The 481,911-nt window shown below is 46.1% G+C and overlaps 6 protein-coding genes and 1 long non-coding RNA gene across 9 annotated transcripts; 4 read left to right on the top strand and 3 right to left on the bottom strand.

Annotated features, from left to right (window-relative positions):
* Nucleotides 1–80,444: 80,444 nt before the first annotated feature.
* On the top strand, nucleotides 80,445–209,710 carry CTTNBP2NL (CTTNBP2 N-terminal like). 2 transcript variants are annotated; one of them, XM_074936254.1, is made up of 5 exons: nucleotides 80,445–80,592; nucleotides 182,591–182,698; nucleotides 200,873–201,103; nucleotides 204,046–204,153; nucleotides 205,080–209,710. In XM_074936254.1, exons 1-5 carry the CDS (start codon nucleotides 80,563–80,565, stop codon nucleotides 206,550–206,552), a joined length of 1,950 nt encoding a protein of 649 aa, XP_074792355.1. In that variant the 5' UTR covers nucleotides 80,445–80,562; the 3' UTR covers nucleotides 206,553–209,710. The 2 variants fall into 2 exon arrangements, with proteins under 2 accessions (XP_074792355.1, XP_074792356.1); XM_074936255.1 differs by lacking the exon at nucleotides 80,445–80,592 and adding an exon at nucleotides 171,216–171,307 and having other exon boundaries at nucleotides 205,080–209,709.
* Nucleotides 199,029–310,865, bottom strand: LOC141975689 (uncharacterized). Its single transcript, XR_012635992.1, has 4 exons — nucleotides 310,584–310,865; nucleotides 213,582–213,774; nucleotides 212,321–212,393; nucleotides 199,029–199,257 (listed from the first exon to the last, which is right to left on the bottom strand). It is a non-coding gene; the product is annotated as an uncharacterized LOC141975689 (long non-coding RNA).
* Nucleotides 308,059–350,278, top strand: WNT2B (Wnt family member 2B). Its single transcript, XM_074936257.1, has 5 exons — nucleotides 308,059–308,424; nucleotides 331,893–332,113; nucleotides 339,786–340,063; nucleotides 342,828–343,092; nucleotides 349,210–350,278. Exons 1-5 carry the CDS (start codon nucleotides 308,243–308,245, stop codon nucleotides 349,437–349,439), a joined length of 1,176 nt encoding a protein of 391 aa, XP_074792358.1. The 5' UTR covers nucleotides 308,059–308,242; the 3' UTR covers nucleotides 349,440–350,278.
* Nucleotides 350,279–369,937: 19,659 nt separating this feature from the next.
* ST7L (suppression of tumorigenicity 7 like) lies at nucleotides 369,938–401,851 on the bottom strand. The gene is given in 15 exon segments (XM_074936256.1): nucleotides 369,938–369,982; nucleotides 369,985–370,136; nucleotides 373,809–373,901; nucleotides 375,253–375,403; nucleotides 383,231–383,333; nucleotides 384,140–384,212; nucleotides 385,924–386,038; nucleotides 387,076–387,173; nucleotides 387,907–388,061; nucleotides 388,879–388,957; nucleotides 392,087–392,202; nucleotides 392,986–393,040; nucleotides 394,104–394,266; nucleotides 395,970–396,052; nucleotides 401,647–401,851. Coding segments are annotated over 15 exon segments (1,671 nt in total). The 3' UTR covers nucleotides 369,938–369,952.
* Nucleotides 401,852–403,457: 1,606 nt separating this feature from the next.
* Nucleotides 403,458–422,044, top strand: CAPZA1 (capping actin protein of muscle Z-line subunit alpha 1). The gene is made up of 10 exons (XM_074936010.1): nucleotides 403,458–403,550; nucleotides 412,766–412,829; nucleotides 414,315–414,366; nucleotides 415,402–415,465; nucleotides 416,926–417,132; nucleotides 417,814–417,893; nucleotides 418,298–418,376; nucleotides 418,981–419,052; nucleotides 419,855–419,917; nucleotides 420,947–422,044. The coding sequence occupies exons 1-10, from the start codon at nucleotides 403,512–403,514 to the stop codon at nucleotides 421,085–421,087; spliced, it is 861 nt and encodes a 286-aa protein (XP_074792111.1). The 5' UTR covers nucleotides 403,458–403,511; the 3' UTR covers nucleotides 421,088–422,044.
* A 6,496-nt stretch (nucleotides 422,045–428,540) lies between these two features.
* MOV10 (Mov10 RNA helicase) lies at nucleotides 428,541–445,633 on the top strand. The gene is made up of 22 exons (XM_074935937.1): nucleotides 428,541–428,854; nucleotides 431,699–431,795; nucleotides 432,291–432,409; nucleotides 432,859–433,097; nucleotides 433,652–433,892; nucleotides 435,545–435,643; nucleotides 436,052–436,214; nucleotides 436,379–436,533; nucleotides 436,887–437,063; nucleotides 437,184–437,331; nucleotides 437,439–437,600; nucleotides 438,149–438,252; nucleotides 438,714–438,811; nucleotides 439,155–439,274; nucleotides 439,609–439,711; nucleotides 440,110–440,227; nucleotides 440,346–440,537; nucleotides 441,066–441,140; nucleotides 441,609–441,734; nucleotides 443,119–443,207; nucleotides 444,020–444,141; nucleotides 444,720–445,633. The coding sequence occupies exons 1-22, from the start codon at nucleotides 428,721–428,723 to the stop codon at nucleotides 444,767–444,769; spliced, it is 2,931 nt and encodes a 976-aa protein (XP_074792038.1). The 5' UTR covers nucleotides 428,541–428,720; the 3' UTR covers nucleotides 444,770–445,633.
* A 3,125-nt stretch (nucleotides 445,634–448,758) lies between these two features.
* On the bottom strand, nucleotides 448,759–481,100 carry RHOC (ras homolog family member C). Of its 2 annotated transcripts, XM_074936028.1 has the most exons (6): nucleotides 480,999–481,100; nucleotides 453,674–453,831; nucleotides 452,907–453,027; nucleotides 450,386–450,516; nucleotides 449,601–449,796; nucleotides 448,759–449,185 (listed from the first exon to the last, which is right to left on the bottom strand). In XM_074936028.1, exons 2-5 carry the CDS (start codon nucleotides 453,827–453,829, stop codon nucleotides 449,623–449,625), a joined length of 582 nt encoding a protein of 193 aa, XP_074792129.1. In that variant the 5' UTR covers nucleotides 453,830–453,831; nucleotides 480,999–481,100; the 3' UTR covers nucleotides 448,759–449,185; nucleotides 449,601–449,622. The 2 variants fall into 2 exon arrangements, with proteins under 2 accessions (XP_074792129.1, XP_074792128.1); XM_074936027.1 differs by lacking the exon at nucleotides 448,759–449,185 and having other exon boundaries at nucleotides 449,539–449,796.
* Nucleotides 481,101–481,911: the final 811 nt, after the last annotated feature.

The raw sequence follows: 481,911 nt of genomic DNA, 5'->3' as shown, positions 1-481,911 counted from the left end.
TCTTAAAGTAAATCAATAAAATCATCTCTCTGTAACTGATTCACAACCAAGCCATCCCCACTTTCCTGATTTCTTTAGTCCAAGCACACGCCCACTTTCATTTTCAGGATGCTGTGGTCAGGGATCCTTTGATAAGAAGCTGAGCAGTTTGTGGGGCATATCACACATACAGTTAGCATGAGACAAAAGATACTCTGTTGCCCAGGCTCCAGCTGTCTGTTTGTTGAAAGTGCTTGTGTATTTCCCGCTGAGAATCACGTAAATCACTCTTTTTAAAATACAGATGAAAACCTATTTAGCAGGCAAGCAATTTCCCCGTGACCTACTTCACTGCAATAATTCCTCTTGCAGACCTCGTTTTAATGACTGGTGGTGTTATCTGATACGTTCTTCTGGTGATGTGCTGACAGCAAAGACAGGCTCTCAGACAGAGAGTAAAAAGCCCTATTGAGGCAATGGCCTTTCCTACAGTTGGTGACCAGCCCACCTAAATATTCAAAGCTCCACCTAGAGCCCCCAAAGCCTGACCTCTTTAGCCCTTCTAACTCCCAGCATATTCACAATGTGGGTGTCATCCTGTATCCACAGGTGCCTTAGTCAGAATACCCAAAATATATGCGTAATAACATCTGAATGTCAGACATTGAAATATCATGCATGAACAATAATACCTAGCTTTTCTATAGTGCTTTTCATGCACACATCTCAGAGCACTTCACAAAGGAGGTCAGTATCATACCCCCATTTTGCAGATGGGGAAACTGAGGCACGGGGACAGGGAAGTGACTTACTTGATCTACTCATAAAGCCACTGGTAGAGCCAAAAATAAAACCCAGGTCTCTTGTGGCCTAGTCCAATGCTCTGGCCACTATGATGCACTGCCTGGAATGGATACTGGCCAATGTTCCATTTGAGTTGTCATTCCCTTCATCTTGTTACTCATGTATATAGGTGACATTCACCTCTGTGGAGTGGGACAGTAAAAAGGTTCTGCAATAAACAGGTCCTCAAAATGTGGTGGGTCAACTTCACCCATAGTGAAAAATGATGTAATTTTAAGATGCTACGAATTGTAGAAAAAGAAGTGTGTCTAGAAGCTGTGCTTAGTCATCCTGGGACCATCTTTTCACTGTCTCGGGTTCCTTTCTTTTAGCAATAGTTTAGTATCCACCACAAAAATGGAAACCTGTCCAGCTTATACCAGAACATTGCTGGGTTTTAATTATTATTTATTTAGATTATTTACAGGAATCAATACAATACAAAACGTAGTCATATTTGCTTTCCAACATACCCTAAATACTGCAAAAGGGGAAAAAAAAAAAGGTGTATTCTTAGCTTGGGTGAGCTAACCCACGTTAGCTAAATTGGGTTGAAATAGCAGTGAAGGCATGATAACTAGATTTGCACTCGGGTTAGAAGCTTGAACTGAATCCTGAAATGTATCATTGTCATGGTGTCTCATGGAAATCATAGAATATCAGGGTTGGAAGGGACCTCAAGAGGTCATCTAGTCCAACCCCCTGCTCAAAGCAGGACCAATCCCCAACTAAATCATCCCAGCCAGGGCTTTGTCAAGCCTGACCTTAAAAACCTCAAATACGGAACCACAGGCTCCCCTGTAGGCTTCAGCTAGTGCTGCTCACCCAAGTTAAAATCTGAATTGCTGTGTCTTCACTGCTCTTTAATGTGGTTGTCTAATACAGATTAGCTAACCCAAGTTAAGAACACACCTTTATTTGCAGTGTAGACATACCCTTAGTTACTGCATAAGCAGAGAAACATCTGTGGGAGGGATTCAGTACTCCTCTTTTTCTTTCTGAGCGGTGCACAAAGGGTTATGGAAAGGACCCTGGCAGCATTCCTCATATGCCTCTCATGCAGCTTGTAATGCTTTCTGGAAAGGATGGGAAGGTGGTTTGCTTATTATGCTTTCCCCATCTTTGACACAGCGAAGGAAGTTAATTATTTCAGGAATTTTTTCTAAATACTATAAAAGTCCTATTCTGGCCCCAAAGCCCATGCATCATCACCTATTTGTTGGTCCAAAAAAGAAGACCTATTATCTGCCTTCTCTACTTATTCATGACAAGCAATATAGATATAAACCTTTTCTCCATAACATTAGCTCCTTGCCTTATTAAGTCTATGGGGCTATTTGCATAAGCAAAGCTACTCATATGTGTAAATGTCCACCAGATCATGCTCTTCGTTTGTGTCCTTTCCTGGGATACAAACAGAGAAGTTAGATAAAAACATAAAATGTTCTTGCTGGAAGGTTGCAATGTGACACTACTTTATTCTTAGAATTCAGAATAACACACAAGAACCCCAAAACAGAGAGAAATGCCAAAACAGAAACACAAAGCAGGTTGATCCCTGAAACAGAGAAGCACAAGTTAACTCACCCCACCTTACTCTAGGCTGGCTGGCTGTGGAACTCACTCTGCCAGGCCCAGATCGTGTGCTTCCCGACCGAGCTCCCTACATACAAGCAGGGCGAGGAAAACCTTTGCAATGTAGAGTGACAGACCTCAATCCTCTAGGCAGGAAGCTCAAAAGGAGAGACAAGACGAGAAGCAGTTTTCACTTTGGCAAACTGCTTCCTAACATTTTGAAACCAACTTCAGTGTTAAAAAAAAAAATGCTGGCAAACATTTTGCATCAATCTCTTGTGAAGTAAATTTCATTAGTCTGATCTCAGCTCTCCCAATATCCCTGTACAACATACTCCTGAGTTTCATGGTTAATTGTGTGGTCTTCTCTCTTGCTCTCTACTCTTCCAAGGATAACATTTACAGTATTTTGTGTTGTTTTAGAGAATGTTTGCCTAATTAAAAATATGTTCACCTTAAAATGTGTCATTATCAGGGTGTCTCGGGGAGACACTAAACCCCAAGCCAATAACTGACAGGACTATTTGCTGTACTGAAACATTGTTTCGTGAGCAAATATTACATCTAGATACTGGGATGACAGATGAACCAGTAATAGCAGGAGAGTGAATGATAGAGAGATCCAAAAGCTCTACTGTAGATTTAAACACTATTAAAACAAATCCTGGCCTCACTGAAGTCAGTGCGAGTTTTGCCATTGACTTCAATGGGGCCAGGATTTCACCCTTTGTATGTATGTTCCCTTCATTCATTGCTCACGTTGTGTGTTGGGTTTCTGATTCTGTTGGGCATCTTTTACCAATATAGTTTTCTAATGCCCTCTTTCCAGTGCTTTGACAGATACCTGAGACTGGCTGTATTTCTAAACCAATCAGCATTGCTCTGTCCTTTGTCCTGTAGACAACAGGAGGTAGGTGGTGGAAAGGCAGTATGGTCCAGTGGGTAAGATACTGGGCCTGGACTCAGGAGACTTGCCTTGTATTCCTGGCTCCTGCCCTTCAGTAAAATGGTGACAGTCACACTTACCTTCTGTTTGAGAGTGTTTTGAGAGGTAGCTATGCGTTTATCTGCGGCTGGGGTGATTCCGAGCTCAAGGAGACATGTTTGCACTAGCCCTCATGGAGTTAGAGCACTAAAAACAGAGTGTAGCCGTGGCAGCGTGAGAGGTGGGATGGGATAACTGGCTTGAGAACATGCCTAGGGCTTGGATGGGAATGTACTCTGCTCTCCTCTTCCCTCTGGGAATCAGGCCCCCAGCTTGAAGTGTAGACATGCTCGTAGAGCTGGCTGAAGGGGGCTATATCACATCTAGGTAGCAGTAGTACAGAGGAAAGGTTTACAGTGTCTGTACAGAGGCATGAACACAACCCCACCTTTCACTGTGCTGACCCTTAGCCTACATCGTGTGCTTTCCACAACCTCCTTGTTTTCTACTGTAGGAAACGGCCCCTTTTTGTATTGTTCGCCAAGTTGACTTACTGGTGTTGGAAAGCACTGGACTGGAAACGTGTAGACATATCAGCTGGTTGAAGGCTGTGGACTAACTAGTCCAGGCATCAAATATATGCTTCTCCAGAAAGCAGATTTCTGAAATGAAAGAGAAAAAGGCTATCAATCCAGACAGCATGAGAGACACTGGCCTCCCCAGCAGAGAAGAGAAACAGGGCTTGACTGAGAGAGCATGTAAAATCAAAAGGAAAGTAGGAGAGAAGCTAAGTTTTAGTTGAAGTGGTTGCTGTAACTTTTTCCATAGATGCACCCTCTTTCCCTGGCTTACCGCTGCTTTCATTTAAGCTTGTTATAGCTCCCATTATAAGCTGTCAAAAATGAAAGAGCCGCAGAAGACCAGCTACATAATGGTTCATTTTAATCAGAATGGCAACAAACTATTATCTTTTACATGAAGGTATTGCTTTAACTTTACCATATATTGCAGAGATGACGGATACGTTTAAAAGATGGATATTCTCATAGGGGTTCATGAAAGGTCACCTTTTTCTCTCTTTCTAAAGAAATCATTATTTCAAATTGACTTTAAAAACCATAAAGACGTACAGTTAAAAACCAAATAAGAATTGTGGCCCTGGTACATTTCCTGGACATTGTATGCAGAAGTCAGACATCAACAAGAGGCAGTTGAAAAGCTCCACTAAATCCGGAGTTCTGAAATCAAGTAGCCACTGCTCTGATGAAAAACAGATGCGTTCAGTCCCCGGTCTCTGTCAGTGCAGCACCTTCACCAGCACTACAGTCTCTTATAGTAAAGATATTCACCTTCAAACATACAGAGACTGGGACTACTCTCTCTTCGAGATGAGGGCATGGACAACATCCAATGTTCTCCAAAGGTCTCCGCACCCATAACTCTAGTGCACAGAACATGTCAGGTGAAGAGGGAGAAACATTTATTCTAAAGAAGGATTGAAAACACAAGGCTCCTTTTCCTGAAATAGAGAGAGAGGAGAGGAGAAATACTGTTGGCAGTCTCCCTAAAAATTATAGGGTAAAATTGATTTTCCCATTGACTTCCAGAGAGCCTCAGTCTCCTAAGTGTCTGAGGACTAGCTGTAAAACAGGTATTTAGGCACCTGAAGATGCAAATAGGTGCTTACCATGATTTACAAAAGCATCTAAGCAAGTCAGGCACCTGCCTCCCATTGACACTCATGAGAGTTAGGTACATAACCAGTGTAGCCACTTTTGGGTACCCATCTGTACCTTTAGGAGCCTAAATACCCTTGTAAATTTTACCCAGACTCTATTTTGCAACCCCTAAAAGTGTGGGTGACTAAGTTTGGATGGTGTCTACTGACTCCTCAGTGTCTTTCCTTTTTTTGTTCCCCGATGGCAGGTGTAAAATGAATGTAAATAGAAGGCAATAATTCTACTCTTGGTTATACACTCAGGACACTTATAATCTTATTGTCTGCACTGGAGGATGGGGTGGGGATGGAATCCTAATCTTTACTCTGTTTCAGAGTTGTAGGAAAACCTATCAAATAACATTTTTTCAGTCATCAACGCTGTGTGCTGATAGAAAGAGGGGCTAGTGTGGCTGAAAGGGCATGACCATTGTTTTGGTTTAATCTTACAGACAATTCTTACTTTTTTGATACTGTAACTATCTGCAAGGGCTAGGACTTGCTGATGAGTTCTACAGATTCACAAACTCAAATTCTCTTTTGAAGGCCACATTTCACTATCTTACAACTTGTGCACTTATTTGTTAAATGAGTTGCAAGCAAAACTGTGCACATGCATCGTTTGCTATTTCCATGACCATCAGAATCAAGGAATGTGCATATTAGGCATGCAATTTCACAAACTATGCACGTTTGCATGCTTAAAGACAGCTGAGTTCTTTGCTAGAGATCCAGACTAAAAATCTCCTATCGTCTATCACTTGCCTGTCTTCTGGTAGTAAAAACTACACAAAAATCACCAGCTGTTGCTCCACAATTACAGTACTTGCATGTACAAATTTGGCACACAACTGTGTGCATTTTCACACACAATTTGTTTAAAAGCGTGCTCTGTATTTCACTATTTTTGAGCTATTTACTTCTCTTAAAGAGGATAAAGACTTCTTCTTTAGAAATTATTCTTCCTCCCTGTCTTATACAGTATCTCCTGCAACTCTTATCCTTTTTAGTAAACTAAGGACATTTGCACTGATGCAGACTCTTTGTCCTTTAAAAGTCTCGTCCGCACCTGCTGCTCATTCCCCACCTGAAGTCACAATCGTGCCTTTGTGACCTCACAGTCGTCTCCACAGCAACCACTTGCTTTTCTTCCCCCAGCCTTTCCCGGAAAGGCACCCTGCTCTGTAACATCCCATCCGGGGGCTTTGATGCAGATGAAAGCTGTGATCTGCTGTGATCTCACCAATCCTGTATGCATCCCCTCACAACACACTGATACCAGCTGTCTTTACATTGAACACACATCATTAAGCAGCAGATACTGTAGTGCAAAGGGAACCCTCCTTAACAACCTCCTGAACTGAGTAAATATGCAGCAATCATTTTTCCCTCCAAGTTCTCAATGGAAATACAAGTTTAGATCCTGGACAGCACTTAACCAAGGAGGCTGCCAGAATATACTTTTGAAAACTATAATAAATTAGACACACAAACTTTATTAAATAGGATTCAATTGAGAGGATTTTAGCTAGGAATACAAACAAAAGCCCTAATTATGCTAGGTTAATACCCATTGAAGCTAATGAAAGTTAGGAGTACTCAGCTCCTTCCAGTACCAGACACTCTACAACGCCAGCTCATGGCATGTGCATATTCTCTGGTAATAGAAAATGTATTTCATTGCCAGCTGTTTACCTGCAAATGCATGCCCATTTATTTGAAATTTCAGTGTTGCAGGGCAATATCAGCAATTTGTCCTGGTATTTATATCTCCATTCTTGCAGCATGGTGATCTTAATGTGTGAAGGAGGGAGAGGGAAACCTACTTTGAAATATCAGGAATGAGGAAGAATCACGGAGGACTGGTGGTTTCCATGTGAAGGAACTGGGAACAGAATAGGAAGGGAGCAGGAAAGGAATGATCCGGAGTGGAGGTCTCTTTCTCATTGGGTGGTTTGAGAAGATCTTATCAGTGGAAGTAGGAACAGATTGGAATGGGTCTTTTGAGGGTGAACAGCTTCAATAGATGCGTGAGGCGAGATTAGAAGGTGGGGGGAGGCGGGTTCTGAGTGATGGGGTAAACTTAATGGAAACTGGAACACTGTGCATCCAAAATTCAGTATGAGCAAGGAGATACCCTCCAAGTGATTGCCTCGTCATGTCTGTCTTCTGCGCCTTTGTGATGGGGTTGTCATCTTGTCCAGCTCTTTTCCCTGGTCTGTTTATTAATTCCTAATTGAATAACTCTCATATAAATTAACATATTCACCAAAGGGCTGCTTCCAGGTTGGCTCCATAGTAAAATGAGTGGCACTGGAAATCCAATTAGACACAAAGAGAGAGTCCCATCTCCATAAAAGCAGAGCATATGCAGAATGCAGTCAAACACACTCACTATGGAAAACTGCTAGATTACACAGTGGTCACGTGGGATTAGCTGCTGCAAATTCATATTTATCCCAAGGTGGATGTGAAGCAATTGGTGTTCATGACTACCCCAGAGATAAGCACTCTTTCAGTGTCATGTAAGGTAAACTTGTGTTTATTAAAGTATGTTCAGACACTCGTTAAGTTATTCTTCTTTGCAAGAACACTGTGAATGGCACAAATTTGGAGGCACAGAAATTCTTGTATTCTATTTACAGGGTTGCCACCAAGCCTAGTGACCCTCAACAGACATGTCAAATAGACTTCTGCAAATTTACTCAACAGGAGTAAGCTTTGGCTTTATATAGCATCCTTAATACTTTAGATATACCAAGACATTCTCCTAAGCAATGAGTGCTATACTGGCAGAGCAGTGATTGCACAGACAAAGGGATGCTGCATGCAGATACAGCTTGTATGCAAACTCAGGTCATCAGAACTTGTTTCTCGCTGAGGGTAGAAAGCTGGCTAGATTGTCGGGCTCAACGGGTAGTGATAAATGGCTCCATGTCTAGTTGGCAGCCGGTGTCAAGTGGAGTGCCCCAGGGGTCGGTCCTGGGGCCGGTTTTGTTCAATATCTTCATAAATGATCTGGAGGATGGTGTGGATTGCACTCTCAGCAAATTTGCAGATGATACTAAACTGGGAGGAGTGGTAGATACGCTGGAGGGGAGGGATAGGATACAGAAGGACCTAGACAAATTGGAGGATTGGGCCAAAAGAAATCTGATGAGGTTCAATAAGGATAAGTGCAGGGTCCTGCACTTAGGATGGAAGAATCCAATGCACCGCTACAGACTAGGGACCGAATGGCTAGGCAGCAGTTCTGCGGAAAAGGACCTAGGGGTGACAGTGGACGAGAAGCTGGATATGAGTCAACAGTGTGCCCTTGTTGCCAAGAAGGCCAATGGCATTTTGGGATGTATAAGTAGGGGCATAGCCAGCAGATCGAGGGATGTGATCGTTCCCCTCTATTCGACACTGGTGAGGCCTCATCTGGAGTACTGTGTCCAGTTTTGGGCCCCACACTACAAGAAGGATGTGGATAAATTGGAGAGAGTCCAGCGAAGGGCAACAAAAATGATTAGGGGTCTAGAGCACATGACTTATGAGGAGAGGCTGAGGGAGCTGGGATTGTTTAGTCTGCAGAAGAGAAGAATGAGGGGGGATTTGATAGCTGCTTTCAACTACCTGAAAGGGGGTTCCAAAGAGGATGGCTCTAGACTGTTCTCAATGGTAGCAGATGACAGAACGAGGAGTAATGGTCTCAAGTTGCAATGGGGGAGGTTTAGATTGGATATTAGGAAAAACTTTTTCACTAAGAGGGTGGTGAAACACTGGAATGCGTTACCTAGGGAGGTGGTAGAATCTCCTTCCTTAGAGGTTTTTAAGGTCAGGCTTGACAAAGCCCTGGCTGGGATGATTTAACTGGGAATTGGTCCTGCTTCGAGCAGGGGGTTGGACTAGATGACCTTCTGGGGTCCCTTCCAACCCTGATATTCTATGATTCTATGAGAAGAGGGCATGCTGGCAAAGAGTCTCCAACCTCTTTTCAGACCTGACATAAGAACTTTAACAGCCAGTTGACATTCCTCGGAGAGATGAGCAAAACAGACCTGGGTTTAATCTCTCATATGAAGGCTGAATTCCCCACAAGTCTGAATACCTCTGCCCTCTTTGACTGATGCTGCTGGCCCACTCTGCAACCCAAGGGCTAAATTCTGCTCTGATTCACATCCCCTGGGGCTGCACAGTTGCTGTTTAACATTTGCACATAATGCCATAGGAATGCATGGGTTAAAAACAGAACCTAATCAGGAATATGTGAGATGCAAAGGGAAATAGCCCATGTGGTGAAAAGTAAATTAGATTGTAATGACCATTGTAATTATAACACAAGAAAGACATTTGCATGGTATGTATATTGTTTTTCTTGTAGTGTCCCTTTAAATATCAGCAGCAGCTTCAGTATGACTTGGTGATTCTGTAAATTCAGATTAAGGTTCTGGTCTCTTTGGATATCACCAATATCTGCTTAGAAAACCCAGCTTGGTAACATGAGTTCACACATATTCTGACTGCTGTAGGAATTTGTTTCCTTGAAGGGAAAAAGTAAAAATAAAAACACCAAAGAAAGAGAGTGACTAAACTCCCAAGAGTTCAAGCCCCTGGAAATAGTTCATGAAAGTCTCCTCGTCCCTAGAAGATTTACAATTGTATCCAGTTTCAATATGTTAACACACTCTTGCATTCTGTGCAAACATAATTCATCTATTCGACTCAATGTTATATTTTGGGGAGTTGGGAAAGAAGCTGCCAAGAAACTAACAGTTATACATAACTAGAAAATTCAAAGTCTCTGGTTACAGTTCACTGAATTACAGATAAATCAGGCCATTTCCCCATAGCCAATCGTATAGCTATATTCAGAGATCAGGTACTGACCACCCAATTGCCTAATTTTAAGAATCACATTTGGAACAAACTCCATAATAATTTGGTTTGTCTACCTCAAGCTCCCAAGCAACTTCTAGATTTGGACACTGTAATTTATCTCAGCCTATGGATTTCCCTGTGGCAACCATCTAAGTCAATGCAGAAATGGCTTTGAACATGATGGAGTGTCAGGGTTTACCTTGCACTTTGAGCTGGATTATTTTTTCATTTCTCAACATGAAGTGGCTATGTTGAGAAGTCTGAGACCATCGGTTGGCATTAAATTACTTCATTCCTTCTCAGTTTTGCATTGGCCCATGGCACTTGTCAGATTTATAATTTCTCCCCCAGCTCTTTTTGATTTGGCCAGTGACACCTTAGCTACTATATTGGCAAAATAAATAAATCACAGGTCTTAAGAGTGATCAGTATTATTAAGAGTGCTTTGTGCCAAACATACTCCCACTCAATACGTATGCTTCTTAGTAATGTTCCTAGTTTGTCTCCCTCATTGAACATAACTGGCTTCTGCTTTGGGTTCAGTAGTGTACCATAGGCTATGTTAATGTGCAGGCAGCTGTTGAAACTGAAGGAGCAACAGGAAAAGAGAGCATCATACTGCAGACTTTGGTCGATCTTCCCCATCCCTGTTCCAAGGGAAAGCAGAGGAATGATTATCCCAATCAGCCAACCTCCTGCCATGGAAAAACAAAGGTGACCGGCCAGGAGTGATCATGAGAACAAAACGAATGGAGAATGATACGCTGATCCTGCTTACTTATACTATGGAGGTGTATGTTGTCACACACCATCCTGCTCTCTTTATTCAATACCTAGCTATCTGTATTATGCCTTTAACAACAAATCACTTACTGATAGCAGCACAACGTCAGAGGTGACTACCAGTGGCTGCTAAAGCTTGCCAGTTATTCTAATTACTTTTAGATGATTTAGCACTCTATGGTGTCTGTATTAAAGGTGCATGTATCTAAAGGTAGCATGAACTCTGAAGAAGGCTGTTCCAAACTAAGTTTGTTGTGCCAATAAAAGGTAACTTCAGAGCATATGATATATAGCAGGCTACTTGGTCTTTAATATTTCATCTGTCAAATCAGCAGGGCTTGTGGTAAACTTAAGGTTCTGGAGCAGCCAAGACTCTCGCTCCTGAAGATCTACTAAATCGTTAATGTTTCGTTTTCAGTTGCACCCCAACATGCTGTAACCCAAGGATTAGCCCTACTGTTTGGCATTGAAAGCCCTTAGATGTTTAAATTGGTGTTTTTGGAACTAGAAAGAGGCAAAAAGCATTGTTTCTGTTATACCACTCCAGCCCAAGGGGACATCGTTTGCTGCATTCCCTTCTCTGGTAATTTTCCTTTTCCCGCCCAGCCTTGAGAAGAACTCAGAAAAGTCTTGAGTCTAGATGGGAGAAGGCGAAAACCGGGGCATGGCCCTTTTGGAATAGGGCACCATGCTTTTCCATTGCAACAGCTGTAGAATCTCAGAGTGACAATCTGTAGAGGAATGTATCCGATGTCTAGCCTCTGTTTGCCAGAAGCTGGGAATGGGCGACGGGATGGATCACTTGATGGTTCCCTGTTCTGTTCATTCCCTCTGGGGCATCTGGCACTGGCCACTGTCAGAAGACAGGATGCTGGGCTAGATGGACCTTTGGTCTGACCCGGTATGGCCGTTCTTAGGGACATCATAAGAACATGAGAACATATCTGGGCAGCTTCATTCCACTCCCCACCTTGTGCTCAGTGATGACGACATGCTGAGAAGCCACTAGATGATAAAATAGAGTTGAAGTTGGCCAAACCCCATTGGTAAAAGGATAGTTGAGAATTTTAAGGTTAGGAGAACCCAGTGCTTATTTTTCCGAAGGTGTCCTGTGGCTGCTGCTTCTAGAGCCTTTTCACGAGACCCCGTTTGCAAAGGGAAAGGCATGGTATATGCTGCAGCTGCATGACTGCGGATGAGCATACACCTGTGCACATCTCAGGCAGAGGCTTGCTGGAACTGATCATCAGACAGATGTCCAGGACTAACCCAGAGCTTTTGCATCTGTGCGTCCACACAGCATGCGTGCAAGGCTGAAAGCGAGAGCTGTCCACTCACACCAGTAGTCTATCCCACTGGAAGCTCAGTGCTAGAGCTGGAGAAGCTACTGGATTCTCATTGTCTCCCGCCTTCCCTCTGAGTCATTATTGGATTCTCTGCCACTGGGGGCTCTGGAGAGGAGATTATTTTATCTGGAATTAAATTGAGCAGCATTGTCAGTCCTGACGCAGGCTCTTCAGTGCTTAGCTCCTACAGGAGGGTAATTTGCATAAGACTAATATATTTTAAAACTGATTGGAGTGGCTGTACCCAGATGTATCCAAATCATACCCCCAAAGTAGCAACCAACTTCCTTCCCTCCAGCTGAAGAAGGCTTCTAAATCCCACAAGCTCCGTGCTGTACTGTGGGTCCACTATGCTCCTTCTTCGTTAGTGCTTCATTAGAGGCTTACACAAAAGTGTTAAACTAAAGCAACTTTTAACAGCAGAAACCACCTCAGTTTGTGACATCATAATAATATACTCAGCAACCAATGATGATATTGCAACATGCTTGTAAAGCTCATGTTGTGCACCCTTCTAGTTACAGGTTAAAAATACATGGAGGATAACAGTCTACTGCTGCTACCAGCTGGTGGAGTAACTCTTTTAGCTCAAGTGTTAGAGGTCAGTGTTTTTGGTATTGGGCAGTCCAGGCTCAAACCCACCAGACCCCTCCTAGGGCATGGCAAATGAGCCCCTCAGTAGCAAAGCTCCAGTTTCTATGCAAATGGACCTAGTAAAAATAATAACAAAGAGAAATATCAGGACATACAAACAGAAGTAACTCTAAACTTTGACTAAGTTTTCCATACAGCCTGTGTAGTTCGTGCTCCCTCAATTCCCACCTCCTCCACTAAATGAAAAACTGGTAAAGGAGAGAGGATATTTTTCCCCCTCACTGCTTCTTCTGAAGTTGGGCTACTTTAATTTAATATTTTGCTGCAGGTTCCAATCACAGTGACATGAAAATTACCAGGAACAGCTGGGTTCTGTGGTGCCAGCAGGCAGTAGTTTGCCTTGTCTGTAAACAGCTGGGAGGTAAACACTGTCCCAAGGAGTAATTAAGACTATCCAGAGCCAAGTGCCGCTTGGGCTAGCTGCAGCGTTCTTACCTGCCGGCCTCCATTGCCAGTGCTCTGATTAATAACATCCCAAACCACTTGATGTGTTGTTGATTCAAAATTCAATAAAAGGGCTAGCCAAACCAAGCAATTTTTCTTCTAAAAATAAAAAGTAACAACACATTTTCAGGCAGGTTAACAAGGTGTGTCAGTCGCTCCAGAGTTTGTCTTTCTCTCTGCAAGGATATGTTGGGATGCTCTGTGGCTTCTGGCAGCCTTTTTAAATAAGGGGAATCCAGCATGTAACCCCAAATTGTGTGACTTGAGTGGATTCCATGGTCGGATCAGCACCTAAACTTGGATAAGGGGAAAAGACCTCTTGTGTGTGACCATGACATCATGATCCTGTGTTTCCAAGATGATGCTCTATTAAAGGGGAAGTAAAAATAGGGCTCATCATCACCTTTTTTGTTTTCTTTATGATGGATTAAAAACAGGCATATATGGTTTTTTCACCTTAGAAATTCAGGTCTTTGTGCAAGAAACTATGACAATTGGACAAGTTATGACATCACAAGCCACAAGAGGTATAAATCCAAGGTACTGAGATTTTGTTTTCTCATTGCTCTTTTCAACACCTCTGATATTCCAAATGCTAATGAACACTTGGGGGGAAAAGCAACTTTGTCAGACATTCAACTCAGGTGGGAGAGCTCTTGGTATACATCTCCTGAGACTTCTAAGAGGTCCTCCAGCAATAGCAAAATCAGACATGATCTTCTTTATCTGTCTAAGGGTAAAAACAAGCAGAAAAAAAACTTTAAATGTACTTAGATTGTAAGCTCTTTGGGGCATGAACTTTTTGTTCCTGTGTTTGCACAGTGCCTGGCACAATGGGTTCCTGGTCCATGACTGGGGCTCCTAGTTGCAACTGCAATACAAACAAGTAAATTGTGTGTGTGTGTCTGTCTGTCTGTCTGTCTAATAAATATTCTGCTTTATACAAAGGAAGCAAACACCCACTTTAGTAAAAAGTTTGCAGATCGCATTTCAGAGACTTCCCCCCCCCCCTTTTATTAATGATCATAGAATCATAGAATACCAGGGTTGGAAGGGACCTCCGGAGGTCATCTAGTCCAACCCCCTGCTCAAAGCAGGACCAATCCCCAACTAAATCATCCTAGCCAGGGCTTTGTCAAGCCTGACCTTAAAAACCCCTAAGGAAGGAGATTCCACCACCGCCCTAGGAAACCCATTCCAGTGCCAGTGAAAAAGGTTTTCCTAACATCCAACCTAAATCTCCCCCACGGCAACTTGAGACCATTGCTCCTTGATGTGTGACATTCACTTCTCCATGCATAGTGTCTAAGTAACAGAGTTTTGTGCAGGAAACAGGAAATCAGGTGAGGTGTTGCAGAAGAGAGAGGGAAGTATTACTGCCATTGTACAAGGTACTAGTGAGTCCTGATCTGGAATACTGTACCATTTTGCTCACCCATGTTCAAAACAGATTAATTCAGTGTAGAGCAGGTGACCAGGTAGGCTAACAGGATGATCAGGGGAATGGAAAACCCATTTTTCATAGATTCCAAGCCAGAAGGGACCATTGTGATCATCTAGTCTGATCTCCTGTAGAGCACAGGCAAGAGAACTGCCCCAAAGTAATTCCGAGAGCAGAGCTTTTAAAAAGAATCCAATCTTGATTTAAAAATTTCCTGTAATGGAGAATCCAACACAACCCTTAATAAATTGTTCCAATGGTTAATTATCTTCATTGTTTGCTTGCAGTTTTCTTCTTCAAGGGATTTTACAAGTATTAACTTAGAAGTATCAAATAAACACTTCTTTTGTTGTGAGCAGTTCCATGGACTCAGTCAATATTAAGAAGGACAGCCTTTTCCTGAAAACAATAAAGAAGTAGAAGGAGAATTACACAGATCTGTTTTCTCTAAAGAAGTTGATTTTTTAAGCAATGCCAAAAGGCTCACCCATAGTTTGTTAGAATTTTAAAGAGGTCCAAGAAGTCTAGTGCCAAGAAAAAAGAAATGTTAGAAACAGTTGGAGTGTCTGCCGGCTTCGTTCAGCCCAGTTGCATCAAAAAAAGAAGCCCAATCAATAGTAAAAGCTGTTCAGAACTCTCAATAACCTGTGGAGGTGGGAAGGGGGAATCTATAAAAAGGAGCAGAAGGCAGCTAAGAAAGAGTAGAGAAGCCAAAAAAAAAAAAAAAGAATTGAGCATTGATCCACAGAGAATATTTCAACAAACACTGAAAGACTCGTAAGCATTCAGCGCTCACAGTAGCCAAAGCAGATGGTGAGAGAAAGAGAGGCACTCACACATATGGATGAGGTATGGAGAGAGGGTTACCAAGAATCCAGAAAAAGAACTTGTGCACTAGGGCTAGTTGAAAATTATCCATCAAAACTGGAGTGAGTTGGTTGGTTGGTTTGTTTTATGACTTCTTCCCAAAGCAAGTTTTTCCTCAGAAAGTATTTGCTTTCAACAGCAAATGTTTGGCTTTTCATCAAAAAATCCCAAATCAAAACTTTTCACTTGTTGGCCAAAATCTTGTTTGCAGTCTTAGGACCAAAACTCTAAATTTTCCACAGGGAGAAAAACCTCCAACCCACTTTATTATATTCCATTGCAAAAGAGAGCACCAGACTCTCGTACAAGTGTCATTATGTGGAAACAAAAGCACCCATTTTAGAAAGCCTAATTTGATATATTTGATTGGGGATTGGGATAATTCCTGCAGAGCTAATTGGTTGGGGTCTTACAGCAGCTTGTAATGCTATCTTTATCGGCAAGTATATAATTCAGCCAATAGATTCTGTCTGTGCTGTATAGAAGTCCAGACATGGTGTAGTGCCTGGTAAACAACAAGGACAAGAGTGCAACTCAAGCTGCATGGAAGTCTGTTTGTTTGGGGCTATGATTGTTTTCTTTGCTAAATGCTTCCTGGTTTAGAGGGATTATGAGTCTGTATTTCATGACAGCTACTGAGGGAAATGCATGAAAATAAGATACTTAAATTTCCCAATCCCATTAAGTTCCCCACTGAGGATTCTTTACCAAAACCTGAATTTATTTTTACCAAAACCTGAAAATTTTCTGTGCAAACAGAAGTTTTCTCATGAATGTTTGTTTCCATTTAATCAAAAATGCATTTTTCATGCAAAAAAAAAAAGTTTTGACAAAAAATGTTTTTACTGGCTCCACGCAGGGCACTAGTACCTTCTCCCAAGGATTCAGAGCCTGCTACCCAAAAGGGTCTGATGTCCTCCATTTGGATGGAGGGCAGGTGGTGTCCAGGCAGAGGATGATATTTGGATTTGTGTGGCAGGAGTAGTGGTGCTCCGCCCTTCCCTTCCCAAATAGCCAGTTCCTCCTTTCCCCGCCGACCCAGTGAGCTAGACTGCAGGGTTTCTACGGCAGCTACAGTATGCAATACCCAGGCCTGCTTCCTCCCTCTCTAACACTCATGCCCTTTCCCAGATCCTGCGCCAGTTGCATCCTCCTCTCCCCTGCCAGCTTCAGCCTTACAAAAACCTATTTAAGGCAAGGTACTGCCAACAAACCCCACCCCTTCTGGAAAGTCATAGCCCAAGCTTCCTGGTAGAAACACTCAGGATCTGGGGCTGGTAGCTGTTGGGCCTCCAGTTTCTATATCTGTACGTGAGGTCCCACTATTCCCTTCTTTCTCCTGAGTGGAAATAGGGAGACCTTGGCCTCTTTTTTTCTCATTGTGCAGTTTCTGTCATTTCAATTCCCTTCTGTTCTCCCTCAGGGCTTTTAAACTCAAATCTACTAATGTGGGCTCTCCGAAGGCCTCTCTCTTGTGGACAGCTCCACCCATCCATCTCCTACACCCTAAGAAACAGTGCTGTTCTTTTTGTTCTTTCCCTCCTGAAAGAGAGAGTTCTCCAAAGACCTGAGCCCTCAGGGTTAGCACCTTTAAATCTTGTCCACTGTTCCATTAGAATGAACATCCTGTAGCGACGGTGATAGGGAATTTATGAGGGGACTCTGAGAAACGTTCCGGGGAAATTAGCAGTGGGAATGTTAATAAAGCAAGTAAAGGTGGTAGGAAATTGTGGGGGCGGGAGAATCTAAATGCATTAATTAGTTCCACCAATTCAAGGGAAAGAAATGTGATTAAATAATTCACCTCTACGGAGATTTGGGTCTTGTCCTCTGGATTTCACTCATCAGCAGGAACAACAGGCGATTTCGTACACCAGTAACTTGTATGGCTTGACTGGTTTGTGTGAGGAAAATAAAAGAGAGAGGGAAAAAAGAAGAAAAAAATCTTCAAGTTTAGGCCGGCAGGCACTGGAACTGGCAGGCAGTGAGCAAGTGAATGCAGTCTGGGGTAGATAATATCTTTCTCCCAATGGGGGAGAAAGCAGAGACTTATATGGCTGCTGTCAGTGCTGCCTGTTCTGGGACTGGAGGGCATCAGGTCATTCTCAGGCAGCACTAAATACACCCAAATAAACTGAGAAAATAAACTGAGAAAATAGCCCTTTTATAATAAAGAAAAGAGGGAAAAAGGCAAAGTAGTTTTTTCTTCTGCCTCTTTAGGGAGCTGAACTCTCTTTGGGCTGACTTACCAATGGTGAGGGGGGAGGGATAGCTCAGTGGTTTGAGCGCTGGCCTGCTAAACACAAGGTTGTGAGTTCAATCCTTGAGGGGGCCATTTAGGGATCTGGGGCAAAAATTGGGGATTGGTCCTGCTTTGAGCAGGGGGTTGGACTAGATGACCTCCTGAGGTCCCTTCCAACCCTGATATTCTGTGATTCTGTGTCTGGAAATGGTTGGTACTGATCACACAAAAGGAAATGCTCTTACAAAGTTCCATAGAAAAAGTCTAGATAGGAGTCAAAAGAAGAACATATTTCACTCTGCAGCCCAATTTGAATAAATATTATGAGCTGGAATAAAACAGATTCAGATCCAAAACACCCAATCCAACAAGGATTACATACCCCAAAGTCATTTTGTCCAGTGTTGCTTGTTCAAGCAGGCATTTCAAGAGGCCACTTGCATATAGCTCTGCAAAATGTAATTAACTCCAACTGGAATCTGAGCAGGACACTGTGGCTAATGCCAGCTACTCTTGCAAAATGCACCTCGGGATCTTTAATCCAGCTAAGGCTCTATCAAGTGATTTAAACCCAATTGGGAACACGGGCATTGGTGGACGGATATAAGTGTCTTAAAACTAGATCAATTGAGAATTATTAAAATGACAAAAAAAATTAAGAAAACAGTTGTAAAGGTAGCCTGCCTATAGTGCCTGTGTTTGAAACAGCGATGGTCCTGATCAGAAGCTGGCCTGACTTGTCAGCCTCACAAAAATCCTCTAATAAAACGGGGGAGGAGAGGTTATCTATTTGCTTTATGGAGACCTTCAGATTTTCATTTTAATGGGACACGGTGCTTGACAGATTGAGCTCTAGCGAGAAGCTTATTGTAAATTCAAGCTGGGGCTTACACAAGCCAGTGAGTCTATTTTCTTCCCTTGTTTGCTGGTTGAGCAGGCTGCCACTCAGAGGGATGACTCAGCATTTTGTCGGGGTTGGCATCCTTCGTGCCGGGCTCTAACCTTTCTGCAGCATTTTACACAGGGCTGCCTTGCCCCCAGACAGTCATTGGCAGCAATGTCAACCAGCTTGGATTGCAAATCGAGAAGTGAGGCTGGAGTAAAAAGCAGAAATATGTACGAGACAACATACACACACAAAGCAGATGAGGGGGCTGTGTGGAAAGGCTTGAGAGAGAAGTAACAGGTATAATCACAGCACAATAGACAAATGGTATAGATGGGACAAATGCCTTGTAGGCAGCTACTGTCAAAGCTGACAGCAGCGCCAGAGAACAGGTAAGGCTCAGGTTTCCAAGCACGGTGGCAATTTAGACCTGTATCATTCAGCTCCATTGACCCAAATGACTTGGAGGAGACTGAATAAGCTCAAACCTGGGCTGTGACTGACATTTGGAACGTGACCGCTAGGTGCCGCATGCTTTTCACTGCCTGAGAAACTTAAGCTACGTACTGGATCCTAGACCACAAGTTGGTCTCTTCTTCTGGTTACACGTCTGTGTCCCCACCGAGTCTATAAAAGAAAAGAAGAGTGAAGGCGATTGTTGTGCAATCGAAGAATCATTTTCCCCCATAACTCCATGGGATAAAATTCAGCCTGTGCCGAGGGCAAACACACTGCCTACGCACACTAAGTAAGTCGTTCTAAACCCATCAGGGGCCGGTATTGAACTCCCTAAAAATCTCGCTCCTGTCTCCCTGGAGTGAGCGGGTAAAAATGTAATAGGCTGGATGAAATGTAAAGTAAGCTGCTAACTTCAGGTCCTTTCATCTTCCTGCTAGGTCATGCTGCATTCTCTTGCATTGGGGCTAGAATGGGGCGAAACTTTTTTGGCAAATCTCTTATTTGGCAAATATCTTCTTTGCCCAAAAGTGCAGTTTGGGGTTGACCTAAACTGTTCATGAATTCAGGTCAAATTCGGCAAATAGTTTTGGCTGGGAGAAAAAAAGAAGATGACGACTACAAGAAAAGGAAATTGCTGTCTCTAAAATCTTCAAACCTGCCTGCCTAAAGTTAGGCATCTACATCCATATTTAGGCACCTCAATAAACATGGCCTGATTTTCAGGAATCTCCCATTGAATGTAACAGGGTTTTATCATTATTATTTTTAGTAGGTTTCATGCAGTTTAATAGGATTTGTTTATATTTTTTGTTCTTAATTTAAAGTGCTACATGCTGTTAATTAATAGATTTAATAGATTACACAGTAAGGCCCCAGTCCAGGAAAGCATGCAGGCATCTGCTTCATTTTAAGCACATGAGTAATCCCACTGAAGTCGATCAAACTACTCACCTGCTTAAATGCATGTGCACACTTAAGTGCTTTGCTGCACCGGTGCTGAAATGAGAGTCTCAGTGGAGCCTTTTGGTACAGTTTTCTTTGGACACGGAGGCGATCTGTAGCATTCTGAACATTTTTGGCACAAGGGGTGAAATTTTCAAAAATGCCTGTGAGTTAAGTGCCTAAGTCCCGTTTTTTTCCATCTCTTCAACTTTCTCCCCGATGCCTTTGCTGAGGGATCTGCACTTCCCTTGCTGTGGTCTGGCACCTTCCTAATGCCCATAGCAGATCAGGAATGTATCACTGGACAGGTGAGCAGTGCACTGAACTGTTTTTGGGAGCGGCACATCCGTCGGCCCAGGCCTTGGCAAGTTGGGGAGAGTTCAGTTCATTCTGAGACATTTTTTTAAAAAGCAGAGAGGCTAAGTAACTCCCTCAACTGAGGAAGGCTGGGTTATGGTTAAAACACTGGATAGGTACTCTGGAGACCTGAATTTGTTTCCCAACTCTGCCACAAATGTGCTTTACAACCTGGGGCAAGTCACTTAACCCATCTGTAAAATGGGGGGAATTAATACTTCCTTTGTCTGTCTTGTCTATTTAGACTGCAAGCTCTTTGGGCAGAGACTGTCTTTCACTTTGTGTATCTGCAGCATCTAGCACAGTGGGGCACTGAGCTCATTTCGGCCCTGTAGGCACAACTGAATATGAATAACAATAACGATTACATGTGAAATACCAAGAGTTGACCTCTCTGTCAGACTTCTGCAGCCCAACTGTTCAATATTTACGGTACATAATTCAGAGTTGAGACCATCTGGCTATGTCTGAGCATTGGAGCACACAATTGTATAACATCAGACACTCTTTGGTTTCAGCCCAGCTTCCCTGCTCATTCTCGTAGAATGTAATCCTCTTTCTTGTTTGTGTGTGCGTGTTGGGATTGCTTCTTCTAAAGTTGTTTTTAGTGGGTGTTAGACGTTTTCCTTTCTGATTGACTATAAGCATATGGCACCAGTCAGTACGTGCACAGAGAAATAACACATCATTTTCTGTAGCTGCCTACTAAAAATCTAAAGGAAATGTTTTTAGTACAATTTTGTGGATAAAGAGAGTGGCTTTCAATTTTCAGTTGTTTGGTTTGAAGCTGGAATTACACTAAGCCATAATATGTGAGATTCCTACCTCTATTGTTCTTGCAGAGACAATATAACTGAATACTCTTCAAAAACAGCCATTTACAAATTGCAGCAATATTGTACTTTGCTTTCGCTTACAGCGATAAACCTGTTGGAGAAAGATACATATACACTGATGTATTATTAATATCTTAGGCTTATTTAGTGACCTTCCCCTTGAACTATACCAGTTATTTACAGAGAGTACCCAGTGCTGAAATGCATCCACTTCTGTGAACTCTGTATCCAAGCTGTGCCAGAAGCAAAACACTGCTCCAATTTTGTGATAACTTCTCTACTTTCAAGTGCAGATGAAATTTAAAGACAATGGACAAAATGTTTTTCTCGGTTTCAATGATGTCTATACACTCTGTCTCTGCAGTTATGTCAGATTTATGCCATCATAACCCAGGTCAGAATTTTCTTCCAGAAATGGAGTTATCCACACTGCCTATGACACTGACCACTAGCTTTTGCAAAACGTGCCAGGGAAACTTTAATGACACCAGATGATCAAGGAATTGGGTTTTATGCCTCATCCAGCAGAACAGCATTGTCCAGTGCCCTGCTGAGGCATCGGTTCAGTTCTGACCATATATAATTGTAGGAAAAAAATAGAACTTTTCAGCATTGTGTCTTTCTGTGGAGCACAAACTCTCCACTCCATTTAGCTTCATCCCAGATGTTTGCTATTCTCCTTGCTAGGCCCTGGTTTGGGATTCTTGGTTTCCTTCACAGCAGGTGGAGATATCGCAAATATCTAAAGCAAGGCAGAGAGATGCACTACTTAGGCATCTTTCAATGCGGTGAATTATAGCAGTGGAAACGCACTTTTCTGTAGGTAAGAAAGCCTGAGCCAATACCCATTCAATCAAAGGGAGCCTTTCTATTGACTATAATGGAAAGCCTAAGGGCTTATTTCTTCCTGTATGGCCAGGCAGCAGAATACAGAGCACATTTACAAAAGTGCTGAGCACCCAGCAGCTCCCATGGTGACACTTATGACCAAATTTCCAGAAAACCCCAGCAAGTCTCTGAATGGCAGTTCAGCTATTCTGAAAATCCAGCCCTGATTTTTGGGTGCTGAACACTGTGAAAATCTGGTCCATAGTGTTTTAACAGGATTGCTTTGTACATTTGAGTCTATAAGTGTTTATGTTCGATTAATCTCTAACATTTTGTTTCAAGCATCTTACTTAACCTTTTCAGCATCGGATGACTCTGAGTACACTTTGCTCTCTCTCTTTCCTCTGTTTCACACAATATGTTTTTATAATTTCAAGGGGTTTGATGTGTTTTGAATCCCCATTATAAAGCTGGTCACTGACTGGCCTCCTCCTGAAGTCAATCTGATCACAGAGCTGGAAAAGTTTTGAAATACTTTATCAAAACATCATCATCTTGGCTCCTACAGGAGTACAAGGCTTTCACTGGATCCAGAGCTGAACTCTTTTGAAGTTTTCACCTCCGGGGCTTAATTTTTGAGCTGAAAATTCTCTTTATTGTCGCTTCTTGAGGAGTCATGCAGAGAGTTATATTTTAAGCAAGACATTCTGACTGTTTCATTAGGGAAGAGCTGGCTATTATTTTTCTCATGCTCCTTTTATTTCTTCCATAGACTCAACCTCTCCTTCTTGGCAGTGGAAACTATCTACCTTCACCAGGGGCCTGTTTCTCCTGTTCGGCACCAGTGTCAATCAGGAGTGACTCCACTCGCGTCAGTGCTGATGTACCACAGGGAGATCAGGTGCAGGCTCAAATACCCCAAGGACCTGATTTTAAACAGGTGCTGGCCAGCTACAACTCCATTTGATCTTCAGAGGGCGTTGCAAATGCTCAACTCCACGGAAAGCTGGGCCTTAGAGCTTTCACGCACTTCTGAAGAGTGAATCCTGCTGTCAAGGGAGTAACTGAAACCCATTCAGCACAGGTAGGAGACCCTGAGGGAATGGATGTCTCATTTAGTGCCCCCCAGGGAAATGGGGAGGCTGAAGGAACCCTTTACCCCCCTCAAACACTCCTTTGGAGCTTTGACTTTGTTAGCACATAGTACAGGAGAGGTGGTATGGAATCTCAGGCTGGTTTTTCTAGTTGTTCCCCTTTCTGATGTGTTGGTGCTTGAAATCAGTGCAAAGAGTCATAGGTAAAACAATAAGAAAAGGAGTACTAGTGGCACCTTAAAAGCCTCTCAGACACAGAGCAAAGTTACCATCACCTATTCCAGGAAATGTTAACTGGTTTAATAGAAAGCAACACCACGAAACACTTGGATATTATGGTGATGGATACTATTAGAAAACTGTAGGAGAGACAGACAAGATGAGGAAGAGCTAGCTGTCGCAGGGGAGTGACTACATTACATGGATCGATACACTCTTGACTAATATATATGTTGGGCTAGTATGTGTATCTATGGTGTACCCACGCCATGTGTATACTGGTATGGAGTAAGCACAAATAGGATTAAACACAAACATTCTAGTAGTTGTATCGTTTTACTGAGCCTAAACTTTTCACATAACCCATGTGATCTCTTATGCTAAGTATCCCATAATCTCTTGCATTCACTGAAGAAAGTTTTGGGTAAAGCAAATGGGGAAGCTTTCAAGACCAGGACAGATGAGTGTTTTACCATAGCAAGAGGAAGGGAGTTGGTAACAAACCTAGGGGGTACCTCCATGCCCTTTAGTACCTGGAATGCATATGTGCAGAACAAGAAGATAGGGAGTACACCATGGTCCCAGAAAAGCGAGGCAGAAAGCTGATTGGTTCAGTGTAGTTTCAGGTAATGCATATAGTACCTTGTACTTGTAAACAGGGCCGGCTCTACAGGTTTTGCCACCCCAAGCAGTGACCAAAAGCTGCCGCCGGGGAGGGCAAAAGGGAGAAGCTGCCGCCAATTTGCCGCCGCGGCCGGAAGAACAGAGGGTGGGGGTGCGGACGACATTCAAGTGTATCCTTCCTGTCCCACGGCAGCAACTTAAATATAGAGCAATTGGCTTTAGAATCTACTGCAGCATTACGGCACAGTGACAGAATGCACTTTAATGGTGAAAAAATATGAGTATGATCGCGAATAAGATTTTATGGATTTATGAAAAAATACATACACGTATCTTGTTGAATATAGCTTTCCATTTGGAAGCTGATTTAATTAGATATCCTGATATTATGCTGTTCATAAATGATGCAAGTGGTAAAACCTCTTCTTTTCCTTCCCTGGTATATACAAATGCAAGCTCAATTCTGGAATTTTAATACATGGTAATGCTTTGGATTTCAAAAAATAATCAGGCAGCATCAAAAATATGAACAGCTGTCATCTACCCTGCCTCTTAAAGGGTACTGTGCCAGGGTGAGAGAGCCACCGTAAAGCCTTCATGTTGAAAGTTAAGAATGGGGATTTATTTGTTTATGTAAGAATTCATTTCCTCCACTTTCAATGTAAATTTATTTCTCCAGTGTCTATCTGGCCCTCTTTGATATGTGAAACTGATGTGCTGTAGTACAGGAAATAGGAACATATGTGCCCGATATACATCTTTCACCTCTGAGGCACTCAAGTCATTTGCTTGGCTTCGGTGCTTCCCATTATACTGTAACTAGCTCAAGGATAGGTCCCTGAGCTGCCCAGGAGGAGTGGGGGGGTTTTCTTGGGAAGGTGCTTGTTGCAAAAGAGGCTTTACTTTTTGGGTGTAAGGGAGGAGGGACCTGGAGATTACACAAAGTAAAATAGCTTATGTCAAGGAAGATCTAGAGCTCTTGATGCTGGGATGTAAGTGCAATGTGGGACCTGATTTCATGTCCATCGGTGACACGCCAGGCAGGGAACCATATCCCTTTGAGCTGTGGCTGTGAGGCCCCAGTCCTGCAAAGAAAACCTCATGTGTGGAGCCCTGTGCTCAGGGAGAGCCCCACTAAATTCTCTTGCGAGCACAAGAGTACACCCATGTGGTTCTGTTTGCAGGGGTGAGGCCAACCTAACAAGTCAGTGTGACCTCTGCTCTTATTTGTAAATCCAGAGTAAGGCAGTAAAGCCAGAGGAGTTACTCTGGATTTATGCAGTTGAAAATGAAAGAAAATTGAGACCACTGTGTTTCTGTTGGGATCAGATCATGCTTGAATAAATTCACTAATCGCTTACTGTATAACTTGGGGGTCAGCAACCTTTCAGAAGTGGTGTGCCGAGTCTTCATTTATTCACTCTAATTTAAGGTTTTGCATGCCAGTAATACATTTTAATGTTTTTAGAAGGTCTCTTTCTATAAGTCTATAATGTATAACTAAAATTGTATGTATGTAAAGTAAATAAGGTTTTTAAAATATTTAAGAAGCTTCATTTAGAATTAAATTAAAATGCAGACCCCCCCGGACCGGTGGCCAGGACCCAAGCAGTATGAGTGCCACTGGAAATCAGCTCGCATGCCGCCTTTGGCACCCGTGCTATAGGTTGCCTACCCCTGGTATAACTCATACCTGGCAGAGATGGCTGAAAGTCAGGGACAGTAATTGAGGCATCAAAATTCATATTTTTGGACAGTTTTTCAATTTTGATTTTTTTTTCAAAGCAAAACTTCATCTCTTGTCTTTGCTGCGTTTGGCAAAGCTTCACCACAGGCAGAATTGAACTTTTAACCAGAAAAAAGAGAGGGTTTTTTCTTTTAAATGTGTGGAACTATTGTTAGAACTCTTCCTGCACAAAAACCTGGATCAGTTTTAATAAGCTAAAGAGAAAAAATGAGAGAGAATGTCTGACCTGTGAATAAACAGACTTATAGAAGATAGAGATAAAATAACCAGTTAGATCCCATCCAGTCCAGTCCATCTTCCTGCTCGATAGTTCCCTATAGTCAGTCATAGAAGACATATCTAAACCCAACAAATAAGAAAAGCTAAGCCTTATCAACCAAGGGAAAAAGAAACCTTACATGCTACAATGATGATCCACCATTCATGTGGTCAACAGGAACTCTGCTATATTCGTTGCCATACTGACTTGAGTGGTTATATTGGTGGGCTATGAAAGAAACGGGAGTTTTCTCTTTGCAAGCCATGACAAGCAGGCTTCACTCAGCTCCTGAATAATTCAGGATGTGCCTTTGATTAATTTCATGTGAAAACGGAAACAAAGTTTACTGCAACTATAGGCCCTTGAAGTGTGGATTGCCAGAGAAAATGTGCAAAGTGCTGTCATGAGAGGATTAATTACTTAGATTAAATATTTTATAAGTTAAATAATGTGTATTTTTGGAGACAAAATGGAATGTCATTTTTCCCCCAAGACAGGGGAAAGTAACTGTATTCGCTTCCCATTAAACCCACAGAGCCCAGTAATAAAGGAGGATGAATTGGGGCTGTAATTTCCATCTGACACTCAAATTTATATTCTGAGCAGCTTTTCATCTTCTCCCTGTAAGTATTGCTCCAAGCTTTAAAGTTTCTACATCAGTTATATGGCTTTGGGGCGGGAAGGGGGGAGAAAAAAGCCCTGTTAATTATGATTGTCTGTTACCCTCTTGCAAGATCTAAAAGGAGATTGCATGATGGAGGGTGTTTTTTATTATTATTATCTGTCCTCTGCAGGATAATGGCAGAGCCTCAGTGTATCATCTTCCTTTTTTCTTCGACAGAAAAAAGCTGAAGTCAATTTCAGGCACTGGATAGCACAGGAAACTGCATGCTGCTTTTGAAGCAGTGTGCACATCTAGGGCAGTCCCAGCTTGCAAATGCCCCGGAGGGACCACCACAATGGGTCAAAATCCAGTGCCAGGGTGAGATTTTCAAAGCAAGCAAGTGGATGTGGTCACATAGCGAAAACTAACTGGCGTTGAAAATCTCAAGACCAGGGTTTGTCTGGCCTCAGTGGTGGGGTCCAGGTTTGATTGGTTTGTCGTTACATGAACATCTGTCCACTAACAGCTGGGCTGGAAACACTTGGTCTCATTCATATTGCTAAAGACTCAGCTCATCTCACCTAGGCCACTCAGTTGCCATCCAATGACTTTTGTCACCACAGTCTTGGTCAGATTTGAACTCAGGATGAGGTTGGAGCCAAATCCTGCAAGCTACTCTTCATTGTCATTCCCCTGTTCCCATGCAACATCATAGTGATTTTGGTTGGGTTCAGCACAGGCATGCAGAGAAGCTTCCAGGATCAGAGCCCAAGAAGTGAAAAGCTCCATTGATTTAGAGATCTTTGTATCTCCTCACCACCAGCCATCCAGTCCCCTCAGCAAACCTGCTTTAATTTTGCCATTGGACTTTCAATGAGACTGCATACACTTGGGAGATTCTTTCCAAATTAAAATCCCATTCATTGTGCTATGCCTACAGCCTGCAGAATCCCAGACTGGGGTTGGAGCCAGAGCACTGGATGGGGGAGGAGACTGGCACCTTGCTTGGCTTTTTCTGCAAAGAAACCGAGAATTGTAATGAGCAGCGATGTCTAATATCTTCTCCTTCTTGGGGATGGTTGAGTGAAATATGTCATTTGGTTGGAATAATGTAGCAGAAGATTCATTACTCCCTTAGAAGGTTTTTCAAGAATAATTGGACAGTAGATTTTACCTTAGGTTCCTCGATCAAAACTGCTGATCTCAAAGCTACAAAACTGCAGGTCCTTAGAACAAAAAGGTTAGGCAAACTGATTTGGAAGCTTTGTAAACTGGCTTTAATCCAAATTAATCCTTTGACAGATTAAAAACAAGTTTGGATAAACTCCTCCTCCTCCTCCTCCCCCTCCCCCTCCCATGCCCTTTTAGGCCTTCCATCCTTTAAGACAGCGGTTCTCAAACTGTGGGTAGCAGTACCATTTTAATGGGGTCACCAGGGCTGGCTCAGACTTGCTGGGGCCAAAGCCAAAGCCAGAGCCCCAGCACCCGAGACCGTAGCCGGAGGGTTTCAGCCCCGTGTGTTGGGATTCAGGTTACAGGCCCCCTGCCTGGGGCTGAAGCCCTTGGGCTTCAACTCCGCTCCTCCCCCGGTCAGTGGGGCTCAGGCAGGCTCAGGCTTAAGTCCCCAGTCCTGGGGTCGTGTAGTAATTTTTATTGTCAGAAGGGGTCACGGTGCAATGAAGTTTGAGAATCCCTGCTTTAGGATCCACACTGAGTGGTCTCAGCAGATCAGACATTTTTTACTGTCTTGTTCCAAATTCAAACCCTGTGGGAGGCTGAACTCCCCCAGCAGCAAGGGGGAGTTCCATGCCCTGTGACCAAAGGGCATGAGAACTGGTGACAGGAGCATGCTGGAGCCTACTGGAGAGACAGAGGGCATGTCCACACTGCAATAAGAAGTAGACCTACCCAGACAAAATCCCCTTCCAGGGGAGATTTTTGTGGAAATTAACAGCGGTTTATTTAGCTTTGGAAGGTGGCAGTGGTTCTCTGCTGAAGTTGTGAATTCTTGGCTGGAATGCATGAAACCCTGTGCAATGTGTAGCAAAAAAAAAAGAGCTTAAAAATAAAGGCCTTCCCCAAGCAGCCAGAAGCCTTGCAGCTGCTGCCAGTTATCCACCAGTTGGGCTTAATGAGACGGCAAGAGTTCTGTGGAGGAATGTGCAAAAACCTAATTAGCAGTACCTGTTTCCCCCGTATGAGTACGGTCTTATTGGAAAAACCCGGGAAGTGGGTGGGCACAAGCCCACCCACTACTAAAGGCCCCTCCCCAAGCCTAGCAGGAGGGACCACTGGACCCAGGGACCAACTAATTACGGGGGACAACTAATGAAAAACAGGGATTGGAGTGAGGGTCAGAGGTTCAAAATGAGGGTACCGAATGGGGACACTGAGCAGAGCGCCCCGGACAGCGCCTACTGCTCCTCAAAGCTGTCAAGGGAGCCAGCAGACACTGCCCAGTGGAACTCTGCCCGGATGCGTGAAACAAGGGAGGTATATCAGTGGTTCTCACCTGGGGGGTGTACACAGATCTTCCACAGGGCACATCAACTCATCTAGATATTTGCCTAGTTTTACAACAGGCTACATAAAAAGCACTAGCAAAGTCAGTACAAACTAAAATTTCATACAGAGAAGGACTTGTTTATACTGCCCTATATACTATCCACTGAAATATAAGTACAATATTTATATTCCAATTGATTTATTTTATAAGTCTGCGGTAAAAATGAGCATGTCAGCAATTTTTCACTAGTAGTGTGCTGACACACATGTATTTTAATGTCTGATTTTGTAAGCAAGTCATTTTTAAGTGAGGTGAAACTTGGGGTACACAAGACAAATCCGACTCCTGAAAGGGGTACAGTAGTCTGGAAAGGTTAAGAGCCACAGGGGTATATAAACCAGTGGCAGGATGCATGCTTGAAGGGAAGTTACTGGGGGCTGGGTCTATGGTATAGGTTTCTTGTTGCTTTGTGTTGCAATAAATCCCTCTCTTTTCTTTTCTTTTCTTTTCTTATCAGAATTTGCTGAGGGAAGGGGAGCTTTTCTTTTTCTATCAAGAGAGGGGAGCTTCAGGGGCTCTGAGATTGTCAACTTTTGCTAGCTGTATTTAGGCACGTAGGCATAAATTGTAACTAGAGGTTCAGCTGGGCTCTGTGCATACACACAATGAGATACGTCTCTACCCTAAAGATTTTACCATCTAAATGCACAGGATGGTTTAAGGAAGGATTCTTGTCCTCATTTTACAGATGGGGCAACTGAGACTCACCGGGAGTCCACGGCAGAGTTGGGGAATGAGCCTGGGTTATGTGAGTCCTAGTCCAGTATCTTAACCACAACCCATTCTTCTTTGTAAATCTAATGTATTTTTTCACTACAATATGTTCTTCTCCCTTTGCCCTTCCTCTGAGTCATTGTTCATCCTGTCTTTCTATTGGATTTTTCTGGTTGTTCCTCCTACATGTAATGCCAACCCATCAGTGTCCTGTGTCAGCTTTTGAACCTGTGATGTTCACATGGGTATGAGATTAACCTGGACAAGTTTGTCCATCTCTGAACAAGCTGTGTGCTGTGTTGCCTGGTGGTGAAAATCTCTCTGAGGCCATTCTCGGGTGTGTGTGCGCTATGACTGGCTGCAGCATGGACCAGAACAGATCAATTCAGGAATATCCCTGGTTTTGCTCACAAGGCAGAATGTTTCCACATTGGCTGTGGAGACCCTGATTCCTATGGCAACGTTTTGTATTGTATTAATTTCACTGACACATGAAGGGTAGTCTCAGCCCCCTGTGGCTTCCATTTACTCCAGACTCTGACTTCAGTGTGCTTACATCCCGACCTTAGCGTTAATGTTAGTGCTCATATTTACTGCTTGATTCATCTCCAAAATGTCTGAAGGCTATGACATTTTCATCTTATTGAGAGCATTTTATTTCCTAAAGGCTATTAAAAAACAAAACAAAAAACTGAATCCCACATAGATTCTGGTATAATCCTCTCCATTTGGAGTTGACATGCATGCTAATAAAGACATAAGGAAAATAGCTCTCAAAAGGCGAAGGAAAGATGGAACCCAGCAGCGAGCCTGAGCCAGAGATGTGCTTAGCTGTCTGACACTATATTCACATTAATCTCTAGCAATTAAAATGTGGTATCTCCTATTTCAAGCTGAGTAATGATAAGAGGTGCCATAAAATTGAATCATATATACCCTAGCTATTCAGAATAGAATCATTTAGGAGCCTTTCATCTTCATAAGTATATTTGTGCATTTTTTTTAAAAGTACATCTATTCTCTTTCGTGTTGGGTTGTAATTTCTATTCGAGTGTGAGAATCTTATAAAATGATTAATCGAATTATCTTCCGAATGACACATTAATATTTTTGTGGAAGGAATGGTAACTAACTTTCCCCAGTTTTTAAAATTTCTTTTCGAACTATCAAGCCCTTCTGGCACTAGGTGAAGTCCAAAGAGTTCCAGGGGGTAGATCTTCTGAGGCATTTAGATGTCTAATTCCTAAATGAATGCTGGGATGTTCAAAGGAGCCTAAGTAAGGTAGGTGCCTGAATCCCATTGACTTTCAGGGTCTTTTGAAAATCCGAGCCCTATTTGTTCACTAAATATTGCAAATCTCTAAAAATTCTGTAGCCCTTCCTAATGAATCTGATGAGTTTTGTTGCGGTTTGATTAATGCATTTTCATGTCCTCTTTGAAGTTCCTCCTAAAGATCCACTCCTCCTTCAGTGCCACCAAGAAATCAGTTAATATACATTGAAAAATATCAGAACCAAGCCCCTGATCCTGAAAACTCTTCCACATTTGTTTTTAAGCATGTGAGTGCCTTGACTTCAATTGGCACTGCCACTATCAGTGTGTTTAAGGTTCCTCTATGCTAAGTCCACTGGCAACAAGTGATACTCATATGCTTAAATATACATACATGAATATAAAATTCTCCCTTCTTTGTTTCCCAGTACATCCTGAATTGTAGGTTGCAAAATTCCTGTAGTGGACATTGCCTTGCTTTGTGTCTTGGACATTAAGCAATGTGTGCACTGTCAGTTCGTATAAATGTTACTTACATATTAAAAAAGCAAGACCTTTCCCTCAAGAATATTTATCAGGAAAAGGGGATAGGAATGGGCTGGGAGATGTACCTTGCTGCTTCAGATAAGCAAGTCATTCTTTCAGTCACACACTGTCAAATGCATTGTGGGGGGAGGGTTAGCTCAGTGGTTTGAGCATTGGCCTGCTAAACCCAGGGTTGTGAGTTCAATCCCTGAGGGGGCCATTTAAGGACCTGGGGCAAAAATTGGGGATTGGTCCTGCTTCAAGCAGGGGGTTGGACTAGATGACCTCCTGAGGTCCCTTCCAACCCTGACCTTATGTGATTCTGAGTCAAGTGCACTCATTAGGGGGGAGGGATAGCTCAGTGGTTTGAGCATGGCCTGCTAAACCCAGGTTTGTGAGTTCAATCCTTGAGGGGGCCATTTAGGGATCTGGGACAAGAATTGGGGATTGGTCCTGCTTTGAACAGGGGGTTGGACTAGATGACCTCCTGAGGTCCCTTCCAACCCTGAGATTCTATGATTCTATGAAAGGGGGGACACACTGTTAATTCATTGCGTGAGACCTCACTTTATTAGGGGTTAGAGAATAATAGTTACAGATCAATCGTCCAGTCAAAGTTATACTTTGAGAAGTGTGGTATGGATTCTATTAGCCTGTTGCTAAAGAGGAACTTCTTCAATAAGGTATTTGAGTAGATCAATGGTAACTGATAGAAATACAATAGTGATTTAGGAATAGTTACAGAATTCCTTTTTATAATGAGGCCATATGTGTTTGTTCACACCAGTGTCTGCCCATATATCCAATTGAACAGGTGTGTTAAATTAACTAGCATCAGAGAGGGATTTTTCTAGCTTGTAAATGAGAGAGAATGGAGCAATTGACTCTTAATATTTAGCTTCAAAATAATCACGTTTACTGTGACTTTACAACTCTTTGTTTCTTTGTAACAATCACTGCCATAACTTTAGCTTTATGAAGCAGATCAGTTCCTTGCATCTGGATGCTGAGCCCTTCTAAAAATCTAGCTGCAGTCATGGGACTGAGCTATTGAGAATCTGGCCCTGTGCTCTTTGCTGTTTGTACACACTCAAGGAAAACAGTGTGGCCTACTGGTTGAAGCAGGGGATTGTGAAGTCAGGAGCCAGGTCTGGGTTCTGTGCCCAGCTCTGCCAATCTCTCACTTTGAGGAAGTCACTCAATATGTTTCTGCTTCAGTTTGCTATTCTGTTAAATGGGTATAATAATACCAGTCTACCTCTGAGAGAGTTGAGGGTTAAACAACATTTGTAAAGGACTTTGTGATCCTTGAATGAAAGGTGTGCAAATGCAAACTATGATTTCATAGCAGTATACTCACTTAGCCAGAGAGTTTATGCAACAGCATTATGCAGTTGTCAAGAAGTGCTGAGGATTTTTGAATGTCTTGTATCTTCCTAACAAAGGGAAGCATCTCATAGAGAGCCACTGGAAATGAGGCAGCGCCTGTTTCCTTCTTGTGTTAGAGGATTTTAATACAAGACCGCATAAGACACACGAAGTCCCCAGTAACATTGAATCTTCCCGGTCAATGCAGTGGAAATACAGATGAGAGGGCTCCCTTTAGCATGTACATGCATGGGTGCGTGCACGCATACCAACCCTTCAGACCAGGTCACTGTAACAACCCAGTGGGTTTCAGCGTTGTCTGTGCACCTGGGCTGGATGCAACTCCACTGTCAGTGGCTGTGCCAGGCAGATGACCCCTCTCGTAACATAGAATTCTGGTGGCATGCCCAGGCTGTCCTTCCAGCACACTGCCATCTTTTGGCACGTGGAAGGAAAGAGCGCAGAGGGCAAACAGGAAGGTTTGATGGAGCACTGAGCTGTTTTCTGCCTGCTGCCCAGTAGCGTTCACCCCTGGGTAAAGCTCTGCTCACACCAGCAGCTTTCAGTTTAAACTCTGCAGTTGATGGCGACTTACCTTGAATCATTCATGAGTGTTATGTTTGGTGTGTGGGTGTGTCTGGTGTTCACCGTTTCACTAATTTCACAAGCCCTTTCTCATTTGCATCATTCTCTAATTCAGGGATTTAACTGTATTCTGTTACCATATTCCTTCTTATACCTTCCTGATTGAGTTAAAGTAACTATTTTATTAAACTCCAGAATCCTGAATGTATTTGTCTTCCTAACCCATATCCTATTACATGCTCTCAGACCACGCACATGCTTTACTGCCTTTACATTTGCCCTGCAATCTTTCATGCCAGTTGACTTTTCATCTTCAACTCCCTTTTCACATTAAACACAGACCCACATTGTCAGCCCCATTTTTCTTTGAAATCCATCAGAAGTCCATGCCAGGAATGGCTGGAGGTGTTCTTCACAATTTGCAAACAGCATTACGGTCTTGGGGGAAATGTCCTAGAGCGTTGCTCTGAATTGATTAAGTAGTTTCTCAGCTTAGATATATATTTTCCAGCACACAGTTTGACAACATTTTTACCTCTAATGGAATTTTATCCACTCTTGATCACTGAACATACTTCACGCCCAGAGCATGGCTCACTAAAGCCTCATGTAAAGTTTTGAAAATCAACAGAAGAGAAGGATCTCTGTGGTCTCTCAGACTGGTTTGTCTAAACAGACAGACAAAGCCTCCATTTTGCAGCCTATTTTATAGGCACACTCATATGGCCAGAGAGAGGAGAACATACGTCCTTTTTCAGATTTGGCCAGGGTTCATTGGGCTTTGCCTGCCCAGAGCCCAAACCTGATCCAGAATCGAAAAAGGATACTTAGCCCTACTTGTCTGTCTACCTATGAACTTAAATAGCCCCATTGTTGTTGTATCTGAACACATGCCATGAATCTGTGACTATCATCACTATACTCCTGTGGGGTAGAGAAGTATTACCCGCATTTTAAGGATGGGGAACTGAAGCATAAAAAGATTAATGGACTTGGCCAAACTGATGTTTAGAAGTTCAGGGGTATCTATTTATTTAGTTCCCATTACTTTTTGTTCTCCCTGCTGCTGGAGGATTCCATGAGGAAATCGATTCCCACAGCGGTGCTGAGATGAAGCAGGAAGCAGCAGAAATCTCAGGAGAGACTATTCTTACAAGATTCCATAGTCTTCAGATTCAAGAAGTGCAGCTTGCTTGGATAAAGGTCTGATCTGCTGGACCCTCACCCCAAATGTCTGAGAGAGACCATTGCTGATCACAGGGAGCATCCCGCTGTGGGTAGGGGAATATTGCATCATCTAAACTATCACGCTCAAATGTGCAGATGTATTAAAAAAACATCTCCACAGTATCCCTCAGCGCCACGGGGCACTCTTCCACAAGCCCCAGAAACCAAAACAGGTAGCACAATGAACCTGGCTATTCAGGAGGGACAGACTCTGCTCTGTCTAGGGAGAAAAGAAAGCTCTTAAGCTGCAGCAGTGTAAACTGGAAGTAACGCCACTCCACTCAATGGATTTACATCTGTGTAAAACAACTGAACAAGAGATCAGAGCCAGGCCTCTGTCAATCCTGTGGCAGCCTCCAGAAGAGATGCGAATTTGGGAGGACACCATGCTCCTAATTATATTTATTCTGCCTGGCTGGAGTGGCAGCTGTAGTGCGTTCTAGCTAAACAAAAGGGATACTTGGCAGTGCCTGGCATTCAGTTTGCGGGGCTTAGCATGAATGAACGAATTCCCTCCCGCGAACTAAAATATACTGAGTCTATTTCAACGAGCAAGTCCTGGGAATGGCACTGTGTGGAGCTGCTCAGGACATAATTCTCTCAAGATTTTGTAAATTCAACTGAGGCTAAAATTTTCATGGATGAAAATGTGTGGAAAACATTTTGCAGCTCAGTTCCTCCTATTCGAACTACCTTTCCAATCTTTCTAGAAACAGCATAATGAAAACAAAACAAAAACTTGGAGGCAAACCATAAAGTATTTTGCTTCTGACAAAACTGGTGAACACATGATCTTCCATGAGTTGCACTGTAGGCATGAAATCTTTGTACCTGGCTTTGTGAGGGGACAGATAGTTAGAATCTCTGTTACTTGAGACATTTTAAAACCAAACTGGACAATGCACTGGAGACTAGATCACATGGGGCAATCCTGAACTAGTAGTGGGTTGGGAAAAAATTGCTTGGTTCCATTTAGTTCAATCTCTGAAGCTATGAATCTCTTATTCTAAGAGTTCAAAGTATCAGATGGATCTAGAGAATGCGTTTTCCTACCACAAATACTGTTCCTAATAATAATCTTAAACAGAAGGAGAAAGATAAGAATTACCAGACTGGATCTGAGCATGGAACCATCTAGCCCACCAAATAGTTCACAGGATGGTGCAAGAAACTCTGATGTAGGAGAGAGACTTCCACCCCAAGGATGTCTGATATAAAAGAAGAACCTCTAAATAATGAACAGTAACAGAAAAAGCCAGCGTTTTATGGAAACATTGACAAGAAAGAGAATAACTGACGTCAGTGGTGGAAAGCACTGCTAGAGAGCACTTCTGTTTATGCACAAATAGCAACAGAAGGCAATCAGCAATGATGGGAAATGGTACAGCAAGCACGTGACAAACTGAACAGGGATTTGGTAAAACGTGGCCTCTGGGAAAGTTTTCCTGAGTGTTGTGGTCAAGCCATTAAAAGTTCCCATCAGACTGTACAGCTACTGCCTTGCTAAGAGTCTTGCAGAGAAGAAAAGAAAGGAAATAAGTCAATAATATATCTTTGTGCTCATTTAATTTTTATTCACTGTAGATCGGTGCAGATACCAAAATAGCTCACTTCTCAAGTGATTGTTTAACATTTTTGTACTGTGACAGTTTCTTGGCTGCAACTTGAAACTAGATGAAGCTAGAAAGAAGATCTCAGCCATCAAACTCTACCTGAGGCCATGACATCTTTCCAGCTTTACACTCGTGTCAACCGAGGCTTCATTAGTCACTCGGACATTTCCCACAACATGAGCTGTAGCTTTTGTTTGGGTGTAACTTTGAGTGAGGAATGAGAAGAGACAGAAGTAGATATAGATAGCTATAGTAAATGGCTGCCTTTGTCTCAGCTTCTCAACACCTTTGCTTGTCGAGCAGTATTAAAAACATAAGCAAGTGAAACAGCTGCTTTTTGTCTTTCAATCTGCTATTTCACAATGGTGTTATTCCAGACACACACACATGGTTTTTGGGATGTGTCCTGACTGTTAACACCAGTCGTTGTTGGTTAAAAACAAAAGGGGGGGAGGGGAGAGACAGTAAACAGAATGCGAAATGAAAGAAAATTCCCCAGTACGGCAGTAATAATTCTTAAGGAGCATGTTCTGAAGGACATTGGCTTTTTCCACTCTAAGGTGTCGTTTTTGACAACTCACCTTAGTGAGACTGACTTTGGGGGCTGGAGAGGGAGCTATACTGGGCATCAACATTGTTTCCTTACTTTACTTGGAAAGGGTCAGCATACCAGTGTGGGGAGCTAATTATATAAATCCCAAAGCAGGAAAAGTTTTGACTTTATTTAATAGGAACAAAAGCCTCGCCTGTGTTTAATTAGTCTGCCCTTTATTTTTGAAACATCAAGTTGACCTGACTTTGCAGTTAGCCACCAGCCTGCTGCTTAACATTCCAGTCCTCTCAAGATAGAAGTCACCTGCTGCTGGGTGTTACAGGAAGAGCTAGGTAGGACTTCAAAAGTCCAGGTTGCATCCCATAATATAAAGAGGTGTGCCATGGTGCTGAATGGTTTAAGTGTGTTCAGATGGAATGCACCTGCAGTTGTGCTCAGCTCCCAGGGAGCTGTAGGGTGCCGAGCACTTGTGAAAAATCTGATGGCTTATTTAGGTGCCTGAATAGGAATTGAGCCCATCTTCAGATCACCTAGCCCCCAATGTGCGTGTTGAACCCTTCTGAAAATTCTGGTCTTCATGCCCTGCAGAATGGCCTGGGAACATCCAGGTAGAACACTGCCCCTGCTTTTTACCCTAACCAAAGGACAGTCCATCCTTTCTGCACCAGGAATTTGCTGCAGAATTCAAGGATTCCTAAATCTGTCATAGTGTAAAGGGAATTGAAAGCCAAGATTTTACTTGCTGAAACCAGAGTTCTGTGGTTCCCCTTTAATAGCAGACATGCTAACTCTACCTAAAACAACATACAGAGCTGTGTTCTCTAGATCAGTGTCTGAACTCAGCTAGAGCAGTTTAAATCCAGAGTAATTCCACTTGCTTGCTTGCAATGTGCTTTGAGATGCTCAGAGGGAACGTTATAGAAGTGCCAAGTATTATGGAGTACTGGGTACTAGATTTCATATCAACACTATGCAAATTACATGAGTATCATGATCGAGAACAATGAGGGGCTTGAGTAAGGGAGATGGAGGCTTTCCCATTTTCAGCCACTCATTCAAATACAAGTCAGATGGGAAGGACCAGAGTTTATTCCTCTCTGAATAGAGCTGGTCAGAATATTCTGAAAAATGTTGACTGCAAAAGGGACAATTTTTTGGTGAAAACTTTTCTATTTTTCAACTAACTCCACCTCTGACATGTTCATCAGCCTGAGTGAGGTTGGTACCCTTCACTCTACTTTCTAGCAGACAGCTGTTCACAACACAAAGTCTGTCACTTACCACTGTCTCTTTTGCTGGTCATCTCAGCAGAGAAACCAAGGACTGACTAGGTTGCAGAGGCCAAGCTATCTTTTTCTCCTGTGGAGTGTGCCGTTTGGGTAGGGTGACCAGATGTCCCGATTTTATAGGGACAGTCCTGATATCTGGGGCTTTTTCTTATATTGTCGCCAATTATCCCCCACCCCCGTCCCAATTTTTCACAGTTGCTATCTGGTCACCCTACGTTTGGGTCAGGACAGAGGTATATTACAGTGCTGGGGCAGTGTGAAGGAACCTTATACACTGCTGTTGCCCATATGCTGTAGCTGGTCAATAGATAAACAAAGTACGTGGTTATCTGCCTAGAAACTTACGTGAGCAAAAGATTCACTGGAGGGGGGAAAAATCAAAGCAAAAAAGAAGAGCATAGCTGAGCCCTCTTGGAATTAATGGCAGTGAATGAAATGAGCTTTCGCTGACTTTTTATCATTGCTGAAACATATTTTTAGGATGCAAACAGCTTTTCTGAAATGACACTGGTAATGCTTAGAGGATGAGTTAGGAGTACATTAAAATGAGTTCATTTTAGATGTAAGTACATGATTCTCAGCTGATCAGTTACCTGCAGTGCTAGACGCTCGACAACATACATTATTCGTGAGCGCCTACTGTAGCCTGAAACCAAGCTCCTTCTATAGACAGAGTTCAAAACCAAAACAAGAAGTTTCCCCACAGCGAGGTGGTGGTGGGTCTTATATACTCCACTGGCCCCTGCTTTGCTGGCCTACTAATGAAGTTCCCTCCTGCAGGAATGCTGATGGGAGGGCAGTATGTGGGGGAAGGTAGCCCTGTTTTTGCCCATGCCGTAGCCGCTCTAACGATAGCGGGACAGGAGGAGGTTTGCACCAGTGGTTAGGACTCTGGCTGAGAGACCTGGGTTCTTCTCACAGGCTCACCATGTGACCTTGGACAAGTCACTTAGCCTCTCTGGGCCTCAGTTTCCCCATCTGTACCATGGGGATAAGAGCACTGCCCTGCCTCATAAGGCTGTTGTGAGGATAAACACCTTCAAGATCATGAGGCAGCTGGTACCTAAGATAGACAGAGGACTTCCCTCTCCAGGATTGTCGGTGCCAAACGTTGGCATTTGCTCACCTGGGATTCTCTGCTCCATGCTCCCTGATGGCCCCTTTAAGTGACCTTTAACCTCACCCCATGCCCACTTTGTGCCACTGTCATCTCCTCCCACAGGGAAGTGCCATGTTTGTGTTCTAGGACAAAGCCCACTCAGGGTCTCAACTCACTTTACATGTGAGAAAACCAGGGGTTAGAGTGAGAAACTAAACTGTTGCTGATACTTGGATGGGGCCCGATCTGCTTTGGGTCCGAAGTGTCATCTGAGGACCCATGTTAACAACTGAACTTACCGTGGTGAGTCCATTTTCCTTGGTAAATGTTCACAGCATTGCTCTTGGTAACGGGCTGTGCTGGGATGCACACCAGCCACTGCCTTGGTGCTCTCACAAGTGCATGATGTTCATGATGTAACAGCCCTGTGCATGCGGTAACTTTCTGTGCATCCCTTCATGGTCATTCACAGCCCAGAGCGTAACCGGCGGTATAGCAGTGCCGTGGAGTCCATGAGACTGCAGCATCTTTCTCAAGGCAGCAGCACCATCTGGAACAAGGGGCAACGAGAAAGCTAGGAAATGTCTGCACTGAACTCCCCTGATCTGAGGCTACATTATGAACTCAAACCAGGTCGATCCAAAAAGGGTCACTGAGGTTCATGTATTCACTGGGCTTCATTTAAAATGGCCTGGGTCTTGAACTGAAATCCAGCAAAATATGCTGCTTCACAATGACTTTTCTCCTGAGACTGATAAGGGGCGGGGGGTTTCTTTCTTTCTTTGGGTTTTCTTAGGAAACTTCCGGTGCTTTCAAATCTTAAATTCCAGCAAAGAGGGGTTGGAAAGAGGGAGGCTTTGAACCCATGTGGCTCAAAACCATAGACACAGCATATTTCTCCCTTCTGCAAACAGCCCAAACATCTTCCTACTTGGGCATATGTATCCACGCTACATGGACACGACTCGCACAGTGCACCCCAGCCACCCAGGCAGCAACAGTCCGCATGTGGCTGCATCTCTAATCAACGCAAATTAAAAGTTTGCAGGGGAGTGGGCTCCATTCTTGTGATGCTATTGACTCAAAGGAGGGGCTAAAACCTAGAGTCCTTGTTAAAAGATTGGAAAGCTGTGAGTTGAGTCAGGGGAGCCCTCTGAACAGAGTCTGTAGAGATCTGCTAGAATAGGGCAGTGAGGGAGAGGGCCAAATCGAATCCTGCCCCACACACCCCCACTGTCTTGCCACTAGACTATGTGGGGCTGTGGCCACCCCTAGAAACCCCTTCTATTAATGAATCTTCAGTCAGCGCTTCCTCTCTCACTGCTGTAAGCCTGTGTCTCTCCACCCTCAGTTACTGACCCTCAACGGAATGCTTAAGCAAATAGAAATGAAAAGGCGCTTGTGTTCCTAAATCTGCACAGAAAATCCATTTCCCTTTGACAGGAAGCCATCTGCATTGCTCTCCCTCACTGCCTTGAGTTGGGGCTTTGTCAGTGAATTCTCACATGCACATTAACTGCCCCTTGTTTTCTCTTTGTTCCACAGATCAGCTTAATAATACTGGCATGCCTTATACGCGGCTCCCGATCAAATCCTCCTTGTTCGTTTTCATTTTTCTGCACTTGGCAAAACCAGACATGATATTTCTGGGACCTCAAAAAGGGGGTGGGGGGAAATCCCCCTCAATCCCTTCCCCTGTATATTAGCCTGTTTTTTGTGGCGGTGGGAGTGGTTTTAATCTCTCCTTCTAGTGCTCTTGCTTAGAGAAGAAAATAAAGGACTAATTGCCTGCTCTCCTCAATTGTCTGTCTGGTGTGAGAAGTGGCTGCAGGAATTGTTCCTGCGCGCCCTGTCTCATCTTTCCGTCAAAAGCCTTGTGTCTCCCTGAGCTTGACTTTGCATTTGACGTTCCATATCGAGCAGCCCCAGGAGCAACACAGACGCTTGAAGGGGAAAGAAACATGCAGGCTTAGGAGGAAAGTAAAAGGGACTACAAATGTACAACCTGGGTAAAGCACAGCTAACAGGGACACAGATACCTGCAATTATCTGAAAGGTGCAATGTGAATAGTAAGGTGAGAGACAAGGAAGAATACAAGAGAGTGGCCCAGGAAAGTATAACTTGGAACAATGATCCCAACTAAACAAAGAATCATTGAGGATGAATGGGCCAAACTTACCTCTGCTGAAATTCCATTGACTTGGGGTGGACTGTGCCAATTTATATCAAGGGTGAAGGTGGCCCACTGGAAGAAAAAAATTCCCGCCTGTTGGGCCATGGAGCAGTTTCCCCAGGAGGAGAGGAGGAAGCCCCATCTTTGAGACTTTTCAAAACAGGTGCCACTTACAGCATAAGACAAAGGACAATCCCGCACTGACTACCTGGTCCGAGTGGATTAGATGATGACTTAGCAGACATTTTTTCCTGTCCTGGTGTCAAGGTTCCTCCCCCACTCTGAACTCTAGGGTACAGATGTGGGGACCTGCATGAAAAACCTCCTAAGCTTATCTTTACCAGCTTAGGTACAAAATATTCCACCCTTTGTCCTTGGATTGGCCGCTACCACCACCAAACAACTACTGGTTACTGGGGAAGAGCTGTTTGGACACGTCTTTCCCCCCAAAATACTTCCCAAAACCTTGCACCCCACTTTCTGGACAAGGTTTGGTAAAAAGCCTCACCAATTTGCCTAGGTGACTACAGACCCAGACCCTTGGATCCTAAGAACAATGAACAATCCTCCCAACACTTGCACCCCCCCTTTCCTGGGAAATGTTGGATAAAAAGCCTCACCAATTTGCATAGGTGACCACAGACCCAAACCCTTGGATCTGAGAACAATGAAAAAGCATTCAGTTTTCTTACAAGAAGACTTTTAATAAAAATAGAAGTAATTAGAAATAAGAAATCCCCCCTGTAAAATCAGGATGGTAGATACCTTACAGGGTAATTAGATTCAAAACATAGAGAACCCCTCTAGGCAAAACCTTAAGTTACAAAAAAGATACACAGACAGAAATAGTTATTCTATTCAGCACAATTCTTTTCTCAGCCATTTAAAGAAATCATAATCTAACACGTACCTAGCTAGATTACTTACTAAAAGTTCTAAGACTCCATTCCTGGTCTATCCCCGGCAAAGACAGAATATAGACAGACCCTTTGTTTCCCTCCCTCCTCCCAGCTTTTGAAAGTATCTTGTCTCCTCATTGGTCATTTTGGTCAGGTGCCAGCGAGGTTACCTTTAGCTTCTTAACCTTTACAGGTGAGAGGAGATTTCCCCTGGCCAGGAGGGATTTTAAAGGGGTTTACCCTTCCCTTTATATTTATGACACCTGGTATCTCTGATTCTATGCAGAACATGTGACAAATGCAAATGGCAGAATCTGCTTTTAACAATAGTCATGAAAAGCTACATCAGCAATCTGAAAGGAGACCCAGGACTTTTATTTTCCCCTATTAGATTTTTCCAGCGATTTAGGAAGAAAGTCAGTACCTTTTTTATTAAGAAGAGGAAGCAGAAGCAGCTTTTATTGATTAGACTGTCTCTTCTGCTTTGTCCAGGTCTTTGTGATACTAGACATGTTCCTGAGTGAGGCTGTAGATACATTACTGTGAAACTTGGGCTCAAATTTCCTGGCCTTTACAAGCTAGTTTGAAAACTTTTACAGCTGTCAAGACGCTGCAGAGATTTATTTGCATTGTTACTCTAATTGTGTTTTGGGGAGGTTTTGGCCTTTCAGATAGATTTTTTTTTAAATCTCCTCAAAGATCCATTTTTTAATTCTCTCACCTCAACAATGCACTCAGGCTCCTCAAAGTGCGGGAGTAGGGTGGAGTTTTTTTCTTTATTTAGTTTCCCAGCATGAAGCATTAAGGACCCTGCCCAAGCCCCCCAAATGGCAGGGAAGGGATATTGCCCACACTGTTGTGTTTCGCAGCAGAGAATCAGGTGCAGGTTTCTGACAGAGAGTTAGAATTGAATTTCACTCCCGGGCAACCATTCCTCCCTTCCCTGAGTAGCTCCTACTCCATTCATCCTGCCTTTTTCTGTTCCTTCTGTTCTGAGGACTTGATCTTCTCTTACCTTAAGCTCTTCACCAGGGTCCCCTGAGGCTTATTTCAGAAACTCTCAATGGGTAACAGCTATATATGTCCTTCCTATTCCATCCAAACATGCCCAGATAGTTCCTGAAAACATCTTTGAGAGCCCCGTGCACTTAACTCTGTTCCTACTGAAGGCAACGGGAGCCAGTTAAAGCACCAAGTATCAAATTCATTCTAGTACACTGATATATCCTTATTGCTAAGTGGGAACATGCTTCATTCCGTATTCTACCCAAACTGCTGCAGCCGTGCAAGTAACTCAGCCGTTGAGTCCCAAGGGTGAGGAGCTGCGCAGCCTTTGAAGCTGAAGCAGAACTCACTTGGCATTTGGAAGATGCTGAATGCTTTTAATCAGACGCCGTCTCGTGATTCTGTTCTTCGTGGGAAGCTGCTATGGCCGATAGGAGCCGTAAACAGAAAGATGGTTGCATGAGTGGAGGAGGCAGTCGTTCAGGCTGACCAAGCAGCAAACTAACAGGACTGAGAAATTATTTTATTACTGGATCAACACGTTTGGTTCATTGGCCTTTGTTCAATCATTGTAAAAAGTTGGTGGTGTAAAGAGAAGACACAGCTTGCCTGACTCTGATCTCACTTCCCTTCAGAGGAGATGCTCCTGATTTGCACAGCTGTAGGTGAGCCAAGAAGGAAGCCCTGAGCACGCCATTTATCCATAGGAATGTTACGGGCCAGGGAGCTTCCCCTCCGCAGCTTTGCCATCAATGTGCCCCCTCCCACTGAGCAACTAAAAGGTTTTTTGTTAATCAAAACAGAAAGTTGCCCTGGAGTGAACCCCTCCGGGGGCAGGAGCAGCATTTAGTCTCCCTGCCCCGTTCAAACCCCAGCTTCTCTGTGAAGATTGCCAAGAAGAGGATCAAATGGCCCCCATAGTGGTGGTGTTCTGTAGCATTGTTCTCTGCCTGAGTTTTATTTTAAGACCGGCTGCCAAATAATTGTGCTTTCATGTTACATACACTTTTGACAAGCCAAGTGGTTTTAATTGGTCCCCACGGCCCCCAGCACAACACAACCTGTCCTTCTGGCAGCGACAAATGGATACATGCCCACTGCAAGGGGCAGCAGGTATTACCAAGGAGTGAGACATGCAGTGCTGCTGTGGCCATGCTGTCGGGTCTCCCTGCTGCAGAAAGGGTTTTTTTTCAGCCTTTAAGCAGGCTGCCCATTTGATCCCAATCGGACTGGCACCTAGGCTTCAGTAGGACAGCCCAGCTGGCTTGTGAGCGGGCACAAAGCCACTGGAGCAGATGGACGCGGCCGAAGCCGCCCAGCGGACCATGCGTAGAGGCTCATTTACGCGGAGCGAGGCCAGGGGCATGGAGAGGGCCAGCCTTCTCCAAGGCAGCCGCTGTCACTCCGCAAGCACGTGGCTGGGGGAGCAACTTCCAAAAGTGGCTGGTGTCAGGTCTGTACGCTGTACAACAGTAGGAATCTGAGGGAACCACCTGGGCACAGCTGGGTTCCAAATAACCGTGTTCACTAACAATATACAAGTGTACTAGGCCTAGCTAGATAGGTTAGGTTTGGGTGGGTTCTGCCGCAGGCATCAGGGAGGCCTGTTCTCAAACTGTTTGAAGAGATACTACCCAATTCCTATTCACTGCACTGCCTGACCTTACCTCCAACTCCTCCCTGCATGTTGACCCCATTCCCATTATCTCCTATGCACACCTGTCCATTCAATCCACTCCCCTGCCGCTCCTGTCTCTACCCTTTGCCTTCTCGCTCAGACTCTTTGCTCAGCTCCCTGCAGTTCCGGGGAAAGGACTTGCCTCTCATTCTCTTTCGTGAGACCAGTGCTCAGCCACCTGCACTGGCTTCCAATAAGCTTCCAGGTAGAATTCAAGATGTTTGGTTTTAACCTATGAAACCCTAACGGGTTTGGAAGCTGGTTCCCTGGGAGATGGCCTCTCTCCCTGAGAGATACCGCCACAGTCCAGAGCAACGGGGGCACTGAAGCTGGAAATCTCTCCAAATAAATGAAAGGGAGATGCTGGCAGGGCATTCTCTGAGACAGGGTCCTCCATTCTGGAACTCGCTCCCCTCCCCTTGGTTTGCCACAGCCTGGATTTGCTGTCTTTGTGGGCATGCTGCAAAGCTCACCTCTTTTCTCTCTCCTGGTGAAGAAGGAGTGGACTGCGGTGGGATGTATGTATGGGCAGTGCTGTGTGTATTCTGTGAACTTTGAGTGATGGGCTAGGTGCTCAGAGTGCTAGATGGGTTGCTAGAGTTATATTAGAAATGTGATGAAGAAATGAAGAAATAACATTAAAATATCTGATTCTTTCGGACCTTCCCCTCTACCAATGGGTTTCTTCCCCAATTTTAATATGGCCTTTAAAGCTTTCCTCCTTACAGCTGAATCTGTTTAGTGTTTTGTGGCATGTACCATTATAATGCAAAATGTGCCATGTATTCTGCCACCGCTGTGCCAGTGTAGAGACGTAGTTATATTCTCATTGCCATTAGGAGGGGAGCTGGAGAAGGAATTTGTGGTGTTGTAAGTTTATCAGTATCTCAAAATGTTTTTCATTTTCATCTTAAATTTTGTACTCAAATGGCAGGATAGTTTCTGCAGCCCATGAAAAATTGTTTCCATTTCAAAGGAGGCAAATTCCTGCCTGGAGCAAATCCACAGCTGCCTAGTAAGGGGAGAAAGCCCTCGTTAAACCTTATGGGGGTTGATAATTGCTTGAAAGGACCACTTTTTTGATGTAGGTCAAATTCTCATTCTTCAGACACCATTTCAGAGCTTGCATCCTGTGTCCTTCCAGGTGCATGTTGAATCTCTGCTACCTAGAAGCCAAGAAAACAAGTGCTGGAGAGGCAGTGTATTGATGTTCATGTGTATCTTGCTCATCCCATAACTATGAATTGTTTTTAAAATGTGTCTTGCCTTGTCTGTGACTTTGATCTCCTTAGGGTGGATAGGGAATCATGTTCAATTCCCATTCACTCAGTAATCACTCTATCAATCTTCTCTGCGAATGTGAGTGGATAAATAGAGATGAACTGTGAAAGTTTGGGGTATGGATTTGGCATTTGAATATGATTTCTGTGCAGTGTAAATAGTTTTGAATTAACTAAAGAGTAACAATTTAATGGTCTCATGACCCTGTTTTTCTGTTCTAATTGCCCCATCTTTAAACAACACAGGTAAATATACTGCAGGTTTCAACTGCTCTTTCAGGCTCCAGTGTCCCTCAGCATACTTGGGGGGTTTATTCTTTTTAATCAGAAGTGCTGTTTCAGACAGTTTTAGATCCTGCATCCATATAACTGACAGTGATGTCCTCTTGGTATCCCAAACCTCAGGATTCATGAGTACAGCATGAAGTGTTTTCTTGTAGTATACTCGTAAAAACACAGGACAAGTCAAAGTGGAGATGCCCAGAGATTCAACTAATCAGTACATTGTAGCTCATGAGTCTGGTGGCTTCATTTCTGAGGTTCGTGCAAGTGAATATCCAACTGGAAACAGTATGTTTTCCTTTCTTTGTAATAGAGAAAAAAATCTTTTACAAGGAGTGTGTGTGTGTGAATGCAGAGTATATTTACACTATACCAGTGGGAAATAAAGCTTTCCCTATAAATCATATTTCTTCTATAAATGTACTAATACCATGAGTAACAACATTCACAACAGTTTATACCTGGTGTAGCTCTGCAGACAGCTGCTGGTATTATATAAATGTGATAATGATGACAGCTGATGTAGTACATATTTATATTCCTTCATTTGTAATAACCCTGCAAAGCACACTTGTGGACGGATGAAGTAAAGGGCTGGGTTATTAAAAAAGGGCACAACAGTTGTACCCACAAAACTCAGTGTCTGTAGTGGCAGGTCTGCTGCCTTCTGCTGTGATCCTGCTAGATCTTCTGAGCCAGACAGGACTGAGCTTGTCGTGCTACAGCATGTGTGGCTGCAGGAAGAAACTGGGAGTGCTGTTGCTGTACTGAAGACGGCTTCCTTCAGTTCACATGTAAAGCAGCCATGCAGATTATTCAAGATCTTGTGCTAGTTTTCATAAGAGCCAGTTACATTAATGCCAATGTCCTGGCCAACTTCTCACCTTGGAAATGACATTCTCTGATTGCAATATCCTCGTAGTAATAACTCTGCAGTATTTTTCATTTCCAGTTCTGAACTGTTGCATAGTATTATTGTGTGTGTTAAACATTGACTGCATTGTACCAAAGAAGGAGATATGTATCAGGAGGGTTTGAAATGATCCCTGTTTACATTCAGAACCTACCTCACAGGAGTGGTGTGAGGCTGATTTGTTTGTATCATGTCAGGGCACAACTCACCCCAAAGGCCACTGTTGCCCCAATGTTTGTAAAATTCTTTGGGATCTTTAGACAAAAAGGCTACAGAAATGGAAAGCACTAGTATGAATGCACTGAAAAGAGGTATTTGTGCACAATTATTCATTTTGTGCTCACAAGTGTGGGATTGTATTTGGTATGATGGATACATGGGCATTTTGGTAGGCATAGTAATTCTGCCTTCCTTGGAAAGCTTAGTCTTAAGTGTTGCATAACATCATATGCATTCTCAACTAGAGCTGGGCAGGTAACGCTTTTCTCATCTCACAAGAGTTTTTGAATGTTCAAAAAAACTCTTGGTCCCAATATGGGATGAAAAGTCAAAATCTTTTATCTTTTCTTGAATTGATCATCTGGAAAAAAAAAATTGAATCAGGGCAAGTGAAACCTGTCATTTCAATTTTGACCCCATCACTGGTTTAACCCTTTATTAGTATAAGTCAACTAAAATTTCAAAACAAAAAGTTATTTTGGATCCAAATGAAAATTTTGACATGTTAAAACACTTTTAAAACTTTTTTTTAGAAAATGTTTTGAACCGGAAGATTTGTCGAAACTGACCCTCTTTCACGAACAATTTCCGTTTTGAGGAATCAGCATTTTCTGATTGAAAAAAGTCTCGTCGGAAAATTCCCAACCAGCATGATTCTTCACCTACACAAATCCAGCCAGGTCCATGTGCCACCAAAAGGCCATTACCATCAGCTGGCTTTTCAATGGCATATGTAAGTGAGTGACTTCAGTGCATTGCTTCTGGACAAGTAGCCACAGTGCTGAAACCATCCCCACAATTACCACTTGACCTCCCGGCTGGTGGTCCAAGCAGTGGAGTCAAGAGTTGAGTTGAGTGTGGCGTAGGAAAATGAACTCCTTTAGAGGAGTCCTGCAGTTCAGGGCCAGGCCTGTGAGCAAGGGCAAAGACGCGCACCTCCAATGCTGTTGGCAATGCTGGCTTTGTGATCTGCGGAAGCCTGTCAAACTGGCATCTTTTGCCAGCACTAACTGCACTCGCGGAACAGGAAGAATGTGTTGCTTTGAGAGGTCAGTTTTGAACCTTTTGAAGTACTTGAGCAGTTCAGGCTGATGAAGTGTAACTCGGCGTGAATGTACAGCCTTGTCCCCTCCACTCCTTTCCTCTGTGAATGGCGCTGTGAGCAGACCTGGCGACGTCTGGGCAAAGCTGGGGCCCCTCGGGATAAATCAGCAACTGGGCAGGATGACAGAATGAAGAGGAGAATTCACCAGGAGAGGCCTTAAGACAAAAATGAGATGAAAACCCCCCAAAGGTTGTTTTGTGGCCATTTTACTGGAAGTTGCAAATGGTTTATCAACTAAATCAACTAAAAGGCAAAAGTGGCCTTTGGGGTGAGTTATGCCCTGACATGATTTGCTAACTGATATGTGACGCCATGCACAGAGGTCAAATCACATGAATACGCAGAAAGCAAAACAGGGTAAACACTGGGCTGCCTCTTGACAGTTATCTTTGCCCTACCGGATACTAACCTTACTCCCTATTAAATTCAAACCAGCTCAGGCATGTACAATGGGTCTGCTACAATGTACCGTAACTTCCAATATTTATGATACCACTCTAATATAAAATTACTGCCAAGAGCTTCTGCACTTAAAGTGAGAACAGGCTGTATAAGGAATATATGCCAGCTTGTGTTTAAAGCAGTGGACTTTGAATCAGGACTTCTGAAGCATATTTCCAGCTTTGCCACAGGTTTGTTTTTTAATCTTGTACAAATCAGTTCCTTTCTGTGCAACTCAGTTTCCATCAGTAAAATGGGAATAATTATAGTTAAATATTAACTAATCCGGTCACACAGGAAAGCACCAACCAGAATGGGCCCCAGGACTCTATGTACATACAAATTTACAGTAAAAGACAATCCCTGCTTGCCAGAAGCTTAGAATTTAAAACAAAAGACTAAGACTGGTCAAAACATTTCCAGCTTTGCATTTTTTTCTACAAAAACCAGGACAAATAAAATGTTCTTTTTTTTTTTTTGACTAGTTGCAGAAAACACCTCACATGTGGATGAAACAAACAAGCAGGTTAGGGTGGGAGACGTAGGAGTAATAAAAATAAACAATTCTCTCATGTCTTAAAGGAATTAATGTCTGTAAATCTCACTGAGATCCTGAGGTCAAAGGTGTTATTCTCTGTAAGTGCTAGGTATTGCTGTTAATATTGCAAGCTATTTCGCTGTCCAAAAAAGAACATAGAGTGGTCACCCTTAAAAAGGTAGGTGAGGATTAGTTACTTATTCCATGTATGGTGAAACTGAGGAATAGAGAGGTCAAGTGTCTTGCGCAGCAGGTCAGTGATAGATCTACAGCTAGAACCCAGGAGTCCTGAGTACTATTCCCCTTCTCTAACCAGAGCAAACACTGATTCCTTTGTAAAAATCTTCTCTACAGCCGTACAATTAGTAAATGCTTGGGTTGTGCCGACTTGCCTGGCATCTTGGGCTCTCATTTAAGTGGGGATAAAAGCAGATCACATGACAGTGTTTCATATGCCCTTTGCACAAGTGTAGATGATGGTGCAACGTACCAGGCAGTGGAGAATCAGGCCCCTTATCTCAGTTCCTTTGAGTCTTCTAATCTGATATGCTGCCATTTAAGCTTGTGAGGAATAGAGATCACGCTAGTCTCACTGCAATGCTACGTCTGCTCCTGGTACCAAAATGAGCTTTCCAAGAGAGCCCTCTTTACTTAAGTGTCCCCAAGATGCTCTGAGCGATATTTAAAGAAAATCAATTGGGTGGAAAAGGCAGAGAATGGCCCTTAGCTGCTTTATCCACCTGTGATTTCTAATGGCATCTTGGAGAAGCTACATTTTCCCAACTTGATTGAAAGGCAAAAGTTTGTGGATCCTTAGTAACAATCTCCCCAATTTATAAACAGAAGCCAGGCTGAGAGGCAGGAGTCCCTTCATTTCCTAAGGAAAGTTGGTTTCCGTGTTCAGCCTCAGACAATGTTATGTGGAGTGGGACAGCAGTTGTGCAGTTTATGCATCAAGAGATGACCTAGATCTATCATAACAAAGAACATTCCAAGGGAAAGCTCTTAGGATAACAACAATAAATAATCCTTGGCACTTATAACGCATTTCACCTAAAGCTATCAAATGTTAGCTTTTGTACCAGCTGACATTATCATCCCCATTTTATAAATGGGGAAACTGAGGCACACAGGGATGAAGTGAATTACCCAAGGCCACACTGTGAGTCAGTGGCAGAGGTGGGAATGGAACCTAGTTAACTGCTCTAACCCCTTGGTGGCACGGTCTCCTATGGCAAATGGTTCCATTTTAATGCTTGCCTTTAGTTGGTCTGCAAATAGGGCTTGAAACCTCACAAAATTAGGTGCTCTCCAGAGATTTTCTTCAGCTTGAAAATGCTGTAAAAGCAGACACCACCTGTTTTCAGCTTAGCTTCTCTATCACCAGCTGAAACCAGAAAGCCCAACACACGTGAAAATGAAAAGAGGAAAACCAGCCACATTATTTCTGCACTCCAAACTGGTTCCTGGCTGGATTTGGGTTTGGTCTAAAGGATTTTTCATCAGTTTATAATTTAATCTGAGCAAGTTCCCCCTGTCCAACAGCAAACCCCCCAAAAAACTCAAACAAATCTTGGCTAGCTCACAACAGATTATTATTATTATTTATTATTGATATTGTAGTAACACCTCAGACCCTCAGTCTTGGACCAGAACCCCCCAGTGCTAGGTGCTGTACAAACGCTGAGCAAAAATTCAGCGTCTGTCCCAAAAAGTTTACAGTCTAAGTCTGATATTTAATTAGGAGTTTCCTCCTGGCTGAAGATCTCTGGGTGCCTGACACAAACATTGTGCAATCTGAATTAAGTGCCAATCAAAAGGCTTGGAGGCAGAAATATTGGGGAAATAAATGGACTCTTTGCAGTGGGTTCACCCCCTGTCTTAGAAACCAACACAGAACAAACCATATATATGGTGGTAAATTGGCTTTGAACAATACTTTTATAGGTTGGTTTCACCAGCCAGCTTTCTGGTGTCGCAAGTCTCCATTGTATTTCTGTCCATCTTCCTCCCTCGCTGTCCAGAATCAGCCTCCCAGGTTGGCTCTGCAACGGATTGGATCACAGAAACACTCAGGGAGCTGCCACCTGATGTGCCAAGACTACTTCTGCTCCTGCTTTCTTGTCCAGTCAGCTTAGGACTTCAGTTCCCTGCCTGGTTTGAGCCAGACCCGCTAGCCTGCTGCAAATCCAGACCCAGGTCTGAACCACGTCCCCTAACAGCTGTAGGCTTAACTGAAAGCAGCTTACAGAAGTGTTCTGGTCCTTGACACTCAAATTCCCAACTTCCAATGGGGCCCAAACCCGAAATAAATCCTTTTTACCCTGTATAAAGTTTATACAGGGTAAACTCATAAATTGTTCGTCCTCTATAACAGTGATAGAGAGATATGTACAGCTGTTCCGCCCCCCCCCCCACAGTATTAATACATACTCTGGGTTAATTAATGAGTAAAAAGTGATTTTATTAAATACTGAAAGTAGGATTTAAGTGGTTCCAAGTAGTAACAGACAGACCAAAGTGAATTACCAAGCAACATAAAATAAAGCATGCCAGTCTAAGTCTAGTACAGTAGTAAAAACTGAATCCAGATAAAATCTCACCCTTACAGATGTTTCAATAAGTTTCTTTCACAGACTGGACGGCTTCCTAGTCTGGGCACAATCCTTTCCCCAGGTAAAGCCCTTGTTCCACCTCAGGTGGTAGCTAGGGGATTCCTCATAATGGCTGCCACCCCTTGTTCTGTTCCACCCACTTATATCTCTTTTGCATGAGGCGGGAATCCTTTGTCCCACTGGGTTCCCACCCCTCCTTCTCAGTGGAAAAGCACCAGGTTAAAGATGGATTCCAGTTCAGGTGACATGATCACATGTCCTGTGAGACCCCAAGCCTTCATTCTTCCCACCCTGGCTCACAGGAAGGCCTGCCTGCAAACAGAGCCATCCACAGTCAGTTGTCCTGGCTGCTGGGAGCCATCAAGATTCCAAACCACCATTAATGGGCCACACTTTGCATAACTACAATAGGTCCTCAGAGTTATATTTCATATTTCTAGTTTCAGATACAAGAGTGGTACATTTATACAACTAGGATGACCACACTCAGTAGATTATAGGCTTTGTAATGAGACCTTTTGCATGAAGCATATTTTAGTTACATTATATTCACACTCATACTTTTATAAAATAATCATTTTGAGTGCATCACAGGCTCCTATCCCTAGTAGTGGATTTTCCCTCGTGACACAAGCAGGTGACTATTAAATCGAAAGGGTCTAGTTTACCAGAGTCAAAATCCACTGGAAAAAATACAGTTGGAATAAAACCCCCAAAGCATCACAAATCCTAAATTGCTGCAACCTGTCTTTCTGTCTGTCTTTCAAATTATCAAGGGAAATTTATCAGATGTCAGAGCTTGTTAATTTTGTTGATATTAGGAAAGCAAAAAGCCCAATGGACTGAATGGATTCTGTCTCTGTCCAAAACACCATGGAGTCAGTAGCTCCAGGATGCACTCATTAGTTTTGATTACCCTTCCCTTCCTGCCCTGAGCTAGGCTATTTCTGATGTGTCAGCACAAGGAGTGATGGGGATGCAGATTGGGCTTGGTGATGAGAAGGTGGGAGTGGGTAAGCAGCCAGTTGATCTGGAATCACAGCAACATTTCTTCTTGGACGAGCTGTGAGAGCGCCAGCGGGAATCAGCTGCAGCATATTTCTCTGTTCTGGGTGAAAGTGAAATGATACATGAGGGTGCCCTTTTTTATTCGGGAAGATGCATTTATCTCCAAAGAGAAAGGAAGGGAGGGAGCTCTAGGGGGAAGCACACAGCAAACATAGGGAACATTTTGTTGGAGGCTTTGTAAATAATTGAAAGTCCCTCTCAAGATGAAAAATAATAGTGTGATTACTACTTGCTGTATTTCAGTTGGACTAGAGCAGGAGGTGTGATTCAGAGCTATTTTTCCTGTCAGCATAAGGGCAAGAGAATGCAGCTACTTCTGTGTGAGCTCTTCCTATGAGGAAATAATTGCACTGTCTCTAAACTCAGCATTATTTTGCATTTCTGCAAAACCTCCAAAGTTCCCTCTGCCCTATTCACTCTTGCTTTTTGTTTGTTTGTTTATTTGTATTGCAGTAGCATTTTGAGATCCCAACCCCTTTGTGCTGGGTCTGTGCAAACAAAGATTCCAGGAGCTCACTCTCCAGTAACTCCCATTTCATCTCATAAGTACAGCTTGATTTTCAGACATGCTGAGCTCCTGTCAAGAATAATCATGGGAGCAGCTGGATCTGAGCTCTGCCCTGCAAAGTTCTCTGATTCTCTAGAGGGTTGGGAATGTTTGTATAAATAAGACGAGGAATTCATGTAAGGTAGTGATGGACACATTAGATAGATAACGTTTGATTCACCTCCATCCTTAACCTTCACCTGTTTCCATAGCTGAACACTAACTAAACCATTAAGACACAAAACGTTCGGGTAGGTCTTCATTTTTGCAGTTCTTCTTTCCCATCTGGGAGTAGAAACACTACTGTAGCAGGGAAAAAGCTGTTCTCATGACATTTCTGGAAGCGGAAATGCTGGAAAGTTTTAGGAGAAATCCTGTTCCTATGAAATTGGCAATCCTGTTGTTGCATGTTCAAGAAGTTGGGCTGCTTCACATGTGCTTTTCTGAACTGCAGACCTTTTGAGATTCCTCGACCACTACTTTCCCACCATTATTTAAAGGCTTCAGAAGGGTCTGAACATTCTTGTTTCCTCTTTCTTTGCTACCAGTCAACAAAATAATAAATTTTAAAAATACGGTAGTTTACTCTCTTGTCACTGTAAAAAAAAAATGCTGGCTGCCTTTTCACTTTATTTTGCTACACATTTAATTACCTCATGGGGAAAAAACACTTGGAGGAAAGTTTTTAAAACATTTCCTGGGTATGCTATGGAACAGAGCCCACTACAGAATGCGCCAAAAATATTTTGATGTAACTATCAGTATTTGATAGATGCTCTGACAACTAATGGCTTTTACACCAAATGGAAAGGAAGTCTGGTCCTCTGTGCAGAGACAGGGCCAGCTCCAGGCACCAGTGAAGGAAGCAGGTGGCTGGGGCAGCCAACAGAAAGGGGCAGCACTCCATCCGTTATTGAGGCGGCACGTCCGGGTCTTCGGCGGCAATTCAGCGGCGGTCCTTCGTTCCCTCCCTTCCAATTCGGCGGCAGCTCAGTTGGGGGTTTTTTGTTTTTGTTTTTTCACCACTTGGGGCTGCAAAAAATCTGGAGCCGGCCCTGTGCAGAGAGATGCGTATAAACACTAATCATTGCACAGGCACCCTGAACTGAGTCTCAACTTTCTTCGCTATAGATTTGACGTACTCAAGCCAATATTTATGAAACCTTCAGAGCGATAACCCTGACTTCGGGGGGAAATGTGTGCTCAGCCTCATCTGTGCATGCCTAGCTCCCACACACAGCAGGGGCAAGAACGAGGGTCTGCATTTCCAAGTGACTGGTGACACTAAATGCTTCAGTGATATTGGGGTGACCAGCTACCACGTACACACTAGATGGGACTGACGAGGTTGGACATGTTGTTTAAGTTGCCTCATGTTGGGCACCCAAAATCACTAATCGCTGCTGAAAATGTAGGCCAGGGCCCTTTCCTGGGTATAAAACAGGGCTTCTTTCTATAGTTTTCCACTGCATGAAAATTAGTTTCTCCAACCTATCTTAAGAGTGGGTACCTGTAACTTTACAGTAAGGACCTGGAAGGAGGGGTCATTCTCAGAAGAGAAGGCAGTTACAAAACAATAGCCTAACAATAAGAGAGAAACAACATTATGATTCTCCATTGCAAAGCACTTTGTAGCAGTGATAAGAATGAACTAAGCTTTCGAAGGCAGGTAGTGGAAGCAGCTTCAGTGGAATCTCAAACTGGTGAAATTATTCACCGCTGATAAATTACCCAATGAAGTTTAGCTCTGGTTTCTGTCTGTGGATTGAACCCAATTTTTATGGATGTATTCATTATTTGTCAGTACGGTTCTGAATATTTTAGGGAAACAATTTTCAGCCTGGGGGTTGTTTGCAAACTGTTCTCTCTGACTGGTCATGGTGTGTTACCAGAGTCCCAATAGAGATTGGCAGTGCTGATCAGAAAGGAAAATCTTACCCTGAGGCAGAGAATTTCTGTAGAACTCCATCAACACTCTCCTGCAGTGATACAGTGAATGAGTGCTCTACCTCAAATTATACATTATTAACTGCATACTAGACCGTTAGTAGGAAAATGAACTAATCAGAGAAAGAGGCATGCAAAGGAATCAATTTGCTTTCTAATGTATTTTAGTTCTTGAATTTGTGCAGTAATGATTGATGATAGCTGAAAGCTGATTGTTAGACACAGGCACTAATAGGATGACAATCTGAAGAAGACAAATATAGTCATTATTACATTATGGCCTTAGCACTTGGAAATGCAAATCTGTAGTTTTTGGGGTCAGGGGCTTATTCCAATGCTTTGATTATTTTGAAATGAAACCTGTCAATCCAGCAAAGTATTCTGGACAAGTCATAGAAAGGTTTTATCCAGTTATCTACCCACAGTTACTCAATCCAGCATGTGGTCCTAAAAATCCAGGGATTCATACCTATGACATGACTGAAAAAAAGAAATTAATTTAAGGTCAACTCCTATTGCATTTCCCAATAGTAGCCTCCCAGTTCTGGACCAGAAGAATGGCCCTGGGTTATTTCTTCACCGTCTTGTCTGGCCATGCCACAAATTTATTGGTGACCCTCTCTGTGACTGAATCCGTTAACCGTTGGTCAGCAAGACTGGTTGGGGAGTGACGATTGCACAGGGGAGCCCTTGGGATGTGCGTGAACTGGCCAAACTCAGTCTAAACAATTGTGCTGCTAAAAACTGTATTTGGAGATTTTTTTTAACCGTTTGTCAAATGTTGTTGTCAGAGTTGCTATAAACGCCCTTTTTTTCTTTCCTCCTTCACCGTGCCTTGCTCCTTGTTCTCATTTGCTGCCCTGCTTGTCTCATGAACATTCTGCCCCCTTTTTCCTCTCCAACCCCTTTTCAATGTCAATAGCTCCTTTAATTTAAAAAAAAAATCATTTTGTGGATGAATTGAGCACCTGTGAAAAGAAGCAGGCTGAGAGCCCTAAGTTTGGGTCGCTCCGCACAGGAAGGAGCTGGGCAAAGGCATCCACATGTGCAAGAGATAAGTGTCTGTCTGTCTACCCTTATGGGAAAGTCCAACAGAATGTTTTAGGGAGGAAAATCACGTCTCTGCGGCCTGCCGCTTCCCGCAGCTCCTATTGGCCAAGAACGGTGAACCACGGCCACTGGGAACTGCGGGGACCCGTGCCTGTGGACGGTCAATAACAGCAAAATGTCTCGCGGCCCACAATCTGATTACCCTGATGGGCCGCAGGGTGCTCACCACCGTCCTAGAATATTCTAAGGCAGGGGAATAATTCATCATTTAAACTCTATAGACCTGTTCAAAAAACCTCATACTGTAGAAACTTTGTCAGTTTCTGTCATATTCTATAAGGGTTTTTTCATAAAGCTGTCATCTATCTGTCTACCTAAGCTTTTATGCTGTACTAGCCATGGCAGTTTCTTTGCACTCCCAAAATGAGCATCACCATCTGTAAAGGCCTGTCTTTGAATCTCCTGGCTCTTGCCAATGTAAAATCAGGTCTTGATCAGATTTATATCCAGAGCTAATTGAAAAATGACATACATTTTTCATGACCGTTTTCTTTAAAAACTTCTCTTTTCTTTGAAAAAGTTTTGAAATTCTAAATTATTTTTTTAGTTCTACTTATAAGCAAAAGTTTTAGATAATCATTGAGGGATAAAAGATACCCAGAAGGCTATTCTGGAAACAGATTTGCAAGCTGGCTTCAAGTTCATCTGTATATTGAAGGGCTCTGAGCCATGACTTTGCCTTGAGCCTGAATTAAATACATTTTTAGTTCACAAGAACAAAGCAAGAGCATGTCCTAATGTTGCTCAAAGACCCTCATAAACAATTCCACTAGCACTTGAAACAAAACATCTCTAGTGTGCATTCATAATTGAGCTGAGTGCACAGTACATCATGTTAATTGTATATCATTAAAGGGACATTTATAGAGCTGTAATATGAATATAAGAGATAAATCTAATACTCATACAATTAACTCCCAAATTATTTAAGCACATAATATATTGTGTCATTTCAATGATCAGTCCCACTTTGGTAGTTCAATATAAAACCACTTCCCTTCCTAACCAAATCAGTCTGGACACTCTCAGGTATGGTTTTAAACAATGACTGTAAATGGTACTGAAATCTCCTCAACCATTTTTATTTAGAAATCCATGGAAACCACACACTTCTCTGTTGACCCACAACATAATTTGTTTTAAATCTAGACCACCGATGATTTAGTTTTAAAAAATACAATTTTGCCAGCAGGATGTTCTTATTGAGGACAAAGGCTTTTGTGGAGTTTCAGGTCACAGGGTTCAAGTGAAACTCATTCCCCACCACTTGACTTGCAAGTTCAAACAGGTCCCAAAACTCAAAGCAAATTTCAACCCCTTTCCTGACATTGGATCTACATTGGCGAGACTCATGCACACAGTGGGAATCTCGTAGCAGAACTGAGGACTGGGCCATCACCACCATATTTCAGAATGTTACTTGCAAAAACCTATATCTCTTTAGGATCAAGTGCATGCTTGAAACTCAGCCACTAGCCTGCAGTTCAGGTTTGGAAGACAACCTGGAGCCAAATCTTTCTCCCCATTTTAATTTTCATTCAAAAATATAATCGCTTTATTCCATTTTTTTAGTCTTTTTTAAGGTTAAAAATAGAGTAGGGGCTAACTACATCTCCACTTTAGCAAAGATAACCCAGGAATGAATTGGGTCTTGGAATTTAGGTTTTCAGGTTTAATGGGAATGGGATACCAAGTCCTTTTTATACCTAGGTACTTGGGTCAAATCAGATTGGCAGCAACTGAAAATCACCATCATTTGGCACCTGTTTGGCAGCTTGCATGGAAGTGTGGTGGCCTCAGCCCAGTTCCTAGTGGACAAATGTCCCCATCATAAATACCAGCCAAGCCAGTGGGACACAGAGGCTAAATTCTCCTCTTGCCGGTAGCACTATACCCGTTCTGTAGCTATGCAGAAAGGACTCCGGTCTCCAAGGCTGTACCTTGCACTGTTTTCCATATCTGTTGTAGTAGGATGCAAGAGCCACAGCAAACAAGTCTACTGCCTATTGTCTGAAATCTACATCATGCTGGCGAGATTAATTTATGGATTTGGACTTTGAAGCAAGTACCAAAAGTGACTCTTCTTTCCGCTGTTCCCATCGAAAGAAACTTCTTTGCTCCTGCACTAATGCAATGTTTCTTATGCCAGTAATAAATCACTACAGTCTGAGCAGAGCAGCACTTTTGCTGGCCACAGCAAAGGATTCATATTAGAAAAGCAATTCTCCTGGTGATAGAAATGAGAGGTGCTGACATTTCCAAATATGACAGAGACAGCAAATGGATCCCAGGCTGCCTCAAGCCCGGTGTTCAGGGTCCCCATTCATTTCAAACCTTACTGCTCATGCATGCAATACTCCAGACTGAGCTGAGCCACTGGAGAGTGAACCAGAGGATGTGTAGCTTAAGTGCATTTCATCAGGCAATATGCAGCTGGTTATTAAACAGGGTTGCTTTGCTTTGGTGCCTGATCAATTAAAAGTCATGACTGTAATTTTTCTCCCTCTCTGTTTGGGGCTCTACATTAGCAACTCAAGAACTAAGCCAATGCTGAGGCAATCTCTCCAATGCCTAGTTTGCTCTTCTGCTGTCCTGGTTTTCTATATGCAGTGTGTATCCATCTAGACTCATGTGCACAAGCGTTTTGAATCTTTCATGTAACCTTGGTAGGTCTGTAATCTGGCTGAAGCAGAAAGATGTCTTTCGTTTGGGAGTGGAGCTGCCCCCGTTCCCATAGTGAAATCTTTCAGTAGGATATTACAAGCCATGTCAGCTCTCCACACTCCTCTCTTTGCATTGTCTGCAGCTTGACAACTGCTGACAAGGACATGAGCACCGCGCTTTAGAAGAGGGCAAACAATTCCACTCTGAAAGGAACACAGGGTGGCATATTCCTGGATTCATGTTCATATTCCACAGGCATACTGGGCCCTTAGTTTTTATTACCTATTTTTCAAATGAAGTAGCACTGCAAACCTATCCAAGCCACCTTCAAAAGTTAGCATGGTTTAACATTTTAATACTCTCTAGTCTCTCTCAGAAGTAGCAACAGCAGTGTCACTTCTCCTGAAAAGCAAAATCAGCTGTGTCCAGGTATAACTCATGCAGGAGAGGAGCAAACACCAGAGTCTCAGATCCAAACGACTGGACATTTTGGAAGGATTCTGATTCAAACCCCCAGATTTGAAGCCATCCCAATGGGGTTTGGTCCCAGTCTATTATCATTGTGCAAATGGAGGGGCAGAAAGGATGTAAGGGAACCAGTTATGCCTATCCCCAACGCAGGTTGGCACATGCTTGGGGCTGCTCCATCATGTACCAGTTGGCCAAATGCTGTAAGGGACAACACACCGCCAAGCACAGGGAAAGCACATCAGATTCCACCCAGTCCTGCTAACCATCCCTTGAGCAGGAGGTTGCAGGCATGACCGTGGCCAGGGGGGCAGTTACACTAGCCCTACTCCTCCTGGGAATTCTCCCACACTGGAAGTCTCTGCTCCTTTTGCATCATCCGAGCATGCAAAGGGGGTGGCACGGGGCAGAGGATCTGCCCTATTGTATGTTAGGAGCCTAAAGCATGCTTGCTTTTGTACAAGACACAGACAAAGACACGGTCCCTGCTCCAAGGAGCTTCCATGTTGTCTTGATGGAGAACCCCCTGAGTCAATTCCCCCACGCCTCAGTATGGTTTCTATTACACAAGCATGCATCTTGTGACTTCACTGGTTACTTTCCATTTCCCCCAGTGTAATTAAAAGGAGAATCTAGCCCATCCCAGACATTCATCTTCCAGAGAACTGGGTTTTCAAAAAATAAAACAAAATTAAAAATTAGTCTGACAAATTTGGCGGGGGGGGGGGAGAGGGAAAATGGGTCCTTTTCAAAACTGGTGAGATAGAAACCACTTTGAACTTTTTTGCAGCATCATTTCTCATTTTGTGACGCGCTCTCTTTGTTAGTATGCATGTCCAGGGGTCAAACACCAGAGCTGGAAATGGTAGTCAGAGGTTGCCCAAATACCTTCTGAGAACAGCTGCTGGAAAGGCTTATGATTATGGGGGCACCCATGAAAACGAGGAAGACAGTTAGTTTGAACTGCCAGTTAACATCTCCTTGGCTCTGTGTTTAGGACTATTTTGAGAAGCCAAAGGATTATCTTTATATCAATGCAAGGTGTCATTTGTTAAGAAAGGGGAGTGGCTGCCATTGGGTGCAGCTGCTGCAAATTGCGGAGTAGTTTGCACTCACATCCTGCAAGTCAACAAATATACATCACGGAAACGTTTATTAGGCTGTGGGGGGAAGGGAAAGTCAGATGCTGGTTGGGAGTTTATTTTTAAGAGTCATGCTATGTCAGTGATAACTTCTGAGATCTAGACCTTGTAGGCCTGAGAAATGCACATTTTTGTAGGCTGCACCTCTCTAGTCTGTCTTCATGTCCAAAAGTTTACACTAAGCCCCCAAAGTCCCCTGGTAGCTTAGCAGAACATCCGAATCTGGGGCTTGCCCTCTCCACCAGACTAAAATTGCCACTGAGGGCGCATGCTGTAAAAAGTTCAGGTGGAATGGGATTTCCCAGGGAGTTAACAGCCGTTAAATGCTACTGACTTCCAGTGAAATTTGGCTTAGCTGTCCCTTGTGCCTTTGAACAGCTCCCTCCTGATTATCAGTTCACTCTGTCCTATGGTCAGGTTTTCAGCTTCGCTCCTATTTAGACACCAAAGTGGCCAGATTTTAAAAAGAGGCCAGCAGGTGGGATGCATGTTGGGAGTTCAGGTCTTTAGTAATCTCTCCCCATTCCCTTCCCCCCACAGCCTAATATACGTTTCCGTGATGTATATTTGTTGCCTTGCAGGATGTGAGTGCAAACTACTCCGCAATTTGCAGCAGCTGCACCCAATGGCAGCCTAACAAATGACACCTTGCATTGATATGCAGATAAACTCATTTGTGGGTGCTGAGCACTTGAAAATCCAGCCCTTGGTTAGTTTCTCAAGCTCACATATATGTAGCTGCTTGTTTTGTACATACACAACTCAAAGTTGATACTGTAGACACAGCCATGTGTTGTCTGTGCTCAATGAGATATGTTCGATGGGATGTACCACACATACTTGGATACATGGCACCCTCTCTACCTGCATATACTGAATGAAGAGTGGGAAGTGAAAAAGTAGGGCTGAATCATTGAATGACATGAAATGACCCAGAAACTAAGCTAACCCCAACCAGGGCAGCAGAAGGATAAAGTTAAAGTCTTGAAAACTTACTGTAACTTGGTTTCCCTCATCCTGGGAATGTTTCCATTTCATACACTTGCTCCCACTGGGTTTTGATTCTGATGGCAATGTCTGCGATTCGGATACACTTCAACAGCCTCAGTGTTACAGACAAGGTTGTATTGCTTTATTAAATGGCTGCTGAATGACATCCTGGCTGAATGGAATATGCAGCTGGCATATTAGCTCTGTGCACAGATACTCAATTGGACTGTTTTGGGATCAGCTTTCCTGTGCTGAAAGCAGGTAGCCATGTTTTTGCAGAGGTTCCCTTTAACTCCCAGAGTACACTCAGAACATCATGTCCACTAGATTACCATGTGGATGAGAAAAAGCAAGAAAAATGTAAGTCTGTCTATTTCTGTGGCTCCCATCCCTGCAGCATCTCAGCCCTCACAAATGTTAATGAATTCTCCTTGTGAGGTAGGGCAATGGTATTTTCCCCATTTTACAGATGGGGAAATTGAGTCACGGTGCTAAGATGTGACTTGCCCAAGGTCGTGCACACAGTCTGTGGCAGTAGCTGGAATTCAACCTAGCACTCCTGAGTCCCAGTCTAGTGCTTTGCAGGATCTTTTCTTATTTAATAGGTGGGAGAGAGATCTGAAGGGTTAATTCATAGTCACTAAAAATGATATAAAATTCCATGGGCCAAGATATGATCTTGGTGATTCCGTGGCACTCATGGGAATAACTCTGGATTTACCCTGATGTAACTGAGACCATAATTTGGCAATGAAGAAAGAACCAGGGGTTGAATGGCCATGGAGATTAGTCTACCCTACAAGGGGTCTCTAAATGTCTAGAACGAAGTACTTGGGTAAGAGTGGAAGAAGGTAGCATTAGTGCTACCTTTTCTCGGGGAACGAGCAGATGACCTCAGGTCTCCGGGCTGCCAAATCTTGCGCCTTTCATGTGCACTAACTGTAAGCCTAAAGAGAAATATGTATTTTTAAAAGATCTCTCGTGCTTTGCATAGCTAACACACCTGTCTCCCTGATACCTTGGCTCCTCTGACAGCCTCGTACCCGTAATCTGGGTCTGTGCATTTGGAGAAGTAGACTAAAAGTTTTGCTAGGTACAGTACCTGGGAGTCCTCTCTTTTCAGTGCCCTTCCCCGTGGCATGAGCACAGGAAGGAGTGCTTGGAAAGAGCAGCCACTTATCCTTTGAAAGGGTTTAAATTAAAATGTATAAGCCAGTGGCGTGACCTCAGAAGGCAGGACAAATTGAAGTCACAGCGCCTCGGTTTCTAATGTATACATGAGGTACTCTTCTGTCCACCCAGCTTCTGCATTCAGTCAGCAACAACTTATTTCACAATTCTGTCCTTCTGCATTCTTTTGTGCACTTTCATAGTTAACAAAGGATAACTTGGGAACTTTTCTTTTTGCTGCTGCTGGATACAGATTGGCTACTCATTTCTAGGGAGCAGTTTTGGAGAGGTGGGGAAGGAAAGAGTCATAAAAAGATGCACAGACAACTCTCAGAGGAGGAGGTTATTTTCAGCTGTTGATTAGAGAGCCAGTGACTTCCTTTAACCATGGTTAAAATGTACAGACTCCATGTATTTGTGGACACGACCAGAATTGTCACCCAGTTAGATGCCAGATTAAGGGGTTTCTAAGTGCCATGAAAAATGGTACCATAAAGGAAAATAAATGACCTCACTGAAGTGCCCAAAGGCCTCCCGACTCCATCATCACAAGTCAGTAAAAATGTGGTATTTCCCATGCGGATGGTCCAGTGGTGTTGCAGAAAGTGACTGGGTTTCCTGCTAGTTGATCTTGCTGCTGGGGGCCAAACGCAGGAAGCAGCAACCTCTTGGGATCTTAAGTACAGCAGGGACCTAACCAGACCATAAACCCAAAGTCCCACTCCAATCTCCTCATGGTGCAACCCAGGTACCCTTAATGGCTAATGAATAGGAGGGGCCTGCCTAGACTTTAGGCAGATGGCAAGTCTAGGTACTTAAACCAAGGAACCCACATTAGCCCTTCCCCACTTCGGGGTTGGAAAGGAAGATGGTGGTGGTGGTGGTTCAGTTCATGTCTGCTTGGAAGCTGAAAAACTGATCCCCTCCCATACATGCCAAGTGCCAGCTACCATCCTTAGCTAGTTTGGAGGGAAAGAAGGAAGTTTTGCATTTTTAAAAAAATAAATACACTTAGTGGTGCCCTTGGAAACTTAAACTGAGATAGCAGCCCCAACTGCAGGGATTACTTTCCCCCATCTCTGAAATGAAGCTAGCTGGGAAATGGTTTGTGAACCCTCATGAAAAATTTCAACAAAAATGGGTTTCGTTGAAAATTTTCTTCTATTATTTTCAGGTTTCTGTAATAAACTGAAAACTGCAGTTTTCAGCCAAAAAAATAATCTCCCTTTTGACAAAAAACGCCGTTTCTCAACAAAATGTTTTCTACCCACTCGAATATAGCTCAACTGCAAAATACAGCAAGTGACACACAGCACACAGCCGCATGACACACTAAGAGAAGAAGTGAAAAGAACGCTCTTTCCAGCTGAAACTTCTCTGGGCATTCTGAGTAGGCAAGATGTAGCCATTAAAGCTAGAATCCAGGAGAGACACAAAGACCAACGTACCTAGTGAAATCAAATTTGTGCTGACCTGGCTTTCATACTTCGTTCAAATGATGGTGTGGCAGATCCTCGGCTGGTATAAATTTTATAGAGTTCCATTGTCTTGCTTTGCTGGCTAACACAAAAGGGATGGGAGATGGCAGACTGCGTTCTATTCCTGACCCTGCCATAGATTTACTGTGTGACCATGGGCAGCCTCCCTGTTTCACAGGATTATGCTGTTTGTAGAGAAATGCAGCTGGAAGACACTATAGAAAAGTGCAAAGTATGTCTACATTGCAATGAAGTTTTAGTCTTGTAGGTCCAGCAGCATGTCATTCTCCTCGCATTAACATGAGTCTAGTTGGGTTAGTACTGGTTCAGAGGGACACGTGCCACAGGAATCCCTAATTGTATTTCCTGCAGAAGACGTGTTGACTGGGCTTGATCTTGCTTTGGCTGTGAGATCTGCCAGTATCACAGCCCAGTGTGGTATAGCTGCAGGCTTTCCCACGTGCCATCTACCACTGCTTTTTTAATACACGCTTCTTGCTGCAGGTCCTTGTTCTTCCATGAGATGCATGTCACAGGAATATAATAGACTTTAAATGGTTGTGTTGCTCCTTATATGCGCCCTAGGCATGTGATTGTGAAATATCACAGGCTGCTTTTCCCTCTACCTTTCTCTCCTAACTATTGTCTTAAATTCCTGTCAGTGCTGCCGGTTGTTTCACTGCTAAATAGGAGTTCCCAAACCCCCCCCCCCCCCCCCACACACACACACACCCCCCTCCTGACGCTCTCCAAACGAACGCCCTCGGCAGCTCAGCTGACAGATTTTCTTCCATTTTGTAGCGTTGCTCCAGAGGGGTCTTTGCTTAGCCTTCTATTTCTCCCGGGGCTCATTGGTGGAAGCTGAGCTTTCGCCGAAAGAAAGCAGGGCAGACGCCATGTTACAGAAGGCAAATGAAGAGTGAATCTCTGGGAAATTATGTTAGACACAAACATCATTGTCCCTTCAGCGTTCTGGCTGGTTTTGAATTGTTCCCAATTTCATGTCCAAACTGAGGGAGGAGGTTCTTTCAGAAATGCCAAACAATGTTTAATTCACCCTGTGCATCTCCAGAGGGCTATGAGGGCCTTATTTCCCCAGGTCTCACCCTCTCAAGTAGCTTGATTTTTAAGCAGTTTTGTCAGAAAGAGATGTAAAAAGCATTCAAGATGTTAGGAAAGCAACAAGCCAACCACTATTTGTCTGTTCAGCCTTATTATCTCCCTTCTAACAAATGGGGGACTGAGACCCAGAGATACTAAGGGCCAGATTTTTAAAGCTATTTAGCTGCCTACCAAGGCAGATAGGTGCCTAGAGGGATTTTCAAAACCACCTAGGAGTTAGATGCTTTTGAAAAAACCCCTAGGCACTTGTCTGCATCTTCAGGTGCCTAAATAACTTTGAAAATCTGGCCCTACGTGACTTGCCCACGGTCACAAAGGAGATATGTGGGAACTGAACCCAGAATCGTCTGCCTTCGTCACCAGATCATCCTTGTTCAGTAATATTTCCATACACACATGACTGAGAATATTTTCACAGTAGAAAATAAGTGGCCCTGAGAGAGGGAAAGACCTAAGTTTTATCTAAGTTTGTTCCAAAATAAATTAATTTTTAATGCCAGTTTTTCCAGAGTTATGAAAAGAACAGTGGAAATCTCTTTTTTAACCAAATCACTTTTATTAAAATTAATCATGGCCTGAAGCACTTAATTAAAACGAAGGTGCTTTCTCTGCTCCTCCCCAGGTGTTGTATTTCAGCAAACTGAATAAATTAATTTTTTTTCAAACAAAAGGGAAGCCATGCTAAGAGGTGCAGCTGGAAATGAGAATTAGTCATTGGCTGCTGTGAAATAGTCACATTCTCATAAAGCATGCCAGGGGGAGAAGATAGATTAGAACCTATCTGAGTGGAGAATGTGCAGGTGAATGGAAGTTTCTCAAAGCAATCAGAATTCAAGGTCAACATTGAAAATGCCCCTTTGAATGCAAAGAGTATGTTGAAGGCTGCAAGCATGGACATCAGCAACAAGGGATCCCTTGTCACAGGAAACAGCATGGTGGCATGCCAGTGAAATTTCTACAGCCTTTGTGACAGCTGATCAGGAAGAGCATTGTGTATAGAACACATTTCCTTCCCCTTGCCAATGTGCTGAAGTGCTGTAGGAAGGAAGTTCTGTCTCCACGGCCTATTGATTCCCTGAACTCTTAGCTGAAACTCCTATGCAAGGGTTAATTGGTGCCAATTCTAATAGTGGTTTTGTGTTGGGGCATGCTTGTCCTGTAGGAACTGAACTGAGCTCCCCCTGCTTCAAAACTCAGAGCAATGTAATTGGGCTGCGTGGCCATCTGACAGCACAGCTCATTTCCACTACACACAGCAGTGCCGCCCCTGGAGATGAGATGGGAGTCCAGCCCAAGATGGACTGTGCATGCAGTACAAGGGAGACGGTATGAGTACAGAGCAGCTGTTCAGCCTGGCACATGTCACATTAGCCCCAGCATCCGTGGCCCTTGTGCCTGCTTCGTCCTTATCTACCATGACATTTAGTCTGGTAATTACGGGATGGCTGACCTTCAGCATTCCTGCATGAGCCCTTGTCCTTGCTGCTGCCACTGGCTTCCTTTGCTTGCAGGAGGCAGAGAGATGATGACGGATGGTCTCAAAAGAGAATCTAACACCTTTGAAATCTGGACCCGTGCATAGCCGAGTAATGCCCTCTGCAGCAGCCTGGGGATTTGCTTTATTTTATTTTTTTTCTGGGTATGTTTGTTCTGTACCTAATCTTTGTCTGCAAGAATGTTTTGTCTTCTCAGCTCCTTAGTGCCAGTGACAGAAACTTGGGTTTCCCTGCAGTGGAACTTGTCTGGGTACCAACTGAGTATCCGCTTTTCATCACCAATCCTTCCCTTACATCTAAGGCTGCGTCTACACTGGCACTTGTCACGGCAAAACTTTTGTCTTTCAGGGTTGTTGTTTTTTAACTCCTCTGAAAGACAAAAGTTTTGTCCTTCACTTGCCAGTGTAGATATATCCTCCGAGGTGTTAACCACCCCCCTTCCTCTGAAAAACAAAAGTTTTGCCGCAACAAGTGCCAGTGTGAACAGTACGTTGTCGGCAGGAGCACTCTCCTGCGGACAAGGCAAACGCTGCTCGTTGGGGGTGCAAGTTTTTTGACGGCAAGAGAGCCGACAAACAGTGGCTACACTGCGCAACTTTTAGCGGCACGGCGGTAGTGACACAGCTGTGTAGTGTAGACGGACCCTAAATCAAAGGGTTTTATTATTTATCCTGCATTGTGCTAGGCCTTGAGCACATCTGTGAGAAAGAGACAGTCCCTGTCCTAAAGAGCATACAGTCTAAACAGAGGCCCAGAGAGAAGAGGTGGCTACAACAAAGAGATTGGGAAATACAAGTTAGCTGTGAGGCAATTGTGATTAGCAAAATAATCTCATTCCTTGCCCACGGATCTTGCTGTTTGTTCATGAAAAGCCCATTGGATGTCAAAGGGTGGCTCAATTGAGTGCAAAATGAGGCAGACTATTTGGAACCAGCATGGCATGACCTTGTAGGCACAGCACGGAAATAACAAAAAATATTTTGAGGACAATAATTCTATGCAGTGCAGGTTTCCCAGCACTTTGGGATCTGTTGGAAGCAAAGGAGAAATAGCAATGCACAATATTATTGTAGCAGAGTGACTGCAGTTAGTTTCTCTTTGGATGAGACGCATGAATCAAGTGTATCTTCCCCCCCCCCCCCCAAACAGGAACGTTTGGGGCTAAATATGCACTCTGGAATGGGTGGCAAAGTTGACAGAATTGTATTTGCAGTTCCCATGGAGCAGGGGGAGAGAGAAAGGGGTGATCCTCCACGGTGACCCCAATTTAGGCTTCAAATGAGAGAAAATCCTGTCTCTTTAAAGAGTGTGCTGTCTTTAGCGAGGACTGATTCTTCTCTCACTTCCACTGGTGCAAATCAGGAACAGCTCCACGGGTATGAACAGGATGACATTAGCGGGAGAAGAGAATTGGACCTTCCATTTGTGTGACTGTGTGTGTCTGTTTATAACTGAATGTGTGTTACCTGTCAAAGGACAGCTCAGGAACCGGTTTCAGTCCAGCCAGAACCAATTGCTTGGATGCCTCAAAGCAGCCCCCCATGGCGTTCTCATTGCAACGGCCAGTCAGCTGTCTCCTGAACACGTGGTGCTTGCGCTGTGTCCCACAATCCCAACCCTGACCTTTGCTTTTAGCAAGCGGAGAGAAAAGTACCACCCTGAGGATCGTGGGCTGGGGCTGCCCCAGCGAATCTCCTGCCTCAGAGGGTCCGTCCACCCAACAAGCAGCAGCAAGAAGAAGAGCCCCGGTCTACAGACTCAGGCTTACAGGGCTCACGCTATGGTGCTAAAAGTATCTCTATAGGCTCTGCAGCTCAGGCTCTGAAGCCCACCCTTACTCTCTAGGCTTCAGAGTCTGCTCCAGCCCCAGCTGCGACATTGCTATTTACAGCGTGAGCCTGAGCCTGTAGACCTGGGTTCTGAGCCACGCTGCTGTGGGCTGTGTAGACATACCCCAGGAGGCTTTGCTAGAGGCTGGGCTGTCCATGCTGGCAAGCAGAAGTGCTCAGACTTGTGTCTGCAATTCATTTGGTGTCAAAAATCATGGCCACCAAAGGAAGCCAGGCCCAGGAACAACTGAAAATAGTTTCTTCAAGATCCCAGGGCTCTTTTTGTAAGAATAGGCAATTGCTACTTTGTGTCTGGTTCAGAAGGGTTCAGGTTGGATGCTCCCCTGTGGTGGCTGCATTATACGGCTGCTGCGTCTGGATAGTTTATCATATGCTTTCTCCTGAACAGAGCTGCACTCATTTGACTCATGGCACTGGCTGGCAGCACCCAGCGCAGCCTGTCACAGGATGAAAAAGTGTGATTTGTGTCCTGATTGCACAGAGACATGGGTGCAGACAGATGGACGGACATATTGTCCACATGCAAACGCATTCAGGGCTGGTATCGGTCTCATGAGGAGGTGCCTCCTCCATGGCTAACATTTTGCATCCAATCAAGCACAAAGAAAGCAAATGTGTCTGAAGACAAGAATGTGAAAAATAAATAAGCGTCCACGTGTATGATTCAGATCAGAGCCAAGATGTCTGCCTAGGGAGAGGACTAATGAAAAATGGAACAAAGAATACCTCGCAGCTGAGCTAGGGCAGGTAATTTCCAATCTGTTCAGGTTATCTAGCAATGACTAGGGGAGGGAATCAGAGGGAGAGCAATCAGATTTGTCATTGTGACAATTTGCACTGCACTTTGAATTTAGAATCCCCTGTCAAGACTTGGCAGCATCTTGGCAGCTAGGGACGGACTCTGGGCAGTCAGCCCCCTCCCCCAACAATTCTATTAGGGCCACACAGATAAGTGACGTGGTAATGAACATCCTGTGGGCAGTTATCAAGGCCAGGCCTGAGCAGAGGGGAAGGGGTATTTGTTTCTCTGTTTTTGAAGCAGAGGGGCAAGCGCTGTTTTTTTTTCCTAAAGGGACAGAACACCACCAGCACGCTCCTTTCACAGCAGGTTGGAGATACATGACCAGTAAAGCACAAACCAGTCTTTGTACGCTCAAGGGCCATTTTTTTAAAATAAATTGTTTCCTGCTCTAGGATTCAGTAGTTTCCAGAAGAAACTGCCCTTGAGCAGAGCCAAGATTTTAAGAGCATAAACCCTTTCTCCGAAGCCCCATACATTAATCTGAAATTTGCTGTTGCCTTTTTGGACTGGAGTGGTTCTAGAGAATGCATGTGAGGTGACTGTGGACTCAGTTCCTTTCCGATCCATGTGGTGGATCTCCAGAGCATGCAGTTGCAGAATATACGATAGACACATGAGATCTGCCTGAGCTGTCTCATTTGGAAGAATTGTAGCCTTGGATTGCAAGGTGGCACGGGTGAATCATGAAGTCCATTCCAGTTTCACTGAGGGATTGATTTCATTCTGTCTGCAGCTCTTTTGGGGGGATGCATTTAGACCAGTATACTGTTGTGTTCATACACATCAGCAAATGGAAAAGTACATGACACACTGGAAGTACAGCTGTATCTTCATGTACATCATGTATCTTAAGCACTCCACGGCTCACTTGTGGTACGTACATTGTATCTGAGCACCAGCTTGCCTCAGGTGTTTCACTTTGCTGACAGGCTTGAAGCATGACACCAAATGCCATAGTCTCTCCAACCTCCTGGAGTCAAACCTCATGGTAACGGTAAAGATGACTTGATACAGGAGCTCGTGCGGGAGTTACAGGATCTTTGCCCTGTGTGGTGGAGAGAACTGGGTGGGATCATCCATCATGGAAACAGGCATATGGATTAATCACTGTGACCTGGGCACAAAAATAAATAAATGTGGTTTGGACTACGTCATCCGTGTTTAGGGTGATATTTCCCTGTGTATGGTCTGGGGAGTGGGTAGCTGTGAGCAATGTCCATGTTTAAAGAGGGTAAAATTTAGCCAAAAAAAGACCCAAATGTTAAAATAACTGCATGCGCAGTAGCACACTATGGAGCTGGATGCAAAAACTGGGCAGCTGTGTAGGCAAACATGGGGCTGGGCGCATACGTGGGCTTTTTCACATGCAGATTTGGTGTTTAACTCCCCAAACCCCCTCTCCCCCCCCCCCCCCCCCGCCCACAGTTCATCAGTAGGGGGTTGAATTCAAGACCTTAAGGAACAAAGCATAAAGTATGACTTCCTCTAAACTCTCCATTAACTAGTAGCAGGTGGGAATGGGTGACAGGCAATAGATCACTTGATGATTAACTGTTCTGCTCATTCCCTCTGAAACACCTGGCACTGGCTACTGTGGAAAGACAGGGTACTGGGCTAGACAGACCTTTGGTATAGCCGTTCTTTTGTCCAGTAGAAGTCTGATATCTTCTATGTCGATGAGCCACGAGAGGGGGATATGATATATTATGCAAACGTGTAACATCTGCAAGTGAAGATCCAGTAAATGCCTGAACAAATTAGGTATGCAATTTTGCAAATCAGGCTCTTAGTTTCCTCTTACACATATGTAGTCATATCCTAGTCATTAATCAGGAAAAATCCTCCTTGAAGTTATAGGGTAGTTTGCTTGAGTAAGGACTGCAAGTCAGTCCCGGAACTGGTCAGACCCTAAAGAAAAGTGAGAGGTTCTAGTGCGGCAACTCTTCTTTCCCTGCAAGTCCTGCCAGTGAAATGCCAGCAGAATATGCAAAATCCTATACCAAAGCACTCGCTCCCACGGCAGGCTGCATGTGCAGCTATGAATGCCGAATTAAACTTTGTTTACCATTTTGAATTAGTGAGTTAATGAATATCATATCTCTGAGGCATCCATCTTGGTCAAGTACATTGTGCCTCACAGCTGTTGTTTTTGTCTGGATTAGGTTTGCTCCAGTTTGTATGAAGATGTCTACAAAGTAATAAACCCAACACTTATTTGAGTCTAAAAAATTATAAAATTTTTATTAGCTTCCAAGAAATTGGGTTTTCTCCTTTTTGCCTTGGCAATAAAAGTTGATTTGTTCTACAGCTCTCTGATAGAATATTTGGGCGCCAGCATTTACTTAAATCTAATGACTCTTCTTAAAAGACATTAAGGTCCTCTCCTGAGTGCAAATGCATCAGGTCTTTTGAAATTACGTGCTGATTACTTGGGTTTTAAATGTGATCACACCTCTCCTATTAAATTTTACCTGCATAAACAATTCCAGTGTATCCTCATACTGCTGCATGGTTATTTATATCCACTTTATTAAGGTTATTTTTTCAGCAATCGTGTTGCTTCTAAATCTGCCTGGATTTATTTAGTGCCAAGTAGCATAGAATTCAGTATGTCATGCAGAAGCATTGCTTTCTCTGTCTGTCTCCCGCCGCCTGGCTTTATTTAGTGCTGTGAGTGATGACAGGGAGCAAAGAGACACTAGATGGACTTTCTTTTGAGAGAGCTTTCAGCCACCATTTGCTCTATTAATATTTTTTCCCCGGACCACCTTACATTCCTTGGTAAGAGGCAACGTAGCCACGTTCACAATAGATGTCCATTCTTCTGATTTACTTGCAATAATATGTTGATTTCTAGACCAGCTCATGGCCCCACCGACTATCATCATCATAATTAGCCGTATTACGTTAGTGCCCTGGGCCCCAACGGAGATCAGGCCCCATTGGGTTAGGCAAGTGTATAGTATGAGACAGTCCTTGCCCTGAAGGCTGAACAATACAAACAAACCAGGTTGGGAGGCGCAGACATGGTAAGTGACTTGCCCAAGGTCACCCAGCAGGTCAATGGCTGAGGCAGGAACAAAACCCAAGTCTCCTAGTCCTGTGCCCTATGTACCAGACCATGCTGCCTCTCATGCTGGTGGAGGACATTACCCTCCTGTGAGATTGGCTGCATCTCTAAAAACACTTGGGGATGCAGATCCACTCCTGAGGATGTTACTCAGCAAGGGGTGTTTTGCCTGACAAAGTCTTCTAGCTAGAAATGGTAGATGATTTATTATAATTATGAGGAGTACATGTAAATGTATTCCTTGACACACTGCTGGACAACTGGAAGTAGCCTGCATAACATCAGATAGAATTCCTGACCTCCTGTCATTTCAGTGGGGGGGTTTAGTGCCCAGGAATATTGTTTTGTTCCATATGCGGTTGTTACAAACTGTGTTTGCTATGCAAAGATGTGGGCTCACCAAACAAAATGGGGAATGCTGTTACTCCCTTAACTTCAGCTGTGGTCAGACAAGTAAAAAAGAGAAATGTGAGCAATTCAATTTATAATAGCACTAGCCTAGGACTTGGGACACTTGGGGTCAACTCCCTGCTCCGCAACAGACTCCCTGTGTGACCAGCGTGACATGGCAGATAGTGCCAGCATGTTGGATAGCAGTGGGGTGCAGTACAAAATGTGAGACTGAGCTCCACTCTTTGTTGTTGTGACTTCAGCCCAAATGCCTGCCCCCCGTTGTGCTGAACTGGTCATGAAATAGGAACCACAGTGAGCATCGAAGGTTCTTCTGCTTCACTTCTGCCATTTTGCGCCTCTCTAACCTGATTGGACCATGTTAAATTAACCGGGCTTTCTCCGCGAGGGCCCTTCAGCTTTGGAATTCACTCCCACTTTGGTCTGAAATAGACCAAGTTTGCTGACTTCTAGGATAATCTGCAAAGCAATTGGTTTTTACTAGATCTTTTGGGGAGAGGTGTGTTGCGTGAGGGATAGTCGTTCAGGAGTTGGGGGGAGGTATTCGTTAATTCTTTTGATCTAAGGGTTGGCTAGCTGTGGCTGACGTGATGAGATTTGATCTTGTTATGCTCTGTTACTTTAAAGGAATGTCATAAATCTAAATAAATATATATTGAGATGACATGACAAGTTCAGCAGGTCTGCGCTCTCTCTCTCACTCTCACCCTCTCATTTGTCATCTTAGGACATGAGAAAAAGGTGTCAGTCCCTAAGATGCTACTTTTCAGTAGCCTCACTCTCTTTTGCCGTTTGTGTGTGTTGTGATTTTTGGAATACTGGGAAATATGCCTCATCAGTATGGAGTTCTCAGGGAGAGCACTCAAGGCAAAAATACCTATATAAAGAATCTCCTTTTTTTCCTTCCAGCTGGTTTGCATTATGATCTGACCATTGTAGGGCTTAAGAAAATTGAAGTTGAAGAACTAATTTGACACTGTGCTGTGTGACACTGGGAAAGCAGATGGCTCAGTGGATCAGATCAATGATCCATCTAACCCAGTGTCTTGCTTCTAGAAGGGGTCAGCACATGCTGGTCCGAAGACCTAAATCTCAGGAAAATAAGAAACGCAGTACGATACGGGGAAAGTCGGGCACGTTCCTGGGGAGGCTTTTCAACCCTAAAACCAAGACATTTTCAGGTTGCTTTTTTTTTTTATTTTATTTCTCACCAGTGGAGACATCCAAGAATGAAAACTCAGCCACATAAATACTGAAAGGGCAATAATATGAAGGAGGGAGGAGCATTGTTACCCATGGGACAAGTCACTGGAGTTCAGTAAAGAACGTAGGGAATTAACATGGAAAAAACATATTTATATGGGAGGGCTTCCTTGGACGTGCAGAATGGCCAGAGCAGAGAAGAGTGTGTCTACCTGGGTGATTCGGGTAGAGTCACTAGGGATGCACAGGGTGAGGTTAAGTGCAGCCTCTTTCCTGGTACATGTGGAGGATGATTGAGGTGGTCTCTTCCAAGCTGATAAAACACCGATGATTTGCTCTGTGGCTGAGATCGTCTCAAAAAGCAGATCAAAGTAAATAGTTGCTTAAAAGGACAAGCAATTAACCCCCGATGGGCAATGGGCAGAGGTGGGGATTCTCTGCCACCAGCAGAGATCAAGTGTCACCATGGCATTTCTAGGGGAGAACCTCTGAGAAGACGGGGCGTGAGGTGATGGAGCAGAGCTGGAGTAAACTCTGAGCCCTTGAGTACGGCTGCTCGCATGTGCTGGATGGGCAGAGGGGGTCTGCAAGTCTCTGCTGGTAGTAGCCTTGGGGCAATAAAGGAAAGACAATGAGGTTGATTCTTGTCTCACCTGAATCAGGAGTAACTCCAGTGCAGGTAGGTGCAGTGGGGGGTGGGCCAGGCGAGGACCGAGGAAGGTAGACAAACCGTTACGCGGTGTGCAGCCAAGGTGGGCTGCTAGAGGAGCACTGTGGCCGGAGCAGCCTGGGTAATGTGGATAAAAGGGGTTCCTTTCTCAGGACTTCTGCTGACAGTGTGTGTCTGGGGATCTTATTTCACCCCTGGTGCGTGAAGGAGCAGGTATCTGCAGCTGGATAAGGGCTGCAAATTCATGTTGCAGACAGCGGGGACCCTGCTGCAAACCTGTGGCCCCAGATCCACAGGCTGCAGGATAGAAAGAGACATTTGCATCAGAGGAACGAGCGTGTGTTCTCTATCTGCCAACATGAAACTGTTGGCACCACATTACCTTGGATTCGGGAGGGGTGAATTTGAAGACATTGCCTCATTCCTCTGGCATGGGGGGTGGGTTTGAGGGGAGATAAAAAATTATACAGCATATCAGACCAGGATACCTGGTGGTTTATTTTACTTTTTTTAATGAACACTTCCTTGAAGCCAGTTAAAATTAATAATATCTTTTTCTCTCCCCTCCAATGGGTGGTGGTCTGTATATAAATTAGCTCTTAAATGAGTGGCTCCTCCCTGGATAAAAGCCATGATTACAAACAGGGTGTTGCTTAGCACTTGTTGCTAAGCTACAGGAGAGCAAAGGTGCCTTTGGCTGAGCAGCACTCTTCCTATCATGGCAGGTTACGCAGATGTTGTATTAAGAAAAATGATCTGGAGTTGGGGTTGGCTGGAATTATTGCCATGATGTATTTTTCTCTTCAGCTAAATATAAACTAGTTTTCTACACTTCCCAGACTACCCCGAATTGGAAGGGGAGGAACTGAGAGCAGAGAGAGAGCTGTGTCAAATACAATGGATGTGACCTTGCTTATTTTCATCTTTTCTTTTTTGTTCCCTGATAAACCAGACACTTACCTCTACTTATTGTAGTACGAGTAATTTATGGCGGGTGCTTAAGGTGCTACAGTTCCCCCCCCACACACCCCCGGAGTGATGTGTAACTCAGTTGACACATATACATACATAGGGCATTAGAATGTCTTTGCTTCTTCATGATGGATAAGCCAATGAGGAACAAGTGGTTGCCGGGTCAAGTACACTAAATGCCAAAAGAAGAGACACGCTAGTGAAATAGGAATTCTGCTGGATCCAACCACAAGTGAATTGTATGCAGACGCATGTTGGAGCCAACTAGATTATCCTGTTGTTTTGGGCAGAGTTCAGCCCTGTGCAGACAGACAGCACAAAGCACATGCCCCACGTAAGCCCCCCGGAGTCCTCAGAGTAAAATTGATCCTTTGTGCTCAATCTTTGTAGCACATGCACTGCGTGCCTCGGGTAGCACGTGACCAGGATTCATCTCCGAGTTTGGTCTCTACACCCAGTGAACCAGCTTGAGAGGAGAGAGGAACATCAGCCGAGGCATGTTTTCTGTACCTCCCTCTGCCCCCGGCACTGCTACATCCCATTGTGTCAGTGTAGGGACAAATTAATATTCAACTGGAGCATTAAGGGTACCTGTACCAGCCCGGGGGCAGGGGGCGGGGTGCTGAGACAGATACCAACACCCCTCAGGTCGAGTCCCTGGAGAGGCTGGTGTAAGGGTTTTTTTTAGCACTAAGATTGGAATACTTACGCTCTTTGGAATGGAAGATTTAGATCCCAGCAGGACTCACTCAGCCATCCGACCTTCAGCTGTAGATAAATTGAGCTTGGACACAATAAACTGCATGGGATAATCAGGTTTGCCCAGGGCTATGAGTTGGACACTGAAGATCCCGTGTAAGAGCTGGGGGACACCCTAGCGTGGTTGACCAAACACCTCCCTTCCCAGCAGTTCTGTGCTGTGCACTGGCTGGGGTGCTCCATCACCACGGTGGCTGCATTTCATTGATACTTAATGAAGCACCTTGGGATGAAAGGTGCTCTGTGTAAATGTCTCTACTGACTGAAGGAAACAGCCCCTGGACTCATCAGTTCAGAGGAGGATGTGTGTCCCCTGATTGATTCGCTCTTTGGACCATTTCATCTAGAGCTCACACGGTTGGCTAAAATATTTCTCCAAAGGAGTCTCTCGTGCCTTCTAAGGAAAGGGAAGATACAGGGTGTATCATGGCCAGTATGGGATCCAGTCCTGTGGCTACATATATATATATAAATACATATATATATATAAATTAGCTCTTAAATGAGTGGCTCCTCCCTGGATAAAAGCCATAAAGACCAGAGAGCATTTGTGAACATACACACTGGAGAAAACCCCACGATGAAACTCTCACTAGCCCTGGGTTTGAACTTTAATCTAGAGTAAGTGTCAGCCTCGTTCTCCCCCAACTGGTCCCCGGATCCTGCCTTACTATCTAACACCTCTAAGCTATGGAAAGAGAGACTTCCGGCTGAGCGTAGCCTCTAGATGCTCAGGGCCTGCCCCGCTCCCACTGCAGTTAGGGGTTTTGCCCAGTTGCCCTTGGCTGCAGCAGGCGCAGGCCCTACGCCAGGAAGAGGTTCTTGTACAGCTCAGTCTGTTTGTACACTGCTTGCAAAAAACTAATAGTAACGTTTTGAACTCAGACAGCCCTCTATGGGCCTCCTCCTGAACTGGTGATTTTGGTATTGCCGGTTTTGCCATGGACTTCAGTGATCAGGGCCCAAATATCTGCAGAGCTCTGTATAAACATTAACTAACTAAGCCTCACTCTGCCCAGGGGAAGTTGTTGAGTATTATCCCCAGTTTAGAGATGAGGAAACTGAGGCACAAACAGAGTTTTTTGAGTGACCTGCCTAGGTTGCAAAAGAAGCTGCTGGCAGAGCTGAGAATAAAACCCAGGGCTTCCAATCATGTGCCTTAGGCCACCAGACCACGCTTGGCTTTCTTAGGGCCTAAACCTGCAATCTGAAACAATCCTGCAGTGGAATTTAGGAGTGAAGGTTCAGATCCTTAAGAGGAAGGGACGTCGGGGAAAATGTTCTTCAATATATTTCATGTGATTAGTAAGTTTCTGTTGATTTCCAGACCTAGGCATGCACAATGGAAAGACAGGCCTTGCCTCAAAGAGCCCACAGTCTAAGTACCATGGTCAGTCCCTGGGGACAGGCAGAGCACGCTTTGTGTTGCTCTCAGGCTACCCGCTCTAGCCAATGCCCACAGGGTGGGGGATGGTCTTTCGGGGGGGGGGGGGGGGCTTTTTCCAAGTATGCACAACATGCAGAGCTTTGGAGGGGGCATAGAGGAAAGAAAATATGACAAACTGAGGCCTCTGGGATGGCTCTTCTCCTAGCCTCTTCGGCTGATGCATTAGTACTAGCATTGTAAACGGAAATGGCCCTTCATTGTCTGGGGGCGAGAGAGAAATCAGTGATACTTTAAATCAATAATGCAACAAGAATTACCAGGAGAGGAAGAGATGATCAACAAATGAACTGAACATCAGACACTGTGACTCTCTCTCTACCTAAATCGAACGGCCTGGCTTTGCATGGTTATTTTGCGGGGGGAGTTCCAGCTTTATAACGAATAAAAACAATGAAGCGCTTCTGCTGTAATGGGGTCCCTGCTGCCTGGAAGAGGACTCTGCCCTACATATGGAAATAACTTTAACACCCAGAAAGTGGGACTGGGGCAGTGGGGCGGGGGGGGGTTCAAAAAAAGCCTGGCACATGAATAGCTACTCACTAGTTTTCTGTATTGTGACTAAGGCAACTGGCCAGCTGATTTTCCCCCTAAAGGCTTTCATGTCATTGCCTATAATGTGGTGGTGGTTGTTTTCCTCTCAGCAGGTAAATTTCTTTCCGTGTTCTCAGAATTGAATCACTCTCACAGAATCACAGAGGCAATGCAGGCCAATGGGTAGGGCACTTGCACTGGGAGCTCAAGAGACCTGAGTGCTGTTCCCTGGTTTGCTGTGTGAGCTTGGCCAAGTTGCTTTGCCTCTTCGTGACTCAGTTTCTCCGTCCATAAAATGAGGAGATTGATACTTATCTTCCCTTTGCAAAGTGCTTTGAGATCTAATGGATAAACAGCACTACAGCAGAGCTAAATATTGTTCCAGAACCTGGGCTTCTCCAGCTCCCTCTCCCTGTCTATGCAACATTGTTCCTTAGTAATCATATTGAAGCAAAATTACTGGATCCAATATCTGCAGTTCACCAGTGGGAGGGAGATGCCTGCAGCTCCATGTCTGATTGTAAATGCCACTACAGTGCTGGAGCTGCAAGGCTGAGACATGGAGCTCTCAGATCCCCATCTATGGGAAAAGCTAGCCCAGGCCAGTTTTATTTACATGATTTTAGTATGTTCCATACTCATAGTTCCACATATCCTGTGTGGCTGCTTTACTTGGAATGTATCTGTGTTCTGACTGTACAAATCTCAATGGATTGCGATTGCGACTGTATTCCTGAAAGGGCCTGGGCACCGAGCGCAAAGAGTGCCACAGCTTTCTGGAAAAAGAAAAGGAGTACTTGTGGCACCTTAGAGACTAACAAATTTATTTGAGCATAAGCTTTCGTGAGCTACAGCTCACTTCATCGGATGCATCCAGCTTTCTGGGTGAGCTTAGAACACTAGAGTCTGTCTTTTAAAAATATGCGGGGGGAAGCTACTAGGTCAGAAGAAGCTCAAGGATGAATTTGTATGCTCAGACGCGTACTGGGGAAATGAATATGAAGCTCATGTTGGTGCTTCCTTTCTTGGCAGACATGTGCAGGATGAATCTTGTTAAGATGACAATAAACGAAGGTTTTACACCATTCACTGAAGGAAACAGCCCCTGGAGTTGTCATCAAACCTGAGAAACGCACCTGGCTAGAGCAAGATGAACATAAGAGACACAGCCTCAGGACAGGTAGGATTCCAGATGCACAGAGTGCAGACAAGCGGACATGTTTCTGGCCTGCTGGTTTAGCAGGCTTAACCCCCAGTTCCACTGCGTGGCTGCAGCTTTCTCCTTCCCATCAATTGGAAAGAAAACAGTGTGCTATATAATGCTCTGACTGAACCAACAACAGCAATGTGTAATGTCCTAGCTTGTGTGTGTGCAGTGCTGCTTTCTCACGGACGGGGTGCATGCGCGCATGAGTGTACATGCACAATACTGCCTGTGTGTATTAGGGCTGCCAGTTTTGGTTGGACGTATTCCTGGAGGTTTCCTCACATGACATAATCTTTACTTAAAGATTAATCTTTAATTCTTGGAGACTCCAGGAGAATCCTAACCTCTATGTTCAGGGACAGGGTACATTGAACTATTTTGAGGGGGGCAGGGGGATGTATCTGTCGCTCCCTATAGACCCCACACACACACCAAAAATCATCCCTGATACTAACAGAGGGTTTGTCTCTGCTCAGATAGAAGTGTTGTTTTACTGTTGAGTATAGCATTTGTTCCTGGGTTAATGCCTGTTGTGGAAAGGAACCAAAGGAATTTGCATGTAGCTGGTGGCTGTGATGTTTTGGGGTCACCCAGACTGGCAAGGGGTTCTGTCACTGCCTGTCTTATAACTTTGGGTGCCTTAACGCCATGCTGCTCTGGCTCAGATCCTGGCACCCAGAGCCAGCCCACAAGCATAAAGGTCTCACCCTGGCTTCCACCAGCCTCATTACTCCTCATAGGGTGTCCCCAAGAGCCCTTCTGATCTCAAGTCACCCCAGATCTGTCCTCCCACTGAGCTCTTAATTGCCAGATACTCGGGCTGTTCCCCTCTGGTTGGTCACCCGCAAAGGTGTGAAACCTGTCCCCAGTTATCAGTTCCCTTTGGCACCCACCGTTTGCACAACAGAGACCTGCTTGGGGTAAAAATAAACGAAATGAAGAAAAATCACTGAATCAGAGATGAAATAGTGAGGAAAAACTAGCACATACAAGTTACACAGCAAATAAACATAAAGAGACAACTTCAAGCTTTACCCCTCTATATGAGATAAATTTCCACTTTGCCTCTGAACAATTTCCTAGTGTGCCTCCTGTCCGAGAGGGGATCCAGTGTTTCACAGACAGCTTCCCTCTTAGAGGCTGCACATGGATACCTTTCACTGCAAATCCCTTCCCGCTGAATAGGTTTTAAAGGTGTTTGTTTTTATTTTCTCCCACACTATCGTAATTCATGGTTATTCAGAGAAAGGGGGTTGGGGCAGGGGGATTCTCTCTTGGGGCATCTCAGTGTCTTCCCATTAACTGTAATGGCCCATCATTTGTCCTTTCCTGGGTTGGTATTTGTGTCTGGTTTTGTGTAAACACCCAGTTCGAGAAGAGCTTTTCCCTGCTGTGAGGTGTATTTCGAATTGTAGTGTGGGTCATGAGGACAGTATTCTATGTACACAAATACACTGATTCATAACCACAGTCTGTACCCATATCCCATAATGACCATCAAGTTCGGGACAGTGGAACCTCTCATAAAAGACATCACCCGACACATTGTATACACAGGAACACTGTGTCCAGCCAGTGGATTCAGTTGCTTACTCTTTGGGGTTGAGACCCCCTGAGGGGCTTTCTCAGGCAGGTGGCTTGGGATTTCAGGATCACTCAACCAACCTGTAGATGGCTGCACCACGTGTGCAATGCTGCCCGCAAGTGGATGGGTTAGAGGGGTGAGGGGTGCACATGCTAGTTGGTCTAAATTCTTCAAATTTTCACATGTTTCAGGAAAATCAAGTTTTTCATGAAAATGTGCTGCTGTGTGTGTTTACCATTGCGTGTGTGTGCACGCACATGTATGCGTTTTGTGTTTACCATTGCGTGTGTGTGTGCACGCACATGTATGCGTTTTATGCTGCCCTCCAAGGGATAAGGTCTGTCAAACCTCCTTGTGCTTGTAGATAGTTTCCCTTTACCCACTCAGCAGGTCGACACAGACGAGGGGCGGAGACTGTCTATGTTTGTACAGGTCCTGGTCCATGACTGGCGCTGCTAGGTGCTACCGCCATACAAACACTGATAGTCATGTCTGTGTGCCTTGGGCTCATGCCCTTTGGGTCTGTCTGTCTCTGCAGAGTGTTCTCTATGCTGGAGTAACCGATGGCCTGATTTCCAGAGGCTCGGTTCACTGTCAGCCACACTGACAATAAGAGAAGAGCTGAGTTTCTAGGGCTGCCAGTCCAGTGCCTCTCACTAGCTCTGAGCTCCCTGGGACAGACAAAACAGGTGTGCGCCCGCACCTGGTTAGACACCAAGAAGGAAATCTTGGTTATTTGCAAAGACTGCAAAGCTCTAGCACTTGCAGTCGATGGCGACAGCAGCCGGAGCTGCTGTGTCCTGCTTCGTCTTTCAGGAAGGCTTCGTGCGGATTTCACCCGCTGTGTGTGAGGACATGGTTACTCTGAGCTTGATGCCTTTGAAGTGTTTTTCTGACTGAATCTCTTCAGGTTGCCTCATGCCTCAAAGCAGAGCCGTGATTTGTTGTTGCTGGTTTAGAGGCATGTTTGTTTGTTTGACTGAGCTGCACTGGCACAATGCTCACAAAAAATGAGAAAGGTCTCATGTACAACTGCAAAGTTCTTCCTATTTAAGAGTGGCTGCAAGACAAAAGGAAGATCAGATGTGCACCAAACTGTTTGATCATCACACGTCATGCTTCGCAGCTCTGGGCTTCTTTGTTGTTTTTAATCACGCAGATGAAATATATCCAAAGATCTGTGGGAATGATCAACAAGAGTACTGCAAACCAAACTGTTATTCAAACACTAATGCAACATTTTTAATTTCGTTATTATTTTTTAACTCCCTTGGCTTTTTCTGTGTTCATTTCCATCCATAATAATGATGGCTGCATTAGCAGAAGGTGATTTAATTGTACAAACTTTAGAAAAGCAGGGAGCCTGTTTTTCTAAATGTAGAGCGTTAGCAATTCCCCACATGCTTGTGTTCATCTTAAGAATCAATAAAGCGCAAACATGTCTAATTACCCTAAAATATTTTGCAAAATCTGAAGTCAGATTAGATTTTGCTTAAGCATCAAATAAAAACTTTAATGTCCACCAGAATCAATATGTTACCCATGGGCCCGAAGATTTCCACTTGTAATGAAGGTCTGTAATAACATTAAGATCTTCCTGAATACATTTACTTTTTTTCCCCCTCCTTACCACAGAGATCGAAATATAATTAGCTGGAAAAATAATGCTCAGCTGCTTTCCTTGCCACACGTTCTGAATGCACGTGTTCATGAACATCAGTCTCAAATATTTTAATTATTTAATTAAGCACAAAGAATATTTTACCTGCATAGTAATTCTTCCAAAAGGGGGCAGGAAGGGATTATTGTGTTGATTGGGAGTGAAAATGAGTTATATGGCAAATTCTATATGGTGAGTGTGGCTAGGTTTTTGGGTTTTTTGTTGTTGTTGTTCCTGGAAAAAGTGTTGATAAAAAAGGGAGGTTTTGTGTCGTCTCCATTTTTCTTCAAAAGGTTTGGATTTTTATCAAAAACTTGAAAACCAAACTTTTCCTGTTTTTGACTGAAACTTTTCGGTGTTTTGTTTTTGTCAGCGAACACCAGAAAATGCTACTCAAAATGCAGACGTGTCTGTGTGGATGAAAACCACGTTTTTCTTTAAAAAAAAAAAAAATCTTCTGAATGGAAAAGTCTGACCAGTCCCAATGGTGACGTGGGACCACATTCACTGATTTCGCCAACCCAGCTCTTCCTCTCACCTCTTCAGTGCACACAGAAGATGCAGTCCTGATACTTCCTTGTGCAAGGGCTCAGGACCGTGCTGTTTTCCACTGGAATGGTGACAATCGTCTGTTCGTAGCATTGCACATGCTGTATTATTCATAGCTCATTTGAGTGATCAGGTCCTCCACTGACCAGATGTTCCTCGCTGCTTTATGATTCCGGAATAGCTTAGGGGTTTATGTGTTAGCAGATGCCAAACGCGCTAGCTGGAATGAGTAGGGAAGGGCGAGGAAATTACGAGAGCCATGATTTTTTGACAACATTCATAACTGAGTCTCATACCCCTGGCTGAAATCACCAGTCTGTCTATTTTACGTTGTATTCGTGCAGGAAATGACAGTTATTGCTCTCTAATGAGATACATAGGGAAACTGTTTATACCATTGGTGGTGTTCCCCACTGGCACTCCTCCCCGCCCCCCACACACACACACTCCCAACCCCCTTCAATGAATTTAAATCCTAAACTTCCTTTAACAACTGGAACAAATACATTGTCATTTTGCTCAATGATGTACAGTTTGACGGGACCACTCAACATACACTCAACATTTCATCTGCTAAATAGGAGACAGCAACACTAATCATGCCCCAGCAGAGAGGTATATTCTAAATGGATAGGAATAAACAGACATAAATGTTGTTATGCATTTTGAGTGCATCTTCTATTTTCCAGGCTCCACTGCAGTAATGAGGCAAATTCTGCTCCGCTTTATGCTAACATCTTTTGAAAGTCTTTTGAAATGGGCGGGATCTCTCTAGATTTATCCCACTGTAAATGGGAGCAAATCTGGCTCCATTCCTCCAGCGTCTGAAGCCTGCTATCTCCCATAATACATGGAGCACCACTGAGGTGTCTAGCATTCACTCAGTAGTTTTGGAGCAAATGCAGTCAATGGTATGCTCCCAGTGCTTTTTAGGAGCCTAGTTGTTCTGCCACTGGATTTGCTAGCAAAACATACCCGGTCTCCAGCAGGAACGGCTACGGGTCACAACACACATCCTGCTACGTGCTGCCAGCTCCCTCAACTCCCAGTGACTCTTGGGTGTTCAGAGGCCACAGCAACTTTCAAGATCAGGCCCTCAGTGAAGTAAAGTCTGTCACTGATGTGGGCCATTTAGAAAGGAAGGGTGGTCTTGGAGCTAAGGCACTGGCCTTGGGCTTTGGTGATATGAGCCAATTCCCAGCTCTGCCAAAGACGCCCTGTGTGACCTGGGCAAATCCCTTAACCTCTCTGTGCCACAGTTCCCTTCTGTCAAATAAGAATAATGATATTCCCTTTGTCTGTCTGTCGTCTTAACCTGTATATGCTCTGTGGGGCGGGAATGTCTCTTGCTATATCTGCATAACCCTGATCTCAGTGGGAGCCTGTAGGTGCTATCTAAATGCTACCCATACACATACATTTAAGCGCTGCAGGGGAGGAGCTTTTCAACACACCTAAAGAACTTAGGAGCAAGAGTGACTTTCACTCTTGAATTCCGCAGCTGCTTTTGAAAATGTTCCCCAGGTTGCCTTTGCAACAGACACAGACCTCTCTTCCCAAAAGCCATCTGCATTGTTTCAAAACATGACTTGTGATCCAGCATGTGTTTCATTTCACTAGGAGTTATTAGCGGGAGTTCTTATTACTATTTATTTATTAATTAGTCATTAATTATCTATTGAGTGCTGTGTGTGTGCTCCACAATGGACAAGAAAGGAGAAAGCATTTGAATTCTCCCCCTTTGTTGACAGCTTTAGCTAATTATTGGGTCATTTGCTGGTAGGACAATAGAAAAAAAATCACAAAAGGGTTTTTCTTTTCGGTCAGAATTTTTCTACCCGCTCAGTCCCCAAGAGAAAACTTCTCCGTTGGAGACGGAGGCTTTTTTATTGCAGATCTACATCCACGTAAGCAGGCCCGGAGCTCTAGTCCTTGTATCTTTACCCTGTCATGGCAACTCGGGAGGGCTTCTGCATTTTTGCCGCCAGGCAGCACATGACTAATAAGAAACCCAAGGAATCTCTTTTTAAGCAAAGCTCAGATGCCAGGGAGATTGACTGTAAACAGATTTACTGAAGTTTGCAACCACATTTCACCAACCATTATTCTAATTAGCCCTTGTGCTGTGGACTGTGCAATGGGATTTCTTTTTTTCCCCCTCCCTCTGCAAATGAACAATGCAATTAAATCACTGAGTTGGCTTCCTGAAAGCTTGGATGCCTTCTTGCTCTCAGCCCAGCCAGGCTGCCATTCAAATCGGCACCAGGGCCTGCTGAGCCCGAAATCACATGCCTAGCCGACACATCTGGGAGCTGACACAGGAGGGCGTTCTGAAGGAAGCTTCAGTAATTTTCTCACCCCCTCTGCTCACCAGAGTTCCTTTCTGACTGCTGCAAACACCACACAACACAAAGCTGCTGAAGGTGGAGGCAAAGGGAGAAGGCCAGTGAAGACGTAAGCTGATTTGCAGGAGCACAAAGATCAAGCAGGACTGATTTACAGTGATTGAATGGTTTTCTCTTGCAGTGGCTCTCTGAAAGTTTAAGGCTGGTAATCCTGTAAAGACCCACACAGCACTATATTCTGCAAATTGATGATCCTGCTGGGTGTCAGAGGTTAAACTGGCCAAATAGGGAGCTAGGCAGGAGAGTAACGGAAAGGGCTCTGGGCACGCAAGACAAACAGAGAAGGAAAATTAAACTGGGCGAAGAGGCTCAGGCAAACAAAGGCCACAGCAAAGCAGTGAAATCCAGACTCTCTCCCACTGCTTTTGGGAGGTGGTGTGCACTATTTGCACATAGTAATCTGTGCCGCAGGACCGCTGGGCAGCACCCTGAGAAAGACAAGCAGTTCCTCCTTTCGGCGGTGGCAATCACCCAGATGAAGCAGTGAGAATGGCACCGGGGGAGCCCGCCAGGCTCAGGCCAGACCAGTGTTGCACGAACTCAGGGAACTCGGCGCAGGTCCAGTCTCAAAGCCGTGGGGGCTGAAGCTGCTGCCCATGAAGTTCTATAATATTCACCGGGCCCTAACCACTGCTCGGCGAGACGGGTACCAGAGAACCGGTGCCTGTGCTCCTCTTATACTGCCAGGGGTTGAGGCCTAGCGGGACATTCTTACCCTTTATCACCAGAGATCCTAAATATGCCCTTGGAGGCCTCTTCCTACCTAGGTTCTAATATTGATGTCCATCACCGTTGTATCGGGGCACCTTTCCTTCCTTCTCCCGTGACACCCAGCGATTACCTCTGTCTCTTAGATGCCTTATTTGAAGAACAATGTATCCCAAATTCTAGCAGTGCTAGTTAGCTCTGTCTGCCACATACATGCTCCCACAAAGAGGGCACATTTCATTTTACAAGGAGAACACATTCACCTTTGACTCTCGTTGTGTGCATTGTCCTTGCCGGAGATATAGCAGCCAGAGTTTTATTTACACACCGCTTCATCTTTCAAATCCCACTAACATTCCTGACTCAATTTCCCTCTGCTTCTCCCTGCTGATAAATCAATGAAGGATCTAAAGGATCCGATCAACCACAACTGAACACTTGCAAGAGCAAAACTGAAGCATTCAAGTTACCGCTTCTCCAGGGGAAGCAGACGCACCAGTATCTCCCTCGCCGTCTCTGCAGAGACCTGCATCAACTATTGGTGGTTTTGCTTACCAAGGGCACTTTAAACGAGCAGTCAGTGAATGGCGAGGTGTCAGTATGGACAGGGAGCTTATCAATATGTAAGACAGGTGCAGGGTATGATTGTTTCTCGGAGACGCCACCTAGTGGGCTGTGATTTCACCATGATGATGGATTTTTCATTCAGCTTTAGCAGGGCCTACAGGTTTCCCATTCACTGTTAATGGCAGCTGCACGTTTTCCATTCAGGACTTGTCCGGGCTGCAAGTTTCCCATTCAGTCTTAGCGGCAGCTGTCTATGGGTCTAGCTAGCTTTCTCACAGCGCTCTCAGCCAGAAAGTGTGGTGGATTCATTCAGACTGTGGCAACATCCCCTGCAGGCACCCCATAATGTCTGTGACCAGTACATCCAGAGAAAGAAAGCCAAGACCTCACAGCCTCCTGCAAACTCACTGTAAAATATTACTGCATTCTGCCGCATGAGCTCAGAAAGCTGCAGTGACATTGGTGGAAGATCTAGTGCTTTGGGGACTATTTTTGTGTTTCCAATGAATTAACAAGGGATTGTAGCGGAGGGAGGCATAATGACACTGTATCTCCGGGGTAGGCATAGGCAGACCGTGAGCCAAATCTAAATTGCCAGACACTTTTGAACTGACTCCAAAATCTTTTATTTACTTATTATCATTATTATTTTTGTATTATTTTCTCTGGAGTCTGGACCTTGCCTATACCTTGACCAAAAAGATATTTCAAATGCAAGCCCACAAGATTTCATGCTGCTTTCCCTCCCATTGCATCTGTTCTCCAAATTAGCCTTCTACCAAAACTGAGCAGGATTTCAAGGGGCCATTTTTCTCATGAATTTCATTGTCCTGATCTGAATAGCATTTTTTCTATTATTTTGTCCATCGGGGGAAGATCCAAACCTATTATGGCTGGAACATGTCACACCCCTTCCTCCATTCCCCTCTCCATTTTAATAACCTAATTATGGGAAGGTTGGAGGAGAGCTGAATAATATCTAAGCAGAATTTGTCACTTATATGAGCAGCCAATAACTGCCCAGAGATTAATCAGCTGATGCTGACTGACTGTAAACTAATAGCTGGACGGTCGCTGCTGCAGTGGTAATTTCTAAACCTGCTCAGCAAACACTTGGAGTCTCTCTGCGCTCTCGCTGGAAACCCACATTCAGGAACAGGAGAAATGGAGAGTGCAGGTTTCCGAGAGCACCTTTCATCCCAACAGATCCCAAATCATTTCACAACCGGGGGCTCTGATCCTGCAAATGCTTACCCGAAGGATTCTCATAAATGTCAATTGGTTATGGACAGGCACCACTGGGAGATATTTTCCCCTGTGCTAAGGGCTGGCTTCTCGGGGTGCCATACAGCTCTGCACATGAGGTGAATTTACCCAAAGAGGGGGAAATAGTTTGCTGAGGTTGGTTCTTCATTTTTGTTTTTTTATGGGTTTTTGTTATTGTTGTTTTGTTTTTTGGCACAATAGAACGGTGCAGCAAACCTCAGTCAACTTCTACCACTGAGCTGCTCCAACGCCGCTGGGAGGTGCCATTGTCCTGCGTAAAGACTTACTGAGGAGGGTTCATTTTCTGGTCAGGATTTGGACTCTACTATGTCCCGTCCTATGCAAGTCTTTCGAATCCCCGTCAGAGGGGAACTGGATGGCCCAGGGAAGTGCAGTCTCCCGTGTGCTCAGTTAAGGTTTGAAATCTGATCCTGGCTAGTAGGGCCTGCTGGTTGCTGAGTCCTATGGGAACTGAGTGTGGGGGATTCTATGAGGTGGTTTCTCCTGGATACTCAGTGGCCCCTCAGCTAAGGGGACTAGAACTGAATAGGCCATAGAACTCCCCTGTAGTCCTCCTAGATCTGGAATGGCTGCGTTGTAGAAAAAGCTTACCCTATCCCGGTCTGAGCAGTACCGGCTCTGTGGATCAACAGAGGGCTTCAAGCATTTGTCAGCCCAGTACCTGATTGCACTGAAATAAAACATCTTGACTGTCATGTTGAGCTCTAAAGGTTTCTGTTGCCTTTTGAAAAGGAGCAGAATCAGACCATTCCAGAGGGAACTGCCTTCCTCCAAAGTGCAGAGCTGGGAAATAGGATTCCTTCTGATTAAGAGCTGGGTTGACTTCTGAAGATTTTTGTCATCGGCTCTGTAACTTTCTCAGACAGACCAGGCTTTTCTATGGACCCGTAAATAATGGTCCTTTACCGAGAGTAGGGAAATTACCTTTCTCTCTTTCATTTATCTTTATTGGTGATGTGGGAGACTTGTAAAGACTCCAGGCCCATTCCTAGGAAACTAAATCCTGTACATGTCACTAGTGGGAAAACCATATTATTTGCAGATGGATTGCATCATAAATGTTTGCAGACAATATGATATTTTACCATAATAAAGGTGGAGGCAAGGGGTTTTAATTTTGTTTTTTGTGTTTTTTTGCCCCCTAAGCAAGAAAATCCCCATAGCAGATTTTGATGGTCCCCTTTGCTGCATCAGGGACCTGAAGAGTCGTTCAGTAAGCACTACACATATTGCTTTGTCTTTTAATAATAGATAAGCACGCACACACTCCTTGCTGCTGCTGTTTCAGACAGCATCTTGGGGAATAAATTGTCCAAAGATTTCCAGTTATTCCGAGATGCAAGGGAATAACGAGTCTGTCTCCAAGAATATCCATTTCCCTGCTCACATTTAAACCTGTACTAGTCCCAACCAAACATTGATCTAGGAAGGTGATGCTCTTTAGCTATTGCAGAAAATTTGATCCCAGTCCCCTCATCTCTGTCCTTCAGACCAAATGCTTGCCATGTTCGTGTTTACAAAGATTTTGGCTTTTCTCCCTCTCCCGCACATTCCGCTGGGTCTGTTTTAACCCAGCCCCATACTACAAATGCCACTTGCTCTGTGTTATCAGCAGAAACTAGCTGCCAACAGAGCCACCGTGGCCCTAGAGCTAAAGCTGCTGTCCTCTGATGGCCGCAGAGCCTTTACAAGGGTTCTTTCAGTGTCACTGATGCAGGGCAAGTTCAGGCAGGTTGTTCAAACTCGCTTGTGTTGGCATGTGTCCCCTGCCCTCCCCAACACACACTCCTCTGTGACTACGAGGACCTTTCCAAACCAGCTCAACCTTCATCCTTCCCAGGGATGCTTTTCTCTGATCTATTTTCCGAATTTCATTCCGCCCTAACGGGATTGCCGGTAAATATACTATTTTGGAGCCTGCCTCCAGAACCTGGCATTAAGGTTGTAGCTATAACGTCCTCCTCGAGTGGTCAGCAGGGCTCAATCCAGCATTCGGCGAAGTGGTCCAGCAGACTGGCTAGCGAATGAGGTCAAAGGGCCTGGGGTTGTGTTCTTGGCTCTGCGCCCTTGGGCAGGTCATGTCCTCTCTCTATTTCCCCTCCGGCCTTTTGTCTATTGTGGCTACTTCGAGTCTAAGGTCCTTGGGACAAGGATTGTCTCTCTCTGTGTGTACCTGTCAGGAGCAAGGACCTGCAGCAAGCCTGCTGGCCTGCTAACTTAACCACTCAGACACCCTACTGAGCACAGCTGGGCCCCAGATTAGCCAGCAGACTGTCCCAATTGGCTGAGGGGATCAACAGACCTGCTCTTAAAACTGGCAGCAGGATGCTGACTGCTCAAAGCATTTGCCCCCGGCCGCAATAGCTCTCGGACCTGCTTGTTCCAGCCCTGCTCCTGCCTTTCCTTATTCCAGGTAACCTGGCTCTGAGCTTCGGCTCTGACCCTGCCTCTGGTATCTGACCTCTGACTTCGGTTCTGATCCTGGCTCCTGACTGAAGCTGTGCCCTTTGGCTTGGGCATCTGAATCTGGTGTTGGGCTCCAATTCCCGGCTATCGGCGCCTATTCTAACGAGTAGGCCTGACCCCTGCTCTGACGATTGGGTCTTGCTCCTGCTCTAACTGCTGGGCGCAGCCACGCAGGCCCAGTCCCTGACACCCAGCTCAATGGGGCCCCTAGTTCAGTTGGTGCCTTTCGGTGCGGTTGCAATATAAATAATAATCCTGGGATCGTCAATGCTAAAGGCTTGAGTCTCTACTGCTCCAGGTAAAGGAGTACATCTTTAACAGGTTGCTGTAGTAGACTTTTATCTACTCATGGACCCACCGCTAGACAGGAACGGAGACTCTCCTAGGGTGGGTTACACCAGCCCTCCCCTCCAAGGCCCTGCACTGATTGCCCATGTGCTTTTGTAATATGTGCTGCATGTATGAGAATACACAGGCACGTTGTGGCTTCGCCGTGGCTCTCTTGTGTAAGAAAAACACAGTTTAAGGCACGCAGGAGATCACGCTGCCTTTGCAACCTGCACATTTTCTGCTCTAATGCTTTGTGTGCTCCAGGTCTCAGTATTAATCACAGGAGCATATGGCTCTGCTCACAGCCTATGATCCCTTCCATGTCCCTGTTTAGGGCATGCAACATAAAATGCTAATTATTTTAAATTTGATACAGGTGTTAATAAGGGCTGATGACTTGAGCTGTGATAGATTTAACCCTTCCTTAGGGACCCTACCTCTAGGAGGCTGACCACATGTAAAAGAGGGTGAAAGTGACCTGTTCCCAGTATTTGAATAAAGAAAGGCCAAAGGAGGATGGGGGAGGAGAAAAGGTAAAGAAGGGATGAAAAAAATCCCTCCACCTTTGGCTGAACCAAGAGGAGCTGTACTAAGTTTATCTCAGCTAGAACCCACTCTTTGCCAGCCTTACAAGGCTGAGTGCAAACTTTCAGTGGTTCATCAAGCAAGCCAATTGCTCACCTGCATCTGGAAGAGCGATGTGCCATAATATGGCGGTTCCCAACTCATGCGCTATTGACCGTTGGGGGTCTGTAGAGAGCTGGCTGGTCCCATGGGCGAGATGTTGGCTCTGCCTTTTTGCTTCCGGCTGCTAAACTGCATTAAAAGAAGATGAACATATATTAAATGCTTTTCTCCTGACAGCAATTTCTGGAATTGCTGCAGTGTTATGCAGTCGTGACTGGGAGGAGAGGTGTCTATCAGACAGAGGGCCCGCATTCTGATGTCAGTTACCTGGTGTAAACAGGGAGTAAATTCACTGAAGCCAGTGGCCGTTGCTGTGTTTGCACTGGTGGGACAGAGAGCAGAATTTGGCCTACATCGCTCTATTAAAATGTGGCCCATCCTACGTAAAAGTCAGGGCGCCCCTGACATGACACATTCTGCACCTCAGCTGCCATGAAATCCGCAAGGCCAAATATCGTTCCCAACACTATTAATCAAAGTGATGTCATCGTTTGCTCCTGTTCACTGTCACTTTTGGTGTTATTTAGGCCTTCACATTCTAATTAACAGGGACCCTGAGTCATCGCACACTCTGCTTTATCACGTTTTTACACCCTGGTAATGTGTATTGTTCTTCCCCGAGAGGCTGGGTCATATCTAATATTGGCTACAGATCAAATGAGTTAGGATTCCCTTAGCTCAGTGGGCAGCAGTCCATGAAACCCATCACACTGTGCAGCTCAGGGGGATTGTGGCTAGAACATCACAGAATGATTCACTGAAAACCTGCCTGTGTCTTATGGATTAGGAAGCTTCTTAACCCATCAATATTTCTACCTATCAGCATCATATCCCCCATGTCACTCTCAGGAAACATTCTTCTAGAGAAGGGTTCAGATTTAGTTACAGGGAGCTGGTTTTTTAAATTTATTTCAATCTGTCTCCTTCCACCTGTTTGCCAGCTCCCTCCCCCTCTATCTAGCAGTCTGTTTCTCTACTAATTTAAACCAAGATTCAGGCAAAGATCATGTCAAAAACCTCAGTTGCATGCAGTTGAGATCAGGGAGGAGAACAGAAAATTAACTTAGACATGACAGCAAAGAAACAGGGACCATAGTTAAAAATCAAGTGATTCGTTTACTGGAAACTACGCACATGATTCTGATCTCACATGCTCTGTGGAGGAACACCGATGTGAAACAGGATAAGAGCAGAGTCAGGACCCAAATCTGTGTCCTGACAACCTCTATCCTAAGGGGCTAATTCTGCCCTCGTTCCCATTGGCTTCAGCACGGAAATGTCTCATCTGCAATAAAAGTATTGCTGGGGATTTTGGGGCTCATTTTTGCAGGTCACATTGGCCAGAACGAATCAGACATAAGGCAGCTGCAAGTATGCTGTGCTAAATTACATATTCATGAAAGTGTAAGGGGGTCAAGGCAGCAAGATTCATCATGATTTGAGATTTGCTGGAAAAAACTAAGTTAGCTGCAGCTTTCAGGAAATGTGCTGGGTTGAGAGCATCTTTAGCTAAGAATGACAAATACTATGAAAAGCTAAATAGCACAGCTAATGTCCATTGTGTGTCTGAAAAGTTAACCAGTTCCACTGAGTGGCCTGGCAGGCAGGCCGCCATTTCTCAAGAGAAGAGATGCCCAGCAATGACATAGCAGAGAATGCTGGGGGACAGCATAGAGGTACCTTGGCAGAACTGGAGTGAGGATGAGGCTTTGGATGGCAGTGTAGGAACAACAGGGGATGATGCAGGTCGTAACTGGACAGAGCTGCATGGGTGCCAAGGACTTGAACAGAAAGGGAACCACACAATCGGATTGAATGCACAGCCAGAACTGTGGTTTGGGTGGATGGGTGCAGATTAGAATAACATGATATGATGCATGTAAGTCAGAACTGAGGTATATTAACAGAGCTGTGGGTATTGTACTATATGGAACCATGGAATCACAAGCCTTCTTAAACAAGAGGTGTTTACTATACAAAACAACTACAACTCCAGGAAACACAAACCATCAGGCTTCCCCCACAGCTCAAGTTCCAGCTTGATCTAATTTTGTTTACCAGGAGCCATGCCCTGTCTGGAATTCTGTACAGCATACAGTGGCATCTAGTAGCCAGATAATATATATCAAGTGAATATATCATTACCGTGGGGTTGGGGGTCCTGGATTAGAACAGCAGCAGGGTACAGTTGGTCAAGATTGAGACGTCTTGGCAGAGTTGTGTTGGAAGTAACTGGTGCAGCCTCTGCCGGACTTGCACATGAAACCAATCATCACTATGAGACCTTGAGTTCTATCAGCATTCCTGTAATGAACATGCAATGCGGGCTTTCTTAAAATCAATTTAAATGAGCCATGAACATCACTAATCTAAGACAGATTTTTCTCACATGCAAATAATAGAATGATTAAGAATGCACCAGTGGAATGCTTCCAGCCAAAGTCTGAATCCTGCAGCTTCATGAATTTATTGGGCAGCTCAGTTCACTGAAATTTTTATGAGTCAGACTCTTCTGAAAAAGTAATGGGGAAATGAAGCAGCAGTGTCTGAAAACCATAGAATCTTCTATTATGCGGTATGCATTAGGCCATGTTCCTTTACCTCACAGTCTATCAGAGTTGAAGCTTGAAAATCTGCAGAGCCAGCTGGAAAACCTGGTGAAAAAGGAGGCAAAGCAAGGAGGCAAAGTTGTCCTGCCTTCACAGTAATGTGGGCCAGGCTGGAACAGAACAGAGAGGGAAAGTTACTGAGGACAGAAATGACTTAGAGCAAATTTCAAGGTGCTTAAGAAATAACGCTCCTGACTCCTGTAGAGTTCAGCAAGCCAATGCTAACCTTGGGCTGTGCAGAGGTTGTGACACATGCATCCTGAACTTGAGAACTTTAGCTTCATGTAAGGCTTTTGAAGCCCAGTAATTACATAACCTGTTGTAACAAAATATTCTATCCTGACCCACCTGAACCATAAAATCAAGTTGTGTTGTGCCAACATCTTTTCATTCATCATCTGCGCTACCCTACATAGCATCCTGGGACCAACAATAGTTCTGTACAAAGGGGTATTTTTTCTTTGCTTTGCTGATGCAGCAGATTGATGAGAGATAAATTCACCTCTTCGCAGAGAGCCAGCACAAAGCCAGAGCGCTCCTGAAGACCTGCATAACCTTCAACATTCACGAGGTGCATAAGCATTGTGCTGGCCCTTAGCACATGGGTACATTTAAGGCTAATGTTTAAATGCTTTGAAATCATTCCTGCTCCCTCCCATTGCATCTTTTACCCCATCAACCTGGCCTCTTCCATCCTCTCTCTGATTCTTTTGCCCAGTGATCTTGCAAAATGTGCATAACAACCTGCGCTTTTTCTTGCAAAGATGCAATGCCCTTGTGTGGGTTTTGTATTGCACATTCATGCAAAACTTAGAAACAAAAAAAGTTTCCTATTTTTTTAAATACACAGAAATCTCACTTTCCTTCTAAAAATATTGAGCACAAGACTCATGAAACGTTGGGAATAATTACTCAGACTAGCTAAACTCAACTGGGGCGGGGACCCTCTTGAGAAAGGTATTTTGGAAAATGGCTACATTAAATATAAAAAAGAAAAAGAATTTGTAAAACTTCCTAACTTGTAAAACTTCCTTCCACGGCCCTATTAAATGGCCTGTTAAGGAGACACACAGAGTCCTCATGAATTCATAATAAACAAGGTCATTTTGGAAAGCTTCCCTTTCCCCCATAGTTTAAATTCATGAGTCGAGGGCTGGGGGCAATGCGTTTTTGTGGTTAGGGATGCAGAAGGAAGGTAGAGGTGACCGGTACCTTGTCTGCCTCCAGGTTTTATTCTGAACAGGAACAAAATGGGATCTCTCCATCACTGAACAGCACAAGGAGACTTTCACATTGCTCCGGGGTCAAAAATCAGAAGACAATTCAAAGGAAATGAAATGCAGATAGGGTTAAATTCCCCCTGTACTGCTTAAGACCATAAAATACGGTGTGACTGGTGCATAAACCTTTTACTGGTCCTCTGCACAGGGGTGATTTTTCATCCTAAATGTCCCTAAACACCCCTGGAGTCTGACGTCTTCTGCTTGTATACAGAACAGATACAGCACAAGCTAGAGCTGTGCAAGCTTCTCCCACCCCTCACCTGGCCCTTGTGACTTTGTAGGGGCATGTCTAGGGATGACAGGCAAATTCATCCTTGCCTCAGCGCTGAAACAGGGGAGACAACTAGCATCAGTTGCAAGGGCCTCTCTTTTTAACATTTGCACCTCTTGGCTGGGTTTTTGCATAAAGTGTTCTCCAAACCACTGCTTTTAACTCCGTTAACTGCAATGCTGTCATGATTGTTCTCTGGAATCTGACTGCGTGGCCTCTACCCATTCTGTTCCGGACGGGCGTCCGTCTCTAGGGTTCTCAACCACCACCTTTCACCACCAAGGCTCATTTAATAATTCGATTGCACACCTTGTATGTGAGTGTTTCTTGTCACATGCTTTTTCCCCCAGCAAGGGCCACATTTACACCAGCTGTGGAATCTGGTCAAGCAGTGAAACTCCATTGCCTCCCATGGCGCTGTACTGATTTACACCCGCTCATGGTGTTTTTATTTCTGTGGGGAGGGACTGTCCATTCATTTGGTTTTTAATGATCTCTGTGCTGTGGAGAGTAAAGCTCTGAACCTGATCCTACTGCACAGCACTGCACGCCCCCATTTTAAAATCCAGTGCTAACTGCCCATCCTTACTTAGTAGCATGAAACAAGGAGGGATGTAACTCCCCAATGCTTAAGATTTCAGAACGTCAGATATCAGAGAGAAGAAAAACCTGCATCTTTTGGGTTGCTTGTGCAGAGCCATTTCTTGCTCTGAGATTTAGATGCAACAAAAACTGAAGCATTTCACCGGCATCGCTGAGAGAGCCGTGCCGTGTGCTTCATTCTGTTCTCTTCACCATTCTTCCACAAAACAAGCCCCCTTTTCAATATTCTCAGCAGGTATCACGTGCAGGATATGGCAGTTTATTTATAGCCAGTTCATTTTCATTTTCCTCCTAGCAGGGATGAGATCGTACATAGAGATTTCACTCCTTGGGGAACCTATCTCATTTCCACTGCAGGAGAGCTTGACACCTCCTGCAAATGAATGAATTACCAAGACATAAGCACACAGAAACTACACAGGGACCCTCTTTCCATTGAGAATTCACATTGCCTCTGCCCCCCGTCCTTTAATTTAATATACCATGTACAGAATGTACAGGTTCCAGATGTGGTGCAGAATTACTGAATGAGAAATCTCATGGCTTTAACCATTTCCAGATTTGCCCTTGATAAAATCCTTGATTGATCACCTACCAGATATGCACTGGCCAGCTAGCCAGATCTCAGTACTCCCTAACTGCATAGTCTACTTTCTGTCCACCTACAGGCCCACCCAAGTTTCTGATTTAATAGCTTGCGTTAAGCCATTTAAGGGGAAGGGTGCAATTGTGTGAATCTGTTTCAGGCAGGCGATGCCTCTGCTCATTGAACATAAGAATGGCCATACTGGATCAGACCAAAGGTCCATCTAGCCCAGTATCCTGTCTGCCGACAGTGGCCAATGCCAGGTGCCCCAGAGGGAATGAACAGAACAGGTGATCATCAAGTGATCCATCCCCTGACGTCCAGTCCCAGTTTCTGGCAAACAGAGGGTAGGGACACTCGGAGCATAGCACTGCATCCCTAACCATCCAGGCTAGTAGCCATTGGTGGACCTATCCTCCATGAACTTATCTAGTTCTTTTTTGAACCCTGTTATACGTTTCACAACATCTCTTTGCAAAGAGTTCCATAGATTGGCTGTGCATAGTGTGAAGAAATACTTTGTTTTGTTTGTTTTAAACCTGCTGCCTATTTATTTCATTTGGTGACCCCCTCATTCTTGTGTTATGAGGAATAAATAAAACTTCCTTATTTACTTTCTCCAGACCCGTCTTGATTTTATAGACCTCTATAATATCCCTCCTTCGTCGTCTCTTTTCCAAGATGAAAAGTCCCAGTCTTATTAATCTCTCCTCATATAGATGTTGTTCCATACCCCTAATTATTTGTTGTTGCCCTTCTCTGTACCGTTTCCAATTTCAATATATCTCTCTTAAGATGGGGCTACCAGATCTGCACACAGTATTCAAGATGTGGTCGTACCATGGATTTATACAGAAGCATTCCTGTCTTGTTCTCTATCTCTTTGCTAATGGTTCCTAACATTCTATTAGCTTTTTTGACTGCCACTGCACATTGAGTGGATGTTTTCAGAGAACTGTCCACAATGACTCCAAGATCTCTTCCTTGAGTGGTAACAGCTAACTTAGACCCCATCATTTTATATGGGATTATGTTTCCAATGTGCATTACTTTGCATTTATCAACACTGAATTTCATCTGCCATTTTGTTGCCCTGTCACTCAGTTTTGTGAGATCCTTTTGTAGCTCTTCACAGTCTGCTTTAGACTTAACTATCTTGAGTAGTTTTGTATCATCTGCAAGTGTTGCCACCTCACTATTTACCCCTTTTTCCAGATCATTTATGAATATGTTGAATAGGAGTGGTCCCAGTACAGACCGCCTGGGGACACCACTATTTACCTCTCTCCGTTCTGGAAACTGATCACGGACTCCTACCCTTTGTTTCCTGTCTTTTAACCAGTTACTGGTCCATGAGAGGACCCTTCCCTCTTCTCCCATAACAGCTCACTCTGCTTAAGACCATGCTTGGGAATTTCAGCTGTATCAGGGTATTTTTCTCCCAAAAGATATAATTTCTGGACTTTCAAATTTAAATATAACCCTGATTTATCTGTGCACAGGACAAATCCAGAATGTAGGACCCCACTATTTAGTTTATTTCCATTTTATAAATGGGCCTATGAAAAATACAAGACAGTTGCACAAACTAAATTTATAAACACATAGAAAAACATTGATTGAACCCAATGCCAACAGCAAAACACTCTGAAATTACCCTCTCCCCTTGGATCCAATGACACACACTGCCTTCCAAGCCCCTTCAGAAAAGCTTGGGGTACATATTCAGTGCAATATTCCCTAAATTCAAGGTCTTTTGGAGCAGGGGAAAGAGTAAATTCCAGAGTTAAAAGCCTTCTAGAGAGAGAATTCTGTCCCCTCCCCTGCACTAACAAAGCTGGCAACTGTCAGTGTCCCAGCTAAGCTTAATTGTTCAGGCAAAACACCCAGAGAGAGGCAGTCTCTAATATACACTACATCCAAACCATAAAAAGCTGTATGGATCAAAAGCAATACCTGGAAGTAGACCTGGTAACCAAGACAGTAATAAACATGTTGGATAGTAGTTTGACTGTCTGTTTATAGAGATATTGTTCGGATCATATGTGCAGGATGGGTTGGCAAATGTTGCAAAAACGATTCTGTGATTCTTCCTCTGAAGTTTTAAACAAATTTGCTTCATCTGTAGCTATGCCTTTTGCATTTGCTCTCTGTGAATAATTTTGCAAACTAGGTCACAAACAGGAATCGGCAAACTTTAACCAATTAGGATCTGATCTTGTAAACAATTATGCATGTGAGCAGTCCCACTGAATTTTAAGGGATTACTCTTGTGGGCAAAGTTATTTATTATATATGTGATTTCAGGATCAGGCTTTTATGGCAGAAAGCAAATTTCATTCAGGAAATCTGATTCTCAGAGTTAGGTTCATCCAGCCAGGGAGCAGCAACGTGCCAGGTGACGAAGGTAGCGCCTGTCTAAAAGACAGAGAATGAGCAGCTAACCAATTGCATATAAATTGCAGACCAAGAATCAGTCTCAGAAATTATTTGGCCAAAAAAAAATTAATACATTAAAGGACAATCACCATCTATTAGCAGACAATTTGTAACTAGAAAAACTTATGAATTACAGTATTTGTTGCATATTATTCCCCAAGCTCTGCTAAGTCCTATCATTCCACTGGAAGTATGTCAGGGATTGCAGGTGGTCTGGTTCTGGCATGGTATCCACCTCTAACAACCCTTCTGCAGGACAGTTAACTGGAGCATAAAGAGACTCGAAGTGGGGGATGATTGATGTAAAGAATGATCAACTTTTCCGAACCGTTAATCCCAAATGAAAACCCTAGGGTTAGAATTTAGGATTTTGCATGGTATGAAACTATTCCTAACCCTCCCACCTCCCAAAACCATCATATAATGAACTGGCTGTTATTAGCAAGGGAGGTGAATGAACATTATCCTTCATTAAGCGGTAACACGGCATTTGCAAATGAAGAAAAATGCCTTAGTTAGTATGTAACTATGCACAGAAAAGGCTCCCACGTTATGAAGATTTCAAAGCAAGGCAATTGAGTGCAGCAGCAGGGCCCAGAAATTACCATCATGGGGCTTTAAAATAGCATATGGATAGATCTATATGGAGTTTTCCCCAACCCCAGACTCTGGATTGTACTATGAAACATGACTATAAACTACAGCAGCAGAGAGGCATGGGTCATGGAGAAAAGCTATGAGATCTGAACTGAGGTGGTGAGTCAAAAAAGAGGAGGGGGTGTACAGGAGGGATGGCTCAGATCGTAGAAATGTAGGGCTGGGAGGGACCTCAAGAGGTCATTTAGTCCAGCCCCCTGCACTGAGGCAGCCCCAAGTAACCCTGGGCCTAGACCATCCCTGACAGGTGTTTGTCCAACCTGTTCTTAAACACCTCCCACGATGGGGATACCACAGCCTCCCTTGGGAACCTATTCCGATACTTAACAATCCTTATTTTTGGAAAGTTTTTCCCTAATACTTAACCTCAATCTCCCTTGCTGCATAGATTCACAGCTAGATGGAGTCATTGTGATCGTTTAGTCTGACTGCCTGTATACCACAGGCCAGAGAACTTCCCCCCAAAAATTCCTAGTGCAGATCTTTTAGGGAAAAAAAATCCAATCTGGATTTAAAAATTGCCAGTGACGGAGACTCAACAATGATCGTTGGTTAATTGCCCTCATTGTTAAAAATGGGCACCTTATTTTGAGTCTGAGTTTGTCTAGCTTCAACTTCCAGCCCTTGGATTGTTAGAACTTTGTGTGCTGGAGTGAAGAGCCCATTATCAAATATTTGTTCCCCAGGTAGGTACTTATAGACTGTGATCAAATCACACCTTAACCTTCTCTTTGTTAAGCTAAATAGATTGAGCTCCGTGAGTCTATCAGTATAAGGTTTTCTAAGCCTTTAATCGTTCTTGTGGCTCTTCTGTGAACCATCTCCAACATCCTTCTTGAACTGTGGACGGTTTCCAGCAGCATTCGCACCAGTGCCAAATAACATCAGTAAAATAACCTCTCTACTCCTACGCGAGATTCCCAGGGGTTTTACATCCCAGGATAGCATTAGTCCTTTTGGCCACAGCATCATACTGGGAGCTCGTGTTCAGCTGATTATCCACCATGACCCCCAAATCTTTTTCAGAGTCCTAGATCAGAGATCAGGGGAAAGGATCCTGCAGCAGCAGTGACAAGGTTGTCTGGATGGATGGAGAGAAGAGTGGTGCTAGATGAGAGAAGAGTCATAGAGGGACATAATGTACAAGGACTGTGAAATTGGCTGGAACAAATCTACAGGGGGGTTAGATGTAGAGTTGGTTGAAAATTCTCATAATTTAGGTGGCTATTTTCAAAAACAGAATGTATCTTTTTTCACCAGCTTATAGAGTTTACGAAGTGCCTGGAATTTGAAAAAAAAATGAAGTTTTGACAAAATGTGTACTTTTTTTAAAAAAACATGGAAACTTCTCTGCATTTTTTTTAACATGCTGTATTACAAATCAGTGGGCTAAATTCCTCGCTGGTGAAATCAGCAGATCTATATCAGGGATGGATTTGACCCAGGGAGGCCAATTTTGAACCAAATGGGGAGACTGTGAAGTTATTTGAGAATAGGGGTTGGTGGGGAAAAGGGAGACTCTCCATAAAAATTTACTTTGTATGACAGCAGCTCCACATTGATGGATATACCTGTAGGACTGCAGATAGGGGCTTTCAGGATTACTTTTCATCTGATTCATTCTGATGAGGCCCAAGATACTGAGAACTGTAGATGTGCCCATCCAACAGTGAACCAACTAGTGACTGGAACAAAGTATTAATTCCACAGCTCGGATGTGAACTTCAGATATTTGACTTATGACTTTCACAAGGAAAATGCCAAAGCAATAGTAACCTTTTCTAAGTGTCAGTCGTCTCAAAGCACGACTCTGATCCCATTTCCTATGATCAAAATGCTACATGAGATGGGCAAGCAAGAGAAAATAAAAATTTAATACACCTTTCCGATGAAACTTCTTTATTATATTCCTCCAGGCAAATGGTGCCAAGTTACATTAATCACTTTGTAATCAGTTTCAGTGTTACATCCTTAGCTTATACTCTACAAAAAGGGCTCCTTTGAGCAATCTTATAAGCAGGGTGGAGAGTACATTCATGCAGCTATGTACACAAATCTTATTAGAGCAAAGGCTCAAAAAGGGGTTACAGCAGTTACCAGTTGGTCTGGTTGTTGAGACACTAGCTAACAGGACTGAGGTTCCATGCCTCACTCTGCCACTTAACGCATTCCAGTTAGTTCACTGCTCTGTGCTGTGGGCTATCCATCAATAAAATGAAGTTCATGTCACTTATCTACCTGCTTGTGGGGGCTAATTAATTCTTGTGCGTGAAGTGCCTTAGAATACTCGAATAAAAGGTGTCACGGAAGTGTGAAGAACTGTTGTTCAGAGTGGGAGGTGATGGGAATGAATGGTCCGGGGATCATTTTGGGGGGCTGGGGAGAGGATAGGTAGCCCTTTAAAAATACAGTCAGGCTTGTAATGCACAAGCATGCTTTCTCTGGTGTCTTGCCATGCACTGGTGCGGTTTTAAGGGACTGGTTTGCCCAAAGTTTTCTGCCAGGCTGATTAATCCATTTGCAGCTAAGTACTCTCCAGTGTGAAAGCAGCCCCCACAAGAACTCTGGGGCATGTTAGCTCTTCTCTGTGCCTGTTATCCTGACCCAACAGATTTCTACCTCCTCTGGTTCTCTTCTGAGCTGTGGGGAACTACAGGAGCTTGGCTGGTTCTCAGGCCTGGGGGGGATCTCTATCGCTTTCCATGCTCCAGCCAAGCTGGAACACACAGGGAGGAGAATATTAACAGCAGCAGCCAATCACAGTGTCTTAAAGCTCACAAATTGCAGGGGGTTACGAGAAACTCCCTCATGGGGTACGTGTCTGTTGTTGGCCAAGCGTCCAGTGAGATAACAAACAAGCTAGTACTGTGTCATTACTAGACTTGTGTGGATAGGAAATTACTCCAGCACAGCCCTGTTGAGTGTTCTCGTCATGCAGTGCTGGAGTTGTCTGAAGCAAATTGCTATCATAAGACCTCTCCAGCTGCCAAATGTAGATCTCTCTGTCCAGATTTACCTCATGTTACTCCGTTGATTTCCTGGGGATTACGCCTGGCATGTTGTTCTGATGTGTTGATTTTCAGCAGTAACTATCCTGAGAGTAAGTAAGTTTTTTCCTAATACGTAACCTAAATCTCCCTTGTTGCAAATTAAGCCCATTAATTCTTATCCCATCTTCAGCGAACATGGAGAACAACTGATCACCATTCTCTTTATAGTAGCCCTTCACATATCTGAAGACTGTTACCAGGTTCCCCCTCTCGGTCGTCTTTTCTCAAATCTAAACAAGCCCAGATTTTATAACCTTTCCTCCTAGGTCAGGTTTGCTAAACTTTTGATCATTTTTGTTGCTCTCCTTTGGACTTTCTCCAATTTGTCCCCATCTTTTCTCAAGTGTGGCACCCAGCCCCGGACACAGCACTTCAACTGAGGCCTCACCAATTCCAAGCAGAGCAGGACAATTACCTCCAGTGTCTTACATAGGACACTCCTGTAAGTACGCCCCAGAATTATGTTAGCCTTTTTGAGAACTGCCTCACATTTTTGACTCCTAGTCAGTTTGTGATCCACTGCAACCCCCAGAGCCGTTTCAGCAGCACGACCACCTAGCCAGTTATTCCCCATTTTGTAGTTGTGCATTTGATTTTTTTCCTTCCTAAGTGAAGTAGGTTGCATTTGTCTTGAGTTTCAGCTTGTTGAATTCAGACCAGTTCTCCAGTTTGTCAAGCTATATCTGCAGCCAGCACACCCAGCGCTGTGACCCTATCCGCCCTCACCAGTTAAACAGAGTGAGGCCAGATTAGTGTTCGGATGGGCAGATTTCAAATACTGCATCAGTTGGGGCTGATGCAACAGTAGATGGTACTCCTGCACATCCCACCCACAAGTCACCGGGTTGGAGCGAATGCCCCCCGCATGGGATAGTGGAGTGTTGTGCTACTGTGGTGCCATCATGTAAACCTGCGGTTCTGAGCGTGACTCATCATGAAATGACCCCTGTCATGTTTCACAGCAGGCCTGTCATGTTCCTTTAAGGCCATTTGACTTTATCTCTTGATCCACCACGAATTCCAGGAGTCTCATAATGAACATCTATATCATCAATAGTATAAAGCAAGTCAACTCCCCACATCCCAAACAGCAAAAGTTCAAGCCTGGTGATCCTTTCCCTGCCCTGTGGCTCTAGGCAATTTTTCCTTGCAAACCGTTTTTCCACAGTACCCACTCTGGGGGCTGGCTTTAGGATCTTCACCATCATCTCAGAAACTCTGAGCTCCAGGATATTTGAGAGACAGGAAAATGTAGCTTCTCCCCCCCCCCCCCCCCCCCGATTAGGTTAAGAGGAACTGAAGTCTGTTTTTAAACTGCTGCTCATCTCTAGCCATCTGCCCTGCTTGGAAAACCCTGATAAAAGGACTAGAGTTGGTACCAAGAAAATGAGATGAATGTAGGAAGTCAATGGTTTGATTACTTTTAATACAGGTTTTGGATTAGCACCATGTAAATGAGGGGCTGTTTCTAAACAGAAAAAATAAATGAGAGAGAGCCTGTGTATTTGATAGTATTACTTTTGTGTGTGTGTTTGTATTTCAATGGAGAATAGAGACCCCAATTGAGATCAAGGCCCCCTGGTGTTAGGGGCTGTACATACACATAGTAAGAGGCAGTCCCTGCACGGAAGAGCTTGCAGTGTAAATGAGAACAAGTGTGAGAGAGAGGAATAGAATCGCCATTTTTCAAGTGGCAAATGGAGCCTCACACAGGTAGATCAAGTAACTTCCCCAAGGTCAGAGAAGGAGTTTGTGGCAAAGCCCAGATCTCGAGTTCCAGTATACCCTGTCAGCCTTGGTGCTATGACCATTTAACCTGCTCTGCCTCAAAGTAATGCTGTTGTTTGGCTGATGAGTGTTTCCTCTCCTTCATCAGGAGCTGGGCACCAGCTCACAGCCTGCAGCTTAAACATCACACGTGGGGCAGTAGTGTGTATCCTGGGGGTGTGAGGTGCCTCCAGCAGAATGCTGTCCATCCAGAGCCCGCGGCCCTGCTCTGAGGAGGGGCACCGCCCTAGCTGGTAAAAAACCCATCTGTGCAACATTCCATTTGCAGCTCGCTCCACAGCCTTCCTTTGGGACCCAAAATCCTCCATTCCACAGTCACTCCAGTTTTTCTTTCCCTCCTTGAAATTCACCCGAGCATTCAGCCTGCGTTTCTGGGGATCTGACTGTCAGCTTTAATAAACAGAGAAAGCAATGCAGGCACATGCCAACCGTCCCAGAAGCCTGTCACTTTCCCAAACGCATGGTGGTTTTAAACAGTCGAGTGGATCGGGGAATGAATTTAAATGGGACATCGCCCATGACTTATTAATTATAAGCACCCATCAAATGGGAGAGCTGCGGCTGGGGATGGAGCAGCAGAGCGGGCTGTACCAGAGGGAGGAGGCAGAAGGCTGGAAGCGGGATAAAGTGGTGGGTGGGAGAAACATGGTGCAGCTCCACTGGGGCTTTTGTTTTGGTTTAGCTCTCTTAGAGGTTTAGGCTTTCTCCAGGTAGATTTAGGAGCAGAGCTGTCATCTCATTAGCTGGAACAATCTACAGAGCAAACCTGCAGGGACTGTGCCGTGACAGCAATTTGTGCTCTGAAGAGAACCGTGTGGACATTGTGTCTGGTTCTGCTCCCTGTACGTCAGCAGTAATGTTCCTGAAGTGGGTGGTTTAAAGCTGGTGTAAAGTGAGATCAGAGGAAGGTCCTTTATTTCCTTAGAAGCTGCACTACCAACGCCACAGGGGTATATAACTTCCATAGGTTGTCAGAGATCATTTCAGCTCACAAGGACATCACAGGTAGGGAAGCTCTCACGGAAGGATCACGGGGACTGACAGAGGAAAGATAGAGAGGGCTGTCTGCCCTGGAAGTCACAGCATGGGATATCAGACGTGGTAAAGTAGTTAGAAAAATATATGGACCCCTGCTGAAACACTGGCCCCTTTGCAGAACTGACCTTGGGGGTGAGGTAGGGGGACCATATCTGAACATTTCAGAGCTGTAAACAAGTTTGTTTCTTTGCAGCCAGATGCAGACATGCGTGACATTGTTTCATAGCAGAGGCTGCTTTTGTGACATTTTTGGCTGTGGAAATATTCACTTTCTGCATACTCTAAAGACATGGATAGTTCTGATGGCCCATCCACATTCTGGCTGGCTTTCCCAGCAAGCAGGAACGCTGTACGCTTCAGAATGTGGGGACTGCCAGATTGGATGAGACCCAAACTCCGTCTAGCTCAGTATCCTGTGTCTAACAGGAGAAGCATCAGATGCTTCAGAGGAAGGTTCAAGAAACCCTGCAGGAGGCAGATTTGGGATAATTAGTCCCCAGGGAAAGTTTCTTCTTAAGTTTGAGTTTGGCTTATGCCCTGAACCATGAAAGAGTTTTATATCCCTTCCAAAGTTCTGGGCATTTTAACCCTTACTATTATAACTTGGGATATTTTTGTTTCCCATATGAATGTCCAGTTCCTTCTCTTAGTCCTGCTAAGCACTCGGTCTCAGTGATTTTCATATATCGTTTATGGATGGGATAGGTGTCGAGGGCCCAATTTTCGAAGGTGCTCAGGGTAGGAGGTACCAAACCACTCATGCTCCTCGGTCACTTAGGAAGAGCTGTGTGAATAACTGGGTTTTTTTCTGTTCTGTGGCAGTTAACTTTCTTAAATAATTTCGGATCAAACCAAAAGTAGTGGTGGGTTTTGGTTTTTATTTTTTTTTATTTTCAGTGAATCAAAAAGTTGAGGGGGAAATTTCATTTCAGGTTCAACTAGACATTTCATTTTGATTTTGAGGGGGTTTGTTTGTTCACATTGTTGTATTTTTTTTAAAATAAAATTTAAGGAAATTCCAGAAAGAAAAGTCCTTTCAACCTAAAAGTCTAAACTTTTCATTTTGAAAATGTGGAAACAACAGGTTTCAACGTCTTCTGAGGTTTTTTAGTTTTTTACTAAAACAGTTAGCCAAAATTGACATGAATTCACAGCTGATCTGAATCTGCATTTATTTTGCCAAAAAAAAGTTTCAGTTGAAAAAATTCACCCACCTATACAAAAAATTCTCCCTCTGCTCCCATTTAGGCATCAAAATAAAAGACTGAATTTTGAGACAGGTGCATGTGGGATACTGAGCTCTTCGGGATATCTGTTCCCGCATGTCTGAAAAACAGCTGAGCCAATGGAGGAAGGGCATGAAGGGGATCCCTGGGTATTTTCTGGTCCAGGGGGGAAAAACCCAAATTAGCACAATATCTTTTGACTGAAATGTGGATTTAACCCTTTTAATGAAGGTTTTTTTGTAACTCTGGCAGACAGGAAAATGAAGGAATCCTTTTTTCTGTTTCATCTCAGCCAGGGACCACCCACGGGTTAGCATATTGGCTTCTTGGTCTGGTCTCTATGATTCTGTTTCCGTGATCAATGCAGCACCATATGGAGTTTTTTGTAGCCCGCAATGTTTAAAAAAAGAGATCAATATTCAGTCAGACATTGAGAGCCTGAGTCAAAGGCTCCAATGACTTGAATGGGGTTTTGGATTAGGCCCCAGGTGAGCAGCTAGCAGACTCCCTCACCCTGAACACCCTACAGAAGGGGTTAAAGGGAGGAGAAATCATGGGGGCATGACACAAAGGGCCCAAGGAGAAAAAGAAAGGGAAGCTTTTAAAGGCTGGGTGAAAATAAATAAAAGCTGTAAAAGAGAGAGAGAGCCAATGAGCTGAGATATTTGAACAAGATGATCAGACAGGAAAGCTCAAATGGCAAGTAACAGCCCAAACCAAGCAGCAGTTGGCAGCCAGACCATAAAACATAGATGTGCTAGCACCATCCGAGAGAGAAGGGAATTGGGAGTGAGGGGAGGGAGGGTGCAATTCTGTATGCCTCTAAAAATGGCTGTGAAAAGAAAAGTTCCTTAGAATTAAATAGCAAGTGATAACTTTTCTGCAGACTTTCAAAACCAGCCTATGGGATTCTGCAGCAGGGGCATGATTCTGTATTAGATTCTCTTGAACTTTTCAGTGTGCTGGGCTGAGCAAAATGGGCCACATTTCCCCCTCAGCACATTTGCTTCAGAGCTGGTTTGTATAACACAACTAGCCAGACAGGCTGCAGTCCTGCGCCAGGACCCCATTGACTCCAATGGGATCCTGCACCTGCATGTTGCAGGGGGCCCTGCTAGCTGATGAAGGATCAGGGCCATGTTGAGGAAGTGAGATTCATGTCAATAAAGTGCCCATTCCCATTTGCAGACAGGTGGGCGGAACAATCTAAACTTTTTGGAGAGTGCTCGGGCACTATTGACACATTTCACATAACCTCAACTTGCAGAATCTCTCTGTTTTGTCCCTTGCAGATTCCTTAAGGCTAGTTTGTAGCCGTTTGACAGAGAAATGTGTTCTATACATAGCTACATGAATGAATCCTCTGCTGTTCACAAGTTTTCTTTATCACTCTGTAGCAGAGGCTTTGAGTCCTTATCCTGTTTAGTATATTTCATGCAACTGGTTCAGTCTGGTGTAGTGTATTATTGTCTGTAAATAGGTTCAAGTGAAAGGGACTGCCACATCTCTCCTGGCATGCCACTTTTACTTAGCAAACTTTGAGAGAAAAGTTACAATCCTAAACCACCTTGACAGGACTTTCTCTAAGCAGTGCTCTCTACAACACAACCTCAGCTGCACTCTGCAGAAACAGGAATGAATCCAAAACAATGGATTATTGGATTACACATGCATAATATTTCACATCCCCACAATGGGTAGCACATTACACTGTAGCTGGATACTAATCAAGGCTGTATGCATAGATTCTTGCATATGTTGTGTATAGTCAAAGAAATTACCTTCCAGTATCAAACCAATATTAACTTACAGTTGATTTATCTGATGCTTTTAATGTCAGCCAGAAATGGATTAAATGGCCAGGCAGAGTGATGGGAAAATTATATTTATTGTTGAAATACAAAAGCTCACCATCATGTATTTATATCATGCTAGCTAAGTGGGAACCAGTATTGTTCAGTTAACACAGGAGATTAGTAGCCAGGATTTTATGATCTGCTCCCAGATCTGCCGCTGCCTCTTTCCCCATTTGTAAAATGGAGATAGTGATATCTCATATTGGGGACCGTAAGACTTAACTGATGTTTCTAAACTGCTTTGAAATCCTCAGATCAAAATGATAAACTCATAGCATTACAGCATCTAACAATAGCTATTTCATAAACCACTTTTTCATTTCTTGACATGGTTCTAATTCTAGCTATCAGCTGGTATGTCATAGAGTGCTTTTAGCTTGGTTAAAGGCCTTGAGAGTCAGAGAGTATACTGACCATAAAGACCATCTGGCCAAAAGGAAGACCCAAACCCTATTGTTTCCGTGGTACACAAAGTGTTTGTAAGCACATGATTAAACAGGGTAAGTTAACTCCCTGACTGTCACTTCTTGAAATGTAAAGCTGGCAATGTTATGTAAACATTCTGCAAACCTAATGCTTAATAGATACATAAACAGAACATTGTGCGTCAGTGTAGGCTCTATGCACGTGCATAGGGTAGGCAACCACAGTCTAATGCTCATGTATGCTTCAGAGGTCTAGCTCCTTGGCTGCCTATTTCAAATTCCTGTGAACTTCAAAGGTGTGGAGGTAGGAATCTTGGGTGGCATTCATCACTGGTCAGAAGACCAGCGTGAGACCCAGCATGAGACCCAGCCCTCAGGACAGGCTTTCCAGCCAGTGTTCAAATTCTTTCCATTTCAGGCCAAGTCAGACATGGACTTGTCTTGCCATTTTGCATAGTGTTAGGTGCTTCTCTGTGCAGTCAAAGCCAAGCAGTGGAGAGGAACAGAAATCAGAATTAAAGCTAGAGCACTGATATCTCTTGGAATTAATCTTACTTAAACACTCACTGATGTTCTGAAGCACTGGGCGTGTTCCTGAATGGAATTCAAGCTTGGGCAAGGCTCATCTTCATGTGGGAAATGGCCATGGTAGACCATGGAAGCTGCAAAATTATTTTAAATGAAAGCTGAGATTCTTACCTATTTATGGGACTTCAGGAGCTGGGGTTTAAGAAATATTCCAAATATCATGAGGTCTGTGATAAAATCAAGAGCGTTGGCTACCATGGAAGAAGGCAGCATCAGCCCCAGTCTGTCACCCACTAGTGCCTTGTCCCTGTCAAGCCACATCCACTTTGGCATGTCTGGTTTCTCGGTGGTGGCCCTAGAATTGCATCTGTCTTGGACGAGCCCCAGGATTTTAGCTCTCATTATGCTGTATGTGGTCAGAAAATGCCTAAGGCCTGTCTCAAGTGAAAGCAAGTACACGGTTGTATGTTCTGGATGCGTGTGGTCAGCAGGTCCTTGTTTCTCATGTACAGACAGGTGCGCACAGGAGCAGCTGCCATGCTTTTCAGATTGCTGCAAAACTGCAACAATTTGGACCATGAGGAACTTAAAGAGTCTCTGTCACTAATACATCCCACACTGAGACATCTATTTGTTGTGCTAAACTTTTCATTTTGTTGCCGCCTCCTCCCACCCACCTCCACCCCTTTGTCAGTTCTGTCTCATCTCCTCTGACCCCTGGGCATTGAGCTCCCTAGGGAGGGTACTTCCTTCTTGGTTGCTTGTCTATGCTGTGCCTGGCCCAATGGGATCCTGGTTCTTGAGCAGCACTCTCAGGAGCCACTGTAATTACTAGTAACAACCATCATTTTGCTGAGCTCTGTCAGCAAGGTGAGTAAGTGTGTCGTGATGTCCAGGATTTCGGCCGATCGTACAGATTCTGCATCAAGGTGATTTGTTTTGTTGAATAAACCCTGGGCAAAGGGCTGGCGTGAGGTCTATGTTAGCCCCTCTGTGCCTCATTGTCAGGCCTTCCCTAAGTGGTAGCTTAGTATTCTGCTGCAGCTGCCACGTTTTTATATAAATATTGAGTTTCCAGTTTCCATGTTTCGCCTCTTGCATGGATTGCCCTGTAGGGAAATGCGTTCCTTGCCCCCTAACCTCCGTAAAAAGTTGGTCTTGCTGATGTGTGTGTGGGTTAGAGGGAGAACGGATTTATTCATGCAGCAGGTAGGTATGTGAGAGAAAATTCAAATTGATCAGAAAATTAAATATTCATAGGACATTATTCATTAAGATTCATCTTGCCAAGTGGGTGAAATGAGGCAAGGGAAGAAATTAGCTTGCTTGAGAGTGTCAAAGTGATTATGTGATTAAATTGCAATTTATAATTTCTCCTTCAAAAATGTTACTTCTTGATTTGTGTTTCTGCCCCCTCTCTATTTTTCTTCAAGACTCTCATTATATTGTATGTGATCAGAAAATGCCAAAGGCTTGGCTTAAGTGAAAGCAAGTGCATAGTTGTATATTCTGGATGCATGGGGCCAGCAGGTCCTTGTTTCTCATGTACTTTACATGCCCCTGGGTTGTCTGCCTACCATTCCTATGATTTATTTTTCTTTTAGGCTACTAGCACGTCTTGCAAATGGTCTGTGTGCCATTAACAATCTCCTCGCCCCTAAATACAGCCCTGGCTTTTACTTATTCCTTTAAAAAGTCAATTTTTACAGCAGTTGAACCGAAGCAAATCTTTAGCATCTTGCACTGTTACACAGGGTAATACAGTGTTACACTGAATACACCAGGGGATTTGGAGCAGAGCAGAACAGTGCCCTGATGCTTTCTCCTCTAATCCTACTATAATGTCAGGCAGGTAGCAGCTCAATTCCTTTCGCACACAGATCCCAACACCCTCAGTGTGTTCAGAGCAAGGAAACTACACCCACAGGGCAGCACAAGGGCGGGAAAGGTTGTTCTAATATCTAATATCTAATACCCAATTTCAATGACTCAGCCTCTTGTTTTTGTCATGGCTCCTAACCCAGCATAGGGAAACACTTTCTTTTTTTGCTGCCCAATAAAACTGTAGGGGCATATGCTGGCAGCTGAGAAATGCAATGTTAATTCATGGCTTGTTTATGAACAACGCAAGACTTGCACAGGTTAATTAGTTGTGGCAGGCTTTTCTTCAAATGAATGAGCAGGCATGGTTTTATAGCTCTGTCACCCAGTTTATTTGTTCATTTTCTGTTTTATTTGGAAATACATTTATACAACAATAAATAAAATCAGCCATGACAGGGCTTATGTCTGCAGCAAGCATTTAAGCCCTGCCAAGGTAGTAATCCACAGAATACTTGCAGTTATCAGCCTTGGCAGGAGTTGGATATCTTTTCTAACTATGGGACAGGTGGTTAGGAGAGATAGTGAAATTTGTGCCAAGCGACAGCGTACGGGGAAGGTGCAGGCAGCTGGGGAAGGGAAAGACATGAAAAAATGACTGGCTACTATATGCTGAGGAGAAAGGAGAATCTCCTGCTTCAGAAAAGCCATCCCAAGGTAGAAGTCTTTGCTCCAAAAGGAAGAGAAATTCTCAGCTCGAAGCGTTTTTTTTTTTTTTTTTTTTTTGGTATCCAGCAGATGCTCTTATATCCAGGGCTTTGGAGCGGAGCCCGGAGCTGGAGCACGGAGCAGCTCCGGAGCAGTGGAGCTGCAGGTTTTTGCCTGGAGCTGGAGCGGAGCCGGAGCACAGCTCCAAAGCCCTGCTTATATCAAGTAATGGCTTAATCTGTGCTAACATGGATGGTCAAGGTTAATATTAAATTTACATTGTTTCTCCTATCCACCCCTTCAGATTACATCAGATCTGTCTACAGCAGCAGCATTAGCCTGAGTTTGCAAAAGCGTACCCTGCTGATCAAATATTACAGGCTAGATGGGCCACTTTGCTTCTAGAAGATGCAAAAGAGTTGACCTTGTCCATTAAGCAAGGAGCTGGGTTCATGCTGAAATTAAACATTTAGAGCAAACATGAGAATGAAAGGCATTGGAGCAGGGAAAGAGAGGAGCCAGTGCGCCAGACCTGCTGCAAAGGTGGTTTTTTGCAGGTCTTGGAGGGGAATTGGGAGACGTTAGAGAAACTGTGTTGCCACGGAAGAGGATCGAGGTAGCTGAAGTCTTTTCTCCTGTGAGGGAATGCAAAATGTAATGTAATGTAGCATTACTGAGCTGCCAAATCACTTCTGAAGGTCTTCGGAACTTGTGTGCTCAGGTTTCCCCAGGATCTGAGGCATGACTAGACAGTAATAGCTGCTAGTCAAACAAGGACCCTTTGCCTCTGGAGTTGTTGCCAAAGCATGTGAGAGACATCAGCAAAATTGGTGGCAATGGGAAGACCAAAGAGAGACCTGTTTCCTCTGCGGTGGGCAGGGAATGCCATTTTCTCAGGCTTTACTCTGAGCACTCAGATTGATACTACTGTGATGGGCCTGAGGAGAGGGCTCATCCAGGACTGGCATTTCTTGGCTAGTGTGACAATCTGGAGCCACATTTTAGGGTGAGCTGCCCAGCCATGCTCCTCTGTAGACCAGGAGTCCTTCTAGCTGTTACCCATGGAGACTGGCAGACCCTCAGCACTCTGCCTTGGGGGAAACACTGATCTCTTTGCAGCTGGTTGCTGGATAACACTTGCCAGGTGTAAGTGTGCTATTCATTTCCCTAAAACGTATGCCATCTCCTGCATGTGCTGTCTTCATCTCTCCCATCCCATCTCAGAGTTACAGCTCTGGGCACCTCCCCATAGCATAATATGGTATCGTCCTAGCCTCTATGTGGCCTCCTCTCTCCCTAAGAGACACTAGTTCCCCCAAGGTCACCTGCCTGGTGTAACCGTCCTCAATCGCAGCCTCCAAAAGGTGCTCTGCCTGTGGCTGATTGACATGTCCTTTCTCCATTCCACACCTCTCAACTCAAGGTTCTGGGACCTGCTGCGAGATCATTGACCCCCCTTCCCACCTTGCTGAGGCATCACCTCGAAGAGTCTCAGAGATCACACAGAGAGGCTAGAAGGTCACTTCTCCAGAATGTATCATCTTTTAAACAGAACATCATGGTTTCTTCCCCTCCTTTTGCAATGTGAGAACTTGGCTGACACTACAAGGAGCTCAGTGGTGGGGGAGCTGGTTTCAAAGCTACATTGTGCATGAAAATGTCTGTTCCCCAATCAGAGATGCAATGTCCAGACCTTTCCGTCTACAGGAATTTAGCTGAGTGTACGTATTAACCCCCATTCGTGTTAACCTTTAACTCACGCTATCCACCCCTGTTGTTGAAGTCCCTTGAAATCAGTGAAATGTCAGCATCAGGGCTGTGCAAAAATTTCACAGTGACCTGTGATCCTGCATGCAGCCCTCCTGGTTCTGAATTTCATCACAAACTTGAAACTCAGAGCAGGTTCTTCAAAAGATCCCCAGGGGTCTCGCTTTCTTGGGGAGAGAGAAGGAGAGAATCCAACATGACAGACATTAGTCAATCACTTAATGCCCTTACTGGAAAGCACCCGGGTACCACAGTGATGGATGTGGTATCAGAACTGGGGTGGAATGGACTAGAACAGAATAGAAAAAAGCTCTCATCTGAACCAACCTGGGACCAATTAACAGGTTTATATTGAAATACTTTGTGGATTTTCCCATGGCTCTGTGGTTGAACTCTGGTTTGGCCAGACCTCCACCTCTGATGCTCAAAGGGGACACATCCACTTGCCTCAGAACTAGGACTGATTAGAAAATGGGAGAGGAGAATCCATGCATTTTCCTCCCCAGTTTTTCACTCGAATTTCTGCTTCAGTGGCAACTTTCCTAGATCTTCTACTCAAAGTTACAGAAAACATTGATGTAGTGGGTGAAATTCACCCCTGTGCAGAGAACAAGCATCAGGGCTTTGCGTCACTTACCTCCTGTTAACCATAGGACTTAAATAGGACAAAGCAATGCTTTGGCTTTCTGCCAGCCCTCTGTATGGAGGTGAATTTCATCCCCAGTGCCCTGAGTTACATATAGCTCTGGTCCAGATGCACCTGGTCGTGCAGCAAGCACCTGTCTTTATTGCATGGGTAAAGCCATGTAATATTTACACATTCCCTCATCCAGTTCCCAGGTGAGTTTCTTATAATTTTATAAAAAGAAAAGAAATAAAACCCACTGATTTTGTTTCACTTCCCCCAAAGCCTTTAATATAGCTTTCTCCGTCTAGATTCTAGATAAGTTACAGTAAGCAAGTATGGAGAACAAATCCCTGGGCTTTTAATTAGGCACTTAAAGAAGAGGAATAAAGTTGAGTTGCCTTCTCGGACTATTCCAAGGGTGTATTCTTTTTTGGGCAACTAAAGCAGTGCAGCATGATTTCTTTTAATAGTTGACAAAATATCATGGATTGACGTCACCTAATTACTTAGTATCTACATGCTGGGACAAACTGGGGCAAAATATGACAATATTCCAGTTGGCCGGTCCCAGTGAGGCTAACGTCTCCTGCACATTAGCCAAATTAACTGCTATTTATCTGCACCTTGCAAGAAAGGAACATTGTAAATACAAGAAGATGGTTTGATTTCCGAGTTGTAACTGAGGCCCTGTCTACAGTGGGATTTTAGCCACGAGTGTAGCTATCACAGCCTACTCCAGTCTGAATCGATTATCTGCCAGTGTATGTGCTAAAGCCCCAGCAGAGACGGAAACCCGCACCGGTATGAATCTTGCCTGCAGTAGGGGTTTGCACTGGTACAGCAAACCCAGCAGAAAGCAAGGTCTCAGCATTTCCCTGGACAAGGCAGTTCCCTTTGTGACCTGGAACAACATGAGGAAAACAGAGATTCTCTTTTCCCAATGTCCTTTTCACTCCATTTTTTAAAGGGCAATAATATTCAGAAGAAAAGGACAAAAGGGGTGATTAATCCTCCATTAAAAACCACGAGATTCCAAGAGTCACTGTTGCTAAGAGCAGAGCTGTGTGCAAGGGCAGAGGGTTTGAAGCGATGACGCAGGCTGCAGAGAGGAGATAATAAGGAGAGAAGAAAACACTCTCAGTAATATATCATTAGAGAGTCTTAAGCCAGCAGCCAATAATTTTGCAGCAAGGCAGAGCTAGATACAATGATTGTGGTGGGCACTCACTAAGAGATGTTTCAGCTCAGGTGCCCTTTCTGTAGTTTTTCAAAGTACCAAAATAAATCAACAGTATGTGCTGTTTTAAGCAATAAATATGAAGCCTGTGGATAGTGTCAGGTCAGAAGAGGAATGTGGAGTAAATTAAGAGCCAGCTGGATTGTTTTCCTCTTTCATCTATGCCTGTGTTCTTAATTGCACGGCTTCTTTGTGCTGTTGTTTGATAAAGCTGTGGAAGGTGAACACAAGACTGAGCCTGCTGCAGAGGTGTCTTGCAAAGCACAGACAAAGAAGATCAGGGTACCCACAAACTTTCTTGTGTGTTCCTAGAGCTCAGAACCCAGCCCTGCTGTCAGATAGACATGAGCTGGAAGAGCATTCTGGGCAAAGGCATGCAAATGAGAGAGAGCTGTTATTTAGCCACATTCCTAAGACCACAGAACTCCTGAGTTTTTGATCTGACTCTGATATTATCTTCCTTCAATGTTAATTTTTTTTATTACTAACATTCTTTATTATTCAGTTGTGCACCAAAAGCATCCTGCTTTACTTCCAACCTCCCAGGTCCAGCACTACCATGGAAAGTTGTTTTTCAAACCAAGTCATTGTTCGGTTTATCCAGCCCCCACCTCCTTACTGAAACAAATGTCTTGTCCCATTGCAATTCACCTTATCTCCGATCATAAGGATATATATTATCAGCCAACTTCAGTACTGGGTCCAGGATTGGAGGCACAGAGCACCTTCCCTTGCATCAATGATGAAAGTGAAGAGGTACTGACTGGTGTCCTGCCATCCTGACTTCTACCCAGAGTCTATGCATAAGGCTGTGAATACCGAGAAAATCCAGCAGTGCCAGAATCATACACATTGCTACCTTTTTAGATGCACATCATGGCAGTCACAGAAATGTTGGACAATAAGAAACATGAAAGAGGAAGGATGGTTAGGGTGCTAGTCTGAGTTGTAGGAGACCTGGGTCCAATACTCTGGATTTAGGACTTTGTCACAGACTCTCTGTGTGACTTCAGGAAAGTGACTTAGCCTCTGCGTGCCTCAGTTTCCCATCTGTACAATAGGGATAATTGCACTGCCCTGCCTCGGAGGTAGGGGTGTGGATAAATGCAGTAAAGTTAGTGAGGTGCTCAGATACTCCAGTGACAGGGGACTGGATAGATAGATAGATCACAGCACCAAGAAACTACAAAGAAGCTGAAAAGAAGACTTCTCAAAAGGAGGAGTCAATAATAATAGAGAATAGGGGAAATACGCCTAATATAGCACCGTGCCTAAAAGGAAAACACTCCCCAGATGCCACAGCAGGAAAATGTGGGTACCTAATAAAGCATAGGGTTATTCCTATAAAGTTTAGAGCGAGCGCATTTGGGCTATTTAGGAAACGTGCAGCTCAAAGAAATTCACCCTCATTAAACTGCTCTAAATCAGGTTACTTGCTTGTTTCTGCATCACTTGTAAGATACCTTTATAATTACTTGGCATTGGCAAGCCATTACTCAGAGGTTCTTGGCCGGGGTAGCAGACGACATGATTGTCTCATAAACCTAATGAACCCTATTGATTACCACAGGATAGGAACTGAGCTATAACCAGTCCCTTATTCTTTATTTGTTTAGTTGTCAGATCTGAATTCACAGCCGAGCCCTGACACTGAGTTATGAGAAAATATGTGCTGTTGCCATATTTCACAAATAAAGCAAAGTTAAGCACATGCACTCAATTCAATTGTAACCCAGATCAATACGAGCTGTAAAGTGAATTTAGTCCCTGCTTTTGAAGCAGTTTTCTAATGCTGTCTCCATTTAAGATAATGCTTGGCAGAAAGTATGCCCCAATGGGTTTATGAGCTAGTGGTGTTGGCAGCTAAAGAGTTATAATACTCATCAATAGTCTCCAAAATGAAAGATCCACAATTCTTTTACAGAACTTCGTTCTGTCTCCCTTTATGCATGAACAGAGAAAATCTTTGCAGAAAGGTATTCAACGCACCATGTCTCAGTTTTGAAATCCTAGTTCTTCTCTCAGGAATAGAAATAAATAAGCCGAAAAACATGAATTAATTCACAGATTTGAAGGCCAGAAGACACAATTCTGACCTAGTCTGACCTCCTCCATGACAGAGGCCATAGGATTTCACAGAGTGGTACCTGCATCGAGCCCAGAACTTCTGTATGAGCTAAAACACATCCTATAGAAAGATATCCAATAGAGAAGCAATGGAGAATCCCCCCATCTCTACAGCAGGTGTTCCAATGGTTAATTATCCTCATTGTTAAAATATCTGCCCTGTTTCTAGTATGAATTTGTGTAGCTTTCTCTGCCAACTATTCCAAGTTAAATAACCAGAAGATGTTTGTACCAGCTACCATGGATGTAAGCATTTATCTCAATTGCCAAGTGTTAAAGTTGCTTTCAAAAAACAGGTTCAAAGAGTAATTGGCTACGTCATCTTGATCACTCTCTTACCTCATTTGGGTACTAGCATTGGTTTCCTCATCTCAGCCTATGAAGTTCCTCTGTAGGGCATTACTCCCTCACTGGGACACCAGTGGTTGGAAGCAGTGACTGCAAGCAGTACTGTTGAATCCAAACAGATTTTATTGAGGCAATTCTTCCACAGATTGTGCAGTGAACTCGTATCTCTTCTTACTCACCAGCACATGAGCAAAGCCTGAGTGTGTGTTGTGACAGACATACGGTCCCTCTCTAGCCTGGCCCAGATACTTTATATGATCACATCTAAGGGTCCCACACCCTTTTGGCCATGTTTAAAATCCCTACTCAACTACTCCATCACCCAAGCCCCATTCAGACATCAGTCCACCTGCTGCCTTGTGTCTGATTTATTTGTCAGTGAATATCTCACTGCCGATAATCCCGCATGGTCATGCAGCAAAATCACCTGGAAACGGAGTGCATCCGTTTGAGCAGAACACTACTCATTAACCCTTTCACTAGTCCTGCTGTTCTTCTGGTGGCCCCAATGCAAGATTAGAACAGGGCAGCAGGTGAGTTCTCACTGGACATCACTGGGACATTGGGCAGCAAGAGAGGAGTTAACAGGAGTTCCCACAGTGGGGGCAAAGCTGCAGAGCGACTTTCATAATCAGTTAGCCAAAGAGCCCAACATACGACATCCACGTTATTTTCTCAGTTTTGCCCTTTTGCTTTTAATTTTCCCTACTCTGATTAATATGTCAAAGCTTATGAACAATTCACTCCCTCCGAATTTGGGCTTTGGTCTGTTTTTCTCCCATCCCTTTCAGAAACTTTTACAGTTGTCAAAGCCTTGGCTGTTTGTGTGCTGAAATGTACAAGCCCGGAGCTGTCACAGCTCTGCTGAGGAAAGACCCAAGAATAATTCTCTCAGCAAATCCAGGACAGATGCATTTTAATTCTTCACAGAGCAAGTTTCCGTCTCTGCGTTCTAAAGACACAGCATAAAATTCATTACGGGGAATTTTTCTTCTTTTAGTCAAATCAATGGAAATGGAAAATCCTTCAACTCTTACTTTCTAAGTCTCTCTGTAGCTATCACAACTGGAGAAGCAGAGCTTTTGCAAAAGCACCTTCTTAGATTTCCACTAAGACACGAAATGTTATTTCCATTAGCCACAGGAGAACCTCCTCTACCTACTATATTGCTGAGCTGCATGAGAGGCCCATCCTACAGACCGAGTCTTTTGTAGTTATTATATTGGGGCTCCCAGGTGCACATTAAGGAGAGAATAGATCCCTGATGCAGAGACCTAAGCTGGATTTGGCTCCCACATACCCAGTGAGAGAGGAGAAACAGGTCCTGTCTCATTTTGGCTCAATTTTGGACTAAATCAGAGCAAAAATATTTCCAAGATAATGGGTGTCATTCATATGGATGTATCATGGGGGAGAGGAGAAGGGTTATAATTTATATTTTAGTAGCACCTAGATGCCCCAAACAAGATCACAGCCCCTTTGTTCTATACACTGTACAAACACATAACAAAAGGCAGCCCCTGCCTCAAAGAGCTTCCAGTGTAGACAGACAAGGCAGGCAAAGGGTGAAAGGGGAAACTCAGGCACAAAGAGGCAATGTGACTTAAGCAAGGTGATACAGCAAGTGGCAGATCCAGAAATAGAACCCCTAGTCTCTTAGTCCCTGTCCTGTGCCTGACCAACTGCACATGTAAACGCTCAATTGCATGTCTGTCTGGCCACTGGCAGAAGATAATAGAACAAACGTGACAGACGTTAGTCACTTTGCTTAATGAACTGCTGGAAGGTGCTCAGATCCTATGGTGACGAATGTGTTATCAGAACTATAGAATAGAAAAGACCATGGTAGCAGGGCATGTGCTGCCAGGGAGCAGCAAGCCCTGACCTAATGAGAAGCCCAGCAGCAGGCAGGAGTTGGGAATCAGCAGATCTAGCTAAGCAGCAGCTAATGATTGGCTGCGTGATTCCCCGCTGGAAGAGAGAATTGAGAACCCAGGTCCATAAAGTGGGCAGGTGAGACAAACCCTTCCCTGTGGCCCAGAGCTGCTGGGGGTAGGTGTGGACCCGCAGTATCAGCCCAGGTCAGGACTGTCTCTTTTGTTACTTCTCCATGTATTTTGCATTTGTGTGGAAGGCAAAACCAGAGTTGGGTGTGGGCATGTGGCTGGCTGTTTTTCCCGCAGCTAGTGGTTAGGCCTACCACATTACAACCATGTTATTACTTAGTCCTGCCTTGAGTGCAGAAGACTGGGCTAGTCGGCCTACTGAGGTCCCTCCCTGTCCTACGCTTCTATGATTCTGTGTCCTGTGCACGTCAATCTACGGATCTCAAAGCACTGCACAGACACTATTCATTACACCTCAAACCAGTGGGTCGGTAGCAGCATTCTCACTTAACAGAGGGGTAAACTGAGGCACAGAGAATGGACGTGACTTGCCCAAGATCATACACAAAGTCAGTACCACAACCCAAGAGCCCTGATTCCCAGTCACTTGTTGTAACCACCCGACCACACGTCCTCCTGGCACACAGCTTTGACAAGGTGCTCCATTCTGGCCTCAACTGCGCAATCCCTCCTGCTGTGTCACTGCTCTGACTTGGCTTTTAGACAAAAATGATTCACTTTTTCCCCCTTCCTATTTGATTCCCTTCTAGGCTAGGTTTCAGAGTAACAGCCGTGTTAGTCTGTATTCGCAAAAAGAAAAGGAGGACTTGTGGCACCTTAGAGACTAACCAATTTATTTGAGCATAAGCTTTCGTGAGCTACAGCTCACTTCATTGGATGCATACTGTGGAAAGTATAGAAGATCTTTTTATACACACAAAGCATGAAAAAATGGGTGTTTACCACTACAAAAGGTTTTCTCTCCCCCCACCCCACTCTCCTGCTGGTAATAGCTTATCTAAAGTGATCACTCTCCTTACAATGTGTATGATAATCAAGGTGGGCCATTTCCAGCACAAATCCAGGGTTTAACAAGAACGTCGGGGAGGGGGGGTGTAGGAAAAAACAAGGGGAAATAGGTTACCTTGCATAATGACTTAGCCACTCCCAGTCTCTATTCAAGCCTAAGTTAATTGTATCCAATTTGCAAATGAATTCCAATTCAGCAGTCTCTCACTGGAGTCTGGTTTTGAAGTTTTTTTGTTGTAATATCGCAACTTTCATGTCTGTAATCGCGTGACCAGAGAGATTGAAGTGTTCTCCGACTGGTTTATGAATGTTATAATTCTTGACATCTGATTTGTGTCCATTTATTCTTTTACGTACAGACTGTCCAGTTTGACCAGTGTACATGGCAGAGGGGCATTGCTGGCACATGATGGCATATATCACATTGGTGGATGTGCAGGTGAACGAGCCTCTGATAGTGTGGCTGATGTTATTAGGCCCTGTGATGGTGTCCCCTGAATAGATATGTGGGCACAGTTGGCAACGGGCTTTGTTGCAAGGATAGGTTCCTGGGTTAGTGGTTCTGTTGTGTGGTATGTGGTTGCTGGTGAGCATTTGCTTCAGGTTGGGGGGTTGTCTGTAGGCAAGGACTGGCCTGTCTCCCAAGATTTGTGAGAGTGTTGGGTCATCCTTCAGGATAGGTTGTAGATCCTTAATAATGCGTTGGAGGGGTTTTAGTTGGGGGCTGAAGGTGACGGCTAGTGGCGTTCTGTTATTTTCTTTGTTAGGCCTGTCCTGTAGTAGGTGACTTCTGGGAACTCTTCTGGCTCTATCAATTTGTTTCTTCACTTCCGCAGGTGGGTATTGTAGTTGTAAGAATGCTTGATAGAGATCTTGTAGGTGTTTGTCTCTGTCTGAGGGGTTGGAGCAGATGTGGTTGTATCGCAGAGCTTGGCTGTAGACAGTGGATCATGCGGTGTGGTCAGGGTGAAAGCTGGAAGCATGTAGGTAGGAATAGCGGTCAGTAGGTTTCCGGTATAGGGTGGTGTTTATGTGACCATCGTTTATTAGCACTGTAGTGTCCAGGAAGTGGATCTCTTGTGTGGACTGGACCAGGCTGAGATTGATGGTGGGATGGAAATTGTTAAAATCATGGTGGAATTCCTCAAGGGCTTCTTTTCCATGGGTCCAGATGTTGAAGATGTCATCAATATAGCGCAAGTAGAGTAGGGGCGTTAGGGGACGAGAGCTAAAGCAGATTACCACAAAACCCCTGGATGGGCACTTTGCAAAACAAAAGGAAAAACACAGCTGAGAAGGGGAGGAAAAAGCTTCAAATCTTCTTTGTGTTAATCTGAGGGAACAATTTGCCGAGTGACTCTTTAAGCCCTTATCAAATGACCTTGCTCTGAGATTTGAGAGGTGCTCTCAGCTTCTGCATGCCAGTTTGTGGGGACTTGTCAGCCTCCGTTTTCTCATTAGCGTTGCTGCAAAGGCCCGGATGGCATACCACAAAGACAGAGAACTTGTAGGGCCACTTTACAATCAGATTCCTCCCCTTCCTTCACAAACCCCCACTTCTGTAGAGACAGCGAAAAGTCGAAGGCCCCCTTTATCTTTACACAGCAAGATGAGGAACGCTCTTTTTAGCTAACTGTGAACTAACAGGGCCTGCCTCACGCCTTGTAGAGTCATTTATGCCAGTACAAAATGCCACCAAACCACAATGGCAGAGTTTGACACCAACGTCGCAGTCCCTTTGCGCTGCAGTTAATATATTTTGTGTTTATGGGGTGTTCTATGGGCTGAGAGAGCCTCTGCTCTTACCCAGCCCAGTGCTCTGGCCAAAGAGGTGCTTAGATAAGGCAAAGCATGTGGATTGTTTGGGTCTTATGCCAAAGTTGGATTCTCTTGTCACTCTTGAATTCCTGCATCTGTAGCCAGGCATAACCTGTATTGACTTTTAATAATGCTTACGCAAGTCCCGTCTCTCCTTCAAGCACAGCTTTTTCCGCAGAGTCTCTCCCCAATAATCCACTCCTATGGTATTAATTTTTAAAAAATGAAAAAGGAGCATCTGATGATTTGATGTATTTTATGTCAGAACTACATTGTCTGTCTGGTTTCGAATCTAACCTCCTAGAGACAAGTGCCCAGACTTCCTCTGTCTTTAGACAGTCCTGTCAATGCTGCTGCCAGACAGCAAATTATAGTCAGAGGGAGAGCTCTGCAGAGGCATTTGCAGACATGATCCTTCACCTGCAGTAGTTTCCAGTAGAGAAATGAGAGGCTACCGCTCACATACTTTTAGTGTATTTATTTTTAATTAGAAATGAGCCTGAACTGCAAAATTCAGCCCTTTGACTGGGTTTTGAATGCCCTCCAAAGCAGGGATGTTTGGCTCTATTAATAATTATTTGTATAATTGAAGTGCATAGGGTCCCTGATCACAGATCAGGGCACCATTGTGCTAGACACTGAGCACGTATATAATGAAAAGATGGTCCTTGCTTACAGTGAGATTGCAAGCTCTTTAGAAGATGAGTGACAACAGGTGGATATAACAGAGCAGAAGAGCCCAAGGTAACAGTCAGACAATTATAACTTGTGTAATTAGAAGCAGTCACTGCACGCCAGCTGCCCAGCCATTGTTGAGTGCTTTGTATGCGTCCCAGAATAGGCTGGATTTAAGGGGAAATTTGAAGGAGGATAATGTTGTGACCTCATGGATTTTTACAGGATCTAAGGTTTTGATACAGTAGAGAAATAATGGCCAGTTGCAAAAATCCCAGTCCCTAATCTGGGTTTGCATTCCCCAAATTCTGGGCTATTTGGCTTTGGAGTTTTTACTATTGCTAAGGAAAATTAACTTTCATTTTGACAACTGGCTTAGTGGCAAATCTAAAGCCGCATTGGATCCATCCCTTGCCTTGCCCTTTGGAATGCTTTCACAAACTCGGGGCAAGCTGTCAGTCCCTCAAACAGATCAAGGCAATAAGAAATTAAATATATTTGTTGGTGCTAAAAATAGCACAGTTCCTCTTTGGGGATACATGAAAAAGCCCCTTTCACAAGAAAAAACACTGGGCCTCTGCCAGGCAACAGATGCAAAACCCTTCTCCTGCATTGCTCTGGGAATTGATGGCTGTTGTCTCCCCACGTTGGTGTTCCTATTTTTAGCAACAGATCAATGCAGCCTCTCCTGCCTGTGGAAGAAACGCAGGCTGTCCTGCCGAGTGGTAGGTATTGAGAAGCTTGTATTAAATATTAATTCACGTTAGACAAAGAGCCATTTCATCTTTGTCACTCAGGCAACACAAATGGAAAATCCATGAGACCCTTTCAGTTAGGCGGTGCTGACAAGGTTCTAATTGATGGGGTAGCGAGTGGGGAGGCATGCTGCGCATTACTGAAGTGTGAGCAATAAACCACAAGTGTCTTTAAGAAGTGTTCCCCTTCTCCCCCTCAGATGAGCAATAAACTTCAGGCTGAATGTTTTATCGATTCACCTGCTATTGATTGGTAAATGGATTAGGTGACAGAAACAGATGGAGATGGCAAATTCTGCAGTACTGCTGTGCCCTTCCCTTAGCTCAGGATCTCAGCTCAAAGCATTTTACAGGTCAACGGTAATTAAGCCTCATGATGCACCTTGCTCCCCCCTCCTCACATGATAGGTTAGTACTGTTATCCCCATCTCAGGGATGGGGAAACTGAGGCACGGAGCATTGACGTCACTTGACCATGGGCTTCTAGTGAATCACTAACAGGGCTAGCAATAGTTTTGGCTCCCAATCATTTAAGCTATACGGCTGTTCAATTTTTTTTATCCTTAAGAATAGCCAGTCATCCAAGGAAGCTCTCCCCTGTCCAATAACTACAATATCTATTTCCTTTCAGACACAACTTTAAATCCCACTTTTATCTATCTAGGAGATAAGTAGACCCTCTGCACAAACTGGCCACCACTACGTCTCTCCAGTAGATGTAACAGCATGCCCCTGGGTGGCTTGTAGGCAGATGGGATTGAATCTGAGACCCCGATCTAAACACGAGTCTTTACTCCCTAAGGTAAAAGACCCACAAGCCAAGGCTGTAGGAGTCTCGTCAGCCTCAGCTGAGCCACCACTAGAGGGGAAGAGAGTGCCTCAGTGAGTGGGTGTGGGTCACGCAGACAGTGTGCTGTCTCACCCTCACGATCCTGGGAGTAGTGATGGTGTAATTCTAGGATGCAGTGAGTGGAAAGCACTGAAACATCTCACAAAATTGCAGCGATCCTGAGATTGCAGTCCCTAAGTAGCATTCGTACACCGCATTAGCATTTCCAGCAGGCAGGTTAATCCTCTAAACTTCACATGTGGTTCATGGGGAGGTAAGGCTATTTGATCACTCAAGAGGAAAAAATTAAATAGGGGCCCCATGCAAATAAGAAATTATGCAAATCACCTTATATATTAGGCTGACAACATTTTCGGTTGCTATTTCAGCTTTCGTTGCCTGAATGCAAATTCCCACATGATCTACTAAATGTGAGAGAGCTTGAGATGCATGATAATATCAGGACATTTTCCTGGATACTCCGTGCTGGATGTTTTGGATGTTTTCTCTCTACGCAAATGATTTGTGGGAGGAGATGGGGGGGCAGTGGGGAGAGTGGGTTTGCATTGCTTGCTGAGGTTTCTCAGAACTGCTCTTTTCCCCCTTCCTCATTTTTAAGTGCATTTTCAGTGCTGATGAAAAGGGCCAGGAAGGCAGGCCTGGAAGGTAACAATCTTGACCCACAGAAGAAGAACAGTAAAGCCACCAAGCTTCCCCTTCCCAGTGCCCCTGGCCTGTGGTTCCTCTGCCCAGAGCTGGAGTGTCCCCCAAGGCCCATTTAGTCCTTGGGGTCTCTGCTTAGACTCTCGACAAGAGGGACAGTGGTGATACTGATACCAGCCCACTGCTGCCCGCACTGAGTCCCACCAGGTCATTGCATGCAGAGCACCAAGCAGTCTCCATATAAGGTGCAAGGCTCTGCATCCCATTGCCAGTCAGCTGAGATGATCAGTCTCCTGCTTGCTTTGCTTTGCTTTCGAGGCGTTGCTTCGAAAATCCTCTGCTCAGCACTAGCAACGTGGGGATCCAGGGTGATTCCCATTTTGTCACACCCCTGGCTGGAGCCCATTCCAGCTTCTCCACTCCTGCTGCTCAATGAGAAGCCTACATCAGCTGCTATCCCCCCAGTTCCCAACACAAACACGGGTACCAGTTCAGGACACATTCCCGAGTCTCTTCCCCTGCCCCGCAGCAGGGGAGTTTGGGGCTGTGGGGAGAAGTTTGCGCATTGGTTCATCTGGAACAATTGAATAGCTTAGCAGGGAGCCTCAGATTTGCTTGAACCAGTTCTGTGGAAACTTGACTTCAGAGCTCCTGTTTACATTGGTGGTTTTCCAGGCAATTCGTTAACATGGCTGCAGCAGAATTGTCAGAGTAATTATATATGTGCGCTAGCAAGCCAAACCCTAAGACTATAGATGCTGAATTAGCAAAAACTCCTAAGTACAGGTAGGTTCACCCAGAATTAATAGAGGTAGCCACACAAGTGTCCTCTCCTGATTAAATGAAACGGCATCTTCCCACCCCCACGCCCAATTACCTGTTATACATTCTAGAGAAAGGCTTTCCTGGGTAATAAAATCCCAGCTGTATTTCTCAGCAAATGTAATAAAATGGGAATTTGACCAAGTTCTGGAGCAGCATCAAAGCTGTGATCTGTCCTGTACGTGGACATTCCAGCCTTCCACCCCACAACTTTGAATCTGACACTATCGTTTTCTTCCATGTGACCCAGTGATTTCCTGAGCCAATTAAAGAGACCTGGTGGGGGATGTCATATCTTTTATTGGGCCAACTTCTGCTGGCGAGAGAGACGAGCTTTCAAGCCACACAGAGCTCTGCATCAGCCCTAGGAAAGATACTCCCAGTGTCACAGCTAAATGCAAGATTGAACAGATTGTTTAGCATAAGTAGTTAACACACATTCTAAGGGACCATTTGAGGTAGAAGAAGAAAAGTAAAAATGCCATGATACAATAATTCTTTGTATCCTTTCATCCCAGGATCTCGATATTTTTTTAAACATTAATTACACCTTACAACCCAGTGCAACATAGTTCAATAATATTATCCCCATTTTACAGATGAGGAAATGGACGTACACTCCATGTCATTTATTCGAGTGCTCAGCCCCTCAATCAGGGCCGCTAGCTCTGTTAAAAAGGGCTCCACAGCCAGTGTGCAGACTCAGAGTAGGTCAAAAAATCTGGCCCCTGATTTTGGTGTAGAAATGGGAGCTGAGCTGTTTTGGAAAACTGGCCCAGAGACTGAGCCTGCCTTTTCACAGTCAGTCAGTCGCACAGCTCAAGATGGCAATTTGGGAGTCCTGGTGGCCAGCCCTGTGTTCTTCTCATGACACTAAACCATCTCCTGCAGTAATTTTGGCAGTTGTGATGTTTCTTGCTACATTTTAGCCCAAAGAGAATGTTTTGAGTGGGTCAAATTATAAACCTCTGAAAAGGTCAGTGGAGTTTTGCCAGCAGAGAAATAGACCCAGTGGATATCTAGGGTGTGCGTCTCCTTTGGCTGAAGGAGTCAGCATTGCTCAGTGGATAGAGCACTGGACTGGGAATCAGGAGACCTGGGTTCTATATTTCCAGCTCTCTCCCTGGCCTGTTGGTGACCTTAGGCGAGTCATTTCACTTCCTTTTGCCTCAGTTTCCCCATCTGTAAAAAGGGGGTACTGCTGCTTAGCTCTGTAAAGTGCTTTGAGATTGATGGCTCAAGAGTGCTGTATAGCAGGTAGGTGATGGTGGTATTACCAGGGATTCTAGTTTTCCATGGTAAAAAAACCCATAAAAATGCATGTTTTTCCACAATTAAAATGAAAAGCTGAACTTTAGTTTCTCTAGTCACCATATATATAGGTATCAGTTGAACACAATATTTTACTGATACAGCGGAACCCCGTTTATCTGATCTAATGGGGCCGGATTGGATCATCAACCATTCTGATAATCCAGAGAGTTTCCGCCCAGGCGGTGAGGCTCCCACTTCAGCAGAAGCCCGAGCTCCGCCAGGTGGGGCTGACAGCCCAAGCCCCAGGCGGTGGGGCCTGGGCTGTCAGCCCCAGTTCGGTTAATGCAGATAGCCAGATAATGGAAGCTCAGATAGAAGGGGTTCTGCTGCATGTTTTTATTTTTTCACAAAATGTAAAAACTCAGGATTCCGTGTTAGAATGCAAATCCCATGTTTTTCCATAGCAAACAGAGTTCTAGGATCCCTGGTTATTACTGGGTACCCAGCCTTACTGCCTCCTCTTTCCTGAGTGCCAGTGGTCTCTCTTCCCCTCACAGACCTGCGCAGCCATGTAGGGTGGAAGGAAATAGCAGCCTACTGGGTTACGAAATACAGTGGAAGAGAAAATACCAGCTTTAGTCTCTACTGTCATGGGAGCTTGTTTTAAAAAATAGACCTTTCCCTCCTGCCCCGACCTTTGTGGAAATAGCAAGTGCCTCAGAGGGAAGCTGAACGTGCTCCTGGTGGTTGGCTGCATTGTTTGTCGTGTCTCCTTACAGTGTGTGCATGGGGGAGGGTTCCTGATTTCCCTACCGTCAGCTCATGACAGTGTTTCATGATGATTGTACCTTTCTGTGCTACGAACAGACTCGCACGTCCTCATTTCCTAGCTGAAAGTGGACAGTGTCCCCAGTATCTGGTTGATAGACACTGAGCTGACTTGCGTGTTCCAGGGGCATTTCCTACCGCTACATACGTCTGGAGAACAAAAAAGTGCCTGATTCTATGCAACATTTATTGTCATCATGCCCCAGTCAGGACAGGGTCCAGTCACGCTAGGCGCTGTTCAAACATATTCTGTATTATCCAGTGACCAGGAGCCCTAGTCCTCGACCAGGACCCTGTTGTGCTAGGCACTGTACACAGAGAGAGAGAGAGAGAAAAAACAGTCCCTGCCCCAAGGAGCTCACAATCCTAAGTGTAAGGCAAGAGGCACCAGACAGACAGACGGGGGGGGGGGGGGGGGGGGGGTTCAAAGAAGCAATGAGACAGTCTTGGTCAGCAGTGGTCTCTGCACACCAGCAGACCCAATTACCATTCCAGCTCCAAAGGGCTAACAGTCTGACGGGGAAGCAGAGGAGACGAAATGTTGACAAGTCGAGGGCATTTTTGAGGGAGTGTCAATGACACAGGACAGCCATTCTAAGATGGACAGTGTTATCGAGGTGGGGCTCTGTAGGTCTGGAAGGAATAGGAGAGCGTCCTGCCAGGTGTATTGTCGTGAGAGCAGGCTGTCACCCAATAACACGGCTCTGGGCGCCAGCTGATCACTCTTGGAGGAGAAAGGAAAGTGTCAGCCCCTAACCTGCAGTGCCACGTTGCACAATTGGACAAGTGCCCTCCCCTCGACCCCTTCCTCTGAGCCACCCAGCACTGGTGGATACTGGGCTTGAGACACCAATGGTGAGATCCAGTCTGGCAAATGCCCTGTTGATAGATCCTTACTAGCCATTTCTGCTTAGAAAGCTCAGCTGGCTGACTACGCTAATTTGCATGTGCCGCTCCTGTGAGAGCAGGACTTGATTAAATGCACAACAGGGTAAATTAAGTGGTGTGTCCCGTGCTCTGTGTGCACAAATGAGAGGAATCAGAGTGTGTGTGTGTGTGTGTGCAGGGGGGCTCAGAGAGAAGCAGCCAGCTGCTCATCCCTTATTAGCACGTAATTGCGAGAACTGGAAACCAGGTGATACAGGGTGGCTGACCATAAGTGGTTACCAGGTGGCAATTGTCAAACATGCAAGGGCTCAGCTGCTATTCTCCAGACACTGTGTGTTTCCGGCTCAGCTCACCCCTGGGGAAGGCACTGTCTCCGCCCACCTGGGGCAGGGGCTGGAAGGGAACACCACCGATTTGTGACCAGAAGAACATAAGACGATAGCACTAAAAAGTAGTAGTACTCGTTCCTCTCTCTCCGGCATGGACCTGGCACCTTGCAGCCCCATCAGAGGGGGTCTGTTACTCAAAGGATGTCCAGGCTGTGGGGTAACCTTCCAAGGGGGAAGGAAGGCCTTGTGACTGAGGCACTTGACTGGGACTCAGGGGATCTGAGCTGAGTTCCTGGTACCGCTACAGATTGCCTGTTTGATCTTAGGCAAATCACGTAATCTCTCTAGGCCTCAGTTCCCTGTCTGTGACATGAGGCTAATAATCCTTCCTCTGCCTGTTCAGAGCGGAAGGCCTTTGATACATGGACTGTCTCGAACCATGTGTATGTACTAAGGGGCCCCCATCTTTGTTCAGGCCTCTAGATGCTGCTGCAATGCAATTAATAATGCGGCACTGCCCAGCCCCTCAGAACTGGGCTTCTGAGTCTAGCAAAAGCATGTGATGGCTAAGAGTATGGAGGAGGAGGGAAAGGAAATGGGATCCCAACTGTTACCTTAACATGGTGTGGCTGCTTGACGCAGGGAGAAATATCTCTGTGGTCAGATAAGCACAGAGGTAACAGATTATGGCCATTTTAGAATAAGCTGCTGCTGGAATCCCTCCGTAAGAACCAGAGCACTAAGTATTAAAGGTTTCCAAAACTCAGTAATCAGACGCATATTTGCTCTGGGCCTTCCCTGCAAACTGGGTGGGGGGGAATAATCAGATGAGCAACCCTGATCTCGGTTCCTCAGGTTCCTGTCTCTAACCAATCCTTAATTGCCCCTCATCCCTGCCTGTTGCCTGAGCTGCCAGGCGTGGGGCTGTCAAACTGTGATGGTTGAACTGACAGAGGTCTCAGAAAATGAGGAGCAAATAAATTGGTTAGTCTCTAAGGTGCCACAAGTCCTCCTTTTCTTAAGAGACTGGGAGTGGCTAAGTCATTATGCAAGGTAGCCTATTTCCCCTTGTTTTTTCCTACCCTCCTCCCCCCCCCCCCCCGACGTTCTGGTTAAACTTGGATTTATGCTGGAAGTGGCCCACCTTGATTGTCATGCACATTGTGGGGAGAGTGGTCAGTTTGGATGAGCTATTGCCAGCAGGAGAGTGAGTTTGTGTGTGTATGGGGGTGGGGGAGTGAGAAAACCTGTATTTGTGCTGGAAATGGCCCACCTTGATTATCATGCACATTGTAGGGAGAGGTTTCAGAGTAACAGCCGTGTTAGTCTGTATTCGTAAAAAGAAAAAAGAAAAGGAGTACTTGTGGCACCTTAGAGACTAACCAGTTTATTTGAGCATGAGCTTTCGTGAGCTACAGCTCACTTCATCGGATGCATAGAGTGGTCACTTTGGATGAGCTATTACCAGCAGGAGAGTGAGTTTGTGTGTGTATGGGGGTGGGGGAGTGAGAAAACCTGTATTTGTGCTGGAAATGGCCCACCTTGATTTTCATGCAGGTTGTAAGGAGAGTGGTCACTTTGGATAGGCTATTACCAGCAGGAGAGTGAGTTTGTGTGTGTGGTTTTTGGAGGGGGTTGAGGGGGTGAGAGAACCTGGATTTCTGCAGGAAATGGCCCACCTTGATTATCATACACATTGTGAAGAGAGTGGTCACTTTGGATGGGCTATTACCAGCAAGAGAGTGAGTTTGTCTGTGGGGGGGCGGAGGGTGAGAAAACCTGGATTTGTGCTGGAAATGGCCCAACTTGATGATCACTTTAGATAAGCTATTACCAGCAGGAGAGTGGGGTGGGAGGAGGTATTGTTTCATGATGTCTGTGTATATAATGTCTTCTGCAATTTCCACAGTATGCATCCGATGAAGTGAGCTGTAGCTCACGAAAGCTCATGCTCAAATAAATTGGTTAGTCTCTAAGGTGCCACAAGTCCTCCTTTTCTTTTTGCGAATACAGACTAACACGGCTGTTACTCTGAAATTACAATAGGTTTTTTTAATAGTTTATTGACACACACACAGCAAATTCTTTCAGCGCCAGTGGGGAGCATCCATAACAACCATCTTAAAACTGTTGCCATTCAGAGGGAGGGTCTCATTCAGAATCCAGTCCGAAAAGCTGGACAACAAGGGACTGCAGATGAGAAGTGGGTAGTGGATCCCACTGTGTTGCTCGTGGGGTTAAAATACAGAGTGCAGCCAGGAGAAGGAGCGCTTACCCCACCTGCAAAATGGATCTGATGGTACGTCACCCATCTTCATCCAAGTGTCTCCAGCTCTAGGGAAGGCCACTGCTGCTGCCTCTGGGCTCTGGCTGCACTGGATTTGCAGACAATGTCTTCTTGCCTCATCCCTTCCAGTCCCCCTCTTCCTTGCTACGGCAGGCAAGCTTCACATGGCGCTTCCATTTATAACTAGATTATAAAAAGGGTGAATGCAGTTTAGTAGATATCATCAGCAAAGCTGGTCAGGAATTTTTCGATAGAACATGTGTTGTTTGGGAAATGCTGATTCATTGGGAAGGTGTCTTGGGTCCAGGATGGACTGTGTGTGATCTCTCTCTCTGTCTCTCTCTCCCCTCCCAATAGCCCCCTGGAATGTAAGAGCTGCAGGTTCAAGTCCACGCTCTGCTTTAGTCAGTGTTCCCTTTCTCTCTCTCGCACATGTCTTTTCACAAAATATTTTGAGGGGTCCCAATTTCATTCTGATGTGGAACAAAAACAAAAATTTCAAATCTTCATTACTTTTCACAAAAGGGAATTATTGTTTTCCAGCCGCCAGCCCGAGTTATCAGCATGTTACAGATGTAGCCTATGTGTGTTAGATGGTTAAATCATGGTTATGAACAACCTACTGACCTGTTAAGACTCTATAAATGATTAACTGTTTATTAAAACACCCATTAATCCTGCATAAATGGAACCCTAATACCAAGTGTGGCTGTTATTCCTCCCTCTGACATTGCATTGTCTGTAACCTTGAAAATGTTCCCGTCACATCTTTCCCCCTCTTTTCTTCATTCCCTTTTCACCAGCGCAGGCATCATCAAAGTCATCACTGGAGCAGGGCCTAGTTCTCTGGCATTTGCTCCTCACTGTCAAAGCTATATTAGTGCTGGCTGTCGTGCTTCAGAGGGAAATAGAAATTTTCTCCTAAGCCCTTGAGTTGAGAGATTAGCTAGGGGTGAGGATGGGGAAGAAGGGCTACCATTTTGATGTGAGAGCCAGGCATGATAAATAACTCCAAAAAGGCTTATAAAATTATAGGCTTGTTTTAACCCCTGAGCAGCTAAAGTGTTGGGAATCTAATTACTTTCCCTTGTGGGTGCTTGTAAAAATTCTGTGTGTTCACTTTATTTTCAAATACAGTGCTATGAAACACTCAGCAAATCTCAGAAGGAAGTAGAGCCCCCCCAATTCTCTCTCTCTTACAAGAGTTCAGATATTGTGACTGTAGGTGCAGTTTTGCAAACAAACTGCTCTGAGACAGAAAGAGAAGATCAGGGGAAATACTCAGCTTTAAAGACACTGCAATACTTCTAATCAGAGTTTGGGTTCTGTAATGTACTCAAACTATGTGGATAACTCAATAACAGGTGTTGGAACTGCTCCACGCTATGGGACAGACGCTGAGGATCTGCCGTTAGCTGTACTCTGTAGTGGTCAGAGCAAGGGATGAGGAGTCTGGACTCCTGGGTTCTATTCCCAGCTCTGCTACTGGCTTGCTGTGTGACCTTGAGCAAGTTACTTCACCTCTCTGTCCTTCAGTGTCTTCACCAGTAAAGTAGGTGATAATACTTACCATGCAGTGAGAATTAATTGTTATAAAGAACAATAAGGTTCTCAGACTGAAGGTGCAATAGAAGTGCTAAGTATTATTATTATAAAGCCTGCCTAACTACTTCTGTGATCATATGTTAGTTCAAAAGGAAGAGCTTTGCTGGGTATGGTACAGAAAAGTGCTTCTCCAGACACACAGCAGCCTGCTCCCCGTCCAAGCTGGGATGTAGATTTTGCTACATTAAGGAAATGATATAGTTCCAACTATGCTGTGGAAGTACTGGTGTTCTTGTATCATCTTTATGTATAAATAACGTTTAAGGATATATTTTTGTGCTGTTCTTCAATCAGCTTATGAATTGGATGAGCAAAGATCTAATCATTTGCCCTGATTATTCTGGTCTGTGCTGTACAGCTTTCAGGCAGTTCTTCAGACACTGAAATGGGAGAGTGTGGTTACAGGAAGCACTGTAGGTGTTCCTGCATATCACACAAGGTGCAGCAATACACTGGCTTCTTTGCAGAGGGGCAGGGGACTGGCTTTAAATAGCAGTGAGAAATGAGGCTGAAACATGCTATACCACTGTCAGGGGTTATTTATTAATAACTTTCTGCAAATCTGGTCTTTGAGAGGGGGATCGGAGAAGGACTGCACGCTTAGCAGTGGAGTAGGAAGCTCTGACATACGTGTATGAACACATCTGCCTTTTGGTGCATAATGACGTCCCCCAACCATCACTGGTATTGCTGCTCTTCTTCACCCGGCTATGCTCTCGGTCTAGCAAGGAGACAAGTCAACTCTGAGTGGAAAGGGAAGCTGGATGGAGAATGAGTTGCACTCGCCTGTCTGATAACGGGGCATGGTAGCATGAGCCTCAGCAAGTCTTTCTCTGCTACACCTCCAGAGCACCACGCCAAGTGTGGACAGGTGGCTTTGATGAATAGTTCATCTCTTCCATGAGATGGGGTTGAGTTCATCTGCTTTAAGCAATCCATAATCACCTGTTCATTAGAACTAAATGGTCTGGAGTGGGGGCTGTTTGGAAGGGAGCTATCAAGTGAGTTAGAGCAGTGAGGAGAGAGGTAGGGGAGGATAGCGTTTGCCCAGCTCTTCCTGGTGTTTGGCAGCAAATGTTGATGCCTTTTTAATTTGCTTTGAGATGGTTCTCTGGGAAAGCAAGAGGCTGACCTGGCAGCATGCCACCCCTGCGTATTCTGCAGCTACGCAGCTCCATCTGCTGGAATCTTCCTTAACACAGATCCTCGGGTGGGCTTCCGTGCAGTCTGGTGAGTGCTGCTGTGCTCACACCCAGCGTTTGGACGGCAAACCCAGCTGAGAGCTCTGCCCACAGGTGCCCGCACTGGAAGCACACTGGGTGAGAGTGCTCTCAGGACAAGCTGTGCAGCCTCTGGCATAGAGAGCCGACCTCGCAGCATCCGGATGCTCTGCCCGGTGGATAGTCTTCAGTCCCAGTACTGCCTGGGGGTCTGCCAGTGCAGTCTCCCATGGAAGTCAGTCCAAGTGAACCTTTTTCCTCTGGTTTTACCTGCCGTGAGAATTTTTTCAGTCAAAAGACTAAAATGAAATGCACTTGTTGGGTCTAATTCTCAGTTATACTATAGCCCCTTTATGCCGTGATGGCAGTGCCCAAAACAGATACCTTTAAATGGCCCCCCCAAAGATGCCCTCACACAGCAGGCACCCTTAGGGGGAGTACAGCTGGCAGACAGGCTCCAGACCAGCCTGGTTCTCAGGGTGGCTCCAGGATGTGTCAGGGTGTACCTGCCGCCCAGCACTGTGGCTGTTCTCTGCTTCCCAGGCCATATGGGCAGCACAGAGGGTGTTTGAGCAGCCCTGAGGGTTCTGCCTGGTGTTGAAACGGATCTTTAGTGGCCCACCGCTGGGCAGACTGTTACCGGTACCAGTGAAATTCAGATTCAATTTGCTCAATGCACAACAGTTTATTTGAGAAAGAGTCACACAAGCAGTAAAAGATTATATAATATGTCTTCCTAATCAGCCTCAATTCCCAAACATAAACCCTCAGTGACTATGCTGGCCTTACACGGGATCCTGATTGGCCAACAAAGCAGGTATAGCTACCTGTCCTAGATGGAGACTTCTTTTCTCAAGTGCTTGATCTGTCAAATGTCCCCCAAAGCAAGGTCTTGGTTACCCCGAGGCCCTCTGGTTCAAAAGTCCTTCAAAAATCCCTCATAGCAGGGTGTTGGCTACCCTGAGACCCTCTGTCTTACAGCATCACAGACCTCTTCAGATATTAATTGGGGAACTAAGTAACTAACTAAATAACACTGAACGTATGGTAATCTTAGTACTTGTACCCCTTGCTCTCAAAGGAGTCACATGTCCCAGAAATATGCCTGGTGGGCATCCCATTACTGGGTTTTCTAATTAATATTTTAGAAGGGGCTGCAAAATGGACAGAGACCAAAGATCAGTTGACATTTACCCTCTTCTTAATCATTCACTTGCGCTCTTAGTGTGGTACCATCCTAAAGGGTCATTTTGATCCAGTTCATCCTGGACCAAGCTCACGGATCACATGTCTGCTGCATTTTCTTTACTTTTGTGAGCCATTAGGTGACCAAAGTTTTAACTAAAATACACACACAGATAAAGCCTTTGATTAACCATTTAAAAGCAATTTCAGCACTCTCAGTAAATTTCCATACAAATGGTCCGATGCTAAGAAAACCCTGCTCCCAGAATCCTCTAGCAAATTCAGACATACCAAGCCATACCAAACTCATGTTTACCACATTCATTCATGTCAATCACAGCAATTCACAATAATAATTTGCCACCGTCTCAACACCTGGCCCCAGGATAAAGGGTAATAGCCAAGCATAGGAAGGGAGTAGCAGAGAATCAGGCCCCTCATTTCCCCCAGCATCAGAGCATTTTACCGTGTATTGGATGTCAGTAGCTTGGAACACTACTTTTCTCATCCTTGATTTGGAACCAGTTCTTCCAGCATTGGCTCTTGCAAGGCAGGTTGCTGCTCATGTGACATAAGGTCAGTCGTTAAGTGTTTTTTTGGGTGTGGCCAGGTACAGAAAATCATTGGCACTCAATCCTTCTCCCATGGTATTGAGACAAAGCACCTGCAGAGGCTGTCTGGATGGCTCGTCTATCCGCTCCAGCAGAGCACAGCAGCTGCATTTCAGGGGAAGTTATGAGACTCGCTCCAGCATTAAACTGGACTGAAGAGACTCAGCAGTGTCTTGAAAATCAAATGCAAACAACTTGTCATAAACATACAGCTAAGGGTAGCATAAAATCCCTCCTTTACCTGTAAAGGGTTAATCAGTTCAATTAACCTAGTTGGCACCTGACCAGAACGACCAATGGGGAAAGAAGATACTTTCAAATCTGGGTGGGGGAAGGGGGTTTTTGTGTGTGTGCGCTTTTGTTGTTCTCTCCAAGACAAAGAGAGAGACCAAGCAAGTAATCCAGCTCCTACTGAATGATACATCTAAAATTACAGAAATAGTAAGTAATAGCAAGGAAATGCATTAGAGTATCTCTTGTTTTAGCGTGTTAATTTTCCCTATGCTAAGAGGAAGGTTTATTCCTGGTTTTTGTAATTTTAAAGTTTTGCCTAGAGGGGAATCCTCTGTGTTTTAAATCTTATTACCCTGTAAAATTACCTTTCTTCCTGATTTTACAGAGGTGCTTCTTTTGCTTTTTTTCTTTATAATAAAGTTCTATTTTTAAGAATCTGATTGGGATTTTTAGTGTCCTAAAGACCCAAGGGTCTGATCTGTGCTCACCTTGTTTACTCTCAAGCCTCCCCAGGAAAGGGGGTGAAGGGACTTAGGGGGATATTTTGGGGAAACTGGAACTCCAAGTGGTCCTTTTCCTAAATCTTTGTCTAACTCACTTGGTGGTGGCAGCGATACCATTACAAGGAAGAATTTGTGCCTTGGGGAAGTTTTTAACCTAAGCTGGTAGAAATAAGTTTAGGGGGAGTTTCATGTAGGTCCCCACATCTGTACCCTAGAATTCAGAGTGGGGAGGGAACCCTGACACACTGCACAACTGGCTTTTCCTATTTAGTTGTAACAAAAACAACCCTGAACATGAAGTGTTTCATGGTTCCTGGACCTAGGGTTCCACTTCACTGTAAACAAAAGACTGTTTCCTGAACTGAGCCAGCATCCCACAGTTACCCACATACTGCAAACTTAAAGTACTTTTTGCAATCCACGTTTTTCAAACCTCCATTGCGTGTAGCTCATTGGCAACCCTCTGAGCTATCCAGTCTCCTTATTTCTCAGTGTTGGAGGCTTGTCTGTCTCCCAATGCTTAATCCATCATTTCTTTTACACCTCCCCCTTCATTTCTTTTACAATCCTATGGTATGTGCTTTTTATCTCTTTACACTCGTAAAGAGACTCATAACCAGAGCTGAACAAATAGTGTGTTTGGGGGAAAAAAAGTCATTCACAAAAACCAGTCTGTTGCAGGTGAATTATCCACCAGCAGAAAGGGCTGGATTTATCAGCTCACATATTCACTAGGAACAGTTTCACAATCTCTGCAGCCCCCCTGGTTTTGCAGCCTCTGTAGAGAGAGGAAGGGACTTGCCCAGGGTCACACAGCAGCTTAGTGGCAGAGCCAGGAATAGAATTTGGGCTGTGTGACTCCCAGTGTAATGGCCTGTGTAATAGGCCACACTGCTTATCAATTATAATTTGATCGCTCAATGTGTGTTTAAAAAGTCTTTTCAGTCCATCTATACAGCTGCTGTGCTATCTTCCATTCATGCCCTTTCGTATATATGATGGATGGGACCACCCCATTGTTAAGTGTTTTGCAATACCCAAACATAGATGAGGAAGAGTGGGACAGAATATGCCACTCTCTTACTTCCAACAAGTCAAATTCATCCCTCATGTAACTCCAGTGAAGAAAAGAGGGTTGCACCAAGTATCAAATCATTCTCGTCTAATCTGAGGATGATTGCATAAATTGCATGGTGGAAACAGGTTTAGCTCATAGGATTATCCAAGGTAATTATTACAGTCAGTGCCTGTGTGAATGGCCGTTTGAGGGCTTGCTCTAACTTGGCCATGCTAACACAACTGCATGCAGGTTAACGGAGCTGGGAAAGATCTTGTGGGAAAGTGTGCATGTTGCTACGATCACAGGCATCGAATGTGCTCGTCATCCTTAGACAAGGGGCTAGCCATGTGACAAGGAGCTGCAACTTTTGTAACCAACAAAGTGAATGATGCCAGAGCTCATTTGGCCATGTGGGCACGCTGCTACCTGGGGTTACTAATGTCACGGAAACATAAGATTAACATTGCGTTCAGCAGTCCAACATCCTCAGATCTTGACGAGAAGACCAGTGAAGCATTCAGGCTGCTAGCCGCTGTGCTGGCAGGAAAGACAAATTACTTTTGTATTTTGCACTGCAATGGTAGCTGTCCCGTTATGTCCAGGGCATACACACTGAGAAGTTAGCTTAAAAACATGAATACTCTTCCTGGAAGGCTGCAATGTAACACTATTTTGTTTCTTAGAATTTAGAACACACAAGAACCCAGAACCAGGGAGACACAAAGCAGGCTGCTCCCTAAAACTCTCCTCACCTTACTATAAGCTAGCACTCTGCAGAATGACTGCTGCTCCCAGATGCTTCACTACAGCACCCCAGGAATTCCCCTTTCCCACCTCCTCCCTCAAAGCGATAATTTGCAATTCCATCAGTCCTCAAAACACCACACCTGTGAGCAATTTTTATCTGTGTGGGTGGGTGGGTGTGTATGTATATATCCCTTCATTAATAGACTTCAGGTGCTTTACAAGGTGAGTGAACATTATCACCTGTGTTTTACAGATGGGGAACACACGGGCTCAGAAAGGAAGTTGTGCCTAAGGTGGCGCAATGAATCCGTGATAAAGCAGTGAATAGAACCTACAAGTAGCAAGCCTCAGTCCCTACTTTAACAACAAAGAACAGTTCCGAATTTGAAAGGCATTTTTCTTCTGCTTAACGATGCAGTTCTCTTCCTTGAGAGGGAAACCATTAAAGGTGACCAGCAACATATTTGTTCCCCTTTTCGTGGCGGTGTTATCTAAAAGTTCTGGTGTGGAACTCAACAATGAGGAACTGTCCAGTGTCTTTGAATTTTTTATGCCTTGACAATGTTTATTGGTAAGAAAACTGGTGATGTTTAATAGGAGTCATTGCTTCGCCTGAATGGATGACAGTGCCTGAAAAATGGAAAGGTTGTTATCTTAGGATAGTCTCCATATTCCCCATAGTCCATCGTCCACCTCAGTTTTGTTACACTGACTTTAACATCAGCGGTGTTGCTGAAGCCCTGAATATATTATACAGAAAGAAGTTACAGCAAATGAGTGTGACTAATGTGAAGCATTTCTCCCAGAATTCATTATAAGAGCTTCCTTTCCTTGTGTAATGACAATATGATTAATGAGCACTGAAGCTCAATAGTCTAATGTTTCAGTCGGATGGTCTCCCTCTGCCTTAAGATCCCAGTTGGTTCCAGGATGGGTCAAGTGTACAGATGTTCCACACAGTTAAGCAAAAGGATTTTGAATATTAACCTTGAATTTAGTCACAGATTAATTTTTTTTTCCGTGCTGCAAAGGAAACAATTGTCCCAGCCCAACGCAAACGTAGGAACTAATTTCAGAAAGTTGGCTGAGGTTGAAAACCCCTTGTGGCAGGCTGCGTGAGCACCAGAATGGGGTTGGTCAACAAGGAAGTATGGCAAGGTGTAGGGGGTGTGCCAGCACTGTGTTCGGTGGGCGCAGACTGAGAAACACCCGACCGGACAGGAAAGGAGTGGCTAGATGGACAGTGGCAGCATACTAGGAAAAGCAACAAACTGTCTCCAGTTCTTTACTGGTGATTCCCGTACAAGGGGAAGGGGTGGAAAGAAGCCCGGCTCGGTACCCAGCAATAGCATGACCATACACCAGTGCAAACAGGTGGATGATTATTTATTTGTATTACAGTAGCCCCACTGAGATCAATACCCCACTGTGCCGTGCTTTGCAATAACATATAGAGGTGGTCACCATCCTCAGACCCAAGCTGGCTGTGTTCATCATCCCAAGTACTACTTAGCATTACGTTCTGCAGACTGAGGGATAGCTACAAATAAACACATTGCAACATGAAATACAGTGACATGCATTTCACTGCACTCCCCACGCTGCTTTGAAGGTCAGCAATGTCATGAAATGCTGCACAATCCTGAACTCAAAGCCCAGCGGATAGCTGAAGGGATGAGTGTATCGCAAACACTTGGTTCTAAAAATCATACAGTTGTTGTAATTTGCAGTACGTGCTTACTTTGGGATCATAAACACTGTTTGTTTCGCCTATGCCCAGAAGTGATTTGGGTTGCCCAAGATCTCTGGCATATTATTAAGTAGTTTATTGGTGCTTCCGGCCCCAATCCTGCAACAATGTCTGTGCAGGCAGAGCTTTGCACCCACCTGGAGCCCTAGTGAAGCCAACCGGAGCTCACTGCAGAATCAGGGCCTCAGTGATCAGCTCCTATGTTACTGTCTTCCTTAGCAATGGATTTGCAGAGTTTGCCTGCTTCATTGGATTAGCTTCACACCACACAATACTTTTCAATTCCTCACTGTGGCATCCTTGATAACCAAATTGCATGCTTCAGTGTTGCCTTCCTTGGCCTGTTATATTATCAGAAGATGCATTCTTGGCTAAGCAACTTCCATTTTCCCCCCAGATTCAGCTCTTTACTTTGCTGATTCCTGTGGCTGTCGTATTCCAGTAGCTGAGCTGCACACTTCAGCAATTTAGTTTTCTACGCACTTTCCTGCGATGAGATGCCTGTTTCAGCACTTGAATGCTCACGTGCTTTGCTGAGCGTCTGGCATGCTTCACCCAAGGCTGATGTTTGCCCCAGAGACCTCCTTTTACTCGGCTCTCCTCTGACAGCTGTTGCAACGTGCCTGGGGCCAGACTCTTGAAAGGAATAACGGGAAGGCATGTTTGGTTTCCAGAACGTTAATGAGTGTTGTGGAATGGCATGGCACCCGCTTGGCTTTCCCTAACAAAACACTGTTCTCTGGTTGAGAGATGGGACAGTCCCGACACCCTGACTCCAACTGCGCCTGACATTGATAAGATCCCACATCCAACTCCAGATCCATATCTGAGCTTTGCCCTTGGGCAATTTGATACAAACTAGCCTGAGTTTGATGACTTTCTGAATGTGCTGCATAAGCTATTCATTTGATAGGGATTTAAGAGAAGGTTGAGAGTATCTTCCAGGAGATGATGAGAGCTTCTGGAGCTGGTTTACTAGCTGGCTGAGTTAATTAGTTCCTGTTGAATGTCTGTTTTTAATGCTGCTGAGTGTATTATGCTGTAGTAAGATTAATAAAGTGTCAGGGAGTCTAGAGCTCCTGTAGAGGCATCTTATATTTACTAGCATTGAAATGAATAGCCCTGCTCTTTAGAGTGCGTTGAGCCAACCCCTCAGATCCCAGAGCAAGGCTGTATTTTGCAGCTCGTCTTTTATTTAACCCCAGGAACAGAAGCCTGAGGAGCTCAACAGGGCAATATAACAGTGCTAACTAACTTCCACCAGGCTGCTCTCAGAAGCAGCTTGCCTCGACAGCTCTGTCTCCAGCTGCCTCTGAGATGCTTGGACTTCCACTAACTTCCCTTCCAAGAGCAGAGGCTGAGGATTTGCAGCACAATGATGGCCAGACTCTTGCAAGTGGCAATTGTTGTTGCTGTTGCTATGGGACCTGGCTTTGTCCTGGGGGGCTCTGCAGGAGAGGGCTGCCCAAAGTCCTGGGCATTATTACCTTTTCCATTCAGCCCCCACCTCCGTTTGGAGAGTGGGATTCCAGGGGTGTGAGATGGCAGAGGAAGAAGGCCTATCTCAGTGTCACTGGAGCTATGCTGACAGGCAGGCGGTCATACTGGGCTACCGGGTGGCATGAAGGCCCGGCCCTCCATGCTGTGACTGCACAGGCTTCCAGTGGCATTCCTGGGGTCTGCAAGTTCTAGGGGCCATTAACACCTAGTTCCTTGCACATGGCAAAGGAAGAACAAACCACTCTCCTAGCAGAAGACTTTGGAGACAAGTCTGCAATGGTTCCTGACCTTCGTAAGAGTTTTTCTGCTAGGGCCATGATTTGACCTGTTGCTATTAATCACAAAGGGGCCATAATGTGTCAGGCTACTATACAGGTGTGTATGGGGGAGCAGGAGGAGAGATTGCCCCGTATGTCGCTGTGCAACTGCCAGGCACAATGACAGCATCTGTGTTCCCCAGAGCACCAGGGCTGCTCTCTCCTTGGGCTTCCTAGGCACAAAATGGCAGGAGCCAACACCATAGCCCTGTCCCTAACTTGCTGGGTTGCACAGCAGTCCAGGTGTGGAGGAGGGAGTATGCTGCACTCCCTAAAATGATGGGAATGTGTGACACTGGCAAAACATGTCTAAAGGATGACAGCCTCCTACTGCTAGCAGCTAGTGGAGTTACTCCTTTAACCCAAGTGTTCGAGCCTGGTGCTAAAGGCCCTAGGTTCAAACCCTGCTGATGACCTTATAGGGAAGTCATTTCACATGCTCCCCCTGCCTGTTGGGGAAGAATTTGTCCCGCTTGAGGCAGAACTCCTTCTGGAGTGGTACAGCCCCACACCACCCACTGTGTGCCTAAATGACACCCTTATTATTTGCAGATTCATCACCTGTATTACAGTAGCACATAGAAACTCCATGTGAAGTTGGGGCACCATTGCGTTTGATGCTGTGCAAATGCTGAGCAAGAGAGGGGTCCTGGCCAGAGATTACAACCTAGCTAATGAATGAGCCCTTAGAGAGCACCGTCAGCATTCCACTCCTTCACCGACAAAACGCAAAAGAAGGGGCCCGTCCGTAAGAGCTCATGCATTAATCTGCAAAACATAAGTCGTTCGGTAGCAATCAGTGAAAGGTCCTCTGAGGTTATTGGAACCATTGATCTTGGGAAGAGACATTTATTTGATTGGAATATTTATAAGGACAAAATGTTAATAAATGTTCACACCAGAACAAAGGAGGCCTTTTCTTTGTCAGCAGCTGGGTCCTTTGCTCATAATGCTAAGGCTCAATATGAAACACAGACCCACAGCTCTCCGCACTGGGGTTATTCTCTCATCATATGATGGTTTGGGGGGGGCGCATTGATTAAAGGAGAAAAAAGTAATCGTAACATTCTGTTGTCAAATCTGATCAGTCTAGAAATCGATCCAATAAAAATGGAAAACACGATGGGATAAAAGAGAGAAAGAAGAATTTGCTTGGAGACTTTAATTAAATGCCACAGGAGGTTTCAGGATGTGCAGGAGCTCTCTCTACTGTGGTGAAGAGATAAAAGTGCCTCAGTAAACACGGATGCTCTGGAAATGGTTTATAATTCCCAGGACGGTTGGGAAATACTCTTGAAAAACCCTCCTGCTGGGATGTGTATGGGGGATGGGATCAGATGTGTGTGGGATTCTTAATCAGTATTATCTGTGGGTATTACAGAAATAATAACATACTACTATTATGTGATGAGGACAAAAACACCCTCCCAAAACTCTTATTTATTTTGACCCAAGCTCTTTGGATGGTCCTAGGCTGATCTAGTCTTCCAGGCAATCAAATGTAATGTACTCACAGGGCACCTTGTAAAACAAACCCACAGTGTATTTTATAACTAAAAAAGTTAGGGCAAAACTCTTGGAAAGACAGGAGTGTCCCTTGATTGTGGACGTCACTGTATTTCTGTCTATTGAAGTTATTTATATGGCTCCATTTAAGGTAGATTCTGAGCACCTCACAAACACTTATTGCATTTATCCTCACAACACCACTCCTGAGGGGCAGGGCTCTTATCTCCATTTTGTATATAGTGAACTGAAGCACAGCGACTTCGGGTGTGTCTAGACTGCACACTAAGCCCGGGCCCGTGGGATCTGGGCCTATGGACTTCGTGCTTCCAAGCCCACGCTTGAGAATCCACACTGCATCATAAACCTGGGTTTACAATTGCTGGCCCAGCTCTCACAGCTGTGCTAATGTGTCCATACCACACTGCGCCGACCTTCTGACTCAAGTCTGCGGCTTGAGCTCCATTCACACTACAAAACAACAAAGCTTGGACCCGACTCTCAGAGGGACTCAGGCTCTGCCCCACACCCCACCCCAAGGAGGGTCTGAGGACCCAGGTTCTGAGTGCTTGCTGACCCAAGTCAGACTGATTTGTATGTGGACAGAAGGGGGTGTGGTCTCAAAGCTGAGTCAGAGCCCAGGCTTAGTGTGCGGAATGGACATCGCTTTTAAGGGACTTGCTAAAGTCACACAGAGAGTCTGGTCGAGCAGGGAATTGAGCCTTGATCATCTGAATCCTGGACTGGGCCACTGCTGCTTCTCGAAGCTCAGGAACTCGATTCTCCATTAGAGAACTGGACGTTGAGGCTGCTGCGGTGCCTGCATGCTTGGCTGTTGTTGATGCTCTTCTTGCGCCGGAGTAAAGAGGTTGGCCTGGCTTCAGAGGTTGCACAAAAGAGACTGTGGGCCCAATCCAACTCCTACTGGAGTTAATGGAAAGGGCTTCCATTGGCTTCAGTGACAGTTGGACCAGGCCCATTAAGCTCCCACGGTTAAGCTAAGGGACCTAATAGCTGATGACAAGGATAAAAATAAATGCAGACTGAGCATGGTGTTTTAAGATTACAGGCCTGCTGGGGTTAGCCAGGGTCAGACAGTGTAGAAAGGTGAAGCAAATTGGACAGCCCTAGCATCAAATGAGATTTGGGCTGAGAGCTCACTAAGCTGGAGCGCGAACCAAGTCACTGATATTTTGGGTTACAAGGAGGAGATTTTGGGTTACAAGGAGGGGGTTCACAGCTCTGTCTTTTTTTTTTTTTTTTTTTTTTTAAATACTTCTTGTGAAAGAAATCAGATTGATCGCCCTGGAAAAAGAAGGCTTCTGTTTATCCCCAGCAAGCTTCCCCTCCGTTCCCTCACCAGCGTGCGTCAGTCCTGGCTTGGAAGTACTTCTCTGGGGGTAAGAGAGAAATTCCATCACCAGCGCTCATTGAGACCTTGGTCTGCCAAAGGACCAGGGTGCAAGGCGGTGTGAAGACCAGCACACTAGGAACTGGACTCAGACCACTGAGTCCTGGTGATTTCTGCCCAGATCGCTGGATAGTCCTGGGATAGTTGTGCTTTTTAGTCCCGGCTAAGATGGAGAGGAAGAAAGAGAGCGCTCAGAGATAACTGAGCAACATCAATGTGAGGGGGGAGGGAAGATGAGATGTTCAGGATGTGCCATATTTAGCTGAAGGGAGCAATGGATGTTCATGAAGGAGTCATCAGTGCAAAGACATAAGCCAGGGCAGAGAGAGATGCGAGGGCCAACAGCACATGCCTCATGGGAAACAGTGGCTGACGTAGGTCATAAGCATGTTTCACACAATGTAGGTTTAAATATTTAAAGCAAAAAATATAAGCCACAAAGAGAAACTATGGCTGACCACGGCAAAGAAACCAATATTGATATTCTGGGGCTGCAGTCAGTTATGTCAATGGTATCTGAGTACACTGGGAAATAAGAAAGAGAAACTTTTTTCCAGGTTACTGGGCAAAATAATGAAATACACATTTGAATAACCTTCAGGTACAGCATCTGTCCTCCAGGTATTTACTCAAGCTAATAAAATCCCTTATTTTAGGTAATGAGATGGCAATCGCTTGTTGTTCATGCAAACGGGAGCCACTTGGTTTTGAATCATTCAGACAAAAATAGCAAGATGGAAAAGCAGGAATCCAGTGTATTTCAAGCAGAAAATCAAAATTATAAATCCCACTGCCTGTGTGCATGTAATAATATAGGCTCTGTATAATTTAGCTTAAACTGCAAATCTTAAACTGTTGGTTCTAATCAAGATGTAGACAGCGCCTAACAAAACACAGGTAACTATGAGACTAGTTATTTAATTTAATATTTTTAGGGATCAGAATAGCTATAATTTTATCTATAAAGCACGCTCTCCTAGAGCCTGGGACTGTGAGCCTGTGTAATTCTAAACCATGATATGACTCCTTCTCTCCCTTACATCCATTCTGTTTTACCTCCTGCTCCCAGTCCTCACAATGAAATTCATCCCTGCGCAGCGGGTCAGCATCACAGCCAGCCACCTCTCATGTGAGGGTCTCAGTGAGACACACATGGTGTGCAGGCTATCTGCACAAGGATCAATCACACCCAATAAGTTCAGTCCTGCTTCCATTGGAGTCAATGGCCAGAGAACCAGAACAGGCTCAAGTGTACGAGAACAGTGTTTTGCTTTTGTACAGTATCTTCTGGGCAATTCAATGAATTTTACAAGCATTAAGGAGCCTAATCCTGTTCCCACTGAAATCTACAGGAAACAATTTTGCCACTGGAGCAGGATTGGGCCCTCCTCACAGTCCTAGGGGATAGGGGGCATAAAACATTAAATTTCAGAGATCAAGAAACTGAGATGGGGAGAGGTTAAGTGACTTACCTGAGAACAGGCAGTGATCCGTGACAGAGCTCAGAATGGAACCCAGAGCCCTGACTCCCAGTCCCCTATTCTAACTGCTGCCTCACTTGATTTCTTTTACTAACTGCAGTGTCACTCAAAGAAGCAGAGGGGCAGTATGTTTGTTACCACCAACAGACTGGGTCCCCAGCCCAACTAAAAACAGCAACACACACAGGGTTAATGTCCAAAATCCACCTCCTTCCTGGGACTTCCTTTGTTCCGAGCTCAGAAGTAACAAATGTAAAACCATAGCCACAGCTTACTCTGGGGTTGGCTGCTTGTGGGATTTATCCGTCAAGACCTCCTGTTGCATCCTGAGCTCTGCTCTCCACCTTTTATCTAATGGGTTGGAATTTAGGAACCCACTTGGTCTGGTGGCTGAGATGAATCAGCAGAATAGTCCTGCATCTCTGGGCAGGGTGCCAGAAGCTGGCAGTTACCGGCTGCTGGCTGCATATACGGTGAGTCCTCATCTGTCCTAGGTAATGACCCTTATCAGTTCAGTTGCAACTTGGCCATCCCATACTAGTGGCTTGCTATGGTCTTTCAGGCGGTGGTGCTCATCTGTTTGAACTATTGTTGAAAAACACCTCAGGGAGGGTCTGTTCTCTCCAAGATGCCTATGCGCAATTCCCATAAAGAGACCCCTTCAGTCTATAATAGCGCCATTTAATTCAAGAAATACAGAGCAAGTCACAGTCCTGTATTTCTTCTTCTAACTTTGCAGTGTTGGAAACTCCCAGAAACAGCATTCCAAAATGGGCCAGTGCAAAAGGGTCTTTTGCCTTTGCCAGCGCTGCAGTACGTGCAAGTGACTGCCTAGAGTCTGGAAAACCAACAGTCCTTAGTACCATCTGTCCTCTCATAAACTCGGGAGATATAGTATGGCAACATTTAAAAAAAACAGATGGAGAAGATGTCATTACAAAGTGTGCATGCTACACCCAAATGATGTCTTCCTGGACGGCAGGTGTTCCACCATCGGCCTGAAAAATGCTACTTATCAAGAAATGGCCTGGAAATTACCACATTGGACACAATCACACTGTTAACTTTCCGTGTTTTTTATCATTTTGTGAGTGTGACAGAGTAGTCTGCCCCTTAAATGGAATAGTGCTTCATGGTCAGCCCATACTGGCAAAGGACCCCTTAAGGGTTTGAAAGTCCAACAGATATCTACAAAAGGAGCTATGGGGGATACGGAGAGAGAGAAGCAGTCCTGGAAATGAGTGGTGCTTGGGAACAGATCCCATCACTGTGTCCTTAAGGGCCCAGAGCAAGGAGTCTTGCAGAGAGGGTAAGGCTGGCTTCAGAGTCCTTTCCTCTTAAGCTAAAGGGAAATCTCTAGTCATTATTGCTGCATCAGGATTTTGATCTGTTCAGCTTGAGCTGCAAACATTCCCACCTTCACTCCTGACTGGGGTTTGAACAGCATCCATGTCAAGGCAGTGGTTTGTTTGGATTTCGTTTGCATTTACAAACTGCCTTACAGAAGCTTTGTGTAAACTTTTTTCTCTCTGAATATCTGCAGGCTTTGTCAGGCTGCTGTCTGTGGGGTGTGTGTGTGTGTTGGGATAGGTTGCAAAGTAGAAGTCAGGGCATTTGTCCAGTTTCCCTGGCTGGCTGAGCCTACACCATCTGGCTTAACTTTGCATCACTGGAGCAGCAAAAAGCAGTCGGAGCATACTTAACTCTGGCTTTAGATTTGGACTTTTCAATATCCTACAAGACTAGCAAGCCACACTCATGAAAGTGAGACCTGCCTGTGAGATCCAGCAGATGGGCCAGGAGGTGCAGCTCTGACTGAAATATACTTGGAGGTGTCTTCCTTCCAATACCCTTCTCAAGTGACAGGTTTCAGAGTAACAGCCGTGTTAGTCTGTATTCGCAAAAAGAAAAGGAGGACTTGTGGCACCTTAGAGACTAACCAATTTATTTGAGCATGAGCTTTCGTGAGCTACAGCTCACTTCATCGGATGCATACTGTGGAAACTGCAGAAGACATTATATACACAGACACCATGAAACAATACCTCCTCCCACCCCACTCTCCTGCTGGTAATAGCTTATCTAAAGTGATCATCAAGTGGGGCCATTTCCAGCACAAATCCAGGTTTTCTCACCCTCCGCCCCCCCCACACAAACTCACTCTCCTGCTGGTAATAGCCCATCCAAAGTGACCACTCTCTTCACAATGTGTATGATAATCAAGGTGGGCCATTTCCTGCAGAAATCCAGGTTCTCTCACCCCCTCACCCCCCTCCAAAAACCACACACGCAAACTCACTCTCCTGCTGGTAATAGCCTATCCAAAGTGACCACTCTCCTTACAACGTGCATGAAAATCAAGGTGGGCCATTTCCAGCACAAATACAGGTTTTCTCAACCCCCCCCTCCCCTTTTTCCCAAAAAACATACACACACACAAACTCACTCTCCTGCTGGTAATAGCTTATCCAAAGTGACCACTCTCCCTACAGTGTGCATGATAATCAAGGTGGGCCATTTCCAGCACAAATCCAGGTTTTCTCACCCCCCCACCCCCATACACACACAAACTCACTCTCCTGCTGGTAATAGCTCATCCAAAGTGACCACTCTCCCTACAGTGTGCATGATAATCAAGGTGGGCCATTTCCAGCACAAATCCAGGTTTTCTCACCCCCCCCCAAAAAACACACACACAAACTCACTCTCCTGCTGGCAATAGCTCATCCAAACTGACCACTCTCCCCACAATGTGCATGACAATCAAGGTGGGCCATTTCCAGCATAAATCCAAGTTTAACCAGAACGTCGGGGGGGGGTAGGAAAAAACAAGGGGAAATAGGCTACCTTGCATAATGACTTAGCCACTCCCAGTCTCTATTTAAGCCTAAATTAATAGTATCCAATTTGCAAATGAATTCCAATTCAGCAGTTTCTCGCTGGAGTCTGGATTTGAAGTTTTTTTGTTGTAAGATAGCGACCTTCATGTCTCTGATTGCGTGACCAGAGAGATTGAAGTGTTCTCCGACTGGTTTATGAATGTTATAATTGTTGACATCTGATTTGTGTCCATTTATTCTTTTACGTAGAGACTGTCCAGTTTGACCAATGTACATGGCAGAGGGGCATTGCTGGCACATGATGGCGTATATCACATTGGTGGATGTGCAGGTGAACGAGCCTCTGATAGTGTGGCTGATGTGATTAGGCCCTATGATGGTGTCCCCTGAATAGATATGTGGGCACAGTTGGCAACGGGCTTTGTTGCAAGGATAGGTTCCTGGGTTAGTGGTTCTGTTGTGTGGTATGTGGTTGTTGGTGAGTATTTGCTTCACGTTGGGGGGCTGTCTGTAGGCAAGGACTGGCCTGTCTCCCAAGATTTGTGAGAGAGTTGGGTCATCCTTCAGGATAGGTTATAGATCCTTAATAATGCGTTGGAGGGGTTTTAGTTGGGGGCTGAAGGTGACGGCTAGTGGCGTTCTGTTGTTTTCTTTGTTAGGCCTGTCCTGTAGTAGGTGACTTCTGGGAACTCTTCTGGCTCTATCAATCTGTTTCTTCACTTCCGCAGGTGGGTATTGTAGTTTATAGGATAAAGCAGCTACAGGAGCAATTTCTTCCTGAGGCAGCAGCTACTTGGGTTGCCCCTTAATGAAAGAACAGTTTGTTTCTTTGATACACTGCTCTAAATAAATGAATATTTCCGTTTTAATAAGCCTGGACCTCTGCCACAGTGTGTTACCTTATTCATTCTTTTAAAAAATGTATGTAAACAAATCTCAAGTTTCTGTGAAAGTAGGGGAACAACTTAGCATACTGATGCAATTCCAAAGCAGAAGCTTTGTCTGATTTCAAAGCAGAAGAGGGTGCTTGAAATACAACTGAATTAATGCGGAAGAAGATGAGTTTCTGTGGAGTCCCATCAAATAAAATATGCATATTTTATTCCCCTTTCATCATAATGGTAATATACGGGGTGCAGGGAGTATTAATAATTCCAGCAGTACTCTAAGTGGGTGAATGGGGCCTGGACACTGCAAAAGGTGTCTGATTAGCATACTTAGATCAGTGTTGTAATTAGTGTGAGTTCGCTTTCCGGGCTTTAAAACTTCCTAGTTTTACATGAACCATACTATTGAAATCTGAAGCTTACAGGAATAACTCTTGCTGGTTTCCACTCATTCAGGGAATCTCTTTGCTCACTGAGCTGCATTGACTATTTGATTTAGATGGGAAGGTTTACTTCATGTGCCTTGGATGTGTTCTAGTCCAGGCTGGCATCTACAATGTGCAGAGTTGAACAAGGAGATGAGGGCTAGATCCAAAGCTCACTGACATCAGTGGGAGTTTTCCCACTAACTAGGATGAGCCAGTGGTTAGGACTCAGGTGACATGGGTTCACTACCCTGCTCTGCCAGACTCCCCATGTGACCTTGGGCAAGTCACTTAGTCTCTTTGTGGTTCAGTTCTCCTATCTGTACAATGGGGACAATAGCATTTCCTTACATCACGGGTCTGTTGTGAAGATAAATACACTCAACATAAGAAAACAAGAATGGCCATACTGGGTCAGACCAATGGTCTGTCTCGCCCAGTATCCTGTCTCTGACAGTGGCCGGTGCCAGATGCTTCAGTGGGAGTGAACAGAACAGGGCAATGATCGACTGATCCAGCCCTTGTCATCCAGTCCCAGGTTCTAACAGTCAGAGGCTTAAGGACACTCAGAGCATGGGGTTCCATCTCTGACCATCTTGGCTATTAGCTATTGATGGACCTAACCTCACTGAACTTACATAATTCTTTTCTGAACCTAGTTATACTTTTGGCCTTTACCACATCCGCGGTAATGAGTTCCACAGGTTGATTGTGTTGTGTGAAAATATACTTCCTTATTTTTGTTTTGTAACCTACTGCCTATTTAATTTATTGGGTGACCCCTAGTTCTTGTGTTATGAGAAGCGGCAAATAACACTTCCTTATTCACTTTCTCCACACCAGTCAGATCTCTGCTCCATTGTTTCTTTTCCAAGTTGAACAATTCCAGTCTTTTTAATTTTGCCTCCTATGGAAGCTATTCCATACACCTAATCATTTTTGTTGTCCTTCTCTATACTTTTTCCAATTTATCTTTTTTGAGATGGGATGACCAGAACTGCAAGCAGTATTCAAGGTGTGGGCGTATCATGGATTTATAGAGAGGCATTAGGATATTTTCTGTCTTATCTATCCCTTTCCTAATGGTTCCTCACATTCTGTTAGCTTTTTTGGCTACCTCCACATGTTAAGCAGATGATTTCTGAGAACTATTCGTGACTCCAAGATCTTTCTTGAGTGGTAACAGCTAATTTAGACCCCATCAATTTGCATGTATAGTTGGGATTTTGTTTGCCAGCGTGCATTACTTTGCATTTAATCAACATTGAATTTCATCTGCCATTTTGTTGCCCAGTCGCCCAGTTTAGTGATATCCCTTTGTAACTCTTCGCAGTTAGCTTTGGATTTAACTATCTTGGGTAATTGTATGTCCTCTGCAAACTTTGCCACCAAACTACTTACCCCTTTTTCCAGATTATTTATGAATATGTTGAACAGCACTGGTCCCAGTGCAAATCCTTGGGGGATCACACTATTTACTTCTCTGTGAGAACTCTGACTATTTATTGCTATCCTTTGTTTCCTATCTTTTAACCAGTTACTGACCCATGAGTGGACCTTCCCTCTTATCCCATGACAGCTCACTTTGCTTAAGAGCCTCTGGTGAGGGACCTTGTCAAAGACTTTCTGAAAGTCCAAGAATGCTATCTCCACTGGATTACCCTTTTCCACACATTTGACCTCCTGAAAGAATTCTAATAGATGGGTTGAAACTATAGTAAAGAACAGAATGATAAGACACATAGCTTAATATGATACTTTGGAGAAGAGTCAATATGGCTTTGGTAAAGGGAAATCTTATCAGTTTGCCTTGTACTGCAGTTAGGTTTACTGGCCTGTAATTGCCAAGATCACCTCTGAAGCCTGTTTTAAAAATCAGCATCACATTAGCTATCTGCGAGTCAGCTGGTACAGAGGCTGACTTAAGTGATAGGTTACATACCACAGGTTTTGGCCTGCCTAATTATATTTTTGACTTGCCAGCTTTTTTGTTTTTCTGTTTTCCTCACTAGGATTTGAATTCCAATTTTTAAAAAATGTCTTTGTTTTTAGCTGTCTCTCTTACTCTATTTAGCCATGGTGGCTTTTTATTTTTGGTCCTCTTACTGGGTTGTTTTTTTATTTGGTGTATGCATATATTTTGAGCCTCTGTTATGGTGTTTTTAAAAAGTGGTCATGCAGCTTGCAGGCATTTCATTCTTGTGACTATTCCTTTTAATTTCCATTTAACTAGCCTCTTCATTTTTGTGTAGTTCCCCTTTTTGAAGTTAAATTATGCTATGGTGGGTTTCTTTGGCATTTTCTCCCCTTACAAGGATGTATACATTTAATTATATTGTGGTCACTATGACCTAGAGGTTCAGCTATATTTTTGGGCCAGATCCTGTGCGCCACTTAGGACTGAATCAAGAATTGCCTCTACCCTTATGGGTTCCAGGACTAGCTGGTCCAAGAAGCAGTCGATAATGATGTCTAGAATGTTTGTGAATAATCTCTTCCCCAGTTCTGTCACTGAAGAATGGTGGCCTTCCTTTTACTTAGGGTAACCTATGTTAGATCACCCTCAGGCTAGCTCACAAGTAGGCAAGATAATGGCCTCCTACTACTGGGTGCTAATGGAATTTCTCCTTTAGCACAAGTGGTTGAAGTCTGTGTTTTGGTGCAAGTTCAAACCCAGATGGCATCCTATGGCAGGGGGGTTAGGTTAGGATCATATTCCACAGTTTGTTTATCTCATTGTGTATCCCCCCTTATGAAAGGAACAATCACAACTGTCAGAGTCCAGTTGTTCACCAATTTCTGTAACAAAAAACAAGTGGTGAAAGGTGAGCTCCAAGCAAGCATTTGTCTGGCTGATGTTTGTAATAGCAACAATGGCTATCAGGTGGGAAGGTCCTAGCAGGATGGCAGAGGTGTTGGCAGCCCAGTATTGGGGGAAGCTTTCAAAGAGAGAAGAACTAATTTATTTACTGCTTTTGCCTATTGCTATCATCTGAGCTACGGCACAGTTCCCATGTTTCCCTCTTCTCTACTTAGAGAAATGATTAGAAAACGCTTTCAGCAAGCCCACCTTATGGGCAGTAGAGAAATGATTTGATCTCCAGACTCCCTGCCCCCCTTAGTTTTCATGCTTTTCTCTCACTCTTTTTTCTGATCTTCCAACTGCGGAGGAAAGGAAATCAATCAGGGTCCCAGAGTCTTGGCAAGTGATTGCCCAGCAGTGAAAGCAATTTCCAGCTGTACTGAGCATGGAGTAATACAATGGGTCTGAGGCCACGGGCTGTTATTAGATGGGGGTCATTTCCTAGCATATTACTGTTCTCTACCACTCTTTGTGCCCCCAATCTGGTTTCAAGCATGTAATGTAGTTGTAATAAGAGCCCGGTATGGTGAATAAAGTGGCAAACAAACTCCACTGCCTTATCAAAGCATTCAATCACAATCTGAAATTTGTCCACCAAGCGAACAGCTCATGGAGTTCTTTGTACATTAAATTACCTAAAAGGACTAGGGAAAGGAACGAGGCAAAGTGACATTCCTTCCTTCTGTCTGTAATTAATATTGTATTTGTAGCAAGAAGGGGTCTGGCAAGACCACGGTCTGTCTCTGTGCATGTTTCCTATGCAGGCACTCAGCCAGGAAGGGTTGATGTGGGAAAGAATTCAATTCCAAATGCTTACAAGTAAAGAAAATGCAATCCAATACTGCAGACACATCCATTCCCTTGCCTATTCCTTGAGACCTTCGCATTTTTTCTTCTCCCGCTCTGCTTTGAATAGAACAGTGCTCAATCTCCTGGATACATCTTCTCCACGCAACAGCTCCCAGTCATGGCTGTCAGCTGCAGGGCCTTTGTTGTTAATGCATAACTTGAATTAATTGCAGGCTGTTGTGTTTTTGTCTGTATCACTGCAGTGTTTATTTAGACATTAATTCTGAGAAAGAAGTTTTTTAAAAGTAGAGATAAATTGCCAAGAAAAATGATAGTCTGATATCAGTCTGAGCACAGAAACAGAGCTGTGTGCTGTACACAGTAAGCTCAGCTGTCTCATCTCCTGGGTTAGTCAGAAATATTATGGGTCCCAGATGTATGCCCATGACTGCATCTATCCCATTATTATTACAGTAGTATCTAGAAGCCTCAGCTAAAATCAGAGCTCCATTGTGCGGAACATTGCACAAACAGGTAGCAATAGACAGCCCCTGTCCCAAAGAGCTGGCAGATTAAATAGTCAAAATTAGAGCTGGGTGAAAGGTTTCTTGTTTCACTGGCAAACTGAAAACTGGGGAGAAAAAAAAATCTGTTTTTGGATTGAGCAAAATATTTCCTTTCTGACCGAGTAAAATTAAAGGAAATTTATATAGCAAATGTCATTTCAAACTGAAAAATTGAAATGTTTGGAAAATGTCAAAACTCTTTCGATTGATTTAGATTTGTAAGGTTTTTTCCGCTCCCTAAATGAAAAATTTGGTGAAACTAACATGTATTCACGAAACTTCTCACTGTTAACAAATCTACATTTTTCACCTAAAAAACCCCCAAAAAAATTTATGCAAAATTTTGTGCCCAGCTCGAATGAAGAAAGATGAAGGAAGGAAGGAAGGAAGGAAGTATTGTCTTCCCGAGGGGCCACAGAGATGTTAGGGTTATGTTTTCAAGAGACCTCAGATCCCAATTAGTCACCAGAATTAAATGGCCGGGTTTTCCGAAGTATTCAGCACCTCACAACTTCACTGTCACGTTTATGGTCAAAAGAGCCCAGCTTCCCAGGTGCGTTGCTCTTTGGGAAGCCTGGCCATAGGTGACTTGCTTAAGCTCTCACAGGGAGTCTGTGCTAGAGGCATGGATTGAATCCAGATCACCTGAGTGCCAGTCCAGTGCCTAACTATAAAACCGTTCTTCCTCTAAACCCTCATAATCTGATCCAGGTCTGTATTTTAACTCTGAACCCTGAAGCGCTGTAAAAAGGTGAATTGATATTTCACTCTGTGGTCCTCTTCCCTCTCAGTCAGTAAGGACTTGCTGTCCAGCCTGCCATTATGGGTGCTGTACTGTTGGCGATTCGGGTTGCCGATTTTGGTTGGACGTATTCCTGAAGGTTTAATCACATCACGTAATCTTTACTCCAGGACAATCCTGGAGGGTTGGCAACTCTAGGAGATGCTGTCTCTTGGATCAAATGTAATACCAAGGTTCTTGCCACTGGCACCATCAGTAAGAATAAGGGGGTGGGTGTAAAACTTTAATGTCCTGGCCAAATTCCAAGTTGGATAATTATGTTGTTTACCTGTGAAACTGAAGGAGGAATTAATTGGATATGGTATTTTTCTTTACTGCCGAGTCCGAAACTCTTGCTGTGTGCTCTTTTAACCAGCTGCTGTGTTTCACCCCAAATATGGCTGTATTTGAATGATAGGTGAAATAATTCTTCTGTAGAGAAAGTGATCCCCTGGGGTTTGCAACGCTGGACTGAATCCTCGGATGGTATACACTGGCACTGAAGTAAATGGAACTATGTTGAGTGACCCCACATGAGGACCTGGCCCATTATGTGAATGTGAAATAGTATGTGCTGTGAAAACCTGAGTGTCTGAGCAATTATTGAACACATGCTGGAACCAGTTTCTTTAGCTTCCAGAATCAAACTCATTACTGTAATGTGCTGAGGGATATTTAAGTATGAAGAACAACATAGTCTGGGATATGTAAGTGTCAAGATACAAAAAGCAAATTCTGTTCTCTCCGTTTCTTTATATTTGTGTGTGTATAAAATATGCATACACTTCAGTTTATACTCTTATGTATCAGAGGTATCAACTTAGTTCTCTGAGATCTTTTATTTTTTTCATATAGAAATATTTAGTTATAAGATCAAAGTCGCATTATGTCAAAAACAGTCCTCTGGTAACAACAAAAAGAATCAGTTTCACAAAGGAGAAATGCTCCATTTTTGTGTCATAAAAATTACAAATAAAGCATTTTCTATATTACTTCAGAATATGATGGCTGTTAAATCTTATACAATATAGATAAGCCTTACTGAAGTGCTGAGAAAGCCTATTCAAATATAGCTAGGGTGGTAGAGAGTAAAAGAGGAATGCTTAGCAATTGAAGTTGAAAATTGCCTGATTAGAAAATAGTTTCTCGGAGCATCCTTGGCATTGTACCATTTTTAGCTGCACTAATACAGCACAATCCAAGATTATCAAATAATATTGTGTACCTTTCATCCAGAGATCTCAACACAATTGGCAAATATGAGTGGCGTTATCCCTCTGAAGATGGGGACATTCAGTTTCAGTGACTCAAGTTATTAACGGGTCAATTGACTTGCTAATGGTCCCAGGTCTCCTAAATTCAAGTCCCCGGCTGTAATCCCTAGACCACTATAGCAGACACTAAGAGGAAAATGAAGCAAAAGGTAGAGATCACATTTGGCCACCTATGTGCATTACGTGATATAAGGCAGGTTTTTGATCGATGAAATTAGCGCTGAGAAAAGTGCCAGGCCCCTGGAGGCAGATTTCCTCTATGAACACAGACACAGGGTGGGTGGCAGCAATTTATCTTCCCCCAGCCTGTGTGCTTCAGTCCTGTCCTGGAGTTTGCTCCTTTTGTCCTTTCTGTCCTTGGCCTGGCTGCTGAGGCTGCCAGCTCATTCTAATTAGGGACACCTGTCTATTAGCAACTGGACTGAGATTTTGTCATCCTTCTCTCTCTGACAAACCGCACCAATTAATTCACCTTGGCTGCTGAAGGGCCATTAGATTCAAGCCAATGATCTAGAATGAAAAGCTCCACATCCCATTACCCTTCCGCCTCAGCTATCCAATGGCCAGCCAAAGCCTCATGTAATGCAATGTACGAAGGAAGGAGTCACAGGGGTAATTTTGGTACTGTAATGTTCACAGGAGGGGATTTTATTGAAGAAAGAGTGCAGAAAGGATTCACCCTATTTGCACACGCAGTTTAGAAAACAAAATTAAGGCAGTGTGTGTTTATATCCTCTATATTTTTGTATAATGCTTCATGCCTATTTCCTTGGTTGTAAATGGACTCGTCTCAGTAAGCTGCCAAATAAAAAGGGGGTTTATGGCTCCTTTTGAGTATTGACTTGTTTAAAAACAAACAAACAATCCCAAACATTAAAATCAAGGGTGAATTTTTAAAAGCAAAGTGAGGTTATAACTCCTGCCTTTAAAAAGCCATACAGATTTTATTAGGCTGTTTTACGTTGTTCCCCAGTTTGAAGGGAAAGAAACAACACACAAGCACAAAACAAAATGTTTTCATTGTGGCAAAATTTCTGGAAAAAGACTGACGATCCTGTGCTAATGCAAAGAGCCTTCTGAAGTACACATCCACATACCAGAAGAAACAACACGCAGGTTTAAGGATGGTTGTCATACAGTATTTAAGGAGATAAAATATATAATGCTCATGAGGCAGTTCTGGATATCTTCCCAGCTAGTTTCTTGTTTCAGTGGTGTCACAGCCATGACAAATCAGTTCCTTTCTAATTGTTTGTATTCATGTTTTATTCCCTTTTGTTTGTGACACCTTCTTAGAAGCTGCTTTTTTACCTGTTTTGTCCTCTTCTCTTGGCACCTGATGTATTTTGTTAATTTTTTCAGTGCAAGAAAAGCCTAAACTGTCTGTCCCAGTTTCAGGGTGCACTGCACTGTGATCCTCTCTTCTGGTCTCAGCTGAGTGCACCCCTCCAGGTCCTAGGCCTCAAGCCTTCATATCTCTGAGGCAGAATCCTGCGATTCTCCCACTCCTTGAGAGGACCTGGAGATACAGTACCCTGTGTACCAGCTGGGCTAACCCGTCAGGTCCAAACAGTCTTGGTACTTGTGGTTCTTCCTTGTGGGAGCTAAGACCAATGATGACAGTGACCCAAAACAGCTTTCTTAAAATAAAGTATTGTTTAATCTTAACCGTAGGAACAAGGCCAGGCATAAGAGAAGATATTTTAAAAACAATAAATAGTCTACGTGCATGTCTATCTTATCTAAAGCCTTAGATAGGCCTATCATACCCCTGATCCCCAGCCTCTGAAGTCTGGAAGTCAGTCTGTTCCCCAACAGTCTCAGCCTCCCATTTAAATCCAGCCAAAATCCTTTGTTGTTTCCTCTGTCTTTACAGCCTGGTTAAACCAGTCCAAGGCGGACTTCAAAGCAAAGGACTCAGCACTTTCTCTTATCCCTTGATGTGTTTGTCAGGAGATGTGAATATCAGAAACCCTCTCCCCCTGCCTGGCCGGCTGCATTTCCTGACAAACCTGCTGATGAATTAATATAATAGATACTTCCCGGTCAAGATACAGTATTCATAAATTACAGGCAGCTCCAAATCAGTCTCATCGTCCCATCTTCTGACATTACCAGTGAGGTCAGCAGAAATGTGCACAGTTCAGTTATTGCAGCAAAATATATTAATAGAAAGATGGATATGCTAGAAAAGTTTTAGAGGCAGGTTTAGGATGCTTTTCTGATGTATATAAATCCTTAATTAAAAGACATTCCTTTCCATCCTAAGTCATTCTTCCTCTTAGAAGGATACATTCTAAAACATTAGATGGTTGCATCTAGTGGTTAGAGCTGGGATGTCAGAGACCCAGGCTGCCTGGGTTCTGTTCCTGGTTCTGCCAATTATTCTATTACTTCAAGCAAGTCCCTGAAACACTCTGCATCATTTTAAGCTTTTGTAAAATGGAGAGGATATTTATCTTCCTAAATGACCCTTGAAAACGCCATGCATTCCTGGGATGAAAAGGACTTTGGAAATACACAGAATTAATTATCAGAACACTACACTTAAAGAAAACTGTTTATCCTGATCAATTACTCTTACTCCAACAAGCAAACAAACAAACATAACAAGTAGTGTCTGGGCCAGTCCTGTCTCCTAATGTGAACAGTCCAGCAGGAGCCCAATGCATTGGAGCCCCACAAGGAAATTCACTTCTTTTTTCCAGTAGTGTGTCTAGTTCATTGAAAAGTTCCGACACCGACAGAATGAAGTTAAAATGAAATTTGTGAAAATGCCAAGAAAATCCATTTTTCAAGCAAAATACCGTCAATCTACAGCCCTTAACTAGTAAGATCTGAACTGTTCTCACACTGAGTCTGTTATGTTCGATACCCACAATCAGTGTTCCAATAATGTCCCCCATTTAGGATCTTTATCTTTTGTAGGGTGTATGTGTAATATAGATACAGATATAAAGAATCGAATCCACATGACATAGCAAAGTTTGTACTAAGTCATTGCATGATCATCCTGCTATAACCCTTGTCCTTCCTTGCCCCATCTCCTCCTTACTGTTTATCACCTTCACTCATTGGGTCACACTTAAAAATCTAATTTGCATGCTCTCTGGGGCAGGTGCCACATCCTTTTAGGTCATCTGTGAAGTGCCCAGGACCCAGCTGGGTGATATACAAGCTAGGTAATAATAGCGTAGCTAGTGCATTCTCTGCACAGCCCTGGGTGGGAGAGGTACCTTCCATTTCTGGAAGTCTCTCTGCAAACCCTACTCTTCCTGAACTGCTGGTTTCTTTCCATGAGACTGTGGAGAAGAGAGCAGCTGGATGATTTTCTCTCCTTCCTGCAATACTTCCTATTCATGTGGAGCACATTGCTGCCTTCTCAGTGGAGCTCAGAGGATGGCCGGAGTTTCACCTGGAAATCATTAAAGTCATACTCCCAAGTTTGCTATGCAGCTCACATGAGAGCCTGTCCTTGATGAGGTACCTACAGTGTCACCAGCACCGTTCCATGTTTTGGGATTTCTGCACATTAACAATCAAACATAGTAAATCTGTAGCAAAATTGACCTCCCTGGTGAGACCCATCCCAACACAGTTCAGGCTCTGGCTTTTTGGCTGCAATATCATACATGTGTGCACAGAAGGATGCTGCTACAAAACTTTTTTCTGTCATGTGCTTTAGTTTACTAGGTTTATAGAATAAAATTACACATTTCTCCTTCCCCGAGACCATCTAGGACACTTCAGAGATTATCCCTCTCCAAATGTTTGCTTTTCAGCTGTACTGGCTTCACCAAACCTTCTTTTCAAGTCCCAGAACAGAGAAGCCTTTGGTGCCAGATGTTCTGTGACATAATTCATGCTGATATGACTTTGTAAGAGCTGAATACATGGCTAGTCAATTATCAGCTGCACATAAGGCCATTCTATACAAAGGTTGCTTTTTCATTCTGTTGCTGAGAATTGGATTGGACGCTAAGGAGAACATGTTTGCAGCATCAGGGAAAAAAACAAGGAACCAGCAGGAGCTGCCACCCAGAAAACATCTGCCAATTTTGAAAGCAAAGCAATTCCTCCATGTCATTTGCGCATTCAGATATAGTCCGTTTGTTGTTTGACTTGTTTACTGTTTGTACTATGGTAGCACCGAGGAACCCCGGTCAAAGAGCAGGTCCCATTGTGCTAGGCTCCATACAGACAGGTAACAAGGCAGCCAATCTGAGATTGCTCTGGAATTCCCCTTTGCTTCCCTCATGTCTGCCTAGGGAGGCCTAGACATGACATCACCCAGGCACCTGCACAAAAGCTTACAGCATACCATGAGAGATGCACCCTCCCTCACACTTGCACTGAGACCAATATTCCCTTCCTCATCACTAGGAACCCAGGTTGGGATCTCAACTCCAGCCATCATATACTGGCTCCTGGCGCTGTACACAGATCTCTGTGTTGGCCCAAATTTATGGTGTGTAATTAGCACAGTAATACACAATGGATAGTTGCAAAGGGCATAGTGTTTTGGCTGGACACAGAGAACAGGGAGACTAGCCTGGAAGCAAGCTAATAATATACTTTGCACCTCTATGATGCTTTCCATCTGAGGTTCTCGCTTCACCCCACTCCACTGCCTGGAGAAATAGATAAGTGTGATTGTGCCCATTCTGGTGCTAAGGAACCCAAGACAGAGAGGTCAGGTGATCTGTCCCAAGTCACACAATGAGGCAGTGACAGAGGAAAGATTAGAACCCAGGAGCCCTGGCTCAGTCCCTGCTCAAACTACTAGACCACATTCCCTCTTAACATACAACACCAAGAGTGAACTTAAAATAAATCACGTTACCTCCTGCAGATACAATGTACATCAAAATCCTCTCAGTCATAAATGCCCTGTAACTAGTTTGGCTTTCAACAACCATTGATTCTGGGAACGTTTTTGTGAGGCAGTTTTAAGGACAATGAAAATAGCAATACAGAGCCTCAGCTCCCTCCAGAGAGTGCTAACAACATGACCAGAAAAGAACAGGTGGGGAACTTTATTTGAAGCTGACAAGTGCCCTTAAAACTCTACAACAAGGGTAGATAGATGGATGCTGTCCATGCAGCAAGCACTCTTCACACTGCCATCCTTCACCATCATAAAAAACAATTTTCTGGAGGTTATAACGTGGGCCAGAAAAAATGATCTAATATGAAAGATGATAGTATTGCAGGACACTGCTCAGTAAACCACATAATATCAAACCAAGATGATACTCCACAAGTTTGCTTTCCTTCTAGTGTGACGTTGCCTAGAACAGGTGATACAGTAATCAGGGTCACATAACTACACCAAATAAATAAATACAAACTTCTAGGACTAAAAAGCATTGGAGTGTACAGGACACTCACTGCCTATCTCATGCCCTCTAGTGGCTTGTAACTTCTTGGGAAAATATGTTAACCTTCCTCCTTTTAATGTTTTATTTTTCTTTTTGCCAGTGACTTTCTGGTGAAAGCTGTTGGATTGACAGTCCAGGAAAATCAATGCCTCTGTTTACCCACCTGGCTTCCAGAGACACCTGGGCATAACAGTGGAAGCTTCCCCACCCTGCACCCTTAGTAGGGACATTTCGGCATGCACTCTGGTAGTGTGAATAAGGTGCAATACAAGCTTTCTGACACAGGATGGAGCTGCATTCACACAAACAGGGCCAAGGCCTCAGAAGTGGCTCATAGTTTTGTAAGTTGATGAAATACAAACCTGCCATGACCGAACCCAGAAGCTGGCCAATCAATTAACCAAAATTAGCTTCATAATGAGCTTTGAAACATCTAATGGACACCCACTTCTAGCTATGTTCGCTTCTAGGGATGTTGGCTTCATTTTCCAAAAGCCTTGGGAATGCTTTTCTCCTTAATGCCCCCTGGAGCTGCCCACCTTCTGCACCTCCACGCTGGCTTTGAGTTAACCTCAATAATTCACACTCAGAGCACATTAACCATTTAAAGAGGAAGCTGCTCCTTTCTCCAGCTGAGAACTGAGCTGTGTCACTTTCATAGACGACATCTCCTTTGTCAGGCTCCATCCTGCACTTACAGGAAGTGGTGGTCTAATGTAGTCAGTCTTTTCTAGCTCGAACTTCCTTAATTTATGCTGCTCCAATACCAAACTTCTTTCTCTTCCCCCTTTTTGTCTCTGCAGGGAATGGCAGACTTCCGTCCCCCTACTAACACAGCCTGCCTGCACCTCATTGATTTCTCCTCTGCAAATCCTCCCTCACAACCCACCTGTTCTCCCTGGCCTATAAATCCTCCTATCCATCTCATTGGTTGGAAATGGTCAGCACTCACTTCCACATGGACTCAGTCTTTGTTTTGCAACTCTAGCATCCTTCCACCTACTCTAGCACATCACAGCACATGTGGGAGGCCGTGTGGTTTTGTGATTCAAGACAGAACTGTGAGGCAGGAGACTTGAGACCAAATTCTCAGCTGCTGTATATGAGTGCAGCTCCATTGCCTTCAATGAATCGACACCTATGTACACCTGCTGAGGATCTGACTCATGGGTTCTGATCCCAGGTTAGATACTGACTTGTTTATGTGACCTTGGGCAAGTCACTTATCCCACTCAGTGCCACAATTTCTCCTTCTTTAGAATGGGAATTATTATAATTGTTGTTTATTTGTATTGCGGTAATGCCTAAAGGCCCCAGTGCCATTGTGCTAGGCTGTACACACACAACAGAAGGATGATCTTTGTCCCCAGAAGTTGACAATCCTAAGACAAGAGCCAACAGATGGATACTGACAGACAGACAGCACCAGATCGCTGTGAGATTATGATCAGTGTGATAAGCAGTGGTCTTAGTGTACCATTATAATAGTAGTAGAAATGGGTGAAATTTTTTTACAAATAGTTTATTTGCCGAAAAAATGCAGTTGCGGGTCAACTGAAACTATTTGTGAATGCAGGTCACTGAACCAAAAAATCAATTATTTGCTCAGCTCTAAATAGTGGAAACACCAATACCTACTTCCTGGGAGAGGTCATGAGTCTTAATCACTGTGTGTTTCTGAAGGGCTCTGAGATCGCTGGCTGGGAAGGCACTATAGACATGTGAAGTGTTATCTTCACTGATACCTCTTACCAGACAGGACAGCCTGAGCAGTAGGGCTGCCAATTTTGCTTGGATGTATTCCAGAGGTTTCATCACATGACAATCTTTAATTAAAGATTAATCTTTAATTCCTGGAGACTTCAGGACAATCCTGGAGGGTTGGCAACCCTATAGCAGTATTCTGTAATACTTGTGCATGAAGAACTCTGTACAGAAATAAACACATTGTACTTCATGAGTTATAAGGGAGAGGAGTCTAGAATGGCTGAGGATATATGTTGTTGCTAACACTGTCACTGTATAATCGAGCACTTCTCTGTCTGTCACTTTTATCACTGAAGAATGATCATTCTGAGCTGCTGTTTTCACTAGCCTTCCCTGTACCCTGCACCTTCTGTTTAAAGATGCTGCTGCTTTTTCTTAGGAAATGCCTCAACAGAATTTATGTTCATAGGCAACCACAAGCTCCATGTTCTAATGTCATCAGTGTAATAGTAACAGTAAGGATAGCCATTAAGATTTATTCTCTGACTTCCAGAATCTAGTGAGTAACCAATTCCTCAGCACATCTTACTGGGATATCAGAGACCATGCAGCTGTTACTCTGAAATCTCCATAGAAAGGTTCAGTTCTAATTCTGATGACTGTGGGAATATGGTCTGCCCAGCAAGCAGCACTGATGGCAGTAACCCCCATTCCTCAGAGAACAAGGGGTTGAGACAATCAACTCATAAATCAAGGAGACCACCACTCTCTCTAGGAAGGCAATAGAGTCTATGTGTTAAAATAGCAATCCAGAAGCACTCATGGGTTCTGGTTTTCGCGTTGTACTGGGTAAGAAAACTCAAAAAAATGCTTTGTCTCCTATTACCCATCTGCAAAAGGGGGACAGCAATATTCGCTTCATTGAGCGGTCGGTGCTGCATGGTCAATTAGTGTTTGTAAAGGGTACTGAGATCTTCAGACAGATAGCATCAAGAATCATGGGCATTTTTTCCACTGAATGCATCCAATGAAGTGAGCTGTAGCTCACGAAAGCTTGTGCTCAAATAAATGTGTTAGTCTCTAAGGTGCCACAAGTCCTCCTTTTCTTTTTATGAGAATTTGAGTCGTCATGAGATTTATCATCAAGTCACACTGCACAGCAGGATATACAACACCACCCTTTTCCAGGTAAAATCTCAGTGCACCAATAGCATTAAATACCATAGTATGATTTGATGTGACTGTAGAAAATAAGAGACAAACTTAAGACTCTGTAGTTTTTCAAAGAAGCTGACGTAAAACCCCAAACTGGGGTTTTACGTCAGCTTCTTTGTAAAACTACAGAGTCCTTCTTTTCAGATGCCCCCATCACAAGAAAACCCGATTAGTGATAACTGGGTTTTTGTTGGGAGTCTGAGCAGAAATGCAAATGACTAAATGGGCTGCAGAAACTGACCTCCCATTTCACCTCTACAGGTGGACCTTCTATATCAGTCTTGAGGTTCACTGTGTGAGGGAAGTTCATGCTGACAAAAAGAATGGCCTGTAATTAAAGTGCTGGACTTGGAACCAAGGAAATTCCCAGCTCTGCCACAGATTCCCTGTGCAACCTGGGCCAACACAATTCATCTCTCTGTGCCTCAGTTCCCCATCTGTAAAATGGGGATAATAATCTTTTCTCCCACCCTTTGTCTCGAAGTGGCTGTAAGGCAGGGCCAGGACTCTTTTACCCTGTGAATGTACAGCATTTAGCACAACAGTGCCCTGATCCCAGCTGGGTCTAAGCACTAATGTAATATAAATAATAATACAATTGTTTCCCTCTTGGGTTAACAAAGAGAAGCTAAAAGTCCACAATCCTTGGGTAGTGTAAATAAGCATAGTTCCATCAACTCTGGCTGAGCTACACTGCTTTACAGCAGCTGACGATCTGTCCCTTTCTCCCTAAGAGCTGTTTACCTGAACACAGTTCTCATTAAAAATAAAAGGAAAAGGATCAGTCACTGGTTTACTACAGTTCTTCACTACAAAGGAATTGCTGCTTAGGACGATTTAGAAATTGCTTTGTTTTAGACAAAAGTTTTGTTTCTTTTGTTCTAATTTTGAGCTTTCGGGTAGGGATTGTCTTGTACAGTGCCCACGTGGTAAATAATAATAATAAATACTACAACTAGAAAACCAGCCCCAGCTACACAGTGGCTCATGGAGCGTGTGATTTCATCAGAACAAGTTTCTTATCATGGACTAAAAACCATTCTGGAGTACTTCTAAAACACCAACAGCAACAAAATAATCCATGTGAACACTCTCTCTCTTGGGAATCAATTAATGGGATAGAAAGAAAGGCTTAAACTCCAATGAGTGAGTGGTTTGCTCCAGGAACTGAGCTGACAGATGACTAAATTCTCATCTTATTTACCTTTCAATTTGTCCTGTGCTCTTCCTACTAGAATTAGGTTTGGCAAAAATACAGAATTTTTTCTGCAGACAACAGCTGCTCTACACTGCTTTCTTATTAGAGAGGTAGTATTTGCATAACCGACGTTTTAAAAAAAAAACAACCCAGGAAAGATGCTGCTCAGTGTGAAGGCAATTTCTCTGTTGTCACTGTCATCACTCATTTTCTTCACTTCAGAAATAGTTACGTTATTCTGTCTAAGCAGCAAAGGAAAATTGTATCTTTCCAGTAATAATGCATTACAATAACAACACATTTAATTAGAGATTTGTGAAATGCTTTAAAGATTAAAAGGCCTGGGAATGTAAATTATTACTTTTAATTTTTCCTGGTGTCTTATTTAGGATCTCAAAGCACTTTTCAAATATGAATTAAGCCTCAAAACTCTTCTGCAGCAGGTATTATGACTCTGTGAAAAGCACTATATGAGAGTGCAGTAGCATCATTATTATTTTACTAATGAGAAAACTGAGGCACAGAAATTTTGACTTGCCCAGCATCACAAAGTGAAGCCATGGAAGAGGTAGAATTTTAACCAACATGTCTAAGATCAATCCACTAGGGGCTGCAAAGTAATAAAATTCCGTCTTATTTTTGAATTATGGTAGTACCAAACAGATCTCACCATTGCCAGACAACCGACAAAGGTATTATATATAAAAGCCTCCTTGATTTGATATATCTCATCTGTATCAAAGCAAGGAGTCTTTTCCAAAGAAGCTGGAAGACAACTAGGGACGGCTTGCTCAAGTATGGCCTCTCAAGAAAGTGTGGAAAAAACATGGCATTTCAAAATGTACGCACGTATGACTAGCGAAAAGCATAATTTTTTTCCATAATGATTCAGGGATGTGAATCATGGTAAATTAATGCTGCTGACAAGAAGAAAACTGAAGCTTTTGAAATGTGGTGTTGGCAACAACTCTTGCAATCTCCTGTATGGGGTGGAGGGGGGAAGACGAATGCCTATATTAGAAATATTATTTGAGAGAAGCAGATCCTGATGTCAGAAAGAAAAAGATGCAAACTTATGTATTTTGGTCACAACAGCTGCAGAGATGGAAACTTGCAAAAGTTATTATGGAAGAAATGATAGCGGATCACCCTAGTAGGGGACAACCAGCAAGGAGATGGATGGATGATGGCGTGCAGCAGATCAGTGAGGGGACAGCTGCTGAGTGCTGTAAATTAGTGATGGATCATGAAGGCTTCTGAAAATTCTGCTATGATGTCACCACCAGTCAGACATGACTACATGGATTTACTTAGTCCATAGAGGGCCCAACCATGACTGAGATCCTATTTTGCTTTGCACTGCACAAAACCAAGATGCTACCTGTCCTAAAAAGCTTACAGTCTAAATATGTGCTCAGAATGCAAAATCAGATGATGTCTTAGCGCTGTGATAGAAGTGACAAAACCCTGCGGAGGGGGCTGACCTCTCGTTTGAGTTTGCAAGAAAAGGGCCTGCCTGGAAGAGAGAGGAGCCCTCCTGCCTTGGGGCTTCACTCGCGCCATCTGACACCGGCCAGGCTTCCTCCCTGTACTGGCCTGAAGGAACCGAAGAAGCAGAGCCAGCCTGAGGACTACGCCAGCCGTGGGCTGCATTATTGATATGGCACACAGTCAGCACTCAAGAGGACCAGGGACAGCTGCCCCCCTTCCCTACCCCAGGCTCGGGGCAGCAATGGGGAAGTTCCTACCCCTGCCCCTTTCCCTGCCCCAGCCTGGGGGCAGAGATGGGGAAGTTCCTGCCCCCCCCGCCCTTTCCCACCCCCGGCTGGGGGCAGAGATGGGGGAAGTTCCTCCCCCCTTCCCTGCCCCGGCTGGGGAAGTTCCTCCCCCCGCCCCTTTCCCTGCCCCAGGCGGGGGGGGCTCCCAGCCGCCCCGCCCCCGGGCACTGCACGGCCTGCGAACAGCGCCCCCCCAGGGCCAGGACCTCCGCCGGCAAGCCCAGCCTCAGACTCCACCCCCGGAAGTGACGCGTCAATCACAGCCCCGCGCTCTCCTTCCAGGGCCGCGAACAAAAGGGATTTTCAGCCCCGCGCTCCGCCCCTCTGCTCCCAGCGCCGCGCCCTGGTTGGCTGGCGGCGGCCTCGGCGGCCGGCTCCCCGCTCCGCCCCGCCCTTCCGCTCTCTGATTGGCTGTGGGTCCCGGGCGGTGGGGTCGGCGATTGGCCGGCGCGGTGTCAGTCGCAGCGGGGCCGGGCGGAGGCGCCTGGATGGGGCGCGCGGCCGGCTGGTAGCGGCGGCGGCGGGTGCGGAGCTGGACGGGGCCCCGGTCAGGTCAGTGTGTCGCCTGGGGGGGCGCTGCCTCCGCCCCCCCGCCGGGTCCGCGCGCGCCCGGGGAGCCGTTGGGGGGCGCGTGATCCCCCCTCCCCCCCGGCACGCTCCGCCGGTTGGGGGCTAACGCCGGGCTCCGAGGCGGCGCCGAGCTCGCGCCAGGTGCCCCGGGGGGGGAGGGGAGTTAGCAGCTGCTCCTGGCGGTCGCGCCTGGCGCGTGGGGGCCGCTGCGGGGACGGGGGCGGGACCCTGCGCCCGTGGGAGCAACTGACGTGCCCCAGGGTAGCGCAGCGGCCCCGCTTTGAACCCGTGTCTGAGCCTTGGGCGGGGGCGGGCAGGACAGCCCCACGCGCGTCCAGCGCCGGGCACGGGGCTGATGCCTCCGGCGTTGCCGGCGAGCGCGTCGCGACTGTCTGCTGGTTTTGCAGGGGTGAAGCGGGCAGCCGGGGGCGTCGGTACACAGAGCCTCTGGGGGAGCTTGCGCACGCACCTTTGTGAAAATTATTTCCTGCAGGGTGTACAAAGCCAGGGTCCCTTCGTTGTGTGATTGCTGTGCTTTCGTTGTGTGTCACTCGGAAACAGTCCTCGCGGTGTTACGGTTTCTGGAGTTCCTTCACTCATCTCTCCTATAGGCAAACACACACACTTTTGCAGTGGGAAAACAGAACGGAATAAAGGAGGGTCCCTAAGTGTCTGAAGGATGTATACACCGTGGGGTGGGGGAGAACTGCAGTTATTCAAAAGGGTTTCCCGTGGACTGCAATGAAGAAAGGAGTTCTTCAGGCTGAAGTGTGTGCTTCTCCCCTCTTCCCCAAGTTCAAAACAATGAGACGGACATGGAGTGCACTTCCAGAGGAAGTAGTGTTTTGGCCCATCTTAAACTAGACTAGACAGAACACTAGAGAATTTAGAGAAAAATATCTCTCATCAAGGCTGGATATAGTCTCTGGAATCCTGAATGTTATAACCCAGAGTATGCAGAGAGGTAGCTGAGTTGGTCCCAGGATGTTAGAGAGAGAAGGTGGGTGAGGTTCAATAAAAGATATTACCTCATCCACCTTGTGTCTTTAATAACTCAGAGTAAAAGTTCTTGACATCTGTAGGAGGAAGTGGGTTCTTACCTGGAAGATGGAGCAGAAGCTAAAAGTTAAAATCATAAAAGGTTGCATAGTGGCATCCTATGGAGAGAAATGATAATCAAACTAATAAGAGAGCAAACAAAGGCAGCAGCTTCTTATTTTCAGATACTGAAGATGTTGAACTGGCACTGGCCTCTCTGTGTTACAGGAAAGAGGCAGAGACAAGTTAACAGCTATTGGCAAAGCAAAGATAGGGACAAACTGGTAGCAGACGTGCATAGGCACATGTCATTCTGAGGTATGCATCTGATGAAGTGACCTGTAGCTCACGAAAGCTTATGCTCTAATAAATTTGTTAGTCTCTAAGGTGCCACAAGTACTCCTGTTCTTTTTATCATTCTGAATAGAGATGCTAAAATGGCCATCACAAATCCCTCACCTGCAGTAAAGCCATTAACAGGGTTATCAGGGCTTTAAAACGGTGAAATTGACTATTCTTTCTCTGTGTAAAACAAAACAAAAACAACACCCAACTTAAAGCTGTTATCTTCCAAGCCTTTTCTAAATAATCTGTCTCTAATTTATTATGTAGATATTTAATAATCTTTGGTAAGAAAACTTAAGGTTTTTGCCTTTTTTCTTATCTGTAATTTGGACTGTGAAGCGAAAGTTAAAAGGTTGATAACTTATGTGTGTTTTTAAAAAAAAAACTATATTTTTGTGGATTCTCCTAGCAATTCTTTGTTTGCGTGTTGCTGAAACATGAATTTGGGGAGATAAATAGGCAACAGGCCACCTATCCTTATGAACCAGTTTTGGGGCGTCTAGATTTGACAAACAATCCAGTCTTCTTTTTTAAAATGTAGATCAGTCATTTTGGATAGATCCTTTTTAGGTGCCTCCAAGTTACACAGTCTGGTCTGTGTGCACAGTATTCATGAACCAGTGTTTGACGTCTCCGAGAACAGACTCTGACTCAGAGGCCCAATAGATGTCATGAAATTTTACATCCTTGGTGTGTAATGGATGGAGTGCTGGCTGAGGCTCTAGCTGACACCATTGCTGGCTCTTTCACAGACCAGTTTTGGAATTAGCTCTGAAAATCCCCTCTTCTCTAAGTGGAGGACAGACAGAGTCATGAAGAGTATCTGTCAGGGAATTGCTGACAGAATAAAGTAAGGAACAGAAATGTATCTAATTAAGTCTCAAAAATTTACCAGACGTTTACTAGCCTTAGAACTAAGCCTAATAGTGAGAGGTTTATACAAAAGGCAAGGGTGGGGAAGCCCCCTCTACGGGCCAAGCCCTGGAGTAATGCCTCCATGAGAAACCCAGAACTCCTGCTGATGAGGAAGGGGAGGATATTGCTTCAGGATCTTGGCTGTTGCAAGAAAGTGAGGAAAAAATTCTCTGCCACTCTACTCTTTACTAGTCTGCTTTTATGTGTGGATCCTCTTCTGTGAGGAACACACAGCCTACTTCTCTTGCCTTGCTTAGTAGGTTTTATGCTACAGGTATGACATCCTACATCCAGTTAAACTTTCCCCGAGCATGAAATTGACATGAATCTTGAATTTCTCGCTGCTATTCAGAACCATCAGGGCTTCAGTGAAAATGACTTCAGTTTATTAACTACTCTGCTGTTGCTCAGCAAGGCTTCCAGCAGCAATAGAGTCACTGGAGCTGTCTGTGCACAGACTCAGGAAGACAAAATTTCATCTACCAACCTCTGAAATGTAAACCACATGTATCTTTGCAAACATTCGGGCTAGAAACATAGTGCCCCATGCTATAAGGTGCTGAACGCATCTGAATTCAGTTGGTGTTAAAGGTATTTAGGACTTAACAGTGTCAGGCCATATATGTATGTAGCGGCAAGAAGACATATGGATTTTTCAGGCTCTTTATCTAAACATTCGTTTTTAGAAGAAAGCTCTCAAACCTGAGATGATTGACCCCAGAAATGTCTGGTCAGTCCATCCTTAACACAAACATGCTTCTGTTGTGCATTTTAAAAAAGTTTTGGTCTTAACTGGCTCCCAGCCAGAAAAAAGTCTTCACGTGTTTGTGCAAAGCATCTTAGTTTGAAGGTGGCTTATTTTGTGTTTGTATTTGACTTAAAAAATATGTATTATTTGGCTTTTAGTCTTGAGTCCTCTTCCAGAGCTTTTGTCTGCAGAGCATTACCACAGCACAGGACAGAGATTAAGGGATAGCGGAAATGAATAGGTGATTTCCTTTTTCTTAAATGAAGAGATTTGCCACCCAGTGATGTAGCTGGAGGATTTTATATACAGGGCTTTCATGTGTGATATTTGTAGTCTGTAGTTCTAGAAAACAGAAGCATATAGTTCAGGGGGATTTTAGGGATGAGTTTGTCATCACAGTTTAAAGAATATTTTTAAGAATAACTTGGTGTGGGGAACTTGTTATTTTGGGAGAGGGGTTGCTTTGTTTTTCTTTTCGTTTAAATCTTTCACCATCCCCCCCAAATAACCCTAAATACTACTCATTTTAACTTAAAATTCTGTTGTGGTTTTGGCTTACTGCCTAATACATTTGAGGAAAGACAAGAAGTTAGAGAGAGTGGTATGCCTGTTCTTGAATAGTTAGCTGAAAGCACAGATGCAATATTCTATATACAACAGCATATTTTTATTTCGCTGATTTACAAACTATCCCTTTAGGTTCTTGCATGGCCTCTGTCGCTGAGGTATCTGAATGCCTGTGAACTTCTGAAAATATCAGCCCTTTTTCAGTTATGAGGAGTTAAAATGAGGCTTATTCAGAGCTGTAGACACAGAAGCATTGTTGAAAAACCAGCATATTTGTAGCCATAGCGTATGAAAGGACAGGAAGTATCCCCAGTCATTAGAGGAAAATGCCCACTTCTGTTCTGTGTAAGATGTTGCAAGGAAAAGCACAAGACACATGAGTCAAATCCTTAAGAGTATGTGGACTGTCGGACAGATCTCTATTACATACTCGGCTGTGGTGTGGTTAGGTTCTTGTCTGATTAGAACACTGGTCCCTTGGAAGTCATGGAGTATGTCATCAAGCTCTGTGGGAGTCAGTGGACCAGATTCTTCTGTTAGGCTAGGGACTTCAGATTTACACTCATGACTACAAACAGAATGTAGCCTAGTGCCTTCATAATAATCTGTGCAGGTATTATGCATGATTAAATATACTGAAATACTCCTATTATTTGGTAGCGTACCTCATCCTTTCCTCCAATAGTGTATGCTCAGAATAATTAGGTCAAATGTAAAACCAGTTTCAGATACATCTGTAAGATTATGTTTAAGTATTTATATTTAAAATTTCTTTTAATATCTATTTTTTGTGTATTTCATGTTAAATTCTGGAAAGTAGGTTATTTTAAGGGAAATATTGACCGGCTCAGAAGAAAATGTGCCATAAGAAATGTTGCTTTCAAGTATTAAAAATTATGTTTCTGCTGAAAAAAGCATAGCACAGCTAAAAGGAAGTTTACCTTTAGACAAGCAATAAGCAGTTCTGTTTGTTTAAGCTCTGAAGTTTTGATTACTGTCTTAAAAGTGTAGCAGATCTCAGACTCAATAAAAATATTTATTCTATAAGACTAAATACTATGTAGTTTTTGTGGTTTGATCTCTGTGTGTTCACACAGGTTAACATATTGCACTGGATGTGAACTGTAATGTTCTAATTGTTATTCCTAAGTATTGTTTTTAAAGTTGTAAGTGGAGCTTTTTATTTAGGAATATAGAGGTACTCGGTCAATTCTCGCCAGTTGCACATGAAAATCTGCTTGGCAGGATGAGTGTGTGTGTGTGTGGTAGTAACAGGGAGAAATTGTGCAGGGATAGAGAGGGAACAGTCCTCCTAATAGCATTTAGAGGGAGGAAAATTAGAGAACTTAACAATATAAAGGACGTGCCTAGAGTGACCCAGGATAGGATTCAGATAGACAACGGAATTTATTGGTGTAATGGCCTCTGAGTTATTTTTTTGATTCAGAGACATCTGGTGTTCTTGTGAAATTGGGCACTAAAATAAATTGGGTTGACTTTTAGTTCTTTCTCCTTCCCCCCACCAGCATCCCTCAAGATAAAAGGGCTAGATGGGTTCCATTTCTAAATGTGCATGGGTTCAGCAATGTGGGATCTGCAGGGTGTCATAAGTGACCTTTCCCAGTGTCTTAAAACCATAGTAGTACAAGTGCGTTTTTTTCAAAATACTGTTTTAATTATGTCTGTCTTGTGAGATTTTCATTATTAAGACATACAGCATGGCTGGGTGAACTGTGCTCTGAGTACAGTTATCGCTTGCTTGTATGTGACTTGTTGCTGTTAGGCTGTATGTGTGTGTCCACCATCTCAAAGTATCTTGAGCTTCATGAAGTTGGAAATTAAAGTGCAAGCCAGTATACATACTGACTAGTTTATATCGCTTGTACTTTTGGTTTCTGTAAATAGTCTTACAGGAGTGTTATGAAGTGCTTATTTAGAATAATATCTTTGGGGGCAGGGACTCAGTTCTTTAGCACTTTGTAAGTGTATGGTGCTATAGAAATAGGACATGCTTTGGTCAAAGTATTACCATTTTGAATTATAAAGGTTAGCTCTGTGTTCTGATAACTTAGAACATATTGGATAGCCACCGTGCTTATGGCTGCAGGCAATGTGAACTCCCCTCTTATTTGTACTTAAATCCAGTTTGTGAGCAGTGGTGGCAAGCAAATGCACCATAGTAGGAAACTCTCACAGCTTTGCAGAGGATGTGCTGATTGTGAGCTAATGCAGAAATAGGCATAATTCTCCATGTACTGCTGATAAAACAGATGCTGGTTTTCCATTTTTTCAGTGTGCAAATTGATGTTCAGAATAGTGCTAAATGTACTAGTGTTAGTGCAGTTAGTTTTGCCACCTTTAGGACCTCAAAAATTACAGGGGAAAATATCAGCTTTCTTCAGTGATAAAAGAAAATATTTGTCTTATTTTAAATTTACATCTTCTCTTCACTGAACGAATACAACTTAGTAGTGAACGTCTCTCAAAATATGATTTGATACTATTTCCTGTAAATATTGATTCAGTCTTAACCTTCATAAATTAGTCTGTGCAAGAACTGACTCACTGTTAAAATTAAGTCATGCATTTCCTGGGCAGATAGGATGTTGAGATTTAAAATCTGTCCATGGCAGTCATGCAGTTCATAAACTTAAAAGTGCCTACTTAAGCATGGTAAATTTTAAAAACTGAAAACAAAGCCAAATTCCCTGCTCTGATCCCAACCTGTAAAATTAATTCTAGATTGTGATGGGAGTTGCTTTTTGGATGTTATGATTCTGTTCTCTGCTTCCGTTTATAAATGGCACTACACATTTTCTTTCTTCCCTGTACAAAATAGCTATTATAACTAGGCAGCTATTTCATAGACTAGAAGTAACATAATTGTCAACCAAACAATTCCAGGCATGAGAGAGGTGTCTTGTTTCTGGTCTTGCACAACTCTCTCTCTAGAAAAGTATATTGATCAGTTTACAATTCTCCAGCAATTGTCTACTTACAGAATAGTCGTTAAGAATGCAATGTCTCATTGAAATGGGAATCTAATCAAGTTCATACAAATATGAGTCTCCTAAACTGGAAAAGCAGTAGAAATTTTAAGTGTAGATAATGAGGTAAAATTGAGTACAAGAGGCTGCATGGCTGCTGGTTGAAGCAGAAGACTGGGAATGTGGATTTCTGGGTTGTCTTTCTGATTCTGCCACTGTTTGAGGGATGTTGGGAAAACACTTGATCCCTCTTCTGTACAATGGAGGTGAGGCATACCTCACAGATGAGCTGAGGCTTTCTATGAGCAAGATTCACTGGGCTCCTTTGATGACTATAGAAATGGAAAATATTAATTATATTATGATAAAATACACTAGATCACTAATGAACTTATTTGCTTTTTTTTTTTAAACGTTTTAAAAAAAAATTAGATCAGCTTTTAGGTTTCTACTGATTCTTCTGTCAAAGGCATTTCTTTTCCAGGCTTGGCAGACCCTAGAATATTCCAGATTCTGGCTTCATGGCCAGCCAGCCTATACAGCAGAAGGAATGGTACATGTTGGAAGCCTGTCCTAGGGTGGGGGAACATCCAGGTTCCTGTGCAAAAGTTTATAGTTAAATTTTAAACTCCATGAACTCTCTTATACTAAAGAAAGAATACATTAAATGATTTAGTCTCTGCAAAATATCATGCAAAGAAACCTGGATGTATTACGGACGTTCAGACCATAGAGAAAGAACATGTCTACAAGTGGTTCCTGTGTCTGATTTATAGGGTGGAGTATGCCTCAGACAACAGCACCTGAATATGACCTCCCAACAAAGTCTATCTGAAGCAATCGGAATAAATGTGGTTGAAAACTGTCTTGTATTTTTGAAGCCACTTAATGCAAGATGACAATGCCAAGTAACACTAAGCTTAGAAAGAGACTAGGGAACAAGTATGTCTCCTAACGTGTGCCAAACTTAGTCTCAAGAATGTGCTCAAATGTCTGAAAATGGGCATATAAGCAGTCTAATTTCATTGGGAATCCACAGACGTTACTGGTTAAGGATTAAAACTGCATGGGAACAGATTAGTTTTTGTAAATGTATATTCAAAATGATTTGAGTAATTTCCTGACGATAACTTGGTCTGTAACTTGTTTGGAAGTAGTTTTCTCTTTTTCAGTGTTTGAATTTTGGGATGTTTGTTTGGATGCACAGCTCAAGTGGATGGTGTGTTGTTACTTGAGTGTGTGAGAATAACATTAATTTCAAATTTGCTTCCTTCAAATGTTGGTTCAAAATCTACTGTTTTGGTGATCATCTGTGCAAAGTAATTTAATTTCTTCGAATACTTGTGGAAAACAAATATGCAGAGGAATGAACTCAAAGCATATTTGTTTAAATATTCAAACAGATATTTAGAGAAAAATTGTACTAGTCTCCCAGCTCTAGTGGTAATGAAGATAGAGCAAATATATTGTTCGTTGAAGAAATCCATTTTTCAGTACTACAACCAATCCTCTGATTCCCCCCCTCCTTTGTCCTGAATATAGCTGGGTTTTTTTACTTCAAGGCATTGGTTGGGATACAGCATTTTTTTTTCTAAAATGCTGTAATATGCTATACACTGCATGTGCTGACTTTAAAATTCTGTTTTGAAATGAAAATGCCAAAATAATTCAGGTGTTTCATCTTAAAAAAGCTGGGCCAAATTAAATTCTTCTTAAATGTCCTCCCTTGTTTAAAGAAGTCTTCCCTTTACCCTTCTGGCAAGTCTCAACAATTCTTATAAAACTCTAATTAAAACTTTGAATGTGGGGACTGTGTTCCAGAACCCATGGATGTTCAATGTATTTGCCGGTTCAGAAAGCCCTCTTCCGAAATAACGAGCATTTGCAGCAGAGATCAAAGCATCTAAAGCCAAACTGCGACTGTAAAATGTTCTGAATCTGATTATTATCTCAATGCTTTTAGTTCTGCAAAGATGACCCAGAGTAGAAAGAATTTTTGTCTGTGAACAGTAGTGGAAATGGCCTCAACTTTTGCCCTTCAGGGGAAGTATTCTCCTGAAAAGAAATGTGTTCTTCTTTAGTTTCCTTATTGTTTGTATTTGCTTGCTCTTCAAGAAAAAAGGCTGCTTTAAATCCAGTTGTCTTCCCTTTGCTGTAAGGGTGGCATTAAATATAAACTTCAAAATTTTAATCACTTATCAGCTTTGAAAATGTTTGACTATTTTTCGTTTGCGTTTTAACATCAGTGTAGTATCTGGAAGCAAATAATCCTGGGCAGTTCACCAACTTGCATGAACAAAGCGGGAAGATGGGATTTTGTTGTTGAGAATTTCCAGGCACTTATTTGGCAGTTTCAAGACTTCTCCTATAGCTGTAATTTTTGTTTGTTTTTGTTTTGTTTTTTTTAGGAACAGGTCATGCCCCTTTTTTTTTTAAATACACATAAAACGTGTTTCAGTGAGTCAAACAAAAGTGGGTTTGTTAATACACAGCAGTAAAGTTCATATTGATTTGTTTACTCATAACTAAATTAAGAGGTGGTCTCTAACTCAGTCACTGTCCAGTGTAGAAATGGAACTCAATATCTTGTTGGAATTGCCTAGAAGTATTCACAGCTTTTAAGTAGGGTAGCAACTTGTCAGAAGGGAATTCCCTCCCTGTAGGAGGGAATTTAAACTTTCTACTGCATCATGCTGCTGCTACTTGGAGAACCACTTACTTCCTCCTCTGTCTTGAAGGCCCCAACTTATGGCTGGCTGGTCTTGTTGGAAATCATGAAACCAGACATTTAGAGGTTTACCAAACTGTTTATTATACAGTCACACTTCTTTCCCTCAGACAGTAAATTCATTTATCCGCAGTACTGAACACATGCTATGCTGACAGCTCTTTAATGACTAGTTACATTGCATTTTAACAACCACAGTACCATAAACAGCCGAAGCTATGCTTTATTTAAGAAGACTCTCTAGACATGCCAATGTAAGTCTACCCAGAAAATCCCTATAAAAAAGCTGTACTGCTCTGCTGAAACTTTGCTGCTTTAATACTTCACACTGGACTTTGAGTGAAACAAGAATATTAATTCCTACATGGAGTGCCCTCTGATTAATGCTGAGGAGAGGAATAGATCATTACTTTAAATTCCTCTTAAAGTGTATAGAGGATACTTTAAGGTTGTTACTCTTCTGGGTGAGCAAGACAATTTTCCTTTTCCAGCAGCTGGAAAACTTCATCTGCGTAAATAATCCATATTTGTTTGCAATGCTGTAGCTTTGTTGGCCCCAGCATATTAGGGAGACAAGGTGGGTGAGGTAATATCTTTTATTGGACCAACTTCTGCTGGCGAAGGACACAAGCTTTCAAGCTACACAGAGCTCTTCTTCTGGTCAGAAGAGCTCTGTATAGCTTGAAAGCTTGTCTCTATTATCAACAGAAGTTGGTCCATAAAAAGATATTACCTCACCCACCTTGTGTCTGCTTAAACAAGACTGAACATGGCTTTATTTGCTTAGCTCTACACAAGACAATTATGCAGAGTAGTAGTGACTTTAGAGTAGTAGGTTTCACTGGATTCCATTCTGCTGCACATATCTAAACAAAGATTACAAATTAATCATCTAGTGGGTAAATCCATCTTTTGCTGGCACAGTTGAGCACCATATTCTGTTCATGCCTCCCATGACGTTTTTGACTTTTAGCAAGTGTTAAGAGTGGCGAAAGATTGTGATGAATTAGACACATTTAGCTTCCGCTGTTGCCTTACAGTGAAGGATACGTGCAAGAATGTGTTGTAATTTTAGGACTTTTCACAGCCTATACATGTTGGATGCAGAGTATTTTAGGCTTCCACTATAGAGACATAGACTTGTTAAAACATATGAAGTGACTATTATTGCTCTTAATTAAAATCCAGTATCCAGAATATTGGATCTGCGTTCTAATGGGTACCACTTAAAATTGTAGTTCACAAGCTGCTATGGTCTGAAGAAATTCCAGAGAGAGAATAGAAACCAGAGTTCTGCGTGTGTGTATGTTTCTGTGGCATTAACCTTGTGGAGTGACTTGAGTCTGTGCCCCAGGAGATGTCATTAGGGATGGCTCAAAAGGTACAATGTAGCTTTGAAATGCTAATTTATAAACTTAATGTTTATCTTATGGTAGATGGATCAATTTGGACTGCAAAGGTATTTTTCTTAAGCAGCCATTTTTAACCTACAAGTTATATGCCTGAAGTATAGGTCCATGATTAAGTCCTTAGTGGGACATTTGCAGTTATATGGTTCAGATTCACAATCCATAGTAGCATGATTTTAAAAAAAATCACTTCTCCCTCCTATTAATTTTGGCTGCTGTTCAGTGAATATTGTACATTAGCACTTATTTTCTGCCCACACCATCTGGGTATGCATATGCTTGTGAACCCCTGGGAAAAGGTGAAAAATCAATCTTCTGCAACTAGTTATGGAGGTCATAAAGAAAACACTGGTGTGTATGTTTTCTCCTTTGTTTGACAATACAGCTTGCAATTTGAAAAACTAAAAGGTCTGAAGTTTCCAAGTTCAATGAAGGTTGTGCATTCCTGGGTCTTAGAATATCACAGTTGGTTTTGTTCACAGCAACATCTAGTGAATTAATTCTTTTCTAATTACTTTTGTTTTTCAGGTATTCAGAATGAATCTGGAAAAGCTCAGCAAACCAGAACTACTGACACTATTTAGTATTCTTGAAGGAGAACTAGAAGCAAGAGATCTTGTCATAGACGCCTTAAAGGTATGTTATAAGTAAGTTAATTGGGTCAGAAATGCTACCATGTTCCTGTAGGTTCTGCCAAAGGCCTGTATCGCAACGTGGGGTTTAGCAGCAATGATTTATTACTTTTAAAAATTCAGACTGGATTTCAGTGGCATGAGTTAGTCAGTGCTGTATATTGATCTGTATCTTGGAATTCATTATCAAAAAGTTGGCTGCAAAAGCAAGCAGTTCACTGTTTAAGTGCAGAGAGCATTTTAAATGTCAGTACTTCCTTTTTGATAACAAAACTGCTCCTGATTCTTTATCAGGAAGAATTAAAAGGGTTAGTTTTAAACTTCTTCAATTAAATGTGTCATATGTTCCTGTTTCTTCACTAAGAAAACTCTTCAGAGCAGCAGAGAAGATCGTCTCTCAAAATCTCTCTGGCAAGGGTGACTATTCTGCTGCTTCCTAAGAAGCAGATGCCAGTTCCACACTAAGAATAACATAGCCCCAATGGGATAGTAAGGCTGCATCTACACTTCAGGCGGGGGTTGTGATTCCTTTGCTTGTTTCCACATATTCGCACTGGTTCTCATCGAGTTAGCGGGAGTATAAACAGCAGTTTGCCCATGGTAGCGCTGCTAGTGGGAGCAGAGGCAGAGCTGCTGCTAGCATTGCTAACGTAGCTATAGTGCATTTATGTGCGCGCTAGTTCTCTTCAAGAGCTCACAGCGTAGACATAGCCCGCATGGTGTTCTTGTACCCTCCTTTCATGTAAGATGTATATCAAGTTGCTAGAAAAGAAAGAGAGCACCAGAGCCTTCGCTGCCTGTGTGAACGATGCACAGAGCTGTTTTGTTGGAGCTGGGCAGCGTGGTTGAGAAATGTGTAGCTGATGTTGAGGCTTGCATCCACGCTGACTAGCTGAAACTCAACTCTGATCAGATGGAATTAATGCTCCTGGAGAGAGGCAAGCAACCGGATGAAATTGCAAAACTGCATCTGCCCCTTCGGTGGGGTAATTGGTTCATCTCGTGTTACTCTGTCACGGACTGAAGTCCTGATATCTCTCCAGAAGCATCTGGATGGCCTATACCGGTAGTAGTGTTTTCTCCATCTGCAATTGACTAGAAAATTGCATCCCTTTCTTTCAGATGCAGGACCTTGTCATCCTTATCTATGCCTTTATCCCCTTGTAGTTTGTCAGCTGCAATGCACTCGACATGTGTTGAGGAAACCATACCTTAAGATCAGTCAAACTTCAGCTGGCCCTTGTAGGGATCACATTATGTCTGTTCTTCATTATTTGCACTGGTTTTCTGTTTGTCTCTGGGCAGTGGTTGAAGGTGCTGATTTTGACATGTTGTTTACCCGATATAACTGAAATTTCCTTTCTCTGTGTATCAGGGCAGCTACAATTATCCAAGGCATTCCGGTTTAAATGAGAGAGTGCAGAGAACAGTGTGTTCTCAATGAGGTGTTCTTAGCTGTGGCGCTGACTCCTCCATTTTATCTGGCAATCTTGATCTGTTGTTCTTCAGGGAATGTTTTCAAATGCAGCTCTTCACTAAGGTGTCTTCTGAGAGGGAATATTAAATGGGAGAGTGGGTGTGTGGGAATAATGAGGCAAAAGTATTGTGGGGAAAAAATTAAAGAAGTTTTGTGAGGGTTGACTATCTGGTAACTTGTGTACAGTGACATAGAATTTATAGCTAGGTTCATAATTCCTGTCCTGGGTCATGCTCAAATTCCAATTACAGTCATTTTGCATGGTCTGTACTTTGTATGTATGTATCTTGTAGCTAGTGCAAGTGGTTTATCTCTTTCTGGCTGGGTGGCAAAGATTAACCACATCTATCTCAAATCTAAACGTGGGATAGATAGTCATGTGGGCCTGCTGTCTGAACACAATTTTATTGCAAAATGCTGTCCTCTGTTGACTTGTATGTGTAAAAAGCTGCTCTGGGTTGCTTCTCCGCATGTTGTGTGTTCTATGGTAACTGCAAAATTCCATGCAACAGTTCTGACATTGACTCTTGGTGTTCATAGAATCATAGAATATCAGGGTTGGAAGAGACCTCAGGAGGTCGTCTAGTCCAACCCCCTGCACAAAGCAGGACCAATCCCAACTAAATCATCCTAGCCAGGTCATGCTGGACCTTAAAAAGCCTCTAAGGATGGAGATTCCACCACCTCCCAAGGTAACCCATTCCAGTACTTCACCACCCTCTTAGTGAAATAGTTTTCTCCAATATCCAATCTAGAGCTCCCCCAGCATTCTATCCCCCTTATAGTCCATTCATCCAATCCATACTTTTTTAACTTGCTGGCAAGAATACTGTGGGAGACCGTATCAAAAGCTTTGCTAAACTCAAGATATATCACATTCACCGCTTTCCCCATATCCACAGAGCTAGTTATCTCATCATAGAAGGCAGTCGGGTTGGTCAGGCATGACTTGCCCTTGGTGAATCCATGTGGACTGTTCCTGATTGCCTTGCTCTCCTCCAAGTTCTTCAAAATGGATTCCTTGAGGATCTGCTCCATGATTTTTCCAGGGACGGAGGTGAGGCTGACCAGTCTGTAGTTCCCTGGATTCTCCTTCTTCCCTTTTTTTTAAAAGATGGGCACTATATTTGCTGTTTTCGAGTCATCTGGGACCTCCCCCAATCGACACGAATTTTCAGAGATAATGTGATATGTTGTAGTCTCACAGTGTCTTTGTTCTGTTCTCCCTTTGTTAACTTCCACCTTTTAATGCTGCTTCCCCATTTCTTTTCCCTTTTATTTTTCACTGTATGGGCTTGTATATGTTTATATGTATTTTTAAGGACCTAACCACTGTAGTGCCTAGATACCATTATTAAAAGTCTGTATAGTATTATAGTCACACGATAGTTCTCTTGCATCACACGTTAGGAGGAGGTTTACAGTGGATACCAATGGGACAGTCCTGCAGCCTAAGATGGACTCTGCATGTTTGCTGGCAAATAAAAACAGGTTCCATGTGTAGTACCTTGAAAGCTCTACCTTCAGTTCCTCTGCATTTGATCCATTCTAAAACATCCAAAACTAAATGACAAAGCCAACTAACTGTAGCTCTGTCCGCTTTTGAAGGTTACCAATATGCTTCAAAGAGAGAACCCCATGAATGGTTGGTTTTACAGCCTATTCTTGCTGTGCTGTGCATTATAATGTCTTCTGTTTCTATTGGTAACAGATGTTTAGGTAGTTATTACACATGTTTTCATAAAAGATTGCTTTTGTTGCACTAGTCTAGTTTTATTTACTGCAAGCAGCTTTTGTCTTGTGTAAAGCTCTTCCCCCCCAAATAGGGAGAACACCCAGAGAAACCACAGCTATAATTAAGAAAGCATTTTGATAAGAAAGTGCCGGATGCTATCAAGTATAAGTGTTGTGTTTAGTCTGCACATGTTGTGTTTAGGTAAGTGTTATCTTTCCAGGCTTCAGCACTGGGCAGCATGAATGAAGTGAGAGGAAGCTAGCAATGTTGCGGTCCACTCTATATTCCATTAGATGACTGGAAATTGGATTTAAATTTGTATACAAAAGAAAGCTGCCTATTTGACTCCATTCACCGGATCCTTTGATTTGAAATAAGATCTGGCTTGGTTCAAGATTTGGGTTCTGCCTTGTATGTCAGGCCATCACCTCATTAGTTTTGCACAACCTGATCTTGCTGTCAGTGATGATTATTCTGTAGCTGACACATAACGGTTTTTGTCTTCATTATTTTTTCTCCTCCTCAGTTGTGCAGGTGTAAATCTCTGGGATTGTTTGGAGGAGTTTTCCCATGTACAAAAAGATCACTCTCTCTTTGTGAGGGAACTTCCACTTCAACACCCATTTTATTCCCTGGGGGATTTAATTTTTCACAAAGATACTGTGACCTGAAGCAGTTACCAAGTGTAGAAAATTCTCCTTAAACTCCCTGTTTGGGGCAGCCATCTTATTCAAGCCATCTGGCTAAAGATATTTGAAGAGGGAAAACACCAAGGAAGGAGAGAAGTAATTGTTTGGGGTAGTACAAGGGGATATACCTTGGTGTAATAGGAGAATTCAGGTTTTCCTCCCCCCACAATGCAACGAAAATGCTACGTTTCTACTCAGCTTTGAGCCCTGTGTACCTGTGGTGGTGTGGCCAAGAGAATAGTGCTATGTGGAAAGACCTTTTCAGAAACACACGCAGCAAACAGTATGTTAAGGTGAAAGGATAAGCTAAGTAATGCATAGTGTGAAATCTCATGGCTCCAGTGGCTAAAAAATTGAGCAAACATTAGCTTTCTGCCTTTGAGATATGGTGGGAAAAGGCTTTTTATTATTCGATGAAATGTGCTTTATCTGTTCAATAATTTTGAAGTTAGAGAAACTGGAACATTAGAAAGGAGGAAATGGAACTGGCAGGTTATTGAAGTAAATCGTAAAATGTGACTGTGTTCAATATTAAAGGTTACTTCAAGTTGGGTTGTCATTACTTGTAATGTTATCATTTCAGATATCTCAAAACTGGAATGGCAGGTTGCTTGCCTTCCTACAGTGCTGACTTAGCTAGCCTTCTTTCAGATGCCTTTCTAGCCTCAGTCCAATTCAGAGCAGACAAAAATACTGTGTGCTGAAAAAACCTTGTATCTTAAGGCCTTTATTGAACTTTCTTCTTGCATCCAGACAGTGTCTTGTTTTTTCAGGACACCCGTTACTCTCTCACAGGCTTTGTGTAATGTTCTACAAACACACTTAGTTTGTACTTTAGTGTAGATCTGCATTCCTGCAATTTTTTTGATAGGGTGCAAGGGAGAGGCTGACCCAAAGTAAGATGGCTTCAATGTATGTACATTGAAATAATGGCATGAGCAACAATAATTAAAATGGAGATTTAACCAGTAGTGAAGTGTTTGTGACCAATTCATACAGCATAAAACCAACCAAAAAAGAATTTCACAAGTACATTTGAATAATTAACAAATTAGATGAAATTATGGTCTGCTCATGGCGATCACCTAAATTAAAGTGGCTAAGTAATCAAATTAATTACTCTCCTAGCTCTAGTAAAGGATCAATTGTAATGTGATTCACAGCCTCCTACCTTCCCCCCTCCTCAAAATAAAAGTATAGAGAAAACTGAAGTTAGTGGAAAAAGAGAAGTAAAAACTTTGCTTCAAAAGTAGTTCTCACTGTGATTCCCCCAGAGTACTACCCATGGGGAAATGAAAATCCCTCTCTTCTCCAACTGGCTTGCTAATGGAGCAGGGGGTGGAATATTGTAGGTCTCCTAGCAGTGTTTTGTACCTCGATCCCAAAATCTAAAGTTAGTACAGTCCTGGCTGGAGTTGAACTTCATGTTGGCAGGATACTTTTGGTACCCTTATGAACATATTGTGTATGTTAGAGGAAAAAAATCACAAAGCTACTTAGTGTAGAAGCAGGACAGAATTTGAGCAGCAGAAAATTTACAGCCAAAACCAGCCCAAGCCTCTGGGATCTACAGCTCGCTCTTCTTATATTTACTGATTTTAACTATCATAATTATTCTAAAATATTTAATTGAATAAAATAGACAGTATTTTTAAACATATGTAAAATAGCACAGTGCAAATTGTATTCCACTCTATATGCTCCTATTTTGACAAGTAGAAAATATTACAGGAAAAAGCATTGAAGAAGTGTGTTAAGATCAGTATCAAACAGTTATGGACTGAAATCCTGATAAGAGAATTTTAGTTAACTGAAATGCATACAGGACAAATAGATCTGCTAGGAACAAGAGTCAGAACTTTAACCGCTGAAACAAGTATCCATTGATTGATTGCATCCTCTGATAAATCATCTGATTGATGATTTTGAGGCTGTTGTTTTCTCTTGTTCAATGTGTTTCCCCACCATTACCATGAGATGTCTTTCCAGACTTTCTAAAATGATTTTTTAATGCTAACTTTGTATCGGCGGTGCTGAAGTACGCTGAAAGCAGGCAGAAACCCATTGTGATTGTGTGTCACTGGTCATGTTACAGTTTCAAATATTCCACTATTCCAAGATTACAAACAAAACAAGCTAAAAGGAAGGTGGATTTGGCCTACAAAGTGGCAGAGAGAACTTGTATCTTCATTTCCTCTACAGAGCAGTCTAAAATACATGTGTAACAAACCATAAGGTCAGAAATCAGGATTGTTTTAATATTTAGGTAAGGTATAACTTAATAAACAATGGTATTTTTCTACAATATTTACATTATGTAAATAGATGTTAACATCTAGCAAAAAATCCTGAAGCTTGCTCAAATCATGTGATGGTTATTCAGCAAGATGAGAAGGATTGCACTAGACTAGCACATGGTAGGATGTATAAGTTCTACATCTGATTCAATAAACTCTTGAAATCTCTGGAGTTATATGGCATAATAATTTTTTATTTATATTGCAACAAGGAGCACGCACCAGAGGATGTTTATGTGCCTTCTGTTAAAATATCACTGCAGTCCTCTAAGGGGTAACAAAAATGATGCACCCAGGCAGACTAATTAAAAAAATTAAAAGCTGCCCCTTTGTATGGAAAGAATACACAAACACACCTGTATACATTGCAGCCACTAAAAAAGCCTTCCTTCCCTGTTACTCTGACCATATCATGCCCTTTTTTGTTTCTTTGTATTGGCTCCCTGTTTCTCACCCTATCGGATTCAAGCTCCTTGCCCTAAGAACATAAGAACGTCCATACTGGGTCAGGCCAAAGGTCCATCTAGCCCAGTATCCTGTCTTCTGACAGTGGCCAATGCCAGGTGCCCCAGAGGGAATGAACAGAACAGGTAATGATCAAGTGATCCATCCCCTGTCGCCCGTTCCCAGCTTCTGGCAAACAGAGGCTAGTGACACCATCCCTGCCCATCCTGACTAATAGCCATTGATGGACGTATCCTCCATAAACTTATCTAGTTCTTTTTTGAACCCTGTTATAGTCTTGGCCTTCACAACATCCTCTGGCAAGGAGTTCCACAGGTTGACTCTGCGTTGTGTGAAAAAATACTTGCTTTTTTTTGCTTTAAACCTGCTGCCTATTAATTTCATTTGGTGACCCCTAGTTCTTGTGTTATGAGTAAGACTAAATAAAACGTCCTTATTTACTTTCTCCACACCAGTCATTATTTTATAAACCTGTATCATATCTTCCCCTCCTTAGTCGTCTCTTTTCCAAGCTGAAAAGTCCAAGTCTTATTAATCTCTCCTTATATGACAGCCATTCCATACCCCTAATCATTTTTGTTGCCCTTTTCTGAATCTTTTCCAATTCCAATATATCTTTTTTGAGGTCTCTTTCTTGAGTGGTAACCGCTAATTTAGATTCCATCATTTTACATGTATAGTTGGGATTATGTTTTTCAATGTGCATTACTGTGCATTTATCAACATTGAATTTCATCTGCCATTTTGTTGCCCAGTCACCCAATTTTGTGAGATCATTTTGTAGCTCTTCACATTCTGCTTGAGACTTAACTATCTTAAGTAGGTTTGTATCACCTGCAAATTTTGCCTCCTCATTGTTTCTCCCTTTTTCCAGATCAGTTATTAATATGTTGAATAGAACTGGTCCCAGTACAAACCCCTGGGGGACACCACTGTTTACCTCTCTCCATTCTGAAAACTGATAATTTATTCCTGCCCTTGGTTTCCTATCTTTTAACCAGTTACCAATCCATGAGAAGACCTTTCCTCTTATCCCATGACAGCTTTGCTTTGCTTAGCTTAAGAGCCTTTGGTGAGGGACCTTGTCAAAGGCTTTCTGAAAATCTGAGTACGCTGTATCCATTGGATCCCCCTTGTCCACATGCTTGTTGACCCCTCAAAGAATTTTAGTAGATTGGTGAGGCATGATTTCCCTTTACAAAAAACATGTTGACTCGTCCCCAACAAATTATGTTAATCTGTGTGTCCGACTGAAGTCAGGCTTACCTGCCTGTAATTGCTGGGATCGCCTCTGGAGCCCTTTTTAAAAATTGGTGTCACATTAGCTATCCTCCAATCATTTGATACAGAAGCTGATTTAAATGATAGGTTACAAACCACAGTTAGTAGTTCTGCAGTTTCACTTTTCAGTTCCTTCAGAACTCTTGGGTGAATACCATATGGTCCTGGTGACTTATTACTGTTTATCAATTTGTTCCAAAAATCTAATGACACCTCAATCTAGGACAGTCCCTCAGATCTGTCACCTAAAAAGAATGGCTCAGGTTTGGGAATCTCCCTCACATCCTCAGCTGTGAAGACCGATGCAAAGAATTCATTTAGTTTCTCCTCAGTGGCCTTATCTTCAAGTTCCTACTTACCTTTGTCCCTCTGCGCATCTCCCAAATGTGCTTTTGCACATTCTTCCATCTTGCTCTCTACATGTGGGGAGCCTCACCGAACTAGTTCAAGAGGCTACCACCCTCCTTTCCTAAGGATCACCTTCTGCTAGAACTCTTGCAAGAAATCAGCCAAGACTAAACAGAATGCTGATTAGGATGAGATGATCCTATTTTAAATATATTCAAATGAGTCAGAACAGTCAATTTATGCATGCCAGTTAGGTGAGCTAGTGTGACTTTATTACTATCACTCTTGCCTTTGCTTTTGCCATCTACCTCTTCCCTCCATATTATTCCTTAATCTCGCTTGTTGCATCTTGTTCCAAATTAGACTGTAATCTCTTGGTGGCAGGGACTCTGTCTTCCTATGTCTCACTATGGGACCCCGATCCTGACTTAATACAAATAATACAGCGATTTGAAGTTGACTCCAGTCGGAACATATCAGTTAGAAAGGGCTAAACTAACAAATTATTTTTATCAACAGTATTCACTGAGGGCTTCAGTAAGACACTCACCCCCTTTCCCACTTGTGGCTGCACGCATCCCAGTTTCCAAGCTGTCCCCCTCCTATTCACTCTACAAACCGCTTCTCAAAAGTCCTTCTCAAAGTTAACCAATCCATCTCACCTTCGTATCTTAATTTCATTTCCAGGACGCTCTGCTCCCTCTTCCACCTGATTATATTTAAAGCACACAACAAGGTTGCAGCTATTTTGGGGATGAGAAATGTTTAGAATCACTTGACACAATTTAAACATTAAGGGCCCATTTCCATGGTCCTTACTTGTGCAAGACTGTCATGTAGAAAGGACTGCATGAGTGGGCCCCAAATTATCCTTCTCAGATCCAACAAATCATATGAGTGAAAGGAATCCATTAAAATAAACTAGATCAATCATTCTTGACGTTTATAGAGTGCTTTGTTCCCTTTCTCTTTTTTGAGAACAGAATTCTCCATTCATTAAAACTGAAGTTTTGGTTGCTTTTAGATCAGAAAACAGGAAGCCGCTTTCAGGCTTGTTCTTGCTTGAGGCTGAAGCTCTTTCATAGCAGAGCAGAACCTAGCTAATTAGCATTAATGACTGGGAGACTCTGAATTACTGAATTTTGCAAGTGAACAAATAGATGAATAAACAATAAAGTGAGGATAATGCATTCCAAAACAAACTGTTCAGTTGTCAATTGAGTTATAGTTCCTAGTTTTCTGTTCAGTACCATAAGGCCTCGCTACAGCAGCTACTAAATCTTTGAGAGAAGGGGCAAGACAACTGATATTGTTTCTTTTTTGTGCCGATTATAAAGTGCTTGGATTTAGCAGGCTTCTGCTGTACTCTGTCCTCTTTAATTACAATATTTGATGCAGCTTTTTCTGTATATATTTAGGAAACTTTCACTAATGTTTCAGTTAAGAAGTTGACCCTGCTCCCCAGTAAATCATGATAAAATGTGCTGCCCCCCACCTGTCCAGTAACTGGGCGACTTCTGCGCAACAAATACGATTAGGTGACTGTTTTCTCCCCTCTGTGTTATTACTTGAATATATTTTTTGTGTGATAGTCTCAACTTCACATTCTGTTTTCTTTAATATAGAGATGGCCAAAGTGAAGCTTGTGAGCCCAGTTCAGCCCATGAGGGCCCTCATCTTCAGTTTAGGGAGTCCAAGCCTACTGTGATCCATCTTGATCAATTGGAAGGCCAGGATCATGCTGGGATTTGTAGTCTCTAGGCTACACTTCAGTTTTACACACAAGAGAAGCTGTAGTCTGTTCCGTTTCATGTACATTAGGAGCATCCCTTAGGTTTCTTGCAAACTGCAACATAACCTTTATGTGAGCAAAGTCTGAGGGGGGAGGGATAGTTCAGTGGTTTGAGCATTGGCCTGCTAAACCCAGGGTTGTGAGTTCAATCTTTGAGGGGGCCATTTAGGGATCTGGGGCAAAAATTGGGGATTGGTTCTGCTTTGAGCCGGAGGTTGGACTAGATGACCTCCTGAGGTCCCTTCCAACCCTGATATTCTATGATTCTACCTTAACTCGCTGGCTTTTTCATTTAATATCGATAATGCTATTATGTTGGTTCAATATTTACTGACTAGCCAAATACATCAATAGGTAAAAGCCTTGTTATTTTGGGTTTGTCTTAAAAATATCTACTAGTAACCACATTTTGGTCCAAATCATGTTCAGTATTTAGATACAGAGTTGCTGTGGGACTAATGATAGGGAGTTGATTCCTTATGGTATTTCTTCCTGGAAGCGTAGTGCAAAGTCAGTAATCCCCACCCCGATTACTGTGACCTCAGCTTATCTTTATTTTCTAACATCTGTCTCTGGGGAAAGAAGTAATAAGGAAGTTCAAGAATGCAGGGGAAGCTATTTAAAGAATATGCCATTCTCCATATCTAAAGGAGGAACTTCAGGACAGATTAAACTGCTGGGGAATTGTAGGTCCAGATAAATACAATGAAATTAAAACAGTTTAAAAAACTTATTCCTGTTTTCCCTAATGTGAAAATAACTAAAATCTAACTGCTATATATACATTCCCCTTTTTCTGTCCAAACAATAAAGGTTGTGTTGGAAATTCCCACTAATTTATACCTTGTGGTTCAGTAAAGGAAGTTGAGGAGGGTTGAGAGGCCATGATGCAATGTTCTGTCTCAGCCAGATCTTCAGTAAAAAGAACATTAAGAAAGAAACCCGAAGGATATTGTGTGGGAAACATTCGGCCCTGAGTAGCCTGGAAATCCCCAGATAAAACAATAGTGTTTTCCTAGCAGAGTGGAGCCATCAGTTTGCTTATCTCCACACTAAACATCTCGTAACTGTTCCAAATATTGCTTCTGCTCCATAAAACCAGAATGATCCTTTTTCAGAATAGACTAGCAGTGGTCAGTTACACTACTTCAAATTGGACAAAGCCAGCCAGTTACCGCAGCACCCAGTGTGCCTCAACATCTTCATTAACAGAATCTGAAATACTATTTTTGAGTAGCTGTTAGTCTTCCAGTTAGCTGAATTGTGTTGTGCTACTTCAAATATTTTCTCCTCTTCTGCCTAGGAATCTTGTATTTCCTCTAAGAATAGTTGAATAGCCTGGACAGCCGACTAAGTTATTTTTTGAGTTTGCATATTGATTTAACATAAATATGCAAACCCCAGTAACAACTTCCACACTAAAAGGAGACAGTCACTGGGAAGTAAGTACATTATATTCAGTTGTCCAGGTGAATGGCTGTGCCCTTAAACTAGAAGACCAGATGGATTCAGTGGCCTAAGCCACCAGATAACTCTCAGCTTTATGTCATTTAATGCACATAGCCTGCATCACAATTTCATTTCAGAGGGACTCGGTTGAAAATTTTCAGTGCAAGATTTATCTGTTCAGCCACGTCTCCAGTGATGTCACCTGTGCAACAGACTGCAAGTAGTAGTAGTTATAATAATCTCTCTACAGACTTTCTATTTGCTAGTGCATCCTGCTGAAACAATTGACATGTTTTGTAAACTCATAAATGTATATTTCTTGAGAGTGGGTGGGTGTTGTATCTTTCGAGGTATGGTATATTTAGTTATGGTTTTTGTGTTGTCTAGACATAAATGGTTAAATATTTATGCTCAGCTGACTTGTATTTATTTGTATGACGATAGTTAGATTTGAGAGAACTGTTGAAAGGTAGCTTAGTTTCATTTGGTTATTTCAGTTCAGGAAAATCATTAATGGCTCACAAAGTAACAAGGAGGAACTTCTTGTTCTTTCCCAGACAGGAAATAAACCACCCTAGCTTGATTCAACAAAATGTACAATATGATGCCTGAAAGCAGGAGAAAAATGTGGCTTTGTGGATAGTTTCAGGCCTCACAAAAATCATATATAAAGAACACACCATGTGTGTGTGTTTTGGTTTTTGATTTTGGTTGTTTCCACATAAGTGGACTGGATGTTAAGTTACACTGACAGAGGAGGGAGGGACCCTTCTTAATGCCTTATGGAGCCAGATCAAAACTTTCTGGAAAGCTTTTCCTGGAGAGAAATGAGCTAGGAGCAAATTTTTTCAGAAGTGCTGATAATATTAGAAGTGCTAATACCATTTTAAAGCTGGAATTTATTTCTGAGTTTCTGTTGTGGTAGTGTGTAACCACTACAGGGTTGGATTCAATTTAAAAAGAGAAAACAGCTTGTCCATCAAAGCAACTGGGCCAGCTGGACTTACACTTTTTTTAATTTATTGAAAGGCTTTCCAGTCCTTGGATCATTTAAATGTTCCCACACAACTGTAGTTGGGTTTGGTTTGCTCACGTTTTGTATTGCTTCAGAAACAATTGAGGATTTTTCCCCTTTATCTATTCAAAAAATCAATCCATTAGTTTTTTCCTGTGATTCATTTAAACCACTGGCAGCGTATTTATCCAAGACAGCACTCCCTTTTCCTTCCTCTTCCTCACAGCAGTCTCTTGAGCTCTGATCATACATATTTGGATACAAAAGGTATATACACTTTTGAAGGTTTATAAACAGAGTGGAGTATTTATTGTGTATATGTGGTGGGGGGGAGAAAGAGAGGGATGGTGGGGACAGGACATAATGCTATTGATTGCAGCTACAAGATAGAAAAGGAGTACTTGTGGCACCTTAGAGACTAACAAATTTATTTGAGCATAAGCTTTCGTGAGCTACAGCTCACTTATATTTGTTAGTCTCTAAGGTGCCACAAGTACTCCTTTTCTTTTTGCAAATACAGACTAACATGGCTGCTACTCTGAAACTCATGGAAATGTTATCCATATTGAGTTTTGAAAGTCTCGCTCCCTTTGTTTTTAACCAACCCTAACTTTTCTACCTAAAATATGTCCTGAAAATAGTTATTCTGTGCCACTTACTAGTCATGTCTTACTTCTCTTTAGTAAGTGAAAGGGCTGAAACAATAGATTGTTAGGGTGACGTTTCATTCTGTATTCTGTGTAGGTATCTTGTTTTTCCCTATCCTCCAACAGCTGTATGTCATTTAACAGGATCAACAGAGTCATTGATGTGTGGAATGAGTGTTAAGAACTCTATTAATTCTGAAAAGGCTACTGTATTTAATTTGGTATGGCTTACTTATGTGTTTTATGTTCATAAAGATACCCAGATGTGTGCATGCTTATGTATAAAATTATAAAACACACTAATACACAGAAGGCAGTGTTAGGCCTCATCTCTCAAGTGGCAAAGCCATATGTTATGCATGCTCTCCCTGAGTCTAGAAAACTGTAACAATCTTATTTTTATGTAGTGACTTCTCTTTGTGGATCCCACAGTTCTTTGCAAACGATGTACAGAACAGTACCAGTGAAATTCAATCACTTCTGGGATGGTGGACAGCAACCAACGAGCTCTCGACATACTGCAGAATCCTCTGGAGAGGGAAAATTTTGGCCAAGTGCACCGGGGCAGACCCTTGCTCTTAAAATTGCCCATATGACTTTTTAACTGTTTGCAAAAAACGGGCAAGATTTTTTTGTTTAAAGGTCTTGCTTAACAGCCCTATACCCAGGAAAATGCATGATACTCTACTAACCTTGGAAGGATGAAGGGCTGAGTTATCCCTGAGTCAGGGTTAATACCTGTGGCTCTAGGGAGTCTAGATCAGTGTATCTCAACCCTTATGATACCACAGACCAGCTTGCTGCCTTCCTAACCTGTGTCAGGACGATCTCAGGGATGGCGCTCGTTCACGGACCAGTCCTTGAGAAACACTAGTCTAAATGTATCCAATCTGAAACTGATACCCCTAAGGCATCTCCTCTGATTGGTATGTTTGCTACACTGAATGCCAGATTTGTGTTTTTAATCACTTACATCATAGCATTGTACCTTGAGATGGGAGCATTTGGGGTGAGATTTTCAAAAATGCTCAGCATTGGCCTGTTTACTGTTGAAGTCAATGGTGAAACTCCCATGGGCTTCAGTCAGAGCAAAGTTAGGCCAAGGAGTGCTTTTGAAAATCTCAGCTCTGGGTGTTCTTCCCTTACCACCATCATACACACCTTTTCTTTTATTCTGCAATTGAAACCATGTGCCTTTGATTCTAATTCTTAACAGAGGAGGAAGGTGTTTGTGTATATGTAACTTTTATTTTTTTTAATCTTGTTCCTTGTGTGTTATTTATTTTCTTCTGAACTTTTTTAGTAAATGTTCAAAGCAGTGGGAAGAGGCAACATTGTTTGACAGGTGCCCAACAAACACATTCTGTAGTGCAACGGTTGGCTCCAAATTTTATTTTTTATAGGATACCAAGTGTGCTGGGTTTTTTAATTCTTGTCTGTCATTGAAAGAAATGAGTGTTGGATGTTTAGCTGTTTGTTATGCTTTGTTTCGTTTAGTCTGTACCTGGGTGAAAGAATTTTAAGGACTCTTGTTTGCTCACCAGTTATATAGATTTATAGGTTATTGTTGGAGTGAAATTCTGTAATGCCTAGTGTGAATGTCATTATGATATTACAGCCAGAAGGATGCACAAAATTGCTCTTCCAGTGAAACATCACTAAATTATTAAATCTCTCTGTCAGGGAGACTGAGTATTTACTGTCTTTCCTTTTAAGAGGTTATGGGACACCAGAGACTTGGGGCTTGCTGGCTCTATTTATCTACACACCAATTACTGAGTTTCTGTAGTATGCTGTATGTATTGTGTAGTGGCTCTGATACTTTTTAGTGGTGTTTAGCTAATGTGCTCATTCCAGTACAGTGCAGACAGCAGCTGTGAAAGGTATTTGTGGTTTGTGTATAGGAGGTTGGGAGTTTAACAGAGGATGAGTTCAGAGCACTGAGCCAAGTTGCTAGTTAGTCCCACTGAACAAGCTCTTCTAAATCTTTGTTGTGGTAGAGGAAATGATTGTGAGGACATTTACTGAATTAAAAGCCTTCTTTTAGATTTAAGAACCATTGAAAAATCTAATTAAGCGAGACATTGAGTTACTTGTAATGACCTTGTAAGCGCCTTCAAGAGACACTGGAAGACCTATCAGAGCTTAAAATCAGACGCTTTTAAGTTATAAACAGTAACATAATGATGCTTACTGACTCCTTTTACTGGGTAATTTTTGTGTATAAAGAAGTTGTCATCTTTGGGATTAATGTTCCTACACACTTCAGCCCTCAGATGGATAAATCTTCAGTATGTCAATTGTCCAAATGCTGTCTGTAATGTGCAACCTTTTCAAGCTGGTGCTTGAACTTTAGTAGTTAAGCAAATGCATGGCCACCAGAGTTAGTTACAAAGTTGAAAAAAATATTTCCTTCCTTTGTCCTTGGATGCAGAAACTGTTCATAAAAGGCCTCCTTGTTTACATTTTCTCCACTGAGCTCTGTGTTTCTTGGAATAGTGATTCTTTCGGTATCTCTGACCCAGAGTGAGCAAATGGTGTTGATTATGAGTCAAAACATGACATAATTGGTGAAGTGGAATTTCCTCTATGTAGAGAGCTTTTGTGTTCTCTGAATCTGTGCTTGGATATACTTCACTTTTTTCCCATATATATAACACATTGTAGGGACAGAAAAGCATGCGCATTTGTGGAAACTCAGGCTATGAAACCTTTCCTTTTTGCATCCTTTCCCCATGGAGCAGGGGAAGGGTTGGGAGTATCAGTATAGTACATGAATGTTAGAAAAGGGCACATCTTTCCTTGCCAGTGGTTGCATTCTGGAAGTGGTAAAGCAATAGTTTCTTTTCAGTACCTCTGATACCTTGCATCTGAGGACTTTTGAGACTTTATGAATGCTAGTGAAACCTCTGCCCCTCTTTGTCAGGGTAGGTTTCAAAGTCTGCAGTTGTCCCACTTTTTATTCTTTGTCACTGATGGAACACACTCTCACTTGGATAAACTTAGGAGACAAACCTTATTGTGTATATGAGGGGAAGCTAAGACACAGTGAGGTGAAGAGACTTGTTCAAAGTTACACAGCACTTCCGTGGCAGAGCCAGGAATGGAACCTAAGAGTTCAGATTCCTGATCTCCTGTTCCACCCACGTGGTGCAGTGAATTTAACAAAACAAGCAGCTTTGACTTCAGTCTGGTTTCAGTTAACATGAGTAAACTTTGGGGGTCATTTGGGGAGAGGAGGTCCTTGGTACTTCAGTTGAAAAGAATCCTTTTATTGATCATCTTCTTGTTTCTTTGGCATTTTAATTAAGTACAGTCAAAAGACATGGGCATTTGGAGCTGGATTTCCTTTTCTTGCATGTAGCTTCCTGTTGGGGAAAGCAAAAATGGAAATCAGTAGCTTCAACTGAAATGATTCTAGCAGGAAGGAAAATAGAGATGGAAATTTCATGCTTTTGGGTCTGCACTTTGGCTCACTTACATACGGTTTGCAGTGTGACAGAGTTTTGTGCTTAATTTGTACTTTCAGACCCTATCCCCATGCCGCCTCCCCTCTCCCCCCACCCCTGGTACCACGTTGCCATGTATCTTGTGAAACTAGCTTTTCTTCCTATATCTTGTGGTAGAGGTCAGTTTTGATCTTTTAAAATGATTTGCTAGGCGTGGTAATTGGTAAAATAAACGTATTCATAAATCTACACTTCATGTAAGCCATGCAGCACTCAAAAAGAAAACAAACAAAAAAAACCCCTAAAAGACTCCTCACCCCATTCCTGCTCTGTATTAACTTCAAACTATACCATGATGGATGGCATATACTGGTCCTCACCACACTTAGTGACGAGCAAGTGGTCCCCTTTATGTAAAATTCCTATTAAAGGACTGATGGCTCCTCGTTCAGGGCATGTCTTCATTAGCCATGTTGAAGGGCTGCTGTGGCAGCGCTTTAACATGGCTGTGTAGTCCTGGCACCAGCGCGGGGAGAGAGCTCTCCCACAAGGGCCGTGGCCCCAGCGCTGGGGCACTGTCTACACTGCCGCTCTGCAGCGCTCGGAGGGGTGGTTTTTCACACCCCTGAGCGAGAAAGTTGCAGCGCTGTAAATTGCCAGTGTAGACAAGGCATCAGTTAGAAGATGATGTGCTGGATGCTGTCTAGCCCTGGGACACTGGCGTCTCTTCTATACTGTAGGTGTAAATCCAACCCAGGTTCTAGAACGGGTTGAAACTTTCAGATAAATTTTTGTGTTTTGACGGTGGGGGGGGAACCTAAATTTTTCAACAAAATATTGTGCTGTGCTTTGGGGTTGGTTTAAAAAAAAAAAAGTCAAAAAATTCTGATGCAATTTCAAGCAACAATTAAAAAAAAAAAAAAAAAAAACCCTCATGACATTTGACTGTTTTGGGGGAGCACTTTTTGACCCAGGTCTACCAGCTGCATAAGGATGTAAAGTTGTTTAAGCATTGACCGTGTGCGCTGTGGCCATTTGATAGCTTTTCATGGGTTGTGAAATAAGTTGTTTCGACTATGTCCAAGTCTCAAAGAACTAGTGCATTCGCCACAAAAACCATGACCCGTATGGGCCCCCTTGTTATCAGCATCAGCAGAGATGGCAAGGACTAAATGGGCCATGGAGGCTGCACTAATCGCCCATTTAGATGTCGGTGTGCGGTCATTGTGAAGAAGCTTGCTGTATTGCTTGCCCCAGCTTCTAGTCTATCTGTCCTATGGATTAGTAGAGCTCTTTAGTCTCTGTTAACCCAGCACCTTTCGTCAGGAAAAAACGTGCAATGCTAGATACTTTTATCCCTCCAGCGGATAACTAGGTCTGTATCACATCTTGCTGCCATGCAGCAGGGACGTCTGCGTCTCAGAGATAAAATACGATGGGGTATTTGTTCTATCTGGAAATTGACAAATCATTTCTGTATGATTCTTCAGCTACCACCTTTTAATAAATTGAAATACATATTTATATATTTCAGGCCCAGCACAGAAACACTTTCATTGAAGAACGCTATGGAAAATACAACATCAGTGACCCATTAATGGCTCTGCAGAGAGATTTTGAGATGCTGAAGGTGGGAAATCATGGCGAAAAGCAACCAGTTTGCTCCAATCCTTTGTCTATCCTTAAAGTAGTGATGAAACATTGCAAAAATATGCAGGAAAGAATGCTCTCTCAACTAGCTGCTGCAGAAAGCAGGCACAGAAAGGTAGGTTTTAATTTCTATAGAACTCACTATAAATAATGTACTTTTAGGAATATGTTGTTGGCTTTAGTGTGGTAAAGAGTGAAAGTTAAATGTAAAAGGAGTTCCTGTAGTTGCTAAACAGTCCTACTTTGTAGCTTTAAAAAGCTTTAATTGGTCAGTATTGTACAGTTAGTAAAGACTGTGTATTGTAAATACAAAGGTACATGTGCTGCTGTTCTATTAATGGGAGATCTGTGGAAAATGTAGGGAGGAAATAGCTTACTCAGATTGGGGAAGTATAGTACGAACTAAACTTAGGGGGAAAAAAGTCCTTTCATTTACATGTCATCACACAGAAAGCTTTGCCAATTCACAGCAGCACTGAGCTCTCAGAGCAAACACAGCATTGAACTATGCCTGTGGGTTAACTGAATGGTCTATATTTGATTATTTAAAAGAGAAATATAATTGGTTGGTATGCAGCTTCTCCTTATAGACTTTTATATTACATGTACACATTTTTTCCTCCAAAAATATTGTTTAACAAGGGCTATTTTTCATGCCTGCTAGGTATTTTTAATATTGCTTTAACCGTCTCCCAAATTGGCATGAATGCATAGTAAAGGCACACTCAGTAAAAGCTCTGGCCACACTCTCTTTAGAGGCCCCACCTCTCCAGAGCTGTGCTTATCTGGCTTACAGTGGAAAGCTGCACATAAGTATGAAGACAAACAAGAACTTCCACTGACCTGGACTCATTGGAATCTCACAACTCTTTAATTTATTTGCCCTTCAGTGTACTTAGTTTGCAGAGTTCAGCTTTTGGAAGGGTGTCAACCAGTTTTGTTTTGTTTTTTTGTTCCTCTCGAAACAGAGTCAAACCAATATTTGCTACCAGTGTAGACACTGCAACCAGTAAAGTAAGGGAAGCAGCTACAAATTAGTAGATATGAATTTCGTCATCTGGTGGCTTGTCTGAACTAAAAGCCATTATCCAAAAATGACTCCTTCTCAGCAAAGTCACTTCTTGCTGTGGCCTGATTCTGTAAATCTTGCTTATAGCACTCATGTAAATAGGTCTATTCCCTTTAGAAGTAAGAGAGCGAGAGAAAAAATGGGCCCATTGTGTCTAGTTAATGATGTTGGCCTATAAGATTCAAAATGAGTTTTTACTCCTGTATTGGCTATGAGACAGCGATCTGGATTCTATTCTGCCTTTTACATTAATGCCACCACTGTCTAAAGCAGTTCTGATTGCAGCATATTTACTACATCAATGTGAGAGGCAGTAAGCAACTTGACTTTTAGATCTGAGGCAGTGTGTGTAGAGAAGACATTTGGAAGTAATCTTTGCTCAATTTACTAAGTAATTTGACATGTAAGTCATTGAAAAAATAAATATGAAACATTACTTCACTTTTTCAGCCATATATTTGGCTATAATCACTTTTTAAACCCAAATTAGCCCTCCCCATAAGGCGCACTGATATGTTTGTGCAAGATTATAGAAAATGACTTTGTCAGAAGGATTGAGTAGATGCTGAGTTCTTGGTGAATTTGTTTGGGAGAACTGGAATTTTGGTCATGATATACTGCAGAGTTGCAGTATCTGACTGGAAAGTTTGTATGTTGACTCTTGTTCTGAGTTAATGGAATCTCAGTTATTTTAATTCAGGGTAGAATTTGAAGGAGCTTCTTGACTGGGCCTTATAGTAGGCAGTTTTGTGTCAAGTGTTAGAACAAATTAGAGTTATTTTTAAATACATTTGTTTTTGTCAAATCAGGCTTAAATATTTGTGCTGCAAGCTTCAAATCTCTCCCAGGACACAGCAGGGGTATTCCTGAGGGCATTTTGTTCCGTAAAAATTCTGCACACAATATTTTAAAACTCTGCACATTTTATTTGTAAAATTAATATGGACGCTCCAGTATGGCATTGGGGAAGCACAGGCCCCTGGCTGCAGGGAGGTTGGGAGATCACGTTTCAGCTCCTCCCCTGGAGGACAGACTCAGCAGTGAGGCTGCACACAACCCTGACACAGCGCAAGGACCAATCCTGCCCCTCCATGCCAGGTGCACCAGGTTTGGGCAGGATATAAGTGTGCAGGGGATCTGGATGCACTGGGGCTTGTTAGGGGGCTCTGGGTGCAACAGGAATGGGACTCTGCGGGGAGCAGGGGGTGTTGTCTGGGTGCAGGTGGATAAAGCTCAGCATGGGGGTCTGGGGCTCATTGAGGGGGTTCTGAGTGTGAGCGTCTGGCTGCATGGGCATTGGGTGGATGGTGGAGCAGCTCCCTATACAGGGATCCCTCCCCCCCCTGCAGCTGAGGAGCAATGGTGCAGGAGATTGCAGAGCTTTCTGCAGTGGGGGAAGAACTCTGGGGGTGGGTCTGACCCCACCCCAGATGCTGTGCAGGGGAAGAGGAAGTCCTGTCCTCCCCAGCCCGAGCAGCTGAGCCTGGCCCAGGGTAGGAGCCACCAGCCAGGTGGCCCCCTGCCCCACCTCTCTGCTGACTGCCCTGGGCACCCAAAACATACTGCTGGGTTGGGTCACATGACCACACTTGTGGCTTCCCTTTGTTTCCCTGTCAGAAAATAATTTTTCTGCAGGGGATATAAATTCTGCACATGCACAGTGATGCAGAATTCCCCCAGGAGTAAAAGAGAACTGCATATCATAATGCAAATTTCCCTTGAACCAATATCTAAAAACATACTCATGAGGCTGTATATATGCTCCTGGTTTTTGTCTTAATGACCTTGTTAGTAAATCCTGTCTCAAGCACCAGCCAAAACTGAAATTCTGTGAGGAAAATACATTTTTAAAGCTGCGCTATAAACTGGAGACAAACATACAAATTATTTATTGAAGGCTAAACTAAGGACACATGGAGAGTGGGTTTCTGAACATGTATGTAAATGCTTTTCCATAAAAAGATGACTGAAGTGTCTGTGTTTGGAAGGTGATACTGGATCTTGAGGAAGAGAGGCAGCGGCATGCCCAGGACACTGCTGAAGGAGATGATGTCACCTACATGTTGGAGAAGGAGCGGGAGCGGCTGACTCAGCAGGTGTGTCTTGGGAGTTAATAATTACCTTTCCCACAGAAAGCTGAATGCTGTCAGAACATACAGATCTGCTTCATCACCCAGATTTAGTATAACATCTGTCTAATTGTACCTGAATCGTAAATAAATATTAAGGATCCGAGACTCTACATTTCATGGCTTTTGTCAACCCGATATAAAATACCAGCTTTGTCCTGCCCAGTTTTCCATGTGTGAAATGAGTTACAATGTTCACAGGTTAAGAAAGCTTGTTTCCGCCTTAAAACGGAAAAACTCATGAAGCAGGCTGAACTTAAAGGCAAAACAATCCGAGTTCTACCCTGTGGCTTTCTGATACTTTGCAGTACTGGTGCCGAACTCCCGAACTAGTAGGGGAAGAATTGGTATACTTTTGTTCAGAGAGCCACAGTAATGCAGATGCATGTTACTGCTTGATCTGTAACACAAGAACAATAAAAAGCTATAGTGTTAGACTTCAGACTTCCATAAATGTTTCTAAATGGCATTGTAAAGCAGATTAAGGGGGGGGTAGGGAGGTGGAACCAGTAAGAGAAACTTCTGTATGCTAGACCATTGGTGTATATTACACTCAAGGTAAACATCTGAAAATTTCCCATCAGTGACTATATAAAGTGGTACATTAATGCTAATGTTACATACATGCCAAGAACGGATTTGAGCTGTTAGCCATACAAGAGTTGGTGACCTCACAGACACCTAAAGTGGAACAGGGAACCATGCGTCTTTGTGTGTGGTGGTAGTGAGACCCTCTGTTGCTGAAAAATATAGGATCATGAGCTCAGGTAGATGAGGAAAGCTTCTGATCTGCAGCTCTACCACATTAGTTCTTTGGGGTATTGAAAGTTGTCTCATTTGCATATGGGAGGCTGTTTAGTTTCTTCTGAGAACCCTTCTGTCTTCTTTTCCAGCTGGAATTTGAAAGGACCCAAGTGAAAAAATTTGAAAAAGAGCAGAAGAAGCTGTCGAGCCAGTTGGAGGAAGAGAGGGCACGCCACAAGCAGCTGTCCTCCATGCTTGTGCTGGAGTGCAAGAAAGCCACAGCCAAGGTAGTGGAAGAGGGACAGAAGGCAGGGGAGCTGAGCTTGAAACTGGAGAAAGAGAGGAGCAAAGTGAGCAAGCTAGAGGAGGAGCTGGCCTCCAAGAAGAAGCGGGGTTTGCAGATGGAGGCACAGGTGGAAAAGCAGCTCTCTGAGTTCGACATCGAAAGAGAACAGCTGAGAGCCAAGCTGAATCGAGAAGAGAACCGGACAAAGGCACTCAAGGAAGAGTTGGAGAGCCTGAAGAAAGCCCTGAAAGAACTGGAGGTTCCTTGCCAGGGCACCAGCCCTGCTGAGCACTCAGAGCAAAACCCCTCAGCAATGTCCAGAGCTGTAGCAACAGAGAGCCCACTGGTGAGGTCTGTGTCTTGCCAGACAGAAAGCTCCCAGGCAGACAGAATCAATCTGGGCAGTGCAGACATAACTGCACACATGGCCTTGCCCAGCCCTGCCACACCTACCCATCCCTATGCTAAAGCAAATGGGCACTGTGACACAGACATGCAAACAAGTGGTGAGCTAGAGCAGACAGACATAGCAGAGAACCAGGCACCACTGAGAGAGAAGCCCGTTGGGCCAGTCCCAGAAAGTGCAGTTGAGAATGGAAGTTCCCCTGTAAGAACAGAATCTCCTGTGTATATGGTCCCACAGCTTCCTTCTGGTGGGACGTCTCTCTCTCCCAGCAGCACAGCTGCCTCATCTCTGACATCTTCTCCATGCTCGTCCCCAGTTCTGACTAAACGTTTGGTAGGAGCTTCAGGAAACAGCCCTGGTTACCAGTCGTCCTATCAGGTGGGGATCAACCAACGTTTCCATGCCGCCAGGCACAAATTTCAGTCCCAAGCTGATCAGGACCATCAGTCGAGTGGCCTGCAGAGCCCACCGTCGAGGGATTTGTCCCCTACCCTTGCAGACAACTCCGCTGCCAAACAGCTAGCCCGCAACACAGTCACTCAGGTGCTTTCCAGATTCACCAGTCAGCAAGGACCTATGAAGCCAGTCTCTGCAAATAGTTCGCCCTTTGGCACAGACTATCGGAATCTGGCAAACACGGGGAGTCCAAAAAGCGAGTCCAGCCCAGGCAAAGTTTCTAGCCCGCTGAGCCCATTGTCTCCTGGAATTAAATCCCCAACAATCCCTCGAGCAGAAAGGGGGAACCCTCCACCTATTCCTCCAAAGAAACCTGGCCTGGCTCAGTCCCCGGCAACTCCTACCCCACTAACCAAAACCCCTTCCCAGGCATCCTCGGTTGGTGCTACCATGGACTTGGCAAGTAGCTGCTCTAACAATGCTGTAGTAGCAAACGGTAAAGACATTGAGATACTGTTGCCAACTAAGAGCTAGTCTTTAGAAAACGTGAACGTAGCATTCCATGGCTTAGCTTCCTGGAGCTGAGACACTGTTTTATCCACTCCATGTTATTTATTTGGGTAGTAGCAGAATGTGTCTGTAGAATACATCTAGCGTACTTTCTTTTTAAAAAATAGGTAGGAAATAATTTTTGTTGATGTATAAACCTTAACTATAGAGCTCTAAGGTAGCCTCTTAAAGGTGTCTCATGCCAGCAGTCAAATGAAACGAGGAGGGAAGAAAACTGTGCTGAGAGCAAACTATAATGAGGCTGAAGCATTCATTTTAAATTGTGCAGAAATCACTTGTGCAGATTTTTATTCCAGATGAACACTGTATAAAAAGTGCCTGAACTATGCCTAAGATAGGAATGTGGTTTTCTGTACAAAACAAAAAAGGGACCATCTAACAGCAGAAATAACAGCTCTTCTGTGAATCATGGATGTTTAAATCACTGTTTTTTAATCCTTCCCAATTGTTCTTAAATCAAGTTTGTAAATAACATGCTACAGAATGAACATCTTTCAAAAGGTGACCACAGAGTGGCCCCAGTTTTGCCTTGTCATGTTAGGATGTATCTCCTGTTGACAGCAGAGGAGATGCACGAGTGCATTAGGGTAGATTTTGGTCCTACTGTTTAGCTCTGTGCAGCCCAATCCCCTTTCTTTTCCATTGGAGTTGTCCAAAAACAGTGGCAGCATTAAACAGTCAGGGTGCTAGTTTCTTGCAGTTCATTAATTTCCCACATAGTCTCACTGTAGGTTAAATTGCTAAAGATTCATTCCTGGTGCTTCACCTTTGATTTTAAACTTCTTCAAGCAATCTACTGGTATGTCAGGTTTCAGAGTAGCAGCTGTGTTAGTCTGTATTCACAAAAAGAAAAGGAGTACTTGTGGCACCTTAGAGACTAACCAATTTATTTGAGCATAAGCTTTCATGAGCTACAGCTCACTTCATCGGATGGTATGTGTATAACTTGTGAGATAAGGATAAGGATCTTGCTATTACTTGAAAAGAGAAATTGCTAGTCATTCTATACAGTAAGATGGGATCTTTACTAATAATCAAAAGCAATAACTTAAATTGCTCACTTTGTAACAATACTGTATGTCAGACTGACAGACTTTACTGATCAGTTTGCTAAAGGATCCTGCTAGCCTCATTGGCTGCAGCTGTGGAACCAAATTAACTCTTTTATATAGATACGCATATATGTAAAGATAGATGCACCGATGTACATGTTACACACAATGCATATATAAATCTTAGTGTGGTTATGTTATTGAAGTTCTCCATAATTCATAAAGAAAAGGTAGAAATACACTTAAGATTATAAAACAAGACAGCAGGGGTTTTTTTAAATTAGAAAACAATCTGCCTAACTTTTGGAGGAAGATGTTAAGTTCAATTAGCAACAAACAGATTCAATAATTTTTGCCTGTGTTGTGAAGTGAATGGCAAACTTATGCTACTCACCTTCAAATAGGACAGCATAATCTAATGTGTGAAGATACTACAGTAATAGACACTAAATGTAACAAGATAGATAGAACAGAGATCAGGGTTAGTCTGGAGACAGGAATCTAGCCCGAATGAGTGTGTATCCCAAATGCCAAGTGGCACAGATTGTAAGACTCTGATCCGAAACTTAGAGATCAGTTTTGCTGCTTGATGTCGGGCCATTTTTAACCATTCTGCCTATAGCAACATGGGGCCCACATCTGGAGAAGAGTTTCCCACAGTTGGGTGCTTGCTCCTCTGTTTTAGTTATTCAGCACATAACTGAACAAAGCACTTGATACTTTATTGTAAGAAAGATTCCTGCAGTGGTTGGAAAGATGCACTCTTATATATGCTAATAGGTCTCTTCCAGCTCCGAGTCTTAATTTATAGGACAGAATTCTTGAACTGCTTTAGTAGATGGTGTCCTAGCCAACCCCTTTCTCCCCCACCCTCCCAACAACAGCCACACTGGGTCAGACCAAAGGCCCATCTAGCCCTGGGTTCTGACAGGTGCCCCAGAGGGAATGAACAGAACAGGTAATCACCAAGTGGTCCATTCCCAGCTTCTGGCAAACAGGAGGCTAGGAACACCATCCCTGTCCATCCTCGCTAATAGCCATTGAGGGACCTATTTTCCATGAACATATCTAGCTCTTTTTTGAACGCTGTTATAGTCTTGGCCTTCACAACATCCTCTGGCAAGGAGTTCCACAGGTTGACCGTGTGTTGTATGAAAAAAATATACTTGTTTGTTTTAAACCTGCTGTCTATTTGTGACCCCTAATTCTTGTATTATGAGGAGGAGTCAATACCACTTTACTCCTCACCAGCCGTGATTTTATATAGAGCTCTATCATATCCCCCCACTTAGTCATCTCTTTTCCAAGCTGAAAAATGACCCATATGATAGTCTTTGGTATAATGCAGTGGAGATGGTTAGATATATTTTTACAGACTTCTAAATAATAAAGTTATACACTTTAAGAAAAATAGTACCCTATAGCAAAATAGGTAGAGACTCTTAGGAAAGCACATTTAAAATTTGATCTTTCCCCAGCAAATTTTTCTCCTGATAAGAGTAACAGCTGAAAACTGATGAGTGACCGGATTTTAGCTAGAGTATCATTCCAACAACTGCTCTAACCTGTTTTCTTGCTTTTACCCTAATCTTAAGTGGCAATACCATTTCTTTATGATATGACTCGAGTGAGATATACACTATAGTGAAGTTTATTTCTTAGGAAATGCACTGAATACTGTATTTCTTCTGCAATGTAATATGGGGAGGGGGAATGCAAGAGAAGTGTATTTTTGCTAGTAGCCTCTCTTCAACAAAGCACAAATATTAAAATGGATTCAGCTAATCAAGAAATTTAGGGTTAGTATGTAGATTCTGTGTGGAAGCAACTAAAACTCTATGATTCATGTCTGAGTTATAAGCAGACATTGCTGCAGAGCTGTGTCACTGGCTGAGGGGGTTATAATGAAGTGCAAAATGTATACACTAGTATTCATTAACATTTGTAAATTTGTAAAGCCAAATGTACCAAGCGGAAGTCTTTAATCATTTTTATAGCTGACAGCATTAAACGTGTTAAACGTTCATACTATCAATAAAGTATTTTATTTTTAAGATCTGACTATTGTGCAAGGACATTTTAAAAATTTGTTCTGAGCTCTCATGGGCCTATGTATCTGTAAATGCCACCTGGGGATAATCAAGCTGTCCCTTATCAATGCCTGTTTGTTTGTTTTTTTAAAACACATTACACAGTAACAAAAGGAAGGTGTCCTGGAGCCTCCTGCTTGTGCAGCAGGGACACTTGGAAGAGTATGGCTCCCCGAACTAAAGGTATCTTGTTGCCTAATGTACACACTACAGCAATGTTAGATCACCTGAAGACACTGAGCATGTAATCTTTGTATCTATTAGGCTGGCTTGATCTATATGGGTTTCATTTCTGTTCAATTCTATTAACAAATGACCAGCATATTGAATATTTCTATACTTAATGCTTGCCTTAAATGCAAAAAAGTTACTGTGAACTATGCTAATTAGGTGCAAAAATCCATGGTTTTTCTTAGGTCATTTTGGAAAGTTACACCTGGGGAAAATTATCCCTCACTATTCATAAGTCTGTCCTGCAGGCTTTGGATGCTTTAGCATCCATTTAAGTTTTACATGAAGTTGCCAAGTGCCTTTTGAAATGGCAAGTTGTAAATAGGACCTTATTCAAAAGGCTAGAGTGATGCTAGGTATTTAATAATGGGCTTTCACATTATACACACTTACTGTTGGCTTGGAGGGCAACTTTTGTTTAAAATAAAGAGCAGGAATTAGAGGGTAGTCAGCTGTTCAGTGTTGTCTAAACAAGTAGTCTATGCAAAGCTGTGCTCTGTATCTGGCACACAATAACCCTTCTCTCCTCCCCACACAAAACACACAGCTCTGTATTGGCCAGGAAGTGAACCCAGAAGTCTCCTTACATGCTCCTCTACCGTTGTCATTCCTGTCAGTGCTTTTTTTTTATGCTGGCTTATTAAAAGCCATATTTTATCATCACTTGCCTAGTGATTAAACTCTTCTTACAGGCTGTTGGTTCATAGCTATTTCTGCTATGATTAACACCCAGGATTCTGGGATTTTAAAGTATTGTAGCTATGTATGTCCTCTAGCAACAGGCTCTTCTGGATGGGTTATTTTTATTAAAATCAAGGGACAAGCACACAGCTAAAGACAGTCCCTGTCCCAAACAGACAATGTGTTGGATCAGTAAGTCACACAGCTGGTCAATGGCAGAACTGGGACACCAGCCCAGTGCCCTATCCCCTGGGCAATGTGGTCTCAGCAGGGGTGGAATACTGCTGCTCTTATAAAGTGTACCCTTGTGTAAGATAGAAAGGGGTTCTAGATCCAGGGAGCTGGAATTGCCAGTTACTAATGGCTCACAGGTGCAAGATGAACACAGTAGCATGATCACCATTGACCAGCTGGCACCAGCTCTGCTAGATCTCCTTTCCTTGTGATCCCATTAGTTCAGCAGCTTCTGGCCAGAGTGTGCTTGGGAATGATCCTGGTGGCTGGACAGGCCGGCGATGGCCTGGTATAAATACAGCTGGGAAACGGCAGGAATTCTGCAGGCAGCCCTCCCACTGTACTATTGCAGTGTGTTACATTAGGACACCCTCTGCTCCTGGAGGGGGTGTCCTTCAGGTGAGATTTAAAATTAAATCCACACCCCTGGTCCCTTGTGCTAGCCCTCTAGATCTCTTGCTACCTCACTGCTGCTGCAGTAATGCTCCTGCATCTTGTAGCATGGGCAGGGTGTGCACCCAGCCTCCTGGGAAGGTTCCAGATAGAGTATTTGCATTCTGGTGACCTAAATTCCCTCTGCAGCTTCCGCTGGATGAAGGATTCCTTGATGCACTGAAATACAGCCCCCAGAGCAACACTCCACACCAATGACACTGCTCTCCTTTGGAATGAAAGGGGCCATTCCAGGTAACCTTTTGATATTTACAGATCACAAATGCTAAGTAATGCTTCTTGCTAGGCAAGTAACTGGGAGGCTGTACTGAGCCAAGGGGGAGCTATTTCTCCATCAAAGCTGCAGTGCAAACTCCTCTCTCCCCTCCCCTGTTTCACTTAACCTGGTGACTAGTGAAGCACTAGTCCCTATCCCCAAACAGGGATTGGGCTTGACTGCATATGTACAGCCCCCAGCACAACAAAAAGATGGCCTCTGCTCCAAAGAGCTTGTGTGTTTGGGCCTTTCCTGCTACAGCTGCCCCTAGCCTAGCCTCCAGGAGTGCTCTAGAGATGCTCCTCATGTTCCCTTAGTCACTTTATCTTTGTATCAGGCCCCACTGAGCAGGTCTTGCAGCGTGGGAAGCAGCTCTGTGCTCTCTCGCTGTAGGCTTGGGAAACAGTTGCTCATAAGGAGTCTCCCCACATTGGCCCTGCCCCAGTACAGTTGGGCAGCAACCACTCAACCAGGGCTATTTCCTCCCTGTAATGAGCCCCATCCTTCATCCCAAGGCCTGGGAGGGGAGAGCCCTGCCTATTCACCAGTGAGAGTTGCTTAATGAGTGTTTGAAACTCTCCTTCGTGGGGGCAGGGCTGGGACGCTCAGGGCCCTCACCCAAGCCTGGCATGCCCACAAACCCTTTAAGCATCAAAAGGGTATTGGAGTTCCATCCGCCTCCTGACATCACATGGCTCTAACCCTAACTGTGGAAATCAACTTAACCCAACCTACCTTTCCTGCTGCAACACTGAGGGTGGCTCCCAGGATCCAGACCCAGCCCTCGGTTCCTGCTTGCAGCCATTTTCTGCAAGGGAAAAGCAATGAGTCAGTTTCTCTGACACACAAGGCTCCTATTCATCTCCCATTTTAACTCACCCGAGTAGCTCTGAATGGCACTGGCAGTTCCTCAAATGCAGCCATCAAGGCCAGATGCAGCCTCCTGGGTCATGATTGGGGGGGGGGGGGGGGAAGCAGCAGGCCTCCTCCAGGCCACCAGCAGAGCCTGGTCCCTGCCGCCTTCTGGCACCAGACTGCAGGGGAGTTCCCAAATCCCCACCTTCCTGGGGGAAGTGGGGCTCCATCCCCCAGTCACACGGTTTGGGGCTCTGCCCCCCCTGCCCATCCAGGGCTTGCTTTGTCCCCCAGCTTGCCGGGGCTGAGTAAATCTGCTACTGTGAGAAGTGATATTAACAAATATACAAGTATCACTTCTTACAGTAGCAGATTTACTAGCTAGCAAGTCTTAAAGTGCTTTGCATGTTTTGTGGGTGTGTCTGTTTAGGTGCAGTAAAGAACAGAGACAACTGTCCATTTTTATTATTGAGTCTGCAAAAACCTAAATAAATGACAATGATTTGAATGTGTCTATGTAAATTTGTTTTTCCTAAAGCTAATTAAGTATTTTAAGAAAAAGAGAGAGCGGCCACCAGCAAGAGTTGGTGCATTTCTACCTTTGAAGGAATTCTTCGTGTCCACACCTCAGAAAGGGTCACAGTTGTTGGCAGCCTCCATCGAGCAAGCTCTGATCAAAGAGGGGGAATTCAGACCTTCTATGGCCTGTGCTTTACCTGCTGTGTGGCTCAAGAAAGCCAATCTGGCACGGTTACCCCTGTGTTGCAGTCCAGCGAGAGTTGGTGACCTACAGTGAGTGGCGCATGAAATCAGGCTTTCTAGATAGTTTGGAAAACATGATTGCCCAGCAGTGAGTTTTCCTGGCAAATTCCTCCCTAAATATGTGAGGCTAGCTTAGCTCCCAGCCCTGCCTGAAACCTTCTGGCTTGTAGCTGAGTTTGTATCAGGTTTAACAGGTCTCCAGCAGGAGTTTGCAACTTGTTGCATGTCTGCAAATAGTTTCATAAGTTTTCTCCTTCCCTCTATACAGGTGACTATGTAGCACCAGCAGAAGCACAGCTCGCTTGGACCACCTTCTGGTCGAGAGAGGTAGGTTCATGTGCCTTACACACAGCAAGCAACACGAATGGGAGAGCTTTACCTTTTCAGAGGTGGTGTCCTGTCTCTCATTGATCCTCCTCCAGCTACATGGTCATACGTTTACTAGGAAAATGGTGCTCTTCTGGTTCAGCACAGGCCTGGAACTCAAGATCAGCGTTCAATTTCCAATTCTGCCACTGACTCCATGTGGGACTCTGGGCAGGTCACTTAGTTTCTCTGTTGCAGCTCCCCATCTGAAAAAGAAAAAGCACGCTGTAATTTGTCTGTCTTGTCTATTTAGAGTTTAGGCTTTGTAGGACAGGAAGTATTTGTATGAGTTGCCCAGCACCTAGCACAATGGGGCCCTGACCGTCTACTAGACCACAATAACGGTTACCAAATGCAAGTCTGAATTAACTCTTCACAGTTGCAAAGCTTTCCATCTTAAAGTACTTACTGATGCAGACTGAACCTGGGTTTATAAAGTGGGATTAAGGGAGATAAGTGGGCTCAGCTTTGAGGCTTAAATATTTGTTTTAAGTAGTCTGATCCAGTGTCTAACTGGGTTACTTGTTTCAGAGTAGCAGCTGTGTTAGTCTGTATCCACAAAAAGAAAAAAAGGAGGACTTGGGGCACCTTAGAGACTAACAAATTTGAGCATAAGCTTTCGTGAGCTACAGCTCACTTCATCAGCTGAATGCATCCAATGAAGTGAGCTGTAGCTCACAAAAGCTTATGTTCAAATAAATTGGTTAGTCTCTAAGGTGCCACAAGTCCTCCTTTTCTTTTTGGGTTATTTGTGTACATTGAAGTTTACAAGGTACCTCTAGTATTACCCGGGGCAGTTTGCTCCCCTCCCTTGCTAGTCTAGGGCTGGGAATTAGAGGGCGAATGTCGATTGCCCACATCAAAGCACCAGTCCCTTGGAGCTGACTGCAGCGTGTCAGTGGGCAGCATGCAGGGGTTACAATGTTTTGTGTCAGGTAGGTCAGGCCGTCAGTGGAGTTGGAGAGAAGTGAGAAATACAAAGGACACATGGCAGGGGGATGACGGGTGAGGCAAAGAGGCTGGGGGGTGTTGACTATCTGGAAAGAGGAGATGCCCCCTTCCCATTCAAAAAGCTAAAGGGAGACTGATTTCTCCTCCAGCTATTGGTGGTACCACTGGATTTCCTCATGCAGGCTGTGCTCTTATGCTCAGTGACTGCTCCCACTGACTGGGGCGGGTGGGGGAGAGGATCTCTGCATGGCCAGCCACCATTGTCTGGACCCTCCCCACACAGCAGTGGCTTTGCTAGCCCCATGCAGAATTGGCCTCATGTCACTTGTATGTGACAATGTTGTGCTGTTGCAGAGCTGCTGACTGGCATGGTACAAGGGGGGTGCTCCAGGAGCACAGGGAGGGAGCGCTCATGGAAAGCGGCCGGGGCCAAGGGCAGCTTGCCTGAGTGCCTTCAGTGAGGGTACAGGAGGCCATGGAGCCTTTCCACTGTCTTTAATAGGAGATGGTTTGGACCCACTGGGAGCGCATGTGGGCCTGCAAGCGGCTTTGGAATTGGTTGCTTTAGCAGCACAGCCAAGGAGATGACTCTGGAAAAGCCCTATAGCAATGAAAGCCATGGAGTAACAGGAGACAGAGGATCCTCTGGTCTGATAGGAGGCTACAGGAGGGCTGCCTAGGGAAAGTGACCTTTCTCTAATAGAGGACTTTTCCAGAAGGCCAGGATTGAAGGGCCATGGAAAGAGGGCTCCCTCCTGCTCGGAGTCTGGCCAAGTGGAGACCTACAGGAGAGCCCAGGCACTCAGCACGGAGGCTGCCCTCCAGTGTCCCTGGCTCCCAGGTGGGTGCTGTTTCAGGAAGGACCCCATGAGAGGGACAGTGAGGTTTCTGTAATGCAGGGTCTTTCCCTCCCTCTAGGAGGCCTGCACAGCTGGACTGGTTCCATCAATGGACTCTGAGAGGAAACATCAAGAAAAGTTTTTCAAACCTCTCCAAACCTTCCCACATAGACAGGTCATTCTGGGGTGAGATCAAAGGTTTGTTAGCCCACATAGGGCTGTAGTGGTCAGCCTATCACAAAGGTAGTCAAGCAGGCCACTCCCAATGAGTGCCAGTCAAATCTATTCTCTAGCACCTTATTGGAACTTATCTATAGATCTTGGTGTAGACATAACTAATCCTGCCCAGCGTATACACTGTTACTACCACGTCATCCCTGCATCTCACAGCATTTCCCACAGGAGCTTAGGTGGCATCATCACAGAACGCACCCCACAGTTCATTCAAGACAGGACATGCCACATACCAGACTCAACTGAAACACCACATGGAACTTAGATGAGGAGAACGCAGTCACTCCAGTGGTCAACACTACTTAGACTATTTGTAATCACTGAATAACCTACTAGCTTGTTGGCAAAAGTTCTCATTGTAACTAGCTGAGTCAGCAGCCTCCAGTGCTCCTGGCTGTCGTCCTACAGCATGGACTTAAATCTGTATTGGACATTCAGTCAGTGACCCTCTGCCACACCCCTCCTTGAGATCTCCCATCCTAGTGCTGACCAGGGCAGATGCTGCTTAGCTTCTGTGAGCTGACGTGCTCATGGAGTGATGGTTCAAGCCATGGTAATGATGCTGCTAGTAATAACATATGGTTTCCCCCCCCCAACCCCCCATAACACTGTTCATTTATTTCTGTTTCAGAGTAGCAGCCGTGTTAGTCTGTATTCTCAAAAAGAAAAGGAGGACTTGTGGCACCTTAGAGACTAACCAATTTATTTGAGCATGAGCTTTCGTGAGCTACAGCTCACTTCATCTGATGAAGTGAGCTGTAGCTCACGAAAGCTCATGCTCAAATAAATTGGTTAGTCTCTAAGGTGCCACAAGTCCTCCTTTTCTTTTTGTTGTGTCCTGACATGTTCCCTAGAGTCTCCACTAGAGGACAGCATTTCCATAAGGAATAACAGTCCTGACGCTAACGGTCCATCCTTTCTGGGAACGGTGCCTGGTCAGGATGTCCTGCAGCACAAACTGCACCGTGCTCTTTTGGGGACAAAAAGACCAAAGAGGTTGGAGGAGCTTAAACTTTAAAAGAGGATCTTGTTACACTGAGCTTTGGTTCTAGGCTGGGTTCAGCTGCCACCATGGTGTTTGGTACCAACTGGTGCACAGAATGGACTGGTCCCAGCCTGCCTGTTACAGACACCAGCCCCGCCCAGCCCATGCATCTCCAATGTGATCTGGTTGGACTAGGATATGAAATGCTACTGCAGAGGATTAACTACCCTGGATCAAATGGCTTCCTCTCCAATGTAATAGTTTGGAGCCAAGCCCCTTAGCTAGGCTGGTCCCCTGCTCCCTCAGCAAGTGCAGGATTGGGCCCTAAGTGCTGTTTCCCAGTTATTTGCTCAGTCTTGTTTGACATACAACTTCTCCTACTTCAGGGGATCAGGCTATGTTCTAACACAGTGGGTCTCAAACTTTTGTACTGGTGACCCTTTCACACAGCAAGCCTCTGAGCACAACCCCCATTCTAAATTAAAAACACTTTTTATATTGACCACCATTATAAATGCTGGAGGCAAAGCAGGGTTTGGGGTGGAGGCTGACAGCTCGCACCCCCCCTCCCATGTAATAACCTCATGACCCCCTGAGGGCTCCCAACCCCCAGTTTGAGAACCCCTGTTCTAACACCAAACCCTGGTTGGACACCCTGGTTCTGCTGCCCGTAACCTTCCTATAGGAGACATACCAGACTTTCTTCTCCTTGTTGGCCTACCCTGGAAGCCACATTGGCTGCTTTGTGCCCTGCAGACTCATTTTAAGAGAGGGGATATATTGAAATGGCTGTAATGGAAGCCAAGCAACAGACCACAAAGCAGCCACAGCTCTGGGGAGAAAAATCCCAGCAACCCAGTACTGCTTGTTAAAGTTTGCATTCAGGCTTTATAGCACAATAGCTCTTTACTGCTTCCTAACCTCCGTTCCTGATCTGTTGCAGCAAATGGCTGATGCTATTGAGGAGTCCCACACTTTTCCTGGCTGTGGTGGGTCAGGGCACTGCCCATTGCCCCTATTCTTGGACATTGACAGCTCTGCAAGTGCCCTAGTAGGGGAGAAAAGGGACCTGGGTCCACCCCCTATTCCAGTCCCAGTCCCTTCAGCTTTACAGTCTTCTTACCCTCTTTCACCTTGAGCAGGGTTTCCTTCCCCTAGTACTCCACTGCTCCTCCAAACTACAGTCAGCTCTCCTTCCCTTCTCTGGGCTGATTGAAGCAGGGGGTTTTTATTAGGTCTCTGGCAGGGCCTTAATTGGCTCCAGGTGCTCTAATTAACCTGTAGTCAGTAACCTCAGTCCACAGGGATTAAGGCTCTGATTATCCTGCGGCTTGCACCCACCCACCTCTCAGGCTTTCCAATAAGGCCCACCTCCCAGTACCCAATAGGATCACTCTCCTGCTGCCCTCTGGCCCTGCTGTGTTACACTGTGCTTGTGTATGCACCTTCAGAGAAGGTCCCTGTCCACTCTGCAAAGTGCCCTGCAAACCACTAGCTCTGGATCAGTGTCACTGATAACGAAAGCAGAACTGCGTTCATTCGCTTTGTGCGTGCCGGTCTCCAAATGCATATTGACAAATACCATGGAGAAGCAAAAATTGAGGTCCCTGATTTCACCTCCCACAAGGCAACAGACACAACTGTTCCTTTAGCTCCATGGTTCTAAAGCAGGGGTACGCAGAGGTCTTTCTGGGGGTACATCAACTCCTCTAGATATTTATCTAGTTTTACAACAGGCTACATAAAAAGCACGAGCGAAGTCAGTACAAACTACAATTTCATACAGACAATGACTTGTTTATCCTGCTCTAGATACTGTCCACTGAAATGTAAGTACAATACTTATATTCCACTTGATTTATTTTATAATTACATGGTCCAAATGAGAAAGTCAGCAATTTGTCTGTAATAGTGTGTTGTGAGTGTTTGTATTTTTATGTCTGGTTTTGTAAGCAAGTCGTTTTTAAGTGAGGTGAAACTTGGGGTATGCAAGACAAATCCGACTCCTGAAAGGGGTGCAGCAGCCTGGAAAGGTGGAGAACCGCTGCTTTAGCTCACCGGACAGAGGGCATTAATAGTACATTAGTCATAGTATTACATCTGTATGAATATGTGGGCTTGTGTGCAAAATATTCAGGCCAGCAGAGGGCAGACTTGCACAGCCACACACATCTGCTTGTTCTTGTTTCACGGGAGTGTCGGGTCCCAAATCCATGTGGCAGTGATTATTGCGGTTGTGTTTATGGGGAAGCTAAACAACTACAGATCATGATTTATCTGCAAGTGTTAGATGCTGTGTGATGGATCAATGGGAGCGAGGTGAAATCCTGAGCTCTGGCAGAGATGGATTTATTACTGTATAAAAAGTGCAATACTCAGATGACGCAGCAGATATTTCGCAGCAAATATCTTGCCAGGGGCTTCCTTCTGGCGTTGGCATTTTGGGTCTAAGTCCAGATCTCAACCTAGAATTGAGGGGTCTGGTACCCAGCACCCTTTCTAGAGAGAAATGTGCTGGTTTCTCCTGGCCTGTGTACGTACATACGTATGTACCTACACACACACACACACACACACACACACGTGCGCATCCCTCTCTCTTCTCCTCTCCTGGCTCAGCACTCTCTGTGGATTTGGAGGAACAGTTTCAGCATTGATTGCCAGTGTGAATGACTTCACACTTACTGCCCTTCCCACTAGCTAATTGACTTCCTGGTCTGGGACCAGGAGAGATCCTTGTCCCACCCCAGCCTGGTTCTCTTTATCCTGTCTCCAAATCTCTCTGTGTTAGGCTCTTCTTGGTTTGGAAAGAGAGACGTCCCCTCCACTCTGACTAATCCCCATCCTTCTTCCTAATGTCTGTACAAGTGAACTTGGCTTGCTCTGAACTATTCAGAAGGGGGTAAAACATTTAGACCCTTTCTTTTCCCTTTTCAATCATGACTGGAGCCAGAATTGCCGAATTGCTGGAGGAGGCTCCTGAACAGATGGCTCCAACTGCACAGTACAATTCCCAATCTGAACTCCAAAGCCCAGGGGCACCTGGGTTCAGGCCTGTCCTTTGATCTCCGCTCTAGTTCACAGACCGCTGATCAGGTTGTGTTGAAGTGCAAGTCTCCTGAGTAAGGATCAGGGTGTTTAGAGTCGGTGTTATTTCCCCATGATAGTTTCTTCTGTGAGTAGATTCCAAGGTGCTGTGGTGCCATCTTCCTCTTGGGAAACTTGGGAAACCTCTTTAGGGCTGGGACTTCAAGCTTCTCTTTTTCTAGGCAGTGCTCTGCACACCTGTCGCACTATAACATAGTGGGGCGAGTGGGTGTTCGATTAGTCGCTCTCCGTTCTTTACACCTGGCCGCTTTCCTCCATGAGGAAGGGAATTCTCTAATCAGCTGCTGCAGTTGGCTCTATTGTCAGCAAAATAATCATTACAGTTCTAAGAGAAACTGTAACCAGATCAGCAGAACCACGTCCTCCCCAGCACAGTCCTGTTACCAAACGCCAGGGCCTTTTGTCTGATAACTCAATTGACAAAACTAATTACACGGGCCCAGGCAAAATCTAACCGTAATATTTCCAAATGAGGCTGGGGGTCAGTAACTTCACCCCCAGTGGGCTGGAAAAGGAGGCAGGAGAATTAGGGACTGATTTACTTGCTGTTGCAGTGAATAGGAAGTGGATTCGTTCAGGTCCAAGAGTGACCTGCTCTAGCCAGCTCGGGTTTCATGCACCTCAGTCCCAGTTGGGGAGGTGACAGTGCCAGGATCAGTGAACAGCTAAGGCAGGGTGAATTGCTCAATATAACTCAGTCCTTGCTATGCAGGAGGGTGATGCACAGGCTGGGCTCCCGGAACGGGGGAAGGAGAAGGGACTCTCCTTGCTGTTTCCTTACCCACAAGACAGGAGGCAGCAGGAGTGAGGAGAAACTCGTATTTCCAGCCCACAACTCAGTCCAATTATTGGAGTTCCTGGGAGGCAAATGCTACCCAGGCTGGCACCAAAGGGCATTCTGAGATCGACCGCCTGTGAGCTGAGCCACCCAAGTTCTGTATAGCTTGGGGCTGAAGGAGGTGGAACTCCCTACTAGTAGCTTGCCATAAAGATGACCTATTCTAACCCATTATGGGAGGGCCATCGTGACTCCATCATCATGGTTGTAAAAAAGGGTTTTCATTTCCTTTACAAACCGCTCCAAAATCCACATACAATGTCAGCTTGTTTGGAAAATTTGGCATGCCAGCTAGGGCCCTGCGTGGAGTTTGGGGTGTAGATTTGAGGTCATTTGGACAAGGGTTTCCTGGGACGCTGTCCCTTCAAAATGACCCATTTGACCTGGGAGCCTCCCTCCCAAAAGGCAGATCCCTGTCGTAGACATGACTGAGCCCAGGAGCTTAGTTGGAGCTAAACATGGATTGGACATTGCTTTCGATCCCTTCTACGGTGCGTGTTCTCATATTATCCCATATGTGCCTCTTGCAGGGTTCTTGCATCTCCCTCGGAAGCAGCTGGTGCTGCCCATGGGGCAGACAGGATGCTGGGCTCAATGGCCACCAGGTCTGATCAAATCAGGCAATGGCTCCGTTCACAGACAGCATCCACAAAGGGGCTGTTGCAACTACTTTGTATTTGAAATTCACGTAGAACTTGAATGAGCGTGAAGGACAACAGAACAGCTCCCCCTCCATTCATCCCTGGGCATTGGCGTGGGTCATGCGCTGGGCACGCAGTCTTGCTAAGATGTATGTTTAGGAAAAACTGCAGCTCCTCAAGATGAACAAGCAGGGAAGCTGTCAGCCCATTTGTCTTAACAGCTCCTCGGTTCAGCCGGAGACTGTGGCCGAGAGGGAGGAGCTTTTTTCCCCTACTCTGTAGTGTCCTGCTCTCACTGAAAAGGTTTTGGTGCCTGTGTACCAAGCTTGTTTTAACAACCCCCCAGTGAGTCGGGCCTGGGTTGCCCCCACCATAAACACACTTGGCCCTTGAAGTCTGCAAACACCGAGCGGTGGTGTAAAAAGTTTCCATGCGGTGATGTTTAGCACAAGCAACATGCCATAAGGCCAAGTTTTGCTTAAATCCCTCCCCTCTCTCAGGGGCCTTCGCTAGGTTCCATGCTCCGCTCCTGGGCCTTTTGTCACTTCACGCACTTGCCTCATCATCAGTCGTCAATGCCAGAAAACAGTAACCTCCTGCTACGGCTGAATCAGTGGGGGAGGGTGTGAGCAAATCAGTGCTGACGGGGTGGTGAGGAGGGAAGGGATGGGGGGGGGATTTCTTGCAAGCAGAATGGAAAAGGTTGTACTGGGTTTCTTGTGGATGCCATTCTTGCCTATCCATCATGATTCAGGGCTCCCTGTTGCACCAAACATCTGTCTCTTCGGTGACAGGGGCCTTGTCAATAGCCACAGGCCACCCCTCTGGCCGAACAGGGTGCAAGGATTCCACTTGGGACTCCACCCCCATCCCTTTGCTGCCTTCGTCCCTGGGAGCAGTGCTGGGCATGTTCTTGACAGTGAATGCGCAGGTGAGGGCCCGATTCGTGGCAGCCAGGGGCAGCTCCTGAGCGAGGAGTTGGTTTGAGATAAACTGCAATAGGCTGATCAATCCAGGGGGCGGAGTGGGGGTGTATGTGTGGCCACGAATCGTGGTTGAAAGCCACTCCAGACCCACCTGTTGAGCAGTGCGTCTGAGGACAAAGCAGGGATTTGAATCAAACCTGTCTGACTTGGCTTCAAAATTGCCCCCCGAGCTCCAGCATGTTAGTAGTATGGCTAGTTCTCAAAGAACAACTCTCCCTGCCACTGGGGTAGCTTTTCTTCTGCAGAGTCTCATGTCTTGCTTTGCAATGTTCCCACAGGCCGCACGGCTCACTCTGGGACTGAGCAGAAGGAATCCAGCTGAAGAGCTGAGTCTGATATTTTTCATCTTGCTCTGAAAACAAAAGGGAATTTGTTTCATGTGGAGTCCAAAGTTCTGTTTACATGTTAATTATGCAGCCCCATGTGCTACTAATAAAGAGCTTGAGAAGCACTCTGCAGAGCTGCATGTGGGAATGAACTAGCCTTTAGACTGCACCACATCCTGCTGGAGACTGCCAGACATGCCCAGCGTTGGGAACAGAGGAGATCAGTATTTACTGACATCTCACCTTGCCTGTGTCCCCTGCAGTCCTGTATATGGGTGCTTAGTCGCTTCTCTGCCCTCCTACCCTTACAGCTCCCAATAAGAAGTTTCTCAGACAGCTAAAGGCTTGGGGACCACAAAGCTCCCACACTGATCTGGGGGTTTGGTTGGAATTACACCTGCTTTGGCTTGGTTGGTCAGGTGGGTGCAGGTTCCATTTGATTGACAGCTCACAATTGCCTTTCTGAAAGATACACTCTTGCTCAACCAGAAGTTGCGGACTTGCTGCAGGCATCACAAGGGGAAATTCTCTGGGCTTGTGTCATGCAGAAGGTCTGTCTAGATGATCAGAGTGGTCCCTTTTACTGGCCCAGGCCCACGTATACCCATCAGCTAGAAAAAATTCATTGCCCCCACAGGTTGGAGTAGACACATACCTGGTGTCATCCCCAGGGTGGATGAAGATGCAGGATGTGTCGCAGTTTCTCTATATTATGTCATGTTTAAATGTTATCAGGCATCCAGTCAAAAATAAATAAAATCACAGAAAGGGCCAGGACTCATAGAAACACAGTTTAATTTTGACCAAATTCAGCAGAAAGCTTCTAAATACACTTGATAAGGCAACTGTGTAATTGATAAGGCAACTGTGTAATTGTATGGCTTTGGGCAGTCTGGGAAATATATAGCCCTCTGTGATGTATTTTAATGTGTTTTCCTGTACTTGTTTTGCCTTTGGCCAAAGCAAAAGTCTATAGGCACGTGACAGTATAAGCTTGTTTGATACCCTATAATACAGCAAAATACTGGTCATTAGTTGTAGAATGGACTGATGTGAGAAGTTGGTCTATTTTTTTATTAAGTTATGCAGATAGATAGTTTGGATGTTATCTGCTCGGCCAGAGACCTAAGTCTAAGCACACATGGTACAACTGTAATTATCTTCTTCCTATCAGTGAATACAATGACAATACATGTCAACCACTTATAACAGTAATGACTCTTACTGGAAGGGCTGTAGAATGTCTTCTGTGGATAATAAAGTATAACCCTGTACTCTCATGTAATTGCTACATCGAACTAGGTGCTACTGACAGTCTAATACACCCCTTGGAGCAAAATAACTCCCCAAAATAGTCCTGGTAGTTTGCAGATGGTTAAAACATCAGAATCTGTCTGATTTGCTCAATATTCTATTGCTACACTCATTGCTGTGGGGTCCATCAGGGCACCTCAAATCTTCTCTGTGACATCTTGTTGCACAGGTTCCCTCAGCCTGATGCTGCACCAAACTTAGGATTGCTTCGGGATCAGGGGGCAGCACCATCATGTTCTGTGCTAACACCCATCCATTGTTAACAGGGGACACGTGAAGATACCAAGACCAGACTGATAATTTGCATATTTCAGATGCTGCCTGAAGGAGGCCAGTGTTGGCGGAAGTTTCTCACTTATTTGGTTATTCTTAGCAAACAACTCGCAGTGCATATTACCCAGCGACACTTGCTTTTTACCACTGTAGAATAAAGACACCAGTAAGACAGAGGCTGCTGACTCTGAAAAAGCTGCAGGCGAGTTGGCCTGCATTTACCTACCTGCAGGTCTTGCTAGCATACTACTGTGCAAGGCCTAATTGATCCAGCTACTGCTTGGTTTTTCATTAACTCCTGGGTTAGGTCAGGTGTGGCCATGCCATGAATTCAAAGGAAGGTTCTAATTTATAAAGCCACAGTTGGGTCATCTTTGGTGTGTGACCATGGCTGAGAGTTTCTGCTCTTTGCCCTCAGAATTGCTCATACTGTAGGTAGTGGGAGTAGCTTATAAATGACAGCCTGGAGTTAGGTTACTGATACACCACAGCTGATATTTCACGCTTGTTCTTGGAATGGGAAGAAATCACTTTTCTGTTGCACAGAGCTAGGCTCTGAGAGAGTCTGGTTCACTCCCCCTTTGGCTTAATGAGAAGGGATTTGAATAGTGATCTCCCGCCTAAGTGCTGGTCTCTGAGGTATCCTTCAGTCTTACCTTGGGAAGCACATCCACTTTAATTACATATTAACTGGAGAACGGTCCTTGCAAGAAGCCTTCCCTAGCCTGGTGGTTTGGGTGCTGGCCTGGAATGATGAAGACCCCGGTTCAGGTCTATCCTCTGGCACAAGAGGAGGGAGATCCCTCAGGCTTCCCTTTTGAAGTGGTTCCACTCGTAATTAAAGATTAATAGGGCAAAAGCGAGTGACTCAAGCAAGACGCCTCCCGTGGTCTAGTGGTTGAGCTAGTGGCCTGAGATGGTGGAGGCTCGGGTTCAATCCCCACCTCTTCCTTAGCAAGAAGATATTTGAGCAGGCATCTTGTTACCTCAGCCTTTCCTTTTAATGGACTATTAAAAAGCGAATCACTCTTTTGCCCCCCGCAGCCGGCTACCCGCCCAGGCGGTGGGAGAGCCCAGTTCCAATCCCCCCTCTGCGAGGGGGTTGGAACAGGGCTCTCCCACCTCCCAGGGACCGCCCCCCCACCCCCCACCCGCCCTCCCCGCCCGCCCGCCCCCCTCTAGAGGTGAGAGACCCGTGTCTGAGATCCCCTCCTTTTCTCAGGAAGACAAAGGCTCCCCCGAAGGGGAGGGGACCTAAACAAGAGTCTGCCACCTCCCCGGTCACCTGGGAGATGGGATTTCCCCATTCAAACCCCTTCTAAAGGGGCAGAGGAAGGATTCGAACCAGGAAATCCAAGGATCTCCCACTTCCTAAGCAGGCACCCAACCGCTGGACTAGAGAGTGATCCTAGCCCTGCACCTGCCCCAATTCATACTTAAGGAAAGGGGAACAGCACCAACAAGAAAAAGCAGACCAGAGCCGCGAACTAAGGTCTCCGCTACCCCGGGGCGTCTAACTAACCACCGTACCACGGGCGGCTCCTTGAGTCGGGCCTGGGCCTTGGCCCGCTTACTAGGGACTGCCCTGCATCCGATGAAGTGGGCTATAGCTAAGGAAAGCTTATGCTCAAATAAAGCGGCCGGAGCAAGGGAGGCTCCCTGCCCGGCATGCCGGACTTTGCCCGGGCCGCCGCAGACCATGGCCCAGACCCCTTGCTCGCAGGCGGGAGGCTGTCTGACCACCCAAAGGGCCGGGCTGCCCCACAGCCCCGCTGCTCTCCTGGGCTCGGCAATAGCCAGTTAAAGTCGATCGGAGATAAAGAGCCACCGGCGTCAGACTAGCCCTGGCTGCCCCCATTGAGACACTCAGGAGCCCTGGCAAGCCCCGACCCAAACGCCGCTTTCTCCACCTCTCTTTCCGGGGGGCCGCACCGCCCACTGGCCGCCGGCACCGCCTCATGCCCGGCCGGCGCCCAGCCGCCTCTCCTCCGCAGGAGCGCCGCCGGGAGCGCAGGCTCCGCCGGGTGATTCGCCTTTGGCCACACAGGCTCCCGCAGCGACGGCTCCGCCAGCGCCGCTGCTCTCCCGCCCCGGCAGCGCCCCTCTTCCCGCGGCGCCGGGGGCCGCTCCGCCCGCCGGGAGGAACGCGCTTGGCAAGGCTGCCGGCGGAGAGGCCGCGGGGCAGGGTGCCGATGAGACGGGCGGGCTGCGGGGGCCGGGGCGCAGCTGTGTGTGACAGCGACGGATCACCGGCCCGCGGGCGTTTGTTTGTCTAGCAGCTGGATGTGTGTCGGGGAGGGATAGGAACGTCTGCTGGCACTTGGGGGCTGCAGGGAGGGCTGCCAATGAAGGGATAAAACTCCTGACAAGTTTGGACTAGCAGGCGAGTTGATTAGCTGAGAGATGAAAATTCACAGCTCTGCTCTTGAAAGGGCCATGAGCTGCTGGAGATGTGTTTATGAGAGAGGAAAACAAACACACACACACACACACAGAGCCATCAGACAGATCTCCTCCTCACTTTCCATTAAAGGCTCTCTCCCCCCATCCTATACACCCTCTGTTCACACACCCGCACAGAGAACCAACTAGCCAGCAAGCTCTTTGGGACACAGAGTGTATCTTCACATCTGCATGCAGAGCACCTAGCGCCACGGACCCCCTGATCCAGGTCTCTGCATGCTACCCCAATGCTACTGTTCATAGATTCATAGATACTAAGGTCAGAAGGGACCATTATGATCATCTAGTCTGACCTCCTGCACAGCGCAGGCCACAGAATTTCACCCACCACTCCTGCGAAAAACCTCTCACCTATGTCTGAGCTATCGAAGTCCTCAAATCGTGGTTTAAAGACTTCAAGGAGCAGAGAATCCTCCAGCAAGTGACCCGTGCCCCATGCTACAGCGGAAGGCGAAAAACCTCCAAGGCCTCTTCCAATCTGCCCTGGAGGAAAATTCCTTCCTGACCCCAAATATGGCAATCAGCTAAACCCTGAGCATATGGGCAAAATTCACCAGCCAGATACTACAGAAAATTCTTTCCTGGGTAACTGAGATCCCACGCCATCTAATATCCCATCACAGTTCATTATTACTATGAAACTTGAGGGGGTTAGGAGGGAAGTTTTCTGCGGGGCGGGTGGGGGGAGCTATGTCATAACTGCAGGGTCCTTTGCAGCTCCCTCTGAAGCAGCTGGTGCTGGCCAGTGCTGGAGATGGGATACTGACTAGAGGGACCCAAGGTCTGATCCATCCTGGCAACTCCTATGATCCCAATAATAGCAGGCTGTTAAACAAGACAATACCCAGGGGGTGGCTAATAGTCAGAGCCATCTTTCATTTCCTAAAGTGCCCCAAAGCACCTTGCAATTTAAGCAGATACCAAGCTCATGTAATTCTGCCACCACTGCAGAGCAGCTACCTCTGGGGTGCATCTCCTCTTCTCAGGTATAGCAGAGACAGTCAGCGTCCAGACAAGGGTAAGGACCATGAGCAGGGGCCGAGAAAGCCTTCCCTACGAGGAGAGTAAGGCAGTTAGGACTGTAGATGAGCTGAGTAAGAGATGACATGACAAAGGTATATCAACAACAAAAAGTATTATAGAAGGAAGCCAGACCTGGATTTGGCCTTCCCACAATAAAGCCCTAAAGGAGGGATGACACCAGATGAGTTAACTCTTTCTCTAGGTGTACACGTCATGATTTTCAAAGCTACCCGGACACAATGGTGCTGGACTGTGACCTAGCGAGGATGGTGGATGGAACTGGGAGCTCTTATTTACCTTTTTTCAACAAGGGGGGCAACCCATCATTTAAAGTGTGCCAAACTTAAAATGGATACAAGCAAACACCTTTTTTTGCCATGTATAATTAACTTATGGAACTTCCTGTTACAAGATAACATCAAAGGCAAAAGCGTAATGTGATTCCAAAAAGGGCTGGCTATTTACCTGAATAAGAATACCTGGAGTTACACTAAGCATGGAAAGGTACAAGCAAGATCAGTCCTCTTACTTCAGGTCAGAAACCAACCACTAACTGCCTGGGGTTAGGAAGGAAAGGAGGCTGCTTTGCCTAGTGGTTAGAGCCCAGCATTGGACACCAGGAGAGCTCTGCTTTTTGACTCTACCCCTGACTCAATGTGACTTTGGTGAAGTCACCCTGAATGTGCCTCAGTTCCACACACACACCCCAGTAGAGTGGGGTGAGTCCCCTTTTTGCAAAGCACTCGGAGATCCTGGGAAGGATGGTGCTTTAGGCAAGTGTAAAGCACTCTGATTATCACTATTCCAATTCACTTGTGAGTTTTGAGTCTCTGTACATACACACACACGCTCAGGTGAGGCGAGCCTTGTCCAGGCAGCACAGATGCTGGTGGACTGTGCAGCTAGGAAATGGAATTCCCTGACGCAGAAAACAAGCCTCAGGCAGGACTTCTCTGTTCCATCATTTCCGATAGCTGGATGCACTGACACCATTAATGTCAGTGCATTTGGGACTGAGCCTATCAGTCAGTCCCCTAGGACCCAGCCGTAGCATTGACCTTGCTGTGCATCTCCAGAGCGGGGCCTAGCATATGCCTAGATGCGCTTCCCCTTCAGCCAGAGGATGAAGGAAACCTGGAGAAGAGCACAGGGAAGGAAAGACAATGTGGTTTCTTAATTGTGCAGGGAGCTTCTTCTCTGATGGCTCCCTTCCCCCTTCCAAGTGCCTCTAAATAGCAGCCGGCATGGGGCATACAGTGCCTGGAGCTCATCTGGCTGGCAGCTGTTTGGTTTTCTTGCTGCACTGAGCCCACAGTGAGGTGCAGGTGGTGGGAGGGACACAGGGTGGAATCCACCATAGTTGTTACACAGATACAGGAAGTCAGGGCCACCCACAGGTGACTGCTCCCCAAGGCACCATAAGGGCTCATTGCTGAGATCCGCAAGATACAGCGGCAAGCAGAGAGGAATATGTGCACTTGCCTCTCTCCCATGCTGGGCCATTTGGGGGTCTGAGCAATTAAACACTATAAATCAGACAGTATGAAAACCAAGGTCAATACCCCAAAGCCAATGGGAAGCCGCATTGTGAAGAAAGATGACTCAGAGCATCACCATGGACGGCCGCGCCCCCACTGAACACGCACATGTAGAGTAGCAGCAACATGCATCTGTATTCTGGCTAGAAAGTGCCCTGTGCAAAGACCTCACCCCTCCGGAGCAAACAATCCCTGCGAGGGGCACAAATGCTCTGTGGGCCTGAGTCCTAACTGCCAGCCCCTTTAGCACCACCTGCATTGGGGAGTGGGGGGAGGCATGTCTTACATGCACTGTTGCAGCAGTTTAAACCTTTATGTCACTTCCATCACTGGCAATGCCCAGGGGCAATAAAGCAGGTGTAACTAACTGACTCCAACTCTCGGACAGCTTCATGCTGCCATCTCAATATAAAGTGACCTTCATATAAGTGAGAATTGAGCCCTTCCTTTCCGGCCTGGTATTATCTTACACTCACTGTGCACTGGGGCACTGACAACACAAGGTGCAGGTCACCTGCCTGAGTGTGACCAGGTACATAGGAGCTATTGGGAAGTGGGGACACTAGGCTAACAGGCTGCACACCTGCCCCAGTCATGCAGGACTTACAGGATTGGGGGGCAACCAGTATCAGGGAACTCCATGCTCCCACTCCTGGGCCCAGGTTTCAGAGCAAGCACACCTCTCGCTGCCTGCCAGGATCTGAGCATCAGAACTGAATCCTATTGCACAAGATTGTACCTTGAGAACTGTGATGTGGATTAACAATTGAGGGGGAAAGAAATTGGCAAAGGGAGTTTAAAGCCCTTGTTGACTGATAGCCCATATTCATTGCTACCTTTGATGGTACAGATTAGCCTGTGACGGACAGAGATAAATGCATACAGCTGGAGGCAGAATTAATTGATTCAATAAGTTATGTAATTGCCTTGAAAATAAGGTAATGATTTGGCTCGTGGAATGCTTTGATCTTATCAGAAAGGCAAGAAATACACTAATAGGTTTAATTAGACATTTAGGATTACATTAATTCAGTCTCTTGGGTGAGATCTTTCAGGCAATTGGCTGTTGGTTGCAGACAGTGATTCTTTAATCAGATCTAATCTTTTTAATACCCACAGAGTAATGTGTGTGAGAGATTCATACATAATGTTAAAAGAAAAGGAGTACTTGTGGCACCTTAGAGACTGTGGAAAATACCAACAAATTTATTTGAGCATAAGCTTTCGTGAGCTACAGCTCACTTCACTGAATGCACCCAATGAAGTGAGCTGTAGCTCACGAAAGCTTATGCTCAAATAAATTGGTTAGTCTCTAAGGTGCCACAAGTCCTCCTTTTCTTTTTGCAAATACAGACTAACACGGCTGCTACTCTGAAACCTCTCATTATACATAATGTTGTATATATATTCTTTATGTGCAAGTATATGCACACATGTATATTATTTGGATGTGTAGTCATATTTATCAGTCTTTTCCACATGCTGTGGTAGACCTAAAAGCCACCAGTGATGGAGAATCCACAATCTCCTTTGGAAGCCTGTTCCAGAGCTTAACCACTGTATAGTTAGAAAGTTTTTCCTAATAGCTGACCTAAAACTCCCTTGCTGCAGTTTAAGTTGATAACTTCTTGTCTTACCTTCAGTGGCCATGGAGAACAATTGATCCCCTTCCCCTTTATAACAGCCTTTAACACATATGAAAACTGCTATCAGGTCCCCCTCAGTCTTGCATGCACCTAGCATAGCTAAATATTCTTTAACGAGTTCTTTCCTTATTCTGGCTTGCATCCCTCCCCTCCTGTTGTTAACATTAATTGTGTTGAGCATTTGCTCACAATTAACCTTTCAGTGAAAACTGAAGTGAAATAGGTATTAAACAGCGGCCTGCTAGGCAAGGCTGAGGCTTCTTAACGAGGCTTTGATCCCTAAGCCCTTTAGCACCCATTAACCTTAACCAGGGGGTGGGACTACTCAGGAAGACCAGGGCTTTAAAAAGCCTGCTCCTAAACAACCACAGCAGCTGGAGAACAGGAGTAGCTCACAGTGGAAGTTTTGTCAGATGAAGGAGGCATGATTACACAACCCTTGGGGTAAGTCTGTTGTCTTTTGGGTGTGGGTGTGCTGCTTGATGGAAATATACTGTGTGGTCTCTTTGTTTGGGGGACCATGTGCTGAGCCTAGTGGCCTGCTAGGCAAGGCTGAGAGCTTCTTCATGATGCTTTGACCCCATCAACCCTTAGCTAGGGGGCAGGGCAGGGCTACTCAGGAAAACCAGGGCTTTAAAGAGCCTGCTCCTAAGTGATCAGAGGAGCAAGTGAACAGGAGGGGCTAGCAGGAGTTTTGTGAGGGGGTCTAGAATACACTTACCATTCTTTAAACCTAACAACAACAAAGGAATGAGCTGCAGGAGTAAAAAGATAATGCAGGTAGAAGCCCAGCAACTGAGTGGGTTACTCAGTTTATTGCAGTCAATGCAGCATGTATGATTACCTGCCCTACAGGCAGGTGGTGTGTGTGTTTGGCTCAAGCGGCTCCTGGCCCTCAGACTGTGTATGGGCTTTGGAGACCAGGGTGGCTGAGCTGGAAGAGCCAAGGAAGATAGAGGTACATGGAGGAGATGTTCTGGGACACAGTAGAACAGTCCCGTCCCCGCCCCCCCGGTCTGATTGCCTCTGAGCTGTTGAGGATGGAAAGTCTCAAGGAAGGAGAACATCCAACTGGAACAGAGGGAAACAATCCCATAGTTGGGACCCTCCTTCCACATGATGATGTGGTATCCCCTCACACTGAGGAGACCTCTCCAGGAGCAGGAACTCCAGTTATTAGGAAGACTGGCATTAGCCATGAGCAATGTGATCATTAGAAACATAGATAGCTGGGTTTGTGATGACTGGGAGAACTGTATAGTGACTTGCCTACCTGGTGTGAAGGTTGTGGCTCTCTGGAGACCACTAGGTAGACTTGTGTGCAGTGCTGGGGAGGATCTCATGGTTGTTACCTACATGTACCTCAATGTCCTAGGGAATGATAGGAGAGAGGTCCTGGAGGCCAAATCTAGGCTACTAGGTAAGAGGTGGAAGTCCAGGACCTCCATGGCAGCATTCTCTGAAATGCTTGCAGTTCCATGCACAGGGTCAGTTACAGGCAGAGCTGCAGGGTCTCAATGTGTGGATGAGAGGATGGTGTAGGGAGGAGGGGTTTAGATTTATTAGGAACTGGGGAACCTTTTGGGAAAGGAGGAGCCTATACAGGAGGGATGGGCTCCACCTAAACCAAAATGGAACCAGATTGCTGGTGCAAAACAAAGTTTGTAGAGAAGTTTTTAAACTAAGGGTTGGGGGAAAGCTGACAGGTGCAGAGTAGCATTTGGTTTGGACAGACATTCCCTTGAGAGGATCTATTAATGGAGATTGTCTATGTCCTGGTAAGGAGGAGAGGATGGAAGATGATAAAATACAGGTAGGATCTGATGAGAAACAGCCAAATGAAAAAGTCCATGCCTAAGATGGCTCAAAGATAACAGGTTAAACACTTGTCAAGTTTTGCCACACTTTAGTGGCAGGATGACTAATCACTATTTATAGTCCTATGTATAATTCCCCCACCCTGGTTCTGTCTTGGCTATTTAAATTGTAAGCTCTTTGGGGCAGAGCCTAGCACAACAGGGCCCTGGGTTTGGTTGGTCCTTAAGCACAGCCATAATAAACCTGAGGAATAATAGGATAGTCCATTTACCCAGATTTTTTAAAGTTGGCAATATGCTTTTGGCTCCTCCCTGATGAAGTGTGTGTAACAGACAAATAATCAGGAGCCAGGATACACCCTGCTCCTGAGGGGGACCATTCTCACTGGGACTGAGGGGATCTGCCTGTCGTACTAGTTTCATTTACACACACATTCCTCTGCATTAATTTTCCCACAGGAGCAGATATCCAGCTGTACACTACAAGCTCTTCAGTCCAAAGAAGATCCAGATGTTATATCTGCCTTGTCCTCCTGAGTAGGGTGTAACCTGAGGATGCATTTGAATAGAGTTTTTTTTCAAACAGACCTGCCAAGAGCAAGAGAAATACTGCCAGATCTCTACCTGCAACACACACTTCTGTCTCCGAGACAGCCTTCCCCAGCAGGCAATGCACAGAAACGGCTTGGGTTTGTAGGCTCAGAATTGTTGCTAGAAACCCTGCTTGTGCTATTAGCTTACTATAGCTAAGCAAACAACAAAATGTTCTCTCTAATCAAAACGGCCTGTGGCAGTTCCCACTACATCAAGTGGTACAGGTGCTGGCCCTAGGGGTGCAGAGGTGCTGCTGCACCCCCTGGCTTGAAGTGGTTCCATCATACACAGGGGCTTAGTTTGGTTCAATGGCTCTCAGCACCCCCATCGGGTGGAACAGGCCTTCCCCTTAGCTACAGATCTGTTGAGTCACAAGATGGCCGGGGACCATCCTGTGACACCGAGGCCTGCAGAAACATCAGCTCAGGGGAAATCATGCTGCACTGGTTAGCCCTTAGTCTAGGACAGGGGTTCTCACAAGAAATATCTTGGTGGTCTCAGACTGCAGTCGCCAACTATTGCTGGTGACCACTTTGACAATGTTTCCTAAAATACTGTAACTTTAGGAAAAACAAACAAATATGCACATATACATGTCCAAATCATTGTAACTGATACAGGGTTTTTTTGCAAACTCAATAATAAAAATATACTGTTTACTGGGTCTAAACAGCATAGAAATGTACATTGTATATTCTTGTCCTTTTTTTGTTTTTTGGTTGCTTATTTTTTAAGATGTGCTAGCTAGTAAGTCTGTTTCTGTGAAAAGGGGTATTTGTATGTTTAATATTACTTTTCACTGCCTCCCTGCTAGCTAGCGAGTCTGCTTTGAAAGGAGATTAACAAACATACAGATATCACTTTTCACAACAGACTTAATCACCTCTACCAAGCTGGGGGACAAATTAAGCCCTAGAGGGGGAGGTGAGTAGGGTGGCAACCTGGGGCCAGGGGTGGAGAACTCAGTAAGGCCCAGAGGTGATGGCCCATGGAGGGTGGTGAGCTTGGGACTGGCACTCATTGCTGCATAGCTGGGGCTGGATCATGTGGCCCTATGGGTGGAATCCAAAACTCTGCAGCTGGTGTGGGGGGCAGAGCCTACTGCTGTAGGGCCTGAGCCCCACAGCCTGTCTCATCCTCCAGTGTTTGTGACTCCCAAGGGGCTGGGGCCCAACTCTTCCTGGCAGCACTGAGAGAGGGACCACTGCTTTCTCTGTACCCTACCCCCATCACCACCCAGCAGGCTGTGGCTGCATGAAGAACACCTGGTGGCCACAGAGATGATGGTCTAAGAGCACAAGGCTTGAGATCCCTGCTCAGTGAGAAGGAAGCACACACTAGTCTGGCCCCTTTCCTTAGCTTAGTCCCATTTGCTGTGGGCAGTCCTTCAAATCAAAGATCGCATCCTCCCTGTCCTGGTTCCCTGCTGCAAAGTCAGCAGGGAAATAACTTTGGACACTGACACCCAGGAAAACTCCTGACCTCTGGTGTTGTGGCATGACTAAAATTTCAGCAAGACCTTAATCTTTTCTTGGCTAAGCCTCTAGGAAGTTACATAAAGCACCTGTCCTTTCTCTTCCACAAGGCATTGTGTCCTAGCCCTTCAAGGAGACACTATGCTCCACAGGGAGCTTTCTCCTTTCCCTCAGCTCCCCCAGGGGCAGAACAGGGAGGCCTGAGATGGTTCTGCCTGCAGTCAATGGAAGGGATGCAGGGTGAAAGCTACCCCCATAGAAGGAGCCAGCCCACCATCTATGCATAATGTACGTCCCTGGGCCATGGACAGACCTGAGACCTGCTACAGGCACTCTGTGAATTTCACTCTGGAGAACATACAAGAAGGAAGTGAATCTGCTCTATAGCCACTTGTGTAGTGACATCACGCAGTATTTAGCTTGGCCACTCTGCCCCTCCTGTGAGTGCACATGCAAGGAGAGAAGCTGCTAAAACAATATTTATATTAAAAAAAAAAACCCTGCCCCATCCAACACAGGCACTTTTGCTTCATGTTCTGGGAGTGCATTGGTTGATTTCCTTTCCCTAGTCATCCTGGTGCAACAGCTAAGCCCTTCCCTTTGTTGACCTAGGTTCTTGACAAATCTCGTGTGTGTGTGCACTGAAAGTGCCTTACTAAGAAACAAATCCATACATGCTCAGTAACATCTTTTAAAAGCAAAATCCCCAAAATTACTTTTTCTTTTGGAAAAAGATGCCTGGAGGAGAACTAATAATGAAGGATGAAAGCTTAATCCTTGAAGTAGACTAGGACTTCACTGCGGGGGGGGGGGGGGGAATGTATAAACATGGCAGTTGTTGCTTAGTGTATTAGGTGGGGGAAAAGACTGTGTGGAAGAACTGAGAAGGTAACTAACAATGTTACATTTTAATGATTTGGAGGAAAGTGATTTAATGGTACTTTCATTTCTGAAAGACTCTAGACTTATAATTTAAACATTAATTGGTGCAAGCAACAGGGAAAAAATGAATGTAGTGTATTCTTGGCAAATCTAGACCTACCCTAGCTAACTCCTGCTGGCCTTTTATAAGTGAAATGTTAGGAAAAATAAAGGAAGCTCAATATGCGTGTAATTCAGCAGGATGATACGTATTTAGGTTGTGGAGTATTCCCATGAGCACCAGTGGCTATGCTGCAATCTTTAATCTAGCTTATATTTTGGCAAATAAAATACCTACATCTTTCATATTTTTTTTCTTCCCTTGTTTCATAAATATTGATACTAATGGGCAATTCCATACAATGTTATGGTGGGAGTTCATATGCTGGTGTGTGGGCTCTGGCAGATAGGCAGAAACGTGCAGATCTGCCATTTCAGGGGAAAGACCTGCCATTTCCATCTCAGAGCGGAACAAACCCAGAACAGAAGAAGCAAGAGCAGGTATAGCTGAGCTGACAGTGAGCTGAGAAAAGAATTCAGAAGATTTGAATACATTGGCTCAGGCTGTGTTCATCACCCTTGTGTGTTCTCTTACAGTGAGGATATCCAGAAACACTTCTACTGGCAGGAACTTTTGTGGAAACAACACATTTTAAAGGGAATGGTGGGTCACATTCACTGAAGGAATTAAATTCACCCTGTGCAGAGAGCTTGGGCTCCATTCAGGCCTTAGTTTGAAGGCTTAAATGGGATTTAACTGGTGCATGATCCTTGTGTGGGCATCCTTCACAGGAGTGAATTTCACCCACACTGAATTCTGAACTCATCAACACCAGTATTTGTACTGGAAACCTAAACCCAACGATCACCAGTCAAGAGGAACAATACCACGTAACTTGCGTGACCCATCAGAACTAATCACATCTCAAACTCTGCATGCGACGTGCACAACTTATAGACCAAGAACTAGTCACAGGAAGTAGCCAGTGAGTGATATGAAAGAGCAAATAAAAGTGATTAATGGACAGTTAATGCCTTTGCAGGTTTATTTCTGCATATCACATTTCATATCAAGCACTTAATGTCAAAAGTGCATTTTCTGTATCAGATCAAACTTCAGCTCATTGTCTCCCAACGAGCTGTAAAGGACAATACAACAAAGAGATGAGCATCTATTGTTCCCTCAGAGCATAGTTTACGGAGTGAGTCACAGAGCTGGTCAGGCCCTAGGAGACACAAAGATGGAGTGGAGTGGAGCTTTTGAAAAGCTAGAGTTTAGAAACAAGGCAAAGAGCTATGAACTGCTGAACAAAAGCGGAAATAGGAGGAAATGAGCAAAAATAACCCAAGACCATGAGGAGTGGGCGGTGGATACAGAACCTTTCCTCCTGACGTGATTAGGGTGAATGTTTTTCAGGGTTGCAGTGACAAAAAGTCTTTGCACTCTGGTGATGTGTGGGGGGGTGGGGTCCTCAGCGCAGCGCTTAATGGACAGGTGCCCACATAACACCAGCAGAATTAGTGCTAACTACCCCAGTTTCTTTAGACTCAGATGAAGACCAAAGACTGAATGAGGCAGAACTCCCCTACCCGTGATCCCTCCAGCTCAGGGCTGAGAATGAGACCAGCTGGAATAGCAATTTGGAAAAGCTTGCCCTGCTGCTGCCCAAATTGTACTTGATGTAAACCCTTTGAAGTCAATGGGCTTTTGGATTGAGCCCTGTACAGCTAGTCCCCAGGTCTGCCATTCAAACAATTTTTGTGAGCACTAAAAATTCCCTTAGGATAAAAGAGAGAGAGAAAGACAGTGTGACCCAGAAAAAGGAGCAGGGGGGGGAGTTTAAAGAAGCAGATCAGGAAAGAAAATAGAAAGGTAAAAGACTCTATTGAAGAAAGCAGTTTCTTGACACAATCCCTGCCACCTGCTCTCAGAATCATCATCAACCAAACCATTCTTCTTCAAAGCCAGAGAAAGTCTGTTTAAATCAAACGTGCACCCCAGCAACAAAGCAGTTCCAGTCAAATGAAACCAAACGCTCTGCAGGTGGACAGCATAAAACACAAAATATTACATTTTCTGCAGAACAGCAATAAAACAAAAAGCAGGAATAGCGGAGGAAAAGATCAGAACAAAAAGACACATCCAAGTGTCTTTCTATGCCAGAGACATTCTGGCCGGGGATAAGAGCTTTAAGAGCTCTCCTAATGGATAGCACAGGAAAGGTGCGGAATGCCATGATACGGACAGAGAGACTGAGAGCTGCTGCTTTCTTCCAAAACGTAGTTCTACCTGTGCAGAGGTGAAAAGAACAGCTCTAGCTCAGGACAAGTTCTGGGCTCAATGGAGGAACCACTGAGCAGAACCCTCTGCTGGGTTTCTGTGCAGCAGGTCAGACCAGAAGATGACAACTGTCCCTTCTAGCCTGAACAACCCTATTAAGGTTTCTGTCAAATACCACAACAGCAACTGGGCTGAAGAGGAACAACTGCAGTCTATGCCATAACCCTCTGCATCTCACCCCTGATGAGCTGTGGCACATTTGAAAGGGAAGACCAAAGTGACCATTCTGGCTTCCCCCCAGAACTGACCAGCACAACACCAGAGCAGATCCTCACAAGCTGTAGGCCTGAATCTCCTTCCACTTGCTCCTGCATAATGCCACTGACTTGGATGCCGACGCTCCGGATTTACACCAGTGTAAGTGGATCAGAAACAGGCCCTATTCAGTTATTTCTCCCAAGAAAATAACCACAACTCCCCCACCTCTCCAAAACAATCAACTAAAACGAAAATGTTGCTTTGGATTAAAGGCAAGAAAGAGTCTGATATGGACCATAGAGTCCACTTAGCGCATGGTGTCCCAGGGCTTGTAGACAACACTGCACACAATACAATACAGCACAATGCTTGTAGCTAGAGCTAGGCATGAACCGGATTTTTCATTTCACAGGAAAACGTTGACTTTTTTTTCATTCTGAAACTGATTAAAATCTTCAATTTTTGTTCCCATAAAACAAAATGCTGGGGGGGGAAATGTTTTGGGTGGCCAAAAGATTTAGTTGTAAAATCAAAATGTTTTGTTCCAATTTTGACTTTTTAATTATAATATAATTAAAATTTGTAAAATTAAAACAGTCATTTGAAATGAAAAACCAAAATGTTCTGTTCTAAAAAGGTCAGAACAGAACATCTAGACCTTATTGAAGGGCTTTTTTTTCCCAATTGTTCTTTTGAAACAAAATTTGGTTGAAATCAACACTTTTCCATGAAGCTTTTCACTCTTGACAAATTGCCGTTTTCTAGTGGAAAAACATGCCATGGGGACATTTCCAAGCAGCTCTCCTGATAGCACACTGCCTGGGCACCAGTGGCTGGAGTGCTCAGATCAGAAAATGATATAATTAGTTAAAATCAGATGGAAAAGTGCAGTTCCCACCTCCCTTGAACCCCCATCAGTGTCCAGACTGCCCCCAAAGGCAAGCAATTTGGATCGAAGGAAAATTCAGGGTTGTTCTCTGCAGTACAGTTACATTACTGAGTCTGATCCAAACTTCCCCCAAATTCAGGCAGTTTCAGATCCAGGGTTCTGGGCTGGACCCATCTCCAGCTGGAAGTTTAAACCCTTAAAACCAGCTCACCATCCATTAATCCCATTTGACCAAGAGTGAAAGGGTTTAAACTAGGCTCCTGTTGGCCCTTCACCGGTTCACTGGTGTTTTAGTATTGCTGCCTCTTGAGGGTTAGTGAAGTTTCACGTGGGTGGCTGATAACGTGACCACCTCGTACCATCTCCCCGGCCTCGCTCGGGATCAGCACTCACAAGGCTGATGCAGTCAGAAAGGCAGAAATGGGATTTGACAAGGCGGCCAGTAATTTGATATGTTACAGGTGTTCCGCCCAACACACTGATTGACTTTGACGTAAGAAGCCAGTCCTTTCTCTTAACCACTTTCCAAATGCCACCAGCCGATAATCTGCACAGCAATTCTGGGAGGGAGTTAACTCTTGCAAGGCAGTGAAGGAAACCTCTATGCATGTCCAGCAGCCAGACAGCCACCTGGGTCTTGGTTTGTCTGCCACCCCATACAAATCCTACCCCATGCACTCCTGCTACAGAATGGAAACTAATCTTTCAGTGCATGGGAGGCAATGCCCAGGAGAAGAGCGTATGCGCACTTTGCAGCCCTTCAGTTCACTTCCCAATCAGTACGGTGCAAGCCACGTGTTTTCGATTAGTCTACGTTTCTCTAATCTAGATGCAGATGCTCCCCTTGTCCCCAGGTTCCAGACTGGGATCATGACAGCTTCCACACACTCCACGCCTGCAAAGAGCTGGTTAGTTTCATATCTTGGCACCTGCAGAGCTGCACAGCATCAGGGTCTCTCTGAGAGAAGATGGGAGCTCGCCCCAAATACTCTGCAGCACTTGTTCTCTTTGGGAGGCCTGCATCTCATCAGAGGGATTAAGAGTGCCCTGGACCCAGAGGGGAAGGATTCCAATTCACTACTGGAGCTGTGGATGGGCACTGCCATTAGAGAACATCTGGCATTGGGCTCACTGGTAGGATGACCAGGCCTACAGTCAACAGGGTGATGGGGGTGCCAAATACGTCCTCTTTAGACACTATTCAGTAGTAAACTGGAATCCATCTCTTCTGCCATTCAGGGCTCCAGCCCTTTCGCCCCCACACTGTTCCCTATGCCAGGAATAGCCTCCCTTTCCTGGGACCTCAGGGGATTTCCCTCTCCAGTCCTCACTCACGTCCTCCCGCTGATCTCCGCTCCCAGGTGATCCACTCCTGGCTATTTAAAGAAAAGAACAATCCCTGTCTGATCCGGTGAGATGCCAATCTCCCTCCACTCCCCCTCCACAGGATAAAGACATTTGCACGAGAATGAGGGGTAAGGGCATGTAGGCAGCAAAACTACCAATCACTCTATGCTCACAGCTTGGTTTTACAGCCTTTACAAGTCTTTACAAGTCAAAAACTTTTCAAACATTGCATCAGAGACATATTTGCAGACCCACCTCCACCCCCACTCCACTCCCCGGTTCTGGGATAGACATGCTCTCCCTACATACAGTCCAAAACATCCTGAGCCCTCAGCATCTGGTCCAACAAGGACAGACAAGCTCTCGTCACTTTAATTATTGGTTTTGGTGTTTTTTTTTTTTTAAAAAAGCCTTTTACACTATCCAGAACACAACCTGCTCTGCATTTGCTGACCGAGCTCAGAAATGCTGTTTACTGTTTCAGATTCCAAGCCTCTCCTCTCCAAATGTCTTTAAGATGTATGTCCTCATATGCCATTTCTCCCTCTGGTAGCTGTCTCCCCTCAGGTGGATCTGGAATACGTCAAAGCAGGAAATAAAGTTGTTCATGAAAAAAAGGGCCAGGGGTTAGACTCCGTGTCAGGTAAGGAGTTGACAGAGAGCGTAAGCTCCTTTGCCTGGTGATTCGGCCTGTCGGGTCTCGGCACTGGGACAAGAATCAATCTGCGCAAATGCAGAAGTGACGTCTGCTCCTAAGCCTGTCATTCCTCCACTCTGTGTCTCTGGGCAAGGCACTCAGGGCCACTGGGTTTCTAGATAGGCCACTCATTCTGGCTGCTTCAGTATCTGGGTGCCCAACGTTAGACACCTCAGACTGGATTTCCAGAGGTTCTGAGCACGTGCAGCTCTCGCTGACGGCCTATCTCGCGTGGAGACAACCCAGAGGAAAGGCTCCTTTCAGCCACTCTCTGGGCCTCAGTGCCCCCATCTGAACAGCCACAGCAACGAAGGCGCCACCACCCAGAGGCACACGTTGTTAGGGGGAATGCCCAGCTGCAATAGCCGCCAGAGAGCCAATTCCCTGAGCGGATTCACTAAGCAGCAGCAGGACGAACCTAAAACTCTCCTGCCTTTGCTGCTGAAAAATGAAAGCTGCATTCCATGTGACAACAGTCATCAGGGCATTCCAGTCAAGCTCTGTCCTTCCTACCATCCTCGCTCATCTCTGCGGGGCCTATGATTGCCACCCCAGAAGTGAGAAGCTTTGGGTGAGAACAGAGAATTTACCACAAGCTCATTGTGTGACCAGCAGTCACAGAACTAGAGGCTTCCCCACCATTATTTATCTCTAGTGCCGGAGCCAGCTGGCGAATGGAGAACTGCACGGATGTTCTTTGTGATTTGCACCCTGTAGGCTGCCTGTGTGCACAGCTCCCTCCCCACAGGCTTCACATTCTAAATAAGCAGGCAGCCAACGCTGGGGGACATGAAGATCCCAGACAGCAGAGAGCCTGGGGCTTATTTCAATATATACTAAAGACACCCCTCCCCCCCCCCCCCCCCGCCACCCATGCATGCCTCTTTCTTTGTGCGGAGCTTTAGGCCCCCTGGAAGATGTGTGTTTGCAGGAGGGATTGCAAAGAGGAGAGCGTGATGCGGGGAGAGATCTGGTGTGGGGGAGGATACATTGGGAATGACTGGGCATGAGGTCTGAGCAGAGGGATCTAGGGCTGGGGAGGAGGAAGGGATGAGCACAGAGACACATGCTTTCATCCCCAACACTTAATGAGAACGTGAAGGATAAATTGTTACTGTTGACAGCAGGCCTGTGCGTTCATGCTGGAGGATTGTTCCATGCCGTAGACTTCCCTGTTCCAGCCCAGGACTGCACTGTAGGTCTGGGAGCAGTTAATGGCTTCCAGGGCAGGGGGAGATTTTGCCAGGCCCATCCAAGACAACTGAAGCCTCATATTTTGGGTTTGTCAAGTGGTGGGTGGAAATGGAAATACTGCATGCCTTAGATACGAAATATCAGGAGAACTTTGGCTCCTCATTACCACATGCCCTTGGCAGCCAGAGACTTCAGTGCTGTCAGAAAAGGCCTAAGCGTACATTTTGAGCACAACAATTTTCCCATTTGTTTGTTGCTCTGAAGAGATACGCTACGTCTATGGCACAAGAGGCAGATTCCTCATCAGCACCTCAGATGGGCGTTCTGCCTGGGTTAAGAAAGTCTGTTTGGAAACACTTGCCTAATTATTCATCACGCCTGCAAAGTCAAATGGCAATGTAAGGAGCCCATGGTTAACTGCTCTTCCGTCTCCCTTGTGTGGGTTGGCTGCACTGTGCGGGATACGTTAGCAATGACACTACAGAACTATGCCACCCTCAGTTTCCCCTCTTGCCTCCTGGGGTTTGCCATAGGGTAGTGAGAGTTCTCATTGTGCATCTGTTCGTCTTTGCTAATCTCTGAAGCCCTCGGAGCACTAAAACAGATGAATGTATTTATCTGAAGTGACTAATGGGTGAATGCATTCCTGGCTCTACTATCATCTGATTCTCGTAATGTCAGTCACGATTAATTCTAACATCTCATCATGTTTTGGGGCTGATTTGTAAGGCAGCACAGTAGAGACTAAGGTGGCATTTGTTCTCCAGCAAGTGGGCTTTTAAAAAAACACAGTGTTATTTCCAATCTGTGTTATTTCCTTCTAGCAACAAGCAGTTGTCAGAGCTGCTTTGCTAGAGCTGGTAACTCGTATGCCTCAACCCGGAGAGCATACTCCAGCAATATATATGATTTGGGAAGACATGGAGAAAGCATGGAGCAGGATGAACTGGGTGTGAGAGGAGGTATAAATTCATTATTAAAAGCTGATGGGGTGGAGGAGGACAGCTGGTCTTAGAAACAGACATCCAGCCCATGGGACTGTTTCAAGATCATTTGAAATAAGAGCGATCTGCTCCACATGGCTCCGTAGATCTTTTTCACACAGCGCAGCAGAGGAGTTGAACTACAGGCTCAGATTGCACTAGGGTTCTCTGGCATTTCCAACAGCGCTAGTGGGAAGTTTTCTGTCTATCCTATTTATTTATTTATTAAACCAAAAATTGGATTTTCGACAAACAAAAATTTTTAAAGAAAAAAGTGTCTGTGTTCCATAGCCAACTTCAACTTTTGATTTTTGGTCAACAGACAAACCACACAACAACCAACATCTGTATTTGGAAATACCACTGCAAGGCCTTTGTGGAAGTGGTAATTCAGCTGCCTCATTTCTCCTTCCCAATGGGCCAGACTCTTGAGCCAACATCTCCCATGATGCACCACAGTGGCTCAGACTAGGATGCATCATAGGAGATGTAGCCCAGCCAGAGTCTGGCACCCAGAGTGGAATGGAGAAAGGGGATCTAAATTACAACTTTGAGGAAGAACTATGGCAGTAACTAAAAAAAATCAATTTTGCAGAGTTTCACCTGAATTTTTTCAATTTGGGATTTTTCACAGAGTAGTCAAAATTTTCCACTGAATACACCCCATTTCCCAACCAGCTCTACTTCCTCAGTCTATGATCCTACTGCACTGAAGTCAAAGGGAGTTTTGCCACTGTATACAACATGGGCAGGATGAGGGCCCACGTGACTCTCAGTGACTTGACGGCTGGAGAGATGAAGGGAAAGAAAGAAGTGCAGGAGAAGGAAGCGGGTGAGGAAAATGTGGCATTGGCTGAAGGCTGAGGTGAAGGAAGCTAACTTGCTACAGGAAGAAGCAAAATGTAGTAACCCCCCTGCACAGGACGCTGATACTGTTGCATACCACTTATAGCCTGTTTGCTGAACTTCAGTAATGCACAGGCATTGTACTGACTGTCTGCATTTCACCCAGAGAAAACAGGACAGACACACGTAATGGAATTAAAGAGTGTGTCATGCATGCTTCAACTGTCATTGTCTCCATCACAAACTATGACAGCACACCTCCAGTCATCTTACACACTGCTGATAAAAGAGTTTATACAGCGTATGTCGTGCCTGGTCAGACAAAGAAAGGGAGGATTTCTCCATTGGAAGAAGCTCAGGGTTTTTAAGACTTCATGGACAATATACTTCCTAAGAAGCAAATGCTCAATGGAACCTGATTTCAGAGTAACAGCCGTGTTAGTCTGTATTCGCAAAAAGAAAAGGAGGACTTGTGGCACCTTAGAGACTAACCAATTTATTTGAGCATAAGCTTTCGTGAGCTACAAATAAATTGGTTAGTCTCTAAGGTGCCACAAGTACTCCTTTTCTTTCAATGGAACCTAACTCCCTACAGGCCATGTTGTGCAAAGGTTTGGTTGCGTGGCGAAAAAGATTCTTCTTACCCCCATTTTAGCACCTCTTTACACTGCCAGAGTGGAGCAAAGTGACCTTAGGGTAAAGGCAAATCAGCCCCTGGATATCTTTCTAAATGATCCACAGTGTGAAATCCTGCCTCCATCCTATGGATTGGTAGTTTTGCCACTGACCTCAATAAGGCCAAGATTTCCCATAGATTTTAAGCCCAGGAAGGGACCATTATGATCTTCTCTGATATCCTGCCTGACAATGGCAATAGAATTTCACCCACGGATTCTGGCACTGCAATACTTCAAGGAGAAAGGACAGTGATTCTTTTTTAAAGACATCCCATTTTGATTTAAAGACTTCAAATAAGGAAGAATTCATGGTGAGCTGTTCCACTGGAAATAATGTACAAGATTTTAACAATGTGAATTTCTCTAGCTTCTGCTTCCAGCCACTGGAGCTCATTCTGCCTTTCTCTGCTCAATTAAAGATCCCTTGACTCTTAGAAATCTTCCCCTCTGGAGCTGACACAAATCAATTAAAACTGGACACGTGCACTCGGGGGGCTCAGAACTAAAAGACACTATCGTCTTTATTTCCCCATCCTGCCTGGAACTCGGGCTGCCAGGTATCACTTCTGGTTTCAGCCACTTGTCTACCCAGTGGGAACGTTAAACAGGTTTGTCGAGAAAAGTGTACTTGTGAGTAAACATTCAGAAAATAAATAAGAATGAAACTGCTGGAACCAGACCCAGATGCTGTAGATTAGAAAATTAAAACCTGAATAAGATCTCTGAACAAGCTATTTTTCCAATCATGAGGACAGAGGGAAACTATTATTTGCCTTTAAAAACAAGAAAGGAAAAACTGAAAATTTAAAAGAAAAAAAGATTTTTGGTCCATTGTCAAAATTTGCCCAAATTTTATTGTCCCAGAAAGTCTATTTGTGATTAAACACAAATGAGTTATGGAAATATTAGAACAATGGAACAATCCCGTTTATTGCTCTCAATTTATTCACACTAACCACTCCTCTTAACTAAGTGGAATCTCTTTTTCGATTTTATGGACTTGCAAAAATGTCTCATCACCACTGTGCATGTCATAAATACCAGGCCAGGATGTAGGACTTATGATTAGGTTTTAAAGACCCTTCTTACCCTAACCCTCTTTCAAGGGAGATTTTTATGGGGTTAGTTTGATTTGGCAATCTTTCTATTAGAACCTGCTTGAACAAGAGGGGCTCCAAATTCCTTGAATCAAGGCCAAACATCCGGATTTCTGGTTCCCATGCTCTTCACTTTCACTCTGTGGGAGTTCCTTATCTGTCAGTCACGTACTGGGCATATATATCTCCTGGCAGTGTATGGAATAGAATTCAAGGGTGTGTCATGCACACTCCATCTGTCAGGTAAAGAACTGCAAAGGCAAGGGGCAGCCCAGTAATTCTGTTATCACGTGCTTCCAGCAGGCTTAGAGCTTCAGCACAGACCAGTTTTATGCCCTGTACAACAGGCCTGTTAGGAAGCAGAATCATCCATTTCCTCACAAAACATGAATGAAGTTAGGGGGAATATAATGTTTAGTACTTGGAACAGGATACAAAGAGTCAGGACTCCTGGGGCACCTGGAGAAAGTCTCTTAACCCCTCTGAACCTCCAATTTACACCTGTCAAATGGCTACAAGCCCAAACTCACCTCTCGTTTATACCAGTTTAAGAGCATTGGAACCTAACAATAGATATTCCATGGATTAATAATGATTTTATATGATGGACCCAGCATATATCGGAGAGGTAGGGAAAGCAGCATTGTCAGCATTTTTAATAAATACATTTTACAAATGGAAAGCTGAGGCACAGAGAGGTTAAGCCAGATTCTCAAAGGTATTTAGGATTGCTTTCAATGGGAGTTAGGCACCTAAGTGCTTTTGACCATCTGGGCCTAAGTGACTTGCCCAGCAACATAGAGAGAGTCTGTGGCAGAGTCAGAAACTAAACCCAGCTCTCCTGATCCCCAGACCAGTGAATCAGCCACAAGATCGCCCTTGTGGATATGGTGATCTTAAAAGCCAGAAGCTGGCCCATAGTGGCGATGTTCTGTGGTGGGAAGAATGACTTCACCCTGAGAACGCAACTGTGTCTGTTTAGGGAGCCATGAACGTACACCACAAGTCAGTGAGGAAGAAAGAGCAGCAATTTGTAAACAGATGTTTTCTCTAATCTTCTATTTTTATTTTTCTAACCATTTCTTGGCTTGCCTGTCAGGCTGCACTGAGCCAGGCCATGAGGCCTAGGAGCTGATTTACAGACTGTCACGTCAAGGAGCTAGAATCGGAGAAAATGCTACTCTAGAAGAAAATGAGGAACAGGTTAGAGGGAGAAGGTTGATTTGCTGACTGCTGTTCCATGGAGAATTCCAAGCTGCAACAATTTAGCCAATCCTCAGCATGGTGGCATTCACTGAAGATGTTGCTGAACTGGGATGTCATGGGTAGGTTTAGTTCTTTCTGTTGTATCCCGCCCAACAGGACAACATATGAGTTTATAGCACTGGGAACCTGGCTGTAAGATACTGGTGACATTTCAGTTCAGATTTTGACCATCCTGAAAAAAGTTCTGTTATGGATGGGGCCTATCTGCACCTTCCTGAATCAAGAGCTCCTATCAATGTCTTATAGCTCTTGTAACAAAATCCAAATTCAAATGCAGCTAAACTCAGTTTCCTTTGTGTCTGACAGCAAGTACCATATCCAGTTATAGCTCATTGTGTTTGAATCCTATAGGCAGACACTGAAGCAGGCCCTACTTTCAGTGACATGGGTGTAAATCTAGCAGCATGCAGGACAGGTTACTGGGGATTTACAGGGCTGTAAGAGTAGACTCGAGCTTGTTTACAGGCTCTAACTGTACATTACAAATATAGTTAGCTCCCAGGAGATCTCATTTTAATTTTTAAATTAAAGAGGGTGTTTTATTTTTAGAAGAAGCCATGCTACACGTAAGCTATCCCAGCCCTTGTGAACGTCTCAGGCCCCTAGGACTGGGACACAGAACCTAGGTTTTACCTCTTGGACTCTTGTTCAAATCTGCCCAGGTCAGGTAGTAGGGCCTGTTCGGTCCCCTAATGTGAAATTAAGCAGTGGCCTAATTGGCCATCACCTAGAGAGGCTAACAATTCCACTCTCACTTCCAGAGGGGACTCGAGCAGCTCAGAACTGCTGTGCATTCGTTGAGAGGGAAATACTACAGAAAAGGGGAGCAGAGGGTTGCAATGATTAGGGAAACGCTGTCTGTGTACAGAGGGTAAATTCTGGTTGAGGTTACAAAATTATAGTACTGCTGTTCCAGGAAATGCCTGTTTCATGGATGTGAAATCTATTTGCTGATGGGAGCCGTACTAGGTGCTCACCGGTCAAGGGAGAGTCATTAAGCTTAACAATTGCACTCTGACTGAACAATGGATATGCTAAAGAGGTTGCCTGAGTGGGGAAACCAAGTTTCTCTGTAAGGAGCCAGTGAAGGGGAGAGTGGAAAATCACAAGCAGTAGAACAAAGAAACCAGGTAGTGGTGGAGAGAGACAAACTCCAGAGACCCAGATGGTAGGACCCAGGCAACTTTGGGCAAGAGAGGGGAAGAGACTAGCATGCTTTCATAGAGCACTCCAGTTTAATTGTGAAACTAGTCAAGGTCACAGAAAGCAAGCTGAGCAGAAAAATCTCCATGATGCTAAAGGGACCCACAATCTGCTGGAGAAGGAACCTGGAGACCACCCTGGAGGACTCTGCCCAAGCCCAGAGAAATCTGCAGAGCAATGAAGAAACTGAGGCAAGGAAATGCAGACAGACTGCACACTGCTCTTTACTTAGATCTAGACAAAAAATACAGACCTGGCTGTTGGCTTTCACTATCACGTGCCCTTGAAGAATTAAAACTGCAAGCCCAGAGCACACCCCCCCCCCACCCCCTACAACTGGAGTTCTGTGTGCTTATGTTATGGGAAGTCTGAGGGGTCAGCAGTGGTTCCTGGAGCTGGACTGCAGGGTCACCTCTCTCAGAAGGGGGTACTACACAGATCGGTACCCCAGGAGTTTGCCTACAGCCCCCAGTTGGCCTGGACTCTGTTCAGACTCCAGACATTTAAAAAGTACTAGGGGCCCAGGGAGGTTGGGGCCAAACGCAAATGGCTGGGGTGCATGCAGCTGGAAGGGTGCTCTACCAGGACTGTATGCGTGACAGGGGAGGCATATGCCATGTAAACCACCTGGTGAAATTTTAACTTTCTGGTGACACTATTTTCCCGCTCACACTCAATGGTCTCTTTGAAAAAAAGAGAGAAAAAAAGGAGAAAAAAAGTCAGGGTGTGAATGAAGAGACTACCAGAAAACAATTCTAGCTAATTGCACCTGTGTGTTAGAGAACCCCCTCCGTGCAGCAGCCTGCCAAGACTGGCTAAGTAGGACCCAGTTCTGTGAGGGGCTGCACCTTGATAGCAATGGGAACCAACACCAAGCTGTGGCTTGTAGGACTGGACCCAAAACTAGATCTAGAAGATTAGCTAATGGTTCCCACATTGCAAGCTAGAGCCTGCTACAGAAGATGGTCAGTAAAAGTGTAGACTCTAGTTTTGGATTGTTTAAAACATCTCTCTACAAAGCTTTTTGCAATAACCAATGAAACATGGACAAAATCCTCCACGATTCTTTACTCGACAGCCGAGATGCCGTAGGTGAATGTGTCAGCGGAGGCCGAGCAGCTCTTCTGAACAAAGCAATGCTCTCTGGCAGGCTGTCCCCTCTTGTTTCATAACTGGCTGATGAGAAGAATATGCTTTGCACAGGAAGGGTGTATGAGCCACAGGACCTCTCTTGAGCCTTATAAACTGAAACAACTGTTTATAATATTCCTAAGTGCTGTTGCAAGATGATAATTCTTGGATGGGGACAATTTACTTGCTTTGTTTTTAAAGTAAGACGAAGTTACAAAATAGCAAGTTCTAGAAAAATTATTTTTCCCCTTGTGCGTGCTGACCTCTCTCCAGCCCATTTATTGATTAGTGACCTATCGTTCCCAGAGTGCTGCATGCAGTGACTGAAAACAGGTCAGATATTATTAAACGAACCCCAAGAACAAAACCCCTACCCTGGGCAGCTTGCAATCAGACTACAGCAATGGGCAGCTCATGCACTGAAACTGCTCCTTATCACAATCACCTCAGTAAAACCTTTGGCCTCCCAGGGGCCATCTGTTTGGCACATTTACACACACCCCATCTCAGTCTATACTTAGATTGTAAGTGTTTCAGGCCAGACACCATCTTATGGGTTTGTGCTTCACCTGGCACCATGGGGCTGGGGGCCTGTGCGCCACCACCATATATATAATAGCGGAAGGAGAAATATGGTGAGGTTAAAGGGGAAATGGGAAAGCCTGGGACAGGCAGGTGTTGGGTAGGGAGGTCTTTGGTGCACGATGACCAGGCAGCTCTAGGAAATCTAAGGACAGCGTGGATGGAGCTGCAAAGTGAGAAGAAAGAGAGGTAAGCCAGGAGATGAGCTTGGATGAAATACAGGGAGCAGGAGGAGAGAAGGGGATTAGTTTTGCATTGTAAATGGGAAAACAATGACACGTTTAGGAGAAGAAGTGAGGAAGCCAGTGCAGGAGCAGCAGAGGAGAGGTATATCAGTCCCTGAGGGAAAAGCCCTATAGAATGTAATACAGATGGAACTTAAAGGGTTCTAAGGAAATTATTCTTGACTTCCTTTACATGGGTGTTTGGAACCTGCTTACAGAAAGCTGATCATTTTCCATTAAATTCTAGGGGACTTTTCAGAAGGGGCAGATGAGGGAGATATCAGCCCTTTGGACTAGACGGGTTATACAGTTCATTTCTTCCCTCTACCTTACCTTGTCATGTTGCTCATGAGAAGAGTCAAGTCTGAAGTCATTATACTGCACCCCTAGGGATGTAAAACAGCAAATGGTTAACCAGTAAGCATTAGTCTTACTGGTTAACCTGCCCTGTTAACCCGAGCCATGCCGGCCGGAGCGACCCCAGCAGTAAACCAGTTAAACAATATCACTTTAATCGTTTAAATGGTTAAGTTTTTAAAACAATATTTACATCCCTACCCCCCACTGCTGGGCTGGCGGATGTCATAATTCAAAGGCGTTTGCAGTCACTTTCAGACTTTTGTTTGGATACATGAGACATCAAGCTCCCTACAGGAAGGTGAGAGGAAACCACAGCCTATATGCTCACCTGTAAAATAAGGCCACTGCCCTGTTCTTTATTTCTCTTTCACCTGCCCCAGGTTGTTCTACAAAATGTAGAAATGCTACACAATGTTGCATTTAAAGAAAAAAAAAAAAAAGACATTTTCAGATTTTAAAGCATCACCCAAAATTTCACAATAAGGGATCTACACAGAGTGCCACAGAGACCCAACTCATTTTAGCCAAAGGCCCTGCATATTTGGGCTGGGTTGGCAAAAGATGAATTGACAAATGTCTCATGCCTAACAGTTTATTGTCTAGCCACAGTAAACTCGCTTCTAAAAGCTGGATCTCAGTGGAGGCTTTAATGGTTCTCAACTGACAAAGTTGAACTTTCTGGGAAAACTGCTTGGATTAAAAATGTTGAAAGTTAAAAGTTGTTGACCTTCTGGATAAAACCACTCCTCTGTGTACATTTCAGATCCCCGGGGGAGGAAATCTTCTACTGGAAACAACCCCCCCCCCCGCCACTCCCCCCACACACACAGTTAGCACTTCACTGAGGATTTAGTGATGGTGGAGTTGCTTATATCAAGTAAAACAAAAACAGCAGCAGCAAAGCAGTTACAGAGCAAGGAAACAATGGCTAGATATTAACATCACTTGGCTAGATATTAACAACAATGTGGGAAGAGCCTATTGTCGTCCGGGACACTATAGGACTGTTCTGGTTGCATCTGGGGTAGTTACTCCAGGCTTTACCCCCAGGATCCTGAGCTTTACTCAGTAACTTTAGGGTTTGGAATTGGAAGCTAGTCTCTGGGGGGGTTAGGGACGGGGCTTTTCTGGCCAACATTTTGCCTTCACCTTCCCTCCCTCTCACCCAGAGAAAAGAAAACCTGCTCCGAGGTGGGAAGGGAGATGAGACCAACTTGCTGTGAAGTCCGCAAGGGATCTTGTTAAAACAACCTGCGAACCTTGGAAATACAAAACCCGAGGATGGAGGGATGGAGTTTGGGACGGGATTAAAATGAAATCAGTGCTGAAAAGTGGTGCTATCGTCTTCGCGGCAGCTGCTGAACAGGTAGAACGTGGGCAAAGTGCCTCAGACTTCTCCCACTGGGATGCCAGCAATAATCCTCAGCCTGACCAAGACTGACCACCCCTAGGAGTGAGTGGGCCAGTTGTAAAGATTCTCGCCGTACAGACCTGTCTCCCAAGAACTGGGCTGAGAGCCCACCCCCCCAGCCCCCACACACTTTTTATACCTCAGTAAAGAGCTGCTGGGTCATTACTTTCGGTTGCTATCATTGGAAACAATGACCTAGTGGTGAAAATCTTTATGTCCCGATCCCCTCTCTCAGGGAACTTAACAGGGTTCTATATAAATTGAACAGGATGCTATCAAAATTGCTCTAAAAGCACAGAGTTTAATAGAGAAGGATGCCCTTTATATAGGTTCTTTTGAAACCAACCTCTAGAATTCTAGAACAGGGATAAAATTCTATATCATGTTCTATAGGATGGTCAAAAAAGCCTATAGAAAGATTATTAAATTCTATAGGACTTGTCCTTAAGAACTGAGGCAGCAAGGTCAGTGTCATGGAGTTAGTTTTCACCCCATAAAAAAAAAAACTGAAGCTTTTATTTTCTTCCTGCTAATTACCTACCTGGCCCTATTCACTGGAAGTACCTAGGTATACACCTTATACTTTCCCCTTACAGTAACCACTCAGCTCTCTGGGCTGTTCTCAATCAGATGGCTTTGCTGTAACTCAGAGGTATTTCATCTGTTCAGTATCTTTGGAAATTGGGAGTTGGGGGAGGATGTCATATTGTATACAAGTGACCAAGTCCCATTCCCCCCTTTCCTACTCAAGCAGGTCCACTGCTGGCTTTTTGGTGGAGCTGAGAAGAACAAACTGAATGTCCCTGAGGACTAACCCAAGTCTCAGATCTCCCCAAGTTCTCTAAAGAGCACTCCAGAGTAAGTAATTCTGCCAGGACTCTCCCTGCAAGAATTAGGAAAAGAGTGGAATTTTTGGGAAGTTAGTAAATATGCCACAGATGGTTTATGGGAGGAGGTTAAAAAATGCAAAAATGTTCTATACAGCGTCCTCATTGCATTGTTCAGTCATTGGATAATTCAGTTCATAAATCAGAAATGAGCTAGAGCAAGAGGCCGGAAAGGAAATGGGAGACCTGGGAGAAGTGAAGGAAGGATGGATGGAGGAGTGGGACAGTGGTTACTGGGCACAGTTATTTCTCCCCACTGCATTTGGGCTCTTTCTAAGTCTGTTTTCTAGATTGGAAGCTCTCGATTCAGAGGTCTCTTGATATCTGTACCTTAAAACACAAACTATTCGCCTTCATTCCCATGCTCCCCATTCACTATGCCACCCTCAAATCTACCCCTGGCAGCTGCATTGGGGCTGAAAACGGTTTGATGGCAAGAAAGCCAGATCAAGCTGTGCTCCAGAAAACATGGCCTGGCTGCTGCTGGATGTACTTGCAATCACGCCATTTCCAGCTGTCCCCATCAGACAGCCGGTGAATTTCCCCATGGTGGAGAAAGCCCCACTGTTTCCTGAGGGAAATGGGCTCATTTAGCAATAGATTCCCACTCACTTTGCAGCTACAAACCCCTCTCCCAACCCTCTGTCTGTACTGCACGCAACTTGTATTTATTCCCTTGCAGAACATGGCTCTTATAATTAGTTCCCTATTTCTGTACTATACCTCACTCTGTCGGGGCAGCTGTTTAATACTTCACACGGTTTGATTATATGGATATTATGTGGGGAGGGAAACCAGGGAGAGACAAACAGAGCGAAGGAAGGCATCGTGCTCTTTTAACCCCCCAAACACGGGGAGGCATCATAACCCAGACAAGACTCAGCCAGCTCTGGATACCTCTGCAGCATCGGGTGAAGCCCAGCAGTGTTCTAAAGGGAGGCTAAGAAATCCATTAAACCCCAAAGCTTTCATCTGCCTCAGAGGATACTAGAGGTTGATGCCACGCTTGCAGCTGAGCTCTGGCAGGTGTGACAAATGAGTAAGCCCGGCCACCTCACACGCGGAGAGACGCAGGGCAGAGTGGGAAATGTTGGCCAGAGAAGAAAAGCAAACATCAGGGGATAAAAATGAAACCACATTGACTTTCCTGATTTATGGATTGATGTTAAGACTGCAGAACCCTTCCTCACACGAGTCAGCCACGCTGCTTGGAAGAGGCAGCCGTGTTTACCTAGGAGGGTCCAGCAAAACTGCCCACAGGGCAGGCCAAGAGCGAATGACAAAAATCTGAAATGTCCCCTGTGAACTTCAAAGTGCCGGGTCAGAAACAGAGGGATGCTGAGCCTGAGCACTAATGGGCACAGGCACCTTCAGCATCTAAGTATTTCCTTTCATGTCAACCAGAGAACCTTTAAATCAGGCCCCAGTTCAGCTACTAGGAAATGCTAGCTCAGCAGCATTGGTCAGTGGAGCAGACAAAACTTCGTTTCTGCCTCAGGAACTCAGCGCTTGCGTTAGGAAGTGCTTGTCTAGGGGATTCAGTTGTGACCCCCAGTTGAATCCTGGTCCTATGCAAGGTCTTAGCCAGGATGGCAACTCTGAAAAGTCCAGAGAGGCAAGATCGCACCCCACTTTGGTTTAATCCTTATCCCCTCTCACTCAGTTCTGCGCTGTTGCTGGTGTTTGACACGAACAATAGAGGAGATGGGACATGGTGGACAGAGCTGCACAAAAGAGCCACAATTTCATTCCAAGTATTTGTCCCCCAAGATCCCCCTCCCCCTGGTCAAATATTCATGTACATGATCAGGCAAAATCTAAGGGGGTCCTTCAAAGTGCCACGACAGCTGTAACGAGCGAGAAGAACCTCTTCCTTAAGTCCTAGCAGATTCCATATTTCACCCCATAGGGGGGCTGCAGCATTTCCCCAAGTGGGAAAAATAAATCCTCTGACCTACAATTTGGACTGTCAGTTTTTAATAGCACTTTAGGATCCATGTGGGTAAAAAAAGTGGTGCTGGGTGCTAAGTAACTCTGGCAGAGAAACAGAGGGGCACATGGGGTGATCAATGCAAAAATCACCATCTTCGCCACACTCATTTGCCACCCGCACGGTTGGTCATAAGCCACTTGACACCCATGCGAGGAAAAGCAGAGCTCAGGTAAATTGTCAATGATCAGGGCCGCACGGTGTCTGGCACTTACCAGACAGGTAGTAAGAGACAGCATCCACCTCAAACAAACAGAAAAGTTAAACCAAGGGGGGGGAAAACACAGCCCAGAATAGGGAAAACTTGCCCAAGGTCACACAGTAAGTCAGAACGGGGAATAGGTCCCAATTCCCAATCCAGTGCTCCACCTATTAGAATGGGGCCCTGAGATCAGCTGGAGCCTCTAGAGGCTACCAGAATATGAATAATAAGAATCAATAACGAGAATAAGTAAGTGTGCCGATTCCAGCCGGTGTACCTCTGGCCTGTTTCTCAGGCCCACATTAAGTGCTGTGAATCACATTTGCAACAGTGACATGCAGGCGCTGTGAAAAAACCTTAATATTTAACACATGGACAGAGCCCAGCTAGAGGAAGGTTTGAGGGTTTTTCCCCCTGCCTGTAAAACTCCAGTAGGTACAAAATGAAAAGCACAGCCCAAGCATCATGTGTCTGACATTTGGCTTTTTAATCCATATGATGCTGGTCTAACAGCTCATAGTTCAAAGGTTAAGCTCTCCAGTTCCTCTTTTTGATCTGCGTCTCTCACATTATTTCCATGTTGTCGGACACAAAGCAAAAAAAAATAAAAAAAAAAAAAAAAGGCCTCTGAATTATCAGGGTGGAGAGACACTAATCGCTTTCCCAGCTACTCCCAGGGTCAACTCCGGATCACTGGGAACAGAACCGCACCCATTTTACTCAGACTTAGAGTTCAAAAGGGTAAGAAAGGACTTCAGTTCACAAGGCTGATGTCCTGAAAAACGTATGTGAAAATCTGAAAGTTCAAGTGCTGTTGGCATGTCCACGCTGTGGCAATCAACTTGCTAAAAAAATTGGCTCCCTTCGTGCCATTGGCTTCATCAGAGCCCAGTGCAAGGGACTGTAGAAAGGCTCCACCATGATGCAACACCCACAGCCCAGGACTTTCAGCATCCTGGCATAGACCTGTACCATGTGAGCTAAGGAGGGACTTCATTAGCAGAGAGGAGTAATAGGCCAATGCCTCCACTGGGTACGGCACTAAAAACAGAGGCAGCTCACACTTTACCGGTATACTGTGTTCAGCAGGAGCTGCAAAAAGATTGGCCTTTGCAGACTAACTACACCTTGCCCCATCTCTGCCCCAGAGCTCTAGAGGAGATGGACAAGTTATGTCCAACCTATAGATCTTGGGAAGAGTAACTATGCATGAAAAATAATCAGACAACAATAGTCTGGGTCCTTGTAACAATTGTATCCCACTTCACAATCCACATCCCCCCAAAGTAACTGCAATCAACCTGGACTGACCCATGCTTAACCGGGCAGGAAGCTGGGTTTCTGCTACTTACAGCTTGTATCATTTTTCTTTCCTGGTCTCTTTCCTTTTCCAAGGATTGTTTCATTTGAGTTTCTGGAACGGTGGAATTCAAAACTCAGCCCCAGGAACCCTTCATTGTGACACATAAGACCAAATTTTCAGAAAATACTCAGCCGCCAACACGTTGAGCTCTTCTCAAAGTCTTGCCCCTTAGTGCACCTTCCATGTGCATGTGTTAATCCCCATCCGATCATTCTACCTGGGATGCCCAGTTCTGTGCCTGCACCGAGGCTTGCACTTCTACGAGTTTGTCTCTTGAAAAAAGAGTAAGGAGGAGCTCTGTTAACGTCTTGTGTCTTCCTGAGCTTGTCTTTTGCTGGTTCAAATTGCAGAGTGAACTTCTTCCTGGAGGAGGGGCTGTGGGCAAAAGTAGCCAGCCTTTCCACTTCAGAGGTGGTTATTAGAGGTGGGGGATGGGGGGGTTAAGTTTCACCATGTATAATTTTAACTAATTTTTCATCAAAATTTCTAATTTCAACTGAAAAAGGTCAAAATTTTTCTGTTTCTCAAACAGCTATAGAGCTCCTTAAACACTTCAGAATTTCAACAAAATTCGTCTTAAAAGTGTCAAATTTGGACAAAGAAAGGATGAATTTTTCACCCCACTGATGTTCCTTTCTTGCAGCATTTGACTAGTTTGGTGTTATTTCAGAAGGGTTGCTGCATAGATTCATAGAGTTTAAGGCCAAAAGATCTATCCTAGCCTGACCTCCAGCATAACACAGACTACAGAATTTCATCCAGTTCTTCCTGTATTGAGCCCAATCATTTGTGCTTGGTAATAAAGGAAAGAGGCTGCAGGCTAAGCCAAGGCCTGAAATAAGAGAGAGAGAGAGAGAGAGAGAGACACACCTTTGCCAGATGTCTGAAGAAGTGAATTTGCTGCTAGAGTTCACACAGTAAAGGAGGGCTTACTATGGATAAGATGCCTCTATCCTTTCGACACATCTTTCTGTTGCAAACTCAACCAAACTCTCCTGATACGTACACCTTCTCCAAGCCCACAAAAACCATGTGCAGTTGCCATCTCTTTTCTCTGAACCTCTCCACAAGGGTTTGGAGAGCAGATAGGGCATCAGTTGTACTCCTCTCCAGCATAAATCCATATGGACCCTTCAAAATGTCAACAGTTCCATGCAGATGCTTTACAATCACCTTCCTCCATCCTTTCATAGCCTGTGACATCAGTGTAATCAGCAACCATTAACACACAGCGTGATCGCTCCTCTGTTTAGAAATGAGCACCACAAAGCTTCTGCACCATTCCTCTCCATATTCTCCTTCCTAAGAATATGATTGACCAGACTTGTAAAGCACTTGATGCCTTCCCTTCCCAGTGACTTCAGTGCATCCATAGGTACTTCATTTGGCCCACAATCTATTTTTAAAAAGGAAATCAAATTGGAATGGGTCGATAAGTTATGAGGCTGGCATAAGTTAGGTGGCGGCTTTCCTTCTTCTGCAAGTGTGTTTGGAATCACCAGGTCCAGTGCCAGACAAGCCTGTGGGACTGGTTCCTCCACAGAGTTTCTGGTTCCAACACCATGCCGTCCATGGACTGTTTCATCACCAGCCTTTGTAATTCCCCCACCCCTGTATTCACATCTCATTATTCCAGGAGTATCTATCCCCTTCACACCAGTATCCAGCCTCCTCCTTGCATCCCCACTGCTCTTTTCATCTTTCCAGCCCCAAAGTTACAGACACCAGAGCCCTGAATAAGCATTGGGAAAGCAGCCAAAACACTGAGGCACATCAAAGAAGCACCAAACATTTTTAAGCTTGCCCATCACTAGATTTTGCTCGCTCATGTGCGACAGCACCAGCTTTAGGAAGCCTTCCTTATTGTGCAAGTCTTGCTATTGCGTCAGTAGACTGACAGCTTTCCCCTCACTGCACAGTCCCACAGAAATCATCTAACATTAACATTAAGCTAAACTCTCATGGCATCTGCTAACTTTCCACGCAATCCATGGAAGGCAGGCAGGCAGGCAGGCAGGCAGGCAGGCAACCAGCACCACTCACCTCCTCGCTCCGCTAATGACCAACAATATAATAGTGGCTGGTTGCTCCCAGTCTGCCAGCTGATGCGCGTACACAGGGCCGCTTGGCAAACGGATTTATATTCATTACCAACTAACGAAACGTAACTGGCTGACAACAAGTTTCAATTGCTGCCAAAATCCAACATGCGGCCTGCAGATGTCCCTGGGAACAGCAAACCCTTTTGGAAGGTTAGCGCAGTAGAAAAGGTTACCCTTAAATTTGGTACAGATGCTACTCTTGCCATTTGAAAACCATTTTATCTATAGATTTTCTTTTCTCTCCCCTCCGCCCCAAGGGAGAAAAGCATAAATTCAGTTTCAAATCCTGGCCATTAACATCTTCTTCTGGTTCAAATTACATGACTAGGGTTGTTTTTTATATGTTGCAATTTGTCTCTTACCTGAGGGCATTTGAGGGGGGAAAAAGTGAATCTAGCATGAACTCAAGGAAAGAACTGTAGCATACAGTTAGCTGAACGGTCATCAAATTCTCCTTGCAAGGTTAGAACTAAGATCAAATGAAGCTAGATTCTGCTAATTTTTTGCTAGTAGGACCAACGGTAAATCCCTGCCAGGGCATTTCCATAAGTGGTAAAATGTTAGGGGGAGCAAACGAACTGAACCTCAAAAATAAAAGGGCTTGTTCCTATCCTGATCCTGTTGAAGTCAGTGAGGAAGCTGCCACTGGCAGTAATGGCAGGATTAGACACAGAGTGAGCCTTAATGCAGCTGCCCTTGCAAACTTTCCATGTTCTTTTGAGAGCAGACGACAAGTAGCAGTTGCCTGGGAGAGTAAAGTTAATGAATTTCACCAACACAGCAATTAGAGACTTTGTGAGAAAGATTCCACGGCAAGCACATAACAGCCTCAGCTCCTGCTAACGTGTTATTTTGGGTAATCCAATTGTGCAGTTGTAAAAAAGAATGGAAGATTAAAGCATCTGTTATTTATTTCCAGAGCCAGCGGCAAAGGGGGTGCCTGCGTGGTTTTTAAATGGGAGTTGACTTCAGAGGAGATGCTTTTGTAAAGCAATTCCTCTAAATACTTCTCAACATAGTAGCTAATGAAACAGCAAATTAATGTTGAAAACTTCAGGCCACTCGTTCATTTGCAAAGTTAGTCATGGAGGAGAGTGGGTGGGAACGTCTAGAAAAGAAAAGTCCAACAGCAGGCTGTTTCTGTATCTTTTCACTTAGTGCTGCCCATGTTAACATCTAAAATCAGAACTCGAGGTTGGAAACATTCAGTGTATTCCTTCTGGTGGGTGCAGGATGGCTCCCGACTGCCATGTACAGCTAGGATAGAGAACACCCAAACAGTGGATCTTCCACAACTTCCTTTGGAAAGCTAGTCTTGAATCTAAATGAAAAAGGAAGGATTGGCCAATAGTCAGGGCATTAGCCTAGGATTTAGGTGATCTGGGTTCAATTCTGTGCTTCACCACAATGGAGACATTTACACTGCAGCTGGGAGACTGCTTCCTAGCTTAAGCTAGCGTGCTAAAAATAGCAACATGGCCAGGGTGGCACAGGGAGCCACTTGGGTTAGTCACCCGAGTACAAGCCATCCCCAACCCCCGGCCTTGCAGTCAGGCTGCTAGCCTGGGCTGCTGCCCCCAATTCCATGGCTACACTGCGGCTCTGAGCAGAGCTAGTGCAGGTCTGTCTATCAGAGCTGGACACACACTCCCAGCAGAGTTCCTGTGTCACTGGGGGCCTGATGGGAGTCAGGAATGGATTGTTCCCCGTCCGTACAAAGGGGATAACAGCACGGCCGTCTTCAGGCACGTGCACAGAGAGTTCAAAGACGGGCTGTGCCTGAACGGATGGAAGGAACTTGTACTGGGGCCAGAGCTGCAATGGCCTCTTAGAATGATTAAGTTTCCTTTAATTTTCCTAGTACAGTCACGTTTACTCTTAAGGGTCAATTCGTTGTTGCCGTATGCCAAGGAAAGCCCATCCACGTTGCTAGGATAACAGATGCTTTTGTATGAAGTCATCTTCTGTCTGTTCATTGGAGTGGTTTGCCAAACCCTAGCCAGAGGTTTACAGAGGATCCTGCTTCTTTGCATGCAACTAGTTCTTGCTTCTTTTTTTCCATTACTGCACACATATTAATATCTGGCTTGTGGACAAAATTTCCCTTCCTGATGCTGTTGTCTCCTTCCATCTTGCCAGGACATTTCTCTGCAGCAGACTCCAGAGTCCAATCCTCCTCCCATGAAGATTTCAGCTGAAAGGAATGGCGTGGCCACTTCCAACCTAACCTGCTGCTAAACTGATCGTGGTAGTGCAGGCTCTCTCTCTGCAGAATAGAAACAAAAGGACCTCCTTGGGAAGGACACCTGGATTTCAATCAATGCTCTTTCATTCCCAGATGAACAGAGTTGTCAAGGAGCATAATATCATTTTTGTATAAATGACAATCACTAAGTAATTAACAACCGATTTCATGAGGTTGGACTAACCCCTGACTATAGAAAAGCTTTGGTGATGGTTATCGCTGAGCAAAATGCAGCAATGTTCCACTGTCAACGGCTCATGGAGTGCCTCAGTCTCAACCCTGAGGCTGTGACCGTCCTCCCATTGCTACATTGTCCAAAGCCCCATTGGTGTTTGCTTCTCATGTTTCGCTTTCCTTCGCTTCAAAAAAAAGGCAAAACTTGCTGTAAGATTCCCACTTGCGCAGCGGCCTGTTATCTGGCTTAGCACAACCAAATGGAGCTTCCTTGACACCGGCAAAAAGAAAAGCAGTTTAAAAAACCAAAACCCTAACAAACCCATCTCAGCAACAGCTTCCCCAGGCACCCAGTGGGAGCTTCTCAAGACTGGGAGGTATGCTTTTGCCAGGATCCAGCCCAAATATTCTTGAGAGACGAGACATAAGAATGGCCACAGTGGGTCAGACCAGTGGTCCATCTAGCCCCATATCCTGTCTTCCCGACAGTGGAATGCCAGGTGCCCCAGAGGGAATGAACGGAACAGGTCATCATCAAGTGATCCATCCCATCGCCCATTCCCAGCTTCAGAGACAGAGACAGAACAGAGTTAAAGCTTGAAGCGATCTCTATCGACTTGCTTTTAGTTTAAAAATTCTTTGGAGCCAGGTTCCTAGCTCTGGCCCCACAGAAGGAAAGCAGTGAGGAGCCTGGTTCCAAGTTCTCAGGGCCAAAAATACATTAGAAGATAGTGGCACATCAGTACCTTAGTGTCCTTAGAATAAATTTGAATTAGGAAGTTGGCACTGGTTCCCACAGAGCTAAATTTTTCTCTTAGTTACATCCATGCAACACCCTTGAAGCTACAGCGTAGATACGGCCAGAAATCACCCCAGGGTGTTAAAGCACTGACTGATAAACCTCCAAAATGTCAGCGGCTTGGCCTGGGACAAGCAAACAATCATCCTCTCCAGTGCAGCACTGGAACATCTGCAGACATGAGGGTTACTCATGTTCCTGCTGAAGCCAGATTAGCTATATTGACTTCAGTGGGAGCAGAATGCTGGCAGTCTCATGGGAATAGGCTCCTACACAGAATTTCCAGGGTTTCCTGGTGCCTGTCTAGAGAAAAATACAAGCACAGCTTCTCACATGGCATTGGGACCTTGCGGGTTCTGACTGTGGAAGCCAGGGGGGTGCAGAGGCCACCACTAAAACAACTAATAGGGGGAGTGAGGGAATGACCAGGCTTTTAAAACAGGTTCAGCTCTGACTGCAGTTGAGTCAGATAGACTTTGGGGCAAGAACCTTGATCAGGTTCAACTCAAGTTAGGTCCAGTGGGTGAAAGTTCAGACTGGGTTTGCATTCTGGGCAAAGGGTCATTTCAGGCTAGATTTTGGATGATTGTTTGGGCTGGGTCAGCTTGGAGTTTTGGACTCAGCTTTGGGTCAGGAATGCAGAGGTGTTGGGAATTAGGAATGCATGGGAATTAGGAATGCAGAGGTGTTGTATCACACTCATCCCCACTGTGTGATCTCTATGCCCAGTCCTAGCATGAAATATGTATTTTTACAATAGACCTGGGGGAAAACATGTTTTGCTTTTTCTCTACTTTCCCTTTGTTCCTTAGCTACATCATTCTTCGCTCTCTGTCCATAATACAAGAGTTGCTCATAGGCTCAGGTAATCAGTTTTCAATATCTGTAATATCCCACTCCAGATTGTTTGTAAAATCATTTAAGAGACACGGAAGTTCACACTAATGGTTGGTGTTATCTTAGGGTTTGGTATTGCCACCCATCACCTTAGTACCTGGTCACCTTCAATAAACTGGCTACAGCACCTGCAGGTTGTAGCTCTCTGCCCTACCTTCCTCTGAGAGTTGTACTGCCAGCCCATCACCATAGTTCCCAAACATCTTCTGCAAAAAAAATAAGTTGGCAATAAAGCAGCCCCTAAGAGATTTCTCAAGTCTCTGGCTCTTTCCCCTTTTCGGAGGGATACAAAGATTTGCTTGGGGGAGGTTCAGAGGTGGGTGCCTGGTGCTGTGATTGTCATTCTTGTTAAAGTAGAAAAGTTTTACCAAATAGGAAATGCTGCCAAACCTTCCTGAAGAGTCTAGATTTGTCTAACCTCCTCTGGAAGATTGTTCCACAGCTGCATCGCTCTAGCTGAGAGGATTTTATATCCCCAGCTGTTGTGTGCTTTGTTCTGGACTTGATTCATCTGCGTTGTTCTAGAGGACTGCTGGGCATCCTTCACTGAAGACTTTGCTCCATTCATAGAATATCAGGGCTGGAAGGGACCTCAGGAGGTCATCTAGTCCAACCCCCTGCTCAAAGCAGGACCAATCCCCAATTAAATCATCCCTGCCAGGGCTTTGTCAAGCCTGACCTTAAAAACTTCTAAGGAAGGAGATTCCACCACCTCCCTAGGTAACGCATTCCAGTGTTTCACCACCCTCCTAGTGAAAAAGTTTTTCCTAATATCCAATCTAAACCTCCCCCACCGCAACTTGAGACCATTATTCCTCATTCTGTCATCTGCTACCACTGAGAACAGTCTGGATCCATCCTCTTTAGAACCCCCTTTCAGGTAGCTGAAAGCAACTATCAAATCCCCCCTCATTCTTCTCTTCCGCAGACTAAACAATCCCAGTTCCCTCAGCCTCTCCTCATAAGTCACGTGTTTCAGTCCCCTAATCATTTTTGTTGCCCTCCGCTGGACCCTTTCCAATTTTTCCATATCCTTCTTGTAGTGTGGGGCCCAAAACTGGACACAGTACTCCACATGAGGCCTCACCAATGCCGAATAGAGGGGAACGATCACGTCCCCCGATCTGCTGGCAATGCCCCTACTAACACATCCCAAAATGCCGTTAGCCTTTTTGGCAACAAGGGCACACTGTTGACTCATATCCAGCTTCTCGTCCACTGTAACCCCTAGGTCCTTTTCTGCAGAACTGCTGCCTAGCCATTCGGTCCCTAGTCTGTAGCGGTGCATTGGGATTCTTCCGTCCTAAGTGCAGGACTCTGCACTTGTCCTTGTTGAACCTCATCAGATTTCTTTTGGCCCAATCCTCTAATTTGTCTAGTGATCATTCAGGTGATCCAGGGCCTGATGCAAAGCTCACTGCAGCCCATGCAAAGACTCCTGGACTATGGATCAGACCCTAGCTGCAGAGTGCAGGAGAGAGATCTGCAGTGCAGATCAAAGGGGATACTTGCAAAGACTGTTTGATGTCTAAATTTGTCCTGTACTAAATGTTTCTGAGAGGGCATCTAATCTGAAGAGATTAAGACCAAAGAGACTGACAATGAGAGCAAGATGCTTAAAGGAAAGGATGGAACTCCTGCAAGCACCCTTGTGCTGCCAATATGATAACAAAGGGCTTCTACCAACTGATTCCCTGTGCAAAGCTCACGTGCCAGGGGTAAAAGCCAAGGGTCCCACGCTGCCCCCAGCAGGAATCAGGGAATCTTTCCATTTGTTTCTCCCCATTTAAAAGAAATGCCCTTCTCTATAACTAGAGAGTAAACATAACAAAAGGAGGCGGAACCACTCTGCAGAGAAACCCACGAGTGCACTTGGCTGAAAATGCGGATTCCTGAGATACACCCTGGGAGTGCAGCACTTGTGTAATCCACAGCGTGTCTAAGAGGAGTGTCTGGGGGTGTCCTTTGTTGGGAAACTTTTAGAAAACACCAACAACAAATGGTTCTGCAATCTGGTCCATCCCCAAGGCAAAATTTGCTGCTCTGAAGAATTTTTATGAGCCCCAGGGAATAAGCCAGCCCTGGTGGGGATGACTCCAAACTCCTCCTTTTGGGTGGTGGAATGTTAACGAGGAGCATCCCAAGAGCCTGGAGGGAGGCACAGGGTTTCTGGGAGGCGGCGTGGAGCAGCACACCTGGGGAGAGGAATCCTGGGGGGACTGGACTCCAGGATGAGAGGGGGAAGGTTGAGGTAACTGTTTCCTTGCAGTCTTTGCAATCCCTGTAACACTCTGAGCATGGTTTGTATCTTCTTTCGAAATGAAGATCAGATGTGATTGGAAGAAATGCACATTGTATTGGCTCTCCATTTGTCAAGTCCTTTCCCCGAAACAAACAGGCAGGGATTAAGTCAAGGAGATTTATTTCTTCGGACGAGCTCTTTGCACGCCACTATTCTTCTTTATTAGTTTTGACACTTCTCCTGTCCTACTTCTGGAAGGGTTGAATGAACCAGAATCATTTCGGGGGGGGGGGGGGGAGGAGAGGGAGGAGGAGGGGAAATCCATGAGCTGTTTTATAAACCCCCCCCAAAAACCCCAATATGTACAGTGGTGAAACCAGAGATTGCGCCACGTCGATTTTGGATTGTTTCATAACCCAATGACTGACTTTATTTTCCCTCTTTGACAATGTGTAGTTTACTGTTGTACCAGCAGACCCTCAAGATGGCTGAAGGTTCAGCTCGGCTCAAGTACCAAAGTCGGCCAAAAAGTTCGGATACTTATCTAAAATGTATCTACATGTGTTCTAACCTCTTGATATCAGACTCTCAGGAATCATCGAATGCAGCTAAATACCAACACCATCTGTGTGCACCATGTCAAAAATATTAGGGCCAAAATTTTAAGTTGGGCTCCAAACCTCATATTTAAATAGTGAGCGGATTGTCACAAGTGTTGAAGCTGCACAAATCCCATCAAAGTCTGTCTGAGTTTCACAAGATGGCTCATAACTAGAGATGGTTCAAAAAGGAGGATTTTTCTGCAGAAAGTTTTGACAAAAATGAAGAAAAAAAATAATTTTTCCTATTTCCCTCAAAAAATTCAGATTTTTTCAGCAGAAATTTGAATATTGAAACATTTTGTCCAAAAGGCGTCATATCTCAGCAGAAAACTCTTTCCAGGGAAAATATTTCAGTTTTCAGGTGGTTTTTTGACCAAAAAACAGATGTATCCTGTGGCAATCAGACACTTCTCATGAAAAATTTCACTTAGTCAAAACACCCAGTCTTCCAACAGAAATTAGTTAGGATGTTTGAGCAGCCTCCAGAGATAACTACTTAGCATGGCCAGGTCAAGTCTCAGCACCCAACGCAGACGGATTTTCATTTGGTTTCGTTTTGTTTTTTAAAGCACTGCTGCTCATTTTTGCCCTAAGGATGGGGAGGGAATCAGCCTTCAGTTTAGTAAAAATCCCACTCTTTCCATAAAACATAATACATGTATTTCCCCCCAACACATAAGAAAATGTTTTAAGGCAAGACTTTAGAGATAGCACCAATGAAGAGGTGATGGAGCTCCTACAGAATTATAAGCAAGTTCGAAGTGTCTACAGAGGACTCTAAACAGTGTCTTCTATTTATTCTGTGTGTCCTTTGAAAATGTAAACTTTAGTAGAGCCTGGAAGCCTTTCCATCTCTATGGCCTGTCAATCTGGCACCTTTCACCACCACTAAATTCACAATATAAATAATTAAGGGATTACACAAATAGACAGAGCTCCCCCTTCCTGAGCAATGGCTACAGGTTGCCAGATAAGCCCTTCGGCCTGCAAAAATCACGTATCACCTCACTCCCAGAGGCACATATCAAACCCCCCCCTCCCCCCATGTCCCTTCCCACCATCGACACCCTGAGGGCACAACCCACTCATCTAAGGAAGCCCATCCCATCTTAATAGCTTCTGCTGTCTTTGCTGCTTTGTTACTTCTGGGCATGACTTTCCTGTCGCAAAACGTGCTAGTGTTGCTGGGGGACAGGGAGAAGAACGAGGAGCAGAGAAAATGGGATCCATGCCCTCTTCCCACAATGCTGTTTTGAAAGCCTGATTCTCCTCGTCATGTGCATAGTGCCAAGGCGAAGATGGGTGGATAAGCTACCTAGAAAGAAAGAACCAACCCCAAACCAGATCATACAGAAAACACTCCACGGGCCATGTTCCAAATCACAAGATGCTGCTGAAACTAGTGCTGCTGGCTGGCATATTTCTCACTAAAGAAAATGGCTTCAGGCTGTTAGAGCACCAGATAGGATAAGGAGTGATTTGCTTTGGGGCTTTTCCTTTTTCATGATTTATTTCTTATTTTCTTCCTTCACCGATAGCGGCCACTGCATCAGAATCATTTTACAGAAAGCTTCTCGTGCCTGTGTGAGCACACACATTGCAAGCCAGGCTCTCCCCCAACCCGCCATACAGATGTCAGGCCACCAGTAAGAAAAATAGTTAAGGTCCACTGCAGTGTAAACAAACGTCGCGGCTTATGAAGGACTCTGAGAAGATCATGCAAAAGACACCACATTGACAGGGATGAAATTGGGTGTGGGAGACCAGACCCAGCTGGGAAGCATGTGCAGAGAACGGAGTTGGAAATGGTTTTTGTTCCCACAAAAAATGTTGACAAAAGTTTTAATGGAAAATTTTCTTTGAAGGTTCTTTTTTTAAAAAACCCCAGACATTTGCGGGGCAACAGATATTTTCCCATGGAGACTGCTGTTTTGGGGGTGGGGGTAGAGAAGCAATTTTCCACTGAAAAAAGTGGATCAGTCTTATGAGCATATTCATCCCAGGGGGAGAATAAAGCCTAGTAACCTAGTAGGGACTTGTCACATATTGGGTCCAATAATTATTTGACTTAGGCTATGGTGACGTGGGTGGGTTGAAAGGAGTGTGTGTGTGGGGGGGGGGCGGGCTATGGGGATTAGTTTTATCATCCGTAAATATTGTGGGAGGTAAAAGCAGCTCACTGGGGGTGAAATTCATTATGCAAAGGCCCCATGCAAGGCCTAGGTACCACTGAAGCTCTGGCCTTTGCACAGAAATGAATTACACCCCACAGAGGTGCCCAGTTGTCTGACTCGTCAAATCCCTTCACGACTAAATTGCGGACATTGCAAAGTCACACCAAAACTGCAAGCTTGCTTCACTGCTGCCTCATTAGCAATGCGTGATGTGGCTGGCGAGCAGAACTACAGGAAGGAGAATTTTACTAAGCATGCAGAGAGGCCCGAGTCGCATGCTGGGAGGCCTGTGTTATTCTGGTAGACTGCGCTCCCAAACCGGGATTGAAGAAAGAAGCCTTGGTGTCAGGAGTGACCCACTTATACTCCTGCTGCCACCATCAAAATTCTAGGACAGCACTCGCCACTGACCCAGTGAAAGGACCGTCTGGCCCAAACTTGCTTCCACTGCCATCCAAGGTGCTAGTTCAGGATGTTGGTCTCCCCGTCAAACTGTGCCCATAGCCAAGAGAAACTGCTCCCTGCATGCAAAGCTGTGAAAAATGTCAGACCTCCCAGCCAGAGCAGATCCAGTTGGATGGACAGAGCAATAACCCAAGATCCCGATAACCTTGCCACCTTTCCTAAGAACCTCTCTCACAAGCTTACAGAGAGCCAGTTGTCGGGTTTTGCCAGCATTAGTAATGATCCCAAAGGGGAAATTCAAAGCAGACAACTGTTACTGTGACTGTAAATTAAGGTTTCTGGGGTTTCCCCATAAGCTTTTAACATCACTCAGGAAGTTAAGCTAGTAAGTAGGAAATTAGAAAGGAAATCTGTTTCTTCAGTCACAGGGCAAGGGAATAATTGCTGGCAAGTCTATAAAACTCCCCCAAAGCCTTAGCAGGCCCTCGCAAGGCTTCCCAGTTAATGAAACCATGATGTTTCCATTCCCGTTTTCAGAGGGAAGCTGATGGCTTACTCCACTTGAGACCCTGCGAAGCCCTAAACACACAGACAACACAGGAAGGGACAGGGACACCAGCATTACTTACTGGGCGAGTCTGCTTTGGTCTGGCTCAATGGAACCTAGCCCAGCGTACAAGTGACGCGTAGACACGAGCAGTGCTCCAACGTTGTTAGCACAGAAAAACGAGTAACACAAGAGCGAGCTGTTATTAGGCATCACTATTATTAATTGCTCCCTTTTTCTTATTGACTTCCTAATTATTGACTCTAGTGGCTATCATCAGGCTGATTGGAAAACAGAGGCACCAAATAGTTTTACCAGTAGGTAGCGCTCTAAGTCCATCTCTAGTCCTTAGTCCCTCACTGCCCTTGTGCTGAAGGTACCATAAACATGCTGCTAAATAATTTCACAACATGCCGACGGTCTCTCGCTCTCTCCACTGAAACCCAGCTGATTTTGACATGAAGTTCTGACTACTACTAATGGAATTATCTTGTTTCTTATTTACCCCCAGTAGAAATTATAGTTCTTTTCAGGGATGACAGCTTACATTCCTAAGCGCATCCCCCCCATACAGGTGAGCTGTGCACCTCCATCACTGCGGGCCTTCCAGTATGCCTGACCAAACTGATCTCGGGAGCTTCATTATCTTTCAATACCGAGAAACGGTCCAGACCTCAGCCTTTGTGCAGGCACTCCCACCGCAACACAAACCTAGAATGCGTTTTGCAAGAGTTCATTTAGCTGTTTTCTCCCCTCATTTTGTGCATCTCTGGATTTACTGGCTTCTGCCAAGATTCACGACTAGGGCTGTTCACAGGGAGTCTCCATCAGGACAGAAATCAGGATGCATCAGCAATCAGTTTGCTCTCAGCAAATGTCGGAGTCACTCCAAATGCTACCATGACTGGTGCTCTCTAAACATGAGATTGCACCAGCTGACAATTTTTCAGCCTACTTCCTAGACCAAAGTGGTCAGGAACCATGCATAGAAGTTTGGAATGAAAATCCAGAGAGTTTAGAATCCAACCCCCCAGATGTTGAGGACATATTAGCATCATTTAGACTTAGGACCCGATGCTGCCCCACCAAAGTCGGTGGGAGTATTTACATTCCCTTTAATAAGGGCAAAGCCAGACACTTCTTACCTGGCCAGCAAGGATTTTAGTGCTCAAGGCATTAGGTAAAGTCTCAGAAGATCTAAGTTCAATGGCTAGTTCCCTGAGTGACCATGGACAAGTATCTGTGCCTCAGTACCCCATCTGTAAAATGGACATAATGATAATCCTCTTCCACACTTGCCCATTTAGAGTACAAGCTGTTTGGGGCCAGGGTTGTCTCTTTCTAGGTGTCTGTGCAGTGCCTAGCACATTGAGGCCCCAATCTCAGTTGGTGCTTCTAGGCCCTACCCTCATACAAATGAGTGGTAATATTACCCCGGTGTGAGGATAACCTCTTTTGTACACTGTTCATGAAACAAAAGCCTCCGTGGAGCTGCCACTAGGTGGTTCTGAGCACACTCCAAGAAACATTCTCCAGGGTGAAATGCAGAGTACGAGCAGCATGGTCTTTCCTAGAAGAAAGTTCTGATGCACCAGGTGGACTGTAAAAAGCAGCGGTGTTAGGCAATTCTTTAACACACTAATAGCAGCACAAGAGCAATCTCCTACTGGTGGCAAGATCCAGTTCATTTTTGTGAACAGGCTGGATTTTCATTAGGCACAAAGGAAGAGGGAGGGAAACCACATATACATAGAGCAGTGCTGTCAATTCCAGTCACGCAGACCAGACAATTCATTACCTGGAAAGGGTTAACTGCAAATTTCAAAAACAGTCCAATCTAGTTTCTGTCAGTCAGGAGGATATCAAATGGCCAGGAGATTAATGGGCGAGGAGAGATGCCATAATGCAGTGTTTACATTCAAGATAGAGCCGAGAATACCTTCACCTTGAGTTTTAGTTACAGCATCTTGTTCTGCCAAGCTCGTAAAGTTTCCCAGATGTTCAGAGGGGCATTGTGAAGTGAGACACACACACACAAAATCATATCAGCAGGAACCAAGGTGGGGCTGTAGCACTGTGGTCAAAGGAAAACATGACAGCCAAATGTCCAGCTAGCACAATCTCTGCTTAAGAACAGACTTGTTCACTCGCACCTGGAGTGAATTCAGCTGGCATTTTGCAACACTGCTGATGGACTCGTGTTATGCAGAGGCAGCGCAAGCTGCAGGAGCCCCACAAAACATTACGAGTAAGCTGTGTAAGAACAGCAGGACAATGGACCAGATAGATCAGGAGCTTGTGGAAGCTCCTTCACCGGAGGTTTTCCAAAGGAGGCTGGAGCATCTGTCTGGGATGGTTTAGAGCCAACAAATCCTGCTTCTTGGCGGGGGGGGGGGGGGGGGTGGAAGAGACCAGATGACCCTTGCGGTCCCTTACCCTACGATTTGTAACCCACAAGCTTGGGTACGCAAAATACATGGCCCATTATCACTGCAGAAATATTCTCATGCCAAATCCACTTGCAGGAGCAAGAGTAGGAAGCCCTGTCAGTTCGCCCCATCCGGGAGAACACCACAGCCTCCCCATTCTCATGCCTCTGGACACACCCATTTGGGACATGGACTCACACTGGAGCAGAGACAGGGCGCTCCTTCAAATCCAGATTGAACCCGACCACCTTGCTGAAGTGCATCTTCCAAGACGAGGGTTGCCCAGGCTCGTGCCAGGCTATTCTAGGTCTTCTCACCACACCCCAGATAACCACACGTGATGGAGCTACCAAGAGGAAGCCAGCTCTCCGAGGCCAGGCTCTGGCTTACGTAGATGTTCTGACATCACCAGGATGGGGGCCTCCAGGCAAGGTCATTAATCTGCATTAGGAGAGCAGAACACCTATTTTCACTGAGCTGACAGCTGGCTGGAATGTGCCCATCCTCATTACTGCTAGCAAGAGCCAGGCAAGGGCTGAGGGACTCCTGCTTTTATGGAGGTGTCTGAGGGATCCACTTCTCCAGGTGCTTTGCTTCCGCCCTCCCCCCAGCTAGGCTTTAGCTGGTGTGGATGCCTCAGTCGCATCTCGCCCTGCACGTTACCCATCGTTCCTCCATCAACTCACTTCTCCCAAATTCACTACTGTGGCTACATGGACTCTTAGTCTCATCAACAGTTTCATTCGGCTCAGGAAGAGATCAGTTTTCAGTTTCAGATCAGTTTTCCAACGCCACCCCAAGGGACCTAGATGCCCAATTCCCATTCATTTTAATGGAAGTTGGGCATTCTAATCACGTAGGCAACTTTAAACCTCCCAGTACGAGCTGTTTGGCCCCATATAGACACACCACAGCCACACTGGAGCACAAACCCGAGGCCTTCAGCACCAAAGCCACTAGCCTCTGGCACTTGAGCAAAAGAAACTCACTTTGCTGTAAGCAGCAGGAGATGGGAGTCCCTGCGGCAGCCACTAAGATAGGACAGGATCATTCACAAAGGTCATTAATTTGGGGCTGCTCCATTTTTGAGGCACTTCAGGCCTGATTCTCGGAGGAGCTGAGCACCCAGCTACTTCCATTGCAGTCCATGGGATCAGCAGGTGTGAGCCCCTCTGTCAGGCACTAGATGCCTCAAAAGCTGGGTACCCCCCTAAAATAAAAATAAAAATATTTGTTTTTAGGTACTCAAAATTGTTGGACATTGGTGAAAATTGTGGTCCCACGTATCACTCTTGCATTATTGGTTTTAACTGCAAACGCAAGGGCTTGAATGTATGGGACCCACTGGTGCTATGTAGAAGTATTGTGAATCTATGGGTGCCTGCAGAGTGACATATCCCCCCTATATATACACATGCATGGTGGCACACACCTTATGGAACAGTAGCTACTATTGTGTAGCCAGTAGTATGCCACCCACAGCTGGCTGGGATGTCAGATCAGCTCTCTACTGACCCAACCAACAGGACCAGCTGGACACCTGTGTCTATGGAGCATTGTCCGCTGGTTACCGCCTGTGCGCTGACTGACGGACGGAACAGCATCTGCATAGCCCTGGCTCAGATGAATATGCAGCTCGCATGCCTGCAGTAGATTCTTTTCTCAGTGCGTTCCAGGCCATCTCCATCTCCCACAGTGGACAATAGCGCACATGCTGCCTCCCAGCCAAGCTTCAAACAGCTGATCCCTGTAAGCTCACACCAGCAGCTTTTCCCATGGACTAACTCAAGCTGCCCCCGCGCCAACGCGCGGCCCCCACTGACTTGCCACAGACGGTTTGTTTTTGCTGAAGAGCTGCTGTAGCAAAAGTGCAATACCAGCAAAAGCTGGCAGGGAGGCAAGGGGCTGAGTAAAAGCCCTGATAACACACTGTTTATACCAGGAATTTATTGGGGGGATAAATCAAGTGAGGAAAACAACAGATGTGAACTCGCTGGATACACTAACGAGGAATGATAACAGACAGAGGATGGCATTGTGCCCGCTGGAAGTGCCATGGTCACAGACGTCTGCTAAGAAAGAGCAATGGGCTTAGTTACACCAGTGGAGAAATTCAGTGGCACAAAATCCTGCTCTTGGTGGCAAAGTTGCATCGACACTAGTGTGAGCCGAGTTGCACAGGAATAACCAGGAGCTGAATTTGGCCCAGGGTGAATTATTATGGAAGAGACCATGGCCAGGAGCCTTTACTTGCAGGCTGGGCAAGTGGTAGCAATAAGCCTGTAACCTCAGTCTGGGGATGACCTCACTCCACCTCCTGCCACACTCAGCCTGTGCATTGCACAGACACTCTCACCTTCAACTTCAAAGCTCACCGACACTCTCTCCCCTGTGCTCAGGATGCTTTTGGAGTTTGAGCACATTACAAAGGGCACCAGGTGGAAATCCCCAGGATGCGGATGACTAGGGCTGGGCACAGCTCTGTCCAGGATCCGGCATGTCTGTCACCAGGGAGCCACGTGCCAGATGCTGGCATGCACTGCAGTTTACACCCCATCAATTAGGATCCCAAATTCCTCCCCGAGTAAGGAGTTATTCCTACTGCCAGTCATTCTAGGGCATATCCTACACACACATCCCAGGCTGAAGCAGCATTCAGCTGCATTTATTCGCACTACAGGACCGTCTAGGGGCCCCATTGTCTGAGGCATGCACAGACTGACAGTCCCTGCCCTGAAAGAGCCTACAATCTAAACAGGCAAGACAAACAAAGGGCCGGGGTGGGAACAGAGCCACAGAGAGTGAGATGAAAGGAACTCTGCATTGATGTCTTTAGCAAGGGGAGGTTGCTGTTAATTCCTTTCCTATTTTGATGGAAACAGACAGATTTTTATTTTCCCAGTAATTACTGCAAACAGCCTCAAATGCCAAGTACTATAAATTGGGAATGGATTCAGCCCATTCCTTGTTCAGCAATTTCTGAATTTGCACCAGGCTACATCTGAGACAGCTGTTTCCAGGAGACTTTAAAAATAAAACAAAAAAACCACACACCTAGAAATAATTGAGAATATTTGCAAATATGAAAAGGTGGGCTCTTGATTAGCTTGGGAAGGCTTTGGACAGTTAGATCCCTACATGAGCTGATCCACAGAGCTTGGCACAGACTGGCTGTGACAAAGGCATCTCAGAAATCACAATTTGTATGAAATCCAATTCAAGCCAAAGAAGTTCGGAAACCAGCCAAGTTCGGGAATCCAGCCCCCTGTCTGCAAAGTGTTACAAGAAGGCAGTTTGCTTCTGGGGCTCAGAAAGGCTGTTCAGTAAGCTCTGGGTAGCACAATAAACCAGTCGATCATCACTCCTCATTTAGGGAAGTTTGATTCAGCACCATAGAAGCTTTCCTACCTGACCTCAGGTCCTGAAGCTGGAACAACCTACTTACCCACTGGTGCCTTCTGCAAAGCTCAGGCTGTGAGAAACATTTCTGATAACACAGCCTGGACTATTTCCTGCGTTCCTCACCCTCATTTTGTGCCTGACCCTGAAACTTCTGAGCACCTGTAACTCCCAATACTGCCACCTTGCACTTCCATCTGTAGATCTCAAAGCACTTCACAAAGGAAACCAGCATCATTATACCCATTTTAGACCTGGGGAAATCGAGGCACGAAGGCCATGACTTGCCTACAGTCACCCAGATACAGAGCCAGGAATACAGCCCAGGTGTCCCGAGTCCCAGTCCAGCACCCTGGGAACAGCCTGGCTTCCAGTGCAGTCAGGTGTTCACATACAGGCCTTGTCTTTCCTTGAACAGAAAAGAAAGCCCCTGTTCCTTACAACTCATCTGCTCCTGCTGCTTGTTCCCCATCTTGGGGCTGAAGCCTGGGTTTGTGGCACCACAAGCCTGTTGACATGAGTTGCTTGGTAATAACTGGGCTGGCTTGTTTGTCTGAGCTGGAGGAGTTCCAGGATGACGTGTCGGCCTCAAGCCGGAGTCACCCACTCCAAGGGCCACCCCTCAAAACACTGAAAACTTGCTTCCTTCACTCCATGACCATACAGCACAATGAAATTCTCAGCTGCTGAGCGCTTGTCTCACTATCCCTTAGCCAAAATTTGTGCACGTATCATAAGAACGGCCATACTGGGTCAGACCAATAGTCCATCTAGCCCTGTATCCTGTCTGCCAACAGTGGCCGGTGCCAGGTGCTTCAGGGGGATGAACAGAACAGGGCAATCATTGAGTGATCCATCCCCTGCCACCCAGTCCCAGCTGCTGGCAGTCAGAGGTTTAGGGACACCCAGAGCATAGAGATGCATCCCTGACCATCCTGCCTAATAGTCACTGATGAACCTAACCTACATGAACTTATCTCCTGTCATTCCTTTTTTAAATCTAATTCTACTTTTGACCTTCACAACATCCCCTGGAAACAAGATCCACAGGTTGCCTGTGCATTGTGTGAAGAGAGACTTCCTGACGTTGGTTTAAAACCTGCTGCCTAGTAATTTCATTAGCTGCCCCCTGATTTGTGTGTTATGTGAAGGGGTAAGTAACATTTCCTTATTCACTGTCTCCACAGCATTCATGATTTTAATGCTCTCTCTTAGTCATCTCTTTTCTAAGATGACCAGTCCCAGTCTTTTAATCTCCCCTTACATGGGAGCTGTTCCAGACCCCTCCTCATTTTTGTTGCCCTTCCCTGTATTTTTTCCAATTCTAATATACCTATTTTGAGATGGGGTGACCAGAACTGAAAGCGGTATCCAAGGTGTGTGTGTGCCATAGATTTATAAAGTGGCATTATGTTATTTTCTTTATTATCCATCCCTTTCCGAATGGTTCCTAACATTGGTAGCTCTTTTACCTGCCTCTGCACAGTGAGTGGATGTTTTCAGAGAACTGTCCACAATGACTCAATCTTTTGAGTGGTAACAGCTAATTTAGACCCCATCATTTTGTTTGCATAGTTGGGATGATGTTTCCAATGTGCATCACTTTGCATTTATCAACACTGAATTTCATCTGCCATTTTGTTGCCCTGTCACCCAGTTTTGTGAGATTCCTTTGTAATTCTTCACAGTCAGCTTTGGATTTACGAAATTACTCAGAATACTTATCTGCAAACTTTGCCACCTCCCGGTTTATCATTTATAGATATGTAGAACAGCACTGATCCCAGTACAGACTCTTGGGGGACCTGCTATTTACCTCTCTCCATTGTGAGAGCTGACCGTTTATTACCACCTTCTATTTCCTATCTTAACTTGTTCCTGATCCAGGAGAGGACCTTCCCTCTTCACCCTGCCTGAAGTGTACAGAACATCCCTCTCCTCTGCTGTACAGACACACCCCGACACACATTTGTGCTTGTCACCTTGGCTTTGGGACCTTGTGCTCTCTTGGCCTCTGGGATGGAGTGATCACCATGGAGATATTTGGCCTGACTCTCCACGGGCCTGAGCCCTGTAGTCATTCACCACAGTGCGAAGCAGATAGCAAAGTCTACCCTTCGATGTGTTAGCACTTTGCACCCACCTTACACAGGTGTAAGTGACTGCACAGGGTTAAAGACAGTAGAGAATCAGGCCCAGTGACGCAGAGAAGTTAATATGAATCTCATGGATCTCAGGGTCCTTTAGATGATTTCTCCATCCACACAGCCTCATGGGCTGCACTCCCTCCTTACCAGAGCACCTGCCTAGGCTACAGAGCAATAGGTGGGTGCGATGGCCCTAATTCAGCAAAGCACAAGCTCAACTTGAAGCATCTGCTGAGGTTCTGTTGCAATCAAACAGCCCAAAATGGTGTGTGGAGTCAGGGCCTTAGCCATCTTCCCACGCACCAAGAGCCACAATTCGAAGAACAAAGACCGGAATGCAACAGGGAAAAGTAACAGAGCCCTTCAGCTGCCAGCAGGCGTGCATGAAGGAAGGTGTTCGGGGGGCACATGGTCTGGATTAAGCATCCATCCAGAGCGGGTGTGGGTTCCATACCTGTGTATCTATAGCAGTTTAACTATACTGGTATAACTGGTAAGACTTTCCCATGTAGACAAGCCCTAACTACCGCATTCTAATGCATTCCCATAACTCTTTGCACACCCCCCTCCACACATCATGCAAGAATATTAATGATCAGTGAGCTATTAGTTTTCCAGTGAGATATTGCATGCCACCTTTGAGGCATATGACATGACAACACTGAGGTGTAGCGAGTACATCAGGCCTGACAAGAGCTGCAGACATAGTGAATCACCATTGGGTCCCTGCGTCGCACTTCCCCACCATCATCTTAAATAATGACATCACTTGTTCAATCATATGGCCCTTATCCTACAGCTATCATCCAGAAAGATCCCAAAGCATCTCACAAGCTGGGCCCATATGGCACCCCTGCAACACAGCCACCTCTGCAGAGGGTGGCAGCCACCCCAGAGTGAGGGCATTTCTACCCAAAGACCCCTGGGTGGGAATTTCAAAAGCCCCCAGGTGACAGTCAGTGCTTCTCAGGCCTGTCGGGGCTTTCGAACAGTCTACCCCCACTATGCTTGTAAGAGACAGTCTGGGATCTTTATGGCGACCTCAGTTCTGAAGCTTTATCCAACAGACCCATGCACAGGAGCTCGGGCTGCATCCCAGTCAAGCAGCAGCCACCAGAGGCTCAGCTGGTGTAAATCAGCATAGCTCCTTTATGCTCAGTGGAGCTAGGCTCTTTTATAGTCGCTGAGAATCTGGCCCAAACTGCTGCTAAAATAAAAGCATTAGGTAAAAAGCCCAAATGTAGAGAGAGGCCTAAACCAAAAACCCTGGAGCTAAATACTCCCCACCCCCAACTCCTCAAAGTTGTAGGATGTTCAGACCCAGATGTGAGCTGAAAGGCTGAGAGAAAACCTGGCCCCAGCAGAGCTGAGAGGGGGCAGTATGGACTTAGAAATATCTTCCAGGTCTTTGCATTGTGGAATCTTAAAATGCATTAAATCCAGTTTCATATTCTAATAACCGCACCCACAACCCAGGGTGGGAAATGTGCATCTAAGTGTGTGTATCATTTAGGGACATTTTCCATGGAAACCCAAATGTGAAATGCAAACCACAGCCAAAAAGAGTTAAAAACCGAGGGACGGGGCATAGAAAGGGAACCCACTCAAACCACCATCCCCAACCCAGCCCTGGGCCAAATGCTGAAGTTTGGAAAAACTTAGTAAAATGTTTGTTATTACTGGTCATTTGTATTCCAGCCATGCCTAGGGGTGCCAGCCAGGGATCAAGGCCCCCTTGTGTTGGGTGCCTGCTCACAGAAACAACAGAGCTTACAGGATAGGTGTGAGTTGTATTTCTGCACTTCCAAGGGCCCGATTCCCCCTTTTGCAGAGTCCAGGACAAATGAAACTGGCCACCAGCAGAGACTCCTGAGCAAAAGATCCTGGCCCTTCAGAGGAGCCAGAGCACCCCTCTGGGACTCTCGCCTGGTGAAAGGAGGGTGACTGCTAACCTCACTTCATATAAACCAGTCACAAGGCACAGCTTCTCCACAGCCTCCTTTACATAGGTTTCTTGCCCAAACACAAGCAGTTCCTCAGCTCACCCTTCTCAGCCAGTCCAGACTCTGCCAGCTCTTCTCTTCTGGAGCAGCAGATCCAGGTCAACCTTCCTGGGCACTGGCCCCTTGCTCCAGGACCCCACCCCACAGATTAGCTCCACTCTCCCCAGCCACAGGCTGACCCAATCACTCCTCCCTTTCCTGCTCCTACAAATCTCTCTAGCCTCAGGTGTAGCCCTGCCCCTGTTAACTGGCTCAATTAGACCCGTTGCTCTGACACAGGGGCACTGGGCCTGGTCTGCTCACAGGGACCCGCTACCCTGCAACACAAAGCTGAAGGCAAGGAGTCTCCCGCCTCGCTTCACCTAACAATTCCCCCAACACCCTCACCCACACTTCCATAGCCAGTTAAAAATTCGTTCAAGATACCCTAAGGGTGTGTCCCGGCAGCAAGGGAGGAAAAGAGAAATTATCAAGGCTGTTTTCACTCTTGGGAGGCACTCAGATACCACAGCCATGGGACGGAGGGACAGACAGACTCGCTCCCATGAGCTTCATTGGAAGTTACATGGCTCCATGGGTATCTAACTAGGTTCTAGGGTTCAGCCTAAAGCTGGCAAGGCGCCAAGTTGAGAGATCACCTCACGTCCGCAGTCTCACGAGACACCCTGTTCTTACTGGGAGGTTTTCAGACCACTTGGAGGGTCTGATTAGTTTGAACCCACCTCCAAGCATCTCTGAACAAAACCTTGGGACTTTTTAGGCTTCCCTATCACTATGGAGGCCCTCTCTCAGAGGCCCATCACCCCGCAGAGCCAGCTCCAGCATGCCAGCCTGCGGAGAGCCTCACTTACTCTCTAGGCTGCAGCCAGGGAACGTACAGGACCCGTCAGCTAGATCATATCAAATTCCAAGCAACGTTACTCATCAGCTCTGTCGTGTTCCCCCCCATCATCAGTAGATACCACCTTTGCAGAGGAGACTGACAAGTGCTTGTGTTTCCACTGTCAACTCCAATAAATAGCATGTACTTAATACAGTACTGGGGGAAGGGGGGTGGAAACGCTATCCAGAAACAAGTAGTTTTGATATTCCCTGTCAACCTAATGGCTCCGGTTCTCTTCCTCACAAACAATTAGCTGCACTCTCCTACAGGAACGCTTGGCTGCAGGGCTCGAAGGAGAGAGATGAACTGGCACTAATAAACCACTGGCCCCCCAGTACGCTGCTCTAAGAGTTTTCCTGCACGAGCCTGCCACGCCGTGGCACATTGCTCAGCATGCTGGTCCCTGTGAATCACGCACCATTAACATTCCCAGAGTGACATCTCCAACATACTTCAGGGATAAATGGGTTGCTGGCCTATTTGCAAAATGTTTGGGATAGATTATTAGGAGGTGAGCTGGCCAGGAGCCAAGACCTGACTCATGGTGACCAGACTCATCTTGGTTGTTCCGGGTGCTCATCCAGCCATCAAGCTCAGATCCGTCCAGACCCAACCCCAGACGCCGCTCGACCGGAGACAGCGTCACCATTAGGAGCCAAACACATAATAACTTGTCAGACTCACTAAGGGCTTACATAATCTGGAGCTGTAGGATAAATGGAATTGTGCTGAACACTGAAGCTACTTTGCAAACGTTTACAAATCAAGACTGCTTTGCTCTCTGCTAAGAGAGCCCCTGAGCCTAGTGTGGAGGTGAGGAACCCTGGGCATGTTACGAGTGTATTGCACTCAGTGTCTCAACCCATGTTTATCCCTTTGCAAGATGCAGCATCACCACAAAGAAGATTAAAAACTAACCAATGCAATGGCCTGCAGCCAGTTCTCATCACAAAGCTGGCACTGTGTCCCCCTTGAGGGAGGCATAAGCCCTCCCAAGAGAAAGGCAGTTTATACTAATGACTATTTTTCCCCGTTAGCATTTCTCCTGGTTTGTATTAGAAGAGCCACAGTCATTGAGGCACGTGAGAGCCATGCAGTCGCTTGCTTGAGCTCGATATGGGAAAGGTTTTCTCCCATCGTAAAACACAACAATAACTGCAGAAAAGAAAAATGGCTTCTCATATAGAAGGGCCCATCCAGATGTCACCACCTCAGCATTAAGACCTTCCTTTCCCTAGCTGGCAGATTGAGCAATGCAAGATTTTCCCTGTGGATTTATTCCTGAGAGTTATTTGCAGATTGCAGTGGGCTGAGCCCCACGCCCCCCTTACATCCCGGTAACAGCTTCATTGAGGTTTTCAGCTGTCCAGGCATCATGGTAATTTCAGCACTGAGAAAAAGGAGGAGATTTAAATGGCATCATTTCCCTAAATATAAACTCCCTGCTCACCCCCACATAGTCTGTGTTGGAATGCGCAGAGATACACTGAATATTAACCCTTCCGGTGCTGCAGACTTACACACGTCCATCTAAGCACGGCATTAGTGAAGCCAGCAATTAGAAAAGGTGCCACTGATTTGAGCAAATCAGTATCTTACATCTCTGCGATCGGATAGTCTTATGTTATTGATATTACAGTAGTATCTAGAGGCACCAAATCGGATTATGGTCCCATTGTACACACCCATAATAGAGTCAGTCCCTACCCTGAACAGTTTAACCAGATAAGACAGACCCAGGGTAGACCAGGGGAGGGAGGGAGGGGGAACTGAGGTAGAGAGAGATTAGAGCCTTGTTTTTCCAAAAGTGACTAGTGATTTACGGTGGGACACTTAAAGAGGCCTGATTTTCAGGAAGTGCTGAGCCTCCACTCCCTGAAATCAAGGTCCCTTCAAAGTGTCTTGTGTTGGTGCCCAAAATCACTAGTCACTTCTGAAAATTTGGGCCCAAGGTCACACATGGAGTCAGGGCAGATTCAGGAACAGAACAAAGTCTGTCCTCTAATTGCATGACAACACTGTCTGACATACAGCATAATGCTCTGAAATGGAACCTAAAATCATCCAGTGCGGTATTTGCCACTCAGCTCCAATTTAACCGCTGCACACGGTTGTTGCTCAATCCCTGTATTTTAGATTTTCCCGTATGCAGGTAATATTTCTGCATTTGCTATTGTGACTGAGTGGATACAGAATTAAGGATCAGATTCAATTTCTCCATCAGAACGAACCCACGCACCAGTGTTAAAATCAAAAGACCCCATGGAAACTTATCTCTTCTTAATTAAACCTATAGTCTTGACACTACATGACAGCGTGGAATCTCTATCATCACCGAGTTATGCAACCCAATACGACTGCCTCAGATTTCAGTGATTAGAAAAGAGAAAAACAATTTAAGACAGAAAAGAAATTGGGCCGGTTTTGTAAATATTAAGATTTCAATTTATGAAGAACAAATCTAACTGGCAACCCAAAGCTCCGATTCCTAAAAACCAATAAACCGGTGGGGAAGCGGACATATAGAATCCCCTGGAGAGGCACCTAACACAAAGCAAGGTAAGAGGCCAGAAGAACCACAAACAACTTCAACCCTCATCGGTCCCTTTCCACGACGACTGATCTTTTCAGAAGCGCTGACATTTTTGGCTTTTCCGGCACAACCATTAACGTGCATCCTGGGTCAGCAAAGAAACCGATGCTAGATATGTTACAGGCCATAGCAAAACCTCAAGGTAGGCATTATAAACGTACGCTGCTTATGAGGGAGGGGATGCATTTCACTAGCGGTGGGCGAACCAGCATGGATAAAACAGCGATGGACCTGAACCTCCACTCCAAACTGAACCGAACCCCCGATGCTTAGTTACATTGAACATTTACACACTCCTAGAAAGGGTGGAATTCATCCCTTGATTACAAACTGTAAACAGCTGCACAGAGGAAGCCATTAGCAGTGCACAATGACAGTATATTTTATGGGTCCTATAAAAACCAGGAACTCTGCTACATATTCTTGAGCACCACTTAAGGCATCATATCTATTAACTATTTACACACATACAACACCCAGCACTGTCTCCACTAGATAATGTGGGTCATCAGGCCCTCTGCACCCAGGTGCCTTGCACGCAAGGGATGGGAGAGGATTTTGAACGGGTGTCTCAAGATAACCAGTTCCCACTGGCACCTTCCATCCATTGGTCCCTGGTTCAGTTTGGTTAGTATCACTGGTAATGTTGTGTGTTGTACGTACCCTTTTCTCCCACATTTTCCTGTTCTATTCCTCATTGAATGCTCTGGTCTAAAACCCTGTAGCTGGCCTAGCTAGATGCAAACAATGGGCCTCCCATAACCATCTCTTGGAGCATGCAAAAAGCCTTGCCACACACTCACAGGTCCATAGTTCAACCAGGTTCTAATCTCTGCCTTTGCTTGTGTAAGCGAACAGAGCCCCACCATAGCCTTCCTCCGTTTCTCCATGGGTAATTAGGTTGGGGCTGGAAAGGAGAAGGATTGGGGGTGCTATGGGATTTGGAACTGATAAATTCCCCCACTGCAACTAGCCAGCGCTCCTGAGATCCAAACTGAAACTGACAAGGAGAAACAAACATCAGTCAGAGCCGAGCGGAGCTCAGGATTTCGTTCTTGGCCGGCCTTGGGCTATAAGTCTGTGCTAAGTAGAAGGCCAGATATGGAATCTCTTTTGGAGGCACCTGTAAAGTTCTGTATCAGTCCATCAACAATGACGGGAAAATCCTAGGTGAGACAAAGCAAGAGATCAAGTTTTTATTTAGCCAACTGAGCCCAAAAAGCCCTTCACAAGACTCTAGCTCTTGTAATTCTTCACTGATAAATGTGAAGTTCTGAGCCTTTAGCATGTTGGGCAGCTGCTGCTGCGAAACATTAGTTAGAAAGAGAAATGTCACTGGGAATTTATTGCATATACTTTCTCCAGTGTTCTCAGAATTTTCACACTTGAAATAGTTTACTTTACACACATACATCAGCCTCGCATCAGTCTTTTAACCCCAGATTTGCTGTCTCAGGCTGTGTCAGTGGGTTTTGAAACAGGTATTCTTCATGATTAACTCTGACATCTGATGATTAGGCTGGAACTCCCTGTATGTAGAGGACTATTTTCATAAGTGAGAAGGGTAGGATAAAGAAATGGAGTTAAGAAAGGGAATATTTAGGCTGACTACAAGAAAAGTCTTCCTAACGGTAAAGATTTATTAGCTGCAGGACAGTCTCTCTTGGGACAATTGTAGGCCTCATTACCAGGACATTTAAAGCAAGACTGGGCAAAGCAACAGAAAACGTGCTGTAGAGAGCTTACTACATTAACAGGCAGATGGAGTGGAGCCCTGATAGATCCTTACCCATTTCTGACTTTGGATTTCACAGTTGTAAGGGGATGGAAGTCAGGAAGAAGGTATTACTACTTATTCTGCTCCCAACTTCCCCTGGATACATTCATTATGGCTGGACAACAGGTTTGGGGGTTGGTTGCTTTGCTTTTGTCAGAACATTTTTATCAATGAAAAGGGGCTTTTGCAAACAAAATGAATTTCCCCCCCAGAGAATTTGCATATTAGTCAGAATATTACGATTTGGTCATAACTTTGCTTTTTAAGAAAGCCAGGCACCTGAAAATATTGGGCAACATTTTTTCTTTTCCAGCATCGAGGAAGCGTTTGTTGAAAGAATGTATCCCATGCTCCCAGCTGCCCCCCTCTCTCGACTCAAATATTCAGAATAAAATTTCCTTCATAGAATGAATACCCAGCATGCGGTCTCATAGCCCCCTCCACAAAATCCAGTGATCAACCTGTGAAATAACCCTATCCGATTTCTTGTTCGGAGAGGTCGCCTCCATCTGCATTGAGGGGGTGTGAAATTCCTAGAGGTGAGACGAAGATCACGGCAGTGAAGCTAAGGATCAAGGTAAATAGCACTTAAAGCCTAGGAAATCCACAGCTGGGAAGAGGAAAGACATTCCCTGGCTGGGAAGCTATTAAACACTGCAGGCCAAAGAGCAGAAAGTGGAATCAGTGTGCAGGATTCCCCTGCGCTACATATAAAACATGTCCAGTCACAGCATATGCATGGCCAGCGGCAATACCCAGAGATCTGGCTAATTAGCTATCTTGGAAAGATGAAAAAAGCCCACACATTCTTATATTTTTATAGGGACATTAAACAACTTCCAGGGTTCTTAGGAGTTTGCTTCACATTTCATTACGAGAGAGGTGGGGGGTCCCTTCGGCTCTCGACTAATAGGGTGAAAGGTGACACAGACGAACAACAATGTGCTCCATGTATGGGTCTGCGCCTGGAGGGACACAGGGAAATCTCCCTTGGAAATAGGAGAATGCACACCGCTGCTGGCAGGATTAGCCATGCCGCAGGACAGCTGAATCAGACACAGCCTTTAATAGGATTACTCACTTGGGAACTCCAATCAAACAACTAGCTAGGCAGGCTTTGCTCTGGACTCCCTCTCTGCCTGCAGAGGGTCCCTGCAGCGTCTTCAGGCCATGAGACACATCCATGTTTTGTTTAAAATGTCATAACAAAGGGTTTTGCTGAACTCTTGGCATTGATGGGGGGGGGGGGGAGGGAGAGAGGGGCTTGGTTTTCTATTATATAAAGAGGGCTTAGACAGCGTGAGCTCATCCTGGCGCTCCAGTCACCACAGCGACATCTCACTCAATGTGACAGCGGGGCTTCCACACTCCCACAAAGTGTGGGTGTGTCTGGACTCTGCTCTTCAGGGGTGCTGAGCACCTGCAGCTCCCGTTGACTCCAGCTGGGGCTGCAGGTGCTCAGCACCGCTGCCAATCTGACCTATGAAGTTTAAGATTCGCTGCGTGGGATCTAGTCCCCTCAAATGTTTTTCCGATGAACTCCGGGGCCCAGATTCTGTGCCCAGCAGCTCCCCAGTGTGTATGCAGACAAGGTCAGATACCGTGTAGCCCCACTGAAGTCTCTGGAAGTTTTGCAGTTGACTTCAGCAACAGCTGCAGGTTTCGACGCAATCAACAACCCCTATATCAGCTTCTCTGCTAACTTACCTTTACATAGGGGTTCTCGCTGAAGTAAATAGAGCTAGGCTGACAGAGACTTGATGAGAATCTGTCCCTGGGCTTTTAAAATGAACCTACTATGGAAGGATTCAAAGAACAGCTAGCTAGAAATGGCCTGTGGTGACATTTTTGAGCTCACCTCCCCAGGATTTGTTCTTCTCACAACTTGATCTCCTCTCCAGCCAGTCAGAGCATGTCACAGAATCCCAGGATTCAGACAGGGACAGGAGTGTGAGGGGCAGACAGGCCTCTACGGAGCCCCTCTGTGAAATAGGGGGCCTTTCGGAACGTGTTAACACACACAAATAAAGGGCTCCCACCTCCCACCAGGGAAATTACTCAGACTACCCTAAATCCTAAATACAGACCTTCCTTAGGGATGATCTACAGCAAAGACATTCCCAGACTCCAAGACCCTGCTGCTCTGGATTTCTCTGAAATGCTCTGACTTTTGTTTTCATGCTAAAAGCCCACCCCACCCCCTCCCCTTCACTTAGGGGACCCCCCTCCTCATCTCCACCTTGCACCTCACACACACACGCAGGGCTCAATCCCAATCTTACCCATTCTGTGACTCAGTTTCCCATCGGTACAATCAGCGTAACAATGGTCATCAAATGAGGACCTACCTCATAGCAGGTTGTGAGGCTTAATTAATATCTGCAAAACAGTTAGAGCTCCTTGACTGGAGGGTGCTGCATAAAGCACGTACATTATGCGTGAGCCTTTATAACACACCTTGGATAATAACAAGACTTAATTCTTCACTTCTAAGGCTCTCTCTTCCTGAAAGAAGTGATTCAATGACAATATTTTAAGTCATTCCAGATGAATGGAAAAACGTGCCCCATGAGAGAGATTCCCCTTCCCAGGGGATGGGCCCTGGAGCTCTGTTACACACACACACACAAGTTCTGTTACTGCCTTCCACCATGATCCGCTCGCATTCATTAGGAAAACTACAACTCATCTGGGTTTTTGCAGCAACACAATCATAGTCTTACAAAGTAATTCTCAACAAAAAGGATTTGTATACCCAGTTAAATTCTCTCTGCTCATGGCAATCTCACACTAGAGCGGGATTTAGTCTTTTAGTGGTGTTTCTTCCTCAGCAGCCAGGCTCATTCTGTTCATATTATACAATACACCCAGATTCTTACCAAGACCCCTGTAGCCCACAGCTCAGTCAGGCGAGCCATAAAGGAGGCACCACTCAGCTGCACCAGCTGGAGAAGAGCAGAGCTGGAATTTGCTTTCCCCTGGATGCTCCTCTGGGATGTCTGAACGTATCACTGTGCTGGCAGGGGGTCCCTGCACAGTGCACAGATAGAGCTTCTTTCCAAAATGCTTCAGGGCAAAGGGAAACACACTGTAAATGTTGCTGGAGTCCTGCAAAATTAGACTGGGCACAGTTCTAGAAAACCTACTGTAAAGAAGATGCTCTGGTCTCCTTGGATGACAAAGCTGATGGGATCTAGCCCCTTCTAGAGCCTGATCCAAAGCCTGTTGGAGACAAACGCAGTCTTTCCATTGAAAATGGATTTTGGATCAATCTCCTAATTGCCATGACTATTTGAACCCCACTGAAGTCTAACCAGATTGGCCTCTGGCATGTTCCTGAGATGAGGTTTCGGCCATCTTATTCTTTCCAGACACACTTCTTCCCTCTGACATGTCCCTTGATGGCTGAACTGTGAGATCCATAGTACATCATCTTGTGTGTGACATTCCCCAGGGTACAATCTGGACTGTTGAACAGCAATGTCCCCTGAACTCTCTAGCCTGGGATGTCTTTTCACCGCTTTACTGCCAGAACAGCCACTCTTGGTTTGCTCATGCAGTCTTCAGCATGTGAACTCGCTCCCAGATAAATACATGAACGCTCTCCTAGCCACTCATGAACGACATACAGGGCAATACCTGAAAATTCTTAGTCCCAGCCTTGTTCCCCAGAAGTGTGTGTCTGGCACTGCTCAGTATTCTCCTGGACAGTACAAGCTCATAGTCAGTCTGTCATTCCAACCCTGGGTAATGATAATGCAACAATCTGGTTATCCCCAATGGATTCCCACGCACACTAACCCAGGTATACACTGGTTAAGATAAACACAATAAGATACGTTTACTAAACTACAGAAAGATAGATTTTAAGTGATTACAAGCAATAAGGCATAAGAGGCAGAATTGGCTACAAAAGAAATAGAAAGATAGAAACACAAGCTAATTCCTAAATGAAATTAAAAGCAAAACGTCTTCCTCACACCGAGCTGCAACAGTTCACCAGCTGGATTCACCCCACCCCCACTCAAAGCCAGGGACCCCTCCTCCAGTTTATTCTTTAGGTATTTGTTGATGCTGTGAATAGAGAGATGGGAGGAGGAGGTCACCATCTCTTATTTTTTATCCAAGCCCCCTTCTTTTCTCTTTGAGGATTCCCCCCACCAGGGCGTAGATGAACCGCCCCCTGTGTATGTGAGATTTGAAACATTCCTGTGATAGAAACAAGAGATTTACATTGTACCTTCCCATTGCTAAAGAATGGCCAGTTAAGCAGGTAATGGCCCACTTGACTTTGTTGATACCTGTGCCTGGGGGGGGGGCGTGTGAGGGGGTGCCAGTGTGCCTTTGTCACTGAGAAACTGGTTTGTGGGCGTTACCCAGAACTACAACATATTTCAGTAACAATCAGCGCAAGATCTCATTTTACACGCGGTGTTGTTACACACTTTGCAACAGGATAATATTCAGCAGATTATGAGTTATCAAATGATACAAAATACAGCATGGCCCTATAAAAGTCGTGAACACAGGGTACAGGGTACCCCAACGTGCACTTGTTTCCTAGGTGCCCACCTTGTGCTGGGGTTTCCCTTTGGGTAGAGAGACTGCTGCTAAGTTTATAGAACTATTTTGTGAGGTGGGAACCAATTTCATAATCCCTCCTTCAGGATCATTTTATGCTTTTAAATGTTATGGTTCCATTCTTTTTTCCTACACCTGAAAATGCTGCCTTGGACCTTCAATGTCCTGTATGGTTTGGATTCCAGTATGTGAGGTGGAGCTTTCCGGGACACTTCTCCCAAAGAGGAGACAAGGGCTTAGACCAGAGTAAGAATGGCTAATATGGGTCCGAGAGATGTTATTCTCTATTCCATCTTCCAAGCCCTTAATTTCTAGGGCACAAAACCAAGATGGATCTGCATTAGACTAGACATTTTAAAGCATCAGCAAGCAACAACCAAAATGGCGCAGTATGATTTCCAGTTAACACTAATTTACACCTGCCTCACGCTAGAATTGCTGCAGTAACTAAAGCTATCTAATGCTCAGGCTCTTTACACATCAGCGCCAGTGTTTATCAGAGTAAATAGTTAAGTTCTTGGCATACTGGGGCTGAAAGTATAAACACATGTTGCCCTGACTCTGTCAGATTTCAGAGGGGTTGCCAACTGAAAAGCTGATCCAATTTAGCAGGAGTTCGTTATCCAGCATAGCATGACATCAGGAGGCTTGCAGACATAATCCAGATTCCTCCAGCCTTGCAAGACGCCTAGACTAAAGGCAAGGAATCAGACCATTCACTGGTATCTGCTGGGCAGGTGAATGTAAACAGCTTGGATTAGACACCTTGGGCTGGTTTCTGATCTCTGTAACACAAAGTTAAATCCAAATTAACTGTGCACTTCCAGATTTACACTAGTGACCCTGAGATCAGAATCTGGCCCCTTGTTTTACATTTTGTCAGTTTAAAAAACAAAAAGAGCTAACTTGCTTCTTCTGCTGCTTCTGGTTGAACTTGGTGTCACTACAGAATTCAGCTTCAGAGCATCCTTCACGTAAACCAGACACACACTTTCTGGAGATCAGAGTGCAGGGGAAAATGGTGTAAAGGCATTATATTGTTAAAGTGTGTGGTCTGAAGGCCAGCCAGGGAGCAAGAGTCAAGAGATATGATGGGGTAGACTCAAAAAGGAAAACCCACCGAAACCCCACCCTAGGGCTCATCGCCATGAATGCAAACTTGACTCATCAAAATTGTTCATTAATTGATAAGAACCTTTGTTCTTCGCAGTAGCACTAAGCCCAAACTGTTCCAACACCATGAGTCAGGTTGGTTTCAAAATCATTAGGTTAAAAGGCGGGGGGGTGGAGGGTGGTTTTTGTTTGCCTAAAAAGTGAAAGCTGCGATTCTGCCACCATCCCCTGGCTCCAGAGGCTGGGGCTGTAATGAAAACACCAAACAGCAGGAGATTCACAGTCAAATCTCAAGATAAATGCCCAAAGACAGTCTAATCTATCTTGGTGTAAATGAGATCCCACCCTCTCTCTCACCCCAGGGTAAATGAGGAGCAGGGGCCCTCCTGTAGTATTAATTATTGAAGAGAACAGCCACAAAGGAGCAGTATCCTCTCCCATTGAGCCCAACCAAGGAGAAGATCATGACAATCTTGTCATACTCAATGCCTCCCTCCCTCACCGCTGAGATCCCGCTCCCCCAATCGATGTTTTCAAGAACACATTACACCCGTGCTGTACAAGCCCCACCGCATTTTGCTGCCTGCTCTGCCCATCTCCTCTAAACAAGCCCCATCCTGGTTCCTGCTCCACCCCCAGTCTGTCACCAGGCTCTTCACAGCCACGGGATTGTCACTGTGCATTGCAGCCATCACTATGGCACCATGCAGGGAGCCGGAGTACACAGGGCAGGACCAAGAGCTGGTCTCCAGGGGATTCGGGCGGTTGGGTCTTTCATTGTCTGTGCTAACAGCCAAGGGGGGCTGTGGTGACTTTTTCACATGGCTTTAGAGCTTAGAGGATGCATTATCCGAACCCCTTTGCCCCCAGGACAGGTACAGCATTGCAAGCTTGCCTAGCAATGTCCACCAACCCCTGACCTGGAGAAAGCACTACCCACAGAGTGAAGAGGGTACATCAGACTCCATGGCCCAGTCAGCCCTGGCCCTCTCTATTGACACTACAGTATGGCCAACACCAAGGTTCAAGGATCATGAGTCAGGGCCCCCAAAATCATGAGAGTAACTTAAAAACATCCATGGAATTTACAAGATACAGGTCACGTTCCGTTTGCCTTCTGGCATGGGAGAGTTTAGGGGACATGTTCTCTGGCTTTTCACTGCAATCCCAAGGCTAGAAACCTACTTTTTATTTTAAATGAAGCTGGAGATTCTCAGGCAATCACCTGGTTCCAGCAGCTGGGACTTTAACAAAACACCCAATATCACAAGACTGACTACCAGTGCAGGTTGTGGGGTGTTAATGGGTTTAGGAGCAGAACCAATCCCCATCTCCACACACTGCTGACAATTGTTTTTAAAACAAACAGCTCCCGCAATCACTTCTCAGCCAACCTTGGCCCAGCAGCAAAGAATCCATAAATGGATGGTCCCAGCCCGGGATCCCTGCTGATGTGCTTCTGAGCTCCAGGGAGGAGAGAGATGCAGCTGCACCCAGCAGGGATCTGTCATATTTCTTTCCCCTGTACCTATGCAGAAGGCTGTACAACCCATATGCATTTTCTACAGCACATCTCAGATTTCTTGGCCAAGATTTCCAAAAGCGTCTAGTGATTTTGGGTGCCCCAACCTCAGATGCCTTGAAGGGGCCTGGTTTTCAAAGCAAGGTGCTCAGCACTCCCTGGAAATCAGCTCCCTTTCTTCCCCATGTCCACCTCCCCGCACCCCACTAGTCACTTTTGAAAATCATGGTCCCCTTCCCATACTCCCCACCTGGGTTGTGCAGCCCAGACTCTCCCTTGGAAAGTGTATCCTGCTCATCAGGGTGCAGGACGCTTCTCCCATCATGCTTTATAATAATCTGTTATCTGATCCGGATTTCTCTTGCCTTTCAGGGGCTATGAGTCAATCCAGAAGCTATGCTCATTTAAAATCCATCTTCGATAATATTAAAAAAAACCAAAATCTAATGTGTTGTACAGTTCCTACCCTAGTTTGGTTTTATCCTTGTACTGCCCCTAGTTCTTCCACTTTCTTTTCTGTGTTCCCAATTTCACAATAACTGTGCTGAAGAAACAACAGATAAAAACTCTGTGTGAATGTTCACGGAGATTCATTGAGATTAGCAAGGCCATGAGAAATCTTAGCAAATCACTATGGAAGGAGAACTGAGAAGCAGCAACCCATTCCCCTCCCCACCAAAGGAAAAGGAAGCTGTACGTTGATTCATACCTGCCAGCTTGGAAATGTCAGAAATTCTTTCTAAAGGCAGAACAAAACAAAAAAAAAAGACACTTTGATCTTGACAGACCAGCTGTGAGTCTACCACTGTCCTAGGACAGATTCCTAAATTCACAGCTGAAGATCTTGAAAGAAGAGCCCAGCGGATGGATTTGATTTTGGAGAATACAGATGGTTTGCACTTAGTAGGCATGGTCTTGATTCATACTAATGGCCCAGTAAGGGGCCATAAAAGCCAGTGGAAGAATACTTTATACCCACATAGGCCCCTTTGCACTGCCAGAGTTGGGCAAAGAGGCCTTATTGTAAATAAGAATCAGGCCCATGACGTTAGAGGAAAAGTTACGTACTTTAAAGTTTACTTGATACGTTTTGTGAACTGTGTATACATTATGGACCTCATTGACATCAGTGTAAATCCAGAATAACTACATTTAATTCCAACGAGCTCCACTACTGCAAGTGAAAGTAGAAGCTGGGATAATGATGTGCAGTACAACCTTACTAAAAGCCACTAAATAAAGTGCTATGAGGGTTATGTATTCGTCTGTATATGCTGACATCCATAACATGTCATACTGTCCGCTGCAAGCATTATGCGTACAATATAATGAATGTGTTTCACATTGAGGAAATTATTCCTAATATTTACATGCCAACAATATTCATGCAGAATAGGAAACTGAAAGTATGTAAACCCTTAATTACATTTAGTGAAACAGCAACTCGTTCTCCTAAACACGTCAGGTGGATTAACCCTGGCCTGTTTACACACTCAAGTACTGCAGCCAAGACTGGGCAGGAAGTGGGCCAACCTCCTCATGCTGATTAATCACTGCTTGATAAACTCTCCATTTAGGAACAGTTCTGCAGATACAGCAGACAGCTCCTCCCTTCAGACTAAGCACTGGAGAACGGACGTTCCATTTCAAGGAGGATTGAGATTTCAAGACTTGTTTTCATTTCAATTTAGAACAAAACCCTAAAATTTCAAAAAATTCTCTGGGAAAGAAAATTCCAATATTAGTTTGAGATCAAGTGAAACGTTTCGTTTCTATAGAACCAAAATGATTCGTATTGATTTTGGCTTTTTACATTTTATATTGTACACATACTACAATACAAGACTTTTAAAATGTTTAAAGTAAAAGTCATTTTGAAAGGAAAAATCAAGAGGTTTCTTTCAAAAAATATGGAAGTAGGACATTTGATAGTGTCAGCGCTCTTCCCTCCCTCCCTCCACTTTTTCTCCTCCAAAATGAAGTTTCAGTGAAGTTGTCACTATTTTGCAAAGCATCTTGATTTTGATGAAATTGCATTTTCTGACAGAAGACTGTTCCATCAAAGTTTTTTGATTGGCTCTACAAGGCACATTTGCAACATAAAAGAATTTTGAAGTCCCAACCAGAGGATCCTGATGTCAGGTGAAGAAAAACAAAACCAAGGAGCAAAAGAAAGTTGTTAGAAATAAAGATCTTATTTTCATGAAATAAAAACAAAACAGGGGAAAAGGAAGCACAGAAATGATTCTTCCCTGAAGCAGAATCTGAGCTGTGTTTGAACCAATGCTAAAGATTCTTTATGTGGATGAATTCAGATAGTTTAAGTCCCAAGTCTCAGCAAATATTCAGAGTTGGCATATTCCCACAGGTAAGGTGTACAATGTACTTTGGGGAAGCAGAGGACTGTATATAGAGTTCGGTGTTATGCTGTGAGGGAGGTTAATATGCTATGTCTTTCCTTATCAGCTGGAGACAGAAGGAAGTGCCCTATGACAATATGAAGTCAATCACTGTCAGACATGCGCCATTGAGAAGTGTCCCATAGTTCAGCATTTCCTTGATTTATAAGGTTTGTTTGGAGTGGGCAGGCTCCCTCACTCAACCAGATTTAATCCCCTTCACGTTTTAATGGACTATGCAGAATAGCACATGCGGTGGAGGACGAAGAAGTGTCCCTTTCACACAGAATCTCATCTCAGTGGAGTGCTAACATATTGGCCAACAGAGGTATCTGAACTTGGGGGGAAAGGGGGCGAGCGAGGGGGAAAAATAATCACTCACTTGCACAAAGAAAAGGAGGACTTGTGGCACCTTAGAGACTAACCAATTTATTTGAGCGTAAGCTTTCGTGAGCTACAGCTCACTTCATCGGTGCCACAAGTCCTCCTTTTCTTTTTGTGAATACAGACTAACACGGCTACTACTCTGAAACCTGTCACTTGCACAGTGTCTCTCAAAGGCTGCTTGACTGAGGATTCAAACACTTTGTGAACAACTTGTTACAAGAGTGTCACTGTAGAAATCCAATTCAACCACTTGCCTGGTTATAAATAAAACAGCCACTGACCTTGGAGATTAATCAGTGGACTCGTGTCTCTGGGTGATGTCACCCCCTGTCAGTGTTGGGCCCCGTCTGATCCACCGATGACAGAGGCTGTGCCTGGCTGACCTCCAGAGAGGGCAGGGTCCTAGGATTTATATAGGGGTGGGGGGCAGGGATAGCTCAGTGATTTGAGCATTGGCCTGCTAAACCCAGGGTTGCGAGTTCAATCCTTGAGGGGGCCATTTAGGGATCTGGGGCAAAAATTGGGGATTGGCCCTGCTTTGAGCAGGGGGTTGGACTAGATGACCTCCTGAGGTCCCTTCCAACCCTGATATTCTATGATAACCAATTCTCCCCTCACTGTCTCAGCAGTATACTCGCTCTCTCTATACACCACACCGCATAGGACATACCGATTGCCTCTAGGTGATGAAGGCCAAGCAACGTAAAACCAGGGCTACTCTGACTCACCCTGGTATTTTTAGTAGCGGCGCACTGCTCCTGAGCTTTGGGGGCTTTGTGACTAATGCACCTGGATTTGCCACAATTAATCCGAATCTGGTCAGTGCTGCACACGGCGCACGGCATCGGCCTGTCCACCCTATGGACACCGCTGAGAAGAGGAGCGCTCTGGGGCTCTGCTCTAAACCGAGACCTCATCAACAGTCGGGAAGGCACCCAGCTCGGGCTGATTTAGTTTTATGTTGCAAGCCAACAAGCAGCACCTCCAGCTAGGGATCCAGGGAAGAGGGCGAGAGAAGCCGAATTCCAGGCTGCAGAGATGATACATGCAGCTTTGGAGGCTGGGGGACAATTACCCGGGACAGAAAACCAGGCACTTCTCTGCCTCTGAAGTCACAATCAGCTGGGTCTGGCAGGCACATCACAGCTACATGCATGACCCAGTAGGGGTTAGAGGCTGGCTCTCCACTTGCATAGCAGATATTGGTACCTGAAGCGGCTCAACTCATTCCCCCAGTTAGACTACTGGCTGGAAAGCAGCCTTGTAGCCTGCACGCAGCTCTGTGGCTTATACTTCAAAGCAAAAAGCTTGACAGCCACTCCTACTGCCTGCATCTCTTCCTGCCACACAGTATTGTAATTGTGGTGATATTCATAACCCCCAAAGCAGCTCAGTGACCCTTACCCTGTCACAAAGCAATGGCTATTCTTTGTTATTGGTGGGAGGCTGGGAACACAGGGCTAATTGGACTGGTAAATATTCTGGAGAAGCGTCAGGGTCATAGCTGTATGGGAGCATCATGGGGATTAGCCTTCCGTCCCTGGGACAAACCTAAACACAGTTGGCCCCCCTGCTGTGCTGTTTTCTCTCAGAACAACTCTTCTACTACTGTATGTTAGCAAAGGGGTGACTTCAGCCCACGCAGAGACCCATGATTCTGGGTAGATGTGCACTGGTAGGGTGTGTCTGCACATGCTGTCACCACACCTCCGATTGTAGCATAGAGGTACCCATAGGGTCGTCACAGCTGACAACTAACTGGCACACATGAGAGTCCCTGATGTCCACCACCTGAGCTGGAGAAGCCCCAGTGGCACTTACTAGAGGCTACGGGCCAGATTTTCAAAAGTATTTAGGCACGTAGGTGCTGCTGCTGAAAATCCACCAGGCACCTATCTGCATATATAGCGAAAGGTTTTTAGGGGGTCTAAACACTTTGGTGCGGGGACTGCCTCTTACTATCTGTGTGCCGAGCACAGTGGAGCTAGGCATTGCAGTGATACAAATAACGAACCTGGATAAGTCTGAAATGCCTCCTTTTCAGAAACCATTTTCATGCTCTCCCCCAGGCACTGTGTTTCGTCTACACCAATATTCTGGGAATGAAACCAGCACTTGGCCAACAGCGGGAACCTGTCAGGTGGTTGCTGAGACATTGAACCTCAGGCCACAGAAGTCTGAATCCTCATGTCAGGATGGGGACAAGCACTGGGTAAGATTTTGGTGGGACACAGCCCCTGTTTCAGGCACTTGTAAACCGGACCCTGTTTCTCATTGCTAAGGGACCAGTTTACATGAAAGTCACAAACTAGAGCAGCAGGAGTGTGTGTAAATAGGGAGGTTGCTACAGTTTTCTAGGCAACATCACAGGAACGAGCCCAGGGGGTTCAGACACAGAAGAGGTCCTTTTCCTCCCGCCTAAGTTCCAGGAATGGCTTCATCTATCCTCAGAAAACTTTGGTCCCCTTTGCCTTCTGCTCCATCACTACAGAGATTGGGGGGTGGGGGGTGGGGTGGCAGCAGTGCCAGGACAGAACTAGAGAGACAGCAGCCTGCACGATGCATCAACTGTGTCCAGTTCAAAACTGCCCTGCGCCCTTCCAGGTGTTTGGAACATTGCAAAGGGGAAAACAGCCCCTTGCGGCTGACAGCGACATTCAAAGAGCCTTTGGAAAATGCCAAGCATCCTTCTATTTAGATACAACAGTCTGCGAAACTCCAGGAGCAGCGTTAGCCAACACCATGGCAAACCCACCCCTGCCTGGCCTACACTGGTGCACCCACCATGGGGGGCATTGGCAGGACACCTGAAGCTTCTCCACGCTGACGAGCCATCCACACAGAGCTAGATAACACAAGAAACCCAAAAGCTCATCACCTCCCTACAACTGCAAATAAGGGGAACTGTAGACTCCCAGCACCATCCATGGGGCACTTACATAAGCAGTTTGTGAGAGAACAAAGTAATTAGTGTGGGGGTCGAGATAATTAGGGGGAGACACTAACAAAGCACTTCTGAAGAGTATCAATAATTTCTGTTTGTTTAGCTCCTGTTTCCATGGTGGTGCGAGAGGTTATGAATGACCAATTCATTGCTGTTTTTTCCTAGCCATCTGAAGTTATTAACACAGACCTAAAAGCGAGACCAAATGGTTTAATTAAAACTGCCTCACACTTTGGGAAGTTTAATTCCTCTCCAGCTAGAAGGAAACTTTCTTACATATATGTATTGAAGTAGAGAGGTAGGCGCTCACTGCACTGATGGGCAGTGATTCAGCATTAATGATGCTGGGCCTCAATTTATTACACCATAAAGTCAGAGTTTCCAAGCAGCGGCCCAGGGTTTCACTGCAGTATTGGGTGCTCCTTCCCCACAGAGCGTTAGAGTCAGCCACTGGCTAGCACCTGCCCTGCATTGAAACCAGTGTGACTCCTTACACACACTTTTCAGCATCCACAGGGGGGGTCACGGGGTGCACTACTCACCACTGGTCTGGCACTTCCTCCTGGTCACCCTGGGGATTAGCTCTCAAGGTCGACGTTCCCATCCACAGATTGCACACCATGGCTGTCTCTCTCTCACAGGTCTGCAGCCCTTCTCCCGCTCCAGGAATTGCAGCATAGATAGCCCTAGAGCTGGCTGACTGACTGTTCCCCGCTTCCAGGGTAGAGGAGTCCTTTCTCCCTGGCAGTCCTGAGCAGTCTTCCCTCTCACTGCCCCATGGTGCCACTCCCTCAGTGCCCTCTACTCTAGGCTCCAGGCCAGGGACCCTCAGCTCAGCAGTTCTGGGCTTTCCTCAGCCCTCACTGCTCCCTACCATGCCTGGTTCCCCTTCTCTCTCTGGGTGTGCCAGCTCCAAACCCCTTCTCTCTTCCCAGGGAGTGACTGCTTCCTGCAGCATTTCACCAGCTACCTGGCTTGGGCCCTGCTTGTTCCTGCACAGCTGAGCCTGCTTTCAATTAGTTCCTTGCTCCCTGGCTCTTCCTTCAGGTGCAGCCTGTGGAGTTAATTGGTCTGCCTGGCCACCTTAACCCCTTTCAGTCCTGTGTGGGGAGGGTCGAGTCTGACCCTGGATCAGTTGCATAAATTGCTGCATGGGAGATCCCAGCAGCCCTGGAGTTGGGTGGAGAGCCCTGTTGCAAACATGGAGCTTTCACTTTTCAAGAACTGTGGCCCTTTCTCAGGTAGTTTGATCATCTTAGTGCCAGAGACATAGAGCATAGGCCACCATGGACCCATGTCACATAGGTACATACCCCTATTATGGAGGCTGTCAGATGCTACAGTGAGCAAGGGCTGTATAAAAACCAGAAGAGGGTTATCAAATGGGCTATTGCCATTCACTTGGGGGTGGAAAATGGCCTAGAACTGAGAGGAAAGCAGCATCTATGATAGGCTTCAGTCCTGCTGTCAACTCCACAAGGAGTCCTGTTGCCAGGCATGGGTCTGAGTGCAGAATCAGGGCCTTAGGGTACGGGTGGTCAGCCAGGGGGCCGTGACCCATCATGGTATCACAAACAGTCCTCGGGGGTTGTGACCACCCTGCCCTTCGCCTATTGCTAACTGGGACAGGGATGATTGTAGCTAGATCCCATGTAGACAGTGGGGAGGTCCCAGCATGGGGAGGTTTAAGGCCCACTCCCTCACTGCTATAAAACAACAAATGGCACCTTTAGAGTCTTGTCGGAATCCCATCTAACCAAGAACAGTTCAGCTTCCTACGAAAAACCTTTGGCAGGTCCTGGAGACATACCTCCTTTGCTCAGACGCGCCGCACACAAGGCTTTCTGCAGAGAACTATCCTCCCTGCCCGCTTGGTGACAGAGTTCCTTGGTCATGTTGCCTACAGAGGATCAGGCTCGACTATCAGTGTCACTTTAACGTCCTGTTCCAAAATAAGCTGTTAATAAATGGTCTATTTATAAGCAGCTGCGTCTCCTCAGAAAACAGGTTTCGTGTGAGGTCAGAAGGACTGATGCTGGGGGTTGTTTTGGGACAACGATTTTCCTCTTGAGATTCCAAGCAGCTGTGACCATGCAAGGCTCAGAGTTATTTTAAAAAGGAAGTTTTAACACAGTGAACAGGCTCCCCAAGAGCTCTCTTTCCCTGTTACATTATTGATCTAGCTCAGGGTACAAATCTGAGCCCCTACATACCCTAGAATTACAGCTTACAGGGTTAGAAGCTTCTACATCAAAGGTTAGTGTTATAGCTCCAGATAACACGGGAGTTCCCATTCACAGGAGTTCATGCACGTTTTCCTCCAGCTTTGCTTTGCCAAGGGGCTGAATGTGACAAGATTCTCTTGTTCTGGGGGCTGAAACCAGAAAGTTTTACATTTAACCAAAACCATAGGTTTGCCTCACACTCACTTATTGTGTGTATTACAGTAGCACTTATAGCCCCAGTCCAGGTTTTGGCTCTATTGTGCTGGGCGCTGTACAAACACATAGTGAGAGACAGGCCCTACCCCAAAGAGCCAGGACAGAGGCAGGAAGGATTGCTGTCCCCATTTTACTGAGGCCTAGAGAGATTAAGTGACATGCCCAGGAAGTCTGTCAGAGCCAGGCATGGAGCCCAAATCTTTTGGGTCCCAGGCAGTGTCTTATCCATAAGCCCTACCCCTCTCTCTACTGCCACCAACAAGTAGAGCTGGTCAGGAATTTTCTGACAAAACATTTAATTGGAAAATGCCAATTTATCAAGACCAAAACTTTTTTGCGAGAGACGATCTGAATTTCACAACTAAAAAAAATTGAAAAAAATTTGCAAGTTATCTAAATGAAACATTCTGAAACTTTTCAAAATAAAAAAAATGCCAGTTTTTCAATTCAGAACAACTTTATTTAGAATTTAAACTAACTATAGTAAAAAAAAATATTAAAATGACCAAAATGGAAACATTTTTAAATTGACAAAACATTTTGTTTCTTGAAATTTGAGATGGATTTTTTAATCACAACTCAGGATGGGAATCGTTTTTGAAATCTCAAAAGCTTTCATGGGTTGGGAAAACTGTTTCCCACTCAACCCTACTAAGAAGTCTGAGACGTCACAAACCAGCCCTCCAAACAGGTATGCTACGGCACGGTCCTTTGCGGGCTGGATGCCACCCACCATCAGTTCTCTGGAAACAATGTCTACAAACTTTTTTTTTTTTTTAATTTCCTCATGCTCTTTTCCTCCTTTTCCAAACCTCAAAAAAAAAAATCAAAATCAATGATAAAGCCAACTGTGTGGGGGTGGGGGTGGGTGGGTGTGTGTGCGCACACACACACACACTGCAGCCCCCGGATCAGAGGCATGCTGACAAAGCAAAGGGTTACTACTAACAGACACAACAGCAGCCACACCAGGCCAGTGCCAAGACCCGGCGAGAGCCAATAGCCACCTTCAACACCAAGGGAATGAGAGTTTCCAGAGTGACTGACCTGTTAAGAAAATAGTTTGTTCCTTTGAAGTTAATGAACCATGAAAGCCTTTGAAAGCAGAGCCTTGTTTATTTACGCACAGCAGCTCATGTGTATAAAACACACACACATTCTGTGCACGCTGCTAATTTGAATGAAAGATCAAATACACACTCTTCCGGCCAGAGCCAAGCAGGCCCCGGCATGCAGCAGTTTGTAGAGCAAGACTTGGGCTCCCTCTCCTTGTGAAATCTTCAGCCACTTTGAGCCACTTAAACCCCACCGAGATTTATTCTTAAATACAGTCTAACAAATACAAGCCTGATTCAACCCCCCGTGAAGTCAACGGGAGTCTTTCCCTGTACTGTAGATCAGAACCTAGGGACAGATTTTCAAGAGGACTCCACTTCCATCAGTCACTAAAATAAGGAGCTATGTTTCCCAAAGATTTCAGCATAATGGGTGCAATTTGGAAGCTGAGCTCTTGAAAAAATCTGACACTGACTATGGGTGCTGTGCACTGTTAAATCTGGCCTTGGGGGTGCAGCTCCAATTCTTTCTCAAGGACTAAATTAAATCACACACACACCCTTACCTTGCTTTTTATGAGAGCCAAATGGAAGTCAAAGCACAAAGAACGTCCCCTCCCCACTCTAAGAGCGCTCTTATCTCCACTGTCCACCCAGAGCCTCAGCCAGTCGCTCCATTACAAATCCAGAACCTCAATCATTCCAATCCTGACCAATTTTCGGGCAGGTTCTAAGTTTGCCCAGTGGAGGTCCCATCCGTAGACCCAAGTGATGGGGCTGCCCATTTGTATTCTTACCAACTGGAAACGAATGTGCTTTAAAGCACGATACTTGTCATTTCTTCTCTTCCTTTGCTGAAAAAGAACAAAGACCAGAGCCCTAGGTGTCCATTGTGACAGCACTATTATCACCACCAAAAGAACATAGCTCCCAGCTCTTCATCCATCCTAGGGTGGGGTACAGCCACCCATCACCATAGTATCTGGGCTCCTCCCACATAGAATAGATTGGCAATAGTGCAGGCCCTTGCAGCCTTCTTAGGCCTGGTTTACATCTACAACTTGGGTCCTCCTAGCTACATTCCACCGGGCTGTAAAAACTTCCATGCCCTGTGTGACATCACATTGGCCTAACCCCCACTGTAGATGCAGCGAAATCAATCCAACTACCACCTCTCAAGAGGGCAAATTTGCTACAGGGATGGAAAACACCTACCATTGCTGTAGTAAGTGTCTGCACTACCACGGCATAGCTTCACGGCACAGCTGGGCCGCGGTAGGACTTCTAGTGTAGATGTGCCCTTAGAGTATCTGGCTCCTCTCTTTCGGGGGGCATAGAAAGCTCTGTGTGTGACGGGGTGTGGGGTTGGAAGTGGGATGAAGCAAGAGGAAGAAAAGAGGAATAGCTGATGGGAACTATCGGAACAATTTTCAAGAGGTCATGATGGATTTGCCATCACTAGCAATTTTTAAATCAAGACTGTAGGAATTATTTTGGGAGAGGTCTCTGGCCTGTGTTACCAGAGATCACACAAAATGATCCCTTCTGGCCTTGGAATCTATATTTTTTCCATTAGAAAATGCCAATTCATCAAAATCGAAAGTTTTCCCTGGAAAGGGTCCGTTTCAATGACTTTAAAAATAAATTTTGAAAAAAGTTTAAAAATAGTCAAAACATTTCTCAACATGTAAAAAACAATCTAGTTTTCTGGTTCAAAACAACTTTGTTTCAACATTTAAGTCACAGTTTACAGTATTTTTAATGTTTTTAAATGGTCACAATCAAAATAAAATGTTTCAAAATCAACATGCAATGTTCTAATTGACCCAAACTGTGTGTTGTTTTTTATATTTTGGGTTCACGAAAATTTTCAAGATTTTGACCTTTCATCCCAATTTGGGACAGGATCATTTTCTGATCTCATAATTTGAGTGAATATCAGCCTGTTTACAGTGGGAAAGCATCATGAAATAGGAATGGTTGGTTATTATTTCCCAGCAATTATTGATGGGAAAGCACAAGACTCAGGGGGCCTGCATCTTGGCTGGTTTTATAACCCTTCCAGCAAAAAATAAATAAAAATTCAGAGCCATGAATGAAAATTCAATACGCAAGTTCCGGCACTGAAGAAAGTTACACTTCATGGTAACAGCCTAAAGCAGAAACATGCCCCCCCGTGGGAAATATTACCAACTAGAGAGTGTGCCCCAGGCTATTGTATTAGGCTGAAGCGAATGGAATACAGTGTGTTCTGCTAGCAGCCCTCAGTGTTCGCTGGTCGCAGAAGCAGCCGTGAGATCATAGCACACTATACGCTATGAGGAGGCTTCTAAACAAATCCACAGGCTCCAACAATCGTCTATATATAGATATTTCAAATCTTTTGTTCCCAGTGGGATAGCTTTATAAATAAGATGTAATGCAATATTTCAGTTGGGTCGCAGACAAAAGGACCAAGTCCCGCTGGCACTTGCTTTCTGTCACTGTAATTTTGAGAAGTCTAATTGGATTAAAAACTGGCATATGTCTCTGGTCTCAGTTTCTTAGGCCAGTGAAGTCATTATTTAATCTAACAATTGTAGTATGAAGGAAAGAGCAGAGAGCGCCTGGGGGTGGCTCTGGCTGGAGACTTTGGCAAAGCGAAGGCGGCAAAAGATCCCAGGACTCCAGCAGATACTGAGGTTTGCAGTCCCATGAAAGCAATTAGGCACCACTGAAAGTGCCTGAAAAGCCACTCAGAGGAAACCTGCTCCTCGCTAGTCTAGATACCTGCTGGCATCCAACACCAGGGAAGGACAAGCCAGCTAGGGTCCATGACAAAGAGCCAGCTCTTCAAGGTAAGATCAGCCTTTGTGAGTTGCCGGACAAGAGTTTTATTGTGATAAGGTGTGTGGTTTTGAACCAGTATGCAGCAGAGGGGCAGATCCTCAGCTGGTGTGGTGTCATCGCTCCACAGTCAATTGAGCCAACGCCATGCCCCAGTGTGTTTGGGCCAACAGAAGCAAGTCTGACTGAGGCCATGATGGTAAATCCAGCACAACCGTATTGAGCGGAGGGAAGTTGCGATGCAAAATTTGGTGACTGGGGAGATGGAGGGACCACAAGGCAGAGAGTTACAGGGACAAACAGGGCCTGATCAGAGTTGAGAGAGTGAAGGTTCCCAGTGAAGGGTAGGGTTACCACCCTTGTGCTCCCAAGCACGGAGCAGCAAGATGAGCTGCTCTGTGGGCTGCCCACTGAACCTCAGAAAGTGGCATTTCTCCCATTTCCTTGCCCTGCTTTGGGAAGGGAGAGGCTCTGGCTGAGCCCCCGACAGCCACCTGCCCTGTGATTAGAAGACGACAATCTTCTAAAGAGGCTTGCAGCAGGAACTGGGCTGCCTGCTCTCCTTGCCCTAAATGGCAAGGGTGAAATCCCGGCCCCCACTGAAGTTAAAGGGAGTTTTGCCACTGACTCCAGCGAGCTAGGATGTCATCTCAGTCCTGGGGGTATATGGTCTCTGGGATGTCCAATTTTGGGTGCTGTCATGTGACAGTGCTAAGGAGTCACAGAAAGAGCCATTTTCTTCTAACACTGAATAAGGAACTTTACTAGAATAAAAAAAAACCAGCGTTATCCCTAAGCCTTCTGTCCATCTCTACTTCCAGTACCTCCTCCAGCCCCCAATTCCTGCCTGGATTTCTGTTGTAGATTTAAAGAAACAGTACACATCTTCATGAAGTCTTGCCAACTATCACAACTTGATCATAGGTCTCAAGATATTTGGTGTTTTTCCTAAGGCTCTAGTTCTGTTGTTACAGGACAATCTCAGCTTTCATTTAAAATGGAAAGTAAGTTTCTCCTGATGCAAGAGAAAAGCTTGAGAAATGTGAATCCTGACGGCTTAAAACCCCAGCAGGCAGATCAAAAGAACCCAGCATTCATCATTCTTTAAATTCCCATGAATCCAGGGGCCTGACTCATCATTTTTGAACACTCAGGATGGCGATACTGAAACCATCAAATGGTACCGCTCACCTTACACGACTGCCTCACCATAGTCTTCACCCATTTGGTTGCTGTCTGAGAGGTCTGACTTCCAAAGTGCTTACCTTAGACCCGCTTATTCCTGCTTCCTCAGGAGTTTATATCCGAGATATTTAATAGGAATGAAAAACAAGACCCAGAAGTTTGAGGGTTGGGTTAACTTTATCACAGAGCCCCGAGACCATGCATAGCACCTGGCGGCTCATCCCCACCAGCCTGTCTATTCCAATTAGGGGAATTCTCCCTCTGTGCTTATGTTACAAGGTGGAGTGGAGTCAGACGGCTCTGAAAGGAGGTGATGCTGGGGAAATGGAATACCATGGGGACTCTCCTTGAAATCCTTTCCATTAAAAGAAGAAAGCCAATTGCCTGGATCCTGATCCCTGCACAGGAAAGCCGAGGAGATCAACCCCAAAGCGTTCAGAAATCATGAGTCAGATCCCCGAGCTCTCCGCTCAGGCAGGCAGTTCACGAAGATGTTTTCCTACCCAGTCCTTCCTCTAGGTGAGCCCAACTAACAAAACAGATCCCAGGTGCCTACATGGATGCATTAGCCACAGTGAGAAGACAAATTCTGCAGGCTCAGGCCCTCGCTCCTATGCACAGTTCTCCAGTCTTCCAGGGGATTACTCAGGTGAGTAAGGGCCTTGAGGGATCAGGACCTGCGCTAGAAGCCAAGCATCTGCTGGCAATACAAGTGTTTAAGTTACCTTAAGCATCAGTCAGTGTTAAGTGCTGCAGTCATGGTGGATTTCAGCATGTGGTGAGCGCAAGAACTGTCTGTGCTCCCCCCAGCTCCTGATTTCTGTTGGCCTGCTTCTGCCGCGGGGAGCCTTGCCACTGCAGGGACGTCTGAGCTCCGGGGGCACACAGCAGCCCTGCTGCGCCTGACCCCATTGTAGGAACACAGGGCTGGCCAGACTGGGTCAGAGCCCTGGCCCAGGGAGACCAGCATCCTGTCTGGGAAAGGTTTCAGAGTAACAGCCGTGTTAGTCTGTATTCGCAAAAAGAAAAGGGAGGACTTGTGGCACCTTAGAGACTAACCAGTTTATTTGAGCATCAGCTTTCGTGAGCTACAGCATCTGATGAAGTGAGCTGTAGCTCACGAAAGCTCATGCTCAAATAAATTTGTTACTCTCTAAGGTGCCACAAGTCCTCCTTTTCTTTTTGTCTGGGAAAGTGGCAGCATACGGCACTTCCAAGGAAGGCTGTCCGAACCCTGCTGTAGCGATGCACACTGGGCCAAGGTCCCAGTGATTTCAGTGGGCGTGCACAACCTGCATCAAGCAGATCTTAGACACCTGGTTAATATTTCTGACTGAGCTACCACTCAGGGGGCTTGCAACTTCAGGCAATAGGAAGTATTTTAACATGGAAGTTCTATTCGCTGCATTTCTCATTGTATTAACAGTCAGATCAATTATTTGCATTACGGTAGCCCCTGCAAGGCTCCTTGCCACTGGGTGCTGCACAGATGGACAGCAGTGCCATGGAGAGCTCACACACACACTTCAGACACAGCACAGGGTGGGAGAGATGGGAAGTGACTTGCCCAAGGTCATACAGCACACCAGGGTCAGAGCCATGAAGACAGCCCATGTCTCCAGTCCCAGTCCAGTGATCTAGCCATTCGGTTATGCTGCCCTCCCCTCAAATACATCGATTTAATAGCGTTTTGTCCAAAGCAGCAATTTACCCAAGCAGGGGTGGGAGAGAAATCCTAAATTGTAAAACATAGAAACCTGGCCTGGGGTGAACTCTTAGTTATGCAGCCTAAAAAGGGCAACTTAATCTCATGCTTCAGGGCATCATCTTCTTCTCAGCAAGGTTAGGAAGGATTTCTCCTACCATAAAGGGATCACTCTGCCCACAGCAACTGGCTATTTCTGCTACAATGACCAGCGCTGCTTAAACCAGTAAAGCTGGTCAGCTAAGACCCTGACCCTGCCAACATTTATGCACATGCTTAACTTTAAGCCTGTGAGTAGTTCCAGTGAAGGCAATGAGACTTAAGGCAGACCCTTCAGTGTTTACAGGATTGGGGCCAAATGCTTAACTCCCTGCAAGGATTAATTGTTAATGTTTGCAAAGGGCTGCTTTGAAGATGAAAGGCACTGGGACAAAGTGTGAAGCATTTTTATTACTCTCTAGCTGGGAGTCAGGAAACAAGTTGTCAGGGGAGGTTATAAAGATACACTGAACCCCAGAATTTTTGCCCGAAACCATTCCTTATGAGAAATCAAACACCAGTGTTGCTTCAACCATCCCAATGGCCAAGGCCTGGGAGCAGACCTGTCCCTCTCCCACAGCCTTCTCTGAGAACTTGAAAGGAAATCCTAAAAAAGCCAAAGGTTAATGGGGTCTCTTTTTTTCCAGGCAATGTGCTCAGAATCTCCCTCGCTCTCCCTGTGCACATCAAACCAACGACACACACACTGCTCCTCTCCCCTCTGAGCAGAGCCAGAATTGGCACAAAAACAGGACAGACAGGAAGCCACCTGAGGATCCCCCCCCCGTAGAGAAGCCGGCATTTGTAACTGTTTTTGCTACGGGTTGGAATTAACACTTTGGGACTTGGACCCAGATCTGCAAGATGCAAGTGATTTGGGGGTGAGGGTGAAACGCCTTAAAGGAGCCTAATTGTCAGAGTCTCACACTGGGCTCCCCAAGTCACTCCTCACTTTCGGGAATCTGGGCATTGCTGGTTAGTGACTCACACAGGGGGGAGTTCGCAGAATCATCCCCCAGCTGCTCTGGTTTCTCTCGCCCTCCAGATCGCCCCAGTAGCGGGGGGGGGGGGGGTGTCCATACCTGGGCAGTAGCGTCTCTGGGCCCGGGGGAAATCAGTGACCCTTATCTGACCGTCTCCACAAGAGAGAAGCATTAAAATAAGCCCGTCCTCATAGGCGTGCGGGGCTCAGAGTTTCGGCGGAGGGAGGCCGAGGTGAGCTAGAGGGCGAGTGAGTGGCTGGAAGTCCTGTCCCGCCAGGCAGGAGTGGGGACCCCATGGCCCGCAGGGGGTCACTGGCCAGAGGCAAGTCTGCCCCACCGGGGCTGAGCTTTCAGTGGTTCCCCCCTTCCGGAAAGTACTGGCTTGTTGGCAGTCAGGGTCCCGCCGGTCCCCCCTAGGCGCAGTGTCCGGGGCAGGACGCGCACCATGCCCCGGGACAGCCCCAGGAAGAGCTGGGGGCTCCGTTACAAGGAAACGCTCCTGCTCCGCCCCCAGCCCAGCCCAGCCCCTGCTCGCTGGCCCCCGCCTGGGGAAGGGACAGTGCCCCCCCACCCTTTGGCAGAGCTGTTCCCAGCCCGGAGCCGGCCGCTCCCTGAGGCGCTCGGAGCCCAGCCCAGCTCCGGGAGCCGAGCAGTGTCTCCAGGACCCCGTCCCCCTCTCGCCGGGCAGCAGGTGGGCTGGTGCCTGGGGGGCCGGGACCCGCAGCCTGCGGGGGGTGGCCAAGGCGCCCCTGGGGAGAGGGGAGCGCAGGGCCGGCTCCAGCCCCGCTGACTCTGCCCAATGAGAGCCCGGAGCGCGCTGGAGCTGTCAATATTTCTAGGCTGCCCCCACGCCCGCAGCCCCAGTGTGTCCGCAGCCCCCGCGCCAGCAGCTCCATGGAATCCGCCCCTTCCCCGCTCGGGAGCCGGCCCGCGCTGGGGGCTTAGCCCGGCTGCAGGTGCCCCCCGCGGGCGGCGCGTCCCCAAGCCAGCCGGTGCGCCCGGGCGCATGGAGCAGCCCTCCTGCCCTCGCCTGCTTCCCGCTCCCCACGCAGCCGCGGAGAGGGGGACCTGCCAAGCCGCGCTCGGCCCCACGGACGAGGCGGAGCCTGGCTGCCCCGGAGGAGTGAGGGGGGCCGCCCCGTCCCGCGCCCCGAGGGAAGCTGGATAAAACTTGCCCCCGTTCTTTCTCTGTCTCGAGAGCCGCCCTGGGGAAGCGATGCTGAGCCTAAGCCGCGGGGCAGGCGCTGCTAGGATTCCTTGGGCCCCCCGGGCCCCCGCCTGCAGCCAGCTCCCGCGGACGGCGGCCCCCGCCGAGGGCACGAATGCCAGCTCCCGGCTCTGCTTCGCCGTGGTGTTGGTGCTGCTGACGCTCACGCCCGGAGTGGACTCGTCGTGGTGGTAAGTGATGGGGGGGGCGGGTTTGGGGGAGCTGGAGCCCGCAGCCCCTCCGGGCCGGGCCCCGCTGCAGCCCCAGCAGGCTGGCTGGGGAGCGCTCCGCTTCGCCCCCTGCCCGGACAGGACCCAGCCCCGAGAGCCGAAGGGGCGACCGGGCTCCCGCCCGCAGCCAGCGCGCGCTGACAGCTGCTGCCTCGGGCCCCGGCTGGTCCCCGGGGGGTCCGCGGTAGAGGGGCGGGGGGGGGGGTCCGCGGAGCTGCGCGCAGGGCGCAGCGAGGGTGGGAACGGCAGAGGGAGGACAGGGCCGGGGCCGGGCAGCGCTACGCCCGGGCTGGCTGGGCTGAGAGAAGTTACTGCCCTGCTAACCCCCCAGCGGGTTTGTAGCTAACTGGGGGGGGGGGGACATACCCTTGGCCCAAAGCTCAAACACCAGAGCGAGCGCGTGCCCGAGCAGGGGGGATCCCGTCCCCCCCAGGCCGGATCCGTGCGCGGGACAGGAGCTGCCGGAGCAGGGAGGTCGCTGGGGCGGGTTCCAGCCAGTCGAAGGCAGCGTGACAATAAGTGAAGACAGAGAGGCCCTAGGACCCCACGTATCCTGGCCCGGGGGGCTGGCCCTGCCCTGCACCCCTTCCCCTCGCGTGAGCGCCAGCCCCGAGGGCGCAGGGCGAGCTAGCTGCGGCTCCGCTCGCCCCGGCTGCCGCCAGCCCCGGCGCTCCCCGCAGAGGCGCTGGGTTCAGGAGCCGAGGGGACCCTGGCCCCAGTACAACCCCCCTTCGCCTAGCAAAACTGCCCTGGGAAAAGCCCCCCTCTGCCCTTAGACACATTCCCGGGGGGGGGGGGGGAGGAATACTCCAGGCAAGCTGCTCGTTTTGCCAGTTGGTTAGGGTGCCGTCTCATGGCGAAAGCAAAAGTTTACGCTTGTTCTTGTTAATGCAGCTTTGGTACAAACAGGGCTTGAGCCTCCTACCCCAGGATAGTTTTAATTTCAGGGCGCTCTTATTTCTCCTACTTTGGAATTAAATCAAAGCCCCCTGAATGACTCCAGCTGGGGGGCCGCTGCAGCAGGACCAAGGAGGAGCTGGTCCCATGCCGCCGCGAGTCAGCCACCTTGAGAGCTTGGTAGCCCAAGCTGCGATCTATAGCGCGGGGCCCCTGGACACCACGGAGAAAGCCGGTTTTCGCACACCGGACTTCACTTCGAAGGCGGAAAACCCCCGAGCCAAGAGCCGCGCGCTGCCGGCGGCCCCGCTGCCCCTTGGGGCACATGCGGCTGATTTACAGGGGAGCGCGGCGCGAACCTCTCTCGGCCTCGGGCCCGCGGCGTGTTTAGTCCCCGAAGAGGGTGTTTGTGCAGCTCGCTCTGTGCTGCCCTGCTGGGAAACCCTCTCACCCCCCCCCCCTTAATATCCAGATCTGACTCCAGCCTCCCAGCTCAAGCCAATATACCGAGAAACCAGCCGGAGCCCGATTCCGGCAGGATCGTACTCCGGCAAGGAGGCCCGAGTAAAAACCGCAGGATCGGGCCTGGAGCTGGGAGAGGGTTGAGGCATGAAAACAGGTCCTGTTTCCCGACGGGAAGCTTGAACGGGAGAAGGTCCCCAAACCAAAACCGCAGCGCCCCCCGCAGCCACGCCAAGCGCCTCATTACCCAGGCGAGCCAGGAGCCGGCGGGCAGGTCCCTGTTGCAGCCTGCACAGGGCGGCGAGAAACTCCCCCCCCCGACCACTGGCCTGCAGCGGGGAGGGCTTGGATCCGCACAGACATGGGGGCAAAGCCGCAATTCTCTCTTCAGACACGCCGTGGAGGCGCCCGTTGCGCCCCCCATCTCCAGAACACCCTCCCTGATGTCTCCTGGCCCGCGACCGCGGGTCCCTAGCTGCCTCCATTTCAGATCAGGGAAGGGGGGTTGCAGTTTTCCTCCTTTGGGCTGCTACAAGTTAAGAAAAGGAGAAGGCAGCTGACTAGACGCTCGCTTTTGTTTTGCTACGAACCCAGATCGCCGACAGAAATAGGGTGGGGAAAACATACAAGGCCGGGGGGGGGGGTCGACTTCCCCAGCCAGACATCCAACCTGGCCAGGGGAGGGCGGCTCATGGCTGAATTCTGCAGCGGCCGAGAGGCGGGTCGGTAGCGCACGCGGGTGTCCTTTGGAGAAGGCTCACCTGGGGGCTTTCCGGATCGGAGCTTTCGGCTCATCCGAGGGCCTCTGGTGCCGCGGATACGGACCTCTGGGGCTTCAGTCTCCCCGCTGCTCCACACACCGCCTTTCAGGGTCGGCTTCAAGGAAGAGCCCAGCCAGACCGAGCTCAAACCCAGTTTCCCTTCAGAAGCCCCCGCCTTGGCTGCACTCCGGGGCAGGTCTGTTCTTCGTCTCATCAATGTCCTTGAGACCGGGGACTGAAGCCCCTTGCTCAGGGTAACGGTATTAGGACCTGAGCGGGAGCGGTGGTGAAGCCAGTGGGAGCCAGGACTGGTTCAGCTCCTCTCGGGTCACGCCCTTAGCCAGCGAAGTTCAATGAGCCGTCTCAGGTTTTGCCAATCCCCGGCTCTGACAGATCTGTGAATGCAGCTGACCCAGCCTTGGGTCGGACAGGTGGCTCGTATTAAGAATCAGAGCGTGTTAGCGAGGGCCTAAGTCCTCTGCGCTTTGGACTTGCCAGAACCAGGTTTTTTAGGAAAGCAAAGTGAAGCGAACATGGCATCGCGGCTTTTCGTACTGCAGCTCTGGGCAGAGTCTCCGCTCCCCTGGAGAAAGGTGGGGAAATTCCTTATTGCTCTCACCGGTGGGGGCGGGGGTAGAGCGCTTGAAAATCTGGCCTCAGGTGTGTTTTAGGGGTTTGTAATGCCCCATCGCGACCCCAGCATCCGCAGATTCTGCCTGAAGTGAGATGAAACCCTCTCCAAATTGCATTTCAACCATAGAGTCCCCTCCCTGCCCCAGAGCCCCCAAAGCGTTTGAAAGTCTTTTTGGCCAACACACCACTGTGTTTGCAAAAACCTCTCAGCTCAGACAAAAAAAAAAATAACCCCCTTAAGCAGCAAAAAAGCAGCGCCAGCTCTGGGGTATCATGGTAGAGATGCCCACGTCAGAGAACAGGAAGAGCAATTTAACCCACTACATTCTTGGGCTGGGCTTGTCAAAGGAACCCACGGGGTTTAGGCACCCACAACATTTCAATGGGTCCTTTGAAAATTGCAGCTTGAATCCTGCTCTTGAGCGGTCAGTCACTTCACTAGAGGGTAGCTTTTATACCAGGAGACAGATGGAATGCCTCTCCTTTACACTCTGCTGTCTGAATGGCTCTGGGCTAGTTTATTTTCTGGGATATTTGAATCAAGACAGGAGCTTTGCTCTTTCAAAAAGGAATCATCAGGAACAAGGGAACTTTGAAATAGGTAAACCTCTGTCAATCATCTCTGTGACAACTCAAGTATGAGGTCAGAGAGAACTCTTGTAGGGATAAAGCAACAGGAGCCAGTCAGTCTTCTAGTCCTAGTCTCCTTCCTTGTGAGTTCCCTCAGAAATAAGTGGACAGAAACGAGAGCAAGAGTGACCAGGGAAGTGGAGAATGTGAGGTTTTCCAGAAGGCACATGTGGCTCTTTAACATTACAGTGATGCTAAGACTGAATCAGTGTCAGCTGCTTCTCAGGTACAGGGAAGCTTTCAGTGCAGTCCAGCCTTCAAAGGGCCCTCACCCAACATGGATTTAGTAGCCACTTTCTGGCTTTGCTAAAAACTGGGAGTGAAAGAACCAAACATGACAGTGAAGAGGAGCTTGTCTTCTCCCCCTGCTTAATTCTCTGCAGCAATAGCTCCTTAGGTGGCAGGTGCCATCCACGTGCTCTCCAGCCAGGAAGAGAGTCGTTCTTGCTGTGTGGGTGAGGACAATTGCATTTTCATTGGCATAATCTCAGAGACCAGCTCCATAGTGGTACCCTGATGGCAGCTGGACTGATTCAGCAACTGGTAAGAGAGGAGAGGCCAAGGGTGGTGGGCACTGAGCTCATATCCCGGAGTTTAGTAAAGGGGAAGAAGTGGTGACATTAGACAAGAGGTGGACTGCATGAAAGAGCGCCCAGCGCAAGGGGGCTCTGACCGCTAGCGTAATACAAACGAGTGAAAAGCAAGAACGCTGTTCCCAGCAATACCCAGAGATGGACTCGTATGGCACCTTCAGCCCATGTGGAACTGAAGTGACTGGGACAGCAAATGTGCATCACCAGCCATGCGTAACAGGTTGATCCAGGCACTGGCCTGGGGCCACCACTATCTACGGCATCTGCCCCCACCTTCAGGGCAGGTGAGAACAGATCATCCTCCTCTTGGAATGTGGTGTTTCTGATGCATGAGTTGCTGAGGAAGCAAAAGGCTCAGGGAAGAGAAGGGGAGCTGGAATATTTCAGCTCCTTACCAAGGAGGAGGGAGAAGGGAGGGCTGGTTAAAGGATTGTGTGTCTGGGAGAAAGGGACTGCAAGAGCCCTCCATGGGCCAGCTAACAGCATTTGGAGTAAGTAGTCATGAGTACTGGCTAGTCCCAGCTGAAGTGTTTCCTATCTTAACTGAACTGGTAGGAAGAGGCCATTTATTTTTCATGGGAAGTTTAGAAAGATTTGTCGTCCCCCCTGCCAAAAAAAAAAATCCTGCAACTTTTCTTCCATTTTTTCAACCAAAAAACATTGACTTTAGTTTTTCCTCCTGCTGCCTCCCCTACTTTTTCCTTTTTTGCAGCTGACAGAGGAGGAAAAGCAAAGAAACAGGGAGAAATAAAAGGACCCATTTGTTTCTTAGGTTTATGATGAAACACTGACCTTTCAAAAGGGAACATATTTTCTATGGAAGTTTTCATTTAAGAAAAAGGCCATTTTCTGTTTAAAAATATTCAACGGATAGGTTTTGACCAGCTCTAATCTTTAGATTTTATGAAGATTTCTAGGTTCTGTGCAAACATACCAGAAGATGCAGATCATGCCTCTCAGAGCTCACACTCCACCATTCCTGCTCTCTCACAATATAATCCTGTCTTCTGCTGGTTAGAAAATAATGTTTGGTCAGAGGGTTTATACCCCTCCTCCTCACACTGTAAATGTAACTGCCATTTTGATCACAAGGGCATGGGGAACAGGGAGATAGATGTGATCAGTGCCAAGGAGCTGATCAATCTTACATCTCCAAATAGTTTGGAGACTGCAGATGTCTGACAGCGTCTCCAGTGTCTAGTGAGAACATAGCTTTGTTCATCCAGAACAGGTCCTACTCTTGCTAACTTCCCCCAGTGCTGAATTCCAGGCCATTCTGCAGCATGGAATTGTACTTCTGCTTATAGATCCATAGATAGTAAGGACTGAATGGACCATTAGTCTGACCGCCTGCATAACACAGGTCAGAATTTCACCCAGATTCCTGCAGTGGAGGGAATTATTCTTCCCTTGAGCTTCAGGCAAATTCAGATTCAGACCAGCTTCCAAACTTGGGCTGACCCCTGGGATGAGGCTCCAGAAATCCTAGCACCTGCATGGCTACACAGGTCTGATCCGAGCACAGCATTGTAGTTGGATGCTCTCAGGCAGCCATGGGTAACTCAGGAACCCACATCCAGGTGCCCAGACCTAGGTAAACACTGCAGTGAAGGCATACCCATAACTGCTAGCACCCTGAATGCTACACCCTTGGAAGCTACAGATTTAGATGCGGGTCTAGCCTTTGTGCCCAGACTCCCTTCCCTCCCGCCTCTCTTGCTAGATTGAAGGGGGGCAGAATTCCCCAACATCTTCAGAGCAAGGTGTGGCCATAGTTGGTATTTATATAGCACTTTACAGAAAGTGAGAAAATACCAAACCTGCTCCCAAGAGCTTACAGTCTGTTAGATATTCTAGTTACTGGCCTGCTACTCTCCTGACAGTTCTGGGACTAAAGAGATCTCCTGGCTCCTGTTCTGACAATTCAGCACCTTCTACCACCACTAAATTCACATTAAAAAGTTGGACTTTTAGAGCTGTTGAGCTGTCACTCAGATACTGGGAATTCTAAGGGATTCCCAGGAGATGGCAGGTATGGACCTTTCCATTTTAGTGACAGATAACAGCTAAGTTGTGTATCCAGATTCTTATGGGCATCCCCATCACCATGGTATCTGATCTCTGAAGGTCTACAATTAAAGGTCTCTCCCCCTTTCCAATTGATAGGAGTAAATACTTCATTAGATTTAGGAGCATGTGTAGCATGCGTTCTGGGGAAGCTCCATCTAGCTCTTAAGAGCCATCTCCCACGCTCTCAAGATGCCCCTCTTGGCTGGCAGTTTTTGTTCTGTCAGAATATAGCTCTAGGGATGGGGTTTTGCAGAACCAGGAATGGCCTTCAGGTGATAAAACCCTGTGTGGGTATTAGCACTAACTCCGCGCTGGCTGGGGAAAGAATTCTATTGCACAACATTGAGGTTTCCACATTTGTTTTTGTTCCACACTGAAATACAAAGAAAACCTTTCAAATGTTTTTTTGCAACACAATTATGTGAAAATGGCTGGTTTGGGTCTGAAATGCTCAGGTGTTCACAGTTCAGGTCTCTGGCCAGATGTGACCAGTGAGCCCTGGACCTCAGACATTCCTGATGAAAACTTTGTTGAAACCATTGTATCTCCTTGAAATATTTCAGCATATTTAGATGAAATGACTTCACAGAAAGTGTTCTGGCCAGCTTTTCTTTGAATGCTATCTTCCTCGTGATCTAGATAGGGTCGCAAGCACATCTTTTGTGCCATTGATATTACAGTAAATGCTTCTGGTGGTGCATCATCACTCATTTTTATTATTGCCAAAACCCTTTAGGGATTGACACAATATGCTTGTGCCCTAGAGAAAATGCATCTCCTTTTCCCAGTCAACTTTTAAAGGAGTTTAATTGAAGGAACCGGGTCAGTTCAGCCAACAGTGCATGGAAAGGAAATATCAACCAAATGCTTCACCTAAACAGCAAATTGTGGATTTTCAGTGACATCAGGCAGGCCCACATTGCTTCACCAAAGCTCCAGGAATTGGCAAACTTTGTTAGTTGAAAACAGTGTTTGTTCAAAGCTTGTAGCTCTGAATATTTGTTATTTACACTACCACAGAAGCTCAAGTTCAAATTATGACATGGGCTCACTCAGAGTTCGCAAAGAGCTGTGAAAGTTTGTGGTGCCATCACATGCGGGTTTGTGTTACTCAGTGCAGTTCAAGCATCACAGTATATTGTGTTAACTAGCCACAGCAGGAAGAAAGAAAGTCATGTATAAAGACTCCTGTAGAAAGCCTCCAAACTATAAAGTGTTACTTTCAACCCAATACCAGCTGATCACTGAAATTGAAAAAGGAGTACTGAGGGCAAAAATCTCTAAGTCACATTTGCCCATAAGCACGCACTGGTGTAAGGAAGCCAGCTTCATATACAAAATGACTCCAGGACTGGGGAAGCCCAGTTGCTCCCAGTCTCTGCTCTGGGATACAGCCTACTTTGCAAAACCTTACTGCAGTGCTTAATCCTATACACGATAGTGGGACTATTGTATGAAGGAGAAGATCAGGCCCCACAATGAGCCTCAAATTTCTTTCGAAAGATTTGGGGCAGATTAGACAAATGTTGCTTGTCTATATAAACTATGCAACAAACAAATGTGGTGTATAACTTAGTAGAGTTTACTCGCTGTTGAGAGCTTGGTTACTGGAGTGTGGAAAGTCATTTTAAAATAAAGGTTTGGTTAAAGAAGAATGTACACAAACATGTGCCCCCCTCTCCCTCAGACACCCAACCCTCACACACATGCCCCAGCCCCCTATAAACTCAGAGCCACACAATCCTCCTTAGCTAACTTGTTTAATGCTAACCACAATCCTCGGAAATTACAAATATTTAATTTCGTCTGGCACCAGAACAGATGTGAGGCATCAAACTCCTTAGAGATAAAACAAGCAAGCTCATTCCCTGGCTCAGAAGCTCATGGGATACAAGGGGCCACTTGGGTTCCTTTAAAACCACAGATACAATAAGGGAGATCCTGCGCTAGCACCAATCATATTCACAATGGAATTTTGTTTAAATCCCCATGAAGATGCATCCCAAAGATCATTACTGGGGCAGACTGGCAGTACCCAAGACAGGCAGTCAAGTCAGACATTCAGTAGAAACAAGTCATTGGCATAAAGTCAACCTTCAAACTGATTCTTACAGTCAGTGTAGCCCTCTAGTGAGGGTATATTCGAGGGTTCCCTCTATGCTGATTGGCAAAGGATCTGTTACAGCCCCCCCAGACAGCTTTGGCCCACACTGTAGCAGATTATGCTTTTAGCTTGGAGGTCCCTGGTTAAATCTCCAGTGCATCTGCCAAGATAGCAGCTGTCCCAGCAGCTCTCCACATAGCTCTGCCTTATGCAGAGTGCACTGTGGTTTGCTTCTCTCTTCCACAACACCTGCAGCAAACTACAGAGCCATTCCTTTCTACCCAGTCTCATCCCGCATGGCTGAGGGGAAGGAGGGTGCAACAGGCAGGTTCCTAGGAAATGGACTCTCCAGATAAAAGGAAGCACATACACATCACTGCTGAATGATAGCAATTGGGGGTCACAAACCAGGACGTCTTTATGCTGAAGTGACAGGTTTCAGAGTAGCAGCCGTGTTAGTCTGTATTCGCAAAAAGAAAAGGAGGACTTGTGGCACCTTAGAGACTAACACATTTATTTGAGCATAAGCTTTCGTGAGCTACAGCTCCGATGAAGTGAGCTGTAGCTCACGAAAGCTTATGCTCAAATAAATTGGTTAGTCTCTAAGGTGCCACAAATCCTCCTTTTGTTTATGCTGAAGTGCTCTAATGCTCGCTGTCCAACAATGGCTTTTTTGAAAAATAAGTGGTTCTTGTTTTTAAGGCAAACCCAGCTAAAAATGAACTCTGGCCTGTGGAGTAGTTCCAGTGTTGGTGGGAACCTATTGCAACAGATGGGTTCAGTCATTGCACACAATCTGCTCGAATTGTATTTCTTGGTTCATCTTCAGAGGAACCTTTACCTAGATGGTATTTCACTGAAGAAAAAGGAGGGTGTGGGGGGGAACTCATCTGTTACTCTTACAAATCTACAACCCATTATTAATAGTCACTGCAGCAGTGCCTCCAGGCCTTAACTGAGATCAGGACTCTGTGCTAGGCTCTGTCCAGACACAGGAAAAGGTCTCTGCCCTGAAGAGTTTACAATCCAAATACACAAGACCAGATGGGAGAACTATTCTCCTCATTTTGCAGATGGGGAACTGAGGCACAGAGACTAAGTGACTTGTCCAAGGTCACACGAGGAGGCTGAGAGAGCCAGGAATCCACCCCAGATTTAAGTCCCAGCCCAGTGCTAGAACCACAGACCATCCTCTCTTTTAGAGCTACCAAAGGCCCTTATCCAAGCTCTTGAGCAGTGTAAACACTATAGTGGCTAGGAACTCGCAAGCCCTGGCTTCTAGCTCCGGTTCCAGCATTGGTTCATTGTATGAGCTTGTGCAAGTCACACTGAAGCCAGGGATTAGGAGTACTGAGCACCCTCAGCTCCAGTTGAAGTTGATGGGAGATGCAGGTGCTCAGCACCTCAGAAAAAACAGGTTCCTCAGTGTATTTGCTTCCCATCTATCAAATGGGAGAGATACTGATCTACCCTTTGTAACAACTTTCAGCGTGTACTGAGCTAGATTTCATTATAAGGGAGGTTGTTTCCATTCCGTACTGCTTTCTAAGACCACATTTGTGTCTTCTCTTCAATACAAGAATATTCCTTGGCCCAACACTCAGGAGACTTGGCTTCTATTTTCTAGCTTAGCCATTGACCTGCTGTGACAAGTCCCTTCACCTCTGTGCCCATCTGATCTCTGTGCCTCTTTGGGGACGACATTATCTCTTACTATGGGTTTGTACCCCACTGAGCACAGAGCTCCAAGCTCAGTTGTGGTTCCGGGCACCACAGCACGCCCACACAACCAACATGGGGTGTCACTAGGCCATTGGCCAGTTCTTGGGGGCAGGCTCTTTGATTCTTCAGATCCAGAGGAGACCAGTAGTTTCAAGTCACTTGTTTATGAAACAATTCTCTGTAGTAACTGCATTTTGATACCACAGGCATAAGGGCTGTGAGGTCATGGAATGGGGGCTTTGATCAGGAATCAGCCACAAGGCTGGGGAAACAAAATTTAGAAAGTGACCAGAGAGCAAAGAATGGAAAAAACCACACAAATTAAATGGGGTTGGGAGATTTAACAGCATAATGCTGTGCAGTTATTCAAGTGAGACCAGCATTTTCAATATGCAGAGCAGTGGCTCTAAGTAAGGAAATTAGGGCTGTTAATCATTCCAAGGTGTTAACAATTGTAACAGGCCAGGATGGCTCCACTCCCAGTACAGCTTAATAAAATATTAAGGATTTATAACAAACAAAGTAATATCGTGCACATATATAGCACCTTGAGGTCAAACAGCTGATCATACTAGTCCCTTCTGGCCTTAGACTCCATGAATGAATCCTAAAGTGCTTTGCAGTCAGCTAGAAATTCTGTACCCACAGTAGCCAGGGCCAGGAAAGGAAAAAAAACAAAACAAAACAAAAAAAACCACAGTATCCATGTGAAACCGGCCCAGGGAACAGTCATCCTGTCTGGAATTTGCCCCCTGCTTTTGCAAAAAACCCATCATGGACTCTTTAGCAATCAAAAGTGACCAGGATCTCCATTTTACATCTCACCTAAACAGACCTCTTCAGTCTCCTGGTGTCCTCTAGCACCACACTGATGCACGGGTTCAATAATGATTCAATGAGAAGAGCCCCATCTACTGAGTCACCAGCACCCACTTCCTGGAGCGGAGAGCACCATGCTAGGCCAGGGTTCAGTGCACAGGAGGATTGGCCCTCCAAGTCTATGATTCTCTGTGATAAGTTGCAAGAGTCAGTGGCACACAGGGACAGTGTGAAATAAATGGAATATTAAACTAGCTAATGCCACTGTGCTGAGCATCTTGCTCATGTTTAAACTAAGTGGATGCAGAACCTGGGAACCCTGCTGCAGGTCCACCTAACTGTGGCATGCGTGGGAGCACTGGGTATTAGAGCAACTGAGAACCAAGGGGGATTCCACAGGGGAGCTGGAAAGGTCAGAGATGAGATGCAGAGGTTTCCCCTCTACACGAGCAAATCTTTTCCAGCCCAGGCCAGCACCACCTGAAGTGATGCCCAGTGGCAGCTTGGGGGTCTGCTATATGAAGTGAATTTGTGGCCCTAGACTACTTCCTAGGGCTGATTCTGCAAGGTACAGGGTACCCTCTAAGGGGGGTATTCACTCTAGTGGGTACTTGCACTCTCCCCCCCATCGGGGGGGGGGAGAATGTCCCCCTCACAAAAACCATCGTAACACTGCCAGTCTTGGAGAAGAGGCAGAGAATGAGAACAAAATCTGGAAGCTAGCTACACAGCTGTCAGGACTTTGGAGGCTTCAGGATCAACCTGTCACTTATGGATTTTTGTGGCCTACTTTACTGTCTGTGTGCTGTGTTGAGGGCCTGGAGACCCCAGTCTCTTCCCTCCACAGAAGAGATTACAGCAGGGCAAAACCTCCCCTGCTCCTGCCCTTACTCCTGTCCCTTCCAGAATAGAATCCTAGAATACGCCCTTGTATGTTGCCCCATATACAGCTGGCAGCAGCCCATATGCCAGAGATCAGAATTAAACCTTTAAAGAATCCAGCACTTATCCATTCCCCCAGCAGCTAAGATATCCTGTGCTCAAGTCATGTTTGACTGGGGTTATAACTCAATTGAAGAGGTTCTGATGGCACCGTTTGCTTAGCAGAGGGATTACATGCTTAGCATTTCTTCCAAATGATGCTGAGCCTACTAGCCTGAGTAATAATAGGTGGGAGCGTGACACAGGACAGGCATCCAACAGCCAGAGCAGGGTACTGAATGGGGGAAGAGTGTCTGATGCGTGGGCCAGGAACAATGGATTGGCTGCTTTTAACAAAGCCTTGTCAAGCTCTGAGCCTGTGAACACTGCTTTGCAGAGAGCTACAGGATAAGGCTGCCAGCAGTTCTTTGCTTGATCCAGTCTACCCGCAGCTGCCAAAGCTGCAGCTTGTGACTAAGAGGTGACTATACTGAAGGGGTACAAGGGAATTCAGAGCTTCCAAACTGTCTTAAGGGAGTATAGGAAAGTTGAGTGCCAGGTACTTGTGTGTAAAGGCACCACCCACTCCATCGTTCTGTGCTGGACCTTTCAGAGCAGGTCTTAAAGCCCAGTTTGCCCTAAGCGCCTGTTCCAAAGGAGTCAATCTAAAGTCTCCTACAGACTTCAGCAGGCTTTGGATTAGCTCCGACATGGATATTTTCAGAGTTAGGCTTTACTCTGCTTTCCTTGGTCAAAATATCCCCTCCTGACTGCCCTGCTGTGCACACTGTTCAATCTGGGTGATAGTGGATAGTCTGCAAGATGCCTTGGGAGCTCTTGGGATGAAAGCAGCTGCAGGAAGAGCAAATCTTATCCTGGCGTCAGTTTGCAGTCATGACCTCTCCATGCACTACTGAGAACTAGAGCTAGCACCTTCTGCCTTGGCTCTGTCCATGCCGGAGCCGGCAGCCTGTGCACCCTTTGTGTCTGAGCTGAAGTCAGGGGCTCTAAGGCCTTGCGTATAGTCAGAGGTGCATCGGTTAACTACAGAGGAGTTTAAAAGCCAGCTTAGTTTTACTAGTGCAAATCCATGTGGACACCCTTAACTTAAATCGTTCACCCTATTTAAGTAATTTAAACCAAGTGAAATCAGTTCAAAAACAGCACCTTCCATTGAACTGGTGCAACCCTAAATGCAATAATGCTGGTTGTAAAATGGAATTACCTTCCCAGGGCAAATCCTGACCCTTCAAAATTGACATTTATTGTGAAACAAATTGCAAAAATATTATGATTTGGAAATAATGAAAAACGTTGAAACATTTGAGGTAAACATGTTTCACTTAGGTAATGTCAAAACATTATGTAAAATGCATTCATAATATTAAATGAATATTTAGCATACAAGTCTCTATAAAAACAGACATTAGCAAAATAAAGTAAAAGCCAAAATGATTCCTTTCAACTTTCTCCCATCTAAAATCAAAGACATCAACACTGCCACAAAATGTTCCAATTTGACAAAAATGCATTTCCCCACCCCCACGGAAACCTGTGCTTCTGAGCATTAGGCTGTGTGGATCCTAAAGGCAGGTAGAGGTTCCTATTATTCTCGCTCTCTGCTCCCATCAGATCACTACCAGAGCCCTGAATAATGACCTTGACTGTTGCAAGGTCAGTCGTGGGGAGGCCTGGACAGTTTCCCTGCATGCTCAGAGCACATGGCTTGTGTTAGAGAAGGAGAATCTCCGATATTCCGGAGGAGCAGCTCGTGTCATGTTGGTATTCTAGCAGTGATTCAATCCCCACACCACACTAGGAAGAGGAAATATTTTTGCTTTCAAACTAGCAGCCTGTCCCATAAACATGACCGTCCTTTTCACCCCAGAGCCGCCTTGATTTTATTAAAGCCCTTTACAATTGCCATGAAGTAAGAGCCCAAGCATTTCCACCAGAGCACCAGAAAAGCAGAAGTTTCCCGTGATGAGTCAGGGGACAAACTTAATTATTTTCAGACAGTGAGATGCTCTGCTTTGCTGACTGGCAGCGACAGACGGAGCCTCTGCAGGGCTGTTCTAGTCAGGATTTTATACTCGTCAGAGCACCTAAGCATCTTCCAGCCATGCATTACGCCTGGTGCCTAACATCCGTCACGTTGTTTGTTCTCTCCAAGGGGAGAAGCATGTGCCATGGTGTGCCTTGCTCTGGTAGGGGGTGTCTTATTTATAGCTACACACCTGTTGCTGTGTTTGTTAGCGAAGGGAAGGTGAAAAAAGTGTGCCAATGCACTTGGAGTGCTGAGGTTTCTGATAGCCCTTAGCTCCTGGAGGGGTTTTATTCCCCAGCCTTGGACCAGGCCACAAGAAGTTGTGTTTCACACTGAAAAGTTTTTCCCTTGTTGCAAGTTCCACTGTCCCAGAGGAGTGTAGGTGATGACCATGGGCTTTGTCCCAGAGCTTTAGATAGTCTTTTCGATCTCCTGGGCCCAGGCCATGGAGCATTTTGAAGATAAAAACCAAACCTTGAACTTTATCCAGTATTCCATATGAAGGCAGGGCAGAGAGCAGAGGACAGGTGTGATGTGCTCACAGAAGCCTGTGTTGCTGAGGAGAGTCAAGGCCATGTTCTGCACTAGTTGGAGTTTCCTGCATGCCAGAGGCCTCATGCCCATGTACGCCATTGCAGTAATTCAGCTGAGAGATAACAAAAAGCCAGAATAACTGAGACCAGGTCAGTGTCTGCCAGGATGGGGTGGAGTTTCCTAGCCAAGTGGAGATGGTAGAAAGCACTACTCATGGATGCTGCTATGCGAGAGCTCAGCATTAGTGGGGAAATCCATAAGTCCTCCCAGACTAGACTGAACTGGCCATTGGGGAAGAAACAATTTGCCTTCTTTACCCGGACTATTGGGGCTGGGGTTATCTGTACGAAAATTGTGGCCCAGCTTAGGTTTTTGGGTTTGTTTTTTTACACTAATTAACATCATTAAATGGTTTTCCTTTTTGTTGGTGCAGAGGGGATTGTTTCACTTGTAACAAGCCCTGTGCTCCCAGGCTTGAGCTGGGGAAGAGAGGCAGGCACAGAATCTGCAGGCCATTGCTACAAGCAGCTTTCAGTGTGCCAAGTCAGTGGTGTTTTGGGAGCGGATTTGATTTTTAAACAGTAAAAGCTGGGATGTCCTCTGGGTTATGTCTAAGAGGAGACTAAGCTGAACTCCCCCTTCTCCCTTGGCAGCTCTGCCCCCTCCCGCCGACCCTTTGAGTAGCCCCCCCTCCCCTATGGAACAAAGGCAGTAGCTGCTGCCTTGCAGCCCTGAACCTGTGCCTCCATTTCCCCAGTGGATACCCCTCACCGCACCAGGGCTGTGCTCCTCCTGAGCTGCACACTGGTGCTATAAACACACTAGTGCAGAAGCACCTGCTCTCCTCCCAGGGAGGCTTTAGACAGATACAGATAATGGAGGCACTTTCCTAGGGAACAGGAGAATATGGGGCTCTAATTGGGAGCAACTAGGGTCAAACCCAACTGGCCATCTTAAGGCTTGTCGTCTGTCTGTGTAAGCAGGGCTATAAATCAGGCTGCGTGATACAGAAGCAGTTCACACACTTAGGCGAAAGCGAGTCGTGGAGGGAGAAGGGGCATGAAGATTCTAAAATTGTCAGCATTCTGGAGAATGGTTTCTTTTAAGCCCAGCAGGCTGACTTTAACTTACCTGCACACTCCCTGGGGAGCCATGTGCCATTTCTGTAAGCCTGTAGCAGAAAGCCATTGCCGGGGGAGGTGGGGAAAAGATTCTGCACTACCGCAGAAGAAGAGTCGCCAATTCTCCCAATTGCTACCAAGTTCCTTGTTCAGTGTTAGAATGAAAAGGTTTTTCTGGTGATTTTTTACCAGGGTCTCATAACCCTCCTGGCCACATGCCTATTGCTAGATATCAGTGAGGCAAGTTAATGGATGCAGGCTTTTCAAATCCATTCATGTAGCAAAAATTAAATTTATTTCACAGCAAATATTCCCAGTTCTTTGGAATATTTGGTATATTTGCTCATGGCCTCAGCATGCTGGGTCTGCTTGAAACCCTATTCCTTGTATACAGCAGCTCCCCCATGGCCTCGGCACCATAAGTCCCACTTCAACCCAGAGATGGGGAGACCCTGTCCTGCCTCTACAGAGGGTGGCTGGGACGTGGCTGGTACAGCTGAGGGTAGCATAGGACTCACTGCTGCTGGCCTTTGCAGAATGAGAAGCAAGGGCTGCCCAGGTCCCCATTACAAAAGAACTCTGAGAACAAAATGTTTCATTTCTAATTCAGGCCCAGAGAAATTGTGGCATTTAAACACAGGAAGTTTACCTGAGCCTAGTCTATAAATGGGGTCAGCTGTTCCCTTGACTGGGGCTTGATAGTCTCACATGCAGCACAGCCCTGAGAGCTGGCTGCAGCCTCAGGTGCAAAAGAGAAGGGGCAGGATGGAGCCATAGGTAGCTGGTAGAAGAGCTGATGGGGTGTTTGCCAAGTCCTTTGGGGTGTGTATGCACTGGGAGCTCAAAGTGCACGGTCTGGGTTGGAGACAGCTTATAACCAGTTCTAAATCCTGTATACAAGTTTGCTGTCTGTCCTGACCTCCCCAGCACCCCCAAGACCACAGTGGTCACTGCAGCCACCCAGGTGGCATGGCAAATTTGTTCCCATGTTAGAAACAAGGATCAGAGGATCTCAGGGACAAGTTCTGTCCTGGAGCAAAGCTCCAGTTCATGAAATACAATGAAAATGGGGCAGGACAAACAGCAGGAAGTAGTGAGAAAGAACAACTGCCTGGTGAATAAGTAGAATAATGGTGTCAAAACCTCTCCCAAGTCACAGCCACAGCTCCCAGAACATTCCAGTCAGCCTGGGGACTGGTCATGGCAGATTGTGGAGGTATGTAACAGGAACGCATCTTGCTGGAGAAGGAAGCCATAAGCCAATTCCTCTCTGCTGTTTAGTGTCACCCTAGCGCTTGGGTGCTGCTTGTTTCACACATACATTAGTCAGAGGTGTGAAACACCCCACACGACACTGACATAGCTATGCTGACCTAACCCCCACTGTAGACAGCTAGGCTGACAGAAGAATGCTTTGATCATTGTAGCTAACTTTATTCAGGGAGCTGCATCTCCCAGGAAACCTCAGCAGCCATTCCTGCATGCAATACACGGGTCTTTCCTCCCTTAATCCACAGGGCAATTGAACGTAGAACCTCAGGAGAAGTGATGAGGGCAGGAAAGCCCATAACCCTGAGGACCTTATTTCATAGCTGTAGCAGGAGAGCAGGGATGTGATGAAGGATTCAAATCTCTCTTGAATGACCCAACCTAGTGCCAGCAGCCTTCTGAGAACATGAGCCCTCATGGGAATTTTTCAAGAACTGGAGTGCGCGCCACACAGGAACACTCGCTGGTAGGGGGTTAAAAGGAAATGTATACTGTTGAGTAAACAGATGCGTCTGCCTCCAGTTTGTGTGTTTATCTTAGAAGCAATTTAGGGTTCTCCTTGTTTATAAGGATAGAAGTCAGCAGATTCTTAGAACAAGAAAAACAACTGGAAGCCAACATGTGACAGTTCTCTTCTGTTCTCCCTCTGCACTGGAGGAGCCTGCTCTCAGAAGCAATTGAGAAAGAGCCCACGTCAACTGCATATTTGGATTTGCTTGTAAGAAATTTACCCATGGGAAAAAAAAATAGTAGCAGAAGGTCAGAACCACTTTACCTCCTTGACATCTCCGGCTCTCAAAGCCACTTGCCTGTGTGTAGAGCAACCTCAGCTCTGGAGTTAGCACTCAGATTGCCAATGCTCTTAGAGTGTCTTATCCAATTGCTCCTGAAGGAAACAGTAACAAACAGAAGGTGGAAGCTCTGAGAGTAGGAATCAACATTAGCCTGGCATCTCCCATGATCCTCCTTGAGGCTCACAGCCATCTCCTGGCAGTAGTGGGATCTGAGCTCTGTAGAAATGGGAGGTTTGGATGCTGCTCTAATGGGTCTCCTGTGTGCTATTTGTAAAGAGTAGCACTGAGGCCATAAAGTAGTGATATGTCATCGCCAGGTGTTGCACATGCAGAGCATCAGCCCTGACCTCTACTTGAGCTAAACTACTAACTCCTTTAGCTGGCAGCAGTTGGGCTCTTACCCTCCATGCGACCAGCCACTAGAGGGGACATGAGACTATGAGCATGTCAAACTACACACGTGTGCAGGAGTCACAGACGTAAAATTACACAAAGTATGTCTCCTATTTAGCAAAACTTGAGGGAAAGAGCAACATCCCAAGATTAGTGCCTGCGAGACTGGGTGTAGCTGTGCTCCCTTTCCACTATCCCTGGGGATGGAAGAGACACTGGCAGAAATAACCAACCATAGTAAGACTTACCTCACTGCCTGCCCCCCAGTCAGTATAGAGCTATCCTTGTGTCCATTTTGCAGAAAGGCAATGCTTCTAAATTCCCCTAGTTCCCCCTGCCCAGCTCTCCACTGGCTCACCCTACTCACCTGGCCTCCTGCATGCCCTCCTCAACTCTCCCTCTCCAATATTCAGCAGCTAAAATAATCTCCCTCCCCTGGCACCTGCTTCCCTCTGTGGCTTGTCACTGGTTCCCTGGCTCTTTCCACAGGGGCTAGGAACTGCTCAGCCTTGCTCCTGGCTGAGAGACCTCAACACCCTCACATTAGCCCATCCCCATAGCCTCTGACATTGCTCTGGTCACCTGGACAACATCTCTCCTCCACACCCACCTGTCTTCCCTGTTCCCACACCCCTTGCTCCTTCTCACCTCCCTTCCCCATTCAAAGGTGCTCATGCCAGAAGAGCCTGCCTGGGCCATCTCCACATGCTGGGACCATTCTGCTTCCCTCCCATCCCCCAATTCCATGGCTGCCTAGTGGCAACTGCAAGCTGAGGTGGCTGATGGTTCAGTGGGGTCAGAGGGGTCCATCAGAAACGCAGATTTATCGAAACAGCATTGAAAGGAGTCAGACTAAAATTCTCTTTTACAAACCAAACAGAGCATTTTGGTAATATCAGTGTCCCATCTCCACCTTCTCAGAAAGGAAGGCTCCAGTTTTCTGTTTCAAAATGACTTGGTTCCATTTTTTAATAATTGGGATTATGAGTGGAACGTTTTGATTTTATCAGCCCAAAACAATTCCCGTCCCCCCAGCAATTGTGTTTTCTGGGAAATTTTGAAGAATTTCCATTCTGAAATGGACCAAAAACTTTGAAATCACAGAATTTTGCATGGTGCCGTTGGAATACAGGGCTTGATTCTCCATTGTCTCTGCACCTTGTGTAGTCACTGGCATCTGGGCAAATTAGGTGCATCAAAAAACCCAACCAAACCCAACCTCTTCCTTGTGTAGCATTGTACACCTGCTTTGCACAGGTGTACATGGCCATGAGGTGCAGGACAGCAAAGAAAAATCAAACCATTGTCTTTCTTCCAGATTGTGGACAGCTGCAAATAGCACTCACACAGCATGGAAAGGGAGCTCTGGGAGCCAGACATGCTGGCAAGGTGTATCATGGAAAAATGAAGAAATCAGTGACCCTACTCTGTTCTCTCATCCCGCTTTCTCCTTCCAATAATATTTGCTGTGATCTGGCTATTTGGCAGCAGAGCTGAGGAGAGCAGAAATAATTATCTCACAGCATGAGAAAGGGAGTGCCCAGTGTTTATCTTGCTCAGAGGATTCTACGTGACCAAAGCTTCCTGCGGGGATAAGTTAGTCAGTTGCCATTAGCGATATGGCTTCCTGCTATGAAAGCATCTCCTTTGTCAGCTCACGGTGTTGTCTTCAAGCCAGCAGCCCCCATTCACCTCTTGCTTACACCCGCTTCAACCTCCATCACTCTGGGGACATCAGTGAAGCCATTGCCAGCTTAGACTGGTGCGAGTGGGGAGCGTCCAGGTCCTGGGGCATCTTCCAGAGCCCCTAGTGCTTTGGCGAGGTTCTCCTAGGGGAGTTGGGAGGAAGGCAGTAGGAATATTCTCAGGCCTTGCTTAGTAATGCCTCCTTCTCCGGGCACCTCTTCCCATGCCCATGGAGACGGAGCATCTGTTCTCCAATTGCTGCAGCCAACCCCCCAGTCTCTCCTGAGACTCCAGCACTGGCCTCCGCTGTGGTCACTGGTTCCAGAGAGATGAAGATGCAGACACCAGATCTGACCTCTCCATCCTCCCCCATCTCTCTTGGGGACACATGTATTACTAGTCTCAGAGCCCCCGCAGCCCACACTGATCCCATCATCCGACAGAGTCAGAGCCCCCCACTGCAGCCCAGAAGCCGGAAGAACCTCTCAGTTACAAGACTGTGGTTCGGTCCCTAAGCAGAACCCTCCCAGCTCAGGGCAAACAGTGGCTCTCTTAGCCCACAAGCAGCATCTCTCCTGGTGGACTCCACATGGTCTCTCCCCCCGTCCCCAGCAGGCTGAGCTAGTAGGCACTCGGGTGAGCCAGACTCACCATCTTCCTCCTGCCCCATTTCCCTGCTTTGGGGAGGAGCCTCAGTTTCCTTTGAAGTTCTGGGGAACAAGGGGCTTTGGGAGCAGAGAGCCCTGCCCTGGCTTTGGGGAACCAGCCAGCCCTGCCACACGCTGCTGCACATCCATGCGATGGCTTCTTGCCACTGGGCTCCGGCCCATGCTAGCAGCGCACAGAAAGTCACCCTTAAGCCATATCGATCGATCAGCCGCAACAGGCCAGCCTGCAGGTGGGCACCTGAGCAGAGCACACCGCTCAGCTCTGAGCTCCCAGCTGTGCCCTTGCCTGCTGAGTAAACGTGGGAGGGGAACCCGCTTCCTGTGTGCGCCCCTGCACTCAGTGCAACACTCCCAGAGCAGGCTGAACTGAACCCAGCTTGCACCCCAGGCAGCCGTGACAACCCATCCTCCCTTTAGAGCAAAGCACAAGGGAGCGGTTATGGCCTCCAGCCCCTGGTAGTGATCACTTGGTGAGCTGCTGTTGGCTCTCCCCACCTCCCCTGCCCTGCTGCTGCCCGATGAAAGGTTGATGAGCAGGCTTGCGAAAAATCATGTGCCTTGGCCAGCACAGCCCTGGCTTGCGAAGCCATGGGGAGCCGAGTGTATTATCCACAGCTCCAGCCTGAGATGACCTTGTGTTTCTGCCAGCATTTAAACAAAATATTTTTAAAAGGTGGTGGTGGGAGGTGAAGCCTTTGTTCCCTTTCTGTAGTCACAGGGCTTTCCTGGGGCTGCCAGCTATCTGAGACAGATATAGAGCACGGCCAGAGAGAGACAGTGAAATACTACCCACATTTATTGCTTTTATTATTAAAGGGAGGGTCTTATTTCCAGTCTAGAGGCTTGAAAAAAATCTGACTCCCACCCCAAGCTCTCCTCTTCCAGCCAGCAATGCAGCTCAGTGGTATGTGGCAAAGCCCATTCCCAAGCACAAAGGATCAGCTGCTTTTGGCTGGGGTAAACAAAGGACCTAGGCAGGGCTTTTGGATAGATCTGGAAAATTCTACACCCAACTCCATTGTCTGTGTTGCTTTAGAGTCAGCAGAGAAGTCTGGTGCTGAAGGGGGAGTTGAGCGCACTGGCACCGGCGGCCGAGGACACACCATGCTTGTTTGGCAAAGGCATGTTTGCCACTACAGACGAGCCTGGGCTGCCAGTGGATGGAGAACGTCCAGAACAGCAGCACTCAGGGTTTTAAAACCCAAGTGTTTTGGAAGGGATAAACACCCCTGCTCTGGGGCCAGGAGTCAGCCTCTAGCTAATCGGGGGTGAGGGGAAGAGAGATTCCCCAGGGGCAGGTCATCACTATCACTGCTAGTGCAGGATTCTTTCCCCTTCCTCCGAGGCAGCTGGCACTGGCTCCTGGCAGAGAGGAGGCTGGTCTAGATGGACCTGAGTCTGAGCAGACAAAGCAATTTTAATGCTTTTTGTGGTCCTTACCCACTGATCTTGATTCTTCTATGGATTGGCAGTAGGGGGCTGGGCTGCCCTGCCGATTTCTGGGATGTGCTTCCATATGCAGGAAAAAAGGGGGAGAGACTGTCAGTGGCTATTGAGGGCAGATCCCTCCACCCCCTGAATGTGTCACAAAAGAATGGGGCAAAAATTGGGATCTCTAGAGCCCAGGGTCACTGTTACCCCCAAGATACACTGCAGAGCTTCTACCCTATTCCATGTGGCCAGCTGAGACCCCTGAATGCTGTTTGTTCTGATGTCACTGCCTCTCAGCCCACCGCTGTGCTGCCTGTCTGCTTCATCCAGCTGTTGCTTCCAGTCAGCCCTGTGGGTCATGCTCTCTGGGGCAGGGACTGTCCCTTTTCTAGCTTGTCTGTACAGCACCTAGCACAAGAGGGGCCTGCTCCTCGATTAGGCTCCCAAGGGGCTGCAGAGCAGAAATGAATTAATGGTAATAATCAAGTCCTGCCCATGCTGGTTCATGTGTTTGTCCCACTGCTCTGGGCTGGAAAGAGCTATCCGATCAAATCCTGCAGCCGCCAGCAGAGCTGGATTCATGTGGCAGGAGGGACAGGCAGGGCTAGAGGGTTTTGCATATCAGCCAGTTCCATCAGCTGCCACCACAGTAACTTATCCCCTGAGCTGAAAGTTCAGCAGGCTTTCACAGACAAATGTCACTTTTGAAAGCTACTGCCTCCCTCACGCACCTGACTTCAGCATCTCAGAAGGGGAACCTGCTCCCCGGGTTTCTTTGCTTCCTACAGCAATAATTCAGGCCAAGCACACAGCTCCCCTCCTCCCATTCTGGGCTTGGTGCAGCTCAGGGTTACTTTGTTAGACAGAGTCCCTGATGGCTCAGCACTGCAACATCCCCTACACCCCGCCAGTCTGGTTTAATCACAGCACTGGGAATTTGATACAAATCCAAGCAGAGCGCTCCAGGTCTCCCATAAAGTACAATGAGGAGAGCACTGCCTCCGAAGGAGAAGGGTCTGCTTGCCAGCAGCACACAGATCCTTGTAGGCTGTTTTCCCCATCCTGGCATCAGACAATGGGGCTAAGCTCACGCCACTGGAAATAAAGATTGAATCCCTTCTGTGTTGAGTGCACCACTCTTAAATGGCAAAAATTAGACCTTTAATAAGCAGCCAGGTAGGAAGAGATGCAAGTGTGCAGCAGAGGCGTGAAACTGGGGGGCAGGGGAGAGAATCACCACCTTTGTGCTCACACCCCCACCCACACCTTGCTGCAGAAGCATATTCCACCCACCATCCCTCTGTCGTGGTTCCTTTGTGCCATCCTGCTGATGGGGAAAACCGGGGCTTAGCCCCCAGTCAATGTTCTCCCAAAGCAGTCATCATAAGTCAAGTGACTATATATATCAGCTTCACCAGTAGGAAGCAAAACAGTCCCTCCCAGAATGGCTTCTGGCATGCAGGGAGGGGAGGAAGGCTGGGGAGGTTGAAGCAGCCGGTTGCCTGCCCAGTGCATAATCCAAGACGCAGCACAAGAAGGAGAGGAACTGGGGCACACCAAGCTTACCATGGTGTGAGCAAATCATACAGAGTGAATGGCAGTGCAAGGAACAGAACCCAGAACACCTGACTTCCAGTCCCGCCCCACCCTCTTTGCCAGTAGACCCCTCTTCCCTCCCAGGGCCAGAGCTGAAGCAAGAGTCCAGACTCCTGGTTTTTAACACACCAACCCTCATTCCCCTCCCAAAGCTTAGAATAGAACCCTGGAGTCCTGACTCCGAGTCCCCCCTGCTCTAAGCCATGGGACCCCACTCCCTGAACACAATAAAGTGCCTGTACTGTGCTGATTTTTCACAGTGTGTTCTCTTTTTACAGGTACATCGGGGCACTGGGGGCAAGAGTGATCTGCGATAACATCCCTGGATTAGTCAACAAGCAACGGCAACTCTGCCAGAGGTACCCCGATATCATGCAGTCAGTCGGGGAGGGAGCGAAAGAGTGGATCCGGGAATGCCAACACCAGTTCCGGCACCACCGCTGGAACTGCAGCACGCTGGATAGAGACCACACCGTCTTCGGGAGAGTCATGCTACGCAGTAAGTTCTGTCAGCTTTGCCTTTCCCACTTAGCCCGGCGTGGGTAAAGTATTGCTCAACTCCAACCTGGATGCAGTTTGTCTATGGGAGGGAATTTGGAGAGTTGATTGAAAAATGCCAGTTATTTTTTGTAGGAAATTTTGAAGAACTCTTAAACAGGTGTTTCCCCTCTACAATTTCTCTGGGGTTTTTGACCAAAGCATGAAACTGAAGAGCATGTTTTAACCAAAAAACAATTTTCAAATGTTGTGTTTACAGTTTTCCAATCAAGAACCAGATTGGGTTTTTCCAGCAAAACTGAATGTTGATGGAAAGACTGACTTGCTCTACTCTGCATACAGTGGCAGAGAGAAACCCGGGCATAGCCCCAGATACAGGAAGAGGGTGGACAATTTCTGTTTGACAGAGGAAAGGAGCATTTGCAGAGAAGATTATTACCTAGGATCTATAAAGACCTTGTATAACACACTGGAAGGAAAAGAAAACTAGCTAGTCCCTCCCTCTAGATTTAGGAGGCGCTCTGCATTTAAGTTCTTTCATATCTGAGTCATGAAGTATCTGAAGGTGAGGCTGGAAGTTGAGAACCCACAGGGAGGGGAAAGGGTTGCTAGAGGACCTGACATTGATGCTCCTAGTCATTTGACTGTTGGGTTTCTCCCCATCCAAAGCAGGGGAGGATGTAATCCTAGAAAGGCCAGAGAGTCAGATTGCACAGCGCTGCTGCATGGCACATTGGGATAAAGCTATGATGCAGCAACCCAGGAAGCCCAGGGCCCGACGGGCATTTCCACCACAGTCCATTCATAGAGGCACAGAGAGGCTGGGAAGCTTTAGACACACCCCTTTCTTGTACCAGCGTGATGTAATGGGACCACCGTAGCACACTGGCTGCTCAGGGCCCAAAGGCGTAACAGGCAGGGAAGAGGAGAAAGGGTGGCTAACAAAGGAAAGTGTTTCTTCACAAGCACATAGGTCCAAGGGGATCCCAAAGATCTGCTTTCACTGAGGATACCTGGCTCCTTCCCTCACAACTTAACCTCATTGAAAGTCAAGGCACCCTATGCCAGGGGCTTACCTTGCCACACATCCCATCTGACAGTCTCGAGCCCCCTCCCTCCCAGACTCACCCCTGCAGCTTGTGGCCTTCACCTCCTGTTTTAAAAGAGCAGCCAGTTCCCATCTCACTTGCACAGGACTGAGCACCCCAGAACCCTGCAACTTGGCCTGCTGGACTCCACCACCACCACCGCTGGGCTCATCTTCCTAGCCCGGCTCCAACCACTGTCCTGCCAGACCTGATGTGAACTCAGCAAGCTTCTGCCCATCAGTAGGAAGCCAGATGCCCAGTGCCCTTGGTTGGGTGACTTGATGGGAGCCATGGCTCACACCCATCCAGGGGACAGTTGTGTCTCTAACCATGCTGTGCTAGGGTTCATTGCAGCCAGGACAGGATTCTTCCCATGTACCCAGGAACAAATCCCCAGCAGTGCAGCACCCACCCTGGGAAAGAGGATGGCTTTGTGCTTGAGGCATTGCACCAGGATTCAGGGCAGCTGGGTTCATTCTTGCTCTACCATCAACTCCCTGGGGGAACCTTGGGCAAGTCCCATGTCATTGGCACCAGATTTCGTGTGCTCAGCTTCCAAAGGGACACTTATGGCCAGACATGCAAAAGAGCCCAGCTCCCAACATGCCATGCCCCGTCTGTTCCAGCAGGCACATCCAGAGCAGTGTGGTAGGGATTACACCTCCTGGAGCAATGCCCAGCTGAAGAGGGATTCGGACAAGGTGAAGGCATATTAACACCCTTCTGGAGCCTGGGGGACATGCCCTGTGTCCATTGCTACTGAGCCAGCTATCAGTCCCTCCCATACCTTCCTACTCCCAGACCCCTGCTATACCCAGAGGCTAAAGTCCCCCCAAAAAGCAGAGCCCCAGAGCCTTCCCAGACAATATCCTCCTCCCCAGCCCCACAGTGCAGCCAACCCCCGCTATCCATCAGCTAGGTGCCCTTGTAAAGCCGGCAGCTTAGAGTTCCTATTGTGGCAGCACTCAAGAATCACTTAGGAACCTCTTCTTCTCCCCTTGTTTCTCTGTGGCTCGGCTGCCACGTGAGACAGACTGGGTTACTTCCGTGGAAGCATGACTATTCTCTAATTTAATTAGGTGGTAACAGGAGCCTACCACTGTTCTGGGACAGGAGGGGGTGGGGGAAGGAGACACTTCTGAAGAACAGGCGTGTATGTAAACAGTAATGGGATATACAAATATTTGGAGAGTAGGGCTGGCCAGGAGTCAGCTGCTCACATGGGAACTTGCTGTCTCCCTACATGACAGGGAAGCCAAGACAGAGAGCAATTAGATCTCAGGACAACCACAGCTTTGGGTTCCAGAGGGGTGGGCCATAGGCCTGGCACTGAAGTGACCCTCCCCCGCAAGATGTAGGGACAAGGAGGGGCAACAGGTGCATTGTACCATAAATCAGAAGGTAATTGCCATGGGTACAGCAGCAGGACTGCATCCTTCTCTGAAGCCTCCGGCATTGGCTGCTGAACTAGCCAGACCATTCTCTCACAGCACTCAGTGGGGCCATTGCTCTGCTCTAGAGAGCAAGCTAGGGAGGAAGGGTACTGACCCCACAGACCATTCATCTGACCTGGTGCTTCTGGTCCTCACTCCCTGGCCACAGGTAGCCCAGCTAATTCTACGCTTACACAGATCAGGACTCTGGTTCCCAAATAGCCTGAGATTACTTTAAAAAACAGGATTAAAAATAGTGAGTGCTGAGATCTGTTTTCCACCTGGCCTATGAGCCTATCAGGGCCAGGTTTTCAGGCTACCAGTTGCACTAGAAACTTCCCGTTAAAAAGACAAATCAGATTCTCACATAGCACTATGACTCCAGGAGTTGGGGCTTTAAGAAAAAGCACCAAATCCCATGAGACTTGTGACAGTTACAAGAGTTAGGAACACCATGACCTCAAACAGTGGGAAACAATTTGCATCCTGCATGCCGCAGTGACCACGCTGAACAGATCTGATACTGTAGCGCCTACATCCAAGGAAATGACAATAACCAAGGTTAGTGTCCACAATGCCCCCCCCCCACATTAGCAGTCAAAGTCCAGGGGACCCCAAAAGACTCATTTCTTTTAGGGTAAGGATTCCCAGCCTGTTGGAGACACTTTACACCAGAAAGATGCAGGCATCTCCTGGGAGCAGAGGGAAGTGCTTGCTAGGCAGAAGGGCAGGTTGGCACTTAGCTACTCTGAGGAGAAGGAAGATCAAGGAGGAAGAGGGGTGTGGCACAGTGGAGCCACAAAGCTGTCCAACAGAACAACAAGACGCAGCTCAGAAAGTTTAAACAAACAATACCAAGACTTATTTTAAATAAAGGCCAATAACAGCAAAGAATACCTTTAATAATGTCACTCAAGCAGAGCCAGGCTCTTCTAGGTAACTCTTCCTCCAGCAGCCCTGAGAAGCTAGCTTGCAGTTGCCAGTTTTATAGAGGGCTTCCTTACCCAGAACCCTTTGCAGGGAAGGGAAGTCCTGCCCCATTTCTCTGGGTGATTGACAGCCCATCCAGCCAATCAGCTCTCTTTTCCTCATTCCTGGTTCTGCAAAACTTTCACCCCTTCGCAAGGGGTTCTGACACCCAATGCTATCTGGAGGGAGTGTTTTTAATTCATGTGTGATCAATTGTGGATGAGGCTGGAATCAGAATGATCTAGCAACAAGATAGATGGTCCTGTCCTGTCCCACCCTGCCTGCCCACCTGCCCTCCCCCTCGATACAGTGGGTCACATTCAGCCACAGGGCCTGGAGGCCAAGATCAGCTGGGAAGGTGCTTTCCTTCACCCCAGATAACTCACCTGGTGAGTGTCTGAGCACCCCCGGGTAGGAGGCGGAGGTGCTGGCACCCTCACTGCACATCCAGGACTGGCTAGGAGGCAAGGCAGCCTAGGGAGAAGGGCGAGCGGAGGAAGGAGCTAGCTAGACCCTGAAAGATCCCAGTGCGGGTTACTGGAGGGAAGGTGGCAGGGTGGGAGGAGGCAGAGGGGGAGCACTGTCGGCCGCAGCTTGCAGGAGAGATGGGTCCGGGGAACTGTACCAGTCCCTGACTGAGGCACACTTGCTGCTGGGTCAGAGCCTTCCTGTCCCTGCAGAGCCAAGGGCAGAGGCTGGGGTTAAACCTCTTGGAGTTGTGGCCCCCCCACACTCAGATGCAACCAATGGCTTTAAGCCCCCCCTGCTCCCCGAATATGATAGAGGCCAGGGACTGCTGGCCTTCACCCCTGCCCACCCACATGTTCAGAGTGCAGAGCCTGTGACACCTGGAACTGCCTATGCTGAGTTACGGGGCGGCCTCCCCAGCCCCAGTGCCGCCCCAGTGCCCCTGGGGCCTTGCACACTCACTGAGCAAGAGAGGGGCAGAAGAGAGCCTTGTGGTGCCCTTCCCATGGCAGCCTGGCTGGTAGAGGAGTCGCCCATCCTCTGGGATGTCCCACCTCTACCCCCGAGCTGGCAAACAGCGAGCAGCAGTTCCTGCCCTGGCAACCCTGGGGAGCCCCCCAGGCTGCGTAACCGAAGGCAGCAGGTGTGCAGGAGCAGGGAGCCTACGTTGCGGCTGGAGCTCTCTGTGTAACAGTGGGCTGAGCACACACCCTGCCGTGCCATTCACCATGCACGGGGCAGTCACCCTTTCCTGGGCACCTCTGATCACCGTCCGCAGAGCAGGAGTCCTGCCTGGAACGCCACTCCTCTTCCTGCCTGCTACACGTCGCCAGCGGCTTGTGCTGGGGTGTGGACTGCTCGCTGCTGGCCAGCAAGGAGGTCAGATGATCTGTGGCCCCATCGGGTAGGGCTAGAGGGACCATTCTGATGTAGAGGCCCTGGGAAGCCAGGAGCTTTGCTTCATAGGTTGAGAGCAGAGAGACTGTGACCCTGTGTCCCCGAGCCCCCATACACCCATGTTTGTTGGGAGAGCCCGCGAGGATGGAGAGCCGACCGGAGAGCTCTTGGCTTTGGTGCCCGTCTGCAGCCCTGGCCAGGTACCCAGAGAACTCTGTTCTTTGAGGCTGCCTTTGAAAGGGTCCCTCCTCAGTTCACCGCTGCATGGTTTTGATTTGCAGCTGCTTTTGCAACTTATAAAACCAACTGTGAACTCAAACCAGAACCGCAGAATACCAGGCAGGCATCCTGTGCTGCTTTGGGGCGTCTTGCAGCCCAGCCATTCGCAGCTTGGGCAGGCTGGGGTTGTAAGCGCTTCCCAGCGCAGGAGGGGGAGATGAGAAGGCGACGGCTGTCCCTGCCCGGGATGGAAGGGCTCCTCTGCTCAGGCTGGCCGCAGCAGGGGAGGGAGAGGGAACGGAGGGGCAGAGGGCGGTGTGAGGAGCTGGGAACTCAGCTAGAGGTTTGCAGCCAATGCCCTGCAGAACGCCAAGCTCGCCAGCAAGAGCAGGCACCCTGGGCATGCCTGGGAAATTACCCTGAGAGGCAGGACAATCGGTGTCTTTTCTAGCTAATCCTCAATCTTCCCTCACATGGTGCGATTGTACACGCCCCCCTTTCCATCGGCTCTGCTCTCTGGCCTTTCCCCTTCCCAGCAGGGCCCAGCCCTTGTGCTTTCAGTCTGCCGCCTCCAGGGCATTCCCCTCTCAGCACCCTAACGCCCTTGGGTCTCTCCTCCATCACGCTGTCCGTGGCATCCCTCTCGGGGGTTGGACTGTGCGCCCAGGTTCCACTTCGAGCCCATACTCCCCAAGCCCGGCTTTGGAAGGTGAGGGATCTGCTGTGGGGAGAGCTCTGTGCAGGGATCTGCTGGAATCTGCCTCTGCTTTGTTCTTCCAGGGAACTCCTATCTGCCGACAGGCCGTCCCCTTTATCTCCCTGTTCCTTCCAGGGACCTTAGACTCTGACCTCACCAGAGGGCAGCTCTAGTTCGAGCACATCCCAAACAGGACCCCAAGCTCTGTGCTCATCAGAGCCGCCCCCCACCCACTGTCATCCCAGGGAGCTCCCTGGGTCCCTCTCTCAGAGCCGAGTTACACTGCTCCTCTTGTGCTCAGGGTCTCGGGGAACTGTCCAGCAAAGGAGCTCTGAACAGGCTGGTGCAAGTGCTGAATATTGACCAGCAAGGCTGCTGGATAGCCCCTGGGGACATCTCCCGTCTCCTCCAGCTCCTTCAGCAGAGGAGACACTAAGATCCATTACGCTTAGCAGTGCTCCCCACCGCCCACTCAAAGCCCGCCGTGCAGCACCGCTGCATTGCTTCCTGGACTCGTTCACACCCATCCCCCGTTAACAGCCTGTCCTTTGGGGCCAAGTCCCCTTGTTGCTTTTTAACGAGGTTACAAAATGACCAGGGGGCAGAATGAGCCGCTGGAGTTCTTCAAACAGCCAGGCAGCAGGACAGGGTCTTTGGGCCAGCAGCGCACTGTGGCCCGTGGATCTGCGAACCCAGCCCGTTAGCCAGCGGTCAGAGTCCCTCGGAGGGGTAACACACGGGGGTGATTTGTTTTTCACTAGCCGCTACAGGGCCCAGTAAGATAGTGGGGTGCCTTTGTGCCAGGCGCTAAAAGACAGCCCCTGCCCCACAAGGCTTTCAGGAAGCATGACACGAGACAACAGGTGATCCCACAAATAAAAGAGGTGGCGGGGGCCCAGGTAAACTGTCCTAATTACCAAGCTGCCAAGACCCCAGCCAGGCAGGGGGTGGGCTGGCATGTGGTGGGCAGGCATCCCGGCAGAGCGAGAGGTGAGGGGGCTTTGGGGTTGACAACCCTCCAGGATTGTCCTGGAGACTCCAGGAATTAAAGATGAATAGTTTGTTAAAGATTATGTCTTGTGATGAAACCTCCAGGAATATGTCCACCCTAAATTGGTAACCCCAGGGGGCTAGCCTAGGGGCTTAGCAGCCGTTTGCCGGGACCGTGGGCGGAAGCATTTCGTCACTTGAGGAAGAAGTGGAGGTTGAGCGATAAAGACCAGCGCGGCCAGGCTGCCAGTTCCCCCCGGCTCAGTGCAGTCGTCACCCCCTCATTGGCAATCACCTGGCTCTGCATGACCCCGCGCCCTGGCTCATGCCGTGCACTGCTCTTGCCGGGCAGCGTGATGGGGGACGAAATGCGAGCGCTGCCAGCCAGCCCCCCGGGTGAGGTGCCCCACTCACGCTGTTCGGGCTTGCAAGCCAGCCGGGACCCTAGTAGTCCAAAGCAGCTAGCTCCAGGTCAGCTCCAGGCCCTAGCGCCCGGGCATGGCCGTGAGGCAGACAGGGCAGGCATGGGCAGCGCCAGCCAGCTGCCTGCTAAGGTAGGCTGCCTCGTGCGGTAGGAAGATGGAGTCCAAGCAGTGCCCCCCGGCTGTGGGAAGAGCAGATGGGCGGAGCTGGGAGGAACTGGTGGCCCTCAGCCCTGTGAGTCTGTTTAGCCAGGTTCAGTTCAGGCCCTGCCTTTGCCCCGGCCTGTGGCCTTGGCCGCTTTGACGCCCGTGGGTTCGGCGCCCGGAGAAGCCGGGGGGGGACAGAATGAGGCTACGGGGCCCTGTTGGAGGGGCCTCGGGGTGGGCCAAGCACACCTTGGGGTGTCTCTGAGGTTTCCTGCTGTCCTGGGGATGCCTCTGCCCGAGCCCGGTGCACACCCTCACGCCCGTCCCTCGCTCCCCCCGACAGGCAGCAGAGAGGCGGCCTTCGTCTACGCCATCTCCTCAGCCGGGGTCGTCTACGCCATCACCCGGGCCTGCAGCCAAGGGGAGCTGAAAGCCTGCAGCTGCGACCCCCTCAAGCGCGGCCGCTCCAAGGACGAGCGAGGGGAGTTCGACTGGGGCGGCTGCAGCGACAACATCCACTACGGGATCAAGTTCGCCAAGGCCTTTGTGGACGCCAAGGAGAAGAAGGTGAAGGATGCCCGGGCGCTGATGAACCTGCACAACAACCGCTGCGGGAGGACGGTGAGTACCAGGGTCCAGGCCCGGGCCAGCACCAGAGCCCGGTGAGCGCAGCCAGCCCAGGCCACAACCCTGGGGCAGGTTGCAGTCTGGATTCCTACCCTGAAGGGCCCCCCTGTGCCCAGCCTAGCACCCAGCAGCCAGGGCTGTCGCCAAGCTGTGGGCACAGCTGGTCACACCCCCATGTGGGCTGAGCACCTAGGGACAGCATGGGTCATGGGAACTGAGCAGCAGCACGGGTGCCTGGCAGGAAAGCAGCTTCCCTGCCTAGCTGGGGCATCTCCTCCCCAGCTGGGTGCTCTGGGGTATGATAGCTGCTGGCTGATTCCCAGCCAGAGGCACTAACTCTCCAGCCAGGGGAGGGGGGGACCCCGATCCAGCCCACACCTTCCCCCACCAGCCCCACTAGCAGGAATGCCCTTGCCTGCCTGGACTCCCCTCCCTGGCTGTTTGCAGCACAGCAGTGCTCATTTGTGGGGGGAAGATAAGGGGGCTGGGAACTGCACATCCAGCCCCCAGGGCACAATAGGGCCCCCGTGTTTGGGGTGATTCCCCATTTAACTGGGACTCTCTCAGAGGCAACCAGACTGGCAGTGCCCCCCACCCCCATGGCTGAGCTGCTTGCTTCCAAGCTCTTCTCTGCAGCAAAGAGCCCAGGCTTCTGCACAAGCAGCTGGGAACATGGAGGAGCAGCTAGCGCCAGGTCACCTAGCGCTGGGTCACCTGCCAGCTCCCTGCAGACTCTGGGGAGCAGATGGATCCTGTGGGCCACCAGGGCCTGCAGCCCCACTGGCCTCAAGGAAGGCTGATCCCCATGTGACATTCCCCAGGGTATAATCTGGACTGCTGAATAGCTGTGTCTCCTCAGTTCTCCACGCTGGGGTGCCTGTCACACTGCTTAACTGGTGAGCAGCCCCTCCTGGCCAGTTTACACACAGCCTCCAGCATGTCACTTGCTTCCAGCTGCACAGTACCGAGTGAATTACATGGCGGAAGACCACCGACAGATTCCTGGCCCCAGCCTTGTCCCCCAGAAACGTACGTCTTGTACTACTCAGCACACTGCTGAACAGTGCAAGCTCATAGAAAGTCCATCATTTCATCAATGGAACATGATATGCACCAACCTTGTGATCCCAGATGGAGTTTCCCACACACTTTAATCCAAACACACTGGTTAAGATTAAGATAAATTTATTAACTACAGAAAGATAGATTGTAAGTGATTACAAGTGATGATTCATCAAAGTCAGGATTGATTACAAAAGAAATAAGAGTAAAACACCAGCTAATACCTAACTTAACAAGCTAAGTGAACTGAAAGGCAAAAGGTTTTGTCTTGCCATACATTTACAGCAGTCTGTACCAGCTGAAAAGCCAGCCAGGACCACCATTCTCCCAGTTCAGTGATGCTTTCTTTGTCTTTCCAGCATTGCAGCTGCCATGAGTAGAGATGAGGGAGAGAGAGGTGATTTGAGGCCACTGTCACTCATTCTTATACCACTCTCCCCTCTGAGGATTACCCCCAGCTGGGGGCTGGTGCCAAGTAGTGTCTTGAGGACGTGAGTGTTGAACTGTCCCTGTGATGAAATGTAGATTTCTCGTTCACACCTTCCCTTGCTGGAGAATGGTCGCTGAACTCAGTGATAACCCAGGTGACTGTGTTGATACCTGTCTGGGTGTGCCAGTGTCCCTGAAGAACTGGTTTAGGTCTGCCTGTCTGACTCTGGAACATGTTACAGCAACGTTATACAGTAGAAACTGGTAACTTTACATACACAGTTGATACACACATTTTACCAGGACGATAATGTTCAGCAGATTACAACGTTTCAAATGATACCTAACAAGCCATACTTTGTACAACATTTATCATAGTCTTGTAAAAATGGTGAACATAATACTATTGACCGTCACACCCCATTAGCACTGAAGTCGGGCCTGGGTCTGTGAAAGGGCATCCCCTTCTGGACAGAGCCTAACCTCTGACCTGTCCCCAGCCCATGAATTCAGTTTCATAAATGCTGAAAGCTTCCTTCTCTCAATCAGTCTTATCACTCCTCCCACCCCGATTCCAGGATAAACGGCCGCAGGGCAAGACAACGAGCAGTACCACAGACCTGCTTTCAACCGAAGCTTTGTCTACACTGGCAAGCGAACGACAAAACTTTTGTCATTCAGAGGCATTGAAAAAAACCACACACCCGAAAGACAAAAGTTTTACCGATGCTTTATGAACAGTGCTTTGTCGGCAGGAGCGCTCTCCTGCCAACAACGCTAACACTGCTCGTTGGGGGTGGAAATTGTTTGTCGGCACAAACAGCGGCTACATTGCGCGCCTTTTAGCTGCATGGCTGTAGCAACACAACTGTGTCGCTAAAAACTGCGTAGTGTAGACATAGCCTGAGACGTGTCCTGTGCGTAAATCATGCCTGTGGCCTTTTGGTGTCAGAGCTGTTGCAAGGGGAGAGAGGTTTGTGGCATGGCAGAGACCTTCTACCTTCAATCCCTGCTGCTCGGTTCCCTGGGGTGATCAGGGGGCTTCACAAAAGCCAGTCTTTCATGATTTTCCAGAGCCGCCCTTTGGCTCTTCTGAGAAGGCTCACAGAACTCCCTGCCTCTTCCCATGAGCTACCACCATCCCATGTGGGCATGAAACAGTGAGCAACTCCAGGAGGCTGAACATCCGTGGCTGGGATCTGACTGACGTGAGTGCAATGGGCTGTGTCGGCCCTACCTTTTCCTCATGGCCTCTTTTCTCTCATAGGCTGTAAAACGATTCCTGAAGCTGGAGTGTAAATGCCACGGAGTCAGCGGCTCCTGCACCCTAAGGACTTGTTGGTTGGCAATGTCAGATTTTCGGAAAACTGGGGATTACCTTAGGAAGAAATACAACGGGGCCATCCAGGTGATAATGAATCAGGATGGCACTGGCTTCACTGTGGCCAACAAGAACTTCAGGAAACCCACCAAAACAGACCTGGTGTACTTTGAGAACTCTCCTGATTACTGTGTGATGGACAAGTCAGCAGGTAAGAACCTGCCCCAACAGTTGTCTGCATGGCCGGTGCAGCGGGGAATCTAGCAAAACATCTCACACCCCCTTGTCAGGCCTGCAGCCTCCCACTAACCCAGGGTAGGACTCCCACAACCCATATTAAAGAGCAACCCACCCCTTGAACTATTCGTTCTCAGCCCAATTGTCAAATTTAGGCAGCGCAGGCCTATCTCACCTTGTTACCACTTAGAGAGACAAGGTGGGTGAGGTCTTTACTTTTATTGGACCAAATTCTGTTCTGAGAGAGACAAACTTTCGAGCCACAGAGAGCTCTTCTTTAGCCCAGAACCGTCTCTCTCCCCAGCAGAAGTTGGTCCAATAAAAGATATTACCTCCCCCACCTTGTCTCTCTAATATCGTGGAACCGACATGCTACAGCCACACTAGTTACTGCTTGGCATTTGGCTTGCATGTGTAGAGCGCTGCCTAGCAAAAAGTGAGGTTTGAACTGGGGCCGGGGCTGCAAGAGCAAGGCAGAATGTAGGGTAACCTACAGCATACGCTGTGCATTCTCTGCTATTCCATCTCTTTGTGGGAGGTGTCCAGGTTTCAGAGCCATATTTATTCCCTTCTCTCTGCCCTCAGACGCCCCACAAAACCAGTGAGTTGCAAAACAGCCCCTGAGGGTGTTTACTGTGGAATTTCTCATGAGAAGAAAAAAATTAAAATAAAAAACCAAACAGCATCTTCCCAGCCAGAACAGTCTGTGATTGTGAAAGTGCAACTGGCAGACAGCTGCCACTTGGCCAGGCTGAGAAGCAAGGGATTATGGGAGCTGCCATAGGTAGCACAAAGGACATGAAGGGGGTTGGCTCTGTCCTGTATGCCTGGGAAATCAGAGGTGCCTCAGGCAACAGGGCAGGGGAGGGCTTCAGCAAAATACCAGCTCAGTCGGCTGTGAATCTTGTCCCCTCCAAGCCTACAAACGTCCAGGTGTGAGGAAATGGTGAATGGCAGTTGTCAGACTGCTGCTGGGAAGGAATCAGAAGAGCCCCACACAGGCAGCCCCGCTCTGGGAACCCCCCAGCCATTTGTAAGCCTGCTTGTTGCTGGGTGTCACTCAAAACTGAGCGAGGGGGTGGTGGCTACTTCTCCTCTGGGGCTTCCAGCCTAATGTACTAATCAGCTCGGAGTCCCAACAGCCGGGGGGGGAGCCAGCCCACTGGAGTTCACCTTACTGGCCTCAGGAAACTACTGTCAAATGTCCCAGTGCCTTTCCCCACGTTCTGCCACCCACCCACCACCAGGGCCCTTCACAGCACAGGGCCCAGCTCTGACCAGCGCGGGTTTGATCTGGTTACCCTATATGCTCAAACAGTGCATTGAGGGCCCAGGAATATCAGGGAACCATCCCCCAGTATTACCAGGCAGCTGCTGCCCAACCGCTGCTGCCCACACCTGCCCGCCAAGGTATCAGCATGGTCCCTGGGCAGCAGCCCGCACTAGACGTGAGCAAGGGGCAGAAATGCTGCTGGGACAGAGATTTGCATTGCACCGGTTTGTCTAGAATTTCAGCTGCCCCAATTCTGGTGTATGTGATCGGAGACTCCCTAGGCCCTTCGTGGACACACTGCTCCAGCACGCAGCCAGGCAGGGTGCGCACGAGCTGTTACTGCAGGCTTTTGAGTCACAGTAGCCACACCGCACGGGCTTGGGGTGACGTGCAGAGAAGCCCAAGTCGCTGCTACTCAGCTTCTGCAGCGAAAGCACCGGTCTCCTGTGTGACGGTTCTGTCCACCAGGTCAAACAGCCCTGCCTGGCCATCGGCTTCCCTGGCAACGGGCACAGCTCCCCGGACCCAGCCGTGCAGTACCCAGGCAATCTGTGGGAGAGGAAAATAGCAATGAACAAACGGTTTCTACATTTAAATGAGCCACTCGCCCCACATTTATTCTGTGCCTCAGCAGCCCCGAGGTATTTCTACCTTCTAGTCCCACCAGTCCCCTTGACCTCAGCCACCCCATCACACACACATGCAGACCCACTGCTGGCCTCTGCCCCACGTGGAGGGAGCCCAGCCATAGCTGCCGCCGTGTTGCAATCAAGCCAGCAGGGGGCGCGTACGCCGGCGGCAAATTGGATGAACTGACAGGGCAGAAGTCGCTCACGACCAGTTCGTTGCTGCCTTTGGCACCTGGCAACCCCATGGAGCAGCACGAAGGTTTCAGTAAATACCATGCACTCTCCTCCGGATGCAAAGCCATGCTCCAATCAACCAAAACACACAATAAACCAACCACAAACTTTGCCATCCTGGTATAACCTTCACAGCCAGCCGGGGCCACTTCAGACATGCCTGTACTTTTAAACTCACAAAGAGGAACAAAAGAATCATCAAGCCAGGCCCAGGGCATATTCAGACCCGACTCTCTCACTCAGACACACACACACACTTCTGACAAGTTAATATTAAAAATTTAATTGTCAGTAGGGAAAAAAAACTTAAATTTTGTTGAATAATTTTTTTCACCATTTGGGGGTTTTTTGGTCTGAATTTTTAATTTGTGAAAAAATTCTAAAAAGCAGCAAAAGAATTCAAAAACGTTTCACAAAGACTCGTTTTCCAACTAGCTCTAAAAAGCCCTAACAACATAGCAAATTAAAACCAAATAGCCACATGGTTTATTAATCATGCAACTGGAATTCCATTGTGATTGCAGCCATGCACGGCAGGGCTCTGCGGCTGTACTCGGCGGGTGCGTCTACACTGCAGCTGGGAGCAAGATTCCTGGACCCGGATGACAGACACACACAAGCACTCGAGCTAGCTTGCTAAAAATAGCAGTGTGGCTGTTGTGGCCCAGGCTGGAGCTCAGGCTCTGCAACCCGCCCGCATCCCTAGGCATCAGAGTCCCAGCCACGGCTGTCTACACAGCTGTCTCTACAGTGCTAGCCCAAGTTTGTGGAGTCGGGGCAGGAGGCTCACTGCCACGAGCTCCAAAATGCTGTGCAGACAACCTGCCAAGCTGGGCTGCAAGGCTCACCCCCAGCTACAGTGTAGACATGCCCTGACGTCCTGGCTGTGCCGTGCACCGTGAAGTCAGTCAGAAAAGAAACACAAATGACTTGACTTTTCAGTCTTGCTTGTTTTGGGGGGGGTTGTTTAAAACATGTCCCAAATACTAAACCCACACACAGCACTAGTGTAATGCCAACAGTCCCCGGGAGATAGGATTGAACCTGGGATCTCTGGAGCTTAGTGCATGAATCTCTACTGCATGAGCTAAAGGCCAACTGGATGTTAGCTAAGGCTGTAGAGCAGACTCATTTTATCTCTCTCACTAAGTGGGCTTGGTGCCCGTAGATGGGTCAAAACACCACATGCAGGAGGTGTGTGGGTTACACTATCCCCTTCCATCAGAGACTCGCAAAGCACTTTACGCTGCACAAACATCAACCTGCATAGCAGGAAGTGACGAGAGCTGCTCAGGAAAGAATTCCCTCTCCTCCCCCAAGGGGAGAGGGTTTTGATAAAAAAATGAAACCCCCAAATCTAGCACAGTTTCAGTTTAATACCCAAAAGTTTGTTTGTTTTCAATGAAAACATGAAAATTTGTCAAAAATAAAAGTTTTGAATGAAAAACTAACCATTCTTTTTGACAAAATTTCAACCCCCCTCTAGTAAGTATTACCCTGTGTTACCGCAGTGGGAATCAAAGTAGAGAGGAGTGAAGTAACTTGCCCAAGGTATTGCAGTGAATCAGAGGACAGAGCTGGAAACCCAGAAGTCCTGTCTCAGTTCTTTGCTCTTCCCACTAGACCTTGCAGCATCCGCCAATAGACTCATAGACTTTAAGGTCAGAAGGGACCATCATGATCATCTAGTCTGAGCTCCTGCACCTCGCCCGCTCCTGAAAGAGCCCCCTAGCCTCTGGCTGAGTCACTGACGTCCTCAAATCATGGTTTAAAGATTTCACGTTACAGAGAATTCACCATTTACCCTAGTTTAAACCTGAAAGTTTAAACTAGTCCTATCTAAACTCTGTCTCCATTTCAGAGGCTGGGAGTCAGCCGGTCTGGCTGACTGTTACACTGGTGTTAATCCAGAGTAACCCCATTCATTTGCACCAGGGCACAGCTAAGCAAAATCTTCCAAAGCGATCTTCAGTCACTCAAAGTCTCCCTTACCTACCTAGACCATTGCAGAGAGCAATGAACAAACCTTTCAATGGGGTTTTCAGAGCAGCACCAGGCCCCGATCCTTGTTTTTTTTCTTTGTGTGACCAGAGAAGCCTGGACGTCCAGGCTGTGTGAGATAAGAGCAGCCATGCCAGTTCACTGGCAGCTGCAACAGTTTTGCAAAGGCCATTAGCCCTGCAGAGGACCTCACAACTGGAGTGAGACATTTCCACTTCTAAATCGGGGTTGGCCAGGGCCACTTAACTGGACACTCAAGCCAGCTGTCTGCCGATGGCTTGGTACAGGTCCCAGGTCCAGTAGCTTCCTGCTGTGTATAAACCTTTGCTCCTAGTAACTCAGCCTCTCCAGCCGTCATACAGGATAATTAAACCAGAAGTGAAGGGAATTTGACACGCACTAGTGGGGAGAGTTCTCTGCATACCTGCCTCAAGGGAGGGCTGCTGTGTGTTCCATCCAGCTCCGACTAACTCACCCCAGGGGAGACAGGACCAGGCACAGCGAAAGAGCAAACCCAGGGAATGCAGAGCCAAACAGCAAAGATGAGAGGGGGGTGAGGGGGAAAGCCGTGGCCTGTACCTGGCCCAGAGAACAGATTAGTGCATGGATAGAGGGTGGGGTGGGGTGGGCAGGGAAGATTAGCAAATCTGAGGGGATGTTTAATAGGAGAGTTTCAGCCATTTTAGGAGGTTGCTTCCAAATCTCCGCCTCTCACACACTAGGAGCTGCCACGAGGGTCTGGCTTCCCAGCCCTTCTGGCTGATGAGCTGGTGCAGCCAGAAGGCTCTGGGCTAGGAAAGGCAGCTGGGAAATCACCCCGGGTATGCAGCGCTTTCCAAACAAGCAGCGGAGAGCCTGAGCCCAGGGCTAGCCCTAGTTGTGCACACAGGTAGAAGTGTGAGGAAGGTCCCCAGGGCAGCAGGAGGGGCTAAGGTAGCAGTGGCTCTCCGTGTTGTTTAAAGCATGCATGACTGGGTATTTCCCTGCTGCTGTTAAGGGGGCTTGGCTGATCCCATTTAGGTCCATGCATGCAGAGGCCCTCATGTGTGGGAACCAATTCCCCATTTCCCTGCGCCTGGTGCAGTCATTTACACGAGTGGAGAGTGAGTGTGGAATGGCACCATGCCAATGTGGCAGTGGTTCCCACCCATGTTGCACTGGTCTAATCATCAGCCTGAGGTGCAAGATCACGGGGAATTGGGTCCCAATGATTCCTGAGCGCTAGCCAGTAGATGCCACGCTTGTGCTTTTGTTTATGGGCTTAACACAGGATCCGGGACTTCAAGGCAGGCCACTTCGTATGACCAGGCTCTACCATGGGGGCCAGTTCTCAGAGCAGCTTGGGGCAAAGCGTCTCTATTTCTGAACCCATCTGCCCTGTGAGTTCTGAGCCACAGGATACAAATGAAACATGGTTCAAGGATGTGGCTGGTTGAAAATTCATCCAGAAAATTGTGCTCTGCATTGCATAGAAAGATGCCGGGGCTGTTGTGTAAGGAGTCATGTCCTCTCTGGGCGAGGGAGCTGAATGCTAAGGCAGAAAGACAATTGGTCCGTAGATCTGTAAACTTACTGCTGTTAACCCACAAGGCACAGTGCAATCCCTGCACCCAGGAACCTACCATGTAAAGCCAGTAAATTAGGAGCTCATACACTGCTAAAACAGCATGGGTTTAAACTCAGTCTCTCCAACTTATATTGCAGTTGGGCCTAGTGGCCCCCCAATCCTGACCTGGTCCCATCATGCGAGGGGCTGTATAGAGAGAACAAAACAGGCAGGCCCTGGCCCACAGACCTTACAGTCTAGATGGACAGTAGTTGGTTGCAGAGAGCCCCTGATAGCAATGGGCGGGACGTCCCCCCAAGAACTATGCAAGGGGCCACCATGGAGCGTTTTCATTCATGGCGAGATTGAGCAGGGACAGTGTAATGAACACTTGCTTCCTTCCCACAGGCTCCCTGGGGACGGCGGGTCGCGTGTGCCATAAGCTGTCGCGTGGGACTGACGGCTGTGAGGTTATGTGCTGCGGCCGGGGCTATGACACCACCCGCGTCACGCGTATCACCAAGTGCGAGTGCAAGTTCCACTGGTGCTGCGCCGTGCGCTGCAAGGAGTGCGAGGACACCGTTGATGTGCACACGTGCAAAGCACCGAAGCGGGCCGAGTGGTTAGACCAGACGTGAGGAGACGGGAACCAGAGAGGGAAAAGCAAAGTCAGGCACGACCTGTGCTCCATGGGCCATGGCATTCCGGGAGCTGCAGTTCAGCTGCATGGCTTTTATTTAATTAATTGTGCAAAGCACTAATGACAGGACTGCATTTCCCAGGAGATACCGTGGACCCTTCCAACTTGCTCAGCAAAACTATCCCCTTCCCTAGAAGGAGTCTGCAATCACTGCGTAAACTGTGAAGCTTCCTCTGCCCATTGTCATCTTGCAAAAGGTCAGTGCAGCTGCTTACGAACTTGAGACCGATCATCGGAATGTGAGTGACTGGTCCCTGCGTGTCCCTAAAGAATTGTGTTGCTATAAATTAAATTTCACCAGGAAACCAAAAAAAACCCCCAAACCACCATCACCAACCTAGAGCGAACAATGAAATCCTTGCAGAAAGCTCTCTCTCTTTGCTTTGTTTTTAGCAAGGCCCAAGGAAGGATGTTGCAAAGCCTAAGGAAGCTTGATGGTCTCAGACAGACCCAGCATGTTAATGCACGGCAGCACTATAGACATAAGATGACAAGAGCAGCTCATTGGAAGTGGACTTTTCTTCCACTCCTCAATGAAGATGACCGGCAAAGTTGCAAATTGTCACCCAAAATCTGAATAACTGCTAAAGGAAAAAAATATCCATCGAGTGAGAGAGAAAGAGAGCAAAGAGTCTGTGAAGATACTGGTAGGTGTTAAAGTAAACTAATATAACAGTGGCTCTTTGTAAAACTCATTGTATGTTGTGTATACTGCTTTATTATTTTAAGATAAAATTCATTATAAACTTATATCAGAAACCAGCGCTCTTTGCTTTGTGCATTACTACACATGTGACTGGGAGCGAGAGCTTCTCTGCACAGTCTCCAGTACAGAAACCGACCTGCTTCCCCACTCTGCTTAAAGCCTGGTGCCGTCTTCCAGTGAGATTTCCATCACAACCCCCTGTAATGATCATTCGTGGCTTTCCGTGAAGATCGTCAGCATGCCAGACATGTCCCACCAGAACAGACCAATGGTTCATATACTCCAGCCTCCTGTCCCTACTGCGGGCTGCCTCATGGGCAGACAGGTCTCTGTGTAAGCCGCCTGACTGCACAGTGTACTAGGTTAGCCTCCAGAGCTTCGCTGAGTTGCTAAAACTTCCACATGATTGACCAGAATTGAAGTTGATAGAAAAAAATATTTGTTAGCACCCCACACACACTACCCCTGGCCCCCCACCACCGCAAGCCCTAAATTAGGTCTGGTCTACACACAGAAATTGCACCAACTACCTACGTTTCTGAATGAGTATAGTTCAGTCAGCTCAGCCTTGGAGTGCAGAGACTCTCCATTTGGTTTAAGGGTGCTTTACATTGATTTGTTAGCCACTCTGAACTGGTTTAAGACTTTCCTAACCAGCAGGTCACACCAATGTAACTAGATTGGTTCAGAAACGGATTTAGCTAACCCAGTGTAATGTTTGCATATAGACTGGGCCACTATTTGTGGTGGGTAGTATTGTGCTGTAGGAGTTAACTGTAATGTAGTGTGTCTGATACACTACCTCCCGCCTGGTGGGTTTGCAGCAGTGTATTTACTGGGATACATGTATAGTTCGTTTTTGTGTCATTCTATACAAGTCCTTTAAAGGAAATATATATGAAATGCCGTGATACTGAATCAAATTGTTAAGGATGCCTCTAAACTCTCCTCCCCAAGTTTGCATCCCTATTTGCCCAGGGCGAGTCATGCTTGTGTGATGGCTGAGTAAAGTGTCACGGGGTTTCCAGGATCAATCATTCTGCTGAAGGGCAGGCGAGTAAACAGCGTGCTGACCCTGTACATTTTCATGCAAGTTTGCAAAGGTATCATAACCCTAAAGCAACTGGAATGAAACCCAACTTCCCTGGAAACATGGCCCGCTGGTTTCCATGGCAATGGACAATTCAACGGTTACATTTTTTTCAGCTGCAAAAAAAAAAGGGGGGGGGCAGGTGGGAGTCCTGTCTGTTTTCTGTACCTCTTTGTATTTCCACCACGCCTCAGAGAGCTGGGAAAACTCTCTGATGATTAGCCTCCTCGAGCACTCAGCCATTAGAGATGCAGCCAGCAGAACGGGGGCAGGGAGGGATTAAAGCAAAGGGATTTTTTTATTATTATTTTTAAACCACGCCTGTGCCGTTTCACTGTTCGGAATGAAGCTCCTGCCCTGGACTGTGATTTTACCCAGCTCTGCCTCAGGAGTGACTAGGCTGAAGTAGTGGGGGAACCAGCTTACCTAGACGCATCCCAGGAATCTAAAGCGTTTGCTGGTGAGCCAAGCTGTGAATCCCTGCCTCCGCGTGGCAAGTTGGTGTGGTCTGCCCAGGTGTGGAAGGGGCTCCCCATCTGGCCCCTGCTGAATCCTTTTCATATAGACAAGGTAATGAGCTGAAACTTTAACTAGAGTCTTGTGTGAAATGCAGTGGCAAAGAACTCACCCCTCGGCCAGCCTAGAGCAGGGCCCGTGCAGCACTGGATGGGTGTGTGTGTGAACACGGACTAGAGGGGGCATTTCATCAGCACTACGAGACGGTACATCTGTTACGGCCCAGTCTGTATCTGCAGCGCGTTACCAGCCCCTGCTGAACTCCTGTGATGGATGAAATTGCTTTTGCCATGTGTGCACTGGGTTTCCACTGCCCAAAAGGCTGGTGCCTCCAGGCACTGATGGGTCCTTTAGACAGGCAGGACAAAGTCTTCTCTCAACCTTGCTTTATCAAGTCCAGATTTTAAACCTGCCTCTTCCAAAAGCCAGGCCGAAGCGCCTGAACTCCTTCGCTTTGCGATTGTCACTCACATGTTTCATCCCAGTTAACAACAAGCCATTTTAGCAGCTGTTCCCTAAGCAGCAGGCTCAGGGGCACACGACAATGTATGCACCGTGCACTGGAGCAGAGGCGTTCACTTCTGCGTGGCCATGGTGCAAAGCCATTGTCCCCGGATCTCCGTTTTACCTCACTCTGGGCCTTGTAGCCAGCGGAGAGGGAGCAGAGGCGGTTTCTCTTTTGAACGGTGCTCATATTAGGCAGTAGAGCCCCCACCAGCAGCTCCCAGCCTCTCTCAGCTGATGCAAGGCTTGGTTCAAGATCAGGTTTGTTCATCTCTGGTGCCTCCCCTTGGGCTTTCCAAACTCCTCTGGGTTTCCGACATTATGCAATTTTCACAGCGATTTGTTTCCTCGCCAAAGGGTGTTGGTGGAATTCCTGAAGATGAAGGGGAGGAGAAGGGCTTGTACTCCACCCAGGGCATTTCAAACCTGCTGTAGCGGACGTGTTCACCAGTGCAAGATCTAATCTACCAGGAAGAGCGCCCCTCATTTATCTTCATTACGGCCCCACCTGCCATCAATTTAAGACAAACTAATGTGGGTAATGCACCCTGAATGGGCCAGAAAGGACCCCAGTGCCCTCGGAGCGGAAGAAACTTTTCCGTCTCCCTGCAGACCTTTCGGGAGTGCTCCTCTGGCAGAAATACGATGTTGCTGGTTTACAGGCCCACCTGATGAATGATAGGACATGTGCTGCACCTTCATCATGAATTGCCATTAAAGCCTTGGAATATTTTTTCTCCCTGAATGTGGGTGTTCAATATTTTAAAGCAATGGAGAAAAAAGTCTTGAGCACCATCCAACAATGCTGGCAGGCTGCCTCAGCCACTGGGGTTTATTGGCTTTCCCTTCCTCGCTGCAGACCACACCAACTCTACGAGGTTAACCTTGGGAAAGCATCATTTCACGGAGGGGCAGCAGCTGAAGGGGCAAGCCTCTCAAGCACTGGTAATTGTGGCCTTCCCCACCCCTGCATTACGGGGAATTAGAATGACACAGGGCAGTGGATTAAGGATGTCTGTTAGCAGTTATTAGAGAAGCGGCTAGAGGCCCCAAGTGAGATCAAGGCCCCATTGCGCTGGGGGCTGCACATATCTAGTGTGAGACAGTCTCTGCCCCAAAGAATGTATAGTCCTAAATAAACCAGGTAGACAAAGGATGAGAAAAAGGAAGTATTCTCCACACTTCACAGGTGGGGAACTGAGGCATACAGAGACTAAGTGACTTGCCTAGGGGCACACAGGGGCGTCTGTCGCAGAGTTAGGAACGGAAGCCAGATCTCCTGAGTCCCACTCTAGTGCATCACAAGACCTCCCTGCCTTTTGGGTTAGTTTTTTAGGCACGCCGTCGAAGAGGAAGCAAAAATCACAGGGGTCCAAATAAATGCAAATGAAACAATCCACCACTACCAATGTGTGCTTCTCCTAGGGACATTACTGGAGATGGATGAAGGGGAATGAGCAGCCAGAGGCAAAATAATCATTTTTTCTATAGGACATTACCGACAAAAGTCTCAATTCTGGCTCCAATAAGCTTACAATGCATGGTAGACACGAGATGCGTGGGGGAGGTGAATTTTTATGCAAAATTAGGGAGTGACTTGGTTGCACAAGGGGCAGGTAGGGGATGTGTCACTCCTCTGTCGATGCTTACATCTATTTAAACAGGGCAGAAGTGTGACATCTGGGGGACTGGGAAAATACAATTTGAGCTTTAATACTCTCCCAATAAGGCAATAACAAGTTCCAAAATATTTCGGATGAGCTGTGCCGGATCTGTGCGAGGCACTCACCGGGTAGAGAGAAACCGTGCAGGCAGGTGTGTGAACCAATGTTGGAATACGTCTAGGAGATCACTCAGGTTGGGTGCTTGTGACCTGCACAGAAGGCAGGAAATGTTAAAGTTATGTTCTCCCCACAAAGGTGGTCCTTAGCATGATAGACATTCATCAACCCGCACAGCACTGCGCAGGATTATCCCCGTCTTGCAAACAGCAAGACCAAAGCAGGAGAGTTAAGGGCCAGATCTTCAAGCACAGCCCCAGCTGAAACCAATGGGAGCTGCAGGTGCTTAACACCTTTGAAAGCTGGGCCTTGCGTGGTTTGCTTAAGGCCTGAGGAGGAGTCCAAGCAGGACTGCATGCACATCTAAGACCTAGCAATGTAGAAATGTATTCTTTTTTCCCAGCCGTGCATGGGATAAGGCACAGGGCAGGCAGTGATGCCTGACATTTCCCTGGGTTTGAGTGGGTTGCTTGCATAAACAAAGGAGCTTGTATCAATGATACTGAATCATGTCCAAAGTAGCACAGAAAAGGACAGTGGCGTTAGAATCATAGAATCTCAGGGTTGGAAGGGACCTCAGGAGGTCATCTAGTCCAACCCCCTGCTCAAAGCAGGACCAATCCCTAATTTTTGCCCCAGTTCCCTAAATGGCCCCCTCAAGGATTGAGCCCACAACCCTGGGTTTAGCAGGCCAATGCTCAAACCACTGAGCTATCCCTCCCCCTAGATAGGGATGGTTAGCAGAGGGCTCTCTCCTGGCTCTGCAACCAATTTTCTGTGCAGCCTTGGAGAACTCCCTTTGCCTCTCCACCCGTCTGTGACTACACAGAGGCCATTGTGAGACAGCTAATGTTTGCCCTTTGTTCTATCATCAGACAAGGGATTAGTAATTAAATATCTAGCAATTAGAAATAAGTTGGCTATATGGAACTACCTTCTCGTGCTTAATGTGGAGACTTTCCATTTGCAGGTCTAATGAAATTCAGACCTCCCTTGCGCTCTGCTACAAACGGGACCGACAAACTCCCCCTCCATTCACCACAAGCCTCCTTAGAAAGCAGATGTTTTCTATCTGTAAGAGCTTACTAAGGCTGGAGTCTTGTCAGGGGATACTCGATTCCACTCACTAACCTCTCTTAAGTGATCTGTGCTAAGTGTATGGAAAGCCCTCCATGGAAGATCATGTGCTAATCATCCTGAAATTCATCAAGGCCTGTCTGAACCAAAAGACAAGCAGCAGAATTAATTGCTTGATGGATTTCTGAATGGATGTCTGTGAAGCTGAGATCTTGGACAGGACACATAATGAGGCTGGGTAAGAAGTAGGATGCCATGCTTAATTTGTGCCAGGGCTGAGCCCCGGCACTCTAGGCTTGCTGCATCAGTTATGAATGTAAAACAATTGCTTGAGCCCGGGCACCGGTTTCATTACAAATGAAGCACCGTTTGGATGTATCCTACACTTCTAAATGGACAGAGATTGATTACAGAATTTTCCTCCTCAGAAGCCGGGCATGAGCGAGAGCCAGCACTGCACCCTGGCTACACAATGACACACTCTTCGTAGATAACATGGTGCTAGTTACAAGACATGGTTAAGGTCAGTAACAGGCTCTTAAGGAAAGCCAAGGGGATGCTCCAATGTGCCCCAGCCCTGAAAGTGCCTCCTTGCTGCCATAGACCCATCAACAATTTGTACACTTAGCCAACAGCCCATGCTGTGCGCTTCTCCTGTGTGTGTGTGTGGACACAAGGAGCTCTGCCAGCAGCCACTAGCTGTCACCTTGGGAGGGAGTACGCACATGTGCTCACCCAGCAGTCATGCTCCCCCCCAGCAGGGACCAAGCGCCAAGCCCCAGGGTCAGAGTTCTTGGGACCTTTGTTGCATAACCTGTTGTGACCCACGTGGGAGGACTTTGTTTGGTTTGGTTACCGCCTCAAAGCCCATTATTACTGAACATGAGACATGGGAGGCTGCCCCAGAGAGCATTGGAGGAGGGGGAAGGGCTGGATTACGGCCCTGGAATCTCAGCTGATGACTCAGGACAAGAGAACGCACTAGTCACAGAGTCCGCTGAATGACTGATGATAGCCTACAGCGGGATTACAGGGAACATCTAGACAGCAGGGTGTTTCTGAGCCCAAGCTGTGGTTGCATAATTCAGAGACTAACAAGCACAGAGGAATGCATCACTGGACAATGCTCCAGGGCTAGAGCCAGGAATTCACCAAACAAACAAGGAGCCAAAGACTAAAGAGAAGAGATCCCCTACTCTGAAACCTAGAGAGAGAGAGAGACATTAGCCCCATGGAACCAGCCTAATACAATGAATTATGGTAGAGACAGTGCGTTACACAGCATCCTCCGTGCACTGAAGGGCTCAGAAAGGGTTTTGCAGGTTTCCAATCCGGACTGAAGGGGAAGTGGCTCAGAGGAGAGGCAAAGCTCAAAAGAGACAGGCAGCACGAGAGACAGCAACCCACCTCTGCCAAGCCACAGACGGCAGGGCGTGCAGTGCCCTGACAGGGAGGGAGGGAGGGATGCTGGTGGCCAGAAGGGCGAAATGGGGCAGGGAAGCAGAGTGAATGGGTGGCAGGAGACCGGACGGAGTGAGACCATAGAGGGTTCAAGGTGGGCATGGGTTTCTGCTGCCATGGTCTATATAACCCCAGAGTGGAGGGCACAGCGGGAATCGCCCTACGCTGCAACCTGGATAAAGAACAGTGGAAGCCAGCTGTCCAAAGGCAAATGAGATGCCCATTCGCTCTTTTGAAGTGCAACATACATGGAAAGCTGGTGCTGCCCATAGGCTGCTGGGCAGGACTTTATACTGCACCTCTTCCTCACCTCCCGCTCTCTGTGCACCGTCAGCAGCCGCCCTGTCCTCTGCTCCCTCGGGAGAGGAACCCCCTGCCTCTGCAGCCCTTCCGACCCTGAAATCCTGGGCCTTGGCTCCCACACCCCAGCACCAGATACTAGCAAACTGGGGAGTGCTGGTCCTCTCCCCCAGCCCCGAAAGGATAGGTTCAGTTAATTTATGACCATGGGAATCCGATAAGAGCATCCACCTCCTTCTGGGGAACTAGCTCACTTTTTAACCTCTTCAGTCTGCTGGTACTAGAGACATGTGATCCCGCTGAAGGAGCGAGGCAGGCCCCTGTACCACCCCCACCCGCTAACCCCTCTCCAGTCTGTATTTCTGGAGGTTTTCACCCATTGCTTCCCAGAGAGAAAAAGGATGAGCATGTATTTAATAACTGGAAGACAAATAAGCTCCAGCTACTGCTGCAGAATTACAACACCAGAGAACAATTTGCTGCATTCCTCCAAAGCCCTGTAGGAACCCAATTGCCTGCTCTCAGCCAAAATAGGTACCAGACACCAAGTGCTCCGTAAGCAAACAGACCGAGCCCCCAAAGTGCAAAAACGAAATAAGTAAAAAGCTTCACGTTACATATAAACCAGCCGTTTGCCCCTTGTTATTAATGGTTTTGCCTGTGACCCCTGAACCCTGCCTCGCTCAGAGTCAGGGATCTACGAGCCTTGGCACCTTCACAACAATTCCAAAATGAGGGGGTGGGGAATAAATAAATTGGACGCAGTAAGTGGGAATTAGGCTGCAGCAAAACTGCCCCAGCCAGGACAGGGCTTTCTTCGTGCCAACATTACATTTACACTGTGCTTGGCCCCCCGTGTCCTTGGTGAGCAGTGCATTCCCACACCGGGGGTAGCGCTGTCACTACGCACACGCTGATGGATAAGAGTGAAGTCAGTGGCACAGCACCTGTACAAAAGGCTTGCAGTGTTGTAAATAAATCACCAGGAATCCTACTTCACCAGGGGCCTTCCCTCTTTGGCTTAGAAGCCTGAAGGAAGTGATGTCGTCTCACACAGACCCTGCTACACAGAAACATATTGCAACCCGCAAAATGCCGCATCAGTCACAGCAGGTCAGTGATTGGAAATCATTTTAATTACAGGATTTATTTGATAGATGTTGCAGAAACAGGAAACGCTCATACCTGTGCAAAGGGGACTAAATTATAGAGAGAATTTCTAGCAGAAACAGGTTTATTTCTCTGAATCATTCATTTATCCAGGCCTCAGTTTAAGAGCATAAAAAAGGGAACACCACAAAGGGAGACTATGCTCCCTGGCTGAGTGTGTTAAATGGGCCTAAGAGAATTGGTATCCCAGCCCACTGACTTCCAGTGGAATCTGAGCACTTACCTCCTGTAGGTGGCTTTGAAATCTCAGTCCTGACAAAGTTATAGATAAGCAAGCAGCCGAAAGTCTATGTTGTGTCTCAGGGGTAATTCGTAAAGTCATGTGTAAAAAGCCCAAAATGGCTGAGAATTTAAGAGCTGGAGGGCAATGGACTGCAAAGCCCGGTGAACAACAAACCTGGCGATATTTGAAACACAGAGCACTCTCAGCCATGCTTGCAGCTGTTTCCATCACTTCTCACTGACTCAACAGACTTCTAGGCTTGAATGATGTTTGTGGCTATTGTGTGGGCTGGTTGTGTAGTTGTGCGGGTGGTAAATGATGGGGCGTGCTCTGCCGTGAGGAGCTGGATGTGTTTCAGGTTATTGTGTTGCACTTTGCTTCAAAATTCTTAAATGGAACACATGGTAACAATAGTTGATTTTTTCTATCTTCCCTGAGCAGTCGTCATTACCCATTTCTATAGATGTACCTGTGCATACCACTGGGGGATAGTTAAATGGCATTGCAATGTATGGTCAGGTGCTGGGACACTGCTCACAAATGGCAAAGGAATGCTATGTAAGGCATGTGTGGTTCCCCTAAGAAATGCAGCAGAGCGGCTCCCTCATTAAGAATCCCTGACAGCGGTGGAAAGGCTAGCAGATTTGCATGACAGGGGAAGTTGCTAGCACTACTTTCGGCACAAGCCCATCCCCTTTCTGTTACTGTTATGTCAGGGGAGGACAGTGAGAGAAAGCAGCTCTTGGGATGATACATGGGAGGCAGGGCTTCATTTATAACCCCACACAAATGCTGGAAAATGTTCAACTTTAAAAAGCATTAGGTTGGTTACCTTCTGGGCCCCTGTGGGCCATGAAGTGAAATTACATGAGCACAACATGTCTATTAATCACAGCAATGATTCCACAGTGAGAAATAGCCCCACTGGCTTATATTCAACTGGAAGGAAAAGTTGAGAAAATTACCTACGGGTAGTTGGAGAACTCCAAAACTTTGTCAGTATCTTTCTGTACATCTCCCCTCTTGACTCCTCCTAAATGAAATCAAGTATTTAACCTACTGCTTACAGCAAAGGCCCCGTTAACGCAACTGTACAGTAGGAGATGATAATGCTGGGCCCTGGTGCCTATCAAAGGGGGGGGTCTTTCTCTCAGACACAATCGTGACATAAGAGATACTCAAGGATGGATGTGCTAATGACTGGCCGCTTCACAGTCCTTCAATGACAAATTGAGCATGGATTAGCCAACTCCTGCATCAAGAGGGAATTACGGGGCAAATCTGAATGGTAGGGGAAACATCCCTTATGTAGCCTATTGAGACTGCATTGCCACTGTTTGGGATCAGATTTCAGACCCTGACCTTGCCCACCTGTTCCTTGGCTAGGACCTGAGACTGCACTGAGCGGCTGGTGGGAGGGGATGCTTCCACAGGATCAAAGGTTTGGCTAAACATGGACTTTATCTGCACCGATTAGAATACCCTCATCTCCTCAGGAGCCCTGACTCCATTAAGCAGCACGACCACAGAAGCGCTTAAACAAATGGTCAAAAGAACCTCGAGTGTCAAACCCCTCCTTACTGATCTTGAGTTATGTGTTGCCAAACAGTAACATGAGGATATGCAGCAGCTTCTTCCATTAAGGGCATAGAAGTTAGTCATTCTGCATTTGGCTGGCAGTAACAAGAAGCAGGGTGTGAGAGGACTCTATCGGCCCTCACAATCTGAGTTACGTGCCCAGAGTGCAGTGAAAAGCATCACGAGTTGCTGCACTCCTGAGACCTCTGTGAAATGGTTGAAATGTGAGGATAGCAGCTTTGTACAGCCTTCCTGGGACTCCAGAAGTGAATGCAGATAAACATTGATATTTATTAATAGACACCTCCCCCACCCAAAAGCAGATACCTTTACATTTACGTATGTTACATTTTTACAACCTCCATACTTCAAAGGGTCAAGGTTAGTGTGGTTTTGTTTCCTCAATAAGGAAGCACAAAACAGGCAATTTCCCCCCCGGATGTCTCGTTTCAATTGTCCCAAGCCATGGTGCTGCCAGCTACCTCCTTTGGGAGATTCTTTTCATTACTGACCAGTAGAAATCTATGTAAGTGTGCTATCCCTCTCAGGAGTGCTCAAAGTTTACGTTGTTTTCACACTTCAGAATCAGTGGATGCTAGTATGTATCTTGGACCTACCTTTAGCAGTCCCTGCCTCACAAAATGACTCATATATAGGTATCTCAAGCATTTTGGGGCACTTTAAAAGCCAATTCTTAAATCCTTTCACTTTGAAAACAAAAACAAAGGCAGAGTGTTTAGCATTTAACCTAGAACGATCTGAATACTGAATCCAGAAGCTTTTTCTAAGTTTGCACCTTAGTTTCCTTGTGCAATGTAACCCTATGGGATATGACATAAGCAGACTGCTCATGCTGCTTACTGTCTAGTGTAACCTGTCTTAAACAGCCACTTAAAGGGTCAGCAAATTCAGCTACTTACAAAAGTGGCCTTCTAATAAAGAGAGTGCAGAACTGTACTCAGGCCTTTAGGAATACTTAAACCAGGGAGGTTGGCTAGTGAAGGTATCATTATTTGCAGTTCAGAAGGAAATGCCAACACTGAAAACATCTGCCTGATTTATTATGTTCTGAAGTTTAGTACAGAGAAAGTACATCGACTTGTACATCTGGTTCAGGGAGCAAACAAGTTATTGTTCAACAAAAATGTTTTCTTAAATGATTATAGATCATAGGGCCAAACAAGGGATTTGGTTACTTTAAGCACCATTAACAAGATGGAAGACAACGGTTTAAGTAATGCAGCTTATCTTCGTTCCACTCCTCTAGCTGCCAGGTAAGTGCTCCATTGCCCAACGGGAGCTGGTGGTAAGGTTCCTGAGAATAACAGGACTCATTACTGTGCAAAACACATTCCTGTCAAATTTGGGTCAGCCGATGCCAGAGACTGGATGGCAGGAAGCGCTTAATCTTTTCCATAATGAACCTGAAGGGTGAAAGAAGCATCCCAAAGAACTAGAAGAAACAAAACAGGAAAAGTTTGTGCTTGAGTTAAAAAAGCAGCGGGATCTCTCATACCATTGGAGTACGAATGGAGAAATCCCACATCTTTCTTCAGCTCAAACCCAGGCTGCATTATCCCTGCTGCTGTACTGCCACCATGGAGTAGAAATTTAATACTAATACTGGTTTACACTTACACTTATCTCAGAACCTCAGTGCATGTCACGATACATTAAACCCTCAACACTTCTGTGACATAGAAAGTCTTATTCCCATTTTAGAGATGGGCAAAATGAGGCAGAGGGTAACTGACTTGTCTGAAGTTGATGGGACAATGACAGAGCTGGGGATAAAACCCAGCAGATCCCAGCCTCCAATCCTTTGCTCTAATCGCACCTTAATGTTTCCTTGTATGACACTCATGGCCACAGTATAGTCCCAACAAGGAATGTGATAACACTGTACAGCACGTGTGTATATAAACTCATCCAAGAGTAACTTTTAAAAAAATTTTTATCCTATATTGGAGGGGCTGACAAATCTACAAAAAAATCAAGAGAACTCAGAGGAGGAGCTGCAACTCAATTTAACTCACCCCACTGTGCTTAGATGGTGCAGTCTGCTATCAGCTGGACGCCAGTGTTGGATCTTATTAAAGAAGTTCTGTATTAAAATCACAAATGAGTTTGATTCTCCATAGTTTAAATTCCAGGGTATTACTAATTAAGAGGTCTCTTGGTTTTTATACTGTTTCTCTCCCTCTCTGTGTGAAACTTGCAAGTTGCTAATTGTGTTAGTACAGATTTAATATTCTAAGACAGAGTCTGTTCTCAAAGCAACTCTTTGTAACAACCACTCACACAGAGAGAGACTCAAAGCAATACTCTGTAACAACAGAAACAGCACCCAGAGACTCCCCACCCTTTTGTTGTATTCATCTTGCTTTGTTAACAATTGTGATTAAAATAGAGATAGAGGATGTATGTGGATGGATGCTTGGTGTGAATAATAACTGAATGATCAGGGAGGGGCCAGCCTAAGAATCCAGTGTCCATCGGCTGAAGAAGGCATCAAGTGGAAATAACCAGAGGACCCCCGGAGGGCAGACTGGAATCCACCCAACAGCCTCAAGGATGGGAGAACCAAAGAACAAGATAACTTCTGGCAGCACGGAGCCGTCAGGAATGTGCCATCTGCTGATTGATTCAGCAACAGCATGATGAAGCAATTCCCATAGACTGGCATAGGAAGAAATTCCTATAAAAATGGACTCTAGAAACTGAGAACTTTGGGGTCTGATTCTGCAAACCAACTTCCAGGAGCATCAGATGTGCATCTGACAAGGCCCTGCTCCCTCCTCATGTCCAGGCCACCTGGCCAGTGGCTTGGCATGAGCAACTCTAAGGCTGGTAACTATGATAACAACCTTGCAGAACCTGTGTGTGTGTGTGTGTATGAATGAATGTGTGAATAAATATGAAATTGAATGGAATGTTATAGCTATAACTAACTGCTTACTATGATTCTTTCTGTTTTCACAATAAATGTGGTATTTTGCCTTTTCCCCTTTAATAAGATCCTGCTGGTTTTTATTTTATTGGTATAACACCAAAACACTGGGGGAACCTGCGCACCAAAAGAGCCAAAACACCTAGGCGAAACAGGATGAGTTAGGATGGAGTTTCTCTTTGCTCTGAATCTTCCTGCTGCTTCGTTAAGTTCTACCCCCTTGATGTTGATCAGGGAGGCTGGGGGAGGAATGCGGCACATTTCTTAGTTTTCCAGGAAAGAAGTGCTTAGACCATTGATTCAATAGTATAAATACAATCTAACAAATAGACAGTGCTCACAGATATAGTTCATATTCTAAACCACCAAAACTTTCCCCCCCTTTAATGTGGCACCTTCACATTAAATCCATGAATTAAGATGTAGATTAGCAAGGCAAGAAACCTTTGCCCTTGGCATCGACACACACAGCTTGTTACAGGACACATTAGGATTTTTTATATGAAGTGTAGAACTATAATCATTACGTATTGGCAGGGAATTGCACATCTCCAAACTATGCACATTTTCTCTTAGATAAGCAAAAGCTTCAAGTGTTTATAAATATGAAAAGTTCAGCAGCTGGGTAAAAAGCTAATTCTCCAATTTCACTTAATGAGCCTTCAGAAAATGGTAGCGGATTTGTTCATAGAGTAAAGCAGATTGTCACAAAAACATAGGACATGCCACACTAGATCAGAGCAATGGTCCAGTGTCCTGTTTCCAACAGCGGAAGTACCAGCTGCTTCGGAGACAGCAGCAACTAACCCTCCAGTAGGCAGCTCTGGAATAACCTGTCCACAGAGAAAGTTTCTTCCTAATGCCATCAGAGATTGGCTAGGTGATATATTTAAAACAAATCCCCAAAGACCATTCCTTTGTTTTGGGGAAGTCTTTTTCTTCTTACATTACTGAGCAATTATTTTATTACATGCTCTGCAAGGCAAGGGCTGCCTTACAATGGGTTTGTGCCATACTCAGCATAGTGGGGCTGTTCTGTCTGGAGACTGGACGTTACTATATTGCTAAACATGTATAAGAAACTAACAGGGGCAAATTCCAGCCGGATATCCTGGAATACAGTTAATATGGTTTATAAAGTAGGATTAATTAAAATGACAGACATCCAGGTAAAATGCTTTACCTTGAAAACAAAATAATTTACCTTGAATAAAACCATTATCTGATACAGATTGATGGCGGCTATTGTAGAACTCTGAAGTATGTGTCGGCTTGGCAGAATTCAATTTTTTATAATTTCAGTGGAGAATATTGATGTTTATTTTAAAACACTTTTATTGATTTACATTTTCACAGTTGCAGGAAATTATGGGAGGTCAGACAATTATTTAATGACAGCAGACAGATTCAAAAAGTTAAAGGTTTATAACAATTAAAACAAATTATCAACATCACATCAAAATATACCAAGTAAATACCCTTAAATCAAACTAAGACGTTTTCAAGCAGCATTTTTCTTACATTCCCTATCTTAAATTTTGATTATCAATAGAAATTTTTTTTTTGTCGGTTTGTGTGTATATGGTGAAATCGATGTGTACTGATATTTACCGATAAAAATCTAATCCCATTCCAAACCTAAGTATATGTAAGACTGCACACATTGAAGAGTTGGGAAACTTTGCTTCTACAAGTGCATTCATACTTTTGAAGGCCTAATTATCAGAGACAGACTTTAAAGCCAGAAGGGATCATGATAATCATCTAGTCTGAGCTCCTGCACACTGCAGGCCATAGAACCTCACCCGCCCGCTTCTGAAATAGGCCCATAGCCTCCGGCTGACTTACTGAAGTCTTCGATTGCGATGTAAAGGCTTCGAGTTACAGAGACTCCACCATTTTACTTTCGTTCATACCAGCATGTGACCCATGCCTCACGCTGAAGAGGAAGGTGAAAGCCCTCCAGAATCTCTGCCACTCTGACCTCGGGGAAAATTCCTTCCCAGCCCCAAATATGGCGATCAGTTAGATCCTGAGCATGTCGGCAAGATACTAAATTCAAGCACTAAACTGTGAAAATATGTAAACCAGGACTACTCAACTCAATACAAAAAAGTATTAACATTTGGGCTTTTATGAAGCATATAATTAACAATACAGAGTCAAACAGCTGAAAACTATGGTTTGATTAAAATAATCTACTCAATGAATTACATATAAGAAATGAGATTAGGGTTTACATTCACCTAAAGCTTAACAGTGAAAAATCTAGGTATTACACATACCATTCTACCCCACCCACCAAGCCCCACTTGTGTGTCTTGGATTTTCTATAAACCCATCCTTGGCATCACACTTCACTATGATCAAACAATTCAAAATTTCCATTACAGAAAAAATCCTGAGCTATGTAATAAAAACAAATGCACAAAAGTATTATGATTTACCTGGAATTAGGATTTTTCCATTTCAAAGGGATAAATTTAAGGCAATTAGATCTTTATGAAGGTATAAAAATAAGACTTATGTAATAGTCACAGTATAGTGACACATTTATGTTTAGGAATAAAGAAATTTTAACCACTTGAGTATTAATCAAGTTTATAGCGATAATCCTGTGTTTTTAAATAGCAGAAAACCAATAGTTATATGCTTTGTATACTTGATATTAACTTCAGTAGATTGTTGTAGAGCTGACAAGTTTTATGTTGCTCACTACAAAAAACAAAACAAAAACACATTTCTACCTTGCTGCTATTAAAACAAAAATACCACTATGTGACAAGACCAAGCCTTTTCAGGATTTGAGGACAGGTTTTCAGACTCCCAGTTTATGTGCTAACCACTAGGCATTCTTCCTCAAAAGGAAGCTTTGATACATACTGGATTAGTTGGATTAATTTCTTTTAAAAGAGTCGATATGAAGCACCTGTTCTGAATGGCACTTTAAGAACTATTATTGCACCCAGCCAGGGAAAAGAACACATCCAGGGGTACTGCAAGTCACTACAACCATTTCTGTACTTTCTGTGGAAGTTATCCATTGGGATCCTGCTGAGAGAGGCACAGAGGCATGCACACTTCTCATCCATCTTTGCAGCTGAACAGGGACTAGAAAACCATCCCTTCCCACGGATAATAAGGGCAATTTATAGCACTGCCCAATGAAGAAACCAGGCTAGTGCTTTTGCCCATATTCACCAACGTTCCACTTGACATGCAAATTCCCTGTTATGCAAAGCGAATGTAACGCACACAAATTATATTTTTTTGGTTGAAGAAACTCGGCAGAGAGAACTTCCCCAAGCAATTTTTTGTTAGTGTAACATCTGACCTTGTATCTCTTTGGAAATCATACAACTCTGCTAATGCAGTCCTTAAAGAATTAATCAAGCAAACAGTTAGACCCTGGTTGCCATGAAGCCAGCCAATTACAAGCAGCACAGAAATTTGTCACTGGCACGTCCGACTACATTTTCCCACATAAAGATGAACAGAGCAGTGTGGCAATGGGGCCCCGCTCTCAGACCTGCGTGGCTTGACCACCATCACGCAGGAATGTCAGCAAAACAAGGATTCCATGAGAACTTTGCACTTTTAAAATTAGTTAGCATTTTTGTTCCATCTGTCTCATTACCTGACCTGCTCAACAGCAGGAAGTCTGATGCGCTCTCATTCTCAAGTTATTCAAGGTTTTTTTAGTTCCAGAATAATGACTGAATGTGTGTTCAGTGGCTCTGTGGTTAGTGCTCCAGGCTACCACATGAAAGACAGGAGGGCAAGCACATTGCAACGTGGTTTTGCTTTTTGGATGATTTTTATTTGAGGGATAAGCAGGGCGGCACGCAGCTTGTAGGACTCCATAGTTTTCGCTCTTTTCTAGAGTGGCATAACCTATTTTTGAGAGCCAGAAGGAAGGTTACCACTATGTGCCACCTTAGATGGGGCTGGCAGGGGAGAGAAACCACGAAGGGAAACAAAAGGTGTGGGTGGGAAGAATCCGTTCTCTGTGAGACATGCAAGATACTCTGTGTAGCACATTTCTAAGTGCCTCACAGCACTTTGCAGAAGGTAGGCAGAAACCCCCATTTCACAAGTAAGGGGACTGAGCACAGTAAATCAGGATCAGAGCCTACAGCCAACTTCCATCCTGATGCCCATACTAGCAGAACATGGTGCTTCCTTAAAACAGAACGAGGTAACCACGCTGTAAGAGTCATTCAACTTCCCACCTAGGAACGGGAACCAGAATGGTTTATATCCAATTGCTCTAGTTTCTAAAATGCAAATGGTAGTTAATTAACTGCTGGCTTGGAATTAAACAAGTAATCCACCTCTCTGTCCTGGTCAGTCCCATTCTGAGACTTTCTTGCTCTTAGCAACTGAAACATTTTCTCTGGCTTCCAATCTGCCTTTTCACCCTCACTTTTCAGAGTTTCCAGTTTATTTTTTGCAGCTCACACACTGTAAAATTTTACAAAAATATAATCTGTCTTCAATGCAGTGCTTGGTGGGGAAGTTTCCCTGGGGCTGAAATGCTCCACTGCCCCTATAAGAGTACAAGTGAAAACCACAGGATGTTTTAATCACTCCACTTCTTTGTCCAAGTTGACTATTGGTTTTACCCCAACTTCAAAAAGCATTTTTCACAAATTAGTTCCTTACAAAGCAAGACAAGGTGACTCATGACCATGCCTCTTCCTGAGAAAAGGTTTAGAACTTCATTTTCACCAAGACAAGCCAAAAGTTTTGCACTACACTGCAATATGAACAACATGTTAGAAGACAGCAACTGTGTAAGTGCCAAGTTTACATAGCTTTGATTAACATCTATCCACATATCACCACAGCATCTTAGCACTCAGGCCATGTAGTAACAAAGTTCACAGAAAAAGTGTTAAAATAATTTTTAAATCAACAGAAAGATAACTACATAGGAACCTATTTTTAGGCTTTATCTCATTTATTTCTATTATATAACACCTAGGAAACCCAATCAATCAATGGTTAAGGGCCCCACTGCAGTACATACATTGCAATCAAGAAGAATAAGACAACAGTCCCTGTTGCAAAGAGCTTACAATTTAAGTATCAGATGAGATGCAACAAGTGGATGCGACAAACAGGGTAAGGGAAGGAAATGAGGTAACAAAACAAACAGAGCTTAGCATGAAAGAAGAAGTCAATTTATTGTAGTAGCTGACTTACTAATGGTGCAAAGTCCTGATTGTTTCTGCTTAACACAATTTGAAGAAATCAATTTGGGTGTTTTTAAGTCACAAGAGTTTAACAAAGAAGGTCTGAATGTATAAGGTGCCTTTTGCACTCCAACATCTTAGAAAATGTTGTATGCCATTACCACTATGGAAATGAAACTGCTGCATTTAGACTCATCGCTGTACATGCCCAAGAACCTTTTCCATCAGTCTCAAAGGACTCGGAGAACATTGGTTTTGTTCTTTAGCCCCCCCAGTCTACCATATATACCTTACAGGCTCTTTTCAAACTATCCCAGTGGCTGCTGCGGGCACCATACAAATGCACAAATCCCAGCTCCTGGCTAATTTCTCCATGGGGGAGCTACTAGAAGCATGTATGGAAGTTATCTATGTAGGGTACTCCCATTTCACTCCACCCTGTCACTGGACTCTTCTGTGCAGCTCCCCATGGAGCCTAGCAGTGACCCTTCCACATTAGCCAAGGGGTGCACAATGCTATGGGATGTTTCCCAGTCCTCCCACTAGGGACTGGCTCCAGGGCCATCATGAAAGTCACAGCACAGTGTACTACTCCATTCAGTATTTTTGTAAAATCCCCTTGTACTGTCTGTTGCGTGCTTAGAAAGAACTCTCTCTGAGCAGGAGAACAGCGCTGCTCTGGCTGGATGTAGACGCTGCCTCCCAGGCTCACAGTAGCAGTGGCTTAACACAATGCAATTGATGAGAGGCGCTCCAGGGAGACCGAGCGACTGTAATACCGCCTGCGTGTTCATAAAACAGTAGCACCTCCGGGTCCCAGCTGAAACAGGGGCGCCTCCGCACGGAGCATGGTACAAACACATAGTAAGACACTGCCTCACCCTGAAGACCTTACAGTCTAAACTGACAAGAGCAGCAGCAGGGAAACCCCAGATGGTCAGTAGAAGAGCTGGTCTCCTGAGTCCCAGGCCACTGCCCTGTCCACAAGGCCACTCTCCCTCTAGTCTACATAGGTTTTATACCGTGCTCATCACCACAGTATCTGAGCACTTTCCAGAAGCACACTAAGTAACTTAATTAACACCTTTCATGTGCAGTTTGGCCTTCCAGATCTTTAAAGGCAAAGAAGAGGGAAGAGGCACAAAAGAGAAGTGAGATGCAAGTGAAAAAAGGGCTATTTTATTAGCAGGCTTTCTGGGGATTCACTGATTTGCTTTCCAACTTTATCTGATGCAATGGAAGTGCTTTGCAGACGTTTTTCAGCCCTTAATGTCACTACTGAAGCATCTTTGGACTGTCACTATCCAGCATTTTGCAGAATGAAAAGCAACAGCATCAAGCAGCAATGGGGTAGGAGGAGGAGGTTAAACTGCTTGAGAGCGTGTGTGCAAAATGTTATTTGTTAAGCACAGACAATACCCTTGGCATGGTACAAGATGCAGCTATAAACAGAGTCCTTGCCTCAGAGAGCTTACAGTCTAAACGTTCCCATGGCTTTGGTTTTAACCCATTAGTTACTGAAGAGCCCTTAACTCAAAATTCAGAAGCTTTTGTTTCAATAATTCAATTTAAACTAAAAATCAGAAGCTGTGTCTGTAACCCATAGATCTAATGTGCAAACCAAATTCTTCTCCACAGCCCCTTCCAGACAAGGGAGAAAGAGAGGGCTGGATTGTTCCTAAGTTGGTAATCGGGACTGATTATCTACTAAGATTGATCTGCAGAAATCAGCTTTATAATCTAAAAATAACAGTCTTTACAAAATGAGGAACTCTGAGTCCAAGTGAAGAATCAAGTTTAATAGTTGCATGACAAGTAACTTCAGAAGCACATGACAATGCATATTTACTGCATCACAAAACACCTGCACAGACAGGGCCCTCGGCTTCTGAATATCTCACAGATACTCTAAGCAAGTCCTGGACTGGAGACAATACTTACAGCTTTAGCAAAAATGACCATGAGTTCAGGGAATTGGTGTGTGAGAACGGCAAGCATTGCCGAAAAGGAACACAACCCTGCTGTGAAGTGGATGAAAAAAGGAAGCTCCTTCTGTGGGTAAACGGAGACATCATGAAACGCTGAAAGGGAAATATTGAAAAGTTATTTGACATTTAATAATATTTAATATAAAGTTTTACAAAAGGTCATAATTATACACTAGTTTACATTATACAAAGATGTCAAAGAGAACTATTATTGCAGAGCAGCTAGTGTTTTACATTCAGATTTATAGTTCCAAAGGACATATACATGGACCCAAAGCTTAAGTGCAACACAAGACTAAACCCCTGACATTTACTCAAAGCATATTTAAGTGGCTTAGTCCTGATATGTTTTCTAATATACTACATGTTTTTGCTCTTCAGTTATTTATTGGTGTCACTAAAGCTATCCTTCCCCCACCACTTTTTCCCCCTCCTTTATTTTGAAGAACATTGCAGGGTTAAGTTTTGGAATCAACTGTTGCGACAGAAGAGAAGAAAGTAACATAAAACTCACAAGATGTCATCAAGACAAAGGTTCCAATGAAAACACTTGGTCCAATTTAAATAATCAAGGAATTTTTAACAGTTACAAATGCTAAATTCTGTTATTTTAGTGAACGCCAATGTTTTAAAAAGCAAGCACCCTATTTTTTTCCTACTTTTTATGTCATGTTTTTCTAGCTTAAGAATTCCCATGTCTAAAAAGTAAAATAATTCTGAAAGCAAATCAGATAATATACATGGTCAGATTCTGTTAAAACTTCCCAAAGACTGCAAGCTGGCAGGCTACAGTAAATTTCAGAGCAATTGACAAAGCAGATCTCAAAGAAAACAGCATCAAGACTGGGGTACAAGTTTTGTGCACAACCATTAGTTACACTTTAGGGCAAAGAAATCAAAATAATTTCACTAGACAGCTCTTGGGAGTGGAATATGGAGCTTTCACAGCTCAAGACATTGAAAGTAGTCACCATCTAGGGACTGTGACAATTCTAGATTTTTTATCCAAGAATTTTGCAATGTTTTAAAATAAAAGGAACAGGCAGGGTCTGTACATGCAATTAAGTATGGAAAGTCCTGTGTATTCTTCAGTAAGCTAGACTTAATTCTGGAGCAGACCCAATAAAAAGTACCTTTTGATTTAATTAAATATGGAAAATAGATATAGTCAGTGCAATAGCCAGTGTTATTTATTTTTTTATTATTCACTTTGGGGCTGTGCACGTTTTCAGCTTTCAGTAGGCTGCAGAAGGAAATTTAAAGATGACAGAGTTAAATCAAGCTGTCACCAGGTTTCAGGTTGCCTGCAAATTCAGGAAGTGATAACTGCAAATGTGACCCAATCTGCGATGCAACCTTTCCTTTGTAACCCATGAAGACTAGAAAAAAAAGGTTGAATGAAAGCTGAGATTCTGAAGCACAACGGTGTGGAATGCATAAGGCTTTCTGTGAGGCCAGACGCCAAAGGGAAAGAAAATAAGTCCTAATCAAACATGCTTAAGGGTGCCCCCCTCAAGATTCTCTCTCATTTCACCTCCTTGACATCTAGTCATCCCTGTTACTCAGCAGACTACTAGGATACCTGTTCTTCTACTGGACAAACAAAGCAGTGGCCTGCCCATGATGAAACATAACATGCAATACACCCCATCTACCGTCAGTCATCCTCATAAAAACCTAACTGGGACATGGTCAGCTCAGAGAATGGTGTGTAACCATATATTAAGGACATATATGGGTTGTGGGGGGGGGGGTGCTTTTTAAACAGGAACTAGAGAGAGGAACAAATAGTAGAAGACTAGCAACCTGAACACAAGAGTAAGAAAGGCAGGAAAAACTGGGGAGCGCAACGAACAAAAATATACAAGAATTCCTTACGCTCCCAGGACTGCCACTACACAAGGAATGCAGGATCAGGCCCCAAGTAGGTAAAGAGAGCTAAATAGATTTCTGCATGGTCAGAGCTCTCTCTCTGTGCATCATTACCAATTAGAACAATTAGTCTTCTATTTGAAGTTTATCAATTTAAGCCTCAATTTGGTTTACTTTCTATTTTAAATATATTAAAAGTATTGATTTTTTTAAAATTCCAAGACTTCTTGAGAAAGCTGCGCAATAAAAAAAGGTTAAGATGGCTTTATTTATGAATAGCCTTGTATTTAAAATGTAACAGGAATGCGTGAATGATTGTGTTGAAATACGTGCATGTGCTGGTGTTTAATTATGCTGGAAAGCCTACAGCTTAGGGTTAGTCACTAACCAAGGAATTCCTTGTGCAATATCCTGCATAAGTGAGAAATGAATAATTTAAAGGAGTCTGGGGGCAGACTTCAGTTACACATTTTAAATTTAACTTTTCACTTTTTGTAACAGAAACACACGTGTACATTTGCTCTTCTGCAGCTGTATCCCTCTGACACTTTAGCAGTAGCCCCTGCAATTCCATGAAGAAGCTGAGATTTCCAGAGATGTAGAAGCCCACATTTAGAATCCCACCAGTAGGTAAGATGAAACAAGAGCCCCATTATCATCTAAGTGAATAAGCGACAGAGTAAGTGAGGGTCCTAGTGGTTTATTTTCAGGTTGCTTTACACAGAATACATGTGGGCTAATACCTGGATAACGAAGTAGGGGAGAAGACTCATTCTTCAGTGTCAAATCTTAGGTCTCATTGCTGATGTATAGCAATATATGATAATAAATATTCCATGGAATGTACAATTAATCAAATCAAATTTTGGAACAATAAAGTTCTCTCTCAAACTACAGGTTAACCAAAGATGATAAATATAAAGGTTCTGCTGGGTACTCTAATGCAAGAGTCTGGAATGTTTATCAATCTACCTGCTACTTGCAGACAATGATGAAGGAAGCGGCTCCACTACAACAGCCAGGGAACCATTACTTAAAAAAAAAAAAAAAAAAGAAGAAGAAGAAGAAGTGATCACAGAGGACTAGCCCAGTTTTCTTGCCCTCCAAGTTGGGAAATAGAATTTGGAAGCACCAGGCATGGAAGCCTCTTTCCGCCAGACATGATGTTATTACAAAATCCTCATGACATAGGGCAACACTCACTGGCAACTCAGTACCTCTTGGTGGCACCCTCCACTAGGATTTGGTCCTGATCTAAGGAGACAGCAGAGAGGTGTGCTTTGCCATTGGTGGGCACCCCATCCAAGTGAGATTGAAAACTTAATTTCTGATAGCCATTGGTCATTAAAGATCTCATGGCACTCAGTCTAGGTGCACACACTAAACTGGAATTTGGTAAGGATGCCAAGAGTTATTATAGGTTTCAGAGTAGCAGCCATGTTAGTCTGTATCCACAAAAAGAACAGGAGTACTTGTGGCACCTTAAAGACTAACAAATCTGCTTAAATTCATTGGTATGGTGCTTCTCTCTCTCCCCACTAAACTGTTGGGCAGTACCGCTATTCAGTTACACAGTTTATTTCATCCAAAAGGTGGCTGCATTTCAGTGGGAAAGTATGTAATATTATATATTTATATATCCTCCCCCCACACACACGTTTGTGAAGTGCCTTGGGATCCTTTGGGATGTAAGGTTACAACGTATACTGCTGTTGCATTTGCACAGTGCATTTCATCTGGCCAAGTACACCAGACAAACAGCAGAATCCATGTCACAAGCAGTTCATGAGCTAAGGACACAAGAGAGTAAATACACAGCAACACAGTACATACTGGAATTTTATTACATATATTTTATTCTAGTTATTACTTAGAAACAAAATAACTACTTACTTGGCAATAGCTCTCTGTCTGCTGTCTCTGTGCAACTGGGATAGGGATAGAAAAGATGGCCCTTCTCTAACGGGTATGGAATCATTCTAAATGCTGAGGACAAGACAGTCAGTCAGACTTATGCTAGACCTATGTACAAATCAAACCCCCGAAATGCCACCAGAAAGAACATCTCAGTCACCAAGAAAGCAAATTTAGAAATAGACTGGAAATAGCTGCATCTTGTATTTTATATTTTCTTTTAGAAGTGAACTTAGTGAAAGGTGTCATCTCTCCAGTAAGAATTCATACCAGCCTGGGTTGGGTCCTGCCACAGTATAAATTCTTACTATTAGGATTGGGGCCCCATTATGCTGGGTGCTGTACAAATACAGATGAGAGAGAAGACTGACAGCACCATCAGAGATGGAAGAGCCCTATTACTCTACGGATCCGTTCCGGTATAAGCAGCAGCGCCTGCTCCTTGCTCCTCCCGCCCCACGTGTTTCCATCGGGGAGGAAGCCCCTCCAGGAGTAAGATGGAAGCTCAGACTCCAAGGAACATTCCATGTCTCCCTGCTGACAGCGCCAACAAGGTGACCAACGGCACGTTAAGGCATGATGGCAGAGGGGGTGGGGGTGCCACGCTGCACTGCTGCTGCTTGTGCTGTCCCCCAGTTCTGGGGTGAATGAAGAGGATACTTCAGTCTCTGGTACTGTCTAGCTCCAAACAGAGACTTAACAAATATTAAGAGAGACATATTTTAATCCAACAGTGGAAGAAAAATGAACGATTAACAAATCCAACGGGGTCTTGATCTGAGGTGGATTGGTCTCTTCTGCTCTGGTCTTGTTGAGGCTGCTGCTGCTCCTCATCCTGACCTGCCCGCAGAAGCACAGGAGCTGTTGCTGGCTGGCTGCTAAGCAAACACAGACCTCTTCCTAGGTGACTGTTCAGGACCTACTCCCCGCCCCGCCCCATCCCAGGTCAGTGGCTGGCTGTTCTCAGCCCTCGGTCCCTCTCTAGGTAAGTGTGTCTGCAGCCTCAATTCTGCTTTTTATACCCTGGCTGCTTGGTGGCACTGGCTCCAATTGACATAGACACCCTGGGGAGCTTTTGGGGGGAGGTAACAAGTTGGTGGAGGCCACAAAAAGTGTTAGTTCCGTATATGGCTGTGAACAGCTATCGTTGGAGGCCTGCTGATGAATACAAATACTTGTATCGCTTGACTGTAGTTGTCTGCATCCCCCTGGGTAAATCCTTTTGCCTTCCTGTAATGTGGCATCAATTAAGCATCTCCAGCAACAAGCCAAACAAGAGCACTGAGTTCCCTTTGAAACTGAACTGAACAAGGATGCCTTAAGGAAGCTCAGACACTGGTTAAAGTATGCCAGTTATGAATTATTTGAATAAAAGGTAGAGGGATTAGCTAGCTGCACTGGAAAAAAAAAAAAAGATACTTACTTCCCTCCCATGTACAGTGCAGCAGGTTAAGGGCCCCTTCTATCCGCTTCCAGTGCTGAAGATGAAAGAAAGCATATGCTACTGCCTCACTGTCCCCTCGTTTCAGAATATGCTCTGGAGGTAGAATTAAGCTTTTCATTTCTAGTAAGTACTAGAAGTAGAAAATGGAAAGAGAAAGCATACTTAGTTACAGGGCCATGCCCAAATCCTTGTTACTGCCAAAGGATTTCCCCAAATTTTTCAAAATGATCAGAACATAGCATATGGAGGTCTTTCATGCATTAGGGAGGCATTGCAATTTAGGGCCCAGTTCTGATAAATTCTTGCCAGATCTTATTTACACAGAAAAACTGGGAGGATGGGCTGCTAAACTCAGCAGAATGTTACATTCAGAATGTTAAGAAGTATACGTGCTATCAAAATGGATTTGCATTTTACTTCAGTGAGGAGATAAACACTTCTATGGCTGGAGTGTAGTTCCTGGATCATAACACATAAGGTAATTTATCTGGGGAAGCGCACACACATAGACACACATTTTATGCTGCATCAGGTCATGCTCCATGAATGCCAAAGGAAAGTGAACTGATTTAGCACAAGTGTTTCATGCGCAGGTATCCCAGAAGTCAGCCGTTAAATCTGTTAAGAGCTCCATGTAAAGCAATGCTAATGATATGACACTGAAGTGCTTGCTGCGAGTCTAGGTTGATTTGCACCTTGATACCTTTGCCTCTGAAAACTTTCAATCTAAAGGTTTTAATATCTGTTAGTTCCCAAGCGTCAGGTTCAAATTAGAAACTGATGCTAAGTGCCAGGCTACCAGGTATATCCTTGATTATAAAGTTTAGAACAGTATTTTCGGAAGCATCAAGCATGGATCTAACTCTGATTCCACTGACTTCAATGGGAGCTGAGTTAAACCAATGTGGAGCACTTTTCTGAAAATCCCATCCTTAATTCACAGCTGTGTTGTGCTGGCACAACTATAAGTGCTGTCACAAGCTGATGGGAGAAGGCAGAAATGCGCCAATACGCAGGCAGAACACGCTGACTTGTTTCCAGGCAGCGAACTCCCAATTTTAGATACTCAGAATGAGAGGTGGCGAGCATAAAGCTGAGCATATGCACTATGAAAATCGCAGAATTACTAAACAAACATTTTACATTTTTCTAAAACCTTACAGGAGGTTCAGTTTATTTTTATTTTTTAAAATGCAGCAGAGGAGGAGACGCCAATTTGTTTTAATCCTCAACTTTGTTTTTAAGAAATGTTAAATAATTTTACAAGTTTAAAATGAATGTTCCAATTTTCTAGTATACGCTTATGAGTTGTCCTTTCATAGTATATAGTGTCCCACTCAATAATGGCCAAAGTTAATCCTCATCTTTGATCAGTGTAGCTGGCAATTCCTTTAACTCCCTCCCAAAGTATAAGAATGCAGTCAACTCACCAATTTATTTCAGCAGATGCCACAAACTATGAGATTATTTACTAATCCAGTTTGGGGACTTAACTTTTCCCATTCAGATTCCTGAAGGAATGTAGCAGAGGTTGTGCTCTGGCCAAATAAAGCACATTTACTGCCTGGCTAGGCTCTTCTCTGAGTGCCTTGGGCCTGCACTCCGGAGGGTAATATTCTTGCTAATCCTTTTTAATCCCTTCTATTTTTTATTTTTTTTTTTAACACGGTAAAGGATCGCTCGCACAGGGCTGCTGTGGGAAAATGGTCTCAAATATCTGACCTTTGACATGATTCCTCATGCTCTCTGCAGTGACTAGTTGGCAGTTGAATTAAGTGCTTAAACAGTAAGGGAAGGAAAATGTAGCAGCAATGGTGAAGCCTCAATGTAATTATTAGCGCCTCAACAACATGTCTGTCAGTTCAAGAGGGCAGGGATCATGTATTCTGCCTTGTGTGTGTCATGCCATGCACACTTACCGTGCTGTCCAAATAAAAGATGCAGTTGCGAATTTTTGAACTTAGCTTCTTATAGTCCCTGTTTAACCATTTAGTTTTAGGTAATAAAAAACAAACCAGGTACTAATGCTGAAAATGTCTATTTCCAAAAGCTACTCAAAGATACTAGCTTACCCAATTCAAAGCAAACTTGTATTTGCAATATTGAGACACCCTTTCCTAATCATCTCCTGGTTACATCTCAGTGCCAGTATTTCCTTCCTATTATAACATACTACAGGGGTCTGGATTGACAGCTCTGACTCAGTACCTCACCTCTAAAAGGGGAAACAAAAGAATATGCTAAGATGACCCCCACCCTTTCAAAATAAGATCCATCTCAAAGAAGTGTCACTGCAATGGAAGGAAAAGGAAATACCTCTTATTCACTTCCCTTCTCCTTTCTTAGCGTTAATCTTGAATGCTGTGTAATACAGCATAATGTTATTCCCCCAAACCAACCACTTTCATTAAATGCAAAGAAAGATGGATTTCTATCTTATGTACATACATTTTTGGTCAGGGGATAGGACAATGGACTGAGACTCAGAAGAGCTGGGTTCTATTCCCAGCTTTGGCACTGACCTTCTGTGTGACCTTGGGCAAGTCACTTCACTCCCTGTGCCCATTTCCCCTCCCACCTTTTGTCTGCTTTGTCTGTTTAGACTGTAAACTCTTCAGGGCACAAACAATGGGCTCCCAATCTCAACTGGGACCCTTAGGTACTACTGTAATACAAATAATAAAAGTCTCAATTGGCACATGATTGGAGGAGAAGATATGGTTATTGAAACATAATACTAATTTATTTGATTGTCTACAAAACTAGTGAATGCGCCTCACATAAAAGGCGGATTAAGTAGCTAATATAACTCTTTCAAAGAGCATAAGGGTTCTGAAGGAAGTGAAGGATACACAAAATAAAAGAACTTTTAGATAATGGTAACCTGTTATAATCTTCTTCCCCTAAAGGCACAGTCTGAAGAAAAATCTGTCTGAGACTGCCTGAAATGAACTTGCTACACTCTTGATCAATCATGCGAACAAGCAGCAATTTCTCTCAGCAATTAGCTTTCTCCATGCACATTCTATTAAACTGGACAGGCAGACAGAACACAGTGGATAGATAAATTCAGACCTTCATGGCTAGATTCATTTGGACTCCATGATTAGTTGAGGAGAATTAGGGCTAAGCCAACTTTCCACTTTCAAGACTATAACTTGCGTATATATAACTTGAGTATTATATAGTAAAGAGGTTGCTGAGAGTTCAGTAAGGTTAGCCTGAAAACAAGAATTCCATTTCACAAAAAATTCTGAGGTTTCAACTTTTGTTTGCATTGTGCATTGGAACAAAAATCTAGACCTTTTGAAATTTTTCAAGAAAAAACACGTATAGGAGAGAGAGAAAGAAACCCACCCTGGAACAACCAATATCCCAGTGGTTAGGGCAAGTGTCTGGTATGTGGGGGGACAGCTTCAATCCCCTACTGTGCCTAATTTGGAGCAGGGGGCTTGAACCTGAGTCTCCTTTAGCACAGGTGAGTGCCCTAACCATCAGGCTGTGGGAAGTTCTGGCAGGGGACATCTCTTGCTCCCTCTTCCCAGAGATTTTGTCAAAACTGATATTTCCATGAAAAGTTTCCTTTTCAACAAATTGACATTTTCCCTAGGCAAAAAATTCCTGCCCTGCTCTAGATTTCAGGTACATGTCCTGCTTGGGGTGTCTAATATCCTGGCCACTTCAGGTATTAGCAGACATGACCTGCAGCACAAGAGTGAATTAGTTTTATTTTTGTTCATACACAGACCGGGGGGGGCGGGGGCGGGAGAGGAACACATACTGTTCTGAATTAGAGATCTCAGATCTCATACAATTATCAGGGTTTTAGAGGCGCTCTTGCCAATAATCTAGAAAAACAAAATAAGTAGTTACTCCTTGGAGAGGCCTGTCCAGCTTCAGGGATTTTGAAGACTACACATTTTAATTAGCCCTTACCCTTGCCTGACAGTGCCTTCAGTAGCACACAAGCAGACTGCCCTGGGGAGGACAGGAAATTTTAGCATGGATTGTAAGCTTATGGGGGCAGGAACCATGACTGTGGTTTGTATAGCACCTCACACAGAGACCTGGTCCGGGCCTCCAAGTACGACTGTAATATAAATATTAAATGGCCTAATACCAATAACGGGTTGGAATTACCACAGTCCTCAAGAACATTTCCCTGATAAGGGGAGCGTACAGACATAGGCCTTGTCTTAGCAGGAAATACTGCACAGTGAGGCTTAGAGAGGCAGGGAACAGGACTTGTGCTGTAAGCCAGTTTTAACAGTTCATGGGGATGCAGTTATCATGGCATATTGTGACAATCCTGGTGAAACAGTGAGGACATCTGCTGCAGGTATGGTTGCATTTAGCCCATTTGTTCAGTTTTATATTTCATTCGGTTCTCCTGAAGGCTGAGGCTGAATGAAAAGTGTGTTCTGACACTCTTGTTTTTCAGCTTCACAGACATTCTCACAGTAACGAAGCTACTGCTGTCACAGTCTGCAAGCGATAACCAAATAAGCCATTTCTCATCTAGGCATAAATATCTTAAATATGCTGCTGATTTTTAAAAGATCTTCCTATGTAACCACAAGCATGTAGCAGCTTACATGTGTTTATGGATAGCGGTTAAGCCTAGAATTGTTCAAACTATTATTTATTCAGATGAATCAAAGCCCTGTAGAAGCAACAAGTGCTAATGAAATATTTGCAGCCAAGGGAGATTAATCCACCACACTAAGTTTCCCTCTTTAACAAAATGCATGCTACAGAGAGCCAGGCCCTTTAAAACCAGAGGGGGAAATGGCAAAGAATCCCTGATAAAGAATTCTATCCGTAGCCGTTTTGCTGCTATGTTCTTTAAAGATAACGCTAACTCTTGCCAATGTTACCAAGTACAGTGTTAAAAAGGCAGCTTTACTATATAGAAAATTTGTTAGTCCCAGGAGATGTTTAGGAAAACAAGCCTGGAAAGTCCTCTGGTAAGCAGATGGTTGTCAAAAGTTTCAGAAGAGTAATCTTCTGTCTTTGCCCCAAATTTGCAGGTAGAACAACTGGTGTGTAAGGTGGTGAAGGAGCTTGCCAAAGATATTCCAGTAAATTACTATCTTCGGTCACATGAGACCTCAGTACCATCCTGACTTCTAGTCCTGTAATCACTAGATCACAGAGCCTTTACAAGCCAGGACAGCATGAAAATGCAGCCAATTCACCATTTTCTCCCAGAAGTTGTGTCATGGCTTCTGGGCCCTTAAGCATTCTACTAGCTTTGTGGCAGCAGAAGGATTTCTTCTAGTATGTAATTACTGCTGCAACAGGAGTAGGCAGTCTGTGCTAAACTAGACATATTGTGCAGTTTGCCTTGGAGGGGCATATCGGAATATTATTCCATGCACTTGTTTATTTACAAGTGGGAGAAATTTTTGAGAGAGATTGGTACAGAAATTAACTAGGGACTAAAATGATGACTCAGCCATCCTTTTGGGAATCATCTGTTCTCTATTGTTAATTATTTGATCTTTTACATGTCCAGTCTTTATCTGCACTTGCAAATGCCAAAATTTCAGATGTTTAGAAAAAGCTTTTAGTTATAGTTAAAACACAGGAAATTTGATCTAATAGATTCATTGTTTGAAATTGTCAGAGAAGCTACTATTAAGAGCATGAAATTTTGCTACTTATGCCCAAATTTCTAATTCAAGAACAGTTTGCACCAACATACAATAATTATAGTCCCAGTTCACCTTGGGTTAAATGGGAGTGTTCCATCAAAGATGAGGTTATCATAAAATCGTCAAACTAAACAGCTTCCATCTATATCTGCTTCTGGACACCCTTAACCTCAGTGGTTGTAATTTCCCCAACAAGAAGTTGAACAGTAGTAAAGGTCATACCCATTAGACAAGTACCAGTATTGTGCCCATTTTACAGATGGGGAAACTGACAGAAGTTAAGTGCCTTGTTTGAGAAGTGTTATAGTGGTGGATTATGCATGGGCACAGCAATCAGGACATGTGGTTTCTAATCCTAGTTCTACCACAAAACTTTGGGAAAGTCATTCCCACTCTTTGTGCCTATTTTCCCACCTGTGAAGTGGGGACAATTATATTTTTACCTACTCTACTGGTGTGCTAAGAGACTTAGTTAAATGTTTGGAAAGTGTTAAATACTAAGTTAGTAGCAGAAGTTGGACTAGAAATCAGGAAGTCTAGCATTTCTCTAATGCGGCCACCATGGCTGCATGCAGCCATCAGGAGCTTTTCTTGAGGCCACAGCCTCCTGGGCTGTGATCGGGGTGGGAGGGGGGTGGAAGTAATGTCCCTTCCCCCTCCCAGTTGCTCCTGGATGCACCGCCTTGGAGTTGGTTGCTAGGGCCACCAGTACGGGCTGGCCCTGCTCCCCTCTGGAGTTACCTGGGGCACAACACTGGAGGGGCAGGGAGTCAGTGAGTTCCCCACCTTCCCAGGGGTGGTGAGGCTCAGGCTCTGGGCTTCAGCCCTGGGGTGGTGGGGCAGCAGGCTCTGGCCGCAGGGCTTCAGGTTCCAGCCACAGGTTCTGGCTGCACAGTGCCAGGCCCCGGCTGCACAGTGACAGGCCCCAGGCTCCAGCCACATGGCTTTGAGTTCTGTCCCTGGGCCCCGGCCTCTCCCCATGGGGCTTTGGGCCAGGGCCGGCTCTAGGTTTTTTGCCGCCCCAAGCGCACAACTGCCCAAGCAAAAAAAAAAAGATGGCTGGAATGCTGCCCCTGGAACTGTGTTGCTTCAAACATGTGCTTGCTTTGCTGGCGCCTAGAGCCGGTCCTGCTTTGGGCTATGACCACAGGGCTTCAGGCCCTTGATGCCTCCCCCAGCCCCACTGGCCCCCGCTGCTTCCCCCAACCCTCCATCTGGGGCTTAATTTGCCCCCAAGGTTGCCAGGGCTGATTAAGTCTCCTGTGAAAAGTGCTACTTGTATGTTTATTAATATCACTTTTCACAACAGACTTACTAGCTAGCAATAAATAAATTACAACAATTTGGATGTGTATATGTGCATATTTATTTGGTTTTTCTAACACTCGAAGTATTTTAGGAAAAAGCGTGAGAGCGGCCACCATCAAGAGTTGGTGGCCGCACTCTGAGGCCACCAAAAAATTTGTCCTGAGAACCCAAGCATTCCAGCTAATTCCTTTAGGCCATAGGTTCTCAGGATGGTAGCAGCAGCAGGAGAGTGACAATTACTTTTAAACACACTTTGCATGTTTAAATCAGCTCAGTTGTATGGGCACTTCACCATGCAGTCAAACAGCTGCTGCCACATGACTACTGAATCTATGTTTAGAAATGCCACTTTCAGTTTTCCACTGAACATGTGCTGTAGTGTATTTTCAAATGTTCTTAACCTGTATTTTACAACCATTTTATGAACTGCCCAAAGTGCAACCTTATCATAGAATAGAATCATAGAATATCAGGGTTGGAAGGGACCTCAGGAGGTCATCTAGTCCAACCCCCTGCTCAAAGCAGGACCAATCCCCAACTAAATCACCCCAGCCAGGGCTTTGTCAAGCCTGACCTTAAAAATATCTAAGGAAGGAGATTCCATCATCTCCCTAGGTAACCCAATCCAGTGTTTCACCACCCTCCTAGTGAAAAAACCTTCTTCTTATAGACTATGTACAAGACTGAGTTTAAAGGCTGGAAAAGTTACAAATGTGCAAGAACAAGAAGATATGAAGGAAGCTGATTTGCAACCTCAACTATAGCAGTCATTAGTGGTGGATGCTATTATTTCTATCCATGCTACGATTCACCCAGGATTTCCAAGTAGTTTCAGGTTTTACATGAGCTACCCTCAGCCTACTTCAACCACAGAGAAGTAGTCACATGTTCCACAGAGGTAGCGAGACTCCAGGACCACTGCAAATAGTGACTATATTTCAGATAGTAAGCTAAACTGATCCCCATAAGGAGAAAAAAAAGTCAGTTCTTACCTTTGGGACATGAGGGTTAAATTCCACAGCTCTGTGAATTGCTTCCACAGCATTAATTTCTGCTGTGCTGAGCCCTCTTCTGGAGGCTGTTTCTGGAGAGAACCTGCATGGAAAACCCAAACTGAACAATTTACTAAAGAAAATGCAAACAAGAATGATACTTTAAGATTGAAGCTCATCATAAACTGTGGGAAAGACTGATTCTTGAGAATGAGAAAACGCATTTTGGCTCAGCCCTGCTTTGCTCTTTATGCAGTTCACCACCACAGATGACTGACTCAGGTATCTTGACTACCATCCTTATTCATGTGCCAAAGGCATCTTAAGCTTTTGGAAACCAAGTGGCGCTATGGAATTATTTTCTCTGGAGCATAACAAACACAAGAAGTTGAAGTGACGACCAAGATACTAGAAACTTTTCCATCTGGAGTTTTCAGATGGAAACTGGACTGAAAGCTGAGCATTCAATTAGCATTACAAGATTTTATGATGACACACACTAAGAGGCAAAGCTAAAATTAGCAGAGGATGCAGTCAGCAAGCAACCAGAGCGGGGGAGGGGAGCACCAATCTCCATGAAGGGTCAAGCATCCATCTTCCACACACACCCTCCATCATCTCAGCACGCGCTCAGGAAGAGTGAACCATCTAAAATCCAGAAGAGCTAAATATCGGATATTTGTATAGACTAGTTGTGTGTGTAATGTGTACTTTAAAGGAAGCAGGAGAATAACAGAAGAAGAGAGAAGCTGAACATTTGCTCATGAATAAAGAAAGAATCTGTCTTCAGAGATATGAATGCTACACATGGGATTTAGGGTTTTGTTTTTAATAATTGATCTATCTTTTTACACCAGAATCCAAGATTAGCATAATACACTGATTTCAGTAGTTTCTGTGTTCACTTACCTATCTGAAACAGCTCTGGCCTTCAGCAGTGCTGCTGTGTAACATATTGCTGCTGATTTTGGAAGACTGATATCTATGGTACAATAAATAGTTAACTTTAGGATTCTAAAGTAAGACAAACATTTTAAATCTGTCTCCTCTGAGCTGAATGATTTGCATTTGGGATGGCCCATACAGTAAATTCAACATCTGGAACATTTCAGTTATGACTAGAAACTTTCAATTCCTTAACTGCTTTGCACCAGTCCCCAAAATCCTCTTTCAGAAAAATCCCCCGGTTTTACAGTCCCAGTTGCAGGGTCAGGAATTGTTCTTCACCACTCATGTCTGAGCATAGTTATCAAATATGATGCTGTAAAACTGAATTTATACAGAGGTACATTAGTGGGTTAAACACCTTTAGAAAGCGTTTTCAGCTGTGTTAAACACCACGCTCAGTATTAAAACAAATAATTTTTAACCTTCAAGTTACTTTTTGCATTTCTTAACTTAAAAATATACTAGTCAGTTTCTAGTAAATTTCATTTTCAAGTTCTCTCACATTAGCACCTTTCAACATTGAATTACAAACACTACAGGGGAATTTAACTAAAATATCTTACCATTTAATTATTTTTAGTTCTATGGAAAAATATCTATCGGTTTTAGTTTCTGTAAAACCTAAATTTATACAAAGCTTAAATTTGGTCCCAAATTTGACCTGACTGTCTTTAGGAGAGTTAAAATTCTACAGTACAAGGTTATTGTAAAAATAGACAAAAGACTCTGTTCCTAAATAAATTCCTGAATATTAGTCTTTGTGTACCATTTGAACTCCTCCTGTTTCTTAAAACCTCTCTCAGTCTTGTCCATCATGTAACAAGCCAGCCAAGCATCTGGCAAGTACCATATGGGAAGGATTTCTCGCAAGTTTCTCTGAGTCTACAGCCCTCTGAAGCTCATCCTAACTGTTCCAGATGTTTAGCAGGAATCAGTGCCCCCTAAATTAAATAAGTGTCAAACTTTCTGAAGTCAACATGAAAAAAATCCCATGACCACGTAAACGTTTTTACCGTGTTAATGAAAAATACCCACACAACGCAGCATGGATTGAGTAATATCAGCACACTGGCCACACACTTGGGTATTAGGTTTTGGCAAGACCCTCATGCCACTTACTCCCTGAAGCAATAGTGATTAGAGGCATTACGGAACACACTGACTCCTGGGTGCGAGGAAGACCACCAGAAACATTGCTTCTGTAGGCCTCCTATCTGAAGCTGATTTAAGGGACAGTTTTGAAAGTGACTTGGGTGTAACATTCTGGTCCCCGACTCTAAGGACACAAACAAAATAGCTAGGCTCTTCCACAGAATCTCTAAGCATATGGTACACTGGAAGCAGGTCAGCCTGGAGGACTAGTAACTGTGCAACATACTGCAACATAAGGGATCAAATGCTTGAGTCCTGATCTCTCTGGCAAAGAGGATCCGAGAGTGGTATAAAAGACGCAGGTCAGGCAGTAGGGAAGACTGCCTCTTTTCTGCTCACTCGCATGGACAACTCTGGTGAGGGGAGCAGCGCATTGACTGTGAAGGGCTGAAAAAACCAGTTAGCAGTGAAGGAACTAGGAGAGGTAAAAAAAGAGGTGCTCCTGGAGCTCACTTTGCCCCCAATACACAGAGCGGTTGTGTTTGTTCACGGATCAAAGCTGAGGTTTGAGGAATATCTGTCACATGCTCTATGTTAACACACACAATGGCAAACATGAATGTTTTTTAGGCATCATGACAAATGTGACTCACCATCATACTTCGCTAAAACTGCCTGGACATCGGCATACGCCTGTAATTCCAGCAGCGCCTCCAGAAGGTTTTCGTGAATATTCAACATACTAAGAAGTGGAAACTCTTTCATTAACTGCACATCAGAAAAGAGAAATACCTCCATTTTACTCAAACTTACCATAAGCGGGATCTGAAAACACAAAGCCTTTTGCCTTTATTTATTAAAATGGTAGTTTGGGCACAATAACCCCAAATATAAGACCAAAAAGAATCTAATTTAGCCAAATAAGATGTGTCTGGTATTTGTGCTTCAAATTATTCAAGGTCACAAAAGCCCAAAGAAATCAGCTTTTCTGTGGAAATCCAGAAAAAAAAGAGTTGATAAATAACCCATTTTAGGCCTTGTAATTCTTCCTGCCAATGCAACAGACACACTTACTTATATTCAATCTGTTAATCAAAGCAAGTAACCATAAATTGTTCCAAAATGCAATATCAGAACTGTATTCATTTTCCAGTGTTGTTTAGGTCACTGTTTCACATCCTTAATAAATTATCAGCTCTGAGCTGCTAACCCAAACCAGATGATAAATCTAATCACATTGTCCAATAAATTCAGCAAGGCATTTAGATAAAATAGAGTACATAAATATTCAATGCAATGGTTTCAAGAACTTAATATAATGACTGATGTTCCTTTTCATCCTATATTCTTCCCACCTCTCTCTGCCCCCCACCACCAAAGAGACCACAACAATTTTTTCTACATTCATCTGCTCAGTACACTTGTTTCCCAGGTGTTCACACAACGTGCTCCCCGCCTGACTTGGCTAGCTGCACAAAGTGGTTGGTTTGATCTATAATACATGCCTGTGTAAAAATAACTTACCATCCACCTTGGGCAAGTGAAAGAAATAAAGTGCCATAGTACGAAGCATACAGTTTAGCTACTTTAACAAGTTAATCATCAAGCCAAACAAAAGGGGAAATGGAAGGTAAAACTCTAAATACATTAGCCATATTATGTACATATATACTTCACAGATATCAAAAACTAAAATTTTGTTGAAAACATTCGTATCTCACTATGAAACTCAGTCAAAACCTAATTGTTCCATCCCCTCCACTGTGGTTACCCAAGTTGTTTACGTTTTATTTAAAATGACTTACATCTCTCATCATTTTTACTGCTTCTTTTATTCTTCCAAGTTTTCTTGCACACATGGCTAGTCTCCTTTTCACGTAAACCAACACATTGGTGTCTCTTCCTGAGTAACAAAATAAAACAATCTCCATTCTAAAAACTCACTTTCAATCTTTATTATGTTAAGATATGCTTAGTTGCAGAAAGGGAGTAATAAAAAAGGGCTGTGGGATGTGTTGTGGACATCTCTCTAATAGAGTGCCTAAAATGGCATGAGATGACATTCTCCAAGAGAGAATGCACACCACCCTTTCCCTAACCAGCAGCAGAGAGAAGAAGTAAGAGTATGGAATAATCACCTATACCTTCCCAGCCCAAATTCTGGCAGTGGTCCACCAAGACCAAACCCAGCAATTCACTTCAGTTTGGTTCCCAGTCATCATATGGCAAGAACTTTTGAGTTTCTTTCCATCTGTTGGGTGGGATAAAACTAGTGATGAACTGCACCATTAACGCTTACTAATCCTTCTATTATTCCCCACCACCAGAGTATCAGATCAAGACATTAAGATACACTGCCACAAGTTTGCAGAGGCCCACCAAGGCAGAGTGACATACGCTACTGTGATGACTACACGCTCTATCTGCTTTTTTATAGATTTACTCATATGAAGACCATATAAAATTCATACAGCATATCACGCTAAAGTGTAATTACAGAATAAGTACTAACAGCGATTCTCCTTATCTGGGTTTGGTGTTTCAACTGCTACCCTAAAAACAATCACATTTCTTTCATTTTGCTTTTGTGCTCAAACAGAAAAATCTGTTTAACTAGTCAGTGCCAAGGTGCTTACTAAGCTGCGCTTCATGCTGGGAGTTTTGGGGATGGCAGTGCTGAGATTTTCTGAAAACTGTTTCTCCTGCTTTTAGTGCCTGCTTAAAATACTTCTCAGCATCTGTAATAGTTGTTGCTTCTTCCTCGGCTAGGAGAACATATGCAGTGGCACAACTGTAATGGAAACAAAAACAAGAAAGCCACAAACTACTCAGACGGAAGTCAGTTGTAAGGATTTTTTGCACAAGAAAGTAACAACATCAAAGGTATCTACGGGTTTTGTCCTGTATGTAGTACTTGAAAGTTTATGAAAACCCATTACTAATGAATAAAAATTAAGTATGTAAGAATCCTTATCAAACACCCAGTGAAATACATGGTACCTAGCAGAGTATTCACTGGACTACAGTCAAGTGACAAGTGCTAGGAAAACAGAAGCCTTTACAGTTTTAAGAACTTAAGGTAAATGTCTCAAATGGAAAAATAAGTTTGTTGCAGCAAGGAAAATTATTTTCTCAAAAACAATGAAAAGGTAGCGTGACAATGTCGAAAATGGTCCTTTGTGGCCATGAAATCTGTAAGTCTGATTACAATGTTATTGGGAATCAGTAATGATATTGCAATAACAAGACTCCATATGAAGATGTACTTTGTTTCACCTCAAAATAAGTTTTTTCTCCTTGGGTACGTTATTTCTAGTGACCCAAAGACAGAAATGGCACAAATCAAACTAATGTACTCTTTTTAAAAATTAAAAGATACGCAGGCCAAAAGCTATCTTTTAATCAAACCTGAGCTAAGTGCTGCAATGTACTCCGACAGCCACGTTTATTTCTAATTGATGCATACAGGAAAACCCTCACACTATTCGAAGACATTCCTTCTTGCTAATTCTAAATTTAAACAAAAAGTGACAGTGTGTCCTGGGTAAAGCACTTTGTTTTTTTTATGCCAGAACTTAGATTTATGTTTATATTAATTTCAAACTTACTCATTATTTAACTCTAAAGCTTGATACGCTGCTTTGATTCGGGCTTGAGGGTTTCTCTCTCGCCATGCCTTCTGCATAACTGTTGGAAAAATGTTTTAAAACAGATCATGAACAGAAATGCTTATGTATGAAATATATAGTTAACCATCCATGAAAACTGGAGCTTTTTAAGAAGTTAACACTTAGGTTATTTATACATCAGCTCCACTTGACCAACAATCATTTGTACTCTGAGCTTGACTCTATTCTTCCCTCAGATGCATGCAGCAAAAGGAGATTTAAATCCTGAGGAAATCCTTCCACCACCAACAGAATATTATGACACATCTGATTAGATTACAAATTCCACTTAAAATGGGAATATCTGCAAGGAGATTATTCATTGTGATTTGCATATAAAATGGGTTTTAAATGAACATAGTTCCTGTGCACATACAGACTGGTGTACAATTACTCGATTGGTGCACACTGTTTTTTGCATGCACTGACAGCGGCCCTGGCACAGACCTGCATGAAATCCTAATTTTTGTTTTTTATTGACAATACTTTTCTTTTAAGGAAAGACATAATAAAAAAAATTATTGTTCTGGTGCAGTTTTGTGGTGTTAAATCCTTGAGTAAGTGCCTTCTCAAAGCTGTTATTTAACAGATTATACACGGTTAAGCAATCCCTTTTAAAGTTTGGGTTAGAAAGCAAGAGCAAATTCAAGTGGCATAACATGTTACAGCCAATTCAAAATATACTGTTACTGTTTATCATCTTGTTGAAAGGTGCTACGAAGCAGCTAAAAATACACAGAGATCAGAACATGCTCTTTATCTAAACTATGTTTGAATCTAGGAGGTTTGTCTGAATTATAATTTTCTGCAAAAGAATTACAGCAAGAGGAGGAGTGGGAAGAGAACCAATTCAGCACAGCACATCTCTGGACAACATCAGCCCGCATTATGAAAAAATGGAACCCAAATTTAAGAGCCCACTTTACCCAAAAGAAGGGCAATGTTCTTACCACTACCATTTCCTAGGCAGAATTAGAGTCTTCACACCCAACAGCATTTCTGAAAAGACTCCAAAACTGTTGGTTCATGGAACTGAATATCTGGCCTCGCTCAAGTTTGATAAGAAAAACTGGAGAATCTATACATGTTTCTTTTGGAACAAAAACTGCAACTGTCCAGTAAGAATAATGTGGAAAATATTTGAGTTTTCCTTTGGAAACAAAATATTAGTCTTGGCTTAAAAGACGAGACAATATACTCCATTTGTGCAACAAAAATACATTCCTCATATCAAACATGTCACCAGCTAGCTGACAGCTAACGCTTCCTGAACTTGACAAATTGATAAGAGTTAGCACCTCATCTGACAATAGCCAGGTAGGGCATACTAACTATACAAAAATGTTGTAACATTACAATACACTTAAAGAGACATGACTGTTCATTAGTTATGGCCCCAACTGTGAACTTCTTTAAAGACATTAAACTAGTGGAGAACACAGTCCAGGTTTTAAAAATATGTAATTAGGAAAAAACAATCCTGTAATGCCTAGTTTATGCATTATCCTACAATATTTGGTTTTCTAGATGCACAGCGAACCGAGACAACACAAGATCTCCCTTTTCACCAAACTGTGAAGCACTGTTTACCTCCATGATGTTGTAAATGTAATCAAAGGGAAAGTCCTGTGGGCTAGTTTAACAAGAAGCTGATTGAAGACAAACAAGGAAAGATGTTATTTTCAAACTTCTGAAATGTATTACAAACAACAAAGTAAACAAAAACAAGAGTCTCTCACCATATCCCTTAACAAATGTAATTCTGCAATCTATACTAAAACACCAACAAAGTTGCAACCACAGCTCTATTATATGACAAGAGTTTTAGTCCTGTATTCTGGATGCCAAACCATCTGGAGCTGAAAACTCATCAGATCTCAAGCTAAGCAGGGTTGGACACAGCCTGTTCAATGGGAGAACTCCAAGGAATGTCTAGGTCAGAGGTTCTCAAACCGTGGTCCATGAGCTCCATTCAGGTGGTCCATGAATAGTTCCCTCTAAGGTGCGTGCCTGGGCAGCCACACACAAGAGAATGAAGGGCCACCCACCTAATTAGTGGAGCCGCGCAGGCATGGCTCCACTAATTAGGTTCCTGGACCCTGGAGAAGACGCACATGTAAGTTGAAGTGGTGGCCTTGGGGGAAAAAGAGGGTTGGTGGGAGGGGACAGTGGGGTGAGAAGAGGGGGTGGGGGGAATTTGGGATGTGCAGGGCTGTGGCGGAGAGAGAAAGAGGCGACTTTCCCCAGATCCAGGGCTGCGGCGGCTGGGGAGAGATGGCCCTCCTTCCCAGCCCCAGCTAGAGAGGGCACATCCATTGCATTAGAAAGGTAAGACTACTGATATTAAAATATGAGTTGTGTGCTTTTATCTGTAGAACAAAAATAGTTAATTATTATGTTTTAATATAGCGCTTTCATCCAAAGTGCTTTACAATAGTTAGCTAACGGTACAAACAACATTTGGAAAGATCATTAAGTGATCTGCCGAGACCCTCAGCAATTTTCAAGTGGTTTGTGAAAAAAAAAGTTTGAGAACCACTGATCTAGGTGATGCAGGAAGCAGGCGCTCTCTTCTTTCTGAGTCAGTATTGAACTAATGACCAACCACAGTACTGAGGGCAGAATGCTGCTGAGGGGACCATTTTTCAGGAGATGAAACTACAATACTAAGCATGTCGTAGAGTCTAAAGCACCTTTTGCAAAAGCAGGAACATTTTCACAACTTACTATTTCATATACGCAACACACTGTCTTTAGTGTGTGTTTCATCCAAGGATCTGAGCATTTAGGCAAACATGAAGCCTCATCATACTCCTGTAAGTTACGTTAGCATTATCCCCATTTTATAGATGGGCAAACTGAGCCACAAGACAGGAAGTAACTTGCTCATAGTTACAAAGTGAGTCAATGGCAGAGTTTAGGAATCACTTTAAACCTCTAGACTGCACTCCCTATAGAACTCAGAAGTGTATCACTAAACATATATTTTGTACTCCCTAAATTGCTGAATTATGCAGTTATTGCTTTATAGGTTTCCAGTCAGTAGTTGGGATCACCTTAGGGTGAATATTTCCAATATACTTTAGATATTTCAACCATTCCATATTTCACACATACATCCCTGTTTTCATGCAGAAATAGCTAGTACCTGTATCTGAAGGCCGAAGAGAGTCTGTGTCACATGTGAAAAAGGTCTGATGATCCTGAGCAGACAAATTCATGTCATAATATGTAAGCGGTTCCTTCCCAGTCACCCACGTGTACCTTTAGCAAAAGGCAAGAAAAGTCTCAAAACATGTGTTGGTAACAGCTGTTACAGTGGGATGTCTGATGTCTTCAGAAACAGGGGCTAGCACTGAAGGATCATTTGTTACCTACATTTTCTAAAAATAAGATTGCAACACCAGTGTTCTGTACAGGTTGCCAGATGGCTTCCTGGCGATAAGGCAATGCATGAATTTTTAACCTAAAAGCCAAAATGGTTTGGCAACTGCCTGTTTGAGAAATGCCTCTATCCCTGTGCAACAGGGTCACAGTTATGGACAACGACAATGCTGAAGCTGAAACTACCGCTCTATAAAGGGAGTGTGGGGTTCCACTAGGGCGTTCTATATGACAGACTCTACTTCCAAACTCATTCCTCAAGCTTTGGAATGAAATAGCCCAAAGCTGTCAGCTTTCAGGGCATGCTGCAAAGCTCAAATCTTTACAAGTTTGCAGATATTTTAGAATTTTGGAGAAAGAGGGTTGCGATGAGCACTAGAACAGCTGTTTCTTTGCTTTGGGGAAGCTACAGAGTTTACTTTGTTTACAAGAATATTTGAATTTCTAATATGGGATGAAGGTGCCTAGAGCTCTGGAGAGATATTTTTTAAGTGTAGGACTGGTATAAATCCCAACAATTACCCATGATGCTCTTTGGATCTCACTATTATTTCCAAGAAGTGCAAGGATGAGAGCTCTGGCAACAAGTTAAAAAGGTGTGTGTAGGCTCTAAGTTCATTTCAACAATTGCTTGTTATACTGAAAATAAAATGAAATTAATACCTGCTATATTCTGCTCCTCTGAAAAGATTAAGAGGGTTTCTCCATACTTTGCACTCTGCAAAATGAAAGAGCACTACTTCAAGTTTGAATAAAGTTCCAAAATTAATCCCAAAAAAAGAACAGGAATACTTGTGGCACCTTAGAGACTAACAAATTTATTTGAGCATAAGCTTTCGTGGGCTGCAGCCCACTTCATCAGATGCATGCAGTGGAAAATACAGTAGGACGATTTTATATACACAGAGAACATGAAACAATGGGTGTTACCATCACTCTCCTTATAGTGTGTATGGCTAACACCCATTGTTTCATGTTCTCTGTGAATATAAAATTGTCCTACTGTATTTTCCACTGCATGCATCCGATCAAGTGGGCTGCAGCCCACGAAAGCTTATGCTCAAATAAATTTGTTAGTCTCTAAGGTGCCACAAGTCCTCCTGTTCTTTTTGTGGATACGGAACACGGCTGCTACTCTGAAAATTAATCCCGTGTCTTTAAACAGCTACAGCCCTTTCTGTAAAATCCACATAACTTCAATTCATTCCCTGATCACTTCCTGCTGGACATGACTTGTGCAAAGCCAGAGGTTTCCAGCACTCCTGTCATACAAAAGCACTTGGGAAGAAGGTTAAACACTGTACGAGAATAACCGGAGCAATGCTCAAATTGTGTAATTTTGGAGCCTGCAAACCGTAAAATGTTGGTGTCTGCAAAAGCCTGGTATTACTGGGACAATTCAGTGGTGTGTTCCAGTCTATTTTTTGCATTCAAGCTGTGTATTAATCCCTTGACTTAAACTCTTATTTCTAATCATTATGTAACATACTAGGCAATACATAGGTTCCTTCTTTCAGCAGTTCTAACAAATGCAACGGTATTCACAAAGCAATTCCGGATTTTACTTCACTGATTTCCATCATCATTTCTCTTTACTTCTGCAACTCTCTCGTACTGATGGTCCCAAATGAGAGAACATCTTTCTCTGATTGTTACTATAGGCACTAACGTGAAGCCAAGACCATTCTAAGACAGAAATCCAACTAGTTTGAACAAATCTTTCTGGGTTTAGGGGAGACACTTAACATGTCCCTGCAAAGCCAAAAGTTAGAAGGAATTACCTGACAAACTCTGCCTGTTTGTCTCGTTTTCTCCGTTGTTGTCTGAAAAACCTGGCACCGGAGGACTATTCTCTACTCCTCCAATGAGCGGCCTCAAATGGCTCACAGACACCTGCTCAATGAAAGAGGTGCCATATTTTTGGAAGTACCACCATTCGAATATCTGCAATGGGAACAAGAGAAATATTGCACCCAAGTGTTTCACTGGACAACAAGTTTCCAGTATTCACAATAGACATGAAACAATAATGTGAGCCATGTGGACATCCCTTTGCAACTGATTACAGACACTATTTATCTATATAAAATATTGTTAATTTTTATATCTCCTTCCACTAAACAAGAGAGACATGGGGCTCTCCATACAATGTAGGAAGAAAAAACATTACGAAATTTGTCAGATTTTAGCCTAATAATGGATCATCATCCACAAAAGTATGCTAACTTCTGAAGCAATTACAGCAAATAAGGTGTCTGGATCCTGCAGCCCTTACTTTAGCACATAGCCAAAGGGACTTACCCCTGGAAGTAAGGACTACATGACTGGACCTAGCTTTGGGTTTCATTCTTCCAAATTCACTTTTTTTGCCCATTTTGTATCACCTGCAATATGCTTTGTTGATAGCCTGTGAGAGTCCAGGGAGGGAAGTCATTTAGTTCATTTATGAGATGCTGAAGGTTAAGAGTGTTATTTCTTTCCTCTTTCCTCCTGTAGGCCTTATGAGGCATTTATATGTAATGATCTCCGGGAGTTTCAGTAGAGGACCACCCTAGACCAATTCATCTGGGTATTTCCATCAGCATGAAGAGAGAAGTTACATTTGAATACACGGCATTCCTATTGTGCAATGTTGCAATAACTCATCCATTTTAAATGTCAACAAAAAAATCCACTTTTTTCTTTAAAGCGGGGATTTTTCTGTATCTTAATTATGTAAAATGACTAGGGCAAACAACATCATCCATCTCCTTCTTAAACAGCTCTTCCCAAATCCCCCATTCAGTACTCACAAACCACATTCTTCCTGCAGCGATGGTAAACAAATTGCTTCCTTCACATTAAAAAAAGATTTTTCTTTTCTTTTAACTTTAGCCACACAAAATGTCTGCTAAACACAGCTTCAGCATATTCTGGTAACTGTGTGTGATGTCTGACAGTGAAAGAATGTTCCTAAAGGCCCTTATCCTGCAACCAGATCTGCCCACACAGATCTGACTGCAGGATCAGAGCCTGATATCTCAGACGGCTAAAGATCTATCAGAGTTCAGCAAGAATAATTTCTTTTATAGCCCAAACACTCTCCCACACCAGCCTCTCTTTAGTGTAACTTTTTAGTGAACTTAGTGCTTGTGAAACATCCAGAAAAGCTTTCACCCTCCAAGGCAGTCAATTTGTCCAAAGAACACGTGCAATGTGGCAGCAGTGCAAGCCTTCTCTGCGCGCACCACCCACGACTTGAAGGGACCGCTTCCCACGGTGAGAGAGGTGGTCAGTTTTCGTGGTCTGGCTGCTGCGACGGCCAATGAGAGAGTACCAGCTGTGGCAGTGGCTTTGTAATGCAAACTATCCATTGGGAAAGGGACTGAGTTTCCCTCTTTAAAACACAGGAAATTATGTGCAATTTTGAAGGTTGAGATTCAATTAGCACAAAATTCAGAGTTAAGGTTGTTGTGGGAACCATAGCTATACCCTCTTCAGGTAACAATGGATAGAGTCCTGTGAACCAGAAACTACTGAGGCGCCTTCGTTTCTTTTACAGTATAAGGACACCACCTAGAGACTGGTCAGAGAACAGGAGGGTTTCTTGCATCCTCACTTTAACAAGAGACATGCAAAAGCTCTAGTGAGAAGAGGAATCTACTTACAAATATCAGTCCAGATATAAGAGATGAAGTCCCTGTAAGTGCAACGTAGAATTTTGGAGTCAAAGTGCTTAAGAACACAGTCACTGTTAAGAGGGAAGAACAGCACAGTCAATAGGCAGAACTAGAAAATTCCAAATGTGTTTGAAAGCAACATAAACAACCATATATAGCGCACTACACACACATACACACACCAAAATTGCTTAGGTTTTGCAAGGGCCTTGGTAGTTTCACAGATGGAAGAGTACAGCAAGCAGAAAGATGTTAGTTAAAAGAAGATACTGTATCAAATACAGCTTGTGTTTGCAATCAGAACGATTCTATACAAATCCTTTGACCAGACATCAAAATTGTAATGCTCTCACTACACCAACAGATCTTAACAGTTGCATGATTATTGAATGAGTAAATAATTTTGACAGACCATATGTTTTATTGTAATTTAGAAGTGAGCTATATTATTTTGATACAAGTTTCTATTAAGTCTTAGCAAGTAAAATGATCAGAAGTTCTGTTTTAAAAAGGCACATAGAATCAATAATCAACCAACAATAAATAGGTGCTGCTAGATCCCAAATATTAAAAAAGGCACAACAAAACAAAGAGTGCACCAAAAGTTATTATGTTCAAATACATTGTACTGTGTAGATTTACACAGACTTCCATTCCTTGGTATTTACAGAACAGAAGAAACCTCTTCAATGTTACCACCCTGAGTGAATCTCACATTTCCAAGTAAGAAAGGCACGTTTGGTCTGAGTTGTTCTACTAATCCACTGCAGGAAGCAGTAACAGAGGAAACTGGAAACATATAGCACCACCAACCGGAGTGTTACATAACAGAGAGAGCCTCTGTTTCCAATGTCCAATATTTACTGCAGGCTGAGCATATGTTGAGTTTAATACTGCAGGTTGAAAATGGGCTTCTGAGAAAACCTGAAAATCTAATTTAAACAGTGGCCAACAGCTAAATGGAAAAACAGACCCAAGAAACATCCAGCTTTACCTTTGAAAAGAAACTAGTACACATGCAGGAAGAGTGACAATAGTCACGTTGGAATCACAGCAAGGGTTGCAAGCAGAAAATGAACTCTCTGTTAGATGAGGATGCTATTACAGTAACATAGTGTAATTTCTCTAACTATCATAAAATCCTGAATTCAACTTCACACCAAAATGTTGGAATGCTAATTCCTCAATAAGTAAATATGCTCCTGGGAAGAGAAGAATTCATTTTAAATAGATTAACAGACAGAAAAACAACAATACAATCATCAGGGTATTTTAAAAGAGGAGGGGCAGGAAGGAAAGAACATATGTAATTTTCACTGGAAAGTCACAAGCCAGAATCAGAGTGCATAACATCAAAACTTTTTTTGCACAAATAATCCATCTTTTACAGCTGTGGAGAGAGACACTAAATATACTGACTACCTAGCCATTGGCTAAAGAAAACTGAGGCAATCATCTATTGCAGACTTTTCCGGAAGAGTTAATTTTAAGGAGCAGGCCCACCACCTTCACAGCATAAATCTATTTAACCAGCCACTGATCCGCAGTAAAGGAGAAATAGAAGAAAGAAACATCTGATGACAGCAAGTCTGAAGCCTATGTAGTTCAGCAATAAGTGTCATGGTCTAGTGTCCCTTCAGTTTTTAAACGATACTTGTGGCCACTGCAGTTTCACCAAATCTTTACCTATTTCTAGATCTTTATCTAGAAAACCATATTGTTCTCGGAAATGTGACAAAAAGACCGATTTGAACACTAGACCAAATTTGTGTTAAATTCCCACAGCTCAGAGAATCTTACAGACTCAAGAAAAATATCAATTTTCATCTCATCTTCTCACCCACCTGCAATAAAGCAGACTAAAGATCCCCTTTGTGGGACCAGCTGGGGTGTAGTGTTGAGTTATTCCAGAGCACGCCCAACCACAGGTGACATTCCAAACTGAGCTGAAATGATGGATATAAGGTAACCAAAACCTTCAAACTGACGGTGGCACAACCAAAGAACATGGCCTAACAGTCACCAGCCACCATTCCAATACCAGAACATTTGTATTACCAAAGGGTTATCCACCATCTCCCAAATAACTCAAAACCAGGGCCAGAAGGGACATTTCCAGTTGCATCAAACAAAACATACAATATTGACAAACCGCAGAGGAAATTTTAATTTCTGAACATCTCTAGGATTTGTTGAGTGAATTTCAAAGCACTGAGCTTGAGATGCTAGCCAGTATTCCATAGCGTATCATTACCTAAGCCCCAGTAAAATCCTTCTAATTGACGTAGTTCATACGAAATAAACTTGCCAATTAAACCATCAACCCAACTCTTCCCAGGCCAAAAGTAAACCATGGCAGTAGGAGATATTCACTTTTATTTCTTGAACTGCTTTTTACATAAGCATTGTACAAAGTATTAGAACATTTTCAAAATCTACATGAAGGTAAATGTGTCTTGTATGATAGCCACAAAAAAGAGCCAGGAAGCAGTCATCAGTGGAGGGACACAAAAACCTTGTCTACACTAACAAGTTACCCACTGTTAAAGGATTTATGCAACAACTGCAGTTGAAACAACACTGAACACAACTTAACTGCAAGTTCAACCAAGAACAAACCACACTAAGGATAATTTTGGAAACTGAAATTGGGCATTTTTGTTAGGCAAGGCAGAAATTGGAAGTTAGTACCAGAAAGCTCTAATTCACAATGATTAATGTTATGAGACTGTAAATATTAACAAAAGGGTGAGTGACTGCATCAGATGAATCTTGCTGAATCTGTTCCTTAGCAAGTGCCTTGTGCAATTTATTAAGGAGCTCATTAGGGAAAGGCCAAGGCTTGCTGAGTTTGTTTCCAAAATTAAGGGTGACAGTAATAATTAGTATCTCTAAATAGATAGCAGCTCCAATCCATCCAAGAATTTCCAAGTATTTTACAAGTGTTATTATACAGCACTTGAAATGTTTATAAACACCAAATGTCTAGGAAGGAGCTAATACAAAAAGATGAGGCTTGAACCACACCCAACAAGAGGTGTTAAGGCACCAACCCCATTCCAGCAGCTGGAGAGCATACTGAGCTTCTTTCCAAACGCTCATACCTGGACATTCGCTCAGGAGGTTCCATCTTTGGTATCAGCCTCTGGCTAATAACTAACTAATAAACCTGAAGAGTGAAGCTTTTTCCCATTTTCCCCTGGCTCCTGGAAGACAAGAGAGCTTTCTCCCTTATCTCCACTGCTAATTGCAGCATCCTCTGTAAGATGCTGTCCAGAACCCTATGGGCTGAAATGAAACTCAGATTGGGTCAATTTCACCCAGTTTGGACATCATCAACTTGAAATGCTTTCCTCTGAAGGGGAAAAAAAAGTGTGAAAGCAGTTACAATTCCTCCACCTGCCTGAGTCTCCCTGAAAATTTTGTCATGTTGGAGTCACATATTCCAACTTTTTAAAAAAAAATTCTTCCATGCTGATGTATGAAAGATCCACACAAAGAAAACTGTACACAAAAAGCTGCCAAATGCACAGAGTAAACACAGTAGAAAATAAGAGGAAAAGCATTGTTTCTTCTAGACTCTTTCAATTCTAGACATGTTAAATGTTACTTGAAACAATAATAGGTAGAGCCCTACTAAATTCATGGCCATGAAAAACAAGTCACGGACCGTGAAATCTGGTCTTTTATGTGCTTTTACCCTATACTATACAGATTTCCCGGGGTAGACCAGCATTTCTCAAACTGGGGGTCCTGACCCAAAAGGGAGTTGCAGGGGGGTCACAAAGTTATTTTAGGGAGATTGTGGTATTGCCACCCTTACTTCTGCACTGCTGCAAGAGGCAGCGCTGCCTTTCCAGCTGGGCAGCCAGAGAGCAGTGGCTGTTGGCCAGGCTCCCAGCTCGGAAGGCAGCGCCCCGCCAGCAGCAGTGCGGAAGTAAGGGTGGCACAACCCTCCCTACAATAACCTGGTGACCCCCGCCAACTCCTTTTTGGGTCAGGACCCCTACAATTACAACACTGTGAAATTTCAGATTTAAATAGCTGAAAACATGAAATTTACGATTTTAAAAATCCTATGACTGTGAAATTGACCAAAATGGAGGGCAACTTTGGTAGGGCCCTAATAAGGGGTAAGACATTTTTAAACAGAAGGGTTGGTGTCCTCGCAAGTATCATGCCCAAGCCAACATACAGAGCACATGAAACTAGCAGTATTTTTATTTCCAGTAGTGCCCACGTGTAATTAACAACCAGACCAAAAACGCTGAAGAACTGACAGTCTATCCTCTGCTTCAGAAAAGCAAAGGTCTCTTCCTGCTCCACTTTTCTGGGCTGCACTTGACAGTCTGCTGTACCTGGTTTATTTATAATGAGCACTAACAAAACAAAGAACAAATCCCAATTACTTCTAGATTTTGACAAGATTAGAAGAAAAAAATTATTTCTTCCCCACCCACCCTGTTTGTTTACTATGTGCACTTGACAGTTTTGTGAACGCTACAATCAGTGTCATTACTTGGGGGGGATCTTTCACAAATCAAGGGGTGGGGCGGTAAAAAACCATAAATGTGACTGTAAAACCATGACAACTATCAAGCAGCCTCAGCAGTCAGGCGCAGGAGGAGCAAGCTGAGAGGAACCTGGGGCTGACATAACTTTAAAACTTACTTTTATTTGGAGTTAATGACATTTCTCATGATTGGTGGTGCATCAGAAACCTCTTCTGGGCCCATGGGAAATTGTGCAAAGGGGTCAGAAACCAAAAGCAACTACCTACAGGTAATATACCCTTCTGCCTACACCACAGCCACCCCTCACCCCCCCAAAGTGTTCCCTCAGCCCCAGGGAACCCCCGCCCCTCCCCGAGAACCCACCCCACCCGCAGGGAGCCCCCACAGCCCTGGGGAAACCTTCCCCCCCCAACGTGTACCTTCAGCCCCAGGGAACCCCCGCCCCTCCCCGAGAACCCACCCCACCCGCAGGGAGCCCCCACAGCCCTGGGGAAACCTCTCCCCCCCCAACGTGTACCTTCAGCCCCAGGGAACCCCCGCCCCTCCCCGAGAACCCACCCCACCCGCAGGGAGCCCCCACAGCCCTGGGGAAACCTCCTTCCCCCCCAACGTGTACCTTCAGCCCCAGGGAACCCCCGCCCCTCCCCGAGAACCCACCCCACCCGCAGGGAGCCCCCACAGCCCTGGGGAAACCTCCTTCCCCCCCAACGTGTTCCCTCAGCCCCAGAGAACCCCCGCCCCTCCCCGAGAACCCACCCCACCCGCAGGGAGCCCCCACAGCCCTGGGGAAACCTCTCCCCCCCCCCAACGTGTTCCCTCAGCCCCAGGGAACCCCCGCCCCTCCCCGAGAACCCACCCCACCCGCAGGGAGCCCCCACAGCCCTGGGGAAACCTCTCCCCCCCCCAACGTGTTCCCTCAGCCCCAGGGAACCCCCGCCCCTCCCCGAGAACCCACCCCACCCGCAGGGAGCCCCCACAGCCCTGGGGAAACCTTCCCCCCCCAACGTGTTCCCTCAGCCCCAGGGAACCCCCGCCCCTCCCCGAGAACCCACCCCACCCGCAGGGAGCCCCCACAGCCCTGGGGAAACCTCCCCCCCAGCCCCCGCACACCTGCCCTGGGGAGCCCTCGCCCCCCCGGCCCCGCCTCTCACCGGCCGCCAGGTTGTCCCGGAGCCGGAGCGGGACCCGCAGCCAGTAGAGGAGCCCGAGCGCCGCCAGCAGCCCCAGCGCCCGAGCCCAGGGCACGGCGGCCAGCCCGGCCCCCCGCCGCCGCAGCCGCTCCCACCGCCCGGGGGCGCAGGGCGAGCCCTCAGGCTGCGCGGCCGGAGCCGCCTCCCCGCCGCCGCCGTCCGCCATGGCCGCGCCGCCGGGGCCGGAGCGCAGCGCTCGGCCGCGCGCGCGGGGGCGTCCCCGCCGCAGACGGACTGGGCTGCGCGCGCGCTGCGCTCGGCGGGGTCCGCGCGCTGCGCCTGCGGCTGCTGGCTCCTCCTGGGGACTCGGGTGCATGTAGCACTGGGGGTGCGTGCCCTGCTCGGGGACTGCGGGGGGTGGGGGAGCCCTACACTGATTTGGGACACACACAGTACTGGGGGTGCGTGCCCTGCTCGGGGACTGCGGCGGGGTGGGGGTGTCCTACACTGATTTGGGACACACACAGTACTGGGGGTGTGTGCCCTGCTCGGGGACTGCGGGGGGGGGGCTACACTCATTTGGGACGCACACAGTACTGGGGGTGCGTGCCCTGCTCGGGGACTGCGGGGGGTGGGGGAGCCCTACACTGATTTGGGACGCGCACACAGTACTGGGGGTGCGTGCCCTGCTCGGGGACTGCGGGGGGTGGGGGAGCCCTACACTGATTTGGGACACACACAGTACTGGGGGTGTGTGCCCTGCTCGGGGACTGCGGGGGGGGGGCTACACTCATTTGGGACGCACACAGTACTGGGGGTGCGTGCCCTGCTCGGGGACTGCGGGGGGTGGGGGAGCCCTACACTGATTTGGGACACACACAGTACTGGGGGTGCGTGCCCTGCTCGGGGACTGCGGCGGGGTGGGGGTGTCCTACACTGATTTGGGACGCGCACACAGTACTGGGGGTGTGTGCCCTGCTCGGGGACTGCGGGGGGGGGGCTACACTCATTTGGGACGCACACAGTACTGGGGGTGCGTGCCCTGCTCGGGAACTGCGGGGGAGGGGGGGTGTCCTGCACTCATTGGGGACACACACAGTACTGGGGGTGCGTGCCCTGCTCGGGGACTGGGGGTGGTGGGGGGGCCCTACACTGATTTGGGACACACACAGTCCTGGGGGTGCGTGCCCTGCTCGGGGACTGAGAGCGGGGGGTGTCCTGCACTCATTGGGGACACACACAGTACTGGGGGTGCGTGCCCTGCTCTGGGGATTTTGGGGTGCATGTCCCACACTAGAAATTTGAGGGGTACCCAATACGAAGGGCCTGCCTTCCCGTGCGGCCCGGGGTTGAGGCTTGGCTGTGTCAGTGTCAGACCTAGGACTCACCCCTCTGGCGTGCGTGGGGCCCCTCCACGCAGTACATGCCAGCCCCAAGGAAGCACAAATCGTGCGATTGGGAAGTAGTTGTGGTGCCCTTTTTGCTTTCCCATGGCTGGCAATGCCGTCAACGATTCAGTCACGTTCCCACCCTCCCCTTTGCAGCCCGGAGGGCAGAACCTCTCCGTATGCCCTTCCCCTGCCTCCAGGAGCTGGGGCTTTAAGAGCCGCGGCACCCAACAGTGCGGGACGCGCCACGCACCAAAGTCATCGCACCCATAGAGGGCGGGGCTGATTCACTGCCCAAGACCGAGATGGCGCCTATTAGCGTCAATGAGAACTACCGGGGCCCACGATTGCCCTCAAACAAGATGGCGCCGGCAGCGCTTCCGGCCCGGCACTTCCGGATGGGCGGTTGCCTGCGGCCCCAGCCGCTCCACCGCTGTCAGTTCCCGGCGTGCTTTGCACGGGTGGCCGGCGGGGCGGGGCCCAGCCACAGGATCCAAAATGGCGGACCTCGAGGACCGGGTGTCGGACGAGGAGAAGGTAGGGGCAGGGTTTCTTGCCTCCCCTGAGCTTCCCGGGGTAGCGCCCCCCACTGGCCCCCTGCGGACAGGGCCTCGGCCCCGCTGTAGGGCAGGAAGAGACCCCCAGACAGCCCCTTGCCCCATTGCGAGGGGGGAAACTTCTCCCAGAACCCCCCACAGCCAGGGAAGAGACCCGCTGACACTGTCCCCCCACGCCCGCCATGCCGCCGGGAGAGACCCCCCCAGGGCCGCCACATCTCCCTCGAGCGGGGGACGAGACCCCCAAGGCCCCCCTCCGCTGCGGTGTCATCTTGCCTCCCCAAAGGCAGATCGTCACCCCCAAACGAGAGAGAGAGAACCCCTTACGCTAATTTCATGACCCAGTATGGCACACGGACACGCACAGCACCCCACAACGGTGGGACGAGACTACATCCAGTTCCTCGTAGCATTCCCCCTCCCCCTCGCTCATTTCAGAGGGGGTGGTGGATAGTACCTCCTTCCCCTTTTAGTCTGGCTAATAGTGGGGGAGAATGGTGGGCTCTTCCTCCGCATTTTATTACTTCACAGGCATGGGATGGGAATTGCTGCTTGGCAGCACAGTTAATCGGGACTGTTTCCAGGTGCCACTGGGAGGAAGACCCAGACAGGCACTAGTGGGGAGCCAGGAGAGGAGCATTCAGTTCCTTGTGATGAGCCTTTCCTTCTAAGGTTTTTGTGCAAATGCTCTTTCAAGTATCTTTTTCAGTGACTGTGAAAAAAACTGGAAGTGTCCATTTTCTTGTTGATATCTTGTCCTCTTCTTGTAAGTCTCAGCTCCTGCCCCACCGCTGAGTGAACCAACCTCAGGTTGGAAGTCAGCAAGCGCACACGTTGGAGGAAGGCTTGTGGCGAGCCCCATCTCTTATGAAAAGTCATTGGAATATGTAGTGTCAACAGAGCAGACAGGGCCTTGCCTACTAAGCAAATACACTGACAATATAGATGTAGTCAATCTAAAACTTTCATTTTGCCTTTATCATCTTTAGTTCACTTTTTCTAAATTCTCTTCTGATCGCCCCCTATGAAAAGAACACAATGAAAATTCAGAACATTTAAGAGATTACAACCATAATTTAGCTGCATAACCTGAGAGTATATGGCTGTAGTCTGGGACATGTTCTGGGACATGAATTTGCCAGCACACGGTGTAGGCAGACAGAGCATGACCTGCTTGCTACTTACTATAGTGCATAAAAGACATAGTGTTGTTCTCAGTTTTCTTTCCAGATCTGGTCAGTCAGGGTGTGTCAGTTCCTTAATCTGCTTCTGCTAGCAATAGGAGTTCTCGTTGATTAAACTTGGGTTTCATATGCAAGAAGTGGCACAAGGGGTAGATACTTTGACAAATTGAAATGTGGATAGGAAGATTTGTTTTAAGGATAGCAATCAACATTGCACAACTTCCTGCTTACTCTCACTTTTAATAATTTAATAAACTCTACTAAGAAGGTAATAGCTTGACAGTGGTTTTGGATTGTAGAAGACAAGAAAGATGGAATGATATCACTAGAGCTCTTCATAAAACACTCAAAATTTTGTTTGAGTGTCTTAAACTGCCATTGGGAAAATAAATTTTTTATTTTTTTTTCCCCCCTTCCCTATAACTTTTCATCACTTCCTCTCCACCGCCCAATATTCTTTTAAAATTTTCTGACCAGCTTCAGCTCATAAGGATTTACTTCATAGATTCATTTATGCATTACCCTGGCTTTCCTCTCACTTGGAAGCTAGAATTACCTGCTGAATGTTGATACTAAAAATGGAGACGTATTTTACTTAGCTAACGCTGGTATTTTAAATTCTGATATTTTGGTACTTCGCATTATTTATCTTTTCATAGCTTTGAGTGCAAGTACTATGTAGTCTAATTAATAGTATGGGATAAAATATGCTTTCTTCTGAACAATTCTAAGGCTAATTTCTAACAGTTTTCTCCATTTGCAAACAGCAGTTTTTAAGCCAAACACGCAATAAGTGATACCTGGACTTTGTCGTGATTCTGGCCTTCTGTTTCTGTAGCTTTCTTTAGTCCAGGCCTCTTCCTAAATCAAATAAGGTTAGTGACCCTTTGCAACAGAAGAAAGGAACAAACCAGGCAAAGGAACATAGAGGCCCCTATCTACAAAAAAAAAAAAAAATAATAAAAATTTAGGCTCTGCTGTGTTTCACAAAATCCCCACTCAGCTGCTGCCTAACCCTGTAGGCATTTACATTTTTGCTGTAAAAGTTTCTAAGGTGCTTAAGTTTCAGCCTTTTGGCATGCACACCACTGTCTCATACCTAAGCCCTAGTGTGATCATAAACCAAGTGATTTAGGTGTTGCCCTGTCTATTGTGCTCACCAGATTGGGCCCTGCAAGCAAACTCCGAGCATGCTAAATTCTACACAAAATGAATGGAGGAGTGACCACCTCCTTTAATACCTTTAGCCCAGTGGTTAGGGTTTTCAGGTGAGATGGGGAAACCCTGGTTCAATTACCCCACCTCTGCCTGATGAGAAAAGTGGGAAATCCTGGTTCAAATCCTATCAGGTGAGTGTCCTAACTACTGATTTATAGAGTCACTCATGCTGTCTGTGGGCTAATGCATGTTTAATTAGATATACAAAATGGGACAGCTTCAACAAGAGAAATTGAGAGAGACTTACATCAGAATAACCCATAGTCCTTTAGTTTGGGTAGTTTGCTCAATGTTATATAGTATAAATTCTAACCATAAGATTGTATATTTCCTTCTTTTGAATAAATTCCTACCATTTTCAGCTATTCATACTTTGTCGTTCATTACTGAATTTCAGCTGAAGATTTTAACAAAATAAACTAAGCCACCTTTTACCCCTTTCAGTAGGTGTTTCCCCAATTTTAAACCTGCTGGAATCAGAAGGGAACTGAGACAGAGATTAAACGAGTTGCGTGTGGCATTGCTGACATTGGCAGAGCTGGGAATAGAAGTCAAAGCTCATAGTCTTCTGTTCTAACCGATAAACAACCTTGCAAACTCTTCGCAGACAAATTTAGGGCATTGTTTGTCTTGCATACACTTTCTCTTTTTAAATGCTTAGCTTTAACTGCACTGACTTTAAAAAGATAAAAAAATCAGTGCACATCACTGAGAGACCAAGCAAAATGAACTAATCTGGTTTGTCACATCTAAAACTATCTATTCATTAAAAAGAAAATGAGGACTTGTGGCACCATAGAGACTAACAAATTTATCTGAGCATAAGCTTTCGTGAGCTTCATCGGATGCATCCAATGAAGCTCACGAAAGCTTATGCTCAGATAAATTTGTTAGTCTCTAAGGTGCCACAAGTCCTCCTTTTCTTTTTGCGAATACAGACTAACACGGCTGCTACTCTGAAACCTATCTATTCGTTGTCCCTCATAGTCATAGGTAAATGTTGGATAATTGAAGCATATGCAGCATATTCAAGACTCTTTGAATGTATATTGCTCTGGCTTCTTATGAATTCTTTGTACTGTCACCCTTTTTTCTGCTTCTATTTAAAAAAAAATAGCGGTCAGGTGACTTCACTACTTGATGCTTTCCCCATTTCAGAAAGAGGAAGTTAGCAGAAGCTAACACTCTGCAGAGATACCTGAAATGGTAATGATGAGCCCGGAAGTAGGTCAGTTTTGCAGAAATAGTTAGTTTCATACTTCTGCAGACGAACATGCTATCAGTGTGCTGACACTTGAAGGCGAAGAGACTCTGAAGTGACAACAGTGCAGAAGCTTGATATATAGGATTAATTTCTTTACCAAATACAAAGTCTGCTTTTTCCATTTCATGAGTAGGCATTGCTGTTTTCAGTTGTGTAGAGTAATGCTCTCTTCCATTTTTTTTCAATTGCTCCAGAGCAAAGGGAGAGGAGAGAGAGGATAAAGTTACACTTTATAAAAAGGATTACATGTCTTTGCAGTGTGTGTTTTGCTCGTGGCTGCTGTTTTAATGGCACTTGTCCTAAATGTAGATTTGTCAATCACTGTCGTGTCTAGTTAACTTCACCAATCTTACTAAAGTGGGCGAAGTTACTTACAGATTGAAGTGTATGTAGGAGTTGTGGTTTATTCAGGGTTTGAGTCCTGGACTTAGTCTTTTAGGAAGCAAACTATTTTAGGTGCAGAGCAGAATTTGGGTCTAAGGTGGGATATAATACCAAAAGAGAGGTGGTTATGTCTTCCTAACTATAATAAGGCCCCACTTTATCAGGGCCCCAAGTATAATGCAGTTGTGCAGCTGCATTAATGACCAGCCACATCATTTATCTAATTACCAAGATGTTGCATAAATATAGACACTGCATAATTATTTTTAATGGCCATTTTATCCAGCTGCCATTTTAGGAGCTCAGTTGGAAGAGAGCAAACTGTGTCCAGTTGGGGAAGTGGAGTAGGGGGACTGTATTCCCTGCTGTGATCCTTCCTATTGACATGGATCTTGGCATCAGTTAGATGAAGCTGTGTGAGTACAGCAGTTGTAGTAACGCTTTAACATTTACAGAGTGACATGCCTTATGTTTATGCTTATACTTTTTAAGAAAAGCACACACATCAGTCATGTAGGGTAGGACTCACAGTAAAGTCTACAGGGCAAATTGGAACAGCAGTATCCATATTAGTTACTATCCAGTAATCCTGATCACAGTCAAGGATAGTCTAATGCTTTCTGTTACACATTTTCAGAAGTTATATGGATATTAGATACTCTAACTAGGATGAGAGTTATTTAGCTAGTAGAATTTTATTAAACAATGAAAAAACACATTTTAGCAATTCTAAATGTCTGTCATGCTTCAGCAAAAAGCAGAAGGAAACTAAGGGCTTGTCTACACTGGCACTTTACAGCGCTGCAACTTTCTCGGTCAGGGGGGTGAAAAACCACCCCCTGAGCGTTGCACGTTTCAGCGCTGTATAGTGCCAGTGTAGACAGTGCAGCCAGCCACGCTCCCAGCGCTGGGAGCGACTTCCCTTGTGAGGGTGGGTTTTTTATGGTGCTGGGAGAGCTGCCTCCCAGCGCTGGTGCCGGAACTACCCAGCCACGTTACAGAGCTGCCGGGGCAGCTTTAACGTTGCTAGTGAAGACATGCCCCCAGACTGGAAGGGTGGGCAGACATTCCATCCCGCTTCATGCTCTTGTTTATGCGTTTTTATTCTTTTGTCAGGTGCACTCAAACTAATGTAAATATTTTGGGCATTAAAAAAAACATAATTTTTTAAAATAAATATGTATAAATAGTTTTTGCTATTCAAATATCTGTGACGCTGGCACCTTGCTGAGGCTCAGTCCAGCTAAGATGGAGGTGATGCTGGTAGGATGGGAAAGCACCAAGAAAGTATGGCAATGCCTCCTATTTCAGTGAAATGTTTTAAATCCCTTCTAAGGATGTAGAATTGCAAGCTAGAAGCCAGAAAAGTGTTTTTGAAGGGGGTTGGCCTCTCAACTCTGCTCCTGAAGATTAATTAATTTAATGATTAATTTGATATTTGTACTACTTTGGTTTGTTATTCAAAATGGCCTTTACAGGACAAATTTAAAACAATACTTGCTGTATTGGCTGAAGACAATGAATGTAATGCCTTGTCCAGAAAGAAAGCCTTAGCCAGCTTTTGCCATAATTGAAAGTTATGAATAACTGTAAAACTAAGTGGAAAAAAGTGGTGTGTTTTATATACGCCTCAAAGGGAGCTGTGTAATTGTGTGGCTGAGTCTATTTGTCTCCAGAGTCCTGTCCAGTAACATTTTTCAGAGTAACAGCCATGTTAGTTTGTATTTGCAGAAAGAAAAGGAGTACTTGTGGCACCTTAGAGACTAACCAATTTATTTGAGCATAAGCTTTCGTGAGCTACAGCTCATGAAGTGAGCTGTAGCTCACGAAAGCTTATGCTCAAATAAATTGGTTAGTCTCTAAGGTGCCACAAGTACTCCTTTTCTTTTTCCAGTAACATTATATTCCCTCAGGTACTGTGCAAACCATAAAGCCTATCTTGGAATTAGGAAAACTGTTTAGACTGAAACAAATTTGCCTTAGTACCAAAGCCACGTGAATTCAAATGATACAACACACTAGCATTTAATACATTTTAGAACTCACTGGTGGTTTTGATTTTCCTTTCCCACTTCAAAGTTCAGGAAATCTCAGGTATTACTTTCTTCTGACATCAGCCTGCTCAGATCTTTATCATAGTCCTTCTGATTCCAGATGCCTTAATTCTTTCACTACATTGTGAAGCTTCATGATAGGCCCATAGTACAACTTTCAGTGAAATATACAATTCTAGACAAATGAATTAACATTGTGTCACAGAATGGCACCAACTCCCTTTATTGACACATGCCAGAAATGGTTCCACGTTCTGTGTGGAATTGTTTTCAGTTTTTTCTTTAACCGGAGACCCCAAATAACAATAATTCCAGATGAGAGAGTAACATGACATTACTAATGATCAGAGATCTTAGCTTTCCATGATTTAAAAAAAAAAAAAAAATTCTCAGATTAAAAAAACCTGATAAAAATCCATGTTTTTCCATGGTTAAAGTGAAACACTGAACTAGTTTCCCTAGCCACAATATATATAGGTATCAATGTTTTATTGATATACAGTAGAACCCCATTTATCCAAGCCTCCATTATCTGGCTTTCCATATTAACCAAACCACCAGCTGTGCAGGGACTGACCGCCTATGCCCCAGCCACCCCGGGGCTGACCACAAGAGCTGTCAGCATTGGGCATCTGGTGGTTCTGTTAATACAGAGAGCTGGATTATGGAGACTCGGATAAATGGGGTTTTACTTTATACATCTTTATTTTTTTACAAAATGTAAAAACTTAAGATTCACTGTAAAAATGCAAATTCCATATTTTTTCCATGGCAAATGGATTGCTAGGATCCCTGATAATGCTAAACCATGGTGTCCAATAGTGAATCCCTAGTCAACTCCGTGCAAATTCAGCAACTAATTGCTAGGCTCAGATGAGCTTTAATAGAAATTTTTCTCCCTTGTTTCCAAGTAGGAGGTCTTAGGTCTGAAAGTTTCCTGACCATATTCGCTCCATGGTCTTCTTGCACAGGTCATATTGTGTGGATGAAAGATGGAGATGTACCTGTGTAATCAAAGTAGTATACATACACGATATCCTGAGTTTTAAAGAGGTATTCAGTGCATGCAGCAGAAATAATGTTGGCTTAGGGTTTGCTGCTTTGTATTCCCAAAGGTTTTATGGCTGCTTTTACTTAAGTATTTTGAGATGCTCTAGCTCCAGTAAAAAAGTTTCATTGTGGCTACTTTTTTCTAGACTGTGGCTCCTGCTCTCTAGATTGCAAGAACAAGAGGGTCCCACAGTAGCTGAACAAGTCAAAAACTGAGAGATAAGTGCCTGGCCTCACTGCTGACTAACTCTCTGATCCTTCCAATGTTTGTGAAAAGCCTTAAGGCCATGGGTTGTATCACTGCTCTGCTTAATCAGGCCTATTCTCTTTACAACATGCTCAGGAAATAATGTTTTAATAGCTAGCTTGAGAATAACTTTCACCTCTGGACACGTGTTTGCTCTGGAGGATATCCATCACAAAGCCAGGCAGCGTTGGCAGGAGGTGTGCCCACAGTTCAGGGTGGTGGGATTCACCAGAATCACACAACAGGGGATCCAAGAGAAATCACTTGTTGAACTCTGGAGGCTTGTTTCTAAGGCAGGGTCTCCCTCTGCTGACATCTCAATTTCATTTTGTAACTTTACATCACTGTCCACTTTTGTACTTTGTACGTTTCCATCACTCTCTGCTTTCTCACTTTGTATCTTTACTGTTTCTTCCACGAGTTCTTATGACTTCAGTTACTTTCCCTTTGAAGCCTGTAAAGCATAACTAATTGTGTTTAAAGTAGGCAGGATTACATCTTTATGCAAACTTCTAGTCCCATGGTACTTGGTGGGGAGAGGGTATTTGTCTTCCTTCTTGGAAAGGATCTCCTCTCTCAGCTATCATGTGCTGCTTGTTTCCTGGTGGTCAGTGGCATCTCCTCCTCCTACCAGTCAGCAGCAGCAAAGCAATTACATCACAGGCAACCCTCAATTCTTTCAGTGTATATTACACTTCTTAGCTACACAGTTATCCAGTAGGCTGTCATCTAGTAGCAGGCCCCTCCTCTCCATCCCTTTCAGGACTTTAGTAACTCACTCTGTACGTAATCGACATATGGACCGCCAGGTAGTTCCAAGCAGTGGAACTCCGTGGTGTTTTGTTAGGTCACAAGAAGACGGTTAGTTTATTTTTAAAGGGAGAATGTTGGCTAATTGTGTGCGCACTTGTGCAGGCTGAGCAGTTTGGTGTCTGAGGTGATGTTTGTGATCAAAAAGGGTGTTTACAAAGCAAAGTCCATGTTTTCAAGTGTTCACAAATTTTGGGTGACCATCTTGGGAGTCCTAGAGACTGATTTATCAGAGGTGTTGAGCATCTGACTTCAGTTAGAGTTGTGGGTGCTCAGATACTCTGAAAAATCGGGCCCAAAGTCTCAAGTTGGGTCCCCAGAACTGGAAGCCACACAAAACTAATGGTAGGCTTAGAAGGATTAGATTTTTATCAGTAAATGTCAGTAACCCTCAATTTCATTTCACACACACACACACACACACAATATTTTCTTCGATGATCAAACTTTACAGATGGGGAAAGTAAGAAAAATGCTATTTGGGAACATTAGAGTTTGATTTAAGGGTATTTGCTGTGTATTTTGGCATATGATATTGACAGTTTGTATTTTAACTGTTAAAAAGCTTTAACTTTTTGACTTTCAACATCTGTCACTAAATAATAATTGCCTGACCCCCTCATAATTTCCTGCAATTGTGAAACTTTAAATTTATGACCATCAAAATGAATGCAGAAAACCTATAATTTTGTGCAACTGTGAAAATGTACACAGATAAAAATTTAAAAAATACTTAAACATCAGTATTATCCATCAAAATTATAAAAAGACAAAAATCAAATTCTGTCGAGCTTTAACTAAAGGACGCTTTTGAAAATTTGTGCCTAAATCTCTCCATAAATAGTAACACTATCTGTAACTGTAACACTCAGTTCTGCTAGTGAGCTGTGCTGGTGTAAATCTGTTGCAGTTTGTTGGTACCTAAACAAAAAAACTTGCACTGTTTATTGAATTTAGTCTGATGACTATTGTGCTTTACTGCAGGTGCATATAGCTGCAAAATTCATCACTCATGCACCACCAGGAGAATTTAATGAAGTGTTTAATGGTGAGTAAATAAAATAAAATTAAATAGTTCATAGGATTTTCAAGGTTTCAGCTATTATCAGAAAGTATTTAAGGTACCTCACAAAATATGGTTGGCAGAGGGGCTATACTTTTTACGGCCAAGATTTTTTAAAAGTGGCTAATGATTTTAAATACTGACTTGAGACACCTTACAAGAGGCTGGATGCTCAGCACTTTCTGAAAATCAGACCATGTTAAAGTGTCCCAACTTAAGCACCTCATAATTGAGGTACCCAAATCAGCCATTTGTGGAGTCAAGGCCTAGGATCCTAGGTTTAACGTAAATCTCCCCACTGTATTTTCCACTGAATGCATCCGATGAAGTGAGCTGTAGCTCACGAAAGCTTATGCTCAAATAAATTTGTTAGTTTCTCAGGTGCCACAAGTACTCCTTTTCTTTTTGCGAATACAGACTAACACGGCTGCTACTCTGAAACAAGTAAATCTTTTTGTGATCTTTGTTTATGTGTGCATGACCCATGGATGTTGTTCTATTGTGTTTCCTTAGTACCTTTCAGGCTTGATCTGAACTGTTCGAAGCCATTCATATGAATGCAAAATCCTTTGTCTGGATGCTATTTCACTCTGCTACTTTGGTACAGCATTGACTTGATGGTATTGTGATGAATAGTAAATACTCTAAAGTGGCTTTTACCAGACAAATGTAACATCTGATTGTAAAGGGATATAATCAAGTACTCTGAAGTTTATGTTATGGAGACATAATAGTAACTAGCTTTCCATTTATGTAATATATTTTGGACTCCATCATCAGAAAACACCACAGGAGCCATTTTCACTGTTCAACAATGGTGTGGCTGGAATTTTGTTAGAGCCAGAAGGGTTTTTGGTTTACTTTCATTCTACCATAACCCAAAAGTGGCTAAAGAAATTCTTTAACTTAATAATAATAATTTTAAAAAGTTGTTTTGAACAGTGACCAAGAAAGAGAAAATTAGAGCCCGAAAGGTACATGTTTCAAAAAGCTGTGAATGTATGAAAATGGAGAGTATAATGGGAAAATGTTTAATTCTTATTCTACTACTACTACTAATAGTAATCTTATATAGAGTTTCATCAGTAGATCTCAAAGAACTTTACAAAGCATCATTATCCCCATTTTACAGATGGGGAAACTGAGGCATGGAGGTAAGTGGCCAGCAGGCCAATAGAGTCCAGGTCTCCTGAGTTCCAGTCCAGTGCTCTATCCACTATAGCTCCAGTTACTTGTAATGACCAGTAGGCTAGCCCGTCTGCCTAGTATGGTTGTGCTTTACCAGTCTTTAATCAGAATCATCACACAGACAGCAAGGAGGGAAGAATTTAGTTCCATTATACAACCACACACTGTTTAGTAAAATGATTTACAGCTACTGTAATGTTTGTTGAGCCTCTGCTTCCATTTCAGTTTTAGGGTGCAAAGATAGACATTTGATACTGTGTCTGAACACTTTCTTTTCTCTAGATGTCCGGTTACTGCTTAACAATGACAATCTTCTCAGGGAAGGGGCGGCACAGTAAGTGTTGTTTAAAACAGGTTTCAGAACATTTTAAGGAAGTGTGTAAGTGTGTGTTTTTTCAGTCTAATGACATAATGATGTGAATTGTGATCAATTGTAGTGTTGGTGGAGGGGGCGATGTACTGTAATTTCCCCCTCCCAATCAAAACACCTGGAAAGGTGGAGGGTCATCTCCCAAAAGTCTAAGCAGAACTACCTTTGTTTTAATAGAATCTAAACAAATGAGGAGAGCCAACATATATATATTGTAACCTTTTAGCATCTAAGGAATGATTCATCTTTGTTCAAACCGTCAGAGGACTGGTACCTGTCACGCTGTCTGGAGTGGCTCACAATCATGAATGCCATCCTCAGGGCGAGCAGGTGTCAAGAAGCAGAGCCAAGACCCCAAACTAGTTGTATGGTCTATAATTGGCTTTCACCAACCCAGTAACAAGTGTGAATTCCTGAAGCACAACAACAGTCGTACTGTGGCATCACAGACAGTCCCCTTGGGCACGCCAGTCTCTCTTGTCCCCCAGGCAAGCTGGACGGAGGGCTTGGGACACGTACAGTGCTGCAGCTAAAGCACTGTAACACTTTAGTGAAGATATTACTACGCCAAAGGGAGAGGCGGTAGTTATGTGGATGGGAGATGCTCTCCTGTTAACCTAGCACTGTCTAACCTAACACCAGGGGCTAGGTTGGTATATCTACGTTGCTCAGGGTGTGGTTTTTTCACACCCCATAGCAACGTAGTTACACCGTTGGGAGTTTGTAGTGTAGACCTGGCCTTAGTGATAGTTGGTTGCTCTATACCAAAGATCTCAAAATATTCATGTTGCTCCCATCACAGGAAACTAGTCATTTACCCCAGGTCAAGTCATACCTTAGATATCACACCAAAAAATATTCCCAAGGCCACTGTCTATGAAAGTATTAAATATGGACATTTTCTCTTTACTGATATTTTCTATTCATTAGTCCCTCAGTGAAAATATAAATAATAAAGATTGCACAGTTAAAGCTTACCTTTTTTTCCATTATTAACAGTGCATTTGCCCAGTATAACATGGATCAGTTCACTCCGGTGAAGATCGAGGGGTATGATGATCAGGTAAGACGAAGTTTTGCTGCCTGTCTTTGCAGGTTTTCACGTTGGTACCCATCACTGCAGGCATTACGATGGCCTTCCATACTGACCTGGGTGGGAAGTTAGGGTTAGGTTGAAAATATGATCATCTGATCACCTAACATTTTTCTTTGCACTCAGTACTTAGCAAACTTCTCTCCTTACAGAAAAGCCTCCGACTGACCATGCTCTCTATTGCTAACTAAATTCAGTACTCCTTCCTTAGGCACAATTCCCTGCTAAAGCCAGTGGAAGTCTTGCCTGAGGCAGAGTGAGCAAAGAATGCTTTTCTTTTAGGGCTGTTTAGCAGCTCTCAGATGCTGCATACTCCCAGCTCCCATTGGTTTCAATATCAGGCTCTTAAAAAATAGCATTTTTTTTTTCCATTTCCATCTATACCAAACCCCTCCTTATCCAATTATTCCAAATATATTGGCTCTCCCATTATATCATTTCAGCCTTTCTGCATTCCCTTCTCCTGTATAAAAACACAAACTAAAGAACTTCCCATTTGCCTCCAAAAGATGATCTGGGAATTTTTTTGCCTCTTGATACTTACAGACTGAAGTTTCACAAAGGGTACAATTAATTTCCGTTTTTCAGAGGAAGAAAGTGGGCCCTGTTGGAGACTGAAAGCAGGCTTGGCTGCCTCTGGTTTCTGAGCTCAGTACTGATACAGGAACTGCATCCCAGTGTCCACTTGTGCGAGAGGGTTCGGTCAAGTGGTGCAGGCATGGGAAGTATAGCAGTACTAGGCTGCCAACAGAAGCAGATTTGACAGAAGCTGTACAACCTGTGAGAAAGAGGTTTGGCTCTTCTGCTTGGTCTGGCTTCTGAGATGACTGATCTTCTGGTGGGGCAGGGAATGCCCTGTTGTGCTGTTCAAGACCATTCACCCCAGCCTAAACCCGATACATAGTGAAGTAACCACATCTACTCTCCCTCCTTGATCAGAGGAGGAGTTGCTGCAACATACAGGCTTATGGAAGGAAGAAGAGAGAGGAAAATGATGGAACCCAGAGGTACACCCACCCTTCCCTCTAGGAAGGAGGAAGAAATGGGGCTTGAATTATCCTATTAGAGTTTGACAGAAGCAGAATAATTGATGTTTGTATTTCGTACAAAGGATCCCAAAAAACGTTGTAAGCATTCTATAAACAACATCAGTGAATGCAGCCATCTTTGGGCTGGATAGCTACAACATAACCATGGTGAGAGGGAAAGTTTCTCCAAGGACCTCAGAGCAAACCCCAAATCATTAAGTGAACCACAGAGCCATTAATGTCCTTGCAAAGGAGAGGGCACTTCAGATCATAAGGTTTCATCTGAAACAAATAGTGCCTTGGGGTGAAATTGAGCAAACTTGCGCTCAAGAGCCCCAGAAGAGCAAAATGACATTTAAATCAGCATAAGGAAGCGCTTTGATCTTCCCCTTTATTTTTCAGGTCTTAATTACAGAACACGGTGACCTGGGCAATGGCAGATTTTTGGACCCAAGGAACAAACTTTCCTTTAAGTTTGATCATTTAAGGAAAGAAGCAGGCGACCCCCACCCTGAGGACACAGAAGCCGCTCTAAAGCCCTGGAGAGATGCCTGTGACAGTGTGCTGAGGGCATATGTGAAAGAGCACTATCCCAATGGCGTTTGTACTGTTAAGTACCTGCCTTATTTCATTGATGGGTCTTTGCCCCAGGCCTGTGAGCCCCAGAGCTGCATTTTGAGCTCGCATCTTTATTAGTTTCAGAGTAGCAGCCGTGTTAGTCTGTATCTGCAAAAAGAACAGGAGTACTTGTGGCACCTTGGAGACTAACAAATTTATCTGAGCATAAGCTTTCGTGAGCTACAGCTCACTTCATCGGATGCATTCGGAATGCATCCGATGAAGTGAGCTGTAGCTCACGAAAGCTTATGCTCAGATAAATTTGTTAGTCTCTAAGGTGCCACAAGTACTCCTTATCTTCATTAGTGTCTGTCTTGTAGGTCCTTATTCTTGTACAGCAAAGACAAGAGGGTTCCGAGATTTTGTGTGCGCATTCATATCATGTGTAAACTAGTGGCAAAATGTTTCCCTTAATTACCTCAATCACCTGTGGGTAAATATGCACTAATGCACCTGGCAGCCCTCTCCAGTGTTAAGCTGACCAGGAAAGGGAAGTAATGTGTACATGCATAGACAAGGTGTACGTGCACGGTCTGCGCGCTCTCAGCGCTGTGATATAGGATATTGAAGCTCCATCTAGTGTTACCGGGATTAGGACCACAAAGCTGGTGTAATACACGCAGCAGGAACATGGCACTATGATGCTTATTTTTCATTTCTTTATGAATTCAGGTTTACGGCAAGACTGTAGATGGACAGCAGACAATTATTGCCTGTATTGAGAGCCACCAGTTTCAGCCCAAAAACTTCTGGTAAGAATATTTTAAAGTATTCACACTCCTTCCTTTTCTAGCCCTTTGAGCACAAGCAGTAGGCTGATCCAGAACAAGTGCTCTGCTTCCTCTCTTGCCCACTTCCCGATAGCTTCTGCTTCTGGCCTGCCTCCCTGGCAGGCTGTATGAAATTGCTCTGAGAGAGGCCCCTGTGCTGCTCCATGAACCAGCCAGTGAAAAAGGCACTAGTGAAGCCAGGGAGCTGTAGCCCTCATTGTTTCAGAGCCCAAGCTGTACTGGTGCATCATTGCCTTGAACCGCACTGCACCAAGGGAACGAGGTGCCCGGTGAGGCCTTTGAATATGGCCACAGGGCGCGGGGAGAAGAGCAGAGGCAGCACGCTGGGCTCTTTCCCAGTCCGTTTGTGCTTTGGTTCTTTTTAGGAATGGCCGTTGGAGATCAGAGTGGAAATTTACCATCACGCCCCCTGCGGCTCAGGTGGTTGCAGTGCTGAAGATCCAGGTTAGTTACACTGCTCAGCAACAATCACATCGATTGCATTGCAGCTTCTCAAGGGGTTCTTGTGGATTTGACTCAAAAAGTAAATCCTTAGGTGTCCACAAAGATGCCATTTTAAACTACGACACTTCATGACTGCTGAATTGTGCATCGGCTGTTTGAAATGGTAAAGAAATGGAATCCTTTGAAAGTTATAATAGCTAAAGTCTGGCCTGATGGTTTAGTGTTAGTGGATTGTATTACCATGTGGATCCAAGCTCTGCACTTCACTTCTGGTCCCTGCTAACCAGGAGTAAGCCTACAAGTTGTCCAGTGGACCCTTTATTGCCTGCTCTCATCCCAGCGGTAATGAGTGTTTACTGCATTAGCATAATATTGAAAGGTCCTGGCTGAGAATAAGATCCCTAGGAAAATCCATCCAGCCTTGGTTAGTCTCCACTGCAGGCTGAGAAACCTATCACAATATTGTTGTTGTGAGTTTCTCCTGTTCTTTGGCCGCATCTGTGGACAGCGCCTAGCATAATGGAGGTCTGGCTCGGTTGGGGCCTCTAGGTATTACCACAATATAATGTGAGTTATAAACTGTGCGTGTTCTTTCTTTGTGCAGGTTCATTACTATGAAGATGGCAACGTGCAGCTAGTTAGCCATAAAGACATCCAAGACTCTCTAGCGGTTTCAGTGAGTATGGAGAATTTACAACATTTCAGCAGCTCTTTTGTGTTGATTTATGTCCCTAAAGGCAGCTTTACTCCCAAATATGACTCCACTCTTGTGTCACTTACTGTAAAGGCTTTTGATCAAATTATAGGCTGACGAGTCAATGAGCAGCAACACATACAGGGGCATGTGGGAAACCCAGCTTCTTACACTGCTTGTAGACTAAAGACTGTAGTGAGAGGCACGCTGCAGGGTGTTAGTTGTATGCTCTTCAAGTTTAGAGTAGAGGTCATGTATGCCTTGGGGGAAACTAGTTGCCTTCTCTTCCCTATGGGAGGAAAAGGGAGAATTTGAACCAAAATACAACAGCACATTTCTGAAAAATCTTGATTCTTCAGCACCAAGGTCAGGCAAATGTAGTTGCAACAAGTGCTTGGGAGTCCTCAGAAGAGAAGGTAACTTTAGTCTTGTAATGACAATTAGGCTGGAAGAAAAAGGCGGGCAGTAGTGTCTGCTCACAAGTCTGTTCTGTATTGAGAATGCCCAGTTCTCTTTTGCTCACTAGAGGGCAGCCCTGTCTTTCAGTTGTTTAATGTCAGCTTCACTTACCTCTCTTCCCTGCTGCACCCTGCTGAGCAGCAGCCCAGTTGCTAATGGGTACTGGCCTGATGTAGGTCGGAAACTGTCAGCTTTGTCTTTCCCTAATCACCGATGAGCTAAGTATTTACAGAATTTCATTCTTGAAGGAAACCCATTTAATAGATTTTTATATTCAGCCTTTTGATTGAACTTGAAAGTAAATTTCATTCCTCTTACTCTGTAGAATGATGTCCAAACAGCCAAGGAATTTATTAAAATCATAGAACATGCGGAAAATGAGTATCAGGTAAGAGAATTTAGCAGGGATCCATGGGATTCCATTAGGCTTGTTTATTTTCATGGATATTTTAAAAGCTATTTCCCTCTATTTACAAACAATCAGAACATGAGAGATTAATGCTCTAGTTTTGTTCCACCCCTTGTCCTTTCTTCTCTACCTTCTGTTTCTAGTTTCATAGTCAGTTTATCTGATTTTGATTGTAAATTCTTTGGAGCAGGGACAGTAGTTTATCTGTAAGCCACCAGGCGCAGTTACGGGGCTATATAAGTGTTTAAAAACAAATGAAATAAAGTCAGCAGTTTAGGATATTAACAAGAAAACTGGAGCGGGGCCTGGAAAGTGCAAAGTCACTGATTCCAATTCATGAGAAGATCACACTGGATAGAGCTGTTGGCAAGCTTAGCAGAAAGGCCAGGGAGCAGGTGAGTCAGGGAGCCTGAACTCTCCTCTCCACCTCCCTGTGAGTAAGGCTATGGCTACACTGGCACTTCACAGCGCTGCGACTTTCTCGCTCGGGGTGCGAAAAAACACACCCCTGAGCGCTGCAAGTGACAGCGCTGTAAAGCGCCAGTGTAAACAGTGCCCCAGCGCTGGGAGCTGTGCTAATCCCCTCGTGGAGGTGGAGTACCAGGAGCGCTGGGAGACCTCTCCCCCAGCGCTGGCGCACGACCACACTCGCACTTCAAAGCGCTGCCGTGGGAGCGCTCCCAAGTTTCGAGCGTAGCCATGCCCTAAGAGCCTTTGCTAAGGAAAGGTCTGCTACAGCTTCCCATGCAGTGCTTGTTCTGTGGGTAAGAAGGGGCCTTACCACAAGGCCTTTTGCAAATAAATTCACTGGAGGAGAAGGCAAGAGAGACCCTTTCTCAACACACACACACTCGCTCGCTCTCTCTCTCTCTCTCTCCCCCGCTAAGTTTGCTTGATCAGTTAGTTGGTAACTGGCTTTAATACTGAGTAAAGCTTTTTGAAAGCATCCATCCTCCTGCTGTAGTAGTTCTGCTCAGACAAACACTTTCAATGTGGTTGCTCTTGCAGACGGCAATCAGTGAAAACTATCAGACTATGTCCGACACCACGTTCAAAGCCTTGCGTCGGCAGCTGCCCGTGACTCGCACCAAGATTGACTGGAACAAAATCCTCAGCTACAAGATTGGAAAAGAAATGCAAAATGCTTAAGGGAGAACTGATGAGATTGATGAAACGGTAGCATACAAAAACCTAAATGTGGTTGTATGCCAAGTAGGTGGTTTCCAAACCAGTGTGGCATTTTGCTAGGGCTTTCAAAGTTAACAAGTTTTCTAGCCTCAAGGAAAACTATTGAACAAATTGCATTCTCTTTGTGTTTTGTGTTCCCTACCATATAAACTTCCTGTTACTGCATTTACTGGTAGGTCATTTGAATTAAACCACATTAATGGTTCAATTATATAGTTCTGTTTGGGAGTCACTGTAATTGTACTGGTTGGAAAATTTCCTAGCCCTGAAAGCCCCTTTATAAATACAGGCCGGTGGTGTTGCGAGTATTTTCCCTGCACCCTTATACAGCACTCCAGGTACTTCAGTAGGTTTATCAGATCTGGTAACAGCTCACGCTGCTGCGCTGCAAGCTGTAACAAATGCAAGAGAAGACGCATCTCCCACACATGCCTGCTGCTGATCTCCACATAGCAATGGGCCTATACGCTTAGATTTTAATATCTGGAATGAGTTTACATGATCCCTTACACAAATCTCAAGAAGGCCAGATTTTCTGTGTAAGTAATTTTTTTAAACCCAAAGATTCCATGTTCCCTCTAAGAGAACTTTTTTTTTTTTTTTTTTTTTTTTTTGGCTTTTCTTTTCCCTGGAAGTGTGTTTAACAGACATCTGCATTTTTACAGAACAGCTAATCCAGTTATTTCTTTCTCTCTCTCTCTCCTTTTTTTTTTATTTTTAGTATTGTTAAATTTGTTAGTATTGTGACTGCTGAGACATTTTGTCTGGTTGGAGATGAAATATTAGAGTTAAAAATGCAAATGTCTAAGGAATAGTAGGTATGTTGTGCTTTAATGCTTTGTGGCAGGTTCCTAGAGTTTGTACCACAGGTGTATGAATGGATGGTGTATTAAACGATAAATAAAAGATTTGCACCGACGTGAGAGAAAATCACTTGCAATCTTTGTCTCTTTCTGTTGGGGCCAGTTTCTTCTTGTTATACTTGGAACGCTGGGATTAGTATCTGCTTTTGAAAATTTCTCTAAATTATTCCATTTTTCGTAGAACAGAAAACAGCTGAGTGATTGAGAAGCAGCTTCCCCCAAAAGAGAGAAGGACATTTTCTGTCTCTCTAAGGCCATGTCTACACTAGCACTTTTGTTAATATAACTGATATCACTCATAGGTGTGAATAAAACCACACCCTGAGCAACACAAGTTACCCCGACAGAAGCACCGGTGTGGATAGCGCTATGTTGGCTGGAGACATTTTCCTGCCAACGTAGCTAGCGCCGCTCATTTGAGGTGGTTTAATTATGTCGACGGGAGAGCTCTCTCCCATCGACATAGAGCGGCTTCACGAGCGATCTCACAGTGGCACAGCTGCATCGGTATGCTAGCTAGTGTAGACATGGCCTAAGAAACCAGAACATGGATGCACTGCTAAATGAACTCTGTACAGCTAATTCACTCTGCTTGGTTTACACTTCGTCGTCCTTCCGCCTTTCCCAAGGTCTTCTTAAAGCTGTCTTCCTATTATTAAAAATGCAAAGAAAAATGGCAGGTTGTGCATTAAACATCACGTTTGCTCAGTAATACCACAAAATAAGAGTGTCGGTGTTCCAGTCCTCGTGAGAAGTTTTGTCAGAATAAAATAGATTTGTATTTGCCATTCAGAATATCCATGCATTCATCCCTCACACATCCTGTGTGTCATCTGTTCCGGTAGAAATACACCAGTCTTTGTTCTAAAGCTACTTGTGTCTGTCCTTTATGATCTTTGATATTTATGCCTAATCAAAATACAGTTACCTGCTTGAGGAACTCAGCTCTGCACCCTGCTATAATGGTGCATATCCTGACATGAGTAGTTTGGGGTAGCAACAGTGAGGGCAGTACTATACACTAGGCTACCAGCAATTTTTCCACCATCTCACATAAACCAGCTTAGAATTGGAGTCCTGAACTGAAAGCTGCTATATTCGCATGCCTGTGAGGACTGCAAAACAATCTCTCCTATTCCAGTATTACACACGGGGCTTATACCGTCTGTCCCTGTAGTACCTTGATATGTTATATGGTATCCACCGAACTCTCAATAACTCATGCGGTAGTGTATCACGGCTACAGCTAACGCCTGGGAACAATCAGAGTTCTGTCAGATACCTTATGGTACAAATAGGAATAATACACATTGTGCATATCTGCACCCTAATTGGTTGTTTTACGGTCTGTTGGCATATCCATTGCAATGAACTGTGTAAGCCAGTTACCTGCTGATTTGCTCTTTTAAATAACCTTCAAACTACATGTGATGATATCCACCAGCATTAATGTAACAAAGTTTCAAGATCAAACATTTGTGTCAGGGAATTCCAAAAGGTTAAGATTCTGCCGTTAACTCAGTCAGGTTATATGTGCACAGTATTTCCTAATCCTCTTTCCCTCTTCAGTATAAGCCTTAACGTATTGCACTTTAAGAATGTATGCCAACAAAACACACAGTAGGATACTGTGAAAGCTTGTCTCTTTCATCAACTGAAGTTGGTCCAATAAAATAGGGGTGCCCAACCTACAGCCCGTGGGCCATATAGGGCCCACCAGAGCATTTCATAAGGCCCACAGCAGGGCTCAGGCTGTCAGCCCCTGACAGAGAATCTGTTTGACCCACACAAGGTTGTGCTTTGGTTTATGTGGCCCACTTGTGTAATAAAGTTTGGCACCACTGCACTAAAAGATATTACCTCACCCACCTTGTCCTCTCTAACAAAATGTGATTGACAGTAACTTGCGAGGGTGCTCAGAGCAGAGCTGTGAGCAAGAGATCTGGGTTCGGTTCCTAGCTCTGCTGCTGCTCTCCCATGTGACTTTGGGTAAATTGCTTCCTTGCTCTGCCTCCATTTCCCTAATTTTTAAAACAAACAATGGAAACTTACCAACTATCTCAGAGGGGTATATTGACACTTGACCATCTTACTGCAGTAGCGTCTAAGGACCTGATCGAAACCTCACTGGACAATGCACTGTTCAAATAAGCAACAGAGACTCCCTGTACTAGTGAGTTCACAAGCTAGGGCCTTGTCAGTGTTACAAGCTTAACTAAAATGGATTTTAAAAAATTAAAAAAACGGGTGTAATTGATTTAATTAAGGATTGTAAGGAACCTGCTTGTGCTAACTCAGTATAACCCACATTTCAGTTGATGTCAGAGTCTCCATACAGGAGGGTTGCACTAGTTTAACTAAGGGCTTGTCTGCACTTGAAAGTTAATGAGTAAGGTAGGGTGTGAATTTAAAGTGCAATAGCTGTTCCTGAAGAATGCCATGTGTGGACAGTCTTTGAAAGCATAAGTGGGTTAAGCTAAACAGGAACAAAAAGCACTTTTATTCCAGAATAAGGGTATCCACACATGGAGTTAATCACAAACGTCTCCTTAGGTAGACAAGCCCTAAATCAACTAAAAATGCATTGTTTGTTAAACTGGTGCCACTTGTAAAATAGACAAAGCCTTAGACTGAGACAATATGCAGCAGTTGAGTAAACCATCTGTGGGTGGGGAGGACAAAGGTAAAGATGTTTGCATAAATGGTAGGCCAGCATCTCAGTTGCCACAATGTTAGCAAAGCATTTGAGGTGGTTGGGTGGAAGGTGCTGAATTACAAAGTGTTCTCAATGAACCTATTAACATTCAGCATTCCTTCCTTGCATTGCTCTGATGTTCCCATAACCCCCCACCCGCGTATTCCCTTTCTAATCAAGTAGCTGAATGCCAGTGCTGTCCACTTTGATGACCGTAACCTGGGTTCGGTCATTCAGGGGCTCTTGTAAGAAGTTAGTCCTGCTTCCTGGACAGTAAGGCTCTGTTACAGCAGGCTCATTTTGTGAGAAAATTTATCAGAACAGCTTTCAGCGGCAGCGCTAGGAGCCACCTGGACCCCTGTCTTACCATTGCCAATGCTGGGGGAGCTGCACCAGAGGCATGGAGAGAGAGGAAAGGGCTAGTGCTAATCAAGTCATAACCCAAGTTAAACCCCAAACCACACCTACGAGAGTGAGTCAATTACACACAAGCCAGTTTATGGAGAGACATGGTCATAACAAACCTTCAGCACCAGAGCCTCTCTAAATCACCCCCTTTGCTGACCCATGAGCCCACCAGCCCTCTCCCACTTACTGGGAGTTTGCAGTGCTCCCCGAAGGACCTTTCCTCCAGTGACTCCTGAAAAGGAATAAATGGCATTACACCCCATGCCTGGGGACCTATGATAGTTGGCCTGGAAATCTGAATATTTTACAATCTTCCAGTAGTATTTGAGCCTTATCCACACCCCCGACTCCCTCTGGGGCGGGGAAGTACCATGTCCCTGGTGTACAAGTAGGAAACTGAGGCACAGAAAGGCAAAGGGACTTGCCCAAAATCACACTGTGAATAAGTGACAGAGCTGGGCATATGACCCTTAGCTCCCAGAAAAAAATGCCTTCTCCACGCGGCCAGCCTTCCGTGGTGTGTGCAGGGGGCTCGATCAATCCCTCCTCTGTCCCCCCGGCCTGGCTGCCTTTCCCAGAATGAAAATAGCAGTGACCTAGGTCATAACTGTTCACCCTGAAGAACGGCCCCTCCATGGGCAGCCAGTTCTCCGGGCCCCGGGCAACAGGAACGTCCCTGGCCCGGGTCTCTCCTTCCCCACCGCAATTTAAAGCGGCCGGGGGGGGCGGGTCCACACACCACCAGCCGGACCAGACTGGAGCGGCTGCTGCCTGCTCGCTCCATGTGGCTGCCAGCCGGGGGCATCGGGGTCGGGGTCTCTGCGCTGTTCCTGCCCCAGGCGCCCCTGCAGCCAATGGGAAGCTGTGGGGGCAGTGCCTGGGGGGGAGCAGCACGTGGAGATCCCCGGCCCACCCTGCCTAGGAGCCCCGGTAAGCGCCACACCTCTGACCCCCTTGCGGAGCCTACACCTCCCACCCCCCACTGCATCCCCCACCCCCTCCCAGAGCTTGCACCCCTTCCCACCACCTCCCTCCTGCCCCCAAACTCCCTCCCAGAGCCTGCACCCCTCAACCCCTCCTCCTGCACCCCCCAGCCCCTGCCCCAGCCCAGAGCCTGCACCCCAGACCTCCTCCCCCGACCCAAACTCCCTCCTAGACCCTGGGTTGGGCTCTGGGCATTCTGGGCACCACCAAAATTTCTACAAACCCGCCACCCCTGTCCTCTCCCTAGGCATAAAATCAGCCTCCTGCCTGCAAGCAAAGGGATCTGCTGCCTGGCCTCTTCCTCTGCTGCCCCTTCCCCGTCCTTCTTCTGAGCCAGGATAACTTCCGTTTCTCTGAGGCAGGGAGCCATCAGCTAGTTTACTCACTTGACTTGCCCAGCCAGTGACTGAGTCACCAGCCTGTTGATTAGGGCGCAGCCAGGCTGTGATAGAGGGTTTTAATTTTTCAAAGGCACAGATCATTCTGTGCTGGGGAGTCAAAACTGCAGAGCTGTAAGACAAGCACAAGGCCAACTGGGGGAGGCTCAAAAGTTGAGGCTCACTCTGCCAAGAGCCCCAGAACAGCAAACGTAGGCCAAGTTCTGCCCTGTCAAGCCAGAGTTATTTCAGTGAAATCGCTGGGGTAGCAGGGTGGCATAGAGCCCTTGCCCTCTGATCCTGCACACGCTCACGAGGAATGGAATGACTCCCATGCATTACGGTCAACACCTGAATAAGTATTTGCAGGATCTGGGTCCAACTGCTTAAACATCAAATCTGTATCTAATGCCCAGGGTATCTACCAGAACCTGTGATTACAAAGCTGCAGAATGGAGGAGAGGTAGTATGGTCTAATGGCTGGAAGACTGGACTGGGAGTCAGGAGACCAGGGCTATCACTGGCCCAGGCTCTGATCCTGGCTCTGCCACTCACCTGCTGGGACACCTGGGGCTAGTCACTTCCCCGCGTCGTGCCTCGGTTTCCACATTTGTAAAATAGGGATAATGATACTGCCCTCCTCCATGAAGTGTTTTGAGAGCCACTGATGGAAAGTGGAATACAACAGCTCGGGATGCACTTAGGTGCACAGGAGCAAGCATTGGTGTAGTTAAACTTGGTATGCTATAGAAATAAATTTACAAACATTCTTGGACTGACTCATGGCCAGCAAGATCCAGGTGACTTCCGTCCCAGTGCAGATATTCTTAGCACTTCCACGCTAATACGACAGACGGAGCTAGTTCCGCAGAGTCAGAGCAGCCTGTCTGGAGATATAAAAGGATGCTAGGGGACAGCAGCATCTCCAGACTATAACTGATCAAAAGGAAAGCTAGCCGGAGCTGAAACACACAGGCTGACTAGCAGCCATTATACCCTGGCATCCTGTGGCCACCATAGAGAGGAGATTTCTCCCTGAGACACCAGGGGACCCATTTTCAGAATTCAGGCATTTGCAGAGGTGGCTCAGCCGATGGGGAGAGCAGAGGCAAAGAAGGGGGAAGTAACCCAGCCAAGGTCATCCAGGGAGCAGCCAGCGGCAGAGCTGGGAGGAGAACCCAGCTTCCCCATTACCTCCACTCCCCCCACAACGAGCCCACATCACCGCTGGATGGGATTGCACAGTGCAATATTCGCAGGCACGAAGCCTTCAGCGCACCGGAGACTCGACTAGTGCAGAGCACTGCCGCACATCCCCCCAACAACACCGGCTGCTGTGAGCCCATGGGCCCTGCCCTCTGCACTGGCTTCCACAGAATACCCAGTTTAGGCCAAGGACTTTGTCCTAATGTCCAAAGTCCTCTGCGGCCTGAGCCCTGCGTAGCTAAAAGAGCCTAAAGCGCCGGGACGAAGGCCCTGGTTGAAAATTCACCCCTCTGGCACAGCAGAGCCCTCACTAATAAGGGAAAAGCTCATCGGGGGGACTTCTTTGGGGGGCTGCCAGAGACCGTGGCATGAACTCCCCCATGAACCAAGGCCCATCCCAAATGCCTCACCTGCTGCTCCAAGGACAGGCCCATTGCTTTGACCTGCCTTTTCCAAAATAAACAGAGTAACCTGTATAACATGAATATGAAACAAACCAACAAACTCCGAAAGGAGCCCCTGGCCTGCATGCAGCCCTCTGCCCCAGGGCAGGCCGAGAGCCAACAGGTGCCTCAGGCACGGGAGCCGGTGTGAGTCCTTGCAGGGAGCAGGCCAAAGCGGCATGGCTGGGCGGGTGGAGCTCTCAGAGGAAGGGGAGCGGTTCTGATTTTTATTCAGAGCTTCCACAGAAAACTTTGCCCAGTCTGGGCTGAGCCCTGCCAAGTTCTCGCCCTGGCCCCAGGGTTGGGACTTTCTCAGAGCCCTTGAAGAGGAGGTTCCTGAGACCTCCCCCCGGCATTTGCAGCTGCTGCTAGAGGGCCTGGCTCCCAGGCCAGTGCTGATCCCACCCCCAGCCCAGGCAGGGGGCTGTCTCCAGGATGCACACAGCCTCTTTCACTTTCGTTTCTGCCTGCTGAGAGTTTGCTATCATCTTCCCTCTTTGATAAGCACTTTGCTGGCAGGTTTCACAAGCAGAAGCACTGGCCAGGAGCTGCTGAGCCAGGCTGCCCCACAGGACAGGACAGGAGAAGGTCTGGGGGCGAGCAGCGGAGCCAGAGGAGATGCCCAAGTTCACCTTTCGGGAGAGGAGGGAGTTTGGGGATCAGTTTGTGCAGCTCCTAAAAGACACAGGCAGAGAAGCTGTGAGCAGCCGGGAGGCACTAAGGACCATCTACAACCAGGAGTTCAGGACCAGGTAACAGGCAGACCCACAGAGAGGGAGCGGGCTGCGGATGGCTGATCCCTCACTCCAAGAGCACCCCATTGTCCAGGCCTGTTGCTAGGGAGAACACCTTTCCTCGTCCACATTATCTGGGTCTGGGAGGATTTCTGCTTGGCACCCTGCGTGCAGGGGCTGGGGACAGCTGCAAGCCCCCCTGTATGGAGCATGGCCAGGTGGGATGGGGCCAGCAGGGCAGGGGGAGGAAGTTTCACTTAAGGGCTGTGGCTGTTGGGAAGCCATCAAACTCCCAAGCAGGGAGAGGAGAGTCTGTGTCGCCCCAGCCCAGGAAGGAAACGCACCCCACTCCACTGGGGCTTGCCATTCTGTTAAGATCAAATCCAGGGCAAACCACCTCTCCCCTGGCTGATGGGGTGCAGCCCGGGCGCTGCCACGGACCCCGACCCAAATCACTCATAAGTCAGGCCGGAGAGGTGAGCGCCTCCATCCTGGCTGGGTGTCAGGAAACAGCATTGGCCGGGGAAGCCGGTCTTCTGATCAGGCCCATGGCTGAACGGCTCCCTGCGTCCTGGTATGAGATCCTGGGCCGGATCCTCACCCGGGGTAGATCAGCACAGTGCCGCTGGCTTTGGCGCAGCTCCAGCCATTGACACAGATGAGGATCTGGCCCATGGCTGCACAACTCAACCCGCCAAGAGGGGCCCCCTGCTTTGGAGCATTCCCCTGCCAGCACAACTAAGTCTGGCCCTGGGCACCTGACAGCCCCAGTTAATCACTGACGGGCCAGTCTGCCAAACTATCAGAAGGCAGCTACAAATACATACCCACAAATAAAATACCACCCTGACTTCCCCATCTTGAGCACTTGGGGAGCCGGGAGAGGATGTTTTCCTGAGAGAGGGGCTCTATTCCAGCAGGAATGAACTCAGCTGTTCCTTGGCTGGTGTTCTAGAGGGGCCAGAACAGATGCTCACCCCAGGCCCATCTGGCCTTGGATCGAGGACTCTGGGTCCTGGGGCTAACTGCTGTGGGGCGGCCCTGTCATTGGCCCTTGGCTGGGAATGAAAGGAGCCCCCGCCAGCTCTCCTCTGCCCCCTCCCCAGCAGCCAGCAGGCTGAGACATGCAGCGCTGGGGGCCCTGCTCCATTCGGATTCAGAGCCGGATTCGACCCATCCCAGCAGTAGAGATGGGCCTTGGAACGGGATGGGGTGGGACAGACACACAAACGCCTCCCAGCCCCCAGGGCTTTGGGGTGAGCATGGGCCTGTCCAGTGGGACTAGCACTAGCATTTGTAGTGACAAGGGATGCCTCTGGCATCAGGGCACCGGCCTCTGGCGGCGTGGGTGGGCAGCAGGCTCAGGATTGCTCATGGCTGCTGTGCAGAGACAGCCCTGCGCCATCCGGGCAGAGGGGCGTCTGCAGCAGGGGCAGCAGAGTCCAGTGCACACCAAGGCCAGGCGGAGGCAGGCCCCGGGGGCTCAGGCAGGAGCGGGTTGAAGTGTGGTTGCTGTCCTGGGCAAACACTCCTCTGACCCCGCCAGGTAAGTGTTGGGCCTGCTGCTGGGAGCTCTGCTCCGGTACCATCCCCTGCACGCCCAGGGCAGCAGGGCATCTCTGTGGCCCTCGTGTACCGGCCGGCAGCCTTTGCTCCAGCTCTTCAGACCCGACTTTGCAAACACTGAGCAAAGCTGCCAGGCCAGCAGCCTCATGGTCCCCCAGCCTGGCCTGCACACTATGGCAATTGGGGGCCCCCACCTTCCCCATCCCCAGAGTGGGGTCCTGCCCCGGGGGTGGGGGTCGGTCTGTTGAGACTGAGCCCACCCCGCACTCACCCCACAGGGGATCCTGTCCAACGGGGCTGGCCCAGCTCCCTGCTCCAGCCCATTGGCCCTCTCCACAAGGTGTGGGCAGGGCCCTACCCCTGCGACCCCCGCCACCTTCCTGGCTGGAAGGTGTGTGCACACACACGCATGTGTACGCATGTCCCGCCCACTGGTCGGGGTCTCCCCTGAGATCCCCCTAGTGCACGTTGGCTGATCCGGCCTGACCCCATCCCCCGGGCAGGGATTACACCCTTTGCGCTCGGTCACACGGTGAATCGGTGTCGTTGCTGGGGAGAGAACCCCCAGGCTTTGCTCTAACCTCTAGCCGGGCTAAGGCTCAGTCTCCCCAAGTGCTGCCAGGCTCACCCGGCCATAGCACGTTGAGGCTATTGCAGCACCAGCCCTGACCCCCAGGCCCTGGGCTTGTTTCCCACTGGAGTTCCTTGTGTGCAGCTGGCCGCGGCTGGCTTTGCTGGCCAGCCCGTCGCTGCGTGAGCAGGGAATAGACCAGCCCTGCTCCCAGGCTATCCCTGCGCTGTGGGCGGCAGCTGGATCTGCAGCTACTACTAAGCCCCGGCACTGTGAGCCCCGCCTGGGTTGCAGTTGCTGGGGACGGTCGCCCCCCAGGGAAGATGCCAGCGCAGGGGAATGGCAGAGCTCGGGGTGCCCATGCTGCGTTCGAGCAATGCCCTGGGGCTCCTGCTGAGTTGCCCATGTGGCAGGCGGCGGTATAGGATTTGGTTGGAGACGACAAAGAGACCCCCCCCACTCACTGCAGTTGGGGCCCCTCTCCTCAGAGCAGAGCACGGCCCTGCTGCTTCCCGGGTGGCAGTGGTACAGAGGGCCAGGGCTGACCCTAGCCCATCGCTCTCCTACCAGAGGAGCAGGGGAATGCTCCTCGCCCCAAACACTGGCATCTCCCTGCCCCTGCTCCTCTCCCTCCTGCATCCTGCCAGCTCAGTCCCTCCCTGGAGACACGCCCCGGGTCTGGGCATCCCGCAGTCACAGACTCTCCCGCTCTGTCATTTCTGCAGGAATGATACGAAGACGCCCAACTTCTCCTCCATCCTGTTCACCCTGGGCCAGAGCGGCCGGGCCGAGGTACGGGGAGACTTCGTGCGCTTCTGGAAGGTAGGTGCTGCCCACGCGGCCCCCGGCAGCGCTGCTGCATCTCGGCTCCCCTGGCAGACGAGGGCCCGGTTGCCAAGGTCCGTTCCCAACATCCCTGCGCCCTCGGGGAGCCCTGGGGCTGGTGTCTCCTCCCTTGCTACGGGCAGGACTGTTCCCTGCAGGCCAGAATCCAGGGCTGGGCGGGCTTGAAGCGGCTCAAGCGGTGGGGCTCCCCGTCCCTGGGCAGGCCGATGCACCTACAGCTCTCACTGCTGGGCCTGGCTGCATGTTGAATATGGGGGTGCGAACCGCCAAGCCCGCCACCATCAGCTGGTCCAGGGGAGTGCGCTCCAGCACAGCCCGGCTCAGCCCTGGGGCCAGCCCAGCTGAGCCCATAGGCTTTGTGAGTCCACTCTGTTCCCTGCCCCAGATTCTCTGGGGCTGCCCCGCCACATGCTGGAAGCCTCCACTCCTCTGCCGGCTCCTACCCGCTGGGCAATTGCTCTCCTTCCCCAGGTGAAAAAGAAAGTGAAGGTTACCAACCAGTACTGGACACCCAGGCCAGAGGAGCCCCCCACGGAGAGCCAGGAGGCGGGCACCGATCAGCCTCCCCGCAGAGGACGTGCCAAGGAGAGGTACCAAAGCCCACCCAGGCACAGCCTGGAACCCCCCTCGCTGTAAGAGCAGCACGGGCCAAGGGGACAATGAGCCCCTAGGCAGGGGCAGCCCAGAGCAGGCTAAACGTTGGCAGCTCACAGGCTGTTCCTGGGCTCCCCTCCCAGCAGGATGGGGCAACTGGGGGGGCGGGGAAGAAGCAGGAGGGCTGAACAAGGAGTGCCTGCTCCGGCAGCATTCGGCCCGCTCTGTGGGCCTGAGCCAAACGCCTCTGAAATCGACAGGAGTCTTTGCATCGAGGGCGTTGGCCCAGCCCCAGAGCCCCAGCAGGGTCTGGACCCCGAGGGACTCCTGCCCAGATTCTCTGTTGTAACAAGAGGGAAGCGGCTCCTAGGGCAGCCCCGGCCCGCAGAAACACAGGCCAGCTGGGACTGTACACGCACATCCAACCCGCACCCTCTGCCCTCAGAGCGGAGTTCATCGGTGGGAAACACAGGGTGGAGATTCTCTCAGAGCACGACCAGGGGAACGGGCGCATCCGCTTCCCCGTTACGCCCAACGAGGCCGCAACAGCCAGCATTTGGGTTCAGAACAACGGCACCGAGGATGTGACGCTGCTAGGATACAGAGCGCTTCGGAAGCGGTGCGAGATCACCTTCCACGATGAGAGCAAGGTGACCAGACAGCAGCCCCGGGTGTTGCAGCCAGGTAAGAGGGTCCAGCTTCCCACAGGAGCAAGGTTCTCCTTCGCATCTGGTCCCACACTGACCTTCAGCAAAGCTGTGTGACTGAAACAGCTGCTGCATTCAAGCCAAGAGGTGGCTGCATCACAATAGTGGGCAGTGTATGGTCTGCCCTCTGTACCCCTTTCTCTGCATCGTCCTGGCTCCCCCATCTGGTGCACGCAGCTTTGGGGAAGCAAGCATGGTAGGTGCAGTTGCCAAGCCATCTGGGTATGTGGGTGAGGGTGGCGCGTAGCGGTGTGGAAGGAGGAACTGCAGGCCTTGCTCACACTCTGCCCTGCCAGTGGACATGGCAGCATAGAGAGCTTCTGAGCGCTCTTCTCCCATTCTCCCCCCACACACACACACACACATACACACTCATGGACAGCCGCCTTCCTGGACGTCTGAGTTAGCGTCAGAGACTTGGCAGAATGTTGCCGTGGGGTGAAATGCCCAGGGCCCCCTGGGAGGGTGAGGGAAGCACATGGGGACCCCAGAAGGGGGAGCTCCCTGTTCACACATCCCCTTTGACTGCAGGGGACTCTTACTTGATCAAGGCGCGGTGCCTGACTCAGTATTATGGTTACTTCCCCGTCACCGTGCTGTTCGAGTTCACCAAGGAGCAGGACGGGCCCTTCAGCATCGGGCGATTCGTCTCTGCCATAGCCAACAGCCGGCTGGCTGAGCAGCTGGGGCCCACGGCACCATACAGGCCTTACCAGGCCAACCTGAAGAAGACGGTCATGGTCACCACAGAGGATGGCGTCCCTCCCGACAGGTATGCAGGGGGAGAGTTGGGCCAGGCAGCTTGCACCCAGCATCACTGGCTGAAGGGACGGATATTGGTGCAAAATTGGTTGGAAAACCATTCCCAGAGAGTAGTTATCAGTGGTTCAGTCATGCTGGAAGGGCATAATGAGTGGGGTCCACAGGGATCAGTTCTGGGTCCTGTTCTGTTCAGTATCTTCATCAGTGATTTAGATAATGGCATAGAGAATACACTTACAAAGTTTGCAGACGATACCAAGCTGGGGGGGGATTGCAAGTGCTTTGGAGGTTAGGATTAAACTTCAAAATGGTCTGGACAAACTGGAGAAATGGTCTGAAGTAAATAGGATGAAATTCAATAAGGACAAATGTAAAGTACTTCACTTAGGAAGGAACAATCAGTTGCACACATACAAAATGGGCAATGACTGCCTAGGAAGGAGGACTGCAGAGAGGGATGTGGGGGTCATTGTGGACCATAAGCTAAATATGAGGCAACAGTGTAAGTCTGTTGCAAAAAAAGCAAACATCATTCTGGGATGTATTAGCAGGAGTGTTGTAAGCAAGACACGAGACACAATTCTTCTGCTCTATTCCACACTGATTAGGCCTCAACCTGACTATTGTGTCCAGTTCTGGGCGCCACATTTCAGGAAAGATGTGGACAAATTGGAGAAAAAAAAAAAGTGCAAAGAGCAACAAAAATGATTAAAGGTCTAGAAAACATGAGCTATGAGGGAAGATTGATAAAATTGCGTTTGTTTAGTCTGGAAAAGAGAAGACTGAGAGGGGACATGATAACAGTTTTCAAGTACATAAAAGGTTGTTACAAGGAGGAGGGAGAAAAATAGTTTTTCTTAACCTCTGAGCACAGGACAAGAAGCAATGGGCTTAAATTGCAGCAAGGGTGGTTTAGGTTGGACATTAGGAAAAACTTCCTAACAGTCAGAGTGGTTAAGCACTGGAATAAATTGCCTCGGGAAGTTGTGGAATCACCATCACTGGAGATTTTTAAGTGCAGGTTGGACAAACACCTATCAGGGATAGTCGAGATAATAGCTGGTCCTGCCATGAGTACAGGGGACTGGACTAGATGACCTCTTTATCTTCCAGTCCGATGATTCTGTGTGCAGCTGGGATCCAACCCCATTCCCTAGCCGGGGCGAAAGCACCTGCTGGGCTTTCATAGAGCCAAAGGGACCGTTGGCTCGTCTAGTCTGAGCCCCTGGATAGCACAGGCCTGCCCCTACCCCAGGGTGAGCCCAGTAGCATGTGTTTGGTTAAAGCATCTTCCAGTCAAGAGCTGGAGAATCCACCACGTCCAGCGGCTGATCACCAGCTGTGTTACCCACTGGTACCTTGTTTCCAGTTGGAATTTGCCTGGCATCAGCTTCCAGCCATCGGTTCTTGTTCCACCTTTCTGTGCTAGATGAACGAGCCCTTTAGTTCCCGGTAGTTCCACCCCAGGGAGGTGACCCAGCCACCCTCTCCATCTTCTGTGTGTGTGGGGAGGCAGCTGGCTGGGGACCCCAGCCACCCGGGTCCTGAGAGCCAGCATCCCCCTACCCGAGCCCCAGCGCTGGAGTCTGTCCCACCGGCTGGGCAGGGCGAGGAGCTCACTCCCGCAGAGCCCTGCAGTAACCCTGCATCTCGTCTGCCTAGCTCCCAGCACCCCGAGCTCGAGCAGGTGATCCCGCTGGACTTCTACAACTACCCAAAGGACCTGAAGGACACGGTCAGCGCCGAGCGCAGCAGGCTGCAGTGAGTGCTCGTGGGAGTGGGGGTGGGGGGTCATCCTGCTTACACCGCACTGGTGGCCTCATTGACCTCCCAAGGAAGAGCGCCTTGCCCCGCACAGCCATGGGGCCCAGCACCCCTTAGCCAGAAGCCCTCCTTAGGTGAGCTGCCCAGAAAGCAGGGCCCCAGGAGCAAGCTCAGTATCCCAGTGGTTCCTGGCGCTGGGGCCAGGCAGGGATTCCGTCTCCCAGACACTAAGCCAGAGAGACACATGACAGCCTTTACTGCCACTGCTCGCCCTGCCCCTTGCCTCTGAGGCCCTGCTGCGCTGCAGGGCACCTGGAGCTTGCTGCCTCCTCTGTCGTGCCGCTAGTCCATCCCCGCTGTGCCCGGCGAGGTCAGGATAACCTCTGGCTGGCACTGGCCCTGCAGGGAGTCCCTGGCAGCCAGGCTTCAGTTTGAGAACTACCAGGAGAAGTTCCGGCTGCTGCTGCACCTGGAGGAGCTCCAGATGGAGGTGGACATCCGGCGCTATGACATGCAGGATGCCCCGATGGCGAAGGACTCTCTGAACAAGAGGCTGCTCATCCTGGAGGTGAGAGCCAAGGCCTGATGGCGGTGCATGGCCCTGCAGCGGCCCCCTCCTTTCACATCTGGCCTGCCAATATGGAGGAAGGGGCCCGCAGGATGGTTGGCTGCCAGGGGAGCACAGCCAGGCATGCTCCCCGCTGAGCTGCCCCTTCTCTGCTCTGTCCCTAGGTCCCTGGCGTGGCAGAGAACCGCCCGTCCGTGCTGAAGGGCGATCACCTGTTTGTCACCCCCAGCGACCAGCGCACCTTGCCCCAGCATGTCCAGTACAAGGGCTACGTGCATGCCGTGGAGCTGGAGAGGGTCAAGCTGGGCTTCTCCCCGAAGTGAGTTGCGCCCGTGTCCCTGGGGGGCTCGGGCCAGCCCCCGGGGCTGGGAAAGCTGGGCCCTGACTGGTGGCACCGAGTGGTCTGCGTGGAACAAGACTGGAGGGGCTCGGGCCAGGTCCAAGGCAGCTGCATGATGCAAGCCAAGCAGCCCCTGCTGTTAGCACTGATGGGTGACTGCCTGGGGGAGTGCAGCAGAGGGGGAGGTGCTGTGCTGTGGGGTGCAGGAGTGCCAGGCTGAGCAGGGGTGGGAGTGGGAACCACGCGCAGTAGCGGGGAGGGTGGGACTGGGCAGGACAGTGCCTGGGGAGGGGTGCCTAGCGCTCTGTCCAACCCTGTTCGCTCTTTTTCAGCCTGCTGAAGAGCTTCGTGAATAACCTGAAGTTCGATGTGATCTTTACCTTCAACCGGCTGCCGCTGCGGGTGCAGCACCGAGCCGTGGAGCTGGCCAAGAAGAGGAACCTGGGTGACATCCTCTTCCCATCCTTCTCATATGGAAAGTCCCTCCTCCCCGAGGGAGGCCGGCTCAGGTGAGTGCCTGGCTTCAGAGGAGAGCCACTCTGAGGGCTGGCTGTGTGGGGAGCGGGGTGGTCACACGCAGCAGGGCCTGGTCTTCCCCTCAGCACCTGCCCGGCTCCATTTCCCCTCAGGCTGTTTGACCGGAGCCTGGAGACCAACCAGGAGCAGTGCGACGCTGTGCGGCAGATCGTGACGGGGATGGCCAGGCCGGCACCATACCTCATCTTTGGGCCACCAGGGACCGGCAAGACCGTCACCATGGTGGAGGCCATCAAACAGGTGAGGAGCTTGACCCAGCCCAGAGCAGTCAGCCGACCCACAGCCCCTCTTTCCCCTCTGTATCCATTTCCTCCTGCCTGGGCTGCTAAGCTCTTCCTCGTTCTCAGGTGGTCAGCTGCCTGAAGGACTCCCATATCTTGGCCTGTGCGCCCTCCAACAGCGCCTCGGACCTGCTGTGCCAGCGCCTGATGAAACACCTGGACAAGGGCAGCATCTATAGGATCAATGCCAGCAGCAGGGACTATCGCCAGGTGCCGGAGGAGATCAAGGTACATGTGCACCCCTGGCACCCCAAGAGGCACCCAAAGAGACATCGCCCATGGAGCTGGGCAGGAATTTTCCTCTCTGAAGGATTTTATGATGCCCTTTAGCATACTTCAAATTTTCCATGGGAAAATTGAAATTGGGGGTGGAAATCAGTTTTGCGTTGGGAAAAATAGACAGGGCAGCCCGCCTGGAAGGCTCCTGTCAGTTTCACTTTCCGCAGACAGGCACAGAGTGAAATTGAGGACAGCTTCCCAGGCAGGCCTCTCCCAAGCCGAAAAATGCCAATTCAGGACAAAAGTTTTTTTCAAAACTGTCATTTCTTTGTGGGAAGGGACTTCCATGTTCCAGCAGCTGTAGTCACCTCCCCAGGCTACACGGTCGATAGGGGTCCCTGCCCTCCCTGCAGGACCCTCAGGTCACCAGCCAAGACGCACATGCCACTCCCAGTTGTCTCAGGGCTTTCGGGGGGGAGACGTGTCTGCCCCCAACTTCCCCAAGGGAAACACAGCTCCGATCCCAGACCTTGTCTAAATGCTGTTGGTGTTCGTAGCCCTGCTGTAACTGGGACGATGCCCAGCAGTGCCACGTGTACCCAAGCAAGGAGAAGCTGCAGCACTACCGGGTCATCATCACCACCCTGGTGACAGCAGGAAGGTAGGAGGGGCCCGGTGCAAACCCCACTTCGGATGACTGCGACTGTGCTGGGGGAGCACAGTAGGGATGTGACTGGGGGATACCTGGCTATGCTGGGGGAAGAGAAGGGAATTCTTTGGGCAGGGTTTACCAGGGGAAGAGGCGTAACAGAGAGATGTGGGCAGGGGCTGACCGGAGAGCACAGGACGGGGGCACATCATCAGGCTGCATTGGTCACTTTCTGTAAAAGGGGAGGGCCATCCCCTCAGACTCCAGGGGAGGAGTTCTCCCCCGCCCAGCCCTGGGCATGGCCATGGAAGCCCCTGCTTGGTGGGGAGGGGGCATTGCCGTGTTCAGGAGGGGGCCAGCGGCATGGGCAGGTCCCGCAGAAGGCCTCAGTGGAGCAGTCTGGCTATGCAGGTGGCAGGGCAGGGAGCCAGCGCTGTACAGGCTTGTTCACTGCCTCTCCCTCTCCCCTGCAGGCTGGTAACCGCCAGCTTCCCTGAGGGCCATTTCTCCCACGTCTTCATCGACGAGTGCGGCCACGCGGTGGAGCCGGAGAGCCTGGTTGCCATCGCAGGTGAGTAGGGATCTGGGGACAGGAGCACTGCACCCCCAGGCATCACCTCATCCACCCTGCCCCACACGCCCGGGGCCTTGGACCCGGCTGCCTCACTCCTGCTCAGACAGATGGCCAGCGCCTGGGGCTGGCCAGCACTTGCTCCTGGCGGCGGATTCCGGGTCCTGCATGCAGCCCCTTCTCTGTGCTGTAAGCTTGGGGGAGCCCCTCCCGGCTGCTCGAGGCAGCTACAGCCGGGATGGGGCCCTTCGGCGGCTCCTCACCGTGCGGGGATCAGTCAGCGACCTGCCTGGGCAGGGATCTCCTACCCCGCCCAGCCGCCTCAGCTGTCTCTCTGCCCCAGGAATTCTGACAGCGATGGACCAGGAGACCAACACCAAGGCGGGGCAGCTGGTGTTGGCGGGAGATCCCAAGCAGCTGGGTCCAATCCTGAGGTCCCCATTGGCCATCGAACACGGGTTAGGTGAGTGGAACAGAGGGCGAAGGCACCGGGTGGAGAGCGGGGAGTTCTCAGACATGCTGATCTGCCCCACTCGTCTGGGCTCGGGGGCCATCTGGCTTTGCACAGCCACTGCCATAGCATGTTAGTGACCCTGGGCGCCTCTGGAGAACAGGGAGAGGCTCGCTCCGTGATAGGCGGGTGAAAGTCTCCCCCACGAGAGCCACTGAAGCTCCTGCCCCCTGCTCAGAGAGGCCCAGGCCAGGCTATGACAAGCCTGACTCCGTGGGGCTGCTTGTAGGGGCACAGGCCCAGGCCAGGGGGTCGCTGGTAACCGGGGCACTGCTCTCTCTTGCAGAGGTCTCGCTGCTGGAGAGGCTCATGCTGCACAACTCCCTGTACCAAAAGGGAGCCAAGAGCTACAACCCGCAGTTCGTCACCAAGTTACTGCGGAACTACAGGTGCCGTATCCGCCCCGCCGGGACCGACGCTGTGGCATGCGGGCGCCGGGGGGCTGTCAGAGCCGGGCTGCCAGCAGCAAAGGCTTCCAGCCCCCATTCTGCTGGCTCAGCCTGGGATGCTCGTGTCTGTCCATTTGTCTGATACCCACCTGCCTGGCGTGGGGCTCATTTAATCGTCACCCAAGGGCAAGAGACCTTGGACGGAGCAACCTGGATTCCTTGGTTCTGCCCTCCCTGCCCGGAAGCCCGGCCATGGCCACTCTGTGCCCAGAGCAGAGGTTTCTGGGGCCCCTCCTGTTGCTGGTGAGCGGGGAGGGGGCCTCAAGGCTGCTGCAGTGCAGGCGGGTCTGAGGAGCAGCCGAGCACCCCCGGAAATGCTGTCGCGGCTTCTTCCCCAGGTCCCACGCCGCTCTCCTCCAGATCCCCAACCAGCAGTTCTACGATGGGGAGCTGCAGGAGTGTGCCGACCGACTCCTCAGCTATTCCTACTGCACCTGGGAGGAGCTGCCTACGCAGGTGAGGGTGGGGCGGGGAGCAGGCACCTAGCCTAGTCCCCACCCCGGGCAGGGCAGCGCCAAGCGCCCCTGCTGGCCACGGAGCTAGCTGCAGCCCTGACCGTGCGCTCTCCCTCCAGGGCTTCCCGATCATCTTCCACGGAGTCTCCGGGGAGGACCAGCGAGAGGGTAACAGCCCCTCGTTCTTCAACACGTTGGAGGTCGAAACTCTGGTCACCTACCTCAAGAAACTGCTGCAGAGTCAGGGCAAGCAGGGCCGCTCCAGGATCTCCCCCAAGGAGATTGGTATCATCTCCCCCTACAGGAAGCAGGTGAGATGCAGCCCGGCCCCCAGGGCTGCCTTCCCCACACATCAGGAGCCCTGCAGAGGGGCAGGCAGCCCAGCCCTGAGCGCCCCCATCCCAGGCTCCTTAGCCCCACATGCCGTCTCCCTGCTGCACCCCATCAAGCTCCACTCTCTGCTGAGTATCTGGAGGGAGCGCGCAGTGCCCCGTGTGGGGGAGCCCCCTTGGGGCAGGGGCCAGGAGCCCTGGGGAATTGCCCCAGATGGAAGGACCTGCCAGATGGGACTGGGGAACCCCAGTGGTATTCTCTGGTCAGTTGCATCGGAGCAACCTAGAGCAGGAGCCTGCCCGGCACTTGGCTGAGGGGTCGAGGGTGTTATCTCAGAGAGATGGTGGAGACCGAACAGGACGGGCGGGACCCAGTGGCCAGAGGCCACAGGCAGCTGGCCATCACAAGGGCGTACAGGCTATGAGAGGAGCGATCACGGGGCTGGGAGTCAGGAGCTCCTGAGGGCGGCAGGAGTCCCATCCACTCCTCTCTCGTCCCTTCCCCAGGTAGAGAAGATCAGACTAGCCATCACGAAAATAGACCAAGACCTGATGAACCTCCCAGACATCAAGGAGCTGAAGGTAAGTCCCTCCCTCCCCCCCGGGCCGCACCTCGAGTAACGGCTATGGCCCGGCAGCTACGCCAACAGCCACGGCCAGCCTGATGCCAGACTGTCCCAGCTCAGCAGTGGGACTCGCTTGGCGCTGGGCCGGGGGGCAGCTCTCCGCCAGCAGACACCAGGCCAGCCTGGGACCCCCCATCCCTTGGGCTTGGAGGGCAGAGTGCTCCGGCCATGCGGAGAGGGCAGCAGCGCAGCTGTGGGCTGCCTCTCTTTGTGAGCCCTGCAGCCGGAGCGCTGGGGCGAGACGGGCTCCGTCCCGCTCCCCCATCGGCCAGAGTCACAAGAGCAGGGGAGGAGGTTGGGGGGACGCTCTGCCCCACAGGGTCCCTTCACAGGGAAGCGCCCCCTGCACAGCTGGGGGAGGCGGGGGGGTGTGAGGGAGGCTGCCAACGGGGGATGGAGATCCCTGCCCTCTGCTCCCTGCTAGGTGGGCTCGGTGGAGGAGTTCCAGGGCCAGGAGCGGCGCGTGCTCCTCATCTCCACCGTGCGCAGCTGCACCGAGTACCTCAGCATGGATGAAAAGTTCAAACTGGGCTTCCTCAAGAACCCCAAGGTAGGCACCCTGCCCCTGCTGCCCCCGCCTGGCCCCGAGGGCAGTCATGGGCTCTCAGCCGGGGTGCAGAGCTGCCAGCCATCCCCACCCCATCTTCCTCACTGCCCACCCCCTCACCGCTCCCCCCGGTTTCACAGGCCATGGCTGATTCATGGTATAAAATAAACGACGGGCTGCTTTGCAGCCATGCACAGGAAGCGTGGGCTAGTGGGCAGAGCAGGGCCAGGACTCTGGGTCCTATTCCAGGCTCTGCTAGTGACCGGCTGCAGGACCTCAGGTAGCAAATCAAAGCCCCCCCACCCTCCAAGGCCCCAGTCACACAACCCTTCCCCCAGCGCACAGAGCCTGCCCTGGGGACAGTATCAGGGAGAGACCACTGCCCTTGCTCCAGGGGCACGGGCCACTAGCCCCAGGACAGGAGGGCAAGTGAGGCTGCGCTCGCAGTGGGGCCCGTTCCCTAGCTCCCGTGTGGCAGTCGGGGGCAATGGTGCAAGATCTAGAACCCCACGGCTCGGGCATTCCCCGCCCTGCGTCCAAAGCCTGGGGCAGAGCTGGCTCCCACAGGGCCAGGCTGCTTAGCACCCAGCATTCAGGTCAGTCCCGCAGGCCTGGCCTCCCACACCAGCTCCCCACACTGCGGAGACAGGAATCCTCCCTGCCTGCCAGGGTCTCTGCTCACCTTGGGTCAGCTGCAGCTGCTTGGCCAAGGGGCCGAACATCCGGCAGAGCCTAGAGCACTTGCACCAGCTGACGCAGACTGTGCCTGGCCCGGGCAGCATGCTCTGGCCCTGGGGCTTGTCAGAACCACTTGCTCCAAAGCCTTCCTCGGGCCTGAGCCTCATCAGCGGTGACGAGCGAGCGCTGATCCCAGCAGAGCCCTTCCCCACTCCGCTTCCTGCCAGAGCGGGGGCACCTGTGGAAAGGAACACCCTTTAACCCTTCCTGGCTGGGCAGGAGACGGGGCACGTGCGGAGAGCCCTTCTGCCCCTCACACGGTTGTGTGCCAGTCTGGCCAAGCGGGAAGCAAAGCCTGTGACCAAACATAGCAGAGCTGCACTCGGGCCAGGCCCTTCTCAGGACGCAGCGTTCCCTGCGGGTGCAGTGCCAGTGGTGTACACGGGGCTCGGACGATCAGCTAGCCTTGCTCAGAGCTAGTCCACACAGCCACGGTGAAACCCACCTGAGGCCAGCCAGCTGAGGAGCTGCACCCTGGGGACTCACAGATCCTGGTCCGGACACTGCCCCACCCCTCCCATTAGCCCACTGACAGCCAGAAAGTGCTGGGGCTAGGGACCAGCCCTAGAGCTGTGGGGCAGGGCAGTCTGGGCCGGCTCCCCTGCCCATCCTGGGGGCCGAGGGGCCTCATCCTGCTCTCTCTGTTTAGAGGTTCAATGTGGCCATCACCAGAGCCAAGGCTCTGTTAATAATCGTGGGCAACCCGGCCGTGCTTAGCAAGGATCCTCACTGGAACACGTAAGTTGCATCCTGCAGCCTCCTCCTTCCTGTCCTCTGCCTCTTCCCAGGGCCCAGGGGGCTCCCCCATCCCCCAAACCACGTGGACCCCTCCTCCGGCCTGAAACGCAGCGCCCCATTCGCAGGGGTTGGCACCTTCGGGTGGCTGCTCGGACACCAGCCTGCGACCGGGCCCCAGGTGGTGGGACCCACTCTGAGGTGACGAGCGGAGAGGAGGGCCGGCACTGGGCTGGGAAGCGAGGCTGGGAGATCTGGAGGTGGCAGTACACTTCCCCTGGGGTCAGGACGGAGCCAGTGACCCCGCAGCGTGCGGGGGACGGGGACACACCATCTTTTGAAGGAGACGTTTAAATCCTGTTCCAAGCCCTTGCCACTTGTGGTCATTAAAGACCTCAGGGCTCTTTCTGTAAGCTTGGGATGAGTGCTGGGATCCTGGTGAAATCCCAGCCGAGGTGTCACCCTTCTGCCCCGTCGTTAGGACAGAAAGGGGAGTGTTGCCCCCCAGAGGTGGCTGCAGAACTTGGGGACGGTCGTGCCTGTGGAAATGCAAGATGCCGCTGGGCCCAGAATTGCAGTGGTCGCTGCCCGCAGCACAGAGACAGGTCAGGCCCTTCATCCTCCATTGCTGGCCCCAGGCCTGCTCTGGCCCGGGCCTGCTGGCTCTGGCCGGGTGCTCTCAGGAGCGGGTTGACCGTGCCATTGGCCTTTCTCACACAGGTTTGCAAGCTGCCCAGCAGGCCCCCCGGGCTCTCCCTGCACTGAGGAGGTGGGCCATGCCCAGTGCTAATGGGCACCTTTGGTTGTACCTGCAGGTTTCTCAGGTACTGCATAGCGAAGGGTGGGTACACGGGGTGTCCCTACACTGAAGAGAGCACGGAAGAGGATGCCCTTGTGGACGAGCTTAGCTCTCTCTGCTTGAGCACGCAGTCAGCAGGTAAGAGCAGCACAAGCTTGCACCCAATCTGGGTCCAACAGGGCAGCCCTCTCCCCAGCTCTTTGGGGGGGTGGGGGCTGGGGGGTGGGATATGGCCTGGCTGCAACAGCATTTTGGGGCCCAGTAGCATGACTTGTGACTCAGCCATGCCCTCTGGTGTCCCGCTGACAGGCCCAGCATGTGTGGGGGGAGCAGCGGGGGCTGGGGGAGCACAGGTGTACGTTTATGCAAAGCAGACAGCCGCTGCTCTGTGCAACGAGTTTGGTGGGTCTCAGCCAAGGTCCGCGTTGGGCAGGCGTTCACTTCCCGGAATCCCCCTTTAGCTTGGCACTGGCACCCCCTTGTAGGCAGCCTTGGGAGTGTCCATCCCCGTTGCACCTCTCTGGGGTCTCTCAGGGCGACTGCAGGCTCCTGCCCCTGCCACCAGCCCTGACCGCCTTCCAGAGAAAGGAGGGAACTGAGGGGTACTCTGCTTGCCCCCTCCTGTGCCCTACACAGACGTTGCCCTGCTCCCCACCCCCAGCCTTCCTGGGCGCTGCTCTGCTCCCCCCTCACAGCCAGCCGGCATCTCTCTACAGGGAACCACATCCAGCAGCAAGTGGAGCCAGCGTGGAGACACGAGCACTGAGGCATCACCTGCAGCTCGTCCTACTGCCATGTCAGCACCAGCGGGGCGTCTCCTGCCTCGCTCTGCAACCTCCCGTCGCCCTCTGTCTGGTCCCCTCAGCCACCTCGCTTGCTGCCGGGGGCTTTCCAAGCACCCTGGGGCGGGGCAGCGGAGGGGAGCAGTGCAGGGATTGATCTGGGAGCGTAGACCCGACTCTACCCCCTATCCCAACGCCCCCCTCTCACATGGACCCAGCCCCGACTCCTACCCATTAGCCTGGTCGATGTAGGATCTGGGCCCAGCCCTGAGGCCCGGTCGCTAACCTGAGCCAGTGCGATTCTGTAAACTCTTGGAAGCACAAGGGCAGCTGGACACGGAAACTGGTCTGCTTGGCCGTGTGAGGAGTTTGTTTGCACCCTCTCTCCCCTGTCCCCTCTGGCCGCTGTCAGGACGGGGAGCTGCAGCAGGAAGCCCTGGCTGTTTGCCGACATTGCCGCACAATGGCTTAAACAACGATTTCACGTCCAATTTTTGAAAAATGACACTTTAAAAAAAAAATCCCACCCCGTGGCTAACCTGACCGGCCTGAACTGGCACTGCAGAAACCCAGTCCCCCCAGCGACGGCGACAGCGCCTCCTCTGGGGCTCACCTTTTCCACACATGGAAACCTGTTTTTGAAAATCAAATCATTGCAATAAAATTCCCAGCTACTGGTCAACCGAACCCTCTCCTCTGAGCTGGAGCTGTTTCCAGAGCCCAGCGGCAGGGCCTGGAGCTGCTTCCAAGTGGCTGGCTACAGCCCTGCTCAGGTGTTGCAGTGATGCTGAGTAACTGCTGGGCTGTAGCTCCTAGCCATCAGGCCCCGTGCAATGGTGCTTCCAAAATAAAGGGTGAGAGGAAAACACTGTGGTGCTTGTCTGTACAGCTCTCAAGCAGTGCCTAAGCTGTCCCCGGGCAGCTGGGCACTGCTCCCAGGGGACTGGGGAGCCGGATTCACGGGCAGAGCACAATGCTGCTGGCAGAAGCCGAGGCAGGGGGCAGCGCTGGGCACTGTTTACAGGGGAGGGATAGTATGAAGCTGGGGACAGGACAAATATGTTCCCCCTTCCTGGAGCTGCACACGCGTCTCTAGAGACTTAGGAGATAAACCTGGGCTCATGGCAGGGGCAGAGGTAAAGTAGGCAGGAATCATGTAACCGGGTGTGTTCATTTCTGTGGAAAGAAAACTAAGCAGGAGCCCTGCCAGGCCTTTCCCTTCCCGGCCTCGTCTCAGCCTGGGAGAGAATCTCTGTTAGCCTCCCTCCCGCTCAGCTGCCGTTTGCGCTCTGGCTGGGGCTGAGCAGGCCGCTCTTTGCACCATTCACAGCCCCGTAACTCAGCTAGTGAATTATGGGAGCAGCAGATGCATGGGGTGCTGAATGAGGCACCCCCAGCTGAGCCCCAGCCCCTTCCCTTGCTGGTTGGTTGCCTGCCAGGGAGAGACAAAGTGGGAAGGGGGAGTGTTTTCCTTCCGCAGGACTGGGCTCTGGTGCATCTCCTGGCTTTTCTCTAGCCCAGGCCCTGGCGCTCAGCCGAACGTGGATACCATCCATTGGCTGGAGGGAGTTCAGAGTCTGGTGAGGGATTCCCCGGCCGGCCATGTCGCTCCTCTGGGGCTCAGCTGGAATGCCAAAGCCTTTGTCTCCCACGGAGGAGAGGTGTTAGGAAGAAGGAATTGAAGTAGCAGCAGTAAGGGGAAGGGGCACTGGTTTTCCAGCGGCTTGTGTGCAATGACGGGCTGCTCACAGCAGCTCCCCGTCTGCCACTGGAGAAGTCTCACTTGACAAGCATGTTGAGTACAGCACAGCACTGTCTGCCACGCACCAAGCAAGGCTCAGCATCTCTCCAATTCAGTGTCACTCTCATGGCTAGCTCCCTGGGGCCAGTGACTTGTGAAAGGAGAAGGCACCTGTCTACGCTGCAGTCGGGTTTAACAGCAGCATGTGTAGCCATAGCGGAGCTAGCGCAGCACGGACAGCAGGGGCTCCAGCACGGCCACGCCAGCCTACCTTGGGTCCTCCCACGGGCAGCAAGCCCCACTGCCGTGTGCTGCGCCGGGCACCGGCTGGTCACCGCTCTCACAGCGCCAGTTCCGCTGTGGGGGGAGAGCCTTGCTGGTAAGAGGCTTTGGCTCATGGGATGTTTATGTAGTTATGGAGCACATGGTCTCTTTCCTTTGCTCACAGCCCTGAACTCCCCTTCTCCCAAAGCCCTAGAGGAGCTGTGCATGGCCCGCCGAAGGCTAGGAATATGCTGCTCGAGGGGAACCGGCACCCAAACCAGAGGGGGGTGGGCAGTCAGGCTCATCTCAGACAGTTCACAAATAATTGGCTCCCAAATGGGCAGGGGAGGTTCTTTGAGACTAACCCAGCACTGAGAGGGCATTCATTCACCCATGCAGCAGACACACAAAGGTATCAGGTTTGCCTTACGCTAGGCATTTGTACTGCTTTCTATCTCCACTCCTGCTGGCCACAAACAGGACAGGGCAACAGAAAGGGCTGTACTGTTCCCCAAGGTGTGGTATTTCTTCATTTCAAACATCCTTCTCTCTGCTCAGAGGGAGGAGAGAGGACAAAGTCCTGGTGCCCGCAAATCCTGTCAAAGATCCCCTACTCTAAACCTGACATCTTCCAAACATTCAGGCTCACGATTAAAGCAGGCAACAGCATCAGGATGCTCCAGGTCTATCTGCCCGGCCTGAACGTACATGTGCATTTGCTCCCCCTGCTCAGTGTCAGGGAACTAGGGAGCATTTCTAGAGTGTGTACAGAATGTTCCAAGAGCCCGGTTTTCAATCAGAAAATGCCATTTCACAAAAACAAGAGACTGCCTGTGGGAATGCAGCTGCTGGTGAAATTTTATTGAGAAAATGTCAGAATGAAGTGTTGTGATGGTGCCCAAATGTCCCAACTGACATCAAATCAGAACTGCTCTTTTTTTAAAAATCACTTTTTGAAACAGTCAAAATTATAACAAAATGTTTTGACTTTATCAAAGGGTTTTTATCAGTCCAAAAGTCAGGTTTGGTTTTTCAGTTTGGTTTTGTAGAAAGTTTCAAAGTATTTTATTTGTTCCAATGCGGAAAAGGGAAGAGATTTCAGTTTCCCTATCTCATGTGAGCATTGGGTGAAACCCCACTGCAGAAACCCCTGGCGTACTGGGGAGTTCCCAGCAGAGAATCAGCATGAGGTGCTGCGGACGATAACCACGGTTAGCTGTGCAGAACAGACACACGCTGTGCTTCTTAGGGAAGAAAGCTGAGCCACCCCATTTCCTATGGCCCAGCCTGGAACAGCGTTTACATAAGGACTCCGACCAAACCACTCACGACATTTCCTTTTGCATTTCGTCATCGTGGAACTCGCCTCCCCAGAGCGGCTCAGCTGTTCGGTTTCCGTAACGTGCCCAAAGTGCTCAACGCCTGTGCTGGCAGCGGATGTAGAACCCTCCCATCCCTCCAGTCTTAGTTGTAGCTGGGCATCCTCCCCTCGGCCCGACAAGGCAGAGGTGGGGAACCTCAGTCAAACAGGGTGATTAGAACTAGGGCTTGAAAGAAACCGAAAGATGCAATAGGCAGCCTTTGCCCCTCTCCAGGCCGTTTGCAGGGCGCTCAGGGTGCGTTAATGAACACCAGCCTGTGAAGCAAGTAGTTCTGACTCTTATTTTGCAAACAGGGTGGCCGAGGTAGGAGGCACTGTGCCTAAGGTTAGGCAAGTTATGGACAAAACCATTGAATTTCGTCCACAAGAACCAAGTCGTCCTGACTGGCAACTCCCTGCTCTAGCCCCTCAAGCCAGCTGCATGGCACGGGGATAAATGAAGACCATCCCCAGGAAGCTAGAGGAGAGGGGAGCAGGAGACCCGAGAGGTCTGTGTGCATGGAGCAGAATAATGGTGCACAAGCGCTAAGTTACGGTTATTAAAATGCCAATTTGCATTTATTCTCCCAACTATGCATTTTAATGTACAGGTGGAGTCAATGTCAAGGCAAACATCAGTGTGTAAGAAGACGACCCAGCCAATGGTTACTTTACAAGGCCGTACTTTATTGAAAGAGGGTAAGACGACACCACCACAGGGCAGGTCCAAGGGGAAAGCACAGCAGAGGGCATTTCTGAGAGCAGCAGAGCACAGCTCCTTGCAAAGCACTGGTGGAATCGGGCAAGGCTCTGAGTGCAGACAGAACAGAGACTGCCTTGGTGAGTCTGTGTACAAAATGCTGGTGGGTGTGCTGTACACCTTAACCAGAGGGAGAATCCAAACCCCCCTGGAGCTGGAGCAGCTGAAAATCTTGGCTTGGAGAGAAAAACACAACCAGGATTCCAGGACAGGAACACACACCCACAGGCAAGGATTAGAACAGACTGTGTCAGAGCTTCCTTATTGTGCAGAGTCTAGTGGAACAGTATGAAGGCAGAGATTAAATATTGCAGAGAATCTGTACAGAGCATCAGACAGTAACGGGATGAGGGATTAGTATAAAATAGGACTGAAGTACAACACCGAGAGCTACTCAAATGCACTGTATGGTGTATACAAAACAGAAGTGTCTGCCAAAGATGGTCCAAAGACGTTTGGCCCTTCAGAGCCCAGGACCGGCTTAGGAGGACAGTCCACGCATGGCACAGAGAAGCAGCACTAGACGCCTTCCCGTATGTGCTTCAGGTAGTGGGTTTTGGGCAGTGGGGTGCAGGCCACATTGTATTCTCTAGACATCAGACCTAACAGCGCTTTTCCCATCCTGTACCCCGTTCACACACATGGGAGGGGGGTGCAGGAAAAGACAGATACAGTACAGATGGCAGTCACCTTCTTCACGGGCATTGCCGCTTTACAGGAGTGGGCAGCCTTTACGCTTCTTGTTTTTCCTGACTTGTAAGCCGGCCCGAGTGGCCATCTCAAAGACTTCCCGCACGCCATCCTTCGTCTTGGCAGAGCACTCGAGGTATCCAAAGGCGTTGATTCTGTTAGCCATGTCCCTCCCTTCCTCTGGCTTCACTGGCTCCTAAGAGTCATTACAAAATAAACCTTTAGAATGCGGAGTTAAGCAGGCCAGACATGCAGTCAGGGAGATGCTGCATCTCTAGGTACTGACACAACCAGGACTACTCCTATCTGAGTGCCTCCGTTTTGGAAGAGCAGCTAGGATCGTCTCTGGAAATGCTTGAATATCCCGCACCTCTCAGGGACTGGGATTCTGCTGGAACATTAACAAGGCAGCAACAGCAGTCAGTAAACCTCCGCAGGAGTAACTGCACAGCTGGGAAAGGCATCAGCAGGTCAGTCTGGGCTGAGCCGAGGGACTACCCTGTTACTGTGTAGCAGGGATCTCCACTGCCTCGTGCAGAGGCAGCTGCTCTCAATGGGCGACCACCCTCTACCCCTCAATGCACGAGAGGCTCCAGGGCACTCTGAAAGAGGAAGTAGCTGCAGGCCTGACTTATCCCCACAGAACATGCCTGGCCCCAGATGCACTGCGCTTGCCATGGGGCTACGCAGCACAGCAAGAAGAGCACACGTGTCTGCACAGATGGGGTGGAACTTTCCTTTAAGGGAGGCTGGCATTGCCGCTAGAGGTGATGTAGCCCCCTTACCTGCTTCATCTTTGCTAGCTCCCTCCGGGTGTGCTCATCATTCCGTAGGTCCTTCTTGTTTCCGACCAGGATGATAGGAACGTTAGGGCAGAAGTGTTTCACTTCCGGAGTCCACTTCTCAGGAATGTTCTCTGGAAAAGCCAAGCACCAGTTAAGGACTTTGCACAGAGCTGACAGGGCTTTTTAAAATCATAGCAACCCCCTTGCAGGCCAGGCTACCACTGCTGCCTTCCTACGAAAGTTAAAAAAGGCACGTTTTAGGTTCTTTCCTGGAGAAATTGTACTGCTGAGCTGCACAGGACAGAGATACGGTGAGAGCCTTATTTGCACACCCTGACGGCTGTCTCATTAGCAGAGAGGCTGGGTCCTATACCCCCGTCACAGCTTCAAGGACACTGCTCTTCACACCACTGAAAAAAGCGTGAAGGAAAATCTCCACCCAATCCCCAGCAGCATTGCTAATGACACCCCTACAGACATGGCAAACAGAAGGGCCTTCAGAGAGCGAGAACATGCCAAGGAGCTGGGGGAAGGGAACAAACACTCATGAGGTCTGATTGCCAAGTGTGTTGATTCCAGCTGGTAGAGGGACAGCATCATGTGCTATTAGCCACCATTTCCTTGTGAAAAGCAGCACTGTAGTCCCTCTCTCCCTGATGGACAGTACTGAAGGGCACTTGAGCAGGATGTGGTACGATCATGCACGGGCCTGCAAGCCAAATGGGGTGGTTTAGCAAGAGCTGTAATCACAGCTGTGAAAGACAATTGTTCACTCATGAGCATGGAGGAGGCGACTTCTCTTGCCAATGGCACCAAGGCAGCCAATTCCTCCTTGGTCCAGAGAGTCCCACTGCCAGCCCCCCTCCTCCCTCCCAAGCAGCTGATGAGACACTGTACCAAGCAGAGAGCACTCTGGGAAACATCCTCATACCTATCTTCCCTCAAAGCCTCTGCCTAAACCTGCAGCCTGCCGAGCACATCAACCTACTGAAACGGAAGCATGAAGATTTGGGCCTTATCTATGTTCACAAACAGCCCCGATTCAGCAATGATGCAGTGACACCAGTTACTGCATTGGGGCCATTCTTGAGCGTAGACAAGGCCTTAGCAGTGATTGAAGTTGACATGAACAAGTTACACAACAGGTTTCCCAGGAGAAATTTCTTTTTCTTTACTATGAAGAAGTGTCAAAGGAAAGTAGATCATCTGCCACAAAATATCCAGGGTCAGGGAGAACCACAGGCAGCCAGGAATGGGAGTCAGAACTCCCCTCAACATACCCGCTTTAACGAAGGCTCTGCCAGCACGTGAATTACACATTGCCAGTGCGGCAGGTAGGAGAGGAGCAGAATCATGTCCTCTTCAGCACAGGAGATCATTGCTACGGAAGGAGAGATCCTCTTCAGCGTGATCACCAGCTCTCCTGGGTTTGGACTAGATCTTCACAATGTCAGGACAACCAGACTGGATACTAGATTTAGCAACAGAGTTCTAGTTTGCTGGCAAAACTGTGCTCCTGGCTCCACTTTCCTACAGCCTTCTTGTGGGTCGTGAAAAGACACTATAACCCCGCTGAAAGCCAGGAATTTGTTGGGCATGGAGGGCCTGAGAATGGAGCGGAAGTGCCACAAGGTATCTGCACTTCTGCTCCTGCAGGTTTCACTCTAGTCACCTAAGGCAGGCTGCAGAAGGGGCTGGTGGGAGTTCTGGATAGACTGCAGGCCTCATCTTCTGGGATCTCTTTCTGGCAGCATAAGCAAACACACTATATATAAGAGCAGGGTAGGTTTTTGCCGATGCCCAGAGCAGGACAGAGAGCGCATGATATACCCTTTGGCTACAGGGGAGACCAGGCTGAAATCAAGACCTGGCAAGTGACTAGTGCTAGCTCAGACACATGGCTCTCTTCAGGAGCCCCAGCCGTTGTCAAGAACAGCTGAAGCATTTTGGCCCCCAGGCCCTATCCCTGAAAGCCAGGACAGAGTATCCGCTGGAATTTGCCCTGACATTGCCAGACAATACCTGGATCTGCCAACACCTACATTGTCAGGTGTCAGACTCCTCTCTATCCACTCGGGTTTACACCCAGGTGCTGCAGAAGGAATGAGCGGCGAGGGCATGGGGTGGGTTGGACAGGGCTCCATTTATTTTGCAGCTGAGGAGGTTGCAAGAGGAAGGAGTTGACTTGCAGAAGCCGAGCAGGAGCGATGCCGTGACATTCTAAGTCTACTGAGTGCCGAGTTTGTTTGCTAATAAGAACTTTTCTGTTCCTCTCCAGGCTATTCTAGGCTTTCGGCCAGACTCATCTCTGCAGACTGCAAGCAGAGTGCTCTCAATCCAAGCCTGGGCTTAATGGTTTTGGAAGAACATGTTAATAGTCCTGTTTAGAGTGAACTTCACCCCTGTGCAGCGGGTCAGTAGCACAAGGCCCACCCACTTACCAAGTGGCTTTGTGCATAGCGGTGAAGTTCACTCTAGTTCCTAAACCCCACGTTTGTTCCCCTGGCCCCAGTGATCCTACCTAAACTGTCTGGGCTGTCGATGGAAAAGCACATGAGGATAACGTCTGTGTCTGGGTAGCTGAGGGGCCGCAGCCGGTCATAGTCTTCCTGCCCTGCTGTGTCCCAAAGGGCCAGTTCCACCTAGAGAAGGAGAGATTTAAAGAAGGCAGCAGCATACCAGACGACCAACCCCCCTGGCCCCCAACTGTCTCAGGCTGTAACGATGGCAATTCTCTCTGGCAGGGAAGCAATCCGTTTTTCTCAGTTAAGACAATTAAATTGCTTTGCTAATTCTGGTAGATTTAAAGGTGACCAGGCAATGCCCCTTCCCTAATCCATGTCCCTGGGCCCACCCTGCTGAGCTTGCCACTGCATGCTGGGTTGAGGAGAGCATTGCTGGAAGCAGCCTGTCGGCCTTTGCTTCTCTCTTCCTCCCCCGCTGAAAGGCCTTTCCTCCTCTCGGAGGTACTGGAGAAAAACAGTAAATAGCCGAGACCTCGAATAGTCTCAACAGCAATGCCTGGCACAGGGCTTGAGGAACCAGGCTGCCGTGGCCAGAGCATTGGGACGGGGGGGATGAGTTGTGTCACTGGACAGAGGGCATGGCAGGAAGCGGGCGGATGGAGGGGAAGAGCACACGGCAAACGTTCCACCAGAGGGGAAGCGAGCAGATCTGCCGAGCGCACGGCAGTTATAGCTGAACAGTCCCTCGTGCAGAGACTGTCCACGGCTTGGGAATACAGGCGCTGGGCAAACGCAGATGGCCCAAGACCCCCAGGAAAGTTACCTGCTTTCCATCTACTTCGATATCAGCAATGTAGTTCTCAAAGACTGTCGGCACGTAGACCTCAGGGAACTGGTCCTTGCTGAACACGATCAGCAGGCAGGTCTTCCCGCAGGCACCATCTCCCACAATCACCAGCTTCTTTCTGATGGCTGCCATTGCTGCAGAGACAAGAGCAAGGCTGCGGGTGAGCCACAGCCCCCAGGAAGGCCAACGGCACACCACACATCGCTCATTTTGTGCTGCCCTCTTATGGGCCACGCAGCCCTGTGCATTTAAGTGCAGCACCAAGACTTGGGCTCCACATCAATGCCAGAACTCAGTGTGGGGCTGGTTTGGGGGAGGAGGGTGCACTGCAGATCCCGTCTCCCTGATGGCACATAACAGAGGTTACTTTGCCCCACCACTTGCAGAAGTCCTTACGGCACACTTCACTGCCAGTCAGGAGTAAGCCCAGGGGCCTAGCCAGATTCTGGAAGGCAAGTTACTGCACTGCACAGAACACCTGTCACGAGCCTGAGCATTCCCAGCATTGCACGTATCCACGTCGCTGCTTTTTAAACGTGCTTTGGATCCTTCTGAGCACGAGAAGTGGGTCTCAAATTTTGGGGGTACAATCATCAGGATAGGCCACACGGCTTATTGCTTGTGTCCCATTATGAATTCTGGGTACACCGTGGATTTTATAGACATTAACATGAAAGAGCCCAGAGTCTGGGAATTCTATAAATCCGAACAGTCAATAAAAAGAGCAGACAGTGCACTAGTTTTTAAAATGCAACTTCCTGGCTACATCCCCGTGCACACAATCTTTCTGGGTCTTTTCGCAATGTCAGTAATATAATTAGAGAAAGGGATTCATGAAGTAATGGGATAAAACCCGACCAGCCTTTAAAACTAGTCTTGATTTAGAAGACCTTCAAGTAAAACAGTGAAGTTATGAACTGCTTCCATTTGCCAGGAGGGCGCAGCAAACATGAGCTCTACAGGGTAAGAAAGCAAAAGCAGAATACCATTGGTCAATTCCCTGCTGGTGTAATGCCACTGAAATAAACAGGGAATCTAGCAGCATTGCTCAGGATTCCTGTAAGTTAACCTGCTGGGTAGTGCTTAGTATCTACCCTCCTCCCAGATTATGAGCAAAGATTCCTATATGCACAAGAGGCAAGGAACATGAGGCATGGTCAGGATTGGACCAGTTTAGATGGAGTCTCAGATATCACTTCCAATACAAAACAGCTGGTTCCTGCTCAATACTGAGGACTCCAAGAATTCCAACTCTTAAAATTAGATTCAGTGCCTATGCCAGAAGACGGATCAAATGCCTTACTTCAGTCAAGTGGCCAGCAGTAAACAGAGAGCCAAGGAAATGGCAAGTGACTACATCAGTAGTGTAGACAGAGGATACAGGTCCACGCTGGGTGATAAAGTGAGGTTTTATTCCTGGAACACTTTCCAGCCTTGCCTTTAAACACAGAATTATCAATCCAGAGACAAGGAAGGGCTAAGCAAGAGGCAGAGATGAGCAAGAGGCAGTTTTATTGTCCTCTACTGAGGCCTGGTCTACACTAAAAAGTTAGGTCACCCAGCTACCTCACTCAGGGGTGTGAAAACTTCACTCCCCAAGCATGGTAGTTAAGATGAGTTAACGGCTGGGTTAACCTCTCCAGGGGTTGTGTTACCTGCGCCGACAGAACCCCTCCCATCAGCTAGGCAGTGTCTATGCTGTAGCATTTCAAGTGTAGAGAAGCCCTGAGTGAAAGTAACGTATGAGAAAAGTGCCACGGTGACAATTCAAGAGACAAACTCTCTTTTTCTTCACCACAGGTGTAACCTGTACAGTGGCACTGAACGCTGTCCCCACACCACACCTTGCTGACCTGGAGCACACCTTCCACTTCCTGTTTTCCAAAGGTGACTGGGTAATTCATTCTTTATCTCCGTTCAATTCTTGAGTCTACCCAGCTTGCTAGCAAGGGGGACAGCTACGCCACTGCGATGGTGGCCCACAAGGAACTGGACTGAGCCATTTCACACAGGGCCCTGAGCAGTAATGGGCACAAACAGCAATCAAAGCACGTTGATTATTAAAGTTGGGTGGAAAGAAGAGCACCTTAGACAAGTCTGTTAGAGCTGCACAGATGGCTGCTGCTGCTAGAGAACAAGTCATGAACTGATCCACAGGTCTGCGGTGCAGAGCTGGGCACCTAATACCACTATTCTGAAGGGAAATACTGTGCAACGTTCATGGGAGGTGACTTTGCTCTCTGCCTAGACAGCAACCCTTGCATTCGCTACAGAGGCAAGGCAACCCCTCCTGGAGTCCCCGGGGAGAGAAGGTTCCAATCTGTACAGCCCATAAGCGCGACTGCTGTTTGCCTTGAAATGCCAAACTGCACTGGGCCACCAGCTGCCCCAGTGTCCCAGTCTGTGGCTAAATTTTGCACACCCTTATCTGGATTTGAATAATGACAATGAGCACCCATCCCCAGCCCCACATTTACATAAGGATTTACATACGGTTTGTGCCTACCCTTGTAACTGCACTAACCCGGGAAGTCCGAAAACCCTTGCTCTAGTAGTGTACCCTTGATACTCAGAAGTATCCCAAGCACATTACAGTGCAATCTCTCACATCACTCTGTCTAGAGACACCACTCAAGGTCAGGCCCCATGCTGTACCACCATATTAAAAGACAAGGTCCCTGTGCTGAAGAGCTCACAGTCTCAGTCCTAAGGGCTGGTTTACATGGAGAACTTACATCGGCATCACTACATCTCTCAGGGGTGTGAAAAACCCACATGTAGTTATGCTGACCTCACCTCCCGGTGTAAATCAATGGAAGAATTCTTCTGTCGACCTAGCTACTGCCTCTCAGGGAGGGAGACTGACTACGCAGAACGGGGAACCCCTCCCGTCAGCAGAGAGCATGTCTCCGGTGCAGCATTACAAAAGGGCAGCCACAGCCGTGCTGCTACCGTGGTTTAACTGTAGACACGCCCTTAGTAAATTTCGAGGACAGAGGTTTGACCTGGTGCCTTGTTACCTACCCAATGGGTCGGAAGTCAGTAGAAACAGTAAGTTCTGCTCATACTGTGGCATCTGTGTATGCGTGTCATGTCACATGCATCATTCAGAGAACCCGTCTGTTTTGCATCTTTTTGCATTCACGAGAACTTGTCACACAAAACGCCTATTATCTGTTGCATAGTGGCAGAAAGGATTTAAGCTGAATCCATTTTAACATGATGAGCAAATTATTCTCTTCCCCCCCCCCCCCAACCTTGGAAAAAAACAAAGTAATGATTAAGGTAATTAATTGCCTTACACTATGAGATTGTGTTTCTAACCTCCCACTAAAAGCTCACTTGGAACACACGAATGGGCTGTCTTTCAAAATAAGTGTGTGATTAACTGATCACATAAATGTCACCACATCACAGCCTCATCCTGACTGAACAGTAATTATTTCCGTTACCACAAAATAAGCCTGTAGTGCCATGATGTAATAACTCAAGACCCAACATGAATAAGCATTTCCACTTGAGGAATGTCCACCAAATCAGCTGTAAAAGCTGCTGAAGGGTGGGGGCTAGAGGCATTCAAGGAGTTAATTCACAGAAAAACCAGTTGATATTCCCAGAATTAGCTGAGAATCTCCAGATAGCCACATTTAGGGGTCGAATAAGCTCCTAGAGCAGCGTTTTCAGAGGACACCCAGCCTCATTTGAGGTATGTGTTTCTTGCACCATATTCACAGTCTGCAGGATGTAGAAAACCCGCAGAGCGTGAAAGGTGTGTTACTTACGCAGGGCTGTTTTCAGGCCATTTGTGGATAACAGCTGCAATGCTAGTGAGGAACCTATGCTTTAGCTCAATCTATCTAGCCCATTTTAAAGGCTGGAGCCTTGTCTAGACTAAGACTTTTCAAACATGTTACTGTGCTATCCTCATGCCTTCATATCTCTGGGGCCTTGTCCAGATGAGGATGTAACCTGCGCTCCCAATCTAATTTCCTTCTCCCACTCTGGCTGTTTCTGTCATTCTGTGCTTCTCTGTGCATGGAAAAGGCCTTACAAACCCATTTCACCAAGCCACTACCCTCTACATTCAAATCCCTCTGGGATTCTTTCACAACACCGACTCACAAATGAAAAAACACAGCTCTATGCCCTCCAAGTTACACACACCTATGGTGTGTTCTTCAGCTGTAAGCTCTTTGGAGCAGAGACTGTATTTTTGGGCCTGTTGCATGGCATATTTGTCGGCACTTAAGATCAATGTGCAAAAGTGTTCGGAGAAGAGGAAGCAGAGGCCTGTGTGTGTAAGTGCCAGCTACACTCCTGGCACAGGGCAGCCCACTCAGAGCACATCTGGCATCATTTTACCCAGGGTCCATAACAAAGCATCCTTTGCCACACAATCACTGTTTGAGTTAGCCCTGGTATGGAGAGTAGGCAGTGCTGCCAAATTGCACTCAGCAAAGAGCACTGAAATCCCTCGATAAAGTAACGATTCTATTTTCAGCCTGAACTTTAAAAAGGGACAGGTTTTTTTAAAAAAAGAATTATGCCTTCACGTCCTTGAGTCTCACAATATGGCAATTATAACTTAGCCACAGAGGGCTCAGTGCTCAGGCACAAAATGCCTCCTGTGAAACAAGAACCAGGTAGCTTAAAACTAGGTTGAACAAAGCAATAGAAAATATATACTGGAGGGAACAAACATCCCTTGGCTGGGAAATGTACTATAACCTAACAGTTCTTTTCCATCTCCGATTTACAGGATTCCTTGATCCTAAGAGTCTGACTCCTTCTTTTATCATCTGCAAAACACACTGAATTCCCTGTGTCCAGGGAAGGCTTGGGGCAGGACTTCAGTGATAGCTCACTGTCTAATCCCTTATTAATTACAATTCACTCTAGCGGTGGGGAGGACAAAGCCTTCCAAAGCAGCACCAGCCCTGACCATTCTGAGCACTGTAGCCTGAAGTCAAACACTGACTTGCTGCATACCTGCCGAGATAAGGCTGCCCCCAAGGGATTAACCTACACGATTTTTGTAAGCAGAACAGCCACAAGCTTTCCCTGCGGATCCTGCAGGAGGCAGGGTTTTGGTTTTTTCCTATAAAGCCAGGCATGCCACCTTCACAGCTTAATTTGATTTTTTCCCTGCAAGGTAATAAGACCATTTTTCAAAATATCAAAGTCCCTCTTGGAGAGGATTCATCATTCCTGGGCCTTCTATCAGCGTTTCTACCTCACCATGTAATGCCTGCCCTGTGTATGTGCTCTTTTTCTCCCTCCTCTCGCAAAGATGTGTTCTGCAGGTCAGGAAGAATGAAGGCAGACTATTCCTTGCACATTTTGATTGTAAGATAGCATGAGGTTTCCCAAGGACAGTCCCATTTGAAGACGTGCTTCCATATTTTTGCACCTTGTTCAGCAGTGTAGACCTGCAAGCCATTTTTCCTTTTTAACTATTATTTTTCCCTGCTTTGGTGAAGCAACACACGTGCCGCCCCCCCCCCCCCTTTAAGCGGCATGGCACAATGGATAGTAAACAATACAAGGCACTTTCATAGTTACACTGCTATGCCCACACCATGGGGTCACACTGGTATAGCTACAGAATGTGTGTCTAGACCAGGCCTTAGACTCATTTTACAGGAACTGAGTGTAGCTTACCTAAAGCTATACTGGAAATCTCTGTCAGAGCCAGGATTAGAACTTGAGGTTCCTGGCTCCCAGGCTGTGCTCAGACTGTATCCTTCTCCCGGAAGTAAACAGGGAGGGAGAGTACAGTGTATGATGTGGACAGAGGCATGTGGATTTGTCCTTATGTAGGTTCATGGCCCAGTTAAAAGGAAAACTGAGATTCCTTCAACTCACAGGAATAATTTAAGCCAGCCCGGCAAAATGTTCACAAAAGTTTACCAACATAGGTGCAAATGAAGATTTCCCTGACTTTCACCATGACGTGGGAAGAAACAGTAGTGATATTTCACTCACCTGTCTAAGGCTATGTCTACACTTGCAGACTTTTTGCGCTGTCAGTTTCACCGGTGATAGAAAGCACTGGTTTGTGTACTCACTTTCTGACGCCTGTGGAAGTGAGTGTTTACATTTGCAGCACTTCTATCCCTGATGAGAGCAGCGCACTGAGGGCAGCTATTCCACAGTGCAGCTCTCTCCATTTTGACGACAGGCCTTGGGGGAAGGGAGTGTGTGATTGCAGGGCATCCTGGGTCCCTGCACAGCCTCCTCTCCCCAAATACTGATCAGCTCCAGGAGTTCAGCATTGCTCCAAGCAGGGGATCCCATGGAGCAGGCATCGTCACCTGGCCAGATAAGTGAGCACTTGCCAAGAAAACAAAAAGGCGAACTTAAAGTTCCGGGGCCTTCCAGGGGAGGGGTGGACATCTGTCTACCTGGCGTCAGAGCAGCAGAGCTGCTGGCCAGAGCGGTCACCTAGGCACGGTGGGATATCCTGCAGAGGCTAAAAGCTCTGTAAAAGAGGAAGAACGTGTCTTCACTTGCACATCACTGCAAAAGCATCACTGTTAAGAGCTGTACGCCTCTCGTGGAGGTGGTTTTTTGAGTTTCACCGCAAAAAGTCATTGGCAAGTGTAGATGCTCCCACGGTTTATGCGCAAAAAAGGGACTTTTCCCGCTTTAAATGGCAAGTGTAGACATGCCCTAACACGAACAAGTTGGTTGCTCAGCCAGAATGTTGCAGGGCTGGCTTGAAACACAAATCACCTCAAAGAAAGAGCAATAACTGTCCAGTCCCTTTAAAAAGAAGATTTCATGGCCTAGTGTCCCCAGGTTTTGTCCTGTATGACCATTTCTGTTAGGGGCGTGATTCTTTTTTAATCCTGAACAGTTATACCAGCACAACCCCATAGTGTGGGTGCAGCTATACCAGAATAAGGGTGTCTTCAACCATTATTCCCATTTTCAGACAGGAAGGGAAATATCTCTACCAGAATAATTGCATATACACTCGGGGGTTGTACTGCTTTAACTAGACTGGTTTAGATCAAGTGATGCCACTTTCTAGTGTAGACAAGTCCTAGGAGTAGGAAGCTTTTTAAGCAGAGAAAGGAACTAGTTAGTTCTACACTGTGCTCTCTAGCACTAATGCAGGAGGACTTTACTCTCACGCTGACCTGCTTAATCTGAATTGGGGACAAAGCACCTTTGATTAGGTCAGCTTTCATCCCGAGTGATTTTTACATGCCTGTCATCAATGATAAAAATGAGTAAAGATCACACTGAGCTGGAGATCTCCATTTCATTTGTCTCTCCCTTAACAGGTTATTGGGCCAAGACAGATTAAAATGGGAATTGCTAAAACTCCAATCTTCTTCAGATAATGAGAGGGTGAAAGTGCTCAGAGCCCTCCCACATCTCCCCTCAAAGGCCTGTGGCAGTCTAATTTAGATCTGCAAAAATGTAACTTTCCAGACAAACTCTTTGTAAACAGCCTGGGCCAGCGTGTGAACGAATAATGCATTGTGTGAGCTCTGTGTTTCCAGTGCCTCGCTGTACACGCAGGGCCTGAACGTACAGTTGCTTTGTGCCCGAATAGCAAAACTTTGTCAAGTCATCAAACTGAATTCCAGGACAGGACAAGAGGAGCAGCATGCAAAGGCAAAGGGCGAAGATATTCCCCCATTCTCCAGAGTGGGCACTGACACCCAAACTGAAGAGAACATTGCTAATTTCCTTCCCTCCCCATAAAGCTTCTTAATCTCAGGCAATTTTGTGACGACGCACAGCAGGATGGGCAAAGTGGCTGGCTCTCCATACTGGGGATTCTTCCTCGGGCATAGCTACATTGGTGCAAAAAGGCACTCCGCTACTTCCGCTTACCTTTGTACAAGCCTCGTATAACATCGGGGCAGTGTGTCTACGCTAATGGTCTCAACTGGTCCTCAGGACAGACAGGCCATCAGGCCCTGCAATTCTATAAGACTCTGAGGGCTCGGCTACACTTGCGAGTGACAGCGCAATAAAGGAGCCCCGGGCGCACTAGCTCACTCTCCATCCACACTGGCAAGGCACGTAGAGTGCTCTGACTCTGTGGCTACAGCGCTGCTGGTCTCCACCTCGGCGATGGGATAACGTTTGCTGCGCCCCCGCTGGAGCACCACAGCGCCAGTGTGAACGCAGTGTTGCTTTACTGTGCTCTGACCAGCCTCCGGAAATGTCCCATAATCCCCTTAAGTCAAGTGGCCACTCTTGTCATTGACTGTAGGAATGCGGAAATGCCCTTTGAAAGCTCCTCGTTTCTGACAGCGGGCTGCTTATCTGCTCCGAGACAAAGCAACCATTAGTGTGGAATGCTGTGCGTGGGGGGCGGAACTTATAAGACAGCATGCTGACATGCTCTCAGGCCCCCAAAAACCCACTCTCTCCCCCCACATACACACAACACACTCCCTGTCACACTCCACCCCACCAAGGAACAGACAGTTGCTGCAGTAAGTTAATATTCTCGCTCATTTCAGACCCTCCTTTCTTTGGGCAAGAAGAACAGGAAGGTATTTAATAGTTTATGCGCACATGAAAATTCCAGGTCGCACTAACCGAGGAATTTCATCTAGGAAGGATTCACATTCCCAAATGAGCTCACTAAACCACAAATGCACAGATTAGCTGACAGTCAGGAGCCCTGGCTGGTCACAAGTATTTTATTTAAACAACACGTTCGTATGTGAGGGTTAACGGAATGAAAAGCTACAGTAAGAGAACCCAGTCTGCTCCCAGGATGATTACACATGCATCCAGCTCTTACATTAAAGGAAATAAAAGATTAAGGCTGCATCATAATTAGCTGGAAGCGAAAGATTAAGAAACGAAATTCAGAGGCTGACTTACATTTCAAAAGCAAGCTGAAGAGGGTGCTTCTAATCTGCATATTTAGTTCTGCTCTAGCTCCTGCTACAAAGCATCTGGGAAAGAATCCCATAGCAGAGGCTTTCCTAAAGCTGCGCCATTCACAAAGGCGGCAGCCCTGCATTCACTTTACAAGCCACCTCTGTAAATCAGGGGCAGCAGTCCAGCTTTTATAGCCTCTGAACAGCACACTAAACACTGTCTGCAAACATGTCTGGTGTGAAGGGGAGTGTGGAGACGTTTTATCAGGGTAAAGCCAAGTAAATTGGTTAGTCTCTAAGGTGCCACAAGTCCTCCTTTTCTTTCTGCGAATACAGACTAACACGGCTGCTGCTCTGAAACTAAGTCTTGTAGTAACCCCGGACGTAAGAGGTCAGCAGGCACTGCAGTCCTAGCACAACCCATGGAGCGTTCCCTGCACAATGCCTGTTATTGCCATAGGGCTAGTAATAAAAGCTAACCTCGAATTTACCAAATGGGTAGGATTAGAATGAAGGACTCAATCTGACAAGACCTGACAGCCCTAACCCAGGAGAAATTCAGGACTTTAAAATGAATTCAAATCCAATTAAAAGCAAAAAAAAGGTACAGTAATATTAAAACTGAAGGTAACTCTGTGGTAGTTACTGGTTAACTTTTTAGGACAAGGCCAGTTTTACACAACATGTTAAGATTTTACTTGACTGACCTTAACCCAAGTTGCCTGATGCCTTTTTTCAACAATTGTTTGTACAGTCCCAGCGCAATTGTATTGAAAACGATCCTTTGCACAAAGGAATTGCCTCTCATCAAAAGGTCTGAAGCTCTTAAACACATTAAGCATTACATTAATCCCCTTTAAACACACACTTGGGAAGTAGAGAGGTATCAGGAGTTTAAGGCCAGATGATACGACCAAATCATCTGTCTGACCTCCTGCACCTCACAAGCCACTAAACCCCTGCCAGTTATCCCTGCATTGAGCCCAGTAATCTGGATTAGACTGAAGTGTTACAGCCCCCAGATCCCCGCATTACTGTATGCCACAGGTAGATAACAACGGAGACAGAGGTACACTAATGACTGAGGCCCCTGCAGTTGAACAGGTGAGAGATACCCAGGTGAACCTAGCTAGCATTCTGCACGGATTTGTCCAAAGGCAGTACCAGGAATAAAACAATGGAGACTTGGCTTCCAGCCCCCACAGAAACTACATCCCCTTCCACGCCAACAACATTCCCCAACATCAACAAGCAGCCTTGGTTTCCACAACTAACTTGCACCTCTCCTAATTAACACACTTAAATTACACTCCATGATCCATATGACAGACAGAGAGACAGACACAAAATCAGAAAGGATTCTGGGGATTTCTTTGTTTGGTGACAGAATCCCAGAAGATTTCAGCCCAAACCTGGAAATAGCCCTTACAAGTGGCTCACCACCACTCAGCTAGTAAAACTTTGGAACAAGATTGCTTTTGTGCAGCTCTACATGAACAGTGGCTTTTTAGTAAGTGGTGTGGTAGATTTAAGATGGAGATATTTAGAATATCAAGGGCATTCCAGGTTAGAACAGCAAGTGGGAAACCTCATCAGGTATCAGGAATTTTGCAAAGGAGTTGCGATATTTTGTGCGTTGGGGGAAGACAGTGAGTAGACAGACACTTTAGACCCATATATCCAAACTATGTGGCCATCCTGGGCCATTAACCTGGCAGTGGATAGCATGGACCCCCAACAAGCTGGCATTAGGGGGAAGGGGAAATTTCCTGAGGAAAGCTTAAGAACTAAAAATAGCTGCAAGCCATTATCAGCTGAATGATGCAACTTGCAAGGGCAAATCCCCACCCATCCAGGCTTCAGCATGTTGAGCTCACTTCAAATCACAGCACTAGTCACCATTAACAGCTACAGCATCACCACTTCTGGGCCCAGAGCTTTGCAGGGTTCCTTGCTGGGTTTGAGGCTGCAACATTACTTAGGTCAACTCCAAAAAGGGCCCATTGTCTCTGAGTAACTCTAAGGGCCTGGGTGCGAAGGGGAAGTCCTCCTAGGCTGGCTCCCTCTTCCTTGGTCTGGGAGCATCTCCCTCCCTTAGCACCATATGCAACAGTACGATGAGGGCACTCCCCCCTGCCCCAGCTATGGGCCAGCCTGCTCCCTGGCACTGTGCTGCCAGTCCCTCTTGGCTGCACCACTGGGGTGACCCTTCAACAACAGAGGGAAAGGATTCCTAATTGGTGGTCCAGGGACCCCTATGATCTGAGATTCCTGTCCCCCCAAGGTACTCATACCCCACAGACGCCCTCCTTACTTAGGATTCTGTCCCTGCAGGCATATTACTCACTTACAGAACACCAACCCCAAGGCTGGGCAGACATGCAGATGGCATCTTTCAGGGCAATGTGTGGTCAAGAGACACACGTAGGTTGGCTGTGTCAGCTGGCAGGAGCTGTTCCTGGACAGTGACGTGTGAACCTGGGCATTCCAGGAGTTTCTATCTGCTACAGATCGGGGCTCCCTCTGACAAACTGATCTGACACCAAGGCTTGTGCAAAGGTCGATAGATCCGGGTCCCAGGAGTTCAACTCATGAAAATGCAAGATGTTGGCATGACAGACAAAAATAAAGGGTACGATATGCTCTGATGCCCACATCTCTATAGAAAGCTTGTGGGGGACACTGTATCCAAGCAGATGAAGGAATGAGTCACCTGCATGTTAGTCCATCTTTATTTACCACGAGCAGCAGATCAGCTATGCATGCATCATACCATAGCTTCATTAGACAGGACAAGGTAAACCTGGGGCCACTTACCATATTTGCCTCGGGACACAAGAGTCCTTTGCCCACCACTAATCCCACTTTCCACCTTGTGTCTGTTATTCCATAATCGGAAAGCCTTTAACTGAAGGGGACAGGGGTTGTGAGGGAGCCCTGATGTTCCTGGGAAGGGCCAGTCTGCAGGGTGGTGAAAGGAGGAAGTTCAGGGAGACAAGTGGCCTGTTCCCAGAAAACAGGAAGAGAAAGGCAAGGAACGTGAGATTAGCCAGCACAGAGCCCAGCAGGATTTCTATTGAAGATGATGTTAAAACTATGTAATATACAGGTTAAAAGGTTTCTATACATCTGGGCAGAATGCTTAAAAATTGTCCAAAAGTACAGAGTTTGGTTTAAAAAGTCATAAAGTACATCCAGTACATAATCTGCAATATCCCAAATTAAAGTTAATAAATTTAACAATACAGTTTAAATATTAGCATCCAAATATTTGGTAAAAGCAAACCCAGCCGGCAATGTGCGCCTAACATGGAAGAGCAATACTAGCCACCATTAGAGCAGGGCAAAGGGCTTTTTGGCAAATAATATATTATTTGGGGCACCAAAACTATTTGTGAATCAGGTCGAGTTCAATGAATAGTTTTGGCCAAAAACAAACACACACACACCTTTAAAAGATTCCGAAATTTCAAACCATTTCCATTAGACCTTTTGTTTAGAAAATGTTGTTTTGAAATTAACATTCAAAATGTTGCATTTGACTCCAATGATTTTTTTTTTCATTTTAGCAAGAAAAACCTGAAAATTTCTGTTTCAATTCAAACCAAACAAGAACCAAAAACCTCAATTCTTCTCTCATCTCTAGCCATGATGCAACTCCACCTCCTTCTCCCCTCCACTTCCTTACTCCCCTGGCTAAGCATTAATGCTGCTGAAAATACAACAGTGTTCTAAACAGATGCTTTTAGAAGTGGCCAGGCTCATTGCAGAAAAGCCAGGAGCTCACAGATTGTTGCCTTGCACTTTACAGGCCGCCTATAAATTACATAACATGATACTGTTACGTAATTTATGAACAGCCCCTTACAATATTCAGAGATGGAGGAATTCAAGATACTCCCAAAATTGTGGGGGTCATCAGGCCAAAAGGCGGCTTCTCCTACCCTGCCCTTGTCCCATTCTTTCTTCCTCTCTCCCCAAATGCTACCACAGAAGCCTTGATCTTACAGAGAAAGACACGAGTATCTCCTGCCCCATGTTCTCCATGCATCTGCCTGAAACCTGCCTGAGGCTGAGCAATCAAAAGACAGATCCATGACTCATCCACCCAACAAACTGTTCTACCCCACCCATAACTTGAACACAGAGTTGAGACTCACATGTCTTCACAAGGAAGGGTCAGCAGCCAGAAATAGTCCTTCGAGCAGAGATTCCAAGATATTAAATGCAAGCTAGCGTCAGAGAACTTGTGACCAGCTGGATGGAAACGCCACCCAGCCATTACAATTCCATTAGAAGAAATACATGTCATGGGTCCATTTCCTCCTGCTCCTCTTTATAATATCATACAAGCAGTTAGTCCAGATATTTTGCTGTCATCCAAATGCAAAATGGCACTGACCATTGCCAGACACTAACTCAATGTTTGCTCTCTATGTAAAGCCACCAACCCATATCCCTCTAGTTTTGCTCGTAACAAGCAAAAAGCTTAGAATCTATTTTAACTCAATCATGCCTGTTTAACATCTGATTAAATATTTCTGGTGAAATAAGTTTGAGATATTCACTTGTGCAAAGGCTACATCTCTTTAGGTCTCCCCAAGTGCATAATTCAAATGAAGACACCTACAATAAAATTTCTTTTGCCTTCCAATATTTCCCCCTTTAGCTTCACCCTGAGTGCATTCATCTTCTTTTCCAACTTACTTTTGGAGGCTTACTTTAAAGTCAGACACACATCCCAAGATTTTTTTCTCCTGCTGATAATAGCTCATCTTAACTAATTAGCCTCTCAGTTTGTATGGCAACTTCCAACTTATCTTACTATATGTTCCATTCTATGCATCCAATGAAGTGAGCTGTAGCTCACAAACGTTTATGCTCTAATAAATTTGTTAGTCTCTAAGGTGCCACAAGTACTCCTGTTCTTTTTACACTTCCCTTAGGATCTGCCATCAACATTCATAAAATACCAGCCCGCATTCTTTTCATAAGGAGATTAGTTTATCTTTTCAGGCAGTGTTTGTGTCACTCAAGACTACAATGTCCTTCCTGGGGAGTAGCAGATGCATAATGCAAAAGGCTTTGTTTGTGTTTGAGATAACAGTCCCTAGACCACAAGAAGTTCACAGAGGAAATCATGGAGAAAATTTCAGGAGATTAGTTTAAAGTTGCCAGCAGAAAATCTGAATAATTAAAGGGCATCAACATCAGACACAGAAAGCCTGTACAGCCAAAGCTTTCATTAGGAACTAGCAGATTTTGGGTGTCCAACCTGACATCCCTCAAAGGGGTGTGGAGGTGGGTATTCAGCTTTTTATGAAAAGCAGACTCCTTTAAGATGCTTCAAGTTGTGACTAGTGATTTCTGAGTGTTCTTTACAGGGGTCTAAGTCATCTCAGATTCAACTCCCATGAACATTAGAGGGGAGTAAGAGACTATCCTTATCAAATAGTTAATCTATTTCAACATTTCACAAATTATCCCTCCCTCCTTCTCTTTTCCAAACTGGGAATTTAAGCAAAGAGGACTGAGCTACTGAAGAAAGGATGCCAGGTTTAAGAAAAAGTCTTGGTTGTGAAGATACCTCCCCTCCCACAAAAAGAGGCAAGTAGTCAGAAATGTCTAAGCAGGCTTTTGAAAGGTCTTTCCTATATCCTACATTAATGTCTGTTCTGAAGGGTTGTGCTCCAAGCAGCTACAACAAACTGAATCAATCACTGCAAAAAATAGCAACAATTCTGTCATAGCTATTATAAGTCCCCCTTGGGTTTAATGACTCAGGATTGACATTCCTACCACATAGGAAATGGGGAATTTCTTTGGTAAAAGAATACATCTTTCATCCAGTTGCCACTGTGGGAGCAGGTTCAAGACAATCCTACACTCATGATAGTTATGGAGATAGAACTTAAATCCAAGTATACGAATATGTGGTCAGAATAGGGAGGTTCTCATCAAGAATAAGTTGCACTATTAAAAGAAAATAGCACAGACACCAAGTAGGGGCAATATCCTGAATCAGTGCTAGTTACCATCTGACCCAAATCCTATTACATACAGATGGGAAATATAGCCACGGGTACTTGTTCGTCATGTAAGAAAGGTTAGCTAGCTTGTAACTTTCAAAGCAATTAACAATACTGCAGAGAAAGTTACTGCCTTAGTCTTTGCTGCCAAAAAAGAGATGAATTTTTACCATGGGATAGCTAACACGTGTTCGGCTATCCCACTGTAAAATCCTAGTGGCCATCAGACATTGTAGTTTTTACTGTAAGGTAGCTAGCTACACAAGATGAACATTATGTCCCCGCCCATGGCTGACTTCATCTAGTTACCTCATAATAAAGAATGCCTGGTCTCCACTAGAAGTTTGCAGTGAGATCGCTGAAGCGCATTGTAAAACCAAAACCAAACACACCTATTTTGGTGCAGTAAAGACATATGCACCGTGCAAGCCTCAATACCATTTCAGTTAGTTCTGTGAGCAGCATAACCAGCTTTACTCAAGCCCAGCAGACAGACACTCAAGAAGAGGGGGGGGAAAATAAAACAAAGTAAAGCAACCCAAGAAACTGTTTCTGAAATGACACTGCTGACAGACTGGCAAAAGATGGAACAGGTTGTCTGAACGCTTTGATGATTCCTTGAGTTGAAATGGCCTTTGTTTGCATTTCACCTGTCAGAGCTTGATCCACTTTCCCCATCATCTCCACCTTGGGCATTGTGGAAGCCTTTCTAGCGTCTCAGAAAGTTCCCAGTATACACCACTCAGGTAGCTGATTCACAGTCATGATATGGTGGTCTAGCCATCTAGTGCGCTGAGCACTAAACTGACCGGGCAGTGACTAGAACACTCCCTACAGTAGCTTTCGGAATGCAAGGAGCTGACTTTTCTCCAGGAGATGAGCATGGATCTCTAATGGATCCCGGACCAATTTACTTCCCCATTTCACTATCTTGCTGGGCTGGATAACACCACTGAGCTTTAGGGAGGATTTTTAAATTTAAAAAACTAAATTCACACATTTTTCTTCACTGTTTCAAGAAAGAAGTTACCAGAGTCTGGATGAGTTTCCCCACTATAGATCTGTCATGTTAGTTTCAGGGATGCCTCCTAAGCACATCTGTGCCAAAGAGCCAGCACACACACTGGACTGACATATCCCAACATCCTTTCCACTTGAATGGGCAGCACTGAAGAGCTATTGGCCATTGCAAACAGTCCAGAAAAGCAGGGACTGGTGCAAGCTGAGAGAGTCCAAATCTACGACTTTTGGCAAGAAAACTGCAAGAACAGATGGAAGCCCAGCAAATCCGGCAACAGAAAAATCTGAAGCCAATACCACAGTGATTAGTACAGAATAAACGCCCCAAAACACAGGATTAAACTGCTTATATCAAAGTCACTGACTAAGCTAGAGAGATGGCAGAAGCAACAGTCCAGGCACAAGCCAAATGTCTGATTCAGGAAGGGGAAAACGCTTGCTTGTACCTAGTGGTGACCTACCGCTGGAATGTGGTTTGAGACATATGGGGACACAGCTGCTACAGAAATCCTAAGCAGCGCTGTCTCAGCACTGCACAAGGGGACAAGGTGCATTATTTTGGGATGAGCATTTCACTTTCTTCTAACGGGTGGTCACTGACTGAGGCAGCGAGATACTGCTCTGTATGCCCCAATCCTACAGAAGCATTCTTTGCTCAGGTACGTGGATGAGGCTGCTGGCAATATCAACCCAGTCTCTGAAAACCAAGCTATTGTTTCTCCTGGTTTGTGCGTTTGTTGTCTCCAAGGAGGAGGAGCCTGGAGTCAGGCTTTTGATAGTAGTTATGTAAGAGGCTGAACAACAATTTAGTTTATTCTGCTACAACAGGGGCAGCTCTGTAGGGCTAACAGCAATAAAAACCTTGTTCTTGTCAGTAGATTGAAGGAACAAGACCAGGCAAAATTTATATGCCAGACAAGGTGCTGCTTTTATTGTTCCCTTCAGGTAATTTTGGTCAATAACTCTATCCCTTCCTCCCCCCGCAAAAAAGAGAAAGAAACCAGCTCCTTTTAGCTGTCCTGTCCCTCATGGAGACAGGGGATGCTAGGAAAGGAGAGGGAACAACCGTTCTAGTGCAGCAGGCTCAACACAACGCTACTGTATGGCGCATGGCAACTGAACTATTCACAAAGAGGCGATCTGAAAACCAGAGACAGATGACTACACAAGGGAGACAAAACCTACGTGCCCTCCAGCTGCCATCCCCAAATCACCATTTGCTGTGGCAGCCAATTCAGAACCACTTCAACCAAGGATATTTACTATTTTAAAATCTCCGTGGTCCCAGCTACCAGAGGGGTAAGGCCTGTACTAACTAGCCCACGTGGTTCCACGTAGGGTCATTCCTGAAGCAGGGCAGGAAGAGGTGATAGGCAAACTGGTGATATGGAGCGCCAGCTAAAGTCATAATTCACTTGTCTTTGCCTCCACGACACCAGCCACATTCCCTGATGGAAACCTTTCTGGTCTCAGCACAGCTCACCATACACAGTGACCACCAACAGGACATGCTACTTTTGTCTGAAATAATTATGTGGCCGCAGACTGCTGATTCCAAGGGCAACCAGACTCCTGAGCTGGTAAAGAGCTTGTTTCCCTGCAAAGATCCCTTGCAATAAAGGCTGATGGAAAGGAGCAAAGAAGATACATCAACAGCTGAGGTTTCCAGGAGCAGAGGCGTCTGAATTCCTATATTTCTGCAATGGTTGCACAGGTTAAGCATGAAAACTTTGATGCTTTTCCATCTGTAATCAGGCCTCAAAATGTTTACCTAGATAAACTCCTGGAGATTAGAAGCCCTGGCTAAAATAATGTCATGGGCCAGAAATTTACATAACTAAACAGGCTTTCATCAAGAGAGAACCTATGGGCTTGTCTACACATGGAGTTGTTCCCGATTAATTCCATGTGTGAAAACTTACTCTGGAATAAGAGTGCCTTAGTCCTGTTCATTTTATTCCAAAACAACAACGTCTACTCATGGAGTTAATGAGGAACACCTCCATGCATGGAGGAGTCCTATCTCATAAGAGATGCAGTCAGTTCTAGAGACTCCTGGCTATCCTGAAAGCAATCTAAAAGTTATTGTGGAAGGGTTATCCAAAAGAGCCCTTGCGTCATGCAGTATGCCCCCTGCAATTTCAGAAGACTGTTCTGATGAAGTGGGTCCTAACCCACGAAAGCTTATGCCCAAATATATTTGTTAGTCTCTAAGGTGCCACAAGGACTCCTCGTTATTTTTGTTCACTTATGCTGCACCAGTGGAAGGGCAAGGTATCAGATTTCATTTCCTTTTATGCCAATTGGACCTAGTCTGGATTCCAGCAGATTTTTTTTTTTTAAATCTACATGATTCTGAATTGCTGCGTGACTGTCTCTTTTACGTCCGCAGCCGGCAACATGAACCAACACTTGCATACACAGAGAAAGCTGCTTCAGTTCAACTTCCGTTGATTTAAAACCAATCTACCCCTGCCTGGGTGCACTTATCAGTTTAAACCTGTTTTATGAGTTTCTACACACAAGGCTGTAGCACTTCAACCATCACATCTTTGGTTAAACTGGTGCAGCTATGTTTTTAAATCAGGCCTTCGATACTAGGCTCATATGAGCATCAGAAACTCCCTGGTTCCACACTCTGAAAACAGCCTTGCAAAATTCTATACACCCAAGTAAGTAAAGATCCCCAGTGTCTCCTTAGCAATCACCTTCATAAAAGACAGACAAGTACATTTTGGACCGAGAGTCATACGTTTCCATGGCAGTTTTGCACGGAGGCTATGGAGTGTTCCATCATGGGCGTCTTCAGCGGTTATTAAAAAAGAGTTCCACGTTTAGAAGTTCTCTACATCCTGGATATTGATTAAGAAAAGAACAAGTGCTTCAGCACCACCATTTTTTTAAATCAAAGTGAAACATGTCTCCAGAGCCATTTCATAGAGATCAGTTTAGGGGTCAATGAGGGACAGAGAGATGGGATAGTTTGTTTGATACAAAAGGTGGCAAAAGTCAAGCGAATGCTGAAACATCTGCATCCTTCAGTATAACACAGGAGCCTACACAGCAATTAACAAGTCTATACGCGGCTAAACACTCGTCTCCTGTGTCTAGCTTCCATGGCGGTGGCATAGATCTATTAGCATCTGTAAACTGTAAAGGCACCACTATCCAAGCAGCAGCACTGCAGGGGTTTTCCACCCCACAATCAAATACATTAAAAAGGAATGTCTACAGTTGTCCTACACCCGGGTGGAGGAGGAAAAGAGGACTTGAAGGGAGCAGCTGTCCCTTGTTCCACAAGGGATGGAAAGCAGTGTATCCTTTGCCACCCCTTCGGTCGCAAGGTATCAGAACCTTTGGCCTTGTCTACGCTGGACTTAAAAAACTTCCCCAGTTCCACCACCCCTCGGGGGAGTGCTAGCAAGCTAGTGCACTGGCATTCAATGGTGTCTTCTCTGTGCCGTCTACCCTCAGCAGGGTGTTAAAAATGCTGTTGCCCTGTCTACGTCTACACTAGTACTTTCACCATTGCCACTGACAGAGCTGCACCAGTGGTAGTGAGCATCAGAGATTTCCTATGAAAGTCTAGCGAAGACTCTCTGGTGAGGCTCTTAGCACTGCTGATTACCCCATAGAGAACATTTTCACCTGTCCCCCCTCTAGCCACTGCTATGCAGAAACAGAAAGGAAAAACATTGTACAGATTAAAGCATAAGCCACTTTAGGCCTTGACTGCATTATACATTGCACTAGGTTAAGTCAATTTACTTAGCTTGTTTTGAGCAGTTTAAGTTAATTCATTACCAAATTAAGTCAAGTCAATACAAGCCTGTTTTAAATCAGTGTAAGGGTATCTACCCAGGGCTTTAACTAAATAGTTTTAAAAAACCCAAGCCCCCCTCGCCCTCCCCCTTTAAACCAATGCAACTTGTCATTCAGACATGGACTAAGTGAGATCATAGCATTTAAACATTGGTGGAAAACAGAACCAAACACAAGAAGGGTGCACAAGGAAATGCCTTTCACCAGCACAGCCAATGGCAAACTGACTCCACATCCAAGCATGGCTGTGCGCGCACAAAGGATTGATGCCACATACCCCAAAAGCACACAATCCGAGTGCACATAAAGATAGCCCCGCAGTACAGAGGACAGGCACTACCAGGGGTGAGATTAACTCATAACTGGATTAACATGCATTTGCAACAGGCCAGCCACAAAATCAATACCTGAACTGTAAACCTCGGAACCGGAAACAGACAAGTGGAAATAAGCAAGAGCTGTTTGAGAAACCCACCAAGAAATTTAAATGAAGAAACTCTTCTTCTCAGGGTCCCCAGTCAAAACTGGCCACTCCTCTGAAATATCAGAAACAAACACACACCACATCATTGCAACCTGAAAGCACGTGCTTCATAGGAATGACAGAAAACGAGTACTTGTGGCACCTTAGAGACTAACCAATTTATTTGAGCATAAATAAATTAGTCTCTAAGGTGCCACAAGTACTCCTTTTCTTTTTGCGAATACAGACTAACACGGCTGTTACTCTGAAACCAGAAAACATCAAGAATGAGACAAGACAACTCAGCTTGGAGGGGACTCAAAGTATTTGGTCAGACAGGATGGCAAAAGCAAAGGTACACACACAAAACACACAAGAACAGGCCCAAAGAAATTATCCCTTAGAATTGCTTGTTTCACAAGATGAAAAAACTCTCAAAGAGGAAGCAGAATGGTCCTAGCAATGAATCCATCTTTCTGACACAGTTAGGACTGTCAAAAGAAAACCAAATTTCCACAATCAAGCTTAAAAAGCACCCATCGGGAGAAACAATGTTCACTGAGCTATCTACACCGGAAGAGCCAGGATATCGTACTGTACACTGTACTCTAATGCCTCAGGTATGAAAATTCTGAAAAAGAATCTGTGGAAAAAGTTCTGAAACTGTCTCCAAAGAGAAAAGGCAGCACCTTCTAGTGACACATACTGGAAACCAGAGACTATTTTTGCCTTCACAATTTCTGGAATGATCCCAGCTTTCAGAGATCTGATCAAAGTGGCATGTTTTGGCAAAGCAAGGGACCACAATTTCACGTACATACAGTTTGTAGGCAGCACATTCTGTGTACTACCATACATAAAGCAAAGGGCCCAAGCCTACAGCCCTTATTCATGCAAATAATCTTTACTCACAATTAATACAATTAGTCCTGTGACTACAAGCATGAACCTCACAAATGAACAATCCAACTCCCACAAACTTACACTGCTCCCACAACCTTCCCCAGAAGCACTTGTTTGTATTCCTTTATCTAATCATATCAGTTTAGAGTATTTTCGGTGGGGGGTTGTTGGGTGTCAGACAGAGGCAGTTACCCTTTCTTTATGACCTGTGAACTCCTCTATGCTGCTCCTCCATACTCCCCATGGCCACTTACAGGATTTTATCAGAATAAACTAAGGACTGTATCTTAAAAGGGGTTAACCTCAAAATTTACATTTAAATTTAAAGATCTTACAAATCCTTGTACTAGAAATAGTTTCATTACATATTTAAGTGTCCTTAAAGACAGCTTGAATTTAAACATTTCCTTTACAATGTTTGCAGCATGGTGCATGAAAAGGAGAAAGCAAAACTGTCTAGAAACCAACCATAAACGGAAGTGAAATTGACACCCCTGTTTTCATTGTCAAAGCTCAGAAAAATGAAAAAGCAAACAGCATAAATGGTGAGAGGTAGTTTGGATTTTAAAGATTCTTTCAGTTCTAACAGTGCTTGAAGCCTGTATGCCTGCGTGCTGTGGGACAGGATAGCCCACTTCTCACTGCAGTGACATGAAAGAAGGCAGAAAGAGTTGGAACCATCACTTCATTCCTTAGTTCATCAAATCTGAGCACAGTGTTTTACTAATCAACAGGTTTCAGAGTAACAGCCGTGTTAGTCTGTGTTCGCAAAAAGAAAAGGAGTGCTTGTGGCACCTTAGAGACGAACCAATTTATTTGAGCATAAGCTTCGTCAAATGCATGTGGTGGAAATTTCCAGAGGCAGGTATAAATATGCAAGCAAGAATCAGGCTAGGGATAACAAGGTTAGTTCAATCAGGGAGGCTGAGGCCCTCTTCTAGCAGTTGAGGTGTAAACACCAAGGGAGGAGAAACTGCTTTTGTCCTTGGCGAGCCATTCACAGTCTGTGTTTAATCATGAGCTGATGGGGTCAAATTTGCAAATGAACTGAAGCTCAGCAGTTTCTCGTTGAAGTCTGGTCCTGAAGGTTTTTTTGCTGCAGGATGGCCACCTTTACATCTGCCAGTCCTTGCCTACAGACAGCCCCCCAGCCTGAAGTGAATACTCACCAGCAACCACATACCACACAAGAGAACCACTAACCCAGGAACCTATCCTTGCAACAAAGCCCGTTGCCAACTGTGCCCACATATCTATTCAGGGGACACCATCACAGGGCCTAATAACATCAGCCACACTATCAGAGGCTCGTTCACCTGCACATCTACCAATGTGAAAAATGCCATCATGTGCCAGCAATGCCCCTCTGCCATGTACATTGGTCAAACTGGACAGTCTCTACGTAAAAGAATAAATGGACACAAATCAGATGTCAAGAATTATAACATTCATAAACCAGTCGGAGAACACTTCAATCTCTCTGGTCATGCGATTACAGACATGAAAGTTGCGATATTACAACAGAAAAACTTCAAATCCAGACTCCAGCCAGAGACTGCTGAATTGGAACTCATTTGCAAACTGGATACAATTAACTTAGGCTTGAATAGAGACTGGGAGTGGCTAAGTCATTATGCAAGGAATGGCAATATACAAAAACCTGTAGGGGAACACTTCAATCTCGCTGGACACACAATAGCAGATGTAAAGGTGGCCATCCTGCAGCAAAAAAACCTTCAGGACCAGACTTCAACGAGAAACTGCTGAGCTTCAGTTCATTTGCAAATTTGACCCCATCAGCTCAGGATTAAACACAGACTGTGAATGGCTCGCCAAGGACAAAAGCAGTTTCTCCTCCCTTGGTGTTCACACCTCAACTGCTAGAAGAGGGCCTCAGCCTCCCTGATTGAACTAACCTCGTTATCCCTAGCCTGATTCTTGCTTGCATATTTATACCTGCCTCTGGAAATTTCCACCACATGCATTTGACGAAGTGGGTATTCACCCACAAAAGCTTATGCTCAAATAAATTGGTTAGTCTCTAAGGTGCCACAAGTACTCCTTTTCTTTTTACTAATCAACAGTGTTCAATCCTAATTGGGGCCTCTGGGCACTCTTGTTGTTTATTTGTTTTGTAATAATGGTACATATGAAGTTCTTTAGATAGTCAAAACACCATGCAAACAAACAAATTGATAATATAATTTTAACCCAAAGTCCCTTTTAAAAAAGTTTCAAGATTATATGTATGGGAGAATGCCTAATGGGCTTGGCCTATTCATAAAGTCTCAGCTCAGTAATGAACAGGCATGTGGCAATAGGTATTAATAAATAACACATGCATTAAACATATCCTTTACCTAATACTGAGCTCAACACTTTCTTCAGAATTGTAGCTCTGAACTTTGATATTTTATATGTCACAACACTAAAGTGCAAAAGCTAACTTTTTTATAGTTGCTAAACCAGTCAGGCTGCTTTGAGTTTAGGATCTTATTTTAAAAGAACTCAAACTGAAGTTCTAGATCCTCAGACAGGAACTTATTTTAATAGAACTAAAGGAGCATAGGGCAACCAAAGAGCACACAGTAAGGAACACTCCTTTAGTACTGCTAGGTGCTAAAGACAGCCTTCTTTCTTTCATTTTTTGACTCCATCTGGAGTCTACATTACTTTCGTCCCCTCATCCAAGAAAGGAATGAGTGCAGATTGTAGCCTTTCCCCATAGGCAATAACCTCAGAGTATTTCACCTATTGTATGGATTTATTTAATAAGAGGCTTGTCAATTACAAGACTCTTCATTATACAAATGGCAGATCGAGAGTGCGTCGTAAAAACATTAATGCTCAGCAGCATCTAGGAATCAGTTGCCTGCCAAGCCTGATTTCATCTGATACATGACCCCTTTAGAAAGCACAGAATTTGGCTTTATATACCACCTTTCCTGCTTTGTGTATCCCCCGCGCTTTGCACAGTAGTGCATCAGATTCCTGCTGGCTAAAGTTGCTGCCATTTTACACTTGGCATTCACACAAGGATTTGTTTATAACCGTGTGTTGGGAGGGATGCTGGGCAGGACGTGAGGATTATTCCATGTTCTGAGAAATGCCGCAAGATTTCCTTAGGAAGCTATTGCTGCAAAGCACCTCTGAATTCAGATGACTGTGGCTCTACTTTTGGAAGTTTACTGTTCCACAAAATTTCTTTTCAAAATAGGGAAACAAAGGCTCAACATCCAAAGCCATCTGATTTCATTGGCACCTATCTCAGTTTTCAAGGAGAGGAGTCACTTGAAGTGCATCTTACATAAAAAAATTCTTACAACCCACCACACTTTAGAATGTAGAGACAAGTCTCCCCCACCCCACCCCCCCCAATTAAGCTATCTAGTCTATCTTCATTCCAAGGCAGCATAGGTCTCTTATTACACATTTATTAATACAAGGGATTCTGCCAACATTTATCTTCAGGAATAAGGGACATGTTATTAGCTTCCAACAAAAAAACAGTCTCAGGAACTGTTTCTACCTGGTGTAGTTTTGTGCTGTTATTGCCCTGGAGCCAGTCAATATTTGTCTAATACATTCCTTACCTCTAATCCTCACAAACACAAACAGAAGATTACAATGTATATTTTGTTTACAGGTTTCAGAGTAACAGCCCTGTTAGTCTGTATTCACAAAAAGAAAAGGAGTACTTGTGGCACCTTAGAGACTAACCAATTTATTTGAGCATAAGCTTTCGTGAGCTTTTGCTCAAATAAATTGGTTAGTCTCTAAGGTGCCACAAGTCCTCCTTTTCATTTTGTTTACACAAGCTTCTGATAACCTGCTGGGTGTGGGTCACGTAACTCTGTGCATTTTCCATTTAGATACAACCTCTCTAAGCAAATATCTTCTACTAGGCACATGATTCCAGTTTAAGGCCCCTACACTCTCACCCGTAGCTAAGGAAGGGAAACAGACCATAAATTATGGCTGTTTGGAGGCCAGAAGACACTTGGTACAAGTGTGACTGAAAGTGGAATATAAATAGGAATGCACAACTAAAGCCCTTAAATAGAATGTTGTCTATGTTATAACACAATTTTAAACCCTTTTCACAATTTGCTTAAAATGTGACTTTTTCCTTTATCCATGACCCAGTTAGTTTCAATCAGCTTGAGGTCTCAGCACACAACATGTCCTCCAGTCACAGACTGCCCACTATAAACTGACTCCACAACTTAGTTACTGTTTTATGCTCGGGTTGTCTGGCGGCTGAGGCTGGGTTCAGGGGGCTTGGCTGCTGCTGAAAAGACTTGGCTGCCAGACTGTTAGTGCTGGAGAGAACCACTCAGTCATGGTTTTGGAATGCTTACTTACTCCTAAGACACTACAAAGCTATTCCTCCTTCCCACCCCCCTAATATCAATGTTTAAAAACCACCTCAGTAGTAAGCAAGGAGCACTTTTTAGAACACAGAGTTGCTGTTCAGAAAACATGGAAATGCAGTTTGTTAGCACTGGGAAACTGCTCCTTTAACAGGAAAATGACCAGAGGAGCACGCACACACACAGCAAGTCAAATAATGGGGGCACGGGGGAACCACCACCATTTCAGTCAGCTTGATTCAAACAAACTTCCTCTAACGTCAGCTGTAGGTGTTCTCCAGTTGACAGTGACACAGGAGACCAAGCAGCGAGCACGCCTACGCTGATTAACAAGTCACACTCTTGCTACACTCAGACAGTAGTGGCCTCTGCACACAGCTCCTCAGGGGAAGTGGGTGTACATATGCAAGAGATGGTCACGGAAAGGCTAGCCGGGATGTTTGCTCAGCTCAGCTGCCTGTTCTCCCCCCACCCACAAGTCTCTCAGTGTAGCCCAGGCCCCCACCCATCCACAGTTACTCAGCACACTCCCAAAGGAAGGGACGAACCAGCCAGGGAAGTGTTTCCTAACCGCCCTCCCTGCACCAGCTGCTGGGCTGAGACAAAACTCAACCCAAGCAGGGCTTTATCCCGTTCAGCAGGGCAGGGCAGGGCAGGGCAGGGCGGGGGGATGACCCCCAAGAGAAGGGGACACAAAGGGGTAAATGAACCCCTCCCTCCAGAACAGGATAGGGGAGAGAAGGCTTTTCCCCCACACTTCACTGCTAGAACCCCACTGCACACCCACCCAACTACCCCCACCCACCCCTGTTCACCCCTACGCCAACCCCACTGACCCCCACACCCCCCAGAACAGCCCTGCCACTCACAACTTCCTAGGGCCTCATCTCACCCCTGAAGCTCCCATAACCAAGTCATGCCCCAACTCCCCACTATGTCCCCTCTTAGCCCCCAACCCACACACGTCCCCACAACCTCCTCACCCCCAATGCCCATCATAACACCGCCTCACACACAGCCCCCACCCGCCTCTACCCACATACCCCCCTGACCCCAGACCCCCATATACCCCCTCTGACCCCACCAGCCTCTATCTACATACCCCCTGACCCCAGACCCCATAGACCCCCTCTAACCCCACCAGCCTCTAGCCACATACCCCCCTGACCCCAGACCCCCATATACCTCTCCCGGACCCCACCAGCATCTAGCCACATACCCCCTGACCCCAGACCCCATAGACCCCCTCTGACCCCACCAGCCTCTACCCACATACCCCCTAACCCCAGACCCCCAAAGACCCCTCCCTGACCCCACCAGCCTCTACCCACATACCCCCCTGACCCCAGACCCCCATATACCCCCTCTGACCCCACCAGCCTCTATCTACATACCCCCTGACCCCAGACCCCATAGACCCCCTCTATCCCCACCAGCCTCTAGCCACATACCCCCCAGACCCCATAGACCCCCTCTGACCCCACCAGCCTCTACCCACTTACCCCCTAACCCCAGACCCACAAAGACCCCTCCCTGACCCCACCAGCCTCTACCCACATACCCCCCTGACCCCAGACCCCTATATACCCCCTCTGACCCCACCAGCCTCTACCCACATACCCCCTGACCCCAGACCCCATAGACCCCCTCTGACCCCACCAGCATCTAGCCACATACCCCCTGACCCCATAGACCCCCCTCTAACCCCACCAGCCTCTACCCACATAACCCCTAACCCCATAGACCCCTCCCTGAGCCCACCAGCCTCTACCCGCAGACCCCCCACAGCCCCCACCCGCCTCTACCCGTATCTGCCCCCGGGCCGCCCGGTACCTCGGCCGCGGGGGTCTCGCTGGCTCGGGCTGCTCGGGCTCCGCGGCGAGCGGGACTGAGCCGGGCAGGGCGGGGCCGCGCGGGACTGACAGCGCCGGGCCGCCCACCCCGCCGGGCCCGCTGCGGCCGCCACCGCCCCGGGGGCGGGGCTGGGAGTGGGGCGGGGGGACGGCGCGGGGCGTATGGGGCGAGGATGGCACGGGGAGGGGGGATGGCATGGGGCGTATGGGGGATGGCACGGGGAGGGGGGAGGGGGGATGGCATGGGGCGTATGGGGGAGGGGGTGGCACGGGGAGGGGGGATGGCACAGGGCGTATGGGGCGGGGATGGCACAGGGAGGGGGGATGGCACGGGGCGTATGGGGGAGGGGGTGGTACGGGGAGGGGGGATGGCACAGGGCATATGGGGGAGGGGGGATGGCACTGGGAAGGGGATGGCACAGGGAGGGGGGATGGCACGGGGCATATGGGGGAGGGGGGATGGCACGGGGAGGGGGATGGCACAGGGAGGGGGGATGGCACGGGGCATATGGAGGAGGGGAGGGGGATGGCACAGGGCATATGGGGAGGGGGGATGGCACAGGGAGGGGGGATGGCACGGGGCATATGGAGGTGAGGGATGGCACGGGGAGGGGGGATGGCACGGGGCATATGGAGGTGAGGGATGGCATGGGGAGGGGGGAGGGGGGATGGCACGGGGCATATGGAGGAGGGGAGGGGGATGGCACAAGGTGGAGGATGGGGAGGGAGATGACATGGGGGAGGGGGATGGGGAGGAGGTGCAGAGGCAGAGGCTGACACAGGGTGTTGGCAGCCGGAGCTGGGAGATTAGGTACAGGCCTGGAAATGGGGAGAGGGGCTGGAGGTAGAGACTGGGACCTGGGGGCTGGTACAGGGTCAGAGGGGAAGCGCAA

Source organism: Natator depressus, chromosome 21 (assembly GCF_965152275.1).
Source record: "Natator depressus isolate rNatDep1 chromosome 21, rNatDep2.hap1, whole genome shotgun sequence".
Taxonomy (NCBI): domain Eukaryota; kingdom Metazoa; phylum Chordata; order Testudines; family Cheloniidae; genus Natator; species Natator depressus.
The sequence above is the reverse complement of the archived record's forward strand: the minus strand, read 5'-3'. Positions and strand labels throughout refer to the sequence as shown.

What these genes read in the sequence shown, in the direction of transcription:
- WNT2B (XM_074936257.1), top strand. Translation starts at nt 308,243, where the DNA reads ATGCTGAGCCTAAGCCGCGGGGCAGGCGCTGCTAGGATTCCTTGGGCC. An exon ending in GGAGTGGACTCGTCGTGGTG is followed by an intron (nt 308,425 to 331,892) that starts GTAAGTGATGGG and finishes CTCTTTTTACAG; the next exon opens with GTACATCGGGGCACTGGGGG. An exon ending in CGGGAGAGTCATGCTACGCA is followed by an intron (nt 332,114 to 339,785) that starts GTAAGTTCTGTC and finishes TCCCCCCGACAG; the next exon opens with GCAGCAGAGAGGCGGCCTTC.
- CAPZA1 (XM_074936010.1), top strand. Translation starts at nt 403,512, where the DNA reads ATGGCGGACCTCGAGGACCGGGTGTCGGACGAGGAGAAG. An exon ending in TTTCAGCCCAAAAACTTCTG is followed by an intron (nt 417,894 to 418,297) that starts GTAAGAATATTT and finishes GGTTCTTTTTAG; the next exon opens with GAATGGCCGTTGGAGATCAG. An exon ending in AAGACTCTCTAGCGGTTTCA is followed by an intron (nt 419,053 to 419,854) that starts GTGAGTATGGAG and finishes CTTACTCTGTAG; the next exon opens with AATGATGTCCAAACAGCCAA.
- MOV10 (XM_074935937.1), top strand. Translation starts at nt 428,721, where the DNA reads ATGCCCAAGTTCACCTTTCGGGAGAGGAGGGAGTTTGGGGATCAGTTT. An exon ending in GAGCCTGGTTGCCATCGCAG is followed by an intron (nt 438,812 to 439,154) that starts GTGAGTAGGGAT and finishes TCTCTGCCCCAG; the next exon opens with GAATTCTGACAGCGATGGAC. An exon ending in AAGGATCCTCACTGGAACAC is followed by an intron (nt 443,208 to 444,019) that starts GTAAGTTGCATC and finishes TTGTACCTGCAG; the next exon opens with GTTTCTCAGGTACTGCATAG.
- CTTNBP2NL (XM_074936254.1), top strand. Translation starts at nt 80,563, where the DNA reads ATGAACATAAGAGACACAGCCTCAGGACAG. An exon ending in CAGAAAGCAGGCACAGAAAG is followed by an intron (nt 201,104 to 204,045) that starts GTAGGTTTTAAT and finishes TGTGTTTGGAAG; the next exon opens with GTGATACTGGATCTTGAGGA. An exon ending in GGGAGCGGCTGACTCAGCAG is followed by an intron (nt 204,154 to 205,079) that starts GTGTGTCTTGGG and finishes CTTCTTTTCCAG; the next exon opens with CTGGAATTTGAAAGGACCCA.
- RHOC (XM_074936028.1), bottom strand. Translation starts at nt 453,829, where the DNA reads ATGGCAGCCATCAGAAAGAAGCTGGTGATTGTGGGAGATGGTGCCTGC. An exon ending in TCGAAGTAGATGGAAAGCAG is followed by an intron (nt 453,028 to 453,673) that starts GTAACTTTCCTG and finishes CTCCTTCTCTAG; the next exon opens with GTGGAACTGGCCCTTTGGGA. An exon ending in CGACAGCCCAGACAGTTTAG is followed by an intron (nt 450,517 to 452,906) that starts GTAGGATCACTG and finishes TGGCTTTTCCAG; the next exon opens with AGAACATTCCTGAGAAGTGG.